Raw genomic sequence first — 505,410 nt, 5'->3', positions numbered from 1 at the left:
GCAAATATTGCTGCAGTAAAAACGTCGCTCATGGAGGAATCGGGGAATCACTGATGCAGCTGCTAATATGATTGAATGTGCCAACAATTTTGACAATGTTGAGGCATGCTATAACAACAAAGCAGCAAGGAGTGACTGATGAGAAGGCAGCACAGGTCTGCTTATGTCTGAGAGGTCGGCTCATTATGAGAAATCAAGCCAAATGACCCTTGCCACTATCCTGGATCCCCGTTTTAAAACTATGGGCTTTTGCAACCCATCTAATGCCCAGAATGCTGTCAATAGGCTGACAGCTGAATGTGCAGCTAAAGTAAGGGAAACAACAGCATCTGACCCAATACCAGAGCCTGCTGATACCTCTGCAGCAGCTGGAGTCTCACATGTGCATGTTGTATTTTACAGCATATATGAAATGTTATGTATTTTCTCACTATTTTAGGGACAGGCCTGTGGGATCTTCTTAACCAACGGGTGATGGAAACACGGAAGGTGAAGAGTGCCACTGCTAATGCCACCATTGAAGTTCAGCGCTACCTGAGTGAACCCAACATCCCCCGCTGTGAAAATCCACTTCAGTTTTGGTCACTGCACAGGCACATTTACCCGAATTTATACATGCTGGCCCTGAGCTATTTGTGTACCCCTGCCTCTTCTGTGCCCTGTGAATGGGTGTTTCCTAAGGCTGGCAAAGTAAAGAAAAGAAATAGGCTCAGCCCCAGCACTGTGGAGAAAATCCTGTTCTTAAATAAAAATCAAACCACATAAGATTGACACCATCAATCACCACAATACAGCTCTCCATAAGCACTATAGCAGTATAAAATGTTCCCATTCCACTGTCCGCATTTCTAAAAGCAGTGTTACTGTCATTTACATACATCCTCCCACTGTTTCAAAGCACTGCACTGCTCCCAGTTCAAAACACTTGAAGCACTACCCTCCAAGCACCAACGATTCTAAAGAACACCTCTTATATGTTCATTAAGCACAAATCCTCCTTTGCCCTTGCCCATCTGTCCTAGTTCATTGTTGGTCTGTAGCCTACTATAATCATGTGAAAGTGTGTGTGTGTGTGTGTGTGTGTATGTGTGTGTGTGTGTGTTTTTGTGTACATGCATTTTTTTTTTAGCATAGCCAACTCCCTTTATTCATGAGTTTTATTTGTTTACAGGAAAAATGTCAACATTCACAATACAAAATTATATCTTTATTTGTTTAAGTTAGGAGTATGCAATGGAACAGATTGTTTTCATGTATTTTATATATTGATAAGTTTATTCATTTTTGCTTCTAAGATAATGCGTTGGTTGCAAAACATTTTGCGACACAGCGCTTTCCCTCACTTTCACCAGCAGGGGTCCTCGTTGAGCTCTGATTTGAAAAGCTTTGAGTAATGAACCTTTTTCTGATACAATTGTGCTGAAAGCTTCACTGGTTCAAAAAGCTTCACTTCGCCATCACTATCTTCAAGTCATTGATTTGCATATTCTGTCATGTGTTCCCGGGGGCAGGGTTTATGTAAATTTCAGGGTTAGTGATGTCACTAACCTGGGAGGAAGCTTGTGTAGTCCCTACCAGCTGTTTGTTGTTGTCCTTAAAAAGCAATTTCTTTAAAAGAAAATATCTCCCTTTGCTTTGAACTTTGAGCGTCGTAAGTTTGCAGATATTGTTTATGCTCAAACTGCAACATTACACACTAACTAAAGTTTAAAAAGTGAAATCATAATCATCCACCCCTTTAATATAAAAATATTAAAATCATACTATACACCTAAGATGGCTTGAGGGTAAGTAAATTATGCGCTCATTTTAATTTTAAAGTGAACTAATCCTTTAAAAAGGTAGAAAATATAGGTTGCGTGGCTGGCTGCTAGCGGCAATTTCAAGTAATTAATATTCATTAGCTCAGCCTTCGATTCGGTACTTCGCCACAGCAGAGTAATGAATATGCATAAGCAGCTGCTCTCTAGCACCTCCCCTCCTTATTCCTCCATACTTTCCATATTCCTTTCCTTCATTCATCCGCACTGCACACCGTGTCCACAGGCATCATGGTGCTCGATTTAGACCTGTTTCGCACCGACAAAGGTGGCGATCCTGAACTCGTGCGGGAAACCCAGAGGAAGCGGTTCAAGGATGTGTCTCTGGTGGATAAACTCGCCCGGGCGGATACAGAATGGAGAAAATGTGAGTAACGGCTAACGCTAAAGCTAATAATGAAACACATGGCAGACTGTGAATGAGAACATACTGTGACAAGTATACCATATATTTTAATACACATTAATACTTTAAAATTGGAGACACACACTGGCTGTGCTATAACACATAATAAAGTTAAAAGTAAATGGGTAGAAACGTGCAGAACCTGCATTACCGGTGTACTGGAGTAGCATGTAGCATTGGCGCTAATAGGTAACCCACCTGTCAGTGTGATTAACATTGTTTACTTCAGTTATTAAAACTAACATCTGTTATTTAGCCTAATATATATTTATATCGGGTGTTATTCGGGGATGAGAGGTATGAGTATGTATTGGTTAAACGTGTCGCAGCATCAGCCCAGCTGGCTGGTAGATCTGATGCAATCTCAATGTCAGGGGAGGAGGAGCTGCTGACTGTCAGTGCTGTTGTGTGCCTGTTCCTCCATCATGTTCTTACCATTCAACTAAAGTGAAAGTATTAGGAATGACAGTTTGACAATTTCATTCACTATTCCTTTAATCCATCTAAAAGTATTACTATTATGACATTTGAGTTGGGTGTGGTCATCTGGGCTAAGGACTTAGGGTTGCTTTAAAAGTCACCATGAAATCAAAATGGACAATTCTTATTTTCTTTTTGGAATATTGCCGTATTTATTACAAATGATCTCTCGCAATCTTTAATAAAAAGAAAATTCCCTTCCCACTTAAAGCGACATCTCTTGCCCGATGACGTGTTTAGTGGAGTGAGGGCGGGACAACCTGTCACTCACATGAGATCGACCAATAGCAAACCACAAGCGTCCAAGGATCCAATCAATTCTGATAAAAAAAAAATAAAAAAAAATCAACTGTACAAAATCAACCCTACATTTTCTCTTTTTCAGAAGCTGTTTCACTCATATATATTACAATAGGGAAGAAAATACAATCGCAACTTCAGTTTCATGCCTACATAAAGGAATAATTTACCTAAAAATGAAAATTTTCTCTCAAGCCACCCTCCAAATTATGGGATAATTTCCATTTTTGGGTGAATTATTCCTTTAAACATAAATCACATAGGAGCAAGTAATCCATCAATGAATCGCTTCATTCTTTAGATAACACTTGTTATTATGCTTTTGGGTGATATCTATTAAAGCTGACAAGAACATGTCCAGGGCAAAATCATAATAAAGAAATAGTATTTTGACAAAATGAAAGGAATACAAAATGAAAGGAAAGTTTAAGCCTCCCTCCAATTCTCATTATTGTAAAATAATGAAATTATGTATTTTTAAAACCAAAATATGTATAATAAATCATTGTCATCTTTAATTTATGCTGGATTTACTGTTATTTATATATTACTACAGCATCTTAATATTTTGAATTAGCTTTTATTTTTATATTATCGGTTTTCATTTTAATTTTAAACTTATTTTATTTCAGTTAGTTGTCAAGGCAGCATTTCTAATCATTTTATTTAAGTTTCATCTTGCTGGATTAAATCAAATTACTCTATTGCAATATATTGTGTTGGATTCCTTATTCTAGTACTGTGAAAATATACTGATACAATTTATTGTAAAAATGAGTCATGATATTACAAGAAATACAACTACTGAAAAGAAATTCAATTCTGTTGTGATTGCTTGTAGCTTAATTTCACATTTACTTTCTGAAGCTTGAATGCTGTACGCATTTTCTTAGTTGTTGTAATTTCAAATTTTAGTATAATTTATAAAACTGTATGATTACTCTTGCAAAACCACTTGCAAGTATATCAGTGATATGCATTGATGTTTGAAATATTTCTTTTTTTATGCCTCCAGGTCGCTTCACCGCAGATAACCTAAACAAGGCCAAGAATCTGTGCAGCAAAGCCATCGGTGAAAAGATGAAGGTATGTAAAGCAGCTGACATATATTTGATTTGATCTGTTGTCATTGAGTAATAATAATTATATTCTGCTTGCTGGTCTTGTGATGTTTTTGCAGAAGAAAGAGCCAGTTGGTGATGATGATACTCTTCCAGAAGAGGCTCAGAATCTAGAAGCTCTCACTGGAGAAACATTATCAGTGAGTCAAGCAATATTGTATAATTCACATAATTAATGTAAAATGGACTATAATTGTGTCATACATTATTGAAAGAAGTCTCTTATGCCCACCATGCTGCATCTATTTAATAAAAAATGCCGTAAAACAGTAATATTCTGAAATATTATTACAATGTACATGTATGAATATATATTTATTTTGTATAATATATTAATGTATTTGATAAAAAATAGATTTTTCCTGAGATGCAAAGTTGAATTTTCAGCATCATTACTCCTTCAATGTCACATGATCTGTCAGAAATCATTCTCCGTCTGTGACCCCGTCTGTGAAACCCCGGCTAAAGTCGCATAATCTAATGATGAGATATAGAGCGTCAAAGTAGTCATAGCCATAAAAATGACCAAAACAGGCAATTTGTGTTTATTGCTGTAAATTATAGATTATATCAAGGGCTTTGAGATGCAGTACTCAATTTTTCATTTATAATATTATAAATACTGAAATGAATGATTTTATTGACGCTACGTTTTATTATTTTGCACCAAAAAATACCGGACGTGGGCTTCTTAAATATTGATTTGAATCGTCTCTTTGTTTACTTTGGACGCAGAAACAACTCCTGATTCTCATATCATTCGGTTCAGAAACGTATTTTTTACAATTGCAAAGTGCAAACAGACCATAATATCAATCCGCACGACCAAGGATCAGATCAGTGTCGGGAAAGGCAAGAAAACGGCGACTTAAGCCGGGTTCCGATTTCTGTGTGGATTTCTTTGTGTCATCACCGACATTTCAGGAACAGTTTATTTGTTTCCTAACTCCACCTTCTGCCTATACATCCATCTTATTTTAAAGACATTTAATGGCTGCTAAGTGTCTAAATAGTTGGATGCTGATGCGCTGGGTTTATGAATTTGCTCTCTTGACAGCGGCCGCGGCACGCGAAGTGCAAGGAACAGAACAGCTGATAGTTTAATTAATAAGGATTAATATAGGCCTACTGTTTTTTGTAGGCTAAATAAAGAACCCGTATTATATATTAATATAAAAAAGTTGCGTGTGTCCTTCGGAAGCAAAGCTCTTGCGTCTGATGTTTTGGTTTCGGTTTGTAAACCTATACGAATAGAACATGAATGAATGAGAACATAAAGTGCAGGACGTGCTTTATGTAGGCTAAAGGAGTTATTAAGCACAATGAGCCATGAAAAAATCCTAATGAATCATAATCTAATCGAATTGTGAGACAAGTGAAGATTCACAGTTATGACTAACTATCTGCACAAAGTTTGAGACTGACCTGTTAACTTGTTAGGGCATTAGGCCTAGTCCTGGATTTACTCCAAATGTTACACAGTGAGATTTTCAATTGATGTTTTATATATTAATGGATATATATAGGCCTATTAATGACATTTTCTACTGAGATTTCATTTTACTAATAAAGTTATAGCCTACAAATCATTAGAGTGAACTGACTTGGTAAATCAAGCTCTTGTGGTGCCCCCATTCGTTTCAATGTTTCACGCTTTTTGGACATGCACATTATAATAAATAGACTTGTTTTACAAAACTAAGAATTTTCCCAGAAATGTGTCCTATATCACTGAAAATGGGAGAATCTTAGCTTTAATGTGGTATATGGCACATTATCAGAATAATAACGGCCAAAATGTTTTACAATTTCAAAAATAAGCTTGATTTTAAAATTGGAATTTCTCAAAATCATGATTTTCTGAGGCCGAAATTCATCTTACTTTTGACATGATCTTACTCAGTCAATATTAAAGATATCAAGGTTATATTTTCACAGAATGTTCTTTACATTATGTAGGATGATTTTATGTATAAAACAGCGAATGACAAAAAAATTACTTTAGCTGGGTTTTCACAGACAGGGTCACATATGATGATTTGGTTCTCAAGAAACATTTCTGATTATTATCAATGTTAAAAGCCGTTTTTGCTGCCTAATATTTTTTTGTAGAATTGTTTTTGGAGCTGAAGTGTTGATATAGAATACCCATCAAACAATGATCCACAACCCATCTGTGACCATTAATTCTCCATCCTGTCTCTGGCAGCCCCTCACGGTGACTCAGATTAAGAAGGTGCGGGTACTGGTGGAAGAGGCTGTGCTGAAGACAGACAGTGATCGTCTGAAGCTAGAGGCGGAGCGCTTTGAGTACCTGAGAGAGATCGGCAACCTCCTGCATCCCTCTGTGCCCATCAGCAACGATGAGGTGAGTTTCAGTCGTTGATCACAGTGGGTGTCTTTATATACACTAGGTAGGTCCTGCAAACCTTTTTAGAGTTGCACTGCCTGGCCAAAAAAAGTCACACTCTCTAATACAGGGGTCTCAAACTCATTTTACCTGGGGGCCGCTGGAGGTAGACTCTGGGTCAGGCTGGGCCGCATCAAGTATTACACATAAGTGTTTCAAGTATTCCAAAAAAAAGTAGCACAACTGATCCAATCTTCTCAATCTTTATTATTACCAGTTCTTCAACATGAATGTTTCTTCTGAACATGAACTGTTCCTCTGAATTTGAACTAAATATAGCCTATAGAAATTAAATCATGTAATATGAAATAATGAATGATTTTAATTTTATTTTAAATAATAGACTAATTCACAGCAAGGCCGTAACCAGGTCAAACAGAACAGTGAGCGAAATTCTAGGTCTAATTCTAGTTGGGAAATAATCTTTTTGTGACTATTTGTAAACAATATTTGCATTAATTTGCGTCAAATATATTATTAGTCCTGATATTCTTCACATGAGTGAGTGAATAAATACATAGATCCGCGATGTTCTTACGGATTCCCTAGTGGTTTGGTGGTAGAATTTTTGTCAACCGTGTCAAAGGTCCCGGGTTCTAATCCGCCCTCATATTGTTTTTCTTCATTAAAATAAAAGATGTTAATCAATGATTGTATAATAAGACCATGGACACGTTTGCATTTTGTTTTGTGATTTCACCGGAAAGAATAGAGTCTCTCTCAGCAACGGCATTAAGCGATAGATTGACGCACTCGTCTGTGTGTGAAGACTGAGCAGTGTGCACGAGCCAAAAGAGAACGTTAACCCCGCCTACTTTGATTTGATTGGCCATCTCAATCATTTTGACATTGACGAGTGCTGTTAGACCACATTCGTTTCAACTGTCTGATCAGCTTCGTTCGTCTGTTCCTGTCAATCACGCGGTGTCAACCAATTATACTGCACGAGGGAGGGGTGAGCCCTCTCTCTCTCTCTCTCGCTCTCACTCACTCACTCACTTACTCACTCACTCACTCACTCACTCACTCACTCACATCCGCGAGTTTGAGACCCCTGCTCTAATATTTTGTTGGACTGCCTTTGGCTTTAACCCCTTTAACTCGAAGTGTACCGCCAGCGGTTCATTCCCCCCCAAAAATGTATGATCAAATTACTAAGCAACTTTTGAATGCATCCAACCATTCTGATTAACATAGATGCAAACTCCTCACCTTTAGGTGAGAATTCACCTTTTTGAGATCAAAATAGGTCACCTACGAGATTTGTGTAGATCAGATGAGAGAGTGTTTTGGGGGACGGGGGGTCCGTTCAGGCTAATCTTTTTTTTTTCCTTTCTCGTTTTGTGAAGTGACGTTACAAGGTAAAATAAATAAATAAATAAATAAAAATAAAAAATTAAAATAAATGCGTCAAAGAAAAACGGGCAAGGCTGAGACATCCAGCAAAACAAAGGAAGTTCTGTCCCTTGAAATTCTGGTGGCTGAACGTCAGAAGAAATAGGGTTTAATTTACGAGGTGGTGTACAGAGTATCCCACATTGATGCATTTGTAGCCAGTGGGATCTTCAGTTTTGAGTGTTATTTGAGTTACATTTTATCTGGTTGTTGTCGTCTTGTTTTTGTTTTGCTTATGTATTCAGCTCCCACATCTATTGAATCCTTTTAATTTTTTTAAAGGGTTGTTTTGCCACATAAAACACAACTTTTTTTACCTCTTACCTCTTAGAATTAGTTTTCAGGCAGATGCAAAGATACTTAATAGTGTCTAGAAATGAGCATGAAAAGTATATATATAAGTGTCCTGACCTTGGAGAAGGTTTTCACTATCCACGCAATGTTCTCACCTTTTTTACCCCTCACCCGTTTGCATCCCCAATTGCCCCCAATGATTATAATTGACCCCAATTATGTGATATTTAGACCCAGGAACCCAGGCAACCATGCCAAAAAAACACATATTTTACGTGTTATGAAAACTTGGTAACCCTGTCTGCACGCACGCTGGAAGAAGTGAGTGTAAACAATGTTTGCCGGTGTTGTAAAAAGAATATAAGGATACACAGAGTACTTACCAACATGATCATCGTTTCTGATAGAAATAATAATGCATATAAGAACAAGTTTTCCGTTTAGGATTAGAACAAATTAAACCCAAGCGCTCTTTGGTGACGTGGATGCTTACGTCACTGTTTACCATCTGTCCATCATCGTCTAAAGCCCGCCCTGACAATTTCATTGGTCCGAACAGCTTGTGTTCGGGCATAGTTGCTCCACAACGGATCAAGTCCAGACCGAACTTCCCGAATTCAAATGTTGTGGGCGGGGCTAAATTCGGCTGGCATCCAGGCTATACAATAAGTATAATTTTTGGGGCTTTGTACGCAAGCGAGTTTTGGTACGTGAAGCGCCACAAAGACCCATATGTAAATAATACACTGATGCGACATTCATGAGGCGTTTCATTGTAACTTCATGAAACATGCTTAGATTGTTGAATAGCACATCTTTATTTACAACAGACTCTTATTATTAAAAAGAGCCCAAACGCACCATAACCCGCTTGTATCCAAAGATAATCCTCATGGATTATCACTAAATTTTTCAACTAAACATCGAAATAAATCTAATTAATAAACTAAATTAACCATTTAAACTAAATTACTGATCTAATTATTGATCTAAAGCCCACACTGTCACTGTATGATAATTGAAATGAACTGATGACATCAGCGTTTTCTCTAGAATGGCTATACAGCTGAATAAAATTATGCTGCATTATTTTCCTGTTTAACACTGTAAAGCTGCTTTGAAACAATCTACATTGTTAAAAGCGCTATATAAATAAAGTTGACTTGACTTGACTCGATGGAGTTATAACACATATAACCCAACAGGCACACTTAATAGGGCTGTCAAAATTGCTCAAAAATGACGTTCGAATATTCCCTCTAAAAAAAGCACGAATATTCGAACTATTCGAACATCTGGTTGCGCATTTTATCAATGACGCGCATTACGTCAATAACAGGACAAATGAATACAAAGAGACATAACTACTTATATAGGTAGTCTATTTAAGTTTAAACATATTTGACAACGTATTACCTACACAAAAACAAGTAAATCAACTAATGCCTAAGACCGCAGACCTCACGCTGTCTGCGCATAACGGTTTAAATGAACAAACACATTTTGAGAGCTGATCAAGAGTTTTGTGCAAGCAATTTAAGGTCGCGACTCTTGTCCCAAATATAACAGGCTTCATTCAGTGATTGAAACAAATATTAATATAAGTTTTACAGCATATTATTGAACGCTCCGAGCGTGCTGTGCTGTGGTAAACATGGAACTTTTCCTTGACATGAAAGTGAAACGGTAAATAATCAAACCAGTGGAAGCAGTGCATTTATCCTTTATTCATGCAATATCTATTCAGTCAGTACCTCGGTTCCATTGCTTGACAGAACTCCAGCCTGCCCCATCCACGACACTGATCGCTCTCACGTCCTTACAAATGAACAAAATTAATTTCTCCGTTATGGCCTCTTGTCGTGTTGCAGACAGAGAGCTTGTGGCGGCCGATGCAAAGTAAGGCTGGTCCAGTTTGCACATACAAATTAGTTGCTTATATTTACAAAACGAGCCTACAAAAGCATAAAAAAGCCCGTTTAATAAAGAAAAGTTCACGAAACTAAGTGAAAACTCACTAAAGTGTTTAGTGAAATTAGGAAACATTTAGATATCATAAATTGAGTTGTATAAGTTAACTTATACATTTCTACACACATTTTGTTCTCATGTCACAAGTAATATCAAGGTTTATTTTGATCTGTTTTACATGATTCTTTTGTAGTGTGGTTTTCGGTGAAGTGTACTAAAATAAATATCGTCACCTGTGTACATTAGCCCACTTCTTCTCGACGCTTTTTCCTGATAGTTTATAGAATAATTACTCCGAGTCGCCATCTGTCGTTTCAAAGAAAAGCACAACGGCGAGCGCGTCAAGTATAAACACCTCGTCCGTTTGGGGAGGAGCGCGCGCAGTCAGCGGAGGCTCGCGCAGCGGAGACAGGCAATAGCAGAGACAGGCCAAAGTACACAAGGCTTCAGGCGCGCCAGCGCGCCCACTCGCAAAGCAGACAGCCACGCCTCTACTACCGCGGGCGTTTTTCCCCCCACATTTTTTTATTTATTCGAATATAAATTTTCACCTTCGAAATTCATTTTTTAAAAACTATTCGAATATATATTCGAATTTAGAATATTCGTTGACAGCCCTAACACTTAAGCACACAAATGTACAAACAAATGTAGCTTTGAAAAAAACCCCCACATGAATTGAATCAATCAGTTGAAGAGTTTTATTGAACACATGGCAAGTAAAATGTAAAAGCCAGCATGGCTCTATCTATTTGTACAATAAAATGACATAAACCGGAAACACTTGTTTACAGAGGTTTTTTTATCAGCACAAAATTTGATCCAGATGCAGCTCACATGTACAGGGAGTGCAGAATTATTAGGCACGTTGATTTTCTGATCATATTTTTTTTCCAGGCACATTTGACCAATTCCAAACCACAGTAATCCTAATAACTACTATTGATTTAGTATTTAATAATGTATAAGTGATATATAATTGTTCATGAAGGCTGGAAATGAAAATCACCTTATATTCAGGTGTGCAGAATTATTAGGCATGTTTTCTTTTACAGATAAATTGAGCCAAAAAAGAGATTTAACTCCGACTGAAAAGTCAAAAAGTATTAAATGCCCATGAGAAGGATGCAATACTAATGCAATACTAGACATTGCAGTTAAGGCGTGACCATTGGACAGTGAAATGCTCGTTGGGTCAGCAGGGTCAGACAAAAACATGTGGCGGAGAAAAGACACCTGTTAACTGCAAAAGAATTAAGAATTAAGGTGATGAATTAAGGGTGAAACCATCAGGAACCCTTTAGTCTCCAGCGCCACCATTTTCCAGAGCTGCAACCTACCTGGAGTCTCCAGAAGTGCAAGGTGTCAGGATCTCAGAGACTTCAGTTAGGTAAAGAATCCTAAAAAATGACCCCCACTAGATAAGAATCACAAGCTGAAGTGTTGGAAAATACATGAAGAAGGTTTTTTTATAGGCTTTATGGACAGATAGGTTGAGAGTGACTCTTGAAGGACCAGCACCACATCCTCTAGTACCACTGTTTGAAGAATTCATCTTCCAGAATCTGGCAGTACGTTTTGGGGGTTCATTTTTAGTCCATCTCTGCAAAACGGACTTCAGGATGGACTAAAATGAACTCCCAAAACGTACTGCCTAAAGACTAAACGTACTGCCACAAATGTACAAACAAATGTAGCTTTGAAAAAAACCCCCACATGAATTGAATCAATCAGTTGAAGAGTTTTATTGAACACATGGCAAGTAAAATGTAAAAGCCAGCATGGCTCTATCTATTTGTACAATAAAATGACATAAACCGGAAACACTTGTTTACAGAGGTTTTTTTATCAGCACAAAATTTGATCCAGATGCAGCTCACATGTACAGGGAGTGCAGAATTATTACTATTATTATTATTACTATTATTACTAATTATTATTATAAATAGACTAAAGGGTTCCTGATGGTTTCACCCTTAATTCTTCACCTTAATTCTTAATTCTTTTGCAGTTAACAGGCGTCTTTTCTCCGCCACCTGTTTTTGTCAGATCCTGCTGACCCAACGAGCATTTCACTGTCCAATGGTCACGCCTTAACTGCAATGTCTAGTATTGCATTAGTATTGCATCCTTCTCATGGGCATTTAATACTTTTTGACTTTTCAGTCTGAGTTAAATCTCTTTTTTGGCTCAATTTATCTGTAAAAGAAAACATGCCTAATAATTCTGCACACCTGAATATAAGGTGTTTTTCATTTCCAGCCTTCATGAACAATTATATATCACTTATACATTATTAAATACTAAATCAATAGTAGTTATTAGGATTACTGTGGTTTGGAATTGTTCAAATGTGCCTGGAAAAAAAATATGATCAGAAAATCAACGTGCCTAATAATTCTGCACTCCCTGTAGGGAAACTTCACCAAATAAGAAATTTCCTCCTACCTTATTTAATTCCTGAGTTATTGCACGTCAAATTAGAAAGATTATGTAAAATAATAAAAATATAATTTTTTTTTGTATTTTATCTGCTGTATCTCAGCAGGAGAATGTCCTAATGTAATTTTATATTTTCTTAAAAGTCAAAAAGTGTTCTATTAAACAATACCTACCTTTTGACTCTCCTTGCTATAGTTTTGGAGTTATGAGTCTTTACTTTTGTGTATGTCATTCAGACAAAACAACCTTCAGGGCTTAAGAGGTTAATTACGGCACGCATTCATTGTGGCATATTTTCTATAAACTCATGCAATGTAACAACGTTTATTTCTATACAGAGTTTATTTAGCATTAATTGCTCTCCAAGATCTTGTATTGATGATGGGAGAGTCGGATCACTGCGTTAAATCTTCTCCAGCACATCCCAAAAGATTCTCAGTGGGGTTACGGTCTAGACTCAGTTGTCTCATGCTTCCTGAACCCGATGAATCTTGGCTTTGTTATTTTGGAATATACCATTATATATATCCAATGATGGAAAAACCTGGTCATTCAGTATATTCATGTAGTCAGCTGGCCTCATTCTTTGGGCACATAAGGTTGCTGAACCTAGACCTGGCCAACTGAAGCAACCCCAGATCATAACGCTGCCCCCACAGACTTGTACGGTAGGCACTAGGCATGAAGGGCGCCTCTCTTCTTACCCTGATGCACCCATCACTCTGGAACTGGGTAAATCTGGACTCATCAGACCACATTACCTTTTTCCACTGCTCCAGAGTCCAATCTTTATGCTCCCTAACTATTAAACTTAGCTTTTTTATTTTTATGATTTGATCTCACCTAATGTTTAAAGGTGCAGTGTGTAGTATTTATGAGGATCTATTGAGAGAAATGCAATATAATATAAATACCTATGTTTTCAGTGGAGTCTAAAGAACTATGTTTTTATTACCATAAAATGAGCCATTTCTATCTCCATACACCGCGGGTCCCCTTACAGTGAAATCATCATTTTGCGCCGCCATGTTTCTACTGTAGCCCTAAACTGACATGCTTCTCTACAGAGCGCTAGTCACTCTCTGTTCTCTTCTCTCTCTGACGACAGCATTTTTGTCCTGTGTCGGCCACCGTAGCTTCTCTATGTGCTTCGAAAGGGAGGGGTGAGCGTTGGGTGATTGCAATTCGCTAAAATTCACACATTGCACCTTTAAGTGATATCTGATAATAGTGTGAATGGGGATTGTTTTGACAAAGTTGTTGTCTGTTCTTAGTACATCGTTGTCGTGTAAACATACCCTAAGGTAAAGAGTTGTTTCTTATTCTCAGGATGCTGATAATAAGGTGGAACGCACCTGGGGTGACTGCAACGTGCAGAAGAAGTACTCTCACGTGGACCTGGTTGTCATGGTGGATGGATACGAAGGGGAAAAAGGAGCCATCGTGGCTGGAAGCAGAGGATACTTCCTAAAGGTTTGTTGGCCTTTAACCTAAAATTCAATATTTGTGGATGGTCAAACTGTGCAAGTGGGGGAACCGAAGGAAAACGGCACTGTTTCTGTGTAAACCACATCTGAACATTTTAATTCTGAGCATGTGGGAACCATTTTTCCTTGTCATGCAATGTTTACACTCGTTCTGATGTCAGTTCTTCGAAATAAACAAGGCCAAAAGTACTAAGCACCCATTTTTAAATTCTGTGGCTATGTTGTATTTCAGGGGCCTTTAGTGTTCTTGGAGCAGGCTTTAATTAACTACGCAATGCGGATCCTGTACAACAAGAACTACACCATGCTATACACACCCTTCTTCATGAGGAAAGAAGTCATGCAGGAGGTCGCTCAGCTCAGTCAGTTTGACGACGAGCTCTATAAGGTTTGTCTTAAATCTATTACTTCATACTTTATTTTGACCTTTTGATGTGTATTTTTATTTTTATTAAAACATTTCTTAAAGGTGCAGTAAGCGATTTCTAAGAAATGCTGTTGATATTTGAAATCAACCCAAACAACACACCCCTTCCTTCATTGCTCTGCCTCCAAAATGCATGAACACGCAATGCAAGTTTGAATCTCTCATAGCTGAAGCAACGCAAAATAATGCTTTGCAAAAAATAAGCGAATATGACTAACGAACAACAAGGAAGAACAAAAAAAGGAACATGCAGTACACAAGCAGGAGTTCATTGTTAGTCGCCAGCAGCACACCAGCTCCAGACAAACAATGACACTCAAAACTGCTCTGTTACTATAGCTAACATTACAACAACAGCATATCTTGGTTCCGTGAAACACAGCAAAACCAGTGTTACTCATGTACGGAGCAGAAACAATGCAACCTCGGCATCCGTTTTCAGGCTTTCTCGCTTCAGGTCTCTCCAGCGCTGGAAGGCTTTTCTTATCTTAACGTGGGTCCTAAATGCCTGATCATAACCCTTGTTTTTCTAGTGATATTCCTCAGGCCTTTTCTCTTTTGTAATGTCTCATCTATTGCAATCCATTAATATTTATATATCAGGGCTCCAGACTAACATTTGAGAGCAGTGGCACCGGTGCCACTAAGTTCTACAGATGCTGGGGGAAAATGTATCAAAGTTTATTTAATCATAAAATGACTATTGTTTTGCATAACAAGTGCAGTTACTAATAATATTACATGTTTGTTTAATGGAAATTTAACAGTGAAGCACTGACCTTGAATTGATAGGCAGATAAAATTAACTTTTTTAAAATAAAAATGTATTAACAACAGTAACGTGCAAAAACTGTAAACTGTAAAAATGTAAATATTCTACTCTTATTAAATGTATCATTGTCATTCTATAGTATCATACTGAACTGACAGACAGCTTCTGTGATGATAAAAAGGAGAACTCTTTAATCGTTTTTTGTATAATTCAGGCACAATTTGAAGAAAAGTTTGTTTTGTATGAGACTTTGTGACGTACTACTAGGGATGAACCGATGTATTGGCCAATTTACCAATTGATCAATTTACAACCATCGGCATATCAGCTATAGCATGAAAAAAGCCCATATAACAAACCGTCATAAACAATCGTGTGTGTGTGTGTGTGTGTGTGTGTGTGTGTGTGTGTGTGTGTGTGTGTGTGTGTGTGTGTGTGTGTGTGTGTGTGTGTGTGTGTGTGTGTGTGTGTGTGTGTGTGTGTGTGTGTGTGTATATATATATATATATATATATATAAATAATATTTATTTATTTATTTATTTATTTATTTATGTTGGCCTGCTGAATGTTAAAAAGATCCAGTCTATGTTCATTAGAAATGATTTGATAATTCAGCTGTAAACTAGCTAGTAGGCTATAAGTTAATGTAATGTTTTTTTTTAAACACTCTATTTTAATGACAAAATTTCAAAAAAGAGGGCAAGTGACAAATATCGGTATCGGCCAGTATTTGTTTGTTTTAATCGATATTGGTATCGGCCCCCCAAAAAATCATATCGGTGCATCCCTCCTTCCTACCTTTTTCCATAAAAATAGGGAGTGGAAATGGCTAATAAGCCAATAAGTGCTCTTCTGCTGCCATCTACTGGTTATAGTAGATGTTTTTTTTGTTTGCCACAGTGTTAGTTGTCCTACATCTTTAAACTTTTTGTGTAGTAAACAAATGATCACATAAAAAAATAGCATTAAAATTGGATCATATTTAGAGCTCTGAAGTGTTGGAAAAAGTGTGAAGCCCTTTGTCTCTCCTTGTTTTCACGTCAGCGCTGTTTGATCTGATATGTGTGGTTTAGAACATAATTGCGCGCCGAATTTTAGCTCTTCCGACTAGATATCGCTGTGATGTTATCAATTTTGCGGCAAAGTCAAATGTTTCTCACTGGATCTCCCAGCTCTGTGTAGTAACTTCGTTGCGTGATCGAGATCATCCTGCGAGTAAACCTGTTCTGAGCTTGTGATAGGCTGCTCTAAGCTGATAAGCGGTATGTGCAGCGCACAAGCGCAGCTCAAACAACTAGTGTGGTTTAATTTCACTCGTGATTCGTTTGTCGTTTGATGTTTCTCATATGTAACAGAAATGACAGCTCTTATCAGTTGGGCAAAGTCTGGAGCCCTGTTATTACATTAGTTGCACAAAAGTTGACATCATCATGATAGAACTACTTGATACAACTAACAAAACTTGATCTACAGAAACAAAGCATTTCATGTAATTTGTTTGTTTAGGTGATCGGGAAGGGGAGCGAGAAGTCTGACGACAATACAGTAGACGAAAAGTATTTGATTGCCACGTCAGAGCAGCCAATTGCAGCTTTCCTGAGAGATGAGTGGCTGAAGCCAGAGGATCTCCCCATCCGCTATGCCGGCCTGTCCACCTGCTTCAGACAGGAAGTGGGCTCTCACGGCAGAGACACACGCGGGATCTTCAGGGTCCATCAGTTTGAGAAGGTCCGAGCAATTCAATCATGAAAATAATGAGTGAACAGTGGAATATTAATTTTAGATGACTATATTATTTCATGACAAGGAATAGACTACTATCAAATTTTGCACTAGGTAAAGATCTTGAAAAAAATCTTCTGATTTTAATTCGAAGAATCTTGTTGAATAACAACATTTTTCAAGTATGAAATCACAACCTCTCTGAATACAAACTCTTTCCATCGCTTTTCCAGATCGAGCAGTTTGTGTACGCCTCCCCTCATGACGGCAAGTCCTGGGAGATGTTTGATGAGATGATTGGAACTGCTGAAGAATTTTACAAGTCCTTAGGGATCCCCTACCGCATCGTCAACATTGTGTCGGGTTTGTTTACATTGCCCAATTTTTTTTCCATTGAGCGCACCAATGGAGCTAATAAGCCACCAGTTGTTGGAAAGCAGTGAAAGCTTTTCTCAGTTTCACATAAAAAGCTTTACATTAATTGTTTGCTTTTATTTCACAGGCGCTTTGAACCACGCAGCTAGTAAAAAGCTGGATTTAGAGGCTTGGTTCCCAGGATCCCAGGCTTTTAGAGAGCTTGTGTCATGCTCAAACTGCACAGATTACCAGGCTCGCCGCTTGCGTATTCGCTACGGGCAGACTAAGAAAATGATGGACAAGGTACAGTGCTACTGTTCTGAGGAAGGATGCTGGGTATTTGTATTTACCATTTGAGGTTGGTTTGATTGACCATTGTGTCTGTTTTTTTAAAGGCTGAGTTTGTGCACATGCTAAATGCCACCATGTGCGCGACCACTCGCGTAATCTGTGCTATCCTGGAGAACTTCCAGACAGAGGAAGGCATTATTATTCCAGAACCTCTCAAGGCATTCATGCCTCCAGGTGAGCACCCCGAGTTTGCCTCAATCCTATTGTACGTTTATTATTTTTTATACATTTGCAAAGATTTCAAACAAACTTCTTTCATGTTGTCATTATGGGGTATTGTTTGTAGAATTGAGGAAAACAATTATGAATTGAATCCATTTTGGAATAAGGCTGTAACATAAGAAAATGTGGGAAAAAGTGAAGCGCTGTGAATACTTTCCGGATGCACTGTATGTAGGTTATGTTTCCTCTGATAAGAAGTCACCTCAATATTATATTTTCTTTACTCAGGTTTAACAGAAATGATCAAGTTTGTGAAGCCAGCCCCTATTGACCAGGAGGTAACCAAGAAGCAGAAGAAACAGCATGAAGGAGGGAAGAAGAAGAAACAACAGGGCGGCGACACTGATATAGAGAACAAAGTGGAGAAAATGTCAGTCAATGACTCTTAGACACGCCCCCCTGCAAACCAAACCAATCATAATGGTTCACAAGCCCTTCATTTTCTGTACCCCATTCACAATCATTGTCCACTGAAGCTGTCACACTGCTTCATCCCTGTCATGTCCCTGCCTCATTTTACTTTCTCCGGGACAGTCCTACTGTGGCGCTCTCTGTCTAACAGTGATGATGGTGTCATGTTTAAAAATCTTATTTTAAGTGATTTTCACATCATTTTCCTACAAAGAAGTCTTTGAAATATTTAAATAAATGCATGGTGTTGTTACAGACATTTAGCCATTAGACCGAAATGCCTTGATGGCACTGTAATTACCTAATTCTGCTGTTGAATTAAAGGGAACATGCATGGTCATAGCAGTTAGTACTGGGATTATTCTGCATCAGTGCCACATTTGAGGTGGGCGTTTTGGGACATTCTCAATGGAAATCGGTTCTGGATAACGGACAGACCTCTTTCAATATCCTGTCTTACTATTAATATTTGCGCTATAATAAAAAGTTTAGGAAATTATTGATTACTGCGCACTTGCTGTTCACATTGTCACAAAAATTTGTGAGCAGCTTTCACGTCTGTCTTTTGCTTCATAGAAACATTTCTTTTTGTGATTTGTCTGTAAAACAGGGAATGTTATTATATGTACAGTACTTGCTTGAGATGCCTTGTGCGAGGAGAATGATGGCATTTGAGAATAAATCAATACCTGAAAGAGATACCTGAAGATTGTTTTGTGTTATGCTTTTTCTGAATGCATGAATATTATGTTATGGGTGTTAAATGTAAGAGGCTAATAATCTCTCATTGCTCACTTTTATCTGGAGCAACATACAATTTATTGTAGAGGAAACAACAAATTAACTTTATCAGAGTACAAGAAGCCAGCATTGATATTAATCGTCTTGTGTGGGTCTTTTTTTTAGACAGCTTATTTCATATGGCAAAAAAATTACTTTTAAGCAGTTTATATTGAAACAAAAATAATGTTTTTTTCACCTATATAGAGTTGTGAAGAAAGACTGCATAGTTGCTATAAAAAAAGTAAAAAAAAAAATTCATTTAGCCAAACCCATCAGATCATGGAGTTCACTGGTTTTTAGCCAAATTATATCCAAGAATCAAATGAGAAAACACTATTTTGTGTTTATCCAAATACTGTTTATGAAGGGTTTTGGAACATCTTACTCACTAAACATTTGGACGTAATAAAATAGTTGAAAGTAATAAAAACAGTATACTCATTAAAATAATCTAACCTCCTAGGCTTTTGGAAGTCATTTGATTCATAACTGGAGGAGCACAGTTCCATTCATTTAACTCAATGTTTATTGGATAACTGCAAGGTTTCTTGTTTTCACAATTTATGTTTTTTTAAGTACACTTGTGAAATAAGTAGACTAAAGCATAAAACCCCTCTAATAGTTTTTTAGGAAAATAAGCGCCGAGTCTTATGGACTCTAACTCCCAGAAGCCTTTTCTCCAGTCGCCGATATATCCTGAGATTCCATTGGCTCATTGCAATATCATTCGCCAATAGCGTTTCAGAATACTGCCCTTACAAACTGCCACTTCCCAACGGTAAGATGTGAATCTGTCAAACATATCGGCGTATTTACGAAATATTTTGTGTTCATTTCAGTTAAAGGATACAAATGTTTATATTTTGCTAAAGATCCATTAACGAAGCTGTACAAAAAGCGATGGGATCCGGAGAAAGCACGACCAGGAGAGTTTCTTTCGGCCTAGATGAGGATGACAGGGTGAGGATTCTGCGTGGAGTGAAGGTAATACAACATCCCATATTTATTACCTTCAGGTCATTCTGGTTATGTTCGATTATGTTTGGTATTGCAGGACTTTGTTGCGTGAAATTGCTACAGGGTTAGCCGAACGTCCTTAAATGAACGGGATGAGTTTGTGAAAACAGGCCACAATGTTGTATCGGTCAAATTTGACAAATAAGTTACACGAATGTCTACGGTCAGCAAATGATTGACAGATGGGCTCTGGTTAATGACAGTCGAGTCTTCTGCTTTAGAAGTTGTGTTGGACTGATACCTTTATATCCCAGTGGCTCCTCAGGTGTGCAGAAGTGTAATCGAAACCAAGGGCAGGTGTATGAATGATACTGTCTGGACGTTATGCGTGGGTAATCTTAACACAAAAAGAGTTGACTACAGATTTGCTTTCTTTGGAGAGTTTGATTCTTCCAAGTGACAAATCTTGAGTTCGATCACTATAGGTCTTTAATAGATCATATATATCATATATATAAAAATTAGTGGTTACATTATTAGGTCAGGTGAGAATAAGTGAGTGTTTTTACTAGGGTTGTTAAACAATTAATCGCGATTAATCACATCCAAAATAAAAGTTTCTGTTTACTGTGTATAAATATTATGTATATTTGAATACACATACACATGTATTTATTTAAGAAATATTTGCATGTTTATACTCTGTGTGTGTGTGTGTGTGTATATATGTATATGTATATATATATATATATATATATATATATATATATATATATATATATATATTAGTGCTGTCATATCGATTAATCGCATCCAAAATAAAAGTTTGTGTTTACATAATATATGTGTGTATATAAATAAACATGACAAACATGCATGTATATATTTAAGAAAATTGTATTATATTACATATTCTATATTAATATTTATATAGAATATATATATATATATATATATATATATATATATATATATATATATATATATATATATATATATATATATATATATATATATATATACATACATATATATACATACATATATACATACATATATATACATACATACATATACATGCAAATATTTATTAAATATATATGTGCATGTGTGTTACATAATAATTATACACCGTACACACACACACACATATATTATGTAAACACAAACTTTTATTTTGGATGCTATTAATCGCTTGACAGCACTAGTGTTTTGTGCGAGTCAATGAATCCTTCATTCAATGTCACTAGAAAAATACTGAGACTTATTATTCTTTATTAATGTATCTTTATTAATCTTTACAAAAAGGATACCCCAGAAGGAATTATAAGCTTTATAAGTAGAATTAGATCTACATTTTGTAAAGTGCTGTGCGTTACTTTTTGTCAGGCTATAGATAGAAAAAAACAAAACAGAACGATAATAGCCTAAATAAATGAGTCAGTCATTTTTATACATTGATGTTCTTAGCTGTCTGAAGACGTCCTACAGCGCATGAGGAATGTCAGTGCTGATCCAAAACCACCTGTCAACAATAAAGAAAACCTAGGTATGACATATTTTCCATGTTCATAAATGTTTGCAGTTTATATGCCTGTATGCTTACGAGATGCAGTTATTGAGATTTAATTTGTAATGCATGTTAGCGATATGCTTATTTTCGTTTTTCTATAACATTGCAGGTCAGCAGGCTCAAACGTCCAGCACATCTGACCCACAACCTCAAAAAACACAGACTTTTCCTGATACTAAAGAGGAGCTCAGGAAGAGGTAATCTAGTCTGGGGGTTTTCAAACTGAGAGTGTGCTAGGGGGTCCTTGGAAAAGTTTAGAGAAAAACTGTAAAAAAGAAAAAGAAAAATAATAATAAAAAGATTAAAATAAAAATAAATAACAATTATATTAATTTATTAATTTCTGAAATAAAAAAACAATAGCCTACATCTCATCGTACAGTACTATTTTGAGTAGAAACAAATGAGAAAAAACAATGAATGTGTTACGACAACTTAATCTTTAGAGAAAAATTAATTTAGGCCTGGTTTCACAGAAAGGGCTTAGATTAAACCAGGATTAGGCCTTAGTTCAATTAGGACATTTAAGTAGCTTTAATAAACGTGCCTTAGAAAACACCATTACTGGTGTGCATCTTGAGACAAAACAATGGCAGTGACATGTTTTAAAGGGTACATAACACACACAGTTTCTGTCAGTCTCATGTTAATATTGAGTACCTACAGAGTAGTATTGCATCCTTCATATCTCCAAAGAGTCTTTAGTTTTATTATATTTATAAAAGACAGATATGCTGTACCGATTCTTTCCGAAAACAGCCGAGCTCCGTGCAGGCATGCAGTGGACGGAGCTAACAGTCACGACACGAACACACACACACACACACACACACACGAAATACATCATGGCATTATCCTTATATGGATAACTTTCGATTCACTATACGTTCGTGTTTTTTACATTATATGCACTTACCCTCCCGATTGCCAACAAAACACAGAAATGTGATGCAGTTTCACTCACCGCCTGCGGTTTTGACTCCGGGAACAAACAAAGACACTTGCAGAACTCCGTTGCTGCTCCAGAAAAACAAATTGCATCCACTGTTTCCTTAACGCTGGGTTATTTGGGAAGCTGAACAAGGTTTTCTTTCCCTCAACCAAAAATACACTTCTTTAGTGACATTGTTGATTTTGTGGTCTAAAAACAAAATGACAGAGAGTCACGACACGACACGTTGATGGACGTGCTACCTGTTGCTCTCCTCCAGGAGAAGTGCCCAAGGAATTCTGTCCTTTATGACGTCATACAACCATGCTCAAAAAAACTTATCTGAATCCTGAAGGAGTGTATTTGGCACAGAAATACGCTTTCATACGTCCAACTTGTTATTTGAAATGTTGGCCATGTTTAGCATGAGAATCCCACTCTTTATCAGTGTAAATAAGTCAAAACGAATGAAATAGCATTAAACCCCCTTTAAGATATGCCAGTGCAAGTTGCTTTAAGTTAAGCTCAAACATGCATTTTACTCTGGGACTAGCTTAAAGGCCTGTTTACACCAAGAATGATAACTATAAAGTAGTGCTGTCTAAATTAGTGCTTTAACACATGTGATTAAGTTTTTCAGTTTTTCAGATTAAGTGTTATGCAGAGCACGCAGGAGGGCGGTTTCTGCGTGGAACGCCACAATGAGTTTAACAACGCTCGCAACGTGAATCATATACGGACGAAGCAAGCGTGTTTCAAGTTTTTATGGACATATTTAATACTCTAGTGCTCAAAACATGAACAAGCACCGTGTACATGCTCATATTTAATCAAGTCTTCAAATGAAATATGTGCAAATAAGGACACTGATACAGCCGTCAGATCTGCGTCATGTTCAGCAGCGGCAGGTCTTAAAGTGACGGCAGCCTAATAAAGTTGCTGTGATGTCTGTCATAAACGTTTCTCAAAGAACAAAGGTAACAGAGAAAATTGCAGTTTTAATAAGGATTAATCTTTATTTAATTTATAATATATGCAGTTAAGAAAGATGTTTGATTACTTTATTCTGGGTTTATGTGAAGATTATTTTAAGTTCACTTAAATTAGAAGTTTTTTTTTTAAAGCCTAATAAATGTTGAAATTGATATAGCTTTCAAATATACTGTAATGTTGAATGTCTTTCATTGATTTTTTGTTTTAAACATTATAGAGACATCAATATTAGCATCAGTGATACTGGCCTTCATTCATAAAAAGATGCCATTACAACAAATATTTAAAATGTACTGTCTTTAAGTTGTTTCTACATTAATTTGGAGAGTAGCTGTGAAATTATTACAATATAAAAATATTTAAAACTTCAATTGTGATTAATTACAGAAAAAATGTGTGATTTTAATTGGTTAATTTTTTTAATCAATTGACAGCACTACTATAAAGATAACGATAAAGATATAGTTCTAAAAAATCATTTTCAATATTGAAGAATATCAGAGTTCACACCACAGCTATAACAATATTGATATGGTAGAAACAATATCATTAGAATCACTTTTAGAACTTTCTGATGAACGATAAAAACATTGACAGCCAATCAGAATCCATCCTGCTTTAGCGAGCTCGAGCATTTAAAGGGATAGTTCACCCAAAAATGAACATTTTACATTTATCTGCTTACCCCCAGGCCATCCAAGGTATAGGTGTCTTTGTTTCTTCAGTAGAACACAAATGGAGATTTTTAACTTCAACCGTTGCTGTGTGTCACTCATAGAATGCATGTCAATGGGGTCTAGTTCTATTTGGGTAAAAAAAACATGCACAGACAACTTCAAATTAATCCATGCGGCTCGTGACGACACATTGATGTCTTAAGACACGAAACGATCGGTTTGTGCGATAAACCGAACAGTATTTATATCATTTTTTACCTAAAAAACAACACCATGTCCAACAGCCCTGAAAGCGCAGCACTTCCGGAAAGGAAGGTCAATGTACACGATCTAGTGTAGAGACATCACTTCCTGTGTGTGAGGTCTCTACACTAGATCGTGTACATTGTTTTTTTTACCCTAATAGAACTAGACCCCATTGACATGCATTCTATGAGTGACACACAGCAACGGTTGGAGTTAAAAATCTCCATTTGTGTTCTACTGAAGAAACAAAGACACCTACACCTTGGATGGCCTGGGGGTAAGCAGATAAATGTCAAATTTTCATTTTTGGGTGAACTATCCCTTTAAAGTGACAGACAAGCACGTGCTTACAATAAACAGAACGATATCTGTTTATATATCAACAATATATCAACATCCCAGAACAGTGTCACTTTGAGCTCGATACAGCTTTAATTTTAGCTCTAAAGAGCCTTTCTAACTCTTCCTGAATTACTTCATGCAAATCTGTTGCATGTGGGAAGCTGACAACTTGCATTTTCACACTTATGATTTATTATGCTTCTAATTTGATATTATATGTGTTATAGGCAAATGTCTAAAGAAATATTTATGAGCATGAGTACTAGTACTTCCCACAAGGGATAAGATTTGAAGGGAACTCATTCTTTCCTGGATTCTATTCAAGTGTGAATCATAGTTGAAACGAGCATAAGAACAAAGGACAAAACACTGACTCTCAGTGGTAGGTTTAAGAACTGCAGTGAATGAATCATGGTTTGGCAACAGGCATGTAAATAAAGCTGTGTGTGTGTGTGTTTGCACAGGTATGAGCAGCAGCAGGCCATTATACAGGAGGAGTTGGCTCGGATCGCACGCAAGGAGAGAGAGGCAGCACGGCAGGACATCACTCGAGCGGTGCAGAGAGAGCGAGTACAGACACGGCAGGAGTCTGAGAAATCCAAACAGCTGGTGAGACTTCTACAAACACTTCAGCACAGCACAACACTTCAGGACAGAAGTATAACGACACATACAAACACACTCTGACTCCTCTGCATCCTGAGACAGGCAATGTAAATACTGTACATAATGTTAGATTTGTCTTTGTCAGTCATCGTCAGATGTAGTGTAGGGAGTTGAATTGCAGGGCAGTTCGGTAGCAAACGTTATTGTAAAATTGTCTTGTGTATCATATCTCTGGTTTTTAGACATGGCACCATGGTGATACCTTTTTTTTATGTGTACCATGGTAATGCCATGTTTTTATAAATAATAATGCTTTTTAATGTTAGTAGTGTTACTGTTCAACTACTGTTAGTAGTTGTTCAAAAGTTCAAAAGTTTGAAATGAAATTTGTACTTTTACTGGCCCTGGGCTGATTGGCACAAATATCGATTTCGATCTTGATTCAGTATCAATTCATATGTATATAGCCTACTGTACATATAAGGAAAAATACTTTTTCCTTAGCACTATTTTAAACGTTTCTTTGGTTAATTTATATGTGCTCGCATTCATTAATATTCACTTGTGTGTGTGCTTATATAAGTATCATTAAAATATTAGTATGTAAGTTATTAACGTTTAAAAATTTCACATTTAAAGAAATTTAGTGTTTGATCATATCTAAATATTTATTAAAATGCAAAACCTAAAAATAAGTAAGCAGTTATGATCTGTAATACTTTTTTGAGTAACTAGACTACATGTATATTGATTAAAGAGCCAATAATTAAATAAAACAATAAAATTATTATTGTTCTAGCCACAAAATAACTCTAATTTGCCTCTTTGAATTGGAATTCTCTATTTTAACCTTAATTACTACACTAATTGTAATATAAATAATACAAATATTAGAAGAAAAATATTTTAAGTGGTCATTAATTGACAATAATTATTGCATAAATAGTATTTAGTACCAAAAGATCTTCTCAAAATATTCAATAAATATTATTGAACTAAAATATAGAACATTTATTTAATTGAAAAATACTTAAGGTGTATGGTCACATTTGACCTTCAATGAGTGTGAGCAATTAGTAAGGAATCCCCGAATATCCAAAAGTACTTTATATGGCTTCAGAGGGTTTTCAACGCCTCTGGCTTTAACTGTATGCCTCATTAAGTGCGCCAAACGATATTTTTATTGCTTGAATTTCGCATTAAAACGTATTTAAAAAAAAAAAAACCTTAGACTTTGTTTATCAATATCAAAAGCAGGTTTGTCAATGAGACCGTGAGAGAGAGAGAGCCTGAAAGCATGTGTCTCACGCCAAATGCGTGATAGTTGGCAACCCTGCATTAAACAAGTATTTATAATATAGGCTACTGTCTTTATGTTGTTTCTACATTAATTTGGAGATTAACTGTGAAATTACTACATTATAAAATATTAACTTATAAACATTTATATTAAAAACTTAATTGTTTTTAATTGTGATTGATCTAGTTAAATTTTTATAATCGATTGACAGCACTAATTCATGTATAAACCAGTTTTTAAATTGTAATCATATTTCACTGACTATTTTTACTGTAAAAAAAGACATCTGAGACCAAAATTCTATATTAGTTTGCTAAGTTGCAACAGCAATTTTATTTGAATAAAATATATCTATATTAATAATTATAATAAAAAAATGTATATATTAATGTAACTGTTGAATTGCTGTTACAGCGGTTTTATAAATGCCAAAAGCAACTTGACTTCACAGTCATTTATCATCACTTTAACATGTTGTTTTTTGTGGCTTATTGCTCTCTTAGCTTTATCAAACATTTATCTGTGTTCAAACAGCCAAACTAGTTCACAGTTCTACAATAAATAAATATAGTTAAAAAAGGGAAAAATTAATAACTTGTATTCTTATCTCCCTTAATTTACCAGTTTCTCTTAAATAAAGTCCCACAGGCAAGGACCACTAAGCCTGGTCAAGTCCCTGTCTGAGAAACATGCTGCTGCTCTCTTGACGGGTGAAATTGGCTTCTTTGATTTCATTTGTCCCATCTTCCACTTTTTCTCATCCACTTATTCAGGTCCTTTAGGAATTGTGTCCCCCTAGAGGGGCCACCTTATCTAGTCTATAAGAGTTACGCATCGCACCGGTCGTGTTCTTGCAGACATTGGACTGAAAAACTGTGTGTGTGATGTTATACATGTCGACCCATGCCCGAGGATCCTGTGGTACGTCTTGTTGGGGTGTCTTATCGGAGCCTGACATGTTCTGGACACTTAATAGAAAAACTTCCCCTGGGCTCAAGCTTTGAAGAGTAAGCGTGTGTGTGTGTGTGTGGAGGCAGGTTGTCAAAGTAATTATGGCTCAATCCTCCGATTCATCCCTGAACCCCTCTCTCTCTATCTCCATCTCTCTCTCTCTCTCTCTCTCTCTCTCTCTCTCTCTCTCTCTCTCTCTCTCTCTCTCAAATATCAAAAATCTAAAAGGTGTGCATCATACCTGACACCCAGATGAACACATTACAACAGAATCGCGTGTGATTGGTTATAATGAGAAACACGATTATAACAGTTGCCTTTTGAGAAGACTAAAATAAAATACAACAATGTGGCTAGTAGGAGTGACTCTGTTACACGCCACAGCTGAAACCCACCCGCAAATGGCAGGTTGGCGGGTGTTAATGTCAAGCCCTGTGTACTAGTGCAGTTAATATTTTGAATTAGCCTTTATTTTTATATTTTCATTTCAATTTTTAAGGTGCATTGTGCACATTTTTGCAGTATCTAGTGGTGAGGTTGTGAATTGTAATCACCCACCGCTCTCTTTCGAGCTACGATGGCCGACACAGGACAAAAATATCGTCGTCGGAGAGAGCAGAGAGTGACTAGCACTCTGTAGAGAGGTTTGTCCATTTAGGGCTACTGTAGAAACATTGCGGCGCAAAATGGCGATTTCACTGTAAGGGGACCCGCGGTGTATGGAGATAGAAATGGCTCATTCTAAGGTAATAAAAACATAACGGTATATTATGTAAGGTCTTCATACACTACCTTTAAACATAGTTATGTATATTATATTGCATTTCTGTCAATAGATCCTCATAAATACTACACACTGCATCTTTAAGGTTTAGTCATTTTTTTTGTGCTTTTGCCTTTTTTTTATATATTTATGTTTAGCTATAATTTTTGTTTTAATTTGACTCATTTTAGTACTACAAGTTTAACTTGTTTCAGTTAGCTTACGTTTGTTTTTAATCTAATATTTATAATCTTTATTTAATTATTTTTTAAAATTGTTTTAGGTTTAGTTAACACTAACAATACTGTTTGGACATGAACAAAATTTGAACAAAAATGTAAGACATTCACTGAAAGAATTCTTTCATTATGTACTTATCCATGTTGTTTAAGAATTCTTTCATTATGTACTTATCCATGTTGTTCCAAACATGTATGACCGTAGAACACCTTGGACACGTTTAGCAGAATGTCCAAGCTGCTCTCTTCTATACAATGAAAGTGGATTGGTGACCAGGGACTTTTAAGCTCCAAAAAGACAATACAACCACAAAAGTACTTCATATGGCTTCAGAGGACTTGAAATGAAGCTCACAATAGGTTTGTGTAATGAACAGACCAACATTTATGTTATCAGTTTAAAAATGTAGCTTGAGCGCCGTGGTCACCATTCACTCAATGTATATCTTGTTTCACAGGAGAAGTGAAATCATACAAGTTCAAGCCTTTACTAGCCTTTACTATTCATTAGAACGTACAGTTCCTTTCATATAAACAACAGCAGTAGTTTGTTTTACCATCCTAACTCATGGGACAAGCTCTTGGTCAAATATTATATTACAATGTGACAGATGAGTAGAGTTTGATTTGGATTTTATTTAACAACAAAAACTATTCTGGAACAAAAGATATTACATGTTTTCTCCTGCCATGAGAAAGCTGAAAAGCCTTTTTCATTTGCTATTCCATGGATGTGCAATTTTATGGTTAGTGGAATGTTATTATTTCCATTTAGCACTGTTTATTTTCTCTGCGGGTCTATAGCCCTAAAAGAACAAACCTGCGACCCATCACTGTTTTACACCCTGTATGTGAATTATAAGCCGCATGCAGTGGCTCTGTGTGATGTAGATGTAATGGGAAGTCTTATCATTAATCAGAATGAAGCTGTGACATGGCAACTCCTCTCTGTTCTGCTGGTGCGTTTCAGAGCGCAACATCAAGGTCTGCGCCTCTAAATATTTATGATTATCAATAATGCCCTGATCGCTGGAGACCTCTCTTGTTCAACATGAGTCATATGGTGAGATATCAGCTCAGCCATCTGAGGAGGAATTGATCCTTTGTTATCCGTTTCTTGCAAAAGCATGTTAAAATAATGAAATAAAAAATAAACCTGCCGCTGTCTGTCAAACAACAAAAGAAAAAGAGAAAATCACTGTGCTCTTGGCTGAATAACCTTTATAGCTTTATTATGTATCAGTGTATATTTAATGCATGTGAAGACTACTGTTTTTAGTTCTTATTTTTAATAACAAAGATACATTAAAATGACAAAAATAATTGTCCACCCCTAGTTCAGGTGTCTTTGTTTACCTGGATGTTCTTGATGATAAGTTTTAGGTTGATATAACTATATATTACCAAGTCAAGCAAAGAGTTTTTAGTATTTAAATATTGGCATTACATTTTTTGTTTGTTTACATTAATGTTAAAATGATATTGTCAGATTTGTGACATAAATTTTTGACCTCTCTTGTTCAACATGAGTCATGGTGAGATATCAGCTCAGCCATCTGAGGAGGAATTGATCCTTTGTTATCGGTTTCTTGCAAAAGCATGTTAAAATAATGAAATAAACATTTGGAAAGAAATATCAGAAGTGTGCGACAGCACAAGTGCACCATGATTTGGTGTCTATTCGAAAGTGAAGTTGAATTGAGTGGCAGGAGTGATTTTTGGCTTGTGAATGGATACAGTGTTGTCAGTTGTTGTAGGATATGATTGATCACCAGGCATTTCAAAGGGATTTTTCAGGTTATTGGTGGAGTTGCAGCTGTTGTTCTGGCTTATTTGAGCATGTGTAGTGTACAAGTTTGCAGTAGTTTAGCTCAGGGGTTTTCAAACTTTCTGATGCCAAGGAGCCCCAAATATGATGAACATTTTATGAGGGACCCCCTTCCTAAAATCCATCTATATATTTTTATGTATGGAAAAAAAACATTTAAATTGTTAGATAAATAGTAAGTGTGACATTATAAATACAACATATTGTTTTCCAACTTAAATTGGCTATACTTAATGTTGGATGTATAAACCTGAAGAAGAAAAATGAACAACTTTCACAATAAATGTATGTAAGCAGTGTACATACTGCGTTACGAATACTGCCTTACAACCCCAGTGAGCAGATAAAGGGGACTATGGTGAGAAAAACTCACTAAAGATACAAAGCAAACATACAATTCTGGAAAGTATGCATACAACAAGAGAGGGAGATAAACATTTAGAACTGAAACAGTTGAAATGTTTGGTAGACTTTATCTATTTTTGCTTTGTCTTTTTATTCTCTGAAATTTTCTGGGGACCCCTTAGAACCTTCTGGAGGACCCCTGGGGGTCCCTGGACCCCAGTTCAGCAAAGAGTTACTGTGTAATAGTCCCAGGCAATAAACAACTGAAGAGGAGCGCTATTTATACAGTGTAAACATCGACATGTTTTAAAAATTGGCAGGCTTGTTATGCTCTTGATGGTAATAGCTTTGAGTTTAGGTAAGATAAAGCTTGTTTTTCACAAGACTGATATTGCAACATTCCTATGGAATCATTCACATTATGTTTTTTTTCTCTCGCAATTATGTTCATATTCAACCCAGTGTTATTTGGTTTGAAAAGCTTTGCGTTTGTGACACGTTTTGCTGTTTGTTATTTTATTTTGTAAATTTTTCAGATTTTTTCACATTAAGAATAGCTTTACATTTGTCTTATAGTTTTGCCTTTTCATTACTATGATTCGTTTTGTTCTGTTTGAATACCTTTTGCAATTGCGATTTGTTTTTGAGTTTTCGTTTAGCTGTTTTTTTTTGCTCTCCATGTGAATTTTTGAGTTTGTGATACGTTTTACTCTTTTAACAGACTCGTTTAACAAATAGTGTTGTCACGATACCAAAATGAGGACTTCGATACGATACCAGAATAAACTACTTCGATACCGATACTGAATCGATACCACGGCAAAAAACAAAAACACTCAGATTAACTGAATAATTACAATACATGTTTTATAATTTTTTTTAAATTAAGACTGCTGTTTGATCATTCCCTCCTCTTTATTTAAAATAAAGAATTAAATAATAGCCTAATAAATGACATGCCAGTGTGAACATCCTTACAGAGATGTTTGCAACAATCACATTATTATCAATCATGTTAACATTCACTAACCTTTCACTATTCCGAACAGGTTGGGATGACCAAAATCTTATTTCATGATACGAGTAATTTTATATTTTTAAATGTAATTTAATTGTATCTTTGGTTTTAAAAATAAGCAAAACTGCAAATTACAAACAATATGACATATGATATACTATAAGAAAGAGACAACTGAAATAAACAGTGCTTTATTTTCCAGCTACAGTTGGTCTATTTAACAGTAGCATTCAAGAAAGTGCATAGAAAGTGCTGCTGTCCGTAACTTTTTTTGTGTTCAAGATTTACAAGAAGTATATAATGAGACTGTACAACATGAATCCATTTTCCAAACCGTGTTTTTGTCTTCCCCTAAATCATTATTATGCATTTGGCAGACGCTTTTATCCAAAGCGACTTACATTGCATTCAAAGTACACATTTTACATTTTGTCAGTTCTTGCTTTCCCTGGGAATCAAACCCATGACCTTAGCGTTACTAGCGCCATGCTCTACTGTTTGAGCTACAGGAAAGCCCCATTATGGTACACTTATAATAAGTGTTTATATTGGGGCTATTTCAGACCGGTGCGGAGGAGCACAGTCCCTGCGTGACTCACCATAGACATAAACAGAGAGATGTAGCTCTGGCTGCAATGTTTTTCCGCAAAACGCATGCAGTTCTGTTTATTAATCGCTAGAGCGCAAAAAGTTACGGACTGCAGCTTTAATAAATATATTAAAGTTATTTAGTCAAGCATGGGGTGATTTTCTATTTTCTTTTGTTGTTTGATTGACATTGATCCCACAGAATATTAGGCCCGGGCCTTTAAGTAGGGTGGCCATACATCCGGATTTTGGCCGGATAGTCCGGATTTTAAGCTCCCTGTCCGGCGTCCGGCGCAGCCTCAAGCCGGACACTCATTCATCCTCCTTTTTGGAGTTGAATCGGCCTATAAAACCCCGCTCTAGAATATTTATTTGGACGCAGCAGCATAGTGTCTAATGCCGTAAAATCTCTGGTCAAACAAACGATTGGCTGAAAGCGGTGTCAAATAAATATCTGATATTTCATTGGTTAAAAACGTAAACAAGCCTCCACGATGTGCTGGCTACGTCATATCATAACGTTAACATACCTAAATGTCAGACCTCATTTATCCGGAATCGACAAAAGAGCACGAACTTATATCAAAAAGCACACTCTGTCGCTGTGAAGTGGACGTTAGTAGTCAAGGGAAAGCCGCCATTAACCGACATGCCAGCACGGAAAAACATAAAAGTAACCGACGAGCCGTAGGTAGGCTACGTCTTCCCTTAGGTAATTTTTTCTAGAAGCAACGAATGCTGTCTACAAGGCGTGAGCGCACACTTCAGGTCAGAGCGTCTTATTTTGTCATGCATGCATGTTTCTGTTGCTTTCTTTGTCATGCGCTGTGCGTTAATATTTGACTGTTCTGCTTCCATTGTTTTGTACATGTAAGCAGTGAAAGCAGAATGCTGCACTCACGTCCTGACTCCTGCTGTCACACATTCAAATGAAGAAATACTGCTCTTATTAGAGTGCTTTCATTTTTAAAGTACTGGTGCTTATAATATTTCATATAGTACTGTTTTTAATAGCAGGGTATTGCAACACTTTTCTAGTACCGGTATATCGTGCAACACTAGTTCCAAATCTGTATGGGTTTTTTATCTTCAGCTGAACACAAAATAAGATATTTTGAAGACTGTTGGTAACCAGACAGTTGATGGTAGCCATTGACTTCTATACTATAGGAAACAAATGCTATGGAAGCCAATGGCTATAATGGGTAAGATCAATAATCGTTAGATTATTTAATTAATCACAAAAAAATAATCGATTGAAAAAGTAATCTTTAGCTCCAGCCCTACTTTTGACAGAATTATTATTTTTTTTTTTACTCACCTCTTTACATTTGCTTCATTCTCAGTGTGAATATATGCATTTGTGATGTTTTGCCTTTAGTTACAAATTAGTTTCACTCTGTAAAATAGACCTATAAGCTCCCACTTGTAGCGCTTTCGCTGCAGTTTTCCATTCAGTATTTGATAGCTCCTTCACATAAAGAATTGCTGTTCTTTTAAGACATTAGCTGCGTCTGAAAAACTATATAGCATGCGAAAAACAGTACGCCAACAGAGTAGTAAGTTCGAATTTAAAGTATTCAAAAAACACAGTAGGCGAAAAGATGACCTACTACTTCCTGCGAGATTCTGAAGTGCACTACTATCCCATGAGGCCTCGGGAGAGGATTTATGAATGGAGGTGATGGGACGCAAGTGACACTGGTAGGTCACATGATAATGATAACATGGCGTATGTAGTACGTCCGGAATACATTCATACTACATGCATTCATACTATATAGAACACATTTTTTTAAAGGGATAGTTCACCCAAAAACGAAAATGTGATGTTTTTCTGCTTACCCCCAGGGCATCCAAGATGTAGGTGTCTTTGTTTCTTCAGTAGAACACAAATGAAGATTTTTAACTCCAACCGTTGCTGTGTGTCAGTCGTATAATGCATGTGAATGGGGTCTAATTCTATTAGAGTAAAAAAAACATGCACCGACAACTTCAAATTAAACCCGCGGCTCGTGACGACACATTGATGTCTTAAGACACGAAACGATCGTTTTTTGCAAGAACCGAACGGTATTTATGCTATTATTTCACCTCATATCATACGAATGTCTTCAGCTCTCCAGACCACCATAACTTCCTGTGAGTAAGGTCAAAATACCGGCCGGGTCATAGATATATATATATATATATATATATACAGGGAGTGCAGAATTATTAGGCACGTTGATTTTCTGATCATATTTTTTTTCCAGGCACATTTGACCAATTCCAAACCACAGTAATCCTAATAACTACTATTGATTTAGTATTTAATAATGTATAAGTGATATATAATTGTTCATGAAGGCTGGAAATGAAAATCACCTTATATTCAGGTGTGCAGAATTATTAGGCATGTTTTCTTTTACAGATAAATTGAGCCAAAAAAGAGATTTAACTCAGACTGAAAAGTCAAAAAGTATTAAATGCCCATGAGAAGGATGCAATACTAATGCAATACTAGACATTGCAGTTAAGGCGTGACCATTGGACAGTGAAATGCTCGTTGGGTCAGCAGGATCTGACAAAAACATGTGGTGAAGAAAAGACACCTGTTAACTGCAAAAGAATTAAGAATTAAGGTGAAGAATTAAGTGTGAAACCATCAGGAACCCTTTAGTCTCCAGCGCCACCATTTTCCAAAGCTGCAACCTACCTGGAGTCTCCAGAAGTGCAAGGTGTCATGATCTCAGAGACTTCAGTTAGGTAAAGAATCCTAAAAAATGACCCCCACTAAATAAGAATCATAAGCTGAAGTGTTGTAAAATACATGAAGCCTGCTTTTTTATAGGCTTTATAGGTTTTATAGGTTGAGAGTGACTCTTGAAGGACCAGCACCACATCCTCTAGTACCACTGTTTGAAGAATTCATCTTCCAAAATCTGGCAGAACGTTTTGGGAGTTCATTTTAGTCCATCCTGAAGTCCGTTTTGCAGAGATGGACTAAAAATGAACTCCCAAAACGTACTGCCAGATTCTGGAAGATGAATTCTTCAAACAGTGGTACTAGAGGATGTGGTGCTGGTCCTTCAAGAGTCACTCTCAACCTATCTGTCCATAAAGCCTATAAAAAAACCTTCTTCATGTATTTTACAACACTTCAGCTTGTGATTCTTATCTAGTGGGGGTCATTTTTTAGGATTCTTTACCTAACTGAAGTCTCTGAGATCCTGACACCTTGCACTTCTGGAGACTCCAGGTAGGTTGCAGCTTTGGAAAATGGTGGCGCTGGAGACTAAAGGGTTCCTGATGGTTTCACCCTTAATTCTTCACCTTAATTCTTAATTCTTTTGCAGTTAACAGGTGTCTTTTCTCCGCCACATGTTTTTGTCTGACCCTGCTGACCCAACGAGCATTTCACTGTCCAATGGTCATGCCTTAACTGCAATGTCTAGTATTGCATCCTTCTCATGGGCATTTAATACTTTTTGACTTTTCAGTCTGAGTTAAATCTCTTTTTTGGCTCAATTTATCTGTAAAAGAAAACATGCCTAATAATTCTGCACACCTGAATATAAGGTGTTTTTCATTTCCAACCTTCATGAACAATTATATATCACTTATACATTATTAAATACTAAATCAATAGTAGTTATTAGGATTACTGTGGTTTGGAATTGATCAAATGTGCCTGGAAAAAAAATATGATCAGAAAATCAACGTGCCTAATAATTCTGCACTCCCTGTATATATATATATATATATGTAGATACCTCATTTGAGCGATCCGCGCAGGCATTAATGAGGAATCTATGTATATATCTATGACCCAGCCGCTATTTTGACCTTACTCACAGGAAGTTATGGCGGTCTGGAGAGCTGATGACATTCGTCTGATAATAGGTGAAATAATAGCATAAATACAGTTCGGTTTCTCGCAGAAACCGATCGTTTCGTGTCTTAAGACTCTTAATTTGATGTTGTCTGTGCATGTTTTTTTTCTCTAATAGAATTAGACCCCATTTGCATGCATTATACAACTGGCACACAGCAACGGGTTGGAGTTAAAAATCTTCATTTGTGTTCAACTGAAGAAACAAAGACACCTACATCTTGGATGCCTTGGGGGTAAGCAGAAAAACATCACATTTTCGTTTTTGGGTGAACTATCGCTTAAACAGTCGCAAAATTCGTTCAAATTCAAATGTAGTACCTACTCACATAGTACGTGATTTCGGACGCAGCCATTGTCTTACAGAAAGCGGGTAGGACAAGTATATTAAAGTGCAGTAATATGTCGCCTCCGCCCCTGCGCTCTCACTCAGACTAAAGTAACACTCTTTCTGCGAAATGCACCATTCACTGTCTGTTCATCTCTTGCCTTACTTCCTTCATCCATCTGCCAGGGTCTGTGCTGATGCCCTCCATGAGCTCTCACTGTACATGACAAGCCTTCACAAGATGAATAAAAAATAACGTAGAGAGAGGTGGATAAATGGGGAAAGAGAAAGAGCGGAGGATTGTGGGTAATTTCTTTGCTCTTAAACGCTTTAATGCCTTTCCCTGGCCTGTTGGTGGGGAGAGGTGATAAGTTGCATTTGCATTTGGCACTCTCTTTCCACAGTTCCATTAAAAAGCTCGTCTCATTAACACCGCTTCACGCTCGCCGCCGAGCTGCCCGCCTGCTCCTCTAGCTCGGTTGTTACTTATGCATGAGAGATGCTAAAATAATCGGAGTGCTTCTATGCCTGGCATCTCTTTGTGATAAGGACTCTGATCCTTTTCCAGCCTCTCGTATATGATTTTGCGTCAGATGTTTTTAAAATCTGTTTTTTGAGTGTACCTGCGATGGTGTGACATCATTGCACAAAGCTTCACACTTGCGTGTGAATGGAGGCTGTGGGGGCTCACTTCCTGTTGTTCTCTGTAAACAGGTGGAGCGATGATTTGAATCAGTCCATTTATGGAAAGATATCACAATAATCTATACATTTAAATTTTCTACTGACCTGTATTTTGGTGTTACTCTAGTACTTTCTTGGCATCTTTACCTTTTGGTTTCTTTTCTTTGAAGATAACTCAGTGCATATAGTAAAATAGTGTGAATTCAGTTGTTAGACACTAGATGGCGGAATAACTCTTCAACACAATGCCTTTGTCTTCATTTCTGCCAAATCTCAATACAACGCCCAAGAGGTCTTCAGTGCTAATTGGTATTGTAAAATGTGTGTTTCTGGTACACTATTACAGTATTTAAATTTGAAATAGTAGTCAATGTTTTTTGTCTCTTATGTGAGAAATAAGGGTGTAGTTCTAGCGTATGAGAGAAAAAAATGGAAGCAGGACAGCTGCCAGGTGTTGATTTGATTTGGTGTACAACTGTACATGAGACTAGCATAACATAACATGAGTAGCTTTGTTAGGTTTATAGAATCAGTATGTATTATGTATGTGTGTGAAGTGTAGAGTTATATTTACCTCTGAAATGAAAATGAACAGCATCAGAGCCAAAGTTGATGTGGATTGTTGCAAGCGCACTGATTTGGTGCTCACGCAGGAGATGTGGGTTCTAGTCTGTGTTTTCTCAGTCGTATTCCATCTGTCTCGCACTGTCTCTGTAAAAAAGAAGTGGTAAAAACCCACAGAACTCCATAAAAAGATCAAAAGATTTGCATAGAATATTTGAACACTCTACATTCACACATTTTTACGTTGGTTTTATACCTTGTCCCTTGTGTGTTTGTTTGTTAAATGGTATGCTAATTTAATCATGCCAATAAGAGCAAAGTACTCGCAGGACCATTATACCAGTATACACTGATCAGGCATAACATTATGACCAGTTCTTCGTACGTCGCTGACTCAGTTAGCTGGATTTGATTGTTGACGATTTGACATGATCTTGGATTGTTTGGTTCTTCGAAGCTCATCCTGGACTTTCTGTCATAGTAACAGGTCCGTAAGCTTAAACCTGCTCATGAGCAGGCTTATTTCACGTAAACAGGATTAGATTGCATCTTGAGGTGATACTTAAAATCTGTCCCAGTCACTGCTACTTTATTCAGAGTTCATTACTGAACCAGGGGCAATAATAATCATTTTAAATAATAATAATAATAATAATAATATAAAAATGTTATATTGTATATGTATATGAGAATGTATATAATATTATAATGTTGTATATAATAATGCAGACACAGCCACTTGATTGAGCGATTTATTTGTGATGGAATAATTACTTTATAATTGTATTGGAGGTTTACACACATGTTGTACAGTTACTCTGAGCCGTGCATTAATTTAAGTCATCACAGATATTATGGGAGTGGCTTGATGCAGCACAAGAGATGCAGATAATTTGATCTTGACCCTTAAGAAACTTTAATACTGTCACGTTACAAATCTGCTCCAAATTGAATTAAAAATTAAATTAAACATTGAAATAAAAATGTAAAGTGTGTACAAATACTGTATAAAATCGTGAATATATATAATTGGTAATCATGTTAAAAAAAAACAAAAAACATTTATCATTTATCTATAATAACTTTTATGTTGGTTTGGTGGTTTGGCGGTTTCCTTATAAAGGTCCAGAAATTCGTGGGTTTTTTATTGTATAATTTGTCAAGTTTTTTGCCAGGTGGCTTTTTTAATTATATGATGTCATTACGTTGCTGTCTTGACGCCAGCCAATCGCTGCATTGCTGATCGTGGTTTCGAGTATCGATGCATCTGCCCTCTTCAGGGAACACAAGAACGTGCCGTGATCTTAGATCATTTAATCCAGATATTTTAATCCAATCCGCAAATTCGTTTGAAGAATCAAATTAGCCAGAGATCAGTTATCACGATTAAAAGATCTGGGATCTGTCAAATCCTCTCAGATGGAATAAGCAACGTACGAAGAATGGGCCCCTGGTGAAGTGAACAACACTGATTATCTCTTCATCACAGCACTTGTCAGTAGGTGGGATATATTAGGCAGCAAGTGAACATTTTGTCCTCAAAGTTGATGTGTTAGAAGCAGGAAAAATGGGCAAGCGTAAGGATTTGAGCGAGTTTGACAAGGGCCAAATTGTGATGGCTAGACGACTGGGTCAGAGCATCTCCAAAACTGCAGCTCTTGTGGGGTGTTCCCGGTCTGCAGTGGTCAGTATCAAAACTGGTCCAAGGAAGGAACAGTGGTGAACCGGCGACAGGGTCAAGGCCAAGGCTCATTGATGCACGTGAGGAGCAAAGCCTGGCCCGTGTGGTCCGATCAAACAGATGAGCTACTGTAGCTCAAATTGCTCAAGAAGTTAATGCTGGTTCTGATAGAAAGGTGTCAGAATTAGGGATGGGCATTTTCCCAAAATATTGTATTTGAATATTTGGGCTCATAAAAATGTAATACTCGAATGTTCGTTTATTTAAATGACGTTATTTTGAGAAAATGAGAAAGACGTTTTTTCTTTTATTCATCAAGTTTTTGTCACGATTTCTGAACAAGTTTACGATTAGGCAATATACACCACGAGCTAACATTATATCTTAAGGTTTTCTTTCAGTTTAAAACATTAAACAGCATGTGTAAAAAAAATGTAGGCCCAAAGAACAAAAACATTATAAGTTTAAGCAGCGCGGGCAGAAAAAAACGCTAATAAAGCAGACTGCGCCAGTTATCATTCAGAACGTACATATACACACGAGTCGGTATATGGTTATCGTGTTTATATTGTTTCACATTTTCATGTTGAGAAAAACAATAATATGTGGATGATATTATTCTCGGGTGAGAAAACGCGCTCTGCTGACAGACGTTGCAGAGACACAAAGATAACGGTGTTAAGTGAAGTTTCTAACAGCACTTTGTGTTTTCTGTTCTTAAACCCTTGATGAAACTTAAAGGAAGCATTTGTCTCGAGATCATTTTGCTATCATATAAGTTATCTCACTCTCACTCGGGGTGCAGCTGCTCTTACCTGCACTCGTGAATGCAGTGATGGACAGTTATCTTTCCTCATTCGCCTGGTGTTTGGATTTCATGTGATTTATTATTATTTAGTTTTTTTTCATTAGGGTCGTGATATTATGATAACTATAATTCATTTTATCAAAAGTAACTCAATCATTCAGTTTTCATCTAAGTAATTCCAAACATCGCGAATCAGTTGACGATATGTGATAAAATACAATCAACTTATTTATCCGCTCCACAACGGCAGCAATATTTTCTAATATTATTTACAGATCAAGTATTTGACTCTTCAGAATACACAGTGCATCGCAGTTTGTTGTGTATGGGGCTGCATAGCCGCAGACCAGTCAGGGTGCCCATGCTGACCCCTGTCCACTGGAGAAAGTGCCAACAGTGGGCATGTGAGCATGGAACACATGGCACCAGGATGCACTATGGGAAGAAGGCAAGCCGGCGGAGGCAGTGTGATGCTTTGGACAATGCTCTGCTGGGAAACCTTGGGTCCTGCCATACATGTGGATGTTACTTTGACACGTACCACCTACAAAAGCATTGTTGCAGACCATGTTCACCCTTTCATGGAAACGGTATTCCCTGGTGGCAGCAGGATAATGTGCCCTGCCACAAAGCAAAAATGGTTCAGGAATGGTTTGAGGAGCATAATGAGTTTGAGGTGTTGACTTGGCCTCCAAATTCCCCAGATCTCAATCCAATCGAGCATCTGTAGGATTTGCTGAACAAACAAGTCCAATCCATTGAGGCCCCACCTCGCAACTTACAACACTTTAAGGATCTGCTGCTAACATCTTGGTGCCAGATACCACAGCACACCTTCAGGGGTCTAGTGGAGTCCATGCCTCGAAGGTCAGGGCAGTTTTGGCAGCAAAAGGGGGACCAACATAATGTTATGCCTGATCGGTGTATATTTTGTAAACAAAAACTTTTATGTTAGATGTGATTAATCGCAATTAAAGGATTTGACAGCACTAATTTAAACAGTAAACTCCAGCCTCATAACATACCTCATCACAGACATCAACATTTCCCCCCAAACCCAAGATAACAATAAGCACACGCCGCACCTTGTGAACAATTCATTACTTTGTTTATTTATTTACCTACTTTTCATCTCCCCTTGCCGTGCAGTTTATCAGAGAAGCTCAGTGTGAGTAATCCGTTGCGGCGGGAGAGAGAAGAGAGCCGTTCTGGTAGCAAAGTCCTATCAGTAATTGTAATCTCAGGCCTGACATCTTCCTGCATGCAAAGCCATTAAGACTCCCGCGCTCTCTGAGCTCAAGCCAGGCCAGAGCTCAGGTAATTGCCAGCGGGGCCCGCGGCAGGCAGGTGGAGTGGATAGATTTTATCCCGTGCTCCCTGCACAGTTTCTTCCGTTCTAGCGTCGCTGTTCGAGCAGGAGTCTGGGATAAGAGGGAATTAGGTGCAGGATTAGGTCTTGTGTTGTCTGTGTGTTTGTAAGTGTTTACTTATCACTCTGTCGGAAGGGCTTTTTTTTTTGGAGTGTGTCACAGGTTTTTCTGGTAAGCGTCTTTGTGTCAGTTGAGAATGATTTCCTTGTTGTTTCCATGTCAACCTCAAAATGCCAGTGTTTATGACAAGAGTATGAAGAATTTATTTCGAACGTAACTTTTTTAACTTTTTGTAAATTTACACATTTTTTTTTAATTATTTGATATGAGGGGAAGATTTGAATTGGAACAACTGGATTCAAACCAGATTTTTCTGTGTGAGCACATAGGCTCAACATTAATACGAGCTTTTTAATAGAAATGCTGAATTTGTCTGTTTTTAGACTTTATTGGCAGTGAAATTAAAGGATTAGTTCACTTAAAAATGAAACATTTCCTGATATTTTATTCACCCCCATCTCATCCAAGATATTCATGTCTGCCTATGTCTACCGTGACCTTTACTACGTGATCGTTTCACTAGATAAGACCCTATTCCTCGTCTGGGATCGCGCAGAGCCACTGAAGCCCTTTGAAGCGATTTGAAACTGCATTGATTTGGACCTTCAACATTTTGGTTGTCATGGAAGTCTATGAGGGGGAGAAAAATCCTGGAATGTTTTCCTCAAAAAACTTAATTTCTTTTCGACTGAAGAAAGAAAGACATGAACATCTTGGATGAGATGGGGTGAGTAAAATATCAGGAAATTTTCATTTCGAAGTGACCTAATCCTTTAAAGGAACACTCACTATTTTTGAAAATAGGCTCATTTTCTGACTCCCCTACACTCTAAAAAAAAAGGCTCGTAATCATAGGGGAACCTTTTTTAGTGCTATATAGCACCAATTTTGGTGCTTCAGTGGTTCTTCAGCGGTTCTTCAGAGGTGCTATATAGCACCTTAGTCAAAGAACCGGTGAAGAACCTCTGAAGAACCGCTGAAGAACCACTGAAGAACCACTGAAGCACCAAAATTGGTGCTATATAGCACTAAAAAAGGTTCCCCTATGATTACGAGCCAAGAACCATTTTTGGTGCAATATAGAACCTTTTTTTTTTTTAGAGTGAGTTAAACTGTTGAGTTGGACCGTTTTCTAATCCATTCAGCCGATCTCCGCGGCGGTAGCACTTTTAGCATAGCTTAGGATAGATCATTGAATCTGATTAGACCGTTAGCATCTCGCTCAAAAATGACCAAAGAGTTCCATACACTCTAAAAAAAAAAAAGGTTCTATATTGCACCAAAAATGGTTCTTGGCTCGTAATCATAGGGGAACCTTTTTTAGTGCTATATAGCACCAATTTTGGTGCTTCAGTGGTTCTTCAGCGGTTCTTCAGAGGTTCTTCAGCGGTTCTTCAGAGGTTCTTCACCGGTTCTTTGACTAAGGTGCTATATAGCACCTCTGAAGAACCGCTGAAGAACCACTGAAGCACCAAAATTGGTGCTATATAGCACTAAAAAAGGTTCCCCTATGATTACGAGCCTTTTTTTTTAGAGTGTATTCAGCGCCTGAAAATAGTCTCCAGCGCTCCCTGTGTAAGCCGGTTGTCACATTGGTTGTGTTGACGGAAGTCAGCCTTTTTTCAGACGCTGTGTAATATCATTGCGCCGCTGCACTCATAGGACGGCTCAAAGCTCTTGATTATTACGCAGGAATGAGAGTATAGTTCCTAGCCATATTGGCCTAGAAAATCACAGCTTTTCATTTTCCGTCGGTCTTCGTACATGATGTAACTAGTACAGAAGTGTCAAGTTTTAAAAAGGAAAAATATGGAAACTCTTTGGTCATTTTTGAGCGAGATGCTAACGGTCTAATCAGATTCAATTATCTATGCTAAGCTATGCTAAAAGTGCTACCGCCAGACCCGGAGATCGGCTGAATGGATTCGAAAACGGTCAAACTCAACTGTTTAACTCTAGGGGAGTCGGAAAATGAGCCTATTTTCAAAAATAGGGGAGTGTTCCTTTAAAGATGAGACCGGAAGTTATCTGGGAAGAGACAAAACATTTTAGCTGCATTCAAACCTGTTTCCTGCGTTATCACAAACTAGAACTAGAAAATTAGTTTGAAAGAGAAAGTTTCTGTTTTTGGACCTTTGTCACTTTTAAGTTATGTTCACACTGGAAGCCATTTTGATTTATTGCTCAGATTAGATTTTTTATAATTTTTTTGGGCTTAAAAATGTGGCCAGTAACATGATGGCACACGTCATAAGGACTTGGAAGCCTGTGAATTTGTGCGCAGGCATTAAGAAGGATAAAGACGAGGATGAAGAAAAACTTTTTTCTAGTTTTCGTATATTTTTCCCTCAAGTTTTGCTTGTATAGATCTGTCATAGTGATACTTAGACCTCACTGTCCCTCCACTGACTACTGTCACGGCTTTCGTCCATATTATTAACCGAGTGACCGAAGAACTATTGGTATGTACATTTTTTATAGTCAGTACATAATTGTAACGAATGTAGATCTAGAGTGACATAAAAGTTGCATGAATTCCGATTCATTGCAAAACATCCGACCTGTATCTGATTTAGTACCACATATGAAAGTGACCCAAATCAGATTCCATGTGGTTTGTGCTGTTCACACTGCTATAAAAAATGAGTTCATGTCTCACATATGAGCAAAAAATTGGATTTGCGTCACTTTTGCATGCAGTCTGAACACAGTCTTATTGACTGCAAGGTTAGAAAGGAGAAATAGGATTGAACTGGATTTGAACCGTAATTTCCCGCACGAGCACCAAAATGTGTTTGTACTACATGTGCTAACTGCTGGCCCACATGTCTGAAGTTTTTATTGAACATTTTAATAGAAAAGTTTAGTTTATCATTTTTTTGGCACTTTTAATGACCTCGAAATTTGATATTTGATTTGCTTTTGGACTTTTGTTTGGAAATTTAGTTCAGTTAGATTAAATTTAGTTAGAATTTAGTTCTTTGGAACATTATTGGCTATTTTGGAAATAATCTGGCAAGAGAAATCATTTTGGCTGCATTCAAACCTGTGTTTCCTGTATGAGCACCAAGGCTCAACATGTCTGAAACCTGTGCAAGCCGCTATAGGCCACAACACTTTTTTCCAGGCTGCCTTTAATACATCTAGACAATTTGTTTGAAAGAGAAAGTTTGTTTTTGTAAGTCCCCAAAGAGCACCAAAATGCGTTTGCACCACATGTGCATTTTAAGGTTATTTTGAGCGTTTTAAAAACAAATTTGAGATCTCTTTTTGACCTCAAAATTTGAAATGGGACAGCAAATTATTTTTGGAGAACGAGAGAAGATAGAACTGGGACTAGACTCAAACCTACATTCCCCATATGAACACGTCCTAATTGCTAGGCAACAACTTTTTGAAGATTTCCTTGAGCATTTTAAGAAAAAAAAAGGTGCAACTATGGAACATGATGGGGGTCGATATCATTTAGGTGACCCCTGAAGGCTGTCGGGATTATGACTGCTGGCTGTAAGCTTTACCCACCATTCAGTAAAGGAAGATGAGCATATAACATTTTTATACCTCGCAAGCACTTGACCGTTCCGGGCTGATTCCTGTGTCTCTCCCTCTGGTGCCAAACGAATCCCGACCCTCTGTCAAATAGTTCTTCTGGATTTGTCTTGTTGCTCTAATCTCTTTTCCCTCATGTCATCAATATCACGTTCAAGACCCTGCTCGAAAATGACATTGGCTCTCGCTGGCACGGTGGTCGGATCGGGCTCAGATAAGAGCCGGAACGTCAGCAGAGAAATTATTCATGGCAACGGCACGAGAGAAGCAAGTGGCCCTTCCTTCTCCTCCCCAGACGACCGCAGTGGTGTGCACTCTGAGTAGTCAGTTTGAATATTAAGTGCTAATTTATTGCCTAGCCGGGAGCTACGTGTTAAATAAATGCAGACGAGTAAATAGACGAGAAAAGCGGGAGGGAAGCTGTGCTCAGATATCAGATGGCAACGCAGCACATCCAACCTAGAGGGGATGACGGAGTATAAACACACACCGCAGGACACAACAGATGCACTGTGAGTGTGTGTGTGTGTGCTTGTTTGAGACGGATCTGAGAACACGTGACAACTGTTACTCATTGCGAGTTTCAGTCACATAGTCTCCAAAACTTGAAATTAAATTAAATGAACCTGAATCAGTTTTTCATATGACACAGGTTAATCAATAGCCGTATGGCAAGACCGTTATCTGGACGTTTCATACGGGGAGAGCATTTAATTGCGGATTATCATTACCAGAGGTAGTAATAAATAGAAAGGAGCAGTTTTAATTATGTTTTTTAACATGTTGTGGGACGTCTAAATCTCATTTTAGTTTGGACTGGAAAAGCCTAATGCTGAAACTTTACGTATAATTGAGAACACTGCTATAGAATGCTATAATGCAGTGGTTCTCAACCTTTCTGACTCCACAACAATCATCGAAGTATAAAATACTTATAATCAATATATTATATTGATATTATATCCATTTTAGGAAAGCTGTATGTTCTATTTGTGGCATTATACTTAATGTTGCAGATGATCAAATGCTCTAAACATAAATATTCCAATGTAAACGTATATAAGAGACCTAAAATGGGATGCAAACGGCAGTTAACCATGAGTTTGATAATATCGATGATTGTGATTTTGATGTGAATTAATTGCACCTTCATCGAGCCATATTAGTATTTTTTATACTTTTAATATTTGGGAAACACCAAATAATGCTGAAACTTTTGAGTATAATTTAGAACCCTGCTCTAAGATTCTATAATACAGTGGTTCTCAGCCTCTCTGACTCCATAATAATAATCAAAGTATAAAATACTTATAATCAATATATTATATTGATATTTTGCCCTTTTTAGGAAAGCTGTATGTTCTATTTGAGGCATTATACCTTTTTATACCCCCCAGCGTATAACAGTGAAAACGGAAAATGTCGTGTTTCAAAGAGCCAGTGTTAATATTAGTATTATTTCTACCTTTCTACCCTGCTCTAAGATTCTATAAATGCTCAACCTTTTTGTCTCTACTGCGATAAAAAAAATTGTGATTTACTGGATGCTTTTTAGTCCATTTCTATCAGATAAAATATAAAAAAAGTCATTTTTCAAAATATCTTATTTTGTGGTCCGCAGATTTTTTTTTTCTAAAGAAATTTTACTCAAATATGTTTTTTTAACATTTATCGGTAGCATCTCTTATTTGATCCGAAGACCAACTCTGTGCAAACTTCATGCTGAAACTTTAGGTGTGATCTAGAACTCTGAGATAATATGCTATAGTTGACGTAATGTGTTTAGCAGTCTTCAGTTCATCATTCCTCCAGTCTCTTCACTGCTTCTTGAGCGTACGGCCTGTCACTTTGCATCTATCCTGGCCTGGGTGCTGAGTTACAGCCTAACGCACACGCATGCACCATTGTTTATGGTAAACCCAACTCTGAGCAGGGCTCATTTCCAGACTTATCAGTGTAATTCATGCTTGCCTGAGTATTATCAGCCTGCTCCAGATCCCAAACAGAGCGTTACATGAGTGCAGCACGCCCATCAGATTGGCTTTGTCACCACCGAGAATTTAAAGAGGATAAATAAAGAAATGACAAGGCTTGTGTGTAGTCAGGAGCTGTGTGTGTGTGTGCTCCGTGCATGTGTGTGGGGCTCTCAACAGGCTCTGAGAGTTCTTTGAGACTGAGTGATGAGTTTGCCGTCATCAGACCAGCAGGGAGCAAACTCTTGATTCTTCAGCTAAGAGTTGTCGTTGAGTCACTTTTAGGTCCTCGAGAGGCTATTTTAGGCTGTGTGCAGCAGTCCGTAAATTTGTAGCTTTGTAAATGCCATTTTATATAAATAGTTACATATAAATGATAATTTTTCTTTTTTATAAAATGTATAGGACCAAGACTAAAATTTTATTGGATGAGCTGCAATCAAAGGTGTATAAAAATAGTCAATATATTCACGCCTCTGATCAGTTGAAATCTATATTAATGTGCCAATTTATATTAATAGACGACAGGTAGGCTGACAAACTATATTACTTGGCAGAAGAAGTGTTTATTGTTATTAATGCTTTTAATTATTTATTAAACATTGGTGTGTTTTATCATATTGCTGTTTTGCCATTTTAGGAAAGCAATGTTCAATTTGGAGATTGAATTCACGTACATTATAAATTGTATATGTAGTAAAAACATCTTGATAACATTTTAGCAATATATATCGCAGATGAACAAATGCTTTATATGTAAATATTCCAAATGTAAATGCAAATTACAGACCAAAAATAGGATGCAAATGGCAATTCATCTTAAGGTGCGTTTACACAATGATATATTAAAAACAAAAACGCTTTTCCGGTAACACTTTATTTTTACAGTGTCCTTGTTACATACGTTACATGTGCTTACCATAGTAATAACAGTAAATTATGCATAATTTCATGCAACTAACTAACCCTCGACCAAACCCTTATCCTACCATAACCTTATAAGTACATGTAGTTAATTAATATTACTCAGTACTTAAATATATATTATTACACTGTAACAATAACACAGTAAAATAAAGTGTAACCGATTTTCCTTAGCGCTTTTCGCATAAGCGCTGTCAAAATGATCCCCGTTCACACAGATTCGCAAAAACAATTAAAAACTCTGTATTATTCATGCCGGGGCAGTAGTTGGCAATGTCACTTTGTAAAGAAAAGTTTTCACAAATTTGCGTTTTTGTAGTTTACACAGAGATGATAACGCTATTGTTTTCAAAAATGTGCACTTTAAAGCACGTTTTCAAGCCCCCAAAGCGCTGTTGTCGTGTAAATAAACGGCCAGAAAGTTTTACATTGTTAGTTGAAAACGATGTTGTGTAAACTGCCCCTTAGATTAGTTTGGTAGAACTTAGTTGATTGTGATTGGCTCAGTAAACTGGCTATTAATTCTTATCAGTGTTAGTATTAATTATATACTTTTATAGTATTGGCTTTTATTTTCAGTTTTCATTTTTTGTCATTTTTATTATTTTATATTTATATAATAATTTTATTTAGCTTTGATTTATATTTATTTCAGTTATAGTATTAGTAATTGTAGAATGTCAACTTATAAATATTAGATGAAAAACTTGAAATTACCTGAAATGTTTATTTTATTTTATTTCAGCTTTATTTCAATTAAAGTTAAGGAGTTTTAATAGTTTCATGAATGCAAGAACAACTAAGAAATAGAAAATGTATGATTATTAAATGATTAATTTCTGTGTGGGCAACATGAGCAGAATGAACCATATTTCTAGGTCTCCTCTGATGCTCAGCTCTTGGTTTTAACGCAGCCTTATCGAGATCCATGCGCGCTCTGGCAGTGTTGAGCACTTGGCTTCAACAAGCAGACCAGATTTCCCTTCTCCTTCCTGTTCATTAAATACGTGTGAAACGCCCTGCTGCTGCTGCTCCTATAATGAGTGATTCCATACTACATAATACATTTGTTAGCACCCAATTTACAGTTGCCATTAGGAGCCTTTGGAGATTCATGCTTGGCCATTTACTGTCTCCATTTCATGTTTGATATTTAACTGGTCAAGCACAAAAAGTTGACATAAGATGTAGACAGTTTGCAGTGGTTAGAGAGATTATTTTTCTGCAAAAACATTGCTTAAAGTCAACATTAAATCAAAATTTACCCTATTTACTTTCTTAATCTATGTCCTTGGGCACATTGTGTGTGGAAGTGTTTTCATGATCACGTATTTTCTTTGTTTGCTGATATAACCAAGGCCATGTGAGTGGAGGGAAATAATTAAAGTCGACTAGATTTTTACATGTTATGATGAAAAATGTAAGGAAAAGCAGGTGCAAAACTCACTACCATAATGCTAGGGTGCTCTGGGCATTTTGTTATGCAATTGCTAATATGTTTTGGGTGTTTTCTAGGGTGTTGCTATGCAGTTACTAGGTTTTTTTCCTCATCAAAGGGTTCTACGTTGGTTGTGTTCCTCTTTCATTGTAAATGTATTCAGTTTTTACCACTTTGTATTGTCCTCCAGATGAAATTCATCACTTAAAAAGTAGTGCACTTCTCCTTGAGCTGCATGATATGCGGTATCATTGGTTGCACACCAAAGTTTAATTATTAATGTTAGGGGTTTGTTTAGATCCTTTCATAAGCATGCCTTAGAAAACACCTTTAATAATTTCATAGCTGGGTAATGACACTGATTTCATGAAGCGATTTGATTCCAATCCACAAGCTCTTGATTTGATTAGATTGGATACATCTACAGTGATCCGTCATCCCACATTAAAGAGCACCAAAACAATATTTATTGTTTGAATTTTTCGGGACAACAGTGACAGAATTTGAAAACCGAGACTTTTTCATATCAAAAGTAACAAAGCACAAAGCTTATTGGATGGGAGCGATGCTACAAATAATGTTTAGTGAAGTTTTGCATAGACTAAAAGATTGATTCCATATCGGTTCATCAAAATAAATATTGATTAATCGATAGTGTCAACCCAGCCTTAATCATAGTCTAACATGTCCAATCAAGTCCCAGGGCTGCGTTCGAAGTCGCATACTCTCTTCAGTAGGTACTCAAAAGTAAATTCTATGTAATATGAGTGTGTGTAGTATGAATGCCATTCACAAATCCTCTCCTGTGGCCTCATGGGATAGTAAAGTGTCCATTGTATGCACACTTCAGAATCTCACCAGAAGTAGTAGGTCATCCGAGGTACAATTTGCCTACTCCTTTAGTATACTGTGAATTCAGTCATACTTCTTTTGTCACATAATGTTTTTCGCCTGCTATATAGAAGGGAAGTATGCAGTTGTTTCACTTAAATATTCTTCACATTACAAAATTTGAAGGCGTAGTTCACCCAAAAATCTTTTACTTACCCTCATGTTGTTCCAAACCTGTATGAGTTTCTTTCTTCTGTTGAACACAAAAGTAGATATTTTAAAGAATGTTTGTGATATTGTGAGTAATGGCGCTTTTCCATTACCATTACCAGTACCGGCTCGGCTCGGCTCGCTTTTCGCTCCGTTTTCCATTGCAGATAGTACCTCCACAATAGTACCTGGTCTTCATAGCGACGCCACAGGAAACTTTTTCGTTCCTCGTTACCCCATCAAGCTCTCGCTGGATCCTCTCTTCGGCAACCAAACAAAGGAAACTTCCTCGTTTGACCACGGCGTATTCTTCCGAGCTGCCACAATAGTAATGGGTATATCACGCAATCTCTGGCCAAACTATTTAAAACTGACAGGGCTATTCCTTAGACTGTAAAAAAATATTCAGGATACTCCGTCTGGTGCGTGCAATGATGACGCAGTGAATAGTGACGATTCTCTCTGACCAATCGGCAGTCTGCCGTGTTTTCACGTCACATTTTAGTATATCGCTACAGCTCGCTCAGAACCTCGCCAGAGGTGATACGAAGAAAAAAAAATACCTGGAAGCAGGTACAGGTACAACTTTTACACAGTGGAGTTGAGTTGAGGCGAGCTGGTACAATGTAGTGGATTCATTTTTAGTAGTCAATTTTTGGGTGAACTACCCCTTTAAATGCCCCACAAATGTAATTTCATGTCTTCTTTAAACCTAATAATAAAAATATGGATGCACATAGTTTCATTTTTCATGTCGTCATATGTTGAGAAACTATCTCTGGCCTAGGTGTTTTTCTTCAGCTGTGTTAAGTGATGTTTTCTTCTTTCTCTCTCATTCTCTCTTTCTCAAGCCTGCTTCTGAACTTGATGCCTGGGTAAGCACGGCCTATTCCACAGTCGTTACATTTCTCTTATTCACTCTTTCTTTCTTCCTATCTCTCCGCGTCTTGTTCCCTCCTCATTTAAACATGGTGTTTTGGTTTTCATGCATTAAGCTCTGATTGTGAGCATGCAAACCGTGTCGGCCGCCGTGGCGGTTTCGGAGCTACCCAGCTAGAAAATTGCATATGATGCTCATGCTGATGGAGGTGATTTACTGCTCGCTCGAGACAGGAGGCAGAAGGAAGGGGGTGATTATGTATGCCCGTAATTTGGGGTTGTGCTTTGTTGTGCACTGTTGTCTGGCTCCTACAGTACACGCGCCTCTCTCCCGGTCAGCACCACGGGGCGTCTCCACCACAGCGTTCGTGCACGTGTGTCAATGTGAGGAAGCGCGACAGTGTGAATGCCGTATCCCGCTGGGCTTAATGTATCTGTGCCTCATACATAGTTACGGAATGAGAGAAGCTAATTACAGGGGGGATGCTCGCATGTGTGCTCGCATGTCGCTTTCTGCGCTCCCTTGTCGAATATTGTTTGAATACTTGTTCTTTTTGCAGCTTTGAACTCATTTTTGTATGTATGCTTGTGCATCCCTCAGTGTTGTGTAAGGTTATCACTGCGATTGCTTTTCAAAGGCACAGATGTTTGCATGCTCATAAATAGTCCGTATCATCTCAAGCATTCAATCCCCCCCTGCTTTGTGCATGCAGAATAGGTGCCAACCTCGCCGATCACATTCAGTTATTGCACACCTGTTTGAGCGTCACAAGCATGGACGAAATCACCTACAAACTTGTGTATGCCGTTATCTCCCGTCCTCACTTTCTCTGTTTATTTTTGGAATCCCTCCGTGTTGTAAATCCTCCTCAATGCTTTTTCTGAGGGCTGAAAATCTTACACCAGCTGTCCATTTCCTAAAGACTCTGGCAGAGTCGGCAGAACGGTTTTAAGAGCTTTTGCTCCCTGCTGTTTGAGTGAAGCTGCGTTGTGCAATGTCCTATGTCCGGCCCTCTCTTGGGTGTGGTCAACGGTTTTGGACCAGTTGGGACATATGCTGCCGAAAGCATTTGCTAATTCAGTGCTCAAATATCTCAAAACCTTGACGAATCTTCTAGAAATGCCAACAAATGGTGAAATTCCAAAGATGACAGTTGTACTTCAATATCCTAAGCTTATAAGCCTTATGGTTTAAAAATGTTTTTGAAATTAATATCACCAACTAGATCACTGGGCTTGAGTCTGGGCGGGCAGTGTGTCGCTTTTTTGCTTTGCCTCACATTTATTTCAAAGGTAGAATCTTATCAATGAATTCTGGGCTCAACAATATCTTTGAAGAAAAAAACGGGAGTTTGATTGACAGGCGATCTGACCAATCATAATCCGCCGTTTTTGTCTGACAAAGCAGTCAAGAGAGTTCGTAGATTAACGTCGGTGGACTTGAACTTGAAAAACGGTGTGTACTGACGTCTTTCCGCGTTTGAAACAACATTCCTTCTGAAGTTCATTCATGAGAAGGAAGAGATGATCGGTTCACGAGCAGCTTTAACTGAGGCGCTACAGCAACCTGTCACCACACATTAAAGAGACACAAAACAGTAGGCCTATTTATTGTTTACATTTCTTAAAAAAAATGACAAAATGTTATGGTGATGATACACAGGGCAACTTTTTGAGCAATGTTACTAGGCAATGTTGCCGTCAAAGGGCAACCAGGTAAGACACATGGCCCATGACCGATCTTAAGTATCCAGATAGAAATTTGTCGCCCATTCCCAATGGGAAAGTGGCCAAGCAACATTGCTTTGTAACATTGCCCAGCAACATTGCTCAAAAAAGTTGCCCCATCTATCATCACCTTTTAGAGTTGAGACTTTGTTTCATATTAAAGGTCCCGTTTTTCGTGTTTTTTTTAAGCTTTGATTGTGTTTACAGTGTGCAATATAACATGTGTTCATGTTTCATGTGTAAAAAAACACAGTATTTTTCACACAATTTACTTATCTGTATACTGCTGTTTTCACTGTCCTCAAAACGGCCTGAGAATTTCCTCGTTCTATGAAGTCCCTCCTTCAGAAATACGTAAACGAGTTCTGATTGTGCCAGCTTAGCGCACGTTGCCCGAGAAGGTCACGCCTCTTACCATAACGGGGAGATGAACGCACTCAAACTACAGCCCCTGAAGGCCAAACAAAGGTGATTTGACTCCAGGATGAAAATAACATTGTCTGAACGACATGGCGACAAATGCAACCGAACCGAACCGAACCGAATGCAACACTTCCTCTTCTCCACGAGGGAGCAACAAGACCACGCCCCCTTTTTCGCATATTCTTGTGGGCGGAGGTTAGTCAACAAACTGTTCTACTGACGTAATTAAAGCAGGAAGTACCAGGATGTAGTCCAAACCGGCCGTTCGCTGTAGGCTTTGAAAGGGTACTTCTGTTAAATAAAATATCTCGCTTGGCATTGAACTTTGAGCTTTATAATTTTACAGGTATTATTTATGCTCTAACAGCAACATTACACACTAACTAAAGTTTGAAAAATGGGATCACGAAGAACAGGACCTTTGAAAGTAACCTGCTCTGTCCTGTCTGTCAGTGCGTTGTCAGTATCGTCTTTGCTCTGCGATTGTGTTTTTCACTGCGTGACATGATGTGTGGTGTGGGAGTTCAGCTTGTCGGACATAGCAACAGTAACTAAAAACAAGCGGGTCTTTGCGAACGGTCAATTGGTCAAAATGAGCAACTAAAAATAATTTGTATTTTTATTAGCAGTTTTTTTAAATACTTGCTAGAAGCATTAACATTTTTATTTCTTTTTTGTTGACCATTATTTATTTAAAATGACACTTTCTTTACAAAACAAGACATTTTGCAAAACCCACTGAATTAGTCGAGATGAGCAATTGAATGATACAAAACTCATTTACTTCATTGCAGGGGAAACAGCTGGATAAGAAGGAGGCGGAGTTGAAGGCGCTGGAAGCTTTCTACAAAGAACAGATCACACAACTAGAGAAGAAGGTTGGTGTTTTTCATCAGTCAGTTTAACACAGTTTATCATTGGTATTCTTTCCAATTTCATGATATTTTCCTACATGCTAAATACTGATGGAATGGCTCACTGATACTAATGGTTTTAGTGTGTAAATTCTCAATTACCATGGTACGGCATCCATTCCATTTCTCGGAAAAGCTTTGAAATGTCTGGCTTTTAAGTTCTGTCTTCCCGTATAATTTTCACAGTTGATCCCTGACATTTTCGAGAAAATAAAAGTTATGATGCAGAGCCTCAAGGAAAGGTATGCATAAGCAGACTCAGGATCAGTGGGTGGTTAAGAACTTGTTTCCGTGCTGTTGTCGGTTTTTCCGCTTCACGCATGGCTGTAGTTGTCGAAGACGAGACGCGTCTGTTTGTACACAATTCGAGTTAAACCATAATACTTGAGGATGAAAGCACAGGTTATCCTCTACTGCCACGTTCAGTCACTTTTAGGGCCGTTTTCCACTGCCCTACCTTCAGCCATCTATCCTTTGTAAATGACTGGACAGAGATCATAATGGTTCAAACAGCACTGAAGTGGGAATCTGAAGTGCAATGGCTCCATTTGGATGGGCAGCAACGCCAACTGCCTTTATCCGCTGAGTTCACACCTTGATTAACCCCCATTGGTGTAAAAAAACGAATAAAGTTACGTTAAATGGAAAGGGCCTGCTAGACGCGGCAAGGGGCAATGGTGCAGAAAGTGCTTTAGCCAAAGCCTCAAAACCATTCAGCTATTGGCAAATGAAGTCAGAGTCGCTCTCCAAGATTTGTGATTTTCCTCAGTCCCCCCTCATTCATTTCCTCTCGCTTGCACTCCTTCCCCCATTTTTCCCCCCTACGCTCTCTCTGAGGTCTTATCGACTGCATGCAGCAGGCAAAAAGTGAGATTTGCTTCTCTCCCCTCTTTACCAACAAGCCGTAGGAAAAGGAAAATGCAGCTAAGTGCAACGTGCAACACACGTCTGTCATATAGACTACATAAAATTATAATGAGAACATCATTATAATTGCTTGGGACATGGTGAGACTTTTTTGTAATCAGGCTCTCAAAAATTATGTAAAAAAAATGGATGTAGATTTATCGGCCAATATTTCAGTTATCGGCTTTCAAATATAACGAATCATTGGTTATCAATATCGGCCAAAATGTTCATATCAGTGCAAATCCCTAATCCTAGAAAACATAATCGGTTTTATCCTAAGTGAGCGTAAACTGTTGAGAAAGACAAAGCATGTGTAACAGTATTAGTATATAGGATCTGTGCACTATGCCTTAAGGCGAGACACTACTGGTGAATAGGGATTTTTTTTAAATTACAAGATATCACCGCGAAACTTCTCCAGTTTATTACTGGCATAAACATAAGAAAAAAATGTATTACAAATTTTGTGTAAATTAATGTTTTAATATGCAAATGAGGCCTTATATACTTAAGTATATGCTCATTTGCATACATTTCCAAAAACAAAATCTGGAAATTGGAAAGGACCATGTTTAAAATTCTTGGTTCTATTTGTTGACATATTAGATGAGAGGGCTTTTACAGAGGGGATTCTGGATATCTTATTTTGTGCTTTAGTAAATTAGAGAATACTGACAATAGCCTTAAAAAAATCAATTTTCGCCATGTTTTTTGGAGTAAAAGGACCTATAACTCAGGATAGGAATGATATATCAACAAATCCCTCTGTAAAAGCCTTCAGAATATAGTTCAGTATAAGACTGCAAAAGTTGGTGCTCGTAGGTGCTACTGAAGTGGATATATCGGACTCTGAGTGTGAGAAAAAACTAATTTTGAGGAAACGGCCTTTAAAGTTTTATATTGCATAATTGCAAACATGAAACCCCCAACCTACAAACAAAATATATATATTCAGTTCATTAATATCAGTAGTGTTTAATATTTATAATATTTAAGCTATTAGTGTATAATAGCTTTAAGCTGAAGAGAACTACCTTAACAAACACACAACAACAGTCACAAAAACTGCAGACGAACTGTCCCTGTTTGTTGTATATGTCCATCTATAACTATTTGAATCTAATTCTGATGGGGTTTCATCGTCTAATATGTTGTTGTTTACTTTCTTTTTACTACCTCTTGCTACTTGGTCTTTTCTGTGAACGTTTATTCGCTGATTTTGGCATTGCCGTTGTCTGCATTTTCTCTTAGGCCTAGAATACACAAGGAAGCGGCAGCGTGTATCACGTAGTGTGAAATTCACATTGACCAATCAGATGGGGTTTTCGGGCTGCACACTTTCACAGTTGTTTAGTTCTACAAAGGAAATGCCCATATTTGGATTAGACAGCACTGTATGTGAGACTGAGAGCTTTATAATGATACCAGGCATGACATGTTTATGTGAATGGAGACGGCACGGGAGCTCGCGTTAGAATAACTTTTGGTGATTTCGTGTAGAAATCTAAAGGTGCACGTTGACAAAATATAATGTAATAACCACCTTAATGTGTAATGTTGACATTTTTTTTATTTTGACATGAAAGCTTACATGTTAAGGGAGCAAACTGGCCCAAAATCTCAAAATTGACCACTGCATGAAAAAACGATGTTTTCACCTGCCGTGTCTCGCCTTAACCACTGTAAACAACCAAATGTTATATTAGGCTATATTAGGTTGTCACTTTAAAGGGGACCTATTATGAAAAATTCACTTTTACATGGTGTTTGAACATAAATGTGTGTCAGCAGAATGTGTACACAACCACCCTATAATGATAAAAATCCACCCACTCCTTTTTTAATTTTTATTCCCATAAATCATAAGCAGTGTCTCAGAAAAAGCCGTTTGCAGATTCCTGGCAAAGTGACATCACTTTTTACAGGCCCCACCCATGACTGTTAACGGACACTGCCGTATTAGCAAAGACCCGCCCGGAGCGAGTTGGACACAGTCCGCCATTTTCTCCAGAAAGAGAGAGTTTATGGATAATATATTAATGCTCACTTGCACTGTTTTATTAAGTTCTTAAAGTCATTTTCTGGAGTGAAAACGGATGCTTCATATTTTGTGTGAAGTACGATAATTATCATAAAACTCATTGGTAAAGTTTTGGCCATCATCTGAAAACATCCCTTTGAAGTTTAATAATCATATGAAGTCACATCGCAATTACTGCTTTTCCGTCCTCAAATTTAAGACCTCTTAAAATGATACTTAAGGCCTACCGAAACATTTAAGGCTTTTATGACCATACATTTTGTAAAACAATGTTAGGAAAAAAATCTGAAAAATCTAACCTTTCATTGAAGTACAAGAATTTAAAATGGAGGATTTTGGATATTTTTATTATGAAATAAATAAATGTTTTTTTCCGGCCCCACTTTATATTAAGTGGCCTTAAGTACTATGTACTTACATCAAAAAATAAGTACAATGTACTTAATAATTTGTTACATTTATATAGCGCTTTTTTCTAGGCACTCAAAGCGCTTTACATAGAAGGGGGGAATCTCCTCAACCACCACCAATGTGCAGCATCCACCTGGATGATGCGACGGCAGCCATATTGCGCCAGTACACCCACCACACACCAGCTGATTGGTGGAGAGGAGACTGAGGGATGATACCAATTGTATATATATGGGGATGATTAGGAGGCCATGATGGACAGGGGCCAATGGGCAAATTTGGCCAGGATGCCGGGGTTACACCCCTACTCTTTATCGAAGGAAATCCTGGGATTTTTAATGACCACAGAGAGTCAGGACCTCGGTTTAACTTCTCATCCGAAGGACGGTGCTTGTTACAGTATAGTGTCCCGATCACTATACTGGGGCGTTAGGACCCACACAGACCACAGGGTGAGCACCCCCTGCTTGCCTCACTAACACCTCTACCAGCAGCAACCTAGTTTTCCCAGTTGGTCTCCCATCCAGGTACTAACCAGGCTCAGCCCTGCTTAGCTTCAGTGGGAAACCAGTCTTGGGCTACAGGGTGATATGGCTGTTGGCTATGACGAAATTAATGTTTTCAAATTGTATTGCAAAACACTTTTGCTGATAATGAGGTGGGATACGGGTAGGGTTAGGGACACGTGTGGTGGTATGGGTAAGTTTAAGGGTAGGGTTAGGTGTAAGGGAAGTGTCAACTGTGTAATTACAAATGTAACTACAGAAATTAATTACAGACGTAATTACATGCAGGAATTTTTTAAAATGTAAGTACAATGTAAAAACATGTATGTACACAATAAGTGCAATGTATCAAATGATTAATTAACATGTTAGTACATAGTAGTTTAGGCCACCTAATATAAAGTGGGTCCAAAAGCTCTGATTGTTCTTTTATTGTTATTGGTATTTTGGTTGCACAATAAATGGTATCTGGCATTTTTTAGTTAAATATAAACTCTTGTAACTTCTCTCTGAGCCACCCTGTCACGGGAAGGAAAGAGTAAGAACATTATTTAACACATTCAATACATAGATTTTACTAGCATCTGCACAATAATTCATAATCTGTTTTTCTTCAAACAGCATATTTATTCAATTGTAAATATCGCTTAACTTCTTATTCATATGTATTGATATATTGGAATATAAACCATGTTTAATACATATTGAATTGAACATTTATTTTGAGATTGCATCAGTTCTGAATGGACATAGAGTATTCATTTGTCTTAAAAAGTCTTAAAAGCCTTACATTTGAATGCAATGACTAAACAATGACTGTCAAGGAAACCTTTTAAACCTTTAGTTGCACAGTAACACGAAATTCATTATTTCGAGAGTCACCTTATTTCCTGGAATGCAATATTTGCATAACTTCAGTCAAAAAAACAGAAAAACATCATAATGTTGTTGCACAGTCACGTAAAACAAATTTGGTTGAATACAGTGTTTGGAACAAAACAAGGCCGTTCCTCCATTAATAATAATGCGTGGTGTCATTTTATATTCAGTGACTAAAGAATATGGCATTAAATGCAATATTTGTATTCTCTCTATCATACTCTGTATTCAGAACAAGAGAATAACCCAGCCACCTTGACAGCTTTAGAGAGATAATTCCTATCTATTTGACTCCCTCACTTTGTTCAGCTTCTCTTGCTTTGTTCATATAAGCTGTACTAAGAGGGTTGCTCACTCACTGGCTTGAAGAATTGCCTTTTTGTTTATTCACTTTGGGTCCAGTGATTCAGGGGAAGGAGATGGAGATGAATGTTTTGGGTACATGCTTCATTATGATGCGAAAACAAAGGATTGCAAAAGGGAAATATTAACACTGGGACGACATCCATGGTGGCTTTGCTGGGCTGATAATTTAACGCTTGTGTCTCTGAAAAGAGGGGATTTGTTCCACGGTGTACAGTTAACGTTGTTCGCACACAGCAGATTTACACTCCACTGTCTTTCAGACTTAATTTGTGTTTCATTTTGAGCCGGAGACAGATTTATAATACACTTCCAACCACCGTTTTCATTTTTGTCCGTTTATATTAAATCTACGTTACTAATATTTCACTGGACGTTAGTCCTTGAATGGAAAGGTATAAAGTGAATACTGTTCATTTTGATTGAATATGGAGCTTTGGCATAGCAGTTAGAGCACATGCTCAGGTAATGCATTCTACTTAGTGAAGTATTTTTCCACCCTGGTCCACAAGTTTGTTTTATTTCAAATATTGCTATGTATTCTGGGAAATCGTGACTCATCCACATCTATCTGTCTGTCTGTCTGTCGTTATATCTATCACTCTATCGGTTGGTCTGTCTGTCGTTATATCCATCACTCTATCGGTCAGGCTGTCTGTCTATCTGTCGTTATATCCATCACTCTATCGGTCAGGCTGTCTGTCTATCTGTCGTTATATCCATCACTCTATCGGTCAGGCTGTCTGTCTATCTGTCGTTATATCCATCACTCTATCGGTCAGGCTGTCTGTCTATCTGTCGTTATATCCATCACTCTATCGGTCAGGCTGTCTGTCTATCGGTCGTTATATCCATCACTCTATCGGTCAGGCTGTCTGTCTATCGGTCGTTATATCCATCACTCTATCGGTCAGGCTGTCAGTCGTTATATCCATCACTCTATCGGTCGGTCTGTTGGTCGTTATATCCATCACTATCTGTCTGTCTGTCGTTATATCCATCACTCTATCTGTCTGTCGTTATATCCATCACTCTATCGGTTGGTCTGTCTGTCGTTATATCCATCACTCTATCGGTCAGGCTGTCTGTCTATCGGTCGTTATATCCATCACTCTATCGGTCAGGCTGTCTGTCTATCGGTCGTTATATCCATTACTCTATCTGTCGGTCGTTATATCCATCACTCTATCGGTCGGTCGTTATATCCATCACTCTATCGGTCGGTCTGTCGGTCGTTATATCCATCACTCTATCGGTCGGTCGTTATATCCATCACTCTATCGGTCGGTTGTTATATCCATCACTCTATCGGTCAGGCTGTCTGTCTATCGGTCGTTATATCCATTACTCTATCGGTCGGTCTGTCGGTCGTTATATCCATCACTCTATCGGTCGGTCTGTCGTCGTTATATCCATCACTCTATCGGTCGGTCTGTCGTCGTTATATCCATCACTCTATCGGTCGGTCTGTCGTCGTTATATCCATCACTCTATCGGTCGGTCTGTCGTCGTTATATCCATCACTCTAGCGGTATGTCTGTCTGTCGGTCGTTATATCCATCACTCTATCGGTCGGTCGGTCGTTATATCCATCACTCTATCGGTCGGTCGTTATATCCATCACTCTATCGGTCGGTCGGTCGGTATATCCATCACTCTAGCGGTCGGTCTGTCAGTATATCCATCACTCTAGCGGTATGTCTGTCTGTCGGTCGTTATATCCATCACTCTATCGGTCGGTCGGTCGGTATATCCATCACTCTATCGGTCTGTCGGTCGTTATATCCATCACTCTATCGGTCGGTCGTTATATCCATCACTCTATCTGTCTGTCTGTCTGTCGTTATATCCATCACTCTATCGGTCGGTCGGTCGTTATATCCATCACTCTATCGGTCGGTCGTTATATCCATCACTCTATCGGTCGGTCGGTCGGTATATCCATCACTCTAGCGGTCGGTCTGTCAGTATATCCATCACTCTAGCGGTATGTCTGTCTGTCGGTCGTTATATCCATCACTCTATCGGTCGGTCGGTCGGTATATCCATCACTCTATCGGTCTGTCGGTCGTTATATCCATCACTCTATCGGTCGGTCGTTATATCCATCACTCTATCTGTCTGTCTGTCTGTCGTTATATCCATCACTCTATCGGTCGGTCGTTATATCCATCACTCTATCGGTCGGTCGTTATATCCATCACTCTATCGGTCAGGCTGTCTGTCTATCGGTCGTTATATCCATTACTCTATCGGTCGGTCTGTCGGTCGTTATATCCATCACTCTATCGGTCGGTCTGTCGTCGTTATATCCATCACTCTATCGGTCGGTCTGTCGTCGTTATATCCATCACTCTATCGGTCGGTCTGTCGGTCTTTATATCCATCACTCTATCGGTCGGTCGTTATATCCATCACTCTATCGGTCGGTCTGTCGGTCGTTATATCCATCACTCTATCGGTCGGTCGTTATATCCATCACTCTATCGGTCGGTCGTTATATCCATCACTCTATCGGTCGGTCGGTCGGTATATCCATCACTCTAGCGGTCGGTCTGTCAGTATATCCATCACTCTAGCGGTATGTCTGTCTGTCGGTCGTTATATCCATCACTCTATCGGTCGGTCGGTCGGTATATCCATCACTCTATCGGTCTGTCGGTCGTTATATCCATCACTCTATCGGTCGGTCGGTCATTACATCCATCACTCTATCTGTCTGTCTGTCTGTCGTTATATCTATCACTCTGTCGGTTGGTCTGTCTGTCGTTATATCCATCACTCTATCGGTCGGTCGGTCGGTATATCCATCACTCTATCGGTCTGTCGGTCGTTATATCCATCACTCTATCGGTCGGTCGGTCATTATATCCATCACTCTATCTGTCTGTCTGTCTGTCGTTATATCCATCACTCTGTCGGTTGGTCTGTCTGTCGTTATATCCATCACTCTATCGGTCAGGCTGTCTGTCTATCTGTCATTATATTCATCACTCTATCGGTCAGGCTGTCTGTCTGTCGGCCGTTATATCCATCCCTCTATCGGTCTGTCTGTCGGCCGTTATATCCATCACTCTATCTGTCTGTCTGTCTGTCTGTCGTTATATCCATCACTCTATCTGTCTGTCTGTCTGTCTGTCTGTCTGTCGTTATATCTATCACTCTATCGGTTGGTCTGTCTGTCGTTATATCCATCACTCTATCGGTCAGGCTGTCTGTCTATCTGTCGTTATATCCATCACTCTATCGGTCAGGCTGTCTGTCTGTCAGTCGTTATATCCATCACTCTATCGGTCGGTCTGTCGGTCGTTATATCCATCACTCTATCTATCTGTCTGTCTGTCTGTCGTTATATCTATCACTCTATCGGTTGGTCGGTCCGTCATTTATATCCATCACTCTAGCGGTCGGTCTGTCGGTATATCCACCACTCTATCGGTTGGTCTGTCTGTTGTTATATCCGTCACTCTATCTGTCTGTCGTTATATCTATCACTCTATCGATCAGGCTGTCTGTCTATCTGTCGTTATATCCATCACTCTATCGGTCAGGCTGTCTGTCGTTATATCCATCCCTCTATCGGTCGGTCTGTCTGTCGTTATATCCATCACTCTATCTGTCTGTCGTTATATCTATCACTCTATCGGTTGAACTGTCTGTCGTTATATCCATCACTCTATCGGTCAGGCTGTCTGTCTATCGGTCGTTATATCCATCACTCTATCGGTCAGGCTGTCTGTCTGTCGGCCGTTATATCAATCACTCTATTGGTCAGGCTGTCAGTCGTTATATCCATCACTCTATCGGTCGGTCTGTCGGTCGTTATATACATCACTCTATCGGTCAGTCGTTATATCCATCACTCTAGCAGTAGGTCTGTCTGTCTGTCTGTCTGTCGGTATATCCATCACTCTATCGGTCTGTCTGTCTGTCGGTCGTTATATTCATCACTCTATCGGTCTGTCGGTCGTTATATCCATCACTCTATCAGTCGGTCGGTCGTTATATCCATCACTCTAGCGGTCGGTCTGTCGGTATATCCATCACTCTATCTGTCTGTCTGTCTGTCGTTATATCTATCACTCTATCGGTTGGTCGGTCCGTCATTTATATCCATCACTCTAGCGGTCGGTCTGTCGGTATATCCACCACTCTATCGGTTGGTCTGTCTGTTGTTATATCCGTCACTCTATCTGTCTGTCGTTATATCTATCACTCTATCGGTCAGGCTGTCTGTCTATCTGTCGTTATATCCATCACTCTATCTGTCTGTCGTTATATCTATCACTCTATCGGTTGAACTGTCTGTCGTTATATCCATCACTCTATCGGTCAGGCTGTCTGTCTGTCGGTCGTTATATCAATCACTCTATCGGTCGGTCTGTCGGTCGTTATATCCATCACTCTATCGGTCGGTCTGTCGGTCGTTATATCCATCACTCTATCGGTCAGGCTGTCTGTCTGTCGGCCGTTATATCAATCACTCTATCGGTCAGGCTGTCTGTCTGTCGGCCGTTATATCAATCACTCTATCGGTCAGGCTGTCAGTCGTTATATACATCACTCTATCGGTCGGTCGTTATATCCATCACTCTAGCGGTCGGTCTGTCTGTCTGTCTGTCTGTCGGTATATCCATCACTCTATCGGTCTGTCTGTCGGTCGTTATATCCATCACTCTATCGGTCTGTCGGTCGTTATATCCATCACTCTATCAGTCGGTCGGTCGTTATATCCATCACTCTAGCGGTCGGTCTGTCGGTATATCTATCACTCTATCGGTCTGTCTGTCTGTCGGTCGTTATATCCATCACTCTATCGGTCGGTCTGTCTGTCTGTCTGTCGGTATATATCCATCACTCTATCGGTCGGTCGGTCTGTCTGTCTGTCGGTCATTATATCCATCACTCTATCGGTCGGTCTGTCTGTCGGTCGTTATATCCATCACTCTGTCGGTCGGTCTGTCTATCTGTCGGTCATTATATCCATCACTCTATCTGTCGGTCGTTATATCCATCACTCTATCGGTCGGTCTGTCTGTCGGTCGTTATCAGTGATGGGAATAACGGCGTTATAGATAAATGGCGTTACTAACGGAATTATTTTTTTTCAGTAACGAGTAATCAAACGAATTACTGTTTCTCCCGTTACAACGCCGTTATCGTTACTGAGAAAAAAATGCGCCGTTACTATAATTGAGCTCACTCAAGCGGCTTTCATCCGAACAGGCTCTCTGTCAGTCGGACCTGCAACATGTGTGTGTGTGTGCGCGTGTGCACAAGCCATGCGTGTTGGGGGTGGTACACATAACTGATGATGATTGGTGGGTGTGAGACAAGGTTGAGGTTGATAGGTTGAGTTCACACCTATGTTTTTACGGTCTATGGTTCACACACACACACACACACACACACACACACACACACACACACACACACACACACACACACACACACACACACACACACACACACACACACACACACACACACACACACACACACACACACACACACACACACACACACACACACACACACACACACACACACACACACACGCGCACACACACACACACACACACACACACACACACACACACACACACCCATGACGCACACGCATATGCACAGCGATGGCAAGTACAACGACTTCAAAGTTAGCTTTCACAAACTGGAAGTATAAGCGCTACTTTTCCCTTGTTGAGGTGAAAGGTAAGAATGTTTCTGTAACGTGCAACTTATGCCGAGGAAGAAAGAGTCTCTCCACGTCTGTGGCAAGTAATTCTAATCTAATGAAGCTCCTCACATCATCTCATGCCGCCACAAAATGAGTGGCTAAAAACCCAGGTGATAACATGAGCTCCACTACCAAAGGAGTAGTATAGTACTGATAATATTTACACAATATTTACACTATAGTAGGTCTACTGATAATATTTACAATAATGTATTGCATTTGATAGGTGTCTCTTACATTGTCCCACAGCAACATTACAATAGTGTACATTAATGTACAATGTGTTATAATAGTAATTTATTCTATTTAGTGTCCAATTCATTCATTTAACATATTTAATATTGGGGCATCCAAGTTATACATATGACATATTTGAACATTTGAAAAAAAAAATTAAGTAACGCAGTAGTTACTTTCCCTGGTAATTAGTTACTTTTATAATGATGTAACTCAGTTACTAACTCAGTTACTATTTGTAAGAAGTAACTATAACTAATTACTTTTTTAAAGTAACGTGCCCAACACTGGTCGTTATATCCATCACTCTGTCGGTCTGTCTATCTGTCGGTCATTATATCCATCACTCTATCGGTTGGTCTGTCTGTCGGTCGTTATATCCATTTCTCTATCGGTCGTTATGTCTGTCGGTCGTTATATCCATCACTCTATCGGTCGTTATGTCTGTCGGTCGTTATATCCATCACTCTATCGGTTGGTCTGTCTGTCGGTCGTTATATCCATCACTCTATCGGTCGTTATGTCTGTCGGTCGTTATATCCATCACTCTATCGGTCGTTATGTCTGTCGGACGTTATATCCATCACTCTATCGGTCGTTATGTCTGTCGTCGTTATATCCATCACTCTATCGGTTGGTCTGTCTGTCGGTCGTTATATCCATCACTCTATCGGTCGTTATGTCTGTCGGTCGTTATATCCATCACTCTATCGGTCGTTATGTCTGTCGGTCGTTATATCCATCACTCTATCGGTTGGTCTGTCTGTCGGTCGTTATATCCATCACTCTGTTGGTCTGTCTATCTGTCGGTCATTATATCCATCACTCTATCGGTTGGTCTGTCTGTCGGTCGTTATATCCATCACTCTGTCGGTCTGTCTATCTGTCGGTCATTATATCCATCACTCTATCGGTCGTTATGTCTGTCGGTCGTTATATCCATCACTCTATCGGTCGTTATGTCTGTCGGTCGTTATATCCATCACTCTATCGGTTGGTCTGTCTGTCGGTCGTTATATCCATCACTCTATCGGTTGGTCTGTCTGTCGGTCGTTATATCCATCACTCTATCGGTCGTTATGTCTGTCGGTCGTTATATCCATCACTCTATCGGTCGTTATGTCTGTCGGACGTTATATCCATCACTCTATCGGTCGTTATGTCTGTCGGTCGTTATATCCATCACTCTATCGGTTGGTCTGTCTGTCGGTCGTTATATCCATCACTCTATCGGTCGTTATGTCTGTCGGACGTTATATCCATCACTCTATCGGTCGTTATGTCTGTCGTCGTTATATCCATCACTCTATCGGTTGGTCTGTCTGTTGGTCGTTATATCCATCACTCTATCGGTCGTTATGTCTGTCGGTCGTTATATCCATCACTCTATCGGTTGGTCTGTCTGTCGGTCGTTATATCCATCACTCTGTTGGTCTGTCTATCTGTCGGTCATTATATCCATCACTCTATCGGTTGGTCTGTCTGTCGGTCGTTATATCCATCACTCTGTCGGTCTGTCTATCTGTCGGTCATTATATCCATCACTCTATCGGTCGGTCTGTCTGTCGGTCGTTATATCCATCACTCTATCGGTCGTTATGTCTGTCGGTCGTTATATCCATCACTCTATCGGTTGGTCTGTCTGTCGGTCGTTATATCCATCACTCTATCGGTCGTTATGTCTGTCGGTCGTTATATCCATCACTCTATCGGTCGTTATGTCTGTCGGTCGTTATATCCATCACTCTATCGGTCGTTATGTCTGTCGGTCGTTATGTCTGTCGTCGTTATATCCATCACTCTATCGGTCGTTATGTCTGTCGGTCGTTATATCCATCACTCTATCGGTTGGTCTGTCTGTCGGTCGTTATATCCATCACTCTGTTGGTCTGTCTATCTGTCGGTCATTATATCCATCACTCTATCGGTTGGTCTGTCTGTCGGTCGTTATATCCATCACTCTGTCGGTCTGTCTATCTGTCGGTCATTATATCCATCACTCTATCGGTCGGTCTGTCTGTCGGTCGTTATATCCATCACTCTATCGGTCGTTATGTCTGTCGGTCGTTATATCCATCACTCTATCGGTCGTTATGTCTGTCGGTCGTTATATCCATCACTCTATCGGTTGGTCTGTCTGTCGGTCGTTATATCCATCACTCTATCGGTCGTTATGTCTGTCGGTCGTTATATCCATCACTCTATCGGTCGTTATGTCTGTCGGTCGTTATATCCATCACTCTATCGGTCGTTATGTCTGTCGGTCGTTATATCCATCACTCTATCGGTCGTTATGTCTGTCGGTCGTTATGTCTGTCGTCGTTATATCCATCACTCTATCGGTTGGTCTGTCTGTCGGTCGTTATATCCATCACTCTGTTGGTCTGTCTATCTGTCGGTCATTATATCCATCACTCTATCGGTTGGTCTGTCTGTCGGTCGTTATATCCATCACTCTGTCGGTCTGTCTATCTGTCGGTCATTATATCCATCACTCTATCGGTCGGTCTGTCTGTCGGTCGTTATATCCATCACTCTATCGGTCGTTATGTCTGTCGGTCGTTATATCCATCACTCTATCGGTTGGTCTGTCTGTCGGTCGTTATATCCATCACTCTATCGGTCGTTATGTCTGTCGGTCGTTATATCCATCACTCTATCGGTCGTTATGTCTGTCGGTCGTTATATCCATCACTCTATCGGTCGTTATGTCTGTCGGTCGTTATGTCTGTCGTCGTTATATCCATCACTCTATCGGTCGTTATGTCTGTCGGTCGTTATATCCATCACTCTATCGGTTGGTCTGTCTGTCGGTCGTTATATCCATCACTCTGTTGGTCTGTCTATCTGTCGGTCATTATATCCATCACTCTATCGGTTGGTCTGTCTGTCGGTCGTTATATCCATCACTCTGTCGGTCTGTCTATCTGTCGGTCATTATATCCATCACTCTATCGGTCGGTCTGTCTGTCGGTCGTTATATCCATCACTCTATCGGTCGTTATGTCTGTCGGTCGTTATATCCATCACTCTATCGGTCGTTATGTCTGTCGGTCGTTATATCCATCACTCTATCGGTTGGTCTGTCTGTCGGTCGTTATATCCATCACTCTATCGGTCGTTATGTCTGTCGGTCGTTATATCCATCACTCTATCGGTCGTTATGTCTGTCGGTCGTTATATCCATCACTCTATCGGTCGTTATGTCTGTCGGTCGTTATATCCATCACTCTATCGGTCGTTATGTCTGTCGGTCGTTATGTCTGTCGTCGTTATATCCATCACTCTATCGGTTGGTCTGTCTGTCGGTCGTTATATCCATCACTCTGTTGGTCTGTCTATCTGTCGGTCATTATATCCATCACTCTATCGGTTGGTCTGTCTGTCGGTCGTTATATCCATCACTCTGTCGGTCTGTCTATCTGTCGGTCATTATATCCATCACTCTATCGGTCGGTCTGTCTGTCGGTCGTTATATCCATCACTCTATCGGTCGTTATGTCTGTCGGTCGTTATATCCATCACTCTATCGGTTGGTCTGTCTGTCGGTCGTTATATCCATCACTCTATCGGTCGTTATGTCTGTCGGTCGTTATATCCATCACTCTATCGGTCGTTATGTCTGTCGGTCGTTATATCCATCACTCTATCGGTCGTTATGTCTGTCGGTCGTTATATCCACACTCTATCGGTCGTTATGTCTGTCGGTCGTTATATCCATCACTCTATCGGTTGGTCTGTCTGTCGGTCGTTATATCCATCACTCTATCGGTTGGTCTGTCTGTCTGTCGTTATATCCACACTCTATCGGTCGTTATGTCTGTCGGTCGTTATATCCATCACTCTATCGGTTGGTCTGTCTGTCGGTCGTTATATCCATCACTCTATCGGTTGGTCTGTCTGTCGGTCGTTATATCCATCACTCTATCGGTTGGTCTGTCTGTCGGTCGTTATATCCATCACTCTATCGGTTGGTCTGTCTGTCGGTCGTTATATCCATCACTCTATCGGTTGGTCTGTCTGTCGGTCGTTATATCCATCACTCTATCGGTTGGTCTGTCTGTCGGTCGTTATATCCATCACTATCGGTTGGTCTGTCTGTCGGTCGTTATATCCATCACTCTATCGGTTGGTCTGTCTGTCGGTCGTTATATCCATCACTCTATCGGTCGGTCTGTCTGTCGGTCGTTATATCCATAACTCTAGCGGTCGGTCTGTCTGTCTGTCTGTCTGTCTGTCGGTCGTTATATCCATCACTCTATCGGTCGTTATGTCTGTCGGTCGTTATATCCATCACTCTATCGGTCGTTATGTCTGTCGGTCGTTATATCCATCACTCTATCGGTCGGTCTGTCTGTCGGTCATTATATCCATCACTCTATCGGTTGGTCTGTCTGTCGGTCATTATATCCATCACTCTATCGGTCGGTCTGTCTGTCGGTCATTATATCCATCACTCTATCGGTTGGTCTGTCTGTCGGTCATTATATCCATCACTCTATCGGTCGGTCTGTCTGTCGGTCATTATATCCATCACTCTATCGGTTGGTCTGTCTGTCGGTCGTTATATCCATCACTCTATCGGTTGGTCTGTCTGTCGGTCGTTATATCCATCACTCTATCGGTCGTTATGTCTGTCGGTCGTTATATCCATCACTCTATCGGTCGTTATGTCTGTCGGTCGTTATATCCATCACTCTATCGGTTGGTCTGTCTGTCGGTCGTTATATCCATCACTCTATCGGTCGTTATGTCTGTCGGTCGTTATATCCATCACTCTATCGGTCGTTATGTCTGTCGGTCGTTATATCCATCACTCTATCGGTTGGTCTGTCTGTCGGTCGTTATATCCATCACTCTATCGGTCGGTCTGTCTGTCGGTCGTTATATCATCACTCTATCGGTCGGTCTGTCTGTTGGTCGTTATATCCATCACTCTATCGGTCGGTCTGTCTGTTGGTCGTTATATCCATCACTCTATCGGTCGTTATGTCTGTCGGTCGTTATATCCATCACTCTGTCGGTCTGTCTATCTGTCGGTCATTATATCCATCACTCTATCGGTTGGTCTGTCTGTCGGTCGTTATATCCATCACTCTATCGGTCGGTCTGTCTGTTGGTCGTTATATCCATCACTCTATCGGTCGTTATGTCTGTCGGTCGTTATATCCATCACTCTATCGGTCGTTATGTCTGTCGGTCGTTATATCCATCACTCTGTCGGTCTGTCTATCTGTTGGTCATTATATCCATCACTCTATCGGTTGGTCTGTCTGTCGGTCGTTATATCCATCACTCTATCGGTCGGTCTGTCTGTCGGTCGTTATATCCATAACTCTAGCGGTCGGTCTGTCTGTTGGTCGTTATATCCATCACTCTATCGGTCAGTCTGTTGTTAAATCCATCACCTATCGATCAGTCTGTCATTATATCTATCACTCTATTGGTCTGTCTGTCTGTCATTAAATCCATCACTCTATCAGTCTATCTGTCGTTATATCCATCACTCTATCAGTCGGTCTGTCTGTCGTTATATCCATAACTCTATCAGTCGGTCTGTCTGTCGTTATATCCATCACTCTAGCGGTCGGTCTGTCGGTATATCCATCACTCTATCTGTCTGTCTGTCTGTCATTAAATCCATCACTCTATCAGTCTATCTGTCGTTATATCCATCCCTCTATCGGTCAGTCTATCTGTCGTTATATCCATCACTCTATCAGTCGGTCGGTCTGTCTGTCGTTATATCTATCACTCTATCGGTCTGTCTGTCTGTCGTTATATCTATCACTCTATTGGTCTGTCTGTCTATCGTTATATCTATCACTCTATTGGTCTGTCTGTCATTATATCCATCTATCTATTGGTCTATCTGTCTGGCTTTCTCAGTCTGTCTCTCTAACTGTCTGTCAATATCTATCTGTTGGTTTGTCTGACTGTATAGATTGTGTTGTCATTTTTCTTATAAAAAACTAGTTATATTAATTTCTTTGCATTTTATTTCATTTTAACTCCACTTCCTTACATTAAATTTCCAATTCAACCTCTGTACCTCATTACAAGTTCAATTCAAATTCAGGAACTGAATTTAAAAGGCATCCTCAATTCAAATCTGAATGGCGCACATCCCTGATTCAAAGTCTCTTAGATGGGTGGTATGGAAGTGGTTAACTAAATTTATGCCACAAGTATTCCGTCAGGGCATGAGGGGGTGGTCCGCATTGTGTCAATCTCTGTCGCTGGCTCAGGGCAGACACAGGCTGTGAGGATTAATGGCGACCCAGTGCTAATTACTGTGCGATCATCATAAATAAACATTCTACATTAGGAGCTCCCCTCCCATCTATACACACGTGTACGCACATACACACACACACACACACACACACACACTCACTATCTCGCACACATTGAGGTTGCAGACGAGCTATCTTCTGTCTAATAGCAAATAGGATCATCCCAGTGTGTCAGATGCCCCAGTATTTATATTTACCTCATTACAAGGAAGCGCCGTTTGCCAAAGGGATCAGAAGCTGGCAATAAAAGGCACACAGAGTGTTTGCAGTCAGGCTTTACTTGCCGTGTGACACAGTCAGACCACAGGAGTGGGATAATGCAGGCAGTTGGCACGTCTGCTCAGACTGCTGTTACCCCAGCAGGGGGTTTTGGGAGGGGGTGTGGGGGGGTGGTATCTTCATGACAGACCTCTGAGAGGTGTGGTGTATCCATCCCGCTTCTCCCGCTTCCCGTCGATGGCAGGTGCAGCTGAATAAGTCTATCTCTGCAGTGCAGGCGAGCCACTGCAGGAGCGTTCTCCATGCTGCAAGTGGCGAACGCCTCTTATCGTAGCAAATGTGCCCCCCCCCCACTTCTTTTTGAAGGTGGCACACATAGTCGCCTCACATACATAAATTCTGCCAAAGACGGTGAGTTAGCGCCGCTGAAAGCAAAAGCTGTAAACAGCAGAATTCCGCCACCGTTTTGAATTAGCGCTGGCGCTCCCTAATCCCGCTAAAGCTTCTCCACTCATGTCTGCGTCCCGCTCTTAGCTGCTTCGCACTCTCGAGACAAGATTTTTTTTTATTGCCCCGCCGTTTTAGCCCCCCCCCCCGCTTCGCTCTTTCTTCCTTGTCACTAGTTGCAAAGCACTTGAGCATGGGTACGAGATAATAATCCTCCTGAAAACCTGGCAGCTGGGCTGACGTGCTGTCAACGGGAGCCCTCGTTCTAGAAATTCCCCAACCGTCTGCGGCAGGCTTCACCTGGACGGAGAGGAGAGTGGCAGATCTCTGGCCCTCTTTGGCCTGGGGCACCAGTACTGCCAAACAAATCTACAATTAATTTACTTCAAAGTATTTAAAATTCCAGTTTTATAATTCTTAAGCAGAATTATACATTCCATTTATCATGCTGTGTTGGGTGTATGCGGATATCAGGGGCTGCAGGGGTGTAATAGCTCGTTGACTCTGCAATGGCGAGAAGCAGGAAGGTGGAGCTGCATTACAATCAAGACGAGGACTTTTTGCATACGTTTTTGCTGTGTTGCATCTCAGTATGGTAATGCAAAAAGTAAATGCTGATGGTTTGATGAAACGTCTGGTTATGTTTCGTCTGCTTATTCAGCCTTATCAAATTTTCATATTTATGCTTGATTCAGTTATAACCACCCACAAGGAAGTCTGGGTGGCTTTTAAGATATAAACAAGGTCTCTGACAAAATAGATCAGTTTTTGCTGTTGCAAGAAAAGACTGTCTCCTACATATTTTGCTAAAGTCACACAGATCCTGACCTGCATTGTTGACAGTGTTTTTATTTGTTTGAATGATTTGTTACCCACAATCCTTTTTGAAAGAAGTCTTGTATGCTCATTGCTCACCAAGGCTGCATTTACTTGATCAAAACTACATTAAAACAGTAATATTGTGAAAAATTATTACAAAATTGTTGTTAACTTCAGTTGTTAATTTCTAGCATAAATCCATACATGATGGTCAAATATCATTATCTTGCAATGAAGGCATGGAAAATGTAAATCTTTACAATTTACATTGTTTTCTTTTTTATTATACTATATCAGAAATCATTAAATACTGATTTGATGCTCAAGAAACATTTCTTATTATTATCAATGTTGAAAACAGTTCAAATGTAACTATAAAAAATAGTGCTGCCCCCCGAATAAAGACTTTTCTAGAGACAGACAGACGCTCTCAGCGCTTGATGACAACTATTCAGTGTTTTTTTTAACCACATACTGTAAGGTTTATTTTACATTTCACACATATAAATAATACACAAGTACTAGCAAAACAATACATTTATAGTTTGTAAAATACACAGTGATGTCTATGGAAGCAGCAATAACAATAAATTGACGATGTGATCTATTCATATCAGACACACTGTGTAAGTAACAATAAAGTTTACTCTATTCTTCTCCCACTTCACCGGACACTTACATTCATGTATTTCAGGAGAAGTGGATGAATTGACGTGTTGTAAATCTGACAAATGCGATTCTCTGAACTGCAGTGCAAAACTAAAACGGTGACGCCTGTCACGCATTATAGATCAACAAACATGATGATTATTATATTTTTCAACAGCAATTTTTTTCAACAACAAAACACGTTCACGTTCATGTATTTGAGAATCGGAATATCAGGTAGCTGATGACATAGCCAGCAAGTTTGTGAATATTTTGAATGTATCTGCCATACAGCACTATTGTGGCTGCGGTGTCACGTGACAAGCCTGACACGTCGTCAAGGAAATATTACTTTCATAAAATAATAACACCCATGGCAATAATGCTTTTATATGTTATATATATATATGTTATATGTTATATGTGATTATATTTTAGTAATGTTTTCTTTTACATTAATGCTTGTTGGAAGCAGTGTTCAGATTAAAATATTTTGCAAATATCAAGCCTTTAGTCATGTCAGTCTTTACATCAATGCAAAACCAGCATATATAAATTCATCAACATGCAAGGTCATTATGATTAATACAGGGTTCGTACAAAGGTGCTTAAAAGTGCTTGAATTTGACTTTTTGAAATGTAAGTCCTGGAACACCCTTGAAAATAGCCATATTTTTGAAAAGGTACTTGAAAAGTGCTTGAATTTTTGAAAGACAATATATGTGAAATTAGTGTTTAATTTTATTGATAAAACAATCTTTTCACGTAAAATGAAGCCCCTCTGATATAGATAGCCATTTCGCATGACTATGAGTGTGATATTGCTCATATAAATAGCCAAGTATAGGATACAGCTTTCATTATTCAGATCAAGCATATATTCATGAGAAAAAATATCGGTCTGAATAAGGAAAGCGATATATTTGTCATATATTTCAATGGTTAAAGTTACCACAGTCATTGCATGTGCTGCACAATAAATAAAGACAATAAAGATATTGTGTGATAAGTGAGAGCTCTGATTGTAGGCCTTGAAAAACCCCAAAAATTAGTGCTTGAAAAGTCCTTGAAAGTCCTGGTATTTCACTTCACAGTATCTATATGAACCACCACCCAAAACACACACACACACACACACACACACACACACACACACACACACACACACACACACACACACACACACACACACACACACACACACACACACACACACACACACACACACACACACACACACACACACACACACACACACACACACACACACACACACACACACACACACACACACACACACACACAAACACACACACACACACACACACACACACACACAAAGCTGTAAACCTAGGGGAAACACTGTGTCTATGAGCCAAGCAGCCTATACACTGAGTTTCGGTTCATTTTTGTGGCGTGCTCCAGTTCACAGAGACTGAGACGGCAGAAAGCGCATCCAGTTTTTTCTTTATTTTACAAAAGCACAACGTGGTGTTGTTATTTTGAGCTTACACACAAAAAAAGTTTTGAATGATTTATTACTCTTATCTGTATGACCAAAAAGGACAGAGTATTTTAAGTTGTTTCCTGTTATCAGGGGGAAAAAAGTGATCGCACCGGCACCTCCATGGCATGCAGTAAGTGCGTTATACTTTAGCTTCCACACTCCACACATTTATCAAGGTTAACATTAGAGCGAAAGGCCATGTGAAGTGGCTACCACTTACATGTTTCAAATTAAAAGCCATATTTGAGGTCGATGGGTAATAGGCGAACGTTTGGATTTCCTGCCTGACATACTGTAATTACCACAAGGACCCGCCATTAACGACTGCTTGACTTCGCCACTTCCTGTGGAGTTTTTTTTTTCCTGCAACTAAACGATTAATAAAATGTTGTGTTTAGTCAACTATTAGGGGGAGCCCCGATAAAAAATAAATATGTATTTTTTTTGTAACAAAATGATCATATACTGTATGTCTAAGCTAAAGCATTGCAGTCTGTCAGGTAAAACACAAGCTCGTTGATGCAATCCAATTTGTCAGCCATTTTATTCCATATGTTGCTCCTGGTTAGATTATTATGTTTATGCTTGGGATTACGTTTTAAATCAATTTAATGGTGCAGCACTCAAACATTTAATAGTCTGTACATTTTATCTTGCCCATTTTTGCCACTACCTAGGTTGTACCTTATGTATGACAGGTGCAATAGCCCCCAGATGCAATGCCTGTTCCTAGTACTTATTATTCTACTACCTAGTATTCTGTGTATGTGCCACAAAATGTAACCGTTCAACCAATATGTTTTATCGGTTTTATTACTTTTACTCTTTTTGCTTTTAGGATTCAAACCTACATCCTCCACAATCTTTTCAGTGTGTACACTGAGTCTCTGGAAGATGGGCGCTAACAACTATGCCACTGTTCTAAAATTGAAGGTTCTTTTTGATTGTACGCTTACGCGGTTTACAGTCATAATGGATGGTTATTGCTTTAGGTCCATAGATTCCCCAGTGCTGATCCCTGTCTGTCACAGGAAGCGCTCGTCCTTAGGAGGAAGTCTTGCAGCAAATGCACCCTGCAGTGAAGCATAGCTGCCCGATACAGATTAAAATGCTGATTGGATTAGAAATGCAGCGTCTGTGACTGAAAGGCGAGGGTGTCACTGACGGGCAGTGCCAGGCAAAGAGGAGAATGACAAAGCAGGTGCCAGCTGCGTGATTATAACGAACAAATCCCTTCCTGCTGCGATGCTACAGGAAGGGACGCTCCGTGCTAATGCATGCGAGGATGCGAGAGGGGTTTTTCATTTCGGTAACCCTTATCTTTCCTCTCTGTGTTCTCATTTAGAGTCACTTGTTCATTTCTAGCAAAAATCCATCAAGTGTCAACTGCTCTATAGCAGCTGTGATGATGGTCAGATATCATTATCTTGCAATGAAGACATGGAAAATGTCAAAGGCCCCATGTAAATCTCAACAATCGCTTCAGATCTGTACGTAAGTGTTTTTCATTTACAGAATTAGGGTCCTAAGCTCACTGGCCCTGGCAGGAAAGCTCTTGTTATCGAGGATTAGTTTTGTTTTACAGCATTAAGTGTTTCCCGCTGGCATGAAAATGACCCTGAATTGAAGATCTGTCAGGGATTGCTCCCTGAAAGGATAAAGGGATTCAGGAAATGTATTTGGGTCAGTGTGTCGGTAATCCTGCTATACTGCATCATACTCAACAGTTTTCACTCTTTATTTTGCATATGATAAAGGATCCGCCCACATGCTATTTAACACTTACTACAGAATCAAGATTCCTGTAGAATGAGATTCAGCCGTTTGATAATGTTGCTGGTGGTGGAGAATATTTTTATGAATACATTACAGCATGACCGCCCACATTTACTCATCAGCAATGCCTATATGGTGTTCAGAAATGTGGCCCTCCCATAGTGAGTCGGAGGCTGGACGAAAGCAGTTTGCTTTATTGTATTTCCTTTTGAAACGGGAAGTCTGGGAAGGACATATAGTTTTTGTTTTTCTTCTTAAAGGGATAGTTCACTCAAAAATGGAAATTATCCCATGATTTACTCACCCTCAAGTCATCCTAGGTGTATATGACATTCTTCTTAAGTCCATAAAAGTGCATCTATCCATCATAAAAGTGCTCCACACAGCTCCGGGGGGTTAATAAAGGCCTTCTGAAGCAAATCGATGGGTTTGTGTAAGAAAAATATCCATATTTAAAACTTTACTGACTGTAATCCCTCACTTCCACTAACTGTCATACGCGCGTTCACGAGAGACTGGCGTTCCAGCGTATGACTTAGGATAGGATGCAGGCGCAGCGGAAGTTCTGATGACAAACGTGCAGAGGATAGAGCAAAACAAAACTTGGTTCTCGCGAGAACGAGCACATTCTTACCGTAGCATCCTATGCCATACGATGGAACGGCAGTCTCTAGTGAACGCGCATACGACAGTTAGCAGAAGTTAGAGATTACAGTTTGTAAAGTTTTATATTTTGGATATTTTTCTTACACTAAGCATCGCTTCGTTTTAGAAGGACTTTATTAACCCCTCGGAGCCATGTGGAGCACTTCTTATGATGGATAGATGCACTTTTATGGACTTCAAAACAGAAACAGCCATTCACTTCCATTATAAAGTTTGGAAGAGCCAGGACATTTTTTATTGACATTATTACTCCGAGTTTGTTCGTCTGAAAGACTTTGAGGGTGAGTAAATCATGGGCTAATTTTCATTTTTGGGTGAACTATCCCTTTAAAAAAAACAACTGTAGATTTAAGTATTATATTTAGACAAAAATCTCTATAGTGCAGGAAGAGTTAACAATATTTTGCTTCATGTGATTTACTGTAAGAGAAAAACTAAATTTTAATATCTCATTTCATACTGTATGTAAAGATTCCATTTACTGGAACTGAAGTTGCATTAGACTTTTCTTCCATATTGTGACATATCCGAGTAAAGCAGCATTTTTTCTCGGCTTCGAATGAGAAAATATGTTGGACGGGACTTGATTTTGTCCATCGGGAATTGATTGGATCATTGGATGGTTGTGGTTTGCTATTGGTCGATCTCATGTACGTAAGTGACAGGTTGTCCCGCCCTCGCACCAGTAAACACATCATTAGAGAAGAAATGTCATAGCAAGAGGGAGGGGAGGTTATTTTGATTAAAGATTACGAGGGCACATTAAAGGTACGGTAGGTAAGATTTGGTTAAAAAACTTTTTTCCAAATTTGTTTAAACTCTCACGACTGTTTTAAAGACAGCTCATTATTTCCATTCACTCCACCTTCTCCCTTCTGGGCTCTTTCCAAAGCCACGCCCCCAAAACACATGAACGCGCTACGCCGACCGTCAGCTGAAAGACGCATTATTTACCTGAGGCGAGCGGAGAAGAAGTGCATGTAGTGACATCATGTCAGAATCACATGTAATAAAAAATCTAACTTTATCATTATGAATATAAACAAATAAGATGTCTTTTAGTACTCACTATCAAGCTAGAATACCGATACTGGTAAAGTTTAAAATACACACACAACACAGTGTCTACGACACACACAGATACAAGATAAAAACATCAGTAAACATAGGTAGAGTATATAAAAACAAACCACAGGCGGAAATAAACGTGCAGGTAAAGTTCCCGGTGAACATGGTAAAAGAGTTTAGACAGAGGGTAGTAGCTAAAGCTAACTTAGTTAAAAAAAAAAGTTCCTGGATGCGGTGTACCAGCTTTTACACATGCATTTTATCTAAAGTTACATTTTGCGAAATTCAACACGACAGCGATCAACTTGAGCTAAGCATATTGAGTATTTATCATCTCTACTAATGGTTATTTATAATCTCTACTAATGGTTCGCTAAGTGTATAACATAACTTTATGCTAAGTAATGTTATGTTAGCTATATTAGGTAGCTACGTGTGCTAGTGAGACATGCTTCATGAAAACATAAACCAAAAAAATGTATAATCAAAATGAAAGATTACCTGTCCAGCAGAAATACAGCCTCTTGAAGTCATCAAATCAAACGGGTGCGCCAGGGTTGCCAGGTTTTCACAACAAAATCTGCCCAATTGCTACTCAAAACTAGCCCAAAACAAGCCCAATCGTGTTTCTCTGGTAAAAATCACATTTGGGGGGTAAAATATGTGTCTTTTTAGTAGGGCTGCCTGCTAAAATTCGCAAATCCCGGGGGAAAATATCACATAATTGGGGTCGTTTCAACCGGCGGACATGAAAAACAGCCCGTGGCAACAGTGTTTGAAGTAGCCCGACTTGGCAACACTGGGGTGCGCATGTGGGCAGATCCTGTAGCAAAAGGGGTGGTAGCCATGGTAGCGAGAGAGAGTGACAGTCGCCCAAGCCAATCACTTGTTTCGTCCGGAACTAAAATAATGTGTTTATTGCAGATTAAAAAGTCTACTCGATTTTTATACTCTCTTTTTCAGAGTACTTAAATTTTAATTATGTATTGACATATAAAGAAAGTTTAAACAAATTTGGACAAAAGTCTTTTAGATCACTCTTACCTACCCTACCTTTAATAAAAAATAAAATAAAAAAAATGGTGTGCAAGGATAAATCATTTATAATAATGCTTCAATATTCTATGAAAAATAACAAGAATTCTCCATTTTGATTTCATGGTTACTTCAATGGCACAGCATTAAAAATAAGTGTTTCATTCTAAGGATCAGAGAGAGAGGATGGAAATGGTCATAGGTAATGATTTTTTTTTTGGTGCACAGAACCTTGTCTTAACATAAGTGAACATCAGGGAATAGACCCACATTCCCTGTGTATTACTGATGCTTAAAGCCTCATTAAAACCATTTTAAGAGTAGTTGTCTTCGTGATGGTGCTTAAACATCCAAGTATTCTTCTACTGCAAGAATTAGAATTAGAAAGCTGAAAACTGAATTTAAATAATTCAGGATCTAGAGGTTCTTAAGTCTATTGGTATACTAAGTGGAGCTTCATACACTCGTTTTCAAAAAAAATTTTTTGGATTGCAGAGGGGAAAATCTGAAACATACACAAAAGAGTGTTCAGTGTCTTGATGTGATTTACTTAACTTCCCAAGATGCATTTTCTATCCCCATAGCCTTTTAAGAATATTTGCACTACACAGGTTTCGAATCACTATGAAATGTTGATATTTTTGAATGAAACTGTTGTTTTTGGACACCTATTCTATTCTGAGCTTTATGTTCATCCTCCACTTGTATTCTAGCAGTCAGTTTATTGAGATATTCAGATGAAGGTTCATCTCATAATTAATATCTTCATTGTTTGTGTTTCAGAATGTGGAACGCTTTAAGATGTCCGCTGAACAGTTTCACACTGCCGCAACAAGGAGTGAAGCCAATATAAAGTAAGAAGGCATTTCAAGATTGTCACTTAATTATAATGCAATTTTTGTAAGATTTAAAATGAGCACTAGCAACATCTGCTTGTGTTTCTTGCAACTATTTCTTTTTTAATTGATTAGCTAGAAAAGTTGGTCACCCAAATTAGACTTCAAAGAGATTTTTCGAAGGTTCCAAGTTTAAAAATGTGAAGCAGACATTTACTAAACAAAAACGCATGAGGAAAAAAAAAGTTATTTTGCTCCGGCTGATAACAGCCTCATAATAACCTTGACTTTCCTGAATAGAGATGAGATATTTTTTTAGTGCCTTGAAGATGTTTCATTAAATTAATGATCATGTTGCCAGCAAGGTAAGCCTTTCTGCAGTCCTCTAGTTTACTTCCTGAAATAGTCTATAATTGATGATAGGGTCAAAAGCGAGGCACCGTCGTAGGCTTGCTCCATTGCTTTCAAAGGAATATGGCCTGGTTTCTATGGAGATAGGTCATTTCTGTCCCTTCTCAGCAAGTAGAATGAAAGGAAGTGCATGTGGAAGGAGCAGAACATGCCAGATTCTCATTAACGTAAATGCAACATCCGAAGAGCCCCCCTCCTCCCAAACATCGATTATTATTCTTTGCTATCAACTTCATGTTGTGGTCGCTATCTGTCTTTCTCCCACCTCTCTGAAGCTGGTTGTGGAATTGGCGAAGTTGAATTGCATTTGAGATTCAATAAACCCAATTTCTTTTCTCCTATGCAGGAGACGCAAGCATTTTGTTCTCTCTGGGTTCGAATGAATATCCAGCTGCTGTAATTAATGCCGATTGTTTGTAGCTCACCATGACCCCATCGCCACCCAGAGCTGCTCGCCATTCGCTGATTCGCGTCTCACTCTCCTTCTTTCACTCTATTTTTCTTGTGTCTCCACCACAGTATTCTGTCTCTACCTCTTTCCAGCCATTCTCTCGATGTCTCTAGATGTATTTTTCCCATTCGTTTTCTCTAGGCTATAGGTATTTCAGAAGATTCATTGAATGAATTACCACATTTTTCAGATTTCAGACTGCATCAGGGTATCAGGGTATGACCTGCACATTTCAGCAGAACTGTACTTACATTGGTGTACACTGACAAGCAAAAACATTATGACCAGTCACAGGAGAAGCAAATTTAGTTGGTCATCTCCTTACAAGGTCTTGGGCATTGGAGCAGTGGAAGAATGTTGCCTGGTCCTGATCACGTGGACACCATCTACATGTGTGATGACGACTAGCCGATGGAGGGAGTGTGATGCTCTGGGCAATGTTCTGCTGGGAAACCCTGGGTCAAGCCATTCATGTGGATGTAAATTTGTAAATTTCCCATTACGTGCCTCCTACCTAAAAAATGTTGCAGACCAGGTACATCCCTTCATGTCAATGGTGTTCCCTAGTGGAATTGGCCTCTTCCAGTAGGATAATGCACCCTGCCTCACTGCACACATTGTTCAGGAATGGTTTGGGGATCATGTTTAAGAATTCAAGGTGTTGCCCTGGCCTCCAGATTCCCCAGATATCAAACCAATTGAGCACCTGTGGGATGTGCTGGACCAACAAGTTTGATCCATGGTGGCTCCACCTCACAACCTACTGGACTTGAAGAATCTTCTGCTAATTTCTTGATGCCAGATACCACAGGACACCTTAAGGGTTCTTGTAGAGTCCATGCCTCTGTGGGTCGGCGCTGTTTTGGCAACAGCATATTAGGGTGGTCGTCATAATGTTTTGGCACATCTGTGTATGTTGTATTATGTAGTGATTCACCAAAATGGAAATTATAAAACTCTAAAATTCTTAAATTCATCTTCTTTCGGATACCTTTTTTTTTTTTAAATAAATAGAAACTACAGTTCAAAAGTTTGGGGTCAGTAATAAAAAAAAAAAGAAATAATACTTTTATTCACCATGTATTAAATTAATCAAAAGTAACTTCAAATGACTGCTGTTCTTTTGAATTTTCTATTCATCAAAGAATCCTGAAAACAAATTTTCATAGAAATGTTTTTTACAAAAGTATTAAGCAACTTTAAGTAAATCAGCATATTAGAATGATTTCTGAAGGATCATGTGATTGAAGACTGGAGTAATGATGTTGAATATTCAGCTTTGCCATCACTGGAATAAATTACATTTTAAAATGTATTAAATTGTTATTTTAAATTGTAATGATATCTCCTAACATTACTGTATTTTTCATCAAATAAATGCAGCCTTTATGAGCATGAGAGAATTTAAGAAAAAAAAAAGAAAGAAATCTTAACAGTCTTAAACTTTCATATATTTGTTTTTAATTTAAAATATTATTAATAATATTTTTATTTTTTCAGGTAGCTTTACTGCCATAACATCTATGCTCCAAAAACTTAAAATATTACATTTATTTTCTTTAAAATATCAATTAATATAATCACAATTTTGTGCTTAAAAATGCATAGCAAATTTAAACTGCCTCTGCTCAAGCAAGATTATATGGTCTTTATTAATGTGCTTTGCAAAAATTTTTTTATTATTATTTTTTTAGTTTTAGCTTATATATTATACATCAACAGTCGCATTTACATATTCAAATTGTTCAAATTTCCAAAGAATATTGGCTGAAATGTTTCTATAGCCTAGCTGAAATTTCAGTGTATTGTCAAAGTTTAATAGTCGTTTTATTGTTTTGTCATTTCCTAGACAACAAATTTGCTAAAAGAACATTGTTAGGTAACAAAGGGTTAGCTAGTCGTTTGATCTAGATTCTAGAATATACAAATTTTTGATCATCCCCAGAGCGATTGTGGTTGGTCTGTTTTGAATGGATTGTACATATTTTTTGAAAGCCATTTTTCTTCTGGATCCCTTCTGTTATGTACTGTATGGCTGTTCAGCCGAACCCCCCACAGAGCAAAGCACTGTGGGATCTTTTGTGCGTTAGTTAGCTAATTTTTTGGAAAGGAGGGCAATCATTCAAACATTAATATCCTGAATTCACCAGACGACTCTTAAAATTGCCTACATGACAATACAAAAATAACACTTTTGACCGTTAAACCTGCAGATGGCTTGTGACTAATTCTCTCCCAGCATGCTTTGTGCTAGATTTAAAGAGGGATTTGAAATGATAATCTCGCAAGGCCGTCCCAGTGTGCGAGGTATCGTGTAGCGCGGCAACACGCCATTGAGCTCAGATCGTCAGATCGAGTGTACGTGATTTACGTGTGTAAGTGTTTGTGTTAGCTTGTTTCCTCTCCTGTCCCTCTTGAGTCTCGCAGGTTTTGTACCAGCTGTCGGTGTGTGCCAGTCGTAGGTGCAAAGATGGCAAAGAGGCGAGTGCTTTGAGGTTATAGAAACGATGTTGGCACCTGGGTAATGAGCTTCCCCCTGGGGATGTCTCATCTGCCAATCAGAGCACAGAAGAACATCTGTACATGACTACTTCAGTTTTTGTGTGTCTTTGTTGGTAGTGTATGACCTTGTTCTTTTACTCAAACAGCCGAGCTGAAAGCAGACTGAGGCATCTCTTTAAAGTCGAAATGAAATGGTGTTCGCAAACCTTTTTACTTTTGTAATGAGATGAAATGTGAGGGAAAAAGTGGGCGTTTCGTGACAGAATATAGCCAGATGTCTGCAATTAAAAGGTTGACACAAGGAAGTTTGGTGGTGTCCACCAGAAACTTCTTGCATATTTTTTTCATGAGGGAGTCCACTTTTTTAAAGGGGTCATGTTATGCTTTTTTTCATATTCAACTCCCTTTAGTGTAGTGTTGTCAGAAATGTCGATATGTATCGATACTGGAATATCTGAAACCGTTTCAATTCTTCTTTTCTACAGTATTAATACAACGATACAAGCTGCGCGTTCTCGCTTTCTTCTCTCTGACGATGAATTGACATACACCCGCTCACTGACTTACTCATTCCCGCAGGTTTCGTGCTCACTCCAAAAGCATGTACACCTTTGATCTATTTAAGTGGCGCACACAGAAAAGCCGCCTCTCAAACAGCTACGAGTAGGGTTAGGTACCGTTCATATTTTAATCGGTACCAGTACCGGTACCTGAAATTCGGTACCGGTACCTTTTTTCGGTACTTTTGGGATGTTTACATAAATAACTGTAAAGAATCTGTAAGTCATTTATAAAAGTGTTATTGACATTATGCCAGAGCTGCTCTGTTCGCTGTCTGCCACTGTCTGAGGTTTGATTACCGTAATATTTACTAGTAAATTGTAACGTACTGCTCTGAGACAGAAGGTAGAAGATCCAAATGCAGCTTTATTCAGAGGGTAATCCACACTCGTAGTCAACAAACAGGCAAGAGGTCATAACAGGTAATCAGTCCAATACAGCAAACAAGACAGGAGAGACAGGCAAATCGGTAATCCACAGAACAGGCAAGAAATCCCAAACCAGAGACATAAAACCAGGGAAACGCTCAGAAATGCAGTGATACAACGTACAAGACTTCGCCATGATTGACAGAGTGAACATGGTTTATATAGGCTAGGGTAATGTGACACAGGTGCAAACAATGAGTGAAGATGAGTCCGGGCAAAGGATTATGGGTAATGTAGTTTATGATGAAGTGACAAGTCCGGGGTGGAGTGCCCTCAGGTGGTAATCAGGGGCACTCTCACTGGTGATTATGACATAAATAGTAGGCTACTAGGTATACAATTTAATTAATAAAAACAACCATATTATTATTTTTTCTTTTTAATTTCATTTCTATGAAAAGATTTCCCACAGATTATGTGTTATGTATTTTCTGGTAATCAAATGAAGACATAAGACATTAATTTAATGTATCTTTTAATTTGATTAAACTTTTTTTGTCAAATAAAGTGCTGCACAACTGAGATTTATATGGTTAAAATTAAAACATGAAGAAAAATTGTAATTTATAAAAAAAAAACGTACAAAAATAAAGTTTTGATAATTTATTATTATACATTAGTGTTAGTATTATTATTACATTGAGACGTATCTAAATTCTACTGTACAACAGTAATTTATTTGTCAACTTTTATTTTGATGGGTTGCCGTGGATTTGAGTTACTGTGTGTTTATGATATGGCAGTAGTTTTTCTCAAATGAAACGGTAAAATGCTCATGAAGTGGCTCTGGGGATGACGTTTGTGCGTTCATGTCCTCATATGAGAGGCAGAGATGGAAACATGCGGCCGTCACGCCTGATTCTGAGTGAGAGTGTGTGTGAGGTAAACCCATAGACTGTAAACCGCGCGTCTATGCATTCATTCGCACAGACACGCATGATTTGTATTTGAATGGTCTTTTTGCCATTTAATATTCACAGACACTAGTCTATATCACAATATGCATTCTCAGGTCCCGAAATTTGGTACCGATTGATTTAATGTGAATCGGTACTCGGTAGTACCGACATAATTTGGTCAGTGCCCTTAAAAGTACAGAGTTCAGTACCCAACCCTATTCGTGAGTACCATTGACTTTTTTCCCGTTCTTATGGCTTTTAAACAGTCAAATAAATACAATATTATGTCAAAATGCCTGTCTTGCAGAGTATTCAGGTAAATACAGTCGGGGTGTAACATTTCTGAAACTCGTGCGAAGTGGTTGACCAATCACAGCACACTGGTCCATCCGAACAATTAGAGCTTTTCAGAAGGAGGAGATTCATATATACCAGAACTAAATACAGTGTTACAGACAGACTGAGAAGAGAGGTGTTAAATAGGAATAATATTGAAAATCTTTGGGCATTTTTGAGCGAGATGCTAACGGTCTAATCAGATTCAATGATCTATCCGGAGATCGGCTGAATGGGTTCGAAAACGGTAAAACTCAACTGTTTTACTCTAGGGGGAGTTGGAAAATGAGCCTTTTTAAAAAAAAAAAAAGTGGAGTGTTCCTTTAACATTCAAGCATAAAATCCTATTCTAGTACACCCTGAAAACAAAATCAAGACTTTGAAAAAGGGCATAAGAGGTCCCCTTTAACTATAAACAACATGCACTGATGAATTACACAGAAAAAGACCAAAAAATGTGCGTTAACAATGTAATTCATTTTAATATCCATTTAGTTTAAATTTGAAAGATTAGAAATTACAAATCTGTTATTGCCTAGTTTTTGCACTTGCTTAGGTACAGTTTGTTCAGTCCGTTTAATCCACTTGTTGGCAGTTATATTTCAGAGCTTTAGCAAGAATTTTTGCTGTTCTACCTGCGTGGAGCTGATGTTTTAATCCTGGTTTTAATCCCTGAGGGTACAGCAGCCTCCAGACCCCCGACTTCTGGAGCATGACAAGGCCTCCGTTTAATCCTCACCCGCCTCACGAGCCTCGAGCGGTTCAAGGTCCCTCTGTCGTTTGCCTTTCCAACACACAGAGTTCTGAGACAGCCACGGCCCCGCGGCCATCCTGCCCCCTTCCCAAGCGAGGAGTGCGGCGGATCTGATATCTCAAATTGAAAACGCCTGCTGAGTAACTGCGATCCAGCCAAGGCGAACTACCAAACCTACAGGGCTGTTAAGAAACTCGGCTGGACCTGTCAGTCAGGGATATAGACTGGGCAGTGCAGAGAGGTGGATGGGGTACACCACAAGAGGTTTGAATGCTTTTGCTAATGCTGAGGTTTACTGCATGAAGTTGAATCCCACACAGAAATGTCCTGCTCATATTGCACACCAAGATCAAAAGAAATATTTTCAGTTATATTTTGCATAACAAATGTAATTTTCAATTCAATTTTTTTCTCCAATTCTAATTTCAGTAATGGAAAAAAGCCACTAAATGCCTCTTCCGTCAAAAATTTTATGATATTGAGCACATAGTATATGTTCATCAGATGCTTTCGCTTCTAACCCACTAAATCCCAGCCTCAGCCCATTCTGAAATACCAGTTTGTTTGCAGAATATAGATTTGGAACAACATGAGGGTGAGTAAACGGTGATCTCTTTAAAAGAACGAAGAATAGTAAGAAATGCATCTGGTCAGCGTCATGCTTGGTCTCCCTTTCCAGTAAACTCTCTATGGCAGCCAATTATATAGCCTTAGCCAGGCATTTGTTGTTGTTTTTTTGCTATGGATGTTGTTTGCGGTCTCTCAAAGGAAAGGCCCTCATTAGAGGAGATTTTGGCTGGAAGGGTGGGTGGAAGTGTGGGACGACTAGACTGTGGGTCACGAGTCGTGCTTTAGCACAGCCACAGTACAACACATATTCAGAAGTCTTGTGCAACCCAGTCTTGAGTTTTTTTTTCTTCTCACAAGAAATACTTTTTTCACGCATGCCAGAGGTTTATGGTATGAATTCTGATGATAATTATCTCGTGGCCTTCTCTTCTTACCATGCTCTCTTCTCTTAATTTGTTCAAATGAATGAATAACTTTTATCTGACCATGAGGAGTCATCGTCATCATGGGTAATTTATGTACTTTTTGCAGGTGCACTTTGAGAGTTTTGCATTGATATTTTTGACTTTTTAAAAACGTTTTCTTCTGTAATTGTGGCCAAGGAAGGTTCCGTCTCCACTAGGAATGATTCATGAACGGTCACCGGTTGTGCCTTTTGAAGACACTCAGTTTGCTGTAACCATTGACAGCTCCTTTTCAGCCTTTAAATGATTAGTTCACCTCAAAATGAAAATGTACTCACCCCAATGCCATCCAAGATGTCCATGTCTTTCTTTCTTCAGTGGAAAAGAAATTAAGTTTTTTGAGGAAAAGTTTTTTGCTGGTCTGCAACGAGCCAGGCATTACGTAACGTACGTTGAAAAGGTCACGCCGAACGTGGGTGGAAGTACCGCCCCATTGTTTACAAAGCGAACATTCGAAGACTATTATTAAATAATAAATATGTCATTCAACATACAATAAAGTTTGAACAATCCTCCTTCTCCACACTTTTAAACAATGGGGCAGTACTTCCACCCACGTTCGGTGTGACCTTTTCAACGCATTATTATTATTATTATTATTTTAAATAAAAAATATTATTAATAATATTTTTATTTTTTCAGGTAGCTTTACTGCCATATCATCTATTCTCCAAAAACTTAAAATATTAGATTTGCTTTAAAATTACTAATATAACTTATTTAATCACATTTTTGCCCTGCTTAAAGTGCTTGGCACTTGGCATAGCAAATGTAAACTGCCTCTGATCAAGCAAGATTATATTGTCTTTATTAATGTGCTTTGTGAATTTTATTTTTATTTTAGCTTATATATTATACATCAACAGTCGCATCTCATGAAAACTTTTCCAGGTCATGTTTTACCCCAAAAATCAAAAGAGAAGAATGTACGTAGAGAAATAGTTATTTTGTCTGCATTGTGACATTTTCATGATAATTCACCCCCTCAAATTCTTATTATCATAACTTGTCCGGACATTTCCCTTTAGACTTGTTTTTAATTCCCTTTATTCTCAGTGGTGATTCTTGTTAGATTCACAGTACAGAAATAGTCATTTATTCCCATATTACAAAAAAAATACTGATGCATTATTCCCCCAAACTAAATAAGAATAAATTAAATAAATACTGTGATGTAGAATATTTAGGCTATCATTTAATTATGTTAATATTAAGCTTTCAGCATTAATATTCTTCTTATCATTTTAATGTCAATATCAACATTACCATTTTAATATTAATATTTATATAAAAGATGTATGACTAACATTATGCATTCTTAACTAATATTAATAATAGCGTCAGTGTTAATATTAAAATGAATAAATAATGCAACAAAAATAGCCACAGTCTGTTTATCATAAAACATTTTGAATTAAAATATTTCAGTCACATTAATGTAGGGTTCGCCAAACGGTTTTGTGAGACGAAAAACTAAAGTTTTATGAGCAGATGTTTCGGAGTGAAGCAGGCAGCACATTGAATTTATTATAATTATAAAAAAATATATATATATTTTACAGTCCAATATACTACTGCTGCTACTACTACTACTACCACTAATAATAATAATAATAATAATAATAATTATTATTATTATTATTGACATCAGATAACTCTGAACATGCAAATTTCCCATTATATTATAGAATATTAACTTAAAATCTCAAACGGTACTTCAAGTACATATTTTACATTTAAGGGGTTGTGCTGACAAAAAGGTTTTGGAACTTTTTTTTAACATAACGTCTTTTGAATTTCATTTAGGATCTTTTATCACCAAATATTTATTAATGTAATTCATTTTATTGCTGAATTGGCATATCACGCAATGAAGTTTGATTCATTTATAAACACATACATTTTTAAAGGAACATAAGCGGAGGATTCCAGGTGTGCTGAAAGTTGTGATTTTGAGGAAGAGAGCTCTGCACTGCTGCTTTGTGACCTCCTTGTCTTGAGGACACGTCCGACAGCTCCCGCACCCCAACAACCCCTCACCTTGTCACATCAGAGTAACATCTCCTCTCTACACCTGTCTCCATGCGGCGGGCCGAAGGTTACGGAAGCGCGCGTGACTGTTGAGCTCCACGCAGTGATTGACTAGAGGCGAGAGAAGTGACTCCTCAGCACTTCAGAGACCGTTACCCTGGAGAGAAGTGCAGAACTCTGGCCCGTCGGTCTAGCAAATGCGGACCCTGTCTACAGGAGTAATTATCAGCTTTGTCAGATCCCTGCAAGCGCTTTCTCTCTCTCTTTTTATCTCTTTCTTCTTCCCATCCTCCTCTCGCCCTGTCAGGTTTAAGTGGGGTCCATCGCTGCGGAAAAACGCCGGCCCCTACAGGTGAGATTGGACGGGAGAGTGGAGGGATGTGGTATAGGAGGAGATGGGAGAAAACCCGTGTTCAGTCAATTGAAAAGCTGTCAGAGTGCGAGCGAGCCCCTGGAAGGAGAGTCGACAAGATAAGACGAGGTTCTCATCTGCCAGCTGAGCTCGAGCGAGGTCAAGGCAGCGGCGCTTCTAATCTAGTTAATTTTAGACCCTTGATTCGGAAAACATGTCGAGCTGAACTCCCAGCTGATAAAACCTTGTGGCCTACGTGTTACATCAAGTTTGATTTTGTGTTTTGTGTTCTCCTCTCGCTATTATTTGTTTATCTCAGTTTCTCAAGCGTTCAGACGGTAATCCGAGTTGGAGTCACGGCTGGCCGAGATTTCCGGTAATTCCAAAGTCTTGTTTTCTCTTATCAACAAGAGCTGATTGGAAATAATTAACGAGCGAGCGGAAGCTAAACCTCTGCGCGGTCTTTGGTATCTAGAAATTTTCAGCTAGCGCGCGGCTCCTTAGCATCAGAATAATGAGCTTGTCTCTCCAAGTTACAAGCACATGCTCCTACACACAGAATGTGTTTTAAGCTAATTTAATCTTTTGTAGTTGCTTTTTTCTTTGCATTTCATTTCCATATTTTTGAATTACGCTTTGTGCGTTTCCTTCTCGGAAAGGTTTCTGAAGTCGCGCTTTGTTCTGTAGCACTCTGCTCCGTTAAGGAGATTACAAATAATAGACGAAATTCTGGTAATTAACATTTAATCTTTAAACGCTGTGTTATTTATTTACAGATGTGAAATGAGGAAATGAGCGTCCCTTAAACAGGCACGGCTTCTGCTCTTCAAAGCACAGCAGTTCGTAAGCAGCTCAGCTAATATTTTTATTAAAGACCTCACCTTCAATTTGGTTCAATTCAGTTCAGCCCGGGTTTGAGCAAGCCAATTTTCTGCTTCAGACTGCTTTAATAAACCCTCTGCTCTATCAGAAGCCTCTGCCGTTCCTGATGAAGGCAGTTTATTTTAAATTAAAGGAGAGTTTCTTATCTGCCGGAGCAAAGAATGTGACTACAGTAGTCGTTCCTCCTTTCGCAGGGTAATTAAAACATAAAGCGCTTTCGGCGGCCGATAAAAGTATGGGATCTGATACGAGGCTGCACAGATGTTCCATTGATGGAAGTTTATTTCCTTGCCTTTCTCTATCCGGCCACATCTGGTTACCCCGAACGACCATAAGACGTACAACCCTGCTTGAAAAGGTATCGACGGATTGGCGTATCTCTACCCTGCGTCAGTATGATGGCAATCGTTGATGATTTAATTGAACTTGCAAGTGAAACCTAAGCTAGATTGAGGCTCTAAATCGCCTTTCAATTAAGCAGGATGTCAGTCGATCGCCTGAAAGCCGCAGTCACGGTGAAGCTGGAGGTGGATGCACGGCTTCACTTTGTTTAATCAGTCTAGTGATATTTAACATGACACCTGGCTAGCTGAGCTTTCATCAACTTGACGGCAAGAGTTATTAGCTTGAGTGGATAAACCGCACTATAAATCCCTGTTTTGTTGGTTTAGGATATGCATCGAACAAAGAAATAGTACTTAAACTTTTCCACACGCATTCCATTTTATCAGTCAAGCCATCAATAATTTGTGTGGTGCAGTGCCTTGGTAGATCACTGTAAATTTGATGGTATTGCTTTAGATTAAGTTATTAAATGACACATTATTACATACATTATTACAGTTAATTGACCTTTTGTATGATAGCTTGATTTTATAGATCACTCTATAAAACACTGCTTAAATCTTTAGATTATGCTTTTTAGCAAAGATACTTGCACACATCTTTATTTAATTGGATACGGTTTTATTTGTTTTAGAGTTACATACATTATTTACAATAGCTTCTTGATTGTGTGATATTAGTTTGCTATAAAATAGCCAATCTTTTGTCAGGTTGGCCCTTAATATGATTATATAAATTTTCTACTTTTTTATTTTATATTTAAATTTTCTTTTCTTTTATTCAGATACATTTATCTGAGTGAAAACTAGCTAGTCTATCTTTTGTTAATTTGACAGCCGCGATTGATTAGTTTTGATTGGATAAATATTTTCATGAAACCTTTTGTGGTTGCTGTTTTATTTTCTTAGGGTATAATATGTATAAAACACCATGTACATGATCCAAATCCATCATTTTAATTCAATTCAATTTAACAATAGCTTGCCTGGCTTGAAGACAGTTAGCCTTATAAACTCTCATTTTTGGCTTCAGTTGTATTGTATTACATTTTGTACATTTCTTATGCTTTTTAGCAACGATACTTGCACAGATCTCACTGCATACATTATTTGAGTCAATAACCGCCATTTAACCGTCATTTCAACAATAGTAGTTCGGATTCGCGTTATTAATTTGAGTGAAGGTGTTTGTCTGAAGTGAGGATGAATGACAGGTTATTTGCCGCTCTTTTTTTGCCTTCAGGGTCTACTGTACAGATGTTCAGAGGAGTTTGTCGGGTCTGTTCACCGCCTCCGCCTCCTTCCCGCTCGCTGGGTTATTTATCATAGTTGTTCTAGTCACTGCCACTCTTGACACTGGTGTTATTAATGAATATCCACTCTGCCGGTAATTCAGTTTAACCTGTCTCCTCGCATTCATTCATTCTACTAAACCATCCACAGGAAGAGCGAAATTGAGGGAAGGGTGGGAGAGGGAGGGAAGAAGGAAATGAGTGAGTCATGCGACTGTATTCTACCGCTGTTTTTTGGTTGTGCTTCATATAAAATATATTTACAGTCGACGATCCTGCCAGGATGTGTACAACGATGTCCCTCTGCCTTTGTAGAAGTTAGACACTTTTACCCTTATGATTCCTTCTGACTGACCCATGTCCTTTTCCACAGGCCACGTAATGTGGAGCCAGTGTGTTCGAACCTGCAAGCACAGATCCTGAACTGCTATAGAGAGAACCGTGCGCAGACGCTTCAGTGTTCAGACCTGGCCAAAGAGTACATGCAGTGCATCAATGCAGCTAAGAAGGTAAGAAACCATAAAGATTTAGCTGGACTAGTTTTTATTAAACATTAATTTACTGGAAACGTTAAAATATCACTGTTCAACAAGCATAATCTTTTCAAGCAGGCATTGAAAATCTTAAATTAACAAATATAAAACAATTTTATATAAATACACTAATGAAACTAAAAAGAAATACATCACTAGCACTTCTGATAACAATGATTTACAATGTAATGTACTTTGAGAATAATGCTATATTAATGTTCATATAATTCTTAACAGATCAGTAGTTTATTGAACTATGAATGTTCATGACATTTTAACTAATGATCTGTTAAGTATTATAAGTGATTTTGAGGTGTTAACAATCTACACAAACTACCTCACATATTTAGAGTTAGTGTTCTGTAATTTACAAGTCCTACGAAGGTGAAGGCATTGAATATTATTCATTAATATGAAATATTAATAAATATTAAATGTTTTATGGTGTACGTAGGAGGACATATATGAACCCAAGTAGTTTTTAATTTACATCTTGTAGCCGACACGCACTCCACCGACAGACAGTCCATCGGGTTTCGTAGGATCTGTATGTTTTCCCTATCGGCATCTGTTGGCATTGGGCGGTTTTAAAATGTTACTTTGCTGTTTGTTGGTTCGTGTAATCTCTGAGAAGTGCCGTACTGTAATCTGGTGATTGTCCATGTTGGTTGGCTTTTGTTGATGCAGAGTAGATTGGCCTTTAATTGTACAGTAACAATAAAAGCCTCTTTGATACTAAAGGATGTTCACTGAGGTTGCCAAGTTGCTGTACTGTTGGTTTCCAGCAGCTGTCCTACTTGACATTAGTATACAGCTTCAAGCAGAGGGATATGTGAACTTCGCTCTTGCTTCCATTGCTAGTAGGCATTCCTGTAGCTCAGTTGGTAGAGCATGGCCCTAGAAATGCCAAGATCATGGATTTAATTGATTGGGGACACAAAAACTGATGAAATTTATCCCTTGAATGCACTGCAAGTCTCTTTCTGCCAAATGCATAAATATAAATGTAAATGCCCATTGGCACCTGCATTGCATTGCAGCGCATTTGCATAGAGTTGAACTCTCATCAATGGTCTGTAGCTCATATCATCTCAAATCGTCAAATCTCATTGAAAGAGAGTCATTTTCTAGTCATTTTGTTGTTATAATTTGCTGCCAGTGTGAATTGCCCTTAAAGAGAGAGGGGGTGGAAATTGGTCATGTAAAACTAAATTTTGATTGTTATTGGTGCAATAAACCTTGTATAGTTCAACCAAAAATGAAAATGCTGGGATTTGTTCTTTTTCTGCTGTGCAACACAAAAGGTATTTAGAAAAATGTCTCATGATTAGGGGTGTGCGATATTGAAAAAAAAAATTCTGGGATTTTCTCGATAATGACAATATTTTTAGGACTGCTGTGGTTAGATGACTCCTAAAGATTTTGATATTCTTCATATTCTGCGTGGTGGTCCGTTCACAGCAGTGGCAGAAATAATCTTTTCCAAAAAGTTAAAATTGATTTTTACTTTTTATGGACATTTTTACCTTCTATACATTTATTTTTTTAAACCTAATTATATGCACGCATTATCTTTTGTGTCAATTTAATAACATTTAATTATAATAATAATAATAATAATAATAATAATAATACACAATAGGACTGTTACCAATCAAATTAAATAAGTATCAACAAACTTCATCTTTCCAATGGAGAAGAAACACAGAAGCTGCATCTGAAGTGGCATTTAGATCATTTACACAGACTTTTAATGCAGCTCAGAGGTGACAAATGAATAACCTGCAGTTATGCATAAATAATGTTTTGATGTTTAAAACATAAAAAGTTGAATATTGATATTTGAAATGATTTAAAACATGAAAAGATACTTTAAATGTGAAATTAAAACCGCCAGTAGGTGGCAGCAAGTCAAAAGGCAATATGGCGTGTAAAATGCAAGTTACTTAAGATTAACTTCTTGTTAACTTGCATAAAATCAATATCACATTTGTTATCATGCTGATACCTGGAGAAAAACGGCACTCGTTGTGTGATATTTATCAACTATCTTAAATTATATAAATATAGACTAATACGCAGTGAAAGTGTGCGCACTCTAAATGCGCACCCGCACTAGACTTATCTACAAGACTAGCCTAAGTCACATAGGCCTAGTCTATGCGTGTGTGAGGGATATACTTGATAATGTCAGATCGAACATCGTTAAAACAACAATTACGATATTATCGCAGACGGTATATATCGCACATCCCTTCTCAGGATATGTCCGAAATTGCCCCTATACCCTCATTCACTATTCCCTCCATTAGTCCACTAATAGTTCCCTTGAAGGGAGTGAATGAAAACGAGTGAGCGAATTCGGACACTGAGTGTGCCGGAAGGGCTGCCGCTTTTGCATAGTTTGTGCTTGATGTTTAATAATCATTTGAAGCTTAGCAAACTGACAGCTCCAGTAGTAAGATTAAAAAATGTATCTTAAACTCTGTCATGGAAACTATGTATATGTATAAACCCTAATTAAACAATTTGTTAATTAAATAAAAATGAATTTATACCTGTATGATATTACGCTGTACCCACATTGGACCTGGAAAATGGATGGATGGATGATTCAGCAGCGGGCATGCGACTCTCACAGTGCATTATGGGTATTCTCCAGCCGTTGTGTGTACATCGGTTGTACATTCGTTACTGCGGTGCATTGTGGGATTGAATGAGTGCACTCGATAATGCCCACTTTGGTATCTAACACCATAGCTAGGGTATAGGGGGCGATTTCGAAAACGGGCCTCAGTTTTTTTTTGTGCAACTCCATACAATGAAAGTCAATGGATGTTGTTTGGACCCAAACGTTCTTCAAAATAGCTTCATTTTCACATTCATTTGGTTTCTACCTAAAAAGGGAAATCATACAGATTTGGAAGAACATCAGGGTGCGTTCAAGTGGCCGGTCTTTTCTCAGACAGAACAATCACTTAAGTTGTGTGTTGGTTCCCGGCATTCTCGCTGCAGCACTGTCAGTAAAGGTGTAGTTTTCAAGGTGTTAATTCTCCAGGAGTTTTACTTTTAATGTTCAGTTGTAGCCAGGCAACAGTAGAGTAATTGCTCCACTCCATCACACCCTCAGTCGCAAGGAGAGAGTGTGTGTGTGTGGATGGGTGGGTTGCTGGCTCCCTAGTACATACTGCACTCAGAGAGTGTGTGATAATCACTGCTATGGCAACAGCTCCCAATACCAGGATGTGGATCTGGCATGCCTGCATGCTGCTGCCGGTGGGTTATCGCTCTCACTTCCTCATTCCCCTCCCCTCCACTAATCCGTGTTATATCTTAACTGTTGAATGCAAGTGCCTACTGTTGATTTAAACTGCTTTTTTAAAATTGCTATTACTTAGCAGAACAACTATTCAATTCGTATTTGAAAATGTCCTTGTTGTTGGCCAGGTTTTTTTTTTTCCCTTGTCTTTCTGAATTGAGTATTTTAAAGAAAAGGGGTTTTCAATGCAGTTTGATGAAGCAATTTTGTGAGTGTGCAGACACTCAGTTGCATGCTGTGTCTTTGTGCAACTTTTCACATAAGCATTATTGCTACAAAAGCAGGAGCTGGTAAACACAAAATCCAGATCAATGGATCGAACATCGCTCTCTGTGCGCACAAAGCCTCTGAATATTTGCTCACTTTGTGGGCCAGAGGCGAGACTGTACAGTATGTCTACCTGCTGGAAAGAGAGATTGGCTTTTTAATGTGGCTTTCCCTTTCCTACAAACAGGGTGAGGTGAACATGAAAACCAAATTTACCATAAGAAATATGTCAGGTTATGGAAGAAAAGTGGGTTGTCATAGTCATAGTTCAATCAAAATGGACAATTTACTCACCTTTATGTTGTTCCAAACCTGTATGATTTTCTTTTTACTTTGTTTAATGCAAACGTAAAATGTTAATGTTATTTTTCATACAAATCAAAATTGAAGTTTCTCAATGAACTCTTCCTTTCCGCCACAACTCTCAAATATCATTCACGTTTGTGTTCAGTTCTATAGCAGAAGGGAAGATTTTCAGTGATCAGTGACTTCAGTTCAGTCTTTTCCTCACAGAAACCATTGCATGAATTTGGTATCAAATGATTATAACATGTATAATATATGGAAAAAAGCAACAAAAAAGACCTATATCCACTTTAAAAAATGGTATAATAAAATGAGAGTGATTTAAGGATGAAAGTGGATTCTTTTTATTTTGTGTGAATTATTCCTTTAAACAATAGACATGTCAGTTTACATTACAAGTAACACTTGCTGAGGTGAGTCACTCACCTCTAGATCATATTGTTCTTTGCACAAGGCTTGTTACCTGTCAGAACAGACGTTGCTTGCAAGAGGTGTGAAATATAATGCCATCAACCTTGTTATAATCGGGCTGCATTTAATTAGACTCAGCATCATTAGTTTTCAGTGTCACATGATCCTTCCGAAATCATTCTAACATGCTGATTTGCTGCTCAGTAAACATTTCTGATTATTATTAATGTTGAAAACAGTTAGGGTTAATATTTTTGAGGAAACTCATTTTAGGACTATTTGATGAATATACGTGCACCCAAAACCTTTGTACTGGTGAATCCAAGGATGAGATATGCCTTGTGATATTTCCGTGTCTTTTCACCGCAACGGCTGCAGCACAACAGCTGATGTCTACTGGATAGTGAACGTTGCAAATCTATTTGTCCTTTGTGTCAGACCGCTGGAGTTAATCAGAAATAGAACGAGGCATCAGTTTACTGTCTGGGATTTTTCTTGTTGCGTCGCGCCCAGTAACAGATTGAACATCAGTGGGTTCTATTTGATTCTGTTGCATTGTGATGCTCACGCCTGTCATCACTATATTGCCAAAAGTATTGGGACACCCTTCAAATAATTGAATTCCAATCACTTCCATGGCCACATGTATATAAAATCAAGCCCATTCGTGAAATTTCCTCACTAATAAATATTCCACAGTCAATTGTTAGTTGTATTATAACAAAGTGGAACCAATTGGGAACAACAGCAACTCAACCACGAAGTGGTAGGCCACGTAAAATCACAGAGCGGGGTCAGCGCATGCTGAGGCACACAGTGCGCAGAAGTCGCCATCTTTCTGCAGAGTCAATCGCTACAGACCTCAAAACTTTATGTGGCCTTCAGATTAGAACAGTGTGTAGCTTCATTGAATTGTTTATCATGGCCGAGCAGCTGCATCCAAGCCTTACATCACCAAGTGCAATGCAAAGTGTCGGATGCAGTGGTGTAAAGCACGCCGCCACTGGACTCTAGAGCACTGGAGACGTGTTCTCTGGAGTGACGAATCACGCTTCTCTATCTGGCAATCCAATGGACGAGTCTGGGTTTGGCAGACCCAGAGAATGGTACTTGCCTGACTGCATTGTGCCAAGTGTGAAGTTTGGCAGAGGGGGGATTATGGTGTGTTGTTTTTTCAGGTGTTTAGCTTGGCCTCTTAGTTCCAGTGAAAGGAACTCTTAATGCTTCAGCATACCAATAAATTTTGGACAATTTCATGCTCCCAACTTTGTGAGAACAGTTTGGGGATAGCCCCTTCCTGTTCCAACATGACTGCGCACCAGTGCACAAAGCAAGGTCCATAAAGACATGGATGAGAGAGTTTGGTGTGGAGGAACTTGACTGTTCTGACCTCAACCCGATAGAACACCTTTGGGATGAATTAGAGTGGAGACTGCGAGCCAGGCCTTCTCGTCCAACATAAGTACCTGACCTCACAAATGCGGTTCTAGGAATGGTCAGAAATTCCCATAAAGATTTTGAAGAGTTGAAGCTGTTATAGCTGTAAAGGGTGGGATAACTCCATATTAAACTCAACAGATTAAGAATGGGATGTCATTAAAATTCATGTGCATTTAAAGGCAGGCGTCCCAAAACTTTTGGCAATATAGTGTATATCTCACACCGTCACATTCAGTTTTATTCTCCAGGGGTGCATCAAAGTTATAATAATGCATTCATAATTTTCATTTTCAAATAAATGCTGTTCTTCTGAACTTTTTATTTAGAATCCTGAGACAAATGCATCCCAGTTTCTACAAAAATATTAAATAGCACAACAGTTAATAATATTAATGATAATTTTGATGATCATAAGAAATGTTTCTTGAGCAGCAAATCAGCGTTATAATGATTTCTGAAGGATGATGTGACTGAAGACTGGAGTAATGATGCTGAAAATTCAGCTTTGCCACCACAGGACTAAATAGAAGTGATATATTAAATAAAAATGCATAATAAAAAAAAACATTGGTTATTATTTATATTATTGTTTTATTTAAAAAATATATTTTTGCTATATTTAGCGGTGTTGAACTAGCCTAATTTTGCACTGCTTTGTTACCTGATTAGTCGACTAGTTTTCCAGACATCCCACCAGCTAGTCAATGTTTTAATTGTAGATATGTCGTTTTGCACATTCCTATTTTAAGCACAGATCAAAGACAAGTCTTCTCATCATAGCAGTTCCCAGACAGTAGTTAGAAGCTATAGAAGCCCTTATTAGAGGAACTCTCTTATGCTCTTGACACACTTCACTTTGGGAAGGCTGCATGCCCTGGAATGAAGGGAGAGGGAAGCAGGAGTTGGGCTGGAGCGAATCCCACACTCTCCATCTGAGGGGGCACCCACGCTTCTCTGGGCATTGTCTGGGATAATGACTCCGAGATTGGCTGATTCCGCCATCCTGCACGCTCCGCCCTGCACCGGGATCTTCTGCTCATTTACGGCCAGGGCCAGATGCACCGACTTTGATGGTGATTGATGTTTTGAGCTCCCTTGCATTTAACGCAGAGAAGATAGAGAGGCTCGTGGGCAACTGCTGAAGCAGAGATGGAGGGGAGGAGATAAAGAAAGGGATAAAAATACACAAAAATGGAGGGGGAAGAGAAAGAGAGAGCGGGAGAAGGGAATAGGCTAGTTAGCCCTCTGTGTCTGACGCTGGATTGATGCTGTGGGGCAGCAGGGGCTGTTGTGTCAGGGCTGAACTTTTTGAGAGGCTGCCCAAAACTTTTAATGCTGTTTTACTCAGCGCAAAATTTGCCCCCAAAGCCCCAGCTCTGTCATCAGCATTACTGCAAGCTCAAGGGCTAATGCCCCATGTGTGTGTTGATGTGTGTGTGACAGTTCAGGCCAATGCATGCTCTTGTAACAGATGTTTCAGATTGCCCGTCCACATATAGAAATACATCAGCACTCATATGAGCTCTGAGTGTATAAGGAGCGTGTGAGAGTTTGTGGGGTGCTCTGTTCAATAATCATTGCTGCTACAACATAGTTTAAATTATTTTCACATGAAACCATTTTTTTATGCAATTTATGAAAATTCATACAATGTCATTCAGTCTTATTTTATTTAATTTTTTTATATAAATTATAATTTATAACAGACTAACTCAAACCCAAACCCTAATACAACTTTATTACTTGTTATATTTAATTAAAATACAAACCAATAATGTTGAAATAATTACATTAATTTAATTAATGTTATTAAAATATACATCTTTATATTTAATAGTAATAATAAATACTATAACAAATGTTCAAACATTAATGTCTGAATAAGAATTTAAATCTATTGTTGTTGTTTAAATATAAATCATATTTAATAATAATAAAAATTAATATATTAATATAAAAACACAACAGTTTAAGTGATTAAATGTAGTATTATTATTATTATTATTATTATTATTATTATTATATGAATTATGTATTAATAGTAATAAATATAATACATTAAATAAAAACAATTAAATGTATTACTATTACTATTTTTAATTATTTAAATATTATTTTTAATTGTAGTAAACAATACATAAAAATATACAATATAAAATACACAAAACACCAATGTTTAAATAGCAATTAATTGTAATGTAAATAACTACATTATTATTATTATTATTATTATTCATTTATTAATTATTTAAACATTGATTTGTTTAATCATATTGCTTCTGCCTGTATTTTATTAAAGCAATAAGCTATTCAACGCTGCTTTGAGTTTGCGTTGTGCGTAACAACACCCCTTAATTGTGGTGAAATCAATGTAACAGTCTTATATCTTCCTGCTTTATTTATGCTTAATTTTTTGCCCAAAAGCAGGCTGACTTCAGGGAGCATTTTTGAGCAGGTTTTACCCCTAGTTATACCCAAGGGTATAGCTAGGTTAGAAATGTGCACAAACGCACTTAATTCAGCCCCATCCTGTACCTAGCGTCTATCACCACACACACACACACACACACACACACACACACACACACACACGAGTCAGATCACAGAATGTATTGCTGCATTTCTCCAGCGAGGCCCAGAGACAGAACCTCTTTTCATTTCGATAGATTATAAGGAACTGGCTGCCAGGTGCTCCGAGGCCTTCCCACGACCCCCGCAGTGCCAACTCAGAGCTGTGTGTGTTAGCGGGAGTTCTCATATCAAGTACTGCTGGAATATTGCTTGACAGTTTGATATTTATTTGGCTGTAGAGCAAGATACAAATGCAACAACTGACGTTGACTCTAGGGTCCACAAACAAATCATCAATAGGAGCACCACCATTGAAATAAATGGTCTACATCCGACATTTCAAATACAATGAGATGTTTTTATTGTGTGCGTGATCTGTGTGAGCTCTTTCACTGAAACAAACTGGAAAATAGAATGAAATAAATGGAAAGCTAAGAAGGAAAGTAGAGAGACTGGGTCAAGGTAGGTGAGCAGACGTTTTAAACATCTTTCTACTTAGATGAGAATAGTGTTTTGTTAGGGAGTGAAGTTGTATCATTGTCTGTACTGAATCATTGAACTATCCAATGTCTGACCCTGAAAAACACCCTTTATACAGGAAGGTTTGTCCTATAGTGATTATAACTACAAAGAACCATTTACATTCTGAATGTTGGGACTGATACAAATTCTAATTATACAACTGATAGTTACAGTCCTTATATTTGATTGGCTGAGCAGCGTTCCAAGTGTACTAATATACTGTCTAGATATGTTTAGATATGTTGTCTCTCTCTCTCTCTCTCACTCTCACTCTCACTCTCACTCTCTCTCTCTCTCTCTCTCTCTCTCACTCTCACTCTCACTCTCACTCTCACTCTCACTCTCACTCTCACTCTCTCTCTCTCTCTCTCTCTCTCTCTCTCTCTCTCTCTCTCTCTCTCTCTCTCTCTCTCTCTCTCTCTCTCTCTCTCTCTCTCTCTCTCTCTCTCTCTCTCTCTCTCTCTCTCTCTCTCTCTCTCTCTCTCTCTCTCTCTCTCTCTCTCTCTCTCTGTGTGTGTGTGTGTCAATCTGTACATTAGTGGTGTAAAAAGAAAATTAAAGCATCGTTTTCTGTAGGTTACCTTACAGCAATAGATGGATTTATGGGTGAATATTTGAGTTATTTACTCATCAAATTAATTCAAAAACAATTTGTTCAGTATAATTTTACATAGGGCTGGGTATTGACACAAATTTCACAATTCGATTCGATTTCGATTCACAAGCTTTCAATTCAATATCGATTACTTTAGATATATATCAGGTACAATACATGGCCAATTTTCTCAAGGAAAACAAATCTCTGAACTATGTTGTAAACTATGGGAGTCAGTTGATACTACATTAGCCTACTAATATTGAAGGTAAAAAATTAACTGATTTGTATACAAACACTTAAATTACACTAAATTATGTTTTTTGTTTAAATAATAATAAAGTTATAATATTAACTTTACAATTACATAATCATATTTCTACTCCAATTAGTTTTTTGAAATATAAACTTTTGGCTGTCATAAAAACTTGTCAGATTTATTCATAGGCTACATACATGCATTAAATATTGAAGAACATAAAAAATGACAATGAATAGCCTATGTAATGTGGTGCATATATTTAGCAAAATGCTCCTCTCTAGAAGTACTTTTTCTAGCTGACTAAAGCTGACTAACGAGTTTATGGACACTGGATATGTTTTTTCTGAGGTAAATGTGACGTTACATGACATTGTTTACAAGCCATTTTACTTACGTCTTTCTGCGATTGAGACACTTGAGCGATTATATGTGACATGATGCGGATTTCAGTAAGTTGTCCTGTATCTTTTAACACACTTTCAGATGCTTATTCATGTTTATTTCGCGCTGTGGTATTAAGGAGGAAGAGAAGATCCGTTCATGTGCATTCCACGCTGCCGGTTCTCTTAAGCTGAGCTGGCAGAGCGATCTTGTGCCACAGCGCCAAAGCCGTATTTATGCTTTTGAATTTCGTAAAAAAATTGACGTAATTTGAAATCTGAGACTTTGTTTCATATCAATAGTAATAAAGCACAAAGATTATTGTGATTTTTTTGGATGGGAGGTGTGCTACAATGTTCATTTCATTCATTAACTGAGGATGCCTAATCGATTCTTGGGATTTAAGAATTGATATTGTTTTGTAAAAGTGAGAATCGATTAAAACCGAGAAATCAATATTTTTTTACCCAGCCTTAATTTTACATATCTTGCTTATTTGACATGCAATAACTCAGGCAGGAAATAAGGTAGGAGGTACATTTTCACCCCTACATGTGAGCCACATCTGGATCAAATTTTGTGGTGATAGCATATAGTAATCAAAAGTTACAGTATTTGGAACCAAGGTAGCCTTTTTTTAGGCTTACCCTTGACGCCCCCATAGGCATTTTTAAAATTGTTCCTCCATGAGGAATATCTCGTGATCGATGCAATGGATTATGTTTGATTTTGAGTTCGATTTCAATCGGGAGCATCCACTGTAAGTAAGGATGTGCCATTTTCCACGATCTGTGCATGTTTCATGAAGTTAAGAGTGAAAACGTGACATAAAAGCTGTATGTACATATATTATTGACACATAGGTCTTGCGGGGCTTCCCGTACAAAAATTCACTCAAGTTTAGTCAAAGACCAAAAAAATGATGCTTGTTGTATTCTACTCCGTGAGACCTTTCAAATGACATGACACATGACTATCTGAGCCATATGATGTTTTTGACACATTGCAGCTCCTTACTTATTACTTAGGAGTTAATCATATTGGCTACATTCATTGTAAATGACACCTATTTTGTCTAACTACTCAGCACTTGTTAAGAGTTGATCGACATGGTTTCTAAGCTTTAAAATGATACCTATTTTGTGTTATTACATTCTGTGGTTCCTTAGTAATGTGATAATGATTTTTTTTTTCAGGCTTAAAGGGTTAAATATAAATATAATTAGTGGATTAATTGATTTAAATATTGGACAAATTGTGATGATACACTATTATTTCCATAGTTGAAGCATGTTATTTTTATTTAATACTTAATTTTTAAATTCAAGAAGGCAAATGAGTTTACTTTTGATTTATGAATAATTAGAAGTAGAATAATTAATGAAGGTAAACCTGTTTAACTGATCTCATACAATAACTTCTACTAAAAATATAAGACTCAATGTGTGCTCAACTGCAGGCATAAGGCTTATCATTCCCAATCTCTGCCTTTCATTTTTATTTTTTTTTGCCTTTTTCTTGTAAGACCAGACGCCTCGAGCCTCTATCCATCCATTCTTCACAGTGGGATTATTGATTTCATTTTCATATTGCTGCAGGTCCTCCGTTGTAAACAACCTTCCCCTCTTTTCAAAAAGTGAATTGATCCTCAGTCTGCCTGTGTTCGAAGGAACCAATCAAAGCGAACACCATTATCTTTCTTTTTTGCCGTCGCTTCCCTTTCTCTCCTCCTTTTGTATCCTGAAATAATAGAGCTCGCATTGGCAAACAACATCAAGTATAATGGCGAGTTTGTTGGCGGCACAGATTTGAAAAGTTTTTCGAAAGTGCCACGTTAAAGTGGTTTGAGTTCAGAACAAACTTATTGTTCCAGCAGCACATTTACACAATATAATAGATGCCTAGGATTATCTTGTTTGCGGTAATAGCTCGAAAAGCTTCACGCAGCCACACTGAGAAAGACCTTGAGGGAAATAGATGGAGAGGCTTTTTCTTTATTTAATTTTTATTGCACATCTATAGAAACGTGTGTGGGGGTTGGGTGAACTAGAAAACCGTGATTTGCACTTATATATGACAGAGATTGTTGCCTTGCCATTTCTGAAAGCCTTTACATTAAAAAAGTGCAGTGCTGTGGGAACCCAATAACACCTGTCCATGTACTTGGAGACGCAATATGTATACGTGGACTACATCCGCCTTTATCAACGCTGTAGGAAGGAGGACATTAAAATTCAATGTAATCTCTAAGATAAGTGTCTGTGTTGTTGATTAACTGAACATGTGGGTCTAGGCTGAAGAAACACTCAAATGGGTTTTAGAAGATGCTGTGCTTTACTGGCTGCTGTCTGTTAGCTAAAGGGATTAGGACTACATTTCTGTTTCTTACCCCTGAAGATCAAGGTTTATTACACTCTCTGTTTTACCATTTCTTTCTCCCATAAAACCCGAAGTGTGGACGTTCTCTGTGCTTTCTGAGGGCAAATGTCAACATGACATCAAATTTGACCCTGTGTACTTCATAAAGGTATAGTTCACCCACAAATTTAAGTTCTGTTGTCATTTACTCACCCTCATGTGATTTCAAACCTTACTTACTTCTCTGGAACACAATGAAGATATTTTGGAGAGGAAAAAAAGGTCTCTTTTTTTGGTCCATTTATTGAAAATCAATAGATTTAGAACAACATGAGGGCAGTAAATTACATATTTTTCATTTTTGGGTGCATTTTTTCAGTTAATACATATTCTTGGTCTTATTATGCAGGATTCATAAGGAAAAAACTATTTTCTTGGTTATATTTCACCAACTTGTAATCGCTTCTCCAACTCCAACTCCAACTTTGAAACACGAATGAAGATATACACTGATCAGGCATAGCATTTTGACCTAATATTCTGTTGGTCCCTCTTTTGCTGCCAAAACAGCCCTGACCCGTCGAGGCATGGACTTCACTAGGCCCCTGAAGGTGTGCTGTGGTATCTGGCACCAAGATGTTCTTGCAGCAGCAGATCCTTTTGCGAGGTGGGGCCTCCTTGGATCAGACTTGTTTGTTCAGCACATCTCACAGATGCTCGATTTGATTGAGATCTGGGGAATTTTGAGGCCAAGTCAACACCTCAAACTCATTGTTGTGCTCCTCAAACCATTCCTGAACCATTTTTGGTTTGTGGCAGGGCGCATTATCCTGCTGAAAGAGGCTACAGCCAACAGGGAATACCGTTTCCATGAAAGGGTGGACATGGTCTGCAACAATGGTTAGGTAGATGGTATGTGTGAAAGTAACATCCACATGTATGGCAGGACCCAAGGTTTCCCAGCAGAACATTGCCCAAAGCATCACACTGCCTCCGCCGGCTTGCCTTCTTCCCATAGTGCATCCTGGTGCCATGTGTTCCCCATGTAAGCAACACACACGCACCTGGCCATCCACGTGATGTGAAAGAAAAGGTGATTCATCAGACCAGGCCACCTTCTTCCATTGCTCCAGGGTCCAGTTCTGATGCTCACGTGCCCACTGTTGGCGCTTTCGTAGGTGGACAGGGGTCAGTATGGGCACCCTGACTGGTCTGCAGCTATGCTGTCCCATACGCAACAAACTGCGATGCACTGTGTATTCTGACACCTTTCAATCAGAACCAGCATTAACTTCTTGAGCAATTTGAGCTACAGTAGCTCATCTGTTTGATCGGACCACACGGGCCAGCCTTCGCTCCCCACTTGCATCAATGAGCCTTTGCCGCCCATGACCCTGTCACAGATTCAACACTGTTCCTTCCTTGGACTACTTTTATAGATACTGACCACTGCAGACCGGGAACACCCCACAAGAGCTGCAGTTTTGGAGACTGCTCTGACCAAGTCATCTACCCATCACAATTTGGCCCATGTCAAACCCGCTCAAATCGTTACGCTTGCTAATTTTTTGCTGCTTCTAACACATCGACTTTGTGGACAAAATGTTAATTTGCTGCCTAATATATCCTAACACTAACAGGTGCCGTGATGAAGAGATAATCCGTAATTATTCACTTCACCTCGTCATAATGTTATGCCTGATCGGTGGATGTAATGATACCTGAGAGATTTCTGTCCCTCCACTAAAAAGTCCATTATACCAAGCTTCAAAATGGAGACAAAAGCACGATAAAGGTATGTATCACTATGTTCCAAGTGTTCTGAAGTCATACGATAGATCTGGGTGAGAAACAGATTAATCTTCTCATTCTATGAGCTGTTAACCACTGTGACCAGATCATTGAGTTGAATTTAAGAATTGATTCAGTTAACTGAATCAAACGATTCATTGGGGGAAAAAAATCTAACTCCAAAGAACAATTCTTACAAATCTCATGAATGTGTCAAGGGTGGATGGAAGATTTTCAATGGGTAACGATCCAAATTTCAGTCTCTTCCTCACACAAAGCTATTGTAAGACTTCAAAAGACTTTGGAAATAGCATGCGAGTTGTATGGAGCACTTGTATGCTACTTTTCTCGTACTTGCTGGTCTTTTTTGAAGTTTGAAAGCTTCAGACCCCATTCAGTGTAATTGCATAAATCAAAATCTTTGATTGGGTTTTTTTCAATCTTTAAATCTTTACAGCAGTTTGTGTGTTGTTAGGCCTTTGTTGCGAAAATAGATTCAATTTGCACCTACAGTAGCTGACTTTGCGGTGGAAGGATTTTAGAACCAAATGTGAAATACACAGAGCTTGTGATACAAAAAGATCAAATCAAAAAAGGCTGACTACATGCTTGGCTCACCGCTCTTTGTAGCCATAATTCTCATTTCATCTTTCAATCTGTACTACTTCTCTTGTGTCTTGCTTCTGTGCTTCCCTCTACAATCGTGCCATTGCTATCGTCTGCGCTTTGCACTATCAAACGGCATATCAGACCTATTCTGAAGGCTTCATTTTGGCTCAGCCGTGCCACATGGCCTATGAACATCCTCACAAAGCCCTGAAGCCACAGTCAGCGGGGGACCTGAGGCCAAGAGCCCAACACAATGGCTAACGTGACCTTTCCGCAGCGGAGCTGCAGTTGCACCACTGTGCATTCATTCTGATAACTCTGATAAACCGGCAGACAGACATTGTTCCGCTAAAAAGCAGCTTCAAAACTTGAACAATAGAATCACTTATTTGTTCTCAACTCTGTAGTTGACTTTTTTTTTTCAACACTCTCCAGGTGTGATAAAAGTGCATTAGGAATGGCTTTCTTGCTTTGTTACCCCGAAAGCATCCGCGTGCTGTTTCCCATTTGGCATCGGAACAAGGCGGTTCACTTTTGTCTGTCTGGTCTCCAAAAAGCTCTTTCCCTATTTTATTCTATTGAAGCTGTTAGGAGGAGCGGCAAATACTGTTTGGACCGGCCATCACTCCATCCACAAAGGCAGGTTTGAAGTACCTCCACGGACTCGCTTCAAAGACATCTATTTTTTCACGGTTGTCATCAGACATCATAAGGAGAGCAACCAAATTGTGGGTTCCTTTACCTACAACAAATAGGTTTTTGTTTGCTTTTTTTTGTTTTCAGAAAAAGCGTATTGTTTTCCAGACTATTCGTACGGAAGAAATGGCTTCTCGTTTGAAAAAAAAAGACGCTTTTTGTGAAAAGCGAACGATCCCATCATCCAACTCGTACAGGGATATTTTGTTTTTGCTGTTCTTTCTTGTTTCGCCCCTCCTTTCTACAGCAGACGGGTAAGAAGTGTGTTCTTTTGAGTTCCAGGTTGCCTGTCAAGCGTCTGATATGATGGATCTCCAATTCAAACCAGACCAAATGCAGATAGGGAAGCTTAAATCTATACTACACAACTGTTTGTGTTCTCGTAATAAAATGTATTTTATTTTAATTAAAATTATAATAATACAAATGTATTATAATACAAATACAAAAATCACCAAAACATTATTTATAGCTTTGAAATAAACTGTAGGTGTTTCTTCATTTATGGACTCTTTTTATGTCCCAGGCTGAACAGATTTCAGCAGTTTTTTTTTTTTTACATTAAAGGTGCACTATGTAACTTTTCCGTCCGCTAGAGGTCGCCTGTTCAAAACAAAGGCGTAGTTTGATGACGCCACGTTTGAGCGCAGAATCTTGAGACATGTGGTCTTCACCTCACAGCCGGTGGAAAAGAATCGGGATAGGACTCGGGCAGAAATCATGTTCATGGATGCAATTATTAACGTTACTGAAGTATGAAGCAGAGCAGGACCGAGTGTTGTGGAGCTGAGAAAGGCCGCTGGAGCGATTGTTATTAAGATGAACGCAACACACGCCTCAGGAGCAGCGGGACTTTTATTATGACAGTCGCCACTTCCGCTTTTCCGCTCATGAGTATGAGGTAACGCAGCTCTGTTTATCATATTAGAAACATCTGAGTGTGTTGAAAATGATGTTATGACGTTACTCTGTGCGTTCGCTCGGCGGCTGCTATGTTGTTGCACACTGCAGTAAGAATAAAGCGTTTCTGCAGAATAAAACCGGAAACCAAGGGTAATGCAGATATGACGCCATTGACAGGCGACTCCCTCACACATCCCAGCCATAGACTGTAAAAACATATGGACGTAGTTTTCATGACATCACCCATAGGATTCTGAAGAGCAGTTTTGAAGCGTAAAGTAGGGACGAGCTGGCCGTTGCCATCTTGGCGCGTCACTCTTGGATAATAGAAAATGGGCAAAGAGGCGGGACGTAGGTGGAGCTGAGGTGACACGATGACTAACAGACAGCAGACAAATGGCTATCCACCTGTCAGTCAAAGTGGCCAGGCCCTTAATTATGAAGAACTTTAAAGCTTTATATAATGTAAACAAATGAGTTATTAAAAAATTCACCCCCCTCACAGTTGTCATGAAGAGCAAAATTAGCCGTATAGACCAAAACCACAATTTGTACCAGGCTGTAAACATGTTTTTTTCTGCCGTAAAGTTGGGCATTTTAACATGGAGCTCAATGAGATTCTGCTCCCTTCTGGAGCCTGTCCCTATTGGCCAGTCGATGAATTGCAGTTTAAGTCACTTCCATATTAGCTTCAAGAGAAATTGCAGGAGGTTGCCGCTTGGTCCCGGCTCCTCGGTTAATATAGCAATTTTCTCACAATTTACAAATAGTTGGAAACATTTGGGATATTGTAAGTACTCAACTGAACAAAATATATAACACTGGCCTAGTGGTTTTTTCTGTCATTTTACTGCAAAATGTTACATAATACAGCTTTAAGGTAACATAAAAAAAATAACATGCCCTCATCATTTTTTACTTATTTTCAAATGTATCAGTGAAGAGTGTGCTTGATGTAGGTAAATCATATGTGAACAATATTTTTATTATTTACTAATTCCCATTAAGCTTTAACTGTTCATTTTGTATGTTTAGGATACATAACATGCCTTAGCCTTAGCAAGACAAAAGAGTCAGTCATTTTTATTCCAGAAATGTTAAAGATGTAATTTGCACCACAGTATGCTTTTAAACACAATACATATTTTGAGATGTGAAGAAATGACACTGTGGTGAAAATGGAAAATGGATAACAAAAATTCTCTTGAGTTCTCTTTTGGTTAATGCATGTCCGCTGTTAGAAATGATTGGCAATGCATTTAAATTATTGAAAGGTTTATTTTAAGAGAGTTTACTTTCTAAAAGTACAGGTGGCTAAAAGTGCTTCTAGCTGAAGAAACACCTACATCGCATCTATGTTATTTAATAAAGAAGAAGAATTTGACTTATTTAAAAATCATTCATTTATATATACTCATGTAGTGCCATAACTTTTATTGAATGAATTGATATCGGAATAGTGTAGCAGGCTAAAAGTTTAATATTGAGTTTCCTCTTGCACCTAGTTATATCATAAACTCATTTTTTGGATGATGATGTTATTAGAGCAAAGGGCATTTCTAGCTTATATGTCCAGAGATGAAAAGGGCAGAGATCATGCATATATTGGTTCCTTCTCACAATGTCTTGTCACACTAGACATGATGTAGTGGCCAGGGAGCTTGGGGTCACAAAACCCCCTGACCTTTGAGAAAGAAAGTAACTGACACTGTGCTTGTGTTTGAAAGATAAAGGGTGAGTGTATGTTTCCGACTTCCACATGTTCTGAAGTTCTGAAGAGGACGATCTGTTTTACCATCAGCTGTAGTTGTATGAACAACCGTTAAGGCCTATTCACACCAGGTATGAAACAAATGTTCATTGTGAACTAGATTTAGAAGAGAAACACTGGGTATAAGGAACATCACAATACTTTTTTGTGCTTAGTTTATCCTAGAGCTTTTATTTTGATGGAAACTGCAGTTCAGCTTTTATTATGGCGGAAAACTACTGTTTCTGGGAAATGCTTCTCATTACAAATCTAATGAATAGCTGTAATCATTTGCCCACAAAATGTTGGATCATGAGCTGATCGCGTGAGCAAAGTGCGCACTTCGCTTTGAAGCATGCAGCGCAAACAGACTATATACTTGTTTAATTAAATAGCAGTCTTTCGCGATTTGATAAGGGCACAAAGCCATATTGCGCTTTGATTTTAGTTCATTTGACAGACACTTTACTGAAGCAATGTTTTAATGTAGACTGATGAATATTCGTTTTGCTCTTGGTGTGAATAGCCCCGTTTGTTTTGCATTTTATTTTCGCAATCAGTTTGAATAGGCCTTTAAAGTATTTTGTCCAGGTTGGCTTTTTTTGGAGAAAGAAATTTACATGCCTCAATGAAACTTCCTGCCTAATGAAAGGTGAAGTGAAAAAGCGGTAGATCAGCTCTTATCAGGCTCATTAAATGCCTTATTCAGGACGTGCATTATGCCCAGATGTGTTGCGGAGTACTTCCTTTTCGCATATTTGATTGCCTGTGACTGTGTGATTTATCTGACGCTGAAATGAAAGGATCAGAGAGCAGTACATCAGAAGTTGGTGAAGTTAAAATCAGCAGAACTTGCTCGTAGATTGAACTCGCTGTCGCTGCTGGCGATTTTTCTTTCCTTTTTTTTCCCCTCATGTACTCTGCTCAATGCAGAGTTCAGAGTCGAGCTCCCTCTCGGCCTTGTTTGTTTGTCTTGTTTGATCGTTCTTCTTCATCTGCTTCTCTCTTGTTTGCCGTCGTAGCGACAGCAGCTGTCTTCCCTGCCCTTAATGGTGAGGGGAATTTAGACAAGGCCTCAGAGAGGAAAATGAGAAACTAGCAGCTCACATCAACCCAACTGTTTCTGTAGGTTACATCACTTTCTTTGGTGGGAATCCGATATACTATTTAGGTTTATAAAGGTTCACAATGCAGGGCTCTAGACTGCGACTAAATGGTCACATTTTGGGACCTTTTTCCTGCTGGTGCGACAAAATTTTGGTGTGACCACCACAGTGCCCAACTGATAAAAACTGTGATTTCTGTTACATATGAGAAACAGCAAACGAAACAAAAGTGGAACATAACTCGTCTGAGCTGTGTTGCGTGGACCGTTTTTTTTTTTTTAGCTGGGAGCAATAATAGACAGCGCAGCGCGAGCCCATACACGGCCACGACACCGTTACTACACAACGCTGGGAGATCCAGTGAGAAAGTGTTTGAATTCACCACAGAATTAATAACATTGCTACTGCGAGATCTAGTAGGGAGCGTTCTCTGTTATAAACCACAGATATCAGATTAGACAGGAAACCAGAGGAAACATTGTGCCATGAACAAAGGGGTTTCAGTCCACAAATCACCAACATTCACCATGGATTTACACCAGATGGTATTGTGGCAGAAATAGTCTTTTTTTGTTTTTTACATGAATTATCTCAGGGTTCGTACAACCTTTTTAGAGTGAAATTTAAACACTTTACAAGGGCACTTGTTCCTATTTTAATATTATGTATTTTTAAGTTGATGATTTGTAAAACTAAAAGTTTAAAGGTGCAGGAAAACTAACACTGTGGCAAACAAGCACTTTTATAAAAACAAAACATGAAATTATTAAGTGCAGTTAATAAGTACATTTTACATTTTAAAATTGTTTCACTCTAAATAAATAGTATTGATGTGAATTAATCATAAACCTCTTTATTTATTGTGTAATAATTTTTACATGAATTACTATATATATTATGATCACTTGACAGGTGAAGTGAATAACACTGATTATCTCTTCATCACAGCACTTGTTAGTGGGTTGGATATATAAGGCAGCAAGTTAACATTTTGTCCTCAAAGTTGATGTGTTAGAAGCAGGAAAAAGGGGGAAAGCGTAAGGATTTGAGAGAGTTTGACAAGGGCCAAATTGTAATGGCTAGACGACTGGGTCAGAGCATCTCCAAAACTGCAGCTCTTGTGGGGTGTTCCCGGTCTGTGGTGGTCAGTGTCTATAAAAGTGGTCCAAGGAAGGAACAGTGGTGAACTGGCGACAGGGTCATGGGCGGCCAAGGCTCATTGATGCACGTGGGGAGCGAAGGCTGGCCAGTGTGGTCCGATCAAACAGATGAGCTACTGTAGCTCAAATTACTCTAGAAGTTAATGCTGGTTCTGATTGAAAGGTGTCAGAATACACAGTGCATCGCAGTTTGTTGCGTATGGGGCTACTATAGCCCCAGACCAATCAGGGTGCCCATACTGACCCCTGTCCACTGCCGAAAGCACCAACAGTGGGCATGTGAGCATCAGAACTGGACCATGGACACTTTTATAAAAATAAAAATAAACATTAATTACCACTATAACAAATAGGTGGCAGCAGAGGAGCACTTATTTGAGGAGCACTTATTAAACTCATTAACCATTTCCACTCCCCTTTCCTAATACATGGAAAAAAGTCAAATGAAAAACAAACACTATTCTTTGAATTGTGACTGAATTACACAGAAAACAAGTAAAGATTGCTCCTTTTATTATCACTAAAGCTGTCGGTCAGTTCAGTATGATATTATGGAAGAACAATGGTACATTTAATAAGTAAAATCTTGTAATTTTCTATATAAAAATGAGGTTTTTGCACATAAAAGTACATTTTATCTGCCTATCAAATCAAGCTCAGTGCTTCACTGTTAAATTCCCAATAAACTAATATGTAATATTATTTGTAACTGCACTTATTAACAAAACAATGCAAAACAATAGTAATTTTATTATTAAATTAACTTTGAGATACATTTTCCTCCGCTGGTGTCACTGCTCTCAAATGTTAGTCTGGAGCAATGCCTCAGCAAACAGCAACTACTTCCTCTGTTGGGCTGTGTTCAATGATAACCATGAAGCTATGTTCATACAGTAACAATGTCATTGTACATTTTTATTGTGCTTTAATTAATCTCTCTCTATATATAATATACTTAGATTATGCTTTCATTTGTATGACTTTTATACAAGAGCGTTCCTTTGTGGCATCATACAACTAGGTTTTTTCCTCACAAATAATATCTCGATCTGTCACTCTTGACTCATTTATACTCACACACTCTTTCTTTTTTTTCTTTCTTGGCAGTGTTTGTCCTTCATGCATTGTGAGAAATCCATCACATCTGTGATATTGATCTATCAGCTTTCTTATCTGTGTTATACGTTTCTCAGCTCTGAACCGTTTTTGTGACACTCACTCATCACCACACCGCTATCAACCACAGGTCAATACAACACAATGGCACAGTCGGTGCAGTCGCCGTTCCTCAGGTCTCGGTGTTGGGCCTATTTTAATTATCTCTATATCCCACACTCTTAGTTCTGCCTCCCCTCCTCCACCAGTTAGTTCCCTGTTTTGATCCAGATCCTCAAGAGGGTTATCAGAATTTGATTCTCTGCACAAACACTGGGTTTTCCTGCTTTCGACCACAGGGAAAGACAGTCCAATCGATAAGGGACTGAAACATATACAAGCCTGCTGAGCTGACAGTGGCCTTGTGCAAAAGCTGTGGAAGGCGACTGCTGTGCGGTTTCTTTGTGATACTAGGTTGTGCTACTAATGGAGAATGTGCTTTAGTGAATTAAACATATCTATTTTCCTTTGTTTTGCCTGTATGTTTTATGTCTGTATTTTTTTTTTTCTCCCCAGTTTTTTTTTTTTTTAATAAAGCTATTGGACATGTTTTACCTTAAACGACAGACACATATACACACACACACACACACACTGATCAGGCATAACATTATGATGGTGAAGTGAATAACACTGATTATCGCTTCATCACGGCATCTGTTAGTTGGTGGGATATATTAGGCAGCAAGTGAACATTTTGTGCTCAAAGTTGATGTTAGAAGCAGGAAAAATGGACAAGCGTTAGGATTTAAGTGAGTTTGACAAGGACCAAATTGTGATGGCTAGACAACTGGGTCAGAGCTTCTCCAAATCTGCAGCTCTTGTGGGGTGTTACCGGTCTGCAGTGGTCAGTATCGAAGGCTGGCCCGTGTGGTCCGATCCTACAGACGAGCTACTGTAGCTCAAATTGCTCAAGAAGATGCTGGTTCTGATAGAAAGGTGTCAGAATACACAGTGCATCGCAGTTTGTTGTGTATTGGGCTGCATAGCTGCAGACCAGTCAGGGTGCCCATGCTGACCCCTGTCCACCTCCGAAAGCGCCAACAGTGGGCACGTGAGCATCAGAACTGGACCACGGAGCATTGGAAGAAGGTGGCCTGGTCTGATGAATCACGTTTTCTTTTACATCACGTGGATGGCCGGGTGTGTGTGCGTTGCTTACATGGGGAACACATGGCACCAGGATGCACTATGGGAAGAAGGCAAGCCGGCGGAGGCAGTGTGATGCTTTGGGCAATGTTCTGCTGGGAAACCTTGGGTCCTGCCATACATGTGGATGTTACTTTCACACGTACCATCTACCTAACCATTGTTGCAGACCATGTCCACCCTTTCATGGAAACGGTATTCCCTGGTGGCTTTCAGCAGAATCATGTGCAGATGTCATTTTCATCACAGAATACCTGCATCCATAATTCAGGTGTGATGAAAATGACATTTTGGTGAAAATTTTGATGGAATTTCAGGGGGAAAATGTCAGAATGATGAAAGATTCTTGTGTACCTAGTGTTGGTTATTGTTAGTAGACAAGTTAAACTTGAGAGAGTGTAAAAGGCGAGTTTATTTTCTGAAAGTCCAGAGGGACAAAAGTTACCATAGTTGAAGAAACACTTATTCATGTGTAGGATCTATTTCCACAACCTCTTCTTTTACTAAAAAACCTTAACCCCTCACAGAAAGCCTATTTATTATTTGTTTGAGTCTTTTGAAGACCATGCACAATAATTGGTATCAATGTTGCACATTTCCTGACCCAGGGTGATTTGTACCTCTGGGTTGAAAGTTGTAAATCCTCAGAGGTTAAACTGGCTCTTGGTGCTGCTGACAGGTAGCGTTAATTAACTTGCGCCCTTTTCGTTTCCAGCAGCATCTTGGTTTTGCCTGCATGTATGCTGAGAAGCATCAGAGGTCAAGGCCAGCATTCAGAAATAATAGTTATGTGGGCTGCTTTGATTCTGAGTGATGTCATTGCAACGTCCTCCCTTTCGCCTCTTTCTCTTTGTTTCTCTCTTCATCTCCCTCCTCTTCTCATGCCCTGTCCTCCCTCTATCTCCTGCTGCCCTCCTCTCTGGCACACACCCGCTGTAATGTATGGAGTACCTCTGAATGACTGGAATTAAGGGCCCTGACCTTTAGTGGGCGATGATTACCCATGCTATGTACTCCACCCCCTCGCTCGTGTGGGCCTGAATCCCACAGGCAGTGATGGTAGTGACTACTGATTTTTTTTTTTTACTGTAAACTCTCTAAAATATTGTTTTTTGGCTAGGGTTTGTTTCAGCCCTGCAGGAGCATCACCTTGTGGTTTTGCTTTCGTATTTAAGTCAACAATGAAGGCTACATCGAGATTCTTAGATTTTACGTAAGATATGTAGATATTAAAGCTTTCTATTTTATTATAAAATTATGTAATCTAATATATAAAATGTGTGTGTATATATGTATATGTATATGTATATATGTATGTGTGTGTGTGTGTGTGTGTGTATGCATGTGTATATCTAATAGGGGTGTAATGGTTCAAATTACTCACGGTTCGGTTTGTGTCATGATTTCAGTATGGTTCGGTATGTGCCATGTTCAGAAATAAAAGGACCCCTGTCAAATAAAAGAAAAGAAAAGAAGAACAAATAATCAAACAATAGAGCAAAGATACATAAACAGTACTTTTCAGGTATAGGTCTAACAGTACTTTTCAGGTACAGAAATTGAATAACACTGCATATAATATTCACTGTAAACATTTAATAAGAGATGAATCCTTATTAAAATAAAAAAAGTTATTCAGTCAAGAGCAGTGAGTGATTTCTTTGTCTTTTGTTGTTTGATTAACATTAAAAACAGAGATGGCAGCAGCAGGAATATTAGGCTACTGTCACTTTAAGACACAGTGCACAGATCCAATATACTGATAGACATGCATTTTCTTTCTCGACTGTTTACGTTTACTTAAGATTTAACCTACTATGTATGCTGGGATACTCGCCAAGACTGGCATGTTGACAGTTTTTGTGTGAATAAGTCGGTTCTAGAGTTTAGTTCACGTGTCCTAGCCCGGCCCGGAAATTGTATCTTAATTTTAATCAATGTTTCATCAGCCAATTGCCTAGATTTAATAAATAAGAAGCAAATAGATTAAAGCAGATAATAATCATGACATGAAGGCGTGGGAGCGATCACTTTCATTGCACATGAACTCATAAATAAACCGAAACTCAGCAGGCTACTTGCCTCACAGACATGAGAAATATGTGGACCCACTTTATATTAGGTGGCCTTAACTACTATGTACTAACATTTTAATTAATCATTTGATACAATGCACTTATTGTGTACATACATGTTTTTACATTGTACTAACATTTTAAAAATTACCTGCATGTTTGCAATTTCTGTAGTTACATTTATAATTGCGCTGTTAACACTTCCCTTACACCTAACCCTACCCTTAAACTTACCCATACACCACACCTGTCCCTCACTCTACCCGTATCCCACCTCAATATCAGCAAAAGTGTTTTGCAATACAATATGAACATAATAAGTACATTGTACTTATTTTTTGATGTAAGTACATAGTAGTTAAGGCCACCTAATATAAAGTGGGACCAAATATGTGTATAGAAAGCTTGAAATGTCCACTTTTAAACCAAACAATTCGAAACCAAACAAAAAAATAGTTAAGCAAAGTGCAGTGTTCACGCGAGCAGCTCATGACTGGTGTTTCAGAGCGTTTCTTTTCAGAGTGCTGCGCTTCATCACTGCATGTGCTGTGAGTTAACACACATTTTTAGACTAATCCTGACTTGTGCAACTTTGTACACATTTGTTTTCTTAGTTGTAGTATTAGTTGTTACTTTGCTAAAAATATATATATTATTTCTGATTATGGCATAGCTTTCTGCCCACCCAATCAAGTAATGATTAAAAATTCATTACTTGATTGAAATTGGGCTCTGGCTCGGGCTCGGGCTCGGGCTCAGGCTCAGGCAGAGAATCTAAACTCTAGTCAGTTCAAGCACAAGAAGACTTGGAAGTGAACTCCGTTTAGTATTCATGCGCTGTCCGCGGCTTTTCATGTGTGCGCTCTATCCAGGTTATCATTGGAGTGAGTGGCCATGTAAAGTGGCAAACGTTAGGCTACTACTTACATGTATCAAATGATAAGCCATAATTAGGTTGATGGATAGGCGAACGTTTGGAATTCCTGCCTGACATACTGTAACTACCACGTGTTACGATCTGTCCATCACGCACTGCGTGACTAACCAACTAATTCAAATTTGGTCAACTAACGCCTGGCCGACTCTTAGAGGGCAGCCCTAATGCATTGTATTGACAGACTAGATTTGAATTTTTGTACTGTATATTTATATGAATTTGTAATCTAAAGTCTTGATCTTTATTGTCTCCCTCCCTTTTTTGTCACTCTCACCCTTTCTGAACAGAATCTGTTGGTGAATCACGGATAGAGAGTCGGCGGCATCTTACCCGTCGCTCCCATTCATTTGTATGTTGGGTTTCACGAGCCGCTTCTTCTTAAGCCTCTCCATCCAATTACCATCTGATCCCAGGGCTCGGAGTCGCACTCCAGTGTACTGAACAAGCTACATATTACAGGCCACTATGAGTATTCCATTATCTGTAACAGGGCAGAGAATGGGATCACCGAAATGCAAGGCTTGATTTTTATAAGAGTACACTCAGGAAATCCTGCTGCTTTTATTGGTCAGGATTGTATTTATGCATTGTATTTCAGCAAAAGCATATCTTCATAAATGGATAACTGGACAAAGCTGGTCCTGCCTCTGTCTTTTATTGTCCTTCAAATACGTGAGATCAGTGTCGACAACTCAATCAATCTGTTAATTCATTCTTTTCTGGTTTGTTCCACATAAAAATAAGCCTGACATGGGCCGTTAAAGGCAAAAAAATTAACTGTTATATTCCAAACCTTTGTGCTGTTTTGCTATTGGACACAAAAGCAGAATTAAAAGAACCTTTATGCTGCTCTTTTCCATACAACAACAGTTTTATTAAATGTAAAATAATATCAGTAAAAATAATTATATCAATCAAATATAGGGACAGTTACAGAAAGACAAAAATACTTCAAAACTATACTGGGAGTTCACAGCTTGCGATAATAATGATGATTTTTTTAAACTATTATAAAAAAAAAGATTATTATAATATATATCATCAACAATTAGTGCAGTCAAATCGAAATCGAATCGCATCTAACATAAAAGTTTGTTTATATAGTGTGTGTACACACAAATATGTATGTATGTGTGTGTATATATAATCGATTTATTCGATAATTAATATAATAATAATTTGACAAATTATTGGTACCATTTAATATAAATACTATTTAAAGTTATAGTTGTTATATTATTATTTATTTATAAGTTTCTTTATAAAATGTGTGCGTACACAAATGTGCATGCGTGTGTGTGTGTGTGTGTGTGTGCGTATATATATATATATATATATATATATATATATATATATATATATATATATATATATATATATATATATATATATATATATATATACTTAAAATGTAATAATAAATATACACGTTAATGTAATATAAAGATAATTTTAACAATAAAAAGAATAGTATCTATATAACATTTTAAATATTATTTAAAGTTATAATTGTTACATTATATAATATATTATAAAAATCAATAATTATTGACTATTCATTTCTGGGTGAACTATGCCTTTATGGCATAAAATATTGTGTTCTGATTGAATGCAACTTATTTTTGAAATAGGATGAAATGATTCACAGCAATAAGAGAGATGAAGACTTGATTGATCTGCGAGTAGTGACACGGTTTTGGTGTCATACACACACGCAGACATACTAGCTCAATTTGTTGCTTTTGACATGGCCGGGTCTCCCATGTGAGCTCAGGCAATTATGGTGAGATGGCATCACACACACAACCCTCAATTATCCGGCTGACACACACTGCATCTCGACATCGGTTCAGATACGCACACACACTCCATGTCAGAATATACACACCTCTCTGTCAAGCCTAATAAGGTTCTCAATCCATGCTTGCAGGATTGACTTGGGAATTACCTTGTTAAGGATGCAGCCGAGCCGAGGCGGGTTGCCTTTGCTGCGTGTGTGTGTGTGTGTGTGGCTGGTGTGGAGGGCAAACAGGGATACGTTGCTTTGGGGCAATTGATGTTTGAATCAAAACTCACCTTTTCTTAAATGTAAAAGGAGGGTGTTGAAATTCATTTTCCCTTTAAACCTATAAATAAATTGCTTGCGACAACTGGTCCTTCTGTGTTTACAGCCAGTCTAATACACCACCATTTATCTTTAAACAGAAATACTTTGACATGCAGTAATGCTTTAGAAAAATAAACCACATGTAATAAGACAGGGTGTTAACGTGTACGAATGCTCGAAAACCTCTAGCTCAGGCTCTTCAGACAGCGATCACACACTCGGCAGAAGTGCCCTGCATGGTGTGCCGAGGACAAGATGGCAGGCGATAGCAGGAGCGAGGGAAGGGCCAAAGGTTAACATAATAAGTGCTCCATCATACACCAATGAGGTCTGACAGCTCAACCATACACGGCTCGCATTAAGGAGAGAAAGAGAGCTAGTGGGTTTACGTCACCACTAACACATGCTTTCTAATCTTGTACACTGTCATATATGCACTGATCAGCAGCAAAAACTAATAAATATATACTATATGAGAGAACCTGGTACTTAAATGTCAATGCAAGTTTGCAGGATTTAGTTGTAACTAGACCTGTAAGTAGAATAGAATTAACCTCGAAATATATTTTATTTCTTTAAAGAAAAGAAAACAATTTGCTTCTCATTATTGGTATTTTACTTGTAGATGTTGTATTGTTTTTGAGCATCAATTATAATTTTTTATATATATATATATATAGATATATATATATATATATATATATATATATATTTCTTATTTTAATATATTATTTTATTTTTGACTGTAGTGGATATTGTATTGTTTTAGAGAATCAATTATAATTTTTTTTCTTTTACTTTTTAATGTTTTTTATTTTAATATAATTTTATTTTTGGCTGTAGTGGAAATTTTTTTTTGAGCATCAATTATAATATTTTTTTTCTTTTACTTTTATTTATATATATATATATATATATATATATATATATATATATATATATATATATTAGTACTATACTCTAATGCATGGTATAAATATACTTACCTACAATGGTGGTAATACTTGCTTGAAAGTTGATTGCAGTTTTATTCACAGCAAATAAAATACAAAATAAAAAAGTATCACTGTTGCTCAAAAAGAATACAATACCCACAAAAAACAAAAAATAAAATATGTTAAAAGAAAAAAATATTAAAAAGTGAAAGAAAAAAAAATCATTATATTTGATGCTCAAAAACAATGCAATATCCACTACAGCCAAAAATAAAATAATGTTAAGATTAAAAAATATAAAAAAGAAAAAATCATTATAGTTGATGCTCAAAAACATTACAATATACACTACAGTCAAACATAAAATCATATATATATATATATATATAAAAAGTAAAAGAAAAAATAAATATTATAATTGATGCTCAAAAACAATACAATATCCACTACAGCCAAAAATAAAATCATATTAAAATAAAAAATATTAAAAAGTAAAATAAAAAAATCATTATAATTGATGCTCAAAAACAATACAATATCCACTACAGTCAAACATAAAATCATTATATATATATATATATATATATATATATATATATATATATATATATATATATATATATATATATATATATATATATATATATATATATAGTGCTATATAGATGAATATGGCCTCCTGTGCTGAATTCTGTCTAATCAGAACATATTTATGAAATCACACAAAATCAGCCTTATAAGTGAACGTGCTTTGTCAATGCTAGCTGAAAAAATGATATTTTTATCCTTGGATCCCCTCAGTGTCCATCCCACAGTCTCTGTTGATCCACTCTCTCTCCCAGGCCTCACTCCCTGCCAGCTCAATCTCCGTCCTTCCCGAGCATGTGCCCCTGACATTTGGATTGTGCTAACAGCCACCCCCTTTGGGCAAACAGCGTCTGGCTGAGGTTGTCGAGCGCGCTGTTATTACCATCATGTTGTGCGCGCCATTGCCGTGCCGCTCTCCCTCCTCCAGGGCTCGACCTGCACTGACGCACACGGGCTCTCTGCACTGGAGCCGCAGCACAACACTGATTTAGAGAAATATATAAACACACCTAGCTGACATTACATTACCATACACATGCGGCCTGTCTCTCACACTCGCACATGCACTCACAGCTGACATTTATCTTCAAATACCATGACACCCTTCCTCTTTTATTAGATCCCCTCACTGTGCAAAGATGAGAGTAATTAGAGAGGAACAGCCCCCACTCTCTTCCGTCCCTTTTTATTGCTTTTCACTCATCTCCTTTCTGCGAGAGTGAGAAATCTTGTGGCACACAATGCCGTAATATACCCCCACAGGAGCCCTGCTGAGACCGTGCGGTTTTGGAAGAGGGGGGAGGACGCATCTCACACTGTCAACCGGTTACAGTTGCCAGGCTTTTCGTTTTTTGTCAACCGCATTGAAGGGCAACTTTTGACACGACTTCTTCAAGACTAGCAAAAGATGCTTGGACTTTTGATGCTGGATTTCCTCTCATTACTTACAGCAGGGTCCAGAAGTCTGAGACCACATTGAAAGTGGGATTCAATATCTTAAATACATTTTAATACTGAAGGTAGGTGTCTGCACACACAAATAGATTTGCTTGTATTTGGATATTGTATTCTTTTTGAGCTTCATTGATCATTTATATATTAGTGCTGTCAAATCGTGTTTTAAATAGATTTAACTCGCACTGAAAAATCTGAGATTTTTAAAGGTGCAGTAAGCGATTTCTGAAAAACGCTGTTGAAATTGGATCGGACCCGAGCACCAAAACACACTTGTAGCCAATCAGCAGTAAGGAGCATATACACTTATGATGGGGAGGTGCCTGAGCTGCATAGTGTTTGTGAATATCAAGATAGGGGTGTGACGCATGTTAACTGCAAAAGAAGAATTAAGGTTTAAGAATTAGGTGTGTGACACAAAAGAGAAGGCGGTGCGTTACTACTGGCGCGCTTGTGTGTGAATTTCCTGTCTGTGTGACACACACACTCATAAGCCCAGAAAGCCGCTTCAGACAGCGCTTGCACTGTCAAAAACACACAAAATTATGCCAAAATACCCGTTTTGTCGAGTATCCTCACAAGCACAGTTAAATGAAGTCTTAAATGAACGTAAAGAATTGTGAGAAATAGGATGCGCGTCATGTGCGGCAGGTCTTAAAGTGACAGCGGCCTATTAAACCCGCTGCTGTGATGTCTGTCATTAATGTTAAAGGGTACTTCAGCGCTGGGAAGATGAACATGTATTTAAACTGGGTCATTTATGTAGTAGAAATTATTTTTGAATTTGATGCCTTCTAGACCGAGAAAAGACAGAACATGTATTTTTGTCTCATGTGGAGATTTTTAAAAGCCTAATAAATGTTACAAAAAAACACATATATAGCTTTCAATTGTACTGTAATGCTGAATGCCTATGATTAATGACAAAAAATACGGAGGAAACAGTTCAAAACATCAGTTAAAAAGACCGAGGTATTGGTGGCCGGTGATGCCTTCTTTCATAAAAAAGATGCCAAATATTTAAAATATAGGCTACTGTCTTTATGTTGTTTCTACATTAATTAATTTAGAGAAATTATTACAATATAAACATATATTAAAAACTTTAATTTTAGGTTTTATTAATCACAATGCGTGATTAATAATTATATATGTATATAACTTTCATTTTAGTGCGTGGACATCTTTAACATTAAAAACGAAGGCATTCTGAATTTCATGTTTGTTTTTCTATTTTCATTCAAATAGTGATGAAAAAAGATATTAAATTAAAAATCAAATAGAAGCATTTTCAATGACATTTGAACCCACTGTAATTGCACTGATAAGGCAAAGCATTCACAGTTTTCTTTATCATGACCTCGGTGACTTACATTTGTTATGTTTTTTATAACTGCATGCAGTGTCGGGGGTAAAAAGTTACAAGTAGAATTTTGTTTTGTTTTTAAAGTAATGCATAACTTTATGAGGTTGCACAATAATACATGACTTTTTAACCCTCTGGTGCTCTTCGGTCATTTCTGACCGGAACATTTTCTGTTTTGAAATGTTAAAAATCACAGCTTCATCAGAATGATATGAAACTTGGTGACTTTTCTAGCATTAGGTATGTAAACACACAAAAACATTGGGGTCATGATTCGAGCATGCTAATTGGTCGTAAAAAAAAAAGAAGTAGCGTTCATTGTCTTCGGTCATAAATGACCGACCATAGGAAATGAATGGGAAATCTGCAAAAACACAAAAATTCACTAAATGTTTGTGGGTACAATCTACAAATCGGCCACAATGCTGAAAAAAGTACACAGCAGTAAAGGGGTATGCAGAGGTGGTAAGTAATGAAGTAAAAATACTTTGTTATTTTACTTAAGTATTTTTTTCGGGGATCTGTACTTTACTTGAGTATGTTTTATTTGCATCTACTTTCACTCTTACTCCACTACAATATTAAAGACAAAGTTTACTTTTTACTCCAATACATTTCCCCATGCCCGCTACAAGTATTTATTACACTTGCTTTCCAAACCAACAAAAAACGTGGGTGCAGGAGAGAATCAAGCTAGTAAGCTGGTTCTCCCTGCATGCTGTCGATCGGTCATGGATGATCCAGTCGGGGCTAGACTTGGAAAAGCTGACTTGGTTTGCCACACTAACGTTAGCTCAGTGTTTCCCAAACTTTTTTCTTTCGCGGCACACTATGAAAGCATCGGTAACACTTTACAATACGTGTGCACTAATATGCATTAATTCATGCTTAACTAATGCACAGATAATCAAGAGTTAATGTATGACTCATGAAGAACTAAATCATTTATTAATGATTACTGCATCAGCAACTAATGAAATTTATATATGATTAATAGGTTAAGTAATACATGAATTTCTATTAATTAAATATGACAATGTATTAATTCCCTAATAACATATTATATTAACTAATAAATGTAAATTAATCTGTTAATTATCACAATGGGTCAAAGCCATGTATTTCAACTTCCAGTTGTCTGCTTTAATTAATCATTAGATAACGATTTGCAAAGGTTTCATTATGTCATGACTTCACTTGTTGAGGCACATCACTATTAACTAATTGTTAAGTAATATGTCATTGTGGTTATGGCTTTTTAATTCATTTTAAATTAGTTAATAGTATCTTGCACATCTTCTGTTTGATGCAGCTAATGTTATGGAGCATGTCTATTTTAAGTTCAACCCTTATACTGTGTTAAGTTGCTTAATTGTCTCTTATGATTGCAAATCTAACAAATTCTTAATTGCAGTATCTAATCTTATCATTTGTTCAATTAAAGCATTGCATATCACTCCCAAAACAATTGATCTGCTTAATTATTGATATTTACAATTAATTTTAATATTTACTTTTTACTTTCGGTACTTGAGTACGTTTTAATTTGGATACTTTTGTACTTTTACTCAAGTGATGTTTAAATGGAGGACTTTCTACTTTTACTGGAGTCATTTTTTATTTAGGTATATATACTTTTACTCGAGTATAACTTTTGAGTACTTTTACCACCCCTGCAAGAATGTGATATTGACACATCCACTCACGCACACACGCACACTTATACACACACACACACACACACACACACACACACACACACCTATGAAAAACTGAACCTATGAACCACATTTGGAATTTTTTAAAATCACAGCTTCATCAGAATGATATGAACTTGTGCTCTTCGGTCAAAATTGACCACTATAGGAAATGAATGGGAAATCTGCAAAAACACAAATTCACAGAAAAAAAATCTATATTTCTAACAAACAAAAAAAATCTAAAACTTTATAATAAATAGTCTTTGAGATTTTTTAAATATATATTCAAATCCATTTAAAAAAAAAAAATCATTAAATGTGTTCAAAACAGAACTAGTGAATTCTCAAGCCTCTCCATAGAGACCTCTAGTGATTACACACATGGTTGCATGATTTCTTAAATAATTCCAAAAGAGGGTGCTAATCTGCCTTCAAAAAAAAAATTTTTTTTGAAGGCCTAGTCTCTATTTTAACCTGAAATACTGCAATAATAAAAAAATAAAAAAAATGTATAATTTTCAATGGCAAAAACAGACCATAATTATTGCATAAATATTAAAAAATACCATCAAATCATCTGAATATACAAAATTAAAAAGAAAAAAATATTATTGAAGAAAAATAAATTGCACTGGTTTTACTGGGGTGGAGGAAGTTTAATTTTTAGGTGTCCGGTCACTTATGACCGGGAAGACAACCAATGCAACCCCTAAACGAAGAGCACCAGAGGGTTAAATAAGTAACATGCATTGGTTTTCAGTGTTTGTTCAGTTTAGTGACAAACATGTGTGAAAACTTCTGTATAATGTAGTCACATACAGTAAACATATCCGTAATGGGCAAAAATCTGCATGAGATGCATAGTTTGCTGCTCAGTTTAACCTCTTAACTTAGTCACCCCCCTTTTTGAGAATAGTCATGAAAATGGACTACCCAAGATTCAAGATTCAAGAGTTTTATTTGTCACATACACAGTTATATACACAATATACAACTGGCAGTGAAATGTAAACAGGTCCGCTCCATGGACAGTGCAAATAACAGTTACAAGAAATTAAATAGAAATAGAATAAAGTTAGAATAAAAAGTATTAACATAAGTAGAATTATAAATAAATCAAGTAAAAGATAAAAATAGGAAATAAGATAAAAATAAAAATATAAAAAATATGTGGATGATAAGTGAGATAAACTGTGACTTAAAAATAAGTGGTTAACATAAAATATATAATATGTATATATAAAGAAGTATAATGTGCAACTTAAAGGGCTGTAATTCAAGAATGCTTTGGAATATAGACCTAAGTTTGGTCTTGTTTTAAAGAAGACACTCAGCAGATTATTTCAAAATATGAAAGTATGAAAAAGTTATGGAAGTTTAAATTTACTGTAAATGCAAAATACTGTAATAAATATATTTTTTTATATAAAATATGTATTTTACAAAAGAAGTGTTAGTCTAAAATTACTATAAAATCAAAGCCATATGTCTAACCAAGTTGTGTTCCAAATTTGAAGTTGATATCACAAAAATTGAAGTCCCCATGAGATTTTGTTTAGGCGCTATATCAAAAATATCCACCGGGTGTCATCCACATTCCATTGATTGTTTTTTTTTATGCAGTTTCCTGTAAATTTCTGTCCAAATATCACTTCCATCACAAAACAGTCACCAAATATGGAACCTTGAGACTCAGACCTTTCCGACTATATGTGTTTTGTCAAGATTAGAAAAGATTTTGATTATAAAGTAGTTAAAATACATTTTGTAATACGAAACAACGCCGCCCACTAGGGGAGGAGCCCGCTAGAAGAATTTAGAGTACCGTTTCCATGGTAACACAACGTCTGATTTCAAAAGGTTTTCACAGGATGAATTTTGAGTTTGTAAGCTTTCAAATGATACCTTATTTATGATAATTACTAAAATATATGATATGAAAAAAGGCGATCAAAAAAAGAGTGCCAGGCGTCCCGATGGTGACAGTTAAGGGGTTAAACAGAAGCGCTGTGCCACCACCGAATTTTCTGTAAAGATGTAATCCAAAATAAAACCTACACTAAAACATACCGACTCTGCCCCACGTCCACCCCCAGTATCAGTAGTTCGGATGTGACTTTGGTAAAGGAAATGCCACACCAAAGCCACCTGAAACATTTCTGTTGTCCTGCGAACCATTTTTTGTCAGCTGTCTGTGAGAATTAACAATGAAGGTGGCTTCTGTCCAAGCTATAACATCCAGACGTTGCAGTGTAAATACTGCTCTACAGTAATATTTGATATGTGGCATTGTTAGGATGGTATTTTGCTGTTATAAATCAAGATCAGTTGCTGTTATTTCACCATAAAGGCATTCACTGTTGTCGGCACATTGACTAGTACCCCATAAAGCATTGCTGACAACAGCAGCTCTCGTTCTAAATTAACTTAGCATTTTAGATACTCATATGTTTGGATTACATCTCTAAGAGCCTCATTTTAGTTCCCAAAGCAATAAGTCACAGGTTGGTAGTTTCAGTGCCTGCCTGTTCCAATGAAATCAGAGCAGTCCCGTCAGATGGGCCTGTTAAGTGGGCTTTGCTCCTAATGCCCCTCTTATTGCCTTCATCACCATGCTACAGTGGCTTTATTTGCTCTGCTAAACTTCCTCATGGCCTTTTAATGGCAGTGGAATTGATTATTAACTGCTGTGACCATTCAAGGTTCTCCAAAGCTCGGTGTGAAGAAATTTTCAACCATGTTCTGTTAGGAAAGAGCTGAGGTGAGTCAATGGTAATACATGATGTGATGGCTGGTAATCATTTAGAAGAGCCTGTAGTGCATTGGCAGCTGATCGGTTGTGGATTCAAACCCTTAAAGGAACACTCCACTTTTTTTGAAAACTCCCCTAGAGTTAAACAGTTGAGTTTTACCGTTTGCGAATCCATTCAGCCGATCTCCGGGTCTGGCGGTAGCACTTTTAGCATAGCTTAGCATAGATCATTTAATCTGATTAGACCGTTAGCATCTCGCTCAAAAAAATGACCAGAGTTTCGATATTTTTCCTATTTAAAACTTGACTCTTATGTACATCGTGTACTAAGACAGATGGATAATATTATTGCGCCGCTGCGGCCATGGTACGACAGCAAAGTTCCTTGATTATTACGCAGGAATGAGAGTATAGTTACTAGCCATATCGGCCTAGAAAATTGCAACTTTTCATTTTCTGTCGGTCTTAGTACACGATGTAACTAAAAATATGGAAACTCTTTGGTCATTTTTGAGCGAGATGCTAACGGTCTAATCAGATTCAATGATCTATGCTAAGCTATGCTAAAAGTGCTACCGCCAGACCCGGAGATCGGCTGAATGGATTTGAAAACGGTAAAACTCAACTGTTTCACTCTAGGGGCGTTGGAAAATGAGCCTATTTTCAAAAAAAAGTGGAGTGTTCCTTTAAGTCCTTGATTTGTCAGCATTATGACCAAGACACTTAAAGTCAAACATGGCATTCACATCCCTTTTTATGTTTGGAATGTGACTTTCCTGAGGGAAACCGAATATTTGGGTAAAATATGTAGGATGGGAGATTTTATTCTATCTGGAATTATTTGGATTGTGTAACGTAAGCCTTCTATACCAGGAATGTGGCCACCCAATTTTGAGGATCAGAATGTGGAAGCTGAAAGTGAAGTTCACACTTACCAATGGTAACTCATTTTTCAAATTGTTTTCTGTTATTGTTAATTTATTGCATTTATGTTGAGTGCAATTTAATTACATTTTGAGAAAAAAACATCAGTAATAATACCCATTTTGTGATATTTTAAGCGTCTTGAAAAGGATATTTTGAGTTGCTAAATGGGACTACATAGGTTGTCTGGGACATGAAATGCCATCAGCTCTTGTAGACTATTCTAACTCAAACTTTCCTACTTGAATAAAGATCTAAAGAGTTTTCAGGAGCCTAATGGGGGTGATGTTGAAGTCATGTGCATACTGTGTAGTTCATTTATATCCTAACACAACAGGTGAAGGAAATGTTTGGCTAATTATCGATAAAATCTCAAAACAAGAAACTTTATGTATATGTGTATATATAGGGGTGAATTCAGGGTGAGGGGGACACTTTTTGCCATTGAGATGACTTGGAAAAAGTGTCCCAATCTACCTGAATTGACCCTATCTCAATGGCAAACATGTAGACATAGTTTATACAGCTTGTAGAACTGCAGAACTTTAATTCAGAACTTCATGAAAGCAATGAATTCAGTCCCACGTTGACATACTATGGGGCACCCGATGTAATGGGACGTTTGACAGGCAGGTTTCAATTAGCGTGACTGCACGTCTTGTATCTTTTAATAGGAAATCCGCCGCTGCTGTGAGGGAGAAGCTTCAATGCTCTCTGCTGCATCTTAATAAAATTTATAAAAAAGAGATGAAGAACTGTGTTTCCACAGCAACTGGCACCTGAGTAACGGCGGAGACGTGCTAGAAGGCATCAGGTTAGAAAATGACATCTTTGCATCCTGACGTGTCCGCATTGATCCCGTGTCATACCCAATTACAGCGCGTGCTGTCGTACAGGCGCGCGCTATTCAGCACAAGAGCGCCTCTCAAACGAACACGCTGTCGCACTTCTCCTCAGACGTCTCAGGAAGTGGTTTTAATGAATAGTACTGCCCCCATTCCCTTTCTTTACATCCTTTCCATACACTTCTCGTGTTTACCTTTAGTGAAAAAACGCAGAGACGTCGATTTCCACTTTGAATTCGGATGCGTCGAGAGCAAGCGGCAACCTCCCGCAGTTTCTCTTGAAGCCAATACGGATGTGACATATACTGCAATTCATCGACTGGCCAATAGGGACAGGCTCCAGAAGGGAGCAGAATCTCATTGAGCTCCATGTTAAAATGGCCAACTTTACAGCAGATTAAAACATGTTTACAGCCTGGTACAAATTGTGGTTTTGGTCTATACGGCTAATTTTGCCCTTCATGACAACTGTGAGGGGGGTGAATTTTTTTATAACTCATTCGTTCATTCGTGGCAACTGCCATCTCGTCCATACTTTGCGCTTCAGAACGGCTCATCAGAATCCTACGGGTGACGTCACGGACACTACGTCCATATTTTTTTTACAGTCTATGCTCGAGAGTGACCTGTACATTCAAGTAATGTCGTAAAGATTGTATTTACGAGTTGAACGCACATTAACGCCACCACAATATTTACGAGTTGAACGCACATTAACGCCACCACAATATTTACGAGTTGAACGCACATTAACGCCACCACAATGTCGTAAATACAAGTGGGAAGCTCTGGATTTTCTTTAAAGGGTTAGTTCACCCAAAAATGAAAATTAGCCCACGATTTATATGATTTTCTTCTTTCAAACGAACACAATCAGAGTTATATTAAAACATATAAAATCCAAGCTTTATAATGGCAGTGAATGTTGCTCTGTTTTTGGGTTAGGTTCAAAATGCTTACGCTACGTCTGACATTGCACACCAGTTACGCTCGTCAGATGTAGCTTAAGCATTTTGAACTGCGAGAGGCGTGGGCGCTACACTTTTTTCGTAAGTTGAATACAGAAGACAGTCTGCCGGAAGTTAGACTTTTTACATTACATTTATGCATTTGGCAGACGCTTTTATCCAAAGCGACTAACAGTGCCCTTATTACAGGGACAATCCCCCTGGAGCAACATGGAGTAAAGTGCCTTGCTCAAGGACACACTGGTGGTGACTGCTGGGATCGAACCAACAACCTTCTGCATATCAGTTCCATGGTTTAACCCACTAGACCACCATCTCACTTTATTAAGTTTTAAATATGGATATTTTCCTTACACAAACGCATCGCTCCACTTCAGAAGGCCTTTATTAACCCCCCGGAGCTGTGTGGAGCAGTTATGATGGATATAGATGCACTTTTATGGACTTCAGAAACAGAGCAACATTCACTGCCATTATAACGCTTGGATTTGGTTCTGATTTTGTTGAGCTAAGGGTGACTAAATCATAGGCTAATTTAAATTTTGGGGTGAACTAACCCTTTAAGCCCCGATATTTACGTGTTGGGGGCATGTCAGAGAGAAACATGGTGGAATACCACAATACTTAAAGGTATATTTTGCAGTGATATTGTCAGGCTTTTCTATTTACAGCGAAATAAGATGATTGGCTGCACAAAATATGATAGCATTATAATATAACAATATAATATACAATAAAGTTGACAGTTAAAGTTAATTACAAACATAAAAAAGCAGAACACACCTGATGCACATTTCTTTGTTCTTCATTTTCTAGAAGAGTTTAAGAACCTTGTTGTATTTTTGTGTAATTAAGAGAGCACACCGCCGTCTTACTCCGACGAAAGTGACTTGAACGCACCTGCCGTCGTAAACACGACTTCCTACCTTGTAAATACTTACTTGAACGCACCATATGATTGGCAGCGTTTAATACTGGGAAATCTCTCAGTATTCTTTAATTATACAACATATTTATTTTTCATTGTGACAGGGAAATGATCATTAATCCCTACAGATCTGATTCTTTTTCCTAGTTTAAGACTTTGAGGGTTATTTTTTCGTGTTTGGTATATTTATAATCATTGCTTCAGAGGAATCAATATTTTCTTCTCTTCTGAGAGAAGACAAAATATATACCAGAATCTCTCCTGAGGTTTTGCTGCAATCTTTCATTCTTATGTTGACTGTCTTGTCCCACTGCTGCACTTGTTTCTAGGAGCAGCAAGCATTGAAGCGCTCTACAGAACATCTTTGATGCACTCACAAACTCTGGCCTCACATCAAGTGCTTATACGCCGCTCGCGATTCGACCTGACGGAAACAACCCATGAAATCTCAGGTAGGTGCTTGATTACGCCTGAAATGTGTACTTAGCCCTTGCGCAGCGTAGAGGTCTGTTTGAGCACCGCACAGTCAGCTCCTCTTTTACTCAGCCTCTTTCAACTGCCTGAACCCATTTTCTGCTTGTTTCGTTTCAGAGTCTCCTCACCGGGGGGAACACGGCCGACAATAGGCCCTAATTAAAGCATGCTGTGGGCTGACAGAGCCCATTCTTCTCCACCGCGTCGCGTTTAAACCGGGCCTCCCTTCCTGTGCCATCCACACCCACCTCACTCCACTAATTTCAAGTGGAACTGTGAAGGCTTAATGGAAGACCTCGGATGACAGGAAGTCAACACGACCTGGTGGGTCTCTCGGATAGTTTCTTTTGTGTTTTTATTTCCTTTCTTCGCTGTATTTTATTTAATTCAGTAGCCTATTTGTACTTTAGAGTAGTGGTCAGATTGCATTGGAAGCCCATGACATTCTGAAACCCCAGAAACTGGCTCCACTAGCCCGGTCCGCAATCCAGCCCTGGATTCTGTTTTCAGTTTGTGTTTCAACACAAATGCAGTAAAATAATCCTTGATAACTGGGGGGTAAAGATCGAATTTCCATCACACAACATCTATTCATTTTGTCAGACCATATTTCATAAGCAAAACTGGATTGGGAAACTCAGTTTGTAATCAAACTGGACAAAACAAAAATCTTATCCTTGATGAAAAGAGTGGGAGGAATGCCAGCTAGACCATTACCAAACCTCAGCTGAACCCCTTACAAGTACTTCACAAAATAGTCTGACAGATGGGCTACAGCTCCCTACCAACCCACAAAGCCACCCTGGTTGGTTTGGTCAGGCATAAACCCCACCGCATAAACAATGTAGCAATCACAGCCAGACCACATCAAATATCGAAGCCTGTTTTCCAAATGTCCAATCCAGGGATATTACCTAATGGACACTTCCATGCCTGCCTCAAACCTGGAAGTAATTCCAGCTGCTGTTTTGGCTATGTTGATGACTCAGGGCCCGAATAAGGAGGGGACACGTGATTGGCTGTGGAGTAGATTAACACGGCCATCGGGAGCACCTGAACTTTTCCCGGTGAGCTGACCGACAAAATACCACGCCCCCCAAAGGGGTCCTATTATGCTTTTCCACTTTTACAACTTTAGTTAGTGTGTAATGTTGCTGTTTGATCTGCAAGGTTCCAAAGCTCAAAGTCCACTCCAAAGGGAGATATTTTAATTAACAGAATCCACTTTTCATGAACGACTCATTTGGACTACAACACGTTTTTCCGGATCTTATGAAGTCACAATGTTACTCATTTAAATGATCCCCACCCACGGAATACAGAAAAAAAGGGGACAACTCCTTGTTGAGCTGCATTAGAGTGTTGTCGCAATGTCAAAGAGACATGGTTTTGTCCACCCCGTTTCCGAACTCATTTTTTTGACCTTCCTTAGGCTGACGAACTTAGAGTGGTTAAAATTTACTTTAAACATTGTTCCTGAACATTATAACCCCAAAGTTTGTCTGTGAGCTGCACATTTTACGGAGAACAGCTTCCAGAACCTAGAGTACAATGCAGGCTATGCCCAAAATCTTCTCCTGAAACTGAGCAGTTTCCACTTTGTCAGGACAATCTGTTGTCTTATTATTTATAGTTGCATTCTCTATTAAGGGGTTACTTCAGCAATTACCCCCCGCTCATATCCCATATTCCGTCCGCCCATAGGGGTGGGATCTCCCTCACAGAACATAAAAGGAGCACGGAATCTTGGGCATTGATAACGGAGCGGTCGGAGCAATGAGAGTGTTTTCAATGAATTCCTATGAAAGTTAAGCTTCCATAGGCATGAACTGAAAACGCACCAGACTGGATACGCGCTGTGAATGAATCAATGACAATGCGGCCGTGACTAATGCCGGGCGCATTTTAGTTTTGTTTTGAATAAGCGCCAATTCGGGGGCGGGTTGCTTGAATTGTGGGTTCATTAGCCTATTATTCTTAATAAAAAACACAACAACAAAACAGTACAATGACAAACTCCCGCGTTTGCATTTACATTTTACACCGCAATTATCTGGTCTCACTCTCTGATGAATGAAATCTGACTCCTGCTGCTGGTCTGTGCGGCGACACTCGTTCGGCTCATGCTGTATTAAGCAGACACGTTCAGTTTTTAATTGTAGTGTCTATTCTCTAACTGAACTAAATTATTTTATTACTATAAAAATCAAAACGACAGTGGGGGTGGTGCCGCGGTGGACAAGTGATGTAACCGGTAGGAGTGACCTCGTAGGGCAGCAAAGCAAGTGCATTCTGGGAGTTGTTGTCTTTCAACCATAGGAGCCCCAAAAAAATTCTGGCTTTTCTCTGTCTAGAAGGCACCAACTTCTAAAATAATTTCACATTTCTACTACATAAATGACCCAATTTAAATACACATACATTTTTCCAGCGGTGAAGTACCCCTTTAACAGTTCCAATTAGTTTTAGCCTAAACCTTACCCTTACAAAAGGGCAAAGCTATTTAGCTCTGCTTGCCTGCTAACCAACATTAGTGTTGATATAGTGTTTACTGTAGCGTTTCTAAGCTGTCGCTTTTTTAAGATGATTTACCACCCCTTAGTAAAATTAGCCATGGTTTTGTGATCGAATACCATAGTTTTCAGACAAGTATCATGATTAAATGGTGTATAACTTTGTATCTAAAATGTATGAGACAATTACAAAAAAAAAAGTCCTGTGAAATCCGTGCTCGCAAAGTCCGTGCATGAAATCCGTTCTGGATGATTCTCTTGTCTGTTAACATTCTTAAGTCTGAATCAGGTTTGAATTGTTTTGAAATTGATGGCATCTTTAATATTTACATCTGAGTAGCGCTCACAGATGCGGTTATGGTAAGGAGCGTGATATTTCCTGAACGCGCTAAGCAGTGGCAATCACAAATAAAATATGTGAAAAAAGAATGCGTTTTTTGAACAATCAAGCATGAAAGCATATTCTAGTACACCCCAAAACAAAATCAAAACTTCATAAAAGGGCATAATAGGACCCCTTTAAGCACTGTTATTTAGTGGAGCACCTGCAAAACAAAAGACAAGCGATTAAATACCTACTCATGCAGGGTTTGGTTGTGCTTTAGATGTCTACAAAAAGTGGGGACATTCTTATTTAATATCATTAATATATTTAAGATAAAAACGTATTGAATTTAAAATGTATTCAATAAACATTTAATAAACTTCAGAAATTCATCTTTTATCTATTGTTGCACTGAAGAATTTGATAACTTTTTATTTTTATATCATTAACACACATTTATTTCAATAATAGATACATTTCTGAAGAAGTTGTGTTTCACAATCACAGCAGAAAAATTATAAGTTTGGAACGGCAGCTGGTATATGTCTTGAAAATAAAAGACATGGTTAATAAAACTGTCAAAACTCTGAGGAAACAATCAAAACCTTTGTAATTAGACATGTTGGAAGACCTCTTAAGTGTTATTCGATTTTTTTTTATTACTGTTATTATCTTTTGTCAATGACAAATTTGTTTCTGCAATCCAGTAGAATTGATCGAAGGTGAATAAACTCAAAGAGATATTAGCACAGCTTGGTTTATTCTGACATTTTTACATGTGAAGCTGGATAGGTCTTGAAAATTCACCGCAGGACAACTAGAAATCCAGTGTTCCTTGCACTGGTATTATAACAGCTTGAGGCTGTGTATCCATGCACTGGTAAAGCTCATTTCAAACACTCAAGAGTTGCTGGAAAATGACCCGGCACCTCCTGGTAACTCTTCACATGAATGAAAACATCTGTCAGAGCCTTCTTGCTGTGCAGAGACAGAAAATCGCCCGTAGGGTTTTTCTAAAGGCCTTGAGGCTAGATATCAGGACAACCAGCATCAACATGCTGTTCCACAGATGTAGTTTACTTCCAAGATCACTTGAGTAATGAATGCATGAAAATGTTGAACCCGTGGCAACCCTCGTTTGATACCTTTGAAGACTCTAGTCAATATGTATCTTGCCTAGGGTAGATAATCAGCTTTTGGAAGATACTCATAAGTTTTCCAAAACCTAGTGAGCTGCCTACCTAGACAAACCTAGGAAAGTGAAAGCTATTCTAAAAGGTACGCAGAGAAATCATGTTGCCTTCTGAATTCATATTTTTTATGCTTTCAAATGAAGTCTCTTTTGTTCACCAAGGCTACATTTATTTGATCAAAAATACAGTAAAAACAATTATATTATTGTGAAAAATATTGTCTAAAATGCTTAAATGGTTTTCTATTTTAATATATTTTGAAATAATTTATTCCTTTCATGGCAAAGCTGAATTTTCAGCATCACATGAATCTTCAGTGTCACATGATCCTTCAGAAATCATACTGATATGTTTATTTGGTGCTCAAGAAATATGTTTTTATTATTATCAATGGCATTATTAACAGTGCTGCTTAATAATTTTGTGGAAACTGATATTTTATTTCAGGATACTTTGATAAATATAAATGAACACCATTCATTTGAAATAGAAATCTTTTGTGACATAAATGTCTTTACTTTCACTTTTAATTAATTGAATGCATCGTTGATGAATGAAACTATTAACTTAAAAATATATATATATTTGGTTTGGTGTACAGTACCAATATTTAGCTACTTTTTAGTACAGAGGAGAGTAGCGAAAGAGTACAGGAGCTTAGAGGAAGAATATGTTGCAAGCCAGACTCAAACTTGTAACTTACATATGAGTATACACAACTATAGATGTCAGATCATATAGAGGTGATGAGCGTTAGTGCATTTATAATAAACTAAACATTGCCTGAAACTTGTGACAACATGTGACCTATTGGTTCGACATGTACGGCTCAGTGATTTCATTTCCTGTGCAATTCTTAATGACATCATGCCTGCAATCAGAGGACTGTAGACTGTTAGTTCAGGGCCAAATATTCTGGTTAAATGGAGCAGAATGATTAGCAATGTTCTGACAGGTCGCTCATTGCTGTGAACAGGTCAGTGAGGAGATGTGTACGGGCAGATCAGTTTCCAGACGGCTGCTGTTTGATTGGTTAACTACCTCTCATAATTCGGATATTTGATTTTAGGTACTTGCACACACAGAGTACTTTGCTAACAAACAATATGAAGTGATTGTAAACCGCAGATGTCATCTTGATGACTAGGATTTATCTTTCTGAAAATGTATGCAACAATTCAGTTAATTCATTATAATACAAATATAAACTACACACATACAGTATATATATATATATATATATATATATATATATATATATATATATATATATATATATATATATATATATATATATATATATATGACCCCTGTCCACTGGTCAAAGCACCTACATATGGGCACACGAGTGTCGGAAGTGGACCTTGGAGCGGTGGAACAAGGTCGCCTGGTCCGATGAGTCCCATTTTCTTTTGCATCACGTGGATGGCTGTGTATGTATATGTGCCGTTTACCTGTGGAAGTGATGGCACCAGGATGGTCTGTGGGACGACAACATGCCGGTGGAGGGAATGTGATGCTCTGGTCAGTGTTCTGCTGGGAAACCCTGGGTCAAGCCATTCATGTGGACGTAAATTTGACATCACGTGCCATAGGGTGACTACCTGGTTATTGCTCTGTGACTGGCACTCAATTTGCCCTGGTTTGAGTGATACAATGTAATTTACTATACGGGACTTCTACTAAATATAATGAACTGTTTAACAGGCTAGTAGGTAAAACACTTTGGGCCAGATTTACTAAACGGGAAATTAGCGTGAGAACGCAATTCACCCTTTGCCGCGAGTTTGATTGACAGGTGATCTGACCAGTCACATCGCCGAATCTACCGGTTTGTCCGACAAAGCAGTCAGGAGAGTTAGATTAACGTCGGTGAATTTGAAAGACGGTGTTTACTGATGTCTTTCCGCGGTTGAAACAACATTTCTTTTAGTGTTCATTCATGTTAACTTGATGCTTCTCAATGAACTAGAAGGAAGAGATGATCGACGGTTCACGAGCAGCTTTAAGGCCCTACAGTGATCACGACACATTAAAGAGCCCCAAAACGCCATTGTGGTTTACATTTCTTAAAAAAAGTTTCTTTGTTTCTTTCTACATTTCTAGTTAGTTTCATATCAAAAGTAACTTGCTCTCGCCTGTCTGTCTGCGTGTTGTCAGTATCCTCTTTGCTCCACAATGTGAGAACGTGTATGTGGCGTGAGAGGCCATGGCTTGTCGGACATAGCAACAGTAACTAAAGGGGGCGGGTCTTTGCGAACGGTCAATTCCAAAAAAGTGCCAATAAGAGTGGAAAGTCCTGCGCGTGATTTACTGATGATGACACACAAATTAAAGAACTCAGACGCAGCCAGATCATTTCCATAATGACCAACGCAATCTACCAGTTATCGCGCTTTTTGGGGCAGTAAATAATGCAGCAAATAACAGTAAATTAACCAGCGCAAACCTTAGTAAATCACCTTATGTGATTCATTTAAATACTCTCCTCCCATAAATTTTGCATCTGAAAGGGAAACTCCTACAAATGTTGACAGTAGTTGTTTAACGCCATAAAAGGGTTTGTGCTGGTGCAAGCTGTTAGTAAATCTGTTCCTGTATTTTATTTTCCTTTATTAGACTATGCTAACAATAAAAGTGTTTTAGCGGATTCAATGAATCTTGAACTTTTTTTTGTTGTTGGATCTGGCAGGTTTAATCAGGATGTCCTGGCTGGTGTAGCTATATTTAACGAGTTTTAATTATTTCCTCACTGGTTCCTTTGCTTCGTCCACGCACTTGCCATTAGTGAAACAATCCCTCTCAAAGAATTCGTTGGTTGGTTATTTTCCCGCTCCAGCTACAACATGACAGCTACGCAAATGGATTTTTAAACGGCGATCGTATTTATTTGTATTATATTTCTTATAGTGGTATTGTAATTTCAGGGATGAAAAATAATATAGACATAATTGAAATGTGCAACACTGCTTGCGTCCTGCGGGACGCGGGACAAAGCACTTAATTTCCTAAAAATGCGGGACCGGTGGTCACTCTTTATGCCACCTAAATATTGTTGCAGACTAGGTACATGACTATGACAATAGTGTTCCCTGTTGGAAGTGGCTTCTTCCAGCAGGATAATGCACCCTGTCACTGCACATATTGTTCAGGAATGGTTTGAGGAACATGATGAAGAGTTCAAGGTGTTGCCATGGCCTCCAAATGGCCCCGATCTCAAACCAATTGAGCATCTGTGGAATGTGCTGGACCAACAAGTTTGATCCACGGCGGCCGGCTTCACCTCGCAACCTACAGGACTTGAAAGATCTGCTGCTAATGTCTTGATGCCAGATACCACAGGACACCATCAGGGTTCTTGAAGCAACAGCATATTAGGGAGGTGGTCATAATGTTCTGGCTCATCTGTGTGTATACAGCTCTGGAAAAAAATAAGAGACCAATTAACATTGAGAAATCAATGTTAAGTGGTCTCTTAATTTTTTCCAGAGCTGTATATAAATATATTCACATATTGTCATCTGCTGATTTGTTCAGTCCGTGATGTTTCATATCCCACATCATTTCTCTCCATTTTTTTTTTCAGTCTGTTTCTGTGTGCTGGCATACAGCTCAGTTACACATGCTTCACCTGATACTTCAACAGCAGTAGGCTCTCATGTGAAGTACCTCTGTCATTTATCCGTGTGTGTATGTGTGTCAGGCCCACTGCCTGAGTCTGGGCTATGCGGATGCCTAGTTACACCTACTCTCGGTGGACTGAGGACCCCATCAAATTCTGTCTTTCTCATCTCATCTATTCATCATACTCTCATCTCCTCTGTGCCTTTCCTCTGTGTTAATCTGTAGTAGAGGAGGGAAGCAGAGAATGAATGAATCACATTATCTATCAAGGCCATCGTGTAGGTCATTACTTCACGATAAACTCAAGCCAGTTATGATTACAGGCGGTGCAAATTAAAAGGCTGTCATCCAAACCATGAAGCTGCCCCATGATAAAGCACCTCAATCTTATACATTTGAGCCCCTAAAGGAATATTACATCCAAAAATGAAAATTCCGTCATCATCATTTACTCGCCCTCATATACTTGTTTCAAACCAGTATGACTTCCATTCTTCTATAATTAAAAAAATTATAATTACATTTTATCTAGAAAAAACATAGCCTCTCAGTATTTTACATTGATATTCATTAGCACCTCTTTTCTTAGTCTATTAACACCTTTCCAACTCCACCACGTTTTAAGAATGGTCTGAAAGCGTCCAAACTCCATCAAAAACGGTATATTTATCCATTAAAATATAGGTTATCTTTTTCATTGACATATTTGTTACCATTTCCCCCTATTCTTGGTGCACAAATACTTTTCCAATTTAAAGAAATAAGCCGTTTTGCTTGAAGAATACATATATTTATAAATATATACTCTTTCTTTTTTAACTTGATCTCCTTAGGATATAAATGGAATAAAAAAGTGGAATGTAAACATCTAGGATCTTCTCTATCATTTCTTTCACACCTTTCCAAAAATTCTTGATGTCTTCGCACTCCCATATGTAATGAAATAATGTACCTTTAAGCTCACTGTCAGGGACATTTTCATTATATTAATGCAATACAGCTGGAGTTATCCACATCAACCACTTATATTGTAGAAGTTTCAGACGTGCATTGTTTGTGATTGAGCTTCTTTACCATCCAGTCCTCCATCTGAGAAGAATCATTTAATCCTACACCAGCATATTGTATGATGATGAAATTAAACCTTTACTAGAACAATTTATTGTCATTTCTTTTTCTAATATAGACAATGTTAGCAATTCAGGGAATTATTTTGTCAGCTGAGTATGAAATTTCTTATTTGTAAATAAGAATATTGCATGTATTGACTATTTCCTCAAACGACGAAAGGGTATTGCTAACATATAGATCTGCTATCTTTCGGATGTCCTTGTCAGCCCAGATCTTGAGGCCTGCATTCAATCTGCCTGGTTTAAACTTTGTATTCTCCCAAAGGGACTAAAACAAGAAAAAGGGTAGACACCTACATATCTTCACATCATACCATATGGCAATCATATTTATAACTATAGGGTTGGAATTATAATTTTTTTAAATTATGATGAATATAAACAGATCCTATTTGATGGCAGACGATTCTATATCCACCCACGGTGGCCAATCATGAGATAAAAAAATACAACATAATTGTTATAAGTTTAACAGCCCAAAAATGCCAATGAAGGTTAGTACACTGTAGACCTCCTCTCTCATATGGCAAGTACAAAGGTTTCCGGCAGAGTCTGGAACATCTGTTATTCCAAATGAATTTAGTGAATATCTTTGAAAAAGAGGTTTAGGGGGAGGCAGGGGAATGTTCTGAAAAAATATAAAATTTTTGGCATGGTAAGATATGGAGATAAGGACATCCATCTTTCTATAGAGCTACTAACACTTTCAAGAAGCGGATCATAACTTGCTTGCACAACTTCTAATTTTAGTACAATTGTATCTGTCATTTATTCTGTCACCCAGGTATGTAAAACAATCAACGATATTGAAGGTTGCAGCACGTCTGACAGACAGACATGTCTGATTGACAGACGTCTGTCAATCTCATTTAGATATAGAATAGAACTTTTAGAATTATCTATTTTGTATCCACAAATTTCTCCAAATGTATAATAAGATCTAATAAAGCAGGTACTTGTATCAAGATGTTTAGGAAAAGAATTAGGCTACATCATCAGCCAATAATGGCAAAGCAAGTTTATTTATATAACACATTTCATACACAATGGTAGTTCAAAGTGTTTTACATAGAAAAAGATATTCAATAATGATCACAAAATATGCATAAGAAATAAAAGTCCTGAATCACTAAATGCTATTTTATGTTCTACCTGTCTAATCTTAATGCTTGTTAATTCCGCATGTCTCTTTACTGCTATTGCAAAAGGCTTGATGGAGCAAAAAGAAGAGGAGGAAGGGGTGAACCTTGTCTGCACCGTCTTGATATGCTAAATGGTTTTGAAACTATATTTTTGTCAACACTTCTGCTGTAGGGCTATTATAAAGTAACCTAACCCACTTGTAATACCTTTCACCAAACCCAAATCTAGACAACAAATCAAACGTATAAGACCATTCAACCCTATTAAAGGCCTTTCGGCATCCAATGATAGTAGAGCAGGATCTCACTCACTCTGTTCATGGACAATATTTAGGACTCTTCAAACATTATGAAATCCCATACCTTCTAACCTCTTAGCTAGAACTTTACTTAATATTTTGGTATCGGAATTTAACAAGCTCGGCCGCATATTTTCACACTTTGTGTTTGATTTTCCTGGTTTTGGTAATAATGTGATTAAAGCTCCTCTCATTGATGAAGGATGAAGGCCTTGATGATATGCCTCTACTATAATTTGCTAAAAGGGGGTTAATAATTCTTTCTTAAACGTCTTATACATTTCCGAATTTTCTCCTATTTCTTGTAATGTGAGGTCTTCATCTAATTTGTTCTTTTCTTCAACTGAAATCTGGGATATTTTTAGACTATCTAAAAATTGCATCTGTGTATCCAAATTTAATGAGCACTAGAGTTTATATATAGTTTTTCATAATAAATTGTAAATGCTTCATTGATCTATAGTTCCCGTTGAACTCTCAATTGCTGTAATGGTACGCTCTGTTTGTTGTTGTCTGTACAACAACCGACCTGTTTTTATCTCCATATTCATAAAAATGTTGTTTCAACCTCAAAACTTTTGATGCTACTCTACTTGCTGATAATTCATTATATTGGGACCCACCTGAGTAATAATAAATTCTCGTTTGCTTCTTCTGTGTCTGTGGTTTTCTGGAAAATATCACCTTCTAATTGTTTAATTTCTTGTCTAGACCTCCTGGCTTTTGAGCTCCAAAAACAAATAATATGTCCTCGAATAAAAGCTTTGAATGCTTCCGATATAATACCAGCAGATGTTACAAAATACAGATCAATTTGTTTGTTCAAATATAAACTCTGGATCCCAAAGCCGTCCTATCTGAAAGCGCCATTTAGGGGGATTCTTTATGAATTTTGTAGTTTTGTATGAAGGACACAGCTGCATGGACAGAGATGGCTATGCTGTGATATATGCAATATTTTGAAATTGTGCAGATATTAGAAAATAATCAATACGTGAGTATGTTTGATGCATACCAGAATAACATGAATATGATACAGCTGCTGGGTTAAGATTCCTCCAAGCGTCTTTCATAAATTCCTGGATCAACTTCCTAGTTTAAGTATGCGTTTTATGAATCCCTGTGGAACGATCTTTAGTAGGATATATTACACAATTAATATCCCCTCCAAAAAGATAGTATCCAGGCAAACTAGCAGTTAACAAAAACAAATCATTAAAACATTTAGTGTTGTCATCATTTGGACCATATACAAAAATGGTACATTATAGCATAATATATTTTCCTAAAGGATCTTTAGTTACCTTCTGAACCTGTATTGGGACTGATTTATGAAATAAAGTCAGTACTCCTCTTGCATCAGAAGTGTGCACGAGGAGTAATGACTAGAGTAATAACAGGCAGCAAAAACTTGCCCCTGCCATCTCCGACGAATCCTAATTGTCTCACTTTTTGCCATGTGGGGTTCCTGAAGAAAAACTACTTGTGCCTGTAATTGTTTGATCCTGTCCATTACCTGCTTTTTGTAATATTAACCCAGTCATCTACAATTCCAGGTTAAAAATGTCACATTCCCTGTCGCCCCCATACTCTTCTACATTTCCTATTAAGAGGCATGTTCCCTTTTAAAGACTCATAGATCTTAAATACTAAGAAGCAAAAATTACAAATTAAACCAATCATGAACAAAACACCTATTGCTAATGGTAAATGGACTGCAATTATATAGCGCTTTCAACAGACCCATAGCCATCCAAAGCACACCGACGGCAGTGTCACCTCAACACTTGGTCAGGTGGAACTGGGGATTGAACCACCAACTGCTAAGATACATTCAACAACATCCCCGTTTTCCCCAGTAGCGTCCGGTGTGTCAAACACACTTGATTTCTCCTGGTGTGTAACAAGTAGACGAGCAGGGTAGATGATCCTGTGATTACTGATTCCTCTCGCTCGTAGCCTCTGTCTCACACCATCATAAGCTCTCTGCTTCCTGTAAACTTCAGCAGGAACATCCAGATGAAAATGAAGAGTGTGTTCCTTGCATGAAATCATCACTCTCAGCACCTGGTCTTTTTGTTTGAAGTTCAAGAACTTCATTATTTGTGTTCTTGATGGTGCACTGGCATCTCATCTTGTGTTCTGATCACCTCTGTTCCGTCGTGGACCCACTCTATGTGTGCGTATCTCCAGGAACTAGGGACTTTGACGTGGTACGCAGTGTGTTTCGACCGCAGGCTCCAGGGTCTCAATTAAGTTCCAGGTACAAATTTCCCCCTCAGAATGTCCCTGCTCGCGAGGTAGTACTTTTTCAAAGTTTAGGAACTTTCAGGGGTGGGACTTGGGTGCTGAACATGCTGACTGGTTGAGTTCATGCAGCATTTTATTTCAACCACCATTTTAAAAGTCTGTTGCGGCGCGTAGAGTAAGAGTTGTTTGCTATTCGAATCAACAATGGAGGGGATTGGACGACGAGGTTCAGGCTTTATTAAAGGGGCTATTTGCGTTTTTCTGAAATTTAAACTCGCGACTGACACCTGTGGCCAAAAAACAGAACTGCTCTTATTTTCTGCTCGCTCTCGCAGCGGTGGTGACGTCACATCCGCAGACAGCGCGGGAAAAGACGACCCGCCAGAAAATAGGAAAAATAGGATACAGGCTTATAGGTGCACCCACTGTGAGCGGACAAGGTGTCAGTATGCTCATCAGGAGATGTTTGAGTCATAAATGGTAAAATAAAAAGGCTATTGTTACGTTTATTTTGGGGAAAAAGTTACATATAGCCCCTTTAAGTGCGGAGGACGAAATCCAAATCCAGAATTCTATGTCCCCGGAATAATAGGGTGGTCATCACTGGCTTTTGTCAACTGGTCTGCGTTAAACCTCCTTTGCATTATTGCCAGCAAGACTAAGGAGATGGTGATTGATTTTCGCAGGAAGGCATCACAGCTTATTCCGCTGAACATCCAGGGTTTGGACAACGTACAGATACCTGGGTGTTCACCTCAACAATAAACTGGACTGGTCCAACAATGCAGAGGTTCTGTATAAGAAGGGCCAAAGTCATCTTCACCTGCTGAGGTCATTTGGTGTGTGCAGGCTGAAGTCTTTCTATGACACTGTGGTGGCTTTTGCTGTTTTTTATGTGGTAGTTTGTTGGGGAGCGGGAAGCACTGAGAGGGATAGAAAGAAACTTATCGAACTAGTAAAGAGAGCCAGCTCTATCCTGGAATGTTGAAGAGGTGGGGGAGAGGAGGACGTTAGCTGACGTCCATCATGGACAACATCTCTCACACCCTGCATGAGACTGTGGAGTCCCTGACCAGTTCCTTCAGTGTAAGAAGGAACGCTACCTCAGGTCCTTCCTTCCAACAACAGTCAGACTCTTTAATTACACGAACAATAATATGTAGCACTTACTTTTTTTCTTCTTCTTGTTATTTGTTTGGATCTGGAGCTGCTGTAATAAGTGAATTTCCCCGGTGTGGGATTAATAAAGTCTACCCTACCCTATAATGCAGAGTTCACACTGAACGATTTTCAAAGTCATCAGATCACTGTTCTTCTCACACTGTAAGACTAGCCGAGTTAACATTCAGTTGCCAACAGTGTGCACAAGTTTTTCTGCTCCGCAAACTGTTTCACAACCAAACACACGTGAGAAGTGATAAGGAAATAATGCCGGATCATGCTAGCATGAGACAGGAGTTGTTATTAAAAAAGATAGCCCGCAAGAAGCTTGCGATCCAAATTGTCTGTGTGCTGATTTGCATTCAAAAGGACAAAAAGAAAAAAAAGATTATGCGGGAGGAAATGGTCGAGGAGAGGTGGGGAGCAAGGATTGTGTGTTGTGCAAAGAGAGTTGGAGGAAAATAAATAATCTTGCAATGTGCTGCTGTAGCGGCTGGTCAAGCAAATGTTTGCTTTTTATTTTTGTTTGCAATAATTGTAAAGCTTATGTATAATACTGATATTCTGGTCTATAACTCCTCCCCGAACTTCCCGCTGCCCTGTATCTTGCTCTCTCATTGGCTGTAGGTCATTGCAGATGTAATTTTTTTAATCACAAACAGGTCCAGATATTTAGCATGACAAATATCTCATGGATGTCGGAGACTCATCATCAATTCTCTCAGATCGCATCTTCGATAATGCACACTGCATGATTGTCACTTGCATGAACGAGGACGATTATTCTTCTGATTTCTGCCATTTGTCGGCGATTTCGCAAAACCTGTCAGCGAGTGTAAATCGGGGCTAAAATCGTGTTGTGTGAACTCGGCATAATTTGCCTAAACTTCACGGGACTTTAGACTGCGATGGAAACGCAGACAACAACAGGTCTGGGGGAAAAAGTTCCTGGGACAAATTGTTCCACGATTTCATCCTCTGCTCCAGAAACGCCTCTGCCTCTTTCACTTGCTCCTTCACCTCTTTTACTCCTAACTCATTTGTCCATTTCTTTAAAGGGATAGTTCACTCAAAAATTTAAATTCTGTCATCATTTACTCACCCTCAAGTTGTTCCAAACCTGTATGAGTTTCTTTGTTCTGCTGAACACAAAAGAAAATATTTTGAAGAACGTTTGTAACCAAGCAGAGAGAGCAACCATTGACTACCATAGTAGGGAAAAAAATACTATGGAAGTCAATGGTTGCTCTCTCTGCTTGGTTACAAACGTTCTTCAAAATATCTTCTTTTCTGTTCAGCAGAACAAAGAAACTCATACAGGTTTGGAACAACTTGAGGGTGAGTAAATGATGACAGAAGTTTCATTTTTTGGTGAACTATCCCTTAATTATCTCTCTTAGTTTGTCTGAGTGATCAGAATCTTGTGACATCTCTTGCACTTAATTATTCTGTTGTTTTATCTGTGTCACTTCCGTTGTCTTTTGTGCATTAATTACCGAAAGATGTGATAACGTTTTAAGTGATTTTGAAGGATTGTTACTCAGACAATATAGGAGGGTCGTCTACTCAGTACCACTCCATAACTGGAAGTCCTTCTATAATTTTTACTCAAAAAAACAAACAAAGCTTTTTGGAGCTTAAATTATACTTTCTTTTTTGTTGTACTATTCCTTTAACTTTGTGTAGCCTAGTTGTGTAGTTGAAGGGGATTTTTATTCATATCAGAAATCCAAAACCTTGTTTATTCAAAATATACCTTATACATTAACAGTGTGAAATGTCTGATTATGATTGCCTAATATTTCCGAAACTATCACTCTGACTATTAAAACAATTTTTTGCTATGCCAGAAAGCATAGTGTTTAGTTGAGAGTACTTTACTCTCCAAAGGGACCTTATTAAATTAGCTAATGGAAAACATTGCACTGAGGATTTCAGACGAAGAGCTATTTCAGTCATGGGAGACAAAGCATAGTGTCCATGTGTGATAGATTTCAATTTTGAATGTGTTTCAAGTGGAGGGGAGAGGTTGTTGAGTTTGCTTGTCTTTGTCTAAACACTGAAACAAGATGTGCTCAAATATGTCTCAGATTTCAGAAGTGATCTGGAAAGAAAGCCATGTAGAACAACAGTGAACAGCTTAAATAGACAGCATATTTGGATAGACTACGGTTCAAAAGTTTGGGGTCAGTAAGATTATTTTATATATATATTTGAGAGAAATTAATTATTTTATTCAGCAAGGATGCATTAAAATGATCAAACATTATAGTAAATACATTTATTATGGTAGGAAAATTTATATTTCAAATAAATGCTGTTCTTTTTATCATCTATTCATCAAATGTATCACGGTTTCCACAAAAATAGTAAACAACACAACCCTTTTCAACATTGATAATAATAAAACATGTTTCTTGAGCTGCAAATCAGCATATTATAATGATTTATGAAGGATAATGTGACACTTAAAACTGGAGTAATGATGATGAAATTTCAGCTTTGCCATCACAGGAATAAATTACATTTGAAAATACATTCAAATAGAAAACAGTTATATAAAATGTTATTATTATTTCATAATATTACTGTTTTTCTGTACTTTTGATCAAATAAATGTAGCCTTGGTGAGCATAAGAGACTTCCTTTAAAATATTTAAAAAATCTTACAGACATTAAACTTAAATATAGCCTATTGGATACTTAACGTATGAATGTACGGAGCCCCACACATGACGTGTATAAAAAATATGTATATCATGGCCATGATTTAAAAATTAATTCCCATAATACATCAGCACATTTTACTAATCCGTTCTTTTGTTTTAAAGGGTTAGTTCACCCAAAAATGAAAATTCTGTCATTAATTACTTACCCTCATGTCGTTCGACACCCGTCAGACCTCCGTTCATCTTCGGAACACAAATGAAGATATTTTAGTTGAAATCTGATTGCTCTGAAAGGCCTCCATTGGCACAATGGTACTCTACACTCTCAAGACCCTTAAAAGGTACTAAAGACGTCGTTACAAAGTCCATCTCACTACAGTGGTTCTGAAATAACTTTATGAATCGGCGACAATAGTTTTTGTGGGCAAAAAAACCCTAAATAACGACTTACATAGTGATGACGATTTCAAAACAAAGCATCATGAAGCTTCGAAGCGTTATGAATCACTGAGCCGAATGATGATTCGGATCGCGTGTCAAACCGCCAAACTGCTGAAATTTGGCGATTCAAACCGCTGAATCGACTCAGGGATTCATAACGCTTCGAAGCTTCATGATGCTTTGTTTTGAAATCGTCATCACTATGTAAGTCGTTATTTAGGGTTTTTTTGCGCACAAAAACTATTGTCGCCGATTCATAAAGTTATTTTAGAACCACTGTAGTGAGATGGACTTTGTAACGACGTCTTTAGTACCTTTTAAGGGTCTTGAGAGTGTAGAGAACCATTGTGCCAATGGAGGACTTTCAGAGCAATCAGATTTCAACTAAAATATCTTAATTTCTGTTCCGAAGATGAACGGAGGTCTGACGGGTGTCGAACGACATGAGGGTGAGTAATTAATGACAGAATTTTCATTTTTGGGTGAACTAACCCTTTAAGCTATTTGTGTGCATGATATAATAATTCATTCTTTCATTGTACTAAATCGTGCGCACTATAATAATTTATTCCCTTGTTTTTGTTCAATCAAAATAAGGGAACGAATTAGTTCAATGTGGCTACGAGGGAACAAATTAATAAGTCATAGAAACGAATTCTTAATTTGTGGCCACAATATATGAATTATCATGTTTAGTGGCTTCGTATTAATGTCATTGCATTATATAAAAACATTTAAACACTTCTAAGTAATTTTAAAATGTATTTTATTACCAACTGTTGATTTTTAGTGTGTGTATGAAGTTATTTACATGTATGAAAACACGGCAACACTCAGGAAGATGTACGTATGCCTATATGAAAAACATGAATTTATCATTAAACAAAATGTATTAATGTTCATACATGATGTTTAGCAAAGGATTGCAGAGACAAAACCAATGCTGACATTACAAAGCATTGTTCATCCTGCAACAACTGCAATGCTAACGGTAGCCATTTTGTTCTGGTAGACAACTACAGGGGCAGAAGTTGGTGATATCAAGCATATAAATACTTTTTTAGGACACTGCATGCCATAGATTGAAGTCTCTTCTTGAATACGCAATTAAAATAATGCATGTCTAAATTGTATACATGGACAGCTGTTGCTGACATGCACTAGCCAGGGTGCACTGGAAGAAATCGATCAGCCGTTCAAATGTGTTTTATCACCTCTTTCATCAGATTACTCAGCGAAAGCGACGTCCGTGGAAGCCACGTGGCATTCCTCGTCTCCATTGCTCCCCGGGATAAAGAGATTGCCCTCCTTCTAATGGAATTACAGAGCTGGAGAACATTGAGACAGAGAAGAGAGAAGACTGTGGAAAGGACAGGCCAGTTAACCTTCTCATCCCGAGACCAGACGAGGAGCTCACAACCTTAATCCCTCCATAGTCCTGTGGATTAGGCCGTCCTCTTATCATGGCTTTAATGCGGCGAGCTGCATTGTCATCTCCCTTTCTTTGCTGCGTAATTATCCCTGCTAGCAGCTTCCAGACTCATTATTTTTATCATACCACTTCCTGTACGACCAGTGGGGGGGCCAGTGATTCAGGCCCCTATCAAAGATGTCTTGGATCCGTTCCTCACAATGAGCCGGTGCACAGACTGCTCTCAGTCTGTTGCGGTTCTACCCAGAATTCCATGTTTATCCTTCATTTGCTCACCCTCATGTCGTACAAAACCTGCACGACTTTCTTTCTGCCATGGAACGCAACAGGTAACGTGCAACCTGGTTTTCTAGATCATTCCCTGTCGTCTGGTCATGCGCTCTGTTTACTTGTTCAGAGCGGCAGACCTAAAGGAAGCTCGAACCGTGACGCCGTCACAGATGAAAGCTGCTGTCTGGGGAACGCTGTCATTGAGGTGAATGACAGATTCACTCCTCCATACTGTCACAGCTGACAGGGATTCATCCCTCCCAAATAAAAGCTTTCAGGAGCTCCATTGTTTGTTACATCATTTCTTTTTTTTCGCCCACACAGGCGCACAGTCACAAATAATTCATGGTTTGTTTTGTTTTATTATGTCATGCTCTGAACAACTTGAATTAGAGCTCTCTTACAAATGGGAAATATTTACATAAAAACAATAATCTTTGTTCAACTTGCCAGCCCTTCCCAATTTGAGCAACAACGTACCTTACTCTATTATGTTTCCTTATTTTGGTATCTTTTCTCTCTCTATCACTCTCTCGTTTTTTTTTTTTCAAACGAGAGAATTGATGTACGTTAAAGAAAATGCGGTCCCCCATATACAAGAACATCAACTTTTGAAACCTGTCAAGAACATGTCCGGGTCATATTTTTTAAAAAAAGTAAATGATTAACATTTCCCCCCAATTTTTTTTATTACTGTGATGTGAAAAATGAATTATCACTGCTGTAATGCCCAAATCTAATGAGAATTTTAATGAGAGTTTTCTGACCTCTCTATACTTCCTTTCACATATAAGCGGTAAAAGGCCAAAAATAAGTAACAGAAACCTCACAAAGCTCTGTAAACGGTTAGCCTACTGTTTGCAAGCATGTGTTTAGGTGGGACCGTGTTAAATGCAACACTCTTGTATACTTCTGCAGACCTCCTGTTCAATTATATTGCTGGTTTTATATTATAACTGGTTCTGCTGTGAGTTCTTTGCTCTGACAATATCACTGAAACTTCTTCGGCTTCAGTGGAGAATAAAGGCCGACTTTACTGTAGAAGTGCAGACTCATGCACATTTTCTATCTTAGCAATTGAAAAGTAGCCTTCATACCTAGTTTCAGCCAAGGTTCTCCTCTCTAACAATAGATGGCAGTCTTGTATCCATAGTTCTTTGGCTCCGTCTGGGTCTCAGGCTCAGTCTGAGCGCAGTGTTTCAGTGATTTATGGGTAGTGTGTGCAGGGGACTTCAGGCCTTTTGTTTGTTCTCACAGACAATAGCGAGAGAGGTCACAGCATTGAAGAGCAGGGTTGTGTAAATGCGGCCCCTGTGGGTTTTTCAGAGCACAGAATACTTTTCCAGCATAAAAGACACTGTGTTTTTAAAGCATTGAAAATGCAAATGTTTTGTCTCTTTAATAATGTGGTATTTGCATAAAACGCATATTTCCTTTTGGAGTGTTGGAGTAAAAAGAAGCTGACCTATGGTGCATGGTGAACAGTGACTGCAGCAGAGCCATACAGGGTCTGCAGACTTTCACACATCTTCTGCATTGATGCTTGGTCAAAATCTGCGGAAATCTTTTTTTTTAAAGATTTAAATGAGGTAAACGTGTTAAACTGAGCTTAGAGGGCTAAACTCTTTTTGATAGCTGAAGACATATTCAAAACGCGTTCAGAATTCAAGTAGAAAAGAAAAATTCAGGGAGACAAACTTTAATGTCAAAACCTTGACCAAAAGTTGGAAAAAAGTTTTTAAAAGACTGGATAGATGGATGGTTGGTTGGTTAGTAGATGGATGGATGGTTGGTTGGTTGGTTAGTAGATGGATGGATGGATGGATGAATGGATGGTTGGTTGGTTAGTAGATGAATGGTTGGATGGTTGGTTGGTTGGTTGGTTAGTAGATGGATGGTTGGTTGGTTGGTTGGTTTGTAGATGGATGGTTGGTTGGTTGGTTGGTTGGTTTGTAGATGGATGGATGGTTGGTTGATTGGTTTGTAGATGGATGTATGGTTGGTTGGTTGGTTGGTTAGTAGATGAATGGTTGGTTGGTTGGTTAATAGATGGATATATGGTTGGTTGGTTGGTTGGTTAGTAGATGGATGGTTGGTTGGTTAGTAGATGGATGGTTGGTTGGTTGGTAGATGGATGGTTGGTTGGTTGGTTAGTAGATGGATGGTTGGTTGGTTGGTTAGTAGATAGATGGTTGGTTGGTTAGTAGATGGATGGATGGTTGGTTGGTTAGTAGATGGTTGGTTGCTTTGTAGATGGATGGATGGTTGGTTGGTTGGTTAGTAGATGGATGGATGGTTGGTTGGTTAGTGGATGGATGGTTGGTTAGTAGATGGAAGGTCGGTTGGTTAGTAGATGGATGGTTGGTTAGTAAATGGATGGTTGGTTGGTAGATGGATGGTTGGTTGGTTGGTTGGTTGGTTGGTTGGTAGATGGATGGATGGATGGATGGTTGGTTGGTTAGTGGATGGATGGGCAGACAGTTAGATAGGTAAGTTGATGGATGGGTGGATGGATGGATAGGTAAGTTGGTGGATGGATAATTGAATGCAGGAATATATAGATAGACAGTTAGATAAATAGATAGATAGATAGATAGATAGATAGATAGATAGATAGATAGATAGATAGATAGATAGATAGATAGATAGATAGATAGATAGATAGATAGATAGATAGATAGATAGATAGATAGATAGATAGATAGATAGATAGACAGATAGATAGATAGAGGATGTCTTATTCCAGCTCTGACTCTAAATTGCTAAATATTTTCAAGCTATTAAACAGGTGGTTTATTAATGTACTGCAAATTGCAGCATTGTAATTAATTGACTTTAATATGTAACTGCTTGGCAATATGTAAATGGACATCTCTAATGCAACATTACCAACGTGTGTGCCAATCACTTCTTTGCATCCCAGCAGGCATTTGTTATTGTTGTTGTTTTAATTTATGGATGGAGTCACTTTTTTCCATTGTTTATTTGTTGTAGGCATGCCAAGATTGGGAGAGGCAGGTTTTTATATAGCGGTGAGTGGTTACCCTTGACTGCTGGCAGGAGCTAATGAGTAACATAAAGCTGTGAATATGAATATTTTTATGGGGAGCTTCACTGCGGACCGCCAACCCTGATTATGACCTCTGTGTTACTTCAACCTCTTAGGAACAAAAGTGACGTGATGCTTTTATTAAACAAAGGAGCAATGGAAATCAAGCAACCAATCAATGTCTTTGAAACTCTCCTGTGACTCGATGAAGACAACAGCCTGTGCAACGAGTATCTTTTCGATATATTTGTAAGGTTTTTCAAGAAATGCATTCATTTAGATGAGAAATAGAATGATGTTTATAATATAGCTAAATGTGTAAAGATGTTGTTCTACAGGTAAGCTCTAGAAAATTTCACTAAAAATAAATCATTTGATGTGATCACATGATGAGAAAAAGACTCTTTTCCATGCATTAACAATGAATTGGCACTTTCAAGGTTCCGAAAGGATGCAAAAGCACTATAAAAGTATTGTAAAAGTGATTTGTATGACTCGTGCTCTATATTCCAAGTCTTCTAAAGATAGCTTTTTGTTTAAAAAATTTAACAATTAAGTTATTCACTCAAAATCTTGACACTTGCCTTTGTAAAATTCTGTCATTAATTACTCACCCTCATGTCGTTCCAAACCCGTAAGACCTTTGTTCATCTTCAGAAAACACAGATTAAGATATTTTTGAGGAAATCCGAGATCTCTCTGACCCCCCCCAGCAATGTAATTACCATTTATCAACGCCCAGAAAGGTAGTAAAAACATCGTCAAAATAGTCCATGTGACTCCAATGGTTCAAACTTAATGTTATGAAGCGAAAATAATAATTTTTTGTGCGCAAAAAACACAAAAATAATAACTTGAAATATAGTGCACGAGTCATATGGACCATTTTTGTCATGTTTTTGCATAATTACTGCAAATTCCCACTCATTTTAACTGCATTGAAGGAAAAAAAGCTAGCAGTACTGTACATTATTTATAGTTTCTTGTTTTGTGCTCCACAGCAGAAAATCAAACTGGTTTGGAACAACATGAGGGTGAGCAAATGATGACAGAATTGCAATTTTTGAACAAACTGTTCCTTTAAAGTCTGTGGTGAAAATAAAAAAAAAAGTTTTTAATGTTGTTTATAGCCTATGTCTTTGTGGTGTTTTTAATATGCTTTCTGACAAACCATGTGCAAATTCATAAGTCAACACCATTGTTGAGTATTTTCTCTTTAAAGCTGCAGTAAACCAAAGACAATCTCAAAAACGCGGTTTGAAATCGCTGGTGTTTCTAACATCACAAACTACCTTGTAACCAATCACGTCAATGTGTGGGCGGGCTTTTAGCATATCATTAACTGCTGTGAAGCAGGGAGTCTCAAGAGAAGCCATGGTTATCCTGGTATATTTTTCTGTTGATATGAAAAATAAGGTAGATTTAGGAATATAGCGGGTGTATGATGTATATTACAATGTTTTGATGCCTTTCTCCACTGACGTTTTGAATTGTTCAAAGCGTTTCTTAGGATACTGACTGATACTGAAGGCAGATTGAGATGGCAAACGGGAACATGGTTTGTGTAACATTAGCAACACGCTAATCATATTAATTACTGTTATGTGTCCGACGTTGCAAAGTGCGCCATTGTGCAGCATTTCCCTCAGTAAGTTGGCCGACTATTTTTCTGAGCTGGTGTGAGTGAGTGGAGGCAGGGATCATTTGCATTTTCATCAATCCACATATACTAAATGAAGCAAAGGTGTAGAGTTACATTCAAGGCATTTTAAGGCAAAAATAGAAGAAAAAAACCTTTAAAAATATGTCATTTTGGTGATCAAAGATTAGTTTTAAGGGATAAAGTTATTGACTACAGGGGGACTTTAAATTTTGTTCCTTTATTTTTCTGTGAACATACACAGAATTTTTTATAGGGGCTTGGATGGACTCATGTCTCAGGAGATCTTTAAATGAGGTTAGGAACTCTTCTTAAAGGCTCATAAAAATGATCTTTCCCCTGCTTTGTCGGTCTTGACACAGTTGACACAGTTTTCTACTTACAGACGAAACCCGATAGAATGGTGAATTATGTAGACAAGATACCATTTACAGAGGTTAACAAAGGGTTCTCACACAGCTCTGTGCCTAAGATCCACTCTTGAGAAATTATTCATCTGTTATGGTAGTAGATCCACAGAAGAGGTGCTACATAGTGTTAATGTGTGTAATGATATGATATCTTATGCTATTCAAACCAGTTATTGTAATCCAAAAAAAACTATTAGTACCGTTTGCTCATTACTATCACGCATACTTTAAATCAATTAAACATTTGCATTACAGACTTAATTAATAATACCTCATATTATGCACTTTGTTGAGGAAAGGTGTATTATTACTCTTCAAAGTGGTATTGTGATTTTCATCTGATGGATTATAAAACAGGAGAAAAATCCAACACAATCTCATGACAATTTGTAGCTATTTTACGTTTTGGGGAATTGGTGGTTTTCCTACACTCTGAAAAATGCTGGGTTGCTTGATGTTTGGGTCACATATGGGCAAACCCTTGTTGTCAAACCCAACGGTTGGGTTTGTCCAAACACTAGTGTACGATCTGCTTACTCCCCTATATTTAAGGGTGGACCTTCATGCTTACTTTTTTCTAATAGTTATACTTTTTGTACGATTCACGTTGTGTAAATTCTAACAAAAATTATCTGGAACAATTTGACTTTGGAACTTCCCCAAACCCCCCAACCTGTTGTTGTCTGCATTTCCATCGTGGTCAAAAGTACCGCTAAGATTAGTCCAGTGATGTAGGACTGCGCGCAAGGCTTTATGAGTCTTTCTAGTTCCCGCTGGATTTCATCCTTAATAAAGCCTAAACCTCGTCGTCTGTCCATCTGCCATATTTTTAAAACTCCATTGTTGATTCGAATAGTAAACAACTCTTACTGCACGCACCGCAACAGACTTTTAAAATGGTGGTTGAAATAAAATGCTGCGTGGAGTCAACCAATCGAAATGCTGTGTGAACTCAACCAATCAGCGCCCATGTTTAGCACCCAAGTCCCACCCCCAAAAGTTCCTGAAGAAGTACTACCTCGCTAGTTCCTGGAGAAAGGTTCCTGCAGTGAAAAAGCGTCTAATGAAACAAACGTCATTGACTAATGGGACCAGAATATCTTTTGGCTGTGGGCTCATTTGATTTCGGACACTATATAACCACCCAACATCCCTGTAGAAATAACCAGCACATACACTATATTGCCAAAAGTATTGGGACACTCCTCCAAATCATTGAATTCAGGTGTTCCAATCCCTTCCATGGCCACATGTGTATAAAATCAAGCACCTAGGCATGCAGACGCTTCTACAAACATTTGTGAAAGAATGGGTCGCTCTCAGGAGCTCAGTGAATTCAAGCGTGGTACCGTGATAGGTTGCTACCTGTGCAATAAGTCCATCCATGAAATTTTATCACTTCTAAATATTCCACGGTCAACTGTTAATGATATTATAACAAAGTGGAAGCAATTGGGAACAACAGCAACTCAGCCACGAAGTGGTAGGCCACGTAAAATCACAGAGCGGGGTCAGCGCATGCTGAGGTGTACAGTGCACAGAAGTTGCCAACTTTAGTCAATAGCTACAGACCTCCAAACTTTGTGTGGCCTTCAGATTAGCTCAAGAACAGTGCGTAGAGAGCTTCATGGGATGGGTTTCCATGGCCGATCAGCTGCATCCAAGCCTTACATCACCAAGTGCAATGCAAAGTGTCGGATGCAGTGATATAAAGCACACCACCACTGGACTCTATCGCTTCTCTGTCTAACAATCCGATGGACAAGTCTGGGTTTGGTGGAGGGGGGATTATGGTGTGGGGTTGTTTTTCAGGAGTTGGGGTTGGTCCCTTTGTTCCAGTGAAAGGAACTCTTAATGCTTCAGCTTACCAAGACATTTTGGACAATTTCATGCTCCCAACTTTGTGGGAACAGTTTGGGGATGACCCCTTCTTGTTCCAACATGACTTTGCACCAGTGCACAAAGCAAGGTCCATAAAGACATGGATGAGAGAGTTTGGTGTGGAGGAACTTGATTGGCCTGCACAGAGTCCTGACCTCAACCTGATAGAACACCTTTGGGATGAATTAGAGGCCTTCTTGTCCTACATCAGTGTACCTCACAAATGCGCTTCTAGAAGAATGGTCAGGAATTCCCATAAACACACTCCTAAACCTTGTGGAAAGAAGAGTTGAAGCTGTTATGGGCCAAAATATTAAACCCTACGGATTAAGAATGGGATGTCATTAAAGTTCATGCGCATGGAAAGGCAGGCATCCCAAAACCTTTGGCAATATAGTGTATGTTGTTTTGGATGATTGGTATGGTGCTATCATCCTGGGTCAAACTGGTATTTTTTAAAGGATTCGAGCATGTTGGTTTTATGAAATGAAAAGTTGTTTAAGACATATAATGGTAGAACTTACACAATATGCTTAGCCATCATCATATGACACACTATACCAGCATGACAGTGTATTCTTGTATGCCACAGGTGTGGATTCATGACATTTAAAACCTGGCCTCACGACAAGCAATAAGTCATGCAGGGCTTTCCTAACAGATAGGCCCTAATTCAATTCCATGTCTAACCCTATCAATCTGTAAACTGTTCAAATGTACATTCGGTCAGGGAGGATGTTGATCTAGTGTTTTGCAGTTTTCAGGTTGTCATTACTACGCCGGACAACATGAATAAACCAGCAAACCCAGCAGTGGCTGGCCTGGCCTGCTCCTGGAACAGCTGGGACTAGAGCCATGAATCATGTCATTCGGCCGGGCTTATGAAAAGAGCTCTGCGTCTGTGCGCGCTGCTCAGACAGACAGAGAGAGCAGAGCGGGCGGTACTAAATCATACAGCTCATCACTCCCAATGCATTTGCCCAGCAAGACACATTCTGGATTTATGGGGTACCAATGCTACTGGTCGCTGATCTGAATACACTGTTTATCTATTTTCACACTGACCGAGGCTGCGTTGTGCTAACCCATTTTGTGATGTTTAACCTCAGTTGCAGGCTTTTGAGAATAAGACTAAAGGTCAATGGAAGAGGACTGTGGGTTTGCAATGATTCGTCTGGTATTCTTTTTGTCATTGTCCACAAAAAAACAAAACAAAAAAAGCCAGTGGCATTAAATTGCTTTCGCATCCGCCTTTTACTCCCATATCTGCTGTATTTCCAAAGAGAATTTTCTTTATCAGTATGTTTACACCAAGATTTATGTGGGAAGCTAAATTGTTCAGAATATATAGACTCCATCCATCCATCCATCCATCCATCCATCCATCCATCCATCCATCCATCCATCCATCCATCCATCCATCCATCCATCCATCCATCCATCTATCTATCTATCTATCTGGGATGCCACAATTCTCAATATAATATTGAACCGTTCGGTACGGCATTCACGGTTCAATACGTGCTTGTGAATTTACGTTTTTTTTCCGGTTTTGCATTGAATTAATAATTTTTCTACAAATTCTATCATTTTCCTCCATCCCAATATACTGAACAACGCGACATACATTCAGATCACACGTTAGTGGTAGAGTTATACTCACGGGACACTATAGTTATTTACAATCACGAAAGTTCATTCTTTGCATGCGTTTTAAAGCCTTGCCGCTTCATTCGCGTGCTTATGCATGGTTTTAACATGCGCTTTTCCGAGCGTGCGCACTAAAAGCCAGTCAAACACGTGATTACTGGACTAAGTCGTCTTACTGCGCCAATACTGTCAAATACACACAAGGTTAACATAAACACAGTCGGTTATGTCTAAAGTGAAAGTTAAATCGGCGTGTCTGTATATTAGATGCACGCAGGTCTTAAATTTACAGCAGTTTAGTAGTGAACACGCGGTCCTTAAAGGGACAGTTCACCTCTAAAATTATGTCATTATTTACTCACTCTAATATTGTTCCAAACCTGTATTCATTTCTCGATGACAGAATTAAAATTTTTGAATGAACTATCCCTTTAATGTTAATACAACAACGAAAGACAAAGAGAAAATCACTCACTGCTCTTGACTGAAAAACTAATACAGTAGCTTTAATAAGAATTAAATGTATATTTTATAGTGAAGTCTATGTAGTGTTTTATTTGTATATTTATTCATTCAATTTCATACTTAAATGCTGCTGTACTGCTCTGAGCTGCCAGTGTAAATCTTTATATATGTTTATTTTATATTATACAATACACTTGTGTACAAGGGGTTTTTTTAAAGTAAAGTTTTAAGTTTAAGTAAGGTTTTTCAATTATTTTAAGTAAAATAAAGAAAGAGTATTGCAATAAATATTTTTCTTTTTTCTCCTTAACCTCTTGCTGTTCCTGTCGCCTAAGAATACAATAGCAAAAAACTGATGTGACAAGCCATCAGAACCGAACCGAACCGAACCGAACCGAAAACCTTGTTTAAAAACCGAGGTATGTATTGAACCGTGGACTAACTAAATTGTTGCATCCCTACTATCTATCTATCTATCTATCTATCTCTCTATCTATCTATCTATCTATCTATCTATCTATCTATCTATCTATCTATCTATCTATATCTATATCTATATCTATATCTATCTTATCTATCTATCTATCTATCTATCTATCTATCTATCTATCTATCTATCTATCTATCTATCTATCTATCTATCTATCTATCTATCTATCTATCTATCTATCTATCTATCTTAATTTTAAATTCTTTGCATTTAATTAATGTACAATACATGGGTTTTGGTCAGGAATTAATTGGATCATGAAAAGTGGACATTATTAAAGATAACTAAGGGATTAATAAACAAATCCCTTAGTTATCTTTAATAATTTAAAGATACTTATTTTTGCACCGATGAATCATATTCACAAGAAGACCAGAATTGTGTATGAAAATTCGTGCCGAAAATACCCAATCTGGCCTGACTGACAAAAGTGCCCATCTGGCCATTCTGAAGGGATGGTTGCCCTCTGAGGTGTATGTCCACCAAGGTGCAGAGTATAAACTTGGTCTGACGCTGTCATGTAAGCCACACACCGTATCCACCTTTCCCAGCCAGTCTCCATCACTGAATGTATGCGCAGTGCGCTGCTCCAGGTGGTCCACGGTCTGCCTCTTCGGCTTATCCATGCTTATTCAAGCTCGACGAGGCTCAAGAGGCTGAGACTCACTTTGCGTGGCCCCCCTGCCGTGGTGGAGGGGACAGCACTAAGCTGTGTTTTGGGCAGAGCAGAGAGGATTGCAGTGAGATGAATGGTAATAGAGGAAGAGACAATGCAGCCACTCGCCTGTGACCGAGCACAACTGCTTCACAGTACTTCTCTCACCAGGAGAATAGCAGGAGGGAGAGGAGGGGATGCGAAAGAAAGAGCGAGTAAAAAAGTGAAAGAGATATCGAGACCTCATGGTTTGCCATGCTGAGCAGGTCCACCAGCTTGACCAGAATCAAACCAGTGACATAAACGCCTCTCCAAGATTGGGCACTTTAGGCCTTCAGAGATGAAAGGTGGGTGTCATGCCTCCGTTAGAGATCAATCATACACAACACACATGGATTAACATTTGACTGTGTAATCTGCATGAAAATGCTGCCAATCGATCACTGGAAATGTTTATTGATGTTCCTTTCAGCATGAGACTGCGGCCAGGCTAAACAAGTCAGTGCATTAATCATCTGAAGTGAAGAGAAGAGAACATTACACCACAAGCAATACTGCGAAATGCCTTCGGTTTTGCAAAGGCCATCAGATCTCATTCGGCTAATCAGGTACAGCGTTATTGTTTAACCAGCTAAAAGCAGACAGCTAAAACGGTCTATACTACCAGTTTATTTCATGTCATTTCAAACCTGTATGACAGTCATTCTTCTGTGGAACACGAAAGAAGATATTTTGAAAAATATATATTTTTCCATGCAATGAAAGTCAGTGGGGACAATGTTGTTTAGACTTTCATTTAGAAGCACGAGATGCTGAGTACACCACTTTCATGGTGTGTTTTTGCCTTTTACCAGCTCCAGTTACCATTTTTCATCATACATGGGGAATAAATTACCAGTATAATTTTAAAAGAAAGTCATACAGGTTTGGAATGACATGAGGATGAGATTTGGGGTTAACTATACCTTTAAATGTGAAACCAATACTTAATGGTGCAAACCAGCCTGGACAAACACAACCATCCTTGGCTGCTAATTGCATACAAATGACTTGTGATGGGACCGGGACGATGGGTGGTCAAAGTTCAATAGCTTTGGTTCAAGTTTAATGGCGCTCAAATCACCAGGGTTCCTTCTCTGAGGGCCCGGGACAGGCTAATGGCCGTAACGAGGGTGTGAGGGTCGCATCTGGATAATTTCCATGACAATCAGGGTGGCGGTGGCAGTGGAGTAGGCGGGGCAAACGAGGACTGTCTCCGAGCTGTAGTAGTAGGATGTGCGGTATGGCATCTGTCCACCCTCGTTGAGATTTTTGATCTCTTTGACCAGTCTGTGTTGTATTATTAAAATCACCCTCCAGCCATGGGATTAGGGAGGGGTAGGAGTCGTTCAAAATGATATCTCGAAATGCACTACTGCAGGGTGGCATTGAACAGCTCAGCACGACCACAGCACAGGGGGCTGGATATGCAGCAATTAGTCCTGTCTGTCTCTCCGTGCGCTATAATCAAAGGCTCTGGGGATGCAGAACATGCTGGGGTGATCACATGATTCAGGTCTCATTATGTGTCTTCACATGGTGGACAGGTTAGATATGGGTTTCCAGAACAATGGAATGTACATGTAGTTTAACTATAGTCAAACAAAAGAATCAAACTCACTCATTTTCTGGCATGGTTTGCATGCAGTTATTTATAAAAAATTTTTTTTATAATATATTATATTATACACTGCCCGGGCAACAAAAAAAAAACTGTTTAGATTTAAATAGGCAGATGCTTAAGAGTCAATGGCTGGATCATTATTGCAGTGATTATTATGTTTCTAGCATGTTATATGTTTGCCAACAGTTCTTTTTACCCCAATTTATGGAGTGTGTATTTTCATTTCTTAAACAACCATGTAGGAAGACACATCATGGCCATATTCCAGGATGACAATGTCAAGATTCATCAGGCTCAAATTGTGAAAGAATGGTTGGGAGAGAGCATGAAGAATCATTTTCACACATGAATTGGCACCACTGAGTCCAGACCTTAAATTCACTGAAAGTCTTTGGGATGTGCTGGAGGAGACTTTACAGAGTGCTGGACTCTTGCATTGTCAATACAAAATCTTGACCAAAAATTGATGGAAATAGATGTTGTGATGTTATTTTCATTGAGAGGTACATCAATTTTTGGTCAAGATCCCAATCATTCTTTCACAATTTGAGCCTGATGAATCTTGACATTGTCATCCTGGAATATGGCCATGATGTGTCTTCCTACATGGTTGTTTAAAGTGCCCCATTATACTATTTTAAAGGTTTCTAATTTTGTTTTAGATGTCTCCCACAACAGGTTTACATTCATCAAAGGTAAAAAAAAAAAAAACACTTTAATTTTCTCCTAAAATACATTGCACTCCACCACATTTTTCAATGATTCTCAAGCAACTCGTCGGATGAATCAGTCTGAATCAGTCTCTCTAAATCCCACTTTTCCGCAAGCTACTCTGTTCCTGGGGAAAGTTCCTTCGGTGGAAACGCGGCTAGAGCGCACACATCGAAAAACATGGGTTAAAGATAGTAACAATGACATAGATTTTACCATATCGAGTCCGATTATGAAACATTGGAAGATTCAACCTGAACCTCCATCACAAGGGTGACTTTTCTCAGTGATACACTACTCAGTTTGAGGTACATTATGAGATGCTGCAACTGTAACTCCTCGCTATCAGCATCAACAAGTGTGCGTTCATCAACAAACCCATGTGTATATTTCTAATTTATTGCAGTGCACATGAGGGAACGGTATCAATAACGGTGGAAATGTTCCCTCAGCACTAATGTGAATGACTGATGTAACATTAAAGTTTGCAAAACAACTGTTACTCCATTCTTTAACTTTACTCAAAGTAGTAAGAACGACAGACAATCTGCATTATTAGACAGTGTTAGGTAATAGTGGCCTACAGCTGATTTGCAGAAGTATTTTAGTAAGACAGTAATTAGGTGAGTTATGGAAGCATACTGGACACAATATAAAACACAAAACTATGTATTTTCATTCAGTAGAATATATATATATATATATATATATATATATATATATATATATATATATATATATATATATATATATATATATATATAATTATTCATACTTACAGGTTGTGATTCTGAGGAGCAAGCTGGTCAAAATAAACTGTGTTCTGACCAATCTTTTCAAGAGTAAACGTACAAAATAGGCAGTATTATGCAAATGTCTTTTCTAGTGACATAGAACCATAACGCAGTGGGATTCAAATTACAGACGACTCGTATAGATGGTTCAGAATCGATTCTTTCTTTTTGGACTCAATAGCTTTATTTATCGAGCACTTTGCAGAGCGTTTACATTCACCAACAGCTATATTACACACTGCATGAAAAGGAATATTCGAAAAACCATAACCACAATTGCTCCATCAATTAGGGTTGGAAGAACTGTTGCCAAACATATATTATACTAAACATTATAATCACTGAAATAATGATCCAATCATTGACTCTTAAGCCTCTTAATGCCTATTTAAACCCAAACAGTGATTTTTTTTTTTTTTGGCCAGGCAGTGTATTTTACATTATTCATTTTGCAGAAGCTTATATATGTCTTATTATATTATTATTCATATATTATATTATATATTTCTGTTTGTGTGCACCTAGTGTCATTTTGTGACTCCTTTAAATTCTCAAACTGTGATCATATTCGCTTCGATACATGCCTATAGTACAATTAAAAGTTTCATGTATCAGTATGAACATTTATCATCAGAAACTTCAAAAAACAAATTATCTAAGCTATGCTCTCCAGGAGAAACATCTGAGACAGCTGATATTTAATGAACTCAATTACCCCTTCTGAGCACCAGTATGAAATTATAACATTTGAGCTTCCGCTAAACACACAAAAAAAAAAATATATATATATTTTTTTTTCTTAATCAGTGTCTTTGTCTTCAATTCCAGTAAACCCCCCTAAAACAAGGTAAATTAAATTGATCAGCAAGACTTGTTTTCAGAGAATTTAATTATTTATTTTTCATGCGCAAACAAATCAGAAAACAAGTCTTAATTTGTCTTATTCAATTTTAAAACGTTTATAACTGGAAAACAATACAACATTATTTTTTCATTACATTTAAAAGCCAGTTTAGATGTTTCAACTGGAAAACCTTTTTTTTTTGCATTGAAATAAAATTTTCCTCTGGGAAAATCCATAGATATAAAATGTAATGTCCAAGGGCTGTAGAAACGCTCTGTCTCACATCATCTCTGGTCACATGTCATTGAGTTTGCTCCTCAAAGGTAGCGCACGGAGGAGAACAGCGGGAAGGAAGGTTTATCGAAAGCAAAATGGTGATGCATGTGTTGTTATTGCCTTCAGGCCCCGTTGATGCTTTCTTTGAAGAACCTAATAATGTAAGTTCTTGTTTGGTCATGCAGCAGCTGTGTTGGAGTTGGCAGGTGGTTAAACGGGTGACTAGGGGACTGGATGGCTGGCTGCAGTGTCTCGGCGTCTCTCTCCCCCTGAGTCCAGGTCTCTGGCTGGGACGCCGTGACCTATAGCGGCTCTTGGCAGGGCTGTGGGGTTACCAGAAGGGCAGAACTGCACTCCGAATCTGGCATCTGTGAGTCATTCCCCCTCATACTGATTGGTGTTGGAGTCTTTTAGCCATGTTCTTTCGACTTAGCATTCCCTACTGTACAGATTCCCACACAAACAATCACACACCCTTTCACCCCATTTACATCAATGTGTTCCCTGACAATGCAAAAAGTGTCCTATTTAACTTCTTTTTCAACAAAACATACTTAAAACAAGATACATTTAATTGAGAAGCAACATTGCATAAGATATTAAGACTAGTTTTCATGAATTGCATCTTTATTGCAAGTGTATTTTGCTACACTGGCAGATTTTGTTCACTTGTTTTAAAGGGCACCTATTATGCAAAATCCACTTTTACATGATGTTTGAACATAAATGTGTGTTGACAGTGTGTGTAAACAACCACCCTATAACGATAAAAATCCACCCAGTATTTTTTTTTAATCCCCAAAAATCATAAGCAGTGTTTCAGAACAAGCTGTTCTCAGATTCTCTGCAGTGTGACATCACACTGCAAACGCCCGCCCGCCCGCAAGGTTTGACTTTGACTGCCATTTTAACATAGACCCGCCCTGTGAGACCTGTATGCAATCTGCCATGCACAGGAGAGATGTATATGCTATGCCCTCTTCTAAAGACAGGGCGGAGATATGCAGCTCATTTACATTTAAAGCGGTACACCAAAACAGCGCTTTTTATAGACAGACCTCAAAATGACATTTTCAACACGTTATAATAAATTATCTGTCGGGCATTTTGTGCTGAAACTTCACAGACACATTTTGGGGACACCCAAGACCAATATGACATATTGTAAAAAGGGGCATAATAGGTGCCCTTTAGGTATAAACCAGTTAAATACAAGTAAAAAAGGCAAAATAAAGATTCAATGCCATTCAAAAGGTTTTTTCAGCAAGATTGCACTGATCAAATGTGACAGCAATAATGTTACAATAGATTTCGATTTCAAATAAATACTATATCAATTCTAATATGAAGAACTTTATAACTTTTTTAAACTTTATTCATCAAAGAATCCTGAAAAAATGTATCCGTTTCCTCAGAGATATTAAATTGCCCCTATTATGGTTTTTTGAATATTTCATTTCATGCAGTGTGTGAATGTAAATGTTCTGCAAAGTTGTAAAGTCGAAAGTGCTCGATAAATAAAGTTATTGTCTCCCAAAAGATCCCACTGTGTGACGTTTCTACGTCACTAGAAAATACATTTGCATAATGCCCGCCTATGTTATACGTTGTCCGTCCGCGAACAACCTGTCCCGTCCTCAAACGTCATTTTACTGACGACTGCTTCTCAAATCTCAGAGTTCAACACAGGACTCGCAGTACCCAGTTTATTTGGACCAGCTTGCTCCTCAGAATCACAACCTGCAAGTATGAATAATTATTGATGTATATATTTTCTACCGGGTGTTCAAAATGCATTGTTTTGTGTTTTATATTGTGTATGTCTCCGGCTAACTCACATTATTACTGTCATACTGAAATACCAATATTACCTAACACTGTCTAATAATGCAGATTGTTTGTCGTTCTTACTACTTTGAGTAAAGATAAAGAATGGAGCAAGATTTGTTTTACAAACTGTAATGTTACATCAGTCATTCACGTTAGTGCTGAGTGAACATATGCGCCGTTATTGATACAGTTCCCTCATGTGCACCGCAATAAATTAGAAATATACACATGGGTTTGCTGATGGACGCACATTTGTTACAGCTGCAACATCTCATAAAGTACCTCAAACTGAGTAGCGTATCACTGAGAAATGTCCTGCTCAAGTCATCCTTGCAATGGAGGTTCGGGTTGAATCACATTGATATGGTAAAATCTACGCCATCGTTACTGTCTTTACTGTGTGTACAATCACTGAACTTTAAGAAGCATCCGGATGGAGCTGAAGTTTAGTTATGAGGTGTGTTCGACATCGGCTGCGGCTGGATGCAACTGATCGGCGAGAGTAGCCGCGTGAAGACGGGGAGGAGCTGCAAACACAGACGTGAAGTCGGACACTTTCTGCTTCCCGCGGTGACGCTCGCGCTGTGTTTGCACACTTTAACAGCTGAAGTGAAATAAATGCAATATTTGGCAATACACAGATGTTTCAGAGACATTATTGTCATGTAATACTTTATGCACTGCTTAATACAGCGTGTGTTTTTACAAGAATAAAGTTCAACATATAAGCCTACACTATCAATGAAGTGGGGTCTATGTTTTTAATCAGTTATATTTTGATAAACATGACAATATAACATCGCGACTACATGAAAGGAGGTTTTACTGTTGTAAAAAACAGATTTGTGCGCATTAGTGGAGCTGAAGGTTTTAGAATAAACACGAAACACACGTGATCGCTGTCATGCGGTGAATCTGGCCAATCGTGGAACGGCTGTGTCATCATCAGAGTCCGTGCAGCCTCGAGCAGCTGCTTTGGAGAAACTGCACCGGCTGTAATCGCCGGCTGCTCTCGAATCGCTCTCGCGGCACTTTGTTGACATACGTCACTGTCACGTGGCGTCGGCGCTGCCTCAAGTCGGACAAAATTTCTAACCGGCATGCACTGCTTCAAGTCAGCCGCCGATCGGTCTGCGCATCGCTGGGTGAAGTCGAACAAGCCTATTGTAATGGGAGTTAGCTTCAGACATGTGCTGTAAGCGTTAGACCAATCACAACAGACTGGGCCATCTGGCCAATCAGAGCAGAGTAGCTCATGGAAAGGAGGGATTTAGAGAGACTGATTTATCCATCATTTGAGAATCATTGAAAAATGTGGCGATGTGCAATGTACTTTATGAGAAAATTAAACCTGTTGTAGGTGACCTTCAAAACAAGCCTTGGTGAGCATAAGAGACTTTTTGTCAAAAACTTAAAAATCTTACTGACCCCAAACTTTTGAACAGTAGTAGCCTATGCATTCACTGAAAACAAGCCTTCATATTTTATGCAGCGTTGTTTCTCAATTGAAATTTTATTTTGAGATATTTTTACTGGACAATTAGATAAAAAATACTTGTTAAGTTTTTCAGTAAGCTCTATGCAGTGAAGCAGCTAATTTACAGGTCAAGTGTTGTAATGCAACGCTCAAAGTTTTAACAATTTCCACTGCTGCTGACGTTTCGAAACACAGCCGAAGATAACCATAGATTTTTTATCATTTACTGTGCAGACGTTCTGCTTTTTTGCTGTCTTGCATCCTCATAAAACTGGAGGTCGAAGTAGCGCATGGAACTTGTGTTGAAACCAAGTGTGATGTGCTGTTGTCCTGACATGAAAGGGTTTCTCAGCGTGAAGCTTTCGTTAAAACCCATGTGCACGGTAAGAAAACAAAGAGGAGAATTCAGTTTTGCTCTGTCTCTATCTTACTTTCTCTCTTCCCATCACCCATTTGTTATGCATTTGTCTCAGCTCATGTTAGCCAAACATCCATCCCGCGTGTCCCCTGCTGCTAACAGCACAAAGACACATGCCACAGTGGGGCTGTCCATATCTTGATATATTCAGCTGTTTACTCATTCACACAGCGTGCTGGCTTTTATCCTGGTCGCTAAAGGAAGCCATTGTGGTGAAGTGGCATTAAAAGGCTTACAGTTATAAAGTAGCTTGTGCTCTCGCACTCTTCCGCACATGAGCTGGTCAGGATGCGACACGCTCAGCCATTAAGCTTATTAACCAACTCACAGTTGCTTTTCCACTAAGTCAACTTCCAAGCACCGATACACTTGGAACAGCTGCCAGGGAAAAGAAAAAGAGAGTCTCATGTTTGTTTGCTTGGTTTAAACATGTTTTGGGGAGTGACTAATTAAAATAGTGACACAACTATCAATTTTTTTTCAGTAGGTGGCCATGTAATGTGATAAAATTGCTATATTTGCATTGCTATATTTTGTTATGATGCATTGCACATGCTGGTTTACAGACAAGCAAGGCAAGGCAAGGCATTTTTTATTTCTAAAGCACATTTTAAACAGCTACTGCTGACCACAGTGCTGTACAATCTACAACTTTGGACAATGAAGTCTTTTTCATAAAAAAAGAGAATATAATATAATAAAATAAAATAAAATACGTAAACTGACAGGAAGACACAAGCGAACTGAGATGCTAATAAAATTTGGTAACCTAAGGGTGATGCAACTGTCTATATTTAAAACAATTTAATTTAATTTTTAAGATAACCACTTTTAATTTTCAATTTCTTTCCATTTAAATTTCTTTTTTTTATTATTATTATTTTTGTGGGTATTAACAATTTACACTATATTGCCAAAAGTTTTGGGACACCTGCTTTTATATGAACTTTAATGACATCCCATTCTTAATCCATAGGGTTCAATATAGAGTTTGCAGCTATAAGAACTTCAACTCTTCTGGGAAGGCTTTCCACAAGGTTTGTGCTCTGGTGCGCAGTCATGTTGGAACAGGAAGGGGTCATTCCCAAACTGTTCCCACAAGTTGGGAACATGAAAATGTCCAAAATGTCTTGGTATGCTGAAGCATTAAGAGTTCTTTCACTGGAACAAAGGGGTCAAGCTCAACCCCTGAAAAACAACCCCACACCATAATCCCCCCTCCACCAAACTTTACACTTGGCACAATGCAGTCAGGCCTGTACCGTTCAGTATTGTTCTCCTGGCAACTGCCAAACCCAGACTCGTCCATTGGATTGTCAGACAGAGAAACGTGATTTGTCACTCCAGAGAACACATCTCCACTGCTCTAGAGTCCAGTGGCGGCGTGCTTTACACCACTGCATCCGACACTTTGCATTGCACTTGGTGATGTAAGGCTTGGATGCAGCGGCCATGGAAACCCATTCCATGAAACTCTCTACGCACCTGAATTCAATGATTTGGAGGGGTATCCCAATACTTTTGGCAATATGGTGTATATATATATATATATATATTGTATTTCCAAAAATGTTACTTTTCTACGTTACTAAATGGAAAAACACTGTTTTTTTAAATAATTGAGTTGATATTGTGGCTTTATATGTGGTCAGACATTTACTTATGTCATTATATTATTAACATTTTACAAAAATCAAGCTCAAATGGAGAGGCAAGGTTTTCAACCAGTGAATTTTGGTTCATACATGTTTTGTCCCTCATTAGAACGGCCATTTTAAACAGTGGGAGTATTGCACTGAGAGGCATTTAACTGTTGTTGTTTTGGCCAGGATGAGTGGAGTCTCTGATGATTTTACCTCCCGTCCTGGACAGGGGAGTACCAATAATCCTTTCATCAGTCTGTCCGCCTTTTCATCAACTTGCAGGTTATAAAGTTTACTGTAGCTATGGGGCCGCTCAGTTTTTTCAACGCTTCTCAAATACATAAAACATTAGCTACTATATATAGTGTTTATTGAGTAAAGAAATTACTGTACTTATTTAATTAACCAGTTCTTCATTTACCCTTGCATGGGGTCCAAATGACGCCTGTGTGCGGCACTTCATTCACAATAGAGGCGGGGTGGAGTTATGAGGTTTGACTGAGAGTTTAAAAATCCAATGGTTACACGGCTTAGTCATGAATATATTTTTAATATTTTTCATTGGTTATATATTTGCAAAACACACAGACAGACATGAAGGGTGACCAATAGTAATGATTTATGAAAAAAGACAAAATATGGAGATACGAAGTTTCCGCCCGTCAGCGACGATGTGTAATTTGATATATTATTTGCTTTATTTATTATATAATACCTATTATTATTATTACTACAATAAAAAAAAACCTGTAGACCCTCATGACTGTGCTGTGATTATTTATTTAAAAGTTATGTTTTGTTCAGGTGAAATAGAGTAACCACAAGAAAATATAATATTCATGATTCAAAAATCTTTGCACTTGCGTTTTAAAGGGATAGTTCACCCAAAAACGAAAATGATCCTATAGTGTATGTACCGTCAAGCCATCCTAGGTGTATAAATATGGATATTTTTCTCACACAAACCCATCGATCCGCTTCAGAAGGCCTTTATTAACCCCCCTGGAGCCGTATGGATTACTTTTATAATGGATGGATACACTTTTTTGGGCTTCAAATTTTGGGCTGCCGTTCACTGCCATTATAAAGCTTGAAAGAGCCAGGACATTTTTTAATACAACTCTGATTGTATTCGTCTGAAAGAAGAATGTCATATATACCTAGGATGGCTTGAGGGTGAGTAAATCATGAGGTTATTAAAATTTGTGGGTGAACTATCCCTTTAAGTATTTATTTTAGACATTTCATGATATGTCTTCGCGACTTTTCATCATAATGAAATCTTTATGTGCTATTGAACCTTAAATATCCACTCAGTCTCTCTCATATAAAGTATTGAGGAAGTCTGAATCATTTTAGTCAATCGGTTTGCTCATGCACAGGTTCAATAATATGATTGACAGATTCATTAGAGTTTCTGCACAGATATTTATGCAGCACTTTCGAGAAAAATACGATGATTTTTACCAAAAAATATGTATTTCGAATCAGTGTTGTGGCAACTTTTCGTTATAGCTGGCAGAGCAGCAAACACTTTTTCAAAAGAGCAGCTTGACTGTTGAACCACTTTAAATCATGCCTAGCTTGTAGCTTGACAATCTAGTTTCAAAGTAGTTTCCACAGCACTGCTGTTCGGGATGTTTTGCATAGTTTCGGGTCCTCTGTTGTCATCTTGACAGAGACAGATGAGTCATACTCGACTTGGATGTCTCTGGCGAAATAGATGCCACCAGTATGTACCCTTGTATGAGTTTTTCACGCTGACTTTAAAAGTATGCAAGGAAGCAGAACTGGGCTCCGATTGGCAGGTCCTCAAATTGTCTCATATTCCAGTTGGGATGTTCAAGAAGCATGGATGCTTCTGAAGTTTTGGGACAAATGTCACGTAATGAGAATCGACTGAAATATGAAAATGGTTCGGGATGGATGCCGGGGGCCCTGCACTGTCTCTTTCGCTGTTGTTGTAATATTTCAACCAAATGGAGGGGCTGTCTTTTTAATCTGACCTTGTGCAATGGTCTGTGTTAGTTACGGCCACTGATGAGAAAAATTTACATTAATGACAGACACGTCACTTTGAATAACTCTTCCTTCTGTTTTTATGCTTTCAGAGAGTCTGGGACAGTGAGAGAGAGAGAGAGAGAGAGAGAGAGAGAGAGAGAGAGAGAGAGAGAGAGAGAGAGAGAGAGAGAGAGAGAGAGAGAGAGAGAGAGAGAGAGAGAGAGAGAGAGAGAGAGAGAGAGAGAGAGAGAGAGAGAGAGAGAGAGAGAGAGAGAGAGAGAGAGAGAGAGAGAGAGAGAGAGAGAGAGAGAGAGAGAGAGAGAGAGAGAGAGAGAGAGAGAGAGAGAGAGAGAGATCGGCCAAGTTGACACTGATGGCATCATATGCGCTCATGCTGAAAGGTTTGTCATTGCGTTTTCCCGGGGCAGGAGAGCTCCTAGGTGCTCATGCCTGAAATCCACATTCACATTTTTTCTATTAACCTCCCCGTCTTTTGCACACACACACTCACATCCCCGACGTCCTGACTGGCCTGTGAATCAGCGTTTGGGTGTGTGTGTGTGCGAGTGCATAAAAGTATGTGCCAGTATCCGCCCCTCTGGCCAGAGCCGCCATGTGACATCAAGCAGTAATGTAGCACTCTCTCCCACTTGCCAAACTCAGGGCCTCATCACTGGATCTCTCCCCTGGCTGAGATGCCTCTCCCTGGGTCTAATTGCTGGCTCTCTCCCCAGACATCCACGCCAAGCTCTGGGGCTAATTGTTAGCATTCCCCTCTGGCAGAGAGGCATGGCTGCATCTCACCAGCTGAATTATCAGAGGTGGAGTTTCGGTAAAGTCCACTCTATGCAGTGCAGAGTACATGCATTTTTTACATTTTATAAGGATTGTTCACTAATAAAGGAACATTCTGTCATGTATTATTCCTCATGTTGTTCCAAACTTGTAAGATGTTCTGTCTTCTTTGGAACATATTAGATGTTTGGCCGAATATTCACGCTGCTCTGCTCTCCAATGAGGATGGACACCAAACAGCAATGTGATGATAATAATAAGATATGTTTCTAGAGAAGAAAATCAACATATTAGAATGATTTCTGAAGGATCATGTGACACTGAAGTGTCTAATACTGTAGGTAATTTGATGTTGTTTTGCACATCGTCTGGCTTCACCCCAGAATGACTTCAGAAAACATGGGATATATTAGCCTTCGTTATGAAAAACAAATCTCTGGACATTACCGCGAATTTCAGGGTTGGATCAACATGAGGGTGAGTAAATGAAGAGAAAATTTACATTTTGTTTCTTTAAAGACCCCCTGTGGGGAAAATCAAGTTTTTAGTGTTGTTTATATGTCTATGTGGTGTTTTTAATATGCTTGAAGACAAACCATGTGCAAATTCAGAGACAAGACAGTCTCAAAAACGCGAATTGAAATCGCTGGCGTTTCTGACGTTCTCACAAACTACCTTGTAACCGATCGCGTCAACGTGTGGGCGGGCTTTAGCATATCATTAACTAATCTCTGAAGCAGTGGTGTCTCAAGAGAAGCCATACCAGTATTGAAAAAAATCATGTACATTTAGCAATATAGCAGGTGAATTATGTATATTATGCTGAACTATATGTCTTTCTCCACTGATGTTCTAAGATGTTCAAAGTGTTTCTAAGGATGCTGATATTTAAAAGGCAGACTGAGATGGCAAATGGAAACATGGTTTGTGTAACATTAGCAACACATTATTAGCTGTTTGATAACGTAATCAAGCAAAAGGCTAATCATATTAATCCCCGTTATGTGTACAGCGTTGTAAAGAGTGCTATAGTGCAGCATTTACTACATTAAAATTGAGTGGATCTCTGAACTGGTGTGAGTGAGTGGAGTTGGGGCTAATTTGCATATTCATGGTTCCACGTATACTAAATGAACCCAGGGTGTAGAGTTACATTCAAGCTATTTTAAAGGGTCATGAATTGTCATTTTTTTTAAAGTTTTTTTTTATACTGTTGTCAACTTATGACAACGCGCATGGTTTTTACATTCAAAAACATCATAATGAATAGGTAATAGGCTATTTTCTACCCTGGTTTTGAGGCTCTCTCCTGGAACGCTCAGTTTTTATGGATGTGCCGCACTGAAGACTTGGAAGTAAATGCCCAAGGCTAGGATTGGATATGATTTGCATATTTAATGAGCTTCAGCTCCCCTCAGTACATGTGGGAATTGTTTTGAAAGCGTGTTGAGAAACGCTCAAAGGGCTCGCAAAATGCCTTTATCAAACAAACACAATGATTCATCTCCCATCCACCCGCGATTGATTGGAATGTTATTTTTTTATTACTTGGCCGGCCCGATTGGTGAATAACCGCGACCCTTACACACACACACACACGCATGCGCAAGAAAGGAATCTTATTTCACTATTTAAGATAGCCCGTCGGCAGACCGGGCTTACGTTTTGGTAGCCGTCTGAAAAACACATAGACCCGAGACGTTGGGCTTTGCGAGCCCTGGCCCATAACGTTACAAGTCCGAGTCTGATCACAAATGAACCAATAACACCTCAAATAAATGATTCTTCAGCCTGTGACAGCGTGCTAAGGTATGTTCAGTTAGACACGTACACATAATTAATACGATCTGTAACAATGCAATACTAACACATAAAAAACATGTTTTACTCACATAAGTGTGTTTGCACTATTCCTGTCGGATCCAATATAGAAGGCACAGCATTGTGTTTTAATCTCAATATGTCTGCAAATCCAGTCTCGACCTCTATCTTGTTTACAAACGATTCTGCGGTGAAATGAAGCGAAAAAACATGCAATGTCTTACGCACGTGAGCTGGAACCGACATGTTTATTGCTCGGTAGCGCGGCCCGTTTAGCTCCACGAGTCGGTGGGCGGGGCTACAGAAGCAGGCGTACATATTTATCTGTTGAGGCGGCGTTTCTGCTACTATGACGTCAATGGTCGATATATTCTGAGATCGAGCGCTTGCTGGGCCTGGTGTCAATAAAAGTTTTTCTTAGCTCTGAAACTTACAGGATATTCTTATATCACGATTAACTTTTATATATCAAAGCCTCAAGGGAAAGTTGATTTCTCAATTCATCACTCCTTTAAGGCATGAAGAATTGTTTTTTCACAAGAAAAAACATTTAAATATATAATTTTGGTGATCAAAGATTAGATTTAAGGGATACAATTATTAACTACAGGGGGACTTTAACTGTTACTTTAATTAAGTATTAGGAGAGGACAAAGAAAACGATGGGGAAACAGGATCAAGAGCCTGCATAAGCGTTTCGGAGCATGAGCACTACCCACCATGCCACATCTGACATGATACTGTGCATATTATATGATGACTTACATGAATCGGTGACCTCGTAAATATCGCCCTTAATGAATTGTAGATGTCAGCCACGTTGGACTGGAGCATAAATTAGCCCATATGCAGGCTCTCTGATGTGACTCTATGAGGTAATTAAGCATGTCCGTTATTGTTCGAAGGCGACTCGATGTGAATGCCTTAATGCTAGCGCGTCCCATGTATGATGAACGGTAACATTTGCCGGGACCACAGCAGCCATCGATCACATCGACGTACAAGTGTGTGTACAGGTGTGTCCTGAGAACTGCAAGCTGTTCTTACAGTATTCAAGATGGATCTCTCTCTCTCTCTCTCCTTTTTCCCCTCAATCTGGCTTGGGATTGGTGCAGTCTTCCCATTGGCAGCTAGGAGCTGATGGATGAGATGCTGTTACACTGCAGTAAATGGATTAAGTGTTTTTTCCCTACCCCAACTCTACCGTTCTGGAATGCGGAGATTGGATTTGGTTTGACAGGCAGGCGGCGAGTTTTCAGGCACCACTGTGGGGAATTGTGGGGATGTTCGTGCGCTCACCCACACTCGCACACATCCGCGAGAAGTAGATGAGTTAAATCATCAGTATGACAGGTTGACATGACAGCCAGGACATAACAGCAGACAGCAATGATTTCATTGGCCTGGTGTCCCTGGCGCTTTGGTGGATTCGTTCTTTTTCACATTCCGAGTTCCACGATTCATTTGTGTATTTGTGCGCTCTGGTATGTAAGTGCAAACTGTTGCCAAGCTGTTAAAAGAACCTGTTCATTTTTTAACTGCTCTCAGATGAAGCAGCAAATAGAGGTACAGCTCATTACTTCAATAAGTGCTGTTCAACAGCTGCTTTACAAATTACAGACTAGACTAAATGTTTACAGTTTATTACGAAAATGTGAGTGGTGCAAAAGTCGTGACAATGCTAAGGTGTTTCTTTGTGATTTCTAAGGTATTGTGTATTCAGGGTGGTTGCCAGATTAGGTGTTTTGGATGGTTGCTAGTGAGTTGCTAGGGTATTGTGTGTTCGGGGTGGTTGCCAAATAAGGTGTTTTGGATGGTTGCTAGGGAGTTGCTAGGATATTGTGTATTCGGGGTGGTTGCCAGATAAGGTGTTTTGGATGGTTGCTAGGGAGTTGCTAGGGTATTGTGTATTCGGGGTGGTTGCCAGATAAGGTGTTTTGGATGGTTGCTAGGGAGTTGCTAGGATATTGTGTATTCGGGGTGGTTGCCAGATAAGGTGTTTTGGATGGTTGCTAGGGAGTTGCTAGGGTATTGTGTATTCAGGGTGGTTGCCAGATTAGGTGTTTTGGATGGTTGCTAGGGAGTTGCTAGGGTATTGTGTATTTGTGGTGGTTGCCAGATAAGGTGTTTCTTTGTGGTTTTTGGGTTTCTAAGGTATTTTGTATTCAGGGTGGTTGCCAGATAAGGTGTTCTGGGTGGTTGCTAGGGAGTTGCTAAGGTATTAAGTATTCGGGGTGGTTGCCACATAAGGTGTTTTGGATGGTTGCTTGGGAGTTGCTAGGGTATTGTGTATTCGGGGTGGTTGCCAGATAAGGTGTTTTGGATGGTTGTTAGGGAGTTGCTAGGATATTATGTATTCGGGGTGGTTGCCAGATAAGGTATTTTGCATGGTTGCTAAGGAGTTGCGTATTCGGGTGGTTGCCATATAAGGTGTTTTGGATGGTTGCTAGGGAGTTGCTAGGGTATTGTGTATTCGGGGTGGCTTTAGACTTTTCGTGTGGTTATTGGGGTTTTCTGAGTGGTTGTTATAGGGTCATTTAGGTTGTTGCTAGGGGGTCACTAAGGTGTTCTGCATGGTTGCAATCGAGTCACTAGACTTTTTGGGTGGTCATTAGAGTGGTTGCTAAAAGGTCTTCTGGTGGTTGCTAGGGTCATTATTATATTTGAGGTGGTTGCCATGGTGTTTTGGGGGTTGCTAGGCTGTTGCTAGGGTATTCGGTGGTTGCTAAGGTGAATGGTTGGTAGGGGGTCACTAGGGTGTACTGGTAAGAATTTTTTTTTGCCGTAGTCAAAACAAAATTATTTTACAGAAGGCTACCACCTGCAACACTGCAGAAAGAGACCAGAAGTAACCAGAAAAATATCCTGTGGCACATAACTTCTACAACAATGTGGATTCGTATACTCAGACTAGCTTTTAACTTGATTATCTGTCATTGTTAGCACAGAGTGTAGGTGTGCACAAATCCCCTATTCTTTTATCTATTTCAGTATAGCATTGGTTATGTTTTTTTATCCATCATTATCGGTCTCATGTCACTCTGACATGTTCTCGTGACACACTTGAGAGTCTATACCCGGGCTCAGATCCATCCCTCCATTGTGACACCAATCCCCGGCTTTAACCAATCAGCTAAGATTAACCCCCAGCTCATCCAATCACATAATCAGGCAGGCTGAAGCTACGGCATCCTCAATCCTCCAGCAGGGAAATCACCAGCCTTAATCCTCCACCTCATCTGAAATGAGTTCACACCAGGTTGTGGCAGGAACACAGCACAGAGGATGCTGAGTGATGTGAGGCGGTGGCTTTCCATCAGGATGTGTATTTCCATCTTTGCCATTTTGAAAAGGTTTGTCAAGCCCTGAAAAGTAAGAGCTTTTAGAAATGCTCTTCTGGCCACATCTCTAGACTGACTTGTTTTCCCCACCGTCTCAAATTTTAGGATGTTGTAGCAGCCAAACAACAATATGTTGTTGTTATGCCCAGTCGTGTCTGTTCATTTGTTGTCCAATACTATATGGCAGCATCTTAATTCATCAAGATTTAATACACCTTTTCACGTCTTTTTTTCTTGATTTTCCTGCCAGTTGTTGGTCTACAAATGCTTACAGACATCTTTGACTGCTATATCTTGTGGCATGAGTGATGAGTTAGATGTGATCTTCACCGTGATACGGAACGTGAGTAATTTAAACCGTTACAGCCCTAGTCCTAACCAAGCACTTTTAATGTTTGTTGCTTCGTTACTGCAATTATCCCAACACTGTTTGTCACCTTCAAGCATAACATACATTTATAGCATAGTCGCAGTTGGGTCTCATTTAAATAAAGGTTTCCTTCAGCCAAATCAAATGATCTTTTCTACATGCCCTCATTCTCCTGGGCTTCACTGTTTATTAGCTGCCCGGCTCTATCTGTCCTATTGATCAGTGTCTCTCTTCCTCTCGCACCGCACCATCAGCACTTTCAGCGTATTAAAGATGGGCTCGCTCCACACAGATGGTGTCCTTAAAGCCTTGGTCATGTTCCCCTCATTTCAGGGTGAACTTGATAAAGCTAAGCTTCGGTTTGCTTGTTTAAGCCCCCGTAACACATCACAAAGAGACTAGTTAATATATTATGTGAGTGGCCACATTTATCTTCACTTATAGCAAAAAATATATTTGGAATAACAGGTATGGAAAATTGTATGTATTTCTATTTACTTTATTTATTTTATATCATTAATTTTTTTAAATAAAAAGTACATTTTATACGGTTTTTATCAGGGTTATTATTGTTAACTAAATCAAAAACCATAAAAACATTGTCTCTTGAAATAAAATATATATGTTAACTGAAATAATATATAAGAATAAGTTATTTTATTTCTGCTAGTTGCCAAAGCAACATTTTTCATTTTTGTTTAGTGTAACTTGATGTACTAAAATACCTACAACTAATGCTGAAAGAAAAATTAATAAACAATATATAGGCATATAAAAAAAAAATTGCAATTAATAAAAAAATGGCAAAACACCAAAAAAAATACTAAACTTTAAACTTAAAATGAAAAAACAAACAAAAACAAAACTTATAATACCATCACAATTATGCTAAAATAATAGTTTTTTTTATATGCAGTGTCAAAATCATGATCTGTAAAAAATATTGTAGAAATATAAAATGTCCAGTTGATCCATTATTGGCAGGTGTGACAAATTTTAACTTAAATTTTCAAGCAGCATATACGACCTCTCAACCCCTTAAAAAACAAAGACATAAAACGTTAAATAATAATAAAAAATTAAAAAAAAATAATAAAAAACACGATAATCTTATCCTTTGGATCTATAGCATTTTTCTCTGTCTTTCAGTTTTTTCTCTTTTTCTCTCTGGCTATAGCCTTGACCCACATGAGCAGATATAGATAATAAATAATAAATACAGGCTTTTCAGATTCCTGTCATCTTCTGTTTGCTGTCCTCCTACTCCTCCTCTTCCTCCTCCAGTGGAAAAAGGGCAGAGTTGTCAGAGGAGTCTAGAACAGACGTTTTTCCCCCCTTTTCTTCTTCCCAGCCAGCAGAAACAGACCATGCTCACATGAACAGTGTGACATTGTCAGTCAGCAGTATTTGGGATGATAAAAGCTTATGTTTTATCAGATAATTGAGCTGACAAATAAAACCGTCGCCTATTTTACTTTCCAAACATATTAATCTGCTAAATTTCAAACAAGCTGTAGAACATTTCCACCATTATTACAGCAGAATGATGAATATACAGTTCAATGAACACGTGTTGACCTGGTATTGGGCCAAGTTGTCACAATGTAAGTTGTATATATGATTTGTAAGCATATTGTATAGTGTTACTTAGAGTCAATTATTTTATTTGTGATAATAACGTAATGAAACATGCCAAATTGTGCAGACAATCTTTGCCCATGATGTCATACAAAGAAATGATGAACACAACAAGAGAGAACCAATGAAATATTAATAACTGATTATTGTTGTAGTCAATGTTTTTTCCCGTGAGCTTTTTGTTTTCTATGCATTTTTGTGCATAGTAAAATAAAAAACTGTCGGTGTAGTTTTTTGCCAAATCATTTTGTCAGATAAATACCTTAACCTGTTTTGTTCTTCCCTCATATTTAAACAATATTAAATATTTCCCTCGTACTTTGATGGTTTAATCAAACTTGTAGGGTCATTAAAAACAAATATCCGCTCTGGACCTCACTTACATGAAATATCATAATTAATCGGAATGTTTGAATGGATTTTAAAAGAAAAAATGATGTATATTCTACCTGAATTACCTTGAAATACATTTACAAGAACAGCACAGGTGCCTTTTGCGAATCTGAACTCAACCATTTCTTGTACAGCTGCATACTTATTAGTATGATTTGACTCAGAATGGTTTAAAGCACCGACAGGAACAGTCCAATGGCTCTCTGAGCGCTCTGTGCTTCTCTGCCGAGCAAAGCCGAGCTGATTCCTGTGTGATAGTGCTGCTCTAATAAAAACACCATTTCAGGATAAGAATTGAATTTCACACATGGGTGCCCAGACACTACATATGTTTCTTCTTAATAAAGAACAACCACTCGTTCTGAAGAGTATAGGCCTGACTCTTCTCCCTTCTGTGATATACTGTTTTATGTATAGGCTGAAAGTCTTGCATGCATTTGTTTTTCCTCCATAAATCTCACATATATATCACTGCTTAAAGACCAAAAATTCTAAATATGTGAATAAAAAATGTATGCGCTCAATTGAGTCGGATACTTTTTTTATCTGATAAGAAGACATAGACATAAACTATGATGGAAACACTGCACCTCTTCCTGTTCCTTCTGGTTTACTGAATAAATTCCTCGATGTGCAACAAAAACATCTTGTTACGTATGTAACCCTCGTTCCCTGAAAGAGGGAACGGAATAGGAGTCTCGCTAGAGAGGCCAATCTACTTAGAGTGTAACTAAACTAAACGGCGTGCGATAATTACATCAGCTGCTTTGCCTCGCAGCACGAGCATATAATGAGCAGCAGGTCTAATGCATCTTTGGGTTTTCGCTGAGGAGCCGAGCTGGTGACCCGGCCACCAAGTGGTGGTACAAGAGCTGTGGGGACGGGGTGTGGCGTCTCCGTTTCCACCTTCAGAGAACTAGGGTTACATACGCAACCGAGACGTTCCCTTTCAGTCCATCACGTTCGACGTCACTGTAAGAGTGGACTCCTCCAGGTGTTCAGGCTGGAGGGTTACCGAACGACTAAAGAAACGTAATCAGAAAGATGGAAGAAAACTGTACATTTCTTGTCTATTTCCACCCACTGCAACTTATACCAACGACGGAAACAAGTGCAGTTACAATAGCAAAATATGTGACTATATTGTATTGCAATAGAGAGCCCTTCAAAGTTAATACCAAATCAAAACTAGTTAGCACTGGTTATGGTTACACTTAGAATAGTTTCAAAATGGATGTATGAGATGATAAACTTATACCATTAATCGTACATATTAGGGCTCAAATATGACGTTCGAATATTCCCTCTAAAAAAACACGAATATTCGAACTATTCGAACATCTGGTTGCGCATTTTGTCAATGCATTACGTCAATAACAGGACAAATTAATACAAAGAGACTATTTTACTATATTACTACAAACTACTTGTATAGGTAGTCTATTTATGTTTAAACATATTTGACAATGTATTACCCACACAAAAACAAGTAAATCAACTGATGGCCAAGACCGCGGACCTCATGCTCTCTGCGCATAACGGTTTTTGAGTGCTGATCAAGAGTTTTGAGCAAGCAATTTAAGGTCGCGACTCTTGTCCCAAATATAGCAGGCTTCATTCAGTGATTGAAACAAATATTAATTGAAGTTTTACAGCATATTGAACGCTCTGAGAGAGCTGTGCTGTGGTAAACATGGAACTTTTCCTTGACATGAAACGGTAAATAATCAAACCAGTGGAACCAGTGCATTTATCCTTTATTCATGCAATATCTATTCAGTCAGTACCTCGGTTCCATTGCTTGACAGAACTCCCTAAAGCCTGCCCCATCCACGACACTGATCGGTCTCATGTCCTTAAAAATGAACAAAATTAATTTCTCCGTTATGGCCTCTTGTCGTGTTGCAGACAAAGAGCTTGTGGCGGCCGATGCAAAGCAAGGGTGGTCCAGTTTGCACATACAAATTAGTTGCTAATATTTACAAAATGAGCCTACAAAAGCATAAACAAGCCCGTTTAATAAAGAAAAGTTCACGAAACTAAGTGAAAACTCACGAAAGAGTTTAGTGAAATTAGGAAACATTTAAGAGATCATAAATTTAGTTGTATAAGTTAACGTTACATTTCTACATACATTTTGTTCTCATGTCACAAGTAATATCAAGGTTTATATTTATCTGTTTTACATGATTCTTTTGAAGTGTGGTTGTCGGTGAAGTGTACTAAAATAAATATCGTCACCTGTGTACATTAGCCCACTTCTTCTCGACGCTGTTTCCTGATGGTTTATAGAACAATTAATCCGAGTCGCCCTCTGTCGTTTCAAAGAATAGCACAACGGCGAGCGCGTCAAGTATAAACGCCTCGTCTGTTTGGGGAGGAGCGCGCGCAGTCAGCGGGGGCTCGCGCTGCGGAGCCAGGCCAAAGTATAAACAAGGCTTCAAGTGCGCCCACTCGCAAAGCAGACAGCCACGCCTCTACTACCGCGGGCGTTTTTTCCCACATTTTTTTTAATTCGAATATTATTTTTCACCTTCGAAATTCGTTTTTTTTTAACTATTCGAATATATATTCGAATTTAGAATATTCGTTGACAGCCCTAGTACACACACAGCATGAATAAAATGTTACCTGAGGGATAGAGAGAGAGAGAGAGAGCAAGAGATGGAGAGAGAGAGAGAGAGTGGGGGAGAGAGAGAAGAAGAGAGCAAAGAAGAGAAGCCCCAATGACCTCAAGAGCCAGATAATAAGAGAGAAAGAGCAACAGTTCCAATCTTCTTTCATCTATTCCTTGACCATGTGACTGAAACCAAATGTATTCATTTAAACTGACCAATCAGACCAAACTTCCCCCACTGTAAAGGTGTGGCACCCATTTGGCATGCAGGCCTTTCTTTTGTCTTCCAAATGGCCCTTCTGATAAGGAATGTGGGTTGACAACAGTAAAGCAAATTTCTTTGTTGAAATTTGTTCGATTATTTTCAATTCCTTCACCACGTTGATGACCGACGAATAGGAATCCCTATCAAAACGCCAGAGCTGCTGCCCCCTTCCAGCGCCCTGCGTAAACCTGATCCCTCCTGCTTATTGAGGCTGGGATGGGACAGGGCTTACACAGAGAATGTCAATCACTACTGTTTCGCATGACCCACTCAGTGAGACTATTGGGAACAGCGGGAAAACGTGCCCTTTCCACTGGAAAAGGAACGCTGCGGAAGCCACATCCTACCCAGAAGGTGTTGTGTGGAGTTTTACAAATGAACTAACCCTGTAGGGCCGAACTACATATGGAATGTTTCGGGGGTGGCTCCAGCCTCATCACATCAAAGATTTTTGCTCTGGAGAACAGTTCAGCGCGCAGCAAGCCGGCATTGATCCGGGCCTCTCGTGCTTCTACCCATTTGAGGTGAGAACACAGGAAGATACCGGAAGTTACTCAACACGTAGGCTATTGCAAACATTTTGGGTGTCGCCCAGCCCACAGCTCTAAAGATATCTGTCAGCAAGGTGCCGTGCGCCAGCGCCCAGGAGGATGCAACACTTCTGGTAGAGTGAGCTTGCAACCTGAGTGGGCAGGGCATGCCTTGTGCTTGGTATGCCAAGGCGATGGCACCCACTATCCAGTGGGGCATCCTCTGCTTGAAGACAGCCTTTCCCTTCTGCTGGCTCTTGTAAGAGACAAAAAGCTGCTCTGAGGTCCTAAAGCGTTGTGTTCTGTCCACGTACAGACGCAGAGCACGGACAGGACAGAGCAAAACCACGGCTGGGTCTGCCTCCTCCGGGGGCAGAACTTGCAGGTCCACTACCTGGTCCATGAAGGGAGTGGTAGCAACCTTGGGCACATAGTCGGGCCGGGGTTCCAGAACCACGTGGGCATCACCCGGGCCAAACTCTAGGCACGATTCGTCGACCGAAAATGCCTGCAGGTCCCCTACCCTTTTGATCGAGGCCAATGCGACCAGCAGCAAAGTCTTCATAGACAGAATCTTGAAATCTACTGACTGCAAAGGCTCGAATGGGACTTTCTGAAGCTCTCTAAGCACCAATTTTATTGCACAGCATCTTGCCTGAGCCAAAATCTGTCATCGGAATTATCTGGTTGAATTCCCTCCAGGAAGTGTCTCACATGATTGCATTCCCAAACACCAGCATCCGAACGCAAGATAACATGACGGCGCGTTTCATCTGCATGCTCTGAGACGCAAGTCATTTATGAGGAAAAAAGAGCCACAGTGGCTTCCCCAATTGCAGCAACTTTTTGTGGCATTTTCCCAGGAAGTGACGATTTTGTTCTCTTGAAAACATGGAATGGAAACGCTGCTTTGTTCACAAATGTTTTTACAAAATTCCAATTTGAGGATCAAAAAAAGGATCAAAAGATGACACAGGCTTGACTCGAACCTGCACCCCAGTGAGCAAAATACTGCTAACTCAATGTGAAAACAGTTCTTGATAAAAATTATTTTATCCCCCCCTGAAGCGAAAGTGCTGCAATAACCTCCAGTTGTAGGACTGTATAGTTGTAAAACGCTATCTGTAATAGAATCAGGCCTTTGGATCATCACGAGAAGTAACGGTATTTGAATGAACAAATAAAACGACTGAGCAAATGAAAACTCAACAGTGGCTGAATGCCTTTGTAAATATAGATGTATAATAAGGATTGACTGAGAAGAGTGGCGAGGCAACGTCTTTCAGGAGAACCGCAGTAACTGTCTGAACTAATCTTGTGCATTTGCATCATAAGTACGTTTGTAAATAGGTTTATCTGTGAAATCGTATTGCCCTTGTGAAATCTCAAATCATTGTGGCTTATGCAGCACAAACACGCAGAGGAGTGAAAAGACCTCAGATGAGGCAATCAAAGCCAACGCTACTTACACTAACTTTGATTCAAGAAATCTGTAATCTCCAGAGACTCACAAACACAAAACAGCAATATGTTTCCATAGACACGGCAAACCTGAATTACCTGACCTCCTGTGTGAATGGCAGAAAAGTCTCCTTTGAGTCGTTGCAAGATTGTGCTGCAGTCACTATGCATTATGCATGTATGGGTTGTTGGGGATTTTTTTCTAGTCTCAGATGAACCGTGCGGTGATGGGTGAAGACTTGCTTTCTGATGGGGGACGTGTCTCTGCTCGTAGCCAGGAGAAAGACCCTTGACATGTGGAGTGGCGGCACATTTTTGGACGCTATGGTGACTGCCAGTCAGAATGCTGGCACTTTACAAAAATACTGTAAATGTTGGGGTCCTAAAACTTTAGAGGCAAAATCATTTTTGTCTTGATTTAATGTTAGAGTCTATTATCTAACATTAAATCAACCTAGCATGAAAATCTCAACACATTTTTTTTATTTATTTAAATGTTATCATATTTTAGTTTTTGAGTTGAGCTTTTGAGACAGTGACAGGTTTTAAAAATGTATTAATTTATGTTTATTTGCCGTTGTTATAGTGTTCTGGGTGGTTGCTAGGGTAAGCCAGATGCCAAATGTACTGGGGAAATCTGCTCAAATGAAACCCTGCCAAAAGGTAGTTTCAAAAGGTAATGAAATATGCTTTATTATATATTTCTTTTGTAATTGTTATTAAAATATCAAGAGAGTTTTATACTATTATTACGGTAGTTAGAGAGGCATCTGTTTTCGATACAGATCCGGGTCGCTAAAGACCAGAATATGTAATAATGATTGGCGAAGCATCCATGCATTTAAGAGTTAAACTGTTTTGAAGCCTGTTCCAATCTATAGTTCCAACAATTGCAAACATAAAACAGCTCATATAATACTTAGTTTGACGTCTTGAGATTGAAAAAAAAGGTTAAACTCCTCTTTTCACTGACCATTTGTTCGGGGGGAAGAAAAATCTGTTCGTTGTTTAAGTTTTAGGCCTTATTTTTTTTGTACCTAGAAAAGTGTCTGCTAATGAACTGTGGCAGTGCTGTTTCAGCTCTCTCTATCTCTCTCCATCTCTGTCTCTCTTGGGGAACTCTGGGAGTACATAAACCTGCGCCGTGGCGAGAGCCAACAATTGTGAAATCACAGTTCATGATTGCAGTTCAGAACTCCGAGACATTTCCAAGCACAGCCGTGGAATCAAAGCTCGAATGAATCACTCCTCTACCCTCATTCATTCAAATTTGTGCTCTGTGCATTTTAAGTCTTTCTTTTTGGGGGCGAGCCGTTGTTTGTATCAGTCTTGCGCCAGGCAGTGGCAGGATTTGGTTTAATTTCTGTGATGTGGACTTGATTGGGAGCAGTTCTCTCTTTTCGACTTATTTTCTCTCCAGCAATTGCATTCCAATTAATAACACCCAGCGAGGCATTGCTTGCGAATAAGAAATGATTGCCTTGTCACTCACCATCCCTGAAGCCTTGTATGGTTATCAATGTTTTTGTCTCAAACAAACTATATTTTATGCTCTTTAAATCTGTCATTGATTGATTGATTGATTAATTTGTTCATCCATTTAAAACTACAACAACTGAAGAAACTAACTCGCACAGCATTTAATAAACCAATTCTAGCCCAAAGTAGCCTATATACTTTTACTTAGCCTAATGTTGATAGGAAGCATATTCTTAGCCAACAGGGAACATTCCCCGAACATTCAGGCAAAGTTATGAACAAACGTTCTACCAGTAACATTAATAGAATGTTCATTCAAAGTTGTTAGCACAAAAACTTTATTTATAGATTATGGAGTTATTTTTTAAAAACCTTTTATGCTGCGTTCACACCAAACATGAATAGAGCGTCAGGAGCAAGTGATTTCAATGGTAAGTCAATGGAAAGGCGCGTCTGGAGGTCCTGTGGTGCGATAGACGCGTTTCGCGTGGCGCGATGGACGTGATTCCACCTCACCAATGACGCAAATTGAGCGTCTTGTGCGATACGCGCGAGTGGTGTTTTTTGTGCAATCACGCGTTTGAAGCGAATTTGTGCTGCGTTAACCAATCAGGAGCCTGCTCGCTGCTGTCACGTGGTAAAGTGATGTGATGAGAAACCCAGCATAATATAAAAATACAACTATTTTTAGTCACAAAATGTAGTTTTAAGACTTTTTCAGGTGGGAATGTAGTTGTTTAAAGCTCAAATCTGTGTTCATTTATAAAGAGAGCGCCTATTTAAAAAAAAATCTTGTGTTTTTGGAGTTGTGAGATCCAGGCAATCACCGGGCACTCAGCACTCATTAACCCCGGCGAGAGCCGCCATTCCTTGGCCAGTCCTTCTGACATTTGCCGCTGGCTCTGATGTCCTGTAGTGGTTCGTCTTGTGTGGATCTAACGGCTGATCTTTGGTGTCATGAATCTATAATTTGTTGTCTGACAAATCGTTTTGACTGAGGGCACATTTGTGTGGCTATTAATGTTTAATATATATTTTTTATGAAAATGAAAAGAGGCAGAGTGGTGTTTTATGACATCTTTCTCCTGGAGTGCCTTGAACACGCGTCTATTTCGCTTCAAACGCTCGATTTATACGCGCGTCCAATTCGCTGTGGACGCGCGAATGGATTCAAAATGTTCAAGCGTCCAACTAGACGTGGTAAAAAATTTTTTTTTACTACACTGTAAAATATTATTTTCATGGTTTGTTATTACAACTTTTTTTCTTTTGTCAAATCAACTTAGATAATTAATGTGGTTCAGATAACATAACATTTTGAGTTTCTGTTGATTAAACCAATCGCCTTCATTGTATTAACTCAAATTTCAAAGAACTCGACATTTTAAGGCAACCAGGTAACTTTTTTAAGTTAAGCCAACCATATATTTTTTACAGAACGTTCAGAGAACATTCAAAAGTAACATTCCCATAATGCTTGAAAAAAATGGAATGTTCCCTTAACGTTCCAATAACAAAGAAAAAAATGTTATGTCATAATGTTAGCAAAACAGAACATATTTTTGTTAGCTGGGTTGCAGGCAGCAGAAGCTTGAGTGTTCTTTGTTGTACATTGACACTTCTAATGGAAAAGTCCTTTGTTTACAATATTATTTTTCTCACTATTCCTGCTCTTTGCTGTGATAGGTTCGAGAGGAGGTGAAGGCAGCTTGAGGAGGTCGAGTGAGGCTAACACGGGGAGAAGTGAAGCGAAATGCTAACAGACACAGGCCACTGCTCTTCCCCTCTGGCAGGACAACTCTCCATAACCCTACACAGACACCACTGCATCCCCCATCACTACCAAACTGAAACACCACTCTCATCCACGCCGATTCTTTGTGGGCGTTCGCTCATGTTAGTCATTGTGAACACAAACCTTAACGGCCTTTGTCGCTGTAACCTTGCCCCGCTCTGTCCCTGTAAAATGGAAGAAAGGAGAAGAAAATATAAGGTGTTGAGTGGGAGGATGCCAAAGAGAGAGAGTAAAATGAAAGTGGGCGTGAAGAGTGTGCACTATAAAATAAAAGATGAGAGGAAGCGGTTAATGACCAGCCAATAATAAATAAAGTGCACGTCAGATCACCAGTAAAAAGAGGGAAAAGATGAAGAGAGCGGAAGGGGGAGGAACAGGAAGAGATGCAGTGTGACTAGGAAAAGGCAAGGAACTCTTTTCATGGATACAGTATTCTTTGGTCTCATCGCGTTTTTAAAACATTTAAGGCTCAAAATGTTGTTTTGCCATGATATATATTATACATTACATCATAATTTTGACAAACTGTTGAATAATTGTTTGCAATTGCAATTAATGCCAATGTACATTATGTGCACCAGACAGATAGATAGATAGATAGATAGATAGATAGATAATTAATTGTTAATTATTTAATATTGTTAATTAATAGGTAATTGTAAAATTACTTAAAAACGTGAACACATCCAGGAAGTGTCATCATTTGGACACTTTCTACAGCATGATGGGAAGGCAAGTAAGTGATCTAATCCCATTTAAAAAAATTTTTTTTACAAATATTGTTGTATTTACTTTATTTGACAAGCTATTCCATTCTGTTACCAAAAGCCCCAAAATATTTGGTAGTTAGCCCCTACAGAGTTTTATTTTATTTAAGAATTTAATGTTTATTGCCAATAACAACACAAATCAGAGTTTAAAAGTGTGGTGGCAGGGTTACAAAAAAATCATGATTTTCCATTGAATATAAAATAAAACAGTTCATATATAACATTTGTAGGCTAAAATGACCACTTGTCAAAAAGAAAAAGAGTATTTTTCAGGCCAAATTTTGTACCCTATTCATGGAAGGTGCAAGAAAGATGTGTTTAACTTACATTTATTCATTTAGCAGACACTTTTATCCAAAGCGACTTACAACTGAGGAATACAGGAAGTGATCCGTCATGAAGAGGTGAATAATCACAAAAAGTGACTGAAATACTATAGGGGAGAGTGGGGCACAACCTAACGCTTTTTGACTTTATCAGTTTGTGTAAATACACTTTTGGTTCAGAGTATTTATTTGCCCCACTTTAATTGCACACGTCTAGTACAATTATGTGGTTTTGTTTCATTAACACAGTGTATACTTTTTTCTTTATTTACTCCGAAAGAATGGAAGTGAAATGTGACAACATGCCCCATAGGTGGGATACATTGTAACATGTGAGGGACGGCTTAAAATGTAATCTGATATAACCAAAAAAATATCCAAGATATGCTAAAATATTTTGTTAATAAAATACAATTATTACCCTTTTCAAATAAAATAATGGCATTTTTTAATCTTTAAACATAAACTAATTTTTGAGTTTGACAACAAACACACCTCAAAACACAGCTACACAGCATAGTTAAAAAAAAAAATTGTTTTATCATTTCTGAACATTGACTCTGACGTCTTTATTCACCTTTTTCTCTTGGTTTCTCAAAATAATTCATTAAAGTATAGAATATAATAGCATAGTTATAATAGGGGCTCAATGTAAAGCAGTGCTACAACGCACCCCACCTGCACAACTAGGATTTAAACCAGCTCGTGTCAGCATTAAATAAATATTTCATCTGTTAAATAACAGATATAAGATTAAAATAATATCAGATTTGTCTTATTTTAAATAAACACAAAAAAGAGAGATGAAAAATTTACATAAGAAATGTACTTTTGCTATGGTTAAATAAATGTTCAGTGATATCTTCCAAAGATTTTACAATTTTTACGCAATTTTTTCTCTAAATAATGTTGGTATGGCAACTAGTAAATAGTAAACTGAGTTTAGTCATCCTGGCATGTGTGGACAGTTTTAAGTTTTAGTGTTTTACAACTAAAAGGTTGTGCCCCGCTCTCCCCTATGTTTTGGACATTGCTTATAAAGCATAAGCTAGAATAGGGAGGGCATAGAGGTAAAATGGAGGGAATTATTATTTATTTTTTTCATGGAAGAGATGAGTTTTCAGCTGTCTTTTGAATGCTGTCAATGATTCAGCATTCCGGATGGAGGTGGGGAGATTGTTCCACCCGCAAGGAACAGTGAACGAAAATGTTCTGGGGAGTCTCGCAAGTAGAAAAGACAAAATGTGAGCGAGAAGGTCTGCTGAATAAGGGAAGATGAATTACAGGAATGTGCACGATGGCGCGGCTCGTTTAGGAGCTGATGTGTCGGGAAGCGGAGGATGGGTGTTAATAAGAAGCCTTATGTGGCTTTCTGCGAACTGAAATGCTTCACAGGCTGTGGGAACAGCATAGAGAAAGAAAGACAACACAACATGAGCGAGGCTGCTTGTTCTCTGCTGAGTCATTCAGGCGCTAGTTAAAAAGACATGACAAACAGTGAAACATTCAAGTGCACAAGTAAGTATGGTTTATTGAGCTCTTCCCAAAACAACAGTGGGTCATGGCCAAAAAATTGGGTCTCTGTTCATAACAAAACTCAGAACAAACGTGTAAGGAAGAAACCATGCTAAATTTAAACAACACAAAATGTAACCCTTTAGGACAGCAAAGTAAAAAATATTGCCATTCAAAATGAACATTTGTCAATTAATCTTGAATTAGGCAAAAGCCAACATGGACATATTCTTTTTTAAGTGTTTGATTTAGTGTTTGACAATGTCCAAAGTAAAATATGGGTTCTGAAGCAAAACCAGTTGAGATCGGTTATATTATTTCACCACATTATAGAGCCACAAATTAATGTTAAAATAAATAATGTTCTATTTTGCCAAATAGCTATTGAAGCACCCACTTTTCCCAATCCAATCAGATCTGATGGATAAAGTGCAAAGTAGGATTGTTATTTGATTTAATATTCAGATTCACTCTAAAACACTTTGCATTATACATGTAAAATGGTTTGGAGCTCAGTGTTTGAGCTTCATTAGTCTTTTAATCTGGAACAGTGAATTAGTGACAAAGTCTCACATCTGACTGAATTAATTTCCTCTATGCCCTCTCATGTCTGAAATACCTCTAATGCTCACTGATCATTTGATTTTAGTGTCTGAAGCTGCTGTTCCTTCCACTGCTCAAAAACAACCTTGAGATATATAGTACTGAGGCAACAAGCCGGACTTCACACACAGTGAAGGGAGAGAACATTGCTCTGTCACATTGGGAATGCTGTGTGGCTCTAGCTATGAATTAATTAATTCTCTCTGTCAGAAAAGACCAAATGTCCTGCAGATCTCAGAGATCCCACAATGGATTACAGCACAATGAGCTTTAGTATATTAAAATGATAATTAAATCACTTTTGTAAAAATTAGCTTTTAAAAATTTACCAGACAGATTTAATTTTTAAATTGGAAGTAAAGAGAGTTTAATGTCTGAAATACATTTTGGTGAAGTGCTTCACTATCTATCTATCTATCTATCTATCTATCTATCTATCTATCTATCTATCTATCTATCTATCTATCTATCTATCTATCTATCTATCTATCTATCTATCTATCTATCTATCTATCTATCTATCTATCTATCTATCTATCTATCTATCTATCTATCTATCTATCTATCTATCTATCTATCTATCTATCTATCTATCTATCTATCTATCTGACTGTCTGTCTGTCTGTCTGTCAGTCCGTCCGTCCGTCCGTCCGTCTGTCCGTCCGTCTGTAAAAAATGGTTTGATCAATAAGTTATATCAACATACATTTTTACATTGCTTTAACTCATCAAAATAAGTTAAGCAATTTTCAACTTTTTTGACAGTCCATCCATCCATCCATCCATCCATCCATCCATCCATCCATCCATCGCCCATTTTTTTTTTTATATCTTAAGTAAATACATCTTATTTTTAAGGAAGAAACATGAGACAAAAATACTGATTATTAAAACAATATTTTTTTAAACCCCAGACTGCTCCAAGGGGACTGTCCTTGTAATGAAAGTCACTTTGAAAAAAAAAGTCTTCTAAATTGATGACTTACTATTTCACAACATGCATCCGAGTTTGTTTTTGTCCACTCAGTTTCTCACAGTGTCAATAACTAACACCTCAATTGCTTCTTCCCCAACTGTCCTATTCTTATCAGCAGATACATGATGAGCCATCCATTTCCCCCATCATCCCACTCTGTCTGTCATCCCAGCTCTCTCCCTCCCACAACCTTGACAGGCTATAATCCCCATATTTTGTCTGAGCATATCACTTCTGCTACATTTGGCTGGGCTAATGCCCCCGCTGCGGGGTCTCATGTGAGGCTTGAGAGTGGAGCGGGGCCCTCTCCGGCCGTTTACATAGAGCGGCGACTGCCATTACGCCATCACTTTGCATTTAGATAACTGCCAGCACACCTAGTAAATCAGGCCGTGCACATCCATGTCACTCTTCCCAGCTGTAGGGGGCTGAGGAGAGGGAGGAGGTGTCGCCACCTGACTGAAACCCTCCATCAAATCAGCATCTACTGTAGATCCACTCCTCAGTTTCTCTGTTAGACGTACACATCTGAGATATGGATAGGCCAGTAAGTTAAGGCAGAGATTGCAGCATTGCACATGCAAACGGAAATTCACAGCATCTTGAGATCTGCTGTTATGCGTTTTTGTATGGTGAAAATTCAGTTGCTCTTTCATAGCTCAGGAAACTAAATAGAATTCATGTTTCATTTAAATAACAACATTGCACAATATCCTAATTCATTAAAAGAAATGCAAATGAGAAACATTTTAACACATACACTACCAGTCAAGAGTTTGGAAACTGTCTATTTTGATTGTTTTTTAAATAAGTCTCTTCTGCTCACCAAGGCTGCATTTATTAAATATACAAAAAAAGCTGTAATATTGTGAAATATTATTAAAATGTAAAATAACTGTTTTCTATTTTAATATATTTTAAAATGTAATTTATTTGAAGACATTTATAATGTTGCAAAAGCTTTATATTTCAGATAAATTCTGTTCTTTTGAACTTTCTATTCATTAAATAATCCTGAAAAAAAATTGTACACAACTGTTTTCAACATTGATCATAATAATAAATGTTGCTTGAGCAGCAAATCATCATATTAGAATGATTTCTGAAGGATCATGTGACACTGAAGACTGGAGTAATGATGCTGAAAATTCAGCTTTGAATCACAGAAATAAATTGCATTTTAAAATATATATTTTTGGATCAAATAAATGTAGCCTTGGTGAGCAGGTAAGACTTCTTTCAAAAACAATCAAAACTGTTTCCAAACTTTTGACTGGTAGTGTAGCATAAGTGTAAAATAAATAAAATTAATGTGGATTGCATAAGTTGATCATTTAGACATTTAAAACATAATTAAATCCATCTTGGTAAATCTGTGCACAGTTTGACACTGTTGACATCTTCTGAAACTCTATGAGAGACGCATATGAGATTACTGGGGTCTTTTTTTTTCAGGAGAAACTGAGGGGATATGATCAGAAATGTTGGAAGTTCATATCGAAATCCATCTTGGGGTATTTTCGAGTAAGGTTTCAGGCATTAAGATCTTTTCTGAACCTCTATAGGTTCCCAACCTGGGGTCCGGTGCAGGAGCTTATATGCTTTGAGGTCAAATATGGATACGAGAAACCTTTTGTGAGGGGCTCAGGTTTTCTTATATGTAAGGAGGAGGAAGGGGGGGGGGGGGGGGGGGGGTTCAAGGACAAAAGGTTGGGAACCACTGCTCTATAGGAGACACATGGGAGATTACCGGGTTCTTTCAGGAGAAATATCTGGGAAGCAATAATGAGAAACATTAATATTGAAAACTGTCTTGGAACTGCATGGGAATTCTTTGTTCTCAGGAAACCAGTCTGAGGAATAGAAGACTAACAACAAATTGTCATTTTTCTTCCGTTTATTCTTATTTCGATCTAGGAAAAATAATTGAGGTCTCATTTGTGATTGTTCTATGAAGAAGTCTACGAGATGCGGACCCTCAACACAGCTGAAGAATGACGTGAGCCACTTCAGGTTTACTACTTGATGGCTAGTCCATTTGTACATTTATTGTAAAATCCTCTTACACTCAGAACAGCCGAGGTACAAGGTATCTCTCCAACATTAAACATGTCATTTTATGATCACCCAAGTACTCCGCGTCACTTCGTTTCCGTGGCTAAAATGCAGTTTCATTGTGGCTAAAGTTTCACTCTTACAAACACATGGCAAAAATTCTCATTAGGTAAGGTTCTAGAAATAACAACACACTACTGCAAGGACAAAGAAAGGTGCGAGATCTGACAAGGAATGGACTCTCTCTCTCTTCCTCTTACACCCCTTTTCTTTCTGTTCCTGTCTCTTCCTCTCGCTCTAGCTTTCAGGGATGGGTGGTCCCCGAGGGCTTCGCCAGCCCTCCTTTCTCCTCACTCATTTACACCACTGCACTGATGCATGTTGGAATTGATAACACGGACACCTTCTCTTATCTTGTCTTACAGTAGTCTTTTGAGTGGGAGTCCTTTGTAACCGAACTGGCGGGGAGCAAAGGGATGTCACCGGTCTGTATGCACTACCAGGAAGTTGAAAGTTCTGGCACCTCGCTAGGAAAAAGATTTAGTGCAATATAGAAGATTCGGTTGTTCTCAGTTGATCTAACCTAAAATATAAAAACACCACGGTCCAATCCCCATTTTATCATTTAATAGAGCCGAATGTTTGACAGGCACTGGCATGATGAATTTGATTGATGATGTGTTGCTGAGTATGTGCATCTTAAACCATTATTATTCTTCATGCATACACCCTCTTCACTCCGTATTTGTAGCATAACAATGTCGCTGTCACAACTCAATAATTAATTTCCGTTTGTCAGAAACCAGTACAAGGTTGTTGCTGAGGGGACGGGTGTTGGTAAGTGCTGCCATGGTGACAGTAAGAAGCAATGCATTACGTCGATAAATGGCCGAGAGAAACGGGAAGCGATGGCCGGCTCCTGCAGACACTAGGAACGCTTCATGGCCCAGTGATGAATCGCAAATAGAAGATCAGGGTCTGGCACATGAAAGTGATTGGGAGGAAGGAAGGAGGGGGAAAGAGACACAAAGAGAGAGAGACTCCCTTTACACACACCGTGTCAGGCCTCAGTCTTTGACTTCGGTCGGGACTAATGATCGGTCTGATATGGGCAAGTAATTGGTGTCTAGGGATGTTAGACAACAATGTCTTATACATAACATAATAGGCAGCCAGAATGGACCAGTATAGTGAGCAATATTTAGTCAGGAAGGCGATTCACGCATACCGTGAAAGGCAATTAAAACTAAGGGAGTGACATTCGGGTGATGCACTGCCCAATTACGGGGGCAGGACTGGGCAAGCAATTACAACCATTTTGGCAGAAGCATATGTAGTCTTATTCTCTGCTTAAGTTTGATTAGGAATTCGCTGTGTTTTGTAGGCAAATATGAAAAGTCATGAACTAATATCTGAGGTTGCTGACTTTGTTATTATATCTAAGTGCTGAGGTTAAAATGGTTGTGGAGCTTAGAGTCATGTGACAGTTATGTTCACACAGTTTGGTTCAGACTCCTTCAAAAGGAATAATTCACCAAAAAATGAAACTGATCCCATAATTTATTCAGCCTCAAGCCATCCTAGGTGTATATGACTTTCTTCTTTCAGCCAAACACAATCAGGGTTATATTAAATAATATCGTGGCTTTTCCCAGCTTTGTAATGACATTGAATAGTGTCTGAATTTGAAATTTGAAGCTCCAAAAAGTGCATCCATCCATCCATCATACAAGCGGGTTAATAAATGCATTCTGAAGCGAAGTGATGGATTTTTATGAGAAAAATATCCATATTTAAAACTTTATAAACTATAATCACTGGCTTCCGGCAACGGCCGTACACGCGTTCACAAGAGAGAAACCTCTGACCCGACGTATGACGTAGCTCCTTTTCTCTTATATTGAAATCCTCTGACATTTCTCTTTACAAATTCTCATTTTAGACTTCTAATTTGTGACCGCCATTTTGTTTTGCTCTATCTTCTGCGGTTCCGCATTCATCAATTTTCACCTATGCTGAGGCTACACTTACGTCGCATGTTATGCATTGGGGCAGAGGTGTCTCTCTTGTGAACGCGTGAACGGCCGTTGCCGGAAGCCAGTGATTATGGTTTATAAAGATTTAAATATGAATATTTGTCTTGGCATTTATTAACCCACTGGAGTCATATGGATTACTTTTATGATGGATGGATGTGCTTTTTTGAGCTTCAAAAAGCTGGGAAGAGCCAGGATATTATTTAATATAACCCTGATTGTGTTATGCTGAAAGAAGAGTCATATAGACCTAGTATAACTTGAGGGTGAGTAAATTGTGGGATAATTTTCATTTTTGGGTGAACTATTCCTTTAAAGGGTTTGTTCACCTAAAATTGAAAAGACAATTTGAAAGGCACAATTATTAGGCCATATTCACACAGCAGCAGAATATAGTTGTCCATCCTGTATTTGAGTCCTTAATACGGTTACGTTCACACACAGTTTAGTTATTTACAGGAGTGACAACCACATTCTACACTCACCTAAAGGATTATTAGGAACACCTGTTCAATTTCTCATTAATGCAATTATCCAATCAACCAATCACATGGCAGTTGCTTCAATGCATTTAGGGGTGTGGTCCTGATCAAGACAATCTCCTGAACTCCAAACTGAATGCCAGAATGGGAAAGAAAGGTGATTTAAGCAATTTTGAGCGTGGCATGGTTGTTGGTGCCAGACGGGCCGGTCTGAGTATTTCACAATCTGCTCAGTTACTGGGATTTTCACGCACAACCATTTCTAGGGTTTACAAAGAATGGTGTGAAAAGGGAAAAACATCCAGTATGCGGCAGTCCTGTGGGCGAAAATGCCTTGTTGATGCTAGAGCTCAGAGGAGAATGGGCCGACTGATAGAAGAGCAACTTTGACTGAAATAACCACTCGTTACAACCGAGGTATGCAGCAAAGCATTTGTGAAGCCACAACACGCACAACCTTGAGGGGGATGGGCTACAACAGCAGAAGACCCCACCGGGTACCACTCATCTCCACTACAAATAGGAAAAAGAGGCTACAATTTGCACGAGCTCACCAAAATTGGACAGTTGAAGACTGGAAAAATGTTGCCGGATCTGATGAGTCTCGATTTCTGTTGAGACATTCAGATGGTAGAGTCAGAATTTGGCGTAAACAGAATGAGAACATGGATCTATCATGCCTTGTTACCACTGTGCAGGCTGGTGGTGGTGGTGTAATGGTGTGGGGGATGTTTTCTTGGCACACTTTAGGCCCCTTAGTGCCAATTGGGCATCGTTTAAATGCCGCGGCCTACCTGAGCATTGTTTCTGACCATGTCCATCCCTTTATGACCACCATGTACCCATCCTCTGATGGCTACTTCCAGCAGGATAATGCACCATGTTACAAAGCTTGAATCATTTCAAATTGGTTTCTTGAACATGACAATGAGTTCACTGTACTAAAATGGCCCCCACAGTCACCAGATCTCAACCCAATAGAGCATCTTTGGGATGTGGTGGAACGGGAGCTTCGTGCCCTGGATGTGCATCCAACAAATCTCCATCAACTGCAAGATGCTATCCTATCAATATGGGCCAACATTTCTAAAGAATGCTTTCAGCACCTTTTGAATAAATGCCACGTAGAATTAAGGCAGTTCTGAAGGCGAAAGGGGGTCAAACACAGTATTAGTATGGTGTTCCTAATAATCCTTTACGTGAGTGTATAACCAAACTCACACCCCTACATTTTCTGGACTCACAACTGCATTCTGGGAAAAATCACGCTGCATGAACAGAACAGAACAGGACTGGACAACTAGTTGAAACACAAAAGTGTTTCAACATGTTTACTGTGTGTCGCGGTTTTCCGTGTGTTGTTTCACTTACAGCGATAGAGGTATGAGCTGTGTGTCATCCAAAGGTTTTAGATCCAGTCACTGTTCTACCGGAGCTGCTCCCGTAAGTTATGTTATACGCGCAATTCAAATGTTCCGCTCTCTACTCAGATATAAAAGCTGTTGCCGGTTAATGAAGATTTGACAGAAGAACTCACAGCTCGTATCAAAAGTTACAAGTTATATGGACGTCGCCATCTTTGGTAACTGTCTTTATGGTTACTGGTAAGAGAATACAGGCTTGGCTCCCATTGCACGTTCATTCAACTTTGAGTTCAACAGTATAAGTAAATCTGGTTGTCAATCCCAAAAACTGACTTTAGTGAAAAACTGTTGTCAGTCCCAAGCTCCAACTGTATGAATGCAGCCAGTGTATTCACAGTGTGATCATATTGCGAGGTTATTTGTTGTATGTGCTGACCATCTAAATATGAGACTTTTCATCAAATATTGTAACATTATCAGGATGTATTCAAGTTGCATATCATGCTTTATTCCTAGCTTCCGTATCAATATTATTGATTTTTATATGAAGAGCAGGAAACATAAAAAACAATATTTTCAGGTATATAAAATCAGCTATTTATACAAGAAATGTAAATAAATCAGCTCTATATAATGACTTAATGTTCCCGCTATATACAAGACGGACATCAAGGCGCTGTACATCCTAAACGTAACATGCATCCATTAGACAAACACACACTTAGTCTAACGTCTAATTACCCAGCCAGGGAGGAACAAAATGAAGCTTATTTCTGGATGCAGACACCAGACAGTGTCCCCACGCCCACGCTCCTTTGCTCTCTGCTCCTTACTGTCCTCGCACCAATCATATATTTAGTGAGTTAGACAGACCTAATTCACACATAACTGCAGTGTGAGCAAAGAAGTAAAAGTGTGTCTGTGATGCTCCACATGATCATGATCAGAGGAAAAAAAATGCACTCGGTTTCCGCCAGTTCCTACTTGCCCCAGCCGCACATCACAGGGGTGCAGAAGCAGCCCGTCCTTTCTCTTCTTTTTGATTTGTGCTGGAGAAAAAGAAAGTGTTTGTCCCTAATTAGCTTCCCCTGCTCCCGCTTCCGCACAAGATTTTAATTATGATTGGGTGTTGCGGTGGATGTGAAAGAAATGCATGGCTGACATCAAGGCGGCACTGGCCAGGAGAGATACGCCGTGAGCCCTGCAAGCAGTCTCGCATTGTACAGAAGTCTTTGCTTCTTGGTGGAACAATGTCCTGTGAGGAAATGTGCGACCGCGACCCGCAGGACGTGAAACTGGAGGCAGAGAGCAGGGGGCAACTTACAGCTGCGTGTTTGCAAAAGCAACAGCAATCGCAGCAGGCCTCCGAAGTCATGTTTGACTGGGAAGGCTCTGTAACAGCCCACATACTGGACATGTATGGATACAGCTCTTGTATGGATCATTATTTTATTCATTTGCAGAGGAATGCGTTAGGGATATACAAAAGAGAAAATGACTAATATCCTTGCAATCACCACCTGCTTTACCAAAACTTCAGGAGTTAGAGAGAAAAGTTTTAGACCTAATCAATCTGAGTCAGACTTTCTTAATGACACTGACCTTGCAAACATCCCCAGGGATGAGCGGCACACTTACATTCAGATCACTTTGTTTTTAAGATGCAAGGCCAACTACTGAATGACCCGAGTCATCCCACAACACCTGGCTCTAGAAGCACCTGACCAATGGTCACTGTGATTTTGCCAAGTAAGACCAATGCCGATATTTTGTTGATCTTGGAACAACATTCCTGTCCGAAATTTTGTCCTGAACATATCCCTACCCTTAAACCTAACACTACCCATACCTTATCCCCATGGCTTGACATTAAACCCGCAACCCGCGGGTGGGTTTCAGCTGTGGCGTGTAACACAGTCACTCCCACTTGCCACTTTGGTGGGTTGAATTTTATTGTAGTCTTCTCAAAAGGCAACTGTTATAATAGTGTTGCGCATTATAACCAATCACACACGATTCTGTTGAGTTTATGAATGCAATGTCTGCCAATCAGAGGCGTTTAGATTAGTCATCGCTGAAACACTGGAGTTTTGTTAATAGCGCACTCTCACTGAAATCTGCAATCCCATTATAAACAAAGCAGAGATGTACGTAGGGGATTCATTCATCATACAGTGATTGACTGTTTTTGTTCTATTTCAGCAGCGAAAATAGTTTCAAACAAAGATCACAGCAGAACCATAGCACATCTGATGTGACTGGCATGAAGTTGGCTTGACGTTGGACGTTTGATATTCGCAAATTTAGGGACCGTCTCTCTAAAGTTACATATGACATTGGTATACACGTTTCTAACTTCATAGCATTTGAAGAGAATGACTTACAGTCATAAAACAACTGTAAGGTGTTCATCTGGGTGTCAGGTATGATCAGTGTTGCCAGGGCCGGCCCAAGCCCTTATGGGGCCCTAAGCAGAATTTTATTTGGGGGCCCCTCGTTAGGGTTGGGTCCCGAACTCTGTACTTTTAAGGGCACTGACCAAATTACGTCGGTACTTCCGAGTACCGATTCACATTAAATCAATCGGTACCAAATTTCGGTACCTGAGAACGCATAATGTGATATAGACTAGTGTCTGTGAATATTAAACCGTAAAAAGACTATTTAAATACGAATCATGCGTGTGTCTGTGCAAATGAATACATAGACGCGCGGTTTACAGTCTATGGGTTTACCTCACACACACTCTCAGAATCGCATGTGATGGTCACATGTTTCCATCTCTGCCTCTCATATGAGGTCATGAACGCATAAACTTCATCTCCAGAGCCACTGAGTCACTTCATGAGCATTTTACCGTTTCATTTGGGAAAAACTACCGTCATATCATAAACACACAGAAACTCAAATTCACGGCAACCCGTCAAAATAAAAGTTTGGCTAACTTGACAAATAAATGACTGTTGTACAGTATAATTTAGATATGTCTCAAAGTAATAATAATACTAACACTAACGTAATAATAATAAATTATCAAAACTTTATTTTTTAAAGTTTAAAAATATATATAAATTCCAACTTTTCTTCATGTTTTAATTTTAACACATTTAATCTCAGTTGTGCAGCACTTTATTTGACAAAAAAAGTTTAATTAAATTAAAAGATAAATTAAATTAATGTCTTATGTCTTTTGATTACCAGAAAATACATAACACATAATTTGTGGGAAATCTTTTCATAGAAATGAAATTAAAAAGAAAAAATAATAATATGGTTGTTTTTTTGAATTAAATTAAGTACCTAATAGCCTACTATGTACTAGTAAATATTACAGTATACAAACATCACAGACAATGGCAGACAGCGAACAGGGCAGCTCTGGCATAATGTCAATAAATGACTTAGAGGTTCTTTACAGTTATTTATGTAAACATCCCAAAAGTACCGAAAAAAGGTACCGTTGGGTACCGTTACAAATTTCAGGTACTGGTACTGGTACCATTACCGATACCGGTTAAAATGTGAACGGTACCCAACCCTACCCCTTGGTGCCACCAATACGATTGACTATTATCAATTCTTGATCATTCGCACACCCAGTATCAATGTTAGTAGTTATAGCTGTGTTGCTTACATCATGTCTGGCTGTCATGTTTTTACTCTTATACTCTTAAATTTTATTTTTTGTATTCCATTTGACTGTGTAGAAAGAAACTTTTTATTTTCTAAATAAAACTTCCAAAATGTAGAACTTATAATTCCAAGGGGATGATAGCACTTGCAGAAAAACATTTACTGAGAAACTGGAAGCTATGCTGTACTCCGTCCAAAGCATGCAGCACGTCAGACAAGATATTCGGACAAAACCATAGCGCATTATCAAATCCATCCATTCATAAAAAGGTTACCGGGCAACTGACGAGTACATTTTAATGCTGATTTTCTTGCACTTTGGACTTTGAACCCTGGCTAACATGCGAATAGTGACATGCCGATAGCGCCGCGAGCTTGTGCAGCGCTGTCAGAATCAATTCGTGCATATATTAGAAAACGTAACATTTTGCAGTTTATTTAGTGATTGTTTAAGGCCATTTCGCGATTTCAATCATAAAATAACACGCAGCAAAAAGTAATTTCATGTGCTCTTGGGCAGCCTAAGCAGCCGATTAGTTCGCTTATGCCTTGGGCCGGCTCTGAGTGTTGCCACAGTTACTTAGAAAAAGTAATCTGATTACTGATTGCTGATTACTCCTTTAAAAAGTAACTTAGTTACTTTTAAAATCAAGTAATCTGTAAAGTAACTAAAGTTAGATTACAAGTTACTTTATTAGTTACATTCTGCAGCTGCCGACAACACCCCTGCCGCCTCAACATAAAAATGACTACCATTTTTGCCAACACTCACTTTATTAGAAGTGCATTTTTAACAGTAACGTCAACAATGTATCTCCTCACATTTTAAGTTGAAATTAAAAAATATTTCCTTAATAAAAAACATGTTTTAATAAAAAATGTAAAAGACAGTCTTTCTTGACTTCACTTAACATAAATACTCTCCCCAAGACGCAAGAAAAAAAGCAAATATATATATATTTTTACAAAGGAAAATGACAAAAATAGTAACGCACAGTGACTTGGATAAATTACTTTAATCTGATTACTGGTTTGGAAATAGTAACGCATTAGATTACTCGTTACTGGAAAAAGTAGTCAGATTAGACAACTGATTTACTGGGTATGATGCACACCTTTTAGATTTTTGATATTTAATAAAATAAACTGTCAAATGACATGAAAATATGGATATGTATTTCACTAGGCTACTGTATGGGCTCATACACAAAATATGCTAGATTTGAGTATACCATAGCTGATAGAACACTGATAAGAATATTGCTTGAGAATAAGTTATATTACACAAAACAAAAAAAAATCGTATTTATGGATTAAGGAGCATTACACACAACCTTATCAGAGCTAAATAGGCCTATTTGATGACCTGTCATGTTATAGATTTAATGTAGACTTGATTTGGATGTGTACAGTGGTCATTTACATATAGCCAACAACAACATTTTGGCCAGTGAAAATGCTGAGTGGCTAGTAACTTTGGAAAACCACTTGCCACGGTGGCTGGTGAGCAAAAAAGTTAATGTCAAGCCCTGCTTATTTCCAAAATCAGAGGTGAATAACACCCATGTAGAAGCACCTAACCCTGGTTGTAAGCCTAAACTTGACATAAACTGTAAACTAGTCCCTCAAATCTGATTGGTTGATTGGAATGTTGCTCCAGGAACAACAAAGATCCAGGAACATGTTGGACTTGGTGAAATCACGTTCACCTCTGACTAACACCATAGGAGCTCTCTGGTCTCCTCTCTCATGTACAGATTAACATTGCCTGTTGAACTCTTGACAGTCTGAGTTGGAGCCCTTCAATTTCTCTCGTTCTCTCAGTATGCTCTTGTGAATTAGTCAATGATTTCTAGACAGTTTTGAGCAGCACGGCTTGATGATGTACATTTTGTGGTGGTATTGGTCTTGCAAGCCAAACGTTTGACTATCGGTTTAAAGTCTGATGCATACAGTAGCCTATTCTGGCCAAGATAGCAATTTAGCAGTTGTCTGACTAAAGAAATAACAATAACAGTTGTTATTTTCTGATGTAAAGTGGCAGGTACAACTAAAATCAATGCTATTTCACAATTAGACCAGCATGCAACAAATCAGATCAATGAAAAGTTGTACAGATAATCCCAAAGAAATTAGTAAAAAAAAATAATAATTTCATGCACACAACATATTGCAAACCAATTGGGAGATACAGTTTAGAAATGTGTTGGTAACAGGATTTGGTGAAATTCATTGAAGATATTAGCTATGGCCTCCAAACTTCAAAACATTTTAACTCAAACTCAAACAAGACTTTGTCAAGCCAACATGTAAGGTGAATCATTAAAATACCTAAAACATTATTTTAAACATTTATGAAATGTTCACTGGCCCATTATATTGTCACAAACACAATATACTGCATGAAGATTTTTGTAAACTCCTCACTTTTTGGTCCGACAGCATCTTAAGAAACAAAATAAAGTGACACTCTTGTTGTAAAGCGTACTGTACATCCAGTAATGTACCGGAAAAGCCTCACATCACTGAAGAACTGTGTCTATATAAAAAACAACAATGCAAAGAAATTTTATAAAGGTTAGAGTAAAATTTCAGTGGAAGTTTATTCAAGTCGAAGTTTGACTGTTCTGACAGCCTTGTTTGTGCATTCAGGGTCCGTCTTCAGTCTAGCACTGGATTTGTCAGTGGGTGTGCAAGTTTGATCCTGAATCCACAGTGTTTATCAGAGAAGCTCTGTTTTTTTTGTGAGGAAGGGTATGTGTGCAGTAGGATGATGGGATTGTAAAGCTCAGCGGGTGGTCAAATACATTCTGACATGAGATGGTCTTTGTCTGTCACTGGTCAAACAAGAACCTAACCTCATTGTAATATAAGGATTTATAATACTATATAAAGCAAATATAGAATTGATACCATCTTATTGTCAACGTATTGTTTTTTAAAGATTGTTTATTATGTCTCATATGGCGCTGTGCTCTGGCCTGGTCACATATTTCTCAGTTTTTTGGGTATTTTCTAAAGTATTTTTCAAAATGGTCAGATTTCTGTTTAAATATAAACAGCATATTTTCTATATTTTTTTCTTATATATTCTGTATTTTATGTCAGTCTGCACTGTAAAATGTCAACCTCTATTGTATGCACATGTTTCTCTGAAAATACATAGGTAGAAATCTAAAAACACAATATTAGATAGACTGTTAGGAGTGTTGTGACATTTGTGTAACAACAAGCTAGCCTACAGTTTACAGTAATTCTTATACCTTTAATAAAATAGAATATTCACACATTTGCCTGCAACAAATTAGAAATAAAGCACTAACCTATACACTGTAAAAAATATACATATTTACATTGCTTTAACATCAAAAAAGTTGAGCATTTATCAATTTTTCTCATCATCTCAAATCAGTTTAATGTAATTTAAGTTGAAATGACTTGAACATCCAAGTTGATTGTACTTAAGTTATTATGAAAATATGTAAAAGTCGTAAAAAAAACACAGCTAATTCTCTGGGCACAATGTGTCAATGCTCGTCTTGCACAAAGCAAATAGAAATTTGGTGCTATAGAAACAAAACACTATAATTTTTTGGGTGAATTATCTGTGATATATATAAATTGATATATAAAAAAGCAATACATAATGTAATGAATTGTCATGTTTCATTGATGTACAGACCAGAACTGACCGCAATGGAGACCATTTCGACAGTGTACGGTTGCTATGGTTACCTCCACTTGCCAACGTGACTGCCGTTAGTTCACCCAAAAATGAAAATTCTCTCATTAATTACTCACCCTAATGTCGTTCCACACCTGTGAGACCTTTGTTCATCTTCGGAACACAAATGAAGATCTCTTTGACGAAATCCGAGAGCTCTCTGTCCCTCCATTGACAGCTGTGGAACTATTTTCAAGGTCCAGAAAGGAAGAAAGACATCATTAAAATAATCCATGTGACTCCAGTGGTTTAAACGCAGGTCAATATTTTTGTAAATAACCCCCCCAAAAAATGTGTGCGAACAAAGCACTCACGTTGCTTCATAAAACTGAACATGAGGGTGATTAATTAATGACCCAAAAATGTATTTTTGGCTGAACTAACCCTTAAAGGTCTATTTGGTAAAAACATGTGCTTGTCATCTTTTTTTTCTTTTTTTTTTACAAAGGTCTAAAAAACCTATTGTTCAAAATAATTATGATGTCAGTCTTCATTTAATTGTATGTATAAAACGATAAATATATATGAAACATTTCACTTTTTTTAACCTAATTTCAAATAGGTTTAACTGGTGGTACAATTCACCTGCTACAATACTCCTCTAAAGCTATTTTATTCATATCTTCTATTATGCTTGGCAGGCATACACAAAAGACAAACAAACCATCGTCTCTGTGATTGTAATAAATGTGCTTGTATACATCGACAGGTGGTGCAACGGACTGGTATTCAAGACTACAGACTGTAGGTTTCACCTCCTCCAGCGCGCTCACTGTCGCCGCCTGGCTGCGACGCGAGATACAGCCTACTGTATCTATCTGGCAGCGCGTTCCCAGAGACTCAAAACGAGGCTGCGTCTCGACCAGGGCGCGCGGACCGCATTCCTCCTCATTCATGCCGTGCTGAGACTTCACACTCGGAAAGTGCACGCGGAGCTTTACACACTGCTGCCGAGAAAATGTACTCAAGTTTGAGATTTTACGCATGGCGAGGATAATAAACCAAGGTATCAAGAGCACAAGTAAGTAACCTCGGTTCTTTACGCACAGGCGTGACTTTTCAATGCAGTTTGTTTGGGGGGAAATGCAGTTTTTTTTTTTTTTAGATCAGATGCGTGTCGCGCGCTGCTTTCTTCGGCGTTCACTGTGAATGTATCGATAGTTGATTGCGTCGGAACAGCCGAGGAGTGCGATGTGGACATTTTATATGCGGTTTGACACCTCAGTGTCTATTAACTGACGCATTAAACAAGCGGATTTTTGCATTGAACAGCAGCAGTGGAGGACTAACTTGCTTAGATTCCCTGTGGTTTAATTGCTTTACTGAAATAAGTAACAAGCAGGTTTGGGTACAGGGGCGTTCTCTGGGAATATGCAGAATGTAAACGGTGCATTTGTTGGGTAGCGCAGTTTACCACTGCATATCACACTTTAACTGCATAGCGAGGGGTGTTTTATTTTTAAATATATAAACCAGGCTCTGCCCAACGCCTCTCAATCCATCAGTAATTTGGCTATTGGATTGTCAGTATCAATGTGACAGTGGGTTGGCTGTCTGTAAAATCTCACCAAGACTGATTCAGCTGGGAATTCGGGGAAACTGGATGTAGGTTACAACTGTTAGGCTGCGTGAAAAAGGCAGAAATCTAAGATTAGACAAAATTCCAATCGCATTTTCACGCATGCATTGCGTAGACTTCATAGCCTTCACATATAAATCACACTAATTAAAAATAATATTACATGGCTTTTATTAAGATTAAATTACCTATTTTATGGCTATCAATTTGTTTTTCTCGCCAGGCGGGCAACTGTTTGACAGTCGAAGTGTTGGTGTGTTTGTATGTTTATGTTGTGAATGGAGGATTTGTTCTGCTTCATTCCTTTTTACTATAGCCTTCATTGCAACATGTTATTCTAATGATTTTAAGAACAAAGAAGTAGACTAGTCCGTGTTTTCTAGCAGTAAGTGAGCTGAAAGATTACGTTTTTGTCAATGTTTTGATCTTGCTCGTCCGTTCTGTTCAATGGCTTGTTTTTTTCATGACTGATAAGAGATTAGAAGAGCACGTTTGTTTCGAAAGTAAAGGTGTTGTATGAAAATAATCATTGAAATTTGGTCGTTTAAACTTAAGACTTCAACCACTCAGTCAGCATTAGAGCACTCGTAACCGGACTGAAAGATTGTCTTGTGGGGAGATAAGCAGACTGTACAAAAGTTACGTTTGTCATAACACTCATATTCAGTGTATAGGCTATTGAGAGTGGCAAATCGTACCTTTTGGGCACAACGTGAGGACATTTCCACTCCATTCTTGAAGTAGAGACGATGTGACATAATTTGTAATGATGGGAATTCTAACGGAACGGTTCTGGTTCCCATTCCGATTCTTCTTCTTAACGGTTCGTGATCCTGTCACTGTCGATTCTACTTTTGAGAAAGAAATATTCAGAAAAATGAATGCGTTTCTGCGCACAGCAGTCTGTTGACTGATTGATGAGAATTTCAGATTTAAACAGAAATCCCCACAGAAATTAAGGTAATAACTTTTACAAAATGTTTGTTTACACAGACTTTCTATCTGCAGTAGGCTAGCAATAAACGCATACTGGAGCTAAAAATGAATGTTACACTATTACTGAATAAGAATGCTTACAACAAAACTATTGCGTATTTGATTTAGCCTTTATATAAAAAACATAAGCGTCATTGTTTTGTAAAAATTGCTAAATTGGTCGCGTTTTGTATTTTATTCACTAAAAAGAATCATATAATGAAAGTCTTTTTTTTTGAGAATCGCACCACACAGGCCGCGTTGCATGTTTTTGATTCACTAAAAAGAATCCGTTCATAAAAGTTATTAATTCTAGAGTTGGGCTCTTGGGTCATCTATAACCAAGACCATTTACCTTTTTAAATGGATATACAGTAATACAATAATTAGATAGTCCCCCCCCCCCCAAAGTTAACCAATGAATTAGGTGTCTACGTTGCACACTTAAACCAATAGAGTCCTTGGTAGTTTGATGAAGTTTGTGTTATGAAGTGAAGTTACAGAATCAATCTCAACGTTATAGGCGTAAATGTCCACCTTTATGTCAATGCGGTTCGCCTCTGTGACATTGTGGGAAACGAATTGCGCCATGTCAGAATTAATCTCGCTTTGAGTCGTTATGTTCCGCGCACTCGGCCTTTGCCGTGATTGACGGATGTTTTAAATATCCCTGACATCCTCACCTTCGAGCTTGTCAGTGCCAGCCAGCCTCCTCTCGAGTCTTTCTGCCGGTGTAGAGTGGGCTGTGGGCTGTGTTAAACCTCCGTGCCCAATCTATGAGGCGCTCTTGGCGCCTTTCCCCACACTAAAGAACGTCTGAGACGTTACAGTACGTCACAATTAAAGAGTCACGAGCATCATTTACATTTATAGTGAGGGAGACAGTCAGGGGCTAGTTGTCACACTTTTTATTCCAGTGAATATCACCTAGGTTAGGTTCATTTTTGATAGTCCATATCTGTGTCTGCAAATGTCTTAAAGGGACAGTTCACCCAAAAATGAAAATTACCCCACAATTTACTCACCCTCAAGCCATCCTAGGTGTATTTGACATTCTTCTTTCAGACGAATACAATCAGAGTTATATTAAAACATGTCCTGGCTCTTCCAAGCACTATAATGGCAGTAAATGGCAGCCCAAAATTTGAAGGCCAAATAAGTGTATCCATCCATTATAAAAGTGCTCCACACGGCTCCGGGGGTTAATAAAGGCCTTCTGAAGCGAATTGATTGGTTTTTGAAAGAAAAATATCCATATTTAACATTATAAAATTCCGGCGGACCACCTTCCGTATACAACTTATGGAAAAAGCGTACTGCCGCATCGATGATGTTGTTTTGAACTGTGTTATGCGTTACGCTTTCTTTGTAAATTGAATAGGGAAGGGGGTCCGCCGGAAGCTAGATAGTTTACTTCATAAAGTTTTAAACATGAATATTTTTCTTACACAAACCCATCGATTCACTTCAGAAGGCCTTTATTAAAGGGATAGTTGTAACCATAATTGTAACCAAGCAGAGAGAGCAACCATTGACTACCATAGTAGGGAAAAAAATACTATGGTAGTCAATGGTTGCTCTCTCTGCTTGGTTCCCAACATTCTTCAAAATATCTTCTTTTGTGTTCAGCAGAACAAAGAAACTCATACAGGTTTGGAACAACTTGAGGGCGAGTAAATGATGACAGAATTTTCTTTTTTGGGCGAACTATCTCTTTAACCCCCCGGAGCCATGTGGAGTACTTTTTATAATGGATGGATACACTTTTTCCGGCTTAAAATTTTGGGCTGCCATTATAATGCTTGGATTAGACAGGAATTTTTTTTTATATAAATCTGATTGTATTAGTCTAAAGGAAGAATGTCATATACACCTAGGATGGCTTGAGGGTGAGTAAATTATGGGATCATTTTAATTTTTGGGTGAACTATCCCTTTGAAGTCTTATGGATGGATAAAAAATGTTCTGTTGAACACACGTTGACCTCTTGAGACAACTTGCCCCAATTGTATTTTTATTGTGTTCACTTGTTTACCCAAAAGTTGTAGAAGAAAAAATATTGGAATTGTACTTTAGAGGACAAAGTTAATAAAAAAATCTATTTGATATATATTTATTATATTTTTGGGAGTTTTAAAGTAGGTGTTTTAAAGCAAATATAAAACTCTTGACGTTTGACTCTTGAATCTTTACTGAGATATTGCCCATGTGACAACTAGTACCCAGCAGCAGGTACCCATACATTGATTAAAAAATAAATGAATAATCTTGCCCACAAGCATCTCTCCTTCCTATTTATCAGCTTTAATTTTCAGTTTTTCCATTTCATTTTTCCTTTTCTTGAACAGAGGGCTCTTAGATTCTCATTAGTTACTTGTCTTTTTAGTTCCCTTCAATATCACTTCTAGGACAGACAATGATATCTTTTTGATTGAGTTTATCATAAAACACAAGTTATTTAATTTACTCTTCCAATCCATTATCAGCTCCTTCTGCACCTCAAATCTCTGGAGACGTCAAACTAACACAATAAAGGCAGTCAGGCCTGAAGTGTTTTGAAGCTGACTGTATCAGATCAGAGGAAGAGATAATAAAATTGTTTCTCCCTTCACTTTTCTTCTAGTATGTACGTTTATATAAGTGTGCGCCAAAGGCTGGCAGATGGTTATCCCTCTGAGAAAGTGTGTGATATTTAGATACTTCATGCCATAGGAATATGACAGGAATAGAGATTAGGGTACCGTTTATATTTGATCAGTCTTATTAGCAGCCTACTCTGTTGTATATTTTAGTGCCTTGGTAAGAGGCAAAAATAGTGCTGTTGCATCAAATTCATTCTCAATTCTCTCTCAGTTATTGTGTGTGTATAAATAGTTCTTTGGCTTGAGCAGGGTTTGGAGATTGAAGGGTCAGGCCATGTTTTGTTTATCATGGCCGTCGTCCTGAGAAGATGCAGCTTTTCCCGCTCCCTCAACAGACTGGAGGTCTCAGCTGGGAACCTCAGTGTAGAATCAGTGCCACTCATGATGTCAGGACAGCAATGATGAGCTCTCATTCTTCTTGTGTTTTCCAGCCCTCTTTCTTTTCAACCACACAAGGGGAAAAAAATCCATCCCGACCTTTGTTTTGAGCTGCCGTTTTTCTTGTTTTGCTGTCAAAGTATGCGGCCGGTAGTGAGATTAGAAGCTTTCCCGTGGTGACCAATGAAGCTTGACCATGACCAGGAGTATCTCATTCCAGAAAATATGATTCAGCAGTATATAATTCAACCGCTGAATGGTGTTACATAGCACCTTATTCTAGGAATAGATAAGTGATGGAGAGAGTACGTGTTTGCGACCAAGCTAACCTTCCGTGTCCAGTTCTTGGAGGAGTTTACTCCAGCTATTCGACTAGAGCTTGAAACACCAAGTGTGACCTTTAACCTCAATGTCAGGTCACATACCATTGTGAATGAAAGTGTCAAGGGCCCTCGAATGAGCTTTTGCAGCCTTCACCCATCTTGGATCGGCCCCTGACCCCTTATGCAAATTGAACATTACATCATTTAGCATTATTAGTGATACATGCTGTTAGATTTAAATTACAACGTCTGGGACCGTTAATGTACGTCAATACCAGTCAGTGGTGTGGATTTCTCTTTTGGGACAGGGTGGGGGGGACCTTTCCACTCACCTCTCCTTTCTAGTTTCCAGAACAGCGCATCTATCCCTCAGCCTTATCAGGGCTTGGATCCGATCAATGCTATCTGCCATCTGCTTGCAGACTACAGCTTTACCACCACCCTCTGTGGAGTTTTCTATGGCCCCTACAACTGATCCTGGATAGCATTGTCATGACACTCACAATGTATTATGTTAAGCATAGGGTAGGTTTCACTGATGCCAAACCAGCTGTTAAGGGTATTATTAACTGGTGCCGTAGTGTTTTTCCTTTTCGCTCGCCTGTTTTGTATCGAGAAGGGCTTTAGGGCTCTTATAATGGAAGTCACAGACTGGCAGCATCCCGGAGCCATATTTCTTTTTGCTGTATTCAAATGCATCCCTTCAGGTCTGGTTTGAAACCTGTGTTTATTTCCCCCTTCTGTTGAAAGTGACTCTGGAAGCTTAGCTATAGGCAACGCAAAGTCGGTAATAAGAATAGCCATGTGCGGTTATAAGGGTTTGCACGTGTATATAAGTACTTTTGGGCTGTATGTGCAAAATCCGTTTCTATTCATTGTGGTCCGAGCAGGTTTACTCTTTGTGATTCCTCCTTATGTTATAAGCAGTGTGAACTCAATAATAGACTATTTACTGTCTGGTTCATTTCATTTGGCAGTCGTCTCTCCTTGGATTCTGCCACTGAAGCACTTCCTCAGGCAGTTGTGGTTTGTGTACTGAAAGCCAGTTAAATAATGCACGATCTCTAGACTGGCCATGTAAGTAAGACTAAAAGTGATGGGGCCCAAGGGGACGTCCCTCTCCGAGGACCACAGATGCTCTAAAAGTCCTTTCAAGAGGTCAACAGTAGCCACATAGGTGCGTTTTCAACGTGTAAGAAACTGGATAGCATGTGCAGTTTATAATACTGCTTTGTGGAGTTGCTTCAGCAAATCGATAAATGGATAAAGCTAGCTCTTGATAGATTGATAGATGTAATATGTTATGATATCGAATTGGTTTTAATACGAGCGTTGAGCTTGTTAAGTCATGGTCCTGGTGTTCAGTCGCCTCTTAATTAATATCTCATTAAAAGACGGCGTGTATTGATCTCTCGCGATAATGTTCAACCTTTAATACAGCCAGAATGGATTTAGATAGTTGACCTCATAATCTCAACTGTTTTCGCTTGCGGTTCATTCTGGCATTATAGATCGGGACCTTTGCTTTGTAATTTTGGCTGCTGGTGATCTTTGCTTGGCTGGTTTTTGGCTAAAGGCGGGTTTGATTTGGAGCCCGCTTTGTGAGTTGGTTTTCATTCAGGATTAGGTCTAATCCGGGTGAGAGAAACCAGCGCATTGGATCTGTCGCGGCAGGCTTATCCGTTGCCCGAGTAACAGAGGACTGTGAAAGGGTTAATTGAAATCCCAAAGCGAGGTGACGTGTCGCCCTAATCCGCACTGCCCCATGACCTCTAACCTCACGGGGGGTCTTTGACGGGGGACCTACTTGTCACTGCAGGCTTCTCGGAAGCTCTGTAAACTTCTCATTCCATAATGATACTTCCTGACAGAGGAGCAGAAAGCTCGTGGAACAGAAATCATTAATCATGTTTCTAGCAGCTAATCATGTTTTTCCAGCAGTCTGCGAGAGAGAAAGTGAAGGAATGGACTGCTTTTTTAAGAAGGTGATTATGCCAACAACAGCATCAAATGAGTAAACTTTAAAAACTCTGCAAGGGAAAATGAGATGAGTTCGAACGGAAATGAAATAAAATGTATTCCCGTATTAGTATTTGGCAGTATAGTGATTTTTGCGGCTCTCTCAAGGTCTGTTTGAAATGGCAAAGTTACTTGCTAGTAGGTGTTTTAATTTAAACTAATCTGTACTCCCATTGGCAGATTATGTCCCTGCTCATTTGCATAAACTGACAAAACACAAAGCTCAACTTCGCCAGTGGTTGCTTTTGCAAAATCTTAGAGAAAATGAATGACGTTAAGTTGCTTTATTACTGCACATTGCTGTCAGTGTGAATATACCTTCAGTATGTCTTAGCTCCTCATCTTCCACAACCTGTACTAATGAGAACTGGTAAAAATTTGTACGAGGTGGCGAAATTGTAAGAAGTTAACCAAGCCATAATGTCAAACCCTTAAACCAAACCATGATTGCAATAGAAAAAAAAGCTTTTAGAATTTGTTCATACTACACCTTACACGTTTGCTATTTTGTATGAATTCTTACCAGTTTTCACAAGGGTGTTGTCTGGTGCAAATTAAAATTTTCTTAATTTCTTTTTAGTCCTTTCTTTCAAACGTTCTTTCTTTTAACTCTTTCCCCACCATTGACGGAAAATTCAGTCTTTCCTTGTTCTCACTGTTATATGGTAGGGGGCGCTATTATGCATCTTCTGGAAGAGTACAGAATCTCCTGATCAAAACACAGGCGAAGAAGAAGCAGAATCAAGCCATAGCAATTACATATTACGCAATTATCAACATTAAACAGCATATAAATAAAAACTGCCTAATGTTACTGAATGAAATGTCGGCCCAGGACGAGCTATAGGACTGTGCAAGCATTAGGGGTGTTGATGGACTCGATCTACTCCATCTGTGTTTGATCATCGTTCTGAATCTGATCCAGATACACGATTTTCTCAGATGTTTGCTCAATGTTGCTTTTTTAAATGAAACTTACCCACATTCAAGTGTTGATAAAAAAAGAACGCATGAAGCTAGAATAAAATGGGGATACTTTTTTTGATATATTGCATGTTGCAGATGTTCATACAATAACATATTCTGGGGGCCATGAAAGTTTTGTGAAAATGATAAAACATTATGGCGGGGAAAGAGTTAACTGTTTGTCTTTCTTTCTTTCTTTCTTTCTTTCTTTCTTCTTTCTTTCTTTCTTTCTTTCTTTCTTTCTTTCTTTCTTTCTTTCTTTCTTTCTTTCTTTCTTTCTTTCTTTCTTTCTTTCTTTCTTTCTTTCTTTCTTTCTTTCTTTCTTTCTTTCTTTCTTTCTTTCTTTCTTTCTTTCTTTCTTTCTTTCTTTCTTTCTTTCTTTGTAAGGTTGGTTAAGTTGTATTTGGAACATGGGCCTCTCTGTAGAGCTCTGTTGAACATCAGCAGCCTGATTCCTTTAACATAGCCGGCTGCAGGCATTCTGTCTCCCTGGTAAATCTCCTCTCTCACCCCCTCTCGCTCTCTCTCTCTCTCCCTCTCGAACACACTCTCATTGAGTGGCCCGTTCTGGAAATGATTACTCTGCCAGACCAATGAGCAGGCTTCCCTTTGATGGGTCATAAACAGAGGTCGGAGGTCAAATTCCTCTCCCCAGATGGAATTCGCTTGACATGCTTCACTGCAGAGCCCGGAGGTGTCGTGGGGGACGGACTGTACGCGTGTCATCGTGCCTTAGTGGGTTAGTGTGAGTGTCTGTGTGCAGGATGCACCAGTAAATCTCCTTTGAGACTCAGTTGGGAGAGAGATAATGTGTGACTGTGCCTTTGGAAGGTGTGCGTCTATTTGAATGAACGAGGGAGAAGATGGCTCATGTGTGTGTATTTGAAAGTGTCACTTTGATGGAATGACTAGTAGGCATTCAGCCACAGGGGTGTTGGGGTGTGCGCCTTTACACCTCTCCTGACAAGCTGCATTTAACGTGTGTTTAAAGCGGTGTGCGATTCACTGTTTGTGAGGTGTTTTCTTCCCTACCTCTTGTTGCCCCCCAAAGGAGCTTTTCAACGTATCCAACTTTTCTGACAGCCTATTGCCAGTAAATTCAGATTTTAGCTGAAAAACAGGTTCATCAAAGTGTACTTGTTTATGCAGAGAAATATTTGTCTGTAGACTGATTAGGCTCCATAAAGCACTCAACTTTAGTGAGACTGTGAACGCATGATGAATACGCAATATGCTGCTCGGTAGAAGTGGGTTCTTCCATGCTATATGTAATTTCCACTTTTATATGTGCAGTTGCTTCATGAATAAGATATTAAAAGATTTAGAATCTGAAATTTTATGTTGAAGAAAAATGTTTAAATATATATATTTTTTCAATATGTCTTCATTTCATTGCATTTGTGTGGGAAATATGGAAATATAGCTTTCTTCAGGATGCATCCTTAGTATGTGCCCAGATTTGAATAGCACATAAATCAAATCAAGCATCTGGCATTTTATCAGTTTAGTTCTATTGTCTTTTAAAACATGAATACATGAATATTGCACAGTACGTAATTTCAAATTTCCCCAGTTTCCTTAAAAATACAAAAATAAAAATACAAAGCTTGATTTTTAGACAGGCAATTATTTTTACTTCTAAATTTGACTATAGCGGCGTTTCCACAGCAGGAACTTTCCCCAGCAACTAGGAACTTTTGGGTGGTACTCGGTTTGTTTCGACCGCAGGAACCAGGGTCTAAATGAAGTTCTGGGTAAATATTTCCCCTTCCAAACGGCCCTGCTCCCGAGGTAGTGCTTTTTCAAAGTTCGGGAACTTTTGGGGGTGGGACTTGGGCGCTGAATATGCTGATTGGTTGAGCTCACGCAGCATTTTATTTCAACCAGCATTTTTAAAAGTCTTGCAAGGTTCGTTCTGCTTTCAGTAAATATCAGTCTTGCTCTTTCTGTCCGATAGTCAGTCCCACGTCTCTGGACTAATTTGCCTAATCTTCACGGTACTTTAGACCGCAGTGGAAACGCAGCTGGTAGCAGGTCTGGGGGAAAAAAAGTTCCTGTAAAAAAAGTTCCTGGTACAAATTGTTCCGGGTAATTACGGTGGAAACGGGGCTTAAAAGTTGAACCTCAAATGGATAGTTCGCAGAAAAATGACAATTCTATCATTTACTCACCTTCTGTTCCAAACCTGCATGACTTTATTTAGAAAAATATGGGTAGGGTAACCAAACGGTTGACTTTCAAACCAGACAAAACCCCCATTGACTTCCATAGTAGGAAAAAAATACTGTGTAATTCAATGGGGCCCATCCATTGTTTGGTTACTGACATTCTTCAAAATATAATCTTTTGTGTTCAACAGAAGAAAGAAATTCATACAGGTTTGGAACAAAATGAGGGTGAGTATGTGATGACGGGGACCGGTTGATTATGCGGTGGTACTGCATGCTCCTCTGTGGACGGCTCGAGCCTCGTCTGCCCCCTGGCGGCTGGCCATGGCTCCTCCAGCTAAGAGGGCAGCCTGCAGCGAGTCCAGCGTTCCCTGCTCCTCCCCATAATGGCGGACGGCAGCAGGCTCCGACCCAGGGCAAATGCCGGCGACTCCTCCGCTCCCTCGGATGGCCACCCCATCTCAACCCAGGAACACGGCAGCTAGCTCTCTGTCCCACCGGGTCTTCTCTCGCTCTAACACCATCACCTCGGGCAGACCTCCTCTGCACCGCGATCTCCCTCAGCAGCGAGGGCTCCCTTACTGTCCCTCCTTCCTCCCGGGTTTGGAACTAAAGTAATGAAGTATGTTGAAATGGGAAGAAGGAGGTGGAAACCCGCGAACGTTTAAAAACTTTAACCAAAAAATAAACACAAACTGAACATAAACATAATGACAAGTCCAGGCCTGGTCCTCTCTCGCCCTTCACTGTCGTCGCTCTTCCTTTTATGCTTCCGAACTCCTCCGTGAGCGGTGTGACGCGCAGCTGGCGCTCATCTTCAATCACGCACCGGCCTCTCACCGCTCTCTCATGGCTCTTGCCCGCCCTGCTTGTCATAATGTGTCTGTGATAGTCTGTTCCCTAGATATGGCTTGGGTCTTTCATCCCAAGTCTATTGTTTGTTTGTTTGTTTGTTTTATGGATTTGTTCCCCTGCCAGTGTTACCCCTCCTGTTCGAACCTGCCCGCTCTAAGCTGGACTCCAACCCAGGTCCGCCGGCATGAGAGCCGGACACTCTAACAAGGAGGCTAAAGGCTTCAACCCCTAGCGTCAGTTGCTAGAGTGTCTCTTGAGATCAGAGTAGTGAGGTTTACTCGCACAGCAGCTACTAGCTGGCCTCCGTTACACCAGGTTAAACTGTACTCAGATCACTAGTAATAGCTTTTGAGGTATAATTCATGTAATTTGTGCAATGTTAAACCCGAACCCTAAGCATGAACAGTTATAATAGTGATGCAATGGTGATGATTTTAGTTTTCCACCCCCTTCCCTGTGTCTTTGACTCTAGAACGAGACAGAGTCAATATGACCATGCCCTTTCTGTAGGCTTAAACTGAAACACCTCTGTTTTGAATATTCAGAAGGACAGCGACATAAGCACATCTTTCCTCCCATCTGCAGCTGTTAGGACTCGAAATCTCTCAGTGGATGAGGGCTTTTGTGAGATGCTGCAGATGCTGTTTGGTATACAGGCTCGGCAGAACGCTCCAGATGATCGCGAGAAGAATGAGTTGTGCTAAGAGCTGGCGAGCCGCCCGATGCAATATAGATATTTATCTATTTGTTTGCTTATAAATGTGCTGCTCTCCCAAACCTTAATTTCTTATATGCAAAAATGATTGTGGGTTTGAATTTTAACACATACGAGACTAAAAGGATCTATCTATGCGGCACTGTTTATTGAAGGGCAAGAGGAAGGAAGAGTAGGTTAATAGCTAGCTTTATTTCCTCGTCCTTGGCAGATGTATTTTTGTGTGTGTGACGACGAAAATCCAGCAGCGGTCTTCGTCAGGGTTGCTTTTGTGGCTGCTACTGGGTCACTGTATAATTGAGAGTGTGATCCTCTTGAGTTTGGTATTTACAGCGGCCGACGATACTGTCCCTTTCACACTCTTGCGCGCGCACACACGCTTGGCTCAGATAAGACTAGTCTGTTTTAGCTTCTTGCTACATAGCTGTTTCCAGCTCGATTCTCATGCTCCTGTGACCCTGTGAATGATGGCGGTGCAGTGCCTTAATGACCATCAGCAGAGCCGGGCCACCCTCGGCTGTGCCGCTGGCATTAAACCGGATGTGGGTTTGTGTGCAAGCGTTTTAACATAAGGGCCGCACAGCAGTCGACTGCCACTAATATCAGTGTGTGTTACCTCAATGATAGCGCACTCCTGTTTACTCATTTGATTGACTTCAGGACAGGTTTGTTTGCCAGGCACACGTGTGTGTGTGTGTGTGTGTGTGTGTGTGTGTGTGTGTGTGTGTGTTTGTGCATGTGTTTGCCGACTGGCCATCCTTAGACAGTTCTTAATGTTTTATAGACTCCAGTGCCATTCTTTCCCGTTTCCTGTTGAGCTCCCAATCGTGTCCAGATGAGCCGGTCGCACTGGCAGTGGGGGAAATGCAAACAGGGACGAAACAATGGCCTGGCCCTTATGCTGCTATATAGGCCACCAGACTAGGGTAGTGTCCAAACTCTCCTCAGGGGAAGATACACTAGAGCTCTGTAATAAATACTCAAACAAACTGAGTTAACGCCCTGTGGGCCCTAAATCTAGTCAAGAGGATCCATAATTTTTTTCCCAACTGAGGGTTTGAGATTATTATAAAAAAATCCAATGCAATGAATTAAATTGAATAAATTATTGTTTAATTACAAATTAAATAAAAAAAAACAAAAAATATATTGAAATAGTTATTTATTGCAAATTATTTTCATTTAATTGTATTTTTATTTTGATATTTACTAATATGTATTTTTAAATATCATGTAATAAATAAAATATTAAATTACAATTTAAAATAAAATTTGGCATTTTATATCATTTTTATTTGATTTAATGTTACATTTTAATATTCGAATTCAGTTTTAAAAACTTAATTTGATAATTTAGCAAATTATTAAATCTATTTATTAAATAATTATATGAAAATATTATAATAGTTCAATAATATTCTAATCATTTTTATAAGATTATGTAAATGTTTTGTATGTGACATTTTTTTACAACATTGATTTGATATTGGGGTGGTACTGCATGCAAATATCTGTGGTTTGAGAAAAAAGACTGGGAAGCCTGATTTAATGTTTTTTTTTTGGATAAATTATACAAATGTTTCTCTTCTTACATTAAACCCTCATTATTATAAAAGAATATTATGAACTCATTATGGGGAGTGATTTACTGATAAAAGCCATGACTCATTCGTAATGAACGTCAGCATTTGCTCTTGTACACAGATGTGCTGTAGCTGGTATTTTGTTTGTTCGTGGTCGTTTATGCTTGCACTATAGTGAGTCATTTATTCTTGTATTTCTTTTTTTACTTAATCATCTGACTTCTGCAGATGCTTTGCTCTCCTATTTTTTAAATGGGTAATGATACAACATTCGATTCATCCTAAAATGAATTTCTTGAAGCAACTGTTAGTGTATTCAATGGTTGTAACTGTGACGTAAGTGAAGCTTTGGTAGTTTAATTTGTAGGAGATCCCGATCTTCAGATATCCACATAACTGCTTTAAGTGATTCCAGAAGTAAGTAGTTATTGTTTGAGCAAAAAAATCTGGTTTACCAGCGCTGTTTTAGCCTTGTCATGGAAAGTAAACCTCAACATGATCGATGTTTTTCTTCCCAACATCCTGATCAAATCATAGATATACGTAAGGCATCCCGCTTTGAGCCTCATCAGCCTGTCAGGCTCAAAACGGGACACTTTCCATGAACAGACACCCCGTTGGCAGGCCTTGTTGTCTTAAGCACGTTCTGTGGCACCGCAAGGGCTAAACGTGTTTGCAATTACAGCTCACGCTAAACCAGAAGGTAAGGTCTCACACTTTAGAAATCACACATTTGACATCTCTTCTTTCCCTCGCTCCCACATAGCCCAATTTTACTCGTAGGTCTCTCTAGCTGGATTCCCCTGTGGTAAACGCAGAGCATAGCTGAAATACCTGCAGCTCTCCCCCGCACCCGCCACTAATCAGTACCACATCTACAGACGCTTCCAGCTTTCCAGTGGATCGGTCTCTGATCCTTCGCCCGCGGGGCCCTGACACGTTCTCACACCAACCTCAACCCTTGGCTGGGATGAGCGGGCTCCCCGTCTGCTGCCGAGCCATCGGTCACTGTCATGGCAACACATTCCTGAATTGAAAGAGCTAGAAAGGGGTGAGCGAAAGCTTCAGTGGCTTTTTGCTGCAGTAGAGCTGCGAGTAATATTAATGGCCAAAGGAGCAGTCGGACAGCTGGCGTACTGAGGCTATTCATCATAATTGTCACACTCTGACTGATCAACTCCTTTGTAGGGCTCAGACACTCCCGGGACAAGGTGCCCTAATTGCTGACTTAGGATCAAGTTTCTCGTTCCCCAGGCCTAATTTATAAGCATTATAAACCACAGACTCTCTCTCATGTGGAAGATCTATAATAAGCTCTAAGGGACATCTTTCACCTTGCTTAATCTTTGCGGTGCTCTTTCATAGTTCTAGTAGGTTTGAAAACTGAGTAGGTTTGGTTTTCATGACTTTCGGCTCTGTTAATTGTTTTTGAACTGTACTTAAATATTCTGACAGTGTTTTCTGCTACTGAATGTTTGCTGAATGTCTGCTACAGTGTTATGGCAAACGTAATTGCTAAATGAGTTATGAACTTTCTGAATTGAATGTGCCCTCATTGATAATAAATCGACAACATGGCAATTTGCATCTATTTTACGTTTTGGTGCATTCGTATGTTTTAATTCGAGTATGCGTATAAATCGCATGGTACAAATTCATATGAAATCACCTGCCCGTTACATTTTCTCATGCGATCGGGTTGACGTATCTTGGTATTGTGATGTCCTTGCTGGTCTGAATCTTGAACTAAGTTATTATGAGCTGGTTCTTTTTAGTGATTCAGTCAGAAAGACTCTAGTTATCCATCTGAATCTGAATCTAATGACTCAGAGAGATTCTTTACCATGTTGTTGTAAACCTGTACAACTTTCTTTCTTTTCAAATGTTGTCGGTGGAACATAAAAGGGATTTTATTAAGGGCCAACCACACACCGAAGGTGCATATATAGGCTCCTATTGTATCCGTTGGCGTTCTTATTATTCTTCCGTTTCTTTTTCTTCTTCCGCTCTTGAGATTATGGCAGCCCATAGAACTGCTTGCAGGAAAGTTATGAGATTTGGCACACAGAAGACAGTCTGAACTGTCAACATAGCAAATTGGAGTCTCTAACTCAATCACTCTAGCGCCACCAACTGTCCAAAAGTTCAAAACCTACTAAACTTCTCCTAGACCGTTCGTCCGATTTTCACCAAAATCGAATTGTATCATCTTCAGACTGTGCCGACAAAAAGTTATGGATTTTGTGTTGATAGACAAAACTTTTTTCATATAGATGGTTTCAACGGCAACAACATAAACAAACGTTACTGCGCACGCTTTTGTGGCCCAAACTTAACTTCCGGAAGACGTCCGCAAAGAATCAATAACAACAGAGGCTGTGTTATCTTTCTTATGCGCTATCATCTTTCATTTTAATTGGACAGCATTATCTTAATTTACATGTTTTTATTGTTTCAGCATGTTTATTATAAATAATCTCCCATTTCTGTCTGCAATATAGAGTGGGGGAAACGCCCCCCTTAAAAGGTTAGTTCACCCAAAAATGTAAATTCATACATTAATTACTCACCCTCATGTCGACCCCAACCCGTAAGACCGTAGAAGAAAATATCTTAAGTTGTGTTGCGAAGATGAACGAAGGTCTTACAGGTTTGGAATGACATGAGGGAGAGTAATAATGACAGAATTAAAATTTTTGGGTGAACTAACCTTTTAAAGACCGTGTAATGCCGTTTTCTGTAAAGTATCTATAAATGCTTGCACGCTCGCCTTCAATCATGCAATGCATCGGAATAACATGTTTCTTTGTTTCATAACATAAGATTAATGTTGGGAAAGTTAACTTGTAGATAAAGTACCCTATTTGAGATTGATTGTATGAACGCATCACAAAAAATCCTGTGATCTATGGGCACTGCCATTAATAGACAAAGCGAAAGTTGTTTTGCACTCCGTGATAAAGGCACATTTAAATATTTTGCGGGAAACCTAAATCCGATCAGTTATCCAGACGGCGACCACTTGATGTGAACAAATGTAAACTCGCCGTGTCCTGATTGACTGATGATCACGGTGCTCGCATGTTAATCCCAAGTGTAAACGCAGCAAGAATAAGTTACCTCTAGAGTAGATTATTACAAGCAAAATAAATAACAAGTAAATTACATTAGACATACAGTCTAAATTACATTAGACGCTGCTCTCGTATGCTGGATATTTATGAAGCATTTAATGATTTTTGATGAGTCGCACACACTTTTTTTTGCGCTGGTGTCATTCTCTCTGCTTGATCGTTAATATATATTATATTATCCAAAAATAGTACGTCAAAAATGTGTTTTTACTGAGTAGTGCGCCATACTATCCCCTTGCCAGACCGATAAACAAACACAGACCGGAAGTTAACTTCGGGCCAGGCGCATAACCGTGGCAACGCGCGTGCGTCCGATGAAACCATCTATACCGCAGCAACAAATTTGAAGCATGATGCCAAAATGACTCAAAATGAGGCTGTCTCTGTGAATGCTTTAATATATTGACACCAAACTTTGCATTTGTCATTGTCGCCTTACTCGGACCACACCACATCAATTTGATCACAGCGCCACCTATTGGTCGAAAGTGATAAACCATTAAATCATTATTTACTAGTGACTGTATTGATGATTTTTTTGCCATTTTCCCTAAAATCATCTTAAAAAGTCTTTAAATGCTCATTGTTGTAGTTGGTCTGATGCTCATTGGTCTAATTGAGCTCTAAAAAGGACAGATGAGAGTACTGTCAGTTTATCCAAGCTGTCGGTCCATTAGAATCATCCCCGGTATTGTGAGCAGCAAAACAGAAAGGTTCCCACTCGACCTGTTTCGAGAGGGATTCGAACCCGGCGTCTCCTTAACTGGAGGCGGGAACGCTAAAAAGTCTCTAGCGTCAGTCGCCAGTGCATCTCTTGAGGTCAGTGGAGTGAGGTTTACACGCACTGGCCTACATCTGTTACACTCACTCCCCTTAAGCCTCACTCCCATCGTGGTCATGGCACCAAATGTAACCGGTCCTACTCGACCCTCACCGAGCGGGAATGTAACCAGTGACTCTTACTAGTTTGCCTCTGTTACACTTGCACATACAACGGGATGAGCAATTTTTTTTAAAGACTGGTTATAGTCAGGTAAACAACACGTAGCAGCGTTACGTCACCGTTCATTCCTCAAATCTATGGAAACGTGGCTGTATAATTGAAACCAGAATCATTAAATTGCCATTCTAATCTGTTAGAGACCACCTCTATAAGCCTATGGGACAAGAGTGTGTAAATAGTTTGATTTACATCTATTCTTTGCTCTTTTGGTCTCTTTCTTTCTCCGAGTCACCAGCAGCTTGCACATTTAATGGGGAATTTCATTTCTATTAAAGATGCAAATGTAGCCTTTAAAGAAGATTGAGATGCTGGGATGAAGCTAGAATTCAGATGGCTTTATCTCACTGCTCTGTTCATTAGCCGAGTGTAATTGTGTTAGCACAAATGCGTTCGCCGGGAACGCACATATCTGACTAGAAAGGTCACACAGATGACACCGTGAAGGCGCACACGTGTGTATGAAATCACACTCCGTTTCCTTTCATGCTTGACTTTATGACTTTATCTCTTGATAAGTCTTTTAAAATGAAAGCACTGCCAAAGATGTTTGTTTGTATGCGCGCATGTGTAGGTGGGTGCAAAGTAATGAGTAAAGTTAGCGAAAGTGTAAAGCTCAGCACACAAACTCCCGTATCCATGCTTGCTTGCAGTGTGCGGAGGGAAGTGGGCCAGAGAATGGCCATTGCCCAATGATGCGATCCTGATGGAATGTGCGCTAGCGAGGCCCGCGGAACACCATGAGCTCGGGAGCTACCGTTATGGGATTTGAAGTCTTGATGCCCCCTTTTCCCCTGTAGTTTAAAGCATTGCACAGCCGGAATCAGTGAAGCGTTTCACATTCTGATCCTGGCACGAGTATTAGCTTGGCATTTGCCACGGATAATTGTAGCTGGCTTAGAAATGACATCGTAAATCGTAATTGTGGAATTTACGAAAAAACACTTTGATTTGCAGCCGTGTTTATCATAATAAAGTCGATTGCACAATAGATGAGAGCGAGCTAATGAAAGAGGATAAGATGCGGCGGGCATACTTCCGCGACGGGCTGAAGAAAATAACCAAACGCTTTCCAGGAGGGAGATAGCTTTTTATTGATGGCTGAACTTTGAGTCAGCAGTGTTTGCATGCTTTTATTGGCTCTGTGGGAGCTGTAGCCCAGACACTGAGGTGTGGTAATGGACGTGGATCTATTAACACAACCAGAGATGGAACGAGATGTGTCTGTTTGTTGGTGTATTCCTTACAGTTCTTGCATAAACCTTGAACAAGTGTGCATTTATTTGTGCATGTAAACACATCCTCTTTGTGAAAATATCCTTATATGGTCACAACACATGGTTTTTAATAACACAGCAGAAACTACCATGCTGTTGACCAAATTCCTTTAAAAGTTTTCTATTAATGAATATATTATTGGCATTGATATCAAATATTGTATACTTTTACACATAATACACTTCGAGACACTTAGCTCAATCCGAGGGGCGGGATAAACGGTTGTCTTTCAGATTCCCTCTGCACGCAATAGGATAGTGCTACAACCAACCAGAGCTCTATCAGTGGTGAGACAACAATCACAAGCGGGTTGTGGCTGAGTCCCATGCGTTTTCCCACCAGCGGAGCTAGTTGATAGATTAAACTTTTGCCGTATCCGGTCGACAAAACTTAGAACACATCTTCCTTTTTTAAGAAGGGATTTCATGAGGAACCATCGCAACTCTGCCGTCATTATGTTAAGCCCGCCCACCGATTCTATACACGATGTGATTGGCCTGACTAGAGTTTGGTTTTTCAAGCTCGCAAGCCAACTGAGAGTTGCTAGATGACCCTGGCTGCAAATTACATTTGCTGTTGCTAGGGTACGTCTAGATTTCTAGGCTACTTAAAGACCAAATGGATTGGTATACATTTATATAGGCAAGTTTTTTTTAATACATTTTGGCTTTTTGTCACAGTGCTTAGGTAAGCCTACTGAATAGAGTCAGTACTACTCATACTTTATATTATTATTTAAAAACGTTTTTAAAACTTTTTATTTTACTTTATTTAACCTTTGTTTAGTTTTATTTGACATATTTTGTTTTTATATTTTCATTTTATTTTACTTTATTTACCATTTGGTTATTTTACTTAAGTTTTGCTCATTTTTACTATCAATAGACATATTTTTTTTTACTATCAACTTGGTTACCCAAGTGCAGGATCCCTACATGTTTCTATGGAGCATGTTTGTGTATAGTAAATATTTCACTACTTCACCACAGTCATATTGACCATATGTTTTCTTGCATTAATATTATCATCATTACTGGCATGTGTTAATCTGTCATGACTAGGTGTCTTGTAGTGTGAGTTTGCATAAATTTGGTCACGGTTATGTCATCTGGGGCAGGTTTAACAAAAGTGCATTCGTCCAAACTGCTACAGTAGCAATATTTACAAAAACTTGAAAAGATCCAGTGATTAGACTTGATGGCTTTTCCCTTGGAGTATCGTGTCTTTTCTCATAGCTAACAAGTTATGCCCACTGCGACCTTATGAGCCTGGATTTCTAATGCTCTGTCTTTACTCCATATAATAACACAGCAGTTTTTGGATCTTAGGAAGCCTGTACGTTTAGCAGTGTGTGTGTGTCTTTAGAGTTAGTGGTGCTTGCTAAGGCCATTATTATTACTCATACTTCGTTTTTCAAAACTCTTAAACCTAAGTTTTAAACCCCTTACTCATCCCACACTGTTTATTCCTAAGGACATGATTCATTTATGAAATGGTGTGGCATGTTGAGTTTAAATTTAACTGGTGGACAATACAAAAAAGGTGAAAACATTTCCCACTTCTTCTGCTGTTGACCTCAGAGTCCATGCGTCCAATCAAAATCCACAGTATTTTGGCACACATTTGATTGTCACTTAGAAAATGGCCAAATTAGTCAGGTGCCAGTATGAATATGTTTTTGTGAGATGACCCATGGTCAAACCATGAACAAAACAAATATAACCCATAATCCACAACAAGGACAAGCATGGTTTGTGCCGACCACAATGTGTTTTATGAAGTGAATTATTGGTGGGCAAAAACCTGAAACTGTTGAAATATGTTAAATTAGCTTTTGTTTATGCAGTTCGTGGTAATAATAACGCATTTCAATTTTTAAAATAACATTTCACTGTTATAATGTCCCATGCAAATTTAGGACCAAAATGCACCTGTTTATATTAGGGTGCTGTTGAACCCGCTGTGCAAAGTTGTTGGTGGTTTGGGTGGCGAGGGAGGGGGCAGCTGTCATGGTGTCAGTAGGTCACACGCTAAGGAGTGACGCTATAAAAGGAGGACAGTGTTCTCTGATTTTGGCACATCCACAGTGCAACAGGCCTGCTGCACAATCACCTCCTCAGTGTCCTCTACTCCTGCAGACACCGGGCCCTCCCCGCTGCACGGCCATTAGTCAAACCCAAACAATACCCACCCTCAGCACGAGAGAGCGTGGTGTAGAGTTAAAAGACCTGAATGGAGGCGGAGTGCAACTTTCTGTGGTCATTTAAACAGGGCAGGACTAGTCTGGCAGCATTCGATTAGCAATTAGCAGTCAGTGAGAAGCAGAGCAAATGTTTTGTTTAGCGTTCTAGATGCTGTGCATAAGCCAGCCCACATCGGCCTGCAACGTTTTTGTCTTATTCGTCATGGTGCATTAGCTGTATTAAATAACAACAGTATTATACATTACAAATGATTACATTCATTATTATTACATTATATTTAATAAAAATACTGAAACTATGTGAGTGGTGTTTAGCTGTATACAAATTGTTTTAAGTGGTTGCCAGGACGTTGCTATTGCATATATATATGCCACCGATATGAACCCGCGCCCACACGGGCAAATATTCACACCAATGTCAAAATGCCGTCTTGTCGAGTATTATCGTAAACGTAGTCGGTTAAGTGAACGTAAACATGAAATTTGCCAGTCACCACCAGCGTTTTTGGTCAAGTTTCATGGCCCACAGAATATCTTGTATGAATATCTGAACATGTAATAAATCAAAAGAAAGAACAGACCCTCTAGTTTTATTCTAGCTTCATGCATTCTTTTTTTATCAACACTTGAATGTGAGTAAGTTTCATAAAAAAAGCTACATTTTGAGAAAAAAGCTGAGAAAATCACAACTTGCATACAGATGGGATTCAGAACGATGATCAAAACACAGATGGAGTCCATCAACACCCCCAATTTGCACACAGTCCTATAGCTCGTCCTGGGTCGACATTTTCATTCAGTAACATTAGGCAGTTTTGATTTATATGCTGTTTAATGTTGAGGATAACTTTAATAAGGGTTTATCTATATTAATTCACTGAAGATTACGAAGTGATATTTTACATTTGATTACTATTTCTGTACCTGAAAATACAGGAAAAACCTGAAAATAACTGTTTTTCATTTTTATTTTTGTTCTGTTGTATTAATGTATAACGTATATTATGTATATACTGCATTCTATATACAGTACCAGTCAAAAGTTTGGACAAAAAAGTGGGTAAGCGTGTCCAAACTTTTGTCTGGCAATTATTTTAGGAAGGTGACGATATATTCTCTGTTCTTCAGAGAACAGAAATTTAACTGACCATTTTAATATCCATTAACAGTAGTATGCTAGCTAACGTTAGCCTCAAGGGTTAAAACATAGATCTATGTAGATGCCACATTCGACCGCTCCAGACACGTCGGCGCGCCCGCCATCTTGGAACGGTCAGTATGTCGTCACTCACAGTAAGAATCGATGATGTCACAACATTGCGCAGCTTCTGGTTGTGAAACTGCTGAGATTTAAACTCCCAAAGAAAAGGGATAATCTTTCACAGGTCAGAATGTGTTGGTTTGGGGTTTTTATATGTATTAAACACTGATAAATTCTTTACACATCTTACCTTCGGGGATTTAAGACAAGTTAGAGGTAAATTTTTTAAGAATATTCTTATGAATTCAAACTCTTCTTAAAGGGATAGTTCACCCTAAAATGGAAAACTTTCGTTCATCTTCGGAACACAAATTAAGATAATTTTAATGAAATCCGAGAGCTTTCTGTATCTCCATTGAGAACCTAAGCAACTATAACTTTCAAGGCCCAGAAAGGTAGTAAAGACATCATTATATAATCCATACACTCTAAAAAAAGAGAGGTTCTATATGGCACCAAAAATGGTTCTTGGCTCGTAATTATAGGGGAACCTTTTTTAGTGCTATATAGCAACAATTTTGGTGCTTCAGTGGTTCTTCAGCGGTTCTTCAGAGGTGCTATATAGCACCTTAGTGAAAGAACCAGTGAAGAACCTCTGAAGAACCGCTGAAGAACCACTGAAGCACCAAAATTGGTGCTATATAGCACTTAAAAAGGTTCCCCTATGATTACGAGCCAAGAACCATTTTTGGTGCCATAAAGAACCTTTCTTTTTTTAGAGAGTGTATGACATATGAGTGATTTTACTCTTTCTTGAAGCTATACGAGTGCTTTGTTTGCAAAAAAAAAACTTTTTTCAGCTTCATAAAATAACCACATGGAGTCACATGGATTATTTTAATGATGTTTTTACTATCTTTCTGGGCCTTGAAAGTGGTAGTTGCATAGCTTTCAATGGAGAGTAGAGAGCTCTCTGATTTTATCAAAAATATCTTAATTTGTGTTCTGAAGATGAATGAAGGTCTTATGGTTTGGAACGACATGAGGGTCAGTAATTAATGTCAGAATTTACATTTTTGGGTGAACTAACCCTTTAAGTTTTCTCTTAATCTTTTTTGCTTACAATTATTCTAAAGAAATGTTTTTGATCATACAACATTTTCGTAATTTTATTCTTAAGAAAATAGCAGTTAAGAAAAATATTCATAAACCCAGGTTGTTTCATAAACCCGGCCTCTGTTCTACATCATTTCCTGCTAAATATTCTGCCTCCCTTGTTAAATCTGTTGCAGATGCAGTTTCTTGTCATCAACTCTCACTGGAACATTTACTATTTGGCTATTTTTGCCTTTTATAATATGTGTGCATTAGGCTAAGCTAAGGAACTGCAGAAATTGCAGTCCTTGTCCCCTTTTAACCACCATTGTTGCTGTCAGCTCTTTATTTCTCCTCTCTGGCATGAAGGAGTTATTTCCACAGCCAGGCCCGCTGCTTCCCTCTAAATCGTCGTCCTCACAACATTCGCACAGTCTGTGATTTAGCATTGCAGCATTCACACTGAAAATTGGCCATCTAGACTGAAACAATCTTGCGTTGCTATATCATCTTTTTAGCTGAATGAGATGACATGTCGTTCCAAGACTGTTTTGCAAATCATTTCCTGCTGTCGACAAGTCATTGTTTCCTCTATCATCCCCCTGCGATCACAGTTACAGTGTAGCTTTGTTAAAATATCACTTTCATTGGAGGTCTCGCTGGATTGAGTTTATTATTGCTTTTTTAAATTGTAGGCTAAATCGAGGCTGTCTGGTTTTAATATCTCGACTTATATCAAAGCATACCGGTGGTGTTTTTTGTTGTTGTTCCTGTCTTGCTTATCAGTAGAGTCTTCCAGCGGTTTGGTTTTTGATATGCCTGGCTTAACAGTAATAACATTCAAATATTTGTCCTGTACACATTTTTGTTTTGTGCATGAATTTTATTACGCTCATCTGACATCTTAATTTGATTACATAAATTGGATTTATTATGGATTTCCATTTATTAAGCAGTCCAGAATCTGTTTTCACGTTTAACCACCTGATAATAGTGGTGGTAATTATTTGTAGGTAGGAGGAAGGACTGAAAGAGAGAAAGGATGGACAAAAAAGATATACAGACAAGCAGAATTTAATGATTGACAAACAGAAGGAATGTAAGACAGTCAGAATAAAGATTTCAGACAGACATAAAGACAGAAGCAGAATAATAAAGAAAGCCCAGCTTGTGTGTGTGTGTGTGTGTTTGTGGATTAAGGCCTCTATGTATTGATGTATGTGAGTGGGTCTGCGTGCTTGTAATAGAAAGCAGATCCTGCTATGCAGAGCCTCTCTGGGTGGTTTAGTTGTGGCCATCACAGTCCTGCCTGCCTTCTACCCCACAATGCTCAGCGATGTGACCTCCATGATAAAGAGGCGCTCTGTATAAATTTGCTTAAGTATGAGGTGCCGTTTTCATGGCTTGTGCTGTAATTTATGTGCCACAAGCAATAAATCATCGTGGATACCTTGGTCCCGCCAGCCATTTTCCGAGCCAGGCAGGTTTTGCAATCCTGAAGGTGCCGTGCAGCTCCCATACCTCCTCTAATTGATTCATCCAATTTCACCTTTATTCTTGGTGTGGGCCTTTTTGGAGCAAGTGGGTGGGATATCCTAATTGCTCTATCCCACGCAAATAGCATTGCTGTGCAGTATTATAAATTGCAGCACATGTATATATTTTGCTGAATTTTCAGTTTATTATAGTTCCCCTCTCTATCTCTCTCTCTCTCTCTCTCTCTCTCTCTCTCTCTCTCTCTCTCTCTCTCTCTCTCTCTCTCTCTCTCTCTCTCTCTCTCTCTCTCTCTTAATTTACTGAGTTAAAATAAGTGGACACTTGGATCTGCGTTTAAGCAGCTTCTGCTACCTCATTAGCATATCTTTGTCCCAGATAAGTCAAAACTCTGACGGCTTTGTTTTTTGTAGTCGATAATGGGTCAGGTGCAGCACTGCTAAATTCAATTTTAAGTGTGTTGTGGAGTTATTTAGTTAGTTACTTGGCTATTTATAGGCAATTTTTCTGTGTTTTTTACTGTTGGGAATTCGCTTTGACAGTGTCCCTGTATCACAGAGCCAAAAAGCACCTAGGAGTGCTGACTCCGAGTCAGTTGAGCTGAGAAGAGCTCAGCTGTGATGATCAATACAGAGGAGAGAAATTTGGACCCCTGTCAGCACACTACATTACACAGCAAATACGGTGAAACGGTATAAACTAAAAATGGCTGAAAATCTGACTTGTTTAGAAGACATTCTGTCTGAGTGCCTCCACTTATTATTCATTGTTTATTTCTTCTTCTTTTTTTGTGGAATTTTTTTCAGTGCCTTGGGGCTGTGCTTATTTTTTTTTATATTCCAATATTGCATCCTTTGATACTTTAAACTTTGTCTTCTCTCAAACTTATCCCTTTTTTTTCAAACAACAGGACACGGTTTTAGCAACAACAAGATCATGGATTCAACTGAGAATATCAATACAGTATTTTGACAACCCTGTTGATAGCATCAAAATTACTAAAATGTTCATTGATGCCTCATTACAATAATGTATTGATTTAAATAAATGTGACACAAAAAAGTGTGTCATATTGTCCTACAGCAGGGCTCGGAAACTCCAGGCATGGAGGGCCAGTGTCCTACTGAGTTTAGCTCTAACCCTAAACAAAACCTACCTGAACAAGCTAATCAGAATTAGGCAAGATGAGGTGGGTTAAATTGGTATTGATACTAAAGCCTGCTGGACACTGGCACTCAAGGACTGGAGTTGAAGAGCCCTGTCCTACAGTATAAGATGTGTGCTGAAGTTTTTGCTAGCATATGTATCTGCTCTCTTTTACAGTTGTTTCGTAGCCTTGCGCATGACAGTCAGCCCAAGTATGGCTCACAGCATTGAGTGGTGAATGAGACCCAGAGGCAGTCTCCTCGCTCAATAGTCTTGTGAAGTGAGATAAATGTCATCTGAGATACAATGATGCTTCTGTTTTGAACACTGGAGAAGGTCATAGCAGCAGACAGTCCCTGCTGCTGGCTAGATGAGAGGCTTGAGATTGCCCTTGTTTAAGTGGTTTTGCACTCTGAGAATGTAGCTGGACACCCAGAGCTCCTCTTCATCACCCATGATCACATGAATGTCATTAGACTTTCAATTAGAACAAATTTGATGGATTGTCTCTCTTTCCGCAGCCCTGTGGTTGAGCCAAGAGGGCGTGTTGTCTGTACTGTGGTATTTTAAAATCGGAATGCTTTCCCGCAGTTCAAGGAAAGTGCTTTTGTTTTATATGGGGTCAACTTGAATGGCTTCTCTGAGCAAGCGTGAGGAAATGAGAGCGTTTATTGCTGACGCTTCTTAGCTTATGGTGTTCAAGGTGAATTGGTAAACCAGTCTACAGTTATGGCATCACTCACTCTTTCCTCATTCCTCACCTCCTCTACTCTCTCCCGCTCTATTCTCGTTCCTTTGCTTCCCTTTTTGTGCCAGCTGAGTTGGCACAGACTGTGTGAAATATTTAAGGGCACAGCAGGTCTATCAGACGAGTTCTCAGTGTGGAGTTTGTAGAGTGCACTGCTGTCTGCATGCTTGACACACTCATTAAATGTTGTATAGGATTCCACCCAGGGCCCCACTGTAAGATATTTATGTTTATGTATTATGGGTACTTTTTCTCTTGGGCAGGCAGAACTTTTAAACTCCTAGTCAAATCAATAGACAATGTTCTATTCTGTTTTTCTCCAACACTCATGATGTGTTTTTCTACCCTTGCAGGGCTAGCGGCCATGGCGCTGCAGATGATGGTGTAGACGACAGCTCCGTGCCGAGAGAGAGCAGAGAGGACACTGGGTCAATAAGTTGCTCTCCTCACCGTAGACTGACAGACGCTGTCCAGGTTTTTTCCGGGCCCAGGATCAGAAAGGTGAACGGATCACCTGGCCTACTGCTTCCTCTCAAAAAGATATTGAAAATGCTGCCATATGGGAGGAGGCCCCTTCCCGCCTCTATTTGTGAGGCTTTCCTCCTCCTTTTCTTCCTCTCGTTCCTCCCTCAACATGGGGGGCTCGAGGTTAACCTCTCTTCCTTCCGAAACTTCATCCCACCAGAGGGAGGGCTTACGCATTTGGTAGTCCATAACAAAACAGGTGAAGTCTACGTCGGTGCTGTCAATTGGATCTACAAGCTCTCCAGCAACCTGACCAAGCTCCGAAGCCATGTTACCGGCCCTGTGGTGGATAATGAGAAATGTTACCCACCACCTGGGGTTCAGTCTTGCCCTCACGAGCTCTCACAGACTAGCAATGTCAACAAGCTGTTGCTTCTGGATTCAGGGCAGAACAGGCTCATTGCATGTGGAAGCACCTCGCAGGGTATATGCCAGTTCCTCAGACTGGATGACCTCTTCAAACTGGGTGAGCCGCATCACCGCAAGGAGCACTACCTTTCCAGTGTGTCCGAGGCTGGCACCATGTCAGGAGTGGTTATTAGTGGAACCCAAGGTGAAGACAGTGGTAAATTGTTTGTAGGTACACCCATCGAAGGAAAATCAGAATACTTCCCGACTCTTTCCAGTCGTAAGCTGATGGCTAACGAGGAGAATGCTGATATGTTCAGCTTTGTCTACCAGGATGAGTTTGTCTCCTCACAGCTCAAGATTCCATCCGACACCCTTTCCAAGTTCCCTACCTTTGATATCTACTATGTCTATGGCTTCAGCAGTGAGCAGTTCATCTACTACCTAACTCTCCAACTGGACACCCAACTCACCTCGCCGGATGCCAGCGGTGAACAATTCTTCACCTCCAAGATTGTCCGCCTCTGTGTGGATGACCCCAAGTTCTACTCCTACGTGGAGTTTCCTATTGGCTGTACCAAGGATGGTGTGGAATACCGATTGGTTCAAGATGCCTACCTCAGTCGGCCTGGTGCCAAGCTGGCACGGTCGTTGGGCATTTCTGAACAAGAAGAGGTGCTGTTTATTGTTTTTGCTCAGGGCCAAAAGAACCGGGCGAAGCCACCGAAAGAATCCGCCCTGTGCCTGTTCACACTGCGTAAAATCAAGGAAAAGATTAAGGAGAGGATCCAGTCCTGCTACCGGGGTGAAGGGAAACTGTCCCTGCCCTGGCTCCTCAACAAGGAACTGAACTGCATCAACTCAGTAAGTCACACTTACTAACTCTAACTGTTTGTTACACATAATTTCAATAATCCACTTTAGACATTCTACCAACTATAAGTAACTTTGCAACTGCATGTCAACTAACTCTCAAGAGTATTAGTTGACAGTTTGGTAGGGTTATGCTTAGTAGAATAAGTCAACATGTACTTGCAAAGTTACCATCAAAATAGTGTAACCTGGTATTAAGAAGACAGTCTACTAATACTCTAATTAGTTGACATGTAGTTGCAAAATTACTTATAGTTAGTAAAATGTCTAAAGTGGACAGACAAAATTAAGTGTTATCATATTGTTATATTTAACAAGCAAGATGCCAGGTGCTCTGTTGATTTTAGCCCTGAATTGTTTGCAAATAAATTTAAGTAACTTAAGTCCCCCAACTCAGTCCCAGTGTCGATGGGTGTTGTAGCAATCAATCAATTTCATTATAGTACACGTGTGATTTCCAAATCATTGGTGTGGCAAAGCAGTTGGTAATTTTTTGTCCATGTGTATGAATGCAGGCCCTGAGAATCTCAAAGTTTAACAGGGAAACCTCTACTCCCAAGTCAGATTAACTAGCCTAGCCACATCATTAGCTCAGTCCATAGGATTAGCACCCTGTCACTCTCCTGCCGCATGTGTCCATTTTACTCAAGTGATAATTAATTTAAACTCTTAGTGTCCTGTCTTTGTCCAAGTCCTCTTGGGACCTTTGTTCTAGTGTCAGAACAATGTGGACAGCCACAGAGAGGCTAGCGTGCAGGCGCATAGCTTACTTGCTAATCAACAGCACTCTTAGCTGCACTCTCTACATACTGTAGGCCCTCGTAGGAAATAGCCAAGCTGGCAGTTCTACACCGAACACAATGGTCCAGCACAGAATGAGGGGATTATTCCCAGAGAACAGCTCAAATCCTCCCTTCTATTATATGTGCAGCATGTTCCTGGGTGATTCGACTTTACTCAGACATACAAGAGGAAACACATTTTGGCTGATGGAGCGAGTAAGAGATTTGTGAGAGTAATAAAAAATAGAAGGATGGAGATGGTGATTATGAAAGAAAGGAAGATGAAGGGAGGCAGATAAGGATTGAGAAAGTGTGCCGACTTCTCATGTAGTATTATGATATATTATGATGCAGTCTCAGTGATGTAGTTATTGTTTCGCAATTCTCATACCATGACACCTCATCTATAGTATTTTGTCATAACACTAGTTGGTTATGAATTATTACATTTCACCGACAACGTTTATTAAATGCCCAGAATGAGAAAACGTAATATTTGCTTCAGTTTATAACTGCAATATCTGATCTGAACAAACGTTTAGTAGCTTATACATCAAAGCTCTAAAATTCAAACTAGACAGTAATTCATTTTACCATCCATCATATGCTGAATAGTAATCACTATCGAACCACACATCACGGTTAAAGAGACCTGCTGTTATTTAGCTGTCATTGTCTCTCTTTCAAAAGCAGGTTTGGTTGAGACCATATATTATTTTATTTATTTATTTATATTTGGTAGTGTACTAAGAAATGTTGTTCATTAAAACAAAATTGTGCTTTCCTAAAGAAAATTAAAGCAGGTAGACTAATGCTGTTGCATCAGTTTTTTTAAGATGGTTGTTAAAAAAAAAAAAATTTTGCGGAACACAAGAAGATATTTTGAATTTTTTTTTGATCCAAGCAACATTGGTCCACATTGACTTTTATTTTGTAATGAGACCGTTTTCAAAATATCTTCATGCTCTTCCATGAAAATAGTCTTAAAGGATTAGTTCAATTCAAAATGAAAATTTCCTGATATTTTACTCACCCCCATCTCATCCAAGATGTTCATGTCTTTCTTTCTTCAGTCGAAAAGAAATTAAGTTCGAGGAAAAACATTCCAGGATTTTTCTCCCCCTCATAGACTTCCATGGCAACCAAAATGTTGAAGGGCCAAATCAATGCAGTTTTAAAGCGCTTCGAAGGCTTCAGAGGCTTTGTGCGATCCCAGACGAGGAATAGGGTCTTATCTAGCAAAACCATCGGTCATTTAAAATTAAAAAAAAAAATGAATATACTTTTTAACCTAAATTTCTCATCTTGCGCTGCTCTGCGATGTGCCAAGGATTGTGCAATCACGTAGGAAAGGTCACACTATACGTAGGCGGAAGTACCGCCCCAAGCAAGCGTACTAGCACTAATAAAAAAGCCATTTACCAAGAAGCACTCCATCTTCAACATCAAAATCGTCCTCCATCGTTGTTTTACCTTTTTTTTTTTGCTAAAGGACGTTTGTATTAGTCTTCACATCATGTGCGCTTTGTAAACACGGGGGCGGTACTTCTGCCTACGTCTACCATGACCTTTATGACGTGATTGTGCAGAGCAGCGCATGAGCAATTTAGGTAAATTATTATTATTATTTTTTTCTGAAGCCGTTCTTAGCGCTCTAAAACTGCATTGATTTGGACCTTCAACATTTTGGTTGCCATGGAAGTCAATGAGGGGGAGAAAAATACTGGAATGTTTTCCTCAAAAAACTTAATTTCTTTTTCGACTGAAGAAAGAAAGACATGAACATCTTGGATGAGATGGGGGTGAGTAACATATCAGGAAATTTTCATTTTTGAAGTGAACTAATCCTTTAAAGACTACTTTTAATGCAATGCATGCTGAAAATGCAATGCATACTTGTTATGTTTTGACACATTTTCGTAATTACATTTGTGTTTATGTACTTGCATAAATTTTGGCCTTACTTTGCCTTCTCCATAGTCTTAACAGTTGCTTTTATAGTGCACTGTGGGTAGTGTAAACCATATGCTCTAACCTCTAATGCAGAATTTGATGGTAGAAGCGGCCACAGTGGTAGACTCCGTCGACGAATAACTGACAGTGGCATTAACGATAATAACTGCTGCCATTATAATAACGGGCCTGGAGCAATCTGCCTTGGTAATGATGGCGGCACGGCTGGCTGAATTGGTTGAAAAGATAACGCTCTGAGGGTCCTCCACCGGCAAGGAGCTTCCAGCTTATGAATAATTCACCCTCACTCACCTTGTGTTATTCATTTATAGTCCATCACAATCAGCACATGATCAAAAATCCCTCTGCCTCCGCGCTCTGCTTACAAGCAATTAATGTTGTCAGTTTCCAATCACAAAGCACACTTTCATAATTCAGAAGGCTTTGGGGGAGATACGCGCACAGACAGACGGAAAGCCGACTGGAGCGGGTAAGATGTCGAGAGATGCGTGCAATCGGACAGACAGACAGTAAGCGCTTTTGACGTCTTTCTTCTACCCACCTGTCCCATTGCTCATGTTAAAGCTATGCATATATGTAAATGAGAAACCGTACATGATGGTGCTTGATTACCATCTGCGACACTGTGTTGCAATCCATCAAGTATACGTCAACAGAGTCAAATAAATAATTACACACCGACTTCTCTATTCTGCTTTTTATCAAGGCTGGCAGTGGCACTTTTTTCACTGTAATTCTTTTCTTTGGCCTTTTCTTTAAAATATAACTGCCGTTTATAATGAACACTTTTGTTCATACACAGCAAGGGCCTTTAAAATGATTCAATACAACATTATGATGCAGCGTTTTGAGGCACCGTGCATTTGGAAGATGAAGACTGAATTTGTGCTTTGCTGCCAAAGTGGCCTATTCAGATGCTGATGTGAGTCTTTCTTGTATTTTCAAACCTATTGATCTGCAGGATATTGAGATTATTCTGCTGGACTGCGTCTTTTTGTCTATTTCCATGCGGCTTGCACAGCAGACTTTCCTCCAAATCTTTCGATTTTATGGTGGCTGTAAAAACTGAGGAACTTTTAAAAGTTCCAGGTCACCTTCTGTGCCAGATGCAAGCTGGTTTCCAAACATCTGAATTGTGCCCGTAAAAAAAGGGAAGGGGGAGGGAGGGAGGGGGAGCAAAACAAAAAAAGTATTACCATTGCTAATGAGTTTTCAAGTGTGTCCACTTGATATTAATGAGCACAACAACGACACACAATAACAACAAACAACAATACATACTCTTTATTTCCGTACTTGAAATCACTTTCTCAGGAGAACATCTCGTCATTATTGAACGACTTTTAGCTGATTTTGTGTGTGGCACTGAGACAAATTGTTGTTTAACTGATGAACGAAAATACACCAGGACCGACTCCTCACCCTTTGCTTCTTTGCATAATTACATTATCACTTATCTCGCTTGATCACTTGCCTGGTGATTTTGATTGCTTGCAGTTATCCTTCTAGTGTTCAGTTCTGTTTTTCCCTCAGACTGAAGGCTGAAAGATTTTCTGTCTTGTCTTTTAATCTCAGATGCTATTGAAAACTTCCCAGATGAAAGACCTTGTGATTTAATCATGACATTGAATATCATTTGCTTGCTGTTGGTGTTCAGTTCACTTCTTTCTGACTCCTTGAGGAACTGCTCAAGGAAATGAGAGAACAAGTCCATGCGGGAGCTCTTCACGGACAGGCAAAAAATATATTGTACTGGATTACACTTTAATGGCTTCCCATCTGTGCCTCCTTCCCTGTAGGGTATTGATCAGAGATGACTGGATATTGAAAAATCATATAGATGAAACCATATCCACCTCAATAGCCTCGGGACTAATCGTTTTTCCATAGTCTTATTTATTGTGTTTTGGAACACGGGTTTGAGATTAAGGGAATCCTTTGTCAATTTTTCTTTCTTAAAGGGGAAACAATGAAGGAAAATTGACTGTTAATATCTATTCATTCTGAATGGGTGCCATTTTCAGAGACCAAGAATGAGTACAGATATTTTCTAGTTGGTATTTGCTGATACAATACCAAGGCACAAACTTTTTTTCTCTTTTTTTCTGCCCAAGACATAGGGACTTATCATACACCTGGTGCAATGCGACGGCAGGTGCGACACAAGTGTTTTTTGCTAGTTTCAGCCTAGCACAGTTATCATTTTCACTTCCAGTGCCACATTGTTTAAATAGCTAATATAGGTGGGTGCACAACTGCCGCGCACTATGCGTTTTACACACACAGGGACGCGCAGCAGCACACAAACATTTTAAAATAAAAATAAAAGGATTCTTCTCTGGAGAAACGTTCAGTCACAAATTCCACCATGTAAATAGCAAATCTGCCATGGTGCAAGTGCAACTGGCTTTTAAAGGGAATGGGAGATGAGACTCTGATTGGTTTATTGCACGTGACACCCAAAACACACCCATAATTCATTAAGAGATTAGGGACAACCCTTTTGGACCATGTGCCTGGCACTCCGACCGATTTTTTTTTCCGTCATTAAACTAGCAAGAGTGAATTTGGACACGCACTAAATGCACCTGCACTGTGCGCTTCAAACCGTGAGCTCAGATCGTTCAAATAGGGCCCTTAGAATAGTTACAGAAAGTCATTTAATTATTTTTTATATATTAAAAAAAAAAATTGACTTATTTAATTCATTCATTATTACAACTTTTTTGTTTATACACACTGTCTGGCCAAAAAAAAAGTTGTTTAAGAGTCAATGACTGGATCATTATTGCAGTGATTATTATGTTTCTAGCATGTTATATGTTTGCCAACAGTTCTTTTAACCCTAATTGATGGAGTGTGTAGCTTTTCTTCTATTAAACAACCACGTAGGAAGACACATCATGGTCATATTCAAGGATGACAATGTCAAGATTCATCAGGCTGTAATCAGGATTGATGGAAATAACATCACAACATTTATTTCTCAAGAGGTGCATCAATTTTTGGTCAATATCCTGTATATACAAGAGAATTTAAGGTCTGGATTCAGAGGTGCCAATTCATGTGTGAAAAATGATTCTTCGTGCTTCCCCTCCTAACCATTCTTTCACAATTTAAGCCTGGTGAATCTTGACAACCTGGAATATGGCCATAATGTGTCTTCCTACATGGTTGTTTAAGAAATGAAAATCTACACACTCCATCAATTAAGGTTAGAAGAACTGTTGCCAAACATAAAACATGCTAGAGACATAATAATCACTGCAATAATGATCCAGTCATTGACTCTGTACAAGAACATGATCCCTGTATCCGATAGTAGTATCGTATCACTGCGTCCCTGTGTGGATGTTAGCATTGTGAACGCACTTGTAATGGGGCAAAATGTGCATCCCCTGCTTCTTTGTAGCCTTAACATAAGCCATTCAGATCAAATGAGGCCTTGTGAGCGGCTAAATAAAGTGTAGACAACTGTATGAGCTCTCTGTGATGGTAATTTTAAATCAATAAGTCAGCCAGTTAACTGGGTAGTAAGAAAAATGACTACCCCCTCCTCCCAAGCCTTTCAGATGGTGACTATGTGTGTAGGTTGCAAATCTCTTTACAGGTCAGGCTTCGAGTGCTCCCCATCTAATTGTCGGTGTAATTATTTATTGATGTGTGTTTGTGTGGGAGCCGCGTATGGAGTGTGTGTGGGATGGTAGGTGGTTGTGATCAAGAGCGCGGTGTGTGTTTTTGTGGATGTGCGCTTGTGTGCGGCACTATTTGCCAGGCTGCACATGCAGCTGTATTTGTTGTTTCCTGTGGTGGTGGGCAATGGGATGGATCCAAAGAACATCAGTCTATTTCATATTCCACAAAGGCTTAAAAACAACCGCATACACAAGCTGGGAAAAGCCAGTTATACCTTCCCCGCTGAAAAGACCTGTTTGGATTTAACCAGCAAGCATTTGCAGGCTGGTTTGTTTTGGTTTGTTCTGTTGAGCTTAACTATCTAACCATTGGAAAAAGTGATGGCTGACCAGAAGGCTAGTGGGGATATTTTCCATGAATATTGGATAAAAAAAATATTTTAAATGTAGTCAATATTTCATCACATCATATTCAGTCAGTAACAGTCAATTTTACTAAAATGGTAAAGTTCAGACTAATGTTATGTATTTTTGTCAGCAGCATGTTTTAATTCTTGGCATGAGGTGCGTTTGTCTCAATTTCATTTTCAACTTTAACCATTTTTTGAGCAACTTCATTATCGGAATTAATATGGATCAACCTTCTTGTTTGACTTGGAGCAACATTCCTATCAACCAACGTATTTTATTGTTAATCGTCAGTTTAGGGGTTGAACAATTTATCAGATTGCCCTCATTGCCCTTTGATTTTAGTGGTAAATTAGGGTCAGGATGACATTTGATATTGATCTAGGAACGCGTCGTACTTGACACAATCAAACATTTGCTGATTAAAGGGATAGTTCACCCCAAAATGAAAATTAGCCCATGATTTTCTCACCCTCAAATCATCCTAGGTGTATATGACATTCTTCTTTAAGACAAATAAAATCTGAGTTAAATTACAAAAGTCCTGGCTAATCCAAGCTTTATAATGGCAGCAATTGTTGCTCTGTTTTTGAAGTCCATAAAAATGCATCTGTCCATCAAATAACGTGCTCCACACGGCTCTGGGGGGTTAATAAAGGCCTTCTGAAGTTCCGGCCGATCGCCTGCCGTGGAAAAAATGTTGAAAGTGCCTCTTGCAGTTCAAAATGCTTGCGCTACATCTGACGAGCGTAACTGGTAGCGTAAGCATTTTGAACTGCAGAGGCACTTTCAACACTTTTTCCATGAATTGAATACGGAAGGCGATCGGCCGAAACTTTACTTTATAAAGTTTTAAATATGGATATTTGCCTTACACCAACGCATCGATTCACTTCAGAAGGCCTTTATTAATCACCCAGAGCCGCGTGGAGCACGTTATTTGACGGACAGATGCATTTTTTATGGACTTCAAAAACAGAGCAACAATTGCTGCCATTATAAAGCTTGGATTAGCCAGGACTTTTTAAATATAACTCTGATTTTATTCGTCTGAAAGAAGAATGTCATATACACCTAGGATGACTTGAGGGTGAGTAAATCATGGGCTAATTTTCATTTTTGGGTGAACTATCCTTTAAGCTGCTGAAGAAGGCTGAACACACCAGTGCTTTCAGCAAGTATAATATGTTCTTGGATCAGCTGTGGAAAAGCATTCCTATCAACTAATGAGATTTTTGGGTTAAGTCTGGCGTTTGGTTTTAAGCTTAAACAACGCTCTTATTAATTAAGCATTGCCCCATGATTTTAGGGGTAGGTTAAGATAAGAGGTGAGACTATTTGACCAGCATGTTGTTCCAGGAACATTGCACACAGCGCTTGGCAACAACATGGTTCACAGGTCTTTCAGCAGGGTCGGAGAACGACAATCCGTCTCAACACTATGCAGGAATTATGCTCAGCCATAATCTTGTGATTTCTACAGATGAATACTTGCTAAATCATTGTGAGTAATGGCCCGCCACTTTTGGTAAGCAAATTTCAGAGCATAACTAGCATGACCTGGAAAGAAAGATGGTGAACCACTTTCGAAAGGACAAAACCATTCCTCATTCCTGGCACCTCGACCCAAGCTGGAGGTCCACTGGGAGTTTCGTGACACTCTGAAGAGGTCACGGTGGCTTTTAGAACTTTATTATTATGTTTTTTTCCCCCCTCTTCAAGGCTAGCTGTTGTCTGAGATGTTTCTAGCAGGCTCTCTCGAGTCCAAATGTAATGAGGGGGTGTATGATTAGATGATGGAGCATTACTGGACGCTGAGGTCAGAGATTCCAGGAAAACATAAAATGTTTTGTGTTCATAATGAGGGTTGGATGTCCCTTTTGGGTGCTGTCACAACCTCGCAACTTGTGTTTTTAGGGGGTGTATCCAGTGTAGTTAGACAGAAAAATCCTAATAGCTAATGGAAACCAACAGTTACCGTTTCAAATGCCAAAATGACTGTGCTCTTTGTTCAAGTGAGTGGGAAAAACACAGTTTATTTTATTATGGTCGCTCTAAAGGCTTTGCTGACTGTGTATTTGAATAGACAATGTTTGTGAGTCAAGTACCTTCATGGTGGACATTTAAAGCCCTGATATTGCTCCTGGGAGACATTCACTGATAACCATGATACAGTACATTTAGCAAATGAGCCTGTAGATGCAATTTGATTCTTTCATTGATATTTTCTAGCAAGCAGATTGTTTTTTTTTCTCCTTCCATTTCCCCCCCAAAGAGAGCTTACCAGCTAGATCCGATCCATAACTGTAGCCTTTGCAACAGCAGTGGCCCCAAAACATATTTGGACACTAAAGCCAGGGTTTTTCAAACTTTTTGAGGTCAAGGACCACTTTTGTGTAGGTTGGGACCACTTTTTAAAATATAATGGCAGCTGTATATGGTCTATGTATTATATAGTACAAGCATAAAGTTCCATTTATACGCTGAAGTATCCATGTTATGCTAAATTAATAAATTGTCATTATCTTGCGACTGCACTGAAGTTTAAAATATTTTACTTAAGTGTATTTTTTATTCATTTCAAATTTATAAACCTGAAGAAAATTATTTTTAAATTAAATGTATTTGTATAGTACTATTGCATAGTAAATATTTAAGCCATGAATACATTTTTTTTCCCTCTCAAATTTTTGCCTATGAGGGTCAAAGGACCTGTTTGAAAACCATGAACTTAAGCCACACATAAAAATGTATAAATGTTTTTAAAGTGTATGATAAAATATCAAGTGAATGGCAAATGTTGTGTGTGTAGGTTGTCAAAAATAACATGTTAATTTCAGCGATTTTCTATTTAACAGTTTAAAAATATTTAAAAATGGATGCGGCCTTAATCGCGTCAAAATCAGAAATGAAAATGTTATTTTTGACAGCCATAATACATGCATACATAAACACACACTGATTTTGAAAAAAGCTCTAGCATAAATTTGTTTGCAGATGCCGCTTGATTAGATATTTTGTTATGTAACGCAATATCAATTACACAAGTCAGATAAGTGTCCAAATGCTTTTTGGTGCCAATTTATTGTTTTCCTGTCCGGTCATGAATTAATAGATCTTTTGCAAGGGTCACTAGAGGCCATTTTTGTATATGTCTTGTACGGACTTAGAATGCAAAATTGGCAACAGGCAATCTAACAGCATGCTAAACATTATGTTAGCTTGATCAGGGCTCTTTAGCATAGTGCGGTTGGAAGCTCGCAGGCGCACCATGCTGAGTCTTGGAGTGCCGTTTCCAGCCTTGCTCCTTGAACGGGCGTCAAACGGCAGACCCATATTCTCTCAATGTTATGTTACTGTTATGGCCTTGTTGTCGAAGAGAATGCGCCCAGCGGGGCCTCCAATGGCTACCATAGAGCCGCTGAATGGAAACTAATGAAATCGCTCATTGCCTTCTCATGTACTCGTGCACTACAGAGATGTATCTCAGATCTCATTACTCTGTAGCTGTATGTGAGCGTAGCTTAGCAGAGCTCTTGAATACAGATGTTTCCAGACGGAAATGCAGCACGCTCTTGGGAGAAAGTCTGTGTCTGCTCTGTAATTGGATTAGTGTTTATGGAATGCTTAATTTTAGATTATGTAGATTATAATCTGATAATTTTGCCGGGACAACAATGTTAAAAGGCTCAGATCAGCTTCATGGGCTTAGAGATCAGACACACACACAGGCTTGCGTGGATGACTCACAGCATATGTCAACAAGAGCTTGTTATCCAGACTAAATATAATAGTTGCATGTGTAAAGAAAATGCATTAAACAATCAAAAGCACATTTAAATGCCAAAAGATGTTGAATAGAGGAATTACAGGAAATTATATGTAAACTTTTTTAATGTTTTTTAGAAGATCGGAAAGGCTTCATGTAAATGTGGCCTTAGTTAGCGTTTCAGTGTAATTCACAAATTGGTAATCGTTTTATACATTATGAATGTTAAATTAGTGTTTAAATGTACCTTCTCCCTATTTAAACAGGGAAAACTAAGGACAGAGTGCACAGTTTCGGCACATGTTTAGGTTCACTGGAATCTTAAGGGGAAACGATCAGGGGGGAAGTGGGTCAGTAATGTTGAGAAATTGGCCTAAATTGCATTTCCTACCCAGCACATTAAGAATATGACCAGCTGCTTTCAATGGAAGCTCTGAAAGGCCTGACATCTGAGCGTGCCAAACATACGTGTGATCTGCCATACAAGGATGCAAATCATTCAGCCTCTACAGGTTGTTTCTCGTGAGAGGCAGTGCAGATTTGGGGATGCCGTGCCAAAAATATTTGTTCTGTTATCCTAATCTAAACCGTATGAGGACTGTAGATCACACTGCTCTCAGTGCTAAATGGGGATTGTTCCCCAAAATATAAATACAAACTGGAAAAATCTCAGGAACAATTTGTGCGGGATTCTGGGTCATATTTAAAAAATTAAATCAAAATTATTTTGCATATTTTTTGGATCTTTTTTTGGGATGGATAATATTTTCATGGATTATTCTCATTACTAATTTCATTTGTTTTCATAAAAAATTAAGGAATAATTACTTTTTTAAATGTATGTAGTACTTTACAATTTAAAGAATATTTTATTATTATTGTAATGTATCATTTCTTTTCACATTATATTAATAAGACTTACAAATATGCTAAACTGTCATTTAAGTGATACTTCACCTAAAAATGAAAATTGTCTCATCATTTACTCACCCTGTATGGATGTATTTCTTCTGCTGAACACAAAAGAAGATATTTTGAAGAATGTTGGAAACCCAATAGTTGCTACTCCGCATTGACTTCCATAGTATTTTTTTCCATACGATGGATGTCAATGGGGCTCATCAACTGTTTGGTTAACGATATTCTTCAAAATATATTTTGTGTTTAGCAGAAGAAAGAAACTCATACAGGTTTGGAACAATTTGAGGGTGAGTAAATGACAGAAGTTTCATTTTTGGGTGAACTATCCCTTTAAATATGATGCAACAATGCAAAATAATTCAATGCTCCTCCAATACGCTTCCCCCCCTGAATATAATTGCTGAAATACGGCCTGGGAAAGTTCTTGACATGTTTCATGAGATTTACCCAACTGACAAAAAACTCTTTCTGCTTTCATATGGAAGCATTTTTGTACCTTTGCTCTTCCATTCAGTTTGTGTTGATTTATAGATCAGTGCAATGCCTAATCACTTAACCTCCGTGTTAGAGAGAGAGAGAGACCGTGAAACAGAGAGGGCGCGAGTGTTGTGCATGTGTGTTCTGTCTGTGCCAGATGCCATGGGGCCGAGAGCAGGTCATGGGCAGTCTCATAATCAGGCCTCTGTGCACTGCTTGGAAACGTGCTTGCGTTGTGTGGCTCTGGTCTGAGGAATCTGTATGTGCGAGTGTGAACAGGCTGCGTCTGGGGTGCGTGTGCGGTGTCAGGTCAGCGGTGAGGAGATATGAACATCTGTCCCACAGCTTTTGCCTGCTGCTAGTTAAATGACACAAGCACACACGTTACACATTAGCACATGTGTGCGGCTCAGAGTTGCACTTGCCTCCTTCAGTCAGCCTTTTGGTAATATACATACTCTCTGCTTTAGAAGCCTGTTCACGGGCTATCTGATCCATATTGCATTCTGAGATCAGAATGGGGTCAGTCGTCAGTAGTCTGTCTGTCTGTCATGAGCTGAACTCAAAGATCTACGACTTGATGTACACAAAAGGCCTATTTCTCTCAAATAATGTTCACAAATCTGTCTAAAACTGTGTTAGTGAGCACTTCTCCTTTGCTGAGATAATCCATCTACCTCACAGGTGTGGCGTATCAAGATGCTGTTTAGACAGCATGATTATTGCACAGGTGTGCCTTAGGCTGCCCACAATAAAAGGCCACTCAAAAGTGACCACCATTTGCTCACGCAGTGCAAAACATCTCCTTTGCATAGAGTTGATCAGGTTGTTGATTGTGGCCTGTGGAATATTGGTCCACTCCTCTTCAATGGCTGTGCGAAGTTGCTGGATATTGGCAGGAACTGGAACACGCTGTCGTATATGCCGATCCAGAGCATCCCAAGCATGCTCAATGGGTGACATGTCCGGTGAGTATGCTGGCCATGCAAGAACTGGGATGTTTTCAGCTTCCAGGAATTGTGTACAGATCCCTGCAACATGGGGCCGTGCATTATCATGCTGCAACATGAGGTGATGGTCGTGGATGAATGGCACAACAATGGGCCTCAGGATCTCGTCACGGTATCTCTGTGCATTCAAAATGCCATTAATAAAATGCACCTGTGTTCGTTGTCCTTAACGTATGCCTGCCCATACCATAACCCCACCGTCACCATGGGCCACTCGATCCACGTCAGCAAATCGCTCACCCACACGATGCCATATATGCTGTCTGCCATCTGCCCTGTACAGTGAAAACCGGGATTCATCTGTAAAGAGAACACCTCTCCAAAGTGCAAGACGCCATCGAATGTGAGCATTTGCCCACTCAGGTCAGTTACGACGACGAACTGCAGTCAGGTCGAGACCCCGATGCGGATGACCAGAATGCAGACGAGCTTCCCTGAGACGGTTTCTGACAGTTTGTGCAGAAATTCTTTGGTTATGTAAAACGATTGTTGCAGCCGCTGGTCTCAGACGATCTTGGAGGTGAAGATGCTGGATGTGGAGGTCCTGGGCTGGTGTGGTTACACGTGGTCTGCGGTTGTGAGGCCGGTTGGATGTACTCCCAAATTCTCTGAAACGCCTTTGGAGACGGCTTACGGTAGAGAAATGAACATTCAATTCACGGGCAACAGCTCTGGTGGACATTCCTGCAGTCAGCATGCCAATTGCACGCTCCCTCAAAACTTGCGACATCTGTGGCATTGTGCTGTGTGATAAATCTGCACATTTTAGAGTGCCCTTTTATTGTGGCCAGCCTAAGGCACACCTGTGCAATAATCATGCTGTCTAATCAGCATCTTGATACGCCACACCTGTGAGGTGGATGGATCATCTCGGCAAAGGAGAAGTGCTCACTAACACAGATTTAGACAGATTTGTGAACAATATTTGAGAGAAATAGGCCTTTTGTGTACATAGAAAAAGTCTTAGATCTTTGAGTTCAGCTCATGAAATATATATGTCTATATATATATATCTGTCTGTCTTTCCGTCAGTCCATCCGTCCACTCATCCATCTGTCTGACCATCCATCTATCGTGCTGTCCATCCATCCATCGTGCCATCCATCCATCCATCCATCCATCCATCCATCCATCCATCCATCCATCCATCCATCCATCCATCCATCCATCCATCCATCCATCCATCCATCCATCCATCCATCCATCCATCCATCCATCCATCCATCCATCCATCCGCATGCTTTACTTGGCCACCAGTTTGACTACGTTAGACTACACTGGACATAACATTGAATCTCTCTTTCCCTCTCCTGTTCAGTGACTCATTCACTCTCTTTTAACTCTATAAATCACCGTTTTAATGTCATCATTTTGAGGGGGATTTCTTTTTTAAATCTACAGCTTTAATTCTAAATCAGCCCAGATCAGCGGTGCACACTTCTCCTTCGCTCTCCGCTGATATTTTCCAGTGCCTCCATGCGGTGAACACCTGCTCTCACTCCACGACAGTCTCATGCAGACGTTATAAAGCCAAACAATAAAGATCACGAGTGCCTTTTTTAATGCCAGACGAGGGGGTGGAGTGAAAAGGGAATGGAGACTGAGAGAGAGAGTCCAGAGGTGATTAAAGGTGAAATTGTAGACTGATAAATCGCTCTGCCTTACAGCCGTGCCATGGGTATTGGTTAAACAACAGAACCACAGGTGAATGTGAGAGTGTATCATGGGTGTGAATGTGTGTTTGATTATACATCTGTCTGCATAAACCACTGTTTATAATAATAATAATAATAATAATAATAATAATAAATTACATTTATATAGCGCTTTTCTAGGCACTCACTCAAAGCGCTTTTACATAGAAGGGGGGAATCTCCTCAACCACCACCAATGTGCAGCATCCACCTGGATGATGCGACGGCAGCCATATTGCGCCAGTACGCCCACCACACACCAGCTGATTGGTGGAGAGGAGACTGAGGGATGATACCAATCGTATATATATATATATGGGGATGATTAGGAGGCCATGATGGACAGGGGCCAATGGGCACATTTTTTTTTTTTTTTGTTTATCATCAGGCAGCCTTTGAATGACTTGCTGTAAGTCATGAAATGTGGAAGAGATACTTAGTTTTTCACTTGTGTAGCATGTACGTAAATATTTACAGGAAATCAGGCAGGAACAGGCATCAGGACTGCAGGAAGCAGTCCGACAGAATGTAGAATTATACACTACTGTTCAAGTGAATTAATTAATAATTAATAATTTGTTAAATTGATCAAAAGTGACATTAAAGACGTTTATATTGGTACAAAAGATTTCTATTTCAAATAAATGCTTGAAAAGTCCTTGAAAGTCCTGGAATTTCAGTTTACAGTATCTGTACGAACCCTGAATACAGTTACGCTATTTCATAATATTGCTGTTTTTACTATTTTGTGATCAAACGAATGCACCCCAAATACCCACATTAAACCTTTGAATGGTAGTGTACATGTGTTTTTTATGACCTTATGTTAATTGAGAGATTAACTGAACTTTTAAAACAGTTAACGGACCAAAAGACAATTGAAAAACTAGTAAATGTTGAGTCAAATGATTGACATGTTATGTCAACTAAACCATGTGCGTTCCATGTGATTTTCCACAGAATGAACATTAGCATCTAGCTAAGACCAAAGACCTCCAGTGTTGCTCTACCAGTTAAGCTGCATGCAAGTCATAGCATTTTTCCTTAATCAAATGACGGGACGGACAACCTAAATACATTATGTCCTACTAAAGGACTTTAGATTGAGGGTCAATAGGATTGCTCAGTGGAAGCAGCTTTATAAATAACACCATTATATACAGCTGAACGACAGCTCATGATGGCCATAATATGACGTGTATTTTTAGATAAGCCTCAGATGCTTTGGGAATCTGTGATGTTCTCCTGTCTAATGCTGTTAATGCCAGAGAGAGCGGCAGAGAGAGTGCCTGAATTCTGGCTCGCTTTAGTGCGAGCACCATTAAGACCCAATTAGAGAGCCTCCATTGGCTGTTTGAAAGAAACAAAGGGCAAACGGCTGAGCCGCTGCATTTCCACCATCACCAATCAAAACAGGAGGCTGGCAGCCTGCCATCCCTCCACTCATCTCTCGCTCTCTCTTTCTCTTAGGCCATGCGTCCAAAGATTTTGGCAGCCTCTCTTTATCTTCATTTATGTGTTCCACCATCTACAAACACATTTAAGGACAAGCACACACATACTCGCGCATCAACACAAACACGTTTAAGGACAATCGCACACATGTACGAGCGTAAAACAAACACACCCGCACATGACTGCCCACCTTGGTGCATACCAAGTGTAAACAAAGAAGGATTCATGTTGAACACAAATGATTGTGCTCAGCAGCCGTGGGTCTTCGGAAGAAGACAGAATATTGTTATATTGTTATATTTGGTTACACTTTATTTTAAGGTGTCATTGTTACAGTGTAATTATATATTTAAGTACTGAGTAATATTAATTAGCATGTACTTGCTATAGGGTTAAGGCAGGATTAGGGTTTGGTTAAGAGTTAGTTGCATGTAATTATGCATACACACTATAAAAAAAATCAGGTCTCCAATTGAAAATTTTCTAGTGACTGATCACATCTAAATTTTTTAGTTGGCCAAATTGAATTTCTGTGAATTGAATTGCATCAATTCACAGAAATTCAATTTGGCCAACTGAAAAATTTAGATGTGATCGGTCACTAGAAATATTTCAATTCCAGACCTAAATTTTTTTTTACAGTGCATTACTGTTATTACTATGGTACATGTAATGTAACAAGGACACTAAAATAAAGGGTTACCTTATATTTTTGAACGCACGCACACACACACACACACACACCAAGGATGCATTCAATTGATTAAAAGTGACAGTGAAGATATTAATAATGTTACAAAATATTTATATTTAATAAATGCTTTAATAAATTTAATAAATGCAAATAAATGCATCCTTGGTGTACACACACACACACACACACACACACACACACACACACACACACACACACACACGCACGCACACCAAGAATACATTAAATTGACCAAAAGTGACAGTAAAGATATTTGAAGATATTTCAAATGTTATAAAAAGATTTGTATTTAATAAATGCTTTAATAAATACACTGTAAAAAAATTCAGGTCTCCAATTGAAAATTTTCTAGTGACCGATCACATCTAATTTTTTTATTTGGCCAAATTGAATTTCTGTTAATTAAATTGCATCAATTCACAGAAATTCAATTTGGCCAACTGAAAAATTTAGATGTGATCGGTCTCTAGAACATTTTCAATTGGAGACCTGAATTTTTTTTTGAGTGTATAAATGCAAATAATGCAGCCTTGGTGTGCATAAGAGACTTCTTTTAAAAACATAAAACAATTTTAATGTTTCCAATTGTTTGACAGGTACTGTGTATATATTGGACCAGACATAATAGTGAATATCCAAATGTTAAACGAATAAATATGAACGGACAACCGAAGTCAAAGCCCTTTTGTTATTTTTGTGATAGCCGTCTGAATTCTTTTAAAATTAGTTTAAAAAATGGAATATAACCAAATTTGTATTTAGCTCTCTAAACTTTGTTTCTCTCCTGTGTATGTTCTCCCAAAATACATTACCTGGTCTATCAGGTGTCTGTCCCTCTGGATCAGGCCCGCGGCATCACTGAAACATGCTGTTAGATTAACCCTTTGAGACGTGTCTATCACATCCCCCTCTGTCAAACCCTGCCTCCCTCATCGATCCCTAAGGTTATCATTGGACGGATGGAGAGAGAGGCAGGAAAAGAAAGAGATGGACTGATAGAGTATAGAGTTGGATCGTGTCTGCTTTGAGATCGATCAGATGGTGTAACGATAAGACTTCCGGATTACAGCTGCTCTCTGAGGTGTGTGTGTGTGTGTGTGAGCAGAGGTGACTTGGCATCACATTCCTCTTTCCCACTGGTCTGCATTGGGTCACTTGAAATCAGGACAATTGGATGTTTGTGCTTAGTCATCAGCTAAACTGAATCAACCAGGCATTACTCAGAATTGTGGGTAATATCTGTGCTTCACATAAGAGGGCATTTGTTTTTATTAGATAATTCATTTACACAACAGCGTCCTTGTCTTACACCTTCCATGCTGTTGAGGGGTATTTTTAGACTTTAGACAGATTTACTGCAACTTAAAGGCATAGTCAACCAAAACTGAACATTCTGTTGTTATTTACTCACCGTCACGTTGTTCCAAACCTGTATGACTTCCTTTGTTCTGTGGAAGTAGATTTTTTTTTTTTTAGGTAAATATCCTGGGCCTTCTCTGTGTAATGAAAATGATTGACCGATGCTGTTATGTTCGAAAATGACAAAAAGTTACCATAAAAGCACTGTAACCCAAAGCTCAAATAACTTGTGTGCTATATGTGGAACAGGCCAGGGTCGTTATTTTCTGTATTTGATGTTCTGTGGCTCTCCTTAGCATGTTCATAAGAGAAGTAACTATGTCGGATTTGTGAATCAATTGTCTTATTGAATCAGAATCAATTGATCTAGTCCACAAAACCAGTCTAAATGATTTATTTGCAAATCAGACTCTAGTTCAAACCCACTGACTCAGCGATTCAGTCTTGCAAGTCAACCTCTCATCTGAGGGCAATTTTATCAGTCGCTGCTAGCAATAATTTCTACTTGGAATATAATGCACAAGTTGTATGAATCACTTTTATGGTGCTTTGGGAGCTTGGCAGCACTAGTCCGCGTTCAGAGGCAAATATTTTCCTTAAAAAAAAAAGAAAATCATGTTTTGTTTTCTAGAAAAATAGTCATATGGGTTTGGAACCGCATGAGGTTAGTGATTGATAACAGATTTTTTATTTTTGCGTGAATTATTTCTTTAAGGTCAGCTTGAAACATCCTTCTAAATTCCAACATTTGTACATTTGGAATTTAATACATTTTATGTTGGTTGTTGACATGAGAACAATTGTTGGGGGAAAAGTGCAAATGTGCCATGATTTATCAGGACGGGTCAGTTATGATCTTCAATGGCACAGATGGGTTCATTTAAGTTTTTGAGGTTCATGCTCTCTGACTGAATTCTGAGGCATCTCCTTCCTGTCCAGCCTGTCAGAGGCATTTCGGCCCCCTTCCATCTCAGCTGTCATCCCCCTCACGATCCACGGATATTGGAGATGACAGTCTCAGTCCAGCCCAAGAAACTGTGGTCGCATGGTGTCTGTCTTTAACTAGTTAACATGCCCGTGTCTCTTAACGCCCTGTTTGGAATCTAGAAATTTATGAGAGAGATGAGATTACTTCTTGGGTCAGGAGATCCGTCTCCTCCCTTCTCCTCCCACCGAAAACATTTTGCCCAGGACACATTCCCCTCTTGTGTAGTCCACCTTGCCCCATTGTTTAGTCATCTTTCCCTCTCTCTTTGCCTCAAAATGAGGCTGTAATTTGAGTTAAGAAGGGTAAAAAGAAGAAATCTACATGAGGCATAGTGGAGTACCTCCGATAGATATGCATCGCTGCCACTCGCGGTCACTGGCTATGGGTGGCTGCCCTGCTATTTCTGCAGTTTTCAAATGGGGTGCTGAATAGGAGGCAAGAGCAATACATTTCAGCAGATTTCTGAATCGACCGTGTGTGTTTGTTTAATGATGTACATGTATACCTATGTAGCATTTTCTCATGAATGAACCCCTATAAATTAATTAAAGGGTTAGTTCACCCAAAAAGTACATTTTTGTCATTACTCACCCTCATGTCGTTCCAAACCCATAAGACCTTCGTTCATCTTCGGAACACAAATGAATATATTTTTGATAAAATCCGAGAGCTCTCTGACCCCTCCATTGAAAGGTCCTTAAAGGTAGTAAAAACATTGTTAAAATAGTCCATGTGACTCCAGTGGTTCAACCTTAATGTTATAAAGCGACGAGAATACTTTTAGTGCGCAAAAAAACGAACTAAAATAACGACTTTATTCAACAATTTATTCTCGTCTGTGTCAGTCTTCTGCACAGTTTACATTGGCCAACTCCTGCGTCAGCATCACAGACATGCGTTGATCAGCTTTGGCCAATGGGAAGCCGGCATTCTGGTGTAGCTCTGACATAACCCGGAAGACTGACATAGACGTGAAGAAATTGTTGAATAAAGTCGTTATTTTAGTTTGTTTTTGCACACAAAAAGTATTCTCGTCGCTTCATAAAATTAAGGTTGAACCACTGGAGTCACATGGGCTATTTTACGGGCCTTGAAACTGTTAATTAAATTGCTGTCTATGGAGGGGTCAGAGAGCTCTCGGATTTCATCAAAAATATCTTCATTTGTGTTCCGAAGATGAATGAATGTCTTACGGGTTTGAAATGACATGAGGGTGAGCAATTAATGACAGAATTTTCATTTTTGGATGAACTAACTCTTTAAGAATTGAACTGAGATTACTTTTTAAAATTCCAATTCAGTTCCTGAATGTAAATTGAGGTAGCAAACATTTGACATTTTAATGTGAGAAAGTACAGTAGACTCAAAATATATAGGAAGAAGAACACTTCCTTTCCCAGGATGCTGTGTTGAATTTCTTTGAATTGCAATTCGGTAAATGCAGCTTCCTGTTATTCCAGTTTAACTACCTATGATATTTAAATTCTTTAAATCTGAATGTTGCACACCCCGATGCACTGGGGCAATGCCATTTTCCAGGTTGGACTCATTCACTCGGTACACGCCATTAGTTGTGGTTTGTCCCCACGACCTTGTCTTTTCCAGCACTTTTCGAGCTTTGCTAACGCAAGTGGTATTTCCAGCCTCATTGGTTGGCTTGCATTAACCGCCATTACCAGCGTCATTAACTCTGCCAACATAATGTTTCCTCGTCTAACTGAGAATAACACCTAGCGGCAATAACTGCAAACGGTGAGCAACAAACGTTTTCCCTCTGGAGATGAGTCCTGCTCGTACCTGAGTGCAGGCTGACTGTAATTACAGTAGGTGTATGATGGTTGGTGTAACCCAGACGGTCGCTAACCTTAGGGATACTCATGGTCTGTTTGTCCAATCCCCTTCTGTTCGTTCTATTTTCAGAGCAAATCTCGACGTCTCCCATGGGGTTAGGGAAGGACATGCTCTCTTGTGTTGTAGGGCACAGTGCTGGTCCGGTACAGTGTTCGGGAGCCTGAATATCCTTCCCGCTGCCTGGAACGGGTCATCCTTGGCAGCAGTGGCACCCCTCGCTGGGTGAAGGATGAGGGGCACCGTTGGGCAGCAATGTGGGGCAGTAGGGGTCATGGCCACTTTTGTCTCTACTAATGAGCCCAGTCTGTCGGCCAGAACGAGGAGGACGTCTCCCGGGACACTTTGTGCATTGTGCGGTCGTCTTTGTTTGGGATGATTAGGGATCGTTTGTGCATAAGGCACTGTGTGCGACATTCAGTGTTGGCCATGTCCGTGTTAGCAGTTTTTCCATACAAGGGAGTAAAGAGCTGAAAAAGATTTTTCCCTCAGGTCCTCTATATTTTCCGACTGTTCTTCTAGCAGCACAAGTGCAGGGACTCATCCTGCGATATATCTGTGTGAGTGTGGGACTCTGGCTGATTCATTAGCACAGAAAATACAGTATATGGCCTTTAATGACCCAAAGGAATATCGAGCAATGGATTGGTATTGCAGAAGATTAAGACGAGTGAAAATGCCATACCGGCCACCATCGCTCCCAACTCCCACTCACTAACTACTTGAATAACTCTGCCTTTTTCTTATCTCTCCCCACAGCCTCTGCAGATAGATGACAACTTTTGTGGCCAGGACTTCAACCAGCCTCTAGGGGGCACCACTACGATCGAGGGGATCCCTTTGTTCATGGACAAAGACGATGGGATGACGTCAGTGGCGGCGTATGATTATCGTGGACACACCATTGCCTTCACCGGCACCCGTAGCGGCGGGATAAAGAAGGTGAGGTGTATGCTTAATATTTAGTTGCGGTAATGCGATTGTATGTGTTAATTTGAGGTAGGATGCGGATGTTCATAAAGGTTTTGGGATGGTGTCCTAGTCGGACAGAAAAAATATTGTGATTTAAATGGGAAAATAGAATAGAATAGAAATTGAGATTTGAGATTTTCATAATATATTTACATCATAGGACTGATTTCAGTATTCATAGTGTTTACAAGGTATCCAAAGGTTCTTCAAAGACCACCATGTTGTTGGTGATTTCCATAATTTCCCTGGTTAAAAATACACCTCGTTTTTGAACACTTGTAGTAACATTTGTAGTCTTTGAAATATTTCACATGTGGAAATCATTCAGTACCGTGGTTTATATCAAAGCACCAATGTAATACCATAAGGGAATCTTGGTATTACATTGGTAATACCAAACATCTCTTTCTGTTTTATTATTTGAATTAGAGTACTAATAGTCAGGCACATTTGCTCGCAAGAATATGAAAACCAGCCACATGCACACACACTTCTACACAAACGTGCTTGTGCTGAAGTATGCAGTAATCCTGTCTCAGTCCTTGTATATGACCCTGGTGTGATGTCTAAACCGCTGGCTGGATATAGGTTGTGCGCGGGGGTGGTGAGGGGGGATCAGCGGATGTCAAGTGATATCCCATGATCGGAATCACATTTCTCCTCCACCTTGCTCTTCCTGCAGCAGCCATAAGTTGGACAGCTCTGCCTGTGTCATTAGACAGAAATCAATGGCCCGTGTGCAAATACACTGTGTGTGTGTCTAGGTTCCAAATGAGGTGAAAGCTAGAAAGGTGTATGTACATATGTTGACGGCATGTGTCAGTTAATGGAGTACCAATCATGTGCGTTTCTCTCACCAACTTCCTGTTCCTGCTCCTTTCGTTGCTCAACCACCTCAGCTAATCTAGTTCCTTTGCAGAGCCGTAGCCAAATATGTCGGAGCTCTCAAGAGCCGAGCTGTAAGAGATGGACCAGCTCTGGATCTTGGATGTGTATTTGTGCCGGCGGTGCTGTTTTATTGCTATTCATTTAGTGCTAAAGTGTGGGTCTGGCCCTAATGAAATGTAAAGCTGTAGTCTATTGACGTGGGCTCATTGTAATTCCTCTAGTCTTTCAGTTGCTGCAAGGCCTTATTGATTCATCTGTATGAATATATAATCAGGGGCCTAAATCTTAGTGGCTGCAGACAGCTGTACGAGTTTGTGTGTGTGTGTGTTAATGTTTGTGAAGAAAAGACCCATGATTGGCTGTTATACTGCGACATGGAAGATTGTTTGGTTCAGTTTAGTCATGTTTTCAAGTTATTTCTCTTATCTTCTCAATCCCTATCTATCTATCTATCTATCTATCTATCTATCTATCTATCTATCTATCTATCTATCTATCTATCTATCTATCTATCTATCTATCTATCTATCTATCTATCTATCTATCTATCTATCTATCTATCTATCTATCTATCTATCTATCTATCTATCTATCTATCTATCTATCTATCTATCTATCTATCTATCTATCTATCTATCTATCTATCTATCTATCTATCTATCTATCTATCTATCTATCTATCTATCTATCTATCTATCATCTATCTATCATCTATCTATCTATCTATCTATCTATCTAATCTATCATCATCTAATCTTTGCAAAAAAAGGTTTAGCGCATCAAAATGGTTACTGATATACCTGATAGAAATACCTTTTTTTGTTGTTGATAAAATGTATCAAATGTCGACACAATCTTTTTTTGTTTAACTTTAACGCATTTATTCTATATCCATACTTCAAATGCCATACAAATATTTTTTGGCAAGTAAAAGGGCTTTAACACGATCATGGTGTTGCTCCCGTTAAAGCACTGTTTCTCTGTAATGTTCAAAGGTGCATTAAATCATATCATATTCATATTATTAAATGATATATAAAATAATTGTATTACAATTTCTATTTGGTAATTACTATTTTTTTTTTTTTTTTTTTTTTTCTTGATTGACTTCTTGATGTTCCTTTTATTTTGTAATGTTGCAAGTTAGTTGTATGTATAAATCTCTCTCTCTTTCTCTCTCTCTCTCTCTCTCTCTCTCTATATATATATATATATATATATATATATATATATATATATATATATATATATATATATATATATATATATATATATATATATATATATATATATATATATATATATATATATATATATATATATATATATATATATATATATATATATATATATATATATATATATATATATATATATATATTGTTTATGAGATGTATTGATGTGTGACTCTGCTAAGAAATATGCTCACAGGAGGTCAATGTCAGTGATTTTACAGAATCCACTATGGGGGTTTGCGGGAGTGAAAATCTCCATAAAAAAATCCTCTACGCATAAATATGCCGGCCTCCTTGGCCATCACCAGCCTTAAGCCTCAGCTTGACTGCCTCTAAATTGAAGACAACAGCTAATAAAGCGGGTTTAAAATGTGTTGGATGAGACCAATTGTTCGCTAGCTCAGTCAAAGCTATCTGAATCAGAGCTCTATATAGCTGTATGCGACGGCATACAGATATATGTGCTAACCCCGTCAGTTACAGTTAATGTGCTAACCGGCATGTGGTCAGTTCCTAATGTGTCTTTTCAGCCCTGAGCTTGCGACTTGTGGCGACTGGCAATTAAGGTGCTTGTGAATAACCAGTCATTCATGTTCATGTAATGTCCACCTTCCCGCCTCTGCGGGTCTGATCCGCAGGTCCAAGCGAAGAGAAGCTAAATGCTGGTGGAGGGCTACAGGTCACTTATCATTTAGCACGTTAGCGTGGCTAATTAGCATGTTAGCGCAGCCACACGTGTACCCCCTCCACTGCTGAAATGTCACTTTAATTAAGAAGCATGATCTGATTTGAGCTAATTTGCAGAGCGAATGGTAATTACAGATAACATTTGGAAGCAATGAGCAAGAAGGAAGGCTTGTGGGGTAGGTAGGGGGGTGCGTTGTCGCGGCAGGAAGTGATTTCTCCTTGTGGAAATCTCGCCTGATTGAGAACGATTAATGATTGACAACATCTTGTAGTCCTCTGTGGGAACGTCGGAAGCCGTGATTGGTGGCAGTGATTAGGGAGCGTGCTAAAAAGAACGGAACGAATCTTCGGAAGTTTGTTGCATAGTCAGTCGCTGCGAGCGGCGTTATGAAGCGTCACGCCTGTGAGGGACAAATACGAGGAAGACTGACTGCAGCATGTCGTAACTGTGATTTTTCTTCTGTGGTGACTTTTCTTAGCATCTAATATTCTCATTGTCAAGGTGAAGCTGAATCTGTGCCAGTACAGATAGCTGTTCACTTGACTCTCTTTCTCTCACACAGACAAAATTAATGTCACATCCAGTTCCTCTCTTATTGCGGGCACTGTCTCAATCTGTGTCTATTCATCGTTCTTCTCCTTGAACAAGTAAAAGATTGTCTTTATCATTTTCTTATCCAGTCAGTTTCTGTCACCGTGTCCTGACTGAATCCTAAAACCTTCCCAATAATATGAATAAAAATGTATTATTAATATTTTATATATTTAATGTTTTTATATTCCATTTTTATTTAATGTATTATTAGTTCTATCTATCTACTCTAGCTTTGTTCTAAATCTAAAAACCTAGTGTGCTGCCTACTGACATTTTTAAGACCCTGTAAAATAAAAGAAATGAGTTCTGATGCTTTTATTACATAAAAAATCACTTTTACCAGATATGCAAGTTTAAATAATTTTCTTGTGGTTGTTTCGTTCAGTGCTGAAAAAATAGTCTTATTAAAAGTGGATTTTTTTCACTCATTTTTGTGTGATAGGTATTTTTATGCTTGTCAAGAGTGTTGTTGTGTTGTTAGCTTAGCAACACGCTAACGGAGTCAATTGTAAGTCAAGTTTCCAGTGCGCTTTAAGGGAGAAGGGCTATTTGTGTCGCACGTGGAGTTATATAGGTTCAAATTCTGCAGCATATGTATTCTTAGAAGGTTGCGGCATATCTAGGGAGAAGATAGCAAGGCAGCTCTCTAAGCAATGTGCACGTATGTGTACCCTTGCTCTATGTGGCAATTTTAAGCACTGGCAGATGGGTTTGATTGAAAGAGCCCCTGGCTATGAAGCTCATTGGACATCTGTGAGGAAAGCACACTTTCAACCAGGTGCTTGCAGGTCCCCCCCCCCCAAAGTCCTGACTTTGCTCAGAAGTGCCCTTGAGTAGCTCTTAACCTATGAGTCCGGGGGGGAAATCTGTACCCATGAGTGAGTCTAAAATTAGCCTGTAATGGATGGCGATTTTATATAAACCTATTCGTGCTATTGCGAAATGAAACAAATACCAATAAGCTATCATCAAATGAGCGAAGGACGCTGTGTTAGCATAAAAGTTTATACACCCTCCGAACAGCTCGTGTTTATGTGCTTTGTGTCTTCGTAAACCGAATGACTGTAATGTCGGGTATTCTCTCATTTTCTGCCTCATTTGTTTAATGCTGCTATGAGGTGGCCTGTGTTTCTTTGACAGCTGTGGATATCCAGCATGCAGACATGACTCCATCCTGCAGCAATGGACACTGTCAAGTGGAACAGAGGGTCACTGATGTGTGCCGGCCGCTTGTGCTCTCCAGCAGAGCTATAGACTGTGTGTGTGTGTACTATTGTTACCAGATGCCAACAGAGGATGTGACCAGCTACATTCCTAGGATGCTGCTTGCCAGCTTTTGCCACAGCTGTGTCCAGCGCAACTGTGCACAACCTCACCTGATGCCAGGGAAGGCCAGCTGCCCGCCCAATGGCATCTGCAGTCGCCCCTGACGTCATCCCCGTTGTCTGACAACTGCGGACACGCCTTCATCCTCCACCCGCAGCGAAGGGCCGAAACAGCTGCTCGCTTCCATTCCTCTCATTGGCGCCATCTGTCCGTTCGTCACAACAGACATGCCACTCTCTGTGGTCAGTCACACGCATTAACACTGAACTCTCGATCCCTGCAGTTTGCCCTCCTGCGCTTGCCACACTTGTAGGGGCCGTACACCCAGAGTGTCCCACCAGAACATTTGCAGAGCATTCATCAATCACGCTGAACATCTAAGACGTTCGAGCTGGACTGGTGATGGATGAAAAGATGAGGATTGTACAGATAGTATGCGGACACATTTTAAGAGTTTTAAAACTAGTAACGCTTGAATTAATAATTGTTTGTGTTGTTTGGTATGGTACTATTAGCATAACTATATAATGAACAATTTACATAAAAAAACAACTACTATGTTTTTGTGAATTCATTTTAATATACATATTAAGAGCCAACTTTAACAATGAACAATATATTCACAAATTAATAAATTACATGTATTAATTAGTTAATTTGAATAAAATATTAATAATAATTTGAATATACGATTTTTAAATATATAAAGCAATATTAATAAATGCAATTAATTTAAATGTTAATGAGTTTAACCATATTGCAAAGCAATAATAATTGTAATACTATCTTTAAATAATAATAATATATACAAATATTATTTATGTTGATATATTGTTAATTATTATAATAATATTAATATAAATGCACTTTGTCATGCATAAATAACTGTAGCCATAATTACAATGCATTATAATACCCACTCATGGTTACATCTTTAAATGTATAATGGATCCTAACACAACACATGACATTTTAACGCATGGCTTTATTTATTGTGATTTAATGCATTATACTCTGAAAGCTTTCATCAAGTAAGGCAAGACTAAGTATACAATGTCTTATAGCCATTTGCAAGAACATGCAACTGATTGTAAGGCATATTATAATGCATTCAAGTGAAGTGTTATTAATAAGGGTTATATGACAATTGTGTTTGCCATTCACGTTAGTGTATTAGCAGTGAGTCGGTTCCGGCAAGCTCTTGAAGCCCAGATCACAGAATGACTGGATGAAGAGCTGTCTGCGAGGAGGTCTTGGTGTTCTGGCTGCCAAAGCCTTTGTCACCAGGGCAGCTCTCCCTTGGGCTCTGTTGTTGTGGAAACTGAGTGTGTCATGCATCTCATCTGCATATGTGGGGTGTCTGCCATCTCTTCCGTCTCTCTCTCCGTTTATGGAAGCACCTCACGCAATTGTCCTGCCAGCCCTCCAGAATTCTAATGCGCTCCCCTGTTTGTTACGTTTCATGATCAGAGGCAATACATTTGGCCCCTCCGGGACCTCCTTTCAAGCGCTGTCTCAGAGATGACACTTGGTAGGAAAGTTCTTCCTTGTAACTTTAAAGGTAATGACTTCTTAATGCTGCCAGACCCTTATTTTCTCTACAGACCTGCTGCAAGTGATTATGGGAGAGAACAGTGATCTTGTCTGCCACCTTTTGTGAAGCTCAGTGTAGTTCCTTACATCGTTCAATGCCTAAAGATGGCAAATGTCACATTATATATGCACGTTGATGGTTGCATTGTTTTTTTTCACTCAAGCAGAATCAAATGGAAATCCTTTCATCACGCAACCGTACCGAACTAGCGCGTTTGTGGAAGATAACACCATATAGACCCTGAATGTACGCCTGAAGGCAAGAAAGAACACAGCGTCTTTATTCCTCATCGTTTCCACTGGAGGAAATCTGTCCATCCAAGAAAAACAACAGAATCAGGAGACACCGGATAGTGGCTTTCCCATGACTGCTGGCCAGGCACGACATTGTGAATGGGAGCCTGTCTCTGCAGGTTTATTCTTCTTTTAAGTGGCCACCATCATGTCACAAGGCCAATGGTGGATAATCTGTAGCTTCTGGTTTGAGATTAGGCCCTTTGAAGCTTCATTAAGGTTAAGATTTGAAGAGGGGGATAGCCGTTTACTAGCCACCCTGTAGCAACCCGTTCCTTTTCAAATCAGTCAGTCGGTTATTTGCTGTAAGACTGTGTGTCCACCAAAGCGTCTTTTCACGCGGCTGGTGTATTTTTCCAATTGTTTTCAATGGGAGCGGCGCATTTTTAAAATGCCATGAGAGCAACGAGGCGCTGAGCATCAATTTCACGCTCAAGCGCTGAGCGCTCTGCGTTTTTTTACCGCCGAGAGTTGAAGAATGTTGATGTTCAACTGTCACTTTTTACCCAGCCATCCAATCACAGTGGAGGGGTGGAACAAATGCAACACAGACCAACCGCCATATTATGCTTGTACAACAACAAGCATAATAACAGAAGAGCCATATCAAATACTTTATATTGTATCTGCATTTTTATATAGAAACAATACTGAAACAAACTGTGAAATGAGATTGTAGTAACACTTCAGCGGATATTCTGTATCATAGCAAGCAAAGTGTCTCAACTGAAAAAAAAAAAAAAACACTGTGCTGCCAAAACGCTCTCAAGCTCCCAGAGCTAGGCGTTTTCTGCTGGCTAAAAACGCTTTGGTGGACACACGGCCTAATGTTGTTTCAAACTACTATGATTTTCTTTGTTTCATGGAAAAAACAAGATGTTTTGGAGAGTGATGCACAATATATTGGCCAATTAGATTGATTGATTTAATTGGCTGGGCTTTTATTGGTTATCGACAAAGACATGAAAATAATATTGGTTTCAACCAATATTTTAATATTGATACATCCTTAACAATGAAAATTGATTATATAAGCTCTGAAATAAAAAAGAAAAAAGAAGAAAAAGAAATCATTATTTGCTGAAATCTCATTCTCATTGCTCTCATTTGTATGTTTCCGTATGATCTAAGGTATAAGGGTGGACCTTCATGCTTAGAATGTTTTAGTACAAATTTATATGAAGTCGCCATCTCATAAAATAGTTACTTTTTTCATGAAAACGGGTTGGGTTCCTGCATTTCAAGTTTGAGCCTCTTGAATTGCACAAGGCTTTTTGAGTTGAGTTTATCATATCAAAGACCTCAGTCTCTTGTGACCTCCATGGCTTGGTTTCTCTTGAAGCCCTTGAGATGCTAATCACTGCACTGTAAAGGAAAGGGGGCCAGTCCGGCCTCAGCAGGCTATTGGGGGCTTCGGCACTTCCAGACATAGTGATTATCAAGTAGGCATCAAGTCCCTTGAGAGGACCCTGCAATCAGGACGGAGAGGCCCTCTGACACAAACCATGGGCTTGCTTACACGAACAACACACCTGCTGCCCGGACTCAAATGCATGCTCGCTAGCCACTCACAATCTCGAATTAGGAGCTCTTGGCGTGTAAGAGCGAGCCTTTCCATTTGAGTTTCAAAGTCAGAGGGGTGAAGAGGCAGTGGACAAACACTCACACACACACACTTCCATTTGGTTTCAACAGAATTGTAAGTCCGTCATAAAAGGAAGCCCGGGGATATTGAGGCCACATCTGTAAAGCGAAACCAGTCTTTCATTTGAATTTTTCTTCCGCCGAGTGATTTAAAATTCCTTCTGAAAACTGTGAGAGAGTGTGCAAAAAAGCAGAAAGATTTGAGAGGGAAGGACAAAGAGAGGGAAAAAGAGGGATCCCTCCATCTGTAGACCCTCCCCGTGCCAAGATTCATTATGTCTTCATTGGTGCAAGATTACCGTGCATGATATCAGGATGTTCCTCTCAGCATCTCAATGGGTTGGACGACAGCCTCCTCCCTCTGCACAAGCCCCATGTCTTTCTCCGACCCTTTCAGCCCATTGTTGAGGAACGATCCCGGCTGTGGAAAGCTGTGTGACTGGAGAGTAATCTCCATGTGTGCAGCGCACATGCAAGCGGCCCTGCTCTTTCATGGTCAAGACGTTCCCGTAATTAAAGCATACCAACTTGGCATGCATCCTGACAGGCTTCAGTGCGGTGTGTTTGCATTTCTGTGTGTGTGTGTGTGTGTGTGTGTGTGTGTGTGTGTGTGTGTGTGTGTGGCTCATCCACTTTATCCACCATCCTCCCCTTCTCTGCTCTCTCCTATGTGGGCCACCCTGATCTTCTGTGGCAGGCTGTTGTGTTTGTATGACTAGCTCTCTGGCTCCAAGCCCTGGAGGAAGCGTGTCAGGGGCCCGCATTAGCCCTTTGTGGCCTTGCATGTGTGAAGCGAAAAGGATTGATAGAAAGAAAGGAAGTGCACACTTTCTGAGAGATCCTCATTGGCTAGAACAAAGACAGATGTCGCTCCGTGTCACTTTTAAACCACGACAAACAGTATTGATGTGGAATTTGAGTTTTCCCTCCCTACCACACACATGTAGATAACTTATAATTTACCAACCCAAATGGTAGTCATGAACAGGCATATTTTTTGGGGCCATTTTGTGCTTTTTTTTGCATGAAAAGTGCCCATTAGAAAAATAACTATTTTTTCGGTTATGGTTATGGATTAATCTCATATATATAGTAACTCTATATTCTAATATGATATACTTCTATTTACATATACAGTTTTTATTTTTCATACATTTATCTATCTTTGAAAAATAAACTAAAATAGAAATGTGAAAATGTATGGAAATGAACGCAAAATGAATATGTAAAATATATATATATATATATATTTTTTTTCATTTTCATTTTTTAATATTAGTAAATTTTTTTGTTTTATTTTGTGTAATATATTTATAATATATATATAATAATATATATATACTGTGTGTATATATGTATATATATATATATATATACTGTATGTATATATATATATATATATATATATATATATATACTGTATATATATATATATATGTATATATATATATATATATATATATATATATATATATATATATATATATATATATATATATATATATATATATATATATATATATATATATATATATATATATATATATATATATATATACTGTATGTATATATATATATATATATATATACTGTATGTATATATATATATATATATATATATATATATATATATATATATATATATATACTGTATATATATATATATATATATATATATATATATATATATATATATATATATATATATATATATGCCTAGCTACTTTATATATTATATATTTTAATACAATTATTTTGGTGAATTGAACTGTAAATGTAATACATTTATATATTCAAAATTATAATTTATTAAATTAAATATTTTTTTGTTTATTTGAATAGTCTGACCCACTTTATATTAGGAGACATTTAAATGAATAATTTTATACAATGCACTTATTGTGTACATACATGTTTTTACATTGTACTTACATTTTCAAAAATACCTGCATGTAATTACATCTTTAATTAATTTATGTAATTACATTTATAATTACACTGTTGACCCTTCCCTTACACCTAACCCTACCCTTAAACCTACCCATACACCACACCTGTCCCTAACTTTACCTGTATCCCACCTCAATATCAGCAAGTGTTTTGCAATACAATATGAACACAATAAGTACATTGAACTTATTGATGTAAGTACATAGTAGTTAAGTCCACCTAATATAAAGTGGGACCGAAAAGTCATACATTTTATATTTTTGATTATATTGTGATATACATTGGTTTCATAGTACCATCCAGTCTTTGTACCCTGGTGTTGCCACAGAAAGCATATCCATTTGTGTTGGATTTTCATTGACGGCCATGACTGACAATCTCAGATGACCTCTTTATTTCTGTTTATATGCGAGCACGTGTTTATACTGAGGTTAGGGGTTGGTTAAGGTCTGTCTGTGGGCTGTTGAGCTGTTTTAAAATAAAGGGGCCCTAGTCTGTGTTAGTGACCATCTGAGCAGAGCGTGAGATGTTTTGCCTTTGATATCACACAGGGGCCCTTTGTGCTCTAAAATGAGCGAGGTCAAAAGCAGGCCAAAAGATGACTGTGTGTGTGTGAGAGCATGTGAAATTATAATATGCAACACTTAGATCACATCCCGCCCTATAAACAGTGCACACCCTTCTCTTTTCTTTTTCCACAGGCCCCTCTGTAGACGATCAGGGTTTTGTGTAGTCTCTTTCCTAACATGATCATAAACAATATCCCCTCCATTTCATTCCAATCGAACAGAGTCATGCAGTCTTTCCATTAATCAGCCCGGCAGGGTTTGGTGGGGGTGGGGTGGGGGTGGGGGATAAGGCTGGCTCTTGGAGAACATTCGGATCTTTAACTCCTTCATTCAGTTCCAACACGGATTACAGAGCATTCATCACAACAAAGTGAATATTGTGATCGCTGAGCTCCGGACATCTCAGATGACAGGAGTTATGCAGCGACCACCACACACACACACATATGCAAACGTGCACAAGGGCAAGGCGTGACTGAGTGCGATGAAGTTTCATTACATTAAATGTCATCTTTACGTAACCTCATGCCACTGAGTTAATCACTTTAGTTTATTTCTAGCCCCTGAGCGAGCTTAGGCCTGCGCTCGGTTTCATCCGGTGTAATGCTAGTACTCAATTGTCTTAAGAGGTGGGGGATTCTCTTGTGATTTGTTGACTTTTTGACCCCCTGTGGTCGTGACCCCCTGTCTGTCTGTGCTTTCCTTGATGATAATTGAGCCTACAGGGCTAGCGTCTAGTAGTCACGCAATGCACTTGATTAAAGCAATACTTAAGCTATAAAAGTTAAAAAGAGTTGGTTATTTTTACAAATCTATCCTGATATTCTTGCCTATGTTCTTTTGATTTCCAAGGCCTCAAATCTGCAGCTGGCCCGTAAGGTTATGAACTGATTTACGTCTTGTTTCTTGCTTTATCAAAAATCAGGATGCAGCTCTGAGGTTTCTCTGACATTGACACTTCCTTTTTATCCTTCCTCTACTTCCTCTTTGAAGACTCGATTGTTCGTAGTGCACTCTGGGAGCTGTCTAGCATTAGTTTTTCCTTTGATGAAAATAGCTCAGAGGGGTTAATCCAGCAGATTAAAGCAGATTTCCTTGCACTGGAAGTGAATAGATAACAGTTTGAGCTTTGATACATTTGAAAAGAGGGATTAAATGCTTCGTTTAAAGTCTATGAGATACATCGGGAGGTTAATTGTTTCCCAATAACATATTTATCCCTCCATTTGTTAGCACAATTGGGATGAATCACTAAATTACTCTCTGTCCTGTGTGCTCATTTTTTTTCATTGTTTTTTTTTTAGACGCCAAGATTGGAGTTATTGACCAGCAGTCTATTGTGCCAGGATTGGATTTGACTCACTGATCCAAGCCACTTAGTCTGACAAATAAACCTTTTGGGACATGTTAAAGCTCTGCCCATCCAAAGGCCTAACGTGAATTTTTGGCCCTTTCCCAAATGCTAAATGGTGCACTTTATGTGTACTTGGAATCTAATAGTCTTCGCTTGCTCATATCTTTGAAGTTTACAAGACTGTAAGGGGTTCCATTTTGGCATTGTTTTTTTTATTCAGACGGGTACTCGTGATCTGTCCCTTTCTGTGCCCTTTTGAGAAACCTACACCGGTTGTGGAGTTTAAGGTGGACTCGACCATTTGGGACAAGACCTGAAGGTCACATTTTAATGACCAAATAACGTACATGGTCTCCCCCCACACTTTATTGTTCACTTGCTCAGGTATACTTGTTTTGTTTTCTCTTGCACACTCGCTTCTGTCATTTCTCATTCTCCTCCTCCACCTCTCTCCCTCTTTTTTTCTCCTCTCACTTCATTACAAGCCGTTAATTTATTTGGCTCTATTGACCTCTGCGCTGTGCCCTCTCCTTTCAGACGAAGAGGGTGGAGAAAGATGACAAGAACGAAATGGTCTCGACTGTAGATTGCTGAAATATGACTCCAATCGTTTCCTCAGTTTGTCTGCCTTGCATTCGCACAACAAAATTTCACGTCGGGAACCCGTGCCAAGAATGCACCACAAAGACTGATGTGAGCTGTGTCAATAGCTCTTGTTTTTGGCTTGTCTAATTGAGAGCGAGGCTGTGCGAAGGATGAGCGAGGTAACCCGGGCCTCCCTTCCCCCCAAGGCCATCTGGCTGGGCTCAGCACCACAACTCTCGGAGTTGGCGTGGACCGAAATCCTGGTACCTAACTGCCATACCTTAACCTTTGCAGGTCTTAACTGTGTGACCCTCTTTTTTCCTTGTCCGTCCGCCAACTAGCACCTCTGTAGATCTCCTCCAGCAAGCGGGAAGGCATTAGACACAGAGTGACGGGGGCAAAGGGGCGCTTCTGGATGAGTAGGCAGAAACGTCCTGACAGGATGACAGCGGCTGCCGCAGCAGCAGGTGCCCGTCACCTTTTTGGCCCGCTGTGGCTGATCCTGCCAGGACCCATGGCACTTCCACCTTTCTAACCCTCACCTCCCTAATTGAGACCCCAGCAGTCTCTTGGCATGCTCTCCTCCACCAGCCCTTCCGCCCTGCACGGCGGATACGTATCCCAAATGGGTCTAACAGTGTTCATACTGATAGCTATATTAGTTTTCCAGCCAAGTCCTGTACGATCTCCAAAAGGGATGCCAAGAGTCGTGCATCTTAGCTATGCAGGGGCATCCGAGCATGAAAACATATAACATAGATCTACTAATAATATTGGCCATTTGAAATAAATTTGAAGTGGTTTGATGGAGTTTTATGATCTATGTGGAGTTAGGAAGATTGTTTCTTCATTGGTACCTTCAAAAGTGGCTCCAATGAGTGTTGCTTTTTTTTATAGCTAGTCACCAGTTTTGTGTTTTGAATGCTGGACCCCAACATGGGCATAACTAACTTCAACCACCTTTGTTGACCGAGTTTTTCACCAGATCCAGACCAGAAGTTTAAGCTAGTCATTTTGGCAGCGACCCTTTTCTTTCTCTTTCCCTGTTTGTCTGAAAGAGCCACAAGCTTCATGCGTGTGGCCTCTTTGTTTAACCTCTTAATTGGATCAAGTCCTGGCTGACAGTTTGAGGAGGCTCACTCAGTGTAGATTGTCACATCTGACACTAAACCCCTGGCATCAACTCTGACTATGCCACAACCAGTCAGATCACCATCTCCATCTTGCTCACTCCCCAGTTCATCTCACATCCTTTACTTTCCGTGTATAGGAGACACGTTGACTGTGTTGTATCAGCATCTGTGGTTTGTTCTTTATTCGATTGTGTGTGGAAGTAAGGTTTGCTAGTAGGGGTGCACCGATCCGATATTAGGATCGGATATCGGCCGCGATACTGACAAAATAGCTGGATCGGGGATCGGAAAAATTAACAGATCCACAAGCCGATCCAGGTGTTTTTTTCCGTCGCAGCAGAACCTACGTCATTCGTCAGCTTCACGTGTGTCGCATGCTAGAAGGGAGCCAGCCAGAGAGTCGGCTGTGTGGAGGAGATATTTCACGCTTGCCACGCCAACTAGTTTGTCGCTGTTTCGAGGGTATTACTGCAAAGTCAGGGTCTTTCCTGCATTGACATTTTTTTGACGGCCAAAGCCTAATTTGATGAGTTATTGTGATTTACGAGTGATGTAGAACAGATGCTGCGCTTGTGACTGAGAGACTGATCTGAGAGCTCCTCCCCCACGCGCGCTCTCTGGGTCTTCAAAATAATCAGTGTTCGCTCTCATATTTCACATATTAATCCAAATCAAAAGCTCGGAAGACCGAAACCATGTTGCACGTGACACATTCGGACAATTTTGTCCTTGAATTATCACTGGGTGTGAATTGCGCTCAAAAAACATTGACTCTTCTCTGACCAGCTGACATAAAGCATACTTTCAATAAGCGGGAGACAAATTATATCCAGTTATGAAGTGTTTTCTGTGTGTTGACATCTTTCGCGATGTTCTAACAGACGGGATTCGCACACAACGCGTCTGCTAATGTCCGATTCGTGACCTAATGACTCCTTTGAACCGAATCATTTTAACGACTGGCCAGAACAACTGATCTGTCCAACACTGAATGAACTCATGAACTCAGTTTATTAATTTACTCAGAACGCAACTGAAATGAGAACACAAGTGTGCTTACCCAATTTAGCAAGAGTGGGTAGTAAGAATTATTTTTAATTATCAACAGTATTTCATCTTATTTCTGTTGACAATGTGTAGTAAAATAAATAGGCCTAGCCTACAATCATTTAATCTGGAGTGAGGTGAAACCAGAACAAAGTTGTTATTAGCTAGCTGAAAATTTTTATTAAATTGCATATGGCAGAAAATTAGACTATTTGTTAATTTGTAATGCTACTTTTTAATATTGATATGATTATATACCAAAACAATTATCTGTAGTGTAAAAAATGTTTGGTAACTGTCAGATTACTATTGTATGTTTGACGAATACACTGTTTTTTGTTTCCACTGCTACATTTTATTTATTTAAAGAAGTTAGATTACATTCTATTTTAGATTTGAATGCACAATTGTTTTTTAAATACATAAGAATTCAACACCTTACATACATCTGTTATTTTGTCTTAGTTATGTTTAGTTAGTAAAGTCTGGTGCCTTTAGTCTCTTCAAGGAAGGTATAAGGTGGAAGATATACAGTTTATTATTAATTCAACAATATATCGGATCGGTATCGGGTATCGACAGATACACAAAGCCCAGGCATCGGTATCGGTATCGGGACTGAAAAAGTCGGATCGGTGCACCCCTATTTGCTAGCTCTTATGTGTCCTCCTAAATAACCAACAATGGGCTTGGACTTTAAATCCAGAAGTATTTGGTTAATAGTGCTAGTGTAGAAATACTGAATTATCTGGCATATTTGATAGTAGTATTTAACTACTCTGTAAACCTGAATAAGTTGGCAAAACTCAAAAAATCTGAGGCAATCAATTGCCTCAATTTTTAAGTTAAGAAATTCAAAGTTAAAGTAAACAGAACTGGCCTATTTTTTTTGTACTCATATATTTGAATTGTTTTTAACTTGGACTGTTTGAGTACACTAATTCATACATTTAACTTAAAATGTTCATGTAACCTCAGTGTGGACATTCTTATTAGTATAAACGTACCTAGCTATAACAAGCTAATTCAGAAAATGCTAATTTTCTAACATGTTAACAATAGCATGGTATAGCACTTGCTGAATGAGTGCAGCTATATAAAGCATTTAACATACTTGCTCTCAAACCAAGCCGCATTCACCACTTGTCACCATAATGGTAACTCTCCAAAAACCCACATTGACAGAAACTCTGCTACATTAGCATAACAAAACATTAATCACTACTAAATCTCCCACTTAACATTAATCGTGCACAAAAAACATTATATAACACTTAATTTTAGCATTTACTCTCCCTTTCGAGTGCCATGGGCAAAGCATGCTGGGAAATAGAAATCCCAGCCCAGTTTCAGTTAAACTTAAGTTTGTCTAAATTAAAGAAATAATTTCATAAAACGCAAAACAATGAAACCGTTCCGTGAACATGAAAGAAAAAGAAAGTGCTAAATACTCATTAAAATTAATTTGACTGAACTAATTTGTTAAATTTAAGTTTGTCCTACTCAAATAAATTAATTGTTTTGAGCGTTTACAGTGTAGTCATACTTTTTGTCCTACTTAAAAAAAGGAGTAGTATTTTTTACAGATACTTATTTTAATTATTATTGGTTAATTACTACTGCTACTCTATCTCAAAATGGTGGTGATTTGACAGGCTCCAGCGGAGGAAATTAACATGGGATATTAAAAGGATGCTTCTGGTTGTCGGTGCTAATGCTAATCACTGGTCCCAGGTAGATCGTCCTGGCCAGCTCTGCCTTCATTCCTCTGCCTCTCTCGTCCTCTGTAATTCTACAGTGCATTTTCCTTTGTTATTATCTGGTGTGACAGATGCGTTGACAGCATAAATCCTCAGAGTTCAGTTTGGACTGAGGTTCTGGTTGGCTCGTGCGTTTAACACACACACTTGCGCTCTTACACGCACAGGTTGCACACACCCTGCGGTATGCCTTTAAGGTACAGATTCCTCATCTCAGTTTTACTCTGCGCTGAAAGCTGTCAGAAGAAGAAATGAAATGATGAAAAAAAGATCAAATTATCGTCTGTTATTAATTGTAGCGAGCAGACAGGCACAATAAAAGTGATAAATGTCTCTTTATCTCCATCTTAGCGTCACGGAAATAGAAGCGGTGTGTTAGCGTATCCTTTGTGCTCTTTGGAAAACATGTTTAGCGCTCTGACTGAGTAAATGAAGAGGGCTTATCGGATTAGGCATCGCTCTGATATAAATACTGTTATTTTATTTTTCGCTCATTCTTAAATGTGATTACTGTTTACAATGCTGCCAAATTATTCGCAGCACACTACGACTGTGCATATTTGCATAATGTTGTGTTGATTGAATGTCACCAGCGGAGGCATTCTTTCTTTGGCTGGTTTTGTTTGGTTCTTTCTATCTTTTGCTTTGTCTTTTTTGTTTGTGTATCTGTTGCTTGAAACATCCCTGTCTTTTGTACAGTATGTACAGTATTGTGTTTACATCAGTGTGCTTCTATAAGAGGGAGTTCTCTTGGTAAGCAGTCATTTAACTGATGTGTTTATGCAAAGTGACTGGATTCACATCGCACTCAGAGCGAATGCAGAGCATACTTGTTTTGACGCCCACTGTCTGTTCTTTATTTCTTTCATTCTGTCTAACCTTTTATTATTTCTGGTTGTCTGCCTTTTTACTTTCCTTTTGACCTTTTATTTGTCTGTCTGTCTGTCCATCTATCCGTCTGTTTATCCATCATCCATCTATACATCCATCCGTCCGTCCATCCATCTGTCTGTCTGTCTGTGTAGTATGTCTGTAGATCGATCCATCATGCGTTCTGTTTATCTGACCTTTATTTCTATCATTCTGTCCTTTCATTTAACTGTGTTTCTATGCTATCAGTCTATCTATCTCCTAATGCCCTCGGCAGAAATTACCGTGTGATATATAATTGTTAATTGCAGTCTTCAGAGAGAGAGAGATACGCCGATGCTTTGTGCTGGGAGCGGGTGTTGAGTTTAAGCTCCGAGAGTCTTACAGACTAAAAGCTTATTTACCTGCTTGATTAGCCACCTTTTCTTTCTCCTCCATTATTGAGGGGAATGTAGCAGCGGTGCTGTGAAACGGTGCTGTGGTTTCTCTGAGGTAGTTTCTCTTCACGAGCCGTTCCACCGATGTATCGACCCGCACAATAACGATTTTCTTTGTCCTCAAAGTGCATCTCTCTTCTTTGCCAGGTTCAGTCGCAGGACCCCGAGGCATTTTTAATAGTGGCTGGAGGAAAATAGGACGTCTCACAAAACAGTCGCGCAGGTGCAGATTTGTTTGTTCAGCCAAGCTCCATAAAGCACAAAGTATCTGTTTGTAGTTTATGTATCAAGGTTGTGTGTGTGTGTGTTTGCACATCTGAATTACAAACTTCCACATTTGTATTGCTCATGTTTCTGCACATGCATATACTGTATATTCAATATTATTATTATAATCTGTACTGTGTCATAATCAATTAATGTTATTATATATTAATAATATTTAATATAATAAGAAGAATATTTCAGGATCCAGGATTCACCGATTATAGAGATGAATTTGTTTTGTGTGCTGACTGATAATCATTATGATACAAAGCTATTACGTTATTTTATACATTTAAAAAGCCCATTTATTTGTGTTGTCTATGTTAGATTGAGTGTAAAAGATTGACAAACTGATTTCATCTCGATTTCGTGTTACCTGAACACACGTTCACACACATATACTCCCTGTGCTCCCTCGATTGTTACACTAGCTAAGGCCAATAGTCCTCTGAGGGTCAAGATCCCAGTGGCGTCTGACTGAGTCACAAGCGCATTACTGTTGCTTCCATGGCTGATGCAAAGGTGGGAAACACACACACAGACATGTAAACACAAACTCACATGCTTGTGCAACAGAAGGCCTGAGGGTTGTTTTTTTTTTTTCCTCCATGAGCTGCCGACGGGGCTAGGGAGGCCTGTCCTGTCAGATTACTTTAATCAGATACCTCAGTCCTCTCCACATCTGTTAAGGGCCTCCAGCATGACCCAGTCAAACTCTCATACATGAGTCCTCTTTGTCTGTCTCCCTCTTTTTCTGTCCGTCTCTCTGTGAACCTGATAAAGATCGCACGTTATCTTCACAGAAAGCTTTGCGATCCCTTCAGGAAGTTCAGATGGCGCTTGCACCCTTTTGATTGTCTCCTCACCACATTAGCAGTCGATTGGTTTCTGTTGTACTGTTGCTATGTAGATACACCTTGCAGGTTCTCATGCTTCTCAGTTGGGTGATATGCATTCTCTCTCAAATCTAGCCCAAGTTTACATTCATTTTACAAATCTGAATTTTGTGCAGCTGGCTATGCTTATCTGCTAATGCTGTACGACAGTGTTTCTCAGTACCTTTTTCTAGCTATCAAGAACTGACTCATAAGAGTCATTTGTTTTTTGTGAATCAGGCTACACTATTGACACTGTATGCTTTTAATTGACTGAAAGGAACCGGTTCTCAAAGAGTCACTTGTCCATGAATCATACTACACCAGTTACTCTGCTTTTATTAACTAAAAAAGAGCAGCTTCATAAGAATCAATTGTTGGAGATTGGGGCTACACTTGTCACTCTGTTTTCATTCACTTAAAAGAACTGCTTCATATAAGTCAGTTGTTTGTGAATCTGGCTACACTGGTCACTATACGTTTTTGATTTATTACAAAAAAACTGGCTTTTTAAATCTGACTACTGTATGCCAAGTACTGTATGTGAAATATGATCTAGGAAACAGGAACCTAACTTAGAAAATATTAGAATTTAGTTCAAAATATTGAGTTAAGTGAGTTAGTTCAGCACAACAAGAAGCGTCATTTACTAGGGATGTGCGAGACTAGCCGACTAGTCGATTAAACGCTGCTGTTAGTCTACTTGGAAAATACTAGTCTAATTTTATTTGCACATTTGATGTTTGGCTTTATATTTTTTACAAAGGCGTTTTAATTACCGTCATGTTAATGTTACATCTTGAAATGAATATATTATTTTGAAAAGTGTATAGCTGCAGTGGAAAACAAATCATGTAATTTTACCTCAGATTTTTCATGCGTTGGTTTTCTCTGGCACTCGCGCGGCAGCTTCGGAAAAATATCCACTCGGAAGGTGAGCAAAGTGAGGGAGGATTTTGAATTCTAGCTTACACAAAATTTTTCCGTTTTCTCTTATGTCATGTCAATCTAGTATAACAATTAAGCTAGCTTAGGTGTGTTATGAAGGACAATATGGTATGAAATGTTATATCGGATTAAAGGAGAAACATTATGAATGAAACCTACTTTACACTTGAACCGTTGCTATATCAACATCCTAATGATTAGAAAATACGGCTAAATAATGTATATTTGTCAGTACACGTCAAGCTTTTCTTGCGATATTTACCACCCGTCATGTGTACAGATACTTTTTATACACGAGAAGCGCGTTCAAACCCGGAGACGCAAGTGGTTGCCGTGGTAACGAACAACAATACCTTAACGTGCTGACTTATGTGGACTAACTTTTAGTTGAGGAAATCGATTTATAATATGAAAAAGGTTTGCACTTATTGGTCCTACACTGCCTATAGCCTCAGTTGATTTGAATAAATATGTCTATAATGGCGTTGCTTAAGTGAACGCTCAAGTGTAATACAATAATCATAATGCAAAGCAAGCACGTTTCATGAGATCTATTTTCAGCAGCATTCAGTATGGGATTTATTTGACTGTTCATAGATTGTGTTCTTTCAAATGGATCGCATATACAGACTGTCTCCGGAGGGCGGGGTTAGACTAGTTGACTAGTCTGTTACAAAATTTTCGTTTAAAGGTTAGTGTGTAGTATTTATGAGGATCTATTGACAGATATGCAATTTAACGTGGAGTAACGATTTCAGTGGAGTATAAAGAACTTACTTAATGTACCGTTATGTTTTTATTACCTTAGAATGAGCCATTTCTATCTCCATACACCGCGGGTCCCCTTACAGTGAAATCGCCATTTTGCGCCGCCATGTTTCTACAGTAGCCCTAAACGGACAAACTTCTCTACAGAGTGCTAGTCACTCTCTGCTCTCTCAGACAATGACATTTTTGTCCTGTGTCGGCCCCCGTAGGGAGTTGTGAGCGTTGGGGGTGCAATTCACAACCGCTAAAAATCACATACTGCACCTTTAAACGGTTCTGAAATTAGTCGTTGCGCACATCCCTATCATTTAGCGACTAGCATTTAGTAGAACAGGACCAAACGTTAAAGCTGTAACTTCACAATTAAAATGAGTACTTAATGGTAAGCAGGAATCTCTGCAAAAAGGTCTACCACGTGAGGGCAAAGGAAGGATCCAGCTGGGACGGAAGTGTTTTGTTTTCTGCTGATGGTGCATAAACTCATCTTGCATCTCCTCTCAGTCCATATTGTTATCATGATCTGGCGTTCGATTTAAACAGGCCGCCGAGTATTTCCTCCCCTCACTGGATGGTGTTGATTTCAAACTTAGGGAGAATTGACCTTGACAGAAGAGAAAGGAAATTATATTTATGTCTACAGTGTGCTGAGGAGGGCAGGCGTTGGTGGGGGATGGATGGGTGGGTTAGTTTTCATTCCTGTTGCAGACGCCCCGGAAAAGATCGATCACACCCGGGCTCTCTTTGCAGCTGATGTATGGCCCGTGTTTGTGACATAATGTGCAAGTCCCATACTTGGCGCTGAAGTCATTCTGTGCCCGGCCCTGAATGTCTTGCCGTGTCTTGGATGGTCTCCACTGCTGATGTCACGTGGCACCAGACATTCATAACGTCATTTTACTGCTGCTTTATTGCAGGAATGTCATGTGCAACACCCATCAGTGATGTCACCGCTGAGATATAATAATTCATCAGAATCGTTAGACCCTGCATCTCGTCTGCTCTCTTCTTTCTTCCTTTCTTCTAAGCTCGTCTCTTCTTCTTTTTGTCCCTCATCTCTTAACGTCATGTCTTATTTGTCCTTTCTTTTCCTATATGCTCTATTCTCTTCATTTATCTACCGTTTTTTCTCTTCTTTTCACCTTTTCTTTTCTTTTTTCCTTTTCTTAGTTGTGTCCACACTCATAACCTTCATAGCAGACATAGCGGGGAAATGTGGAGATTTTCTTCTGGGTTCTCTAGGTGGATCCTCCTCTTGGATAAATCCCTCCTGGTGTGATTTTACTCGGCATGGGCCATTTGGCTGGACTTTGGGTTCATGCTGACTGACCTACCGCTTGCTTGTGGGCTGTTATGATTAAAGTACTGTAAAGGAAAGTCCAGTAGAGCCTTGAATGATACAAGATGCTTGGCTTTGGTTCAGCCTTTTTTAAGGTTATGCAACAAACCTTGAGCCCTGCAACCAACACACAGATACACGCATACAAACATCGGTGTGAAGAGTGTTACAAGAGCAGTTTAGAAATTAATTATTTGAAAACTATGGGAAACTCTTTTTGACATAGCAGTAGCTGTTCCTCACATTCTGATCATCTTTATTAGGGATTACAATGATGGATTCACTTCCTGTCAATCACATAGACCTTTGAAAACCATCAGTAAATGAGTCTCAATCCTTTGGGATGGTGAAACAAGGTTTATTTGTGTCCATTCGCTAGGTTTGTATCGCTGACTAAATCAAAATATGATAAACTTAATACACCACAATTCAATATGTGACGCATGACTATAACATAATTGGATCATGGTTGTCCTAGGGTGTATAGTGTTCTGTTTAATTTTAATAAAACGGCAAAATATGTGATTCTTGATTAATTTATCTAGAATAAATACATTTAAATAGTAAATATTTATCTTCATACTAAAGGATCTGAAGTTCGGATAAAATCTAGTTAGAAATCGAATCACAATATAATTTTATATGATTGAATGCATCATCACAGCCCTGCCATTAATCATGTGCTGTCATATTTAGAGTGTTTGCTCATATTCCAACTTGCCCTGTTGGAACATTAGAACAGCATACATATTGGCGGCGTATGTGCGCTTACTGGGCAGGGCCGGAGGGAACTCTGTGGAAAAAATGTGGTAAAAATAGGGTAACAGGCCTGCTTCTCTTTATTATCCCCTTGAGTTTGGCTGTTTTGCATTTACTGTCATCCTGACTGTGTCTCTGCGTCCTCCTGAAGCCTCAAGGGCCTCAGTGGGCGCCCAACTCAGCCTTGCATTCATTAAAATGACATTCCGGTCCTAGTCCCTGGGGTCACACATACATGCATGTGCACACACAGGTAGTTTCATGCATGCATTCATTCACACATGTTATACACATATGTCCTGTTTAAGGGCTGTGGAAACACAAACATTACACATTGCAAACTAGCCCGATTTAAAGGCATGTACTCAAAATCAGCTGTTGGGAGTAACTAACTATGAGTACATTGTATGTTGGCACTTTCTACTGCTTGCCTTGCACAGCTCTACTGACTGAGGCGAGATAATAATTAAACATGCTTTACTCAACTTTACTCTTTCTCATATGTAGCGTTTAGAAATCATTTTAGTGAATTGCATTTGGATGGTTGAAAGAAGTAAATCTGTTTGGGCGGTTCAATAGTGTTACTTTTTATAATGTATGTTTCAAATTGGCTTCATGCCGAACGTCACATAAACAAACAGGAAAACAGGTCTTGTTGCATCCGCCCACACACACAATACATCATGGCATTATCCCTGGATAACTTTCGATTCACTATACGTTTGTGTTGTTTACATTATATGCACTTATGTGCCGATTGCCTACAAAATACAGACATTTGTTTCACTTACCGCCTGTAAGTTTCGCCTCATGACCGGGAACAAACAAACACACTTGCAGAACTCCGTTGCTGCTCCGGAAAAAAACTAACTGCATCCCCTGTTTCCTTAACACTGGGTTATTTGGGAAGCTGAACAAGTTTCTTTCCCTCACAACCAATAACACACTTCTTTAGTGACATTGTTGATTTAGTGGTCTAAAAACAAAATGACAGCGCTGTCGACAGCTTCTGTAACCCGAACGAAGCTCATTGATGGGTGCACTTTTACTCTCGCTCTGGTTGATGTGTGTGTGTGTGCGCTTATCCGGGAGAAGTGCCCATACAAGGAATTCCGCCCTTTATGATGTCATACAGGGCCGTGGTCGGAAAAAACGTATTTGAATCCTGAAGGAGTGTATTTGGCACAGAAATGCTCCGTCAAACGTCCAACTCGTTTTGTTGAAATGTTGGCCATGTTTGGCATGAGAATCCCACTCTTTAACAGTGTAAATAAGTCAGAATGCTTGAAATAGCATTAGACCCCCCCGATCATTTATCGTATTCAACGATAAATCATGACAATTTAATTTGCTGGGTGAACTATTCATTTTACAGGAGTTTAACTAACTGAAATTATGAGTAGCTTGTAACTCGGAAAGCTTCAAAGTAGCTGCAACACCACAGCTGTTAGTAAAAAACCTATGCTAATCTCCTTTGATCATGGTGTTAGGCCATCCAAATGTCTTCCGGCGGTAATCTAGCCAGAGAGATCCGCTATGCTAACAGCCGCTGTCCCTGGAAGTCGTGTTGTCTTGATGGGGAGGAGCTGTTTGTTAATTGGCTCAGACATTTTGTAGACACAGTCGAAAGGAGGAAAGCTGTCTCAGCTCATTAGGTTCCCTGCTTGCAATGCCCTCCAAAAATAATTGAAAGACCCCAAACAGAAAAGAGAATGTTGCTTTAATCTAATTTGCAGGCAAACAATAGTCCAGGGACTATGTTAAATTCATAAAATTGGCTTAATGCAATGATATTTAATGAGGTCATTTTCGCAGCCCTGGATAGCCAAGATGGCCTGCAGAGAGACACATGGCCTTGCACACACACAGACTCATTAATACATTTAATATGTATTCTCTTTCATATTCTTTACTCAGTTGCACACGTAGACTCATGCTGCCAAAGATCTAGACATATAACGGCCTGCGGGAGAATTGTTTAAACAGGGTCGTCCTACTGTCCGTTTACATTCTCACACACTGCAAAGAAAAATATCCTTGAGATACATCAGCGCAAATGTAACGTGGACTGACAGTCATTTTGCCCCCAACAAGCACATAAAACATTCAAGCTGAAGTCTCAATATGACCCGATGTCACTTGTGTCCACCACAGTTGCCGACAGAACTTCAGATTATTTGCATGTAAATACTGTTTTGCAATTCTCAGGCTATTGGACTGGATGGTTCAATTTGGTACACATTCCTTTTTAAAGCAAGTGACTTGGCGGCCATTTTGCTAACCCCCTTGGCAGCTTTTTTCATGGCATTAAAGTACAGCTCCTATTTGCTTAAATGGAGGAAGACGGAAACATTTTTGTTTGTAAGCTTGTCAAACTTTGAATTGCCAATATGAAAAAATATCAGTAAAATACCATTATATTGGTAAATCTAATTACATTTTTTTATTTAAAAATTTCTTTTTTAAATTCAGTTTTTTTTGCTTTGCTTTGTTTTGTTTTGTTACGTTTCGTTAAGTTTTGTTACATATGCACCAGTCCTTGATTACTTTAGCAAGTGTTATCTAGATTATAATTGATCATAATTAATTTTCAAGGGCTATTTTTAAGAATATTTTGGTTCATGCTTTTCTGTAAATTCTTCCGCACTTTAAAGTTAAGCCTGGACAGTTACCTGGAAACTTCTCTTTGCTTTGCTTTTGCTTTGTGTTTAGTTTTTTGTGTTGTTTTTTGTTTTTAGTTTAGTTGTGTTTTTGTACCGTTTTTTTGTTGTTGTTTTGCTTTGCTTTGTTTTTTGTCTTAGTTGTGTTGTTTTGTTTTTTGTGTTTTGTTTAGTTTAGCTTAGTTTAGTTTCATTTCGTTACTTATGCACCAGTATTGGGACCTTGATGTTTGTTTTAGCAACTACTATCTAGATTATAATTTATTAATTTTCAAGGGCTCTTTTTAAAAAATATTTTTTCTGTACTTTTCTGTACATTCTTCTGCACTTTAAAGTTGAACAGTTACAAACTTCTCTTCAGTTCTGCAAGGGTAATATTAACTGAACTCGTTTTATGCACAGTAACTTAAGAGGCGCTTTTTTTGCCCTCCTGTGGTTTGCTGCATTCGTAAGGTCAGGGGCAGTTGATTATCAATGTGGCCTTGATGAATTCATCAATCTCCAATGTAGTCAATCGATAGACGTAAAAATCAATCTCGGTGTTAATTGATGATTTTTCTTTTTCAAGAATGCTTTTGCGTCTGTGCACGCAATCTCACAGTTTACTGGTGGTTGCAATTAAATGTGCTACAGTTATGCATCTTTAACAGAACATGCTCCAAAATATACTTATCGTGTAGCTTTGAAACATCTGAATTGTTTCATTGAATTGGTTTGTTCGGATATGAACCGGTACAAAAAGTAACAATATACTGGATTAAGTCTCTTTTTATTAGGAATTATAAATCTTTAAAAAAAATAAGTAAATAAAACAACTGCTTTTATCTCTGTTTTAACTGATGTATTTTACTTTTTAGGTGCATTTAGCAAAAATGTATCGGCTCAAATTGAATAATGCCACCTAATATACAGTATATTTAATATAAATAAATAATTTTATATTGAATATATCCTTGTTTAAGGAGTTTTAATCAAACTGTTTAAGTGATATAATTTGAAAAACACTGATATAATGAGGGATATTGGACTAAGAACCTGCGGACACTCTTTTTAAACCTTGTTGTGTCTTCTGAGCTTGCATTTCTGTTAGCTGTCATAGCACAGCCCTGTTGTGTGTCCATAATGCATTTATGCTTCCATTTCAGATCAGCTGACTGTTTTGTTTGTTTCGTGAAGTGGGTAGGCGGAGTGATTGTGGCTGTTGACTCTTAAATGCACTATAGATAATAATTTGTTTTCCTGGGAGACTTTGGGCAATTGAGATTTGCCATCCTCAACCACTGCTTCAGAAGTGATGCTTTGCTTGCTGTTACATCATTTAGTCTTGGTGCCATGTTGTTTTTCAGGAGATACAGCGAAGTTCTGTTCTGAAATCTCTTTTCATGCTTCAGGAGGTTATTTTGAAGTCAGGACAGAGACAGATGCTGGTAACATCTCTGGCATAAAGTATGCATTTATGATAAAATATTGGTGTTCGTGACAACAAATGTTCAATTAGATTTGACAGTTGTATCAGCTCTTGTTTTGTCTGGTGCCATATAGATTCTCTTTGTGTAACTCTCTTATCTGGCTTTGCTAGAGGTAACATGATTGATTGTCTGACATGATCCAGACACTCATTCACTCCCATGCAATTTATATAAAGAGGTCTGAGTGGCTTATTGGAAACCAATGGGAGACTTTGATTGGATTATTTGTCATCTTTCACTGTTAATTACAGTGTTGCAAATCTGGAGATTTCTGCTACTGAGTGACTTTTTTGGATGCTGCTGCGGCAAAAGGCAAATTGTTCTCCATTACATGATAATACAACCTGTTTTGCAAATGTTTACAGAGACAGGTGTGTAAAACGTGGTGAATGTTCTGTGTTGACAATTGAACACCTGCAAAACAAATGCTAGTATTGTTGTTTTGTTTCTTTATATGTACTTTTGCAAGCCGTACTGTAACGTTGTACGGTCGGAAGATCCAATGATGAAATAAAAAAAATGACTATAAATATTCTTATCAGCTGTGACTGTATTTTTTATAATAATAATAATAATAATAATAATTATAAAAATAAAAAGAAATAAAATACATTTAACAACAACAATAGTATTAGTTTCCCCCTTGAATATTATTCATCATATACAATAGGCCAGTGTTCATCTGTCAATAAAGCTGCACCTGTCACAAAAACATGAAGACATCTTGTGATTTTGTTCCACATATTTTAATTTTGGTTGCTTAATGCGAGGAACATTCCACATATGTGGCACCACATGGAGTTCTGGGAGGAAAAAAAAAACTGTTTTGACATCCTAGATAAACTTTGGATGCTGTTTTTTTTCCCAAAAGGTAAAAGTCATTAGAAGGCTATTCTAGGCTACATTTTTGGTATTTGATTCGAATCGGACACATTCACATCAGTGAGTGGTCAGACTGTCATTCTTACAGTTTGACTTAAATCTGGCATTATGTTGAAGCTTCTAAAAAAGTTGCCAGCCAATTGGCGAGTTACTCAGTTTTATGTCCCCGCCAAAACCGATTTTTTTAACTCTCATTTGGCACTTGCCGAGTGTTAATTTTGGACCCTGATAATGCAGAAGTAGATGGTCCACAAGCTGTTTCTGGAAGTACAACAATAGTGTGAATCTCAGCGTTATATCTTCATACTTATAAATACTTTAACTCATTTTTTTTGTATCAGCTGACTTAAAGTGCACCCAAAAGTGAAAATAATTTACTCATTTTTTTTTTGTTCTGACTTTCTTCCATAAAATGCAAAAAGGAGACGCTTTGATGAATGTTTACGCTGTTCTATTCCAATTAAAGTAGATGGTGACCAAGGGCTATTAAACTCTAAAAATGCACCATAAAAGAATCATAAAAGTAGTCAAATGACTTGTGCGCTATGTTTAAAGTCTTCTAAAGACTTTATATGGATCTTGCTTGACAGCTGTGGTCACCGTTCACTTTCATTGTAAAGGAAAGAGCTGATTGGACAAAATGGTTTTAAAATGAGTGAACTGTTCCTTTGTTGCCTCATAGTCTTGTGGTGTAAGCTGAACTAAATTGAATGCTGCTAAGACAATGTTAGCTTTCTTCTCACCTTCCCACATATCAAGCCAAATATTATTACAGCGGGTCTCAGCAAGCAATCGGTTGTACGGAGCCGTTAGCGGGGTGGAATACTCCATCCCCGCTAGGGAAAGGTCAAGGAGCTTGTTACGGAGTGGAGTGCCTGCCGTTATCCCCCGTCAGGCAGGAATAATGGAAAGCTCCAGAACGCCGATGCAAGAAATTAAGGCCACCGTCGAAAAAGTCATGAGACTCGCTCCATTCACCCTGTCACTCTTTAAATGGACTCCTAGGTCTTTTTAATGGGGGAAGACCTGAGCCCGACCCCACTGGAGTTGAGTTATGGGAATATGAGGTACTCTCAGACTTCCAGGGTGGATTTTTGTCCTGGCGGCTTTTAGATGTTTTGAAATGAAGCTCGAATGACTGAGCGTGCTGTGTTTCCGTGGCGACCTCCCTCAAATCAAATCTGGATGATACCGACTCGCTCGCTCGCTGATCAAATTTTCGCTTGCAAAAAGTAAAAAGTTGTTCCATGATATAGTGTTCTCAGATGTCAGCAGACTTCAGTTTCCACCAAAAGTGATGCTTGCATTCTCAGAAATGCCATAGTATAATTTGTTAAAAACAAATATTTCCAGACTTGGATTCTGCTGGTTCAGTAGTATTCCGGCTATGCTTAACTATGTGGTATAGTAACATCTATGACGCCTGATAACCATCTGCTTTGTAATAAGATCTGTACCGTTATTTATATGTGATTTAAAGGCAGCTATATACATTTTGTGTATATAGACCAAGCAGCAACCTCCCCCAGTTTCTCTTGAAACTAATACGGAAGTGACATAAACTGCAATTCATCGACTGGCCACTAGGGACATGCTCCGGAAGGGAGCAGAATCTCATTGAGCCCCATGTTAAAATGTCTAACTTTATAGCAGAAAAAAACATGTTTACAGCCTGGTACAAATTGTGGTTTTGGTCTATATATCTAATTTTGCCCTTCATGACAACTGTGAGGGGGGGGGATTTGTTTATAACTCATTCGTTCACATTATATAAAGCCTTAAAGTTCTGCATAATTAAGGGCGTGGCCACTTTGACTGACAGGTGGATAGCCATTTATCTGCTGTCTGTTAGTCATCGTGTCACCTCAGCTCCGCCCACGTCCCAGCTCTTTGCCCATTTTCTATTATCCGGTCGTGACGCGCGATGACGGGCTGACAAGATGGCAACGGCCAGCTCGTCCCTACTTTGCGCTTCAAAACTGCTCTTCAGAATCCTATGGATGACATCGGACACTACGTCCATATTTTTTTACAGTCTATGATATAGACCCATTTACAACCGTGACAAATAAATATATTTAGAGTAATCTTAGATGTATAAACGTATAAATAAAAACAAAACTATGTCTGTCAGTAGAATAAAATACATATACATCTTTGAAATCTGTTCCCATGCATTTAAAAGAAATCCATATCATCATATTAGAATCTCAACACTGGTATTACCATGGTATCATGCGAAAAGATGTATAGTAATTTTGCAAACGGTATGTCATAGAACACAGTGGTTTGTTTGTTTTGGTGAAATCTATTGTTTTGGCTCTTGAAAAAGTGATGAAGGGAGAGCTGTGCTGGTGACGAAGATGAATAAAATGGGGTAAGGTGGAGGAGGATAGATAAAAAAGATGACAAAATGGAAGATATCAAATGTCTTTTGTTTGTGCCAGCCTCAGGTGTTTTCGTTCTGCGCTGTTTTGTTGGCATCTGAATCACGCGCTGGCTAATTGTCAGGTTTAATTAGCTAATTGGAGCTTGTTTTTACACTATGGCTAAATCGTTTTGCGTCTCTATTCATCCGCCCCTTATAGAATCTAAGGAGTTGAGGGAAGAAAGATGATGTAGGTTTTTTTTTCCCGTCATCTTCCCCCTGTTTTTCTTCCTTTCCTTCAAGCATTTGTCGTTCCCTGTATGCATAACATCAATTCATTCTGTTTGAGTATTCATAAAGAAACCAGGCAAGAAATGACAGACTAAAAAGGAGGTTTTATTGAATGTGATTGCTTTGTCAGTGGGATCGCCTCGCTCTCTTTTGTCTGCTGTTTGTCAGAATTTCATTAGCATTTCTGAGATGCCACACTGACAGGAGACGACGTGCATTGTTCTCTGAGGGTGCGACGTGATGACTGGGGTTGCGCCAGCGTTTGTAAGATGACGAGAGCATCCAGGGCTCATAAACGTCTGTACGAGTGCGCCGTCTGTAATTCATTCCTCTGACATTTCCACGCGGCTTCCTCTAAAGCCATCGGACATCACCCTTTGACCCTCTGACCTAATCAACTTCCTGTTTCCTGAGTGACAACTTCCTCTGCCTTGTCTTTGGTGAGAGGGGGCAATTGAGAGTGACAGAAGAGTCCCCCATTGTAGACGTGGTATGTTTTCATGGATTTATTTTGAGAGGAATTTTTGCCACTTTTATTGAAATGAATAGCAAGAGGAAAAGAGGAATGGCACATGGTACATAGACTTAATTCATAATATAAAATATCAATTATATATATATTTTTTAAAATATTTATGTACGTATTTATATTTTTCTAAAGCCTAGTATTTCGAATTCCAGTAACTAATATTGATAACAGACTTTTAATTTGTATTATCAATGTTATTCGTAGAATTCATGCTGTATATATACTGTACACACACACACACACACACACACACACACACACACACACACACACACACACACACACACACACACACACACACACACACACACACACACACACACACACACACACACACACACACACACACACACACACACACACACACACACACACACACACACGTTTGTTTTTGTGAAATGTGAGGACATTCCATAGGCGTAATGGTTTTTATACCGTACAAACTGTATTTTCTATCCCCTTACACTGCCCCTGCCCCTAAACCTAACCCATCACAGGAGACTGTGCAGTTCACTTTCTGTGAAAAAAAACTTGTTCTGTATGATTTATAAGCATTTTGAAAAGTGAGGACATGGGGAACGTCCTCATATTTTACCCTCTTTTTGTAATACCTGTGTCATACCCATGTCATTATACACATTTGTGTCCTGATATTTCACAAAAACATGCCCACACACACACACACACACACACGCACACACACACACACACACGCACACACACACACACACACACACACACACACACACACACACACACACACACACACACACACACACACACACACACACACACACACACACACACACACACACACACACACACACACACTCTTCAAAAGTAGTCAAAAAAGGTAAATGTTTTTAGAAAGTCTCTTATGCACACCAAAACTGCATTTATTTGATATTATCAAATAAACTGATATTATTACAATGCATTTACAATATTTCTGTTTTAATATATTAAACATTTTTGTTTTAATCTGTAAATTTCCATCCATTAGCCCAAAAACCGAAAACTAATGACGTGGTCAAAAGGAATTCTGCGTGTAAGCCTTTTCAGCCTTTCGGTGAAGTTCTTTTAATTTATTGATATCTTATTTTAAATCTGACTCCATTAATAATTTTATCTGACTCCAATTCTATCTGACTCCATAAAGTGTGTTACATTTAGAGTTTATCAGCTGATTTGAAGATTAGTTGCGATTTAATTTAGATCAATGATTTTTCGTAGTATCACTTATTTTCAAATATTAATATCCTCCATGGGACACGGAATCGCAAATAGGCTAAGTGTCCGGATTTTCACTTGCTCTAACGGTCACAGATTAGTCAGTTCTGATATTACAGAGGATTGCAGGGTGAACTATCTTACCTCTAAGTGAGTCACACATGTGCACTCATAATAAAACATGTAATTTTAGTGATAGTCACGAAAACTGCAACTTATAATAACAGTGGCAGGTCAGAAATCAGGTTTTCCCTCATGCATGGCTCAATGCTCCCGCTATGGAGTTCCCAGTATGGCCTGCCCTGGCAGAGAGATCTGCGGTAACTCCTACAAAACTCCGCATGGACATGAATAAAATAATGATTTCAGAAAGATACAGAATAAATCAAGATTAACATTTATTTTGGCCAGACAGGAAAAGTAAATACTTAAACAAGAATCCATGGTACACAACTGATCAGCGTAAAAACATAAAACACAATTGCAAAGCAATATGAAAATAATTTAAAAGAGTCATCATGTCTGGCACATCTACATGCAGTTTGCACGGGGGGTCTGATTGCAGAATATTCCCCCAGAGAGTTAGAACATCCAGCCTTAAATACTCCAACTAGAACAAAAGGTTTGTAAATATTTGCAACACCCCCACCTGGTTTTGGGGGAGTGGATCAGATATCTTTGAAGAGACTACTCAAAGGAGAACTGAATTCTCATTAGTTTTCCAATCTTTCTAATACTACCAGTGACTGCAGTGAAACTGAGACCATTTTACCATTCGCACTGAGACCTTTAAAAAGACATCAAACATGAAAAGGATTAAACAATAGATTTACAAATAACATCATCACTGATATATCTGCATTTGGTGACTTGAAACCAGGACAAGGAGAGGGCAGAATGGGGAGGGGGGAGGAATGTTTGTCAGGGTGTTGTCACAGTTTCTGTGAGATCTTTTCCTCAAGATTAGTGACTTTTATTGTTCAATTGCTGAGGTATGTATCTCAGCTTTTGTCTTAGCACCAAAACCGACTCTTACAGACGGCCCCTGGCCCATTGGGACAAATTCAGATTAGTTCCCAAGGGGACATACTTGGACATTCCTTGTTTCCATATTTTGGATGTAATTTCGGAAGTGTTCTTAGTGCTGATCCTGGAGTTAACAACACAAATCAATGGGTGCCGGATTCAAGCAGTCACCTGAAATAACAACATTAAGACAGGCTGAACATGAAGATGAAAACAATGCTGAAATACACCTCAGCGGCACAGTTCCTTTAGGTGTAGGCGTACTGTGCTGATTGGATGCTGAAGCACTTAGGCAGGATATCTGTTATCCCGTTGGTCAGGTTTGTTTCCACCTGCCGATGATTGTGAGGGTTTTCAGTCTGTAGAATGACTTGTTGTCCCAAGTCAGTTGTGTTAGCCAGCATGAGCAGAAAGTGTCAGTGGAAAGTGTCTTTACACTTTGAGGAAACATCTGTGTCCTCCCCAGGATTCTTATCAATAGCTGACCCTTAGAGAAATCCTCGGTTACCTTCAAGCAGAAGGTTTGGTTTGCCGGGCAGGTCAGATCTCCATGGGTGAAGGAATCATCGTGTGCTAGACACCTGAACAAATTCTGAATAACCATGCAATAATTGAACACTGATGACTTTGTGGTTATTGTGAGATGGAAAAAGAGAGTGGTTGGATAATCACAAGAACATCAAAATAACAACACATGATAAACTCCTGTCAGAAGTGCGAGTGGTAAAAACGGTCTCATTTCTCAGTGTCATATATTTAGTGAGCAAGTCTCATTTGATCGCCAGATTCTTCAATACCACTAGTGATATTGAAGTGGAATTTAAACACGGTCTGGACGAATTGAAGGAAGGGTATCAAAACCATCAATAGAACAGTAGGTTTACCAGCAGTATGCATAATTAAAATATATCACATAATTAAACATGGAAATACACAATTGAATAATTGCCATTATAAAATTGTTTGTATCAGTTGTTTTGAATGCAAATCATTATTGAATTCTTATGTTTCAATCAGATTACTTAGAGAATGAGATTTACAGAAAAAGAGATTTAAAATCTTTAGTTAAACTTTGGCACTCATCTTCTGCGCATTTGATGTACAGGCGGAGTCACACTCAATGATGCAGGTCTGACTGAGAATTGTTTACTTAATTTATAGAAATGCCTGCATCCCAGATCTAAGTCTTTAGATATATGTTATTGTCATTAGTCATATGTTGGAAACCAGGGGCCCTTCCAGTTTTCAACAATGCTAAGGACTGGACATATTAAACATTTTGTCCATCAGTTTACTGATCAATTAATTGTCCATTAATTAATGTGTGACAAAGCCATGCACATGTTTTATGCATCTTGCAGTGTTTACATACAGGAAGTTGACATGGCTGTAAGCCGTAAAATTATTCAAACCAAATAAAAGGTAATTATGAAAATAAAATTGTTCAAACCAAATAAAAAGGGAATTATGAAAAATAATTAATTTTGTCCTGTATGTATGAAGATTAATAGTGGATGATAAATTTGCATTATGTGTATGATTTTGGCCTGGATAGTCCCATGATCTATGCCAGGAAAAATGTGTTGTGCGGTGATAGAATTAAGGATGTGTGTTGTGTATGGATGTGTATAGGAGATGGGTGGTGTCTATCCTACCATAATCTGTGTTGTATAATTTTATTCCAGTTTTTATACTGGGAAGCCATTTAACTATGTGTGCTGTGAGGTGTGAATGGCTTCATGAAGTCTCTTCCCTCCCATCTCCTAGATGTTAAGTTGTGTGTGTGTGTCTTGACTTCAGACCCAGTGGAATCTGGATCTGAAGGGTGGCAGCCATTCACCTGAAAGGAAAACAAGCACAGAGCGAAATACAGTTTATCTTGAACCTTTACACAAATTTAATTAAGGTAGATGAGGCTATCTTATTTTTTCTTTACTGGTCTTAGCCAGATAGATTGTTGTAGATGGCTTTAACCTGTTACGGTTTTATGCCATTATGAGAAAATTTGTTGTAGTTTACAAATACATGTATCATAATCATGATCATGTTTCTGTGAAGAAAAGGTTAGATAAACTGATTTATAATGGTCAGATCTGACTGTGTGTAAATGCAGTCAGACCAGTTGCACCTTAAGTTGCTGTTGCAGTTGTGTTTACACAATCTGCTGCATTGTGCTTTTATCACACCCAGGTCCCCTGGGGCAATCTCTTTAAATGATGCTGTTTATACAAGTCAGATCTGTTGTTTAGAGCATCAGGTCACCAGGTGTTTATGGTGTCATTTGAACTCTTGACCCTTTGGATCTCTGTGTGACCCCTGTAGAGTGAATGCCTTTAGTTAACATAACACACAACTTTCATTACATTCCCAGTAAAATGACTTCCCCGATCAGGTTCCATGTAATCTGCTGCTCCCAGAGAGGAATTTGCTAACACTTGCGAGTTTCTTTGCAATGGAAAACTTGTACCTCCCCTTTCTCATTGGGCTGCAGATCAATGAAATGTAAATTATTAGGCCTTGCCTGAATTCAACCTATTCAAGTTACAACAATCAGGTTACTCATTTAACTGGGCATTGTCATTTTTCTCATTTAAATTATTGCACAAATAGAAGGTACAGAAGTTCTTTCTCTTTAGGTTTTCCTCTTCAGTTTCTTCCTTCACAATTCTGTCCTTAACCATTTATATTCTCCTTCCCATCATTTCAACACTAACAATGCTCTTGCCGTCTTATTTCCATTCAGGAAGCTTTTCCCTACTTGCACATCCCATCTTTCTACATTCTAATCCTTCTCATACTTTCCCAACCTTCTTTCCTCTTCTAAATAATGCTGAATTATCCTGAGATTAAAACCATTTCTGGCATTTATAATATAATTTACATTATAATCATAATATAAATCATATTATATTAAAATAGTATGAATTAAATAATCATTTTATTTGCTGGTCTCAAGAGGAGTCATTTGTCCATAATAATTTGTTATCATCTCACTGATCTTTAGATTGGCCCTGCAGCTGCTGCTGTGCTGGCCTGATCATTGGGTGCACAGCAATAAGACCAAACTGGAAGCCAGTTATAAACTTAGTTGCTGTGAACACTCAATAAACTTCAAACACTGAGAGCACAGATCAAATTATTGCTCAATTCAAAGATTTTTGTGACTACACAATATAGAATTGGGCACAATTTTCTTGTTTTAGGCTGAGAAGCTATCAATTGCATTCTTTGGAGAATCTATTTGCATATGAAAAGAAAGGTTTGACAAACACAGGTCTGATGGAGAAAGCCAAAGATTATCTTTGGTCTGTTAACCTTCTCAGTCTCTTCTGAGACACTAATAACCACACAAAAGTGCAGTGATTGCAAAGTCTGAAGTAAGACCATAGTAAAACGCTATATTTTATAAGACATTTATAATTGTGACATCAGACCTGAACCAGTTTTGTCCACCTTCACATTTTACACACAAAGGATTCCAGTGAGATCGTTTCAATGTTATTTTAGCTCACTCTATTCACAAGATTTCATTCACAAGTTAACGTGACCATTTGTTCTTTTTCTTTGTCGCGTTGTTGCAGCAAAGCAAATTAACAAATGTAACTGGACATTTTCCTCAGAATTCAAGGTTTTAATTTACAGAGCTCTCTTGAGTACAGAAATAAAATTTACTCTCTTGCTGCGTGTGCAAACAAGGAGAATTTTAAAGCAAGGGATATCATTTCTACTCTACGCTGTTGCTTTCATGTCCCTGATAAGCAATATGGTTGTCTTCTTTTCACGCCCCATCAGATTTATACAGTATTCAGTACTATACACTCCCAACATTTCTAAAGGGCAAATAAGAATGGACTTACCATAACAGCTGAAGAAAGAGAAGAAGATCAAACCTCTCGCTTGTGGCATCCCAATATTTAGCTGAAAAGACACTCGCCACCGGGAGATCACGTCGAGGTCACCACTGTAAATTTCCATCCATTAGCCCAAAAACCGAAAACTAATGACGTGGTCAAAAGGAATTCTGCGTGTAAGCCTTTTCAGCCTTTCGGTGAAGTTCTTTTAATTTATTGATATCTTATTTTAAATCTGACTCCATTAATAATTTTATCTGACTCCAATTCTATCTGACTCCATAAAGTGTGTTACATTTAGAGTTTATCAGCTGATTTGAAGATTAGTTGCGATTTAATTTAGATCAATGATTTTTCGTAGTATCACTTATTTTCAAATATTAATATCCTCCATGGGACACGGAATCGCAAATAGGCTAAGTGTCCGGATTTTCACTTGCTCTAACGGTCACAGATTAGTCAGTTCTGATATTACAGAGGATTGCAGGGTGAACTATCTTACCTCTAAGTGAGTCACACATGTGCACTCATAATAAAACATGTAATTTTAGTGATAGTCACGAAAACTGCAACTTATAATAACAGTGGCAGGTCAGAAATCAGGTTTTCCCTCATGCATGGCTCAATGCTCCCGCTATGGAGTTCCCAGTATGGCCTGCCCTGGCAGAGAGATCTGCGGTAACTCCTACAAAACTCCGCATGGACATGAATAAAATAATGATTTCAGAAAGATACAGAATAAATCAAGATTAACATTTATTTTGGCCAGACAGGAAAAGTAAATACTTAAACAAGAATCCATGGTACACAACTGATCAGCGTAAAAACATAAAACACAATTGCACAGCAATATGAAAATAATTTAAAAGAGTCATCATGTCTGGCACATCTACATGCAGTTTGCACGGGGGGTCTGATTGCAGAATATTCCCCCAGAGAGTTAGAACATCCAGCCTTAAATACTCCAACTAGAACAAAAGGTTTGTAAATATTTGCAACACCCCCACCTGGTTTTGGGGGAGTGGATCAGATATCTTTGAAGAGACTACTCAAAGGAGAACTGAATTCTCATTAGTTTTCCAATCTTTCTAATACTACCAGTGACTGCAGTGAAACTGAGACCATTTTACCATTCGCACTGAGACCTTTAAAAAGACATCAAACATGAAAAGGATTAAACAATAGATTTACAAATAACATCATCACTGATATATCTGCATTTGGTGACTTGAAACCAGGACAAGGAGAGGGCAGAATGGGGAGGGGGGAGGAATGTTTGTCAGGGTGTTGTCACAGTTTCTGTGAGATCTTTTCCTCAAGATTAGTGACTTTTATTGTTCAATTGCTGAGGTATGTATCTCAGCTTTTGTCTTAGCACCAAAACCGACTCTTACAAATATATTCTTTGGTGAATAGAAAGTTCAAAAGGCCAGCATTTATTTGAAAAATAAATCTTTTTTTTTGTAACATTATAAATGCTTTACTGTCACTTTTGATTAAATGAATGTATCCTAGATTATTCATTTCTCATAAAGTATCTTACTGACCCGAAACTTTTAAACAGTCTTCAATCTTAGATATAATTGATATTTTTATTATAAAGCCACTTTTTATACTGTGAATCTCTTTGAATTATCTTCATCTGGGGCCTTTTCACAGCAAATATTGATGTATGTGATTAATTTGATTAATTAATCAACATATCACTTAATTAAAACAAGTACAATTTAATTGAAATTGATTGAAATTTGAATTGATCGATTGCCCTAATTTTGATATGATTTTCAATTTTGATTGATAAGCAACATCAAGCATGTCACACAGTATAGATTAAACCGTTGGGTTACTCGTCAACATGTTTTCAATGGCAAACCGACCTCATCACTTCAAACCAAAGTGGCGTTTTAATGCGCTTTGTGGTTTGGTTAACATCATCCATGTGCATGACCTCCTTTCACTCCCGCTTCTATGAAATGGCTGACATCTGTGGGCCGCTCTTAAACTTCAGTGGCTCCAGTAGAAATGTCAGTAGGGGGGTTAGACGTCTCACTGGGTGGTATCGGCCCTTAAACTGCTCCGTGCGGAGGGGTGGCCGGGCGCTGGAATGTAGGGCATGGTGGTGCTAGTGTTCGCGGATTAGTCTGAGTCGCTAACCTGGATAAGACGACTGCGCCTGGCACTAATTAACCACCAGCCTCCCCCATACTGGTACTGCCAGGCGAGATCAAACGCTGCTATTATAACTGTGCTTATACCCAAGAGAACCACTGAGAGGTTTATTGCATTATTCATGGTTATGAATTTTTTTTTTCTCTATTGTTTTTTTATTACCTCAGATAATGGTATTACATCCAGATTAGTGGTATTAAGACCAGCTGGTTCTTGTTTAGTCATTTAAGGGGTGAGTTTAAGTTCAGGTCATGGGTTTCACTTCCTGTCTGTCAGTGTTTTGAACTCAAGGGGAATCTGTTCTTCTGACCTAAATGTAGATCCCTGTGCATAATATGATAGCCTGACCCAAATAAAAGTGGAACTGACACAGACTCTTTTCGCAGAAAGCAACTAGCCTAGCTGTTGACAAACAACTTATTTGTGAAATCTTCAAACTTTTTTACTCTGTTTGTTCGCTCGGCGGGTACTATGAGACACTTGTTGCACACTGCAGTAAACTAGATCGATATTAGGCGTGGTAAAACATGGTACTCGTGGTAAATCAAGAAAACCGGATTTAAACAATAAGACTAACTGTGTTGAGCTGTATTGCAATGATTTGTTTTCTGTCGATGAATGTATTTAAACAGCTGCTCCCCTGTCTAGTAAAACATAATATATTAAAGCGTCTTTGGTGTTTCCATGGTTTCTTCTAAATAAAACCGGCGAGGGTAACGTGGGTATGATGTCATTGATAGGTGACACACGGACATGGACCATATCCTGGTTAAAATTGCTTATTTCTCTGGATTTAAACATTCTTGGAAACATTTGGGATAATATAAGTACGCAAGTCAACAAAATATATAACACTGTTCTAGTGATTTTTGGAATAAAATATCCAAAAATCACTAGAACAGTGTTATATATTTTGTTGACTTGCGTACTTATATTATTACATATTATTATTATATTATATTATATATTATTATATTATTATTATATTACTATTACATACATTATATTATTACTTACATATTGTGCCTTTAATAAGTAATTCACGTTACTTTTCAGTTTAATTTGCTTAGTTGAAATTCTCTTCTTTGCGACATAGTCACTAGACATGCGCAGTTAGTTGTGCACAGGAACAAACAAAAAGTAAGAAAACACATTACTTTCAATTTTCAATATAAAGAGTCGTATAGTAGGTAATATAACCCATAATGTTTGTATAGCATACATAGCTCTAGAGGTCAGGAAATATTGTGGTCAGATTATAATAATATTATAAATGTGTTTTTGAAAGAAAATGAGATACCACTTTATTTTGATGGTCCTTTTTAAACATGTTGACTATAAGTAAGTTTGCAACTGCATGTCAACTAACTCTCATTAGAGTATTAGAACTCTGCTTAATATCTGCTAACTCTTTATTGTGATGGTCCTCCAACAAACATTCTACTGAGTATCTTTGCAAGTTCATGTCAACTTATTCTAACCCTACCAGTCTACTAATACTCTAATGAGAGTTAGAGGACATATAGGTGCAACATTACTTATAGTCAACTGAATGTGGGACAGTCAAAATAAAGTGAAACACATTATGTTCCATAAAAAGTAACTAAGTAATGTAATGAGTTACTTTTTTGGGAGTAATACAACATTATAATTGTCTGGCTATCACCAGACCAAGCTCAATCTTTTAAGATTGAACATTAGTCTTGGGAGTCTGCTCTGTATTTTCTACTGCACAAGAGGTGTGATCAACAGGCATAGTTCAAATGACTCTGTACGCAATTGGATAGTCCTTCAACCAATCAGACCAACGATCCGTCGCTTCTCTATCGTCATCATGTTAAACCCGCCAATAGCACGCCAGGTGGATAAGCCAGTTTGTGATTGGTACCCGCAGATTTGTAACGGAAGCAGGATAGAAAAATGTACAGGTTTCCAGCCTGAGCTGCAGGGCTGGGCTGGGTTTACCCAGTCTAATATTATAAGGCATTACTGTTACAAGTAACTTTCCCAAACAAACAGTATGCTAATATCCCATTAAGATGCATAACTTTCATGTATTTTTCCTGTTTCATTGGTCCCCCCATCATTCCAGCATTTAAGAAAATGCTGATGTGACTGGACACAATGTTCCCTCCTGGAGAACTGTGGCAGCTGAGTGGTCCTGATAGGGGCTTTTATGATGACTCTGGCTGTATGCTTTGGATTTATAAGTGTGTAAGCATGCACATGTGTGTAGTGGAGGTTCTTTAATGTTTAATAGTGAGAAAAGGAACACACCTCAGTGCCCATAAGCCTACACAGAATCTGCAGAAGTTGCTGTCATTCACAAAGTTCTGCACATTTTGTTTATTTTTTATTTTTTTATTGGTAATATTTTGAGTATTAGTTCAGTTTAACCAGTCTAAATCTATTCTGCAGAATTACATAGATTTTCTCCCCAAATTAGTACAAAAACATGAAAAAGCACGTAGACTCTGTGTGGACCAGTTTAAGTGGCAGCATGGCCATTTCTTTTTATGCAACTTTTATTAACAGGAGTGTAACAAGAGGACAAGAAATGTTAGTACAAAGTGGGGGAAACACATCTGAGAAATGACTTGAGCTAGACATGAACTCCCATGTGGACTCCAAAGCTCAGTATGTTGCTAAATGCTAACCCACGGCTCTTTTAAGCTTTATAGAGATTTTCCGCGTGCAAGATTAAACAGAAAATGCAAAATGCTTCCAACACAAGCACATGATTAGATGGGATGGGATCAGCGCTTGTAGATTAGTTTGCAATATATGCTGGAGTTTTAGAAGTCTTGACATTTCCGAGTCTACAGTTCTTAAAAACAAAATAAAAAGTTTGCTGTCAATATATATGGGGTTTAGTTCACGCTAGTTCAAGCAATAAAAGGGAGGGAACTGACACTGGTCAGAGATCAGTCTGTCTTAATACAGAGGAGCACAGACAGGATGTCTCTTATATTAGGAGCACTGATCCCAGGTCAGGCGCCAGGAGCGGGTTCTGATCTTTGAGAGTATTGACGGATCACGGTGGAGTTTACCAAACAGATTAGCTTACAATCCATGTGGGAAAAACAATGTCAGGCCAATAAACAGCACGGCCCAGATGTTGCCTTAAAGGTCAATCCGCATGTGCACTGTGTGTGCTTGAGTATGCTGTGATATTCCCAATCCTCTTTATCCCAGTCCTGCTGTTCCCCATCATGCTGGTCCCAGTTGTCTGGCGTCTTTGAGCTACAGCAGGAAATACCAGAGCGGCACAGGCCTGTTGACTCCAGGACGTGGTTTGGCTTAATGTGTTCTTCTCATCTCATCTCCTCATATCTTCATGTAGATTTCTGGTGGAGATTCACGTGTTAAACCACTAGTAAAGAAGGTTTGTTGGCAGCACTTGTTGATTGGACATTTAAAGTCATGTTTGAGTGTTTAAGTTCTTAAGTTGAAGAATTAAGTGTCAGATGTTTCTCTTAAAATTGTATTTAAGGAGAAATGGCTATAAAATGCATTGATCTAACATAGCTCAGGGAATTTAAAGGTCCCGTTTTTCGTGTTTTTTTGAAGCTTTGATTGTGTTTACAGTGTGCAATATAACATGTGTTCATGTTTCATGTGTAAAAAAACACAGTATTTTTCACACAATTTACTTATCTGTATACTGCTGTTTTCACTGTCCTCAAAACGGCCTGAGAATTTCCTCGTTCTATGAAGTCCCTCCTTCAGAAATACGTATCGAGTTCTGATTGTGCCAGCGGTTCCCGTGTTGTGATTCGACAGCAGCTTAGCACACGTTGCCCGAGAAGGTCACGCCTCTTACCATAACGGGGAGATGAACGCACTCAAACTACAGCCCCTGAAGGCCAAACAAAGGTGATTTGACTCCGGGATGAAAATAACAGCGTCTGATGGCGACAAACGCAACCGAACCGAACCGAACGCAACACTTCCTCTTCTCCACGAGGGAGCAACAAGACCACGCCCCCTTTTTCGCGTATTCTTGTGGGCGGAGGTTAGACAACAAGCTGTTCTACTGACGTAATTGAAGCAGGAAATACCAGGATGTAGTCCAAACCGGCCGTTAGCTGTAGGCTTTGAAAGGGAACTTCTGTTAAATAAAATATCTCGCTTGGCATTGAACTTTGAGCTTTACAATTTTACAGGTATTATTTATGCTGTAACAGCAACATTACACACTAACTAAAGTTTGAAAAATGGGATCACGAAGAACAGGACCTTTAATGAGAAATGTTTGACTTTTGATTGCAGACTTTGGCATCTGAGCACAGTTTGAGATCTCTTCTGAAACTCATGTGAGGTTTTCTCTCAGGAGAAAAGTCTAGAAAGCTGGATACGTAAGCATTGTTCTCCATTCCATCTCATTGATGTCTGGGGGAAACAATTGAGATCTTACCTATGACTTCTCTTTCCTCTTTGTAATCTAATTTCTTCTGGTTTGTCTCTTCTCTCTCACTTGGAGAGCATTAGGATTTAGGGGAGAGAGTTTATCATTTCTTTAACTCCACAGGCGATCCCAAATGTTTCCCTAGCTGAACTGCAATGTCTTGTGATTGGAGCTGCTCAAACAGGCACTGTGAACTCCAACACCCACGGTGGAAGAGGTTCTCAAAGGAAACACTGAGAGACAAAATTGGATGTTTATTTTATGATTCTAATGAGAACTGAGGACATTTTGAGGGTTTAATGCTGCTGTATTCTGTGTAACACTGTCCTAACCAGGCACGACATGATAAAATCGGCAAGTGATAAAAGCGAGTTTGTTGAGCATCCTCGCCCACAGTAAAATCGCATTGGTCCAAAATCATGGTATATGTGATGTATGATATTTTGTTTTTACGATATGGCTTGTCTTGGGGATAAATGGCAATTTACGTGCCAAAGTTTAATAGTATGAGCAATAGTAATAGTCATACTCAACACGTAAACTGCCTTTAACACATTCCCTCATTCATTTCCCTCTATCACTAATTCTTCTTTATTAAATGTTTGAAAAAAAAATCCCCATCTGGATGGTGACCTTCTGTGACATGCCACGTATTTCTTGCCCAGCGCCCTTTACCTGTGAGAGTGCTGCCCGCACATTCACTGCAGTGGCACGGGCTCAAGGCTCAGGCATTTTGGCAGCTACTCACTGGCATGAGAATTGTGTTCGGGCTGCCCATCGAGAGCTGCTTTGAGAGTTTTTGGAGTGATTGTGGCTTGTGTTAGGAGAGTGCTAGCAAACAACTCCCACCTCCTCGTCATCCTCCTCCTCTTCCCGCTCTCTCGGTCCAACTGTGAAGGTCTGTGTGCTGTTGAGAGTCTTGAGTGAAGTGTGGAATGAACTGAGCACACTTTGAATGCAATCCTCCTCAAAGCATTCTTCTGTAGAGGCCATCCAGACATCCACAGTGCTTAGGTTTGGATTAGTTTTAAGCCCCAGGTGAGCGAGCGTAGGTTCAAAGTTAGTCCAGTCAGGGGGGTGACCTCTCAAAGGAATCATTCATCAAAGTCAGGACAGCAGCTTGAATTTTTTTTTCTTTCTGTTTTAGCTCTTAAAACTGTATAGGATTGTCGCTGGAACTGCCGACCTTCAGACCAATGCTAATATTAGTAATTCTTGTGTCTTTTAATATTAGCAGAACGTGAAAGCGTCTGTTTATGAGTGTCTCCCAGAATTAGTTCATCGATGTTCCTCTCACTGTCTCTGCCAGCAGTATTTACTCTCGCCGGGCTATGTTTGGTCTCATTCAGCTATGAGGTGTTCAACCTCTGGGTGAACTACACATTTCATCTTCCTCCCTGCGGCTGTGTACCGTCTTTCAGCACCCCAGTCACTCATTTAACTACCTCTTTCTCTCGAACACTCCCACTCATATCTCTATCCATCTATCTCCATGCTAGTCTTCCTGGTTTCATAATGTTCCAATGGGGTTTTATCAAAAGTGAGAGTTTTTGTTGTTTTAGGAAAAAGTTACACTGTTTGGAAAGCTAAGAATATTTACTGTATATACAGTCAAACCAAAAATTATTCAGACACCAGATATAATATTTTACTAGTGGGTGCAGGACACTATTGTTCATTTTTCAAACCCAACAATTCTTCATACAGTGGACACTTTGACCTGACCATGTTTTGCTTTAGTGTTGTTTCTTTAATTGCTAATGTGACATTTTACACCACAGACTGACCAAAATGAAGCATTGCTTGGTAATTGGTTGACCTAAATTGTTATTTTCTAACTGTGTACATGAATTTAACAGCTGATTGGTTGATTGTAATCCATTACATACCTTTCTATCAAAGTTATCTGACATTATCAAGATGAATTTGTTCTGACACAGTTCAACTCACAGATCAAATCACCGTTTTCTAAACTATAGCGAATAAATTGTGATAATGTGAGAAAATGTTGAAGGTGTCTGAATACATTTTGGTTTGACTGTATAAATATATAGACGTTCAAAGTTAATCATAATATAATTATAATTACTCTGAATCTCGCAATGATAAAAGTTTTCTTTATTTTTGTTACTGTACCTTTAAAATGTCCATAATATATGCAAATTACCTCTGTTATGATTGGCTAACTTCTGTATTTCACAATGGTAGGCGGGACAAAATGCTGAATAAGCATTAAAATGTAAACTTGTGTGGTCATGTGTTTATATTCGGATGTTTGTGATGTCATGGCCTTGATGATTTTTGAATATTTATGAAAGTGAAACCACCATTTACAGATTTACTTCCTTCAAGTCATAGGGTGGGATAACCTGAGAACCTTTTCTTTGAGCCTTGATGTTTTGAGATGGAGGCGTGTCAGTTAAATGGATGTGGCAGGAGCTAATTGGTTATAATTATACTGTGAGGAATCAGTGAAGAAAGACGATAAATACTGCTAATTTAGCCGCTTTATGAGGCGACAGGCTTGCGCAACAAAACTTCATTACCCATAATTCCCGGCACGAGAATGATAGACAACATAAAACATCAATTACACACCTAATGCACATCCTTTGCTTTTTGTTTTATTACGCTGGTGCTAAAAAGCTTCCTGCCTCTGTCAAGAAGTGGGGAAGAAAGGACAAATATGAAATTGCCCGGCGAGTCCATTTTATTCCAACCAAATTCACTCGAATGCACTTCACATTGTAATTACGTTTTCCAAACTCGTAAATAGGACCTTCCCAGGAGGACTTGAAAGCAGCATTAGTTTATACCAGGCAGAAAGCTTTCTGAACCTTAATGTATATTCACACCAAAAAAAATTCCCCCATGGTATGGTCCCTTTAAAGATGATGGCCCCAGCGACCCTCATCATGCTTTAATAAACACATGACAGCACGCTGAAGTGCTCGTGTCAGTCACACAGATCCTGCGGCCTCATTAGGCCCGGTCTGACTGTGCCGAGCACACGGGCGCTGTTTCCTGAATAGTGATGCTGGTAAAATCAGCACTGGTGTCACAGACTTTTCAAGCAGCGCGATTGCATCCGTCAAGCCATGATATGGCGAAAACCGACATGTAGGAAGCACTGTTTGTGTCCTGCTCTAGGCAAAATGTGTGTTTGTGTGTCAGCGTCCACCACAGTAATTCTTTTAATGAAGACCTGTTGTGTTCCCATGGTAGAAAGGAGTGCTGGGATACTACAGCAGACAGAAAGTAAACATTCACATTTATTACCTCCAGTGCGATTAAGCCTGTTGGTTATTGCTTAAGCCTGTGAAACCGGGGTATTGGAGAACCGAGGATGAAGAATTTGCTCTGTTGACATATGCAAACGCAGACACGAATACATACTCATCCCCTCGTATCAACGATTCATACATACGAATCCCGTCTGCTAGTTCACAGCTTTGCATTGACACCTTCAATATTCAGAGGCTGTAGTGCGTAACCTCACCCCGCTGTGTTTATCCTGTAGCTGCGGGTTGTGTGCGTACGTACCCGTCTTTGTGTGCCTGCCCACCTCAATAGGTAATGGTGCTCAGATCCTTCCTGAATACCAAACAGTGAAGAAATTCATCGCAATTCTGAGGTATGTTTTAAAGTGCTAACACTTGAAGCTCTCTGCTTTGGTATTCAGGTGGCACTTCTGGTGGCTTTGAGGTTAAGTTGTTGGTAGAACTCGGTTCTTTATGTTTTGTTTTTTGAAGGAAAATAGTCTTTCGTAATTTCACATATGGAATTAAGTAAGCTGTACTTAAAGGGGTACTTCAGCGCTGGGAAGATGAATGTGTATTTAAGTTGGGTCATTGGTGTAGTAGAAATGTGAAATAATTTTTTTAATTTGATGCCTTCTAGACTGTGAAAAGACAGAAAATGTATTTTTGTCTAATGTGGATGAAAGACAACAACTCCCAGAATTCACTTGCTTCGCTGCCCAAAGATTCCACTCCCAAAGCCACGGCTACTGGTTATCACTTGCCCACCGCGGCACCGCCCACACCGTTGTTTTGATTTTCATAGTAATAAAATAATTTAGTTCAGTTAGAGAATAGACACTACAATTAAAAACTGAACGTGTTTTTTCAATAAAGTGTGAGTGAGCCGAACGAAAGTCACGGCGCAAACACAGCAGGAGTCTGAGCGAAGAGCTGAGCAGAGCTGAGGTAGCTGCGGCAGTCATTCTCGGAGCGTGTCCAGTCTGGCGCGTTTTCAAATCAGGCCTATGGAAGCTTAACTCTCATAGGAATTCATTGAAAAGTTTAAACTTTACTCCACACTGCTCTGTTATGAATGCCCAAGCCGAGCGGTTGTCTGTGTTTTACATTCTGTGAGTGAGATCCCACCCCTATGGGCGGGTTGAAAACATGCGGAACAGCTCCTTCTACTGGCTGGAGTCTCTAGCCTCCGGTCAAAAAATCCTCAGATGACGCAAAATGACCACATTTGCGTCATCTGAGGATTTTTTTTCCAGAAATAAAATGCATAATTCTCTCATCTCAGGGGGACATGAGGGGGGAAAGTACGATAATTCGAATATACTACCGGGTTTCTACTGATACAAAGCTTAATGCTATTCGCTGAAGTACCCTATAACTAAATTAAGTAAAATGAACAGAGCAAATAAATAATTTGAACTTGGCTAGTAAAAGGTTGAGTAATTTCTACTTAGTTGACTTAGTTACTTTATTACTCAAACACACTTTACAAGTCTATGTTTTACTCAGAAAAATCTTAGTAAATAGCACAATAGATATTGTGTAGACACCACATCTACATAATAGTAGTAACATGGCACCTGAACACAAGAGACCTCAAAACTTCCTTGGTACACAATACAGTGATGGTAACATTCAATGGATCGTTTTGGAGAATGAATGTGTCATTTTGAGTAGAAAATGAACTCCAAATGTCTCAAAATGGCAAGTTTTACTAAACCTAACAACAAAAGCAATGATAAACCAGGTAAATACAGATGGGAAACAGCAAATAATCGTCCTCATTAATTATTCAAACCCCACTTCATAATAAGAACACCAGTATCAGAAAAATTGAGTTGTTTTACTTAATTTTATAATGTTGATATTTACGCTTTAGCATGTTACCAAAGTGCTTAAAGGCCCACTGAAATCAAAATTGAAGTTTTTTAGCTTTTAGTATTATTATGTTAGCCTTAAAGGGATAGTTCACCCAAAAATGAAAATTAGCCCATCATTTACTCACCCTCAAGTCATCCTTGGTGTATATGACATTCTTCTTTCAGACAAATAAAATCTGAGTTAAATTACAAAAGTCCAGGCTAATCCAAGCATTAGAATTGGATTAATTATTGCTCTGTTTTTGAAGTCCATAAAAAATGCATCTGTCCGTCAAATAACGTGCTCCACGCGGCTCCGGGGTGTTAATAAAGGCCTTCTGAAGCGAATCGATGCGTTTGTGTAAGAAAAATATCCATATTTAAATCTTTATCAAGTAAACTTTCGGCCGACCGCCTTCCGTGGAAGTGTTGAATGTTGAAAGTGAAACTCAAGATGTGCGCATACGTGACGCCATGACGAGCCTACCTGGTCGTGTTAGTCTTTCGATCGGCAGGGGAACTTTCAACAATTTTTCCATAAATTGAACAAGGAAGGCGTCGGCCAAAAGTTTACTTTATAAAGTTTTAAAAATGAATCACAGATTTTGATGACATCATCGTAGACTTCACCTTCTCATCAAATCTTCTGTCCAATCAAATGCTCTCTAGAATCTGAAGCGTCCCGCCCCCTGCATTATAAATAAACAAACCCTGAGCTGCGTCTGAATCGGTCAGCTGTTCACACATTTACTCATTTCTACATGGTGAAAGGCACATAGTGCACTATACATGTGATAGGAAACGATTCAGACAGTGTAAATATGCTTTCAGTTGAGGCAAATGAAGTCTGGTTTCACGTTAGTTTCACGCGTTTATTTTTAGTGTACTATCCATTTAAGCTGGAAGCAAGGGTCTGCTAGCTTGGGTCACGAACTAGAAACCATCTGCCGAAATCGGTTTTTAATCTGGATTAGATCAAGTATTGTACTGTATCAAGTCACATGAGTCAGGTCTCTCATGTCATTCCAAACCTGTGACCTTTTTTCTTCTGTGAAACATTAAAAAGAAGATATTTAGAAAAATGTCTCAGGGATTTTTTGTTTGTTGTTTTTTGCATACAATAGAAGTCACTGGGTTCCAATGTTGTTTGGTTCCCAACACAGTTCTGCAGAAAAAAGTAAGTCATACGTGTTTTGAACGACATGAGGGTTGTGTACATTGTGTACACGCAGAATTTTCATTTTTAGGTGAACTATCCCTTTAAGAGCTATTGGAATAGTAGTAAACAGACCTGGAAATCATAACCCTTTCGTTATAATCCCACTTAACAGTTCAAATTTTCCGTCGTTTGTCATGTATCCTAAATGTTAAATCATTGGATCTGTCACATTGGATGGAGGATAAACATCACCTCGAATCGAAATGTCATAAAATACCTCTCTTGACATCAGTCATTGATCTTTTGATGAGGATATGTGACTTACATCAAAATCATTGCGTTAAGAGAGATAGTCTGCGCTGTGACTGGGAAGATCAAGTGCCTCTCTTTTCGTTCCCCTCCTTTCATTTGTCCCCCCTGAGAACGAGGGAGCTGATGAAGAGGGAAACGTGGAATGCCAAACATGAGGAACAATATCTGTCTACCATGACCACAAACAAAAAGCCTTACGTACTGCGTGGCTAATGGGCTGTGCTGTATCTCAATTGACTGAAGCAAAGGCACGGCTTGTCGTCTTGTGAACGCAATCCCTGTGCCATTGCATCTGCTCTGAGATATTGTAATCCTGCGGGTAACAATTTTCTGCAAAATAAAGGTAAAAAATATTTTTCATAATTTCATAATAAAATGAGTCAGATTATGATTTTTTATTTTATTTTATGTTTCGTTTTATAAATCAAACATTTATATAGGTTAACATGCATCCAAGGTCCAGAAAACACTTTGGCTACGTCTACATTAATCCGGATAGATTTGAAAACGGAGTTTTCGTTTTAAAAACGCTCTCCGCTGAGATGATAAAGACATTATCATACAATTCTTCTGGCAGGATCATTTTATTTAAAAAATATCTCACCATTCACTGATGCGTCCAGAAAGCACTCGGTCAACCATTAGTTTGGTCTAAAACGCAACTCCACTCGTGTTTTGCCACAGGACAACAAATGCAAGTACATTTTCTGTCATCCTTGCAGGACTGTGATATGAAGTGTGCAAAGTGACATATTTTAGCAACTGTGTGAAAGTGAATAGCACATACCAGGCACAATAGCGGTATAAACATACATATCTATTGGTACAATATGCGTCACATGACTAAACATCAAAATCCGCTTGTTAAGTCGTGACGTAAGGAACGCCGTTTCTGGGTCCAAGCCTCAACTCGGTTCACTTGAGAATGCCATCGACGGACGTTTATGAGCGCTATTTATTCATATTAAACATCAAACATTTTAAAAAGTTTAAACACTTACAATCTACACAACAGTCTTTGTGCTCACAGCATCACAGCCATTAATATTTTAACGATTTATAAAAGATGAATCACTGTCTGGACATCTGGAATTTAGGTGTGGAGATAAAGCTTATGATTATAATTTTTATTGTACTATTATACCTCATTGTGTGTGTATATTAGCACCGTTTGTTGTTTTTCTTCTGGTGTGAGATAAAGCATTTGGACCCGGAAGCGCTGCCACGTGACGTCAGACTTAACAACCGAATACCTCCATCTTCACAGTCCACACTATGACGCGAAGACGCATAGAGAGCGTTTTCAAAAAGTTTCGCTGTCTCAGTGTGGACGGAAGGCCAAAACGGAGAGAAAAAGTTGCGTTTTCAAACGAAAACGTATTAGTGTGGACATGGCCTGTTATTATTAACCTTTATTTAATATTAAACAGTTTATACAAAGAGTCTCTCCGTCTTTCCATGAGCCTACTCTCCTCTGATTGGTCAGATCACCCAGTCTGTTGTGAATGGGCTACCATATCTTCCATATCAATTCCAGCGCGATTCCATCCTCTTGATGTGCATGCAAAGTGGATCCGCAGCACTGAAAACAGCATCGCTTCCACATGTCGACAACTCAAACCAAACTTTTGCAAGCCTCATCTACAACTACAGTGTTCGAGGGCAGGTCAAAGTAGATGTCGTTCGCTGGCAGCCATTGAAGACTGGCATAGGCTGGCATAATGCAAATTTGTTACATTGTTACATGGGGTATGTAACAGAAAGAAAGACTGGAATTGCTAACGACTCGATTCAGCAGTTCAGAATTGATTCTTTTTTGTTGTAGGAGACACTAACTATTGGTCATGCACTTTGATCTTTAAAACATTGCAGATGTTATACATTCACAAACGGCTATATTACACACTGCATGAAAGGTAATTTTCGAAAAAGCATAATAGAAGCACATTAAAGGGAGTTCACCCAAAAGTGAAAATTACCCCATGATTTACTCACCCTCAAGCCATCCTAGTTGTATATGACATTCTTCTTTCAGACGAACACAATTGGAGTTATATTAAAAAAATGTCCTGGCTCTTCCAAGCTTTATAATGGCAGCCCAAAATTTGAAGCCCAAAAAAGTGTATCCATCCATTATTAAAGTAACCCACATGGCTCTGGGGGGTTAATAAAGGCCTTCTGAAGTGAATCAATGGGTTTTTGTTCGAATAATATCCCTATTTAACACATTATGGAGTAAACTATCTAGCTTGAATGTCATGCACACCTAGGATGGCTTGAGGGTGAGTTTCATTTTTGGGTGAACTATCCCTTTAAGTGTCTTGTACAATGTCCATTCTAAGATGATATAACATACTGTATATTCTAAGAAAGTTAGCCCTCAACGTCATGCAGCTGTGGTTTTGCTTTGAGTCGGGGTGCGTTTTTGGCCCGGCTGGCTTGTTTGAGAGCAGTTCTGGTTATTCCCATGTGTCAGTTTTCTCTAAGATTAATAGAAGCCCAGTGCGTGTAGCCTCGGGCGGCCTCCTCTCAGGGCTTCTCATGGCCATTCATATTCATTTGCAACCTGCATGTGGCACCACGGGAGCGAAGCCGGATTGACACATGCACGCACACACACACACACACACACACACACACACACACACACACACACACGTACACACACTGCAATGTGCGACTGGCAAGTTATTGTAGCGAAACACACATACACAGAGATCCTAAGATGACATGCCAAACATGGCAGCCGTTCAAGGAGAACGAAGAAAACAAACCAAAGGCTCTCACACATTTTGTATTAAAATCTTTGTCTATATATTTTGTTCTCTTCACCTAGTTTTAAAGGGATAGTTCACTCAAAAATGAAAATCTCTCATTTATTTAATCACTGTCATGTTGTACCAAACCCATATCATTTTCTTCTTTCCCCACAATGGAAGTTGTAGCTTCAAGCTCCAGTGGTTGTCAAGCTCCAAAAGTGACAAAGCACTATAAAAACATCATGAAAGCGGCGTATGACTTATGCATTATATTTCAATATATCATTTTCTCAATAGCTTTGTGTGAGGAATGACAATTCTCCCCTCCTCCATTACTCTCAGATTTAATTTGTGTGATTTGAATATACAAATATTACATTTGCAGCATGACTGGTCATGAGACAGGATTATTATTGCTTTGAATATTTAATTTTAAGTGTTATTCTTTTTCAATTTAGTTAGTTTTTTTTGCTTTTCACTCCATCATTGTTAGTTGTTCTTGACTTTTAGTTTCACATTATACCATCCATCAAAAAACGTAAAGTGAAAAGTTATGAAATGCATTTTAGTTTAGTTTTCCCCGGTATTTGATTCGTTTAGAAATGTTTGTTTTTGGACATTGACATCTTAAGATTCACTTCCATTATACAAAAAAACAGCTTGAACATCCTGCTAAACATTTGCTTCTGAAAACTGGAGCAAAACACAACATGGGTGTAAGTAAATGATGGCAGGATTTTCATTTTTGTGCAAAAGGTCCCTTTATATCACACAGGTCTCGTCTGCGGCGCGGTCACATTTTTAACAACTCAGCTTTTACGAACGACCATCAATCGCTCTGTTTTATTGGTGCGGTGGACTTCTGAAGACATTCGTTGTGGGTGAACCCTCGTGTCGGAGAGCAAGAGAGATGAAGAGGACACGAGACTCTTGGCAGGAAGGTTGAGTTCTGCGGTTTCCCTCCGCTACCGGAGACCAGGATCAGGTTCAGCCTCAGATTAGATTAATGCCCGAGCTTCCTGTAATTGATGGATGGATTGATTCAGGCTCGTTTGTTACTGTGTAGCATGCGCTAAATGAATTGGAGGATGAGATGAGTGTCAGCAGAAGCCGCTGTGGTTTCACACACACACACACACACACACACACACACACACACACACACACACACACACACACACACACACACACACACACACACACACACACACACACACACACACACACACACACACACACACACACACACACACACACACACACACACACACACACACACACACACACACACACACACACACACACACAAGAGTTTGCTCTTTCTCTTATACTTCATTGTATAGGACCATTACGATCTCATCATTCCCTGTGGACAAGCCCCCAAAGACCAGAAAGCCCATAATGCATTTGATTTAATCCATCTGTAAACGGCCTGTGAATGAATGAGACACATCATTAGTGGTCTATCAGGTTACCAGGCTGCTTTCTTTACACTTGCACAATGCGTTGTAGGCCTTTGAAGGTCTGGGTGGGTGTTTTTGCCATTTTGATACATGAGAGGATGAGACGGTTGGTGAAAAGTTGTGCCGAAACCCTTTTATCCTAATGCTGGATGTTTCAAGAAAGGGTTGTGTGCACTGTTGCTCGTGTGTGTGTGTTTGAAGGCGAGAAAAGGGGGTTGGGGGAAATCGCTTGGGTTTTTTTGGCAGGCTCATGTCTGTTAGGACATTCCTCTCGCAACCACAAAATGACTAACTTTCCTGCTTCGCTTTCTTTTTTTCCCACTCTCTGTTTGTGTGGCTCATGTTTTCCCAGGGATTCTGACATGGGCGGAGCTACACGCGTATGCCGCTACATCTGTGTTGGAACGTTTTGTTTGTCATATATAAACATTCGTTTGGAGGTAGTTTTGAGTTTGGGAGCGTTTATATCCTTCCAGTTCCAGTCTCGGAGGCGTCTCGCACCGAACCCTTCCCCCCTGCTCCGCTATGCCTGTCAGGCCTATCGTAAACAGCCATAACTCAGAGTTCGGCTGGCCCGGGCCCTTTTTCTCGCCCCGCTTTGCCATCGAAGTGCAGACGACACCAGGAATGTGGCATTGTGTAATTGTGTATGGCTGCTTTAAATGGCAATTTGAAGCTCTGGTGGCTCTGTAATTAGTGGTGCGGTCCCTCTGGAGCGGGCTTATCGTTTCCTTTGTAATTACACATCTGAATACAGCGGTGTGCATGCATGCGGCAGGCCTCTCTTATCGCATGTTGACGCGCTGGCCGTGCCGAGCCAGGCTCATTGCTGTCCTGCACGGTGCGACCATGACAAAGGTTATTGAAGAGGAGGGGGAGGAATAAGGCAGAGGTTAGAATCGTCTGCGGCGGGGGTGATAGCGTTAACGGCAGCGCTCTTGGGTTAGAGATACGACTTCTGCCCTTCAAAGTGTCATTTTATAGCACTGCTGGGGTATTCATTTTGCGGTTTTATGCATTTCAGAGGCCAGATATGTTGAAACGTTAAGCGGTGCATCCTTTAATGGCGGAATGTGAGTTTTCACGGTTTATCTGTTGATTACGGTGGAAATTCTGCAGTGTGGAATGTTTTCGTGAATGGACATGCCAAGGCAACTATAAGCAAGTCATCGTTTGGTTGATTTCCCAAGTCTTCGTTTAGTAGTGTCTCTTCTAACCTGATAATCAGTGGCTGTGATCCTTTGAACTTTGACCTACGACCTTGTTCTAGCCTCAGTGTCAGGATTAAGGATGTATAGCGTTATGTCTAGTGTTTTCTTTACCTTTTTTGCCTTTTATTTGAACTGTAGGTTCCCTCAGAAGCACTTCTCTCCCTGCCTGCTGAAATTGCTCGTTTGTGGTGTCTTCAGTCATGCAGGAGCCCCTTTACATGCTGCAGTAGGTTAATGATTTAGTGTCTATTGTAATACAGAATGAAGGCCTGGAGTAAAGGGAGAAAGAGAGAGAGAGGATATAGGAGAAAAAGAGAGGGTAAAGAAATAGGTGTTTACGGGGAATGTGTGGATTAAAAGCCATAATGTTGATGGATTGTTTTAATTTGCTGGCCTGTGACCACAGAGTGGGAGAGACGCAGATGCTCAGGGACTCCGTTTGCTCTCACTCCCTCTACTGGTAGGAGGCGTCACTGCAACTAAACCGGGTTAAACACCTCCAAAAATGGCCTTGTGCATGAGATTGGAAACTGCCTAATGTAATAAGATGTTTTACGATCCTAGAGATGGTTTTATTATCAGCTTGAAAGGTCAACTTATAGCTTGCAGTCCTAGACAGTTGTCCTTTTTTTGTCTTTAAAAGGTTGTTCAAAAAATACATTGAGTGTTGTTGGTGTCTTGTAGTGTAATCTTCATGAGTCAATGTGTCAAGAACTGAAAGTTAGGCTCCTCAACCCTTACTAGATTAAACATGCTACTAGTTTTGTCAAGCTAGCGTAAATATAACCCAATAAATGGTATTTTGGCAGAAACAGTGGTCACCAGAGTAAACGTTTTGTTGAGTTTATTCATGCTGTCGTACTTCTATACACCGTTTTGGATATTTTAAGCTTTATTATTTCTCTCCACAGAATATTAAAAATCCAGCTACATGCTAAAGGCTGAGATCAGACACTCTCATCATTAAAGCTGTGTGTGTGTGTGATAGTGTGGTCAGGAGGACTGCACAAATACAGTATGTTGAGGTAATCATCACTGACCCTGCCTGACCTGCTGCGCCTCCACACTAAGCGTTTAGTGTGACGCTGCATTAGTGACCCTTTGTGTCCCGTGCGCCGCGGAGTGTCACTGAGGGTTACGGGAATAAAGCAGCTCAGATGGGCATCTAGCACCACAGTCATTTTCCTAGTCCTTAAAAATAGAGCTATGTTTCTAGTTCTCTTTTTCTAGCTTATTACTATTACCCCTGCTGCGGGCTCATAGTTTGTCAGTAGCCACAATGCCAAGATCCAGTTCTCAAAAAAAGGTCTTGTGAACAAAATGTTCAGTGTGTTTTTATGGCCTTATTTCAGTGACTTATTTTTTTCCATACACACTTCTGACATATTATTATAGCAGATTTTGCGCCGAATACAGTGCAATCAGACTTTAGCCATGAAAATGTTTTAAGTAACTGAAATAAGCTGGGCATGTCAAATTATGCTAAATTGATAAAGCATTTGTCAGTCTCTTGTGTGGAGATAACATAGTTGTTGCCTATATAGAGCTTTTCATTTCAGTCAGTTTTAGACTCATAAGGTTGCTGCCTATGTAGACAGTGACGTGACTCTCAAGCATTTGGAACCAAAATGTTGTGAATGTTTGGAATGATAGTCTCTAATTTGGGATTCTGGTGTGCTGATTTTCCCATTTCTTAACAAGCTTAACCAACACCAGTTTTTGCTGATATTTTTCTGACCCCCTGAAAAATATAGATTAGTATGATGTCACGCAAGATTCTTAATTTTTTACACTCAAACATTCAGGTTTTTTTTGTGCTTACCAAGGCTGCATATGTTTGATCACAAATACAATGAAAATTGTAATTTTGTAAAAATGAATACTATATAAATATATATAAATAAATAAAACATTTTGTAGTATAATTTTTACAAAATTACCATTTTTATTGTATTTGTGATTACAATGTGTGTGGATGGCAATATAATGGAATGGATATGGATCATGTGTCACATGATCCTTCAGAAATCATTCTAATATGCTGATGTGGTGCTCGAGAAGCATTTTTTATCATGTCTTTGTTATTTGATGTGAAATAGAAATATTTTGTAACATTGTAAAAGTCTTTGCTGTCACTTTTGATAAATTTAATAAAACGTTTTTTTTTTAAATAGTGTTCATTCATATCTACCTTAAAATATTATGATTTAAATGTAATATATAATATATTATATACAACAAAGCAAACCTTTTTCCTTTGCTATTTTTTGGCATGCTGTATTATCCACTAGGCTCAAAAATCTAGGGAGCACATTCCCTCTCAGTTTGAATCGGCATGGCGCTTTCTGCTTGTTCCAAAACAGTCGTTTCTGTAAGATTTATTCATGCTTTTATACTGATGATTTTTTTTTGTCTTATTTGCCTCTCATATCATCTTACATGCTTTTTTTTCATTTGCTGCAGGTGGTGTTGAGACACATGGCGTTCTCTTCTTAGACCTTCCTAGATCACCCGCTAAAAACAACCCACTGTTCTGGCTCTCTCTATACAATCGTTCTCTTAAAAGTACACGCACATGCAAAACACAAAACAGGCATACACAATTCATGATTTATGCTGCCAGGAATTTTCTTACAGTGGGTGATATTCTCATGTCAACCAACACTTTCCTGCAAAAAAGGGAACCTGGAGTTTCACTCTCATTAGCATACTCTCATCTATGGTGTGTGAGAGAGACAGAAATGAGAGTGAGCAAACTTGAATCTAGGTCGTGTTAGAATATGCCGAGCTACAGTTTGCTGATGCCCATAGGAGACAGTGTGTCGCGTGTTTTATCTTGTGTGTGTGTTTCTCTTTTTGTCAGTGCCAGTGATAGATGCCTGTGATCATGAGTTTCTGCTGTGTATCAGGGCTATCTGTTCATGTGTGTCTGTGTGCATGTGCTTTGAGGATGCTGACAGTGCATACTACTCAAGTGTGTGTGTACACGAGTTTGTGAATCATTTCAGTTTGCAGTAAGTGCATTTTTCTTAATGCAGCCCTGAAGTACATTTTTTTATATACTGTACATCTTATGTGTGACATTGATCATGTCATGTTTCAGTGGTTAGAACTCTAAAGATCATGAATGAATCCAATCAGATTTCAGATTCTGAAAGTTCTGTTTGTAAGAACCCTAAATTGCAGTCTGATTCACATATTGATGTATTACATGTATTGTGAACAAAACGCTGCTTGCATGGTGCCCAGTTGATGCATTCAGAAGCAGAGAAAGTCTGCGCAATAATGTCACCACCAGTGACACAGTGAGTATACTTTTATGTATACATTTTATTAAAAATGTAGTCTAAAAAGAAAGCTAAATCATCAGAAGAGCTTTTTAGCAGATATATAGTGTAAAACTAGTGAACATCACAGCCTTGCACATGTATGCAATTCATTTTTGAATCCAATTGAGAAAATTCAAGCATTTACATGCTTATGTTTTTCCTGTTTATCAGATTATTTAATGTCTACACCATCAATTGAAATTTCGTTTGCTTGGACCTGTGGGAAGTGCTCCGTGATTGCGTTCCAGGTGACCCGATTTCGAGCCCCAGCTCGCAGACCTTTTCCTATTACGCCCCCCTCCTTGTCTTCTCTTCTCAGTGTAAATGTGCTGTTAGACTACAATTAAATAGTCAGAGTAAATAGCATTAAGTATACACCAGTATGAAACCAAACTGTACTTCTACGCCTCGCAGCCTTGTTTTCATTAGCATCAAATTAAATATGCCATCTACTTTGACTCAATGTATAGCTAAAAGCTTCTCCCACCATCTTTTCCCTCAATATCGTTAGCACCACAATACTTAGAAAGCTTCCTCTCAGTAGTGTTAGCATAATCCCTAGAAAGTAGCCTTTCTTTGGCTGTTTAAAAACATCTAAGCTAGCCTTCCTCTGACTAATGCTAGCATACTTACGCTTATAAAGTTAGTTCTGCTCTCAATAAAGCCTAGAAAGCTAGCATGCATTACCATTAGTATAACATAAGAACAGAATTCACTTTAGCATGCGGATTTATTAAAAACTTTTCAGATACGCAACATGAACAAGTACACAGCCGAAATTTCCAGGGTTAATTTGCATAAACAATTGCTATAGACAATATGAACAAACATACGTTGGGCCCTATTTTAACAATCTGAGCTCATGGTCTGAAGCGCCTGTGCACTTAGGGCGTGTCTGAATCCATTTGTGCTTTTTGGATTTTAAAGGCTGAAAAACGGTCGGCGCTCCAGGCGCATGGTCCAAAAGGGTTGTCCTTAGTCTCTTATTGAATCATGGGTGTGTCATGTGCAATAAACCAATCAGAACCTCATTTCCCATTCCCTTTAAAGCCAGTTGTGCTGCTCTAGTTGCGCTTGGATTCACTATTTACATGATGGAATTTGCGAGAGTGGAAAGACTGAACGCTTCTCTAGAGAGGAATACTTTTATTTTTCATATTTAAAAATGTTTGTGTGCTGCTGCGCATCCCAGTGTGTGTAAAAGGCAGAGTGTGTTGTGCTCCCGCCTATAGGCGCATATTACTAACCCGCCCTTTAAATAACACAAAAAAGACGGCGCTACTAACTTTAGACCAGGTTTTTGTTGGTCAATGGCAGTCGATTTCAGTTGCTTCAAAATAACAACGCGCCAACAATGCGCCTGAACACACCTCGTTTTCAGACCAGTACGCCCATGGGCTACCCCTTAGCCCTTCACTTTCCCCTACTCCTTCGTTTTGCGCATTCATGTGAAGGGGTAGGGGTGTCTCGATTCTCTTTTGGCTGGAGTGGTAGGGGTAAGGGGAAAGGCTAGATAGCCCTTCAAACAAAGATTTTTCAGGACCACACTTCGAACGAAGGGGTATGAGGAGTTTCCCTCCATACACCGACTACCGTGCTGCTAGAATGTGTGTATGTTGCCACTCGGGAACGATCACTTGTGAGTCACCTGGCTGCCAGTTTCTCTATAGCTTGCTAAATGTACTATTTGAGTGATGTGAACACAAATTAATAATAGTTTAAAAATATATCTGGTCATCCTTCATAACGCAGTCGTTATTTACCTCACATATCGTCTGTAAACTCTTGCATTACCAAGGCAACGACTGACTCCATTGCTCCGATCAACACGGAATGGAACGGTTTAAGTCCAAATACAGCGCAAAACTACGTTGGGAGTGTGTAATTTGTTAAACGTGCCTAATTTCTGCTAGATATAGCCTACGCACTTCACTGCTGTTCATACTGGTTAAATGTTACAGGACACTAATAAAAGAAACGGGGTAGTGGTGTCCCATTTCTTAGGGGAATATTTCACCCCTACGCCTTGCCACTCTGTATCAAGGGGCAAGGGGAAGGGTTGGAGTAGGGGTAGGGGAAGGTGAAGGGGTATAAAATAGAATTGGGATTGGGCCTTAAACCGTTGTCTCTGACATGTGATTGGTTCATAGCAAAATATAAGAATTCTACACTGACAGTCCCATATATCTACACCAGAGAACAGACATGCCCATTGATGGAGTTTTGGGTGGACAAATTGTTAGTTTTCTTTCAATGAACAACAAGCTCTCTCTCTCCCTTTCTGATTTAGGCTCCCAAAGAGACATGTAATGAACAGCTAACAGGAAAGAATGACCACATGTTACCTGCACAACTAATCTATTGGTGTAATTGGAAAGGAAACGTGTCCATTCATGTTCAATTTGTCCTGCGGTTCCCTCTTGTAAATGGAGGCTCATCCATAGCATCTAACGTTAACATCATTTAGCCATTTCTTCAGAGACGGCTCTTTGTAGTGCTACACGCTTGTTTACGCCCCTCTGGCGTTTCACGCTGCATAGAATGATCTCTCGGGTCGGCAGGATTCCATTTGCTGTGTGGTCAGCGCTGCGGAATGTCGATGTTGATGATGTTTCTGTAAGAAATATGTGCGGCCGAGTGGAATGCTGTAAACGGATAAGCATCTTTGAAATGTGCTCCTTTCCGCCGAGGGTCTGTATTGAAGGTTAAGTGTCTCGATGTGCATTGACATTTACTGTAGGCGAGCAACTTAATTGGCAACACACACTTAGCCACCTCCGCACACAAGCACATAAACATTTTCAAATTTAATTCCAATCCGTCTGTGAAATTTATGAGCCAAACAGAAGATTGAATAGCTTACTTCAGATCTGAAGACGAACATTCGTGTCTAAGAATGACTTGCAGGTATTAGTAATTCAGAGATGTATATTAATGCATAAGCATAATTAATCTTCAGACATGTCCATCATCTGTGACACTTTTTTTACTCAAAGGAAAATCAAGACCTTATTTCCCAATTGAAATTTTCCTGGAAGTCATGCTGCTTTTTATAGCCAGTTCCCTTTCAAATAAAGTGCTTTTACCCGTTCATAAACCTTAAAGGCTCAAATTGATCCTGTTTTGTGCTGGTTTTTATAAGATGTGTCATGAACAGCTTTATATGATTTCGGTCCAGAAGTAAATAGCCAATGAAACACACCGTTATCCAGGTTCATAATTATTTTCCACTCCCCAAAAAAGTAGCCAATGTGTCCATGCACTCTGTATGATAATAATGTTTACCATTTCCATCAGCGCTTTATTGCACTGCTTTATCTCAGGACTGATATTTCTCTGGCAATGCTTAGCTTCTCAGAGTGAGCTCTTCCGTGGAGAAGGCTTCACTGGGATTATTTTGACCTGCTCACCCTCTGCAGATTGTATCTTGCATCTCTCTCTCTCTAGTTTTCAAGCACCGGCAGGTAGTTTGTCCCCATGGAGCCCCGTCCTCAAGTGATCCTTTTCCTCAGAGCTCAAACGCAGCGCTTTCTGTGTGCTCAGGTATGTCAGATTGTCTTGCAGGGGTGAGTTTGGGAAAATGCCACACTCTCTCTCTCTTCACTTTGATGCGTCAGGGACGTTCGCATTCTTATGAGAGAGTTTTTGTTTGGCTTTGTCAGTATTATTGCCGCACTCCATTGTTGCAGATGGCATTTGGGTGACACTCGCTGAGAGCCGCCATTGAGGATTACGGACCTGTGTGACCCTCAAAAGTGTCACAAGGTTTGGGCAAATATTTCTAGAACCATCTGATTGCACCGTTAGTACCTGAAAAATGTAGCTGGTCATGCTCTGTTTGAAACGCTGACCCATATTTTGTCTGCATTTTTGTTGAGCTTGCAATAGTGGGGGTGTTCACCTATAGACAAGCATCTGTTTGTGGCTAATAAATTCATGCGCCCTGCATTATTAGAGTCGTTTTGACCCTAACATTTTTAGTTTTCCAATCTGGCAAAACATCTGGCTGTAGATTATACTGTATGCTAAATATATGCTGTAAACAGAAATAAGATTCCCAAACTAAAAATACAAAAGTTTGGAAGCTACTATTTTTTTTTTAAAAAGAAGTATCTTTTTTTTCATTCTCATTAAGCCTGCATTTATTTGATCAAAATACAGTAATACACCATATATAAATACAGTATACACCAGTAATAAAAGATTTCTATTTTGAATAAATGATGTTCTTTTTAACTTTTTATTCATCAATGAATTCTGAAAGAAGTATCACAGGTTCCCAAAAAATATTAAGCCGCACAACTGTTTTCAATATTGATAATTATAATAAATGTTTCTTTAGCAAATCAGCATATTAGAATTCTTTCTGATGGAGCACGTGACACTGAAGACTGGAGTAATTTTGCTGAAAATTCAGCTTTTCTTCACAGAAATAAATTTTATTTTAAATTATATTAAAATAGAAAACCATCATTTTAAATTGTAATGATATTTCACAATATTACAGTTGTTTTCTGTATTTTTGATCAAATAAATGCAAGCTTGATGAGCATAAGACACTTCTTTCAAGAATATTAAAAATAGTAATGTTTAACGTAAGATATTTTACATTGGATATAACATCAAGTCACCTTTATTTATATGGCGCTTTTTACAATGTAGATTATTTCAAAGCAGCTTCACGGTGTTAAACAGGAAAATAATGCAACAGAATATGATTCGGTTGTACAGTGATGTCATCCAGCTCACTTCAGTTCTCAAATAGTGTCAATGCGGGAAAATCAGTAATATAGTTGAATATTTAGTGTCCCCAACTACGCAAGCCAAAAGACAAAGACAACAGAAGCGACGGTGACAAGGAACCAAAACTCCATCAGGTGACAGAATGGAGGAAAAAACCTTGGGAGAAACGAGGCTCAGTCTGTGTGCCAGTTCTGGTTCTCCTCTGGCCTACGAACAAAGAGTATGTGATTATGATTCAGGCAACATTACAAGTCCGAAGTCATATTAGATCATCCCGTATTTGTCCAGTTCCATCTGGTTGAAGATCGGAGTCATCACGCAGGAGAGGGGTTTGTTGAGGATCAGTGCCACTGGATGTCGTGTCGATGAGGCAGTCACAGAGGAGAGTCTAGTTGACACGGTCTCTCCAGGCACTTTAGGTTGGTTGGGTCTAGGCGCAGGTCCACCATCTGATGTGTGGATACGGCCCGGATCCGGCTGACTACAGTAAACCTCGGGATAAACAGAGAAAGCATAGAGAGCATATACATTAGCATAGATGCCATTCTTTTTATGATGTAATGATGAGTACATCAGATGTCATGGGAAATGTTCCCGGTTCCGGCAGACCTAGTTAATGCAGCCTAAAACAATCATTTAACTGATTTGAATAATATAATAATGATAATGTTCTATGAGTATGCCATAGTAAAGAGATGTGTTTTTAGTCTAGATTTAAACTGACAAGAGTGTGTCTGCTTCCCGAACAAGAAAGACTGTTCCAGAGTTTAGGTGCTAAATAGGAAACCATCCATCCATCCATCCATCCATCCATCCATCCATCCATCCATCCATCCATCCATCCATCCATCCATCCATCCATCCATCCATCCATCCATCCATCCATCCATCCATCCATCCATCCATCCATCCATCCATCCATCCGTCCGTCCATCCATCCATCCGTGCATCCATCCGTTTTCTAATGATTACATTTTTATACAATTAGGAGATTTATTCAGATTCACAGTTAGACAATTAAGACATCAATTTATAATGAAGTAAAATATATTGCTTTTATAGTAAATTTAAGACTTTAGCAGTATGCTTTTCTCTAAAAGTTTTATTTCTAGCTAACTAATGAGCTATGGAAATTGAATGGAAAATATAACATGTTACTTCCAAGTCAAAACGATTCAATGTGTCATACAGAATATGTGTATGGTTATAGAAAGGCTGAGAATCTTGGAGTTGCGGTTCTCATTCGTGCGACATAGGTTGAGATTTGGCAACATTTCCTGATTAGTGGAGAAAAAAATATCGAGGAAAATACCTTGAGATAACCCCATCATTATGTGGTAATGCAGTCATGAGTTGATGAAGTTGTGGCATTTGCACTCACAAACGATCTGTTTGGATCTCCATTTAGCATTCAGAGATGATGCATAGGCAGGCACAATCTGTAGTTAAAGAAATCATCGCCGGAGGCTTCCCTAATGACTATTGGTATTGCAGTGTTATGCTGAGCTCCATAGCATCCCATTTATTCTGTATTTTCGTCCGCGGCTCGCTCTTGTCAGAGGTTTGAGTGTATGAGAAGTGGCCTGGCAGTTCCAGCGTGCAGTTTGTGACAAATGGAGATGACTTAGGAGTTGCTTTCATACTCACTGCAGGGCAAACTCCCATTTTTTCCACCTAGTTTTAACCGCACAGTCTGTCTTGCTTGACTGCCGGTGTGCGTCTGTTGTGTCAAGAGGACCTGAAGGGAGGAGGTCTGAGAGAGGAAGATAGAGAGTGGGAGAAAGCGGATAGCGGAAAGACGACAAGTAGGAAAATAGAAATGAAATTCCTCTCAATGCTCCGAGGAGCCTTCGAACCCGGGGCCAAATCAGATATTGCAAGGGAAGTGGAACGAGCTCGAATGAGCTTGAGCTGCTATCTGTTGCACAGACTGTCATAATGAAACGTTTACGGCTGGGGTTAGAAAACCATCTAGAGACCTCTATGATTAGCCCGTTCTCCCTTCACCCGGGTTCTCTGACTGCTTAGTTCCCAATGCCCACGAGGTGCACTTGTTTTTCCCGTAAAACCCATCAGGGCCAATGAGTATATTTTGTCTGTACCGCACAACAAAGTTCTCCCTCGGTGAAGATTCCGAGTCTCTTCGTGGCTTTTAGGTTTTGACCTGCTGCCTCCAGTACACAAGTTGTTTTTGCATCTCCAGGAAGAGGATTAGCATAGCGGGACAGTTGAGTTGTGTTTAATTAGCATGTCTAAGTCCTGCTCTGTAGAAGCATCTGGCGGGGGGAAAAAAAGGTTTAGTTTAGTACATAAGGTGTAAAAAAAGTCATTGGACAGAAGATATAGACTTGGGCTAATGGTTAGCATTCATGCTCTGACACATCACATACGGCAAACTATATATATTTTTAAATGCATGTTTTAAATATATTTATATTGTCCAAAATTTATAAAAAATAGAAGATAAATTTTATTAAAATTATGAAACTATTTTGTCTAAATAAATTAAAAAATAAAACACTAAGAACTAAAATCAGTTGTTTTAAATGCTTATTTTAGTCCTCACAACAATAATATCCAGTCTAAATATTGATATTCAATTTTATATTTGATAAAGGTTACATTTAACAATGTATAAATATATTTATTTATTTTAATGTAAAAAAATACTACATTTAAACTACATTTTCTTTCCTCTTTAAGATAATCATTAATATTTTTTGTGTTGTCAAATGTCATACTATTTTGCCTAAATAAATGTAAAAAAACTAAAATCAGTTTTAAATGCTACAAGTGAATTTAAGCCTCACAACATTAAATTTTTTTTTGTGATATTTCAGGTTTGATAAAGATTAGATTTAACGGTGTCATTTAAATGATTAGTGTATTTAAGATTAGCTTTTATTGAGTGTTACATGATGCCAACAGTAATCTAAATGTACAAATAAGGGAAAATGGCATGCTTATTTGGCCTAGGATATGCACAATATATCAGGTATGATAACATTATCTGTCGGTATTGGATATATACTGTATCAGACAGTCCAATACAGTATCGACCAATAACATTATCGTACCAGATATATCACGCATCTCTGGAACAAATGAGCCAAATACACCCTACAAAATTGTTAGCAACAGTGTTGGTACGTGCAACTCCATTTCGAATCCAACCTATAGCTGAAAGATGCTATTTTTACCTCTTGTTATCTACAGCGCTGAGCCTGTTCGACTTCTTCGTTGCGTAAGCCATGTCTGCCTGTCCCACGGGTGCTCCCTCAGTCTCTTCCTTCAGGCTCGGCTGGCTTCTTCTCAGGGGAACGAACCGGGACGGACAGTGGTGGCAGCGTGTTGGACCAGCAAGGGCCGCGCACGGGCCTTCCGTCTCATTAATTAGCCAGTGATTGTGCTCAATCAGATGCAGATCTTTACTTCAAGGGCTGCATATCAAAGGCAGGAATCTGGCGGCTGGTTTATTATTCACAGGGAGACCTAGTTATGTCAAGAGCATGCGAGTGGAGCTTGTAGCAGCGGCGGGGGTGAGTGGTGGAGGAGATGCTGTACCCATGGAGAGCCTGAAAGATTAAAAAGGGTGGAGGCTGAGACATGCCTGTCGCTCTCCGGGGACCAAGCATTGACTCCCCTTCTTCCTTTATTATTTCCCCCTCTTCTCTCGCTTGCGCTGTCTTTCCCCCTTATCATTTAGTCACCGCGATGCCGCACACGACAACACAAAGACCGAACAGATGCGACACTGATCTTCTGCGTCTCCAGCTGGATTATACCCCTGGTTTATTCAAGCCATTCAAGCATTCAAAGACAAACCTGCTCCTGTTTGCTTGTCTTATTAATGATGAAACTCACCGGGGAGTGGGCATTGGGTCCCCAGGAGCCGCGCGGTGGCGTGCCATCATTGTGCCCACTGGGACTGTCTGTCCGCGGCTGCTTTTTGGCCGGCGTCCTATAGAGAGAGCAGCAGTATGGCAGAGAAAGATGATTAATTTCACAGAGTAATCTGTCACGCTGATCAAGCGCAATGAGTTTGTGTGTACCAGGTTCTGTTCTTGCCGGCAAGACGCAGACTGTGAAGTCAGCAGGTGCCATGGGAAGTCTTGGATGCCCTCCAGAAAAGGGTCAAAGAGGCTGGAGACGCTCGCACTAAGCGACTCTTCCTGTTTCTCAAGACCTTCGGAGGGTACAGCAACATTGTACTGTATGTAGCAAAATTCAATATTGCATAATTGGCACCGTTTTCATGAGTTGGTGCATTTTAAGTTTTTTATATTACATTTAATAGGTCTAGGGACGCCTGCCTTTTCACGCACATGATGTGCCATCCCATTCTTAATACGCAGAGTTTAATATAGAGTTGGCCCACCCTTTGCAGCTATAACAGCATCACTCTTCTGGGAAGGCTTTCCACAAGGTTTAGGAGTGTGTTTATGGGGCTTTTTGACCATTCTTCTAGAAGCGCATTTGTGAGGTCAGGCACTGATTTTGGATGAGAAGGCCTGGCTCGCAGTCTCCGCTCTGCAGGCCAGTCAAGTTCCTCCACACCAAACTCTCTCATCCATGTCTTTTGGACCTTGCTTTGTGCTATGGTGCGAAGTCATGTTGGAACAGGAAGGGGTTACCAGAACTGTTACCACAAAGTTGGGAGCTTGAAATTGTCCAAAATGTCTTGGTATGCTGAAGCATTAAGGGTTTCTTTCACTGGAACTAAGGGGCCAATCCCAACCCTTGAAAAAGAACCCCACACCATAATCACCCCTCCACCAAACTTTACACTTGCCACAATACAGTCAGGCAAGTACCGTTCTCCTGGCAACTGCCAAACCCAGACTCGTCCATCGGATTGCCAGACAGAGAAGCGTGACCCAGCTGTGATTTTACATGGCCTACCACTTTGTGCCTGAGTTGTTGTTGTTCCCAATTGCTTCCATTTTGTTATAATACCACTAACAGTTGACCATGGAATATTTAGTAGTGAGCAAATTTCACAAATGGACTTATTGCACTGGTGACAACCTATCTCGGTACCACGCTTGAATTCACTGAGCTCCTGAGAGCGACCCATTCTTTCACAAATGTTTGTAGAAGCGTCTGTATGCCTAGGTGCTTGATTTTATACACCTTTGGCCATGGAGGTGATTGGCAATGTAGTGTATATAGGTCTTTTTATGGTCTTTTAGCTTTCAAACAAGGCTATGTCCAGCAAAAATGTTTTTCTTTTTGATAAAGTTTGCTTTTCTAGTTAAAAATTATTCATATTTTGATTATACTTCCTTACATTGAAATTCTGTATCCCCTGTTCTACCAAAATTAAAATTCCATAATTGAACTGAAATTTAAAATGCATTTTCAATTCAGTTGAGTATATACCAGTCGCACAGCACTTGTAAATATTTTCCATTTTGCAGTATGACCTCATAATTTCATCTGAACAACCAATTTAGAATGATGTGGAGGAAAAAAAGAAACATTGAAGTCAAACTGCAGCAGCAGGAAAAAAAGAGCCTGTGGAAAACCCAGCATGCTTTCAATCCTGCATTTCAAGTCAGCATCCTTTATTGATCATACTCCAGCGCGTTGATGTCAAGACACGAAACGTCCGAGAGCGACCTCATGGTCCGCACATTATCCGTGGCTGAGAGGGCACTAATGAAATTGGATTCAGGCTCATCTGGAAAGTGCCCTCCTGTTTGATTTAATTAGCCAAATGTCTCCGTTCCCCATCCAAGCTGGAGTAAAATGATTTTCAACAACGGAGAGTTGATGGGTCGCCACAGTCTCCGGCAGAGAAATGCCTGGGTTTTGTGACAAAATTCCTGTCAATCATTCACTCCACCAAAGCTCTGGTGGTATTTCAGTATATAATAAAATTTAGAGCTGCCTGTCAGGAACAACCTTCTTTTTCCTTTCCTTTCCCCCCCATTTGAAGGCTTACATAAGACATAGCTCTTTTATGTCTACGACAGTTTATCACAGCACTGACTGTTGACCTCGCTGATGTCATAAGGTCACATACAAATTCAGACGTGCTTTACCGTGCTTTGACGTTGACGAGATTGAAAAGGCCAGACCTGTTTCAATTTGCTGTGAAGCCGTCAAGAGTGACCCTTCATTGAACCCTGGTCCACCTTAATTATTGTTCATCCATAGACCAGCATTAAGGAACACTGCAGGGCTCTGTTTCTTAATTTATAGGTTCCTATTTTAGGTTATTACCCAATGCGCTCATTATGTGCTGTCTGCAGCGAGAGGCTAGACACGTTTGCTTCTGTCCTGAAATGATTCTCTCATGACTTACTGTAATGGGACCATAAACATGAGAAGATAATGCAAGTAGCAATCATGGAACATATTCATCTAGATGGTGTGAATTCGATATTTGTTTTGGTATGAATGATTTGAGTGCGGCACACAGAAAAGTCCTTCCCAAGGACATCTGGTGGATTTTAGTTTAAAGGTAAAGCGTAAATTCTGTGCAAACTTCTGTGCTCTCTATTGACCTCCGTGGTTGAAACTTAGAATTGCATTATTATTATGTATTCATTCATTCGTACTTTGGCATTGCTTTTCTACAGTACGTAGATAAATCTGATGATTTGGTATATATTGAAATACAAAATGTTGATTCTACATTTTAAATATAAGGTTAAAATGTATATATTTTATTTTATTTAGAGATACAAAAATGAATACAATTATATTAAATTAAATATAATTATATATTTTTTAAATATACATTTTAAATTGATCCTTTTTTAATAATAGTATTTATACTGTAACATTTTATCGTAGTGCTCTGTGATCATTTGGGCTGTTCATGTAAATGTATCTTTGTGCCTTGGCAGAAGTCATTATCTGCCAGAAATGTCACCGTATGTGTCAAAAGGTTAAGTCTTTAAACCATAGTGTTCTCTTACCCAGGAAGTGACTGAAAAGGATATCTAATGCAGAGGCAGTAGCAGTAACCCTCCAGACTAAGGTGCATTGGGATTCAGCAGCAGTCAGTAGGGAGAACTGGATTTGTTTTTGTTTTTTCACCCTCCAACTTCATATCTCCTGACACCTTTATTCAGGCAGTGTGAGACAGAGAGTTCTCTTGCTCTTCCTGCTGCTTCCTGTTAAGGGAGAGATGGGCCATCTGCCAAGAATCTGCAATTTGAAGAGTCATTGCTCAATTACGTCAATCTGCACGACTCTAAAAAAGGGTAGGGAAATGCAGATGGCAACTCTTGCTCACCCTTGAAGAACAATTATATATGTTTTTCCCTTTTAATCAGTTTCATATGGCAGGGAAACTCCCTGGGGAGTTTGTTAGTTGCATTGTCCTGCAACTTTAACATGTTAAGCAGGCTTAAAAATGGCAATAAACCGAAGCATAGCAGTGGCCAGTATTTTTAGATTAGTATTCCTGTTCCATGCGACGAAAGCGTTCTCCGCATTGTGCATTCTCCTGCTTGGACACAGGGGAAGATCCTTACTCTCTCTCCAGCTCCGTCCCTCTGTAGGAACTTCAGCATTGCTTGGCAAGAGTTCCAGAAGGATTGGCTGAGAGAGAGGATGTGCTGTCCTTGAGCTGTTATCTGCCACTACTTCATAATGAACCATGTCCCATGGGAGTAATGCTCAATGGAGTGATGGAGGGGGAACATGGACAACAGACTCCAACTCCCAGACTGCTTTGCTGTCTTTTGACCCTCTATCACTCACTGAGCAACAATATAAAGGGTTTCCACAATCATGGAAAACTGAATAATAAATGGAAATTGAATCCCAAAAGTATTCATGGAAATGGATATATATATATAAATGTTTAATAATATATATAATAATAATAATATTATTTTATAAGAAAATAAATGTTTTTTTTATCTATTTTTGGCATTTGTACATACCAACAATATAATAGTTTAAATTTAATTTATTTATATATTTTAAATCATATTAGTTGTCATGACTCACTTGTTATTCACTACTAAACAATCTTCACTATTTGTATTTTGTTTTATTAAATATTTTGTGCTGAATATTTAACTAAATATTCATTAACACTTTTTCCTGCCAGTGTTTTTTTAAAAGTTGCCGGCCACCGCCAGGGTTTTTGTTTTTTTTTGGCCCATAGAATATTTTGTTGTATGAATATCTCAGCATGCAAAATATCAAAAGAACAAAAAACAGTGTTGCTTTTTTCTATTCTGGGCTGGGCTTGCTTGTTTTTTAATAACAAAAAAATTTAAAGGTTTGCGTAATATTCCATATTACACAGTTTTTATTCATGTTGAGGAATACTAAATCTGTTGTTGTGCAAGTGAGATGAAAAAATGCATGTTCATGTTTTCACAGCGCACACACAACACCTCTAAACCCTTCTCCTGATTTCTCCCAACATGGGGCCAGGAGAGGTGTCAGTCAATAAATGGGAAAACAAAGTAACTTGCGTTACTTATTTGAAAAAGTAACTCATTCCTTTAAAAGTAGTGCATTACTTTACTAGTTACTTGAAAAAAGTTATCTGATTACGTAACCACAACACTGTATATTGTTCTATAAATGTGGCAGGTTACATGAGGCCATGTTGCACAGCTTTAGGTTTTAGTTAAAGAACAGGACTGCTGATTATGTTCACTCTATTTTCAGATGTTTGTAGATGTAATTTTAGTTCTCTTGATCCAGCTGCAGGGTTTGACCCAGATAGGCCTGTCGACTCCCAGGTGTGGGCGGCTAAAAACTTCCTGCAACTCTTTCACTCTATGCTGTGGACCTTTCTGAGGGAAACCGAACTGCTTTACTAGCTTTTTTTGGTTTTTGTAAGTGGGTCGGACGGTGCTCTAGTGTACTCCGGTGCTGCAGGCACTCTCTTCATTAGCAATGGGGTGGTGTCAGAGGGCCCAGGTAATGCGCTCCCACGGCGCTCGGCGAAGGGGACGGTCATTAATCAGCGGGACACGGCACCAGAGCCGAGCTCATCATTAGGCCCTGAAACACCACGGGATGCGGAGGTCACGCTCCCCTGACCCTGCATCAATAAGGCCAGGGATGGCGACTTAAAGGAGGGTATGTTTCTGGGTAATGCTAGGGTGGGCCAAAGAGAGGAAGGAAACAGAAAGTGATCCTGCGTTCATTATTGACTAAGATGCATTTGTTTAGCATCGGTCGAGGCCGCTGTTACTCCCTTTTAATCATTGATGTGAAGGCATTGGAGGTAAATGGCTATATTATGCAGCTTAGAGAGACACCAAACCAACAACTTTCATTGGATTTTCATTATAACGCATTTTTCTTCCTTCTAAAAGCCAGAATTCTGCACATAGTGAACAGCAAGAAAGAACGCAGCCAGATTGCACAAATCCAAAGTATATTTGACCTTTAATATTCAACGTATATCACCTTTGTTTCTTTCAGATCTTGGTGAACTCCGTTTCCCAGCCTGCACTGCTATATGAGAACGTGGTGGTGAGCGAAGGGAACCCAATTTTGAGGGACATGCTGTTCAGCCCTGACCATCAATACATCTACACGCTCACAGATAAAGAGGTAAGACTTCAGGGAGTTTGCTGTTTGACCGTCATGGTTGGCGTGTTTTATTGGGATAGAATGTTCTGAGAAGCCCAACGGACAAGCTGTGGTGGTTTGGTCACGCACCTGAGTCCCCAAAGACGCCAAATAGAAAGGAAAACAAATAACACGAATGGAAGTATGAGATTTTAGATTCTTCAGTTCAGAGTAGCCATTGTTTGCCTTGATTTTTACATGTATGTTAAAAGACAGATGCTTTTATCCAAAGTGACCTACTGTGTGTTGCATTTTAAGGTTTTACATTATATCAGTTCATGCATTTCCTGGGAATCAAACCCATGACTTTGGAGTTGCTAGCACCGTTCTGTACTATTTGAGATCCTGTAAATGCTTACAGTACAAGAGCACTTGTTGGTGGCCTTTTCTTTGCCCTCTGGTCCAACTGATACTTTTTTTAATTTTAATTTTAAATCAAGTTTGTTTTTGGGGAGAAAAACGAATGGCTGTAAACGTAGACTTATGTTTATTTAGATACAATATTGGCTTTTTTTACACTAAAGTTAGTGTTAGCACGTATTTTTTCTAGAATGAATTTTAACAGAACATGGAGCCTATTTTTTCAACCTTTGTTATTATTATTGTTTTTTTTTATTTTTTTAAGGCTGACAATCCAAAAGAGACATAAGCAGCTACACCACAGCCTAATAGATAGCTATTGATTTTAATGTGACTAACCTTTGTGGATGCGATGTCTCATAAAATTTGATGTTGTCGTTCCGGTGTCTTTAATGTTTTCCCACATTTTTTGCATCTAGCCGATTTGACATGTTAATAAACCCAAATGAGGTTGGCATGGTGGCTCCCGTCATGTTTCATGGGACTCTTATGACATTTCGGAGTTTATGCGCAATACACGAACATACATAATCAAATTCTATGACAAGGGTCCGATTTGCCATGAGACATATATGTGAAAATATACGTGATGCAGATATTATAAAACCATTCAAATAAAACACAAATTCTTTATGATATCAGCAGTGAAGGATAAAAGAGTTGTTTTTAAAATATTCACAAGTTCTTTTTGTCGAGTCCGAGTCAAGTCTGAAGTTTATTAAAATGCGATTCGAGTGCGACTCAAGTCCAAGTCACTAACTCGAGTGTTGCGTCCGACTTTACCCTTAGTATTATGACATATTTTCTGAGTTAAATGGAATATTATATTAGAAAAATAGAGGGTGTGGCTTGTTTTTTTCCTCTGGAATTGATTGGATCTAGAAAAGTAGGCATTCCACTCAGCTCGTTGTCAAGGCTCGTAAACAGACTGACAGTTGGAGGGGACGTTCTACCCAAGCCGTTATACTGATGACACCAGAACATTTTCAGATTTTGACTAAATGCGTCCCTTTTTACAAGATGTAAAATAAGTCTCTGATGTCCCCAGAGGGTGTATGTGAAGTTTTAGCTCGATATTTTTTTTATTGCATGTTAAAATTGTCACTTTTTGAGGGTGAGCAAAAATGTGCCTTTTTTGTGTGTGTCCCTTTAAATGCAAATGAGCCGGTGCTCCTGGCCCCCTTTCAAGAAGAGGGCGCAGCTTCACTAAACTTAAAAAAGTCAAATCATAATCAATCACCCCTTTAAAGATTACGAAGACATTGTTTTTTTTGTGGTTTAACTTGCAAGTATGAATTGTTCAACACAAGACTAGTAATGTGCGCTAACAAAGTACATGAGCTTAATTTTGATTTCTTCCTGACTAAGCATTTGCCTTTACATCAAAAAGGGTTTTTAAGATAATAAGTAACACACATTAATTCAAATGTGTCCAAACCTTTGATTGATAAGTGTGGACAGTAGCTGGGTTGGACAGATGCTGTATTATTACAAAACAAAAACCTGTTCAGTATGTGTATTATTCAATGTGCTGCTTTTTATTCAGCACAGATTCACATGGTGAATTTGTTAGACTGTGTATGTGTGGGAGCATGTGTGAAAAAGAGAGACCCGGAACGTCTCCTGATTGTCTGCATGTGATATTCGACACTGTGTCGGCCCCCTTCCACACACGCACACACAATCGGCGCCGCCTCTGGTAATTCACCACTTATCAGAGAAAATTGAGGAAGGGCTTCTCTGATCTTTTTTTGATGGAAAAGAAAGCGTCCAAACCCTCCGTCACCCCCACCATCCCCCCTTTTCACTCAGACCGAAGGCTGGCGAATTCTCTCTCTCCTCTTTTTCTCCTCCATCTCCTTTGTTTTCCTCTCGCCTCTTTCTTTGTGCTTTTATGTTCTCCTCACTAAGGGCTGATTGGAGTGCTTCCTGTCTTCCTCTCATTAAAGGGCATTTCCTTCATCACCGTAACCCCATTCACTCTCCGCTGGCCCACACCGCCTCTGATTAGAGCACCGCACCACAGCGCCAGGCGCAAAAAAGTCCTTAAACCATGATCAAATCCAAACTTAAAAGCATTTTACTTTGCCGTTTAATGTCAGAGATAAAGAGGAAATACATGTGACAGAATCATTGCAAGCATTTAAATAACGTAACATGTTCTTCACATGTTCATGCGAAGAAAAGCGTAAGAGAGCTTTTAGAATGGAAATAGGTTCATGCTGATGGCATGAAGATTGCTCTTGCTAAGTTGTTCTCTCCGGCCTAAGTCTGCAGTGCTTCGACACCCTTAGGTATTCATGGTAAACTAGGTGAGAGAGAACCAGAGGCTCCCTCACAACACTTTCTATGAAACTCGTGTTGTGCATTAGAAAGATATTTCCATGCATTATAAAGCAATTGGATTTGATCTCACAAAGCTTGTCAAGAACTTTTTTCAAGAAGCAACTTTAAAAAAAAATTGGTCACCCTTTACATCTGTCTGTGGGTTTTGCAAATATTTAACCAATGAAAAGTATTGAAAAGAGCTTGTGACAAAACCTCGTAAATCTATTGGATCCTCGAAATGTCTCTGCTTGTTTGCAATTCAAGGGTAAATAATGAACTGGTTGTTTGAATCAGCACGTTTTCTTCACATAAACATATACAGTGCTGTATATATAAAGACTAATGTTTTATGTATTTGAGGAGTGGATAAGAGTTTCTTAGTTGAGCATTTATTGTCGAGTCATAGTCAATACTCTCTTAAATAGCCTGTTCATACTTCGGCTTTAATATCATGAGATTTTGTCAAAAGGACCGAAACCCCCCCCCCCACATAGCTACAGTAAATATTATAACCTGTAAGTTGATGAAAGCGTAATGCAAAGTACTTAATGAATCATATGCGGCCGTTAAAATGATGAACAAAACATGTAAGCCACAATATCAACTTTGACAACGCAGTGTTTAATCATTAAAAAAAAACAGTGTAAATTTTTTCCATTTCCTGAATTTTTTAATTTTTTAATATAGATAGATAGATAGATAGATAGATAGATAGATAGATAGATAGATAGATAGATAGATAGATAGGTATTAACTGTCATTTTAACTGTTAATTTAACATCATTACCGCGTTCAAAAAACAAACAAACAAACAAACAAAAGTACTTTTTCTGTACTGTAGTGCCAGACACCGTATTTTCATTATCAAGCTGCAAAAAAGTCTTCATTACTACTATTTCAATCAAAAGCATTCTACTAGTTTATTACATAAATTAATTATTAATTAATTAATAAAACAATAATTTGTAATAAATGGTAATCATTTATTAACCCATTTAATCCCAAATTTTTCCCAGACACAAAAATATCCAAATCATGTGTCATTAGTATCCCTTTGAAACAATCAATCATCATTTTTAGAAATTTTCATGGAAAAGTATGTGAAAAAGTGTGTTTTATGATCGGTCACAATTGTGACCGGTGGGATACTGTGTTGTATCAACCATTGTATTGATTTAATATAGGACTATTTGACCTGTGCAGTGTGTTTGTGTGTGTTTTTGTGTGTGTGTGTGTGTTTTTTTTTGTTTTTTGTTTTTGTGTGTCTGTGTGTGTGTGTGTGGGTGGGTGTGTGTGTGGAGATCAGACATCAGAGGAGACGTGACCATGTGTGAGTGTGTGTGTGTGTGTGTGTGTTTGTGTATGTGTGTTTGTATGTGTTTCTGTGTGTGGAGATCAGACATCAAAGAAGACGTGACCGTGTGTGTGTTTGTGTGTGTGTGTGTGTGTGTGTGTAGATCAGACATCAGAGGAGACGTGACCATGTGTGTGTGTGTAAGTTTCTGTGTGTGTGTGTGTGTGTGTGTGTGTGAGTGTGTGTGAGTTTCTGTCTGTCTGTGTGTGTGTGTGTGTGTGTGTGTTTGTGTGTGTGTGTGTGTGTGTGTGTGTGTGTGTGTGTGTGTGTGTGTGTGTGTGTGTGTGTGTGTGTGGAGATCAGACATCAGAGGAGACTTGACCGTGTGTGTGTGTGAGTTTGTGTGTGTGTGTGTGTGAGTGTGTGTGAGTTTCTGTCTGTCTGTGTGAGTGTGTGTGTGTGTGTGTGTGTGTGTGTGTGTGTGTGTGTGTGTGTGTGTGTGTGGGGAGATCAGACATCAGAGGAGACGTGACCGTGTGTGTGTGTGTGTGTGTGTGTGTGTAAAATTAGTGAGTTCTATGACCACATTAAACAAAGTTGAGTAATTGCAAATGCATATATCAATACTAGACGCCTTAAACAAGATGTGTACCAAAAATCTATGTCCTATCTTTATGTTAACATACTTTAAATGCTTAAAAATATTTATACGTCATGGTAGTATTTGTTTATTCAGACATATAATATTTATATGTAATAATGAAAATGTATGTCTTTTTTGTGTAAAATATGCATTCTTGGGTTGTTTTTTTTGTGGGGTTAAATATGACACGGATGTGTTCTTGAGAGATTCACTTTATAATACACGTTGTAATCATATTTTGTCATAAATAATTGAAGCTACAGTTAAAAATACTTACCTATTCATGGCTACACCTTTAAAGAGTCTAATGCATTATAAAACATGATTGTTGATCGTACGTTATGCTCTAGATGGCTCCATGAATAGGTAAGTATTATAATGTATTATAACTGCTTTTAATTATTTACAAGATCATGCAACTGATTCTAAGGTTATTATGGATGCATTAAGAATACATTTGCAATGCATTACAGGCTTCATAGAAAGTGTTAATATTAATTTCCCAATCCTTTATTTTTTGGTGAACAAGATCTTGCTAGCCCAAGGGGCACATTCCAGAGTTCAAATGTACACCAGAAGAAACAGACAAGGAGAAAACATCCGGTCATATGGGATCTGACCTTGTATGGCTCTGTAATTTACAAAGCAAGCCCAACTGCTGACCTTTAACCTCACCGGGACCTTTAGTCGTTCCAGAGTCATTTACTATTGAGTACAGTTGCTCACAGCACCGTTCTGCAGGAGAGATTTAGACTCTGAACAAAGGAGCTAGATTGACAGTGTTAGATGATTTTGCCTCTGCTTTAAATTTATTTACACACACACGCATGCATACACTCACACACGCACACGAACACGCACACACACAGAGCCTAGACGTGCAAAAACACGTTAGCTGCACCAACACTGCGATCCATCAGCGATAATTGTTTTTAATGTATCCACGTCTTCAGATGGAAAATGTTCTGTAATTGGTATAGATGGTTTCTGTATGAGTGCCTCTGATACGGACGGCGTGTAGATTGCATGTTGAGAGGGCGGGCTTGATAACCCTTCAACACATTAACTTAGCGCAAGGAGCGTTAGGCTAACGTTCTTTAAATGGAGCCGTGTGTATATTCACTCTGCGCTCGGACTGATATTGATTTAAGTGCAGCTGTAAATGGCTTTGTTGGGAAAGAAGGTTTTATGGAGGAAGAATATTTGAACTATTATACAAACGAGGGGGAGGAAGTGCTTCTCTTACAGGAAGCTGTGCACATAGCACTAGCGGTGGCCACACAGAGTTATGAACCGCCTGTCCGGAGGTTGAGAGCTATTGTAATGGAGATGAGAGCAGTGTTGCTGTGGTCAGCCTGTGGGTGAGAATGTAAAACCCTTAGGGTCAGATCATTGCTATTGAAAGAAAGCAGACAGACAGGCTTTGATTTCTTTAGCCTATTTACTTTCATAAATAAATGGTTCTGGTCTTTTTGTGGACAGTTCATCAGTGCATGTTAGTCTAAAGACAAAAATGTTTGATTTTGAGCTTTCTTCCTCTCTGAAGTAACTTTTATGCTGATAAAATATTTGGTGATGCTAGGGTGCTATTAGTGTTTCTATGCAGTCAAAAATAATCAACATTGTAAATAAAACAGATTATTGGAGTTTGTTTTTGAAGAAAATACTATTTTAGTCTTTTTACTTCAAAATGTTATTACTTTTAAATTTCTTCAAAGTTTAATAGTGTATTTCTGTATGAAATTTTTTTCAAAGTAAACCCTACACCAAAGTATATAATTATATAGGGAGGGTGAGTAATTATAGTTATATAATAATTCACTCTCATGTTGTTCCAAACCTGTAAGACTTTCGTTCACCTTCGGAACACAAATGAAGATCTTTTTGATGAAATTCTTTTTGTACTCTCTACACAGCTACTGTACCACTTTGATGCTTCAAAAAGTGCATCAAAAGATCAAAACTAATCTGTAAAACTAATCCATATGAATTGAGTGGTTTAGTCCAAATTTTCTGAAGAGACTTGATCACTTTATATGATAAACATATTTAATTTAATAAAGGATTTTATTCAAACACTGTAAAAAAAATTCAGGTCTCCAATTGAACATTTTCTAGTGACTGATCACATCTAATTTTTCAGTTGGCCAAATTGGAATTTATGTGAATTGATGCAATTTAATTCACAGAAATTCAATTTGGCCAACTAAAAAAAATTGATGTGATGATCAGTCACTAGAAAATGTTCAATTGGAGACCTGCATTTTTTTTTACAGTGAATGTAAAAATAGATCAGCGAACATAAACAGAAGCTCAACCAAACCTGCTTGACGCATGAGAGCAAACGTCATTGAAACTTGAGGAAGCTCAAACGTGCTGTGTAACATGAAAAATTAACCTCATTGGTTCTTACAGGAGCTCAATGAACCTCATTGGTTCTTGCGGAAGCTCAAACGTGCTGCGTAACACAAGAATGAACCTCATTGGTTCTTACGGAAGCTCAAAAGTGCTGCGTAACACAAGAATGAACCTGCTTGAGCTTCTGTTTGATGAATGTTTATGTGTGAATAAAAGACTAAATTAATCTGTTCATCTTATAAAGCGATTGTGTCCCTTAATAACTGCTCAATTCATATGGATTAGTTTTACGATCACTTTATGAACTTTTTGAAGCGTCAAAGTGGTAGTTGCGTATAGCTGTCAACCCTGATCTCTTTAAGTTTTTTTTTTTATTAATTTCGTAGTCCACTTTTTGCAATCAAATCAAAGCTCAATGGATCAAATCAAGCCCCGTCCTGCATCGTTTCCTATTTTGTCACAATTGCCATTTGCATTGCCGTTATCTTTAAGTGCATCTGGTTTATGGTGTCCACCTGCAGCGCTTTATTCTGGTTTGGACGTACAGAATGAGGTGAATGAGTTTCACTGGCCGCTCTCTCTCTTAGTCTGTAGCCGCTGCACACCAAGACCCAGAGGACCGAGCAAAAGAGAGAAGTGGAAATTAATTGGTTTGAAGCAATTTGTTCTGTCTTCTTTCCTTCATCTATCTTTTTTCTTTTCTTTCTCTCCTCTCTTTTAAGTGGTCCTCCTCCTATGGAGGAAGGAGTCAATGGGAGAGGTGGCCCAGGGGTCATTTCCTTTCAAATAGCGGGTCCTCTCTCTCCCTCTCGCTCTGTCTCGCTGAGATATTGCTGCCTCTTTGAGAACTGACAGCGGTCGTGGGAGATAGATTGTGATTGGATCACTCCGGCTTCCTTGAAGCCATCTTTCGTTAATTTTTCTCTCCCCACATTCACTTCTTTCCCTGTTTATCGTAATCTGAGGCATCTTGCCATCTCTCTTGTCAACAGCACCGGCTAACAAGCCTCCGTCGCGTGTCTAGCCTGAGTCACGTAGTTTTTCCTCCAGGTTTTATTATGTTTGAGGAGCTGGACGAACGCATCCGGGGTTCTCTCGTGAATGCCAGAGATGTTATTGTCCCCCTTTGAATCTTGTGAACAGAAACTTTTAAAATGAAACATAAACGCAATCACATCATAATCCGGCCTCCCGATCCGTCCCGCATTTTAATATGTTGACTTCCGTACCTCAGGCTTACAGGGATATCACACAGCATTAGAGAAGAGACCAGGACCCTAATGTTCATTGATATTGCTGTTTCTTTCCCCGTTTCTCACTGATCTGGGGGAAGATGTGCCGTATGTTGTTCACGTCCGCCTCCCCCTTTGCTACTCACATTTATTTTTTTTCTCCATTTGTATCTCTTCATTGGATAATAGAAACGGCAGGCGGAGGCGCTTGTTGTGCCTCAAACATCAAAAACTCCATTTCGTCGGGTTGACAGAACAATTTTCCATTTCCCATATTCACACCCACTTAATTAAAAGTTGCTGATAGCCCCGACATCTCTTTCCGCCGCTCTGGGGTCCGCGGGAAGACATAAAGCTGTCCCATACTAAGCGAGAAGAAAGTTCGATTAGCGTTAGCTTGATTTAAACAGTGCACGCTGCCGTTCGGACGATAAAGTTTACAACATTTATCTGAGGCTTGGAGGAATTTCTGAAAAAATAAAAAAAAGTCCATCAATGGATTTGTCAGTTTGGTATATTGCTTGTGTAGTTTGCAGGGATATTGTTTATGCTTTTTGGGTGACTCATGAAACCTGTCTGGAACTCATATACAGGCTCATATATCAGATCAAAATGAAAAGAAAGAAATATGAAATTATATTTGGACTTTAAGAAAATGATTTGGTTTGGTTTCTTTTGCATTTTGAGAATATTTTTTGTGACTTTCAAGCACATTAAACCTCAAAAATCTCATCCTTGTAATGCAAAAAATCTCAACGTTTCAATCTCATTACTGTAATGAGGAAGAACATTTACTATAATTACTATAATATATAAGAATATATACTATATCTCTATTATTGCTATAATAGTTGTAGTAGACTACATTTACAATAAAAGACAAGTAAACTGTCAGTAATAAAATAAGAAATACTACAGAAATGAAAGATCAACCAGTGTTATTAAAAGGAAATTACTATCAAAAGTGGTCCAAGGAAGGAACTGTGGTGAACCGCCGACAGGGTAATGGGCAGCCATCAAACAGACGAGCTACTGTAGCTCAAACTGCTCAAGAAGTTAATGCTGGTTCTGAATGAAAGGTGTCAGAATACACAGCGCATTGCAGTTTTTTGCTTAAGGAGCTGCATAGCCGCAGACCAGTTAGGGTGCCCATGCTAACCCTTGTCCACTGCAGAAAGCGGCAACAGTGGGCACGCAAGATTCAGAACTGGACCACGGAGCAATGGAAGAAGGTGGCCTGGTCTGATGATTCACGTTTTCATTTACATCACGTGGATGGCCGCGTATGTTAGCATCGCTTACCTGGGGAACACATGGCACCAGGATGCAGTATGGAGAGAAGGCAAGCCGGCGGAGGCAGTGTGATGCTTTGGGCAATGTTCTGCTGGGAAACCCTGGGTCCTGCCATCCATGTGGATGTTACTTTGACATGTACCACCTACCTAAGCATTGTTGCAGACCATGTACACCCTTTCATGGAAACGGTATTCCCTGGTGGCTGTGGCCTCTTTGAGCAGGATAATGCGCCCTGCTATATATATATCTTTCTTTCTTTTGGTGTGAAATATGACCTAGACATGTTTATGTGAGACTGACCCATTCCCCCAACTTTAAACAGCGGCACTTGGCTCCATCACCAAGTATAATGCCCAGTGTGTGTCCGCTGTGGGAGCATATGTGGGTTTGAAAGCATGTGTATATTTGTACATGCGTATCACTCCCTCTGTTAGAAGCTTTTGATCATAACGACAGTGCTTGTATTGTTTCCTCACATAGCTGCACCTCATGGCTTCTGTGTAACACAGTACAGTGAGGAAACTCTACACGACTTTCTCTCTCTCTGAAGGTCAGTGTTCTTCTGTACTCCTCTATCAGAGGACCGAGAGGAAGTATCAGCTGGCTGTAATCTGATTTGTGTGGCGGACGTCTTAATATAGGCAATGTGACAAGACGGAAGGAGAAACTGCCAGCTCTTCAGTTCCCTCTATGTGTGTGTGTGTTTGTTCAAGTAGTGTAGTGAATGTATATCAGTCGCAAGTTTGGACACGCTTGACTACATTTTGGTTTCAAATCATAATAACATTTCAATATAAATACTTATTATCCTTAATTTTATAGACTAATATAAACTCCACACTTACACACTTTTATTGTTGTTATTAGATTTCTTTTCTTTTTTCTTTAGATTTTCTCATGGGGCCTAGTGTGGAGTGGTGGGCCGTTTTGAATTTGAAGTGTGTCCAAATTTTTGACTGATAATGTAAATACAACCACACAGAGAAAGACACTTACAGCAATTAAAACCAAACCACAGTTCACCTCACAGCTGGACAAAGTCATTTATGGCCTTCACACACTAATAATTTTCATTCTTTTGCTAGCTTTTCTTCTCTGCTAGCCTCTTTTCCCCATTTTGCAACACTTAATTTGTTCTTTTTCCCCTTCTCACCGTGATTTTACTGAGGAGATCATCCAGACGTGACATAGTGACCAAGTGAGCCATTCCAGATGCCAGTTGTTGCCATGGTGATATCCATAAACCATGCACGTTGCACACACACAAATCCTTGAATGTGTGCTGGTATTGATAAAGCAGGAGGTTTATTGAGCTCGGAGCTGGAGACTCTGCTGACATGTAGCAGTGAGCGTTTGCGTTCAATAACACTCTGCACCGTGAAGGCCGTTTCTTCGCAAATTTGCTCTGTGAGAAACATGGATGGAATTTCGAGTTTGTATTAGCATTTGACTGACGTTTGATGGAGGTAAACATACTGAACTTCAATTATGTTTTATTATTTGTTTATTATTACAGGCAGTTGCTTTATATAACCCAGTCAAAAGCTACCATTTAAAACTAATTATAGTCATTTAAGTATGTGACCAAAATTGATCTTAAACTAGGAGTTGTAGATTATATCTGTGATTAAGTCGGTGACAAATATGATGGCAGGTCTTCAGCGGCAGTGACGTACGGTTCCTCCAGAGGGGGCGGAGTCTGAATGTCAGCACACTTGGGTAATTAGACATGTTGATTATACTGTCAAGTTAGTGCCTTGGAAAGTATGTCTGATATAATAAAACAATTATTTTGTGGGTCTTTCGCCACTTTATTGATGAAGACAGTAAAAAGAGAACAGGAAGTCATCAGAGAGAGAGAGAGAGAGAGAGAGAGAGAGAGAGAGAGAGATAAAGGGACAAATTTTAACCCACACGTCTGAATTTTTCTATAGAGCATGTGCAGTAACCGCTAGTTCATATCTTTTGAAGAAAGACATCACATCTATATATTGTTTCATACCTCAAAATATAATCACCTCAACAACAGGGTGTTACTGATTGTAAAGTTTTGATTTAATGTTTTTATTCTCACACAAATGATTTTGCTTGATATTAGAAAAGGTACACTACCATTTAAATTATTCACCATAAAGTGAATACTTTTATAAACCAAATATGACTGTAAAACATATTTGTTTAAAAATATTTTAATTTAAAATAAATGCTAAATGTTTTGAGCATTCTATTCATCTAAGAATCCTGAATTTAAATGTATTACGGTTTCCACCCAAAAAAATTGGCCTGCCCATTTTAAGAATAACAGAAAGCAATAAGCTATAAAGGTTGTGCGTTACCATGATTTTACCATGGTTAAGAAAAACGGTGGTAAAATCACTGTAACGTGCAGCCTCAAGTTGGCTCATTATAGTATACTTAAATATTCCTCCACACCAGTTTGATTAAATACATCAATATTCAATATATAATTAAATATTAAGTATATTTATCAGCTTTAGACCACATCAACTCTGCGTCCCCCCGCGAACCCACCGGTGGGTCCAATATTGCATCATCATAATACTAGCCTCAAACGCTATATCAGCTCGTTCCTTAGGTTTGTTTTCTTCTAAATTAGTTTATTTTGACATGTCTGTGACAATGCATGACCAAACAACACTGTAATATGTCACAGATGTCCAGATCAAAACATGCAATGGAGACAAATACTCTTATTATCCTTCATTACGATTGTCTTTGTTAGTCGCGATTGTTGGTGACGTCATCATTTATTGCGTCATCCATCAAAAAAGCTGAATATCTCAGCTCTCTATAGACACGTCGATCATGCTTCTAGACAAATCAGAGCCCGAGATCTCCCTTTACAAAGTTGAGGAGGCGTGGCCTTCTTTTCTATTTGGCTTCAATCAATGCAGATGCGTGGGAGTTATTATGGCGTTAGTTGGATAGTGGACAGATTAATCTCAATAACTTTTTTTAGAAGGAGATATCAAGATGATTATTTTCCCCCTGTTTACTGACACCTATAGTGGAATCCACAGAAACTTTCTGAAGGGACATAGACCAAACAGGTTCAAAAATACAGATTTTCAAATAAAACAAAATGTGTTTATCATAAAATTGTGAATAAATACAATATAATATATGCAATATTCCCCCACTGTGTTAAAAGTTAGAGTGTTTTCGGTAAAATGAGACAATTTTTTATCAATTTACTCTAATGTATGTGTGGGTAGGGTGCTCTTTTAAATTCAGATATGCCTAATTCTCGAAAAAAATTCAAAATATGCTGCAGAGTTGAACTGGTTAACAGTAGAATGTTTACAGCTGCCAAGTAACTTGGCATATTACTAAGGTTTCAATTGATATGCAGTCGCAGGTGTGAATATTTTGACAGTTTTGGCTTCACAGATGAACTATAAGTTCAGATTTGGTGTTACAGGTGTGTCCCGTCAGTTATATGACCGCAGATGTTGCGTCCCAGGATGCTGTTTATCATTGAAACTGTGTTGGGACTCTCAGGGTGACCTTATCACCCTGTCTCAGATTAAACATGGACATTTACCCCACAGGGAGTTCATGGGTTTGATGGCGATACATAATTTATATTTGGTGTGGGAGACATTCTTAAAGAAATGGAACCTATATGAGCAGATCTTTACTTCTGCAGCTGGGCTTAATGCGGCTCTGGAGCAACTAGTACTGTCACCGTGTACCAAGAGACAACCTGCAAATGGTTTTGGCTGCATGGAATCTCTCTCTTTCTCTCATTCTCTTTCTCTTTTTTTTCATTCATCCTCTCCCTCTAGGCTGCGTCTGGCTTCCTGGCCATGATCTATGGTTTCATCTGCCATTTCTTCTTTTGTGCAAGGCCAAATTGAAGATAGATGAACAGGGAGGGCTTAGAAGGGGGGTGTTAAAAGAAAGAAAAGGCCTCCTAGTCTAGAAAGTTTGCTCTTTCTAAATTAGGCTGTGTCATTTTAGGGGGGGAGGGGCAAAAGATTGACCTATTCATTTGGACTGCGTGTTCACGGAAAATGTGCAGTTGCTCGCTTAGGTGTGTGTGTTTTGGGGATTGAAAAAATAAGCCATCGATCATCACAGCCACGTTTAGAGCGTGTCCAATTTTTGGCCCAAATTGCACAGATGGCGCAATTACATGCGCTGGGTTCGTCCAAACCTCACACAGAATAAAGAAAACACACCATCCTCAATTACGTCTGCACAGACCTTCTCAGATATGAGCGTTCGAATTCTGACAGGGCTCAGCAACGAGGCGTTATGAACTGCAAATGTGTCAGCGGTCAGTAGTAGGGCACAGTTAAACCTTTTATTTAATGTATTTTTATTTTCAGTACTATTTTCTATTTCTTTGTAGTCAACTAAACGTTTATTTTATAGTATTTTAAATTTAGTTAAATGTTTTGTTATATATTATGTGCTTTATTTTATTTTTAGTTCAATATTTTTTATATTATTTTATATTTATTAAACATTTGTTTTATTTTATCATGTTTTATATATTTTGATTTCAATATTGTATCATTTTTACTTTATTTTTTGGAAAAACAAACATATGCCAATAATTCAAGTGTCTCTCTCTATTTTTTATATTTTGTTTTGCTGCACTCTTATGGGGGGTCCAGGCTAATTTCAGACCCACTCAGTTTGAACACAAATGAATGTTGCTACTCTTTCTCTCCCTCCTGCGCTCTCTGATTGAGATAATTTTCCATTGTGACCCAAATGCCTCGTGCCTCGTTTTGCAGATGTTATTTATATTTAATACACCCCTTGCTTCTCCTCCTCTTGTAGAGAGATGAATGGTTTCTCTTTCAGACGTTTAAATAGAGAGGGATGAGAGCTCTCTCTCTCTCTCTCTCTCTCTTGTATGAATGGCTGCTGTATAATAGTCTCCAGCCCTGACGTTTAAACAAAGAGCAGAGGTAGGACACAATACTCAACTCTCCGATTGGAAAATCGGCTTAATTGAAATGTTCCAGACGCCGAACACTCCCTACCCCAAAGAACTGCAATCTCTCATTCTTTTATGGCAGACCCCAAAAACCAGAAAATCACTTTGGGTTTATCAAACTGTTGCTTTAGCACTCTTGTTGTCTGCCATTTTCTTTGTTCTTTTTTAATTCTTACATCATTTTGTATTAGACCTACAACCTCAAAGATCACAATGTAAACCCCGTATAGCCTACCTTTTGCACTTTGTCGACCACTTTGAACTTTATTTGCGCTTGTTGCAAACATCTTTTGATGCCTATATAAATAAAAATGCTGTCTAGGTAGGCAGCTGTCTAGATTTGGAATGGAGCCATTGAGTCTCCTGAGAGCCGATCGATTCCCTGTCAGACATTATGATGGCTGAATGAAACTATATGAATGTAGACATGTGTAGGTGGTTCACAATATTTCACAGCGTGTTTCAGCCAGCTGTTCTCTCTGTTGGACGTTTGTAATATGTATGGTGTCTGTGTGAATGAGTAAGTGTGTGTTTGTTGAACCGATGACAGTGGCAACCTCTGTTTTGGGCCGCAGTGCTCAGATTTCACATAGCACTCTGAAAGCATCAAGCAGGTTGATCATTAGATATTTCCATCTTTGTGTCTTGCCATAGCAATGCTGTAATTGTGGCTTCGATCCGGCATGAACGTGATAAAATGTATAACCTACCTTGAATTCAAAGCCACTTTGGATAAAAGCATCTGCCAAAAACAAAAGTAAAAGCAGGAATTTTCTGATGAAAACGCAACTTGTATTGCTTTAGATGCTAATGCCATTTGCTTACATTGCTCTTTCCCTTTATTGCACTGTTTTTAAAATGGGATTTGAAATTAGTCAGATTTTCTGTGGTATATATAACATTATGCAACAAATGCTGTCATATGAGCCTAACTTGAACATTTCTTACAGGAAACTTAGAGCTGATTCCAGTCAGACTCTGGCGTTAGCATATTGCTAAGCTAACGGCTCATTGCACAGCTAACAGATATACTGAGTGAAAAGTGATTTCTTTTATTAGATGGAACTATTTTCTGTCTGCAACTGTAAATAAAAATACATGTCGGTATAAAAACTAGTGAGATTGAGAACTAATTATGAGGCTGGTGTGTCTGTAGGTGAGCCGGGTGCCGGTGGAAAGCTGTGAGCAGTACAGCAGCTGTAGCGAGTGTCTGGCTTCTGGTGATCCCCACTGCGGCTGGTGTGTCCTGCACAGTGTGTGAGTATCTTCACCTCCTGACTCCACAGCTGCTCGCACACACATACACACACGTTTACATGGCAATATGAATGGGGACATACTGCAGATTGTTTTGTTTTAATATAAAGCTAATTGCTTTGTTGACACTAGGCTTGACGTCATAGATGTTATGTCGTCCACCATATTGGAACGGTCAAAGCCAGTACGTGAACATTCGAGAGGAAGTTGACTGAGAATTTGGAACCATAGTTAGACGCATATGAATATCGATATCTGCAATAGACTTTAGCAGATGATTTTGCTAAACTAACACAATACAACAAGACAAAAGCGTCTTAATTTAAAATTGACCATAGTAAAGGTAAAAACCTTAGATGATAATACATGTAAAAGCACAAATCAATACATCAAATCAACCTGTGAAAGGTTATCAGATTTCTTTGGGATTTTAATCTCGGCGGTTTCACAACCAGAAGATGCGCAATGTTGTGACATAATTGAATCTTACTGTGAGTGACGACATACTGACCGTTCCAAGATGGCGGACGCGCTGAGCGACAATTTGTCTCTTCATGCTAAAAATGCTTTGCTAAGCCAATCAGAACATATTTGATGTTTAATATATTAGGAAAAGAGAAACCAAAGCAATGTCCAAAAGCATACACTGTCAAAGTATTTACTACTACGCTTGATGAAGAACTTGCTATTCTAGCATTTTGTAGAGTTTTTTGTCCAATTCAGGGCATCTTCGAAGGTTTTGTCAGTTTTCGCTAATTTTATAGGGACAGATTTTTCCAGTTGTGCAAAAATGTATTTTAATGTTTTGTTAATGTAGGCTACTGTTTAGGTTTGGTTTGGTTTGGTTTTGGTTTGTTTTGTTTTTCTTTGGTTTGTTTTTTTGTTTGTTTGTTTTTTTTTGGATAAAAACATGAAATGCTTGGTGAATGAAAAACCGTCATGTTATGTCATGGAAATGATTCAATGCCTTTGGGAGTCTTTAGGGGTCCAGAATCCCTCAGTTCGAACACTACAACATTTTCCTTCATCATCACACAACACAGTGTTACTTTCTAAATCTAATCAGCTTACTAATAAAGTATGCACTTGATCTCCCTGGTTGATTATTCTTAGAAATTAGCGGTAATGGTGTTGTCCCTCCTGCTGAGTAATTCTTGTGTTTAGATGTTCTCGTAAGGACCGCTGTGAGAGAGCTGATGAGCCCCAACGCTTCGCCTCCAGACTGGAGCAGTGCGTTCGACTCACAGTGCAGCCCAGCAATATTTCAGTCACCATGTCTGAAGTTCAGGCAAGTGTGTGTGTGTGTGTTTGTTTGTGAATGAAATCTCTTTTATTGTGATCAGAGTATGATTTGGATAATTGAAAGGATATTGATGGTTTGGGTTATGCACATTCAGCCACATGCGTAGTATTAATACGTTTTTTGGGGGGGCTTTTATGTTTTCTTGACCTTTCACAATGTGAAAAAAGACAGTTTGTTCTTGCTATTTGCTCACCTAATTTATTCAACATAAATTTTTTTTTAAAAAAAACTATATTTTTAAATGATTTAGCCTATTAACCAAACTATAAGAAAACATATTTTAAAATTATTTATCAATATGACATTGATTTTCGTGATATCATCAAACTTTCACTGGATTACACAATCTCATTTTTTTTCCTTCTCTTCTAATCCCTATTAACAAGATTAGAAATGAAAGGAACAAAATGCAAAAAGTAACATTTTGAATCATCTGTCAATAAATGTAGATAGATGACAGAAATGTTTCAGTAATGTAAGCTTTTATGTAATATGTAAGTGCTGATTTGCATTTTGCACACTTAATTGTGATCAGATCTCTGTCTGACTGCACTGGAGACGCATTGGAATGAAAGTGTAGATGCTATGCGGCTAAAAATATCCGCATAGTATCTGGAAATGAAAGTCCAGGTGTCTTTTATACAAATGTTCAGTGTTTGTAATGCCAACAAAACACACTCAATTTGAAATCTGTTCCTGTCTGTGTTCGATCCTACAGCTGGTTCTTCAGGCTCAGAACGTCCCCAGTCTGGCTGCGGGCGTTAACTGTTCGTTCGAGGACTACACTGAGACGGAGGGACACATCATGGGGGGACACATCTACTGTCTGTCCCCCTCCACACGGGAGATTGCTCCCATCACGCGCAACCAGGGTAAGGTGACGCGCACGCTCTTTTAAAAGCCTCCATCCGCTTGTTAGAAAGTGCTGAAGCTCACTGTTTGTCTGCCGGCAGGTGACAAGCGGGTGGTGAAGCTCTACCTGAAATCCAAGGAGACGGGGAAGAAGTTTGCCAGTGTGGATTTTGTCTTCTACAACTGCAGTGTCCATCAGTCGTAAGTTTCACACGGAAAAAAAGAGAGAAGGCAGCTTCCTGTCGTCTAACTCTCTCCCTCTTTCTCTCTGTAGTTCTTTCCCCAAACTGAGACAAGTTTTTTTATTGGACCGTGCTGTGTGCGCGCTTATGTCTGTGTGTGTGTGTGTTTACTGCTTCTGAGTGAGAGAGGGATGTTATTTTTGTGTGGTGTTAGCAGTTTTTCTCTGAGATCCGGGATGAGATCAGACTTTTAATGTCATTTCATTAACGACTCATGAGCATCCCTGACTTCAGCCGTCCAGCTTTACTGCTCATGAGTTATATTCCCGCAGTTCTTACATCACTCGCTCTCTCTTGCTCTCATTCCTTTGCTTAAAGGGATATTTCACCCAAAAATAAAACATTTGTCATCATTTACTCACCCTAATGAACTATCCCTTGAAATCCATCCTTTCTCTGTTCTCAGATCAATTACCATTAAAGATGTTCGTAATGTTGAAAAGTAAAAGAAACGCTTTAAGCTAGTCTGAAATGCATGTGCCAAGTTTCTAGAAATACAATCTCTGTTTTTGTTTTAGTTTCCTACTTTTCCGAACATTCATAACATGTAAACATTCTTATTTCTTTAATAGCTCTTATAAATGCTAAGTGGTGTAAAAATCAATAAAAAGTAATGAATAGTTTTCCTAACGTTAAAATATGTGTAATAATAAGTATAGACATCTTAATCATCTTGAAAGACACTTGGCCGTTGGTTGTCAAGTATTAAATATTATTGTAGAATGAATTACAATCTTAATGAAAAATAGTTATAAAAGCTTGAATTATTTTTTTTTTGAAAATAATTTTCAGGAAAAACTATGACAAATAATATATCATGCAATAGCTTTGCCATGTCATAAAAAAGGTCATTTATATCATATTTTTAAGAGGCTTACTGACCTTGACATTCTGTTTCTGTGATTTATGATTATTTCCTGGTTTATGATTTTCTTGACAAATGACTACAACAAATGGCTTTCTGCATGTGGGTTATGCCCTGCTAGCTTTTATTTAGCATATGGTTATTATAGTGAACTAAAACTAAAACCGTACTTTCTTTACATGAAATAAATAAATGTAACTGAACTAAAAAATATATAGATATTTCAGCTATCTGTCAAGGCAACATTTCATATTTTCTTTTAGTCTACCTTGATGTACTAAAATAGCTAAAACTAAAACTGAAATAAAATGAAAAACTTCTTAGACAAAAATCTAACAAATATGACAAAACCACAAATCATAATTACTAAAACTAACTCAAATTATTAGCAAATATATAATAAAACTATAATAGTATATCAGTTATACTAAATAACACTGATTTGGTATACAAAGGTATTTAAATAATAATATCCTAAAACAAAATCGCTTCACTACTAGATTAATTTTAAAAATATATTTATTTTAATGATACTTTTTATTGTTATGCCACCTTGACGTTTTGTAGTACCCCAAACAATAATTGAATTGAATTTTTTTTTTTGAATCAATTAATAATTGCATATTTATTTGACAAGAGCACCATTTCATTGAGCCTTTCCATAAACCATCCTGATGGCACGAGTGCCGTTTCGTTCTCTTGACCCTATTTTCCGCCTCTCTCTCTCTGTCCCATGGCTCTTACTGTCTCCTCCTCCTCCTCACGTTCCCATCCCTCTCCGGATAGACAACAGGTTGTGCTCCAGGCAGGAGCGACTCCAGATGTTTTGAGCTCCAGTGTCTCTCGTCCTCTCCCACACTCGTTCATTAAGGCAGGCTGTGTGCCCTTCGCTACCTCATCGTGCTTTGCATTAGCATGGCACTGTCCCATTAGCAACAGAGCCACTTCATCTAAAACTGGACGCGATGAAGTGCTCACCTGGTGCTCCTCGTGTATGTGTGTGTGTAAATGTGACTAAGGCTTACTATTTGGCTCTAGTGATCACTGTATGTGTTTGTGTGTGTGTGTGTGTGTGTGTGTGTGGCAGAGGAGCTCCTGCTTGGCATGGCAAATTACCCTGCTAGCTATTTACATGCAGCGTAACAATATTAGAGTTTAGCATGAGACAGGGGGCGGGAACGGCTTAATCGAGCATGTGAGGGGCCCGATGCATTTTTAACAAGAGAAGCATGGAGTGAATAAGGAGGGAAAATCAGAAAAAAGACGGATAGATGGTGGCTTTTGTTGAAGCGATAAAGCACTCGCGAGGCTGAAAGGTTAGCAGTAGCTTGTGCATTTTAATATGAAAAGAGCCCATGCATGTGGCACAGGAGACACACACTGTTGAATAGACTGTCCTCTCTCTCTCTCTCTCTCTCTCTCTCTCTCTCTCTCTCTCTCTCTGTGTGTGTGTTAGAGCCTCAGGGTTGGCACCATATAATACTGATTTTCATAATTATGATTGTTTGCTTAGCATTAGACATATGTCCAATATACAGTATAATGTACAGTTTAACACAAACTATTTAATTTGTTTGTGTAAATTTGAAAACAAACACCATTAATAAAGTTAACACACGCACGCACGCACGCACGCACGCACGCACGCACGCACGCACGCACGCACGCACGCACGCACGCACGCACGCACGCACACACACACACACACACACACACACACACACACACACACACACACACACACACACACACACGTTTACTTAGCTATTTAAATGAGGCCATTGCATAGACCTCTATTGTTTTTATATGCAGATAATTGTGCATTGTATAACCTAAAACACACCCTAAACCTACCCATCATAGAAAACCTTCTGCATTTTTACATTTTAAAAAAACAACAACCCTTAAATTACTTTTTATACCAGTTATAAAAATGAGGACATCCCCAAAGGGAGGTTTTTGGAGAGTTTGTCAAGTTTTGCTCACTTCTGGGTACAAATTTGTTCCAAAAATATGCTTAAGTTGGCTCACACGCACACACGCGCACACACACACACATTATACAAAATAATGTTCATTATTTTTATTGCACCATTATTTTTATACCTAATTTTGTACCTTTATACCTTATGTTGGAATGGCACCATGTGATTGTGTCATCTGATTTCCATGTGTCAAATATATAATATACAGATTTGAAAACATAAATTGTTGCATAATGATGATGATAATAATAATAATAATAATAATAATAATAACAACAACAACAACGACAACAATAATAATTTTTTATGATTTATTTGATTGTGCCATAATACATTTTATAATATGTATGTATGTATGTGTGTATGTATGTATGTATGCATGCATGTAGGCTACTGTATGTATGTATCTATGTATGTATATACTGTATGTATGCATGTATATGTGTATGTATGTATGTATGCAGGTATGCATGTAGGCTACTGTATGCATTTATGTGTGTATGTATGCATGTATGTATGCATGTGTGTATGTATGTATGCATGTAGGCTACTGTATGTATGTGTGTATGTATGCATGTAGGCAACTGTATGTATGTATGTATGTATGTATGTATGCATGCATGCATGTAGGCTTCTGTATGTATGTACGTATGTATGTATGTATGTATGCATGCATGTAGGCTACTGTATGTATGTATGTGTGTATGTATGTATGCATGCAAGTAGGCTACTGTATGTATGTATGTATGTATGTATGTATGTATGTATGTATGTATGTATGTATGTATGTATGTATGTATGTATGTATGTATGTATGTATGTATGTATGTATGTATGTATGTATGTATGTATGTATGTATGTATGTATGTATGTATGTATGTATGTATGTATGTATGTATGTATGTATGTATGTATGTATGTATGTATGCGTGTATGTGTGTATGCATGTATGTATGTATGTATGTATATATGTATGACACCATATTTTTTATTTTTAAATGATGTTGCTAGAAAACTGAAAGTGGACTTCAGGGGAAAATTTATAAAGAAAAGTATATTTTGTCATAAAATAGTTTGATTTGTTTCACAGTCACAGTACTGGCAGTAAGGAGGATGACATGTCACTTTTGAGGTGCGTGTCAGCAGTGATGGGTTGTAATGTTGGTGCCTCTTCAGGAAGTAAGATCTGAATAATACAAGATCAAAGTGTGCCAATGTGACATTCATTAGTGGATGCTTCCCTACGCCTCTCTCTCTTTTCTCCTCTCTCTCTCTCTCTCTCTCTCTCTCTCTCTCTCTCTCTCTCTCTCTCTCTCTCTCTCTCTCTCTCTCTCTCTCTCTCTCTCTCTCTCTCTCTCTGTTTTGCTCTACTCTGCTCTCCCTTTTGCTCTCTCTGTCTGTTTCTTTTTGTTGTTTCATCATCGTTTTCTCCTTTTTTGCACTCTCTTTTCCTTTCCCCTCCCTTAGAATTTTTCTATTTCTGCTCGTCAGGTTCAGCTAGTCTGTTAATTCACCGGATGTAGTCGGAGCAGAGTGAGGAGAAAGCTTTATCATGCACCAGCAGCGGACTTGAGCGTAAGCCTTTGAACATTTGGCACAGACAGGGAAGAGGCATAGAGCACACTTCTCGCCTCTTTGTGACGCTCTCGCTGACCACAGAAGCCTTTTCATGATATGAGAAAAGCACGCTCCATCTGAGGAGGATTCGGGAGCGCTGAGCTACATGGAGCTCGAGGAGTGTGTCTTAAAATACTGTGGAAGTGGCACTTTGTGTAGACCGTACTTCAACAATTGAGTTGTAGAGCTTGGACGCATATATACATACAGTCAAACCAAAATGTATTCAGACACCTTCAACATTTTCTCACATTCTCACAGTTTATTCGCTATAGTTTAGAATGGCAATAACGTATGACAAGAACTCAGTTAAACTGTGTCAGAACAAAATCATCTTGATAATGTCAGATAACTTTGATAGAAAGGTATGTAATGGATTACAATCAACCAATCAGCTGTCAGCTGTTGAATTTAAGCACACATTTAGATAATACCAATTTAGTTTAACCAATTACCAAGAAATGCTTCATTTTGTTCAGTCTGTGATGTTAAATGTCGCATTAGCAATTAAAGAAACAACACTTAAGCTAAACATGATCAGGTCAAAGTGTCTTTTTATCAATTTTACTGGTAGTCTTTACTTTATGAAGAATTTTGGGGTATAAAATTGTAATACGGTTTGTTGTTCAGGGAAGGAGGAGGCGGGAACCGGCGAACGTTTAAAGACTTTAATAAATAAATGAACAAAATGAAAGTAAAAGTGGCAGCCCCTCACGGACAACTGCCTCGCACACACACATTACAAACCATAAACAAAACAACGTAAAGTCCAGGCCTGGTCCTCTCTCGTCCTTCACTAGTGTCGCTCGTCATTATATGCCTCCGGGCTCCCTCATGAGAGGACTCGAGATCGGTGTGCCTCGCAGGTGACGCTCATTCTCAATCACGCACCGGTCTCGCTCGCTCCTCCCACGTCTCTCGCTCGTCAACCTCGCCACAGTCACAGTCACATATACATATATATATATATATATATATAATATAGCCGTTCAAAAGTTTGGGATTGGTACGATTTTTGAAAGACAGGCTGCATTTATTTAATCAAAAATACAGTAAACACTGTAATATTGTGAAATATTATTACAATTTAAAATAATTGTTTTCAGCATCAAAATTCTGAAAAATCAGCTTTGCCATCACAGGAATAAATTACATTTTAATATTCAAATATATAACAGATTCAGATTTTGCCGTTGAGATGACTGGAAAAAAGTGTCCCAATCACCCCTACTGTGTGTGTGTTTATGTGTCTGTACTACCTGTACTATACAGGTGTGTAATGGTTTAGAAATACGGCACAAATCTGTTTCCACCTCTTATGTCAAGCTCAGTTCATTCTGAAGTTCTTGCCGAACGCATGATAAGAAACTGCTCCCACGCAACTCTTCTGCTATGACTTTTAGCAACGGGTCTCTGAGACTAGAGTACAGACCAGCGTCCTTGTCCTCCTCTGCCAAACGGCAACAAAATCTTCCTCTGTATCCATAGCAACAAAGCCAACCTACACCTTTGTCTCCGTGCAGTGTGTGGAAAGTTGACAGATCAGTGTTGTTTGTGACGTGTCTGGCATTCTTATTTTTTTCACCTTGAGGTGCCAACTCTGTCAAATGTGGGCTCAGTCGTTAAATGTCTTAAACGAACAAATCATCAGCGTTGTTGATGTAAATGTCACTTTAAACTGTTGAATGTGAAGCTTTGCTCTTTGGCCGTTTACTGTGTGTGATAACTGAATGAATGGATTGTGTTTGTGTGTATGCGTCTTATCTTTCGGTTTCTTTTCCTTTGCTGTTTGATAAAAGCGTTGGTCTTTGATCTGTCTCAATCTCACATCACCTGGTCTTTGTCACCTCTGCTTGAAAGATGGAAAGAGAAGACATAAAAGAGGTAGATTTGTTTGAAAAACCATCTTGGTAATGGGGTGTAATGGACGGTTGCCGGGGCATGACACATCTCTGATTTGCATTTAAATACGTCATTAACAAACAACTAGTTGTTCAGTTCAGTTCCGTACACGCTGCATAGAATTTTTTGTTAATGCTGATGTCACTACATACATTATTTGGGAGGTAATTTGGTTGTAGAATGAGGTTATCACTCTTTGCTGCAGGGTGTTAGAGCATTGCTAGGCAGTTGCTAGGGTATTTAGGGTGTTATGTTTGGGTACTAAAGTGTTCTGAGTACAAGCGAATAATATGTTTATTTATTTATTAGGATAAACCTCTTGAGATGTACCATCTCGTTTTCGATGGGTCCCTAACATACAACGTAATAAAATCACAATGTAATAACAACAACAACAAATATACATATGTAAACAGGTGTAAATAATTATACACAACAGTGACCGCTTCAGTCCAACAGTCCACCTTAAAATAAGATGAAAAAAAAAATTTCCGAAATGATGTAATGGATCTAATGTCTGCAGGTATATTATTCCAGTGTATTTTATTAAACATAAAAGTTATTTTGCCTTTTTTTTTTGCACAAGGAACATAGAAAGAAGTCTGGGCAGAATGCATAACTTGGTCATTTAAAGAAAAGGGTACAAAGTAAAATTTAAACTTCTTACATGCAGAGATGGTCATTGGAGTGCATCATACTGTACATTGTACAATGATGAGTTAAAAAAAGAACATCCCATAACAAATCTGCAAAGTTTATTATATTCTGTATTAAGTGAAGCAAGATTTAATTTTGAAGCCATTTGATAAACATCACAATAATCGAGAGTTGGAAATATTAGTTGAGAATCAAGTTTCTTGTATGAAAAAAACACTTTCGAGATTGATGTAAACTACTAATTCCAAAGTTGACTTTGTGTAAAACTTGATTAATATGTGATTTGAAAGAAAGTTCAGAATCATTTAATAGTTTAATCGTTCTGATATTTAATAGTATCAAACTTATGCAAAGGAGTATCGTTTTGGATTTAAGTTTCTGTCTAGAACCAAAAATCATAATATAGGACTTGGTTTTATTAAGCACCAAAATATTATCCAAAAGCCAATCTTGTAAAATATTAAAATCATACTGAAGAGAAGCAGAATTAGATTTATATATGTGACCTATGCTGTCGCAATGAGAAAGTTTTCAAAAACGAGTTGTTGTTATTTTCACATTCTCTTTTAAAATCTACAAAATGATGTATGATTTGTTGGAATCTGACAAAAAGCCGCAAAGTCAATTTTGAGAAAAATCTAGTTTGTTTTCTGAAGGTTCCAAAACAAAATCACCTAGCGATCACACCTTATAATCTCTGGTAATAACACCAAATTTGCCACACAAAGATAATGTTTGCGTGAATACTCTTCATGACAGATATTTTGAATACTGTAATTCTGTGTATGTCTTTGTGCGCACGCGGATCTGTTAGTCAGCGCGAATAAGATCGTTTTCATGGACAAAGGAAAGGTACTCTCAAAAAGCATACAAATAAAGATACTTCTAGATGTTTACTTGCTATTTGGAGCATTGGGATTGCTAGACGAGGGCTTAATCTCAAAATCGAAATGTAAATTTTTCTCCTGTTTTGACTGCAGCTCGAAATTATCCCGTGCGCATTCCGACTCATTTTGCCAGCACGGGTCACATATGACAGTATCATCAAGTTGAACCTGACAATTTTAGAAAATGAATGGTATATTATTTACATAAATGGAAAAAAGAAGTGGTCCCAGTATTGAGCCTTGAGGCACACCTCATTGTTGAATCGAAAAATCTGATTTATTCCCATTCAGGACAGCACATTGTTTTCTATTATGCAGATATGAATTAAACCACATATAAATGTATTATAATTGTGCACAGTGCCAAATGCTGATGAAAGAGAAACCTGAGTATGTTGTGTGTAAATGTCATGGTTTAAAATAGAATGCATCCATGTGTAACTGGAATTAATAATTGAATAATACTCTCTTTCTCTTGATAGGTGTCTCACCTGTGTGAATGGCTCCTTTCCATGTCACTGGTGCAAATACCGACACATGTGCACCCACAATGCCAACGACTGCTCCTTCCAGGAGGGCCGCGTCAACATGTCTGAGGTCAGTATGTCTAATACAATGCATACATTTACATGCAACGCCCTTTCTGTGCACAGCTCTCTTTTATAATTACTTTTCATGTTTGCGACCCATCACCAAAAAATACAGGGGTGCAGATGCACACATGGGCGGTCATGTTCCATTTGCGAGCGTTGTTCTTTTCGCGCTGGCTTTGTGTGAGCAGCTGTTCTAAGGAGAGCGGCGCTGGATTAATGCACTTATAAACGGCACTGACTGAATGACTATGCAAATTGTATCGTGTTGTACATTTACAAATGCTACATTTGCATAAAAACCAATATCAATCACATCTCTCCCTCCTTTCCGTATATGAGCGCTGGAAGTGTGAGAGGCGGCGTTGCACGCGTACAGTGGGTTATGATTACCGACACACACGCGCATCAATCCTCCACATGCCCGTTCTCGACTGCCAAAGCCGTCTCAGGGGAGCATTTGTATCTCAAACCGTTTCGAGTCGACCAGGGGGCTTTTCATGCACTCTGCAGCTGTTAAACAGCGCTTTTGCCGTTGAGAGGGGCGTTTGGGTGTAATGTACATAAATGTTTACAATTTTACACGCAGCCTTATCGGTGTTCACTCCCAAACACCTTCCTGGTGTGCTGCAGTATCCACTTCCTTAAAATTAGTCGATCTTGAGGATTACAGCTCAATGCAGAGCCCCTGAATTCATTTGTATTGTGCACCCGAGTAGTTTAATTTAAGACTTATTTTATACACCTATTATTATTATTATTATTATTATTATTATAAAATAAATGAAATTCTTTAAATGTGCGATAGGCCTACCTTCATATTGACATTGAGTTAATCCATAGGACCTTTCATAACAGTATTTTTTCTCAGAATGATGCAGACATTTTCTTTTTCCTTTTATAGTATGCATGTATCGTTTATCTTTATATTTATGTTGATGTTTGCGCGGATTGTGAATAGAGTCAACGCTAAAGAGCATTTCTCATAGCAGTGAGCAGCAAAACGTCTTTAACCCCTTTATCCTTGACTATATTCATCATGGTATAATGGCCTCTATAGCCTTATTGATTTTGTAAAATGGTTACTGCATAATACAAATCATGGACACAATTTTTCATTAAAACATTATTTTATTAAGCAAATTCATTTTTTAAATCGCTCTGGTTAAAAGCATCTGTTGAATGAACGCATGTAAATGTAAATTCACTAAGTATCCTCCTTCCGCTAGAAAATTCTTTCTTTGACGGGTGATATTTTTGCTTAGATTGATTTGGACATTAGCTCGATGTCATTACATCACGACCTGAATTCAGAGTTCCTGTTGATTCAGTAGCCCAAACAGCTTCAGTGTGACCATGAAGAAGTTGCCATGACGTGTGTGTATAGACTAATAAACACTGGAAGAGATGCTCTTGACATGGAGGTTGATGGTATTTGGTGTTTATTGGGTGGAGGATGAAGGTGAGATAGTGGCAGGGTTTTGTGGGTGAAGGTGTGGAATTGAGGCAGGGAGTGATGGATAGGTGTTTCACGTCTGATATCTTCAGGTAGCGATGGTTAATAACTAGTGGTTGAAGTGAGATTTTTGGAGATTGCTTTTCATTATTCTCAGCAGCGGGGTCTCAAAAGCGAGTGAAGTGCCTACCTAGACAGCATCTCGGGAATCTTAGGGGCATTCTTGTGAGGACTACAAACATAAACATGAGGTTAACACCAGTGCTCATTCTATCTACTTCAGTTTTTACAGGTCATATCTATCTATCTATCTATCTATCTATCTATCTATCTATCTATCTATCTATCTATCTATCTATCTATCTATCTATCTATCTATCTATCTATCTATCTATCTATCTATCTATCTATCTATCTATCTATCTATCTATCTATCTGTCTGTCTGTCTGTCTGTCTGTCTGTCTGTCTGTCTGTCTGTCTGTCTGTCTGTCTGTCTGTCTGTCTGTCTGTCTGTCTGTCTGTCTGTCTGTCTGTCTGTCTGTCTGTCTGTCTGTCTGTCTGTCTGTCTGTCTGTCTGTCTGTCTGTCTGTCTGTCTGTCTGTCTGTCTGTCATGCAATTCACCATCCATCCGCCCAGTCTGTCTGTCTGTTATTTATTCTATCCATCCATCCATCCATCCATCCATCCATCCACCTGTCTGTCTGTTTGTCTGTCGTTCCCTCTGTTGTTCATTCTGTCTGTCTGTCGTTTATTCCATCCATCCGTCCGTCCGTCCGTCCGTCCGTCCGTCCGTCCGTCCGTCTGTCTGTCTGTCTGTCTGTCTGTCTGTCTGTCTGTCTGTCTGTCTGTCTGTCTGTCTGTCTATCTATCTATCTATCTATCTATCTATCTATCTATCTATCTATCTATCTATCTATCTATCATGCAATTCACCATCCATCCACCCTGTCAGTCTGTCTGTCTGTCTGTCATTCATTCATTCCATCCATCCATCCATCCATCCATCCATCCATCCATCCATCCATCCATCCATCCATCCATCCATCCATCCATCCATCCATCCATCCATCCATCCATCCATCCATCCACCTGTCTGTCTGTCTGTCATTCCTTCTGTTTTTAAGATCTATCTATCTATCTATCTATCTATCTATCTATCTATCTATCTATCTATCTATCTATCTATCTATCTATCTATCTATCTATCTATCTATCTATCTATCTATCTATCTATCTATCTATCTATCTATCTATCTATCTATCTATCTATCTATCTATCTATCTATCTATCTATCTATCTATCTATCTATCTATCTATCTATCTATCTATCTATATCTATCATGCAATCCATCCATCCATCCATCCATCCACAGTTCCCACAAATAAAACTGCAAATACAGTTCCCACAATCCCTTTCCAAATAACTTTATCTCTGTCATTATTACAGCTCAGTCCGTGAACAACCATACCTTAAAAAGTAGCCAAACATCCTCTCTGAGACATGAAAGATAAACCGTTCAGTCACCGATTGTAATGAGTCACATTTGCAAATCAAATGTATATAAATCAACATTTGCCTGACAGCGGATAAACAGAGGAACACATTAAATTTGACCAGGCGGAAAATTGCTTCAGTAAGCCACACTTGAGGAATCCACAAGGAGAAATAAACATACATATAAACAAACAAACAAATAGCACAGCTAACACATTTGTTCCAGCATTCATTATTTGTGAACCCAGCTGTCGGCCAGTAGCTCATTTAGTCACACTTGGACAGCGGTTTTGCCCTTTGCTGGTGCCAAAAATGCCCAAGCATTTCACAGATCCGCGCAGAAGGTCGTGCAGAGCCAGAATATTTAAATGTGTCGGTGTACACCAACAAAATGGTGGGGTCGGCGTACACCACACTGTTCTCTGTTTCCAGCCTATATAGCATTTGTTGTCACGCTGACATGCTCATAGTGTGCCCACATTGATTGTCCGTAAATGGACCAGAGAGACTGATTGAAAGCTGCTGACCCACCTTGGGAACTCAACATTGCTGAAGTATCTTTTGGTTTTCTCTTGCGTCTCTTTCATCCAAACCCTATTGAGTCACAGCCTGCCCAGTCCATAAGCGTAATGAATGGAGTTTGTTTTAAGGATGATGAAACTGGTGTTACGGCTGCGTTCTCTCCCTCATTTGAGACTCATTAGTGTGCGTCTCCGATGAGACAAATGGGGGTTTGGATAAATAAGTCATAGGGTGGTATATCACCAAGGAACTCCTCGATGCCCCCGCGGGAACTGTATGATTCAGTAATGCTCTGCCTTGTGTTTGCTCTTATAAACAAAGACATGTCACCCAAGATAATAGCAGGAAAAGCATTGCGGGGGTGTTTGTCCTCAGCCGGGTGCATATGTGATTTTAAGACTTGTAGTGTATGTAGGACAGTATAGGCTATAGCTCTCATAATTCATACGGAGCTGTTAGCATTAAAAGCTTTCAGCTCAAAGCTATTGTATTGTTGTTTGGTAATAAAATAACTCGGCTTCTTGCAAATATTTTATCCGTAGCATTTCAAAAGCTTTTCGGCATGGTGCGAGTACATAAGACTGTAATATAGTTGTCTACAAGATGATAATTCAAAGAAAGCCCGCACAGACACCAAAAACAAAGTTGTTCTTTTGTCTTCTTGAAAGAAGGATATATTCTCAGGCGTTTACAGCCTCAGTTCTAATCAGTATAACTAATACACTGCTGCCAAATATGGAAACTGCACAAACCGTCCTTTTTATCAGGACGTCCATCGTGTTTATACTTTCTTCCTTTTCGCTTTGAGGGACTTAATTAAAAATGATAATACATTTAGATTTCACTTCTGTTTGTCACGAGAGCCCATAATTACCTTTTTAGATCCTTCACAATGTCTACAGACGCTACACTGAAACGTTATTGCTTTGTAAAAGTTTGAAAAAGAAGCTGGTTGAATAGCACCTTTTACCCCATTTCTGTATTTGTAATATAAAATGTATACTGTATATTTGGGTCATTGACAAATTAAGCTTCAAAAAGGTGTTTAAAAAAAAAAAATATATATATATATATATTGAAAAATTATGTAATGCATATGTTAAATAACATTTCAAAGTGTTTAAAGGGGTCATCGGATGCAACATTCACTTTTAGATGGTGTTTGCATATAAATGTGTCTTTGCAGTGTGTGGACACAACCACCCTACAATGATACAAATCCATTCACTCCTTTAATCCTCAAAAAGCATATTGCTCATGCTCCGCCCACAACTGCTGACGGATTGTCCCATATTAGCATATTTCCGCCCTCAGCTAGTTGTACACTTTCCGCCAAGGCAACACTTCACGTGTCTACACACACCACGGAAGAGAGGGGTGGGGTGAGCAGTAGCTCATTATCATTTAAAGAGACATGCACCAAAATGGGTTGCTGTGTAAAAAAGGTGTTTTTTTACACAAACATTTTAACCAAAATGTTTGAAAATGAGGAATTTTAATCAAAATATGTTATAGACTTTACATGAATACCCTAAAGAATCATACCAACTTGTGGAAAATGGGCATCCGATGACCCCTTTAAAATCTTTTTTTGACTGTTTTTATGTCAGGCGGTTCAACCAAATAGTTGTATGTACCATACTGTAGTTGTACCACCTGACATGGAAAGTGAACCAACCTACCCATACTTGAAATTAGCAGTTTTTACCAGTATTTAAGAGAGTGTTTCAAAGCTAAAATGATGCCGTAGTATTTAGTTTATAATTTTTTTATTATTAAGACTCCATTTTAAATAGTTTTCTTAGTCTGTTAATTTATTTGGACAGTTGCACCACCTGACATTTTGGGGGTTTAAGATAACAAAAACATAAAAATAATATGTATTAGTTAAATGTACTAAAAATGAATTCAAACTAAATAGGTTTTATAGAACAAAGTGATATATGTCATGAATTTATCAAATTATTTTCAAATGAAATAATGCACTTGGACCACAAAAATGCACGTCATGTCATTAACCCATTGCTATTTTATATATATTTCAGTACAATTACGATTTCTTCATTGTAGCATTTATTTCCATGACAATTATGCACATTTTATATTACTGTAATGCACAAATAAATAACCCCATTCTCATTATTGTAACACAAAATAATGATATTTATGCAGATTTATGCTGTTTAACTTTAATGAGAATCTAATCAAAATCACCATTAAGAGTAATGAGAATTATTTAGGGATGAATGCGACTAATTGTCATGAAAATAATCTTGCAATAAAATAATAGTCCTTGAATAATCTTTATTTTTTTATGAACAATATAATTTTGTTTACTTTTGTGTGTGTGTGTGTGTGTGTGTGTGTGTGTGGTTTTTACTCTTAATTTTTATGTGAAATGTGACCTGGACATGTCTCATAGTTCAGATGAGAAATAACCAAGGCGTCCTAAACTTTCTACATGTCTAAACATAGTGCCATGTTCCATTTTGCAGCATTTTAGTACTCCATTATATAGGACGTGGTGCTTTTGTGTCAGACCTTATTTTAACTTTAGTCTGTATGCATGTCTTGTAAAGATCTTGAATCATTTCAATAAAACATACATCATATTCGATTCATAAACTACCTTCTTACAGGGGCCGCCATATATTCCTCACCCACCTTTGGCACTAAACTGAATTGCACTTGCACAGGTTCGATCTGGCCTTTGTTTTTTTATAGCATGTGGAGAGCAGAATCCACTTCTGGCATCCAAATTCCACCCAGCTCTGATTTACCGTCTGTCCCGTTTGGCTGTCAGGTGTTTCTTCATCCTTCTCTCTCTCTCTCTCTCTCTCTCTCTCTAAAATGTCTGCCCACCTCCCTGAAATACTCTGCAAAGTCCCGTCTCCTGTGCCTCTGATCCTGGGGACTGGCGGTGACAGAACTGCACTACAAACAGCCGAGGATGGAGCTCTGAGAAGCCGGTCTCTGGATCAGTATTCCAGCAGCCGTGCCAAGAACGCATGCCTCACCTCGTGTCATTTCAGTTCCTTGAGCTGCTCCATATCAAATGCCACCTTCATCGTACCCACTGCCTCATCCTCTCGGGATAACAACGATGAGGGTTCACTGTAATTAATCAATTAATCAGAAAGGCAATTAGCAGAAACGGGGACCCTGCCACGCACCCTCACCTTTGTTGTTTGATGCCGGTCCATCCCGCTGTGTTGCAAGTAGAGCTCAAAGCCCCCCGGTTCCCGTTCTCTCTGGCACTGGGGCTCTCGGAGGGATCTAAGGCTGCCACTGATCTGTGGCTTTAATTATTCAAAGTGTATTAAATCTTAATTTCCAGATGCCTCAGCGTCTGTCTGCCTAATGGAGACCGAAGATGAATTTTACATTCAGGAGTCAAGGAGATGGCGCGAGCACTCGCAAAGTCTTGGGTGGTGCCCAAGGATACGGGGCCAGGACCAGGTTTCTCATGCTGTTTTAACTCAGTCCAGTGCTACTGGGTTATTTTATTATTTTATTGTATTTGCTGAGAATGTAAAACCCTTTTGAGGATAGAAGATGAGGTTTCAGTAAATTGTTGTGTTGTCATCATTTGTTCGGATGCAAAAGGAAAACTGATTTTGCTTTCAGAGGTTAATCAGAGGTTAAGATGGATTTATAAAGCTGTTCCTGAGCAGTGCAACCAAAAAAGTTAGCTTTTTTTTTCAGGACAGCTTCCTAAACCTGGGAGAGTATGACGTAGACTATATACAAAGTCTGTGAAACGATCTGCTCAAGTGGTGCTTGCAAAGTTGGTTCCAATCGATTGGCTCAACTGACACAGTAAAACCGTCAACATTATTATTAACTGTGTGTTTGCAAATGCTTTAGAAGCCTTGGAAGCTGAAGCTTCTGATTATGCTAAGGGATGTTACATTTCCGACACATGCTTGAGGTTTTTGGCCAATCACAACACACTGGGTCCGCTGGGCAATCAGAGCACTCTGAGCTTTTCGGAAGGAGGGGCTTTGTAGAATTCTGCGCGAATTCTGTTAGAGACTGGGCATAGAGGTGCTGCAATAATGAGTATGCACATGACGTCACGTCACCATCGGCCCGGAGTGACTGCTGTTACGCCCACTGAGTGGCAAAAAGACTAAGAGGCATCATTGGTTTACAGAGTGAATGCCGAGCCTGGGCCTGGCTTAGCCATGGACCCCTTGGACATCCCTGTGCCCCCCTCCGGACCGAGGGAGGAGGACTTAATAATAGAGTGTTTTTCTTACTCAAACAACTGCTTTTTTTCTTGTAATAATAGCATATTATTAGCCAAAAAGAGTTGGCAAAAGATCCAGTCGGTATCTGTACTTGCGCTCGTCAAATGATTCAATTTCCTACGTGTTTTCGTGTCGGTGAGTAATGTAGCCAATCACGGACATGTTTGTTGATTTCCACAACGCAATGGCCAATCCCAGGTGTTGAAGTTAGAATCCACTCACCACTCAAGTTTTTGTCCAATGCTGAGTTCTGCACGTGCGCTAATCCTCTCTAAGTCTAGACATTATGTAAATAAGAGATTCATTATGTCATCAGCTTCACTGATTAATATAACGAAACTGTGCGAGATCGAGTGACCGATTTCAGTGATTATAAAGGAAGCGCTTTTTGCGAACTGCCTAGGTGATAAAAAAATTATCAATAGGCCTATATTCAGAATTTGAATAAAACGTTTGTTTTCCATTCTTTACAAGCGGCTACATACACGCTTCAATACATAGGCCCATCCGCATATAAATGCGGGATTTACTCTTGAAATTGTGATGACTGACAGTGATAAATATTTATGTATCGAAATCAGGCTCATATAAATGTCAGGAAACACGATTCCTGGCTGCATGTCAATATCCATGGATCACTAGATCTTTGGTAAGTTGTAAGGAACACTATATCGAGCCTAACCTTTTAAACTGATAACCGTTTCTTTTACTCACGTTTTCCCCTATTAAATCAAGTCATGCAGCAGCTCTTCTGCCACTCACTCCTGATTGTGTTCCGGTGGGAAAGTGACGTCAATGCATACCCTCTCTATATTTTTTTCAAATTTTTTTTTTAAATCTGCCGATTCCCACCCCTACTAGTCATCCAACAACCAATGTTGTGTTTTTTTTTTTTTTGGAATTAGTATTGATCACGATGCTCATTCAACAATCTGATTTTACTCATATTTGTTAAATTTTTTTATGTTTTTTGGTAAAATGATCTTAATTTCTTAATTTTCCATGGATGTCCATGTAATCACTTGCACGTTTTTTCAAGCATAACCACAGCCATTACAATTTTAAGCATCTCCAGTTTAATATTTTCGCAAAAATGACAAAGAAAGCGTTCAGTCCAAAGCAGGTGAACCCAAAGCTAGCCTATTCCTTAAGACTGATTAGTCTTTCAAAACACCCACTAACTATATGTTTCCCTAGTAGCAATTTGGAAATTGCTAATATAAAGTTTTGGTTTGTATTATGCCACATCTTGCTAAGTTTTGAGTGGCGCTCTATTTCCCAGCCCCATGTGGGCGGACACTCTAAAGCCCTTTTAGACTTCAAAGTCCCTTTCATTCAACAGCAGGCTCCTCTTAGAGTGGATGGATCCATGAGTTGTTTCCCCCTCACCGTTTGGCCCTTACTAGTCAACAAGCTCCAGACTGCCTAATTAGATGGCAGCTCAGTTCCTCATCTGTTACCCTGACGAGACTTTCCAAAATATGTAATTAAAATGCTACTAGGATTTAAAGATTTTTTGGTGATGCTGCCCTCAAATTGTTGATAGTAATTGGTTAGACATAATAACAGGCTTGTCAAAGTAATTTAGCAGCTCAGTCAATAGTGATACAGCATAAACGACCGGCTAAAGCAGTACTGTTGTTTCTATTATCCTAACAATGGCTGTGATGGTGTAACTGGAATGAACCTCAGAACTAAACTTTTAGGGTGGGAAGAACAATAGCACCACTTTAGTCAGCTCTGAATGGTACTGGAATTCATTTACCATTTGAAATGTCTTAATTTGGAGGCTTTTCTCTGCAAATATTGAGATATGTTTGATGAATTCAATTAATTAAGAGATGGTAGCCTGACAAGCCAGACCCACCTCAAGATGTTGGGTCTGGGAACTCACCATTGGCAGGGCTCAATCCGAGGGGCGGGATAAACAGTTGTCTTTCAGATTCCCTCTGCCGCAATAGGATAGCAACGAAGAAGGTGAATCGAGCTAGTTGATAGATTAAACTTTCGCCGTATCCGGTCGTCAAAACTCCAAATTCATCTTCTTTTCTTAAGAATTACTTCAGTGCCGTTCTTTGTTCTTTTCTCAAAGAAAAGCTGAACTCCAAGTCTTCCAGTTGCACCCAAAACCGATTCGAAAGACCGCTTTTCGCCAGCTTCTTTGTTTACAAGTAGCACGCGGAACCGCCGCAACTCTGCCTTCATTATGTTAAGCCCGCCCACCGACTCTATACACGATGTGATTGGCCTGATCAGAGCCTGATCAGAGTTTTCCAGCTCGCAAGCCAACGGAGAGTTGTTAGACGACCAAATTAGATTTGCTGCCGCTAGGGTGCGTCTAGATTTCTAGGCTAAAGAGATGGTACTCCAAGAATACTATGGTGGTACTATGGTATAAAACAGCTTTTTAGTATGTATGTGCTGTACAAAGAAGTACTGAATGATTATCATATTCACATTACCAGGTTACTTCTAGATATTTCAATACCACTGTGTAGAACATGTATAGAACATTCCTCTTTAATTTTTAAACCACAAAATTTGTTCCAATGCGATTTAAATCCAGGGAATGTGAACGGTCCATAGAAGTGGGCTACATTTGCTGTGTTTGCAGTGTGGGCTTTGCTTAAAGGTCCCATGGCATTAAATTATCATTTTATGAGGTTTTTCAACATTAATATGAGTTCCCCTAGCCTGAATATTGTCCCCAAGTGGATAGAAATGTTGATCGGTGTAAACCCGAGTTCTGGCTGTCTCTCTCTGCCTTTGAGAAAATGACAGGCCAGACGAGCCAATCCTGAAGTCTCCTGGTTTGACGTCCAAGCAGGAGCGGTTTCCTCCCTTTCCCCCGCCCAGAGAATCTGGCACGCCCATGCAAACACTCCAGATCATGAACGTTACTTGTGAACGAGTGAACACTGGCAGTTTCTCAGTGTTTGGATGTACAAATGAAAACAGAAGTCTTTCTTCAGTTCCTTCTGATCTGTGATCATTGATTTCTTATGTGTAGCTTATTATTTATTATTTGTGGACACGCAGCGGCTTCTCTCTCTCCCGACAGAACAGTGTTTTCGTGTTTTCTATCTTGTGAGTCAGTGTTTTTGTACGTCCTTGTCGCGTCTATCTGTTCTAAAATGTGCATACAGTCTTTTCTGTTTAACATCAGCAGTCCCATCTTTAGAGATAAACTTCACGCACGCCGAAGCTCGGCCTCCAACATCCCCGACCCCCAGTACTGCATCTGGCCCACAGCGGAGGCACCAAACGCGGCGTGAGATTAAGCAGAAGGAGGGTAAGCGTGAGGGTATCCGGCTAGGCTAGCCAGCTTTCCCCACAATAAACTGGATTACATTCGATTACAGCTGTTGTGTCTTTGTTTGCGCTGTGTAACGTTACTCAATGCGCGTCAATGACGCTATTCATATGATTGGAACATATCTAGAAATAATGCTATACTCAACACTTACTAACTCGTTCATCTCGCTGTAATGGTACATTGCATGTGTTACAAAGTTGGTAGAATAATGATGAAGAGGACTCGGTGTGACTGGGACTCGTGTTTATTCAGAACTCTCAGATACAAACACAATAAACTCGCGCTGACTGACAGCGCTCTCATAACTCAGTAGTTACTATAAATAACTTTGTTAGCAATCGCTTCGTCTCCGTGATGTCCGGTTCGCAAACGAATCATTCTTTTGAATCGGTTCTTTTTAGTGAACCGAACCAGTTCACCAAATCGGACTGAATCGTTCTAAACGGTTCGCGTCTCGAGTCAGCGCCGCTGATCCATAATTTACTAAAGTTACTAACTTTCTGACATGAGTGACAGCCCCTCCGACTAGAAATAAACTAATAACCTGAAGTATATGCTAGTAACTACAACAGCTCACCCTGAACTGAGACATGCTGAGAGAACTGATGAGAAGTGAACACAGGTCCATCCGTCTCTCTGGCAGACTCGTGCCTGCTCGTGCCTCGTTAAACCACGCCCCCTCCGCTCATTTAAAATGCAAAGATGTCAGCCAATCACAACAGTGGGCGTTTTTGCTGAAGTCTCACAGCAGACACGCCTCTTGAAGCAGGGCATTCAGCCACAGGGCAAACAGCAGTATAGAAAAAATGCCTTTTATTTCTAAATTATGACATTTTATGATGTAAAAATCATACTAATAATATAAGTACACCTCAGAAAACACTATAAAATAATAGAAAAATGCCATGCCATGGGACCTTTAACGCTCCATGAGCAGCGTCTCTTCATCGCCCCACAGGTTCTTTCAGACTGAGAGAGAAGTAGAGAATGTGAGAGAACGAGGAAGAAAAGAGCAGCAGATATCATGTTTTGCTTGCAGGAGCATTGCTAGAGGCAGCAGTTGAGCAAAACAAACAGCAGACTAGCAGAGCAGTGCTGCCAGATACCAGAGCCAAAAAACAGCCCTCCTCTTTCCCTCAGCACGGCTTCCCAACAATACTATACTGCATCTCTCTGCGTTTACATGTCCATTTCATATCAAACGTTAGCTGCGGGTCAATTTGAAATGTTATTCTAATTACATGATGTGCTGATTGATTCATTGAATCAATGAATACATATATTTCAGTGTTTGCTAAGAAAAGCCCCCAGATTAAGAGATTAGCACATAGTGTGCATGCACATAGTCATAGTCATATGAGTGTAACAATTCTTTTTCATCAAATTTTAACAATATTGTAATAAAGTTTTTTATGAAGGAAGGAACGAGGCGGGAACCGACGAACGTTCAATTTCTTTAATAAAGAAATAAACACCAAAATGAAAGTAAAAACAGCAGCCTCCACACGGTCAACTGCCGCACACACATAATAATACATAAACCAAACAAAACATAAAGTCCAGGGCTGGTCATCTTGCGTCCTTCACTGTCGTCGCTCCTCCTTTTATGCTTCCGAGCTCCTCAGTGAGAGGATTCGAGACCGGTGTGACGTGCAGGTGACACTCTCTCATGGCTCTTCTCTGCCCTGCTTGTCACAAATATAACAAGATATATATTCACTATTTACGATGATAAGCTCCTAATTTACTGCTTATTAATAGTTAGTAAGGTCGTTTTTGTAGCGTAAGCATACCTATTGACAATGATTAAGGGATGTAGAATAAAGTCATGCAGAATAAAGCATTAATATGTGCTTTATAAGTACTAATAAACAGACAATATCCTAGTAATATGCATGCTAATAAGCAACTACTTAATTGTGAGAATTGACCGTTTTGCTAAGACCCATCCCCATTAGTTACTGTTGCAATGTCCGACCAGCCATGGCGCTCTCACACCACACCACACACGTTCTCACGTAGAGAAAATACATTGCGGAGCAAAGAGGACACTGACAACACGCCGACAGACAGGACAGAGCAAGTTACTTTTGAAATGAAACAAAGTCTAAACTTTGAAATTGTCATTTTTTAAAAAGACATTTAAACAATAAATAGCGTTTTGTGGCTCTTTAATGTGTCGTGATCTCTGTAGCGCCTCAGTTAAAGCTGCTCGTGGACCGATTATCTCTTCCTTCTAGTTCATTGATAAGCCTCAAATTAACATGAATGAACACTAAAAGAAATGTTGTTTCAACCGCGGAAAAATGTCAGTACACACCGTTTTTTCCAAGTTCAAGTCCACCGACGTACTAATGCTGCCTTCACGTGCTATCGGAAATTTCCTAATTCCCACTTTAGAAGTCGTGATTACGAGCTTGTTGCATTCAAGTGCTTTGTTGTCGGAGTGAACAGGAATCATGGTGGACACCAGGTTATTCTTGCCTATTTATTGGGAAAATCTTATTAAAACCATCATCATTTGTAGTCTCCATGCACCGACCACCATAAACATTCCACATAGTCCGCTTTCTGCTGATTCTGTAATTTCAGTCAAATGCAGGCTATTTTCGCTGTGTACCAAACATACAATACACTTCATATGATTACTCACATGTAAATATGTACTACGTTAATGTCAAGACAAGACGACCAAGCTGTTTTGGTCCTGCACTGGACACAGCAGTCCAGTTCTCCCCGCCACCATGTTTAAAGCTTATGACACGCCCATCTCGGGAATTGGGGTATCAAAATTATTTCCGAACTTCCCAGTGGTAAACACGACATCAGAGGGCGTTCATGTGCAATTTTTACCTAGGAAACTCGTATTTACGATAATTCCGATAGCACGTGAAGGCAGCATAACTCTCCTGACTGCTTTATCGGACAAAACGGAAGATTTGGCGATGTGATTGGTCAGATCGCCTGTCAATCAAACTTGCTGCGAAGGGTGAATCGAACCCTGTAATAGTGTTACAAATAAAATTACCTTACAATTTAATTTACCTAACAATTTAAAATAGGGTGACAATTTAATGAAAAAGAATGGTTACACTTTAATATTTTTTGTATATGTTTTTTTTTTGTACTTACGGTTAGGGTTTGGTTTAGGGTTAGTTACTTGTAATTATGCATAATGTACTGGTATACTATAGTAAATACATGTAGTAATGTGTAACTACGTCACCTTAAAATAGTGTTACCAAAAGAATATACATTGTTCATATCAATATAAATGATTAAATATCATTATTCTTTGTATTCATTATTCTTTTGAATTTAATTTGCAACCGTTATATGTAGCCAAGTCATATTTTATTTATTTTATTTTATTTTGGTTTATTTTTATTATTTTTTATTTTATTTATTTTATTAAATATATATATATATATATCATTTGGTTATGAGAATACCATTAACTTGACAAATTCTCAGATATATGCAAATTCCGTGCATGCATTTAAAGGTCCCGTTTTTCGTGTTTTTTAGAAGCTTTGATTGTGTTTACAGTGTGCAATATAACATGTGTTCATGTTTCGCGTGTAAAAAAACACAGTATTTTTCACACAATTTACTTATCTGTATACTGCTGTTTTCACTGTCCTCAAAATGGCTTGAAAGATTTCCCTGTTCTATGAAGTCCCTCCTTCAGAAATACGTAACGAGTTCTGATTGTGCCAGCGGTTCCCGTGTTGTGATTCGACAGCAGCTTAGGGCACGCAGAGCGCACGTTATCGGAAAGGTCACGCCTCTTACCATAACGGGGATGCATGCGCTCAATGATCTCTAAGTACAGCGTCCCTGGGAAAGCCAAACAAAGGTGACTTGACTCCGGGATGAAAATAACATTGTCTCGACGACATGGCAACAAACAAACTATACGAACTCAACCGAACGCAACACTTCCTATTCTCCACGCGGGAGCAACAAGACCACGCCCCCTTTTTCGTGTGTTCTTGTGGGCGGAGGTTAGTCGACACACTGCTCTACTGACGTAATTAAAGCAGGAAATACCAGGATGTAGTCCTAACCAGCCGTTCGCTGTAGGCTTTGAAAGGGAACTTCTGTTAAATAAAATATCTCGCTTGGTATTGAACTTTGAGCTTTATAATTTTACAGGTATTATAAATGCTCTAACAGCAACATTACACACTAACTAAAGTTTGAAAAATGGGATCACGAAGAACAGGACCTTTAAAATGCAGTACAGTACCGTGTTAAATATTGCACCGGAAAGTGCAGTCAGATGGATTTGAAGTTTTCTAACTTGAACATGTGAGTTTGCTCCGAGCTCATTCCCACTATGATTCAGCGCTGTGGGGGCGCACACTGCATGATAACCTGGATTCCCGGCTCACCGGAGCCGCAGTCATTTCAAAGCAAATAAAGGCAGTAAGGAGAAGAAAACGTGAAACACTTCAAAGGAATCCCCGCGGTACACCATTATTCCATTGTGCTCAGCAAGTGTGCCATCTGATCTGCTCTTTCAACCCTGTTTTGACACCTGTCAGGGTACTTAATAAAATAGTTTCCCACGTTTGCTCTTTGCTCTTTTTTTCCCATTTTGCTTTAGCTCTTGTACTTTCTTACAGTCTGAGTACTATTGTGGTACCACGGTGATGATATCTGATGGAAATCCTATAATACATTGAGATTACCATATTAATGTACCATGATATTGACATGGTACTACAAAGTAATACCAAAAAAAACCCCCATTGAATTATACTATGCACAAAAAAGCATATAATGTTACTTTTTTGTAAGTATCTCTTTTTTGTAAGTTTCTGTTTACAGGAAAAATACTCCTTAAATGCTGCCTTTTTCCTCTCCTCTCCTTTCCTTTCCTTTTTCTTTCTCGTTCCCTTTCAAACACAGATTTCCATTTTTCCATGGGGGAGGACTCATCTCTTCTAAAAGGCATCTCTTCCTTATCAGATGGTTGGAGCGTTTCATTAAATGTTTAGTTTACGGCTATCTGTTTTCCACCTGTGTGTTTTGATTGCCGAAACGAATGGCAGAGCCACAAGCAAAGAGTCTCTCAGCACCAGTCAGGTGGTTCAGCATTACCGATACCAGCTCCCGCTCTCCTCTGATTGGTTCTCATCCGCTCTTATCATCTCCCCTTTGCCTCACGCAGTTACGAGCTGAATAGACTTTGTTAAATGACACTGTGTCACGTTTGCAGATTATTTTCAGAATGAAGCCACACTAATCAGGGTAATTAGATTTCATGGCAGTTTGTTGAAAAGAAAACAAAACAAACAAACTTACAAACAAGCTGAGTGTGAAGGGATAGCAGAACTAATGATGAACTAATGATGCCAAAGCATTTGTCTTTGAAGATATGCCTAATTTTATGTCCCTTAGAAACTAAATGAAGCAGAATCAAATATACAGAGTGCCTCTTTAGTATGTAATATACTTTTTATTTTGTAACAATCATAATGTACACTGTACTGTCAATAACATGTCCAAGTAATTTTTCACCTCAAATGCAAAAGAAATACTTTTTTTTTTTTGCAATGCGGCATTCTATTATAAATACAGATATATATATATATATATATATATATATATATATATATATATATATATATATATATATATATATATATATATATATATATATATATATATATATATCTGTATTTATAATAAAATGCCGCATTGCAAAAAAAAAAGTATTTCTTTTCTTTATATATATATATATATATATATATATATATATATATACACTCACCTAAAGGATTATTAGGAACACCATACTAATACTGTGTTTGACCCCCTTTCGCCTTCAGAACTGCCTTAATTCTACGTGGCATTGATTCAACAAGGTGCTGAAAGCATTCTTTAGAAATGTTGGCCCATATTGATAGGATAGCATCTTGCAGTTGATGGAGATTTGTGGGATGCACATCCAGGGCACGAAGCTCCCGTTCCACCTCATCCCAAAGATGCTCTATTGGGTTGAGATCTGGTGACTGTGGGGGCCATTTTAGTACAGTGAACTCATTGTCATGTTCAAGAAACCAATTTGAAATGATTCAAGCTTTGTGACATGGTGCATTATCCTGCTGGAAGTAGCCATCAGAGGATGGGTACATGGTGGTCATAAAGGGATGGACATGGTCAGAAACAATGCTCAGGTAGGCCATGGCATTTAAACGATGCCCACTTGGCACTAAGGGGCCTAAAGTGTGCCAAGAAAACATCCCCCACACCATTACACCACCACCACCAGCCTGCACAGTGGTAACAAGGCATGATGGATCCATGTTCTCATTCTGTTTACGCCAAATTCTGACTCTACCATCTGAATGTCTCAACAGAAATCGAGACTCATCAGACCAGGCAACTTTTTCCAGTCTTCAACTGTTCAATTTTGGTGAGCTTGTGCAAATTGTAGCCTCTTTTTCCTATTTGTAGTGGAGATGAGTGGTACCCGGTGGGGTCTTCTGCTGTTGTAGCCCATCCGCCTCAAGATTGTGCGTGTTGTGGCTTCACAAATGCTTTGCTGCATACCTCGGTTGTAACGAGTGGTTATTTCAGTCAAAGTTGCTCTTCTATCAGCTTGAATCAGTCGGCCCATTCTCCTCTGACCTCTAGCATCAACAAGGCATTTTCGCCCACAGGACTGCCGCATACTGGATTTTTTTCCCTTTTCACACCATTCTTGTAAACCCTAGAAATGGTTGTACGTGAAAATCCCAGTAACTGAGCAGATTGTGAAATATTTAGACCGGCCCGTCTGGCACCAACAACCATGCCACGCTCAAAAATGCTTAAATCACCTTTCTTTCCCATTCTGACATTCAGTTTGGAGTTCAGGAGATTGTCTTGACCAGGACCACACCCCTAAATGCTTTGAAGCAACTGCCATGTGATTGGTTGATTAGATAATTGCATTAATGAGAAATTGAACAGGTGTTCCTAATAATCCTTTAGGTGAGTGTATATATGTACACACACATGTTTATGTATATAGACAGACAGATAGACAGACAGACAGGCACGCACGCATGCACGCACGCACGCACGCACGCACGCACTCAGAGACATATGTTATAGTCGCCCTAGTCAATAATTGTATCCATTAAAACTCATCTTTGATCACCAAAATTACATATTTAAAAAATGTTCCTGTGAAAAAAAATTCTTCATGTCTTAAAATAGCTTGAATGTAACTCTACACCCTTGCTTCATTTAGTATACGCGGAACCGTGAATATGCAAATTAGCCCCCCCTCCACTCACTCACACCAACTCCGAGATCCCCTCGCTCAACTTTAATGTAGTAAACGCTGCAAAATAGCACTCTTTACAATGCTGTACACATAACGGTGATTAATATGATTAGCCTTTTGCTTGATTATGTTATCAAACAGCTAATAATGTGTTGCCAATATTACACTAACCATGTTCCCGTTAGCCATCTCAGTCTGCCTTCTAAAAATCAGCATCCTTAGAAAAGCATTGAACATCATAGGACATCAGCGGAGAAAGACATATAGTTCAGCATAACATCGTAATATACATCATATAGAGTACATTATTCACCCGCTATATTGCTAAAAGTACCTGATTTTTCATATCAACAGAAAAACATACTGGTACGGCTTCTCTTGAGACTCCCCTGCTTCAGAGATTAGTTAATAATATGCTAAAGCCCGCCCACACGTTGAAGTGATTGGTAGTTTGTTGTGACCTAAGAAACACTAGCGATTTCAAACCACGTTTTTGAGCCTGTCTTTGGTTCCTTTCTTGGAGAAAATACTCAGCGATGGTGTTTAATTATGAATTTGCACATGGTTTGTCTTAAGGCATATTTAAAAAAAAAACACAGACATGTAAACAACATTAAAGATTTTCACCACAGGGGGTCTTTAAAATGAAACTATGATCATCTAATCAACTATGATTATATGACTACATATAACATTGTTGCAAATGAAATTTAAAACGCATAGTATACAGCAAATATAAAATGCATATAGTGATTCAGCCAGTTGTTTGTACCATGGTAATATGGCAATGGCATATTTTTTGGGCATGTGTTCTGTTTTCAAAGGCTGAGTTATATTTTGCATGCAGCCATCATGCTGCCCGTAGCCGACTGTTACAAGCAGCGTAAACACATTTCCTTTTAAACCTTTAGCATTGATATAGTTTTGGGTTTGTGTGCTGTGTTCTTGGGAAACTGATAAGGGCTCTCTCTGTGCTCCGCATACAGGCCTTTATTGACTCTGAACAAATTGCACCTTTTCATTAGCAGCAAAACCCTCACCTTTGTGTACCACACAGTAATTGAACACTAACACAGGCTCGCTCCATTGAGGGTGGTGGTGGTGGTGGTGGGGAAACTGCATCACAGTCTATTTATTCAGTCACAACCGAATCGAGAGCACAGCACAGTATTAATAAGGAGACTGCCGCCCGAGGCAATTAAACCAGCAGCCCAATGGAACTCTGCAGAGTCACCGATCCGCATGTGGCTTTCCCATCAGGTTTGTTTACAGAGCCCTCGCCGTGGCAGCGCTAGCTCATATCTCCGGTAGATTTTAATAACGCCGCTGGTGTTCCATACTCCTCCCATTCAATTAGAACCACAGGCAGGGTAAATAGGAAATGAGGGTAACAAGTTCAGACGCATTATTAGGTTTTGATTGGAGAAGTCGGGGTAAGATCTACCCAGTGTTGCATCTTTCATACATCACCTGGAAATGTTTTTTTGTGTGCATGTATTGTTTGAAGTACCTTGGAGTACAATGTGAAATCATCTAAATACTATGATGCATGAATGTATGTATGTATGTATGTATGTATGTATGTGTGTGTGTGTGTGTGTATATATATATACATATATACATATATATGCATACAGTCAAACCATAAATTATTATGGTACTAGTGGGTACAGGATAATATAGTTCATTTATGTAAGTGAGGATAGCAAAATAAAGTAAACTGTGATATATTATACCCAAAAATTCTTTATACAGTGGACTACCAGTACTGATAAAAAAAGGGGCTGAGGGCCAATCTGAGGGCTGCCCCCCCCCTAAAAACCATGCTGAGTATTGTAAATAATATAATGATATAGGCTTATAAAAAATTTGTAATTAGTAAAACAATTAAAAAGCATTGCTTGGTAATTGCTTGACCTAAATTGGTATTATCTAATTGTGTATCAGCTGACAGCTGATTGGTTGATTGTAATCCATTACATACCTTTTTATCAAAGTTATCTGACATTATCAAGATGATTTTGGTCTGACACAGTTTAACTTCTTGTCATATTTTATTACCATTTTCTACACTATAGTGAATAAACTGTGATAATGTGAGAAAATGTTGAAGGTGTCTGAATAAGTTAAAAATAAAATACAATTTTGGTTCGACTGTATACAGTATATAAATATATACACACACACTGAACAAAATTATAAACGCAACACTTTTGTTTTTGCCCCCATTTTTCATGAGCTGAACTCAAAGATCTAAGACTTTTTTATGTACATAAAAGGCCTATTTCTCTCAAATATTGTTCACAAATCTGTCTAAATCGGTGTTAGTGAGCACTTCTCCTTTGCCGAGATAATCCATCCACCTCACAGTTGTGGCATATCAAGATGCTTATTAGACAGCATGTTTATTGCATAAACGTGCCTTAGGCTGGCCACAATAAAAAGGCCACTCTAAAATGTGCAAAAAAATTTATGATAATATATATATATGCATATATAATATATATATATGCATGTACTGTGTATATATACAGATTTTATACATTTTTATTTTATCTATAAAATTATATTGAAATACGACATAAACATGTTCTCTGGTTTTGTGAGATTCACTCAACCAACTGATGCATCATAGTACCACAAGTTATTTTTCTTCTCCTACTGCATCAAAGCATCAATAGAAAGGCTGATGCTTTGATCTAGTTGTATCCTTCCAGCATGTAGTGCTTCAGTTGTTTGTTCGGGTCTTATGTGTTGCACATGAGAAAACAGTATTTTCCCCCCCCATATACATTTTCCCCTTTTTTCACTTTTTTGCCACATACTAGATGTGGAGTATCTACATCTGAAGATTTATTATATTTTTTCCTTGAGGAGAGGTCTTGCTGGGCAAGATCTCGTGTCTATGGTTATGCTGCTGTCTAGTTAAAGTGCACAGTTGGCATCATAACTTGGGTGCCAATGCCAAGTCTTTAAAATGGCACACGCCCTCAAAAAGCTTAATTGCATGCTCTGTGCCCTGGTTTTCCAATCTGTTGGCATGACAACGGTGGCAATGGCCTTGAAGTCCTCCTCGCATCCTTCATATCCTCGCCTTCGCTCGCTCTTGATTTAGCAACATCACTGAAGGGGCTGCCATGTTTGAATGGCCACATTTACTCAAGTAGTAAGATCAAAAGTGTTTTTGATCTTCTTTAGATGCACCTCAGTGCTGTTATTTGAATCTATCAAAATTATAATAGCCAGTCATTATGTTTTCTGTATAGCAGACTCTCATGATGTCTATGTGTGTGTAAAAATACATCTTTCATACCTCAAAACGCCACAAATATAAACATGTTTTGTACAATCTGTAGTGTATGCTACAAACGCTAATAAACCCTCAGATATAATCGGATGTATGATTTTCATCTCACAGATGATAAAATGCGTATAAATAAATCCTGCAGACCATAATATCATAGAGTTTTAGGAGTCTCTTCACTCTCTTCACATGTTATTTAAAACATAAAAAATTGCATTTTCTGAAAACTATCCTCTTTTTTTCATTTTGCAGGAGTGTCCTCAGATCCTGCCGTCCACTCAAATATACATCCCTGTCGGTGTCATGAAGCCCATCACCCTGTTGGCCCGGAACCTTCCGCAGCCCCAGTCTGGCCAGAGGAACTATGAGTGTATCTTCTACATCCAGGGGAAAGAGTACAGTGTCACTGCACTGCGCTTCAACAGCACTAGCATACAGTGTCAGAAGACCATGGTAAGTTAGATTCTTGTTTTTTGGTGTTTTGGGTCATTTATTTTGTTTAGTTGGGAAGTTTTTTTTGTTTTTAATCTCCCCAGAGGTAGCTTTTTCATTGCTCAGGAGATGTAATGAAGTTACTTTATGCTATATAGCTGGCCAACCCAGTTTAGCTGGTAGTTTTTTTCTTCCTTAGAAGAAATAACAGTGAAAACCAATTGTATACATATTTATACATTATTGTCCAACAGTATGGAGTCCGTGAGAATGTTTATTTTTTTTATTTTTTAAAGAAATTACTTTTATTCATCAAGGGCGCATTTAATTGACCTAAAATAAAGGCATTAATAGTTTTTATTTCGAATAAATGTTGTGTTTCATAAAATGAATCATTAAAACATTAAACAGCAAGTAAAGTATTAAGCAGTCACTGTCAGGACCACTTTCGTCAAAGATGATTGACTATTAGTTTACAGTTTGGACTGGTGGTATGGTTCTGTTCTGGGCAAGAACTCATTCATGGAGCCTAGCATGGATAAGAGCAGGGAGATATATTCTTAATTTACTTTACAGTTTTTCTCAGTCGCTTTGGTACATTTCTCAGATCAGAATTGAAATTCTCAAAACTACCTGTTCAATCTTCACATCATTGTGTCACTTGTGCACATCAAAAAAGCAGTTTCTCATTTCTTTGAACAAGTTGCAAATGCTTGTGTACATCCATGCAAATGATTATGTACAATTCTCTGCTGTTTCCTACATTATCAATTGCTTACGTCATGTTGATCAACATGTATTATAATGGGTCTCTGTTGAATAGTCTCACCCCCCACAACATTTAGCCATTAGTTCATAGCATATGTCTTTACAAGCAAAATGGTTGAACAAGTTGTCATAATATGTCAAGCATATTTCTATACATTTCCATTAGACGTTCACATTTCTACTTTTGTTTTTTTATTTTTTTTTTATTTGTGCTATGCAGTGCTGTCATTTCCTTTCTGTATCGCAATGACATGGTCTATCAACAAATCACAGTACACACAGTAAAAGCGTAAATGTGAATCTTGTCCAGTCTCTTGCAATCAAACTCCCACATACACTAAGGTGTAACCTACAATTTACAATAATTGTCATCAAAACTTTAGCCATATTTACATCAGAACATCCCTCCAGAGTACACGGTTATATTGACAACATGACTAAGCAATTTGACTGTCTTATCCGTACACAAGGACTTGTCATTCTGATGGCACTGACTTGTTCATTGACACAGATATTTACTTTTGAGAGATGAACTAAGGATTTTGAGCAAGAGACTGGCTTTTGCAGGTAATCCATGGTGTTTTGCTATTTGTACGAATTGTTTTGAGGAATGCACTTACTATTTTGCAAATGTCGAGGATGATTCGAGATCTGTACCAAAGCGACAAATTTTTTGCCGTTTTTTTAAAGTACATTTCACATATGGAATGAAGTAATCTCTACTTAAACTTACTTTTTCCACATAGAAATTACATTTGTTTTTCTGTATGTGTTTATTTCACCACAGAATCATTTTTATCAGTTGACAGACAAACAGACAGATAGATAGACAGACAGACAGACAGACAGACAGACAGACAGGCAGGCAGACAGGCAGGCAGGCAGGCAGGCAGACAGACTGACGATGATAGATAGACAGACAGATAGATAGATAGATAGATAGATAGATAGATAGATAGATAGATAGATAGATAGATAGATAGACAGACAGACAGACAGACAGACAGACAGACAGACAGACAGACAGACAGACAGACAGACAGACAGACAGACAGACAGACAGACAGACAGACAGACAGATATGGATGGATGGATGGATGGATGGATGGATGGATGGATGGATGGATGGATACAGACAGACAGACAGACAGACAGACAGACGATTTATAGATAGACAGATAGATAGATAGATAGATAGATAGATAGATAGATAGATAGATAGATAGATAGATAGATAGATAGATAGATAGATAGATAGATAGATAGATAGATAGATAGATAGATAGATAGATAGATAGATAGATAGACAGGCAGACAGACGATTTATAGATAGACAGACAGATAGATAGACAGATAGATAGATATATAGATAGATAGACAGACAGACAGACAGACAGACAGACAGACAGACAGATAGATAGATAGATAGATAGATAGATAGACAGACAGACAGACAGACAGACAGACAGACAGACAGACAGACAGACAGACAGACAGACAGACAGACAGACAGACGATGATAGAAAGACAGACAGACAGACAGACAGACAGACAGGTAGGTAGACAGACAGACAGGCAGACAGACGATTTATAGATAGATAGATAGATAGATAGATAGATAGATAGATAGATAGATAGATAGATAGATAGATAGATAGATAGATAGATAGATAGATAGATAGATAGATAGATAGATAGATAGATAGATAGATAGATAGATAGACAGGCAGACAGACGATTTATAGATAGACAGACAGATAGATAGACAGATAGATAGATATATAGATAGATAGACAGACAGACAGACAGACAGACAGACAGACAGATAGATAGATAGATAGATAGATAGATAGACAGACAGACAGACAGACAGACAGACAGACAGACAGACAGACGATGATAGAAAGACAGACAGACAGACAGACAGACAGACAGATAGATAGATAGATAGATAGATAGATAGATAGATAGATAGACAGACAGACAGACAGACAGACAGACAGACAGACAGACAGACAGACAGATAGATAGACAGACAGACAGACAGACAGACAGACAGACGATGATAGAAAGACAGACAGACAGACAGACAGGTAGGTAGACAGACAGACAGGCAGACAGACGATTTATAGATAGATAGATAGATAGACAGGCAGACAGACGATTTATAGATAGATAGATAGATAGATAGATAGATAGATAGATAGATAGATAGATAGATAGATAGATAGATAGATAGATAGATAGATAGATAGATAGATAGATAGATAGATAGATAGATAGATAGATAGATAGATAGATAGATAGATAGATAGATAGATAGATAGATAGATAGACAGACATCAGACAGACAGACAGACAGACAGACAGACAGACAGACAGACAGACGATGATAGATAGATAGACAGACAGACAGACAGACAGACAGAAAGAAAGAAAAGGAGACACATGGGAGTACTGGCATAGGATACTTTAATTTAAAAGCTTTAATTTACTCTTCATTTGATTGCATTGTTGTCTAGGAGAAACAATTGAGATGCTAATGGGATCCCATTGGGAATTTTCCTTTCCATTGGAAAGAATTTCAAGCCAAACATACTGTAGAGAGTGTCATGTGTATTTTATGATCACATGGGCCAGTGGACCTCTGCAGGCAAATGGACCGAAAGTCATTCTGACAAGCCCCGACCCTCTTAAATCGTCACATCTCCGTGAGTTGTTTAAGGGTCATTATTGGTGGAGAAATGCTTGTCCAAATAGCAGGCCATTTTCTTACAGCACTGCTGACACAAGCCTTCCCCTTCATTACCTTCTGGCCAATCAACATTTTGTCTGCCTGTCAAAAATCCCATCAGGCACTGGGCAGGCACTGGTGGACCATTAGGGCCTGATGAAACACGTGCCACTTGTTATCGTTTTAACAGACTGCTTTGCAAAGGCAGTCATTAGTGGCAGAAAGAGGAATCTTGGGTATTTGATGGCACCGTGACACTTCTCACCATGCCTTATTGATGGCCGTTATAGGACGCAGCCTCTTTCTCTTTTGTGTTGAGATTCCTGGTGTTACTGAGGGGGAGCTAATTACACGGCTAAGAGTTTGCACAGAGCTGTCTCGCTAAAGACTTTATCGACTGTTTGCTGTCGCCGCCGTTTCAAATCAACAGCGATTGGCGCGTCGCTGACGAGAAGCTATTCCTCTGTCTCCGCCAGCTGGAAGCATCAGCCAGAGTGATGTTAACTTTAACAGTCAACGAGAGCGAAAAACTGCCGGCTGATAAGCGGCCTGTTCTCTTCTAATTTTGCAAGAGAGGGTGGAAGCGTTACAGGTGCATTAGCGGTTTCTGCATGTTCTGAATGATTTTCTCAAATATAAATTCATTATTTACAAACCCTCATGTCATTCTTTCCTCTCTCAAACACAAAAGGAGAAATTCCGTAGAGTGTGCCAGTCACTCATTTCCATGCATTTACGTTGAATGGGATCGAAGCCTTTGAGTTTCATAAATTGACTCAAAAGCACAATAAAACGGTCCATATGAATCCTTTGCTACATGTCTTCTGAAGATAGCTTTGTGTAAAGAAAAGTCTGAAATTTAAATTGGTTTTCACTGTAACCAGACAATTGAATCATTAAGTTGAACTCAAGAACCAAATCAGAATGCTTCTGTGAATCGGATCAACTGATTCATTGAAAGATCCAACTCGAACATTGATTCATTCATCATTGATTCAATTGGACATTGACACTTCTCTTGTAAACATGATTAGAGTTATATCAGATTTGTTGTACTTCCTCTCATGACTTCAGAAAACTTAATATAGAGCATTTGAACCACTTTGTTTCCTTTAGACCCCTTAATTGCATGGAAAAGAGCCGTCTTAAAATGTTCTCCTTTTTTTCTCCAAAGAGACTCAATTAGTAAGTAGTGTTAACTTATTTGAAACTCAGATGTTGTGGTTTAAATACAAAAAGTAACATGTTATTTTTTTAAATACTTCTCAAAGTCACTATGATCCTATAACATGTCGTTCTTGGAGAATCACGGATAACAGTAGGTCATCTCTATATCAGTTGAAACTCTAAGATTAGGGTTTTTCCAAAGTCCCTTACTTTGCCTTGGTCATCTGCGGTTTATGCCTGCGATGGAACCACGTCGGGATTGGTTCTGTGCTTCTGGGTATCCAGACAGCCTGTCACTCCTAATGAGAGCCGCAATTACAGCCGTGTTAAGATCCCACTGCAATTACACCATTAAATGCCAGCAATTATCAGTTACTTAGCTTGCAGTGATTTTAGCATGAGTGCTGTGTAGCCCTGCGTGAAAGTTCCATTACCAGAAGTAGGAGCATGTTTAGAATGACAGGCTTTGGCATAGATTAAGAGTCACTGTTGTTTTAGTCATTCACAGAGTCACTCCTTACCGATTAAATGACTGTTCGACTGAATTGGTCCCCGAACATTCCAAGAACTTTTGTGTTAAAACGGATTGGCTGAGGTGCCAGACGGCAGGTTGGATATGAATCACCCACCAAAGCCCCTGCAGTTCTTTTCATTCACGCCACAGAAATTTGTCCAATCTGAATGATTAATTATGACACTGACTAATGGTTTTATTGAATTCAAAGGGATTTGAACTGTTTGCTTTTCCATAACACTGTTGTTTCTGAGAAATACCATTTTAAGGTCGCCAGCAGCAGTGTTGGGAGTAACATGTTACAGAATTGGGTTACTTTTTGCTAACATTTAAGTTCTGAGTTGCTACTTTATATTACTTCAAAAGGTGTTTGAACATTGAAGATGCACTTAGAAACATCTCAATGTCAATACATTAGATAACGAAATAACACATTTGTTTAAGAGCTTTTCTCTGAACTGTATTGACTTTTTTGAAAGTCATTTTAACGAAAAGGCGATTGATAGCCTGGAAGTTCAACAAATGATTGTTGATGGGGGGGGGGGGGGGGTGAAATAATGTGGTTGTAGTACCTTTGTTCAAAATAATTTCCCAATGCATTGACATTCACATATTTTTAAGACTTAACATTGTATGTTGCAGGGATAAACTCTTGCCAATACCAATTTGAATTTAAATTAAATAAATCAAATTTGAATACATATTTTTTTTTTTTTCAAACTCCATAAGTGGTTTGGGGGGAGGGTCAAATATTAGTTTTATTTACAAAATATTTGTTTACTATTTTACATTCTTACTGATGCTTTCACGTGATTTTTGCAAATTTGACACAACCTCAGCTAGCTAGCTAGTGTAGATCATATTATCATGGGGACAGATTTGACAGAATTGGCAACAACAATGCAGAATGCGTCACAGAAATGCCTTAAAAAGGGGCGTAAAAGATGAGCGCTGGATGTGTAACTGGTCACTTTTATTGGGTGTTACAGAAAAACATTGCAAGCTACGTTCCTCTGTGCTGGTCGTTGGAGGTCAATCGCATGCCAGGTAGATTGGAGGCAACAGCTGGCGGGTGGAATCCCAGGCTCACAGTAGGCAGATGGCTGGCGTTGTATGATTAGGGAGGGGGAGCTGATTGTGTTTGCCTGAGATTGATCAATTCGATCCTTCGTCTCTCTGCTTAAGACAATAGAGAGACGGGTTAATAAAGCACGACGGTGTATTGGGACGCAGAGGGAAGCGGGCAGTCCTGACTCAATCGATTGAGTAAACAAAGGATATACAGCTTAGGATGAGATGTGCCGAGAAGGAAGAACATCAGTGACATTAGCAGGTTGATATTGAAGAAGAAAGAACTTATTATCGGATTTTAAAAGGTTTGTTCTTATATCCAGTTGCCTGAAGATGTATTCAGATAGCCACGCATTGTCTCAAAGTGTGTGTGTGACAAAAGTGATGCCAAATGCATGAGAGAGATTGAAATGGATGTCGCAGATTCACTTTTTCTTTTAATTGCGATCCAGATACGATATTTAATCATACTATATGTATCACAAAAAGTCGAGTTTCTATCCATTAATTATTATTTTGAGATAAAAACACTGGATGGAATAACTAAGATGCAGATTAAAATGAAGTAACACTTTATAATAAGGTTTTACAGTGCATCCTGAAAGTATTCACAGCGCTCCACATTTTGTTATGTCACAGCCTTATTCCAAAATGGATTAAATTCATTATTTTTTCCTCAATTCTACAAACAATACCCCATTATGACAACGTGACACACGTTTGTTTGAAATCTTTGCAAATGTATTAAAACTAAAAAAAATCACATATACATAAATATTCACATCTTTTGCTCAATACTTTGATGAAGCACCTTTGGCACCAATTATAGCCTCAAGTCTTTTTGAGTATGATGCTACACAACTATCTAGCTTGGCACAACTATTTTTGGGCAGTTTCTCCAATTCTTCTTTGCAGGACCTCTCAAGCTTCATCAGGTTGGATGGGGAGCGTCGTTGCACAGCCATTTTCAGATCTCTCCAGAGATATTCAATCGGGTTCAAGTCTGGGCTCTGGCCGGGCCACTCAAGGACATTCACAGAGTTGTCCCGTAGCCACTTCTTTGTTATCTTGCCTGTGTGCTTAGGGTCGTTGTCCTGTTGGAAGATGAACCTCTGCCCCAGTCTGAGGTCCAGAGCGCTCTGGAGCAGGTTTTCATCAAGGATGTCTGTGTACATTGCTGCATTCATCTCTCCCTCAACCTTGACTAGCCTCCCAATTCCTGCCGCTGAAAAACATCCCCACAGCATGATGCTGCCACCACCATGCTTCACAGGGATGGTATTGGCAAGGTGATGAGCGTTGCCTGGTTTCCTCCAGACATGACGCTTGCCATTCAGGCCAAAGAGTTCAATCTTTGTTTCATCAGACCAGAGAGTTTTGTTTCTCATAATCTGAGAGTCCTTCAGGTGCCTTTTGGCAAACTCCAGACGGGCTGTCGGTGCCGTCTGGCCACTCTACCTTACAGGCCTGATTGGTGGACTGGTGGCTGCAGAGATAGTTGTTCATCTGGAAGGTTCTCCTCTCTCCACAGAGAAACGCTGGAGCTCTAGTCAGAGTGACCATCGGTTTCTTGGTCACCTCCCTTGGCCCTTCATCCCCGATCGCTCAGTTTGGCCAGAGGGCCAGCTCTAGGAAGAGTTCTGGTGGTTCCAAACTTCTTCCATTTACGGATGATGGAGGCCGCTGCGCTCATTGGGACCTTCAATGCTGCAGAAATTTTTCTGTACCCTTTCTCAGATCTGTGCCTCGATACAACCCTGTCTCTGAGGTCTACAGACAATTCCTTGGACTTCATGGCTTGGTTTGTGTTCTGACATGCACTGTTAACTGTGGGACCTTATATAGACAGGGTTGTGCCTTTCCAAATCATGTCCAATCAACTGAATTTACCACATGTTGACTCTAAGTAAGTTGTAGAAACATCTCAAGGATGATCAATAGAAACAGGATGAGCATGAGCTCAATTTTGAGTGTCATTGCAAAGGCTGTGAATACTTATGTGATTTTTAATACATCTGCAAAGATTACAAACAAACTTCTTTCACTTTGTGATTATGGGATATTTTTTGCAGAATTGTGGAAAATCCATTTTTAAATAAAGCTGTAACATAACAAAATGTAGAAAAAGTGAAGCGCTGTGAATACTTTCCGGATGCACTGTATGTGTTAATATTAGTTAACATTGAAGAATACTTTTACAGCATTTATTAATCTTGGTTAATGCTCATTTCTACATATACTAATACATTTCTAGTTATATAAATTTACTGTGATTAGGAAAAATATATAAACCGGAAACAATAGTATATTTATAAATTAATTAATAAATGCTGTCAAAAAGTGTTAGTGCATGATACACGTTACCAAAAATAGTTTTCTATTTTTCCCCTATTATTTGTTTGTTTGTTTATTTTTAAACAATTTAAATGTGCAATTTGTTGCCTTAAAATGTAAATATTGTCATTATTTACTCCCCTTCAATTGAGCATTTATGTCCATTCAATAAATTGTTATGGACCCCATTGACTTTCATTGACAAAAACATTTTTGAAACGTTCTTATGCATTCTACAGAAGATAGAAAGTCATACGGGTTTGGAACGACATGAGGGTTAAAAAATGGTAACAGGATGTTTTTTTGGATGAACTAACCCTTTAAGACTCATAAACAAAGGTCAGTGTGCATGTTTGCGTTGGAGGTAAGTGTAGTCTATTAAGTCAAGACGGCTCACAGATTTTGTTCTGGCACCAGCATAAATTTGGTGGAAAAGAGGTAAAAGAGAGGAAATCAAATGAGGGAGTGAAGATGAGTGTATAAAACACAAGACAAGAGACCTAAAGTCGCTCTCCTCTACAGAGCTCTCTCTCTCTCTGAGCGCCACAGCTCAGGACCCAGGAGATGAACAGAACAGGCTGATGGTATCAGGCCCTGCTTTACAACATTACCTTCAGCTCAGATAAATGACCGGAGAGAGAGAACGAGAGACTGACAGAGAAAACACAATGATGGAAAGGAACAGAGGGGGGAAAGGGAAGAAAAATCTCATCCAGACTGAGGAATGAAGGACTGAAGGAAGAAATGAGGACTATCGGGAGAGTTTGATAGGATCCAATTAAAAGCCGTCGTAGATAAAATGATGATGAATTGCAGCCGTGCAGCAGAGAGATGCTTTGCTTCAGACTCAACACACCAGTTCCTCCCCAAACACTTTGAGTGGGGGGATGGGGGGTATAGAAAGGAGGGAGGGGAAATGAGCTCAGGAGGAGAAGGGTCATCATTTTTGAGGAAGGGAGCAGGAAGCAGCTTTCGTATGTTGGGACAAGAGGGAGAGGTGAATAACTGGAGGAGTCTCAGTTGCTTCCCACAGCGGGGTTAAGAGTGTGGCAGACGCTCCTGTGGAGCCGAGCTCCTGCTAGGAAGAAGATTCACCATGAGCTCAGAGCTGAATTCAAGAGCTTCAGCCACTTGACAAAATGACTCTCATTGCAAAAAACTACACAGCAGTTGCACCAATAAAATAACTCTGCATAATGAGCGACAAATACATAATGACAGCTCTCTTTTTTCAAAAACAAGTATCACTTGACTTGGAATTAGTGATTCGAACAAACAACTAAAGTATTACATTTACATGAGTAACTCGTCCTGTACAATATGTGCAAAAATAAAAGTATTATGCAACCGTTTAAGGCATTTCTCCTTATGTTGAACCTTTTTAGCATAAAGAGTTATATAAATTCTAAATAGAACCCCATTAAACCTTTTTTTGTGAATTTCTAATTTTGCAATGTGTTATATATGTTTTTAGTCACAACTGCCAGCCTGCATGGAGAGGTTCTTGAGACTACAGAGACATTTGCTGCTCAACAGTGGCTTTTTTTTCCATTGTCCTTTTAATACAATAAAAAAAAAAACTTTCCTTAATATGCCTTTATCTGACCGAGTTCTCTTGTGCACAAATCTTATGTTAGTTCGATAATCTCCATTCAGTTTTCGCACAGTTTGAGTTGTTTTCATGGCTTTTGCATAACATTGCACCATTTCTTGCTTTTCATCTTCAGGAAAATCTTTCTTCCTCCCCATATTGCATGAGAACCGTGACTTGCTTAATAATGTGGAACAACCTCTAAGTAGACCTGGCAAACTATTTTTGGTTAAAAATGTACATAAAAGTACATAACCAGCCAGTGTTCAAAGATCTTTCTGAAGATGAAAAGCATGAAATGGTGCAATGTTATGCAAAAGCCATGAAAGCGACTCATATTGTGTGAAAACTGAATGGAGATTATCGAACTATCATAAGAGTTGAACGTTTCTCTTTGCGTCGTTACGTCATGTCTGTATACATAAAGGAGTCCGGCTAGTAGTATCGAATGCGAGGATGCTGCAGGTGGCGGATCATTTACATCCTTTTCTCACAGCAGCTGGATTAATTAAACGTATAATTTTGATGGCGGATTGTAATCCAGAAAGGACCAAACGACAATTATCAGTGACAACTGGAGATTCACCTGTAGTCAAAAACAAAAGATTAGACTGTACAGAAATGAATGCTAATACACACTAAATACAGGTAGTCACGCAATGCTGATGTTGTTAGCATTAACAAATTGAGTATAACAATAATAATGATTTGCACGGTTTGATGCGATGTGAAACAACCGATTGTTAGATTCAATCACCGTTTGTAGAGTGATTTATTGTGTCTTTTCTCATTTGGTCAGAACAAGTGGCAGACATGTATCTTAATTGTTCAGATGACATTTTCCGGTGAAAATTCTTATTTTCGTCGTACTTACAAGACATCTGTGATTCCGAAGTACAGTATCCACATCAGTGCGGTGACTGACAGCCACACATATTCCTCAAAACACTAGATTCATCCGCGCTGAGGAGCCACTGATGCACAACCCACGTAAAGATGATAATTCCGCAAATAGCTGCAATTGCAGGTTTCAAACAGAGATGGCGACAAAGAGGCAAAATTTAAAAAAAAATACTTCTAAAATCTTAAGGTTTATTGTACAGAAATCCTACTGATATGTCACTTGCATAATAATTTGGAATCGTGTGTATGTATATATATATATATATATATATATATATATATATATATATATATATATATATATATATATATATATATATATATATATATATATATATATATATATACTGTGTTCCAAATTATTATGCAAGTGACATATCAGTAGGGCATATCATATATATATGTTTATAACTTTATTAACAATTTAAAAAATTATCAATGACATTGAAATGTAGTTCTATAGGAAAAAAATTGTAGATTGAATGTTGTATGTGTTTTTGTGTGTGTGTATGCGTGTGTATGCATGCGCTCCTGTGTGTTTAAAACCCCTCCCGATGTGCTGATGTGTTATTTTTAACCAGGCGCACAGGTATGCTATCAAAATGACTAATTATATAAGACTGACCCACACAAAAGGCGGCGTTTTTTTCTTCCCTCCCTCCTCACATTCCAGCAGCTGCTCTGTTTTGTTAACATCGGCACTTTCCAGCCCCATGGACCCGGAATCTCCAGCCTTACCCGCACGTATCCGTACGCTCCCTCATTCCCTCCATCCCCCTGATCAATGAGCTTGCCAGCAGAGGACGGGCGCAGGCTGGGGAGATGCCCAGTGTGTCTCTCTATTTCTGGCCTCCATTCATTTTCCCCTGTGAGGGTAATTATGCATTTTGGGCATGCAGGTGGGGAGAGAAAGAACGAGGACCTATACAAACTCATATGATGCTCTTTTCTCAGACTATTGTACGTGCACAAATGCTTTTATTATAACTGGATACATAATAAGTGGAGTTCTTTTTGTCTTTTATCATGTTCAGAAGTTAGTTTCATGCTTTCTTATTCTCTTTTAAGATTAGTGTGTAGTTCCAGCCTGCATTCTGCAAAGCTGTTTTACTTTCACTCTTTTTTTAATTACTTTCTGGGGGGATTTTTCCCATTGCAGTTAACAAAGATGACTGCTTGATAAGTGGCAAGTGATTGATAAAATATTCTGTCACATAAAGAACAAAAACTTTTATCACTTGTCACTTATTGTGTTCATCCTGGTCATACATTTTTTTTTTTTTTTAAGTTTGGAAGCATTTTGAGAAGCTTGAACCAGTTTGAGATGATTTGAACTTCCTGCTTTAAGTAGCCATCAGAAGATGGGTACACTGTGGTCTTAAAGGGATGGACATGGTCAGCAACAATACTCAGGTCGGCTGTAGGGTTTAAACAATGCTCAATTGGTACTAAGAGGCCCAACGTGTACCCCCTCACCATTACACCACCAGCAGCAGCAGCAAGAGCCATTGATACAAGGCAGGATGGATCCATGCTTTCATGTTGTTTACACCAAATTCTGACCCTATAATCTGAATGTTGCAGCAGAAATCGAGACGCATCAGACCAGAGACATTTTTCCAATCTCCTGTTGTCCAATTTTGCTGAGCCAGTGCGAATTGTAGCCTCCGTTTCCTGTTCTTATCTGTCAGGAGTGGCACCAGTGTGTCTTCTGCTGCTGTAGCCCATCTGTTTCAAAGGTTCAACGTGTTGTGCGTTCAGAGATGCTCTTCTGCAGACCTCGATTGTAATGAGTGGATATTTGAGTCACTGTTGCCTTTCTATCAGCTGGACCAGGCTGGCCCTTCTCCTCATAGACAAGGTATTTTCATCCACAGAACTGCCGCTTGCTGGATATTTTCTCTTTTTCAGACCATTCTCTGTAAACCCTTGGGATGGATGTGCGTGAAAATCCCAGTAGATCAGCAGTTTCTGAAATACTCAGACCAACCTGTCCGGCACTAACAATCATGTCACGTTCTAAGTCACTTACATCACCTTTCTTCCCCATTCTGATGCTTGATCGTCTTGACCATGTCACAAATCTGTGTTTTTATAACAGTAAATACTCTTGTCATGTAACCATAATGTTATATTGCCATGTTTATCAAAATAACACTGATAACATAAAATAAAAACGGTCTGCGCAGCGCCCCATGAAGTCAAACACACCTATTGTTGCATTTATTTTCAGGATTTGCACATTTCTATCTGCAAGAAAAATAAGAACTAATTGTATTAAAAACTTTAAATGTAATAAATAAAATAAATAAAAAAGTATAGCAAAAAAGTAGCACCTATATGAGAATGTGAATTTAAATCAATAAAATGTCCAAGTGCATTAAGGCCCGTTCACATCAAGGACGATATAATGAAAAAGATATAGTTCTAAATATCGTTCTCAATATTAAGTCAAGTAAAGTCATATTTTATTTCTATAGCACATTTAAAGCAACAGAGTTACGCCAAAGTGCTGTACTATAAGACAATGTGCGTATAAAAAGAAACAAGGCAGATACAAAATATAATTAGACCAGATACAATTCAAATAATAAATAAAGTTAAAATTAAATTACAACTAAATAAAATGAATGAATAACAGATTTCACACCACAGCTATGACGATAATGGCACAGAGAAACAATATCGTCGGAATCACTTTCAGAACAATTTTATTCAGCTGATATAAACATTATAAACTGATAAATTGATAGCCAATCAGGATCCATCCTGCTGTAATAAGCTCTAGCATTTTATGCGGAAGACAAGTACGCGTTTAGAATAAACGGAGCAATGGAGTGAATGCTAATATAGTTAAATAAATTATCTTTATAGTAATCATTCTTAGTGTAAACAAAACTGTAATTGTCTTAAAAATGTCACTATATATATAGAATATAAGCTTTTATAGGTTACAGACTTCATTCATTCATTCTCTCTCTTTTTCTGAGGTAAAATGTGACCGGTATATGTTATTTTGAGATTTTTTGCACATTTTTTATTTTGAAAACACATCATAACCACGGCATGGCGTGGGCGCTGTGATCACAAAGAGAATGTATAAAGTCACAGTCTAGCAGACATTGACATTTATCAACACCTGTTATGTCAGCTCAGCACCTGAGGGGCTTTTTTAAAGACCGCGTATGCATGTGTGTGAGGTTCGGCGCGTATGGAGCAAGTTGCCGGATCATGGTTATTCTTAATTGGGTCATGTGCGTGTTTCTCCTCACCTTGTGTTGGAGGCCTCCATCGGCCTCATGGGAACTCACACTTGCACAAGCAATTAATTACTCTCCGCCATGTCTCCATGATGACCACGGGCTGAGTAATGAGCGTTATTATTCATCCAGTCTCAAGTAGACGCAGAGCTCCTCCCCGAGCTCCCCTCACGCAGCCCCTCTCTCATGAAACAGAGGCCGTTGTTTTCGACCACCTTTTCAATAAATACTGCATATGTGACCTTTTTTGTAAAGAACAATGCACCATTTAGTTGTTTCCAGACGTTTTGTGGTCGCCAGAAGTCACGTGACCTCAGTCACATGATGTTACCACCCCGATTAGCATCGAATATGCCGATTGTTTGACTGAGGTGAGCGCGTAGTGTAATGTCAAAGGCATGTTAATGATGATATGAATAAATCATAGCTGTTTTTGGACGGCTCTCGGAGAACAGCGACGGCCATTGTTAAGACGCGACGTATGTGTGGGAGGACAGCTGGAGCTCTTTAAAGTTTAATGGATCTGGGACACTGGTGAGGAGACGTAGGCAGGAGGAGTGTGAGGGTTCACATGTCTGCTTAGGGAAAAATGTGTGTTTGTAAGCGTGGAGGTCATCTGCGGTCTGCGTGGAGGATGTTTGATCGAATGGGAGCGTTGAGAGATGCTGCCAATGATTGGTTGTCAAAAGAAAGGCCTTGTGACTCGAGGGTGTTTAGCGGTTTACCCTTGACCTTGTGTCTTTCAAAGAGTCGTCAACTGACTCTTTGGCTTTGTTCAGACAGGCAGCAGACATCTTTCTTTTCTTCTTCTTTGTTTTGCCTTGTCCGACTCAAATCTGTTTAGATGTTTGTAACTAACCACATCAAATTTTATTTTTTAAAAACTGTTCACATTTATATGTGGTTTGAAATCGGGTTAACGCCATTCACAAAGTGGCAAATCGGTTTAGTTGTTTGTAATCTGAACCACATCTGATCACATTCATATGGGGCTTGAAATCATTTTTGGCTATACATTTCAGTTTCAATTGCACTAATGTCCAAAAGTTTGGGGTCAATAAAATGTATTTATTTTCATATTAATACTTTTATTTAGCAAGAATGCATTTATATTATTACAAAAGATTTTTGATTACTATTTCAAATAAATGCTATTCTTCTATAACTTCTATTCATCAAATAATCCTGGAAAAAATATATAAATATATCAAGCAGCACAACAGTTTTCAACATTGATGATAATAAAAATAATACATGTTTCTTGAGCAGCAAATCGGCATATTAGAATGATTTCTAATGGATCATGTGACATTGAAGACTGGAGAAATGATGCTGAAAATTCAGCTTTGCCATCACAGGAATGAATTGCATTAACATTTATTAAAATAGAAAACAATTATTTTAAATAGTAATATTTCAGTTTTTTTTTATTAGTATTGGTGAGCATAAAAGACTTCTTTCAAAAACATTTCTAAATAAAAACGTACCAACCCCAAACGTTTAAACATTAGTGTATGTGACATTGGTGAATGAGTGACCAATGACCATGTGAGTGGTTTCAGACGGGGTGTATGCATGAATGTGTCAATAGTGCTGTATCCTTCTGATGCTTATGTTGTCTGATGCGCCTCGTGAGTTCATCATGGCGAGATGTCATGATGGACGTGAGCAAAGGCAATTTTCAGTTTTCCGTCCTCGCTTTCCACAGTGACAGCTACTCAGTTATAGTAGAAGTAAGTCTCTCGCTGTCGCGCTGACACTTAAATCAGTACTGCAGCAACCGATGTGGATATACCGGATATTGACTGCACTGTCAGAACAAATGGACTTGATTTCATCACTTGCAACATGACAGACGGGTAAAGTCATAAAGATCAGATTTGAGGGGGAAAAAAATCTGGTGTGAACAAAACCGGTCCTATGCTCACCGTACTTGTTAGTCTACGCTTTAACGTTTGTTGTGATGCGTAAACTACATGTTATAAACATTGACAGATAATTTAAAATCATTTCACAAATAAGATATATGGTCTAGTGCATTTTCTTTCTTTGGAAACAATCACATTGAATATCATTTTGCACTACCTTTATAGCCAGGGATTGACATTAACTTTTTTTGTTCACCAGCCACTATGGCTAGTGGTTTTTACAAAGTTACTAGCCACTCAGCACTTTCACTGACCACAAATTTGACATCGACACCATGGGGAAAACTGCCATATATAAATGTTTAATATTATCTCATAATTTGGCAGCAGGTATATTAGGCTGCTGTCACTTTAAGACCTAACACATGGATCCATTATAATGTTACACATGCGTTTTCTTTCTCAACTGTTTACTTAAAACATGTTTATGTGTATCCTCCTGGGACCCAGAAAAAAAAAGTTTTTTGAATTTAGTATTTTTTCATGTCATTACATTGTTTAGAGCATAAGAAACAAATGGAAAAAAAAAAAACAACATTTTTGAACAATTATATTGTATTCATATGTTATGATGTCTTGTCTTCTGTAGTTAATTCAATAAAATTACATGGAATTGCATGTAGCCTATAGGCAAAAACAATGGAATTTATTTTTCATTCACCAATCAATTTTTAGGTTTCAGATTTTTTTTAAAACAAACTTTGTTTAAAGAGGATTCTGAACTATGTTATGAAAGATATAACGGAATGCATTGATATACCATTTTACTTTATGCAATATGTGGGTAAAATTTCCATACTTGGATTTTCCCATTCAATACAATGTATCTATACACTGCATCTAATTTGCATATTAATGTGTTCTTGGTGCAACATGTAATGAAAATAGAAGTGTAATAATGGGAGTAATAATTGGCAACATTTTCCTAATAATATCTAATATTTCATAGGAATATTGATATGTAATTTCTTTCCCTATTCACTTGTTATGTCTCCAAAATGCCTGATAAACATGATTTAAGTCCTGGCGTCCACTACAGTGGACATTTATGAAATCAATGCCCTGTTTGTAACAGAAAGTCATATTTTGATTAGAAACCCCATAACATTTTCTTGAGATGTTGATTTATGACAAACAATTTGAAAATTAATCAGATTGAAATTATAATTAAAAAATATTGTCATTTTCCATAAGAGTCGTAAACATTAATGTCAGCTGTTGCTCTTTACAGGACATCCAGACTGTGACATGTGACATGTATGATGTCAGAGAAATTCACTAAAATATAATGTCCATTACAGTGGACAAAAATCTATTCCTGGGTCCCAGCTACTCGCCAAGACTGCCATTTTGACATTATTGTGTGTGTTTGACAGTTTAAGCGCAATAAGCAGCGAAAAAGAACTCAATTTAGTACTGGGATGCGGTTTTATGTGCGCACACTTTGAGTGTTAGCAAAAAATCTGCGGGAATGTGTAAAATTACGCAATATGCACAATCCCACTGCAAAATTCAAGCTCTGTGACTAACAATATTTATCCGGAGCAAATGAAACGAGTGAGTGAGGGGAGAGGGGTTTGTGTATCAACTCGCTGTGGTAGAGATGAGTGAGCGAGAAAGCACAGCTGGTATTGTTATGTCTTTTCTGCAGAAAATAAGTATTGGAAGCATTTCAGATATTTCAGTATGGATATATATTGAAAAATCAATATTTTTCACAACACTTACATATTATATGTAAATTTCAACCCACCAAGGTGGCTAGTCAGAGTGACTGCGTTACACACCACTGCTGAAATCCACACGCATTTGGTGGGTTGTCGGGTGTTACTGTCAAGCCGTGTTTATAAAAAAGCGACCATGGATAATTCACCTCGGAACTTGAAAATAAATGAAAGAAAACAAGAACGTTCAAACTGTCAACTCAATGTGTTCAAAACATTGTATAAGTATTTTTAATAATGTTAAAATGATGTAGTACTGATTAATAAAATATCCATGCCATTTTTTGTTGCGAGTGCCGGGCACTTGCAGATAGACTCCGCCCACCCGTTCTTTTGATTGGCTGTGATATTTGATGGATTTGGTCACGTCTTGTAACCACGTGGAATCTTATCGCATCTATAGGACATGGAGTAAAGCAGCTAAAACATACTGACAAAAAGTTCATTTTTCAAGCTTTGAAGGTCCAGTACCTCCCTTCTTTTCATGGAAAAAGCAATACATTCTTATTCATAATTTCTCCTTTTTTGCCCTTTTTTTTATTGTTCAACAACAAAAAAATCAAGGGTATACAGGATTGGAATGCCATGAGGGTGATTTTAGGTGAACAATTTGGGTGAACAAGAGAGGTTACCGCTTTGAAAAGGTTTCTGCACAAAAGCTGATGTTACTTACAAATACATTTGAAATGCACAACTGGCTTGACATTTGCTTTGTATGTTCAAGTAGACTTTTAAAAAAAACTACCTCGGCCTCAATGGTCAACTATTGTGTGTGTGTGTGTGTGTGTGTGTGTATTTGCACATGTGTGTGTATGTTGGAGACAGTTCCAAATGAGATGTGTCAGAAAGCAAATTGGAAATGCCAATTTCACTTAAGTCCCAGCAACACGCTTCACGCCTAAACTACGCCACTTGTTTCATGTGTAAATTAATGGCTTCCGCTCTGTAATTTAGATTTTTTGAGCTCTCCCACACGCCCTCATTCCATTTCGCCCCGTTTTCGTCTCGCTTCCTCTTTCCCATGCGCTCCTCGACCCCTCAGCTCATCCAGAAACGACCTGGCGCGCACAGACAAATCGCATTTCTCTCTGCACGCTGTTCTGAGTCAGTAGCTTTGCTTGATGAGACGGTTTCTGATACTAGGACCTCGCCTGTAAGTGTGCTGAATGTCTGCTGCTGTTTATCAGTGCTTGTAAGGAGTGTGTGTGAATGAGAGGGGCCGTAGAGAGGAGGCTGCTGTCAGGGTGGAGTGTTTTCACCTCCCCCCCATATTGATCTGACAGTCTCACAATTGCGTGATGAGAATCCCGACTTGTCTCTCCTTCGCTGTCCGTCTCACTCTGTTGCTCTCTCCGTTTTATCCGTCTCACTCTCTTTCTGTCTCTCTCAAGGATACAATTTTAAATGGCAAGATTTACATGGAGCGAGATAAGCCAGCATGTTTCATTCATTCGCTGCCATTTCAGCAGGGCTGAGCTTGAGCCGTGCACCAGAACACGGTTTGCGTGCGTTTCTCTGAACGCTCTTCATCCCGGCGGCCTCCGGTTGCATGTCAGGATCAGTGCAGTAAATCACTGAGGTGCTGCACAACAATATGGTCACGTTGAATTGCCGGCATGCAGACTTAAATGTATTTGTGGCCGATTTCTTTGTTGCTTTGACTTGTGTTGAAGGGTTTTTTGGTTTTATTTTAGGTCGTTTTAGTGGATAGACAAATATTGTCGGATTCAAACTCTTTTGTCTTGCATGATGCAATTTTTTCTACACGTAGCCTACAGTAGAGAGAAGACTTGAAAACGGGTTGAGCTTCGTGGGTAATGGGAATCGAAAAATGTTGCGAGCCAGATTCAAACCCCAATTTCCTGCATAAACGCTATTAGCTTGAATGCGTTCAGCAATATATTTTTTTTTGTGTGCGTTTATCATGTCTTTTTATTAATTGGAGAGACGACAGGAAATGAGTTGCGAGCCAGATTCAAACTCCAATTTCCTACATCAACACCCCGGCTGAATGCGTGTAGCACTTTTCGTTATTTTGAGAACGGTATTTTTGTCTTTAGTAGTAGAGAGAGAACAGGAAATTATGACTAGAAATAGGAATAATTGGTTCAGGAGTAAAAGTCTGTATTTCCCGCATAAGCACCATAGAGCAATGTGCCTTTTTCTGTTTTGTTTTGGGCCATTTCGTCTTTTTAGCAGATTTTATTAATTCTGTAACGAGAGGACAGGAAAAGAGAAGTGTAGGGAATGGTAATTGAAAAATGCTCAATTCAAGCTCTAATTTTCTTCATGAACTGTACAGTTGACTGTGTCCAGTAATTTATTTATTTGTGTTTTTGTCTTTTTAATAGAGCGTGGACATTATGTCTAAAAATAAAGGGGAGAAAGTCAGGTTTAAAACAGTATTTCCCTCATACACAACACAGTGCTGTGTGTCTTTTTAGTGGATAAGAAGACAATAGATAGAGGATAGGAAGTAATAGTGTGAATTGAGGGTAATGGGATTGAGTAATGTCAAGAGTCTGTTTCAAACTAATTTTCCTACTTTTGTATGGGGGGGGGGTCTATTTTTTGTCTTTTTAGCGAATAAACACTGTAGAGAGAGGACAGGAAGGGATGATAAGAAGTGTGAGTAATCAGATCTGAAAATGTTGCAAGTTCATTGTGTCATTTAATAGTTTTCTGGTGCCTTTTAGTCTTTTTGGTGGATAGACTCACAAATTATGATGATTAGCAGAAAGAGTGGGATGGGAAAAGCTGTGAATCATATTTAAATGCCTATTTTCCCACATGAGCACCACAGCTCAATCCTTAATATGTGTTTAAGTGTCTATAAAAAGTATTTATTGATGAATACCCCTTACCTGTGGTAAAAATTAGTTGATGGAGGCTGGTATAGTACAGAAAGTCAGAAAACATCAGTTACCAAGTGTGATGAACAGCATGGAGTCATATCTCTCTCTCTCTCTTGCTCTCTCTCTCTAGTATGACTATGAAGGAAATGACATCAGCGACCTGCCGGTGGACCTTTCAGTTGTGTGGAATGGAGATTTCGTCATTGACAACCCCTACAATATCCAAGGTAAACCTCGCCTCAGTCTCACACATCCGTTTCTCTATAGTCACTCTTTTTGTAGTATTCACACCTCTCTCCAGTATGTCTGTGAAGATGAATTAGGGCCGTTTTATGCTTGACTGCATGTCAGGCCTCACTGCTTTCCATACAGCTTATCTGGTCCTCCCTGCTCTGTGACTCCAGCTCGCCGCTGCTAAACAATGAGAAACCATGTGAAACCCTCATTCAGAAAGAATGAAAAGGGTGGCAGTCGAGAAAGTGTGGTTATGGGTTCCCTTCCCCATCTCGGTATCTTAACCTGACTCTTCAAATGACTCAAAACGACCGCTTCGGTCATTTTGGGTCGAGTCCAGGTCCATTTGCTGCTAATATTTCAAGTGTCAGGCTGGTAAGAAGCTATTTAGAGTGCTGAGTGAACGGTGACTCTGGAGGGCCATCCAATAGATCGCCACACCTGGGCCAAATCAAGCTCTCAGCACCTTGAGTGATGGTAACGAGTGCCACGCTTTTTCTGTTCTTCTTTTTCCCATCTCTTTGCTGTCAACAAAATCTGAAAAATGCTATTGTATATAGAGGAAGGCATTAAGACGCGCACAAATCCAATGTTTGTGTAAAAGCCTGTCTACTAAGATGCCATCATCTGGTCAGTTTCAAAAGGTAGAATTGATGAAAGCTTCACTTTGGTTGGATGGAGTACAAGTAAATTGATTCATAAATGTCCTTTCATTTTATGATTACATACACTATAGTCTATACACTACCACTCAACAGTAAGGGCGCTTTAAATTGATCAAAAGTAACGATGACATTTATACTGATTTATATTTTAAAAATGGTTCTTTTGATCTTGGTATTTATCAAAGAATCAGTTTAAAATTGTATCGGTTTGAAAAAAAAAGTGCAGTGTGTAGTATTTATGAGGATCTATTGACAGAAATGCAACATAATATACATAACCATGTTTTCAGTGGAGTACAAAGACCTTAAATAATGAACCGTTATGTTTTTATTACCTTAGAATGAGTCATTTCAATCTATATACACCGCGGGTCCCCTTACAGTGAAATCGCCATTTTACGGCGTCATGTTTCTACAGTAGCCCTAAATGGACAAACTTCTCTACAGAGCGCAAGTCATTCTCTGCTCTCTCAGATGACGGCATTTTTGTCCTGTGTCGCCCACCGTAGCGCTGGTCAATTGCAATTCGCAACCTCACCACTAGATGGCGCTAAAAATCACCCACTGCACCTTTAAGCTGCACAATGGTTTTCAACATTGATCATAATAAGAAATGTTTATTGAGCAGCAAATCAGCATATTATGCTGCGTTTCAGGCAGCTTTTTGAGCCCTTAAGTCACGACTTTAAACCACGACTCACGACTTTGTAGCGCTCCAGGCAAGGAGTGCAAGGAATTGTGATAGCTAGATGTAAACAAAGCATGGCGGACAGTACGGGGCTTATGCTCATTTACAATCTTTTCTATCGCCAAAGGTGCTTATCTCTTGCCTATTTGAGGAAAACAGGGGAGAAAAAAACAGCGCATAAGGCAAGAGAAGCTGTTATACCTTTTATTTTACGTTATTTGTAAAATAACATGTGCGACTTCCACAAACACCGCATTCATAGGGGCTGCCATTGTTGTTTCGCGGTCTATGTGACGTCAGAGCTTGTAACTGGGAGTACATCGATGGGAAGTCACGGATTTGACTGCTGTTCCAGTGCACTTTCATGGGTAGAAGGTTGGAAAAACACGGGTTACGGGTTGCCTGGAACGCGGCATTAAATGATTTCTGAAGAATCATGTGACACTGAAGACTAGAGTAATGATGCTGAAAATTCAGCTTTGCCATCACAGGAATACATAAAAAAATTAAATAGCTATTTTAAATTGTAATATTTCACAATATTTTTTTTATCAAATACATGCAGCTTTAGTAAACATAAGAGACGCCAAAAATTTGAACGGTATATATAAAAAATAATAATAATAATAAAAATATATATATATATATATTTGCTTGACGAGATTTTGGTGTCTTGAAAGTATGTATTAATAAATAAATACATAAATAATAAAATAAAAATTTATTATATATATATATATATATATATATATATATATATATATATATATAGATAGATAGATAGATAGATAGATAGATAGATAGATAGATAGATAGATAGATAGATAGATAGATAGATAGATAGATAGATAGATAGATAGATAGATAGATAGATAGATAGATAGATAGATAGATAGATAGATAGATAGATAGATAGATAGATAGATAGATAGATAGATAGATAGATAGATAGATAGATAGATAGATAGATAGATAAAAATGTCTACATCCTTAAAACAAGATGAATTTACTTTAATAAAAAAAATCATAAAAAATAAAAATAAAATGTAGGCATGTAAAAACATCTTGAATTTATTTTTAGTTTAAATTTTTTTTCTTGTTTTAATCTCACAAAATTCTTAGACGTACAGTATGCGTAAAACAAAAAAATATTAAGTCAATGCATATTCTCTAACTAGTCTTAATATCTTATCTTATTAAGTTTCAAACTATGTAAACTATCTTGTTTTCAGGATGTTGAGATACTTTTGAGCTGGCTGGCTGGCTCTCTCTCTCTCTCTCTCTCTCTCTCTCTCTCTCTCTCTCTCTCTCTCTCTCTCTCTCTCTCTCTCTCTCTATTCCAGTGCTGTCTTTATAGCACAATAAATTTATCCATCTTCACCACGCTGCCAGAGAAAAACCCCAGCTTTGCCCTGCTGTAAAGTGGAAATGTTAATGTAATTAAATCATTCATTTGGTTCAGTTTAATTAGCGCAGCGCTACTTTTAAGCTTAGCCGTGGCTAATCAGATTAGCATGAGGCTGAGACGGATGGATACGCTGTCGCCTTTGAAGTCCGGCGGCAGTCTAAGACACCCAGGCAACAGAACAGTCACCCAGTTCCATGAAGCTCCAGGGAACCATTAAAAATCTGCCATCTTTCTCTTTACAATGGGAATTTAACATCTGTAATTCGCTAATTGCTAGCGGTGGCTGAGGTGATACCTTTGTTTCATACATCATCCAGTTTTTAATCTCTCCTCCTGTCATTTGAAAAAACAGCAGAATGTGTTTGTGCTCTCATTTTAAAGTCATGTGAAATCAAAATTGACAGTGTTTTTTTGTTTTTTTTACGATTTATCTGTGCAAATTATTATTATTTTTTATTCACAGGCATTCACATAATCTTAAATCAAAATAACTTATTTTCCATCTTGCAGCAACATCTCTTCTTTCTCTGATGACGTGTTTACTGACGTGAGGGCGGGACAACCTGTCACTCACATAAGATCGACCAATAGCAAACCACAACCATCCAATCAATTCCAGATGGACAAATCAAGTCCTGCCGATTTAAGTTTTGCAGATTGGATAATTAGCATTAACAGGTGCTGGTTGTGTAGATTAACTCATTTGTTCACCTTCAATACCCTAAACAAAAGGTTACCATGGTACTATTTGGATGTGTACCATAGTATTCTTTGAAATACCTTGGAATATCATGTAAATACTGTAATATATAGTGTTTACGTGGTACACAAGTTGTGCTCATAATATGAATGCCTTTCCCTGCTGAAAAACAGCTAAAAGCCTAAACTGGTTACCTGGTCTTCCAGCCTTTTCATAGTGGTTTACAAGGCTGTCTTCAGAGGGTTTTCACCACCTAAAACCAACTGAACTCCAGATTGGCCATCTATGTCCATCTAAAACCAACTAAGACCAGCAAAGTCTCAAATTGTCATGTTGAGTGCATTAAAATAATAAGCCACTCACAAGGTTTTGCATGGTTTTACCACAGTAGAGGGGTGCATTTAGGCTCATTGTGAGATGTATGTGAAACTAAAACAGTGGCAACGGCAATATAAGATAAATGACACTGGTATTTAAAAATAATCACATTTATTAAGTCCAATAAGCACAATAAACACTTTTCAGTCAAGTATTACAGTTCATTAGCTCAACTGTAGATGGTTTATGGTTGCCAAGCAACTTGGCACGTTAATGAAGAATTCATCTGATGTGCGGTCGCAGGTTTTGTCCTCTGCTCCGCTTGCTTATTTATCCCTCTCTTTATCTCTGTTTCTCTTGACAGCGCACTTGTACAAGTGTTACGCCATGCGGGACAGCTGCGGGATGTGTTTGAAAGCGGATCCCCGGTTCGACTGCGGCTGGTGCGTTCAGGAGAAGAAGTGTTCGCTGAGACAGGAGTGTGCTCCTCCAGAGAGCACCTGGATGCACCCCAGTGCAGGAAACAGTCGCTGTGCGCACCCTAAAATCAACAAGGTAGCGCCCGTTCCCATTCTGTCACACCCCATTTAACACATTCACTATTTACAAGGCTGTCAAACACACTTTTAATTGTGTGAGCATTTAACAGGTGTTGTTTTTGCAGAGCACTGTTGAAAATGAAGGTTCATCAACGGTTCTTTGCATGTTCGGCAAAAAAAAAAAAAGTTCATAAAGAGATAATAAAACTAATCCACATAAATTGATGAGTTTAGTCCAAATTTTCTGGAGAGACACAATCGCTTTATATGATGAACAGATAGGCTTTTATTCACATATAAACATTCATAAACGGAAGCTCAAGCATGATGTGCAAGATCCAATGAGGTTAATTCTTGTGTTACGCAGCACGTTTGAGCTGCCTCAAGAACCAATGAGGTTCATTCTTGTGTTACGCAGCACGTTTGAGCTTCCTCAAGAACCAATGAGGTTCATTCTTGTGTTACGCAGCACGTTTGAGCTGCCTCAAGAACCAATGAGGTTCATTCTTGTGTTACGCAGCACTTTTGAGCTTCCTCAAGAACCAATGAGGTTCATTCTTGTGTTACGCAGCACGTTTGAGCTGCCTCAAGAACCAATGAGGTTCATTCTTGTGTTACGCAGCACGTTTGAGCTGCCTCAAGAACCAATGAGGTTCATTCTTGTGTTACGCTGAACTTTTGAGCTTCCTCAAGAACCAATGAGGTTCATTCCTGTGCTATGTAGCACGTATGAGCTTCATCAAGAACCAATGAGGTTTGTTCTCATGCTTCAAGCATGTTAGGTTGAGCTTCTGTGCATGTTCGCTGATCAATGTTTATATGTGAATAAAAGCCTAAATTAAATCTGTTCATCATATTAAGTGATTATGTCTATGACTAAACTGCTCAATTCATTGGATTAGTTTTGTGATCTCTTTATGAACTTTTTGAAGTGGTAGTTGTGTAGCTGTCAATGGAGGGACAGAAATCTCTCAGATTTCATCAAAAAGATCTTCATTTGTGTTCCGAAGATGAGCGAAAGTCTTATGGGTTTGGAACGACATAAAGGGGAGTGATTAATGACAGAATTTTCATTTTTGGGTGAACTAAGCCTTTAAATAAAAAGGTTCCAAAAGGAGGTTCTCGCAGCGATGCCATAAGGGGCTTTCGCACCGTAGGAATGTTTTCATAGTTCCTATTGATGGAAGTAGCTGTTTTTTGGCATGTTTGAATATAAATTAGCTCCTACTTTAGAGTAGGGTCTAACCCAGCACAAAAGGAACTACCAGTGATGTAAGTTTACGTTGATTGGGCGACGCATGCCATACAAAAATCCGGCACCCACCATTTTGGAAACAGTTAACATATACTTACTCCACAATCATGGAAGACAGTGATAAGACAAGCATACAGAAAGCTGATGTTAACGGCATTTACTTGTCGCCTTTGTCTGCAGCGTTTTGTTCTTTTCTCAGGTTAAAGTTGTCGTAAGAGATTTAGTCTTTTACCCCTTAGTGTGAAGAACATATTAATAGTCTATAGAACCTTTCCCACTATAAAGAACCTTTTGTGGAATGGAATCTTTTGTAACATTTGAACAAATATTTGTTGTTTCCCACTTCGCATCTCATCATAAATGTAAGTTCAGAGAAGCCATACGTTTTTCAGTTTTTTTAACACTGACACTCTTAATCTATGAAAGAAAAAACAATAGACCTCCATCTTACATTTTCCACAATGGCCGTGCCAGACAAATCTCTCTCTTATTGCCATGCAGCGGTGGATTGATGCTAATATACTGCGGTGTGCCAGTGTTGGCAGCTGGCAGTCTGAGAGACAGCGGTGTCTCTCAGTAAGATTAGCCCCTGATACTGGGTAATTGCCAGTGGCACAGTTGCTAATCCGTTAGCTCATGCCTGTCTCTCTGCTTACTTATCGCTCTATAACCAGAGCTGAAAGCTTGAATGGCGGAAGAAACAGAAAAGGAAGAGGTGCAGACAAAGAAAAGGAACGGCGTATGCTTGTTTTTAGCTCGTGGCATCAGCTGACCAATTGGACCAGTTTGAACGGTTGTTGTGATGGCCACAGTCCCAAAATAAGACCTACAGCAAGTCTTCTCAAGTCGTACAATAGCTTTGTGTGAAGTACAGAGTAAATTTAAGTTGATATTGACAGATTTTCCCCTTTGTCGTAGCTCTCAAATCAAATATAGTGCCATTAGACGCATAACGTCAGGCATTGTATGTTCTTGTGTCTCGTGACCAAAAGTCATTGACGTCATATCGGCATATTTCAAGTGGACGGAAATAAAGCTGTGAAGGATGGATGTGCGCTAAATGTGTTCAAAGCTACAAAACTCTGTAAAACAGGCTGTACCTCCTTCACAGGCTCAATTTTGAACATTTGTGGTACAGCTCTGATGTTATTAGAGAGACTATATGAGGGAAGTGAATCGGGTCCAAAATAAACACTTGCCAAATGTGAGTAAAATTGTCTTTAGTGAGTAAATAAAAGGGAGTTAGTCGCCAGTTGGCCCTAGTATTAGGCACAGTAGCAATACATGGTTTAAATCAAATTGTGAGAAGAACAATTTGATATTCTCCAGAAGTTCACGTTCATGAAAAAAGAAAAGAAAATATCAGTTATTTTTGCATTTTTACATACTACTATTGTTTTTATTCATATTTTGAATTAGCTTTATTATTTTTTTTAGTAATTTAATGTGTTTTGAGGTTTTTCTTAGATTTAGTTTTTTTAAAGAACATTTATTATAAATATATTATAAATATAACAAAACGTTTTAGTTTTTAATTTAATATTTATTCTATTTTATTTCAGCCTTATTTCAATAAACAAAAATGTTTTTAAATGCTTTGTTTTAGTTAATTTAATAATAACAACACTGGAAACTGAGTAACAAAATCATTTATTGGCCCAGTATAGAGTATTTATGTTCCATAACATTTCTTAACACAAGTAACATTGTGCTATGCCTATATATTTGATCCTTTTCTTGCCGTTTATCCATCCCTACCACACTCATTCCCTCATTTCTCCTTTGTTCACATCAGAGCCATGTGACTTAGTATATTAGCTGGTGGATAAGCTTCTAATTTCATTTGGAATAGAGTATTTAAACTGGGATTTTCTGTCTCTCTCTCTTCAGAGAGACCCCTGGGTATGAGTAGTAATTGAATTTGCTTTATGTCTGTCTTATTGTCTGCTGTTTTTGCGTCTCTGTTGAGGCAGTCTGCTGACGTCAAAGTTGTGCCCTTTCACTCTATGGGCCAAGGAGGTCTGTAATACCTGAAGAGAGCTAGCCACTAGCATTCCCATTCATCTCAATGGCAGCTACTCAAAAGTTTTGCGACATGCTGGATGGAAAAACCTCCTTAAACTGCTTCTTAGCTCTTGTTTTTCCCAAAATGCACCTCTTTACTTCAGCATCAATATCGCATTAACTTTCTCAGAGTGTAGATTTTCTCCATTTCTAATTACACCAGAGGAAAACGCACCTAACCACGGGCAACAGCAAGGTTTGTTATGCCAAACTTTCTTTTCTTTATCTTGGATTTTCTCTCTCTCTCTCTCTCTCTCTCTCTCTCTCTCTCTCTCTCTCTCTCTCTCTCTCTCTCTCTCTCTCTCTCTCTCTCTCTCTCTCTCTCTCTCTCTCTCTCTCTCTCTCTCTCTCTCTCTCTCTCTCTCTCTCTCTCTCACACACACACACTCACACACCCTTATCACGCCTCTGTCAACAGTAAGCTGCTCTGATAAGCTTTGACACTGAAATATGTAAAATATACATGTTGTTCTGCCTTGTCTTTCATGCAACGAGATGGAGACAGGGAATGAGAGGCGGTAGATAGAAGTAAAGCGTCTGATTGGATGATTCAGATTCAATTCTCTTCATGTAGGTAACAAATGAAAATAGTCTTAAGCCTCACGCTCCTTTAGGGAGACGGACTTCTGCTGCCGCCCATCCAAGTCTGGTTGTGATTGGACGCCACCAAGCTACATGTAAAACAACCCCTCTGAAACCAATTACGGACCACTTTTCCCTCCTTGTTTCGTTATGCTGTATTCGTTATTGGCATCGCTCTGTACAAAAAGCCAATTTTTGACTCTGTGGTCTATACGAGGCTCTAAGATTGGCTTAGGGGGAAAGGGATTTGAGAACATATGCTACAAACTAGCAATATTTGATGGGAAAATAGGGAAAAAAGGAAGCAAATTAGGGCCCCGGAAAGCTACATAACTGAAGCGACAGATATGGCAGAACTTTGATGCATTTTTCTATTCTTCAGCAGATTGGTGGAGGCTCTATAAATAGGAGGTTTTCTGGGTGAAATCCCAAGTGAAGCTGTTGTACCCGTAAGCAAAGACACTTAACCTCAATTACATCAGGAAGCATGCAGCCTCAGACGTACGGAGAGGCCTGACAGAACTGTGTTGCGTATCTGAAAGCTGAATAGCGCAAGTTGAAGTTTCTACCGGTAGAATTCGACTGTAATTTGTCGCCAAGTGTTTTTTTGTTGTTGTTTTTTTTAAGATGTTACCCATGCTGCATTTCTGTGTTGGCCAAAAGATGAAAGACCACCTTGCTGATGAAGATCAGGGACAGACCGACAAACAGAAAGACAGTAGACAAACGCAACATCAGGAAAGCGTTGCGTGCAGGTGGCTTGTGGGCGGATGGGATCTGGAAGACGGGGGTCTTCAGACGGCCCAATCTGCCCCTATTCTTTTCACCCTCCGTCTTTTCCGAGTCCTCCCACTCTCCCTCCATTGTCGTCCTCCTACCCATTGGCGGGGGGTGGGGGAAAGCAACACACAAACAGTAATAATCTCGCCACTGGAAATCGACAGGAGGCTTCATGCATTCTGGTGCACTTTAATCTCAGTAATTGCATATATTTTTTGAAATGTATCGTTACCCAGAGCTGATAATGAAGGGAGATTTACTTAACTGTGTATAATTTAACAAGGTCCTGGGGGAGAACGTGTGTGTATATTAGTGTTCTCCCACTTGTGTTGAGAGATATTATTTTTATCTATCATTTCGCTCTAAGGCTGATTTAATTAGAAACATATAAATTGTTTTTTGAACATAATAAAAGACATCTAATGTAGGTTAATTTTAGTGGAATCCCGAGCGGCAGTCTTCAGTCCAAATTCTGTGATTTTCAGGTCAGGACTAGATGGTTTACAGTATGTGCTCTATTAATACAGCTTGCATTTATTTTGCTACTCAGGCTGTTACATTGACAGTACAGTGCCACCTGAGGCATTATAACTGTACTGACCAGTCCCTGGGGTTACTTTAGTTTTGCGTGGCCAGACTTGCGTAAAGTCTGGTCCACATTTCGGCTTGTTTTGATTGACGTGTGATGCAACCAGCAACCATTTGTTTTTGTGTGCCGTTTAGGGAATTTGGAGAATCGAGTGAATAGTTCTTCCTCATTCTGTAAGTGCTCATTATATCAGTGCTCCCTACCTTGTTCCAGGCATAAGGACGTTGCATGAAGTCAGCCAAACCGATTAGAATGTTATGTATTAGTTATGTATGCGATAGAACTGTACAACATTCAGAATTGAACTGAAAATGCCTTTTAAAATGGGTGGGTGGATGGATGGATGGGTTCAATTCTCACTATTAACTAGTTGCTTATTAGCTTATTCTACATCCCTTGATCCTACCCAATACATAAACTTAAACGCTACGCAAACTTCCTTACTAACTATTAATAAGCAGTAAATTAGGAGTTTATTGAGGCAAAAGTCATATTAGAGTTAATACTAGTGAATGTGTTCCCCATACTAAAGTGTTACCAATAATAATAATAATAGATTGTATTTTATTTGGTTTGCTGTGGTAGGTTAAATCTGCTGTTTTATTGAATTTTATTTTTATTGACCATCTGTTTAATTTCTTTCGTAATTCTTTAAAATGTTGTTGAATTCTTCATCCTGTCATTCCATTTCTACTTCAATTCTTCTCTTCTCAGTGAGGCTGAGACTAAATCCGAATTTTATGGCAAACTTTCTCATTTCACACTTGTTGAATGTACAGTTTTCTATGCAATGTCATTTTACACATAGTGGTCCCTCAGGGCTCCATTCTAGGCCCACAGCAATTGTGGCAGTGATGCAGCCGAGGCCCGGCTCCAGGTTACCGTGGAGACCTCGTGGTCGGGAGATCAGGCGTACAGAGTACCTGTAATTACCTCATGATGGCTGTTATGGGGCGCCATCCTGCTGTTACCACTGCACATCATTCACCATATTTGTTTTGTCATGCCACACCTGTCCTCGTTACGGAGAATAATCCGGCTAAATAAATCACATTATCCCACTGCCTTGCGCCATGCGGCTCTGAAGCGTGGATCCGGGAGCCTGGGTAATAAGTTTCAATTAGAGGATGGATGGAGGGGGGGTTGGAGGGAGGTGTCTCGCCAAGCCCAGCATTAGGGGCTTCTGCTCCCCTGCGCCAAGGGGTGATTTGTCTCCATTAAAATGCAAGGCGTCTGAGTTTGTGTTGGAACTCTGAGACTATAAGGAGCTACAGGGTTCAATGCCAAAACCTGTCCACTAACCAGAGGACCATTATATATGGTCTACAGATATCAGAATATCCAGACTGGACACTGTTCTTGATTCTGCATTTCGTGATCTTGTTGTCTGCTCTTCATGGCAAAAAGTCCAAAAAGAAAAATTGGTTTGTTGTATTATGGTCTTTTAAATCTCCTGCTCCATCTCCAATCAAACTAATATCTCTATTTTTCTCATTTGACAGCTGCTTCCCGAGACCGGACCACGGCAAGGCGGAACCAGGCTCACCATCACCGGAGAGAACCTGGGTCTACAATTCAGAGACATTATGACAGGCGTTCGGCTGGGAAAAGTGCCCTGTGTTCCTATTGAAGAGGAATATATTAGCGCGGAAAGGTGGGTAATACTTGCAGATTTTTTGCTTCCAATTTGTCCACAGACTTTAGTCAGGGATGTAAACAAGGCTGTGAGGGATAGAAATACAGTGTTTAATGTATTGCACTGTTGTTTAACATCATGAAAAATGTCAGTTGACAAAAACTCCATAAGGCCCCGATCACACAGAACTCGTTTTTCAGGATTGAAAACACGAGGCGCACCGCACTGCCTTTTTTGGTTAACGTTTTTTTAATTTAGAAAATAGCAGTGCGCTTCTTTTTTTTATGTTTCTAGGCAACCCCCGAATTAGCTGTGCTGTCAGTCTAATCAAGATAACCGCCACCACAACGGAAGGCCCGCCTCTCCATTCATTTGATTGGACAATGGGGAAAAAACGCGATGACGTCGGGCGCTTTTCTGCTCAAATTTTATTTATTTTTTTCAACTTAATGCTCTCAGAGCGCTCCTTCAAAAACTTGAGTTGCAGCAGGCGGTTGAAACGCGAGGCGCCCGGGGCGCACAAACAGCGCGCATAACGCTCACTGCCAACAGAAAACCATTCAAAAAAGGCGCCTCTCACTGCAAAAACGCGTTCTGTCTGATAAGTTGTGCAAATTATCTGATCTAGGGCATTTACATAGTGTGTGCCATTGTAAAGACTGTAAGTCTATCCCTCACATAAATATTCAATATGACCTAACCTAACTAAGGTCTATAACACATGTATGATCTTTCAAACTCAACCAACAAAGTATGTTTTAATAAGAATTAATTATTAGTTCTGATTACTCATTATTCTTTCAGCAACTGATAAGTGTCTAGTAATTCCATTTAAGACATTTAACCACATCTTTGCAGTGCAGAAAATGCAGAAAAGAAGTCTACAGATTCAGTCTGGGTCGGCTCATAAATCAGAAACAAATTAATTATAGTAATAATATTTACTTGCGCTAGATCATATAAATCCATCCATTCACCTTCCTCCCCTTGAGGCCTTTGGTAACTTAGCACTGCTGTTAATCACTAACCCTAAAGAGGATTCCGACGTTTCTTTCTTCCGCAGGATTGTGTGTCTGCTGAATGACGCCACAGGATACCGTGTGCAGGAAGCCCAGGTGGAGGTGTGCGTGAGAGACTGCCTGGCCGACTACAGAGCCCTCTCACCCAGGGCATTCACCTTTGTGGTAAGCGTCTAGGAGTCTGGAGACACTTAATCCCACAGATACATTTAGATCTTGCTGCCTTTTGGATAATGTAAATTATGCAAATTGGATGCATATAATTCCAAACAAACACGCGTGTATAAATGCACTACCGTTCAAAAGTCAGTACTTTTGAAAAAACATTCATACTTTTATTCAGCAAGGACACTTTGTGACAGTAAAAGTGACTGTAAAGACATTTATAATGTTACAAAAGATACAAATAAATGCTGTTATTTTATACTTTCTATCTATCAAAGAATATTGAACAAAAGTTTCCACAAGAAAATATTAAGCAGCAGCAAACAAGCATATTAAAATGGTTTCTGAAGAATCATGTGACACTGAAGACTGGAGCAATGACTGGTAATAAGTAAATCAGTTTTCCCACCACAGAAATAAATTACATTTAAAAATGTAAATTGTAATAATATTTCACAATATTACAGTTTTTACTGTATTCTTAATCAAATTAAAACCGACTGGGTGAGCATATGATACTTCATTTAAACTTTAGAGATCTTACCAAAACTAAACATTTGAACAGTAGTGTACAGTCAAACCAATAATTATTCAGAGACCAGGATATCATTTTTTTTACTAGTGGGTGCAGGACACTATAGTTCATTTATGTAAGAGAGGATAGCAAAATAAAATAAACTGTGATATATTATACCCAAATATTCTTCATACAGTGGACTACCAGTAAAATTGATAAAACATTTGGGACCAAAATTATTCAGACACTTTTACCTGACCATGTTTTGCTTAAGTGTTGTTTCTTTAATTGCTAATGCGACCTTTTACACCACAGACTGAACAAAATGAAGCATTGCTTGGTAATAAGTTGACCTAAATTGTTATTATCTAATTGTGTGCTTAAATTTAACAGCTGACAGCTGATTGGTTGATTGTAATCTATTACATACCTTTCTTATTGTCTTACTGTACAGAACTCTGGTGCAACTCTTTTGACATGACTATGATATGACATTATCAAGATGAATTTGTTCTGACACAGTTTAACTCACAGTTCTTGTCATATTGTATTATTAACTATATTAAACTATAGCGAATAAACTGTGATAATGTGACAAAATGTTAAAAAAGTGTCTGAATAAATTTTGGTTTGACTGTATATCAGGATTGAATACATGCACAGAGTTGGTGGCCCTATACTTTATACTAATAGTGTTTGAAATAAGATAAGATGACAATAACAATGAACTTCTTCAATACATAATTTTCCTCCTTAGACGCCATACTTCACGCGTGTCCAGCCTGCTCAAGGACCCCTCTCAGGAGGAACCATAATCACTATTGAAGGAAACCACCTCAACGCTGGCAGCTCTGTCACGGTCAACATTGGACGTCACCCTTGTCACTTCAAAAAGTGAGTACTGCTCTTCTATATCTTCTGTCTATCTTTTAGCAGCTGTACCACACACGTTTGGCCTGTTGATGGTGGGAAGTGGTATATATAAAGATATATTGGGCACAGTCACAGTGTCAAATGCATCTGCCTAGAAATAATTCCAAATATAAATTATTATTCAGCTCATTTGGGTGATCCAAGTGCGAGTCCATCCAGTGACCTGTCTAATAATAAGGCAAAAGCCCCAAAATATATAAAAAAAACATAATTGTCTGTTTGGCTGCCCTTCTGTCTGTCTTTTTATCGGTTTATCCCTCCATCTGTCTGGCTTTCTTTCTAACTTTCTGTTTCTGTCTGACACATAGTTTTTGTTTGTTTGTTTGACGTTTTATGTGTTCCATAGGCTCTGTGCCAGTCGTTTTGATGGTTAGCCTGTTGGCTGTTTTGGTGTAGCATTTGCCAACATAGTCTCCGCTTGCTTGTTAATGTGGTCCTTTTTCTCTTACTCTCTCTGCTTATTCGTCTGCCAAGTTGTCTCCCTCTGTCTTTATCTGTATCCTTCCAAAAAGCTGTCTTCCGGCTTCTCACCTTAGCACGTCCACCTGTCATTCCGTCAGTCAAAACGCCCAGGCCCATTTTTTTTTTACCCCTCGGCGTGTATCTACAGCATAAAGAGACACTTTGAAGGCAAGAACATCAGCCACGTAATGGCACAGGCGGTCCCGGTCGATTGTGCGCTTCCGTTTGTGGACGGGGACAGTGAATGAGTGTTCCTGCCGTCCGCCTGTCTATCTGTAGCACCAGACCGCTCTGCATTGCAGCGGAGAATAAAAACATTGTCTCGCTGCCAAGTCTCAGACATGAGAGAAGGAGAGAATGAGGATTACCGCGGTTCTCGCTGACTGAGACGTCAGCCACACCTGGTCTCTGAGCCAGAGTTCACTTCAGAGAGAAGGTCCACATCATGTTATCCCATTGTGGGAGGATGTTAGAGATAGTTCACTCAAAAATGAATATTCTTTCATCATTTACTCGCCCTCGCATAGTTCCAAACCTGTATGGCTACTGACACAAAAGGAGAACGAACATTCATGCTGCTCAGTTCAGTACGATAAACGTGGATGGAGAATAGGGCCATTAATGCCACAAAAAGCTACAGTTAAAGGGATAGTTCACCCAAAAATGAAAATTCTGTCATCATTTCCTTGCTTGATGTGTTCTCCGGAACACAAATGATGATATTTTGAAGGATGTTGGGAACCAAATAATATTGGTACCCATTGATTTTTATTGTATGGACAAAATAAACACTGAGACATTTCTCAAAATATATCCAAATCCAATAACACTTTTAAATCTATAAAATAGCATTGTATATGAGGAACAGACTGAAATTTGATTCATTATTCACTTGAAAGTCTTGTATTATAGCTGTAGTCTCCATTGCACTTTTATTGTGTGGAAAAGAGCAGCTCGGACATGTTGTAAAACATCTACTTTTGTGTTCCACAGTAGAAATTAAATGGAATGAGTTTCAAAAGACATGAGATCTTAATTTTCGGCTGCTTCTTTTTTTGTGTGTGTTTTGTGTCTTCCATTCATATTATACAGTGAATTCATATTCAAATTTATTCTACATGTCTGTAATCCAAATTACATATTTAAAATGCAAAATCTCTCTCTAAAAAAAAAAAAAAAAATACCCCAAAGCAAAATGGTTGCATTTTGTCTGTATATTTTACCTTTGAGGAAATTTGCGGCTTATCCCGCTCCACAACTCGCTCTCTTTGCACTCTTCCATCTTTTTTTTTGTTTGTGACAACCACCTTGTCAAAATATATGCAGTCTTCTGAGGATTTCTGGGGTGTGCATCTTGAAAAGCGTTCCCATGGCAACGTACTAAGGGGATGTGCATGGAGATTGCAGGCACGTCTCCAGTACAGGAGGAGAGAGTGAAGCAGACAGACAGAGAAAAACAGACCCGAAGTCTTTGAAACCCATATGGTTGTTAACACAAATGATGGAGCTTCATCAAACAAACTTAACTCTTACTGAGTACAGAATCTGTGTCAAGATGAAATATGAATGCGATGACATGCTTTGACGGCACATGTTCTGATTGTGATGAGAATTAGTAAACATTTCAGTTGCTTTTACTCTAATACTCCTCTGCTCTTCCACCATGACTGTAGGCGGAGCTCTAAAGAGATTGTTTGCGTGACCCCGGCCGGCGTGAACTCGGGAAGTACTCCGGTTATGGTGGACATTGACTCTGCTGAGCTGAGGAACCCCGAGGTGAAGTTTAACTACACAGAGGACCCCACCGTCCTGAAGATAGACCCAGACTGGAGCATCGCTAGGTAGGCGACACAACTGTTCAGTGGCCCATCATCTGAGTTTGTGTTATTTGAGTATTTCAAATCGCAACATTGTGACTTCAGAATAGAATGGAAGCATGACAACAATGTTGATTTGTTGGCACCGTGGCCTAGCAGTTCTTGTATGTCTCCTGACACATTAAAAAGTGGCAATCGTGTCTCCTTTTCTTCTCACCATCTTAGAAATTAACACTTTAGTTTAGGGTCCAATTCTCACTATTAACTATTTGCTTATTTTTTGGGCTGGGCAGTGTATATATAATTAAAACTGTAGTTGCATAGGCGGAGGGTGAACCAACCTGAGCTCCCCTTTAAAACCACATTTAAATGGATTTACTTGAAATAGTTTTAAGTAACACGTCACAGCACAACCTACACATCCCTCCATTAATGCTACAGATAAATTATTTGTTAATAAAGCTTCTACGTTCACAAAACACTATTAATTTGGTAACACTTTATACAATAAGGTTTCATTTGTTAACATTAGGTAATGTATTGACTAACATGAACTAACAATGAGCAACACATTTGAGCAACACACTGGATCGTTTGCCAAATCTGTTGAGCCAAATTATATGCCATTATTACAGAGAAAACTGATCCTAGGCCAGCAGTAATGAGCAGCTTTTCCCTCTAAAAGTAATCAGAAGCAGTAGTCGCTTCATTAGAACAGTTAAGTTTTTAAACTTCTTAAAATACTAATTCAAAGAAAATACTTAATTAAAGCTGAAGTTTGTCATTTTGGCAGAAAAAAATAACGTTTTTCAAAAAAACTGCCCTTGTCTTTCATTGGTCACTCAAAACACCCCAAACTCACATCATTGGGTTGCAAATTATGGGAGGCTTATTGGGTCTGATACTAATTAACCAAAGCAAAAGTTTTGTGGGTCTCAGTTGTATATATTGCGGCTCAAAAATTGCTGACAGAAATTATAATTTGTACATTAGATCTTGACAATTTCAAGCACCAACAGAAGATATTTTAACATTATAACTTAACTTACACACTTCACTTACGCTCACTTTCCCTAAACACTTAAATGTAGTTGTTTTTTCAGAGCCATAGCCTGTGGTTAGCACATGTGCCCCAAAACACAGCGCTGTGGTGTTCATGTGGTAGTCACGGGTTCGAATCCGGCCCGCTTTGTGTCCCAGTTCCTTTGTCATAATTTTCTGTCATCTCTCTACTTCCCCTCTTAATAAAAATGGCAAAATTAAAAAACGTGGCAATTCGTTCTACCTCGCTGAAGGAAGTTGGAACAACAAAGAAGTAATAAAAATCAATACCAAGCTATTTGTGTTACACTTTCTCTTGACACAGGAGCAGAACTCATTAAGAGGTTGAAAAATGAGATTCTTTTAGGCGTCGCTCCCTTCACGCCATCAGCCTTCTGCACCTGTGAGCAGAGCTGCTGTCAGGTGATGTTTTTTGCAGCTTTCCAGGGTGGAGCAGCGATTTGCACTAAAGCATGTCTGGCCTGTCGGTGTCGAGGGTGAAATAAAAACAACAAGTCTATAGAAACACCATCAGCAGTGTCAGATGGGGCAGGCAGGATGGAGCACTTATCACCTGCAACTTCGCTTCTCCTGCGGGTTATAGAGCGAGCTCTTTAAAAGCCTGTAGATGAAAAGAAGCTCTCAACACTCACCCTCTCTCCCTCTTTCTATCACTTACTTTCTTATTTACCTTTGTGTGGTGTCAGCGGTACGCTCTCTGAGAGCAAAAAGGTGAAAATATAAAACTATACAGCGAGCTGTTGACTTCATGCACTTAGCATTTATCTGTGTCTAACAATTGTTCTTTTTTGTTTTTAAAACAATATTTGTTGGTCCAGGTTATAATGCGTATATATATAATGCGCATATATATAATGCGCATATATATATATATATATATATATATATATATATATATATATATATATATATATATATATATATATATATATATATATATATATATATATATATATCTATATCCCAGCTTTTTTCTATAGTCATAATACACTCGGTTGTCACAACAGGCATACTCTCTGTGTGATTGTGTGTTCTGATGCTGACCCAGGCCGCTACAGTCAAGTCTGTTCTCTCTCCGTCGAGCCCTGCTATTATCCCGCAGGAGTGTGGTAACTTTCCCCCCTTCCATCTGCCTCTGAAAAACAAACGCACACACTCAGGGATCAAAGCAGGACCAGAAATGAGTGCACCTGTGCACGAGTCACCCCTAGCTTGAACAGACATAACTGGAACCCAAAAGTTGTGGCACCAGAGCCTGTTAGTGTGCGCTTAGAGAGGCTGTATTGATTTGAGTTGAAATGCCCTTCAGGGCCACGGCACAGCAGGTGTCACCAGAGGCAAACAGGCAGAGACATCAGCAGCGGTACGGTGTGAGACTCAAACTCACCGACCGCCTATGTCAACAAGCTTGTGAACACAAGTGGCGTTTTTTTTGTGTGTGTTTTTTTCCGGAAGATGTCGGTATAGGGAACCTTAGGCAAATTGGTATCATGAAACGATTTAGTGTTTAGATCAGCCAAAAAACAAGATCTAAAAATACAAATAAGCATAATCAAATACAGACATATGCCAAGAGACCAGAAGTTAGGAGCAATGTTAGCTTGGATGGATGGATGGATGGATGGATGGATGGATGGATGGATGGATGGATGGATGGATGGATGGATGGATGGATGGATGGATGGATGGATGGATGGATGGATGGATGGATAGATAGATAGATAGATAGATAGATAGATAGATAGATAGATAGATAGATAGATAGATAGATAGATAGATAGATAGATAGATGGATGGATGGATGGATGGATGGATGGATGGATGGATGGATGGATGGATGGATGGATGGATGGATGGATGGATGGATGGATGGATGGATGGATGGATACATGGATGGATGGATGGATGGATGGATACATGGATGGATGGATGGATGGATAGATGGATGGATGGATGGATGGATGGATGGATGGATGGATGGATGGATGGATACATGGATGGATACATGGATGGATGGATGGATGGATGGATACATGGATGGATGGATGGATACATGGATGGATGGATACATGGATACATGGATACATGGATGGATAGATAGATAGATAGATAGATAGATAGATAGATAGATAGATAGATAGATAGATAGATAGATAGATAGATAGATAGATAGATAGATAGATAGATAGATAGATAGATAGATAGATAGATAGATAGATAGATAGATAGATAGATAGATAGATAGATAGATTGTCAACTACTGAAGAGAATCATTGCTAAGTTGGTTCAAATTAGTTAAACTGTCACATGTTTTGAGCTAGCACATCTGGTTTGATGTCATTTGAAGGTAACACTATTGTCCTCTTGAGTATTGAGGTTGGTTGCTGCCACGCCACAGTTATAAAGAGAACAGGACTGCATTCTTGCAATACATCAAGTATACAGTTGCATACTTGCAAGCATAGGCAACATTTAACTCTTGTTTTTTTGGGGGGGTGTGGGGTACTTTTGGTACCTGCATCATTAAATTATTCACAGAATTATCCACGTCGCAATATTGACAATATTTCCATTTTAATCCATGAAGGCAAGCCCCAACTTCTATTAACGAGTGATGTACATATAAATAAATACTAAACTCCATGACTACAATACATTGAAGGCATATCCCCATGGCATTTATCATTTATCTTCTCAGATAGTGTTAGGTAGTGTGTCCTTTTTCGTGTTTCTCTGTAGCTTGTACACGAGGAGGGATTTTCACTGAGGCAGACGATGGACTAAGGAAAGAGACTGAAAGAACTTCACACATACAGTGTGCTGTGGACGAACAAACACACTGAACTGCAGGGTTGACACGTTTCCTTTTGAAAAAGGAAGTTGGAGCAGGAAGAAGATAGCCAGTAGCATCTAGTGTACAAGACCGGCAAAATTGCATTTAAAATACCACTTTGAATGTATTTGTTTGTGTCTAATTGATGGTCCAGAATGAATAAAGCGAGGATTTTCAGTTTGCTACTTGCTATTAGTATTTATGGGAGGGACATTCTCAGTCTAGATGTTGATTTTCACCTAAATAAAATCTCTTGTTTAAAAATACATTAGTTTATTTGGTCTTTTTTACAGAAATGAAAGACTTTAAATGAGTACAGAAGTACACTATCATATAGTTAGCTTTGAAGCTAACAGCCACTGACTATAAAACTCTAGTTTTGATTCGATGGGCTCTGAATAATCGCATCACTTAATCTCAGCCTCTGTGCCGCATATGTAGAGGTAGAATGTCTTTAAACTCCCGGCTCTTCACGAAAATCCTTTTTGTGTCTCATCGCCAAAAGTGATTATGGGATATATTACCTCTGCTCTGTTTTACCCCCCTTTGGGATGAAAAGCTTGATAGACTGATATTTCTTCAGATTTCAAGGCCAAGTGTTGAGCTAGACTCTATGATTGGGTTATTGTGTGAGATCTGTACCCATCATGTCTCGATGATGACTTCCTGTTTCTCTTCCCAGCGGTGGGACTTTGCTGACGATCAGCGGCACCAACCTGGCCACCATTAAAGAACCCAAGATCCGCGCCAAGTATGGTTCTGCCGAGTCCTTCCATGTAAGTATCCTCCTTTTCCCTGTCCTTTCCTGACATTTCTTCCTTCCACACCTGTAGCCGTACTGCTCTAAGGAAACCATCTAAATGTTCATCTCACAAAAGCTCCCACATGTTCCCCTGACGCTGTTCTTGCTTACAGGACTCTGTAAAAGAGGCACACAATCCTAACCACTTTATCTTGGGAAAGGTCACAGAAATATCTCTCTGTCACTCCGTTTCATTTTCTACGCAATTCTCGCTGTCCCAGAGTTTAAATGACCCCTGTGTTTCTCAACATCACATTAACAAAATGTTTCATGCAATATTATAATTATCTGACATGGCTTCTAGGGTCAATCAATTAAATATTTTAATGCAATTATTAACGTTGTACATGTGTTTATATATATATATATATATATATATATATATATATATATATATATATATATATATATATATATATCCTGTCAGGCGATTAAAATGTATAATGTAATTGATCACGTATCAAATTTGGCTATTTGATTCGACATAGAATTTATCACACATAAACTTTTAGGCTACAATGGCCATGAGGGTGAGGAAAAGATAACAGAATTTCCATTTTCATTGAACTATACCTTTATTTGTATTTTTATTAAAATGGTATATTAATTGACAACATGCCTGATGAAGGTCATGAGACCGAAAAGCTTTTAATATCTTCTGCAAGTATCGATAGTGTGCGGGATTTCCTTTTGAGATAAAAATGGAATATGAAATTATTTTAAAAAAATGAAATAATACTCTAAATAAGAAACCAAAACTGCAAGTAGGCGGCAGTAAATGAATACATCATTGAGTCATTCATTCATTGGATTCCTTCAAGCGGCTGATTCATTCAGGAAATAAGTAAATGGCTCTCTTTATGAATGGGCCATTGAATAATTGGCCATATTCGTTCAAAACGCAAAACGCGAATTTATATGTTTGCTCGGAGACACACAATTGTCTTAAATGCGTTAATAATTTGAACACCATAACTAATTACTTAAATTAACGTGTATATATTCACATATTTTTTTGGACAGCCCTAAAAATAAATGTTGTTTAAAAAAGTTTAAGTTTTATCTCTCTGTTTTCCTATTCTGCTCAGAACTGCACCGTTTTCAACAACTCGGTTATGGTCTGTCTGGCCCCGTCGGTGGCCGATTCAGAGAGAGGCTTTGCAGAGACTGGCAGCGGACCGGATGAGATCGGCTTCTACATGGATAACGTCCACGCTCTTGTGGTCGTCAACGAGAGCTTTAGCTACTACCCAGACCCCGTCTTCGAACCCCTCAGTCCCACAGGCATTCTGGAGCTCAAACCAACCTCTCCCCTCATCCTGAAGGTATAAGTCGCTTGCTTCAAGTGGTTGATGGATTTGTGGGTATTGATGTGAGGTTTATGTGGCCAATTTGAGTTTGAGTCATTTGCTGATCATGTTCCCTCTTCTTCTGCACACATTTGTCCTGTCTACTGAATCAATACATTAAAGTAGACTGCAAAATAGCTAATAACTCCAAAAAAGAAAGAAAGATGTCTGATTCTCTCGTATAGTTTTTATTAATCTGTCTGGTCCATACACATAACTTCCTTCATGCCTTGGTTTATAAACTTCAGAATGCTGATCACAGACACCGGCTGGTTTCTCCTGTAATGAAAGCTTCTCTTTTCTTTAAACCAACTTAGGTGAGAGCCGAAGCATGTCGGGTGATATTTCTTTGTTAAATGGAAATTTATTAACGAAACCTTTTTACTTAATGCCCGATCCCCCGCCTGGCTTATTGGGGGGAGAGAAAACAACCCAGTGCATTAGTAAAGCGAAGGAAAATACGAAAATGCAATTTGGTGAAATAATCAGGGATATTCTGGAGATGCATCACATTCTCCACGCAATTAATTTCTCATCTAATTTGATCTGGGGTTGGCGGCGCGGATGAGATGAGAGGGGGAGAGGGAACGGAATTTGCATTAAAGAGCGTCGTGCCGTGGCCTCAGTGAACCCTTAGGATGGGGGGGTGTTGGTGCTTTGCTGTTGTTCATCAACATTTCTATTTCCTGTCCCGTCTGTCCATGTGGCCGCAGAGTATTCCGTCCTTTATTTTCCTTACTGTTTATCTCCATTGAGGAGATCAGTCACAGGATATGTTCATATCTGTTCAAGCCTCTGGGGTTTTCTTTGCTTTTTTAAAATCAATATCTACATGACCTTTACGCGTCCAAGGTTGTGTGATGCTAAATTTATTTCAGACAAAAAGAGACCATTACTATTATCTTGAAAACCCATTCCGGTGCTTTAAAGGATATTTTCAGCTTAATGTCAATGTACACTCTATAGACATTTTTCATATTTTCACCGTTGCCAACACACACAAAAATACCAAATTGAAATGTATAAATGTATTTATTGTTTTTATTTAATTTGTTTATTATGTTTTATTTTAAATGTATTATTTTTATGTGACAGATTTAATATATATGTATGTGTATACCATTTATGGTAACACTTTATAATAACTACATGCTATGAAGCATTAGTTAAGCATTAGTAAATAGTTAATTCATAATTTATAAAGCATTAATAGACTAAGCAGTTTATAAATACAGCTACAAATGCTTTATTCTTAATTTATAAGCATATATAAGGTGTTTAATAATTGTATTTTCATACTTTATAAATGATCAATTTATCATTTCTAAATTAAATATTACATTGTTTACCAACCGGTTATTTTGGAGTTCTCAGTGGTTCATCAGATCATTTAGAAAGTGTAAGTAAAGGATTCATACAAAAATGTCCTTTGTAAAAGCTTTACAAGGCATAAATCGCCCTCCCTTTAGATGAGCTCACAGAAATAGTTTACTGACAACTACTAAATGTTTTATAACTACCTGAATTAATCATGAATTACAGTAGGAATATGTGTTAATAAAGCATTTTTTAACACAGTGAGTAACTATTACTATAAGTCTAAATAATAAGCTGTGTAAATGTACATTTAAATAGTTTATTAATCCTTTACTTACACTTTCTAAATTATCTGATGAACCACTGACAACTCCTAAATAACTGGTTTGTAAATAATGTAATACTTTATATAGAAATGATAAATTGATCATTTATAAAGTATGAAAATACAATTATTAAACACATTATAGATATGCTTATAAATCAAGAATAAAGCATTTATAGCTGTATTTATAAACTGCTTAGTCTATTAATGCTTTATAAATGATGAATTAACTATTTACTAATGCTTAACTAATGCTTCAAAGCGTGTAGTTATTATAAAGTGTTACCATTTATGGGTAATGTATAGAATATAGAATGTTTATTTGTAATAATAATAATAAATCCTTACCTAAATTGGATACATAATATATAAAAAATATGATATATAGTAATATTTAAATAGCTTTTTCCCGACAAATAGTATGTTTGTTTTTTTACAAAGGAAATTTGCACTAATAGTTTTTAATGGAAATGAGTTATATTGGCACAGTTGATGCTTTTAAGGTGAAGGCCAAAGTGATGCATGACAAAGTCCTAATGAGAATCATGTGGAAAAAGCCTTTTTTACACATAAAAGCAATGAATATTAGTTGTATTGTATTGTTTCTTTTTGATATCTAATTATATCTTTTTCTGTTTATCATTACAGGGTCGTAATTTGATTCCTGCCGCTCCCGGTAACTCCCGACTTAACTACACCGTGTTTATCGGAGAGACGCCGTGCATTCTGACACTCTCTGAGTCCCAGTTGCTGTGCGAATGGCCCAACCTCACCGGCCAGCACAAAGTGACGGTATGTCCTTAGATCCTCAAGTTCACACTAACCAAATGTCAAAAGATCGGAAATGACAACTGGCAGTCAGAAATGAACTTAACACCAACGGAATGCCCCGCTGAAGGAAAATGTCTTGAAAGAACACACTTTATCTTCTCGCAGCATGTCATTCGTTGTGATGGCTCTGAAAGCGAAATGCTCCAAGAAGAAAAATATTTACGGCTGTTTTCTGCATTGGTATTATTTTTTGCCGCAAACGTCACATTGGATTCAGAGAAATTGTATGAAATATATGTTTGTACAAACGCTCTTTGAAAAATGCTGGTTCAAAAATAGACGCGTCTCTTTGTGTTGCCATCCTCGTGCGGCACGAAGAGGCGACGTGAGGCGAGGCCAGGGAGAGGCAGACACAGCTGTGCTCTGGTCCCATGTACAGTGACCTACTTATGGGCCGCCCTTGGTGCATTGGATCCCGTCTGGCAGCTCTCAATGTGTATGATTTCTGTATCTTTTGGCCTCTATGTGAGAATTAGTCTTGTGTGTGTGCACGTGTGTGTGTGTGTGTGTGTGTGTGTGTGTGTATACATGTGGGGTCATGCGAGTCTGCCGGTCACACAGCTGTGCATTGACTGCTGTGACCCCTGTTAGAGAGTCTCTCTAGGAAATTTTGCATGGCTGGGATCTTTGACCCCATGCCTTCCCAGGGGTCCCTGCAGTTTTGCAGACAGCACACAATGCCTGCGGTGCAGTACATACAGTCACGTAATGTCTGCCGTGGAGTTCTCTTGTAGTTCAATCCCACTTATTGCTTATATATGCAACACCCCTAACCCAACATAATGAATGTAATCATTTGTTTGTGCTACAGACATGAATAATACCTCAAATTGTGTGCCTTGTTGAGGAGAGGTGTGCTTTTAATTTCAAAGGAATTATGTGATATTAAGTCATTGCGGAATTTACGTATGGGTTAGACACAGATATAGTGTATATATAAATGTTTAATCCTGGTGTAAAAACACCTTGACATTATGTGGATTGATTTTTGCCCAGACAGAGCTGTGTAAGCAATCACATGGTTCCTTGTTAAATTTTCTATTTTCGAAATACAAGCTTTGAAATGATCCAGTAATAATAGGACGTTTTGCACTAAATGGGTTTTCAATCTCTGAGCTTGTCTTGTAAATGTAATTGGCTCATAAAGTTTTAATTTGGGACTCGTGTGAAGCTGCTGTTGCATTCTCGTGCAAAAAGTTGATTCTCACAAACGAATTGCCACAACAGCATTATGAATGCTAAGCGTGGCTAATTGCAGATCGCAGGCCACTCAGTGAGTCGGGTCTTCCGTGCTTCTGTTACAGGTCCGGGCAGGAGGGTTTGAATATTCCCCCGGCACGCTGCAGATCTACTCCGACAGCCTTCTCACCCTGCCTGCCATCATCGGGATTGGAGGAGGCGGAGGCCTTCTGCTGCTGGTCATCATCGCTGTGCTCATCGCCTACAAGCGCAAGTCCCGCGACGCTGACCGCACCCTCAAACGACTCCAGCTACAAATGGACAACCTGGAGTCTAGAGTCGCTCTCGAGTGCAAAGAAGGTGAGATTAATTATTAGTATGTCATATATCATTTAGGCCCTGGAAAGATTGGTCAAAGTGTTCACAAACTGCATCCTACTGCAGCTGTATGGCAGTGACACTGCTGAATTGAATAATTTGTTTAATTAAATTAACTACATTACTGCAGAATTTACGTACGGGTCAGACACAGGTCAATTGCTTTTTTTAATAATTGTACTAAATCAACATGTTAAATAGGCTATATATATATATATACAGTATAGTCTGTCTGTTTCATTAATGTTTATCAAACAATTGTGGTATCATGGGAAAGATATTCCTATAGATATTTGATGTTGAATTGATGTGTTTACCAGAGGTTATAAGGTATGGTTGCTATGTGATTTTGTTTTGGAACCTTCAGAAAACTTTAACTTGATTTTTCTCCAAATTGACTTTGCTGACTCTATTGACTTCAAACAGATGTAGCTCAGTCAATAGTTTTGTCCGATTTAAACAAATCATACATTATTCTGAAGTTGTTTTAATAGAGAATGAATCATAATGAAAGAGAATGAAAAAAAAACAATAACTCATCTTTGAAAATGCGACTAATTTTGCCAGCACGGGTCACATATATACAATTATATACCGGTACACACAATTTATATATGTTGTTTGGAAACATTACTATTTTGAATGTTTTATAAAGAAGTATCTTATGCTCATCTTATGCCTGCATTTATTTGATCAAAAGTAGAACAAAATTGTAATATTGTGAAATATTATTACAATTAAAAATAATGGTTTTCTATTTTAATATACTTTTAATTATAATTTATTTCTGTGTTGAAAAGCTGAGTTTTCATCAGCCATTACTCCAGTTTTCAGTGTCACATGCTCCTTCAGAAATCAGTCTAATATACTGATTTATTATCAATGTTGGAAACAGTTGTGCTGCTTAATATTTTTTTATAACTTGTGATACTTTTTTCAGAATTCTTTTATTAATAAAAGGTTAAAAATGAACAGAGTTTATTTAAAATAGAAATATTTTGTGACAATATACACTACTGTTCAAAAGTTTGGGTTCTTTGAAAAATATATATAAATAATACTTTTATTCAGCAAAGATGTGTTAAATTGATTTAAAAAAAACAGTGATAGTAAAGATTTATATTGATAGAAAAGATTTCTATTTTGGATAAATGCTGTTCTTTTGAACTTTTCATCAATGAATCCTGAAAAAAAGTATCACAGGTTCCAAAAAAAATATTAAGCAGCAAAACTGTTTGCGACATTGATTATAACTGAGTCTCAAATCAGTATATTAGAATGATTTCATTTCAGGATCATGTGACATTGAAGACTGGAGTAATGGATGAAAATGATAAAATAAACAATAGTAAACAATATTTTTTTGTTTAATTTTTATTGGGACATTTAGTCATTTACATAAAGTATACATTGACTTATTCATCTACTAATATAATAAGACTTTTCGACCCTGATAAATTAATACTTTGACACATGGAAGATTTTACACCTTATCTGTTCCTACTTATACATTTAAGAATGGTGTTTTATGTAAATGACACTTCCTGTGATAAACGTCCACATCACAGAATGTGAATTTCACATATGATTTAAATTGCTGTTGAAGTGAAACCTGCGGGTCTTACTATCAAGCCTCCACATTAACATCTTTCCATTCTCTTGTCGCCATGGTGACACCATTATGGTTGTTAGCATGTCTTGGTAACAGGTTGGTGTAAGTGGGCTGCGCCGTTATGGGATTCCGTCTTCCGCCCAGTTTGAAATGCAGTTTCCGTATGCCGTAAAGGTTCCCAATGCCATGCTCTTCCTGGTCTCGTAGAGATGCACTGGGTCTAATTGGCCATTATCTTAGGACTGTCGACCCTCCTGGTCACAACCCTGTCAGGAGGATGAAAAAGCGTGGCGTGGCTTAGCTAGCTAACAAACAGTCTTTTTCACTGTAAAGGGGGAGATGGCTGAATGGCAGGGGGAGAATGATGAAAGAAATTTGCAGCTTGCCAAATGGGTGAAGGAACCGGTAGGCATTGATTAGCTGTCACGTTCTTTATACCTGATTCTCACTGATTGGCCGGCCGCCTTCATTAGTGGACAACCAGAACGGTTTGTTATCGCAATGCCATTCAATCTGTGCATCAATATTTTATTTGGATCATATGCGCTGACATTATTTACAACCTCTGCAAAATATTTATGAGCTTAGCTTGGTTATTTCTTATTTGGGCTGGGAATGGATTTGCTTCGTAATGACACGAAGCTCTCAAACCAGTGCTCTGTCGAACCCAATGAGGTCAACAGGGTCAGAAAAGGGGCTGCAAAGGGGTGAATCTCACAAAACCAGTCAAGAAATAGCATATTTTACTCCAAAATCACAAGAAAAAAATTTGTTTTGGATAAGGTTTTTTTTGTGTGTTAATATCTGTTGAAATATTTAAACAAAAAAAAAACGAACACCGATTAATTTCGAGTTAAAATGCGTTGTTGACTGAGATTGTAACGAGTATAATATTACCAAAATGTTATTAGTACTGTTACAGCAAAAAGTAATACATTACTGTAATATAATTACGTTTGTAATGGGTAACTCCCAGAAAATATTTCGACTCAATAGGTCAATATTTTATGTCTAATTATTTACTTGTGTGGCAAGTAGCCGTGTAATAAGTGGGATAATGTACATCCAGCCGGTTGTTATTGCAGAATAAACCCGTTGTGAAGCACCTGATCACCCCTTTGGGGTTTATTCTGCGATAACAACCGGCTGGATGTACATTATCCCTTGCATAACATTTAGATTATGCAAAATTTGAGAAACGATTCTCATTTTTCCAGTACTGTAAAAAGTACTTCAGAGCTTATTCACCCAAATGCTTGAAACCTGCGTTCCCACGCCTCTGAGCAACTTCGCCCTCTAGTTTGGCTGCGTAGCATAAGGGAGGACGAAGTCAGGATGGCGCTGCATGTACGCAGTCATGGGGTGTGGACTGGCGAGAGCCATCCAGGGACATGCGATTTTCCATATGCAAAGGCTTACTGAGCCGTGATGCAGCCCATCAGAGAGCGCAGTGGTACAAACAAACAAAAGCACAGCTAATGGCTAATTAGCGAGCTATCCAGCGCCAGTTTAGATACCGGGAACGCTCAGTGGGGATATCAGCTTCGCCTCTCTGCTTTACATTAGCCCAGAAATGTTAGTGCAAGCGAGTGCAATTGGAATTGTTTCACTTTGAGTGCTTTCACAACTACAGGAACGTTTTCATAAAGAAACGCATTATCAGCAGTGTACGAAACTTTTCAAACTTGTTTTGACAATCAGCTTCTGCACTAAAAGAAGTGTTTTGCTGGCTGACCTTGCCAGCGCTGCTTCTTCCTGAGAGGCGTAATGTTTTGACCACTACAACAGGAAGCCTTTAAAAATTCGCATTCAAGCTGTCTGCAATGCCCCCTCGTGCTTTACGATCCGACACGCGCCTCTCCAAGTAATGAAGCCAAATTGAATTACAAGGCCATCCCTTATGTTGGAAATCTTTGTTAGGCCTTTCAAGTGCACTTTGACGAGAAATAACCATTGAATTAAAAGCTCTTTAGTCCTGTCACTCTCTCTTCTTTTTTTCCCTTTTTTTTTCTGTCAGGAGACTGAAAATCCCGTTGGACAGTTCATCTTGAATAATATTTGTGTAGTATTTTTAAGATGAAAATCCCTCACTTAGAGTAGGAGCTTCTTGCTTCAGTATTTGTATCCCAGCGGACAACGAGGAGGAACAACAGCTGGAGGAAATTATGCATGAAAAGCTCCGCTCCTTTATTAATTACCCACTCATGCAATTAATTGACTTTCTTTTCCCGTGAACTTTGTCTCTTACGTCTCTTCCCTCCCGCTCTTTTCGAATAGAAAAACCAAATTAGTCATAAACTGAGTAAACAAACAGATTGACAGACTTAGCATTACTTCTGTTTACCCAACACGCACTTATTATTTCACGAGGCTCTCAGTGGCCACGTATTTCCATAAGTTCCCAATAAAACCATTTTATTTAAAGTTTATTTTTATTCATACTTAGAAAAGGCTTAAAGCAAACCAAACTTCTATTATGAGATATTTTAATATGCACACAAGTGTATACTGTGAATTTACCCTGATCTGATTTTTTTTTTAAATTATTAAATCTTTCTCTGCACTGCAAAACTACTCTGGAAATATGTTGAGGGTTGAGTTGCCTATATACACTCACCTAAAGGATTGTTAGGAACACCTGTTCAATTTCTCATTAATGCAATTATCTAATCAACCAATCACATGGCAGTTGCTTCAATGCATGTAGGGGTGTGGTCCTGGTCAAGACAATCTCCTGAACTCCAAACTGAATGTCAGAATGGGAAAGAAAGGTGATTTAAGCCATTTTGAGCATGGCATGGTTGTTGGTGCCAGACGGGCCAGTCTGAGTTTTTCACAATCTGCTCAGTTACTGGGATTTTCACGCACAACCATTTTTAGGGTTTACAAAGAATGGTGTGAAAAGGGAAAAACATCCAGTATGCGGCAGTCCTGTGGGCGAAAATGCCTTGTTGATGCAAGAGGTCAGAGGAGAATGGGCCGACTGATTCAAGCTGATAGAAGAGCAACTTTGACTGAAATAACCACTCGTTACAACCGAGGTATGCAGCAAAGTATTTGTGAAGCCACAACACGCACAACCTTGAGGCGGATGGGCTACAACAGCAGAAGACCCCACCGGGTACCACTCATCTCCACTACAAATGGGAAAAAGAGGCTACAATTTGCACGAGCTCACCAAAATTGGACAGTTGAAGACTGGAAAAATGTTGCCTGGTCTGATGAGTCTCGATTTCTGTTGAGACATTCAGATGGTAGAGTCAGAATTTGGCGTAAACAGAATGAGAACATGGATCCATCATGCCTTGTTACCACTGAGCAGGCTGGAAGAATGCTTTCAGCACCTTGTTGAATCAATGCCACGTAGAAATAAGGCAGTTCTGAAGGCGAAAGGGGGTCAAACACAGTATTAGTATGGTGTTCCTAATAATCCTTTAGGTAAGTGTAGATCTACAGTAGTAGCTGGTTTATATATATATATATATATATATATATATATATATATATATATATATATATATATATATATATATATTTATGAGACTGATTTGATTTCCTTAATGATTGTTGTATACATTTTTTGAAAAATAAAAATGAAAATAAACTGTAAAAATTACATTCATATTTTTTGCCTATAGCAACTTCCCTTTTCAGTTTGTCTGAAGAAAAAAAAAATTTTTTTTTTATATAAATATATATATGTATATGTATATGTTTGTGTGTGTGTATGTGACCCAAAACGAGTCGCAATGAGCACATTTTCAAAAATGAGTTATATCATTCTCTTAAAAACCCTTCAAAATAATGTATGATTTGTTTGAATCGGACAAAAAATTACTCCGCTACATCTTTTTGAAGTCAATAGAGTCAGCAAAGTCAATTTAGAGAAAAATCGAGTTAAAGTTTTCTGAAGATTCCAAAACAAAATCACATAGCAACCATACCTTTAAATCCCGTAATGACACCAAATTTGGCACTCACCAAGTCAAAACCAAATATCAATAGGAAAGAATATGTTTTCACCTTTTTCCCATGATACCACAATTGTTTGATTAACATTAATAAAACAGACTGCCTATATATCAAGACCTACTGTACCGCACTGATCTAAAAATAATGTTACACATCAGATGTTTTCCCCAACAGTTTACCAAACGTTCACTTAAGACATAACAGATAATGTTTGCGTGAATACTCGTCAAGACAGATATTTTGAATACTGTAATTCTGTGAATATGTGTATACTGGGATCCCGCGCTGTCTGAGGCATCTTTGATCACGTGCTTCGGATGTGTCATTTAGCGAGAGTAAGATCGTTTTGTTTACATCAGCATGAGTTTGAAAATCACATTTCATTGGTTCAGACTCATGCCATTGAGAATTCGCTATGAATATTCACAAAGTTGGAATGCTGCGCTTTACAACAATACCAAACTTGTGCTGAGTCATCAAAAAGTGAACATTTTTCATGAACATAGGAAAGGTACTCCTCACAGAAAACATACACATAAAGATACTTGTAGATGTTTAATTGATGTTTGGAGCATTGGGATTGCGAGACGAGGGTTTGATCAACAACATTTCTGTGAAAACCTCAAATTTCGATAATCAATATTTTTTCTCCTCACAGCATTTGCAGAGCTCCAAACCGACATCCACGAGCTGACCCAGGAGCTGGATGGGGCAGGTATACCGTTCCTGGACTACCGAACCTACGCCATGAGAGTGCTGTTCCCCGGCATTGAGGACCACCCGGTGCTCAAGGAGATGGAGGTACGGGTCAGTACATCGCCATCACCATGGTACCCCTAGAGCAGAACTAACAAAGCAATCAAAAATCAGCAGAGCACTACTAATACTCGAAAAAACAACATCATGCCCTCATGTATGGCTGAGATTGTATAAACTATAATAACGGCATTGACGCCTGATCAACACTCTTGAAAGGTCATAATGTATATTGTAAATTCGGTTACCAGTCTTTTTGACATCAATGGCTTCTGATAAATGGGGTCGGTGACTCACTCTCTCACGAGAGAGAGTGAAAAAATACAGTTTGAACCTGCAATTTGGAGTTAAAAGAGTTCAACACGTTACAGATTGTGACCTCTTGTACTCTAGAGCCAGACGCTAATGACCGACACGTAATAGCACAAGCTAAAGAAAACAACGCCGCTAAACGAGCAACCGCAAAACTTCAAAACGCACTGGTCAGCGTAATTAAATACTCCATTACTCTAACATGCTACGTCCATCGGCCTGCGTGCGGCAGGTCATGCTGTTGGCTTGCGGAGGGATCACATGTTTATTATTTCATCTGGGGTTTGTTTTCACTGTATTTGCCCCCGAGTCCCCGGCGTAATCAAGTGCCTATGCGCACGGCTCAGACCCTTATTGCTCTGTGTAGCTTCTCGCCCCAAAGCAACCTACAGTACAATCGGCCTCCCCGAGAGGCTGCAAATTTCATTCGGCTCAGCAGAGAAGAATTGAGGCACTTTATTAGTCTGTGTTGTCGGAAAAAAGGCCTTTGTCAGGTTACATAGTATATAAGGTGCTGAAGGGGACAATAGCAGACGCCGGTTCGCTTTGAAGTCTGATTCCGGCATCCTCGCAGGGAGATTTGATTTGTTCGTTTTTGTTTTTTGGGAATTTCACAGCTGTATAATCCATACAGCCTCTATAATCCAAAGAAAGGTTCCCAGCAACAATGTGAGATAATTACAGTTTTATATTTGTGAAGCAGGTAGATGAGATTTCACTGTGGGCGGGGCTATTCAGTTGACGAATATGCACACGGATTGGCTTGTCTTGGCTTGTTCGGACACATGTAAGATGTGTTTCTTTTATTTTGTTAGTAAAAATATGTAGCTTCAAGAAATTGTACAGGTAAGATGGATAAAAAGGTGAGGGAGATGAAAAGTGACAGGTGCCGCCCTGCGGATCATGGAAGGACACGTTGCCACTTTTCGCTCCTGGACACAGAGGTCACGTCTGCTTCCTGCTGTACTCTTTCTCTCTCTGTCCTTCCTCAGCTGCATATCTCCCTCACTCTGCATTTCCTTCTGTTGTGTTTTGAGCTGCTAGCATCTTGGATTCCCTTTGATGTCAATCAGAAAGCGGCACATCCCTCATGTGGACCTCTGCTTGAACGCTGTTTGCTCTACTAAAGGACTTTGACTTTGTGTTTCAGAAAGGCAGTATGTGTCAATCAAAAACATTAAAAGCAACGTGAAATCCAAATTTACCTTATTTAAATCCACTGGTTTTACAGTGCACAACTGATCACCTGAATGTTATGCTAAAAAAGTTTCAGTAATAAAAAACAAAAACAAAGAAAAAATTAAATCATAGCCCACTTGTTCAGTATACAATAAAATAAAATCTGTTTATTTCCCAAATAATATTTTGTTTTGAAATGTCACATTACATGAGTTTAATGCAATGAAAAATGTTCGCCTTTGCTATTGGCCAGATAGTCCCACCCCCAAAAAACGTTTAGGTATGAACTATCATTGAAAAGTTTGGGATCAGTAAGATATATACACAGATCAGGCATAACATTATGACCGGTGAAGTGAATAACACTGATTATCTCTTCATCACGGCACCTGTTTGTGGCTGGGATATATTAGGCAGCAAGTGAACATTTTGTCCTAAAAGTTGATGTATTAGAAGCAGGAAAAATGGGCAAACGTTTGAGCGAGTTTAACAAGGGCCAAATTGTGATGGCTAGACGACTGGATCAGAGCATCTCCAAAACTGCAGCTCTTGTGGGGTTTTCCCGGTCTGCGGTGGTCAGTATCTATCAAAAGTGGTCCAAGGAAGGAACAGTGGTGAACAGGCGACAGGGTCGTGGGCGGCCAAGGCTTATTAATGCACGTGGGGAGTGAAAGCTGGTCCGTGTGTTCCGATCAAACAGATGAGCTACTGTAGCTCAAATTGCTCAAGAAGTGAATGCTGGTTTTGATAGAAAGGTGTCAGAATACACAGTGCATTGCAGTTGCGTTTGGGGCTGCATAGCTGCAGACCAGTCAGGGTGCCCATGCTGACCCCTGTCCACGTGGATGGCCGGGTGTGTCGTTTACCAGGGGAACACATGGCACCAGGATGCATTTTGGGAAGAAGGCAAGCCGGCAGAGGCAGTGTGATGCTTTGGGCAATTTTTTTAAAGTACTTAAAATACTTTTATTCAACAATGTTCCATTAAATTGATCAAAGAGACACTAAAGACATTTATAGTATTACAACAGATTTCTGTTTCAAATGCTTTTCTTTTCATCAATCCAGAAAGAAAAATGTATATCAAAAATGTTTCCACATAGATATTAAGCAGCGCAAACTATTTTCAACATTGATAATATTAATACATGTTTCTTACTAGAGTAATGATGCTGAAAATTCAGCTTTGCTCTCTCACTAATAAATTATATTTCAAAATATATTAAAATAGGAAACAGTTTGTTTTTAGTATATTTTTTGATCAGTGTAGCCTGAGCATAAGAGACTTCTTTCAAAAACATTGTAGACTCCAAACTTTTAAACGGTAGTGGAGATTCATTTCCCGAATGAGACCCAATGTTGTGAAAGAATTCAGAGCCTTTGAAACGATCATGTTACATTTAATTGCTGTTTCTTTTTTGTCTGTTCAACAAAACATATGTCATAATTTATTCTGCACTGTATAATGAGTTCCTCTGTCTGTCTTCCCACAGGTGCAGGCTAATGTCGAGAAGGCCTTGACTCTATTTGGTCAACTCCTCACCAAGAAGCACTTCCTGCTGACATTTATCCGCACACTCGAAGCTCAGCGCTCCTTCTCCATGCGTGACCGTGGCAACGTGGCATCACTCATCATGACAGCTCTACAGGGAGAGATGGAGTACGCTACAGGAGTCCTCAAACAGCTGCTCTCTGACCTCATCGACAAGAACCTGGAGAGCAAGAACCACCCTAAACTGCTGCTCAGGAGGTGGGAGAGAACACACACACACACACTGATATACAGAGTTAGCCAATCAAAACAGAGGTTGTTAAGTTAAAAAATTCTTAAAGATACAGTAGCAAAAACAGCCACTGCGTCTGAAATCGAATTCTTCCCTGCTATATAGTATGCGGGGTATAGTAAAAAGGTATTCCACCTAAAAACAGTAGGTGAAAAGTCCCCGGATGACCTACGAGTTTGCTGGTAGATCACGTGATCGTGGCAACATGGCTGAAGCCCACATTTAGAACATACTTTTTTAACGGTTGTGAAGTAAATTCAAATTCAAATGTAGTACCTACTCATAGGGTCATAGAGAGGGTAAAATATAGCTCTGTAAAACTGAATCATGAATTTTGTGCATGAAACCTTGCCTCTCATTTTAAGTACACTACCAAAATGCTACAAAATTCCCAGCCTGGAAATGCCACCTCAAATTTTCTCCCTGACACACAAGTCAATACTCTCCATCTCACCCGAATGTCAACCCTGATCTAGCGCACTTACCAAAGTGCGCTAATGAGCTATTCAGGACACTTGCCCCTTATGAAATACCTGTTGTCCCACTCCATTCACCTTATCTTCCCTTCACCGTTTTATTAATGAGCATATCATTTAATAATAGGCCCTTATGTAAGGAAGTAATGGGAGTTGGTAAGTCTATGTGAATGCATTATTGAACAGCAGAAAAGGCTCCTGGTGGGCCTGAGGGAGGATGGAGCCACAGTTAGCAGCCTACGCTAGCAGTCGCTCTCGTTTGCCAGCTACAGAGGAATTAAGAGCATTGAAGTACATTAATTACGGCATGCTTTAATTACTTCTGTTCTGGGGAAGCTTTTGGGGGGTCTTCGGCTAGCGACAGGTTGGCCATTAATGGAAGACGTCGCCCAATCACTGTAATTGTCTGGTCTTAATGAAGATTGGTGGTTTGTTTTGAAAAAAGTGTAGTTTTTTCACAAGTGCCACATTAGGAGTTTTTTTCTTTGAGAACGCTTTCATTTACTTTTGGATTGCATTTTTATTGAATGAACTGGAATTCATATGATCTCTTTTCCTCTCTGCTTTTAGGACCGAGTCTGTTGCTGAGAAGATGCTTACAAACTGGTTCACTTTTCTTCTGTACAAGTTCTTAAAAGTAAGTGTGTACGGTATGCATGATATCGTTCAAAAGTTTGGGGTCATTTTATTATTATTATAAAGAAATAAATACTTTTATTCAGCTGAGAATCCTTCACTCATTACAGGTTTGTAACTCGTCAGGACACAAAAGGGAGTGTAGTTTTGGTTAGAATGTAGTTTTGGTAGCGCTACACGGCTACTTGCTGGATAAAGTAGTTAGCTACTGGAAAAGCTACACTGTTTTAAAAGTAACTGAGCTACTGACAAGCTACTGAAATATGTAGTTAAGCTAGTAGCGTACCTGCTTGTAGCTACTAGCTACTGCCTAGTCTCGCATAGCCACACCTTCAGACTGACGGCAGAAGGTCTGGACACTCGCAGCTTTTATTGGTCAAGGACCGCCCAAGATGACGTTTAAATGACATGTAACGCAACCAATCACAGTTCATTTTGTTCCGCGTCATGTTTAGGGGCGTGAAAATGTCGGTGTCCCTACAATAACAGACTGGCGTGCATCTATAGATTATTCATTCAAGAACGTTGTGTGAGTTTACTGCAACAATGGAGTTGCGAACTTCACATATTTTTGAAAATCCTGCGTTTAGTTGATCCTGGTAAGCGCTCATTGTCACAGTTGTAAACATGACGGCGTTCTTCTTCCACGAGGGAGTTTGGAGTCATGGCATTTGTTTCCAGGCAGACATGTTTGAATTACTCACTCCTGAAAAAAAAAACACACAAAAATGAATTTGCTCTCTTTATTCTACAAGAATAGGGCAACCAGAGAGCCTTCAACATGATGAGACAAATTAAGAGACAGAAGCTGTCTGTCAGGGGGCCTGGCAGGTCAAAGGCCATCCCTAGCGGCCCCTCTGCATCTGAGTACCCATCAGCTCTTAGCTCCCTCTCCTTTTATATACTCCTGTACTCTGCTCGCCCCCATCCTGCTTCGCTCCATGACGCCACTCAGAGCGTGATTGAGCTGCAGGATGTCGCATCCTCCCCTGTCTGTCTGTCTCTCTCGCACTCTCACATTAGCAGCTCTCTCGTTTTATTAGTTCAATCATGCAGGGCTCAGCATGCACTGGAAGAATTTTAATCAACAGGAAACGGGTGTCTAGAATACTTTCACATCATAGAAATTCATTTAAAGATGACACAAATTGAATGTGCTCTTGCATTATTTGACAACATAGAATGTAGTTGTTTGTAAAGGAATAGTTCATCCAAAAGATGAAAATTGTCAAATTATTTACAATACTGCAACTAATAATAAACTGATATCAGACAAGTGACCATAAATTAAGCACCCAACAGGTGTATTCCATATATATATATATATATATATATATATATAGTGGCATGAAAAAGTATGTGAACCGCTTGCAGAATCTGTGAAAATGGGAATAATTTTTACTAAATAAGAGGAATCATACAAAATGCATGTTATTTTTTTATTTAGTACTGTCCTGAATAAGATATTTTACAGTTTTTTTTGTTGTTTTTTTTACATATAGTCCACAAGACAAAAAAATAGCTGAATTTATTAAAATAACCCTGATAAAAAGTTTCTGAACCATTGATTCTCAGTGCTGTGTGTCGTTCCCTGGATGATCCATGGCTGTTTTTTTGTTTTGTGGTGGTTGTTCACGAGTCCCTTGTTTGTCCTGAGCAGTTAAACTGCTTAATGTTCTTCAGAAAAATCCTCCAGGTCCTGCACATTCTTCAGTTTTCCAGCATCTTTTGTATATTTGAACCCTCTCCAGCAGGGACTGTATGATTTTAAGATCCATCTTTTCACACTGAGGACAATTGAGGGACTCAAACACAACTATTATTAAGGTTGAAACATTCACTGATGCTCCAGAAGGAAACACAATGCATTAAGAGCCGGGGGGTGAAAACTTTTGAACAGGATGAAGATGTCCAAATGTTTCTTATTTTGTTTAAATATAATTTTTTTCCAATTAGTACTGCCCTTCAGAAGCAACAGAAGATACTTGCATGTTTCCCGGAAGACAAATTAAGTACAATTTACCTTAATTCTCAAATTCAATAGGTTTTCACCCCCGGCTCTTAATGCATTGTGTTTCCTTCTGGAGCATCAGTGAATATTTGAACCTTTTTTAGTAGTTGTGTTTGAGTCCCTCAATTGTCCTCAGTGTGAAAAGATGGATCTTAAAATCATACAGTCGTTGCTGGAGAGGGTTCAAATAAACAACAACAAACAAACAAACAAGGGACTCGTGAACAACCATCACAAAACAAAAAAAACAGCCGTGGATCATCCAGGGAACGACACACAGCACTGAGAATCAATGGTTCAGAAACTTTTTATCAGGGTTATTTTAATAAATTCAGCTATTTTTTGTCTTGTGGACTATATGTAAACATTTTTTATGTAAAATATCTTATTCAGGACAGTACTAAATAAAAAAAATGCATTTTGTATGATCCCTATTATTTAGTTAAAATTATTCCCATTTTCACAGATTCTGCAAGCGGTTCACATACTTTTTCATGCCACTGTATATACTGTATATACGTGTGTGTATGTGAGAGAGAGAGAGGCAAGGGTGTTTTTGTCATTTATTGTTTGGACTTTGACACTAGTATCAGTCTCCGTTCACATGCTGGAAAAGAGCAGCATGAATATTTTGCCTAATATGTTCCTTTAAGACAAAATCAGCCAATTCCGATTTGCTCATTTGAAGTCCGTTTCAAGCTGTCTGTTTACAGGCCTCATTTGGCTCCTTTGCTAGCTGACAAAAGTTCAGAAGCATACAGTTTGTGATCGCTAATTAGCATTAGGAAAAGCAGCGCTGTTTTAGATGGATGGGATTGTGGCGTGAGTTAGTGGAAGTGACAAGCTGTTGTCACCAACACACAGCTTGTAATATCACAAATGATGACACGGCTCAGACGGCACAGTTGAAGCAAACTGACACAAGTCGAACCTTCCCAGAAATCTCTCTCGCAAAAGTGCAGTTTTTTTTCATCAACATTCTGGCCACAGTGGTGCTTTTGAACGAGGTCTGCTCAAGGCTGTAGTGTGGAATAATTGATCTGCTAGCTCTGTATTTCAACAGGATATTTTCCTGCTACTGTTCATTAGCCCTATGGGTGGGTGAGGTCTGGCTATGTGGTCTGCTCTTTCTCGCTCTCTTTCTGTCTCTTTCTTTAATGAAGCTAGAGCGTGGGATGAGGTCCGTGTGCGCTGCAGCGGGGGTCTCTAAGAGTGATGTATTCACGCTCCCTCTCGTTAGCAGCTGTCGGCTTAATTAGCACAGATGCTAACGAGACGTTAACAGCATATGGTGGGTGGAGTAAAACAGGATGAAGTGATGGAGGAAACCAGAGGAAACTGTTTTGTGTGGGTATGCGTGAGGCGGAGGAAGACGGCGGGTTTCCTCGTTTCACCGTGCCCATCAATAATCACTGCGGTCGGGGGGTCGGTCGAGGAGGGATACAAGCCTGATGCGCCTCGCATGTGACAGCGCTCCGTAATTCATACGAGTCTTCTGCATTCAAATTTTTACCAATCTTTGGAAATGATCAGATTTTGACTTAATTGCTTGCTGGAAAAAAAAAAAAAGCCAATCGCTTGTTTCTGTCTCCGTCTAAAATTCATTGTAGTTTCAGATCCTTTGTAGATTCTGCCTCAGAAACGATTAGCAAGTTTATTCATGGTAGCTTCAGGTTTTGTGTGGTAATGTGTAAATCACACAATGCGTTCTGTGTAATCTGAAGCTACAATGAATAAGATTGCTAATTGCTAGTTTCAGAAACTCATTACAGTTCATTGTAGCTTCAGATTCATTGTAGCTTCTGCCTTCAGAAACTAGCGATTAGTAAATTGTAGCTTCAGATTTTGTGTGGTAATGTGTAATTTACACAATGTAGTCTTAGTTTTTACACATTTTTAGTTTTAGTACTTCAGCTTAAACATATTTATTTAATTGCCAAAGCAAAAAAAAAAAAGAGTAGTTAATAATAACAACACAGGTGGTTGGTTGATGTACATGTCGTCAAATCAACAATACTGGCCAGAATACGTCACTATATAGACCATAAGTCAGGCTACATGAGGCTAGCTAACTGCTAATGGATGCCTGATTCAAACAGAAACAGAAATATGAATAATTAAGAAACTGAAAAAACATAAAAGTTGTTTGTTAGGCAGTGAAAAATGTTAATGCTAATGTAGAAATCAGCCTATCAATCCACATCCCTGCCGCCTCTGTCTCTCCACACCTATCCGTTCATTTCACAAAGGGGTTTAAGTGCTTCCTCCCAATCGTTAACCTCCATCTATTGCTCTCTCTATTCCCTACGTTTAAACTGTTTGTCTTTTTTGAGAGGGGCTTTTTGAGGGTGTGAGAGGCTAATGGTTGTATTGATTGGCAAGTCCTTGTGATTATTTGAAAGCGGTGTGCCATTATAGCCGCTTGTTTTTCACATCTGAAGTGACAGTTTATCAGTAATCAAGTTTTGCTCAATATACATACCTGAAATGCATTTTATGTCCGCGTGTTACTTTGAAAGGAAAGAAGGGCTATTGATTGCGTCATCTTTTTGCTTTGTCTTTCACTTTTTATGAGGTGAAAAAAAAAACACGGTGCATGTATTCATGACATTGTGGAGTCCTAACAACTGTTGTTGTTTCTTTCTCTACAGGAGTGTGCAGGCGAGCCTCTCTTCATGCTGTACTGTGCTATTAAACAGCAGATGGAAAAAGGCCCTATAGACGCCATCACCGGAGAGGCCCGATACTCCCTCAGTGAGGACAAACTCATCAGACAACAGATTGACTATAAGACGCTGGTCAGTGCAAGCACAGTGCACAACATTAGCTCACTCATCTAAAGGACATGCATATTGTTATAGAGGAAAAAGTAATGTTTAGTAAAAATGGCTTTTCACAGGTTAAATAATTAACCCTGGGTAAACATAATCCTGGGTTTTTCTTGCTTCACGCTTCTCACTGCTCATACTTTACCCAGGGTTAACAATTGATCCTAGTATTCATAAGCAGACGTTTCACACTGTACACTCCTAAACCCTGGGATAACATCCTTATTTGCATATTTGCAGTGTCAGTGTCACTGATTGGATAGACACAGTATGCAACCTTGCTACATAGTTTACATGCCTTGTACCCAGTTTTTCCTGAATGGACTTTACAGGCTATAAATGTAAGAATAAAAGGGTCTCTTCTTCACGGCAATTAACACAATCACTGTTTGACATTTTCCTCCCTCAAAACATTGAAATGACGTAGCGTTTCCATGGCTGCAATAGTGGTGTTAACCCTGATTCTAAGTGTGAAATTACCCAGGTTAAAAGTGGACGTTAAGCGCAGTGTGAAAAGCCCTAAAGTGTATTAACTGTAGCATTCTACTTTTTGCTGACCGTTCATTCTGCTGATATAACAAAGACCACATGCAGTGAAAACCTAGAGGCACCGTAGGTGCACTCCTGACATGAAAGCTTTACTGAAATGCTAGCAAAATGAAAAAAGCTTTTAAAAGTATATATTTGCTTATCAGAGTACAGCTTACAACATGCTAACAGGAAACTCTAAATGAATTGCGTGGATTCTCTGTTTGCTTCATTTAGAAGTGTTTATACTCTTTGTTGATGGAATTCCAAATGTACAGCATCCCAAATCAGTCACTTGTGAACTTTTTTAGAAGGCAGCTCACTTGTTTTTTAGAACAGAGCCATGGTGTTTTCAACTTGTTTTTACAGTACTGAGTGCTTTAACTGCTCAAACTAGAAGCTAATGATAAATCGCTCAGACTTATTTATCTTGCCTCTTTTTAGACACTTCATTGTGTGAACCCGGAGAACGAGAACGGCCCGGAGGTGACGGTGAAATGCCTGAACTGTGACACAATCACCCAGGTGAAAGAGAAGCTTCTAGATGCTGTGTATAAAGGAAGCCCCTACTCACAGAGACCCAAAGCTGGAGACATGGACCTGGGTAAGAACTCTAGAGAAAGAGTCATTAGGTCATTCTAAACCCTGGATAGCAAAATCCCGGCTTAACTTGTTTCATGTTTCTCACACTTTGCCCTGGTTTGCAATTAATCCTGGGCAGTTAGGTTCACACTCTACATTTGGAAGCCCTGGGTTAATGTTCTCATTTGCATATTTAATGAGGTCAATAAGATTGATTGGTTTTAATAAATGCCTGTCCATCTGAAAATGTTTACATGTTCAAGTGAAAGTTTGGCTGTACAAAGCACATGAATATTTAGTGAGGTCAGCACTGAGGCGGTTTATGATTAGTTGCCTGTTGCTAAAAAAAAATCGCTGTAACATTCTAGCACTGCTTCATTTCACACTGTATAGTGTGCACCTTTGCCGCTGCAGTTGGGGAGGGTTCGATTACCCAGGGTTAAAAGTGGCGCTAACCCTGTTTCAGAATGACAAGAGTGAAACGTTGCATAAACTGTGGTAATGAGTGGCCTTACCCAGGGTTAAAAAGACGTTAACCCAGGCTTAAATGCAGTGTGAAAAGCCCTGGAGTGATTCGCGGTTCGGATGAGTGGGTGGCAGTGCTGTTATGCATCAAGATGGATATATCAGTGGACTATTGCATGTTACCTACGTCAATTCATAAAATAAGATTATGATTACTGAACATTTCTGTGCTCAAACTGATTAATCGACAATTGATGAGCTTAATTAAATTATTAAACAGAATTATTAACATCCCTGTTGCACGTCAAATGCCTCTGTTCTGAGCAGGTACTGTCAGCTGATACAAATGTTCAGCTTATCAGCAGCTTGATATAAATGGATGCTGAAGTCACCGATGTGGGCACCAGGGAAATAGACACTGAACCATATCATCCAAAGCAAGATCCCATTAGCTAGAGCAGTTCCCAACATGATTGTCATCTGGCTCAGACTGAGTGATGCTATCAGCTGCAGATCTCTTCTGGCTTTGCTCTTCTCCTTGGCAGTTGTCTTTCAGAATCTGTTTCGAAATAAGAAACTGCGACTTCCTCCTGCAACAAACAAACAAACAAACAAACAGGAAGGTTGATTATTGGAACGGTTTGCTTGTAAGAGGCTTACAATAGTCATTCCCATGACCTTGATCAGATCCGTCATTTAGATCTGACCCGTAGTCAGACTTGTCACTCAGCCTCTGTTAACAGCAAGAGCATGTTTTCAGTATCTTTTCAGCTATGAAAAGTGACTTCACTCTGCACAGGGAGATTCGGACAAGGTCTGCACAAGGTTATGTGCTCTAAATGAAGCATTTATAAAGAGGAAAGCTTCCCTCAAGTGGTCAGTCGTCCTTGCTGTGGGAGTGATGTGCGAATGTACACACATAGCTAGAGTTCGAGTGCAAAATTGTCCCCAAAAGTGAGCTAAATATGACCAAACTTTCTTTGGGGGGCATTTGGGGATGTTCCCAATTGACAATTTGATTCATAAATAAGCAAATGCTGGTTTTTAAAACATGAAATGACACACACCTTCATCTTGTTTTCTGTTGCAGAGTGGCGCCAGGGGCGACTGGCGAGGATCATTCTGCAGGATGAGGATGTCACTACTAAGATTGATAATGACTGGAAACGGCTGAACACACTAGCACACTATCAGGTACGGTCACTGTCCACACCTGAACACTAATAAGGAAAATAAAGGTGTTATGGTTGAAGAATGGCAGAATTAGGTGGTGTACTGTGAGCATGACACTATCCAGGGTTCCCATGGTCATGGAAAACCTTGGAACTTGTGTGTGTGTGTGTGTGTGTGTGTGTGTGTGTGTGTGTGTGATCACCAGGCCTGAAACATCATGAAAATGTATTAAAATGTCATGGACATTTCTGTATTGAATGTATTTATTTTTGTCTTTATGGAGACTTTTGTACAAAATAATATCTTAATTGTTTCCTGGCATACTAATTATTTTTTAAAACACTTACGAATTAATCATGAATGACTGTAAAAGTCATGGAAACTCACCAGTCTAATCAGGTGGAAACACATTTAAAAGTTGTTTTATTGTCTTAACTACAAAACTGGATTATTTTATTCAAATATCATACACTAATGGTCAAAAGTACGGAATAATTATGTAATGTTTTCCAATGTCTCTAATACTCATCAAGGCTGCCTTAATTTGATCAAAAATACAGTAAAATAATTGTTTTTTTGTTTTTCTTTAATGTTATTTATTCCAATGCAAAACTGAATTTTCAGCATCATTACGCCAGTCTTCGGTGTCACATGATTCTTCAGAAATCATTCTAATATGCTGATTTGGTGCTCAATTATCCAAAGCATTTATATTTTTTCGAAATTATTCCAAACTATTGACTGGCAGTGTACATCCATTATGATTTTTGTAGTATTGTGATGTAATATATCTTTGATTTGCAGAGTATAGTGCACTATAGATGAATGATATAGATGAATGTGTCTGTGAATGAGTTTTGCAGTAATGTTGGGTTCCTCGCTGTCCTCAGGTAACAGATGGGTCTGTTATCGCCCTGGTGCCAAAGCAAAACTCTGCGTACAACATCTCAAACTCGTCCACCTTCACCAAGTCCCTCAGCAGATACGGTAAGAACTCTGTCTCAACTTCCCGTTTTGATGTCCCCCTCAGAACTTCCACGTCTCGTCTCCTCAGAGACTTTCTTCAGAAGAGCGAGATCACGTCTACCATATTCAGCCGAGAGATTTGTATTTATTGCACCCAGAAGCTCACCGGCCTCCATTTTCCCTTAGAAATGAGGACTCGCACTAGAATCGTGTCCTCGTGTCTTGATTTCAAAAAGCCGGCGGACTTGATGTTTTTCACTCTTCTTTGTGATGATTTTGTTTTGTTTACCGAGCACTTTGGGTGCTTGTGCGAATAAGAGGTGATGATAGCACAGAACTGAAGGTGTTTTGTTCCTCAACCCAAAAAAAAGGAAAGCGGATCAGAGAGAAAAAGCTGTTTAATGTTGTCTGGCCTTCTCAGAAGCGAGTATCCGTGATTGCCGCAGAATTACATGCACTCAAGCCATGGCTCTCTCATGGCAGACGTCCATTATATTTCCCTTTGAGAGGGGGCTTCATGTCTCAGATAATTCTCGGAGTGCTCAAACACCGGACACACATTCGTATTGTTGTTCAAGTCGCGTTTCGCTCGTTGCCATGGAAACGGGCAGCAGTTACCGCAGTCGCTGTGGTGTCAAGAGTGACGCCAATGCGGATCGTTGTCATTACATGATCTGATTACATTATTTATTTTTTTTACTTGATTTCCTGGATATGTAAGCTCGTGAAAATACCTTTTGAACATTGTTCCAAATCCCTTCACTCCCCAGTACAGGAAGTGAATTCATATCTTCAATACCCAAATGAGCATTCCTCCCCAGCCTCCAGAATGGACATGGCGATAAGAGCACTGGACAGATATGCATCTCCCTGGGCCTCCGTAATGAAGTTTGACACTCGTACCATTAATAATGAACGATGCATTCACAAGCCGCAGGAGAGAACAGAGGAAGTCTTATTTCTGCTCACTGGGTATTTTTATATATTCGTGTCATCCTTTATTACCCTGAGCTGAACATTATATGCGATTTGTGTCGCATTGAGGAACGAGATACAAACTTGCTCATTGCTAGCACCATGCATGCGTGAATGGCCTGTTCGACCAGAAACATACTCATAAAAATATAGAAAACATGCTTCGGCAAAGGCAGTTGATGACCAGTGTGGGTTTTTCTGTGGCTAATTTCAATATAAGCAGTGTGACTGATACAGTGTTGATATATACATAAGCAAATAACACATACACGTTTGTTAATAAGGTTGGGATAGATAAGATTTTTTCATGTATTTGAAAGAAGCGTCTTATGCTCATTAAGGCTGCATTTAAAAATCAAAAACACCGTAAAATCTGTAATATTGTGGGGGAAAAAATACTATTTAAAAGAACTGTTTTCTATTTTAATGCATTCAAAACTGTAGTTTATTCCTGTGATGCAAAAATAAATATTTTCAGCATCATCACTCCAATCTTCAGACACACACACAAACATAAAAAACATTTCTTAATATTATCAATGTTGAAAACAGTTGCTGCTTAATATTTTTTGTGGAAACTGTGATACTTTTTTCAGGAGTTCAAAAGAACAGCATTTACTTGAAATATAATTATTTTGTAACATTATGTCTTTATTAATTATGAATGTCACTTTTGAGCAATTTAATGTATCTTTGCTCAAAAAAGTATTAATTTCTTCCAAAAAATTGTATGGTTATAGCCTGCTGAAATGGAAAGAGAATGTTTACTTTCTACACAATACACTAAAACTATCTCTAAATGGCCATCAGTTGGCCTGGCTGGCATATTGGTCTATTTCTAGCAAAAGCATTGTTAGCATGTGGTTGTACTATACCGTTGAGGGTGACGGTAAATGTCTTTTGTTGGACCAGATGTTAGTTACACATCTGAAAACTTGTTTAAACTTGCTCCATCAGTGGTTGACTTGAACTGACTGTAGAAGACATTTTATGCTAATGCCCATTGTTGCGACAACACTACAAGCGCGCTTGCATTGCATCATGAATTGCGTTCTGACACATTTGCGTTGCGTTGACGTACTTGCGTAGAGTAAGTTTCAGCCATTAGTGTTCATCTCCGTTATCTTGTGGTGTCCATGTTGCTTAAAAATGCTCATTTCCTGGTTTATTTATTCCCTTATTTATTATTTATTTGCTTTTTTACTATTATGTTTTCCTAAGCCTTGACTTTTTTTATGTGGTGTAATATGAAAGGGTTGCGAGAGGCTGAATTAAGCTTACAGTTGCTGTTTCTTTCGAGCACGCCGGCCTGCCAGTCTGTGACTGATTAACTAGACTCCAGACGCGGGACTCTATCTTTCACTCCCACTTGCCACTTAAGGATAGAATAAACCTGAGGGAGTTTTTGATGGATTCTGCAGATGCAGTATATTCATTGTAGTTTAGGGCATCCACAGGAAATGATCCTTACCCAGAATGCCTTATCCTCAGACAGATTACTGTGCTTAACCATCCATTAGCCAGAGCTCAGCTCCTCTCTGCTCTCATCTTTGATGTGTAACTCCTGGGTATTTAGCAGCCGACTGCTCATCAGATAGAAGAGACCGCCGGACCTGATTTACAACCGCCGATGTGACTTTTATGCTGTTTAGGTTTTCGGTTTATATCATACGTATGAGTTCAATACTGCCAGAGATTTCTGAACCTTCCAGATTATGATGAAATAAAAGCAATAAGCCTTGTGAGGCATTGCGTTACAGGGATTTTAATGCTGTACGGATGCCTAAATAACACCCTTGGCCCAGGTAAAATGACTGTAATGCATGGCCTTTTATGGCGTATTGCTTTTATAAAATGGTGCCAGTATCATGAACGTGATAAAAAACCCATCAATGTTCACTAAATAGTGAACATAAAAATAACTCCTTTGCCTAGCAAATGTAAGAATAGAGGTCTCCATGTTATAAAATGCTGGAAATCAATTGATGATTGTCTCGATCTTTCTCCTCAGAGAGCATGTTGAGGACGGCCAGCAGCCCAGACAGTCTGCGGTCCAGGACGCCCATGATCACGCCCGATCTGGAGAGCGGTACCAAGCTCTGGCACCTCGTCAAAAACCACGACCACGCAGACCAGCGCGAGGGCGATCGCGGGAGCAAGATGGTGTCAGAGATCTACCTGACACGACTGCTGGCCACCAAGGTGAGCTTTCATGAAGTTTTCTTGCTCAAAGTTTTAAGAACTTTGAGGTGATCTTTAAGCTGCATTCACACTGTCACCGGTTAGGTCACTAGTGGGTGTTTTACGGTCCTTGCGTTTACGGATGCTATTCCATGTTTTAGACAAACAATCAGTTTTCTTGCTGCCAAAAACCTCAATATAAATGGAATCAGTACATAAAATGCTTAATATTAAAGATGAACGAGAAACTAGTGCTCTTTGCCATCGCGGCTATTTTTCTAACTTTCGCAAACGCCGGTCTATCTGGGTTCACGACACCATTCAGGCTCTGAGTTTGCGGGGCAAGTACCACCTGCTGTACCACCAACTTCTCTACAAGATGTAGTGGTGGATCACGTGCGCTCCACTGAAATTAGTTTTTCATTCGCATAAAGTTAAACATTTGTCAACTTTGTTGCGTCCCTCCATGGACATGTCCACTTCCGGTCTGCAACGGTTGCTGTCGCCCGCCATCTTTCCATTGAAAATGAATTGGATAATGTCATTTTGTCGCTGCATGCTGCTGCTAGTGTGAAAGGGGCTTCAGTCTGCCCATCTTGAAGTTTTGAGGATGATAAAAGATGATGCAAAATTGTGCTTTTATCCTAACCAAATGCAACAAGCAATGATGGACAGAACATGTTGTTGATTGCCTGGTTTCTATTTCTGTTATGCTGGGAAGTCCTGCCCAATGCGAATCTCATTGCTCCAAAATTCTACTGCACATCAACATCAAATATGTTCTGATTGGCTATGATTGTGTCACATCCCAGAGCCACATTCAGACAAATTGCTCGAATCTCGTCATATCGCACCTGGTTAGGACACAATATAATATTCTTGCTATCTCCTTTTCGCTTTCTGTCTCCCTCCCTCATTCCTCTCTCTCCGCCTTTCTTGGTCGTGTAGCTTATTGCTTTGCCTCCTAATTGTTAGGCTAGGAAAAATGAAATCAGAATATGTTTACAAGCCTCTCGGGTGGTCAATTTTGATACATAATAAAAAATGATAGATAAATGTAATGCTGGAGCGGAAGAGAACAGCAGGAGACAGGTAATTTGTTGTGGATCGAGTGCTTCATGGTGCGTGGTGACAGAGCGCGGAATGAATGCTGGGAAACCACGCGGACTGTGTCTGTCTGTCTCGTACACGCGCACACACACACGCCAGCATCCTAATCAACACACTCCATATTATCTGAGCGCCACTGCTGTTCTCCCGCTCTCAGACATGATGAATAAACCGACATCTCCGGTTCGGCTGCTCGAGGGTCTTTAGTACGTTTTTGCAACTTGTGACCAATAGGAAAGGTTTATAGCTGAGAAAATGTCTCTTTTTTCAGGTTTTTCTGTCATTTTCTGTGGGTCATATTTTTGTCATTTTTAATACAGGGGTTGTCAGCTGGTGGAGAAAAAAGATGCTAAATTCGTAAATGTAATTAATAATAGAATAAAATCATTAAACGTTTAAAATAGACGAGAAAAACGCTTTTGTTGATGACATTAACAGTCAAACTTAATGGTATATTTCATGTTAATATTTGCACCATGTCAATGCAGTTGATGTAAACAATAAACCATTTCAATATTTCTTTTTGTATGGTAAATTTAGGTATTTTGTCAAAATCTTGGGCTTGGGGCAAAACCACTGGAGAACCACTGATTTTAAATGTATTGAATATGAAAAAGTGAGACATATTCAATGAGAGTTTGGGGTAACTTCTGATATTCTTTCACTACAGGGTACGTTACAGAAATTCGTCGATGATTTGTTTGAGACGATATTCAGCACGGCACACCGTGGCAGTGCCCTCCCTCTCGCCATCAAATACATGTTTGACTTCCTGGATGAGCAGGCGGACAAACACCAAATAACAGATTCAGATGTTCGGCACACCTGGAAGAGCAACTGGTGAGGAGCGACGCTGTTTGAACATCTCAGTTAAGACATTAAACATGAAGTCAGCTCCATTTTGTTCTCATTATCTAACCATTTCCTTTCCCTCGTCCTCAGTTTGCCGTTAAGGTTCTGGGTGAATGTGATCAAGAACCCTCAGTTTGTGTTCGACATCCACAAGAACAGCATCACGGATGCATGTCTCTCCGTAGTTGCCCAAACCTTCATGGACTCCTGCTCCACATCCGAACACAAGCTCGGCAAAGACTCCCCCTCAAATAAGCTGCTCTATGCTAAAGATATTCCCAACTACAAGAACTGGGTAGAAAGGTAAGCAGACAGAGATCTTGCTTAAAGGGGGGGGGGGGGGGGGGGGAGTGAAACCCTCAGTTTCTGTCAATCTCATGTCAATCTTGAGTGCCTATAGAGTAGTACTGCATCCTTCATATCTCCGAAAAGTCTTAAGTTTTATTATATTTATAAAAGAAAGATACGCTGTACCGAGTCTTTCCGGAAAAAAAACGAGTAGCTGGAGGCGTATCGCGTGGGCGGAGCTAGAGTGTCACGAGCGCGCAGCGATTGCGTTGAGAGCTGAGAAAGCTGTGACATCCTTAAACGTGGAAAAATGGTATCCTAAATAAACCATGGAGATCGATTTAGCCATTCATATATGATCCAGAATCAGATCTAGAGGCTGAAATTGAACAGGAGAAGCAGCAACGACGACTACAGCAGGACGTCTCTATGGTATGCATACAATGGTACCTGCTTATAGCGGTTTGTCATGCGCAAGTTTTGCAACATTCTTGTGTTTCCTCATGGTTTATGAGGACATAGTTTGATATATGGACTGTATGCGATTTAATGTTAGCAGTAGCAAGCGGAACGGTTTTGCAAGTCCAGTGCGTGTTTACATAGAAAAACAATGGAATAGTCACACATTTGAATGAACAAGTCAATAGCTAACAACACAAAGACATTTGAGGCTTTACTCACCGCCTGCTTCCAACCTTAATCGCTGGAACCGCTCCATCTTTCAGCGTTAGACGAGCTACAAATCCGGAGTTGGAACCGGGGAAGAGCCCATGCGCCCCGTACAAGGACATTCGGCCCCATCTGACGTCACATATACCCATACTCGGAAAAAACTTTCCGAAACTTATGAGAAACCGGAAGGAGTATTTTTGGCACAGAAATACTCAATCAAACGTCCAACTTTTTTTTGTGAAACTTTGCCCATGTTTAGCATGGGAATCCAAGTCTTTAACAGTGTAAAAAGCTCACTATGCATGAAACAGCATTCCTCCCCCCTCCTCCCCACCCCCCCACCCCCCTTTGAGATGCATTCCCTTATTAGACCCTAATTATAACCTTCAAAGACCACAAATCATCATGCTCATCTTGACCTGCTGTCTTGGCGTCCTGCAGGTATTACTCAGACATTGCGCGCATGTCCGCCATCAGTGATCAGGACATGAGCGCTTATCTCGCGGAGCAGTCCAGACTCCACCTGAGCCAGTTTAACAGCATGAGCGCCCTCCACGAGATCTACTCCTACATCACCAAGTACAAAGACGAGGTAAGAACCAGAAAGAAAAGCTGTGATCTGAATGGAATACAAGCATACTGCACATTACTAGTATGCAGTATGTAACAATAAACATTTCACATTTCTGTTGTCACATGGCCACACTGTTGCATGTTTCGTCTAGTTATCATCTTAGAAATAAATAGTTCATTTTAGCATAAACATTTTGGCAGAGAACTTCCAGTTCATTTTGGAAATAGAAGCTCAATGGTTGCACATTGTACATTTTAGCAAATAGGTAGTAGCTATTTAATGCATACAGAAAAGTCACTTGCTATGCACAGTTTAAATGCTGCATACTACGTTTTTTTTAAAGAATAGTATGTAGTATGTCATTCTGAAGATATTTCAGAGGAAAAGATGAAAAATATGACTTCTTCTCTGACTAGTACACCAGAATCCAACCAAAGCGAGCCATAATAGGCTGTTAAAATGGCGAAATCTTTTAATACATGGCCACTCCGATTCAGTATTATCCATGTAGCCCTCCACACGTAACGCCATCTGACATCACACTCGAGATCATGTGTCAAAAGCAGTGACTCATTCCAGCCAGGCTGGATAAATGGAGAGATAATGAGCCGCCGAAGGAGACCATTTAGTTCTACCTCACACAGAAATGAGGGAATGTGTGTGTGTGTGTGTGTGTGTGTGTTTAGTGAAGAAAAAAAAAAGAAATAGACACAGTGGGTCTGCATAATTATTCCTACATTTACGACTGTGTTTCTTCACCCATTACGCAGATATAAAAAGGTGTCCATAGTTAGCACCTAGCCCTGTTTCTTTTTAAATGATTTCATTTCCATCTTCCATTTCCTTACCTTCGGGAGAGTTTAGTCTAACACAACTCATCAAGCATCATCTCGCTGCTCTATGAAACTGCTCTCCCTCTCTCTGTCTGACATTAATACACTGCAGCTGGTTGCGTTTTAAACAGCCGTTTATGTTCATTAGTCTTTATTATCCAGATGCACACGTGTCCACATGAACACCCTCGCTGAACCTGCGTGAAAACAGGAGGGAAATTAGCAGTCCATTATCTAACGCTGAGGGTGTTGGAGATTCTTTTCTTTCCCATTTCCTTTACGTTTAGACGCTTGCCTTTTGGTTAAACCACACAGATGGGTGTTAGCATCTCTCGAGTGTTTCGCAAACAACTTTTGAGCGGCGTGATCGGCAGATTTGCATTTCTATCAACAGAAAAACACGCACTCAAAGGGAGCGATAAAGCCAAGTAGTTAAAGATCTTGACTGGTAACCAAAAGATTGTAGGTTTGAACCTCAACTTCTTTAAAGTCAACATTAGTGCTATATATTACTTTATTATTATTATTGTGAACTACTAAATTTAAATTATCTCCTCATCTGAAACAACTTTCCTTTTCAGCTGACATCATCAAGCCCTCTTTTTTAGCCCCTCCCCCATGAATATTATGATCCAATCAATTCCACAAGTTTAAATGGACACTTTCATATTGACTTAAAGGCTCTTATGCTATCTTTAAGTCCTCTGGGAAGTTTACCTATGAGTTCAGAAATCGGAATTGCGATATATAATAAGAGTTCCAGTGACAGAATTCGTCGTCATTTTTTATAATATTGATATATTTTTTTGCATCCTGACCAACACAATAAGAATTTGTGTAACAAAATAAAGAGGAAATACCAACATTAAGTGTGTAATTGAGACTTTGTTTGTGTATTTTATAGCGCTGTCAAATCGAAAAATTCAAAATAAAAGTTTGTGTTTATATAATATATGAGTGTGTACTGTGTATAATTATGTATATATGCATGTATGTATTTAAGAAAAATAAAAGTATATACATGCAAATATTTCTTAAATGTATACATGAATGAGTGTGTATTTATATATACATCATAATTATTATACACAGTACACACACATATTATGTAATAACTTTTATCGCGATTAATCGATTTGACAGCATTAGTATTTCATCAATTCCATAGAGAAAATTATGAAATTGTAAATTTAAAGGTGCTGTCATAGATATATAAATATATCTAAAAATATATAAAAGAGATATATAAAACAAAAAAATCTAAGTTCACATACTTGTTTCTCAGAATAAAGCAATGCTACAGCCAGTTATTCTACTTTGAAATGTGTGATCCATGTCAGAATGTCTATTTTTGTGTGGGTCTTTGTAATCCCACCCACTGCTAATTTACCCAATGGTATTATTGACACCCTGGGTTGCCAGTTAGCCAGATTATACCCGACTAAAAATCCATTTAATTGCCCCAAACTGGCAACCCGTGTTGAGTCTGAGGAGGAGGGGGCGGGAGAAGCAACTCTCTCCAATATTTTGATTTTGGACTGCAGTACCCATTTCAACCACAAGCTGTCAATTTTACATACTGCACCTTTAACAAGCATGTTAAAGCAACTACGTAATGCTGGGTCGGTTACCCTAACTGTTGATGGTTCAATTATGGAGTCTCAATCAAAATGGAAGAATTTGGCAGTGATCTTTGATGCAAATCTAACATTTGAGTCACATGTTAAAAATACAGTTAAAACATCTTTCATCTTAGAAATATTGCCAGAATACGTCCAATGCTTTCTTATTCTGTTGCTAAGAGGTTGATTAACACTTCCGTGTTTATATCACTCCTATTATGGAGTCTTTGCATTGGCTCCCGGTTAAGTTTAGGGTTGATTTTAAAATCTTGATGCTTACTTACAAGGCTTTACATGAGTTGGCACCGCAATATTTGTCTGAGCTTTTAATTCGCTATACTCCGACGCGTAATCTTCGTTCATCTGAAACTGGTCTTTTAGTTGTCAAATCAAAATCAAATCAAATCAAATCACTTTATTTGTCACTCTACATATGCACAAGTGCAACAGTAGGTGAAATTCTTAGGTGCAGTTCCGAGCAACATGGTAGTCATGACATGACATGTACAACATTTAAAGCAGCATCAGATTACACTGATGCGCCCACAATTACTCACAGCACAGTAAACTCTACAATAAACAATAAATAATTTACACAATGTGAGTGTAGTTCTCACAGCTTTAAACAATATACACATACTTACAATATACATATACTTTAAACAATATACACTAAACATACACTAAACAATATACATTACGCTATAATAGTAATAATAATATACAATGTACAGTATAAAATATTATTCACAGATTGAAAAATTGAAATCCAAAGTGCAATAGATGCTGTATGATAAATAAATGTGTATATAATGTGTGTTTATCTACAGTGGGTTGTGCTGAGTGATATTCTGTCCAGTGTGTGTTATGATCCTGATGGGTCAAGAGTTAAGGAGTCTGATTGTTTGTGGGAAGAAGCTGTTCTGGAGTCGGCTGGTGCGTGATCTGATGCTGCGGTACCGTCTGCCTGATGGCAGCAGTGAGAGCAGCCCATGGTTCGGGTGGCTAGAGTCTCTGATGATCCTCTGAGCTCTCTTCACACACCGCCTGACATAAATGTCCTGGAGGGAGGGAAGCTCACCTCCGATGATGCAGCTGGCCGTGCGCACTACCCTTTGCAGGGCTTTGCGGCTGCGGGCGGTACTGTTGCCGTACCAGGTGGTGATGCAGCCAGTCAGCAGGCTCTCTATGGTGCAGGTGTAGAACCGTGTGAGGATGTGGCGGCTCATTCCAAACCTCCTCAGCCGTCGCAGGAAGAAAAGGCGCTGATGAGCCTTCTTCACAACGGCCTCGGAGTGGACGGACCATGAGAGTTCCTCTGTGATGTGGACACCGAGGAACTTGAAGCTGCTGACTCTCTCCACCGGTGCTCCATCGATGGTGATGGGGCGGTGTTCTCTCTCATTCCTCCTGAAGTCGACCACCAGCTCCTTGGTCTTGCTGACGTTGAGGGAGAGGTTGTGCTCCTGACACCACCGTGTCAGAGTGTGCACCTCCTCTCTGTAGGCCGTTTCATCATTGTCAGTGATGAGACCTACCACCGTCGTATCGTCAGCAAACTTGATGATGGTGTTGGAGCTGTGGGTTGCCACACAGTCATGTGTGTACAAAGAGTACAGGAGTGGGCTGAGAACACAGCCCTGAGGGGCTCCAGTGTTGAGAGTCAGTGGTGAGGAGATGTTACTGCCCATTCTGACCACCTGGCGTCTGTTTGACAGGAAGTCCAGGATCCAGCTGCATAACAAGCTGTTTAAGCCGAGAGCCCGGAACTTGTTCCGAGAACTCCCCTAAGATTGATAGGGCTTTTTCCTCATTAGCTCCAAAACTTTGGAATTCTTTACCGATTGAGATAAGGCAAGCTCAATCTCTCTGCATTTTTAAATCTCGCCTTAAAACTAATTTTTTTAGGTTAGCTTTTAATTGAACATTTGTATCAATTTTATATCGTTTTTGAAATGCTTTGATTTCACATTCTTTTTCTTTTTATTCATGTTCCTTTTATGTTCATTGATTTTTTTTTTTTCTCTTTTGTGTACTTTGTTTTATCTGTTTCTGTAAAGCGCTCTGAGATGTACATTTAAAGGCGCTATAGAAAATAAAGATTTATTATTAAAGTACCAACTACACTGTGAAAGCAATCTAATCTGAGGTCATTTCCTCCTCTGCAGATCCTGTCCGCTCTACAGAAGGACGAGTTAGCTCGGCGACAGAGACTGCGCAGTAAACTGGAACAGGTTATCGACACCATGGCTCTGGCAAGCTGAGGACCCCCTTCCCGTCTCTCCGCCCACCTCAGCTGGCTCCCTCTGACCTCCTGAGCCCATCCCCGAGCCTCGCCCACACTCATACACGCACACACACACATACACAAACACACACACTAAGCTAACGGACTGCAAGGACAGAAGCAGTACACTGGAGACCCCTCAGCCCAGGGTGGAAATCCTCTTTTATCACTTCCTTTGAACTCAACACGCACCAGAATGTTTCCCCCTGGACATCACGTCCAACCAATAGGACTTTGTTTTTTGGATTTTTTTATCGTTTCGGAGTGTGTGTTGAGCCACGCTTGTGTGCTTTTACTCACCAAGGATGTCTTGTATTATGAGCCAGAAGACCTTAAAGCCCACAAAAGGATAAAAGCAGTGATTTTTTTTCTTTTCGCAAACGGTATCTTGTTTCAGCGCTTACACGATTTTATTTTTTATTTTATTTTTTGCTCTTTGGGTTGATCGAAGGACTCACTTGATCCAGTCTCCTGCCACTTGTGTTACTGCTGAATTTGCACAATTTACAGGAACTAAAACAAATGAAAATGATATAAATATATATATAAATGTGTATAGATATATAAATACAACTGCATTTTTATACAAAAAGAGTGAAAAGATGCGTACAAAGTTTTCCATTTTAACATAGAAAAGAATAAGATGAATTTGATATTTGAAACAAAGACTGAACTATGAAAAAAAATATTGAAAAAAATGTCCTGTGCCATGTTTTATTTGAATGTTGTTAGTGCAAAAAAAAAACGATTTTCTTTAGATAAAATGTGTTATGATTTAAATGTTGGTTACCCTAGTGACTGAAGAACTGAGAGTGAAAAAAAATGTGCAAAAAAAAAAAAAGAACAAACTCAGACAAATGTGTTCCCATGTGGTACCTAGTGTTTTTGGAGGAAAACGTCCTCCCGAAAAACAAAGGGTTCATTGTTTAGTTGGTGGATGAATCTGTGTATTTAGTTTGTACACTTTTTTTCAACCTTTATTGCTATTATGGTTTCAGTCTGAAAGCCACTTGAGGACATATTATTTTCTATTCCTGTGCGAAAACTTGATCGATAATTAATAATTGGCCGTTTTCATCTTGTGTTCATTTCTCATATTAAAAACATGAGCACTCGGTAACTTTTGCACAAATCAGTCTAGAATGAAGGAAAACTTGAGATTGAAGAACCGAAGAATGTGTTCCGTTACTGATGATGTCACAATCTGGCGTTTTGAAAAGATTCTGTGATGTCACTGTAAATGTAGCAAATGTTATTTCCAAGCAGTTCCACATCTCTCTTAGCAGCCTCCGTTTTTTTTTAAAGCTTAAAATTAATGTTTTTAAAGCCGAATGATCGTACGTGAATGTTACCTATCCTCGAAAACTGGTAGTTAAGCTTCAAGTTGATAGCAAGGTGGTAACGTTCTTAAACAGCCATCGTGTTTTGGAAGTAGAACCTTTTTATGAAGTATTTTTATTTATTTGTTTTGTCCAGTTTGAGCTTATAAGCTACTTGGCTTTCTTATGCCATTTTAGAAAAAAAAGAAGAAAAAAAATGTTTTTGTGCTTTATCTTGATGGTTTTGGTTTTCAACAGTCCACTAACTCATTTCTATCAAGATTGGTGATTTGCAGTGTTACAAATATAAATGTGAAGCGATTCTCAAACTGTTTCAGGGGTATCGAGCAGATGAAGTCGAGTTCTGCTTTACTTTTCTTCGCCAACTTGGTTTGTTTTGGAGTTTCTCCTTATCTTCTCTCTTGCGAGCGTGGGTAACTCTGCGAGAATGTGTATTGCAGCGACTCGCTTTCATGTGCCGCAGCGCTTCTCTTAAAGTCAGTCGTGTTCAAACAAGAGAAAGCCTTTCCTCCTTTGGCTTTCCACTGAGATTAAAGCAGATGTAGACTTTCTGAGATGCGATAGAGACATCTTTGAAAGATTTATGTCAGAAACCCAATGAGAGAGAGAGTGAGACGCACAAACAGAGCGTTTGACGGGTTTTCGCTCGCTGTACCTCAGCCATACATCAGGGTTCATTCCAGCTGGGAGGGTAAAACAGAATCACTCTTAACTCATTTATTTATTTTTGGGATTAAGGTTTCCGTTATTGATTTCATGCCATTGCGATTTCTCCTAATCAACCAGGAGCAGGTCTCCACAACTCTCTAGAACGTATCTTCAACGGTAAAGACAATCTCCCTTTAGATTCCAGATGCTCACCTGTAGGAACTGCATTCGTTTTCAGCACAGACGTCAACCGGAAACGAATTAGATCGATTTGTTTGCTTGTTTGTGTTTAGCTCTCATAAACTCTTTTAGATGCCAGCCACGTGGAAGGAACCGGCGGTGAAGTAGCTAAATAGATAGGTAGACTTCCTAAAAGTGGACATACACACTACTGTCGGACGTGTGTGTCCTAATTCTAACAGTAGAAGGAGACGGTTGGATGGGTAGCATTACAGGTGACTTGGATCCCTCCATTCGTTAGTATGTTCAGTTGATTTTCAGTAGATGAGTTTCTGCATGCTTCGACATTACACAACGATTCGAGAATACAAGCATGCTGTTCTACTTTCATTCCAAAGGCTGATGATGTTCATTCTACATATCATAATGTACGGTCTGGCCATGTTTTTTTTTTTTTTCTTTTCTATCGTCTCTTCCGGATGGAAAAATCTCGGTGTGCTTTGTGCTTCGTTAGCAAGACTTTGGTGATGGTGATTGTAAAGCAGCTGGTTGCATTGTAATGTCTCAGGACATGTGTTTCACTTTGATGTCTTCTTTGCCTTTGTTTTCATTGAATTTCTTTTCATGACGAGTGCTATCTTTGATTTCCAGTCGTTTTTAGATGTTGAGTTGTGGAACATGTGGATCTCTTCAGAGATATTCTAACATTTCAAAGATTTCGCAGTGTAAAGTATTTGAGTGATGCCTCTTATTTTGCGACACTTGTTTTGAGAACTACTTTGAGTACAGGAACAAAACAAAAAAAAAGACGTTGTAGAGGGAAAACAAGCTGAACAGGTGTTTCAGACTCACAGAGTTTTCGTTTCGCACAGAGTGCCTTGTCAACTCCTCCCTCGTTTTTTTCATTACCCACGGTCCATCTCTTTCCACACGCCTCTTTATCGTTGTCAGGCCATGCCCTCTTTCTTACACTCCTCCTCCTCAGTCCAAAAGACCAATCCGGTTTTTTTTATTTCCGCTCATGGTGTTTCAAGATTGAAGGAACAGTCCTTTTTTGGAAGGATGAAATTAATTTAAGCGTAGGAACAAAATGTGAGCATGTAGATTTCAAAGAAAACGAAAACTAAAGAATTTTAATACTTTATTAATTCTGATACCTTTTGAAGAGTTTCAGACTTGAATCAACTGTGACAGGTTGGCTGTTAAATGCTCATTGTGTAAATATTGTGCTCTTTCCTATTTTGCAAATTTATTATGTGTAAATAAACATGCATCAAGGAGAGATTAAACATTTTTCGCTAAAATTGCTTGTGTCCCTAGTCTTCTGATTCTGGTTTATTATGCTTCACTGTTTTACAATCTTTCTTAAGGTGCACATTTCACATTAGCAAAACTTTGCATGCAAAAAAAGGTGCATGATGGTCACTTTCCAAACAAGCAGCTTTTTGTTGGTCAATGCAGCAAATTCTCGTGACGTGGCCAACTTGAACCCAATCCAAAATTTCTAACTTGAAATTTTTCACACTCACTCAAAACTCCCAATTCTATGGAAGCTTGTTTCCGCCACAAAATAAAAAAAGTACTTGCGACTTTTTATCTCGCCTGGATGCCAGCCGAACTTAGCCCCGCCTACAACATTTGAGGTCAGTAAGTTCGGTCTGGGCTTGATCCGTTGTGGAGCAACTATGCTCGAACCAGAGCTGTTCGGACCAATCAAATTGTCAGGGCGGGCTTTATACGATGATGGACAGATGATCAACGTAACCATCCACGTCACCAAAGAGCGCTTGGGTTGAATTCGTTCTAATTCTAAATGGAGAACTTGTTTGTATATGCTTTCACCTTTACTATTTTCTCAAAAATGATGATTCTGTTGGTAAGTATTCTGTGCATCCTTAAATTCTTTTTTACAACACTAGCAAAGATCGTTTACACTCATCTTCTTTTTCTACTTCTTCCAGCATTATACGCCCCATAATCACAGCCCAATGGAGCAGTACCAGACTCAGAATTCTGAATAGAATCTGAGTATGACGACGTCAGGCAAACAGTTGCGAGTTATAAAGTCAGAATTACTAGATATGAAGTCACAAATGCGTATTATAAAGTCAGAATTGCAAGAAAAACTTAGCAAAACTTTATATCTCTGACTTTATATCTCGCAATTCTGACTTTATATCTCACAATTCTAACTTTATATCTCACAATTCTGACTTTATATCACAATTCTCACAATTATGACTTTATATCTCGCAAATATGACTGTCTCGCAATTCTGACTTTATATCTTGCAATTCTGACTTTATATCTCGCAATTCTGACTTTATATCTCGCAATTCTGACTTTATATCTCGCAATTCTGACTTTATATCTCGCAATTCTGACTTTATATCTCACAATTCTGACTTTATATCACGCAATTCTGACTTTATATCTCACAATTCTGACTTTATATCTCACAATTCTGGCTTTATATCTCACAATTCTGACTTTATATCTCACAATTCGGATTTTTTAACTTGCAATTGCGACTTTATATTCTCAAAAATTCTCAAATTCTCAATTCTGAGAAGAATTGTGAGATAAACAGTTGCAATTATCTTTTAAACTGTTTTATTCTGTGGCAAAAATAAGCTTCCATACAATCCTGATGAAATGAATGGAATTGAAACGTAAATTTAGTCAACTAAAAGGAAATGTGACCATTAAGAGCCGTCGCATAAATTCACAGGCCTGGGATGAAATTTTGATTTTCCCAAAAGAAAGGGAGAAACCTTATGCTACTTTATAAGATTCCTTTATTGTGAAAATCTATCCCAGAATGCATTGTGAATATCTAGAAAAATAAAAAATAAATAATAACTAAGATGGCAGACAAGTTTATGTAAATTATAAATATGCTTATATTACATTCAATACTGAGAAGTATTAAAAATATTTTAAAAATACTATTTTAAAGGGGTCTTATGCTTTTTCACTTTTTTATTTTTACTTTAGTTAGTGTGTAATGTTGCTGTTTGAGCATAAAAAGATCTGCAAGGTTACAAAGCTCAAAGTCCACTCTAAAAGGGAGATATTTTATTTAACAGAATCCACTTTCCAAAAACTACAATGAACGACTCTTTTGGACTACAATGCGTATTTTTTCTGGATCTTGTGAAGTCATAATGTCACTCATTTAAATAATCCCCGCCCACGGAATACAGAAAAAAAGGGACGAGGCCTTGTTGAGCTGCGCTAGAGAAGATGAAGAGTGTTTTTTCTTGGTTTTTTTTAACTCTAAAAGTTTGTCCTAAGGCGGACAGACTTAGAGTGGTTAAAATTTACTTTAACCACTGTCTCTGAACATTATAACCCCAACGTTTGTATGTGAGCTGCACATTTTACAAAGAACAGCTTCCAGAACCTAGAGTACAATGCAGGCTACGCACAAAAACTTCTCCTGAAAAGGAGCAGTTCCCACTTTGTCAGTACAGTCTGTTGTTTGTGGATCACAACTTGTCAATGTGTCCCCAAACACAAAATCACTTTAAGTATCACATTGTTGGATTAACATCAGTATACTGGTATTTATCGATGTATGTGGCAAGTTACGGTATAAGTAATAAATATCACATATATGTAAATGTAAAACAAGGACAAGATTCAATTGTCTTAAGTGTTGTCTTAGAAGGCAGCTGTCTATGTAGGCTGCAGCGATCAAGCTAGGCTTTGAAACGCCAGTGAACGGTATGTGCGAATGTTTATCTGATACCGTCCTGACATTTGAGTCCCGGTAATGATGGAGGAACTGAGATTTGGCTCTTTATTCAGCTCAGTGAGCCCCGCCAGATGAAACTGCCCCCATTAGTTTGGAGCATATAATCGCTCAGACTAATTCAATTAAAACTCTTTTTGAAGGAAAGCTCAAATTGCCCTATGATTGCGAGCCCACCGAGTCTTTAAATGATTCTGTCAGACTCAAATGTGCATGTACCAGTAAAGCCGTGATTTATGGCTGCCTGGCAGTGGATGTGATTTTCTTTCCTCTAAGCAGTTACAGTCAATGACGGCCGCCGTGAACAGCCAGAGCAATTAAAGCTCCATTCCACTTTTGTTACAAGATGAGCATTTTGAGTGACACAATGATGCTCTGATACTCACAGTGAATGGCTTCACATGCATGCGTCACTTTTTGTCAGACTTGGTTCTAGTGCTTCCTATCCAGATATCTGCAGGCCTGGAGTTTTGATTGGTTAAGTGAGTGGTATAGTCTCAGTCTCAGACGCCACGCCAACGCACCGTTGGCTGAATGTCTGATGCATATGACACATTTTTCTGGAAACACTTCAGGAGTTTCGAAGTCGTCATCTGATTGGTTGAATTCTACAGGATCTCCGTGCGACGTGTGTGTGGCGTTTTTTAACGGTCCGTCTGGAAACCAATGCCTCGACTTCAAATTCCCTTGTGGAAGAAGAACTAGGGATGGACGATACCACTTATTTTGTTTTCGATACGATACCGATACTTTCAAGGCCAGTATCACCGATATCGATATCGATACGATACTTCTAAACTTAACTTTTATATTATTAAATTTAATAAATTATTAAAATTACTAAGAGTAAAATGGGTAAAGATACCCACTTAACATTATATTTGAAAGGTATTTTAACATTCAATATGCCTTAATTGCAACTTATTAGATCATATTTTTGTTTGCACATGGTTAAAATATGTTTGCTTGTAGTGGTAACCATGGAAATCTTCAAATAGTTGAACTATGGTCACTGTAGTAAAAAATAAACCATGGTTCATTTTAATAAGGGACTGCCAGTGACAGGACGTTGCACCTATAAAATGCAACCTTTTTATTCTGACATGATTTATATTAACATTAGTTACAGAATAGAACATGATCAATATCAGCTTTTAACATTAAATGTAAAGAGTATAATTGTACTATGTAGGCTACAATTTCTATTTGTTTATTGGGAAATAACTCAAACATATGTTTTTTTTCTTCTGATGAGCATTGTTCAGAGTTGCGTTTCCAAAAGCATCAATGGTTTCTTATGATAGCTTTGGGAAACGCAGCTCTGTTTGAATACAGTGTCATCAGTGTTTGAACGCTCTCTCTGTGATTGACTGGCTCTGTCTTGCAGCATTTGCGTGCGTTCAGATGGTTCAGATGAGCAGGAAAATAGTCCTATATTACCCAACTATTCGGTAACATAGGTTATTCGTATTGTATGCAATAAATCATCTTTTTAAATAAAATTAAAAAAAACAACACCTAGTATCGATATTTTTATTTGAGTATCGATACTTTTCGATGCTCACATCAGTATCGATGTGTCCAAAAAAACATTGAACATCCAAAAAAAATATATATATATATATATATATATATATATAAATATATATAAAAGAAAATCCAAAAACCTACACAAATGCATAAAGTGGGTCAAAATGACCCGTATTGGAATTAATGGTTTTCTTCAAATAGGTGTTCTATTAATTAAATAATTAAAATAATTGATAAATGCTTTATCAAACATGTTTATTTGTCCACTTTCCTTGTACAATGTGCATTACAAAAGATTCTTTTTTTTAACAAACTCTAAAATAATATATATCTATTCTAGTTTCTAATATTCTATATTCTAAAATATTCTCACTCCCTATATTTCTCACAGACCATTTGAAAATAATACTTTCAGATAGAGACAGAACATTTCACATAAGATTTGCACATTTTTTAGCATAACTTTTGGGCAGAGTTTGCACCTCTTCCTTTGTCTGAGCCTTCAGCTTTATTTCTCTACGCATCTACTGCATCTGAAATCACATAGACTGTATGATGAAGAACTTCATGACTGTTACAAAAGTATGCATGTGTATAGTATGAATATTATCAAGTACTAGGAACAAGAATCAAAACCACCTTTTCTTGCTTCTATTAATGAAAGTGAAAGTGAAGTGACGTGTGGCCAAATATGATGGTACTTGTAATTTGTGCTCTGCATTTAACCCATCCAAGTGCACACACACACACACACACACACACACCCAGAGCAATGGGCAGCCATATTGGTGCGGCGCCCGGGGAGCAGTTGGGGGTTTGGTGCCTTGCTCAAGGGTCTCACCTCAGTCGTGGTATTGAGGGTGGAGGAGGGCGTTGGTTATTCACTCCCCCCACCGACAATTCCTGGCAGACCTGAGACTCGAACCCGCAACCTTCCGGTTACAAGTCTGACTCTCTAACCATTAGGCCACGACTGCCCCAAAGGAGGAGTTGAAGTGTTTTACACGTCAAAAATACACAGCCAGTCAGTTAAAGGTTCACTGTGTAAATTTTAGCAGCATCTAGCAAAAGTTGGAAAATACACATAAAGAATACATAAAAGAAAAGCTACGGTGCACATAGAGAAGCTACGGTGGCCGACACAGGACAAAGTTGTCGTTGTCTGAGAGAGCAGAGAGTGACTAGCGCTCTGTAGAGAAGTTTGTCCGTTTAGGGCTACTGTAGAAACATGGCGGCGCAAAATGGTGACTTCACTGTAAGGGGACCCGCGGTGTATGAAGATTGAAATGGCTCATTCTAAGGTAATAAAAACATAACGGTTCATTATGTAAGGTCTTTATACTCCACTGTAAACATAGTTATGCATATTATATTGCATTTCTGTCAATAGATCCTCCTTAGATATTACACACTGCACCTTTAAACTGTTGCACATTTATTTTAAAAAACATAGAAAATTCTTGAAATTCATTCAGCCAATACTTCCAAACAGCGCCTAAGTATGGCTCCAGTTCCTTTTAAATCTTACGTCTTAAATCCGTACGTTTTCCTCAGATTCTGATTTAGACAATTCTTTCATTTTTGACGGCAAGATAACTCTGTAAGGACTGGAGTAAAGTAAATTCGTAAAAAATACAGCACTGTATATAATACAGAACAAAAAAATATATAAAACTCTTTCAACAAGTAATGCAGTCTGAATGTACTACTAGATCCGCCACCAAGTTGGCATTGTCATAGACCGTATGTAGCCCCGCCCTTTTTCAATGCTGCACTCATTGTGGCGTTTTGTCTTCCGGTTTGTATTTCCACCACATGAAGGTAAGATCTTATGGATTTATGAGTAAACCGCTCGTTTTAAAGTCTTCTCTGTCCACCGACATTCAGATAGGGGGTGGTGTCTGAGGCAAATTCTTAATTCAGAGCAAATAAATAAATCATTTTGACAAAAATTTATCCAAATATACACACACAAAAATTGGTTCCTCAGCGTTTCTTCAGTGGTTCTTTGGGGTGGTTGAGGTGCTATATAGCACTGCTACCATATAAAGAACCCGTTAAGCCCCTGTACAGTTCTTTAAAGGTTCTCTAACTCTCCCATAGTCTCTTAGTTGGGGAAAGGATTAAAACAATATTAAAATACAGTGAATATTCCAGGGCTCCCACACAACACTTTTTGACCTCAGAAAAACATAAAAGTGATTCAAAACCGCTTTTGCCATGGTTGTAAATTCCCATTCATAACAAATATATGAGAGTGGAGTTACATATCTAAAATCTAAGGAGGAGAATGGGGTGGTGGTGGGATGCAACAAGACAGTTTGGAGACTGAGAGCTGTCAGTTGCAGTTTAAATTATGTGGAAGGAGGAATACAATTGGAGGATGAGAGAAAGATAAGACATGGTGATTGACTGTATGTCTTTGAATGATGGTTCTACATAGCACCATTTGACTTAGCCACTTTTAAGATAAAATAAGATAAAATAAGATAAAAAGATAAAGTGGTTCCCCTATGATTACAAGCCAATGAATCATTGTATTTAGCACCTTTTTTATTTACAGTGTACTGTGTTGAGTCAAAATTCCATCGAAAGTAAATACGGGTCCATTTGATACAAAAAATGGACACAAACATGGGTTGAAATAACCCAGCATTGTGTATGACCAAGAAATATGAAAATTACATTGATAAGGGTAAGAAACATTAATTAATGGAATATCAAATAAATAAATGCTTTCATTGATAAAATATTTTTTTAAATCACAGCATGCCGGGTCAATTTGACCCCCTTTATGCATTCTAGGGAGTTATAATGTTGTGCTAACATTTTGAGAATATTATTAAAGACAATAACTTTGAATGAACACTCTATTAACACTACTGTTTGTTCATAACTTTGAGAGAACCTTGCCAGAACATTGGGAACGTTGAGAGCTGTTAGCTGGGTGGGGCATAATGAACAACTGTCCTTTAAGGAAAACCAATCAAAATGCTTCTACGGTTGTACTTATCTTTCTTATTTTCCAACGTGGAAGTAAGCCATTTTCTTTGAATGTGCGAGACTTCTGATTCATTAGCCGCTATGCTATGGGCCACATTCAAGTTACAAATGGCCGCACTGCTCTTATGTTAAAACTAAGAGGATACTGTCAAACAATTTGGATTTATTCACATCAGATTGTTGCATCAACCATGGTCAAGAGCCTATAATGCGTCTTGACAGGTCAACCAGAGCTTAACGGAGAGGAAACAAAATGTTCTTAAATTTACATAACTAAAATCTAACATTTATCTAATAAATCTAGTTGATCTATTGGAATTTAATGAAAATTCCTGACGTACGCAGGGGTCCCTGTGTTCAAAAATCAGATGTGTCAAAATACCATGTGTTCATTAGGCCTTGCGGTGGTGTAAATGCAGCCTAAATAAAGAGGTAGGCTACTTTTAATTTGACATGTCTCGACAGGGACAGATGTCATCATTAAAGACGCCTGGTCACTGTTTCCCTGGAACATAAACTGGGAGGACTGGGAGAGTGATGAACGACAGCTGTGAATCGGGGTAGAGTCTGTATCTTCTCTTGCAGAATGAGCGCTGGCTCTCCAAACACATTTCTTCAGGTGTCTTCAAGCTGGATTAAATGAACGGTGAAGATTTATGTTATTCATTTTCACACATTCTGATTTAGTTCATCACAGTGCCAAACAAACACTTGGAATTTGAAGTTTACAGCTGTCTTCTGGGACAATAACTAAATAGTGTAGTGGTTGTTTTTATGAATCTCATGAAAACGTGTCAACCTCATGTTTCCCCCCAAAATTAAAATAGAATTTGGTGTGTGTTTGTTTATGTGTGTGCGCACGGCCTGGTAAACCCTACATGTCTCCACAAAGATGGCAATATTGGAAATGTGTTGGTCCCCATGAGGAAAACAGCGTCTAAATCTGATTAAATAGTTTTTTGTTTTTTTTTGGGTAGAAATGCAGAATGTTTTGTGTGTGTGTGTGCGTGCGTGCGTGCGTGCGTGCGTGTGTGTGTGTGTGTGTAGCATCAGACCCATTTGGTTTTTTGGACATCATTTTCATGAAATACTCACTTTCCTTCCAATCTCATGATTCTCATTATTGTAATTCGCTAACTAAAATGACCATATTTGGGGACAATAACATGATTTTCAATCTTACTTGACACATCACAATGAGGACTACCACAATATATTCAATTATATCATAATTAAAATAATATTTTTTTTATAGTACAGTAGATAAATATTTTTGAATGTCCAAAATGATTTTTGAGGGAAAATGTTTAATTGTCAAAAATAACGATGAATATGACTATAATAATGAATCATGAAAATGTTACAATGCAAAACAAATGTTATCGATTTGGTGCAAAAATAGACATCATTATTATTATTTTTCTTCTTTATTGTTCTTTTAGTTAGTTTTGTGAGTTTCACCCATTTGCTGATATTTCACAGCCTTTACCAGCTCATCTTATCTCCCTTCCACCATATTTCTCTTCTGGCTCTCTATTTCTCTCCTTCAAGCGTCTCTCCTCTGCCCGAGGCCTCCAGCTGACAGACAGATTCTTGAATGGCTGATGGTCAGAATAAAGAGACACAGATGTGGACAATTATCTTCCCGCTCACTCATGCGCGCCGCACGCGCCTCTCACCCGGCTCTCCACGGGTCTCTGAGGACAGGGGCTGCTGATGAAGCCGTGGGATCGGCCCCTGGAAATCATCACACCTGCGTGGAGGTAATAAGATGGCGGTTGCTGAGAGTCGGTTTGATTACCGAGCTCGGAGACGTGGAGTGTGATTGGCAGTGGAATGTAGACAGTGTGATTAGGGGGGACGGATCTTGGCTGTTATTTCTCATGGTGCAAAGGTGTCGATCGTGTAGATGTTGCAAATATGTCGAAGCATCAGTTCTGGCTGAGTCAGTCGTTTATGGCACAGCTTGGCGTGTGCCATCTGTATGTCTTAGTGACGAGTTTTGTTCAAAAACAGATTGAATGACATCATCTTCACTGAATAAACCATTTCAAATAAGATTAGGCAGAATAAAGCAATGTAATATAACTTTTTAATGTTCAGTATATAACGATTAATCACATTCAAAATAAAATGTGTACTGTGTAAAATTGTAATGTGTATATATAAATAGACACACATGCATGTATATATTTAAGAAAATGTGTTATTATATAAATATGTAAACAGTATATGCAAATATTACCTAAATGCATTCAAATATACATAATAATTATACACAGTAGGCTACACACACATATATTATGTAAACACAAACTTTTATTTTGGATGCGATTAATCGCGATTAATCGTTTGACCATTTTCTAAACTATAGTGAATAAACTGTGATAATGTGACACATGTTGAAGGTGTCTGAAAAAATCAAATATATATCTATAGGCCTGTACACACGAATATCGCGTGCGCTTATCGGTAGCGTTTTTCGGCACGTCTTGAGTGTTCACACCCAATCGATTTTCATGGTCGATGCGCCGAGTGAACGTGCAAATTCAGTTGATGGCGCTCCCGGTACACAAGGTGGTGCTGCGGCACTTTACGCTTCTGACACTCGCTTGCCACACAGAAGAAGAAGAGAGACAGTATTTACGTGATTGCCAAAACCACAGATATATTATATCTATGGCCAAAACCATTCACACACTTTTTGCTAACTGGCAGGCAGCATTAGCAGTTGATCTTCTTCTTTGTCTACTTACTACTTCGTCGTATCAATGTGTGTTCGGCAAGAACGCTTTGTGCTTGAGCGCCACCAAGTCGTGTTTTACTGTCACTTCAGCAGCTCCAGGCACGTGAACAAAAGCGATGATCTCATTGGTCGGCCAGTTTTTACGTGCCGCATCAAAATAAAAAAAAACAACCCAAGGCGTTTTTTTAATTCCGCTTTTACGCCTGCCGTTTTGCGCGTCGGTGTGCACACTCACATTGGCGCCCTTTGTTTAGTCACGAGGCGGTAACGTTTATTTAGTCATAAACGCGTGCGAAAATCGTCCCGGTGTGAACAGGCCTTATGTGTGTATATGTATATGTAATCTATTCCTGTGATGTAAAACTGAGTTTTCAGCATCAATACTCCAGTTGTTTGTGCTACTTAATATTTTTGCGTAGTTTAAACTGATAATAAAGTCTGATATATAAAGTTGCAATTGTGAGAAATACAGTTACAATTGTGAGATATAAAGTCACAATTATAAAAAAACATTACTATAGCTATTGTTGTTTAAGAAATGAAAATCTATACACTCCATCAATTAGGGTTAAAAGAACTGTTGGCAATAACACTAGAAACATAAAAAAAAAACTGCAATAATGATCCAATCATTGACTCTTAAACATTTGCCAATTTAAATCCAAAGAGCGACTTTTTTGGGGGGCCGGGCAGTGTGTATATAGGCTATGTAATATAAAATGTAATTTTAGCATATCATTACTCCAGTTGTGCTGCTTAATATGTTTGTGGAACACAACACTTTAAAGCGCAACCATTCAAAAGATTGAAGTAGGCTAAGTAAGATTTAAAAGAAAAGAAAAATACTTTTATTCCTCAAGGAAGCATTATTGTTCAAAGTGACAATAAAGACATTTATAAAGTTAGAGAAAATGTATATTTAAAATAAATAGTGTCCTTTTGCATTTTCTATTCAAAGAATCCTTACAAAATGTGTCACGGTTTCCACAAAAATATAGTTTACTTTGTCTTACCTTATGGCAAATCCTTCTTGCTTGTTTTCAGAATAAACATCATTACTGTTGTTAGATTTATGCAGACGCTTTTCTGGCATAAGTACAGCACTTTAGAAAACAGTGAACGCTTTCGGTGACATCATTTGGCCGTGCCTTTCCCAAATATTCTTTCAGCAATGGCTCTGTTTTCAATAACGGCGTCATTTCATCATAAATTTTAAGAGAATCCTTTTAAACACTTACATATCATCCACTTAAAAGCAGTTTTAAGGGCCAAACTCACTCAAACAAAGGCGTTTAATTATCTAGCCGGGACATTCATTTAATTACGGAAAAGTGACACGTGAAATAAGGTCGCGCAAACCAATTTGTTTAGAGTTTTAAACGTTTCATATACGTGACTTTAAATCTCAATATGTAACTAACAAAAGAGTGGCGATGATGCAAATGAACCGAACTTAATGAGAGCAATGTAGAGGGTGCGAGCGTTTTGCAATCTTTCAATTTATCAACGGGGGATTTACATGGTGGTTCTTTATGGTTCGCAGAGATAAGGGAAGCATTGCATTTTGGGATGTGAGCACGCCAAACCGGATCTTTGAAGCAACAGAGAACCTTTCTGCGGATCCAGAGATAGTACGCTGGCGCGTGTGTGTCCGTGTTTGCGGGGAGGGGGTCTCGGTGCACTCTAAACCCTTCAAAGGCTTGATAAAGAGGAATGATTTAACAGCAGCAACAGCGGCCCCTGCGACCACCGGCGTGTCAACATTGATTGCAGTTATGCTGATTTGATGTGTGGAATTCAAATGCATGTCCTCTCAACAGTCTGTCCACAAAAAGTTTGATTCAAAGCGATGAAGGCCACTGTTTAGAGGTTATTTCCACACTTGGACCACCTGCTGACAGATACAAGCATGACATTTAAAACAAAAGTCGCGTGTCATGTGAGCGGCCACATGCATTTCTTGTGTCTTTTATATCAAAGCACAAGTAACCTGTTTCTGCCTGTAAAATAAAGTGTAAAATAAGGTCTGATATATAAAGTTGAAATTGATATAAAGATATAAAGTCACAATTATAAAAAAAGACTATTAGATGAGAAATAGTCGCAATTATGAAAATAAAAAGTCAATTGTGAGATATGAAGTCACAAATGTGCAGTTGTAAGAAATGCTTTTTGCAATTGCAATATATAAAGTAAGAATTATAAAAAAAATACTGTTATGAGATAGTCGCAACTATGAAAATAAAAAGTCAGTTGTTAGATATGAAGTCACAAATGTGCAGTTGTAAGAAATGCTTTTTGCAATTGCAATATTTAAAGTAAGAATTATGAAAAATACTATTATGAGAAATTACGTTGCATTTATGAAAATACAAAGTCAGTTGATAAATTCACGATTACAAGAAATAAAAGTCACAATTATGGAAAAATTCAGTTATGAGAAAACAAATCACAACTGTAATGTATAAAGTCATTTGTGAGAGTTGCATTTGTGAGATATAAAGTCACATTTTAAGGAATAAAATCCCTATTGAAAGATATAAAGTTGCAATTATAAGGTTGAAATTTTGAGAAAGTCCCATTGTGAGGGGGTCTAATGCTATTTCATGCATTCTGACTTATTTATGTCCAAAATTTAAAAAAATTAGTTGGACGTATGACGGGGGATTTCTGGGCCAAATACACTCCTTCTGGATTCGAACAAGTTTCGGAAAGTTTTTTTTTTAGTATAGCCCTGTATGACATCATAAAGGGCAGAATTCCTTGTATGGGCACTTCTCCTGGATGAGCGCGCGCACACACACACACACACACACACACACACATCAACCAGCGCGAGAACAAGAGCACACCCATCAACGAGCTTCGTTCAGGTTACAGAAGCCGTCGGCAGCGCTGTCATTTTATTTTTAGACCACGAAATCAACAATGTCACTAAAGAAGTGTGTTTTTGGTTGTGATGGAAAGATAACCTTGTTCAGCTTCCCAAATAACCCAGCGTTAAGGAAACAGTGGATGCAGTTTGTTTTTCCGGAGCAGCAACAGAGTTCTGCAAGTGAGTTTTTTTTTTTTGTTCCCGGTCATGAGTCGAAACCGCAGGCGGTGACTGAAACTGCATCAAATGTCTGTGTTTTGTTGGCAATCGGCGCGTAAGTGCATGTAATGTCAACAACCTGAATGTGTGTGTGTGTGTGTGTATGCTCGTGTCTCTTTAGATCTGCCCACTGGAGGCCTCCACGAGTTTGGCTGTTTTCGGAAAGAATCGGTACAGCTGTCTTTGATAAAACTAAAGACTCTTCGGAGATATGAAGGATGCAATACTACTCTATCCCCCGGTTTCACAGACAATGCTTAAGCTAATCCTAGACTAAAATGCATGTTTGAGCTATTTTAACTGAAAGAATCTTGCACTGACAAATATTAAAATGTGTCAGTGGCATTGTTTTGTCTAAAGATGCACACCGGTAATGTTTTTTTCTTGGGCACGTTTATAAAAGTTACTTAAATGTCCTAATTGAACTAAGGCCTAATCCTGGCTTAGTCTAAGCCCTGTCTGTGAAACCGGGCCTATAGGTACTCAAGATTAACATGACATTGGCAGAAACTGTGTTATGTACCCTTTAAGACATACCGGGAGAAATTAAGTCGCAATTGTGAGACATAAAATCGACATAAGTCATATGCTTTATTCAGTCATAACCTTATTACCCTTTATTTATTTGTGTTTTTTTCCTTTTACCCAGAGAAAATGGCATCCATGCATGTGCCCCATAAGATGATAATGCACTCAATTTCATCATAATCTCTTAAAAGTTCAGATGTTGCAATGAAGTTGCATGTCATGCGGCGCAGTTTGGCGTGAGGTTTGCTAATGAAGTCTAGCAGGGTAAGGAGAGCCTCCCCAGTGCCAAGCACAGTTCACGAGCGAGAACTTCAGCGCAGAATATGGGCATTCACTGCAGAGCGCGCTGTATAAACTGACATCGCAGCATTCAATGCATTTTACATGAGGGTTGTTGCCTGTCGAGGCCTTTCTCTCCCGCTCGCTCTCTTTCCTAAGCTGTTCCACGGCTACACTTCTCAGACAACAAAACTGAAAGAGGAAAGAAATGAAAGAACTGCGTCATTGTCTGATCAAATCAGCCTTGCATCATGTACCTTTCAGACAGTACCCAGAATTCATCATGAGCTCAGAAAAAAAGATCTGGCATATGCTGTGCCTTTTCTGGTTGCGCTCTGTTTGTTTTTCTAAAGCACTAAACATATTATTTATGCTTTAATAAAACAAGCCACATTAAAAATGAAAACTCGTCATTAGCTGCGGACGTTCAAGAAATCATTTTCCGCACTATTAGCCCATTTATCCGTGCTAGAGCTAATGATAAGCAAATAACCGAAGAGCCGACCCTCCAGCGGTCATCATTACAGACACGTCTTCTTTTTTTCTGCATCTGCTCTCAGGTCAGCTCCTGACAGTGGCATTACTCACATCTCATTTCCTCAGTGTCTGCGCTCACCTGCTCCTGGGTCAGCAGATCCTGCTGGTGTTAGTAACGTTTCATTTACCCCATGTGGCCTGACCTGATCTGGGGTCATCCACAGGTGGAGTTGCTCACGTCTCGTTTTCCTTTGGCTCTGATCTCTGGTCAGTGAGTCTGCGGGATTGATTGCGTATCGGTGATGAATTTGTGGTGCAATGAGGCACAGCTGCACATTTGTTTCCACTGCAGCTGCCCTCAGCTACACAAACTACAAATATCTATCAGTTTATATCCACCCTAAGCTACACCCTAGAAAAATTAGCAGCCGGCAATTTATTTATGGACCACAGGTGGCCTGGTCTGATGAATCACGTTTTCTTTTACATCACGTGGATGACCGGGTGCGTGTACGTTACTTACCTGGGGAACACATGGCACCAGGATGCACTATGGGAGAGAAGGCAAGCCGGCAGAGGCAGTGTGATGCTTTGGGCAATGTTCTTCTGGGAAAACCTTGGGTCCTGCCATCCATGTGGATGTTACTTTGACACGTACCACCTACCTAAGCATTGTTGCAGACCATCGGTATTCCCTGGTGGCTGTGGCCTCTTTCAGCAGGATAATGTGCCTTGCCTCAAAGCAAAAATGTTTCAGGAATGGTTTGAGGAGCACAACAACATGGAGGTCCCACCTCACAACAGGATTTAAAGGATCTGCTGCTAACATCTTGGTGCCAGATACCACAGCACACCTTCAGGGGTCGAGTGGAGTCCATGCCTCGACGGGTCAGGGCTGTTTTGGCAGCAAAAGGAAGCCCAACACAATATTAGGAAGGTCATAATGTTATTCCTGATTGGTATATACTAAGTGTTCTTTATATATTCATTTATTTATTAACCATTTCAGTTGTATCTGACTCTTGGTGATTCTATGGGCCATCATCAAATTGTCCATGAATATACTTGCCAATAATTCCGGGAAAGGTTGCCAGGTCTTTCCCCAACCCTATTACATGGCCACACACACACACACACACAAAAACTCTGCCCTGTTGCAAAAAAGATTTTACGCTCGAATGAGGTGGTTTTTCAAGCAATGCGAAAAAGGAATATTGCAATGGAAACAGTTTTTTTCCGCATTTACAGGTCACCTGGAGTACGTAAATTCACATGATAATTTTGAATCCACAGTTCCTCTGTGAAATGATGTACTATAACCTCCCAGAAACACCTCATACGGGGTCCCAAGTATAAGGTGCTTTCCGTGCCATTAATGCTTGGGTAACACGCCAACGTCTCCTTCTCCTACCAACATCCACTGCCATGATTTTTGGAATGACTTATCGCGAGAGGAAAAAAATATGCTTTAGTTGCGTAACATCGGTTAATGGAAACGTTTCACAATAGTTTTTTAATCGACATTTAGAAAATATCGCAAAAGTTTGTGCAAATGTATTTTTCATGTACATAAATGTATAAAAGTCTTGATAAATTTAGAGACTATCCATCTATATTTAAATAATAATAACAGTGTTCAACGGAATATGATGTAGAACTAGAAGGTCTTGTGTTATCACAGTATAGTGAAGGTCTAGAAAGAACAGAGAGGGTTTGATGCATGCAGATGCCTAAAATCCGATTGGTTGATATGAATGTTGACCCAGGAATATGTCCTACTTGGGTAAATCAAGTTACACAAATAACTCAGCCATAAAACATTTCCCAGTAATTTGCATCTTGTCGATAGTTACACCACGTCCATCCTTTGTCCTCCAGCCAGATCGGACAGCTCCTGTAGTCCTGTGTTTATGCATTAGTGCTGGTAACAGTCGGGTTAGCTGTGCTGATAGGCTGTGTGTGGTATCGACCCGCCCGGTCTGGTCCACCAGCCCTCTCTCCTCAAAGAACAGAACATCTTGCTGCACAAAACAAGAAAATGTCTGTGCTGTCTGCCATTGACGCAGCTCAGCGCTCTGGATCAATAACACCCCGTACCACTGTAATCCTGGCCTCGGAATTATACTAATCTCGGGCTAAATAATCTATATACAGCATCAGGAGGCTTGTAAAATGATGTGGCTGTTGGTGCTTAACCAAAGCCTTATTAGAAAGATTAATTAGATGATAATTGACTGTATTTGTTGTCCAGTATAAAGATCCAGTACAATTTTGTTACAACAAAGGCACCGCAGGGCTGTGGGTTTAGTTGATGTGATAAATGATACATGCATGAAGCCCGTTGCGGATTCCTCAAAGCTGCATACAATCAATTACATTGATTTGCTCACATACTGCCGTATTACCCTTTGTTTAAAGTATCATGCCTCACAATAGAATATTGCAATCTAGATTCTTCATGTGCAGTGCAGCCCTTCAAATTCTCACTGTCGGATCCTGTATTATATTACAATATGTCAGTTCACCAATTAGATGCAAGCCAAGTTCTATGACCCTAAATTAAACTACTGTACTATTGAAATTGATTATTGGACATAATAATTCCTAACCCCCGCACATACACACCCACTTTTTAAAACAAAGTTTAAAATATGTGTTTAGTTGCTTAAATATACTTTAGCTTGCCTCTACTTTAAAGGAACACTCCACTTTTTTGGAAAATAGCTCCCCTTGAGTTTTACCGTTTTCGAATCCATTCAGCCGATCTCCGGGTCTGGCAGTAGCACTTTTAGCATAGCTTAGCATAGATAATTGAATCTGATTAGACCGTTAGCATCTCGCTCAAAAAATGACCAAAGACTTTCGATATTTTTTGTATTTAAAACTTGACTCTTCTGTAGTTACAGCAGGCGCAATGATATTATGGAGCACCTGAAACTAGTCCCCAGCACGCTCACTGAGCAAGCAGGTTGACACGGTGCTGCGTAATATCATTACGCCGCTGCACCCATGGTAAGCCAGCAAAGTTCCTTGATTATTACGCATGAATGAGAGTATAGTTCCTAGCCATATCGGCCTAGAAAATCACAACTTTTCATTTTCCGTCGGTCTTAGTACACAATGTAACTACAGAAGAGTCAAGTTTTAAATAGGAAAAAAAATCGAAACTCATTTTTTGAGCGAGATGTTAACGGTCTAATCAGATTCAATGATCTATGCTAAGCTATGCTAAGTGCTACAGTCAGATCCGGAAAATCGGCTGAATGGATTCGAAAACGGTAAAACTCAACTGTTTAACTCTAGAGGAGTTGGAAAATGTGCCTATTTTAAAAAAAAAGTGGACTGTTCCTTTAACTACTTTGAAATGGTAGCTTTCCATGCAGAAGATCCTCATATCTTAAAGTAGCAGCAAATCCCCACACTGTTACTTCATGTTTGCTGCACAGGATAAGGAAGGGAGATAGTGTGATGGAGAGGAACAGTTAGATAAATAATAAAACAAAGATCGTGCTGTTTTGTTTGAGAGCAGAGCAGTTCGCTTTAATGCACACATGAGCACACACAAACGTGCACACCGACACAAACGCACACTTACTTCCCAGTGTCAGCAGAGCTGCGCTCGGAGCTGCAACTTCTCTCTAATTAGTCCCAGGGCAAGCGCTCGGAGCACTGAAAAGAGATGGAAAGGTGAGATAGGGGTGAGGGGGAGAAGAAGAGCGACTGCACTGAGTTGAGCCTGGCCGAGGAAGGGGAAAGCAGAGGAAGTCAGAAGAGCATCAAATAGTGTGAAAGAGACTGAAACACATAATGCTACATTGAGGAAGCACTGCGGCTTGGTTTAGGCCACATCCCTGTCAACCTTTTAGATAGGGAAAAGGTTGAGGTACCCAAGATAGGGAAATCAGAAAATGTGCATTGTTAAATCTCTTTCTATGTGACATAATTGCACAAGTTTGGTTGCTCTGGTAGGTGTAGCCGTCAAATAAATCAAACAAATAATATGAAACATAATAATATCAAAATAATGTGAACACAATTTAACAAAATGTATTTAATCGTATCCATTAAATCATGCACATGTTTAAGTATTCAAATATTGTCCATTAAATGGAATAATAAAAAAAATATTTATATTTTGTTGAACTTCCAGAAAATATATATAGATTTTTTTTACAGCAGCTTAATAATAAAGAAGTTAATATTGAGTAACTTAAATTATAGAAACAATATTACGTTTCACATTGTTATTATTAATATTTATTTAATAATAATAATGTTTATTTATACAGCAGACGCAATGCAAGTGTTTTTTGCTAGTTTTAGCCCGATGCAGTTATGATTTTCAAATCATTTTCACACGTTGTTTAAATAGCAAATGCACTTGCGCACATCTGCTCGCCCATGGGCGTGTTGCTCTGGAAATGAGGTGTGTTGTTGGCGCGTTGCTATTTTGAGGCAACTGTAAACGTCTGCACCATTTACCAACAAAAACGCAGTTTTTTTTTGTCATTTAAAGGGCACGTTAGTAAATTACACACACAGCAGCACACAAACATTTTTAAGTATGAAAAATAAGAGGATTCCTCTCTGGAGAAGCGTTCAGTCTTTCTGCTCGCAGATTCCGCCATGTAAATAGTGAAAACACCATGGTGCAAGCACAACTGGCTTTTAAAGGGAAAGGGCGATGAGACTCATAAAGTAGGGTCAAGCTGGCCTTTGCTATCTTGGCAGCATGTCATCGCGTGTCACTCCCGGATAATAGAAAATGGGCAAAGAGGGAGCGGAGCTGAGGTGACGTGATGACTAACAGACAGCAGATAAATGGCTATCCACCTGTCAGTCAAAGTGGCCACGCCCTTAATTATGCAGAAGTTTAAGGCTTTATATAATGTAAACAAATTAGTTATTAAAAAATTCACCCCCCTCACAGTTGTCATGAAGGGCCAAATAAGCTATATAGACGAAAACCACAATTTGTACCAGGCTGTAAACATGTTTTTTTCTGCTGTAAAATTTGGCATTTTAACATGGGGCTCAATGAGATTCTGCTCCCTTCTGGAGCCCTAGTGGCCAGTTGATGAATTGCAGTTTAAGTCACTTCTGTATTGGCTTCAAGAGAAACTGCGGGAGATTGCTGCTTGGTTTTTGCTCTTTCTGCAAGTTACATTGATACGCCAGTAGGTGGCGACAAGTGACTGTCTTACCAGTGATGCGCGGGTCAATGTATAAACAACCCGCACCCGACCGACGTTTTCAACTAACCCGCCCGCAACTCGGACCGCAAAAAAAAAAGAAGAAAATATTGTACCCGACCCGCTTCCTGACCCGCATTTTTTTAAAGTAGTAAATGCTCATCGTAGCTCATTGGGCCATTGAGAAAATGTTTCAGGCCCTGACGTGGTGTGCTCAGAGGTGCAGCAGCGAGAGCAGGAAGTTCTTGCGGCGGCCCATCATTTTCCATTTCAGCTCCAGATGCATATTATTGATGAACGCGATGTTTATGTTTCGACCCGGCTTGAAGAATTCATCAGCCCACATTTGGAAAACATTTGGAAAAGTGTGAAAGCCCTTAGGAGCGCAAACTGTTATTTTTCTGAATGCTGTATGATATAGCCTAGTGTTATGTAATAGCCTACAGGCTTGATTTATTCATTTATTTCGTTTAATTTTCTTAACAATTAAGATGCTGCATGTGTTTATCCAGTCTAATCGAAGTGTGCGTCTCTCCCCCGACTTTCCCAACAAAAATCCCGCCCCCTCTCAGAAAATACATAAAACTGACTTTAAATGCGTTTAAAAGTAGCCTATTAAAATGGTACAATGGCATTGCTCAGTTCAACGTTTTGGGAAATCGGGCATTTTGTCCCGCGTCAGCATTTATTCAAAAGTTAATAACGCTCAACATTCAAAAGGTAAATAAGGATTTATTGACGATCCGACCGACCGTGACCCGAATATCATTAAAAATATTTTTGGATGACTCGTAACCGCGGGTAACCGCGGGTGGCCGCGGGCACCCGCTCATTTTGGATCAACCCGCGCATCACTGTGTCTTACTGAGTGAGTTATTTGAATCATTTATTCAACCGATTAGTTCAAAAACTTTGATTCATTCAGGAGTGAAACAAGTGACTTTGAGCCCTATTTTTAAGGATATGAGCTCATGGTCTGAAGCGCATGGCGCAGGTGCACTTAGGGCATATCTGAATTCACTTTTGCTAGTTTAACGACGGGAAAAACAGTCGGTATGCCAGGCGCATGGTCCAAAAGGATTGTTCCTAGTCTCTTAATGATTCATCATTCGGACATAAATGATTCAAATAACTCACTCAGTAAAACAGTCACTTGTCGCCACCTACTGGCGTATCAATGGAACTTGAAGAAAGAGCCAGTGTGGAACGCAAAAACACAGGGACAAGCGGAATGATACAAAAAGTGAAAAGTCCCAGGGCTGTTGGACTATATCAGCACTTTTGGAACACTGCTTCGCCAGTCAGATTCGAGGTCTGGGAAATAACTGCAATAATATATATTTTTTTAATCAGTGTACAATTTACTTTGAAACAGTTCCTTCACTCAGATATTGCTAGTCAATTTCACAAATAATAATAAAAAAATGACTGAATCGAATATGAAATTTTTAAGTGTAACGACAGAAATAGTATTTCCTTGTTTGCTTTACTTACAATTTCAAAAAAATGACAGTGTATACTGTGATATTAAAAAGATCTTGATCATGCCGTCCACCCAAAAATGCACCATACATAGGCTATACATATCTTGTTCTGTGGTATCTTTTATTTTTTCATGTCTTAGCAGCTGAATCAGTGGTGTTCCTCAGGGGTCGCTCATGTGCCCGCTAATATTCGTGTCACAGGGAAGAACTCACTCCCTGCACTACATGGAGCGAACGACCACATCATTAAAAGAGTTTTACAGAGAATAAGCTGAAAAGAGAGAATTTCGAATCAAACAAAGCCTTTCATGAATGAAATATGTTCCCTCTACACTGTCCATAGTCTGAAATACTTTTCAAATGGGGTAGTGATATCATCTTCATAGTACAGAGAATCAAGACTTAGGTGGAAACTTTTACACCATCAGAGGCTTCCTCCCCCTCGAATTTAGTCTGGTTAATTTATGAGACCATTTTTTTTTTGTTCTCGAACCCAGAGTGACAGAGATACAAAATTCCACACTGCTGTCAAATAACTTTTCGTGGATTTCAATTTCACAGTCTTCTGACACTAAAGTTCCAGTAAACCCTGCTGAGAAGACCAGTCACCTGGCATCCATGTTATCAAAGATATCTAATACCGTTAATTCATATTATGTTTATAGTTTTTTTTCTTGAAAATCTGACAATAGTGTCATAAAATTTGGCGTCTGTTGCTCAAATCAGGGTAAAAACTGTATTTTTTCCCCAGATAATGCATACATGCAGCAATTAAATGAAAAAATAAATGTTTTGTAGTTCTAGGTGGAGTACTTATGGCATCTGCTGCTGCCTGTGACTAATTATGCTTGTCTTTTCAACAGGGAACTGATTCATGAACCTATCAGCATAAAGGTGATGGGAATTTTAAATAGGTTGTGGATTACAGTAGTGATATGACTTTGAATAGATTCAATAAATTGCTTCACATGTGAAGACAAATGATTCACTGTAAAAAAAAAAAAAAATCTGATCTCTGATCAGTTTTACACATTTGTGGATGTTTTAATTAGACAGTTAAAAGGAATAATAGTAGTTGAATGATTAGTTCCCTTTTAGTCGATCATGTTCAACGTACGTCGGAACTGACCGACGATTTGGGGATCTGTTTTCAGAGACCAATCTACATCGAATGTTTAAAAACGAGCCAATGAAGATTGGCATGCGGTTCACGCATTCCACTCTCCGCCTCGTGGCATGGGTATAAATAAGTAAGTGGAATGCCGCATTATTGCTTTCTACTTGGGAGCCGAACAGTGCATAATTTCGTCTGTTTCTACGAAGAGTGTGACTACGTGTCTCAAGAGAAGGGCTGCTTTCCAGTGCGGGTGTGACGACGCGTTTCAAAAGACAGAGAGCTGGTGTTGTTGGTTCGCTGGGCGTTTCCGTTTTACTGAGTGCTCACGCAGGCTTGCACTATTTGAACTGCGTGAGCCGTGGCCATCTCCCTGAGTGCTTCAGCACTAAAAGAGCAGTTTTCCTTTTCTAAAAGAGCAACACGGTTTGACTCTGCGTCTTTTTCAAGATGTCATTCAAACCGTGTGTTTCTGGATGCAGCCGATTTCTGTCCCCAGTTCATAATCGTTGTCTCACGTGTTTGGGTGTTCAGCACACTGAGGCAGCGTTCGTGAATGACTCATGTTGCCACTGCGGGAACATGACCATCGCAGTGCTTCGGTCTAGGCTCCAATACCTCAGAGCAGTTGGAGTCCCATTGCGCATCCCCCGATCTAGTGGTCCTCCCGCTGCAAAGTAGAGGGCTGCTACTTTGGCTGATGACTTTGGTGGAGACCTGAGGGTTACTGTGAGGGCTTCCCCGACAGTTCCTCAGGCTCCTTGGGCCCGTACCCCATTCGCTGTGCCGGTGGAGTTTCCAGAAGAGCGCGCTGGTCCTTCCCATGGGGGGGCCAGTCGTTACTTTTGGGGCTCCGGCTGAGGATATGATATCGGTTGCTGCATCAGGGGACGAGCTAATGGGCTCTGGGGATGAAGACTCGGCTGCGTTGCCCCCTTTGGGTGTGGTAACGTTGCCCGAGTCTGACCCAGAGCTTACTGCTATGCTTTCCCGGGCCGCCGCAAGTGTCGAGCTCTAGTGGAACCCTCCACCGTGTACCGAACCTTCGCTGTTGGATGATTGGTTTCGGCCCGTGCTGGTTCTCAGCGCCCCACCCCGGTGCCTCTCTTCCCGGAAGTGCATCAGGAGATCACGAAGTCGTGGATGGCACCCTACAGCGCCAGAAACCGATCGACTGACTCCTCCGTCCTGAACCAGATCCTCAGTTTGTTGGTCAGTTCCGACATACATCTCGGTTCCCTCTTCCAGGGAATGAGGGTTACATACGTAACCGAGACGTTCACTTCAGAATTCAAATTTCCTGATGTCTGTCTTTCTTCAGTCGAAAAGAAATTAGGTTTATGAGGAAAACATTCCAGGATTTTTTTCCAACAGATTGAAGAAAAAGGGTTGAAGGTCCAAACTGCATTTTCAATGCAGCTTCAAAGAGCTCTACACGATACCAGCTGAGGAATAAGGGTCTTATATAGCGAAAACGATCAGTCATTTAAAAAAAAAATTCTATAATAATGTATATACTTTTTAACCCCAAATGCTCGTCTTGCACTGCTCTGCAATGCGCAACGCATTACGTAATCACATTGGAAAGGTCACGTGTGACGTAGGGGGAAGTACCGCCCCAGCGTTTACACAGCGAACGTGCAAAGATAAGTCAAATGCCCTTTACAAAACAAAACAAAAAAGTTAAAACAACGATGTCGGACAATTTTGAAGTAGGGGGAGATAGCGAGATCGAGTTTTTCGCCCTACCCTATCTTTTTGAACCGGAGTACACCGACGAACGTCACGTGATCTTTCCAACATGATACGTAATGCCTGAAGTCGTGAAGACTTTCAAAGTTTCTAAAGCCAGGTGCACACTGTACGATTTATAATAGTCCTTTACGACTGTTGCTTGTCCAACTGTATGAACATGATCCCAGCTGTAGTAACTTTAGGATCTCAGTTGTCATTAATGTTAGACTGTACAACAGTCAAGACGCATGATAAAAATGGATGCACACAAGAAGTCTCGTCCAGAGTTTTATATCATCAATCTGTAAGACATTCAGTGACTGTGAGCTGCTTTTACATGAGGGATTGAAATGATGGCTTGCAAACAAACACAATCTCTACCGTTAATTTTGATCATGGCTTTTCTCGAAAAGAAAATTGGAAAAAATGAAGAGTTTGGAGCAAGTGGTGGTTTGCTGTGGTCATCAAGTTCTGCGCTCCTATTGGTTTCATGATTTGACGGTTGTCGTAGGAGAAGTCGCACGTTAGGACTGCACCTCAAAAATTCTGACACTGGCAGAATTTCATTGGAGGTAAAATTTGATCGCAATGGTCATCAATCTGGCTGTCGGCGAACATGTCAAACTAACAATCAAAGTCTTTAGATTTTAGCCAAGGATCAGAGGAATCTTTTTGGATTTGTCTCAAATCGTACCCAAAATCGCACAGTGTGAACTCGACAGATTGCGCAATAGCATTTAAGTTTGCATGAATGAATGATTGAAATGGTGGATGGTCAGTCAATGTTTTTCTTCTTTTTTTTCCACGAGTGAAAAAAAAACAGCTATTGTTGTCTGTCTATCAGTGGAAACAGTCTTCAGACCAAAATCATAGAACATCTTAAGTCCTCTTTCAAGTGAGAGAGACTCAACAGCATCTTATAATTTCCCAACGGGAATGCGTTTTATTGATTCTGGCATAACTGACATAATTTTAGTGTGAAATGGCCTCAGCGTTTGCATTGATTGATGATTTAGAGTATACATCATCCTGGCTGCCATTTCTGTATTTCAAACAGATAGCAAAAAAGAAAAAGAAAAGTGCATCTGCTTTGGTATAACAACTGCGGCGCAAAGATTTTTGCCAAAAATACGCAAGAGATTTTCGCTGCTCCAAACATATGGACATTTTTAGCTCTGACCGCGGGTCGCTGAGAGGCCTTCATTACCAAAGACAAGTCATAAGGGTCAAGTCAACGTCTCAGACCTCATTAGCGCATTGCCAGATAGACTCAATTAAAAAGATGGCGACTCCACAGCTCTATGGCTGACAGCGAGTACGGCTTCCAACCATGACAACCATTAGACCGAATCTAAAACAAGAACCCTCGAAATCAGGGCGAGCACCGACAGCAGTCACACTCTCAGGTCCGTTCATTGTTCAGATTTCACTCCATAATACGATCTCAGCACCTATTCTGACGGCTTCCACTGGTTCATGTATCATTTATGAAATGAGACCTGCAGAGAGAAAGAGAGGAAAGGTACACGTTGAGGTTTGAATGAACATGAGGCTTTTCTAGATGCTTCTCTCACTTTGTCAGTGTCACTGCTGCCTGTCTTACACCTTATTCACACCCGTATTCTCACCTTCGATTTGAAACACTTGCATAATGAGCATTCAAGTGCAGGCTGGGATCTTCAGACACGGTTTTGAATCCATCTAGCTCTGTGTAAAACACGTCTACCATGTGCATTATTAGCCGTGTGCTCATGCTAGGTTTTATGGTTGGTCACTACGAGACTAGATGTGTGCTGGAGGATATTTTTAGCATCCAGAGCCAACTTTTTCGACTACAATATCTGTGGCTCCAGCCGTCAGCTTTAAACAAACCAGGCTGTGTGTATGTGTCCAGTGCCTTTTAACATAAGAAGAATATGAACAAAGAAAACAATAGACATGATGGATGATGCAGCGAGGGTAATTATTTAAAACGCAGCAGCGCGACTGAGCCGCCAAAGTAAAGGGCTGCCAAAGTGTGATAATTTTTGTTCGTTTGAGGCTAAATTGTATAATTGTGCTGGACAAAATATGTTGAGGGAAACATACAGAAGTTATGTCATAAATCACTGCACCATTCATCTGTCCTCTGTCGATTTTCTTTTCTTCCAAACAACATAGTTCATAGTTTTGAATCTGACAGAACCTTATGATTATTTTATTGAATGCATGTTTTCAGTACTTTTCTTTCCCTGCCAAAACAAAACGTGACAGAGTAGCTAATTAAACAACATATACTTAAATGTGTATCAGTTATAGCAGTGTTGTATGTAACTTCAAATGGTTTCCTGTAAAATGACAGCAAAATTGTGTATTTAGACCACTGTTTGTGGGTATGTTTGAAGCTTTTCAATTTGGGTAGGCCAAATCCAGGCGGAAATCCCCCAAAAATGGTCCCAGAGCTAAGGAGGTTAATAAAAGATTCACTAATTTATCTGAATCCTGAATTTAGTTTCATTTTCCTTGTGTATTAAAACATTTAATATAATGCTGCTGGCCATCACTATGATTTATAGTTTTATTCATTTGTTCTTTTTTAAGAATTACCTGCCAGATAACAAAAAAACGTATGGTGTATAATATCATGTATTTATGATCACAAGTATGTAACGCTGTGCACTTTGTTTTAGTGAATCATTAATTTGGATGGTTCATGTAAATTAATAAAAAAAGAGAAACAACTCAAAGTAGCTTTCTGAACATTGAAAAGTTATTATATAGTGCAATTAATTAAAAGATGTAATTAGCCACGGTTGGGGAAAAACATTACCTCCATATCATGTAAAAGAGATGAGTGAGTGTATCAGAACACAAATACATGACATAAAGAACGAGAGAGAGTGTCTAGTGTGAGTGTCTAACTCGGATGGACAGATTGAGGTCATTCATTCCATGTTTATAATGAATATAGAAGCAGACAAAGATAGAAAGAGAAACATATGAGCAGCAGGCGAGAGAGAGAGAGAGAGAGAGAGAGAGAGAGAGAGAGAGAGAGAGAGAGAGAGAGAGAGAGAGAGAGAGAGAGAGAGAGAGAGAGAGAGAGAGAGAGAGAGAGAGAGAGTTAAATATACTCCATAGGTTCAGAATCACAGAGAGATGAATGAATCAAGGGGTCAAGGTCTGGCTGGTTAGCATGGTCCAGTTTGCCCCTGCTGGTAGATGCCATAACTACAACATCCGGGGTCAGCTTGGTACTTCACAATATTGGGCTATATACATATTTCAAATGATGGACACTTAATTTATCATTATGTAATACTATTCATTTACTATATAATAAGGGCTATATATTATTAATATTTGGATGCATATACTGTATATATAGTTATATAAAATATACTAATATTATTAAAATATTTCTTAAATATATGCATGCATTGTCTGTATTTATATATAATAATTATACACAGTACGCACACATACTGTATATTATGTAAACACAAACTTTTATTTTGGATTAAATTAATCGTTTGACAGCACTTTATGATTTTATATATATATATATATATATATATATATATATATATATATATATATATATATATATATATATATATATATATATATATATATATATATATATATATATATATATATATATATATATATATATATATATATATATATTGTTTTAATTAATAATAAAGAGAGAGGTAACGCTTTACAATAAGTAACATAAGTTAGCTACTTTAGTTAACATGAACTAAGAATGAACAATACTTCCACAGCATTTATTAATCTTAGTTAATGTTAATGTAAATGTTTACTAATAGCTACATTATTAAAATCAAAAGTTTTATTCGTTAACATGAGTTAATGCACAAATTTAACAATGTATAACAACTGTATTGCTCATTGTTAATTCATGTTAGTCAATACATTAACTAATGTTAACAAACAAGACCTTGTGAAGTGTTACCAATATATATATATATATATATATATATATATATATATATATATATAAATAATATATATATACACCGTTCAAAAGAACATAGTTTAACTCTTTTGTAACATTTATAAAAGTATTTTCTCTCACTTTTTAATGTCCTTGCTGAATAAAAATATTAATTAAAAGTATTAAAATATAAATTGAATGGTAGTAGCAGAACGACTGGTATTGGGATAAATGGGAATGCTATAGGCTAGCTCTTTCTCTATATACTTCTTTGGAGTAAATAGAGAGAGGAAGATGGGGACAAATACAAGGAAAAAATGCAAATGAATCGGCAAAGAAGGTCCTTTAAAGATACAGTAGTGTGGAGCTGAGTGGCTGAAGTGGGGCTGGTTGTGGAAGTGGCGAGGTGAGCTCTTTCTTCCACATCACAGAAGAGTTGTGGTGAGGATGGCGAACGGCCATTTGTACAGCGGCAGGTGCGGGGACAAAATTAAAGCACACAAAGAAAGAAGGGACCTGCCAGTGCAGCACTTCCTCTGAAAGATGAAAGGGAAAAATGGTGTCTCCCCGAAAGAGGAAATATGACTTGCCAGAGCTAATACATGCTGACTCCCAGTCGCTGTCAGATTGTGTAGATTCCACCATCCAGAATCCTCTGCAGCGGTGCGTGTACCCTGCTGATAGCGCTAGCGGCGAGAGCTCTAAGTGTGTTTCTGTAGAGCTGGTCCCATTATTTAAACAGAGCCGGTATAATGAGTGGAATGGAGAGGTAGAGAGAGAAATGACACTAGAACTTGGAGAAAGAGCTGGTGGGTGTTTAACTGAAGTCATGCTGTTGGCTTATCACATGTGATAATACTTTCTCGCTTACACCACACTCCAAAACAGTCCTACATTTTGAGCACATCCAGGAACAAACCTTCTACTGGTGATGATAAATGTACTATGATAACCGTAGTTTCCACCAAAATATATTCTCCGCTTCAAACGACCGCCCACACTGACCATCTGATCCATATTGCGCCACATTTGGCATATGCTTTTAGCCAAAGCCATTTCATTTAGTGTATTTATCAGTTCATGCATTCCCTGGTCATCCAGCTTAAAGGGTTAGTTCACCCAAAAATGAAAATTCTGTCATTAATTACTCACCCTCATGTCGTTCGACACCCGTAAGACTTTCGTTCATCTTCGAAACACAAATGAAGATATTTTAGTTGAAATCCGATGGCTCAGAAAGGCCTCCATTGGCACAATGCAATTTACACTCTCAAGACCCATAAAATGTACTAAAGACGTCGTTACAAAGTCCATCTCACTACAGTGGTTCTACAATAACTTTATGAATCGACGAGAATAGTTTTTGTGCGCAAAAAAAACCTTAAATAACGACTTGTATAGTGATGACTGATTTCAAAACACTGCTTCATGAAGCTTTGAAGCGTTATGAATCAGTGAGTCGATTCAGCGGTTTGGATCACCAAAGTCACGTGATTTCAGCAGTTTGACACGCGATCCGAAACATGATTCGACTTGCTGATTCATAACGGTTCGAAGCTTCATGATGCAGTGTTTTGAAATCGGTCATCACAACATTAGTCGTTATTTAGGTTTTTTTTTTCTTCTTACGACATGAGGGTAAGTAATTAATGACAGAATTAAAATTTTTGGGTGAACTAACCCTTTAAGGACTAAGATAAAAAAGAAAGAAGTTAGAACTTGAGTTTTTGAATGTCTGGAGCTCTGCGTTCTATTTTTTTCTTTCGTTCTTTTTTTGTATGTCAGAGTCAACCAAAGGTTACAGATAATGATGTTTCCATGCCATCCTTGGCTATCCATCTTCTGGTCATAGCTCACCACACCTGAAAAAAAAGACAAAAGAAATCAATAGAAAGAAGCTGTCAAAGACCCAGTGTCACAGATCCTTTGAGTCTCACTTCACAAGACCTGTGTACTGGGGACCAAAATCAGTGGCTGGAATTCCAATGCACTTGTTTGGAGCGAAAATAAACAGAAGGTGAAAAGGGCACGCTCGCTTCAGTTTCTGTTGATTTGGAAAGCACATTTATTGGTTATACAATACGACTGGAGGTTGAGAGTCACATTAAAGAGCTATTAATGCAGTTGTGTAACTGTTAACTCTCTCCTCCCATGTGTATGATACGTTCATGATGTTCTCTTGCTGTCATACTCTTTCCGTCTCCCCTTCTTTCTCATGCACAAGGTAGAGCCACCGTCAGGGCGTTTAATGCATGCATCATGGCACTAATTTGCTCGTCCATAATAAATGAGAGCACTCACGTTCTCTTCTCTGTGTAATACAGTAGCAGACTCCAGCTCAATGCATCATGGGCAGTCAGGGGAGAGGAGCCTGCCTCAACGGTACTCACTGGAGAACCGCGGCCCCAGGGCCCCAAGCGGCCCCCATACCGGCAGCAGCGGCGTCCGCCTGCCCTACATTGTATGTCCTCTCATTATCCTAGGGCTTATTCATCACTATATGGCAGGGACGCCCGGTGGGACAGGAAGATCACTGCGAACCGAGGACAGAACGTCCTCTAGTAAAGGACTCATATGCGCAGTGATTTTGCGCCTAATAGATGGTTGTACGTTGATAAATGTCAGTTCCCCTCTGTCGAGTGCAGTCGGGTTTTGATGTGTGGGATGATCTGTGGAACCGTCAAACTTTTCGTCAAGGTGTTGAAAAAACGTGACATTGAGGGAGAGTCGCTGTACGTGTGCACTTTAAAGTATAGGAACTAATAAGACTGTTATTTTGGGAAAAATGGCCTGTTTTAAAATACATAAATCATTACTTTAAATAGTAATGCAAGTGCATGAGATCTTTAAGCATGCAGCACCTGAACTAGCTCGTTAGCCTCCTTAAAGTAAGCATGAATTGGCATTCCCAACCCATTTTACTTCAAAATATGATTTCTGAGTGAAAGTGGATATTCAATAAGACAAGATGTTACATACTAAAATGGAGCCAGACCTAGTTTGCTAAAACAAGACCTAGCTGCTATTTTAATATTGGTTAACATTATCCAAAAACCTGCGTGGCCTAAGTGAAATCAACAGAGAAGGAAAGACAATTCAGAGTAACCCAGCTAAAAAAAAAAGGGTTGCGCTTTAGATTATAGCCTGGAGAGTACAACGCAAGTAAAGCAAAGTGTAGTCATAAGGAAACAATTTGGGGAATATAGGGGTAACTATCAAGAAAATGTACAAATCATTTTTACTGTAAGTATTTTTTAATTAAGGGGTAATCCTTTAATTATCCATATAGTTACAGGGTAAGTATGAATCTACGGGCTGTAAATTAAAAAAAATTTAAAAGTAGTGTTTGTTCCCCTCTTGTTTCATGTAGTTACAGGGCAAGTCTTTTACCCTCATGCCATCTGAGATGTTTACGACTTTCTTTCTTCAGATGAACTCTGCAAATAAAAACGTATTTGTGTTCCTAAAAGTTGAAGCATCAAACAGCACATACAGCAATAACAACAGTAATCCATACGATCCAATGTCTTCGGAAGTGAAACAATACGTTTTTGTAAGAACAATAGCAATATTTTACTTTTTTTTTTTTAAACTGTAGACTATCGCTTCCGCCATCTGCATGTGAATGAGAGGGTTGAGTTCACGCTTGACGTATCTTGAAGCGTGGCGTAAGCGCACCGAGAAACTCTGGTCAGATGCCGTCCGTTTTTATTCATTTATTTTTTATAAATGCTCACAACAGTATACAAATAATAACATAATATATGAAAATGGCAATGAGACAAACTAGAAGACTAGACTAGACTAGAAGACAGAGATGCCAGTTCTCGCGTGAGTTTCATGAAAAGTTTCTTTACTCACGCACGCGCTGGTAACAGTTGGTCGGATGCGAAAAGATTAGTCAATTATGAGAGCATTTCTGGGTGTAGTTTTTCTATTAATAAATAATAATATACAGAATATCAAAAGACATGGGATTCCTCTTAAGATCCATCAGTGGAAATAACATAAATTAGTATCTATATTCTCTGCATTAGTATCTATGTTCTCGACTCAAGAATCTATTAAGATCAGTTAGGCTAATTTAATCTAAAGTTATTAGCATTTTTGGAAATGTCATGATAACTTTTTGTGTACTGTCAGGGCATGGTGCAAATTTCCGAGTTTCGTAAAGATACGCCAGTGCATTCGTAAAATATAGCATTTGATGTCAAAATTCAAAATGGCAGACACCCAAAATGGGCAACATGGAAAATTTGGTATCATTTGACTCGGCATGATGCACCTAATCCAATCCCCCAAATCTTGTGACAAACTGTTCAGAAGTTATAAGCAAAAATGTCAATTTTTCATATCTGCTGACCACTAGGTTGCACTGCGCCAAAACTAGTACCCTCATGTCATGGTTGTCATAAAACAAACCAAGTTTGGTTAGAATACACTTAAGCATGGCAGAGATATAGCCTCACGTTCATTTTAGCATGGTCTTCGTCCAATTTGTCCGTGCGTTATCCGAGAACGGATTGACAAATCAACTTGAATTCCGTAACTTTTTGTCAGCATGGTCTGAAGATGATCTAATGATGGAAAAATTTTCAGGGCGGAAAATGACGCTGTGTTGAATTGAATCGCCTTGAGCCAAGGAATCAGAGAATCTTCTAGCCCTTGTGTTTCAAAAGTTATCAACATAAACGTGAGTGCAACTTTGGATAGTTGGTGGCGCTAGAGTGATTGAATTAGAGACTCCAAATTTGCTATGGTGACAGTTCAGACTGTCCTCTATCTGTTTGCCAAATTTCATAACTTTCCTGCAAGTAGTTCTATGGGATGGCATAGACTTAAGAGAGGAGGAAGAAGAAGCGGAATAATAATAATAAGAAGAACACTAACAATTACAATAGGTGCTCGGCCCCTAATAAGATACATTTTTATTTCACATTGGAATGGAATGGCTAGAGTCAAAGTACTTTGCATTTGTCATTTTACACCTATTGTTAAAGGCCCTTGAATCTAATCAGACTGTTTGATTTGGTTCATATAGGTATTCGCTTACACGCAAATAAGGCAATTCCCCTCTAAGTTCACTGTAACCTTAGAAGATCAATGATTTAGTTATTGGCAAACTACATAGATTCCCCTTGGGCTAACCTAGTTCAATGAAATAAAGCCAAGTGATATTTTATAGATTTTTTTTCCAACACACCATCCCATAGGCCTTTGAGTCACCTTATGAATCTCATTTTCTACTTATAAATAAGAGATGAAAATGAATTGAAAACTAGTTGCAGATTCAAATATAAATTTCAAGAGAATCCCTGGGCCAGACGTGGATGTAAACTATGGCGGCTTTTTTGTTAATTATGCATGCAATACTGACAGTACAACTCAAAAACTGTATCGTCTGATTGTGGTGCAGTTGGATCAAATTTTAAAGTCATAAAATCATGTGAAATAATTTCCCCCACATCTACAATAGCATGGAATTAGAATAATAGTCCAATTTAAATTGATATAATACTGAAAGTAGCTGGGTGAGAATCGCCAGAGATCTTGTAATTTGTTACGTTAACAATGTTACATTAAACCCACGATTTTATAGCATTTGGCATGATTAGATTTAAGCAATCTCACAGTGGTCTATAAACAGGAAGTGAATACTTATTTTTGCAGGAAGTCCTGTTGGCAGTTCACAAACATAATGGAAGGGCCTATGGATTATCCTCAGCATTGCATGTGGCATTTAGGAAAGAAATCACAGTTATTCTTATTATTTATGCTTTGCTTGTGGCCTGTTGAGGTACTTTTGTTGCATAATGTTTAAAAGAATTATCTTTGATTTAGTTTGCAACTACGTAATCTAGGCAATGTTGTTGATTATGCCCAATACTGATTGTTGTACATTTGAAGGAAATTTGTTGGATGTAATTTCATTTACAACATTGATTTACAAGATTTACATTTACTGTGGTGACAGTTGCTGTAACTCACTTTAAGATGGCTATAAATCAAATGCACAAACTAGTAGGCCTATAGAAAACATGTTTTAAAACACTTACATCTGTATCTTGGAACACTATAGATGATCTTGCTATTATCATTATTAATACATAAAATATCAAATTATTTTGAAAAGTATGAATATCCATGTCACTGTTCTGTAATGCATGGGATGCAAAACATGGCTGTAAATGTAATGTTTAATATAGTATGTAAAATGAAATAAGCAAAATCAAAAATATAAAAACACCAGAAGGACTTTTATCTGAAACACTTCCTGAGGCGAAAGGTTGTGTGTGGTAAGTAACGCTTACCAAGGGAGTATCTACTTGTTTTTTCTGAGTTGGTTAATTGTGAAATGTCTGTGATGTTGAAGATAATTTGACAGTTATGTGACATGAAATCAGTAGTAGCATTTTTGTTTTTGTAATGGCTTCCTCCATCTTTCCTCCAAATTCTTCTGTTACTGTTCGTGTTACTGGTTCCTATTAGGTGTAACACCATTACAAAACTGCAGCCTATGGTAAAACATCTATATACTTATACAGTTAGTATGACCTTCCATAAAATGAGAAGGGGAAAATAATGAATATTGTAAAGTAGGTTTAATATATTATTGATGAGATGTAGAAAACATAAGAATAAATCTGATGGAAACGTCACTGCAATTATAGCATGACCCCATTGTGTTTTTAAAACAAATGCTTCATATTTTACTTAACATCTTAGTAGTTATTGAATGTTACAAGAACATAACATAGATTTTCCACTAATATGTTCTTGTTGTAAATCAAGCAGAATAGTTTTGAAACTATAAAAATGGAGAAAGCTATCTTTCATATAGGGTAAATTGAAACAGATTAAGATTACAGAACTATGTGGCATATGAAATATGTTGGTTGATTTGGGCTGGCAATTTTTCAATTTTGTATTCCGGCACTTTAGGTTACTTGTGTACAGTGGCAACAAGTGTGCTATGAATGCATCTGCAAAAACATATGTTTTACGTTATATCCATTAGGATGCTGATTGTAATTGGTGTATAATTCCGTGGTTTGTGCCATAGCAGTGTCTCTCTTCGTTTCTGCAAGAGTTTTTCTGGTTGAGAGAACCAAAACAAAGCGCTAATATTAGCAGCAAACTTCTTTTTTCTTGGGATCAGTTTGGCGTTACCAGAAGAGATGACTTTCGATTAAGCGAGTGAGAGTGTTATTAACTCAGTAATCTGTCCAATTAATAACGCATGAGTTTGATGCATGCCAATTTGCAAATAGGTTCTATTGATTCATTAAAAACACCCACTTAAAAGAACAATTAGTTTGTGAATCTGACAATCATTAGCTCTCTGGCATCAAATGGCTTTTAGAAATCCAAACAGCAGTATAGCCTCTGCAATGTAGGTGGTGTGTATACAGTATATGAGATCTAATGCAAGTCATAGTGTCTTGTGCTCATGCATGCACACTTGTTTGGCTAATTGATTTATTTTTTAGTTGGGTTCTATAGCTCTTTATATGCATCTGTCTTTCAAGTTGCAGTCTTTTTTGTATAGAGCATATGCTTCTATTTCTAAGGAGACCGAGATGGATGATTTGTTGTGGTAAATCCCTGGGAATGAGACATCAACAATATGTCGAATTAAAACGCTTTGCTTGTTTTTAAGGATTGTAAATTACTGCCTCATTTTATGTGGTAGTAACAATGCCAGGAATCTAATGTGTTGAGCTCATTTCGTAAAAATGAAGCAGTGTCATGGTAACTTACAATTAAGACTCAATGGGCGTTCACACTTTGGTTGCAGAATCTTTGTAATGTTGGTTGCTTACGTTCATTCTCGTCTGATACTGTAAATCCAACAATATCAGGTAGTGGATCACTATCTGCACTCCCATTCGTAGTCTATGCGCTGTCATCCATGTTGCCTTAAAGGTGATTTAACAAACATTTTTATGTTATTTATTCTCTTAAAGGGTTAGTTCACCCAAAAATGAAAATTATCCCATAATTTACTCACCCTCAAGCCATCCTAGGTGTATATGACTGTAGTAAACGTTGTTTGTACGGGAAGAAGGAGGCGGGAACCGGCGGACATTCAAAATAACTTTTAATTAAACAAACACAAACTAAAATGGCGGCGACAGCCCCTCGCGGACGACTGTCGCCTACATACAAATAAACACAAAATGAAAATAATAAGCTGCAGCCCCTCACGGTCGACTGCAGCAACACATAACAAAACATAAATAAAATACTACATAAAATCCAGGCCTGGTCCACTCTCGTCCCTCACTGTCGTCGCTCCTCCTTTATAGTCCCTCACTCCTCCGCGAGGGCCGAGATCGCTGCGGCGCGCAGCTGGCGCTCATCCTCCCTGATGAGCGTCGCCTCGTCCCGCCCTCACGGTCCCTCGGCCTCGCTGTTCGCCACAATGACATTCTTCTTTCAGACGAATACAATCCGAGTTATATAAAAAAAAATGTCCTGGCTCTTCCAAGCTTTTATAATGGCAGTGAATGGAAAATATCTAGCTTCGTATTCAACTTACGAAAAAAGTTTAACACCTCTCACAGTTCAAAATGCTTACGCTACATCCGACGTCATCGTCACGCCAGTTACGCTTTTTTTTCGTAAGTTGAATACAGTAGGCGATCCATCGAAAGTTAGACATTTTACTTTATAATGTGTTCATTCTCACAAAAACCCATTGATTCACTTCAGAAGGCTTTTATTAACCCCTGGAGCCATGTGGATTACTTTTATAATGGATGGGATACAAATTTTGGGCTGCCATTTACTGGCATGTAAATCATGGGGTAATTTTCATTTTTGTTTGAACTATTCCTTTAACCCAGTTTATTGTTCAATGAATACTATTAGGACACCATTTATCTCCCTCAAAAGTGTAAAAATTTAGATTTGACAAAGAATTGGTGATTTAAGGTCAAATGAGCAAAGTTTCTTAAATACAAACTAGCAGTTATGCAATGCAATAATACTAATGGGAGCAAAAACAGTGCAACTCATGTGGTCACCACCTGACCTCCAGGCATTAAATCTCTGGCTATGCTCAGATTAGCATATTAGCATAACATTATTGCTATCTACAGTATATAGTATGCAGTGTTCTTGAAGGTGTCAGATCTTGCAATTAGTATTTTAGTATATCAGAGTGAAAAAGCATAATGAACAAGGGGGAAAAATGAAGGGCGGGACTTGATTTTGTCCGTCTTGAATTGATTGGATGGTTTTGGCTTGCTATTGCCCCATCCTCACGCCAGAAAACATATCATCAGAAAAAGAGGAGATGTCGCTGCAAGATGGAGAGGACGTTTTTTTGATTAAAGATTATGAGGGCATGTGAATTAAAAAAAATATATATAATGATGTGAACAGATAAATCATTTATAATAAATACTGCAATAGTCCATAAAAAAAATGTGGTTTGTCAATTTTACATTTCATGGTGACATTGATCACCTTATGCAAGTGTGATAAATGAACCGGAAGTAATTAGATGTATGTTAAACTCTTTTTGAATGATGATTAGATTTTTTTTTAATACATATTTAAATAAAAAAATGCAAAATAACTGTTGTTATTGCCAAGAACATAGTACCACTCACATACAACATGATTAGATTGTAAGACAACAGTATTGCAATGGCTTACAATTTATTTAAAACTTTTATGGTGGAAAAATGTCTGCTATTTCATTAGCTATTTTAAATAATGGTAGGCAGGCAGTATAGACTTGCTCTGCGTTGTATCATAGCTGGGGGCGTGGTGTGGGGGCGGAGTCGATGTGGGGGAAAACAGTCCATTCCCCCACAATGTAAATGCATGGGGTTAACCCAGTATAGCCTGTGTAGAATCACTTTTGCCGCTCGACAGAGCAAGATATATAGAAAAACTGAGCCATAAGGGCCAGATTGTCCGTACAGTATCTGTGACTGATAAACGACCCAACGGAATCAATGGCCAGAGGTGTCATTTTCACGTCAAAATACATGCTGCTCCGCCGACCCCCATATAGGTATGACATGCCTACTTTCGATGAAGACGTTAATTCACTGTTCCTGAATTTAATGGATTAAAAGTATATATTGCATACATTTAACGTTTTAAAATGATCATAAAACGTGTCTTGTGCTATGAAATTGATATTTGGAGTTGACATGTCAGTGTCACAATATTATTAGAATTACTGTCAATAGCGACGTTTTTTAATTTACTTTTTTTATAGCAACCGTCTTCATCAAAAGACTAGATGATTTATGAAGTAGCCTAGCTATTATATCGTGTAATATTTGTGGGAGCAGCATGCATTTTGATGAGAAAATGTAAAAGTGTTGTGCATATAATGTGACTATCAGCTTGAAGCACAAGCATAAGCCCAGCCCTTCGCATCAAGACATAAAGAAGACTTTTGAATGTTTTCTACATTAACCTCACGCATTATGTGGCTATGTGATCGCTGATCATGAAAAACTGTTTTAATGATAAATTGACTGCATTTCTGACGCAGTTCGAGTCCCGTGACAAGTAGGACTTTATTGGCGTTTAAAAGCTTTACAAACTTTTGCCATTGCAATTAATGAAATCTTTTTTTAATCTTTACCAGCATCATGTAGAGAAAATGTTTAATTGTAATGGACGTATTGCACAGGCTTTCAGAATTTACGAACGGCCCGTCTGTTTATTTGGCAGTATAAAACTTCAGATCAGGGTTTTTTTTTTACTTAACTAGAGGAGCAGAACGCCACATGGCAACTTTTCGGATTTACAAAATAAATCGTAAATTTTTACCCCCTGTAATTTAGCACCAAATCTCATGTGAAAATTGTCATTTTGACCCCCTTCTAAAAAACAGTGAATTACATACACATTCATGACATTTAATAATTTGCCTTTCTTCTTCATTTATGTAATGCTTTCACCAGGGAAAAAAAAATATATCAAAAGCAACATATTTTGCCGGGGACCTCTGGTTGAGTTGACACAGAATGACCCTATTCTCGTTTCAAAGTGGTTTTATGTGAATGGCTTTGAGTCTGGGCAGATCACGCTGATGAAGGAAGAGGTTTGACATCTGTGAAATGAACAGCTCCTGGCTCTCACTGACAACTTGTTCCTCATTAAAGGAAAGGAGGTACTGCTCAAAACTTTGTGAAATTTGGAGGTTGAGGATATTTCACAGTTCAAAAAGAAATACCAGTTACAGAATACCCCGTGTGTCCAATCAAACAGACGAGCTACTGTAGCTCAAATTGCTCAAGAAGTTAATGCTGTGTATTCTGATAGAAAGGTGTCAGAATACACAGCATCGCATTGCAGTTTGTTGCGTAATGGGCTGCATAGCCGCAGACCAGTCAGGGTGCCCATGCTGATCCCAGTCCACCGTTGAAAGCTCCAACAGTAGGCATGTGAGTATCAGAAATGGACCACAGAGCAATTAAAGAAGGTGGCCTGGTCTGATGAATCACGTTGTATTTTACGTCACGTGGATGGCCGGGTGCGTTGCTTACCTGGGGAACACATGGCACCAGGATGCACTATGGGAAGAAGGCAAGCCCTGCACTATGGGAAGAAGGCAAGCCATGTTCTGCTGGGAAACCTTGGGTCCTGCCATCCATGTGGATGTTACTTTAAAACGTACTCATGGAGCCGTATTAAGATCTCCATTGAACCATATAGACCCTTGAGCCATATTAGGGCCATGTTCTACCTAAGCATTGTTTCAGACCATGTACACCCTTTCATGGAAATGGCATTCCCTGGTGGCTGTGGACTCTTTCAGCAGGATAACGTGCCTTGCCACAAAGCAAAAGTGGTTAAGGAATGGTTTGAGGAGCACAACAATGAGTTTGAGGTGTTGACTTGGCCTCAAAATTCTTCATTTGATAAATATTCTAATACAACTGCAGCTAATCTGGACTCTATGAGGCTGTGCTGCATGTCTGAGAAATTCTAACCATTTTGTAGAGAGACTTTAGACTCGTAGGTTGAATTTCCCAATTACACATATCCTCAGGCAGTTAACTTGGGCAGTTTTTGTCAAACTTTCTGAAGGGGGAAGGAAAAAAGCCTCAGCACTATAAGATTTGCAGATCATTAAGAAAGAAAAGCACAATTACTGCATCCAGTTGGAGACGTCTCTAGAGTTTAGAATGCCAGAGCATGTGTCAGGCTTTCACAGGCTAAACAGTAACTATATGCATCACTTTATAAGAGAATTATCTGTAGTTTGGTAATAACATCAGTCACGTAGACCCAGCTGTACTTTTTACATGGACTTTGGAGTCTGTTGTTAAACTAAGTCAGTGCTCCCTATGGGCAGTCCATCTCTGCTTAAGACTGCAGTTTTCTCTAATGCCTAGTTCAGACTGCACGATTTTCAAACTCGTCGGATCACTGTTCTTTTCACACTGCATGACTATCTGGGCCAGCACTCAGTCACTGCTGTGTTCACACTGCACGATGGATCGGCGACAGGGGGTATCACATTACATGACTGTACAAGAGAAAGAATCGGCAACAGCTCTGTCCCGTCCACAAATTACATTTCACAACAAAATACACGCGGGAAGTGAGAAGGAAACAACGCAAGATCACGTGCGTTAGACCGGAGTTCTCGCACGAGACTGGAATTGTTATTAAAAATATAGACTGCAGTGCAGAAACTTGCGGTCCAAATGGTCTGTGCGCTGATTTGCAGCAAAAGGAGAAAAAGAAAAAAGATTATGGTGGAGGAAATGGTTGGGGAGACACAGGGAGCAATGATTGTGTTCTGCAAAGAGAGTTGGAGGTACATAATTAGTTTTGCAATGTGCTACTGTTGCGGCTGGTCAAGCAAATGTTTGTGCTTTGTTTCTGTTTGATATAATTGTAAATATATCTATTAAAATACTGATATTCTGGTCTATAACTCCTCCCCGAACCTCCCGCTGCCTTGTATCTTGCTCTTTCATTGGCCGTCGGTCATCGCCGATGTATTTTCAGTCAGAACACATTTCACACAGCAGGAGTTTGAATCGCCGACAGGTCCAGATATTTAGCATGCCAAATATCTTGCGGGCGTCCGCGACTCGTCTGCGAGTCTCTCTGATCGCGTCTTTGATAATTCATACTACGTGATTGTCACTCACGTGCACGAGCACCGATTTGCCTATGATTTCGGGCATTTGTCGGCAATTTCGCAAAACCTGTCGGCGAGCTAAAATCGGGCAGTCTAAACTAGGCATAAGGAAACCAAACACAAAATATAGTAAAAATCAATAGGCCTGTCTATATATAAAATGTATGTATAATCCCTTCGAGTTTGGCCAGAAATCTTGAGGTTGTCTTTGACCTGCTGACCGAAAGACCACAATGCAACAACGGCATGGTTATGCAGGATTGCTCTGCACAACATCAGTAAGATCAGGCCCTAAATCAGCATGCAGCACAACTTCTTCTCATCCAGGCCCTTTGTCATTTCTAGACTGAACTATTGCAATGCTATTCTGGCTGTATTTCCAACATAAGCAATCAAACCTTAACAAATGATTCAGAACACAGCAGCACGACTGGTCTTCAATGAACCTAAGAGAGCCCACACCTCTGTTTATCTCTTTGCAATGGTTACCGGTTGCATCTTGCTTCAAAGACTTTACATATACAAAGATGGCAAACTCGTATAATGGGAGAAAGTGCAATGAGCATGGCAGAATAAGTCCTGCCTTCTAAAAGGACCAATCAACAATTGGTAGTCATTGCATCACAGGCGCTCCGATTGCCATAGAAACAGTCAGTGTTTTGAGAAGAATGCTTAAGCAGGTCAATGGGACATTAAAAACGCAAGGTCTAAAGAAGCAATTTTTTTAAAAGTCTTGATCGCCATGTTTTTAGAATGTCATGTACAAGACTCTGCAAAAGACTTGAGCACAAATGTTAAAGACGTCCATCTAGCACATGTTTACATTGAAAAACGATGGAAAATGGAAAAGCGCATTCTGTGTGAACCGGCCCTTGAAGGGTTAGTGTTGGAAACTCTTATTTAACCCAAAATTTTAAATTCTGTCATTAATTATTCGCCCTCATGTCGTTCCAAATCCGTAAGACCTTCGTTCATCTTCGGAACACAAATTAAGATATTTTTGATGAAATCCGAGAGCTTTCTGACCCCACAAAGACAGTAACACAACAACCATTTTCAAGGCCCAGGAAGGTAGTAAAGAGATCGTTAAAATAGTCCATGTGACTCCAGTGGTTCAACCTTAATGTTATTAAGATATGAGAATGTGCGCAAAAAAACAAACAACAATTACGGCTTTATTCAACAATCTCTTCTCTTTCGT

General features: G+C 38.9%; 3 protein-coding genes across 3 annotated transcripts; all 3 read left to right on the top strand.

Moving 5' to 3' along the window:
- The first annotated feature begins 1,981 nt into the window (after window positions 1–1,981).
- Window positions 1,982–19,089, top strand: sars1 (seryl-tRNA synthetase 1). The gene is made up of 11 exons (XM_079802330.1): window positions 1,982–2,187; window positions 4,022–4,092; window positions 4,187–4,267; window positions 6,337–6,495; window positions 13,969–14,112; window positions 14,359–14,514; window positions 16,834–17,055; window positions 17,283–17,412; window positions 17,552–17,709; window positions 17,802–17,931; window positions 18,208–19,089. The coding sequence occupies exons 1-11, from the start codon at window positions 2,052–2,054 to the stop codon at window positions 18,366–18,368; spliced, it is 1,548 nt and encodes a 515-aa protein (XP_079658456.1). The 5' UTR covers window positions 1,982–2,051; the 3' UTR covers window positions 18,369–19,089.
- An 809-nt stretch (window positions 19,090–19,898) lies between these two features.
- Window positions 19,899–120,435, top strand: chchd6a (coiled-coil-helix-coiled-coil-helix domain containing 6a). The gene is made up of 9 exons (XM_079802431.1): window positions 19,899–19,951; window positions 20,046–20,157; window positions 21,601–21,679; window positions 21,813–21,900; window positions 25,357–25,501; window positions 54,649–54,732; window positions 81,116–81,186; window positions 93,819–93,954; window positions 120,029–120,435. The coding sequence occupies exons 2-9, from the start codon at window positions 20,074–20,076 to the stop codon at window positions 120,050–120,052; spliced, it is 711 nt and encodes a 236-aa protein (XP_079658557.1). The 5' UTR covers window positions 19,899–19,951; window positions 20,046–20,073; the 3' UTR covers window positions 120,053–120,435.
- An 89,039-nt stretch (window positions 120,436–209,474) lies between these two features.
- plxna1a (plexin A1a) lies at window positions 209,475–461,548 on the top strand. The gene is made up of 32 exons (XM_079802430.1): window positions 209,475–209,658; window positions 236,493–237,876; window positions 259,680–259,862; window positions 333,202–333,333; window positions 348,994–349,094; window positions 350,259–350,382; window positions 351,116–351,269; window positions 351,351–351,450; window positions 359,888–360,002; window positions 381,882–382,082; window positions 403,041–403,137; window positions 407,288–407,478; window positions 414,235–414,386; window positions 415,432–415,552; window positions 416,827–416,963; window positions 419,138–419,305; window positions 423,859–423,952; window positions 425,067–425,303; window positions 427,618–427,761; window positions 429,105–429,339; window positions 435,600–435,742; window positions 438,682–438,938; window positions 440,019–440,085; window positions 444,747–444,893; window positions 445,896–446,055; window positions 447,589–447,692; window positions 448,562–448,658; window positions 451,624–451,814; window positions 453,574–453,743; window positions 453,846–454,058; window positions 455,157–455,307; window positions 459,913–461,548. Exons 2-32 carry the CDS (start codon window positions 236,689–236,691, stop codon window positions 460,006–460,008), a joined length of 5,670 nt encoding a protein of 1,889 aa, XP_079658556.1. The 5' UTR covers window positions 209,475–209,658; window positions 236,493–236,688; the 3' UTR covers window positions 460,009–461,548.
- Window positions 461,549–505,410: the final 43,862 nt, after the last annotated feature.

The sequence above is a fragment of the Gobio gobio genome (genome assembly GCF_949357685.1).
Source record: "Gobio gobio genome assembly, chromosome: 21".
Classification (NCBI taxonomy): Eukaryota; Metazoa; Chordata; class Actinopteri; order Cypriniformes; family Gobionidae; genus Gobio; species Gobio gobio.
Note: the sequence above shows the minus strand (reverse complement) of the source record. Positions and strands in the feature narration are given on the sequence as shown.

What these genes read in the sequence shown, in the direction of transcription:
- sars1 (XM_079802330.1), top strand. Translation starts at nt 2,052, where the DNA reads ATGGTGCTCGATTTAGACCTGTTTCGCACCGACAAAGGTGGCGATCCT. An exon ending in CATCGTCAACATTGTGTCGG is followed by an intron (nt 17,413 to 17,551) that starts GTTTGTTTACAT and finishes TTTATTTCACAG; the next exon opens with GCGCTTTGAACCACGCAGCT. An exon ending in CAAGGCATTCATGCCTCCAG is followed by an intron (nt 17,932 to 18,207) that starts GTGAGCACCCCG and finishes TTCTTTACTCAG; the next exon opens with GTTTAACAGAAATGATCAAG.
- chchd6a (XM_079802431.1), top strand. Translation starts at nt 20,074, where the DNA reads ATGGGATCCGGAGAAAGCACGACCAGGAGAGTTTCTTTCGGCCTAGAT. An exon ending in GGATTCTGCGTGGAGTGAAG is followed by an intron (nt 20,158 to 21,600) that starts GTAATACAACAT and finishes TGATGTTCTTAG; the next exon opens with CTGTCTGAAGACGTCCTACA. An exon ending in CTGAGAAATCCAAACAGCTG is followed by an intron (nt 25,502 to 54,648) that starts GTGAGACTTCTA and finishes ACTTCATTGCAG; the next exon opens with GGGAAACAGCTGGATAAGAA.
- plxna1a (XM_079802430.1), top strand. Translation starts at nt 236,689, where the DNA reads ATGCTGCCATATGGGAGGAGGCCCCTTCCCGCCTCTATTTGTGAGGCT. An exon ending in CCTAAACTGCTGCTCAGGAG is followed by an intron (nt 438,939 to 440,018) that starts GTGGGAGAGAAC and finishes CTCTGCTTTTAG; the next exon opens with GACCGAGTCTGTTGCTGAGA. An exon ending in TTCTGTACAAGTTCTTAAAA is followed by an intron (nt 440,086 to 444,746) that starts GTAAGTGTGTAC and finishes CTTTCTCTACAG; the next exon opens with GAGTGTGCAGGCGAGCCTCT.